The sequence below is a fragment of the Carassius carassius genome, chromosome 21 (genome assembly GCF_963082965.1).
Source record: "Carassius carassius chromosome 21, fCarCar2.1, whole genome shotgun sequence".
In the NCBI taxonomy this organism is placed as follows: domain Eukaryota; kingdom Metazoa; phylum Chordata; class Actinopteri; order Cypriniformes; family Cyprinidae; genus Carassius; species Carassius carassius.
In genome coordinates, this window is record NC_081775.1 from 25,753,319 (window position 1) to 26,221,078 (window position 467,760).

Consider the following 467,760-nt stretch of genomic DNA (forward strand, 5'->3'; position numbering starts at 1 on the left):
ATTTCAGGCACCACAAAAGAAAAGATATTGACTTTTTTGTGCAATAAGTGTTTAATGTTATTGATGTCGTTGAATGGGTCATTTAGGCTCATTAGCCTGTGTCTGCATCAGTAACTATTTCAAAATGACTGAAGCTGCATTTCATATGGAAAACCTGCATGTGAAAAACACATTTGTTGCACTGCTTTGGCCCAGATGCACTAATTTATATCATCCTGTGCAGGCGGTGTTGCCTCTTGCAATCGATATCTTTAAACTATGTGGTGGCTAATATTTAGACAGAATCACAGTGACTAGAATCCCACGAAAACATTTCCAGGTGATATTTCTTCCTAAAAGCAAAAGACAAAAGCAAAAGAAATTAAACTTTTCATCGTGAAAAGGTAGCATATTTTTAGGACCATTGCTAGCTAGCTATTTATTTATTCATTTGCTTACTTATGTTTTTATGTGCTTATTTATTTATGTACTTATTTAATGTTTATTTGTTTGCATTATTAGCAAACACGTTCTCATTACCGTAATACATGAAATAAAACTATAATAAACTGTATTATTTTGCTCTATATAATATTATTCTCAGAACTGTAATGTGTACAGATGTTTTTTAATATATATTTTTGGTAATTCCTAATATTCTCATTAGCGTCTCTGTAATACAGTATTGTATTATTATTATTTTTTAATCAGCAGAAATTATAGGTAGTACAACAAATACGAACACGATAGATTTCTAATTAAAATAAAATAGTGTTTTTTATATTACAGTATTGAAAATTTAGATTTTTATGTTGGCAATTTGTTTGACAATTGGGGTGTAAGCTTTATTTTTTTATTTTATTTAATAAAAAGTCTTAACTCTTTTTAAGAAAAAAAATGTTTTAATAGATTTTGGGAAATATTGGCACAATCATGGTAAGTTTCTACCCCCAAAAAATGATAAGCCACACTTATTTTCTGACTATTTCTCTGTTTTCCCCTCCAGAATTTCCTAATCCACTGCTTAATGTAAAATCCATCCAAGACAGTGAGTAACATATGTTTTCACCCACACTTACCCCTCTCCTTGACCACTCACAGAGACAAATAACCTTTGATTTGGAAACCAGGGTCGAACAGATTTCCTGGGGAATCTGTCACAGTAGAGGTCTGTATTAATAACTCGCTCACTCGAGCCCCGTCACACCCGGTGTGTAGGTTACTAGCATCTCTGCCGCTCTTCTGGACAGCAGCCACTTCCAGCTGTCTGAATGTCTGGTGCAGTTCGAAGCCTTGCCACAAGAGAAGCTTCAAACCGTCTCAGCAATTTGTACGAAAGTCTAAGGAAGTGCCAAGAAAATAAGGGATGGTATAAACTGCAACAGTCTTCCCGTTTCCATTTTTTAGCAGTCTGCACAGTCATATATGTCCAACCAGCAACATATTTCCAGCTCTTGCTATGCAAACTCAATCAAAACTTCATCCAGAATGCAGACCGCATCTGTGCCATGCTAAAATGCATGCTGGTCCTCTGCACCCAGGGATTAGTCAAAAAATATTAAGTATGGATGCAATTCCCATTACAAACCTCATGAAATATGCATAACCGATATGAATTATAAAGAGATAGTCTTCTGAATGTATCACAGAGCAGGACTGGAGGTCATTATGTGGTCTGTTAACGTTTCATATTGCCGCTTAAAGTTGTTTTTGAACTTTGAGTGGCTTGCCCCCCCTGCCACAGCCCTGTCAGTGTGTTTGGCAGCCGTCGCTTAGCCTGCACAGCTGTCTGCAGGCAAGCCTCTGTTAGCGTTTGGCATATGGACATCAGTAATGGCTGAAGAAAAATGGAACGTGACATTTACCGTGAAACACGAAGCTGCTCGAAGCTGGGGATCATAAGAGGGGAGCCAGAGGTTCGACAGGCCGCTGGTAAAGCTGCAGTCCATAGGTTCTGCCTCTTTGACACCATCTCTGTTTGAAAACCTGCAATTGCAGCTGTTTGTGGAATTATCTTCATTGTGCGGGTTGTGCGCTGAATCTAATGTTTTGAGGAGTATGCGTGGCAGTCAGTGTGGATATTTACTATATTTACATTGCGTTACAGGGCCAAATTATCCAAAAGGCATTATGATCACAGGTCCAGGGGCCTATGTGCACTTGGGGCCCAAGCGAGGGGAAGGAAAAAATTTGGAGTGTCTTTACATTAAGTGAATATAGTGTGCTTGTTGGCAAACACTATTTCAGTAGCCCCGCCCACCAATGTCCAGGTGGCAATATTAAAAAAGATGCATTGCATTCAATGGCTTCAATGGTGTAGGCAGTAGAGGATCAGACATCACATTCAACATCATAGCAACCAAATCTGCACCTGGCTAAAAATGCTTTGATGGACACGTTCAATTGAATATTTAACTTTAGGCATAGGGCCTATTAGTCTTTTTATTATTAACGGCCTCTTCATGACCTCTTTTACTGAAGAGGTAATGTTACTTTTTTTTGCATTGATTCTTCATCATCATCTTCATTATATATTTTAATTAAAATCTCATTCACAAACCACGATCTGCTACTGGCTGTAGTCAAAGACAGGTGGTATTTATAATTTATTTTAGAGAGTATTTAACTGGACGTGAATTAGTATATGCACCTGTGAACAAGATGACTCATCCTGTTAATACTAAATGCATGTGTACATATGCTAAAAGTTCATTTTGTGAACTTTGAGTATGATACGCTTGCACACAGAATTTTTTCAGCAGCAAGAGAGACAGCAAGTCAAAGGAAGCAAGATGGAGAGATAAAAATACAAAAAGAGGGAAATGGAGAGAGGCGTTTGCGTGTCTGTGCCCTGCAGAGCCGCTCACAGAATTTGTGCTCGTCTCTTTCCTACCTAGGTCCTCTGGATTTGGTGAAGGTGACGTGTCAGTCACCCTTGGTGATGTGATGTGACGTGTCATTGCCGCAGGTGCTGGTGCACTTGTCACAGCCTCAGCTGGCTCGCTCCATTAGTGTCTGCCAGATCTCGAATGTCGCTGCCACACACCACCTTTTCAGACCAGTCGTGCCTCGTTTGCCCAACTTAAGCCTGAGGCGGAGAACTGCCTGTATGCTCCTCATATATGATGGACACCAAAGCTGTCTACTGTTGTAGTCGCCATTTACAGAACAGCACACAGGGTCACAGTGGCATCTGAGGAGTCGGGCTGAAGAAAGACAATAAGGATAAGCCTGACCTCGAGCTTTTTTCACATTTATCCTTTTCCCACTGTGTGGACTTTACAATAATCCAAAATAAATTTTTCTCAGGGCACATATTCACCAAAATGAGTGTATGCACTGAAAAACAAATATTTTTGTTGCTTTGCTTTAAAATGAGCCAGTCCAATGCAATTCTTGAGCTTTTTATGCAACCTAATTTCAGTGTTTTCAGTAGTCTTACATTTTACAAAATGTCACTTTTGTTGAACATAGTTGATACGGGTAATTCCTAGCATGATCTTCATGGGAGTTTGGGGCGAAAATGTGTAAGTGAGCAAATTAAGTGTTGTTTTTTTAGGATAATGAGAAAGGAGAAAGCATTGTACAGTATTTGATTAATGTCCAGTTATTGTAGGATGTAAAACAGTTTTTGTGTTATGTTGTATTGGTGAAGCATGGAATTTTGCTTTCATAGTAGCTAGTAGTTATTTAGCTGGTAGAATCTACTAATAAAAGTCACAAAATTGTTAAAATGAAGAAACAAATCATGATATATTACGTACATACCAGTCAAATGTTTTGTTTTAAGTTTTTTTTTAACCACTAAAAGGAGTCTTAGCATATTAGAATGATTTCTGAAGGATCATGTGAAATTGAAAACTGGAGTAGCCTAATGATACTGAAAATTCAGCATTGCCATCACAGGAATAAATTACATTTTAAAATATATTTACATAGAAAATAGTTAATTATTAATTTTTTTTTAAAGAAATGTAGCCTTGATGAAAATACGTGATAAAAACATTTTAAAATCAGTCATTCACCTAACACAATCACTTAAGAAATATTGAACTAGGGGGGAAATTGCTTGTGTATCCTAATTGGTTATCGTCGTTTTAATGTATATAAATAGTATTATTGATAGAATCAAGGCTTTTTGAATCTATTGAACCAATTGATTTGCAAAATGATTCACTGTTATGAAAAGCTTGAAACTGCACGCTGAGGACATCTGCTGGTTAAAGCAGTGTAAATGCAATGAAAATCCCGCCAAATATTCAATTTCATGTTAATGTGCAATGACAAAGTTTTTACATTAATTTATAATTTGTTATATCAGTGAATACAGAGATGAGACTGGGAAAGCACCACAAGCCACAGGACTCAAACTTGGGTTTCTGCCCACTATATTTAGTCTTATGTAGCACTTTTTTTCTAGGTGGTACAAATTAAGGAATAATTATCGACAGGCCGTTGAATTATTAGAAAAAGAATTCGCATCGTGGCCGCATCACCACCTCGGGTGTGTATTATTTTTCTAATAATTCAACGGCCCGGAGTCAATTATTCCGCTTATACTACAGTTACCACATCGTAATACATCGATCAGATGATATATTTAAAGGGATTTGTCCAGTTTTTGTACTTAAATAGCTATTGTGAGAAGGACTATTTCTTCCGCATCTTATCCAATGCCTCTTTTGCTAGTTCCAAAGCGTCATTTTAAGGCTGGTAATGGAGGCTTGAGCCATGATAGCATTCTAATGCAGTTATTAATGAAGTTATTAGAAAGAGAAAGAGAGAAAGGTTGTGTGAATTTGGCTAACGTTAACTCTGTGCATCTCTAAACAGCGCTGTTATTACCTCACTAGCGAGAAATGTCATGTGTAGCCTTTAAGTTGCTACACTATATAGGATTACTGATAAAATCGTCAGGGCAGCGCTGACAACACTTTTTTGTGAAAACTGCACAACCATTATTACAGTTAACTATGCGAAGTGATATGGAACTGTAATGCGGTCAGGAGAGCTGCCTGGAACTACGTTCGCCGTGTTTCCCAGAAAATAATTGTACACCTCAGAACGTTCGTCAGCCAATCAGATTCAAGCATTCAACGGCTCCGTAATATAATGTTATAAAGTTAAAATATAAGATTCGTCAAAGTTTCCTGAAGCAGTTTAAATGTGTCCATCCCTAATCATTAAATAGGCCCAATGTTATTTCAACACTATTTTTTATTTATTTATTTTTTACACATTTTAGAATGCTGTAGCGTGGTTTGTTCTGAAGGCATTTATGTGCCAAGATGGTGCGCTTGTGTTCTTACTGTGTGTTACCCCTGAACTGAAGCAGTTTTAGCACCTTATTTCTATGTAAAAAGACTTAGAACAGATGCTGTTAGGGAGTTGTATGTTAAGTGGGAGAAACTCAGTGGCCTGAATGTAATTAGGCCTTGGCCACTACCCTATAGTACAGAGAAGTCATTATGTAAACTTCATCTGACAGCATTCTAGAAGTGGAAAAAAACGTGGCTTTTTTAGGGATCGCTTTGTGGCTCTGCAATGAAGCTTGTTACGTATGTGCTGCCAAAAATTCCTCCTCCAGAGGGCTGGAGGCGGCATCTCTGAGGCAATTCTCAGAGTTCATTGCAGACGGCAGTTGAGATCAGGACCATTTATTGGTCCCTTTGGTATGCCTAGATCTTCTGTAATGCGTTTTTTTTTTATATCTCATATGGTGGTAATCTACTCAACTCCCAGACCCCGGCTTCCCCTGCCAGTTATGTGTTGATGTTGCACTCGACTGTGTTAAAACAAAACCACGGCTGGATATTAACAGATGAAGAACAATATCCAAATTATTAAATCATTATAAAAGTGATTGAATAAACATGAGCTCCGTTCAGAAATCTAGTTAGCTGCCTCATTGCCTACATAGGCAGCTCCCTAATAAGGCAGCAACCAAAAGTCACGGAAACTCAGCCGAGCAAATTCCCACTTTAGCAGCACTATAAAAATGCTAATACTTGACTCTTAATTAATTTCAGTTTTTTTTTTAAACCAACAATTATTGGAGTATGTTACAAAAGCCTATAACATTTTACTTTTCCTTTAACATTTCACATTTAATAAATGTGTTACTTACTGTTTCTTTGTAATTGTTTGTGAAATTACTATACAATAGTAGCATTTCATTAACCATTTTTTAAATATATGCTATTTTATTTATAATCAACATGTTTCACAGAGCTTGTTGCATTGCATTCTGACGTTTCACTGCCAAGGATATTTGCAATCCTGCTGTAAAACTTGGCCAAATCGAGGGATCTATGAGGTATAATTAAGATGCCTACCTTCGGGAACAGCTTATGTGTCTGTGATGCCTTGAGATGCTGCCTCTGTAGGGAGCTCCGCAGGTTTTGGAACAGAGCAGTGATCTTCCAATTGTAGCTGGCTCAGTGTTAAGATTTGGTTGGAAAGCTTTAAGGAAACAGTAATGACAAATGTTGCTTGTGGTGAATTGGGCTATGTGTGGTATGTTCTCTGTCTGTTCTTCTGATGCAGTTAGTTTGGAGGAAAAGTGATTCATATTTTTAACAGCATTGCTTTTACAGTCGCTGAGTTTTAAAGGGCGAACTGAACCTCTGAAGAGTTTTGTGTCTATTTTGAAAGGACCAAATAGTCCCACAAAAATGTAAAACCTGGCTTGTTTTTTCCCCACCTTGAATACAATTCCATAAACAGCTCCTTATAATATCTGACAACTTATTGTAAGGGGAAAACAAGTAAAATACAAATTAAATGCAACTAATCATATTATAGGGATGAACAGTATATTGGTATGTGGATTACCGAACATAAGGATAATTTTTTTGTGTTGTATAATTTTTTATTAGCTTATTATATATATATATTTATATGTTTATTTTCCCCGTTTTTAAATTTGTATTATCTTTTGCATTCACCGAACACTCATTTAAAGTTAATTTTTAATAATAATAATTTTATAACATGGACCCTAGTCTGTTATGATACATTTCCACAATTATTACAATGCTTGTATGGAGTATTTCTTTTGCTTTTGGAGCAAATGGGACTAAATATATATATATATATATATATATAAATTTTTTTTCATAAAATAGTCACATAGGTCGCCATCTGTGTCTTGAAGCAAAACCAGTTGAAAAACGTTAGTAATTATGAAAAACTTTATAAAAAAGTTTTCTCTTAAGTGTTGAGTTTGAGTTGGTCAACTATAATTAATAAGCTTTATATAAAAACAAAAGAAGTGTATGCCCTTGTGCCCTCAATTAGATTATGTCTTAGATAAACATGTGTGTGTGCTCATTCGCTTCGGCTTCCTCCTGTGGAAAATGAATGAAATGTTTTTAATGTAAAATGGCTTTATGAGGCAGCCAAACTCATTTTACCAGGTGTTGTGACGTTATAAATGGTCTCTGCCAAGACACACTTAAGATACATGCAGTTGTTGGAGCGCTAATGGGGTAGAAATCCATTTTGCTGATAAGGAGGTATTGTAATTACCTGATAACTGATTTAAAAAGCCACATAAATTAGGAAAGGAGCGGGGCAATTACTCAGCGTATCTGTCTAACTGAGAGCCAGTTGCCTGCAGTGCTGCGTCGAGAAAATGACAAGCAAGACACTGTGAAATAAACTGTGATTTTCCAGGTTTCATCTGCATTTTAAATCAGTCTTTTATTAGCTATATTATGTATGCATGAGCATAACAGGGGAGCAGAGGCTAAGCATGTGTTGTCGTACTGTATTTAGTTTGGTAAGTGAGTCACAAAGCTTTGTTTATTGGAAATTTCTGTTCAAGAAACAAACGCTTGTCTACATCTACTTTTGATTACTTCAGGAAAGATGTCTGGGAAACATCTCTTACTGTTTTGAGAGATGGAATTTGGAGAAAATGAATACTCTACTGATTAATATTCAAGATAATTACTATTTTCTTTTGTGTAACTAATTAGTAGATGATAATACAGAGATTAAAATGGTTTAGTAAACTATTTTAATAAAAAAAAGCCAAATTGTAGAAATATCAGTACAAACCAAACACTAAATTCTGAAGTTTATTTTACAGTTTAATGCTTATATTTTATGTGGATGTATTTTAAGTTTGATATTTATATATTTTAATATGATATCATTTATAATGAATGTTGCATTGAATTAAAATGGAAGCACTGTGGTGATGGACCGATGTATCTGTGCAGTAATTATGCAAGCAATCCTAATAAGAATGTGTTTGTAGCATTTGTTTGGCCCTAAACTACAGGCACTCATATTTTGCACTTGAAATAACATCTTATTAATTTTTGAAGGTGACAAAGTGGTAGGCGATGAGAGGAACAGGACGTTTTTAAATGGGCAGTATTTGGCATTGATTAGAACTGGCACTTGTAATTTCCCAGCCTGCAAATGTAATTGAAAGATATGCTTCGCTTGCCCTGTCAGAACTACAAAAACAAGTTAGTCATACCATTTGAGGTCTGAAAGGAATTAGTTTACCAAGAAGTCTTCAGGCAAATGAACAGGGCATAAGACTGGAATCATGATGTAATAATATATGCAAATCAGCAAGTAATGTGTCAAAAGATTTGCATGTGGTTGACTTATTTGGTATGAGTCCCCTGTACCAATTAATGCAATTATAAATAAATGCAGATATTTACATTTCATGTTTCTTGTGAACAGCATGCGGAATAGTTTTATATATTCACATACTTTTTATTTAAATCAAATCATAAGTCAGTAAGTTAATGCATTATTAAACGTTTTTTAATTACTTAAGAAAATAAACATAATAGTACACCATATTTTAGTCACCTTTATGGACCATTAGTCATCAGATTCTGAGAAAACACTGAAAGAGGTGCAGCTTTAATTTACCTTTGCTGAAAGGTTGTTTAAAAGACTATTAAACTGAATATACTTAATGAATACGAAAAGGACTTGAGGTGTTACATGTTAAGTATAGTATGGAGGTGTTATTATTTGATTTGTTATAGATAGATGGAAAAGAAAGAAGAAAAAAATGGGAATGTGTGTGTATGCATCTGTATCTATTTATAGGTTTATGTGAACAAAGGGTAGGTAGATATAGGATGTAAGTAAAGATTTATATATAAGTGAAGAATCAAATTGTTTTGTATCTAATTAGAGGATAAAAATAGAGAAATGGGGTAGGACCTGAAAAGTTTGTTATGAACTTCTTCCTACTCCTTTTGAACATGAGAATTTCTAATTTGAATTATTTACAATAATATGGAAAGATTGTGCTGAGAAGTACATGACTTAATTTGGCTGTTATTTTAATTGTATATATGTATGCATGCCTGTATGTATATACATTTTTATTTTTATTTTATTTTATTTACATGTTCAAATAAACAAACAAACAAACAAAAAAAGGTTTTTAAAAAACAACTTGTTTCTTATAAGTACATTTTGAAATTGGTGAGTGGGTGACTTCCCTACTTTGTAATGATTTTGTCCATTTTCATAATTTTTAACTAGGCATGTCTTGTAATTGGTAATATGATATATCATGAAAATAAACATGCACAACATTGTTATTGTGGGCACGGGGTACTCAAAGATACCGTGAATAATTATTTATGATAAATTATTTATATATTTTTCTAATTTTGAAAATACTTTACCCATCAACCGGTTAAAATGCAAAGAGGCAAGAGAACCATATTGCTCTTTTTCTCATTTGGTTTTGTCTCTTTGGGGGAAATCTGCCTTGGTCAAGGGTTGCAGGTTTTCACAGCAAAGCTAGCCCAATCGCTTTTCGGGGCGATCACCTGGTAAAAAATAAATCACGTTCCGGGGGGTAAAAATACACATTTTTTGTGGGGTTCCCATGGTAAAAGTAGCATTCCAGGGGCTAAATATCACATTATTAGGTTCGCTTCAATCCTCGGACATGTAAAACATCCCGTGGCAACAGTGTAAAAGTAGTCCAATTCTGTGGGAAAAAAACATGGACTTGGCAAACACTGCACTGTAAAAAATGACTGTGATTTTAACGGTAAAAAACTGTGAAAATGCTACAGTACAAATCTGTTTACTGGTTAACGGTAATTTCCTGTAAACTTTACAGGGAAAAACCGTAAACTTACGTTCCCAGAATTCTCTGCGTTGCATTTCAAATTTTGTTTGAATTTGATGTTTTTTCTTTGAAATAACTATGTTTCTTCTTAATTTTTTCTCATCTGTTATGTTTATTAGGTTTGTATGTTACATAAAATGTTGTTAAATTAATGTTTATTGCATATTTCAGTTTAATGAGTCTCACCATGATGGTGTTTAGTGCTTGTGTGAATGACACCGTGCACCTTCTATATATCTTATTATTTAAAAGCTGCTTGCGATGGGCTTTGTTTCACGACGTGACTCTCTCATCACCACCTGCTTTTGGTGGTTACCAGTGTAATACAAATGTACAAAACAGATTTCAGTGCTTCAATAAGTTCGAATATTAATATTATATCAATTAAATTATGGTATTAAACTGTAAATATAAAGTAAAACCGTTAAACCTACAACAGTGTAACTTTTTTACGGTATAAAACTGTTAAACCAAAAACGGTTTTACCGTATTTTTTACGGTATAATTCTGGCAACCACAGCTGCCGGTTTTTTACCGTATATTTTACGGAATATTTTTAACAGTGTGGGCTTGCTGCAGGTTTTGAGAGATTTTTCTGTTCACTTCAGACGTGTTTGATGTAGCATCATATATCTTGTATTATTTTAAATCAACAGTAGGCCTACTTGTTGCCATCGTTTGAACAGTTTGTACTGCAAATCCCTTGTCTTTTCGTCTGACCCCAGCCGTACAAAACCCTTCTCTGATGGTTTATTCAAACATATGGAGGCTGCTTCTGCCAAGTGGAGATCTGTTTGAGCTTTTTTCAGTCAGCGTGGCATCAGCGAAAGGTACTTATGATCTTTTTTTATGTTTATTGTCTATCCAGACCTTGGCACAGATACAACACAAAAGGCCTGCCAATGCCACACGGCAGACATCCCACAGTAAAAAACAAAAGCTGTATTTTATGTTAAAAAAAAGTCCAGTGTTGAGCTTCAAGAATAACGAGGATGTTGAAGTGTAAGAATCATCATCCGTCTTGTTTTCAGAGATAATTTTTTTGTGAATTTTACTCCATAAATTTTCATTACCATCAAACTGAGTGTGTCAACCACAGTGCCTCTCCATTCCGAAAGTGACCCTAAAATGACAATCTAAAAGACTTTCTCTATACAGGAGAAATTGTGGGATGAATTCACTAAACAATTGTGCCACATTTACATGCAGCATTTCAGTACTTTACACACAAAACAATGTTCTGTTGATCACAGCAGCAGTTCTTCATGGAGAAGAGTTTTATAATGTGCATATATTAAGTTGCTGATTGTGTGGTTACCTGATTTGCATAATTATTTTGGTCAATCAAGGAGCTAAAACCAAATCAACTATATAAACATTTCATCAGTGCATGGGCAAAATTCAGACCTCCTACCCTGCATGTTTTAATTTAAAGTTGCTAAAAAAATCAGAACTGACTCTATATGCTTACTTGCATATCGGTCTTATTGTGAATCATTCATCAGTGCACATTATTCCAAATGAAATAAAATGCTAATCTCTTTAATTTATCAGTGTTATCAAATTATGAAAGTGAAATTGGTTGCAAACTTCATGTCATGTCGATTTAGGTGTATCCGTGTGGAAAAGCATCAAGTAATATAATTATAATAGATGCATAAATTCAAAGCAGGCCCTGGTTATTAATGTCATTATTTGAATGTTTTGAGGTCAGCAAACAAGTGTAGCTTTTATTTCCATAATTATATTACTTTCTCTATCACCAATAGGCCTAGTACTTCAATACAGTAAGTATCAATATGGCTGCCACTATTATACTACAGTTAAAATAATATTTAAAGGTTTTTCTTTTTGTAGACCACATAGCAGCAGAAATGAACTTAAGTGGAATTTAAATCACCAAATTTAACATGCTAATTAATTAAACAGAAATGATTTGTCTCTCTGTACCAGATTGCTTGCTTGGAGCTCTCTCATGGATTTTGAATACAGACTATGGTTTTGGATTCAAACTGTCCCCCTGTTACTTTATTCTGTTTGTGAGGGCTGTAGCTTTGCAGTAAAATTAAATGCAGTAATTGGTAATCGAACAGAACACACATGTTTTATGTATTTATCTCTTTATTTAGAATATTTTCAATATTTATATATGGCACATTTTTAAATATCAAATGTATTCACACAAATCCTGACATAATTTTACTCACCTTTATATTGTTTCAAACCTTTATGACTTACTTTATTTTGTGCATCAAAAATAATAAATAAAATAAAATAAAATAAATGTTTTCTTTTTTTTAAGATGAAGTTAAACAGGGCTGGGTTTTATGGTAAAAAAATAAAACTTATCTTTTTTTCTTTAAATGTTTGGCTGGTTCAAGATTTTTTTGTGTGTGTGTTAGTTTAACTAGTCAACCTTTAAGGCAAGTATGTAATGACAACATGATTCAAGTTTAAAAACACAAATAAGCATGGTGTAAATGTAAAACAAGTAAAAAAAAATTCACTTTGCAGAAAATATGCATGGAATGTGAATGCAAATATTGTACAAACTTGTCTTAAACATATCCTACCATCCTCACATAAAATAATATAAATGCTAAATATTTCTTAGATAAAATGCAGACATTTAGTTTAGGAGGTCAGCTTAAAAAGTCAAGGGCAATTCAAAATGACTAAAAGTATAACCCCAGTAGTAGACTATTATTAACAGTAAATGTCTGTCACGCTGTCTGGTCTCTGTTTTCCTGAGTCTCCACTAGTGGTCTCACTTCCCCATAGGCACCTCACCATAGGCACTACAATTCCCACAAAGCCTTGTCCCTTCATCACAGTAATTGCACTCCTGTTAATTGCACTCAGGTGTCTTCACTTGATAGTCATTACTCTGCCTATATTAACCGGTCTCCGATCGTAACAATGTCACCCAGTGAAAACAGAAAACAAGATATATCCCCCACATTTCTCTGTATCTGTCTTGAAGAAGGGTCCTTCCTCAGAGATCCAGGAGTAACCAGCTGTCTGTCAACACTATCTCAGGACTGGTCTGTTGGAAGCCAAGTAGCACAGGGTGTCAGATAGCTTGAGGTAACGTATCGATCTGAGCTTTCATTTGCTCATTAAAGGAGCAGAACAGATAATCACAGCTCCCAAATCTCAGGGAGAAATAAACAGCCTCTACTTTCTTCTGGACAGGGAAAATATGTGCTGAAATGGCTAAATCTGCTATATCTGCTATAGTTGGATAGATTACTTGCATATTGTGAGCTGTTGCTGATTGCAAATGAAAAAAGTTGCGGTTAGTAATGTGATACATTACATTGAACATTTTAGATAACCTAACTTTTTCATCACATTGATTTAAATAGAATAATTTTATACCATATTGATATAAAAAATACAAAGAGTAAGAAAATGGTAGATAATCTGTACTTATAAGCAGATGAGACTGCTTAGGAATTTAAAAAATGTGTGTTTTTTGTGTGTTTTTTTTTTTACATGACTGTCTATTATTGTTGTTTCAGATAAACCTTGACCTAAATGGCACATAAATTAAAGCAAAGTGTGGTTGCTAATTTCATGTGCTGGACTTATCGAAAATAAGTCAGGCACATTTGCATGAAAGGGTAAATAAATCAAATCCCAAAGGAGCTTCAACAAACCTCAACTAGTTCAAAGCTGAGTCAAGGTTCTACTTTAATAAACCAATCAAAAGCTCTTTCTGACACATGTTTTTTTATAGGTTTCAGATCCCTGTCTGAATCAACACACTGTACTTTGTCACTTCGGTACACCCCTTCTCCAAACACAAGCTGAAACCTGGTATCATTTCTGTATTGTTCATCTGACAGCTTCTTGTTTTTTATCTTTCCTCTCTGCCACTGTTTACATCACCTGACTCAGAGGATCAGCAGGAAAAAAGAACACAGACAGAAGAATATTAGGTACAAAGCTGTGTAATGTCGCTTGATAGCATGAAATGAACCATCTATTACAGCCTGGTAATGAGAGTGAATGAATTACGGTTTTAGATTGTAATCCATTTCAGGGCTGAGGCTGTATTTGAATGGGAATGTCTGACTCAGGACATAGTGTTGCACTGCTGCTAGGGAATAAGTTATTTTTAAACTTGCATTGTTCTTGTTAGATATTAGTAGGTTTTGCTTAAGGTGTTTGCTGCACCCAAGTCCAGTACCACAGGCTTACTTACTTTCTGATGATAAACATTTGTAAAACTTACATTGAAGGAGGTTCAACTTAAGGGTTGGCATAACGCTTTGGCTACTACTTTTGCACAGGTAAGCTCCATTCACTTCTTTAGAAGATAGCTGTCATAATACTGTTTCAGTGTGTTCATGTAGGTATTGCTGTTTCAACAAGTGAATCTTTTGCTTTGAAGCTTTATACTTTATGTTACTTTCCTGTTGGCCTTTAGGGGACACACTTTGTGAACAAGCGCAGCTTTGCATTTGGAGAAATGCCTCACGCTGATATAGATAAACAAGCTCTGATGCAAACAAGTCCTTCACAAACTGCTCCCAGCCACATAGTCCACTGCTTTGATATCTCTGTCCTCTTAATTCTACTGACTAGGCATTTGGCCCGTTTCATCTCAGCGAGACTCTGAGTTCTACATGACATCCGCTTGCTTTCCTTTGGGGCTTTTTGAGTGGGGTTCTCCCAGCGCGTAATTGTAGCCTCTGGCTTTCGAGGATGAACTCGCTTTTTATTCCACGCTAGTTCTCGCTGTCTGTTAAAGCAACACATCCGGTCAGCTCTGACAGGCGTTTTTGAGTCAATGCAGAATAGCTTTCTCATTGACTCAAAGTAGAATGTGTTTCTACGAAGAGAAACAAAAAGTCCTAAAAATGTCAGTTTTCATCTATATCAAAGTCACAGCTGACATTAGTTTTTGCTGAGGAGTGCCGTACAAAAGCGTACAGGATGGTACTAGCTTGATGACCAAAATGCTTTTCACAATTTGTTGTTAATACAGCGTTTGAATATAGCAAAGGTCACTGCTAAAAAGCATATGTTAATCTGTAATTTACCCTTATGTATATATGTGTATATATATACCCTCCATAAGTATTGGAACAGTAAAGACAAAACTGTTCTGTTTGCTGTGGAGTCAAGTAATCTGTAAATATGATTAAAAGAGGAATATGAGGCAAAACTACAGAATGTCACATTTTATTATTGGGTGAATCAACACAAAGATGTTTTACCAGCTAAGAAGATCAGCACTTTTAAAGTTTCATCTCCCTATCTGATGTGAGTTAAAGTATCAACACTAAGTAAGAACGGTTGCCTCACAGATCTTTCTAATCTTTCTAAGTGTTCAGCTGTGTCCTGTTGCATTAATTCTTCAGATATCAAAAGCAGGGAATGTGTCTTATCAGTTATATTCATTGCTTCTGCATTCTAAGTCTTGCATTCGATGGTGACACACAAACCAGGATGAAGATGAGGAAGCCGACTCTGAAAGAAAAGCAAGCAATTTAGATGCTAAAAGGAAAGAGGAAGTCAATTAGAACTATAGGAAAATCAAAGGTCATGGAGAAATCAAGAGTTTGGAAACTATCGGCGACATCAGCAACCAACGACGACCTGATCGCCTGAGAAAAACAACAGTAGTTGATGACAGACAAATCATAAAAGCTGTGAAAATAAACCCTAAAATACATGTCTGTAAAATCACTAACAACCTCCAGAAAGCTGGGGTGTTGCTCTGTCAAGCTACAGTCCATAGGAATTTGACACAGAATTACAGAAACAGTAAGATGCAAACCTCTGATCAGCACCGAAAAGAAAAAAAGGCAAGATTCTTCACAAATGTGAGCCAGTAGAGTTTTGGAACTGAGTTGATGGACCAATGAGACAAAGAATAACATTTATCTTAAGTGATTGGAAAGCAAAAGTGTGGAGAAAAAAAGGGAACTGTAAATGATCCTAAGCATACAACCTCATCTGTAAAGCTTGGTGGAGGTGGTGCCATGGCATGGGCATGCATGGCTGTCTCTAAAACAGGTCTTCTTAATTTTAATGATGACTAAATGTATGATGGCAGAAAAATGTATGATGACACAAAATCATCTTGGCTACCAATATTCAAGAAAATGCCACCAAACCCATTAGAAAGCACTTCATATTGGATCAGGACGATGACCCAAAACACCCTGCCAGTTCAGCCAAGGACTTTATCAGGGCAAAGAAATGTAAAGTCTTAGATTGCCAAAATCAATTTCCAGATTTAAATCCGATTGAACATTAATTTCACCATCTGAAGAGGAGACTAAAGACAAAAACTCCCCAAAACAAGCAACTGTTGGAATTGGCTGCATTAAAGGCCGGGGAAAGCAATTCAAAGCATAAGACCAAGAGTCTGGTGATTTCTATGGGTTGCAGACTCACTGCTCTGATTGCATGCAAGAGATCTGCAACTAAATATTAGCTTTTAATCTTTTACATCTGCCTTAAATTCAACTGTTCCAATACTTATGTTCACATCAAATAGTGGGATGAACTCTAAAACTGCTGTCCTTTTCATTTGGTAAAACATGTATGTGTAGAAATACCTAATAATAAAATGTGACATTCTGTAGTTTTCAATCCTTAATCATTTCAGTTTCTGCTAACCACATACAGTATTTTCTGATTACATAATGTCTGGTTGGTAAATCTTCATTATCATTGGAAGTGTAGTTAGTCACATAATTATGAAGCCTGATTATTACTATTATTTTTATCAAAATAGAGTTGAAGTCACTGAAATACGGCTTCTACAGAGGCATATTTGCAGTGAAAGTGAATGAAGCCTTTGGATGCTAGGTTAAAGAATCAAAAGCCCCATAAAAGTATAAAAAAATATTACTCCTTATAAATTGTGCAATATGTTTCAAGTCTTCTTTTGCCAAATTATAGCTTTGCGTGAGGTACAGTCTAAAATTTAAGTTTAAATTTAAGTTTTATAGCTGAGGTTACAAATCATTTTCATTGTATGGAAAAGAGTGGCTTGGACTTTACTATACAGTTAATAGCTCTTTTTGTGATTCACTGAAAAGCAACACAGGTTTCGAAATTGCATTAGGGTAAGTAAATTATGACAAGATTTCATTTTTGGGTGGACTATCCCTATAACAGTTCAACAAATGACCCGCCTCTTCATTTAAATTCCCAGGCACTTCGATACGAATTGATGCCTGATTGCACAGCAAATTTGATGGCTGTTAAATAAATGCATAGGGCTCTCAAAGAGACACAGAGAGAGATACACTGAAGGATGTTTGATGTCCTCAGCAAGCATAGCCCATCCTTGTCCCAGTGACCTCGCTACATTATAAATGCACTGAATTCATAAGCAGAGAACATACACTGGCCAAGGCTACAAAAGTCTTTTGGTACCGACACAGAACTGCCAGATGAAGGACTGCTGAGTGCTCATTGGTATTTTCAATGGAGTTGACCTTTGACCTGCGGGATGTAAGTGCTATGCCGAGTGCCATGATAAGATGCTTGTGTTTTTTTATTTATTTAATAAAAGCTGGAAGTGCTGCCTTCACACAAACTGTTTTTAATAAATGTAGTGTGATATTTAAATATATATTTTCAAGTTGTTGATTGGAACATTTCGGAACCGTCCTGCTGAAATCCTGCTAGAAGCTGTCACCTTCACTGGAGTCACTTCAGTGAAAATAGTTCATTATTACATGGAGTTTTGGTCTGAGCAAACAGATAATTAAGTGTGATGATAAAGTATGCTGAATGTCATATTCATTGAGTCCAAAATGAATGGTTTATAATTATGGTATTAAGGTTGAAACAGATGTGTTAAAAGTTCTGTTCAGCCATGATTCTGTCATCATTTACTCTCATTTCATTTTGAATCTGTATGGAAGAAATAGTTTGTATAATTTGTTTTAAATATTCATTAGGCTGTGTTATGAATTTGATAACTTTATTTCTGTCATGACAACTCTCGGAGTGATTTGCATGGTAATATACATGACAATGGTAATAGATCTGCTGCTGCTATACTGCTAATACAACCACAACATGCTGCTGTGAGCCAAGTAAGCAATATTGCTGCTGCACATATAACATGCATGAAATAACACCCATATAGAATACATGAGCACCCCATAGCAAATCTATACAGGTGGAGCTGGGGAAGGTGGAGGGTTTCTGAAGCATGCAGGTTGCTACTACTACAGCAAGCACTAGTTATACAAAAATGAAAATGTTACGGTACCAGGCTTTTGTAAGTACCGGTGGTACCTGGTCAACCTGGTTCTTGCTGCGCTTTCTTCATAAAAGCATTAAGACATGGAAAAATCAAAAGGATGAAACACACCAAACTAACAAAACACTTTAAAGTCAGACACCCAGATCAAATGAAAGAGTTTAAGCAGGTAATTTTTGTTGTTTTCCACATAATGATTTATTTGTGGCTCCTGCCACAATATCAAAACTGACCGCCACAAATAGATTTCCTTAAAAAGCTTTAACTTCGTTGAATAAACATGAGCACTCTGTGTTAAAGTCGAAACCCAGTGCGGGTGTTTTTATATCACTGTATTTCTGAAGAAAACTGACTGTCTTCAGAAAATGATGGATGTCATTTTCATTTCATCTTGCCTGTAATGCCTGAGCAGCGTTTATTAGGGTAAAAAACATGAAAATAAAAAACCGAAGGACATGATATTTACTATTTTTACACACTAGAGGCTTTTAAATGAATTCTGAATCTAAAATATGCATGTTAGAGAACGTACAAATGGTTAACATTGTTACGTATCAGTCAGAAAAGCAGTTCTTTTTTTTCTAACTTAGTTGCCATTCATGGCTTTAAAATTCAAAAGCCTTTTAAAATGAAATATGTACACAATTTGGATTAAATGAAAGTATAGTTAATTTTTTTAATTAGCATGTTTTTGTGTTTTGCTTTGGTACCGAAATTGGTACAGAGAACCGTGGATTTTCACTGGTATTGGTATAGAATACTGAAAATTTGGTACCGTGACAACACTATCATTATGTCAGACTGAATTAAACCTATCGGACTGCGCCATCTAGAGTTTCATGTCAGAATGTTGTGTATTTGTTGAATAGACTGAAAGTTAAGTTGTCATACACGGATCATCAGTGAGTTGAACTCATGAACTCATCAGTCAGATTCATAAACTGGATAAACTGATTCATTGAAAAGAACTGACTCAACAGAATTTGTTCTGGTTCTCAGAATCAACTCATTTAAAGTTCATTTACAGCAGTTCAGTGTATTTTAAGAATTTTTTGGTGAATGCAAATGTTTTGGAAAAACTCTCGTTGAATGTGCATATGACGAATCTCAAATATCTTTATTAATTTAAGTAAAGCATTCAAAAATTTATTTTTCATTTCCTCCCATATCCAATTTCTACACCATTTTGGAATGTTTTTCTCATTTTCCACACTGATTGTTTTTCCGCCAAGCTCTGCCTCCTTATGAATAACAGCGCACTCTTATTTTAATTTACTATAATGTGGAATACAGTTAAAAAGCTAATTACAGAGCTGTGTTTGGGGGAAGGATGCTTTCCCACTGAGTCAGATGCTAAAAGAACCTATAGAGCCTCTGCTTGAAAAGTTTGAATTGCAACTTGCAGCTGATTGTGGCTAAAATCCACAGATTTAGTCAGGAAGGGGTTGTGTAACTGGCATAAATGTTTTTTATTTTATTTGACATTTAGGGGCAGATAAATCTGAAATTGATGTTAATAACATACTGGCATGTAACAGTGGCAGCTCATTTAAACAGAAGTACTTCAGTCTTTGTGAAAACTGTATGAACAACACAGACAGAATGAGTGGAACATTTGTGTAGACATTCCGTCTGTCCAAAAGTAATAAGTACTGATTGTTTTACTTACATCACAATAAAAACAAAGATAAGTGTTTGTTATGTGCTGTAAAACTGGACTTTTAGCTAAAAATAAAACAACATTTTTCTTTTCCACTCTTGTTGGCAGTTTGGTGTTCGGGGGAGTTTTTTTTTAAATAATGTTTTATTAATGAATTTTTTGACACTTCATTAATTTGATTGAAAATACAGTAAAACAATATTTTGAAAAATTTAAAATAACTGTTTTCTATTTGAATAGACTATATATTAAAATTACATTTATTCCTTTAATGGCAAAGCTGAATTTTCAGCAGCCATTACTCCAGTCTTCAAAGTCACATGATCCTTATTATTATAAGTGTTGAAAACAGTTGTGCTGCTTAATATATATCTATTTTTTGTAACAATATAAATGTCTTGACTGTCACTTTTGACCAATTTAATTAACAATTGGTGAATAAAACCAATCATTTCTTATACAAAAAACCCTAAACCCCTTTTTGCATTATTTTGTGGATGAGAGAAATGTATGTTCAGGGTCAGTACTCTGTGCCGAACGTTGCTGCCCTTGTGTTGCCTGTGATGACTTCTGGTACTGATTAGAGCGAACGATAATTTAATGTAAGTTAATGTAACAAACTTTGCAGTTGTTCATGACTGGTAGAGAGAGGATTCATGAGAGGCAAATAATCTCAGAGATCTTACTGCAGTTGCAGCATGCTGCGATAAAAGACATTTGCCCATATAGTAGGGTCTACAATACCTATATGTCCCATTAACAAACAGGTCTCTGGTGACCAAGCATCTGCAGTCAGTTGCTCTTAAGACATGGTTCAGGACATGGAAACACTTTGTGTTTGAATGTGACTGCTGCTTCTATCTACACATTCATGCCTGTTGCTTTGTTACTGAATCGGATTCAGCCGTCAATCAAAGACATCATAGTAAGGCCTTTTGTCCATCCATTAGATTTGCATTGACAATGCAGCTGTTTCATGGTCCAGAAAGACTGCATAAAGATATGACTTTTGAACCATCGCACAGCAAAAGAAAGAATGATAAGCTTTAGGACTGTGCCGTTTGAATCTGTAGGACATAATGACACACAGTTTCTTGGTAAATGCAAAGACACAGGAACTGGTGTTTCTTTCAGATTTTGAGAAATTTAGCATTACATCACTTGCTCACGATCCTCTGTAGTGAATGGGTGTCACCAGAATGAGAGTCCAAGGCATTCTACCTTGGACTAAAATGAGTCCAGTGTCCATAATATTGCTTTCTCCAATGGAAAATGTGAGAAATAGGCACTGATCAAATACTGTTACTAAGTGAAAACAAGAGTTAGTGGATTTTGATATGAGAAGACAACAGGGTATAACCGGAAAAAGATAAATGATTGTAGATTATGCACTGGTATTTTGGTTTAAAATTAAGATGTCTTAATGATGGACTTACTTCTTACAAACACACAGCTTCACACTTTGCAAGAAGTTAATTCCTGGAGTGGAGTTGTGTGGATGCTACAAGCTATTAAAACTACCCAAACTAGGGTTGTAGACTTTAGAATAATGGATAACTCTCTCTATTCTCCATGCATGGAATATAATTATATTACCTATTTTGAAACAAGGCACAATGCATTTCTGATTTCAAGATTCTTTGTTGTTGAAAGCACCTTGTAAAACCTCTAAGCGATCAATTATGAGCTGCTGATTAGATTCAGGAATGAGAAAACAATGTGTTTGTTGTGATCTAATTAGAGAAGAATAATAATGTATTAACACTGATCTCATCTGGTCTAGGAAGAGTTGCAAGAAATGCTGTTTTCATTCGGTAGCCTTCTTTAGCACAGAATCTGATTTAACATAGCTATTAAACTGAACTTCCACAGCCGCACATATATCTATTGATTTAATTTTGACTGATTTGTAATTGAGGTGAGGAGGAAGCGATTCAATAAATTAAAGTAAAGCGCACACTGAGGACAATTAGTCAATATATGTGAGGCGGGTGAATATACACATGAATACTGGTGTACTGTTGAAACCCTCAGTGGTAAAAACCAATTCAATTACTTAAACAATTCAGGCAGAAGAAAAACAAATAGAGAAAAGATATGGCAGGGATTTTGCAAGAATTGCTCTTCTCCGACGGCATAACTGTATAACTGTCCTTGGGTGGACTGTTATAAAGACATCTATGAGTTTGATCATAAAATATATTTTGCGAACATGTAAGATAATGTCATTTTGTTTTTGTTTAGGAGAGTTTATATAGATTCCACATAATTCCTCAATACCACAGTCTCTGCTTGAGATCTTATTTGTAGCCATCCAAGGTTGCATGTTAAATTAGGTTTGAATGGTAAGGAGAGAGGTCACTCACAATTGGATACCTCAGCAGTCTCAACTTTTTTTTAGACAGCGCAATTATTTCCACATAATGCTACAAAAAACTCAAGGATGAATTCACAAAAAAAAAAGTACAAAAAAAAAAATGTTGGTCTCTATTTGATGTAATGTACATATTGAAGTGAAGTGAAGTGAAGTGACTTACCAATATTACCAATACCAATATTGGTATTGGTAAGATTTCTTTAAATGTTAATATAATATTTAATAATAATAATATCTAATAATAATAAATATTTTGAATTAAAATATATTTTTAAATGTAATTTATTCATGTGATGGCAAAGTTGAAGTTTTCAGCAGTCATTACTCATGATCCTTCAGAAATGCCTGTAATCATTGTTTTGATTTAGTGCATAAAATATGTAACAATTTGAAAGTCTTTAATGATAATTTTAATGTATCCTTGCTGAATAAAAATATTATGTATATATGCAGTGCAGTGCCTGGTCTGGGAATGGTATATTCTTTATAACACACGTAAATAAACTACGCTATCAGCAGCTCATTCTTGGTGAACTCCCTCTCAGTGAATTTTTTAGAAAGAAAAGTCTCTTGCAATAAAAGACACTTTGAAATGTCTCGAAAGAATCTACTTGGCTGCTTCTGGCTTAAGGAGGGATGGGATTTAATTATCCGCAGAATTAACTAATTAGTCGATATGAAAAAGAGTAGTTCTGGAGCAGCCTCTGAGAGCGAGCAGGTGAGAGATTCTCATGCCCTTCATGCAAATGACTTCTGATTTGTCAGACATGGCTGATTTCGACTCAGCATGGCTCTTCTTAATCAGTTGGCAAATGGTCACTGTGATCTTTCGGATACTACTGATCATTACAGTTCAATTATATTGTGTTATTAGCCTGAATCTTTTAAACTAGAGACAATAGTGCACAAGGCCTGGAATCACAAAAGCTCTGGTACGAACCCCTGTGAGCTGCCTCACTGCAGGCATCCTTTCTGTTGAAATGGAACTAAATCAAGTGACTGATTTGGAATGTTCTCCATGAGTCAATTGATTTCAATATAGGAGAAGTGAGAGGAACAGTTCTTTTAATATTTTATTTGACATTTAATTTAAAATGAGTCATGATGTAATTTAAGGTAAATATATAAATATTCACAGTATTTGGATTACAGTACAGACCAAAAGTTTGGACACACCTTCTCATTCAAAGAGTTTTCTTTATTTTCATGACTATGAAAATTGTAGAGTCACACTGAAGGCATCAAGGGCTATTTGACCAAGAAGGAGAGTGATGGGGTGCTGCGCCAGATGACCTGGCCTCCACAGTCACCGGACCTGAACCCAATCGAGATGGTTTAGGGGTGAGCTGGACCGCAGACAGAAGCCAAAAGGGCCAACAAGTGCTAAGCATCTCTCGGGGAACTCCTTCAAGACTGTTGGAAGACCATTTCAGGTGACTCCCTCTTGAAGCTCATCAAGAGAATGCCAAGAGTGTGCAAAGCAGTAATCAAAGCAAAAGGTGGCTACTTTGAAGAACCTAGAATATGACATATTTTCAGTTGTTTCACACTTTTTTTTATGTATATAATTCCATATATAATTCCACATGTGTTAATTCATAGTTTTGATGCCTTCAGTGTGAATCTACAATTTTCATAGTCATGAAAATAAAGAAAACTCTTTGAATGAGAAGGTATGTCCACACTTTTGGTCTGTACTGTATATATAAAATGTTTGCGTGCGTGTTTAAAATAATTTAGTGGTATATTTAAATTGAGTTGAATTAATTGTATATTTATAGCTTTTTTTACACCAGTTGTCTAATTATGCATACATAGACAGTTCACCAGGTTTTGGAGAACTAAGGAACAATGCATAATAAGGTAAAAGGTATTTTTCACTTATTTGGGAAACTGCCTTTTTATTTGCTTTTACTTAAATATGTGTTTTTTTAATTTATATAAGATCCCGAATAAGGGAAGAAAAGCTAGCTCAAATATAATTGAGAATAGCTGTGTGACACTTCTGAGCATAGTTTCTGCATTCGGAGAGCATTTTAAATCCTCCTCCTCAGCGTAATTTTTTCCTCTCTCTGTCTTTAAACAGTCAGATGTGCATTTTCCCATTAAATCAGACAAATATATTATGAAGGACAGCTTTGGCTATTATGCTGTGAAGAAGTAGTCTGTCAGTTTAAAGAATAGTCTCCTAGGCTTGAGGGTAAAAATGGATTTTGATGCCAGAGTAGCTTACTCGACTGTCTGTAGAGAGAACAGACCAGCATGATTCAGATTTTATAACCAAATTTGTCAACATTGACTTGACTTTGCAGTCCTGACCTCTCAGAAACTGTTGCCCTGCTTGCCACAATGATACAGCGGGATAATTCTTTTAGAAATTTCATATCTTATTTAAGGAGGTGCTTCTCAACTTAAGGGTCAAGAAGACCTAAGAATGCATTGCAGGTCTTTACTTTTGCAGCAGGACAGCATGAGCAATGCGGAGTGCAAAAATAAAACCCAACTAGAGCTGCATGATTTATGTGTACCATATCAATTATTAGCTGGTTCGAAATATCTAATGCTGGATATTTAATAGTCCATGCTCATGTTTCTGGATTTGCATTTGTAACGCTTGCTGTCATCACAGTCAAAGTAATCTTTATCATTTAACAGCACGTTTACATGTATTCTTTAGCAAATATCAAAATGAATATCCATTTTTGGATGCGCATTGTAATATTGCAATGCCTAAATTCACAAAATGATTGATTTGAGTTTATTTTAGTAACTGTTTTGTTTTATATAGTATTAAGACATTCAAGTATCAAACATTTATTGGTTATTGTCCATAACATAAAATAATTATCTGCTTATAATTGCTTAAAATTGGCCAGAATTTTTATAGTGGTGCATCTCTAAATGTAAACTTATAGTTATGCAAAGTTGGGATAGCAAAATAACTAGGTGTGTCAGCTTTTCATATGCTTACCATATAATTTATTATTAATGCCAGTCTTAAAAGAAGATATTAATTATACTTGTACTTTTAAAAATGAGTTAAAGGTATACTAAGTGATTATTGGCAAACGATGTTGATATTTGAAAGCACCAAAACAAACACGCCCATACCCCAACAACACCTCGCCCCTATTTTGAAATCTCTGCCCAACACGTACCTACACAACCATGGCAACGACGATCGCAGAAACAAGTGAAGATGACACAAAAGCATATTCAACAAAGCTCCAAGTCAATCTGCTAATATCCATCCTGTGCACTCAAATTGAGCGCTCTCTTCTCTCTAACATTGATCAACATACCCCCCCCCCACTTATTGCTGATTGGCTAAAAGTGTGTTTTGGGACTTGGACCAATGTTCAAAAGTGTTTTTCATAAATAAAAACAAAACAAAACAAAAGCACCTTTTACGAGGTAATCTTGTCAATCACCCTTTTGTTTTTTTTCCATTTTACAAAAGTGTTCCTGTTCACAATTTACCAGATTTTTTTTGGCCTATGCAGTTCAGACTACTATTTCAGTATTCATTTTTAAGGTTATTTTGGGGTATTTTCATTTGGTGATTATTTTGTTTGTATTAGGTGTTATGTTGGGTTGCCATTTGTTGTCCAATGTGAATCTGGATCTTGAATCAAACCCAGCTGACAAACACTGATTTAAGGCTCATTTTGTGGGTCGTGGAAAAGATCAGAGAGAAATCCCTCTAGGAAGCCTCAGATGACTTTGCTGTTTGCCTGTGAAGAGAAAGAGAGATGCACAGAGAAAGCAAGCAGGAGACGGTTTGTTTACAGACTCATCATATTCTCCCTCCCACATGCGGAGAACGCTCCAAATTGCGGGGGTGCCAGGTCCCAGAGCTCCATACCCTGGACAGAGGGCATCGAGCAGCAGCCTGTCTGAAGCGCAGGAGGGGTGGTGGGCTATCGATCCAATAAAAAACTAGCAGGCAGCTCATAAGTGAACTCAGGCCTCCATGACATTGCATTAAAGTTGGCATTTTATGGGAACAGCATCCCACAGGTAAAGTGGCGTGGAGGTTTTATTATTGTAATTACCCATGGCAGGTTGCTCGCTAAGTCGGTAAAAAAAAAACAATAATGGCTTGGCTGAGAAATACCTTGCTGTTATTTCAGTTCAAGGCTCTGAACCACCTGTAAATAAAGCAAAAATCAACACAAGATCATGTATGTAATAATGTAAACGATTCATGCAAAAGGAAAAAAAAAAAAAAAGCATCAAACCCAACCACTCAAAATGTCGTTAAACTAGTCTGAACTGCATAGGCCAAAAAATCAGCTAATTTCTTAACAGACCAATTTAATGCATAAACAAAAACAAATGTGTTTTTCTAGACTAGCCTGCCTTTTTTAAATGTAGTATTTGAATTCTAACTTTGCTATTCTAACTTTGCACAATTCTCTGTTTACACATACATATACAGTGCCTTGCCTTGCAAAACACCTTACATTTTTTACACGTTTTGTTATGTTGCAGCCTTATGTTTTAAACTGTAAAATTCTTTGCAAATTTATTAAAGATACATTTTTTTTAATGATTCCACTGCATAAGTATTTATACCCCATCTGGGACAGCTGAAATTTAGCTTGGGGAGTAGTTCAGAAAAAAATTTGGTAACACTTTAGAATAGGTAACACTTGTTAACTATTAACTACAACATTTCTCTCAATAAATTCTTAATTTGCTGCTTATAAATAGTTAGTAAGGTAGTTGTTAGGTTTAGGTATTGGGTAAGATTAGGGATGTAGAATAAGGTCAAGTAGAATAAGGCGTTAATATGTTCTTAATTAGCACTAATACATGGCTAATATTATAGTAATATACATACTAATAAGCAACTAATACGTGTTACCTATTCTAAAGTGTTACCCCAGGACTCTTCCTAGAGCTGACCTCCTGGCCAGAGTGAGCAACTGATGGAGAAGGGCTTTGGTCAGACTGGTGACCAAGAAACTGATGGTCACTCTGGTTGAGCTCCATGATCATATGTAGAGATAGGAGAAATCTACAGAAGGACAAACATTGCTGCAACACTCAACCGATCTGGTCTTTATGGTGGTCTGGCCAAACTCAGTCCTCTCCTCTGTGAAAATACATGAAAACACACTTGGAATTAAAAAAAAGTACCTAAAGGACCCTTAGACTGTGTGAAACGAGATTCTCTGGTCTGATGAACCTCAATTCAAAGCATTACATTTGAAGGAAACCAGGCACTGCTCATCACCTGCAGAGTACCATCCCAAAAGTAAAGTGTGCTGGTAGCAGCCTCATGCTGTGGGGCTGTTTTTCAGCGACAGACACTGAGGGACACATCAGAGTATAAGAAAAGCTTAATACACCGAAATATTGAGATACCCGTAGCATTTAGAACCTCAGACATGGCAGAAGGTTGACCTTCCTACAGGACAAAGAATGCACACAGCAATATTGGCTTATAGACAACTCTGTGAATGTCCTTGAGCGGCCCAGCCACAGCCTGAGCTTGAACCCAATCAAATATTTCTGGGCAAACCTGAAAATGTGTGTCTGCCCCCATCCAACCTGACAGAGTTTGAGAGGTGAAGAGGTGAGGTGAAGAATGTCAGATAATTCTCAAATGCTAATGTGCAAAGCTTGTTGCATTATACCCAAAAATACTTGAGGCTATAAAGGTGCTTCAGCTAAGTACTAGAGTTAGAGTCATGTACTATGCAATGTACTAATTTTATTTTTATATGCAGTTATGGTGTATGGAGTGTAGACTAGTGTGTAGAGTGTAGAGTGTAGTAATTTAAAGCATAAGGCTGCTTCATAACAAATCTTGAAAAAAATGAATGAATACTTTTGCAAGGCACTGTATGTGTGTATATATATATATATATATATATATATATATATATATATATGAATATATATATATATATATATATATATATATATATATATATATATATATATATATATATATATATATGAATATAAATATAAATTAAAAAACACAATTAAAAATGGTAAAAATTTATATTATTGATTATTGTAACATCTATCTATCCATCCATCTTGTCTGTCTATAAAGATGTGTGTGTGTGTGTTTGTGTGTGTGTGTGTGTGTGTATTATATATATAAGTGCATCTCAGACAATTAGCATATCATGGAAAATGTATTTTTGGTAATTTAAAAAAGCAATCTTTCTTATATTCTAGATTAATTGCACATAAACTGAACTATTTGTAAGAGTTTTTGTTTGTTTGTTTAATTCTGATGGTTATGATGTACAGCTTAGGAAAATAAAAAATTCAGTATCTCAAAAAATTATAATATTTTCTCAAAGATCAATCAAAAAAGATTTACAAAACAAGATTTACAAAACAAGATCTCCAACGATTCAAGATCTCCAAAGTATGTTTAAATATGCACTCAATACTTGGTTGGGGGTCCTTTTGCATGAATTACTGCTTCAACGCGATGTGGCATAGAGGCGATGGCAGCGTGGCACTGCTAAGGCATTATTGAAGCCCAGGTTGCTCTGATAGCGGCCTTCAGCTCGTCTGTATTGTTTGGCCAGATGTTACTTATCTTCCTCTTGAACATACCCCATAGATTCTCTGTGTGTTTCAGGTCATGTGAGTTGGCTGACCAAATAAGCACAGTAATATCAGGGTCAGCAAACCAGTTAGAAGTAGTTTTGGCACATTAGGCAGGGGCTAAGTCCTGCTTGTCAGCAGAAGGAAGCATAAAGTACTCTAAAATCTCCTGGTAGATGGCTGCATTGACTTTGGACTTGATAAAACACAATGGACCAACACCAGTAGATGACATGTCAACCCAAATTATCACAGACTGTGGAAACTTCACACTGGACTTCAAGAAGCTTGGATTCTGTGCCTCTCCATTCGTCCTCCAGACTCTAGACCTTGATTTAAAAATGAAATGCAAAATTTACTTTCATCTAAAAAGATGACTGTGGACCACTGAGCAACAGTTCAGTTATTTTTCTAATTAGCCCAGGTGAGACGCTTTTTGTGTTATTTCTGGTTCAGAGGTGGCTTGATTCTAGGAATGTCGAGATAGATGACAGCTGTAGCCCATTTCCTCAAGATGTCTGTATGCAGTGACTCTTGGCTTCAGTCCACTCCTTGTGAAGCTCTCCCAAGTTCTTGAATTGGCTTACCTATCACACTTTTTCCTTCCAGTCAACTTTCTATTAATATATTTCGATACAGCACTCTGTGAACAGCCAACCCTTTCAGCGATGACCTTCTGTGGCTTCCCCTTCTTGTGCAGAGTGTCTTAGAATAACTCTTGAAATATTTCAGTTTGTGTGCAATGAATCAAGAATATAAGAAAGTTTACTTTTTTGAATTAAATGACAAAAATCTAGAACTTTTTCATGATATTAATTTTTTTTATATGCACCTATAGATAGATAGATAGATAGATAGATAGATAGATAGATAGAGAGATAGATAGATAGATAGATAGATTTTCTACTTTCATTTGCAGCCTAATGGACACAAACCAAAACATGCCCATCCTGTCCTCTGTCATATTTCATATTTCTGTGTAAACATTAAAGAAAAATCTAAATTTTTTGAGACATGTCTATTGATGCATGACATACTGCCCAGCCCTACTAAATAGGGTAATTTGATCTGATTTATATCCTACATGATTAAGCATTAAACCACATGTTCAGCAGGCATATGGTAAGAATTGACAAAACCCCAGATCATCATATCTTGTTCTCGAATGATTTGTATATTCAAGAATCAGCATATGGCCCAACAGCTGTCATGACCCTCAGATAAAGTTTTACCAACTGCACCAAGGGTCTGTTTCACATTCTCAATTCAGCCCAGAAACAGCACCAAGAAGCTGATGTGATTAAATGTTATACCAATGAGTCTTCCAGAGCCCAAATTGTTATAATACGGCATGAAATTTGAATGATCCAACTTTGAGGGAGGTTAAAGCTTGTTTTCTGCTTGACTCTGATATGCTTAAAACATTTTCTTTATCATCAGCAGCCAATGTATTTTTTTTACTCAATTTTCGCCCAAGTATGCCATGTCCTGTTATATAAGTGCCAGCGCTAAGCATCAGGGACGAACACTTACCCACAAACTGACAGCTTGCTTATTTATAGCAAAATACAAAATAATAATCTAGCAAAAGTCTATATTATACAGTAGATTGAAAAGAAACCGGAACAATTTAAAACTAATTACATGTATATGTAAGATCACTCATGTTACTAGGATCTTTCTAGGCTTTATAGTTACAGAGGGAAAAAAATGCAGGTAATAGACAACATTAATTACTGTTGCTTGAAGCAGTTGTGGGTTTCTGTACCGATGTGGAAAGAATTATTAGATTTTCTGTTTAAATAATGTAATTCTTATTTCTTATTATTATCCATTAATATTTTTAAGGAAACCTTGATACATTTTCACAAATGATTTTTTTAACATTATAAATTTCTTTACTGTCACTTTTGATCAATTTAATTTGTCCTTGCTGAATAAAATAATATTCATTTATCAAAATCTTACTGTCCCCAGACTTTAAAACAGCACAAAGATGATTTGCCGATTTGATTTGCTGCATACAAATCGAGCAAAAACCCACGGGTGAGCAATTGTTTAGATCCATAGAAACAAGTCAGATTTTGCATCATTGCTACACTCCTGCCAAAAACCCTTGAAAATCAAGTTGATTCTGGGTGCAAAAATCTATGTCATCATCCCTGTTACATTCCTCAGGGCTAATGATAGAGTGCAGTGTTGAGCACGTGTTGGAACTGCAGAGCAACATCAACACAGAAGAGTGCTGTTCAATTACCTAACACCTGCTAGAGCCTGTGCGATGACTCAGGGGGTCAGAAACAGAGACCCCATTGGAGTGTCGTAATCAAAACCCAGCAACATTTGCAGTCATCTATCTATCTATCTATCTATCTATCTATCTATCTATCTATCTATCTATCTATCTATCTATCTATCTATCTATCTATCTATCATCTATCTATCTATCTATCTATCTATCTATCTATCTATCTATCTATCTATCTCTGTCTATCAGATAAGATATTTGTATTTCAAGATATAAAAATACTGAGGAAGAGTTTAGCAGGGAAGGGAATTATTGTTGCCGCTATCCAGCAACATAAAGACAAATTTAACCACTGCTCTTTCAACATGAATATTTTTAACAGGTAATCAGTATATAACGTAACTAATTATATTTTAATAGCTAATTAACAAAAAGCACTAATTAAATAGGATGTATATTCTCTTACAGAGTCTGTCAAGTTGATCCTGGCTTAAATCTGTGATTTTAGCACCTGTGCTGGATGCCTTCTGTCTTGCCCTGATTTTCAGGAGCCAGAGATATCCTGTGTAATCCTCTCACACGATTAGCCTTTGGCCTGTTTGACGCTTGAGGTGTGTTAAAACCCTAACACGACACGTACACACAGAACTAACACAAACAGCACTGACGGTATGGCTAACCAACCTGGCACAAGTGACTGTATTTTAATAGTTTGCTTCCTGTCTAGTATATTTGAGCGTTATTTCTCAAATTGTAATGTGTTAACATAGACTGATCCACACAAATTCTGCTTAGTTTGATAGGTAGCTCACTGTGTTTGGTTTGTTTAATCACCCTAATTAGCATATTTGACAACTACAGATATGTCATTGTTGTGATACCACATTTTCTATGGCTAATAATAGCTAATGTGTTTCTTCATACGCATGTTTCTTAAATTAAACATGCAGGTTTTCAGGTCCTCAAACGCCGTCGTATAAATGCGAGTATTTAATCATCCTGTCAAATTGTGTTATGTATTTAATCTTGCTTTACCGTGGCCTTTTCCACTAATCATTTTAATATATTTTCTGGATAAGCATTAAAAGCTTCAGCAGTAAGCATCATATATTCCTGGATCTATCTCGTCACATATTTTTTTCCATTTGAGCAATTTACTTGTATGCCACAGGCAGTGCCATTTTTCTGCTAGTGCTCTAATAAAACGAGCTTCAATTTGGAAAGTGTCATTTATTCATGCTCTAAAGCAACTCTAAAGTTTTTTTTTGGTTTCAAATACGTGAGAGCCGTAAAGAATAAAACCCCCACTCTCCACCTAAAACGTGCACTGATTTATCACTACAAATGGATTCTAAGCCCAAGTTTTAACAGTTCTGATTAAAATTCATAGTCTCATTTTGTTTATTGCTCGTTTTCATCTCAGAGACTTGCTTTCTCTCTTCGGACCGATTTGTTTAAACCCCGTCAGTTGTGTTTCAGCACGGATTGTGCATCTCTGTGGTCGGCTGATTGAAAAATTAAACATTTTCTGAAAAGAAACATGGTGTGATAATGAGGAGAAAGTGAATGGTGCCTGTTGGGATTCCTTCCTGAACTCTTGCCCAGAATCTGTGCAGCCCCTGAGGGCTTTGTCCTAGAAATTCCTCTCCAGTCACTGGTGATTTCTCCACTGCAGATTATGAGTCTTAATCAGAATCCTTCTTAGAAGTGCCACTAAAGCTTCTATGTCCTGTGCTCAAACACAGATAATTACTCTGACAGCTGTGGAGCCAAATGTGAGTAAAGACGTCCTACATCCATGCCAGCCACTCCGAGTCTTAAGATGCTCTGCTGGATGCGAGCTTTGCGGGGCCGAGCTAATGGCTTTCGCACCTGGCTGCGGCTGAGGTCTGGGCTCAGGCCATTGGCAGGTTAGCACGGCAGAGGGACGAGAGGCTAATTTGGTCTAGAGAGGCTCTGGGCTGTCAGGTTCAGTTTTAAACAAGGGATTTAATCAAAGATGTGGGTTTTACACAGGGATTTGTCTATAAACCCTTATTAATTAATGCTGCGCACAGCTTCTAATCTTTAGCTTCTGCCAAGACTGATGGGGACCATAGGTCGCTGAATCAAACATGCTGTCCGTATGGCAGCAAAGCCCAGAGCGCGCCGAGGGATGTCTTGCTTTACTGATGACCTTGTGACCCCTGTGTCAACTGAGGATCAACTTAATGTTGTCGTATGCATAAGCTGGGATTTTGGTTACGCTCAAAATAAACTTTGCACTTCTTGGAAACTGGAAGTTATTCCTTGATTTAGATGTCCACCATATCCATACATTTTATTTATTTTTATTTCCATTTATATAACATTCAAATCTATCTATCTATCTATCTATACAAGAATGTCAATTTTATGTATCACACTGAGCATGTTAGACACATATTTCAACAGTAGGTAAAAATGTATTGGGAACGTCAACACTGTAGTACACAAAAAGGAAATGAACATTTTATTCATACAGTATATATATTCTTGTAGAAATGTAAACATGTAAACTGAAATTTCACCATTGCTTTATTATTTTTACTCACTCTGTTGTCTTCCTCTTACACAACACCACCACACATTCGTACATATCTATTGCTCTTCCATGACAAGCAGCTGTGAATGTTCACAGTTTACATGTAACACAGATGTAGTGTATACAAATATAAATGTATTTATACAGGACTGCTGCAGCTGCTGCTGTTTAGGGTTGTGATGTTTGTCCTTGTTTAAAATGGTAGGGATTGTGCCTGATAAAATAGTGATTGATTGGCAAGATTGTGATCCCTATTTCATTACAATGGCAAGCAGGGTGGCAAAGCGGCAGACATTTTCCATCTAATTTCTGAAAACTTCCCAAAAGCTTCTGAAAATGTAATAAAAAAAAAATAATAATCCAAAAGTGCCCAAAAAAATTCACAACATTTTCCCACATTTCCAGAAATTACAAACATGTCCGATATTTATGGAATTTTCACACTTATCTGATAGATTTTGATAATTGAACGGATCATTTTGCATGTGATGGCTCACACGATGAAAGAACATTTAGAAGTTGTGAAGAGTTTTGATAATTTCACTGAAAATCCACTCATCAGTTCTGATCAACAAGCCATGTGCATTTAGTTATTGTGCAAATTGTAGACAATTGCACTTACTCATTTGCACATGTGCCAAAACACACGCAATTTTCTTAAATCAATAAAAAAGTTAAAATCTGTCATTTTGTGAGCAAGAAACTAATTGTTCAGACATCTGAACTTATTGTTTTGAGGGGGAAAATAACTCTTATTTGAGAACTGAATCAAAATGATTGAAAGTATATTGTAACTAGTTGCTTATTAACATGCCAATTATTAATATATTGGCTGTTTGTTAGTACTTATGAGGCACATATTCTGCATGACCATATTCTACATGTGTAATCCTACCCAATACCTAAATTAAACAACTAACTTATTAATACACAGCAAATTTGGAGTTTACATTGAGGCAAAATTTATAGTTAATGTTATGATAATGGGGAAAATTGGACTTGAAAATAAAGTGTGACTTATTATTATGTGCTATAGCAGGCAAGCTATGTGTGTACAAAAAATGAAATTGAAATTCAATCCATGTACACACACTTTTCTCTGCCTTATTCTAATATTTTAAGCTACATTATTGTGTCTATTCCGAGCTCTCCCATGTGTGGTGCATTTGACACTTCCATGATATGATTATTATCTGATGCTTTCCGAACGTTGCCACTAGCAAAACTCTGTTTTAGCAGTCTGAGTAATGCTCAAGCTTAAATATATATGCAGTACATTTTCCAGTAACTATTTTTTACCAGAAATAAATATATGTAGAATCATAACCCTTGTCTTTGACTAGCCAGTAAATATTTTTTTTTTTACTTTTCTCAAGCCTGTGGTGTTGCCTATTGCCACAAATCAAATACAGCTGCTGAATTATTCCGCACATTATGCGTCGATATAGAGGAATATTTGTTCCTCTAACATGAAGAGGCCTAAGACAAACTAATTAGTCAAGTTAACTTCTGAATTCATGATACAGCGGAAATGCAGTAAGATAATTAATTCTGCTCTTGCACATTTGCATTCCAGGGATGCAATCAATTATTCAATAAAAGCATCATGCAATATGGGGAAACATTGTTTTGAATGTGGGTTTGTTTTGTGTACCCTGTGCCTGGAGTATGTGACCTTCTCCCCTCTGGCTTGGTAGCATTATGTGATTTACGTGTTGCGGTCAACACAAAGGGAACTATCACTTGATCAAAGAGAAACGTAGATGTGTGAGGGACCTCAGGGGATGCAGCAATAGGTGTCCGCTGCTTTGCCTGTGTCTAATTACTGTGTCCCTCACATTCTAAATTTTCTTTTTTGTGCTCACATGTGCTTTTTTGTTCATTTATAACAGTGTTTTGATGATGCTTTCTTTGTCACATATCTAAATCAATGAAATATGTAATGTAATGATGATAAAAATGCGTAAAATATCTTCGGTCACAGCCTTTGGGTACAATTTAGATATACACTATTAAACTAATTACATTTTTGTAATACGTTTCCAAGGCTCCAAGGCTCTATTTATTTGATTAAAGATGCGATACAGTCATATTGTAAAATATAATTACAAAATGTTTTCTTTTAACATATATGGAAATATAATTTATTTCTGTGCTGAAAAAGCTGCTACTTTTCTGCAGCCATTTCTCCATTTTTCAATGTCACATCCTTCAAAAATAATGATATTTTTGTGGAAACCTTGATACTTTTTCTCTGAAGGAAAAAAAAGTTCAATGAACAACATTTATTTGATAAAGACATCTTTTGTAACATTGTAAATGTCTGTAGTGTCACTTTTGAGCAATTTAATGTGTCCTAGCTAAATCATTTGTAATATATATATATATATATATATATATATATATATATATATATATATATTTCACTTTTGTAGTGTCATAGTTTCCACAAAAATTGTTTTCTGAATTTTCTTTTCTTAAGGACCAAATAAACATATTAGAATAATTTATGTAGGATTCTGACACTAAAGACTGAAGTAATGACTTATGATAATTCTGTAATAAACTACATTTTCAAATATATTACAATAAAAAATTAAAAAATTAGAATTTGAATAATGTTTCACAATATTCCAGTTTTAACTGGATTTTTGATTTAATAAGTACAGACATTGTGAGCATTAAATACTTATTTGTAAAACATTAATTAAATTATTCCAAACTTTTGACCAGTTGTGAAGATGTGGCATTGAAATTTTTTGACAAATGCATTATTAATTTGACAGTGAGATTGGCATTGAGATGCCGATACACCTGCACCATTATGCAGAGTTACATACTGTAAGCACATGATTATAGACAGTTGCATGATGCCAACCAACTACCCACCAGCTGGTTTTTGTCAGAGATCCAAGAATTAATGTGAAGTATTTCGTAGAAAGGCTAAAACAAGCTCATTTTACACACAACATATACACAGATACAGTATATTGATTGTCAGGTCAAACGTAAAATAAATCTCAACCAGTTACTCCAAGTGCTTATCCAGTCTTTTTATTGGTCCTTGAGTTTATACTTCTACGTTGGCTCTATTTGGCAAATCAATGCGGTTGATGAGTCAAATGATTCTTGTATGCATGTCCATGAATTATTCAAAACCCAATGCTCTGAAGAGGTAAACAAAGGCCCGTTCTATTTGATGGAGAGTCTCGCCCTGAATGACCCAAACAAAATGCCATTGCTTTGTTCCAGGTTTGTATTGCCAAAGCTTTTTAGACATCAAAATTCTTCTTATGCAGCGCCGAGAACAAGATACCAGAATGCAAAGTGGTCTAAGCTTCACACGTCATCTTGGTTTCATTTAACCTCCCTGATATGCTCCATTAATGCTAAATTTAGCTGCTCTCACATTCGCTCAGGACAGACCTCGTTGATGTATTTTTTTTTAACTACAACCTTTTTGTAATATATGCGGGTGCAACATTTTGTAATTATGTGTCCTCGTGTTGCATTATACTGTCCTATTTGCATTTGCATTAACATTTAAGTCATAGCAGATGCTCTCGTTTCAACATACAGTGCTTTCTTCGTACTATATATGAAGAAAAGTACCATTTTCTTGATGCAATGTGAGACTGTGGTGGTCAACAAATGGCTAGTGAGCAATTGGAAATGTTATCTGCTTGGCTGCATTTGCAATTATGAGGATGTCAGGAAATGTTAGCAGGAAATAAGCTAGTTCACATATTAGCCATTAGCCTTTACACTCTTATGACTGAGTAAATGTGAGGGGGGAGATTATATGAGGTCAAATCAACATAAAATACAAGCTCAGTGACAGCAGTTGTTCTTCAGGGATTGTGATGGGGTGAGCCCAAGCTATATTTACCCGACTATGAAAAACGCTATGCTTTTGCCAGAATCCCTCTGATAACATATGTATATTGTGGAGACATCTGTTTGGTGTGTATGTGTTCATCTTTAAGATGTAATTATGAAGCTGCACTGTGTTGTTATTCCTCAGATGTTCTGGTTAAGGGGTTTTCTAAATCCCTAACTGTAAGTATGAAACTTCTGCAATTACTTAAGCCAATTCACTTAATTGTACAGACTCAATTCACACTGCTTTGTAGATCATCTAGGTCTAATTTTGCTTTTTGCAATTTTGTACTTTTGTAAATCTAATGCTATTTACAATTTTTTTAATAAACATTAATATAATACTCATCACTCAAAATATGACATTGACATCATTGTGATATTTCATGCACCAATTGATCTTCAATGAAATGGGACTTTTTTTCTGATGCTTGCATGTTATACACACACACACAAATATGTATGTGTATATATGTATGTGTGTGTGCTCACCAAGGCTGCATTTATGTGATGAAAAACTATAGTAAAAAAATTATAGTAAACATTATCAGAACAACAGTGTTCTGTATTTCAACTTTATTAAAATATAAATGTTTTGTAACTTGAGAAATGCCTCGACTGTCACTTTTGAGAAATATCTTTTTTTCTTCTTTTTTTTTAATGACCCCAAACGTTTTAATGGTAGTGTATATTCTTAAATTAAACTTGAAGTAAATTCTTTCCAATGCTTTCCAGTCTGTAAATGTACTTCATGGTGCAGAGGACAGCACTGAATGCATCTTTCTGAATATGTCTGAATACACAAATGAAAAAAAAACATACTGTATATATATATATATATATATATATATATATATATATATATTTATAATTGGAAAGTGTACAAGTTTATATTAATCAAGTTGCAATCACCACAAACTTTTATTGCAGAATTTTCTGCAGAGCGTGTAGTGAACCAGTTACAATGGCAAATCAGTCTTGAAATTATTAACTGCATACAGTTTTTTTTTTTATGTATTTATTTAATAAAAAATACAATAAAATAGTAATAAAGCAAAATATTATTACAATTTAAGATAACTTTTCTATTTGGCATTCATGTTGATGACAAAGCTGAATTTTCATCAGCCAATACTCCAGTCATATTATTTTTTTTACTGTAATTGTTGATCAATTAAATGCATCTTTGTCAAATGAAACTATTCATTTCTGTATCTTAAGTATTTATTTATTTTGTAACACTGACTTCTTTTTCTTCAAATTTTATGTAATTTAGTCACCCGGATATTTTCAAAAATATTATTTGCACAGAAAAATTGATTTTGATCAATAACATTATTCAGTTATGTTTATTTAATGTTTAATTAATATATTTTTTGTAAACTCTATCCCTGGAATGCTTTTGATTCCTTTAATCCCTGTAATCCGTTTCCTACTTCAGTCTTAGAGAAATGTCATGCTTTTTGCCCTCTGATCTTTACTCGATTTAACTTTCATGACACCACCGCAATGCATTTTCTCCATCGTCTTAAAAGTGTGAGCGCACTCGATATAAAAGAGACCCCGTGAACCAAGCCAATGATGGGTTGAGCTTGAAAGCCCAGGTCTTTTGGTCAAATATCTCCCTCCTGGGAAAGGCACTTACAAATGGACCACTTGGAGACCACCGCTGAGAGGGACTTGTCCATTGGCGGTGGTTGAGAACGCATGCAAGTGTGTGTAAGTATGCATGTACTCTCCCTCCAGACCCTCCCTCTGGAGACCGGCCGACTGCTGGGAGCGCCATGTGGCTCCGCTCTCCCCACTCTCTCTCCATCATGTAGCTGCGGGAGGCCCTGTAACACTTCCAATCCAAGCAGATTATTCGGAGATAAAGACTCGGCGACAAGAGCTCTCCAAGGGACACTCGGTATTCCATTTGCAGCTGTATTATTCCAAGAGTAGGTGGCATCTGCGTGACTCTTCCAGAGATGCGTTTCCTGCGCTCTGCTTCCCACTGGCACAAATAGATGAACAGATTTCCGTCTCATAAACAAGGTTCTGGTTCCACTGAGTGATTGTGTGTGAATTGCACTTAATCAGCTCCTGTGTTCAAATATCGGCTGTGGCTGCCAAGCATTGGGTCTGCTTATACACTCATTAGGTAAATGATAACAATAACAGCAGAGTGTGTCATTTGTATTTGTGATGTCATTGTTATTAGCGGCGAGGCTGACTGCATCAACCTGTTAATGTGCGGTTTGGTGTCAGACACGGCCAATAAAACCGTTAGTGCTGGTGATGTAACACTGAAACTCTTCTCTGCTGTCCGTATGTGGAGTCATAAAAGTGTATGATGTTTTCTTTTCCTCTCTTTGTCATTTTAGTAGCTCCCTCTCTCCTCCGAGGCCTCGGCGTCAACAGCTAAACTGAATTATGCGGCTTATCCTGAACCGAGAGAAGGTTTTCCATTTTCAAAACAAATCATGAGAATATTCAGCCCCTGTCCGAGGAAAGGCAACCCGAGAAAGTGTTGTCTTGCTCAGTTGCTGCCATCTGACTTCTGTGAAGTATGTAAATACAGTAAAAACGCTCACACCTCAAGGCAGAGGAAGACAATGAAGGTCAGTCGTGGGCTGAAGCTGTTTTGTGCTGCAGTAATGCTTGACAGTGTGCATGACTAAGTCCTGTGATTTGTGCATTGCACCTGACACCATTTTTTGAACTATTCAAATAATATAATGGCAACTGTGGTAAAGCAATGCTTTTAAATGAAGATGTTTTGAAAAAACAATCTTGCAATATAGATAGGCAGACAGATGTGACATTAATTATAATAGATAGATGTGACAAATTTAAATACCTTTATCAAATTCATTTTGATAATTTATTATACATTTATAATAAATAATAATTACCAATACCTTCCTGCAGATTTTTTAAAAATTATATTAATGAAAAAGAAATTATAATTTATTTTAATTATTGCAAATAATTGAATTTATTATATAATATTTGATAATTTATTATACACTTTAATAGATTTATACAGATTTATTTATAAATAGATTTATTACAAATAAAAGATGCATTTTGATAGTCAGGCATTGATTTCAATAGATAAATGCAACAAAATTAAAATATTTATAATTTATATAAATTAAAAAAATTATGAATGTTGCAAAATTTGATTAAAAATACTTAATACAAACATTTAATAAATAATGATTTGTAATTATATTTTTTATAATTTATTATACCTTTTTATAAAATTACTATTAATTTAAATACATTATTACAAATCAAAATTATATTAAATAAATTATATACATTTTGATAGTCTTTGGTCTATTAAAACTATTGATACTAATACAGAATTTTTTTATTTAATTTTTTTTATAATGCATTTAAATTATTTTTTATTATTTAGAATGTATTTTCATTTTGATGGTGTATTATAAATAATTTTGATAGATCATTTCTGGTGAACACAAGAGACTCTCCTTCTTTCCATTATGAAAGTCAATATTATTACTAATTCTATAATCTTACTGTACATATCCTATCTTCCCATCTTATTTATATTTTTCAGAGAGCATGTGGATAGCAGTGAAAATCAAATGCTCATTTGTTGTTCAGTGTTTACTGTGGGTTCACATAAGCTTCTGTTCTTCAGATGAATACAGCATCTTTTCATCATACTGTAGGGTCTGAATATGTAGATTGGAGCTCTGGCTGCAATCTGTGTCAGTGATCATGGCAAAAAAAAAAAAAAAAACACGGAATAATACTCCCTCATCAATGACCTCTGACTCCTACGGCCCTCATTTCTGGCCTTCAGGCATTTAGTTGCAACAGAATGACTCCAAATCACTCTAAATATACAAACCAGGTCTACGAGGACTTAGGTTATATATGCAGAAATGTGTGGGAGAGAGCTTCTCATTGCAACCTCTAACAAGTTTAAGCCATGCGTAACAATCTGTCAGAGAGACACACGAATATCACCTTTTCAAAGATGACATCTTGATAGGAAAGTACTTAGTTAAGGACATACATGTATTTCTATATTTTTATGATACTTTTACCACTTCCAGCCTTTAACCTGATAGTAATAAGAGGCCAGTTTCTTTGTTTCTTGGGTTTGCAAAAAGCAATTACTCTACAGTAATTATTCTGCAATAAATTATTTGGCGGACAGAGTTGAATGAGCTTTCGTTCAAGATATATTCCATGATTTTTCACAAGAGTATCTTAAATTGCATTTCATGAGGACTGTTGTTCTTTGTGTTGAAATACCAAGCAAAGCGTGCAAGGAAAAGAACTTAGAAATTATATTTTATTATTTTTTTAAAACAACTTTCCTGTTTAGTACATAAATATAGCTGCATCAATTCCCAGTAGTGGACTAATAGCTGTTAGTTTAATTTTTCACAATGTCATTTTCAGTTTTGATTGTATTAACTTATAATGTGCAACTATGTACAAACAAGTGAAAATTAGATACAGAGTATACCAGATCTTAAACCCGCAGTCCTATGTTTAGCATCTTAATTATCTTTGTTAAATCATTATCATTTCAGATGTGATATTTCAAATGCATAATAATAATAACAGGTGATGTGATAGTAATGCAACATTTTGACAACTGCCACCGGTAAGTGCTTTTCCATACATTTTGCGTTGTAAATATTCAAGACTAGATTCATCGGATATGCATTTGTACTAGTTTGCTTGTTAATTCCTTCAAACTAAACAGAAAATATAAAACAGATTGTAAAAATATCTATTACATATATATATATATATATATATATATATATATATATATATAAAAAAACCTATTCATAAAAAAAACTTTTATTCAGCAAGGATGCATTAAATTGATGAAAAGTTGCAATAAAGATGTTTATAGTGTTACAAAATATTTCTATTTCCGATGTATTGTTCCTTTAAACTTCATATCCATCAAAGAATCCAGACAAAAAAATATATATATCACAGTTTTCACAAAGAAATAATAAGCAGCTGCTTTCAACACTTACAATAATAAGAGGGCACTAAATAAGCCTATTAGAATGATTGGCTGCTGTAAATTGCTTTACAATATAAACATATATTAAAATAGAGCAGTTGTTTTTAAATTGTAATATTTCACTGTAACAATATTACTGTTTTTCTTTTTCCTTTGGTGAGAGACTGATATTAAATAATCTTACCAACCTCAACCTTTTGAATAGTAGTGTGCATCCCCTGTGATGAGAAATACTGTAACATATTCAATGGACAGGAACTGAAAGGCAACCTACAACAGAGAGCTAAACACCGTCTAATATTACAGAGGGACATCATGCACTGCTCACCAGTCGTTTTTCAGAATGATGTCATACTGTGTGTGTGCCAGTGCCCTGTGCTCTGATAAAACATGACCCTCTCATGTCCACACTTTCATGATTTGGAGCATGAGAGAACAGCCTCAACCCATTATGGAAGGGACTGTCATTATTTAGATATACTCTGCCTAATGTTGTGGTGTCACATCATGTCTTCCAGAATCATTTTCTCTCACACGCTCCATCAGGTGACACAAAATGCTCTCCCTCCTGCTGAAATGTCCAGTTCCAGAGCAGAGAAGCTCCATCTGGGGCACCATCTGCTAGTTCGCTCTCATTATCTGTGGGGGCTGAAAGTCCAGTGCTCCCCATGTTCTATCAACAGGTAAGCAGCCTCGATTGATTTAAAATGCCAATCTCGTCCTTTACGAACCGGAAATAGTGCTGCCTCATGTCTTATTTTCTTTATCTGAGTGCATTTCTTTACTTCAAAAGAAGTTTGGATTAATAAAAGCCCTCAGATTCGATCGCTGCCATTTAAAGATTCTCTTTGTCGACTCTGCGAAATGAAAATATAATTATGGCAATCCCGCTCTCATTAAGGCGTTCTGAGATTCACGGTTGAATCTGAGCCATACATGTGAAATAAGCATCAGATGCTGTGTTTCTCCACCCCCATCCACTGGCACTAAATTACAGACCAGTGTTTGTTGGTCCTGAGAGCCTTGAGTGGGTTTTGTGCATCGCTATCATTCTCATTCAGTTCTTTTTATTTATCTCTTGTGATAATGTCTCAAATAGATATTCTTGGATAATAAGAGTTCTGTGAAAGTGAGCAATAGTCCTGTGTCATTTGCTGGTGTCAAAAGTCTTACTTTAAATACATATATTTGCAAGACAGTCTTTCACCATCTATTTTCTTCTTATATTTCTGTTTTTGCTATAAGCGGAATACATTTACAGAAATCTGCACCAGCTTTTCACAGATAGGAGAAAATGTCTTAACATAAAAAATGGCATATGGACCTTTTAAAGGGTTTGTTCATCCCCAAAAACACAAAATTGTTCTCTACAACAATAATTCTGGGTGTAAATCAGTAACTGACAAAAATCCACCATAAAAAAGCTATGTGACTATATTTCAAGTCTTCTGTTTATGCCTGTGTGATAACACAAACACCAAATCTTCACCTACACTTCAGCTCTTACATGATATATGGCACTTTTGCTGCAAGTTGGTAATTACATCAGCATTTACATTTATGCTTTTAACAAAAGCAATTTACTGTATTCTGCATTCAGAGTACATTTTTATTAGTTCATGCATTTCTTGGAAATCAAACCATGACCTTGACAACGCTATGCTAGTGCTATTGCTGTACAGTCAGAGCTATGAATAGCATCTGTAGTTTTGTTTCCGAGATATATTTTATTTTAGAGTCAGTGGAAATGAAGATTATTAGTTATCAGGCTATAAGGTTTTGTGTAAGAATATTTTGCTTCATATTTTTTTTTGTTCTCCAGGTTTTTTTTTCTTCTATAGTATAGAGCACCAGTCGGATACATTTACAAGTATCTCCACCAGCTTTTCAAAGATAATTATTTTTAAGAGAAAAAAATGACATATGGGCCTTTAAAAGGGCTTGTTCAATAAAAAAATTTAAATTCCGTTATTTTTATTTTTACTTAGCCCCATGTGGTTTTAAACTAGCTTGTGTGCTGATATTTTGATTGTAAAACACACACACTCACACAGAACTGACAGCAATTATTCTGAGTGTAAAACTCAGTAACTGACTAGATCCATGATTAAAATGCCATTCGACTATATTTCAAGTCTTCATATATTTCTGTGTGTGACCACACACACACCAACCTATTGTAAGTCATCATTCACATAAACCATCACCATCTTAAATATATGTGGCACTTACTGTATGCTGCAAGTTAGACATCAGTTTACAGCTTAAGTTATGCTTTCAACCGAAGCAACTTACTGTACATTGCATTGCAGAGTACACATTTTTTTCAGTCAATGCATAACCTGGGAATCAAACTCATGACCTTGGAGTTGTAAGCACCATTGCTGCACAGCTTGAGCTATAGAAATGTCTTTAGATTCTCTACAACAATGTTGTAGAAAATGTTGGAACAATAACTCTTGTGTGTAAAACTCAGTAACTGACAAAAATCCACCATAAAAATGCCATGTGACTATATTTCAAGTCTTTTAAAGTTATACTGTAGGCCTATATTTCTGTGTGTGTGATCACACAAAGGTATTAAGTCATTTTTTACTAATCTTTACCTTTGCTGTGGCTCTTAAATCAAATAAAGCACTTCAACACTTTTAAAATTGACTTACTGTATATTGCATTCACTGTACACATTTTATCAGTTAATGCACTCCCTGGGAATTGAACTCATGACCTTGGCATTGCTAATATTGCTGTACTGTTTGAGAAACATCTTTCATTTCTATTGCCAAGCAACATTTTATTCACAATGGAAATTAAGATTATTCCCAAAAATTGGCAATAAAGTGTATACAATATGTGGGATATTTAATTGCAACCAAATAATAATTTTTAAAAATGTATCTATTTTAACATATCACAGATGCCATAAATACTACTTTTATGTTGTTTTCGTTTTAGACCTTACATTGTCACTATAAAGTTTTTTTTATAAATTAAAAGACAACGATTTATTTACATTTTCTTGTCAAACCATGTGTTCCGTGCAAATAAATGAAACAACATGACTGCTAGTAAATTAAATATATATATATATTTTGAGTCAACAATCTCTTTAAGAAACTCAAGGGTTTTTTGCATGAGTTTGGAGTTTAGGCATTTTGTTTTTGACTTTATTTTATTTTTATTTTACTTACCAGAAATCTCTTTGATATTACCTGCAGTAATCTCCCACTCACATGAACACAATGTAATCTACAGACAAGTGCTTTGATCCCAATAGAGCTGTGTATTCCAGTGATTTTGCAAAGTCATTTCCTTTCTGATATCTGTTATGACCTTTAACATCTCTGCATTTAATTTTTAGGTTCAGACTTTAATGCTGTGAATACCAACCATGCCATTAATCTCCTGGAGTTCCTCCTATTGGTTTACAAACAGCTGTGATTTTGCAGTGGTAAGCTTTTCCACAATTTGTTTGACAAAGATGCTGAAGGTGATCATTTTCACTGCATCCGGCAAAGCAATCCAATGCTTAATCTCCATTGCAGCATGACTAAATGAAGTCTGGGGCTTTCATTGGACTCTTGTCAAAGGGAAGCTTTGACTGATTTGATAAATTTCCTTTGTGAAGTATTCTGGTTGAAATGATCTGAAGACTGACACTGAAAACCAAAGCGGAGAGACAGAGCGAATGCACATACATGCATGCAAACATCCGGAATCCCTGTCTCATGTGATAATGAGAGTTTGAGCAGGTCTTAATTCTCAGAGATTGGATCTGTCGATAGCAGATTAATGGAAACTAGGTTTGCGTGTTTGTAATGCATTAAGGGTGGCCGCATACCCCTGAGGGATAAGAACAAAACTTTGTGACATGTAGAGTCTGGCAAAACACTACATGCTACTAGCTCAGCCTTTTTCCTTGCTGATGTGCAAGATTTCTGTAATGTCGTTTTTGTTATTTTTTTCACCGCAGTGTAATTTCCATCACATCTCAAAATGTTTTAATAGCATTCTTTGATGAAATGATGATGAAAATGAAATGGTTCATTTGTTTTTTTAAGGCTGATTTCATAGCTAATATTTTTTGACAATAATGACAGATAATAAAAATATAGCTGATTATTTTTATTGCTTAGTAATTTCATAGACACATAATTCATATTTTCCTGTTTTTTGCAACAGTTGATTAAAAAAATTTGATGGAGGACCACATAAAAATAATGTAGCTATATAAGTGAATTTTTATTATTATTTTCTAACAGGCCTCATTATTATATGCTCTTCAATCATACTGTTGTCCCCTTGATCAATTATATAAACTTTTGGAAAGAAAAAAGTACTTGGAAAAAAAAAGGATTATAAAAAATGTAATCTACCCTTACATTTTTTTTTATTTCATTACATTGATCAAAAGACAGTTTTATATGTTTCAAAAGACTTCTATTTATTAAAATGCTGTTTTTTTTAATTATTTTTTAATGTTTACTGTTACATGTCTTGTTTCTCTCTTTTTTTTCCTTTTATTGACATTTTCATGAAAATAAATAAATAAATAAATTATTGGGGCAAATCAGTAATTTTCCTTGCTTATCAACTTTTCAGTAGCATCATGGTAGCTCAGCTCTTTTTTGAAAGTGTAAGCTTTTCCATTAACAATTTATATTTTCCAGTGCTATGCTGCTGTTAAATAGCTTCAATGTTACTACTGTACATTTATTAGTAGCTTGCAATGTAACTACCTACATTTCAAAATAGCCTGTAGCTTAGAAAGCACTGTGACACGTATACTCTGCTTGTGTGTCATGTAACCTCAAATGAACGCACCGTTGCTCCGTGAGATTAGCATGAGCACTCCTTTGGTTATCTCCTCAGGCCTCTGACTGAGGTGAAGCCATTGTGAGACTCGGGTCATTATGATGTCTCAGGCCATCACACCCAATGCATGACATTCCTCTATTAAAACACTCGATAAACTCAATGCAGCTGTCAATGTGAAAATCCTTGGCTCTGTCTGCTTTCAGAAATAATTGCCTATTTACCAACCCACTGAAGTGTTTCAGCACAAATAGAGTATAAAATGCAAGCCTGATGAGGCGATGTCAGCCCTGTCAGTGTTGCAGCGAGCCCGGCAGCGTCCTCCCGCACCACCCTATTTGAGATTTCTGTCGCCCCACATGCTCTTCACACAACTGTCACATTACTCTGTCTCTCTCTTGTCTTCCTGCTTGTCACCTTTGGGATATTAGAGGGCGTAATTTGTGCCATTGAATTTAAACTGTGAAAAATTGTTTGAGGCCCAGATTCAATCTATCCCAAATTCAGACGAAGCCATTTCGAATCAAGTCATTTCGAAAGCATGTCTTTAATGTACAGGCAAAATAAATATATGCGTGTGTGTGTATGTGTGTGTGTGTAAACAGAATTTAGAGTTGTAGTAGAAAAGGGCTTGACTCACGAAATGGAAATTTGCCTTTTATTCGGCTTCACAAATGAGAGAATGAGAGAAGTGCAGGACTTGATTTTAATATTTAATATTATTTTAAAAAAAGTTAATATTTGTTAATAAGTTGAAACTGATGTATACAGATAAATATTTTATAATAAACATTGAAATATTCCATTAAAACAATAATTGTTCATTTTGATTTTGTGTGGAATTTAAAAGCTTTTCACCCTTTTAACGTGTTAAATGTTCAATAGTGTTTATAAATGCATCACATCTATACTTTTTAATTTGTATAATATCTTTTTTTTTTAATAATGTTTTTATAATCAGTTTTGGTATAATAACTTTTATTTTGTGTCCTTCTTACAGTGTAATTGTACATTTAAGAACTGAGTAATATTAATTAACTACATGTACTTAGGTTTAGGTAAGGGTTACTTGCATGTAATTATCCATAATTCATTTATATTATAATAGTAAGTACATGTAACATGTATAACAAGGACATCTCAAAATAAAGTGCTACCTCATTTTGATTACTATGTAAGAGTAGTTAAAAAAAAGAGTGAAACAAAATTACAAAAAAACTGTAAAGATAGGGAGCCATGTACTGTATAATATGAAGGAGTTTTTTACCCATATATAAATTTTTTTTTACAGGTGTTTTACCATTATTTAGAATTTTACACTACATTGTATTTTTTTTTTTTTGAATTAACAGAAATGTCAATAAAATTTGCGTCGAATGTCTCGTGCAATTAGCTGGCATTACTTTTTCTCTATTAATTTTTTACAGCGTTGTATGAAAAAGAGCAGCGTTATCATTTCTATAATAACTCTATAATATTTGGGTTCTAAGGTGCAACTTGATTAGATTGACAAGCATTGGACATATGGTTATGGACCTTTTTACACATTTCTGTGTTTCAGAGAAAGTCGTCAGAGTTGGGTTAACTTGAAGAGCAGTGACAGTGCCATAAATATAATTTTTTGCATTCCCATATGCTCAAATAGCAAAAGAAAAACTCCACTTTAGTGATTTCATGACTTTCAATAAAAGGAAAAAAACAGAGAGAGACTGATAACGGCAGTCAGAATAGAGAACGATGTCAAATTTACCATTCCTCCCATAGATGCTGCATTAGAAACACATGCACATTAGCGTAAACGTGTCTTTTTTTTGATGCAAAGGTGATATAATACAAAGAATAGTGTTATAAATGTACATAAAAAAGATATATACATGAAAAACTTTGGAGGACTATGTCACGCTGGTAAATGAAAGATCCAAAAGCAGAGATAACAGGAATAACAGTCTTTAATGAAAAAATATATAACAAAGGCAGTCCGTCTTTTCAGCACACAGAACTGGTAAATAGAAACTTGAACAAACGGAAAGACTCCTGTCTCGATGAGTAACAGAACAGGACTCCCTTGTAGCAGACTCGAAGCTCAGGAGTAGATAACTCAGGCAGGGTGAGAGAACCACATTGGTCTACAATCAGCAGCAACAGCAGCAGAATACAGCAAAAACTTAGGGGCTAGACTGTTCCAGGCAGACAAGACAAGAATAGGTGAGTACCTCTCAATACAGACAGGATGTAACTGCAGACAAAACGCATGACATGTAACAATAATCCAACCAAGAATCTACCCGAGCAAACACCAGATAAAGGGTGAACACTTAGGGCAAAGTAGAAACAGGTGTCATAGCAAATCAGCGCGAGCGCTGATTGCAATGACAAACAGGTGCATGAAGAGAGAGAGGTCAGCGGGACAGACAAAGAGTAATATAATAAGCTAATAAGGTGTGTGTGTGTGTGTGTGTGTGTGTGTGTGTAAATGAGTGAGAGCGTGCGAGAGCGAAAACGGAAGAAAAACCTGACTCATGACAGTACCCCTCCCTCAACGAGCGCCACTAGGCGCTCGAGGAAGGAGCCTGACGGGACCGGTAGAAGTCGTCAATCAGCGAGCGGTCCAGGACATCCCGGGCTGGAATCCACCGCCTCTCCTCAGGACCATACCCCTCCCAGTCCACCAAAAACTGGTGACCACGCCCCCGGGGACGAACGTCGAGTAGCCTTCGAACTCTGTAAATGGAGGCCCCCTCGTCAATAGGAGGAGGGGGAACGGAGGGACGTGCGGGCGCACGAATAACGGGTTTAATGCAAGACACGTGAAAAACCGGATGAACACGGCGCATCTGACCAGACAGTCTTAGCTTTACAGCGACTGGACTGATGACCTTAACAATAGAAAAGGGTCCAATAAAACGAGGCATGAGCTTGCGAGACGTCTCCTGAATAGGCAAATTGCGGGTGGATAACCACACCCTCTGACCGCAAAAATATCTGGGAGATCTCACCCTGCGGCGATTAGCGGCACGACGAGTACGTTCCCTAGTCTGACATAAGGCAGATCTCACCCTCCTCCAGGTACGCTTACATCTCTGAATAAAAGCCTCGACGGACGGAACCGAGGCCTGAGACTCCTGGGCGGAGAAAACAGGCGGTTGGAAGCCAAGGCAACCCTCAAACGGGGATAACCCAGTGGCGGACGATGGGAGAGAATTATGAGCATATTCGGCCCATGGTAACTGCTCGCACCAAGACGCGGGATTCTGAGAGGTAAGACTACGCAGCATGCGACCAAGAATCTGATTGGTCCTCTCGGCTTGCCCATTGGTCTGTGGATGGAATCCTGACGACAGACTGGGGGAAGCCCCTATCTGGCGACAGAACTCCCTCCAGAACAGAGAAGTAAATTGCGGACCTCTGTCAGACACAATGTCCGAAGGAAGACCATGGATCTTGAAAACGTGATCCACCATAATCTGTGCGGTCTCCTGAGCCGACGGTAATTTAGGGAGCGGAATAAAATGCGCAGCCTTAGAAAAACGGTCCACGACGGTGAGAATGACCGTATTGCCAGACGAAGGGGGAAGCCCGGTAACAAAATCCAACGCAATATGCGACCAGGGACGCGAAGGAACGGGAAGAGGTCTGAGAAGACCCGCCGGAGGATTATTACTAGACTTAGTCTGAGCGCAGATAGAACAAGAAGCAACAAAACGACGAATATCGCGCTCACGAGTGGGCCACCAAAATCTCTGGCGGATGGCCGCTAAAGTACCTCTAACTCCGGGATGCGCGACTAATTTAGAAGAATGACCCCAGCGAAGAACCGTCGAACGAGCAGCCTCGGGTACAAACAAAGTTCCCTCAGGAGCGCGGGGCGGTCTTGCAGTGTGAGAAAGAGCACGCCTGACCGCTTGTTCCACTCCCCAGACGGCTGCCCCGACCACACAGTGCTGAGGTAAAATCCTCTCATCGGTCGAGGCACCCTCTGATGAGTCAAACTGCCGAGAAAGGGCGTCAGGCTTGAGGTTCTTAGAACCGGGTCTAAATGAAATGGAAAAATCAAAGCGATCAAAAAATAATGCCCAGCGGGCCTGACGAGCGTTAAGACGTTTAGCAGAGCGAATGTACTCCAGGTTGCGGTGATCCGTCCAAACAATGAATGGTACACTGGCTCCCTCAAGCCAGTGTCGCCACTCACCTAGCGCCAGACGGATAGCCAAGAGTTCTCGATTACCCACGTCATAGTTGCGCTCCGCGGGCGAAAGACGGTGGGAGTAAAATGCGCAAGGATGAACCTTGTCATCCTGGGAGGAGCGTTGCGACAAGACAGCTCCTATCCCAATTTCGGAGGCATCGACCTCAACAATAAACTGACGTTCTGGATCAGGAGTGATCAGGATGGGCGCAGACGTAAAAAGCATCTTAAGACGGTCAAACGCATCCTGAGCAGTCTCAGACCAAGCAAATTTGGACTTGGACGAAGTGAGAGCGGTAAGAGGGGCGGCAACCTGGCTAAAGTTACGAATAAAGCGCCGGTAAAAATTCGCAAACCCCAGAAATCGCTGGAGTGCGACTCGAGAATCGGGAACAGCCCAATCAAGAACTGCTCGAACCTTGTCAGGGTCCATACTAATCCCCTCCGCTGAAACGACCGAACCGAGAAAAGTAACCGATTGGGCATGAAAAACGCATTTCTCAGCCTTGACGAATAGGCGATTCTCTAATAAGCGCTGCAGGACACGGCGAACGTGTTGAACATGTACCTGGAGAGAGGGTGAAAAAATTAAGATGTCATCCAAGTAAACGAACACGAAAACGTTAAGCATGTCTCTTAAGACATCGTTTACTAATGCTTGAAATACAGCGGGAGCGTTGACCAAACCGAAAGGTAGAACCCGGTACTCAAAGTGACCGACAGGAGTGTTGAACGCGGTCTTCCACTCGTCTCCCTCCTTGATACGCACTAAATGGTAGGCGTTGCGCAAGTCTAATTTTGTAAAAACCCTTGCGCCCTGTAGGATCTCAAAAGCCGACGACATAAGAGGCAAAGGATAACGGTTCTTGACTGTTATGTCGTTCAGCCCTCGATAATCGATACAAGGACGCAAAGAACCATCCTTCTTCTTTACAAAGAAAAACCCAGCGCCGGCGGGAGACGAAGAAGGAGTAATGATCCCCGCATCGAGAGATTCTGTAAGATATCCTTCCAGAGCCTCTCGTTCGGGCGCCGAAAGAGAGTACAGTCTACCGCGAGGGGGCGTGGTGCCAGGAAGGAGCTCGATAGAGCAGTCATACGGACGGTGAGGCGGTAAGGATACCGCCCGGGAACGACTGAAAACCGCCCGCAGATCATGGTACTCCTCCGGGACACCAGACAAATCATCAGGCTCCTCCTGGAAAAGAGGAACAGAAGACACGGGAGAAACAGCGGAAACCAGACAATTTACATGACAAGCTAAACTCCATGAATGAATAGACCCCTTAACCCAATCAATGTGAGGATTATGTTGGATAAGCCAGGGATGACCTAAAACAATGGGGGTAAAGGGAGACTGAAAAACATAAAATGAGACTGTCTCATGATGATTGCCGGAAACAGTGAGACTAACCGGACTGGTGACACGACGAACAGAAGAAAGCTCTCTGCCATCCAGGGCAAAGACAGTGGCGACATCAGTCAAATCAACTAAGGGAATCTTGTTCTCACGAGCCCACATCTCATCGATAAAATTGCCCTCCGCACCCGAGTCGACGAGGGCAAGACCGGTAACAGAAAAACCAGCCCAACGGAGAACAGCGGATATAGTGGTTCGAGACCTTGGTGATGAGGAGATGACAGAAGCGCTCACCAGTACTCCTCCGTCTACTGGCGAGCTTTGGCTTTTAAACTGCAGGATGAAGCGAAATGGCCCGCCGTACCACAGTAAAGGCAGAGACGGTTAATAATTCGCCGCTGTCTTTCCTCCGGGGAGATGCGTACGGCCCCCAGCTGCATGGGTACAGCATCAGGTTGGTTCTGAACAGAAGCAGTAGCAGAAGGAAAGTTATCACAGGATGTGAAAAGTGGAGAACGAACTCGACGCCTCTGCTCGAAACACTTGTCAAGGCGGATGGCCAGGTCGATAAGTTGATCGAGCTGAGTTGGCGACCCCCGCGCGTAGATCTCCTCCTTAAGGTCTACATTCAACCCTTCAAGAAAGCGAGCAGTTAGTGCAGGATCATTCCACTCACTTGTAGTAGCCAGAGTCCGGAACTCTATCGCGAAATCTGCAACAGATCTTCTGCCTTGACGTAGCACAGCAAGTAGACGTGATGCCTCGCTGCCGAAGACGGATCTATCAAAGACCTTGATCATCTCATCCTTGAAAAGAGTGTACTTGCTGCAGCATGCAGATTGCGCTTCCCAAACTGACGTACCCCACTCGCGTGCTCGTCCCGTGAGGAGAGAGAGAACATAAGCGATGCGGGCCCGATCCTCTGCATACGTCTGGGGCTGAAGGGAAAAGACAACTTCACATTGGATGAGAAAAGCTCTGCACTCCGTAGGCTCACCCGCATAACAGGAGGGATTGTTGACTCGTGGCTCAGAGGGCAGCTGACGATTGTGAGACATGGCAGATTCCTGATGCAGGTGAAGTAAACGGGCAGATAGATCAGCCACCTGAGCTGAAAGACTCTTAACAGCCTGATGAGCGGCGGCCAACTCCTGCTCATGTTTGCCAAGCATAGCTCCCTGGATCTCGATCGCCGACCGGACAGGCCTCTCATCTGCTGGATCCATGTTGGTTGGATTATTCTGTCACGCTGGTAAATGAAAGATCCAAAAGCAGAGATAACAGGAATAACAGTCTTTAATGAAAAAATATATAACAAAGGCAGTCCGTCTTTTCAGCACACAGAACTGGTAAATAGAAACTTGAACAAACGGAAAGACTCCTGTCTCGATGAGTAACAGAACAGGACTCCCTTGTAGCAGACTCGAAGCTCAGGAGTAGATAACTCAGGCAGGGTGAGAGAACCACATTGGTCTACAATCAGCAGCAACAGCAGCAGAATACAGCAAAAACTTAGGGGCTAGACTGTTCCAGGCAGACAAGACAAGAATAGGTGAGTACCTCTCAATACAGACAGGATGTAACTGCAGACAAAACGCATGACATGTAACAATAATCCAACCAAGAATCTACCCGAGCAAACACCAGATAAAGGGTGAACACTTAGGGCAAAGTAGAAACAGGTGTCATAGCAAATCAGCGCGAGCGCTGATTGCAATGACAAACAGGTGCATGAAGAGAGAGAGGTCAGCGGGACAGACAAAGAGTAATATAATAAGCTAATAAGGTGTGTGTGTGTGTGTGTGTGTGTGTGTGTGTAAATGAGTGAGAGCGTGCGAGAGCGAAAACGGAAGAAAAACCTGACTCATGACAGACTACATTCTTTTAACGCACCATCACAGTCTTATGAAAAGAATCCATATTTTTTTTAAGTATTACAGTTAAAGTTGACTTTATTTATTTATTTTATCCAAGAGGTATGTGTTTGCTACTGGAAGACATTCTTTCAAACAGAAGGTTTAAATGACTGGAAACTGGCAAATGCACCATATCCACCTACCATCACTGCTCCCTGCTTACTGATCGCTCCCTTCACCACGAGCGATTAATCCAAATCTCCTCTTTTCACACTCTGCAACAGTTGCAGCTATCTGCAACAGCCTCCCTAATGCAATATTACCATTTTCATCTGCCTATTTGTCTTCGCACTTGACTGGCACTTTTCTCGGTATCAGAAGTGCATAATTTGTTCAATCTTAAACGGCTAATGGTTCATTAATAGGTCATGATTTAGCTCTGATAACTGCTGTAGGAAGCACTCTAAAAGATCTATTATACTCATTGCTGGAATAGATATCCTCTAAGTAATCTAGTGGCTCTGTTCTAAAACCACCCATGTCTATTCTGTAATTCTCGGTTTATTATCTCCTCTCTATCTGTATATCTCTCGCCATTGCTCCTTAAGCCACTCTCGTTCCATAGAAGATAAATGTAGGGACATGACAGATGGGCATTTTCACAATTTGGCTGTTTTCTGAGCCTCCAACCTGAAGCCGAAACGCCGAACCATTATGATATTCCCAGGTGGTGGTACAACAAGCTGGCGGTGCAGGACTGTCTGTTGCTTTGGTCACTCTACCATTGCCTAATGCGGTAAATAAATGAACGCTCTCTGTCCCCTGGACACAACACATTTGACAAAAAGTATGATTTGCGCAGCCACATCTTAACAATCCATTACTTCCATTTCCTAAACAACCACTCATATGCCCCGTATACACCTAGCATTAACATTTATCAATTAGTGGACATAGCTAAACACAGGTGTCTTGGAAACACATTGTGATCTGGTCACGGAAACCGCTTTTGGATATTGTCATGGACACATTGCATATAAATGCTAATGCACCTCAGGCAGCATTTGAAGGACCCCCTAGTCATACAATATGCAATCATTGTGCCAAAAAAATAAGCAGTTTCTGCTTTACTAGAAAAATACCCATACATATATATTTACACAAAACATCTAATATCAGTATGCATTGACATACTAATGTGGTCACCAGAGATGCATGTAAAAGGCATTCTGTTTCAGTGTACTTGTAATCAGATCACCGCAGGCAGATGTTAATAACCAGTGTAGACCGGTGTTACACGAAAACACATTGTTTATATGAAGATTAAATGGCTGACTGATATTGTTTTTTACCCTTCTCATTTAGCAGGACTAGGGAAGTGTGTGAACATAGTCCATCGTGGCCATATAACATGACCAGCGCACTTTAAACTGTACAACGATAACATAAAGTAGTTGGTGTTATGATGGTACTGTATATACCATGTATTGTGATGATAGATAAATAGATAAATGATATATAAACAGTTATTTCATTAATATCCATGTCAAGTAATATTTTTAAGATATATATTGTAGAAGTTTTATTTATGTAACGTAATAATATAACTATCTATCTATCTATCCATCCATAACATTATAAATTCTAATATATATATATATATATATATATATATATATATATATATATATATATATATATATATTATTATTATTATTATTATATATGGGTAAAATAACATGGCATAAGCACAATAAATGATACATACTTATTAGTTTAACTAAAACCATTGTATACACTGATAGACTGCCCACTTCTGGCGTATGTAGTATGAAGGCCGAAGGCAGATACATTCCTCCATGAAATATGAATATCAAATTGCAACAACAGGGAAATGAGTTTACAGTCATTTGTTGGGTGTCCTAAAGCACATCTAGAAAAATTTTGATGGGGTGGCGAGAAGGGGGCAGGAACTTTTGAGGGGTGGCAACATATGGCAGATTTATATATACTGAATTTAGTCACAGTTATCAGAGTTTGATGATAAATAGTATACGTGCACACTACAAAAGGGCACAGGCTGTCATTTACAAACTTAATCTCATGCAATCAATGTCTTGCATTTGTTCATATAAGGAATAAGTGACCATACCCCATAAGCACCACCACAATCACTAATGCATACAGTATGCATTGACATGTAATTAAGAGCATTATAAAAGGTTCAGTGTTATCAATATGTCAATTTATTATAAGAAACACAATACTTTAATAGTCAATGACATTTACAGATGGGGAGATTCAACTGATTTTCTACTGTTCAGTGTTAATCACCATCTAACTCAACCAGTCAAGAGCTACATTTAGCCTTAGATGTAATATGAATATGGTCCCTGAAGCATAGGTTTTATTAGCTGACAATAACAATAAATAAATAAACATTATAGGCACAAATACAAATGTACTTTTAGAAATTGTTTTTGAAAAATTTGGTGTTATTGTTTTGGCAAGTTTAAATTAAAACTCTATCTATGAAAATTTCCTTTAAAATAACATTTTTTATCTTTTTTAAGTATATTTTAGTGTGCAATTTCTTACATAATTTCTTTGAGTTAGACCAAACTTTACTTTGGTGAGTTGTAGACAGAGTTTCTGTGTTTTATTAATAAACTATTATTATTAGTTAATAGGCCTACTTGATATATAGCATACTCTACTGTGAAATAGTACTATATTTCTGTTTGAATTTCTTCAAAGTTATACCAAATTTTTTTTTTGACAGGTTGTCATAAAACATTGTTGTTTCGGTCAGTCTGTGTATACGATACGAATGAATGCCGATAGTTTTATCAAATGAAATGGTGAAATCCTCTCATAGTGCGCTTGCGTGCACATGTGTAACCTATATCATGCGTCAATAGTGAAGAGCTGAAAACACCACACGTGCTTCAGTGTGTGTGTGTGTAGTAGAGCACACATTCCCAGAGACGTGTATAACAACACCTTCAGGGCTGCTGCTGGCCAAATGGGTGCCCTAAGCAGGACTGTATTGTTGTGCCCCCCTTCCTCAAATATGATGATGAAAAAAACACCTACTATAGGGGTGAAAAAAGAACTTTAATCAAATAAAAAACTAAATGAATAAATTGTATTTTTTACAAATTACAATTGTAGCTCTCGACATTTACCTATGGCTATAACTTTATTATGACTTTAATTTATTTTATAGTCTCAAGCATAAAGAAATCATGCAAAAGGAAATTAAGCAGTTTTACTATGATAAAACCATGGTTTATTTTTGTAAGGGTTGTGATATGCATGTTTTTTATTGAAGAAATTATAAAGGCTGTGTCATCTACAGTGTTGGGGAGTAACTAGTTACATGTAACGGCGTTACGTAATTTAATTACAAAATTAATGTAACTGTAATTAGTTACAGTTACTAAGAAAAAATGAGTAATTAAATTACAGTTACTTATGAAATTTTTAACGATTACAAAGGGGATTACATTTGAATATTTACACACATCCACATACAGATTTAACTGATTTCTTTCCCAAATTGCACTGACTTTTCTGAGACATACCGCCCTAATAATTTCCGGGATGCGGAAATACAGTCTGGTTCGTAGAATCCAGTCATAAAAACGGAATGCCTAACGCGGACGGAATATGCCACATTTTGGATGACTAAATCAAAAGTAGGTCAGTTCACTTGAATCAAAACATGACATCGACTAGTGTCTGTGAATATTAAGCCCCAAAAATGCAATATATGACCCGCACATTCTGCGTGTCTGTGGAAATCAGGCGCGGACTGGACACCGGGAGAACCGGGACAATTCCCGGATTTTGCCCGCTATTTTAATATCATTATTGTATAATTGCCTTCCGAATGTACTAAAGCGATCATTTGCGAATCCGCCGTTTGATAATTAAATCTCGAATAAATCAGGAAGTGTTAGTCATGACTCGCGCGCTCTCCGCGCCTCCGCCAAATGGTTTGGATCAGACTCAGAGTAATCAATGCGAGAGAGAGAGAGAGAGAGAGAGAGAGAGAGAGAGAGAGAGAGAGAGAGAGAGAGAGAGAGAGAGAGAGAGAGAGAGAGAGAGAGAGAGAGAGAGAGAGAGAGAGAGAGAGAGAGAGAGAGAGTGGACTTTGGAAGCGCACAGCTGGAGCAGAGAAGCAGAACTACTGTTCAGGGTTTCAGGTCAGTTTCATCTGTAAAGATGCTTTTTTTTCTTTGTTTTTTAATTTAATTAATCAAGCAGCAGCACGTTGCTCATCAGTCATCACTCAAAATACTATAAAGGACATCATTATTATCAGTTGTAATGTTACAGTAGTAATTTAGCTGAAAACCAATCAGATTTTTTTTATAGGTTTAGGGGGAGCTACGGACAGACAACAACACAACCCTTACGAAAATTAACGTTTTAATATATTTCTATAAATCCAGAGAAAAAAGTTAATATTGTTTAACTGTGGTAACCAAAAATTTAAAATGATTTTACAAATTGAGTTATTTAAAAATAAATACAAATCCATTTGCAAAAAACAAAACAAAAAAAAAAAGGTTATTGTATATAGGCTAAAAAAAGCATGGTCAATTTTTGTAAGGAAAACATGACTCGTGTACAGTATTAGGATTTTTCTATAAAGATATTGTAGTATTGTAGAGTATTGTATTGTAAAGTATAGTTTTGTTCAATCTTGAGTATTAATGTCATGAGAGAGATGGATAACAGGGCAAAATAAAGAGACTGAAGAGAAAAATGGAAGTGAAGGTGCAGTTCAGGAGAGAACTTTTAATTATTTAGCATGTCCCCAAATTAAAGATTTAAACCTTTTTTATGTCAGGTCCATACAAAAAATAGTTTTGTCCGTGAATTTGTTTGTATGAGTTTGAATTTTCCAGTCTGAATTATTTTCCCAGTCCGCCCCTGCTGTAAATGAATGGCAAAGACATGGTTTCATTTACTACACATAGGCCTACTGAAGCTCGCAGTGTTTTCAACCTCTGCCGCCTCAATATAGGAGTACACGAGCACATAAACAATTTCTAGAACTGCTCTGTGTCACTTCATGTGCATTTTACTTATTTTGAGAAAACTATCATCATATCAGACAGCAGTTTAAAAAAAACACCAATGTTTCAGGAGTTTATTACACAGAATACGTCACATGCTTATTAGATAACTGTATTTGAGTTGATGTATATGCTTTTATTCATTATTCTTTAATTTTCACAAATTTAGAAAGTAATCAAAAAGTACTCAAAAGTAATTAGTTACATTACTTTAATAAAGTAATTGAAAAAGTTACACTACTATTACATTTTAAACAGGGTAACTTGTAATCTGTAACCTATTACATTTCCAAAGTAACCTTCCCAACACTGGTCATCTATAGCAACAAGGTGGCCAAAAATGAAAGTGAATATTTAAATTAAATGTTTGGTCAGTAGCCTAAACAAGGATTTGATTGTCCTGTAAGTGTAACAGCAGCAATTACATGGCATTTGGATCCCTTTGCAGGCATTTGTAATAATGTAATGAGAAAGTTTTGCAAACAAATCAGTCTCGTGCCGCTCTGGCATCCTCCCCTGCTGCTGTGTTCACTGCAGTCAGACATTGGAGATTCGCGCTCGTAAATTGGCCATAACTATTAATTCGTTGCTGCCAACTGGGGTGGCAGCAGGGGTGGCAAGACTTTCTTTGCCACCCCGGTAGATCCGCACCTGGACCTCAGTGGTTTATTCATTTCACGAGAGGACATGTGAAAATAAATCTGTGTTAAAGGGGTCCTCGGATGCCCATTTTCCACAAGTTGATATGATTCTTTAATGTCTTAATGAAAAGTCTGTAACATAAAAACAGCTCTTTTTAGAGCAAGCTGTTTTTTAGCATTTTCATTTAAATGTTAATGAGCTCTGCTGACCCCGCCCCTCTCTTCCGATCTGCTCTCTGAGGGACTGTTTACTTTAGCTGCATTCATCATGAAACTTGCTAATTAGCACATTATTAGGTAAGGCGATTTGCAAAGATTCATTTAAAAACCTTATACTCACTTCTTCTGGAGGTGAAGCCGGACCATTAATGATTTGTGCGAACATACAGGGGCGCTGCAAAAGATCCCGGGCCCTATGCATAGGCAGTCCTAATGGGCCCCCCACCCTTGAAAATATATATTCCAGACTTTTCAAGGGCCCTCTCTTCCTTTGGGGCCCTGGTAATCAGTACTGGTTTTACCCCCAGTCCGACGCCCCTGTGAACATAGATGCATTTAGGTAGATTGGGGCGCATCAGGGCGCATCGGGGCGCATCGGGGCGCAAACAAACGTAATCAATGCGTCTTCAGCGGCTCAGATGTCAGGAGTAAATAACGACTGCTATGTTCATTATAACATCCAACAACAGAACACCTCAATCGCTTAGGAGTCATTCTCTACATCTGATCCAGCGTTGAAACAATGGTGGACTGATGACGGCTCACTCAGGGTGAGTCTAAGGTAAGACACCAGTCCAGTCTGTGCTGAAATGTTACTGTCAATCAAACTATTGTAGGAGGGGCTCGATTTGAGATCGGTTCGATTTGAGAAAGTGGAAATAATTTATCGAGATGGGGGGATTTTTATCATTATAGGGTGCTTGTGTACACACACTGCCAACACACATTTCAGTTCAAACAACTTGTAAAAGTGCATGTAGCATCCAACAACTTCTTTAAGGCTGATAATATGATATGCCATTATTGTCCACTCTAAGGTTATAATTTACTACTGAAATCATGCATCCTAAATTTACTGCTATTCAGAGTAAAATAACCTTGCTGTAAGTGTTATGTATTAGAAAGTTAAAGATGTGGATCAAAGCAAAATGGCAAGTAATTGCCAATTACACTGTCAACATCTGACTTCTAGACTGTGGAGGAGCGACTTGAGTGAGAACAGAACACTGTAACTTGCATTTCTATTGTAAGACCTGAAAGGAGAGAAAACTGAGGTAGATCGACAGATAGATGGAGGGTGAAAGATGAGGCAAGAAAGACGGAGAACTCCGATGACAGCAGCAAGTGGGCTGATGAATGTGAGGTAAATGGACAGGTAGACAAACAACTTATCGACAAAGCGGTTGGTCTCTTGACTGACTGCTTGACTGATTGTGAGTTTTGAACTAGTTTCTTGAGTTTTCCCTTTATTCCTTATGCCAGCTCTGATTTTTACCCAAAACCCTTGGTGACTTATGATGAATTAAGACTAATTTGGTTATTTCTGGAGTAGGAGCTCATTTTTCATCTGCCTTCAACACTGAAAAAATGAATATGGCCTTAAGTAAGTTTGCTCTTTTGATTAATTTTAATCATGTTTTCATTTTACTAAATAATAACGAGTGGTTTTGATATGTATTCTTTGTGCTTTGAACAAAACTATGTGAATTAATTAAAGCCAATCAGCGAAAAATTGAGTTGTTCCAGCTGAGATCCTGCCTTCACATCTAAATATTTAATTTTTTAGGCCCATGCAAGGAATAGAGTCTTATGAGAACTCTAAATAGTTTATGTTAGTAATTAATTTGGGTTATCTGTGTTTATCGTTCAGTTTAGATCCTTTAAGGCAAATCTGTTCAATCTGCAACCATATTTGTAATGCTCTCTGGGCCTTACACCTATCCAGCCGTACAAGTACAGCTCTTGTTTACTTCAGTGGAGAAAAAACAGAATGGCTGTAACTGTTTGTCAAGATTGTGTTTTTTAAATCAGGAAAAACCATCTCGAATGTGTCTTGGAGCATCATAAACTGCCCAGCCACAAAATTAAAACCACTGACAAGGTGAGGTGAATAACATTGATTTTATTGTTACAGTGGCACCTGTCGAGCGGTGGGATATACCAGGCACTAAGTGAGCAATCAGGTCTTGAATTTCACTTTATGGAAGCAGGAGAAATGGGCAAGTGGGCAAGAGAAAGTGACTTTGCCAAGGTCTAAGAATACAATTAGACCACAGCTAAGTAGTGAAAACAAAAAAGTTTTATTTTGTGTTTTCTGAATGGTTTTGCTTACACCCTACAATGTTCTGTGGGAAACCTTGGCTCTGGGCATTCAAGTAGAAGTTACTTTGACATGTACCACCTGCAGACCATGAACACCCCTTCATAGCAATGGTCTCCCCTTACAATTGTTCAGGAATGAGTTGAGGAACATGAGTTGAAGGTGTTGCCTTGTCCTTTAAATTCTCCAGATCTTAATCCGATTGAACATGTATGGGATGTGCTGGACTGAAAAATCTGATAAACCTTGCTAGATTTAAAGGATCTGCTCCTAATGATTTCAAGCCACATACCACAGGACACATACCACAGGAGGTCCCGTGGAGTCACGTGTTTTGGGGTCCCTATACAATATTAGGTTGTGGCCAATCAGTGTATGTGTGAAACAAAGATAAATACATTTTTTGCAACAACTTACCTTGAAAAACAAATGCATTTTTTTGGTAAGCCTAAAAACAGGGAGATGCATCTTTTTCTAGTCTACTATATTACCAAGCTGCTGTTGGTTAATTCAAGTTTTGGAGCATCTTATTCAGTCTTTTTATTTGCAGAAGGCTGCTTTTTGACAGAGGGCAACTCTCAGTTGCTTGTGTTTCCAGCTGTCACACACCTGGACTCATTTTGTGTGTTTTTGCCCCTGTGACCCAGTTTCTGTCTTCCGTGTCTGGTTTGATTAGTTTCCAGGTGTGTCTCTTCATTTCCCCATGTGTTCCATGTCCCTGTTAATTTAGTCATGCCATCCACCTGTGTTTCCCCAATTATCCCTTCTACTTAAGCCTTGTCCTTGCAGTTCTGTTTGGTCGGGTCTACTCGTCTAAATGTCAACTTGTCTACTTGTCACCTGTTACTTGCCACTTGCCTCTTGCCACCTGTTATTTACGACTTACCTTGTTTATGTTTTATTTAATAAATCCTTGTTTCGTTTATCCCTCGGCTCCGTGTTCCTTCCAGCAGCATAAGCCGTGACAGAAGACCCGACCTGAAAAAGTTAAAAACTGCGTGTTTTCCCTCCGTTTTGTTTTCCGTTTTTTTTCACAGTCTTTTTTCTTTCCGTAGTGTTTTATGGATCCCCTCTATCGCCCCGAATACCTCCTCCTCCTGCTGGAGCAGGAGGGACTGTCTCTCGAGGACCATACCAGACGGTTTCTCTGGCTAGTTAATGCCACCAGCTACCCGGACCACGCGCTCTGCACCTTTTATCACGCCAGCCTGAACCCTAGGTGCAGAGCGTTGTCGCCCGAAGATGGTCCTCGGGAGGATTTCGCCGCATTTATAGAGTGGAATCTGGTGAGAAATGGGTCCCCTCTCACGGTCGTCCCAATGGAGGATCTCGCCAGGTCCACTCTGGACCCAGAGCCCAGCCTACAATCTCCCCACGGTACGAGGCATAAGCCCGAGCCCACCGATGACGGAGAGCCAGAGAGCATCCCGTCAGACCAGGTGCGAGAGCCGGCGACACTGCCCACCACGAGGGAGCAAAATATGGAGCGCCAAATGGGTCAAAATGAGGGGGGTTCCCATTCTCCTATGCCAGATCCTCCTTTAAGCCCAGGAAGGGCTCCTGATCCTCCTTTAAGCCCAGGACGGGCTCCTGATCCTCCTTTAAGCCCAGGACGGGCTCCTGATCCTCCGTTAAGCCCAGGACGGGCTCCTGATCCTCCTTTAAGCCCAGGACGGGCTCCTGATCCTCCGTTAAGCCCAGGACGGGCTCCTGATCCTCCGTTAAGCCCAGGACGGGCTCCTGATCCTCTGTTAAGCCCAGGAAGGGCTCCTGATTCCCCGTTAAGCCCAGGACGGGCTCCTGTTCCCCCGTTAAGCCCAGGACGGGCTCCTGATCCTCCTGTAAGCCCAGGACGGGCTCCTGATCCCCAGTTAAGCCCAGGACGGGCTCCAGATCCCCAGTTAAGCCCAGGACGGGCTCCTGATCCCCAGTTAAGCCCAGGACGGGCTCCTGATCCCCAGTTAAGCCCAGGACGGGCTCCTGATCCCCAGTTAAGCCCAGGACGGGCTCCTGATCTTCCGTTAAGCCCAGGACGGGCTCCTGAACCCCCGTTAAGCCGAGGACGAGCTCCTGAACCCCCGTTAAGCCCAGGACGGGCTCCTGAACCCCCGTTAAGCCCAGGACGGGCTCCTGATCCTCCGTTAAGCCCAGGACGGGCTCCTGATCCTCCGTTAAGCCCAGGAAGGGCTCCAGCCCCAGAGCTTACTCCAATGCCTGCTCCTCCAAAATTCCCACCCGCTCCTGCCTCCTCCTCCGCTGTCGTCTGGCTGCCCCTCTGCTCGCCCTCAGCCTACCATCATTGTGGTGCGAGCTCAGCGGGACCGCCATCCTCCAGCGACGCCTTGGTCGGCGTTTCCCTCACCTCCGCCTCCAGCCTCTGAGGCCTGGACTCCGCCTCGACCCGTTGACCCGTCGGCTCCACCATGGCTCCTAGCTCCTTCCTCTCCGCCGTGGCCCGGCAGTCCGCAGGCTCTGCCTGGCTCCCTCGTCCCTCCGGCTCCGCCTTGGTCTGGCGTCGTCCATCCTATGCCTCGGGACTCCACTCCTCCGGCTTCGCCTCATCCCTCCGTCCCTCCGGCTCCGTCAGGCTCCTTCATCCCCTCGGCTACACCTCAGTCCTCGGTCACTCTGGCCTCACCGCGGCCTTCCGGATCCACATCGCCGCGTCAGTCACCAGAGCCATCTGTTCCGCCTAGGACCTCCGGCTCCTCCCCGTCACCCTGGCTCTTCGGCTCTCCGTCTCCGCCTCGGGCTCCTCCTCCACTTGCTCCGTTGCCGTGGGTCGAGTCCCTGGAGTCAGTGACCATTCCTCCTCCATGGCTCCTTCCACCGTCGGCCCCACCTTGGGCCGTTATGGCTGTGGCCTGGGTCCTGCTGGGTACCTCCTGCTTCACATCCTTCCTGGCTCCTCCCTCCGTCATCTCCTCCCTGGCTCCTTCCTCTGTAGTCCCTGTCTGCTGGCCCCCTCCTGGGAGGCTGTCCTCCACCGGAACCTCCTCCCAAGTTCCCACCCACGCCTCCCTTTGTTGTTTCTACGGTGCGAGGACGCACCTACCGGGAGAGGGGAGTACTGTCACACACCTGGACTCATTTTGTGTGTTTTTGCCCCTGTGACCCAGTTTCTGTCTTCCGTGTCTGGTTTGATTAGTTTCCAGGTGTGTCTCTTCATTTCCCCATGTGTTCCATGTCCCTGTTAATTTAGTCATGCCATCCACCTGTGTTTCCCCAATTATCCCTTCTACTTAAGCCTTGTCCTTGCAGTTCTGTTTGGTCGGGTCTACTCGTCTAAATGTCAACTTGTCTACTTGTCACCTGTTACTTGCCTCTTGCCACCTGTTATTTACGACTTACCTTGTTTGTTTTATTTAATAAATCCTTGTTTCGTTTATCCCTCGGCTCCGTGTTCCTTCCAGCAGCATAAGCCGTGACACCAGCTCTGTTGACTCAACGGTTTGACAAGCACACATATGAAGGAGCAGGTTTCTGTTCCTTGTGCCTAAATTGCACACATAGCTGGAAAAGGGTGAACGGATGTTCATTATGCTATATTTTAAACCGGAACCTTGACATTTGACGCTCATGCAAAAAAATTCAGAATTACTAGAGCAGCATCTCCCGATGAGGGTGCATAATTATAATACCAGCAACAAAAACATTTCTGGACCATGTCATTGTGAAAATATTATTAACTAACACTTTATAGTTGTTTACAGTTCTGTTTGACTGGAAATTCAACAGCACAAAAAGCTGAAAATCCTTTTTTGAAAGCTTGTGGGTGCCCATACTTACTGTAGTTGCAGTGCAAAGGAAGGACCGTTTTCTGCAGTGTTCTGAACACCTCCTGGCATAGTTTTCACAGCACAAATGGCAGCTTGTTTACCAGCTGACAGTATAGTTGCTGTCATTTTTTAAACTACCTGAAATGGATTTCTCAAACAAACCTGCCTGTTACAGACTTGACATCAAAACATGTTGCATTTTGGTGGCTTATCTGTTAACTTGGTAGCCTACTAACACTGCCATACTGACTCACACCATTCTTAATCCCCATACAAAGCACCGTGTACTATGGTAATAATACAATGGTACATTTTGCAGTTCAGTTTTGTTTCACACATTTTCAGTGAGGCCCTAAAATGGATGTTATGACCTATAGGTCTTAGGTCCTTAGGATTTTTATCACATTTAACTGAAAACTTGTCCACCCTTGGTAATTTTTAGTGTATGTCTGCATCGTATATTACAGTTTTCCATGAAAGTACTCCAATGGGCATCCTAACCAACAAGCAAGTATTTCTACTTTAATGCTTAAAGGGTTAGTTCACCCAGATAGCAAATGTATGTCATTAATAACTTACCCTCATGTTGTTTCAAACCCGTAAGACCTCCGTTTATCTTTGGAACACAGTTTAAGATATTTTAGATTTAGTCCGAGAGCTCTCAGTCCCTCCATTGAAGCTGTGTGTACGGTATACTGTCCAGAAAGGTAAGAAAAACATCATCAAAGTAGTCCATGTGACATCAGAGAGTCAGTTAGAATATTTTGAAGCATCGAAAATACATTTTGGTCCAAAAATAGCAAAAACGAGGACTTTATTCGGCATTGTCTTCGCTTCCATGTCTGTTGTGAGAGAGAGAGTTCAAATCAAAGCAGTCTGGATATCCGGTTCGCGAACGAATCATTCAGTTCACCAAATCGAACTGAATCGTTTTAAACGGTTCGCATCTCTAATACGCATTAATCCACATGACTTAAGCTGTTAACTTTTTTAATGTGGCTGACACTCCCTCTGAGTTCAAACAAACCAATATGCCGGAGTAATTCATTTACTCAAACAGTACACTGACTGAACTGCTGTGAAGAGAGAACTGAAGATGAACACCAAGCCGAGCCAGATAACGAACAAAACATTGAGTCGTTCACGAGTCAAGAACCGTTTCTGTCAGACGAGTCCGATTCGTGAACCGAGGAGCTGATGATAGGTCCTTATTTTGATGAACTTGAATAGATGTTGACAACTTGGCCCAAACAAACAAACTTTTTTTTGCAGGGAAAAAGTGCAGATTATGTGAAAACTGTGTAAAAAGAGTGTGCATGTGCAGTTTCATGTGTCCTTGTTGATCAATGTAACGCTGACTTTAAACAAACATTTTTTCAAACAGAGATGCTGCTTTTGATTAACACAACGGCAGCAAACAGAAAACAATTACCTCAAAATACCTCAAAACCATTTTTTTGGATGATACGAGCATATCTGAACTCTACATGCGTAAATCTCAGTGCCATGAAGTGGTGTCTGCAAAATACACGAGTCAGGCAAGTGCAACAGTACAATCTGTTTAAAAACGGTAAACACTCTATTAATCAGCCAGTATTTTAAAGAGGTCGGTCAAATGCAAGATCAGATGTGCATTACATTTTATTTTTTACAAATGTTTAATAATGTCACACATTGTGCATGTACAATTAAGAAAACAGAATTCACAATAGTGTTTTAAAGGTAGTTTACCCAAAAATGAAAATTCAGTCATTTATTACTCACCCTCATGTCGTTCCAAACCCGTAGGACATCCGTTCATCTTCGGAACACAAATCAAGATATTCTGATTGAATCTGAGAGCTCTCTGATCATCCATAGACAGCACTGTTTACGTTCAGTATGTACGTTCACATGCATGCTGAATGGAAAAAATATGCTGATTACGTTGATTGCCTTTTGGGATACGCTCCAAAATGATGGAAGACTGGAACTCGGGGAGAAGAACTGATGAATAAATTGTTATTGTTGTTTTCTTTGTGCACAAAAAGTATTCTCATAGCTTTATAAAATTATGGTTGAATCCCTGATGTCACATGGACTATTTTACAGATGTCCTTGCTACATTTCTATGCCTTGATCATCATTGCTCTCTATGGAGGGTCAGAGGGCTCTCAGATTCCATCAAAAATATCTTAATTTGTATTCCGAAGATGAACACAGGTCTTAAGCCCCATTCAGACTAAACATTTTTTTCTCCGTTATGACAGTCACTGTGTCAGATTATGTAGATATATTTTGTACTGGCTGCGTTGTCCTCAGAAAAGCACAAAAAAAAAAAAATTAAAACTCAACAGTGGACATGTTCCTGGCTTGCTCAAAGAGGACAATATGGGCTGTCAATCCTCCAAAGAGAACTTGAGGTAAAATATTGTTTGTTAATAGTTTTATTTTTAGCAAGACAAAAATAGACCATTAAAAAATCAAGCTAAACTTAAATTATTGTGACTGAGAACATAATGAGTGATTTGCTAGCTTACATGCTATTTCCAGTACTCACCAGGTTGCTGAAGCGCCTCTGCTATCGATCGCCAACATTTATCTTTTTTTATTCTGTTGTGGTAGTCCCTTGATGACACATCTTAAAAGCAAGCATACTGTTGCCATAGCTCCACAAAGCTTTCTTTCATTTCTTAAGTCCACCTAACAGCACAGTCATCTCTTTTGTTTTGCCATGTTTAAATTCTGTGTACAGAAGAGATTCTGTGCTCCTACTGGTCAGTGTAACTCATGTTACGGAACCCGTTGTGGACAATGAAAAAAAAAAAACAATTAAACATTCTCAGACATATTGTGTTGACGACGTGAAGCGTCACAGACATGGCATTCTAAAAACTTAGTGCCAAAATCGGGCTATAAATGTGTAGTCTGAACGGGGCTTTACAGGTTTGGAACGACATTATGGTGAATAATTGAACATTTGCAAAGCCCCCTACACACACAAACACAAGTTATGCAATCTGTAAACAATAAAAAAACTATAATTGTGCAGTTGCTGACTGGATTTTTTTCAAGAAACAAAACGTTAAATATATTAGGGGTTTGCGATACTTAAAAAAAAAAACTCTATATTTTCTGGGATTCTATCGATAACGATTAGACAATATTTTGCTGAGTGTGTTATTGTGCTGATATCTGATAAGGATAAGGCTGATTAGGACTCCCGTGGACAACTGACTCCTAAACTTTTTGATACTCTTATTATTCTGTCTGGTGATCAGTTCACAGCAGTGATAGAATGAAGCTTTTCCAATAAGTTTACTTTTTTTTTTTTTACCTTTTAGAATTTTTTTCTAAAAGTGTACATCATCTTTTAATCATCATCTTTCGAAATCTTAACTTGAATCAGTCAAATAGAATAATAAGTAATTTGGGATGTCACCAAGCAAACTAAATCAGTATTGACAAAATTCATCTTTGCAAAACAGATGAAACACAGAAGCTGCATTAGAAGTGGCATTTAGATGCATTTGCACATGGTTTAATGCAGGACATAAATGCTTTAACCTGCAGTTACAAATGTATTAATACTGTTTTCATATTTTAAACATATAACATTGAACACTGGTATGTGATTTTTTTCTTTTTTTTTTTTTTTTATGAAAATATATTTTAAATGTGAAATTAAAACCAGTATGTGGAAGCAAGTCACTGTTAATAAGTGAGTAATTGCGACTGAACCGAATATTTTATTCATTCAGGAACGAAACACCGTTCTGTTGCTCAGAGATGCAAATGGGAATAATATTTCTTTGCGATACAGAGAAAAAAACAGTCAATATTGTCTCTAATCTAAGTGTCTTAATATTAAATTATTATTAATTAAATTGCTATATAGTCTTCACGTGATACTAATAATTAAATTATATAAAAAAAAATATATTCATATAGAATTTTGTGACCATTCTAAATGCATTTTAATCAACTGAATCATGCAGTGAAAGAACGCACACTGGTCTAACCTACTAGACTACTAGAATATTTCCCACCCCGAAAAAGAAAAAGGGAAATTGTTCAAGACCCTTTTTATGTTTACAGTATGTATGCACGTGCCTGTTAAGTATATGTACAGCATGTACATCGATCCAACGGACATGTTTGTTAACATAAGCCTATTAAAAATATAACCTTAGCCTACGTTTTATTTGAAACTTTTCTGCTATTCGCAAAATCAGAAAAATCCTCGATACGCTCCAAATGCTCTTAACTGTCAGCTAACCCATCGGCTCTCTGCTCCTTGTGATTCGGACATGTTCGTTTTCCGGTTGAATGAGTCATAGAGTTGTTCACTCGTGACTGAATCGTTCAATCCAAAGCGTTGAGCGAACAGTTTAGTGAACCAGTTCGAATGATTCCTGGAGAAGATCCGATTCTGAAAGAACGATTCGCTCATGGTTCGGACATCGCTTGTACACACACGGTGTAAGCAAGAGAAAGGGAGGGGGGCGGATTTCAGGAGCTCTCCACCACAAACGTGTCATTACACCACAGGAATGAATCAAATCAAACGGACGCCCAGCACACAGTTATTTTGCTTAACTTCACGGTTTATTATCTAAATCAGCGTCTTTTTTGTTTCTCATAGACTTAACAGGGAAAGTTTTATATCTGAGGAGGAATAACGTTACCTGCCAACGAACGGAACGCATCATCCGCAAACCGTCACACCTTCGCCTCAGTTGAGGAGATCGGATCTGCTTTCGGACTGCATTATCTTGTTTGTTTCTTTTCGGGGGTGAGGGACAAGTCCCTTGAAGTACGTATAATTTTCTTTTACAAAATGAGTTTCAGTAGGTTTGTGCGGATCATCTTGTGAAGTAGTTTTAGTTCCCGTAGACTGTTGTGTTGTCTCCCTTTTCTCTTTCTTGGATGCTGGAATTTAAGACTGACAGTCCCGTTCTCTCCTCATGCCCATGAAAACAACTCTCGGATGGTAAGGATTCCAGAGAATGGTAAATGATCGATGGAAAATCATGAACAGTGTTTCAGAACTCGAGGATGGACAGCAGCATAAATCGCAGGTATGTTGCACGCGCATCATGTAGGGATCTGTTAGACTCGTGTCAATGCATCCGTGATGCTCAGGCAGGTCAAAAACTAAAATATGACCATATACAGGTCTCATTGCGCTTATATAGGCAGCAAACAAATTCCATGAGATATTACTCAGAGCTGAATATTTTGGAACGCATGCTTCTACTGGCAAATCTCGAACACGTCATGCTTTCAAATCTTGAGGAATAAACTATTTGTTTAAACAAGTATTTGATTAAATTATTATAAATTACTATTCTGTGTCTTGTAACTAATTGCTTTGGGTTTAAGGAGTATGACTAAATATTTTATATATATTGATATATGCATGTGTGTGTATATAGTTTTATATATATGTATATATTTATATATGTGTGTGTGTGTGTGTGTGTGTCATTCATAGAATAGAAGTTAGAGCATAATAATTGCACAGACAGAAAAGAGTCCTTTAATCATAAGAATTATAATTCTAATATTTAAATATTGATATACAAAGAGAAAAATTGTCTGCATTGCATACTCTTTGTGAGAACATGTACAATTTTAGTGACAACAAATAAAATGTACAAAATTGGTGAATTTAAAGAAGCATTTGCTATACACAATATTTACTGTGAATCACTCAAAATGATTTAAAAGCAGAAAATCTGTAAATTTTGCAACCGACGGCCATCCAAGCAGATGCCGATAATCAGTCACTACCAAAATATTGACAGATTAATCTGTTTAAAATAAGTTTATTGCTAGTGAATACTAAGCGCCTTTAGTTCTCAAGCGTTAAGAATAATAAAGTACCACTGTCAGATGATACCTCTCTCCATGCCCTCCACACATGAGGGAATACATTTGTTTCTATTATGCAGCTCACACAGAACTAAGGGATTAAGCTCAGCCCCTCCATGTATGAGCGACTGCATGTCTGCCAGAAAATCTCACTCAGGAATGCTGGAAGTTCATGCATTCACTGCAGAGAGAGCACATCACAGATCTGACGGTGGAGCTCAGCAAGCTGAAGGGTGTTGCATCTTTGCTTTTTTATCTCTCACTGTCTATTTCAAAGCTTTTTTGAAAACAAATCTATATCGCGCCACTGCCTGCATTTCACAGCCACTGTAATCTGCTGCGAGCATTTATGGAGGGGTGTACAAAACTTGCTGTTTATAGCAATCCTGATTATAGAGGTTTAAGGATGGGATCACGGCCGTAACAGCTGTTTATTACTGCTATCATCCTCACATGGCATCCTCTAACCTTCTCTCAGTGGGGGTGTGAAGTGTGCATAATACAATGCCCTTTCAGGAATATGTCAAGCTCTGCTTTGAAGCGTCAACATCAACACGAGCCGCTTGTTCTAATGGCACTTCTTTATTTGCCCGTCTTGTGTAACTGAGTCATTTTAACACGCAGCACAACCGAAGTGCCGTGCCAGTTTATCAAACTGCCTGGGCTTGTTTGCTTTGTGCTGCATAAGTTATTTTAGGTCTTGTTAATTAATCAACGTGAATTTGTCTGCCATCCATTTCAGACTGATGTTTATCAATTAAATATTCACTTGGGAGAGAGAAAGAGAGCGAGAGGAGGGGTTGGATCTCATGGGATGAATAAAACTGTTCACCTGCTGTGCTGGAGTGTTCAGACTTTGATGGACACAATTTGTAATTCATCGTGCAGCTCTTTGTGCCTTGATTTTTTATAGTTGAGAATATAATAAGTGAAGCCTATGGTCCATTAAGCAGTGGTTAAAATAGGCTTAAGGGTGTGAGACAGGCGTACAGGTAAAAGGATTTGCATTTTTTAGCTTTCCTTCAGCGAGGTGATGTGTGTGTTACATAATGGCCTAAGGAGTCACAGTAAGATAAGTTGCAGGCAGTAACATTATTGTATGGTATGGTCAGATGGACTCATTAGCTCCTTGTTCCCAGAGATTTTTCATTGTCAGCCCACCCATGTTATTTTTTAAGGTCTACCCTTGCAGACACACACACGATCACACTCTGGAACAAAACAGCAGCAGTGATTTTAAAACTCTCTTTGCGTCATTATTTACCAACCTTCATGTCTTTCCAAAACCGTATGATATTCTTTTTTTCTTTTTGGTGGGACACAAAAAGAGATGTTTACCAAAAGGACCTTAAAAAGAGCACACAGATCATGCACTACAATCTACAGGGCTGTTCACACCAAGAATGTTAACTATATGTTTTATTCTTATGTAACATTCTAATTCTATGAGATAAGGTTCACTCTTGAAAGTAAAGGTTCTTTATTGTCATCTGTTCTTCAGATGGTATTGTGTTCTTTGTGCTTTGAAAATAACAGTTCTTTTGGAAACCCCAAATGGTTCTTCACTGTGAAAACCACCTTTTGGAACTTTTATTTTTAAACAGTGTATGCCCACAGCTATAATGATAATGAAAGAGAGGAACGATATTGTAGATTCTCCAGCTGATAAAAATATGAATCAATCAGCCAATCAGAATGCAGCTGATTTTAAAGAGGTCGGGCATTTAAAATGGCAGACGACATCACTGCAGTTTACGCTTCTAATAACTAAATGTAATTGTTCATTGGTGTGGACACTAATATAATTATCATTTTTGATGTGAGTGAGCTTCACGTATTGTTTCTCAAATCCGATTCACTCATTCAAAGGTTTGCGAAAGGTTTTTGGTTTTTCTGTGTCTTTTACCTTATTTGTGACATGCCCAATTTGGATGTTCTCATATTCACATTACAGGTTAAGAGCAGGTTATGGAGAATTGATCATATTCCTTCTGACTTGGAATATCGTGCACGATATGTATGGACTGCTGTTTTTATGATGCTTCAAGAATTTTTATGTCATTTCTGGAGCTTGACAGCCCCTGGTCACCATTGACTGTCATTGTATGGGAGAGAATAGCATGAAATCCTGCCAAACATGTCTTTTCCCTCTCATTCGGGTTTGGAATGTCTTGAAGGTGAGTAAATAATGACAGAATATCCGTTCTTGAGTGAACAGTCTGTTTCTTTAAGCCACTACTGTATTTTTAACCCTGGAAACTGCAGGCTAAAACATATGACTTGTTCTTCAGAGCAGGTAATTGATTTGCTTGTCGGCTTTTTGACTTACAGGCATTTTACTATGAAGTGCTGGAGGGATTGAGGACTTTGAAAGCTGTAAGAAACATTTGCCATCCTTTAGAGCCAAAAAAATGAGCAGTGGCCATTTAAACTTGCAGACTTCATCCCAGCACAGGATGATAGCAGCAACCTGAAGTTAAATAGGGTTTTATCAATTCATTTTCCTCTCAAATGTGTCAAGCTGCTTAAGTTGTAGTAGCTATTAGGATTTGCAAAGTGAACAGACGTGCTGACAGCCTGGGTAGCTTTTCATCAGGATGAAGTGTAGATGCGGAGGAACCCCAAACACTTTTTCTCTAAAGTTAATCTTTGGAGAATCTGCGAAGTCGTGTCCAGCCGTTGTCTGCTTTCTGTCCAGCAATTCTCCAATGGCGTGCACAGAAATTCAGTGCAGCCAAAGAAAGACAATGTGAGAGATGTTTACCAATTGTGCACTGGACACAATAGGGATGGAAAGTCCAAACATGTGGGCCGAAATTCATTTCTTCGGGATGCTTGTCAAACACGGCGCTGCCAATTAAACACTCCTCCAAAAACCTGGAAGCCTGCTGTTCTGTAATGAAAGCTGTAACCGCATGACTGAACATAGCCATTATGTGTGTACGGGATAAAACGCTGGATACCTAGTGTGTCCCCCAGCTTAATAAGTATGCTGCGACGACTCTAAAACACTTCCCGTTTCATTATGTCGTGATGCTTGTGTGCTTTTTCAGCTGTATTAATGACAAAACCCTGCTTATTCTCTTCTCAAAGCCATTTATTTCGTCTCACAATAGTACTTATGGTATTTTATGTTTAAACCAGGAAAAAAAATACATTTAAATCAATCAGCTATTGCTCGAATTTAATAAAAATATCCTTTAAAACCCCTTCACTTTCCATAGTTGTAGTGTTTCACTGTTTATTTTGGCTGGAAATGCAACCCTATCTTTTCAACCATACCTTATTTCTCGTCAATCCCTCCTGTATGCATAATAAAGTCTTCTGGCCTTGGTTGTAGCACATTGAAAGTGGATGGATGTGAAAGCTATAAAGTCCCTGCAGATATATGGTTTTCCCTTCTCTGCTGTTATATGTGCTGGATACCCATCACAGGATTGTGGGGCTATTTGGGGGCGTATGAATCCTGATATATGAGGTCTCACGGGCGAGGGTCTCACTCTAAGAGTAGTTGTATAATTATAGGCCATCAATGGCTCTCCTAGATGGCGCCTGTATATCAAACTGTCATGGATCATTTTTTTAGTGTGATGGAGCGAATGTTATTTGGTTTAAACTCTGACATCATTCGGATGATCCCCGACGTGTCTCCTCCCTCTCACCTTCAACAATAAGGAATGATTTTTAAAGTAAACAATCTAATTTGCTCTGGGTCAGATCTGTTGACATTTTGCAAAAGCCACTTTTATTTAATTCAGGACTATAGACACACCTTTTGGTATTTATCTTGTGTTTGACATTTCTTCGCTTTTGAGATGAAACCCATTTTTTGTCAGCCTGAATGAAACAGGAGACGCTTTGCTCAGATTAATTTAAATTCATTAAACTGTTGCACTGCTTTTGGACACTGTATATTTAAATGCAAAAACATGCATCTTGTTAAATTTCTCAATGGAAAGGTGCAGCATGCAAAATGTGTTCAGCACTTGCAAGGGAGAGCAGGACAAGATTTTATTACACTTTCAAAGTGCCACTTTCATTCTGCAGCACAATGTAACTCTCACCAGAGCAATGGACATAGTCAGTGATGTTGCTTGACCAGTTGTATTCAAGAGTCAGCAGTTTTCGCAGCTTTTATTTTTGGTGATTTGTGCTATTTTTATTGACAGAGGCAGCAGAGCGGTGACAGGGAATTAGTGGGAATGAGAAAAGGAGGCAGACCTGGATCTCCCATGAGGACCACAACTCAACTTGTCTGTAGAGCATGTGTGTGTGCTGCCAGGCATGGCATTTTTATGTAACATTATATATATATGAATAGTTCAGATGCAAAAGCCTCTAAGTGCCATCTGAAATTTTCATCTAAAATTAGCATTTTTATCAGACTCCTATGTGCAGGTTCAGTATTTTTTACTATAAATACAATGTAGAGATGCTTTTCTATGCAATTAAAGTGAAATAACTGAGCATAAATATAGGAGCCTATTAGTGTTTTAAATTACATTTATATTCATTTCTTTTTTTCTTTTTAAATTAACAGTATTAGTTTTATTTTATAGCAAGCAAGCTTATTTTTGCATGAAAGGTGTGCTTAAAAATAAATAAATAAAAAATACCACTTTAATATTTTGCAATAATAATTCAATGCATTTATGTATTGTTGAGTCAGAGGCCTTGAAACAGAGCGGTGTTAAAAGGGATAATATGATGCATTGCGACAAATACAAAATAGACGTAACATGGTATTTATCCAAGCCAATAAACAGGCACATAAGGTGGAATAAATACAAATAGAGTGACATTTGCTATATTAAAATGAGCAGGGGAGTGTGAAAATTATAGCCACAAAGCCTATTAGTCCAATGTATTAGAGGAAAGATAATCATGTAAAGCAAGTGCTTAAGGCGGTCAGTTCTTTGTTTGTCACCCGGGGAATAAAAACTGAATTTGAATGTGGTGGATTGTGTTATTAGGCGACAGAATCTCTGGAGCCAATTGGGATAGACAGATTATGATCTAGGTGGATTGAATCTGGCAGTGTGAGGGATTTGTTCATGACAATGGCTGGCAGAGAATTGTTCAATGTATGGGAAGGTCATTGCATGCGATTTTTGCTGCTGTTGGAATTGACCCTGGAGTGGCCTTCCACTCATGCACTTTTGTATAGCAATAACAGACAGTGATAACACAGATAAAGATACCTTCTTTGGTGCCACGATAAAACCGCATGTTCCTTTGCTCATTCTGCATGTGGTCTGCAAGGGCTTCACAGAACAGAAATGCATCTGTTGTCTTTATCGGGATGTTTCAGGTAAATTCTTTTAGTAACTTTTAGTGTTGAGCTTTATAAAACATCCACCAGTTTCTCAGTGGTATTTCATGAGGGAATTTTCCACGAAGGCTGATAAGTTTATCAATATCAGGAACACTGATTAATGATTGTAGTGGGTCGATGCAAAAACACTTTAACATTGTAGTCAAAATAAACTTAAAGTCTCTTAAAGTAATACAGTTAATTTAAAGATTAAAAATCAACAAAACACACTATATGTACAGTACAGTATGCACATAGAAATGCATATATACATTATGCATGTAATTGAAATATTGTATCAAGATGTAGTCTTGATATATATACATATATATATATATATATATAAATATGTGTGTGTGTGTGTGTGTGTATATATATATATATATAGTATCAAGTTGTAGTCAACAAACCAAAAATATACAAAAAAATCTCTTAAAGTAAAAAAGAAAATGTTATTTAAGTTACTCAATGTAAAAAATGTGTAAATATAATCTGTACAGTATATACACACAAAATTGTTTAGTTTTAATATGTCAGAATATGTAAACAACTTTTCTAAATTAAAATGTAATTTAAATAATAAAATGAAATAAAATAGTGTGTGTGTGTGTGTGTGTGTGTGTATACCTATACACACACACACACACACACACACACACACACACACACACACACATATATATGTGTGTGTGTGTGTGTGTGTGTCTATCTATCTATATATATATATATATATATAGAAAATATATTTCATTTTGACAATTTTTGTAGCACATCCTCACTGTCTCCTCTTACAAACCATTTCTGCAAATCCTGCTTTTGCTGTTCAGATTTCTGTTCATGTCTCTTAGAAGGTCTTTAGTCCCCTCAACACTCTGGGCAATTTGTGGCAGTTGTGGCAGACAGTTCTGTTGATGTATTCAGCCAGTTGTTAAACTAGTTTCTTGCTATCATCAGCAAATGAAATGATCCTGACACTATGGCTTGCAGTAGTAAATGAAATGTTGAGAACATCTTGTGGTTGAATTGTAGGTCTGTGTGCTAATGAAGTTATATTGGCCATTATCATGACTGGGGGTCTGCTGCTATAGCTTCTATCAGGAAATCTGTGTGCGCTGGCTTTTCAGTTGATTTCTGTACAAACGCTAATATAATTGTCAGCAGCATGCAGGATAGGACGAGCTGCTTTCTGCCACTCAATTGGTTTGATTTACAAACTGGATGATGTTTTAGGTGCTTTGAGGAAAGGGCAGTTAATGGGAAAGATCACCAGTCTTTTAAGACTAAGTGCAAGTAATGATTTAAGAAAGGATGCCTCGGCTTTTCTGATCTCAGTCGCTGTGGTGGCCATTTTGAAGCTGAGTGGTTTTAAAAAGGAGAGATGGAGATTAAACACGTCTGAAACAGGACTCAGCTGTTCAGAGCTCTGTGAATCCCGAAAGCCTTCTGCTTTTTTAACCTATCATGCCCATATTTTCCTCTCACCAGATTGACTGATCTCATAACTAGACCTAGGGCTACATTGCTGGGCAATATATATTGAATATTCAGAATTTTACAAAGGTAGTCCATCCAAAAATAAGATCCTAATGAGTTTCATTCTTCTGTGGAACATAAAAGAAGATTTTTTTGAAGAATGTTGGTAACCAAACTCTTGATGGTCCACATTGGCTTACATTATGTTGGAAAAACAAATGTTATGGGAGTTGTATTTTCTTTGTTTGTTTTGTTTGTCAAATTCAACAGAACAGCATAAGGGTTAGAATTTTCCTCTTTGGGTAAACCATTTCTTTAAGGATGATTGTGAACATTGCAATATTGAAAATGTATTTTTATGACATGACTTTTGAATTTAAGATGCATCATCACTTAAAAAATATGATCAAAAGTCCATGTTTGGCATTTTCATGAATGTAAAAATATGTGTAGCCATTTATTATTTTTGTTATTAATTTTAGTATAAATATTTTAGTTTTATGTTAGTATATTAATATTTTTTTAATCATATTATATTTGTTGCTAAATTATCGATTATAATTGAATTTAATTTAATTTATTGAAAATTAGTTTGGGGAAAACATGACTTGATCGATAACAACAGTGACTTTGCGGGGCCCTGGGCCCTGGGCTAACGCAGCATGCTCCACATAGCAAAGTCATAGCAAATACAGAAATTCTGTATAGCCTATATATGTGTGTGTGTATAATAGACATTTTTGTTATATATATATATATATATATATATATATATATATATATATATATATATATAACCAGTCCTGTCTTTGTGCTTGTTTGCTCTCTTTTTTGTTCTCTGTTTTAAAGTACTGTGCAAAATCTGATCTTTCATTCTTCTTCTCAGGTTGTTAACTTGCATATGATGTGATTTTATTGTGTGGACAAAAAAACGATTGCTAAACTATTTTATGTATTGTGTGCTAAGGCCAACATATGTTTTTTGACTGCTCTGCAGTTAGTATGTCACATCAGTGATCTAATGGCTTTTTGACGTCAAACAAAACTCACTTTTTTTGGTAGCCAAGCAACAGCAGAACCATCAAATAATCATTCTTTTTCAAAATGAACTGAAGAGGAGATGATTTTCAGCTGATACTACAGTGTTGCATATAAGTCTACATTTGGAAAACTTTGGCTTTGTTGCTGACAGCTCCTTCACTGTAGCTTGAAGCCATATAAAGATGATGCTTATAGCCATTCTGCCCTGTGTAATGTCTCACAGAGCCTTATATCTAAGGCATTGTTCATTACGACATCCAGCTCTGCTTTCTGCCACCCACCCACTGACTGTACCTATAGATTTCCTGTTGTATCGCCTTCAAATTTCTCCATAACTTCCCCAAACCTTTGCTGTCAATAGTGGCCACTAAATAAGGCATTTAGAGATAATCTATTTCCTCATCTATTTTAGCCTCTTGTAAATGTAACACTAAAATCTGGCCAACCAACTTTACACTGGCCACAGATATATCAAGTGTCTGATTGGAATGTAACACCTTGCAACATAACCTCAACCGAATGGAAAGGAAAAATAATCAGAGTAACGTCGCCCCCATATCACATCTTACTGAAACATGGCACTGGCCTTATTGTTTGAAATAACAATTATTTCTTCCTCCACCGGCTCTGTGGGTAGACACATAATATAAAGCATATATAATATATGCTCTAATAGACTACTGTATACTGTATGTTCTAAATAAGCAGATATGGAGCATAAATCTCCAATAAATAAATAAATAAATAAGTAATTCATTTTTTATTTGTTTTTGAAAGTTTCTAATGCTCACTAAAGCAAAATTGTATTTGATCATATTTTGATTAATAGAAAGTTCTAAATTACATAATTTTTTTATTTAGAATTTTTTACAATGTAAAGCTCAGTAATGTCACTTTTGATCAATTTAATGTGCCCTTGATTAATAAAAGTATGAATTGATTTGATAAAAAAGATGGTAGTGCATACTTTAACATTTATTTCTACACTTTGCATTTAACTTAATTTTTTTACATAATAATATTTTTGTTCATATTCTGTACATATTACTATTGCTGAGATATTATTTTACTGTGCGAAGTATAGGTCTGTAAAGATTATAATAACCCCTTCTGTTTTTGAGCATTATAAATGGTACTAATAATCCTTCTTTTTATTTTACGAATGGAAGTATTACATTTTGGAGCTCCGGGTGAGATGCCACTAACTCTTTAAATGTTAAACCTCTCCTGTAGAGCTATCAAGAGCTACTGAAAGTAATGAACAGATCTGGAGAAAGTTACTTTTGAAAAGTAATGCATTACAGTATTGCATTACACCATGAAAAAGTAACTAATTGAGTTACTTAGTTACTTTTATGGAAAGTTATGCATCAAGTTACTTTTGTCACATGAGCTGGGATTTGATTAAAGGCACTTTCACACTAAAAGTTAAATGATTCAGCTTCAGCCTGAAGGAAGTGCCACTGCTCCTCACTCCCAATGTCGCCCAATATGGGGACAGGAGAGCTTTCAATGAATAAATGGGAAAACAAAGTAACTTGTGGTACTTAATTGAAAAAGTAACTCAGATATTTGTTACCCCTGTTGTTAACCCTGGTAATGAAGGACAGTTTGACTGTTCAATCACTATTACTTAATCATCACCCTTTTCTTCTGCCTAGCATAAAGACTCCTTTATCCAAATCAACCACTGGATCAATGCCAATGCCAATTATTGGGAAATTTTGTCTTACCAATCCAGAAATCATAATAGTAGCATGGTGTGTGTTCAGATGACTTTAGTAATTTAAAGGGCAACTTCATATTTCTTTAGCTTTTTCAAGCCCCAGATGAGAAAGAATATACTTTATAATTATTCCTATACAGTATATTAAAAGATGATGCATTAATTGTGAAAAATTCAGTATGGTGGCTTTATGAAAGGATTGCTGCATGCAAAATAGTAGGAACAATCTGAAAAGTTTAGTTTTTTTTCCAATTGGTAACATGTTATATAAAACATAATCTTGGCACACAGAGAGATTTTGGGGCTTTATTCAAGTAGGTAGGAGTTGTTGTGTCTGCTTGGTATTGCATTGCTTTTTTCTCTCAACATTCAGTGTCATCACTGAAAATTGTTGTAGAAACATTCTGTTTTGCTTTCCTAGGCAACCGTGAAGCCTTTTCAGTAAACTGTTTTGTGACCATTAATAGGTCCATTAATGTTAAATGGCCCATTTGAGGAATGATTGGTCGGGTTGTGTATATGAGGTTTAGCAGAATGCAAACAGAGAGAAGTGTCAGACTGCCAAGAGTTTTTGAAAATATCACAAGTGGAGCTTCTGTGTGACCCTGTAAATGGTGAACACTGAATGATGTTTTTGTTCAAATGTAAAGCATTAGGTCTACATCTGGATTTCTCATGAGCATCACAGCCTAAAATCTGGACCATGCGGATCAGTCACTAGGCGAACAAGTGACATTAAATCAACCCAGACCACCTTTACTTTTACTGTGCATTTGTGTTGACATAACATCCTAGAGCTTGTGCATGTGGCTTGGGATTTCTGATGGCTTTTAAAAGTCTGTGCTGCAGGTGGTATCACATCCTGGTGTGATGCCACCTGCAGGAGGCGCAAATGGATTTGACCTCTGCGGAGAGAGCCGGTCTTCGACTAACAGGGATTTTAGAAGTGTATACCCATCATACTTGGAAAGCCAGAGATGAGGGGACGAATTATTGCACTCAGACACACACAAAAAGCAGCTTCATACTTCACAACTGCTTTGGCAGCTGTCAGGTCACATCATATAAAGTGAGATGGAATCCATTATGGACAATCTAATTAGTTTCTGCACTGTGAAGCCCTAACCGGCTGTGTCATTTGAAATGCTCAGCACATGCCAGGATTCAAAACGCACGCCATTCAGGGGGTTTTGTGTGCAAATTACCGGCTAATTCTTGAAGGTCCCCATTTTGAAGCGAAGTGCATTTCGTGATGGTGTTCATAAGTGTGTGAAAGCTGCGATTTATTGAACGTCTGTGCATAATAAGCTGAATTTTAAAAAGATTTCCATTGGCAGTATCCTTCTGTTCTTTCTATTTTGGATTTTTAGAGATGTGACTTGAAAACATTTTGTCTGACCTTTACAATACCGCAGCGTTTTATGGAAATGTATCTCAGATTCTTTCAGCGAGACATTTCCTTCCAGTAGTATTTCCTGACACTTTTTTTAACTATGGCATTCTGGGGGAAAATTCCTCTCTGTAACAGAAATAAATGACCATTATTAAGCACCACAAGCTGGGACTTCCCATGAGTGATAGAATTTTTCCATTTGCTTTTTCTTTCTCAATTGCTGAGCTGAAACACTTCAAAGTCCTGCATCACCTGTGTTTTTAGAAATTGTGTGCCCTTTAGGATTATATTATGACATATAAGGGTAAGACCCTTATGTTTTCTGTTCAATTCAATACAATTGAAATTGAATGTGGTTATAGAGAAAATACAGTAAATATAGATGGTCACAGCATAGTTCATAAAAGGATAGTTCACCCCAAAATAAAAATCTATTTACTTATGTCATTGAAGTACTAATATGCACAATTGAGCTGTAGTTAACATACATAGGTGTACCTTTTATTTTTATTTATTTATTTTATTTTCTCTAGCAGGGAATTTTAAAGGTAGTATAATTGGAATTTGAGTTGAATCAACAATTGCTGCAGTTTCCCCAAATGACCAGAGTTATTTTAGTATTATTTATATTATGTTATAGTGTTTATTAATATTTTGAATTGGCTTTTATTTTTAAAATATCAGTTTTCATTTTAATAACAGTTTTAGTTATTTTGTTATATGCTTTAGTCATTGTTCTAAATTTGTTTTTGTTTTTTAAAATATTTATATTTCTAATTATCTTGGAATTTTGTTTTTAGTTTATTTTATTCATTATTGAATAAACATAAACTTATTCAAGTCTTATTTTTCATTTTTTAAAATAATTATAATAATTCAACTATTTATATATTAATTTATAAATATTTTGTAAATAAATATTAAAAGAAAAATTTCCAAGGAAACATTTTATTCAATTTTTTTTAAGGAAACAAGTTTTTCATCATTTATTGCTATATATTTTTTTAATTTATTGATTAACTGTATTTCAATTAATAAAATATTTTTTAATAAATTTAGTTTTAAGGTAATATTAATGACACTGTAGATGACTAGGTTTGTTTTTACCCAAAATTAGCAAGATATATATATATAAATTCTCTAGTTTCTGTTTAACCAAACTTTTTGCAATGTTTCAGTGAAATGATGTCAAGTTTTTTCAGAAATCTTGTTCATTTCAGACTCCCAAACTAAATGTCACAACTGGATTTCTCCTGAAAGTTTCTCATTCCTTTGAACTTTTGCTTGAAGGATGTAGAACTTCTTGTGCACAAGACAACCAAAACAACATTTCACTTGCTGCTCAAACACGGCGAAATAACATTTTGAGATCTGTTTGCTCACTGCTGGCATCACAAATAAGAGGCGCTGTTCGCTTTTAGGTTTTATGCATTTACTTTCTCTCATATGGCATCCATTGGTCCGTGAGTGTGTGTGTGTCTGTGTGTGTGTACAGGCTGATCTTTTGTCCCTTCCAGTTTTGATCCAGCATGTCAGAGCAAAGCCAGAGCTGACTTCTGTGTGTCAGCCATTAGGGAGCGGAGAGGAAGAGTGTGAATGTTGACTTATGGCATCCTCGCAGAAGCCGCTCTCTGGAGCCCAGAAGAGGCCTGAAAGACAAATCGCTGCCTGCACACATCGCTGCCTGTCCTTGGAGTGCACTGACAGGGAGAAGGCACTGTCACTGCTGCTTGCCACTCTGCCGAGTTACGCATACACAAGCCACACACACACACACACACACACACACACGCACACACGCGCGCACACACACACGCACGCACGCACACACACACACACACACACACACACACACACACACAAACATGCTCCACATGCTGAGGCTAAATCATGTCAACAGTCAGTTGAGTGGACACACACTACAGTTGCAAACTATTTTAGTTGTATATAGCAGTAAATATGTGCACAGTCCCAAAGTTTATTTCCTCTGATATGCTGATTTGGTGCTCAAGAAACTATTTTTATTCATATATATGTATATGTTAAAAACTAGTGCTGTCAAACGGTTAATCGTGATAAATAGCATCCGAAATAAAAGTTTTGTTTTCATAACACATGAGTGTGTACTGTGATTATTTATTATGTATATATAAATAGAAACACATGCATGAATATATTAAAGAAAAGTACTTTATGTTTATATATTAAATATATTTATATAAAATACAAAATATAATAATATAAATATATAAATGTATATATATGTAAATATTTTCAAAATATATAATTAATGTGTATTTATATTTATACATAATAAATAAACAAAAACTTTAATTTTACATGCGATTGATCACGATTAATCATTTGACAGCACTATTAAAAACAGTTATTTTATTATTATTATTATTATTATTATATTAAATAAAAACAATAACAAAAGACTATGTAAATAAAAAAAATAAATAAATGTAAGTATAGCACAGATTATGTTATATTGTAAGATATTTTGAGACCATATTGAAGTCTTTCATTTTAGATTTTTAAAAGAGCTCAATTGTGATTTTTCTTTCCTGTAGCTGAAGAGGCAAGAGAATTTTCACACAGTCACATAAGTCCAAGTTATCTAAGGTTTGCAGAAAGGAGGTTTAGGGTCAGTGGAGGAGGACTATGATTAAAAATTGATGGCCACAATTTCAGACCCACTTTAGCTGCACATGACGGCCATTTCATGAAGCAACATGTACCGTGGAAGTGTTTATTTCCTCTATCTGCAGTGGCACCCACTTATTTCCTTTGAGATGGTGAGAGGACAAAGAGCTCAAAGTTTGACTTCTTCTCTGCAAATCCCTTCGATAAGCGCTACATTGTGCTTTCACTCAAAAAGACCTGCAATTTTTATACAACATATTTTGTTTTTTTGACCTGCACTTGTATGTATCTCAGTTTGACACCTCTACAGTTGGGGAACCATTGTTTCCTTTCCACTTTAATTAACTGTATGTGTGCTACGAGAGAATGCACGTTCGTTTTGAAGTCATATTCCCTGCCTTGTTTACCCGTCTCATCCTACACAGGAAGTATAATCATTTTTATCATTCACCTCAGGCTACAACGAGTATGTTGCATTGCTTTGACCCACTACTAACTTCTCAGATTGTTGGCGAGGCATTGTTATCTGCTTTAGAGATGCTCGTGAGATGTTTCAAAGATATGCAGAGGGCCCTTCTCAGGATGTCATCACCTATTGGCTCAGAAAAGCAGTATCATACTTTAGCAAGATGCTGTTTTAATGGAAGGGGGAGAAACAGTCTTCTTTTGACAGCTTCGGCCATATCCCCCCCACCCCCAGCCCTCCCCGCACAATAAACTATTTATCATTTCAAACCGGCTAATGAAGCCACATATTCTGAGCCAGCACAAATTGTGCTGGTACATGCGAACGCATATGTGTGTGTGTGTGTTTTAATTTGTGTGGCTGCAGCAGTGCGGATCTCGTAGTGAGTCAGTGCTCAGGTTCCCGCGACTTACTGCCATGCAACGTTAGTGATAAATGAACTGAAGAAGAAGAACTAGAGTTGTGTGGCCATTTTGCAGATTAAGAATAATCCCCTACATCTGGTCTACCCAAAGCGCTAAGATTTACTCGTTGGGATTTCTGCTTTCACGTTGTATCACAAGATATTTTTTAGGCCTCGGGTTGCTGTGTAATTCAGGGCGAACAGCGTAGTGATCCCTTAATGCGTGTTGACGAGCGTTGCTTTCAGGCGTTTGGCCTTACAAGTTTCTAATTTGTAAAACAACTGGAGCTTGACCACATTTAAGACTTGTGTGTTTTGAAGGGTCTGAAAGTGCTCTCGGGGTCTTCGGTTGAAACCTTGCTATAAACCGTGGCAGCAGCTTGAACCTGAGTTTAAAATAAACGTTAAATATGTAATATACAGTGGTTTGAAAAAGTTTTTTCCCCTGTCCTGTTTTTTGATTAATTTTTTTATTTTTTGGATATTTGTCACACTTAAAAGAGTCAGACCGTCAAACTAATTTTTATATTAAACAAAGATAATGCAAGTTAATACAAAATGCAGTTTTTATATGATGATTTAATTTATTTAGGAAAAACATTTGTCCAAACCTGCCTGGCCCTAAGTGAAAATTTAATTGCTCTCTTCTGTTAAATCATGAAAGTACAGAGCCCCGCACATGACATGCAAGAAAAAATAAATAAATTGTGCGCACGATTTACTAATTCATTCCCCAATGTGCTAAATCGTGCACACGATTACTATTGCGTTCCCTCAATTTACTATTGCGTTCCCTTGATTTGCTAAATCGAGCGCACTATTTAGCAAATCGAGGGAACGAATTAGTAAATCGTGCACACAATTTATAAATCGAGTGAACGCAATAGTAATCATGTGCACATTTTAGTACATTGAGGGAACGAATTAGTAAATCGTGCACACGATTTAGCCTAATATTTTTTCCTGCATGTCATGTGCGGGGCTCCGTATGAAAGAACTGTGATTAAACACATTACTTTATAAAGCTGAGTTAAGTTTCACTAGCCACACCCAAGCTTGATTACTTCCAGACCTGTTGAATCAAGAAATCACTTAAATAGAACCTGTCTAACCCATGCTTAAAGAGCAACACATCATGCCGCAATCTAAAAAAAAATTCTAAAACGGATGAGAAACAAAATAGTTGACATGAATTAGTCTGGTAAGGGTTATAAAGCCATTTCTAAGGTGTTAGGACTCCAGCGAACCACGGTCAGTGCCATTATCCACAAATGGAGAAAACTTTGAACAGTGGTCAACCTTCCCAGGAGTGGCTGGCCTACAAAAATTACTCCAAGAGCACAATGACGACTCATCCAGGGGGTCCTAAAAGAACCCAGAACAACTTCTAAAGAACTGCAGCCTCACTTGCCTCAATTAAAGTCAGTATTCATGATTCAACAATAAGAAAGACACTGGGCATAACGGTATCGATGGGAGAGTTCCAAGGCAAAAGCCACTGTTGACCAAAAAGAACACAAAGGCTTGTCTCACATTTGCGCATCTTGATTATCCCCAAGACTTTTGGGCAAATATTCTGTTGAACTTTTTCCGAAGGTGTGTGTCCCGTTACATCTGGTATAAAACCAATATAGCATTTCATAAAAAGAAAATCATACCAACATTCAATCATGGTGGTGGTAGTATGAAAGTCTGGGGCTATTTGGCAGCTTCAGGTCCTGGATGAATTAACATAATTGATGGAACCATGAATTCTGCACTCTATCTGAAAATCCTGAAGAAGAATGTCCGCCCGTCAGTTTTTGACCTCAAGCTCAAGTGCACTTGGGTTATGCAGCAGGACAATGATCCCAAACACACCAGCAAGTCCAGCTCTGAATGGCTCAAGAAAAACAAAATTAAGGTTTTATAGTGGGCAAGTCAAAGTCTTGACTTAAATCCGATTGAGATGCTGTGGCATGACCTAGGGCTGGGCGATATGAAGCAATATATCTCGATATACAATATATATCTCGATATCTTTACAGGAAAAATAACCCCCCAAAAACTACTGCAAAAACAAATATGCCAAATATTACATGTTTAGGGCCCTATGAAACTTTTTATTTTTTCTTCACCATATATTTTATTGTTACCTAATTCTGTGTTTTAGCATGTGTAATTATTTAAATGCATAAAAACAACTTAATTAGTTCTTAAAAATTCTACACAAATTCTTACAATATCCTTATGTGAAATGTTTTTTCCCTTCAGAAATTCTGTGTATTTACATTTTTCTGGTTATCAAATGAAGGCATAAAACATTCATTTAATTTATCTTTGAATTATTTAAAATTAAGCAAACTTTATTTTTTGGTAAATAAAGGGGATTTACTATTAAAAATAAAACATGGAAGAAATGTTGTGTGATTATTCCTTTAAAAATTATGTTCGTTTCTTTTTAATAGTAATAGTAGGCTATGTACATTCTGCTGAACAATAGTAATAGATTTCTGTATTTGTCAAATTCCGTGCCATTCCGCGTTAAACTGTAAATTCCGTTTTTATGACTAGATTACGCGATTCCCTCCACGTTTTCTGCATCGTGGAAATCATTGGGCCATACAGTAGACATCTGCCTGCTGTTCGCTCGATGTCTGAAAACCGAAGTATCTCCATATAATGGAGCCAGTTGTCCTTTTTTTTTTTTGACTTTTTTTTTTCTTTTTCTAGTTCTGTACACGCGAGGGGAGGGGGGACAAAAGCAAGGAGGCGGGGGCGAGCACAGCACAGAGAAGGCAAACAAGCAAAGTGGCGGAATCAGAATTAAATATAAAACAATATATCGATATAAACGATATGTCAAAATCCATATCGTGTTTAAAAAATATCTCGATAAAGCATGACCTTAAACAGTCCATTCATGCTCGAAAACCCTCCAATGTGGCTGAATTAAAACAAAGAGTGGGCCAAAATTCCTCCACAGAGATGTGAAAGACACATTGCCAGTTGTTGCTGCAAAGGGTGACACAACCAGTTATTCGATTTAAGGAGCAATTGCTTTTCACATAGTGCCATGCAGGTTTGGACAGCTTTATTCTCTTAATAAATTAAATAATAATAATTATTATTATTTTTATTATATTTATGTAATATTAAAATTAGTTTGATCTGAATCATTTTACTGAAAACTATGCAAAAAAAAAAAGGTTTATAGTATATGCAGGTTTTTAGGTGAGGAAAAAAAAAGATCAACATTTGAAATTAACAGTAAATGATGCCTTACATTTATTAATTTGAGTTCTTTTGTCTAAAATCACAAACAGAAAATAAGGAAATAGAGTTTTAATAGCGATTTGAGTTTTAAGCATTCAAAACTTTAATAAATGTATTCTGAACTATATTGTACTATCTTTAACATTAACATTTTATTAACATCAAATGATAATAGTTATTCTTTTTGATGAATCTTTCAGAAAAAAATATTTAATAAACACACCTTTAGTACACAGACCTTTACATTTAGTAAACACAGATAAATTTGGAAGCATCATTCATTTTCTTTCATAAAATAACTAATAATTACAAAACTCACATTCTGCATCATTGACTACATATTGTCATATAAACATTCAGTCAGTAACCACTGATGTATGTGAAATCAAACATGCTAGCAGTTATTGGTTCAATTTGAATCATAAATGATGAAAGTAGTCTAAAAATTGCAGCTAAGTGAGTGAGTCTGGACTGAATCAGAAGGGATTTTGATTCAAGAAAAATAATCAGTTAATAAGAATCAAAACTAACAGAAATCATTCAGCTTTTTTTAGTTCCGAATAAGACCTCTTTCTCGGTTGTCAACCCTAATGAATATAAATAGCCTTTATTCTGAATGTATGCTGTTAGTAGGTCAAGTTATGTACACATTAGCAGATGCTTTTTTGTCTGTCTGGTATTGGTTTTCTGCTGAAGCATTGAGAACATTAAAAGGTCACTCATCAAGACCCGTACAGTAGTTAATGAATACCCAGCACTCTTAAATGAGGAAGATCTGTACCTTAGGGGAAAAAGTAAACAACTACATATGTCAGCCTGTTTATTTCACCCTCCCAATGTATGTGCACAGCTGGTAGAGCATCTTTCTAACTTAAGCTCTTATAAGAAGATTAGGTCACGCCTAGATTAGAGCCTTGAGGCACCCCAATATTTCAGCAAGAGCTGTAGATTTGTATTGCAAGATAAAATAACCCCTGAAATATTGTGGTAAACATTATCAAGTTTGTTATCAGGTGCTGACCGGAAGTGCTGTCCGTCTGCCTGTAATGTAAAAACATTATTAAAAGTTTATATTTAAGCCCTTTTTCATCTGTTAAGTGAGGACATTAACTTCTATCTCAAAAAGATCTCCATAACATATATTAACAAACTGGCTGTGCAAATGTTGACATACTTGTGTTCCTTTCAGTTTAGCAATGTTTGAAGGTCGACTGACCACTGGTACAAATACTAAGGTAAAAAATGCACTTCAGAATCAATTTACCATGTTGAAATCAGAAATTACAGCTTTTCAAAGGCCCAAGGAATCAACAGTGATGCTAAGTTGTTGAAATATCTCTGCTATTCACATGCTATATCTTCTCACATTCTACAATTATAGGCTGGTTCTATACTTCTATGAATGATTTTAAAAGCTTAGTGTTGTTTAATTTTCACTAATACCTGGCTAGTTTTAAGGTCATCTTTGCAACAACATTATGGTACATATTAGAACATTTGATACCTAAAAAGTGACTTTAAAAGCTTTGGCCTTACAATGAAGCTAAGCTGAACAGACTGTGAATCACTATTGAAACTGCCTGCAACCTTGCTGGCTGTTCATTGTATTGAAAACCCTTTAGAATACATGCATTCATTGAAAAACCAATATAAACCTGAGGCAGTTCACAGTCTCATGGTTTGTAATTGGCAGAGCTGCATTTATAAGATTAGAAGGACACACAAATGAAATGAGGTTCAGGGTTGTTTCTTAGTATTGATTGCATTATGATTATACTATATGTGTCTCAAGGGTAGGGTGCTGACCCTTCCAAAAAGAGAGTAATATTTTTCAGGAACAGAGAGAAGACCATTTTCCTTGTTATCTCAACTTCTATTACCTACAGTTAAACTAATGGTGAGCGAAACCACCCAGAGGAAATTTCATTGCTTGGTGGTTGCTTTTTCATAGCTCTGGAGACTCTGGAGAGTTCTTCAATTATATTTAAACTTTTTCTCAGATGTTTCTCTTAATTTGTTTAGACCTGAAAACAACAACAACGAAAAACAAAAAAACAACAACAGAAGAACCCAGCCAAGTGGTTAGATGATGTGAATTTTAGAGGAAACCAAGATTGTGCTGAATTCACAATTAAGTTGATAAAGCCTTTTAAAAGAAGTCTGAATTGAGGTAGGCAACAGCATGCAGAATTGTAATTTTAATTTAGATATTTGAGTTGATAAACTGTATTTGAAATTTCAGGTAATATTTTTCTCAATATTTTATATTTTATCCTTTCTGTCTTTCCCATTCAAATTACATAATAACTTCCTGTGGCATGTGACCAATTAAAGCGATAGTTCACCCAACAATTAATGTTTTGCGATTAATTACTCACCCTCATGTCATTCCAAACTCATAAGACCTTTGTTTATCCTCAGAACACAAGATGAAGATATTTTTGATGAAATCTGAGAAGTGCATAGACAGCAATGAAACTACCACCTTCAAGGCTCAGAAACATAGTAAGGAAATTGTTAAAATTTAACATCTGTGGTTTAACTGTAATTTTATAAGGCTATGAGAAAACTATTTAGTGCGTAAAGAAAACAAAAATAACAACTTTATTCAACAGTTTCTTCATTCATGTGTATGCATTCCTCTCTTTGCAAACAAGCTGCAGTACATCCAGTTTCTACTTCTGAATGCTGGCTCCTGCATCAGCAGCACCACATGTGTTCATGGTAATCTTGTGAATGTGCAGTGAAGACAAACACGGAAGAAAAGCATTTTTGTAGCTTCATAAAATTAGAGTTGAACCACTGATGTCATATGGACTATTTTAACAATCTCCTTACTACCAAGCTGTCTATGGAGGGTCGGAAAGTTCATATATTTCATCCAAAATATCTTAATTTGTGTCTTGCTAGTTTGGAACGACTTAAGGGTGATTAATTAATGACAGATTTTTCATTTTTGAGTGAACTATTCCTTTAAATTACATTTTACACTCATTCATTGAAATAAGAAACCAGTTCTTCATTTCTGGATTTTGCACAACTCTGAATCAGAGTATATCTGAATTACTAGGGTGATTTTCCCCTAAATTTGCTCTCCATTAATTTCTATTTAACCTTATTGTTGTCACTTAGTGATCTTGCTTTAATTTTGCTTTATTATAGCCAGGCGATGCGTTCTTTCTTGTGCATTTTTGTTTGTTGGAAACCACTGTCAAGAGGAGAACCCGACACCTCACCTACATCTCCCAGAGTAAGCAATCACCGGCTCTGTCATGTGACATTCCCAGGGTGTCAATGCGCTTGACCTCCCTCTTAGTTCCTGCAGCTGGTATCTATGTCGATCTGCTGTGGGTCTCACAGGTCTAAAAAGGGCGTTGGAAAAAATGTGGCGTTTTTTGTTCGCCGGCTCCCCTGTTTCACCTCTCCTCATTCAAGATTCTCGTCTCAGCACGACAGATAAAAAGCCCTTATCAAATATTGTCTGCGCTCAGCTAAGCGTGGCCCTCTAATCTCAACCTGTGTCTGCTCAGGGGGCATCTGAATACCTGCTGCCCACTAGACTGTGAGAGGGAAGTAAAGATGCGTAGACGCCTCAGAAGACGTCCACGGTCAGGGTCTACCGTCTAGTTAAGATGCAGGTCGTGGAACGATGACCGAATGTTTTCGAGCCCTCGGGTTTTCTTCTAAACACCCGTAGAGAGGCTCTATCACAATAAAGAGGAGCAAGATTGATGGTGCGCGTGTACGTAGAATAGATGTGCTTGCTGTCTCATTGTGTCGGTGAGGATTTCTCACAGGGCTACTCTGGAGGAAAAGCCAAGTCTCGCCCATGTCTTTGTTGTCACACGGCTGTTTGCGATACGCTCGCAGCAGAGGGGTCAGATATAAGCCCAGCTAATTCCTGCAGACAGCAGGTATTGTTCCTTTATTGTAACAAATTGATCTTAGACCTGCTGCTGCATGATGAAGTAGGCCAGCGTCTTTTGTGCACATTAATTATCTTTAAAATAAATATGACAATGCTTATGCTCGGTGTGGGAATAGGGCCCTCTTCACCAGGCTACACTTGTGCTTTTGTTCATAGGTGTCTTGTAAAGAGATACTTTATCACACAACTATGGAAATACAATAGGCTCTGCAAAATAATGTATCCGTTACTCAGGGACAGAACACAGGCATCGTAAATTTAGATGTGTTTTACTGGAACTTTTGCATGAGAGCAGGGGCTGTGTTATTCACCGCAATGACTAAATCAACATCTCAGAGGGTATATGGATTTTTATTGCATTTGTGGTTGTGTGTTTGCGTATGTGTGAGTGTACAGCACTTGGTGATTTAACTTCACATGGAAATGTAGGACCACCTCATTTACATTTACATTTACTTATTTGGCAGAAGCTTTTTTTCCATAGAAGCTTAAAATGCATTCAGATTATTATTTTTTTTCCAATGCATGCTTTTCCTGTCAGACCCATGACCTTGGTGTAGCTAGCATCACACTCTGTTGTTGAACTCTGATTAATGGCTATAATTTAACTCTCTCATGTTCAATTGTGAAATCACTGTATCTTACATATTTAAACATGCATGTGGACATATGGTTGCAAACAATTTTTTGCTTGGGTTTCAATTGGTTAAAAATCAGGTAACTATAAGTATTATTTTTCAGTGTACTTTTTAAAAATAATATTATAATTTGTATATTTTTGCTGTCTTGTTTTTCTGAATATTTTTAATAAATGTAGTTACCCTTGTAGGGAAGGCCACGCTGTGCCCACTGGGGAATGCAGTCTGCATGACCGGTGTCTAAAGCACGTGTGAGACAATGCCAGTATATTGGTCCACCTGGCCCATGCTGTCATAGGCGGGATGCCCGGAAATATAAGAGGGCACCTACTGAGTCTTAACCACACAAACTCTTGCTGTCTTCAGGAGCCATCTATTTGAAGTGTGTGATAGACCAGGACGGATGAGCGTTATGGAGTGTGTGTGCCTCCATGTCCAAGGTTTCTGACACTTGAGGACACATACGATCTATGCGTCACATTTCTTGGTCAGGAGCTTGTGCGATCAGTGTTTGAGAGTTCTGAACACGCTCATTTTGAGTGTCTCCGATGAGAAGCTCCATTTGCGTTTGTCTCTCTTGTGTATCCAGGCTTATATGGCTCACATAGCATAGCTATCTAAGGATAGTTGTGCTCTTAACTTGGGTGGGATGTTCCCCTTGATCTAATCAGGTTCCCTATTTCTGCCAAGTTGTGTGTACATCTGTTGCTTCCTTTGCTCCCCCAGTTGGACAGGAATGCGTTCCTCAATGTAGAACAGCTTGGAGTTCCTTAAAAGGGGAACGTCTCGGGTTACACATGTAACCATGCCAGGATAAAGTTCCCCTGAAAGGGAACTTTATCCTGGCACCCTCGCCATGCCTTCGGCCTGCCTGTTTAGACAGCTAAGTGGATGATGTATTCAGAAGGTGCCCTTTTAAGTGTGACATGACATACAGCCAAGTATGGTGACCCATACTCAGAATTCGTGCTCTGCATTTAACCCATCCAAAGTGCACACACACAGCAGTGAACACACACACACACACACACACTGTGAACACACACCCGGAGCAGTGGGCAGCCATTTATGCTGCAGCGCCCGGGGAGCAGTTGGGGGTTTGGTGCCTTGCTCAAGGGCACCACAGTCATGGTATTGCCGGCCGAGACTCGAACCCACAACCCTAGGGTTAGGAGTCAAACTCTAACCACTAGGCAACAACATTTTATACTTCCAGGCACCCCGCCTATAACGTCATGGGCCAGGTGGACCAATAGATTGACATTGATTCACACGTGCTTCAGATATTGGTCATGTAGACCGCATTCCCCAATGTCCACCCTAGGGGGTGCAGCATCTCGTTCCCTCTCGGGGAACCATGGTTACATGCGTAACCCAAGACGTTTTTATTGCACATTTTAAAGCAAGTTTAACATTTGATGAGGAACATGAGAAAAGATACATAAAAAAGCGAATAAATAGTATAAAAAAATATGCTAAATATAAATTTTAATTATGTATTATTAACTACTTAGTTCATAATTTACAAGTAATAATAAAACAATGAATGTCATTTTTTTGTTTTTAAATGTAAAAACAAATGTAATATTTCTACTCCCCTATTCAGGCCAATTGTTCAGATGTCTGTTTATCAACATATTTACTGGCCTAAGCGCAAAAAAGATATATATATTATTTCAGGGATTATGTTGGCAAATAGAAATCTTAACAATTCACCTGACCTGAAATATTCCTTACTCCTGATCCCTGTAAATATCTTATTGCAGCTGTGTGCTGCTTCAGCCTTGAGTGTCAGTGATTTAATATCAATCATAAATGGCACATGGGCATTGAGTCACTATGGCATATATGTAAAAATGTGACAAATAAATACACAAAATGTACTCGAAGCTTACGATAGGGACCAACACCCGCTGTCAAGTGGAATATTGAAGTGGCACTTGAATAACAGCGGGGCGAGCGATGCAGGCTCCCGCTGAATAAAAAGACATGGCAAAATGATAAGCAAGCCCTCTCCAGTGCCTGCGTGGCATTCCCTAGTTTCCCATCAAATGTTCTTCACTTCATGTTGTTATATCTGCGTTTGTTACCGAATGCACACACACACATCCGCACGCTGGCACATACTCGCATAGATGAGAGAGTTGTCAACTCTGGGCACTTAACCAAACCGTAGTATTGAGCTGTAAGGCTTATGTCTGTTGTTTCTAGTCTTTTGCCCTGTGGGGATTTGCCTTCCTAGATCCTCAAAGGAAACACTGCTCATCTTGTCGTTTATATTCCAGCCCCCCGCTTGGGCCCTGAGCAATCACAGAAATCAGTGTAAAGTGTTCACAAATGATCTACTGCCACTCATCTTTCTAATGTACACTGGTTCTGGCTTTATGCTACATTTTTAATACACAACAGAATCTTACTTGCACCTCAACCTCATTTTTGAAAATGTGTGTATGTCTTATGTTTGAAAACAGTGCAGTTAAAGTAGGTCTGTCAATTGTGTGATACAAAAATGAACGCAATTTATCATGGCTCCTACCCAACTTGAATGCAGAATTGGAAAAAGAATAGTATGGAAATAAACAGAATGGAAATTATTAAGTATTATTAAGTTATAATATCATAACATTATAACAGGCACCTTTCGAGTAGTGACCTGCACGATCGCGGGACCCAACACAACAGAGTGCGGCGCGGAACACTTGATGGGCAAGTGTGGGTGTGGGCAGTTCAGATTCATGTGTGGGGGATGCAGAAGAATAATTGTATTCATACTAGGTAATCTTAACCGTGCCCAAGCCTGTTTGACCCCCAAAGCCTGGGTCGTTTGACTAGCATGATCGCCCCATGCCGCGGCGGGGCATTATTTATTTAGCTTGGTTGGAAGAGGTGGTCCAGAGCGTGTTTCAGGTATATGTAGATCATTGAGTGTGAGTGCTAGCATAACTTATGATGCATGCAGCATGATAGCGTAAACATTTCTGAGCAGCTAGAGTGATAGATCTGTAAAGCAATATATAGTGAAGAGGGCTGTGTGTTACCGCGTCCCAAACGACTCAAAATAATACATCACAAAATTAACAAAACAGTACTCCACTGTGCTTATCGAGAGCACTTCTCTGCTGTTCAAAATAAATGAAAAGTATCCGATCATAGTAGATCCCCCCCCCCCTAAATCGTATTTTATTGTATATAGGTTGTATATAGGTGTTTGTACATGAACTAGTTTGTACATACTAGTTTAACGTGTAAGTTACCGTTTCTTTGTAATTATATGTGAAATCTACTTACAATTTACTTACAAATTGTACTAATATTGATTTTTTATTTTTTATATAAGCATATCAAGTACGCAATCATTATTTTTTCTCAAATGCTAGCACTAATTTACAGTGTTTTCACTATTCTGAAAATATGCATTGACATGGCTTTTTTATTTTATTGGATAATCCGTGTAAATTGTACTTATTTTGATTTCTAGGAAACATGAAAACATCTGTGTAGTTTCCGAAGGGCAGTACTAAATGAAAGAAAATACAGTATTTGAACAAATGAACAAATTTTTAAAAGTTTGCTCTTCTAGCTCTTATTGCATTGTGTTTCCTTCTTGAGTGTCAGCGATGTTTTCACCTTTTGTAAGAGTTATGCAGAAATGCATTTTACTTGAAGAACTGTGGGCAGTTTAACTGCTCAGGACAAACAAGGGACTCAGGAACACCTTTCAAAACAAAACATTTTGTTGATTCTCCAACACAGTATTAAGATCCAAGGGTATGTGAACTTTTGAACTGGTTCATTTATGTAATTTTTTTTATTATTTTGCCTTGGCGGACTCATCTGTTAACATCTGTGTGAAACGGCTTATTCAGGACAGTAGTAAATAAAAAAATGTCATGCATTTTCTTTAATCACCACTCTTATTTTGTTAAAATTATTAACATCTTGTATATACTACAAAGGGTATGTACGTAAATTCATGAATGGAATTATAAACTGATTTAAAGTCCCAGAGGTCATAATGTTGATGTCAGCAATTTCATTTATTCACAATATATATTGTCTCTCTAGTACATGATGAGGAGCAAATGTTGCACATTATGTGTAATTGATGCTTTATCTGTGGGAGAACTAGAATGATAAAACGCACAGAGAAAGTAGTTTAGTTGCTTTTTAAACAAGCTAAATGATTAGTATTTTAGCTTTCTTGCTGTTCATAATACAGTACATTCACTGTGAACCAAACAGCGCACTCAAAATGAAAATGTAATTACCTACAATATCAGTTTTAATTTGCCACTATTCTTTATCATAACATTCCCAATTCAGAAAATCTGGGCTCAGAGAAAAGTCCAGAGTTTTCCTACTAGAATATTATCATCCTGACTTAAATTATTTGGAGCAGGGAATGATGATTAGGTCTTAGGCAACCGAGCAAACATAATTTATTTTGCGTATTTTATAAACACCTTTGTGAAAAGCCTGAATTTATGCATTCGGTAGTCTTCAGGTATTACATAATAGCAGATTAAACTTTCAAGAAGCATCTCCATGCATGTTTAATGCTCAACAGGGATTTTTTGAAATTTGTAAGCTGCAGTTGTGGGGAACCTACTTTTGAATCTGTGTTATCGGTGTATGTCAGATTTGATATGGCCTCCTGCAAGTTTAATCGGCATGTATTACTTATACATCAGCTTTACGGAGTTCTGTTTAAGATTAAAATGAAAAAAAAAAAAACCATACACACATTTCTGACTGTCTTCGACGTGCTGGTCATTTTAATGCTTGTTTTCAGACTTGTCTTTTATTTCTGTATGCTAATGCGTCTGATCTCTCTGTTTTTCTACAGAGGATGAGCTGTAGCTATCTCCTATGCACCATCTTGCTCTTTGTTGCTGTGTTACTGGCTGTCACAGTAACCGGGATCATCCTTCTGATGAACCATTACCAAGCACCCAGTGGCCCGGACGGCCCCCCTCTCATCAGCACTAACCAGGATGAGGGTAATGCCCTGGTAACTATCGAGAGAGGCGACGGCTCCCGCATCAACATCTTCATTGACCCCAACTGCCCCGACTACAACAATAACTTCCTGCGTTTGGAGGGTGTGCAGACCTCACTGCTGCACTCGCTCACTGACCATGACACTGATCTAAAGTCAGTGAAAGGGCAAGATCGGGCTCTGCTTGTTAAACTGGCCGAGGAGGTGGCCAAGCTGTCCGCCCATGCCAGTCAGCTGAAGATGGAGTACAACGCGCTGAGACAAGGCCAGAGCAACATTGGACAGGAGCTCAGCACTCTGCAGACCGAACAGGGCCGGCTTATTCAGGTTAGTTATTCAGGTAGTTAGTTAGTTAGAAATTTTACTGGTGCTCCAAGAGTAGACCCAACCAATGAGGCTGAAACTAAATTGTCCCTTGTAGTTGTTGCATTATCCACAAAGCGTAATTCCAGTGTGTACCAAGTCTGAATTTCTGGCATTAAGAACTTAGAAAACAAGATTTTAAAATCCAACAATGCAGGGAGGATTCACAATGAATGAATGGTGCCGTTGATAATGCTGTTTAATTTGCATGTGTTGTTTGCATTGTTTTAGCGCCTTATTTTAAAGGATTTATGCAAATGCGATGCAAATTTTGCAAAAAAAATTTTACATTTTTCAGGCAGGTTCTGATTATGAGGTTGTTGATTGATGCTGCACACCATGTGATCTGGCATAATTTGCTGGGACTGTACAGCCTTGCCTAACCACTGCGGTCCAGGTACCTGACTCGGCTCATTCACCTCACTGGTCTGGATATGTTCCTGGTTATAATGGAACAGCTATTCTAAATTTGGTTTGCCGTCTGTTCTCTATGGGTGTTAATATTGCCAGGCTCAAGAGCTTTTTTTATACATAGGAAAAGCCATGTTTATATATATATATATATATATATATATATATATATATATATATATATATATTAGGACTGCATAATGATTAATTGCAGTCAAAAAAAAGTTTATGTTCACATAATATATATGTGTGTGTGTGTGTGTGTGTGTGTGTGTGTATATATATATATATAAAACATATAACAAAAATAGCTTCCAATCTTCCAGATGAAAGTAGAGACATTGTGCGGACATACATGATATACATAGGAATAACATAGTAGGGAAGGAATATAACATATAAGAAGAAAAAGAAAAAAAAACTGAAATTATAAAATGTTCTATATACATAATTAGAAGTATAAGAACATTTTTTATTGTTTTGATAAATGTACAGATATGTTATACGTGTGCAGATGTGTTATTTACAAACTGTGCAGTTTACAAGTGTACAGATTTTGGATTCTGTGTATAAATATGTCTGTGGTGAGGGACAGTGTATAATTATGAAAGCTTAATTGTTCATGCCGAATATAGCCTGCAGGAAAAAACTGTTCTTGTGCCTGGCTGTCCCGGTTGTCAGTGCTCTGATGCGCCAGCCAGAACGCAACAGTTCAAAGAGAGAGTTGGCTGGGTGTGAGGGGTCCAAGGTGATTTTCTTAGCCCTTTTCCTCACTCTGGAGATGTAAAGATCTTGGAGGCTTGGTAGAGGGGCACCAGTAATCCTCTCAACAGTCCTGACTGTCCGCTGTAGTCTATTGATGTCTGATTTGGGTAGCTGAACCAAACCAGACAGGATGTATGTGTGTGTGTATGTGTAAATATATATATATAGGGGTGTAACGGTACATGTATTCGTACTGAACCGTTTCAGGACAGGTCTTTCAGTTCGGTACGCATGTGTACAGTATTTATTTATTTCCTTGTGCTGACTTGTGCAGAGCGGAGCACGAGTGAATGCGATCATTCCTTTCTATATACTTAATGCGAATACACATGTAATTGCTCAATCAGTGTTTCAACCGCGGAAAGACATTAAAACAACAGTAGCTGCGTTTACATGGAATCTACTAATCCGATCGTAATAGGAGTAGAAGCACAATCAGAATAAAAAGTCACATGTAAACACGTTAATCGGATTGAATTGGCCAGATCCAACTAAATCTTGGATCGGATTGTAAGGGGTGGTCCTTTTCCTTTTCCTTTTGTAATCCGAGTGAGAGAACATGTAAACACTTGATCGGATTGAAAACCGTAACTGGAAAGTACTGCGCATGTGCAGTGACGTAGAAATAGCGTAATGACATATGACACGCAGAACGAGCTGTTCTTCCTGGTGAATAAAGTGTCATAAATAAGTATCCCGTCATTAAAAAACTTCCTTTTCACTCTGCGTCTGTGAAGTGGAGCAGCACAATGTTCCACCAGTCCTTGTTTAAGACTCTCATCAACAGACGATTAGTTTTGGGTGCGGGAAGGGGCACTTTTACTACTTTTTTTTTTTTTAAGTAAGCACTGCATAACAGTAATGTGCTGGTCGTCGCCTAATTAGGACCTGAAGTAGATAACTATCATGTGTGACACTATATATATTCATGCAGTTTGCACATATTAAAAGAGTAAATCCGATCAGAAACTTGTGACATATAAATACGCATATCAACCTGATCACTTTATTTAGCGTTCATGTAAACACTACGTTCAGATTCGTCAATCAGAATGAATTCATTCCGATGGAAGCAAAAAGTGTCCATGTAAACGCACTTAGTGTGGAAAGAAAACGTCGCATAGCATTTAATTTACCTCAGTAAGTCATCTTTGTCTACAGCTTGTTAGTTCACCAGAGAAATTAAGCATTTCGCTAAATATAACACCATATACTCATTATATTTTACCAAACCTGTTAGTCTTAGTGTATGTTTAAATTAATCTGTTATGAAACATGCTATGACAGTGTGTAATTGAATATATTTTAACAAAATATCCTAAAATTTTTATTATTTATAAGTTAATTTAAAAACTGAATTATGTGCCGTTAAAATGTTTGCATACAATAGTTTTTTGTAAAGTTGAGTGTTGATCGTCTATTTAAAAATAAATAGTAGGCAAATTTAGGTTTTGGTTAAGTTGGTAGGCCTAATTGAAACCTCATCACTAAGAAAATTAAGACGATAACTGAATGTATTTAAAGAAAGAGTAACCTGTTCAGTAAACCACTGTTTATAAAAAAATATTGAAAGTTTATTTTTCCCCCTACTGTACCAAATCATACCGAACAGTGATGTTAAAACCGAGTTACGTACCGAACCATCATATTTCTGTATCGTTCATGTTTATTTAGTGCTATAACTAGTAGTAAATAGGAAGAGAACATTGGTTCACATGCTTGAACTGAAGCGCTACCATCAAAACCAAAATTAATGTTTGTATTTTGTGATAAAATTGACAGGTTGACATGAATTTGCAGGCTGACTTTATTACATATTAAAGTAGGAAAGCACAAAGCTTATTACCATTATTGGATTTCAGATGCGCTACAAATAATGTTTAGTAAAGTTCACACATCAACAGAAAATAGCATAGAATCAGTGGAGAAGAATATTAGTCTTGAGATTTAAATATCCATACCAGTATTGATTAAAAACTAGAAATTTGTTAATCCAGCACTTGTGTCCACATAGCTGACATGTTCTAATATAATGATTTTCTGCTACATTTTTGTAATGGTTCTTATTAGTATCCATGTTACAAAACAGTTTTAGCTGCTTAGTATTTTGTGGTTGTGCACAATTCAAGTTGTCCACATTGTCAATACAACCCAACTTTCCTAGACTGTATATTATGCTTCTGTGTGGCATCTTATTTCATGTGAACAGGCCTTGACACCTACTTGAAAACCACAATTTGCATTTTGCTGAACTTTTTACTGATAGCAGTTTTAAAGTAGTTCGGCTCAACTTCATAAGTACCATATCGCTTGCCTCTCCTTCACCTGTGTCATTATTATAAAAGCCTTCATCAGCACCGTCTGGATTGTTCGAGACGAAAGACTGAAAGAGAATCACAAGCACCATTACTCACAAAATCAAGCTCACACTATGCAGCCGTATGCCAACATCCCCACTAGGCACACACCTCATTTTCACTGTGCATTTGAAGATGAGATGACAAAATTCATTGGAGCTCGGTGGTGTCAAACAGTGGAGGACTTTATTCGATGTGGCAGAATAAACATACATGTATGTATTTAGGAAATATTTACTATTTTACTATTAAACATATTTACCATATTTATATATGATTTATATGTAAATATGCATATATTCCTTATATATACATCTAATTATACACAGTACACACACATATATTATGTTAACACAGACTTCGATTTTACAGTCCTAAATATTACATAATCATTTTATATTCAGAAATATTATCAAATATATATATATATATATATATATATATATATATATATATATATATATATATATTATGTACAGTTGTCTTTGTGTGTATATGACTGTGCTTTATCGAGATTGAGATTAGCTGCTTTTTATTCAAAATATTTTCGATATTAAAATAATATAATATAATATGTTTGCATTATCTCATTTAATGTCCACAAATATTATAAAATGTTTTATATATATTTTTATTTGAAAGATTTTTGCTATTGATACATGCATATTATAATATTTATAGTAGCATTTTATTATATTCAAAAAAAATATATATATATTTTTATATATATATATATATATATATATATATATATATATATATATATATATATATATATATATATATATATATATATATATAAAACATTTACAGTTCAGTGTCTTATATGTTTTGACCAACATATTCTACTATATATTCGATCAAATCAGCTATTTCTATGTTTCCTAGTATCTCATAATAGTAGTTTTTACATACCTTTTTTTTGGGATGTCTTGATAATCTACTAAAAGTCTGATTAGTCTCTAAATTGTGTAAGTTATGGCGTAATTGTCCATATATATTTTTTTATATATTTATTAAAGTACCATAGGTGTCCTGTGTGTCTGATATGTGATAGCATCATTTCAGACCTGGCTCTGGAGAGCAGGAGACAGAATGAGAGACAGATGGGATCTGCGGCCCCTACATTCAGATCAGCCAGTAAACTAAGGCCATTCTTTCATTAGATTCCCTCGGCCAGACAATAAAAACACAGCCCCATCAATAGGGATGATTGGGTTGAGAAAAGGGGGTTGTATTCCTCAGCCTTGTGGTGTTTAGACTTTACAGACTGGTGATTTCATGGGAGCTTTTTATTATTTATCACAGAGTCAGAGATAACTTCATGATATGGATGGATTTCGCAAGGGACACATACACTTGTCGTGGTTTGCTTGATGGGAGTTATAAACTGGTTTGCACACTCTCTCCTTGAAAACTGCCGGATAAATCTGAAAGCAAATATGAGGCCATTGAGTGGAATTACAGGAATACCGAATGAAAGTTCTGAAGGGTCATTTCAAAACTTAATTACAGATATACCATAATATCCTGGGCTCATGTGATTAGATATGTCTATAACCTGTGTTTACTTAGCCTCTACAGATGAAATGAAGTGCATTATCTGCTCAGTGCCCACTAGAAAATAGTGGATTCTATATTTTATTTATTTTTTATTTATTCCAGTGATGGCATTACTGTGGTCTTTAGTGTTACAAGATCCACATCTTGATATTTTTTTTTCCAGGTTTATTTGATGAATATTTGAAATAAAAGTTTTTTTTATTGTAAATGTTTTTACTGTCTCTTTTGATCAATTTAAAGCATTCTTGTTGAATAGAAGCATCAGTTTCTTCCAAATTTTCGGAACTTTTGAACTGGTAAATATCTGAATATTCTGCAGTAAACTTAAATTATGTTCTCACTATCATTACTTAATGGAATTATTAATTTATCTAATCCTAAAACAACATTATTTTTGTGTTGTTTATGAGTTATCAGATCTTGCAGTTTGTTTCATCCAGCGAGTCCATGGCTTAGATGTAAAAAATTAATGTACAATTTTTTGTCCGGAACCAGGGCTGCTGAAAAGTGGCTGGTTGGGGTATTTGGAATCTCTTTATTTTTGCAATTCCAGTTTTTACCACTAGTGGTGCAAAAATCCCATGTTCGACCTTTGATCGTTAGAAGGCTTATTTCTTCCAGTGACAATGGAATTGCAGAAATGCTAAGTAAATCTATCCTCAGGGTGTCTTTGAAGGATGGATAAAGGTTTATTTTGTGGATCCCAAGGTGTTAGCAATCTGACTCTGCAGAAGCCCTGGATCATTAATGAGGTTGGCTGAATCCAGCCTTCCTTAGTCATTATCCCACCTCAGTGCTCCCGAGAAACTAGAACACGGGGAGCATGGTGACGCATTGGAGTAAATATGCCACTTTTATAGCATAACTTCCACAAAATGTGTTATACAGTGAGGGCCAAAAGCATAGCTTTCTCATTGTTGAACCCCATTGCGTACACTCTTAAAAAAAGTTATTTTCACAGCAGTTTAATTGGAGAACCTGCTCTTTTTTGTTCCCCAAAGAACGCGTTAGTGAGCAGCTTTTGAAATAACTATTTTTAATGTGAACATTTAAAAAATCTAAATAAACTTTTTCCACTGAAAATAATCTTTAATGCAATGAAAAGGTCCCACGGATGTTAAAAGAACACAAATTTACTTACCATCAGGCCATCCAAGATGTAGATGACTTTGTTTCTTCACTGGAACAGATTTGGAGAAATTTAGAATTATATCACTTGCTCACCAGTGGATCTTCTGCAGTAAATGGGTGCCATCAGAATAAGAGTCTAAACAGCTGATTAAAAACATCATAATAATCCATAAATAATTCACTTGACTCCATCTGATCAGTTAATGTCTTGTAAATTGAAAATATGTTTTTAACTTAAAACAGCCTGATCTCACAATCAAAACGTACATATTTAGACGTAAATTAAAACTGTCCAATACGTATGTGCCTTTACGTATTTACAGTGTCATTTACGTATTATCTGGACGTAATTACAGGTTCGATACGTATCGAAATTTACGTAAAAACTACCTCAAATACGTACAGATAGAACGTGTTTTCTGACCAGTCAGTTATCCATAGAAATTTGTTCATGAAGCTGCTTTTCAATGCGTATCGGATTAATTTTTTTTAATATTTATGTATTAAAATTTTATAATTTTTATTTTTTTATTTTTTTATAATTTTTTTTTTGATAAATGTAAGATCCCTATACCTCACCCGAACCTAAACCTACCCATTTTATACAGAATGTTAAAAGAATAAAACATAATAAAACACAATTTTAGTAAAAATATAACATTAAAACGTTATTTTGAGCCACTAACGTTAATCTTACACCTACCCCTAAACCTACCCATAACCATTTCTTAAAACTACATAACGTTACTGTTATAAATAAACAAATAACAGACAAACAAACATAATTAAATATGTCTTTATTTTTTGCGAAAAAATATCAAAAGTGGTACCAAAAGTAGTTCAAATGATAATGAGTTCCAGTCGCAGTCCTCTCTGGAGGTAATAGTTTTTATAGGGTACAGAGCAGAATTTAATTTATTAATCCGTGAAATTATGAATCTGTCTTCTCTCCGTGAAGGCGCACTGGCGCAGTAGCAGTACTGATTTCAAATGTCTATCAACTGAAAAACGACATGTTGCAATCTGTGACGAATTATGTGAGAACCAATGAGAGTCCGATATTAGTGCCGTAAACCATGTTGTAACGTTCCTGTGGCGCACTGGCGCTATTTTCAAATTCGAATCATAACGCGCGCGGGCTTTGACTGTGACGGACGCTGTTGCTGAGAATGAAGATGAAGATCGATTGATATGGATATGTTCCTTGCAAACATCTGGATTCTAAAGATATGGAGTACAGCAAACAAATAAAATGGATGTGATTTGTAATTGTATGCTGTGCTTTTGTGTATCTATGGTTTGCAGCATGCACAGAAATGTTATTTCCTATTAAGTAGATGAGTAAACTGCTTTCAATAAATCCAGTAAAAACATTTATTGATATGACAATGAAATACAACAGATTTAAATCATTAAAGCCACGATTTTAATATTAATACATGGGAATTCATATAAATTCACACTTTACGTTAGATTATTTACGTTTTTTTAGCTGCTAACACGTAAGTATTTGTAATTTTTACTGCTATAAATACGTCTAAGTTGTACGTTTTTATGTGCATGAAAACGTAAGTAAATGTACGTGTGGTAGAACCACATTTAACGTAAAAATACACACGTATTCTCATGAGATCACGTTGCTTAAAACCATTGCTTCCATAATACTGCTTTCTCTATTGAACAAGCCATCTCATCTGAATCAGGAGAGAAATATTCACAGATCAAGCACCATTTACAAGCGGAAGCAGTTCATTCTGATGTGATCTTTTACTGGAGGAATTGTTATGGATTATGGACTTGTATTTTAGCCAGAATTGACAGTTTAAAGCTAAAACATCCTAATGGTGGATTTATTTATTAAGATGCAGTTTTAATTTCACAAGACATAAATTGATGGACTAGAGTGGTTTGAATTACGTGTGGATTATTATGATGTTTTGATGTCATGTTATGATGTATCAGCTGTTTGCACCCATTCACTGCAGAGGATCCATTAGTGAGCAAGTGATACAATGCACAATTTCTCCAAATCTGTTCCCATGAAGAAACAAACTACATCTACATCTTGGATGGCCTGAGAGTGAATAGATTTATGTTTTTGTGTGGACTATTTCTTTATAGGTTCTTATACCATAGATACTGATAGATATAATTTTTTTAAAGAGTATGAGCTATTAAATACAGTGATTAATCAAACTTTAACCTGTGAATTTCTTTTGCAAAGTCAGCTCAAGCTAAATTAAATCGTCATTTTTAAATTGCTGCATGTTGTTAACTTTCATGGAATATAATTCGTTTCCGGTATAAAGCACAAGTACCTGCCATCTCCCTCTGCTCGTTAAGACCTGAGCGCTCACAACTAGGTCACTGCCACGGCGGCAGAGTTGGCAACACATCTGAGATGGCAGGAGATCAGTAACATGCATTTGGGAAAGTAGTTTGCATCTCACTATTCCACTTTAACAGCATCTTAACACCAATGTTCAGTGTGTCATGAAACCTGGATTTTGTAAAGGGCAGGTACCCTCTGACAGTCTTTTTTTAAACCCCATTTGGTCTTGCAGGAGAACTTATTAGTCCTTCTACAGGACCTTATTAAAACTCTCTTGTTAATTATGAGTGTAGACTCATTAGTGCGATTGCCTGGGGAGATTGCTCTGTGAAGAGAGAAGCTTGCAGCCTTTCTTTATTTGTGATAAACTTTTGGCAAAGAGACCACTTTCTTTTGCCCTTTGCTTTGGAAGGTGGGTGGAAGAAGAAAATGTTGACTCATCTGTCAGCTAGACTTTGAAATTAATGCATGCTGACACTTTCCCTTTTCTCCTGGCAAAACCGCATCTGTCGTCTGCCGTAAAACGCTAGGATGGTGTCTAGAATGAACGATCAGTTTAGACTTAACTTTTTGTGATTGTTGTTATGCCTTGACAATGACATTGTTGTTAATTATTTGATTATTTAATTATGCCTTCACTCTCTTTCAAAAGAATTTTAGTGACAGAGTAGATTATGGAAAATTATTGTTATGTTTTATATATATATATATATATATATATATATATATATATATATATATATATATATATATATATATATATATATATATAATATTATTATTATTATTATTATTATTATTATTATTTTTGCATTTCTCTGTTTCTTTTCCCGATGACCTTTAATTCTAAATACTACAATTTCTAACTATAATCTGGATTATATTTTATACATTCATATTTTATTTATATATGTATTATTTTATTTATTTATTTATTTATTTGTACATTTTTGAGTACAGTATTTGTACTATTGTTTGAACACTAATCTCACACATAAACATGTATTGCATTAGATAACAAAATAACTAAACCATAATATACATATGACAATGACATAATACATTTTAAGCGTAACTTATATTTTCAAAGATGTCCACATTTTTTTTTTTTGGCTATTTTATATTATAATTTATAGGTACATGTTGACTTCGCTATTAAATTAAGCCTGAAATAACTTAACAGCAGCATTATCTGAAAGCTATAGAACCAGAGAATTTAAAATGAAAGCACAAACTATAAGAAAGATTGAGAATCTTGTGTTTCAGTCATTTGCATACTAAGAAAGTTTTGATATGTCAGCAAGCAGCACAATTTTTCCCTTTGGTCTCCTCCTGTTTGATTGTGCTTATTAATCTTTTGCCTTTGATCTATAATCAGTCATTTCCAAAACTGAGAGCTGTGTTCCAAACTTGGATGCATACTCTGTTGGCGAGGTTATTGATGATACAAAGTCTTGCGGAGGAAGCATGTTGGAATATGTCTTTGATTAATGGAAGCCCCTCAAACAGGAAGCAGATTTCTTTTAAATAATGTTTATGCCATCGATGTCCTGGTCCAGCCTGGATATGACAAATGGGCCAGGCAGCACTTATTTAAAAGAGAGGCTATCTGTGTCTCTTTATCTGCTAAAATGTTTTGGCATGAGACTCTTAACCTCAGTTCAGTTTGCTTCATCATCTCTTAACTTGGTTTTAGAGCAATGGACGTATGCAAACCTCGGGGATATGTGCAGTCAGTAGGTGCTCATGTGGCCGGTAATAGCTTACTAACTTATTACTCTTGCTGTTTCTGCAATATACAGTACAGATATACAGGTATATTCACATAAAATACCTGCATAACCTACAACGTTTGCCTTATAAACGGCATGAAATATGACTTCCCACAATGACTTGCGGTTGACTTGATCTTCCAATTACAGTGTAATATACAATCAAGATATAATAATAATATATCTCATTATTGACTCATTATTTGATTGGATGACCAAACTGTAAGACATTTTTACACAAAATTTGATTAAAAATGCAAAATGGGTTTTATGTCCCAGATGTTAACAGATGCAATGTGAGGAGGTCATGTGGTGTTAATGTTATTTAGATGTACTGTATATAATTTTCCGTTTAAAATTTAATTGAATTTTCTAGTGTAAATGTAATCAGCATGATCTAAATATACTGAGGACATGCATGAGGACATGCATTTCCTCCATTTTTCTTCTGGAGGATGCATTTTTGCAGTATATTTTACTGAAATTTTGAGTAGTACTTGGACATAACTCATTTATACTCATTCATGTCTTTAACAATAAAACAAGAGCAGGATGACCTTGGTTTTTACATTTATGAAATGTTTAAGTGTCATCCTTGCTGCAAAAATGTGTTTCTTCAGTAGCTTGACTTTTTAACTGTCTGTATCTAAAATCTTCTGAAATTATCTTTGATTTCACATGCACAGATAAAAATTAAAGTTCTGTTTCTGTGGATATTCAAATGATAATACAACTAATTTATTATAATTGTTGTTGTTATTATTTTGAAAATCCATAATATGCTCATTAATAATTATTAAAATAAAGAACATATTTTTCATACATTTTTTTACCATATTTTATTTTTCTGTCTGTATCTAAAATCACCCAAAATTGTCTCTTTGGACATGCACTTGTAAAAGTGATCGTTCTTTAAAAAAAAATCTAAATCAAAAATAAAAATAAATATATTTTTATTATTTAATTTTATAACATATATATATGTGTGTGTGTGACTTATTTATATAACGTATAAACTTATATAAATAACTAATAATTACTATAACTTCAATAGTTTTACTTCAATAATAAGTTTCAGTATTTAAAAGAACACAAATTTACCTTTGTTTGGACATGTGAATATTCAAAGAAAAATTAAATAAATAACAATAAAATTAATAATAATAACACAAAATAAGATAAAATAAACAACCACAATAATAATAATTGTTATTATTATTATTATTATTTAATTTCCATGTTAATAATAATTCATACAAATACACAAATAATAAAAAATAATTCAATATTCAAAATTAGGTGCTTACCTGCGCTCAAATTCTGATAAATACAGGCAAATGCCAAACGGTTTACATTTTTGAGAAAAGGGAATATTGATGTTTACAAAAATGAACAAATTCTGACTAATTCTCAAATATTTTGAATATGCATGTAAACATTCATCATGAAATAATGGCTACTGTTGACATACCGACATACTCTTTGTTAACAAATATATGTATGCAGTAAACAATGTATTCTGTTCCAAACACAGCCATTGAAATTGATAGTTCAAGGTGAGTTTTGAAGGCCTGGATCTTTTAATTTGTAGTTTCCTGCTGTGTGCTTTAATGAAAGAGAGGCAATGTTTAGAGTAGTATGTGGTGACTGAGGTCTTGCGTTCTGTCGAGTGTATGCCAAGAGGTTCGAGCCATTCGACAAATGGGTTTAGTAAGAGGTTATATCATGGAGTGCATTGTACTTTTAGGGACATTATGTTTTTTCATACATGTGATGTTTTTCTTTTGATGCTGGATGGCCTCGTAATAAAAGACGTGTTGCTATGGCAGCGTTTGAGAGCTGCGAGTGCCAATGTCCTGACCATCCGCTCAGTGTGTCAGCCGTCATCAACTTCAAGCGAGTTCACACACACCAGCTCACACTTAGCTTGCAGTGTGACACAGCGACATATGCAGACATGCAGACTTGTTAACGACACACTCTCAAAGAACTCGATGCTCGTTCACACCCCAAAGGACAGCTTTACGCTTTCATGTGTCATAGGAAACAAGCTTTACTTTAGGGCTAATTTTTGCTAATCGCCAACTGAGCTTCCTACATCCTCAAGTGCCACTTTGATTCATGATGTTTGATGTGAGACACGAAGATCTGTCCTTGGAGAAAGGCGCACAGTTTGCCTCCCTCAGAATCACGTTTTTTTTCCCCCATTGAGGTGACCTGAATGGCTTTGCTGATGCAGGCAATAAAGAGAGCTGTCTGGGAAACTCAAACCGAGTGGTTTCCAGAGCCGCTGGCCGTGAGCCCGCTAAACTGAAGCACTATCAGTGTTTTGCAGCATAGTGCACCTGTTACTTTAATGCAGTGCCGGGGACCACACGCTGATACAGAGACTCCATTGTTGTTATTGTTTAAGCCAGGCTTTTAGGAAAGGCCAAAGTCAACCAAAGCTCTGTTATAACCGCACAGAAATGCCAAAGAAATCATGTCCAAACCAGGTATGAAGCAACATGATTTTAGCACAAAAACTTTTTTCAGCAGTTTGATAATTAGAAATGTTTCTTGAGCAGCAAATCAGCATATTAGAATGATTTCTGAAGGAAAGTAATGATGCTGAAAATTCATCTTTGCATCACAGGAATAGATTATATTTTGAAATATATTCATACAGAAAACAATTCTTTTAAATTGCAATATTTAATAATTTTGCTGTGGTTAATGTATTTTTTTTATAATCAAACAAATTCAGCCTTGGTGAGCATAAGGGACTTATGAACACAAATTGTAATTCTTAAAAAAATGTTTAACGGTAGATGTGTTTGTGTATGCAGCGATGTGTGTGTTTGTGTGTGTGTGTGTGTGTGTATATATATATATATATATATATATATATATATATATACACACACAAACACACACACACACACACACACACACACACATTATTTGGTTTAATTTAAGTATTTGTAGAGTAAATGTTAAATGTATGTTTTTTTATTAAAAACATTATAAGCATTAAAATATGTTTATATATAGTATTATAGTAATTTTAAAATAACATTTTGATTTCATATTTTAATGTTTGAAATACAATATTTTAATTAAAAGTAGTGATTTTTGTTTTAATAAAAAACTATTTAAAGATTAAACTATAAATAAAATACATTATAACTAAAATTGGGCAAACCCATTTCTATTTTCTAAATTATAAATATATATTTATAAATAAATGAATGTATATGCATGTGTGTGTGTGTGTATATATATATATATATATATATATATATGTTTGCAGGCTATGCAAAGGGCTATGCAAATAATCGATTGCGACGATTGCGTGCATCCCGCAATATAGTATTCATTATCGCAGGCGACACATCGCCGATAATGAACGCGATATACTTGCGTAGCTTGTCAGTGAACTATGGCTCTGTATGTTAAATGCCGCTCCATCTGAAAGCACGTGATGGAGATTTACTACTAATCACAGATGCACATGTTCATCACATTCGATTATTTACACAGCCCTATTGCAAAGTGAATATTTTGACTCACGTTGTACTGTGGCTTTAGTGTTCTAATGGAATCGTCTGACTGATTCAAACATGCTAGTATGTAAGTCTTAAGTAAAAGAAATGAATCATGTGTTCCTCTGTCCTTCTAACTTTCTCATGCTTTCTCTCTCCAGCTGCTGTCGGAAAGCCAGATCAACATGGTGAAAGTGGTGAACTCTGTGAGCGATGCACTCAGCTCTATGCAGAAGGAAACCGGAAACATCAAGAGCCGTCTCAAGGCAGATCTGCAGAGGGCTCCGGTGCGCAGTGTCCGGCCCAAGGGCTGCGCCAGTGGAGAAGGTAAAAAAAACCTCATTAGCCACATATTCTCAAGTCCCCAGCCAGCCCTAATGAATCCTAGAATGGTTTCACACCTATTCCCTCATAAGCTTTCTAGCAGTGTGAAAGAGACATGCCACTGCTTAGACAGCAGGTGCGAGATGACAGATTCGGAGTCTGAAGCTTTCTTTTCTTACTCCGTACCTCAAACGGGTTTCTCAAAAGAAAACAAAAAACAGATGCATTTATGGCTCGGCGTGTACTGTAGATTGATGATGCTGGCATGTCGTTTCTTCTGGCAGGTTCCAGACCCAGGGATTGCAGTGACATCTATGCCAGCGGGCAAAGAGAGGATGGTATCTACTCTGTGTTCCCCACACATTACCCAGCAGGCTTCCAGGTCTTCTGTGACATGACTACTGATGGGGGCGGATGGACGGTGAGTTGCACAATTCCCAAAGTCAGCATCATACAGTACACCGGCAGCTCGGGGCGAAATTTGGACGATGAATCCAGTCACCTCTGAGGTTTTTTATTTTTTATTTTTTTTATATATCTGAATTGACTAAACAGACGTAGAAATAAAAATCACTAGTAATGAGTCACTCCATTAGGCATTGACTTGTTAAGTGTACGCTCCCACGCGTTAGTAAGCAGGTCACAGATACACGCATGAACGCATTCACATGCACAAACACGCTTCAAACCGATGTTTCACAAGTGTACAGTTCATTACCGCAGCTGCATACAGAATAGACAGAGCAAACTATCTTTACCGAAAGCATTGTCTTCACATTCGATGCACGCAGGAGAGTTTTAATTTCATGGTCTTTTGAATAAAAAGAAAGATAAGATATAAATAGAGTATATATCATGCTGTGATAGAAGAGTGCCAGTTGGTAAAGATTCTGCTGTGCCGTTTATGCTGAGCTTATATGCATTTAACAAGTCTGACAAGCAGAAAACTGTAGAGCGCTCTAAAATGTGTCACAGAGAGGTGCTTCCAGCTTTTTGGCCTACAATGTGAATTATTTACTTTTGGTGGGTTTGCACTGACTGATTATTCAGTTGTTTTTAATAATCTTATCATTAAAGTCCCAGGTCTCGATTTAACTTTATTTTTTGGAGACTAGATCATTCTATCTATCTATCTATCTATCTATCTATCTATCTATCTATCTATCTATCTATCTATCTATCTATCTATCTATCTATCTATCTATCTATCTATCTATCTATCTATCTATCTATCTATCGTTCATGCGTTCAACCGATCGATTGATCGATACACACACACTGCATCTTTTGTAAACAATGATTTATTGCCTGTATAGCACACTGTGTAAAATTCCTCATACAGTACTATGAGGTTTTGATAATGCTGCTCACTACAAATACAACTGTTTACCTTATTTACTTAACGTTTTTCTAGCACCATTATTAAAGTGTCCGCTTTGTAAAATTGCAGTTACAGTGGCACACCGTTGATTGCTTCAAAGTGGCATGTTTCCAGGTCATGCTTTTCAGACAGCATGTTCCTTTTCCTTAAAAATAGTTTAATCAATTCTCAGGGATGACTTTTTGTGCTTGTTGGTAGGTAGCGGTACTGCTTTATAAACAAGTGGCTTCAGATCTTGTATTCATTATTTTCAATCCTCTAAGCACACGAAACAGAAAAGCACTTTGTTTTAATTTAATTTAGTGCTATTGTAAAACCAACTGATTAGACTATGTGAAACGTATCTGATAATGAATAACTGAAAAAAACACTATTACCCCCATATCCTCATTTGCTCGCTGTCCTCAGAGAAGATACTTTGAACAATACTTGGTGAACATACAAGCTTTCCGTAAGTCCGTCTTTGTCTATGCAAGGCTATTGCAATGAAAGGAGATATTTCAAATAGCAGATGGTGTAACTAAGACTTTGAGCATCCTGATAAAGACACAGTAGGAGGCAGGCTGACATCTGCAGTAAAAAGGAAAAAAGATATTCGATGACACATCGTCTTCATGGTCATCAGCCTCTTAATGTATTTCATTAAGGTCACTGGTATAGGCAGAGAGGACAGGACGGCACAGTACTGAGTTGCCCTTGTGTTAAGAACACAAAAAACACAATCGCTTCCATTCCGATAAATCTGCCAGGACAAGTATTTTCATATTTGCTCTCAGTGGCTTACATACATAGTGTTGAAAAGGGTGACATATTGTATTCCCTGATTACAGTCAAAGCAGCTTTGCAGCAGCGAGAGCGTTTGCTTACCACATCGTCTTTCACCGTTAAGTGTGCCGGGAGCGCTGGGAATCTGAAGAGGCAGAAAGGAACTGTTACAGGGAATTAATAGATCCAGCGCCTCTATTCATCATCTGCGGCCTCCAGCGGTTTTTGATGAGGATGTGGGGCTATTCTGCTGGTAGCGGAGTAGATCAGGCCGAGTTCAGGCGGGTCACGGAGACGGGTGATGGGGGAGGGGGTGTAATTTCACATGCTCGGACATGCACACAATCTCTGTCATGGACATTCCCAGTTAGCGGTGGAATGAGCTGTCCTCTCTCCATCTCTCCAAATGCTTGGTCTCTGGTGTTTTATTAAAGGAATAGTTCAGCCAGAAATAAAAATTCTGTCATTATTTACATACCATCGTGTCATTCCAAACCCACATAGTGTCATTTTTATTTCTGTTGAACAAAAATGAAGAAAAAAAAGAAGATTTTTTTATGTTGCTTTTTATGTATAACAATGGCTCATAGTGGCTTCGTGTGTCAAACTCTGAAAGGAACACACAAATAAATAAATAAATAAATAAATAAATAAAAGCACCAAAAATGAAAGCGTCATTAAATATCTTATTGTTTGAATTCAGAGGATTTAGAATACATAGTTATTTCAAAGAACAAGCTTACAAGAAATATCTGTTCATAGAGAGTCATTACTCCGATTCAGACAATTATTTGCATGCATTTTGAGAGTGATTTTTGAGTCTTTTTTACCAACTCATATGCAAAACCTGGCCCAGAAGAATCATTTGTTTGTAATACAGTTGTTACACTGATTCAGACTGTTCAAAGCTGATTTTTCACTTTTTTTAACCAATCCATTTAAAATATATTGGTCATAAGCATACTATGTTTTGCATTGAGTTGTTACAGTGATTCAAATCAATGTTTTGTAAGTTTAAGACTGATTTTTTAGTCTTTTTAGCCAATCGTCCATTTGCTGTTTTCTTTACGCTGATTCAGACTAGTAATTCATTCAAGACTGATTTTTTGAAACTTTTTAACTAAATTATTTAAAAGATCTTGCTCATCAGTATCACTCATTCAGAATTAACATTGATAAAAATCCATGTTTAGGACTGTTTTTGATTGATTTTTTTTTTTTTTTTTAAATGCATTTTAAAGAACTGGCTTAAAAGAATCATCCATTCACTTAAATAAAAAAGGAGGAGAAAGTGCACATGGGGGTGATGAAAAAAGCTAGAATCCTCTTAAACTACAAATGACATTGGCAAACTGTGGTTAATTGGAGCAGATACATCATTTATACAGTAATCGGATGTATAAACATCTGGAAGGCAGCTGTGCTTGTCTGCCACGTCTGGAAAAATGTCCCTGTTCTACCTCCATCAGCACACAGGTGCATTCCTCCCCCAAACAGCGTTCCCAAACACCACTTTCCTAAACACACAGTTAAATCGACCAACAGCAAAAAGGCAGAGAAAGCACAGTCCTGGCCCTTTCTTTCTTTCGGTTTGTAGGTTTTTATCAGTCTAAAACAATCTACTACATAATCTTCACCCCAATTGACTTTCTCTCAGCATACTGGTTGGGAAGAAAAGTGTGACACGACTCAGTATGATGTGAACCACTGTTGGAAGCTTGTGAATAGAATGTTAATGTCTGTGCAGAAGTGAGGAAACAGAGGAGTGAAGTGACATGAACTTCACGTTCTCACACATTCCATCAGCTTGCAAAACTAGCACCTGTCTGAGCCCTGTTGTTTTCATTTGAATGAACTGTGGTGAACTATGAATTATACAATGACCGTTTTAAAGGAATTTCTATAGGTAATTTACACACACAGTCTGTTCAGAGTCACCTCATGTAACCTGGCTTGTCTTTATGCATCCTTGTAATGGTATACTAATGATTCATCTTACTGAATAATTCAAACCGATAACAGTAAAGTATCATTCAAAGGTTTGTTGTCAGTTCATTTTTGTTTTTGTTTTTTTAAGAAATTAGTACTTTTATTCAGCAAGGATGCATTAAATTGATTGAAGTGAATGTAAGGATGTTTATAATGTTTCAAATATTTTGATTTTTTTTTAAATATTGCTGTTCTTTTGAATTTTCTATTCATCATAGAATCAAAGAGGAAAAAATACACGTACATTAAGCAGCATCACTTTTTTGAACATTTGTTAGCATATCAGAATGATTTCGGTATGTTGAAAAAGTTATAAAGCATAATAATATTTTAAAAGCATTTTAAAAATGCTGTTTAAAAATTTCTGTTTATCCATTTAAACAGTGATAATCTTCAAAACAGCTGTAATGCAGATTCAGACTAATAATACGTACATTTAGAGCTGATTCTTTTAGTCATAACAGATTCATTTAAACAAACTGATGGTTGTGTTAAACCAGTGAAAATGAGCAAATAGAATAATTTGTTGTTGTTATTTTATAGCACCTGATCTTTCTCCCACATCACAGTCGATTCAAATTGCAAGTTAAAACTCACAACTTAGCTCAATTGTAATTTCTTTGCCACTGCACTGTAAATACAGTAGCACTGTAGGAAACACTGTCAAAAGTATTTTAGTGCAGCATTTGTCCGCATACAGATAACCTAGTACCCATAAATGGAGCTCATAAAAAATCATTCAGTTTCAATATTGTTTTAAAAAAATGGACCAGATTTTTTTTGATTCCAACCATATATCAGCCCCTCACCTCTGCTGGTTTTCTAATAGCTATGGATCTCATTCGGCATTGTCAGATGGCACAGCTGACATTTGGATCTTCAGAGCTCATTTAACACCGAAAGTTGCATACTGTTTCCTCCACAAGTACCCCCTGCACATTTTCAAGAAATTCTGATTATTTTGCACTTGAATGCATTGATTTGTTTCTTTGTGTAATATTTCCCCTCCGTCAGGAGCGTAGTACTATTTGTCAAAAATAACAATGCACTCCCAGGCAAAATAAAAATAAAAATGCCTCAAATATTGGAAACCAGAGTCCCCAGAGGCATTTTAATAAGTAGTGCTGTCCTCCTCTGTGTTTTTTCAAACGTTTTGCTTTTTGGGATGCATAATGAGTTGCTTTAAAAATGCTCCGGATGTTTTTTTTCTGTTGTTTTAGAATTTTTTTCCTACCTTATCTTAATCAAGACTCTTAAGCTGCTTTTAAAATGAAAATTGTCATTGTTTACTCACCCCCACGTTCTTCAAAAAACATTTTTTTTTGTTATGTGGAACACAAAACAGAAATTTTACATTTTGACTAGTGTATATATAATTAGTATTGTAGTCCATGCAATTACACTGAATGGGTTCTGGATCGTCAGAACTTGCAAAAGCACCATAAAAGTGTCTCCCAAAAATCTTGTGTGCTATCTCCTGAAGCCATATGATTCAGAAGACATAAAGATTAAGTCATTATTTATTGATAATTTTCTCCAGTAAGCTGTTAACTACTTTGACTGAGTCACAATGATTAAAAGAATCATTCCAATGATGTTTGTGATCTGGATCAACAAATTAATTCGAAAGAGTTATTCAATCACAAATCGGACATGGCTAACTTTCTCATGACCTCTCATGTGGTTTTCAAATAGGGTGACCATACGGGACATTTTTACGGGAAGCGTCCTTGCCAGGATTTCTGTATTGCCTAAAATATCCAGGTTTTGGCTTTTTGCACTGTGCAGATCGATCGTTGTATGACATTGACGAGATGTTTTTGACTTATGCTTCTGAATCGCTCTCGTGGTACTTTGGTGTTATTCAATGATTGGTGAGCAGCTACACTTCTAGTTCAACGGATGAACATACACGTGTGCGTTCTTGTATCATTTTGAGCGTTCTCTAGACCTCCCTTCTCACGTGCCCCAATTGGTCGATTATATACAATACCTGCATGTTATTGGTCAAACTACTTGGATGTTTTAGGCAATATAAAAATCATTGCCAAGACCTTTCCCGTATGAACAGCACATATGGCCACCCTATTTTGAAATGACTTGAGTGTGTGTACACAGTGATATTTTCTGTTGTTAGATTTAATTTTTTTGTTCTTTTGAACTCGAGGCAGCATATTGGACGAAAGTTGTTTTTTATTGAGGCATACACACTGCACTTCTGCGCGGTTCATGAATCTTTTTTATTTTTTTTCTAAAGACCCTTGTAACTCTTGAGAAGCAAGTCTGGAGATGTGGACAGGGGGGAAAAATAGGGTCTGTTTTTAATGGCAGATCTTAAAAGGTGATGACAGTTGAAAGTAACATTATTGCCAGAGGGGGAAAAGTCTCAGCATATCTTTCTTTTTTTTTTTCCATCTTGACGGTTTGAATTTTGCATGACCACTAAAGGTCTGGAGGTCTAACGATTCTTGAGGTTGCTCTGTTTATATTCAGGCAGTTAGCGCTACCCCTAGGTTGTTTCAAAATGGCCAGGTGCCGCACACCACAGCGGCAGACGGGTTTCTCTCTGGCATTGATCTTAGCAGAGAGTAATGATTTCTCCTGATAACAGACAGGCTGGAATTATAAGCCTGGTTTTAAAGGGGAAAGAAAAATGGCACTGTCCTTTTTTGTGAAAATTTCAAGTGTAATCACAACACTCTGGAAAAAGCATTATTTGCTGTAGTATAATTTCCTGTTTTTTAAAAGCGGCCTGGTGAAATGAAATGCTTTATCTATTATAGATTGCCAGAGGATGGCACATGAGGTGGCCCTGTTGAAATATTTACCTCTTCTGTAAAGTGAATCTTTACGTGCGTGCTGTCAGGCCTCAGGCCTCAGACAGCATGCTTTTGGTATTTTTATTTTATTTTAACTTTTTTCTGAGTTAAGGTTATTACATGGACCACTCTCAAAGAGCACGTAATTTCCGTGCAATTTGTTGCCTTTCTTCAGTTTTCCAATGGGACTGATGTTTTATAATATTTGTGAATAAGCCTTGCTTTGTTGTTATTTCCTGGAAAGCCTTTGGTATTCAATTAATCTGTTCTGTAACACTTTAGCCCTTCAGGACATATTTGCAGCTCTGTTAAGTTTACACTCACTTTTTCTGCAGTTGATGTGTTTGCCTCTGACACCATTCATTCTTCAACACATTACAAATAGAGCTCATACATATGTATCAGGGGTGTTTCCTCCGAGGAGGCAAAGGAGGCAGTGCCTCCTCAAAATATTGGATGAGAAAAAAATTGTAGTACAAAAATAAAATGACGCAAATATAACTTCAAAAAGTGTATTAATCATTAATTTTCTAAAGAAACATTATCCAACAGTGACAGCAGCAGTTAAAGTTACAGCGGGTGTCCACATCTCTCTTGCCTTCCCTGAGCCCATTGAGTTTTAACAGACCGCCTAAAGTGTGTGGTGGCTGGAGGGGATTAAGAATGAGTGGAGGAAAGTCACATGAGAGGAGGCAAACTTGAAACCGCAGCCTTTGGGTTATGAGTCAGACTCTTTAACCATTAGGCCACAACTTGGCTGTAATTGGTTCATGCGATAAAGTCCGCCTCTTTTGTTCGTGCGCATTTGCGTTTGCAAATCAATATGAATTAGGGTGACCACAGTCCTGAAATTGGGAGCTTTTTCCCACGTCCCACAAAATGTAAGCTGCATCCTGCATTTTAAAAATTTCTGTATTAAGTACAGAAATGTAATTAAAACAGTGACTGGCACTGAAAAACCCATTTGCTCAGCCATCATGTTCTATCTGTGAAAATAACCAAGTAACATAATCATAGAGAGGTGTTTTGCTGTTGATGACTGCGTGGACGGCGTAACGGAATAAGTGCGGACCTCATCAAGTGCTCGAGTACCACATATGGAAATGGTCGAGCAGCACGCATGGAAAAACACAATATTCTACAATCGTTTTACAAATAAAAAAATTGATTGCAGCTTTCAGACCCTACTTTCTTCTCATTTTAATAATTTGTTTGAGGCAGCTTCTATGGAGGTTTTTAGTTTTAAATGTCCAGAGCACATTATATGCAAAAGCGCATCAAATGCACAAGCACAAATCTCTCCACTCGCAGGTGGATTCTCTTCACTTTCACACAAAACGGAAGCACTCTCTATCGGTCAATGTGTGCACTCAAACCTTATCTTCTCTCCTGAATTAAATGTTGCCAGAAGCACAACCTTTATAGTGTGGGCATCCACCAGCAGAAACATAAATTGGTGCGCAATCAGTATTTACACTCTAAAAAATGCTGGGTTAAATACAAACCATTTTTTCAGTGACTGTTTAAAATGATGCAATTAAAAATAATAGCTGGTGAGAAATGAATCAACTGATTCGTTCAACAACATAGATTCATTCAAGAATACTACAATTGGCTTTATTTATGAGTGAGCCACTGAAGCATTGACACAATTGATTTATTAAAAACTATCTGTCTGTATGTAAATACTTTATATATTGAGGATGTTTAATATGCAAATTTTGAGGGTTAATCCGAAGAGAGCGAGTGTTCATTAAAATGAATGTTACCGTCTGCAATCAACCGGAGATTTTACATCCACTAATGTGCTTCTAAAATGGCCAAAAAGTATGTGCACACCCAAACACCATGCCTATAAGTGCTCATAATCCAGAGACATTTGTGCTGAATCTGCAATATATATATATATATATATATATATATATATATATATATATATATAATATATATATGTATGTATGTATGTATGTATGTATATATGTATATATATAAATAACTTCAAAATATTTTCAACCATTATTACTATACATAAATATTCTGGCCTTTTATGTGATTTTCACAAAACTTAATACAACATAAATCCAATAGTTGTATTTGCCGCTCTTATTCATAAAAAGAATAAAAAAATCTGCTTTTATACCCCTGCGAATATGTTCAAGCACACAATGATTCTCCTAATATAGCTCACAACTCATATAATGATTAATGTGGTCCAGATAAGAGGAGAACGCTTATGTTAACCTTGAGAATTAGAGGGTAAGCCCTTGAATTCTGGCCCCATTCACTGCGCTTTACAGATACACTATTCGCTACACGACCTTCTCCTGAGATATTTAGTCTGGGAAGACATTTAAGGCTTATCAAACTCCTCGGCTGCACTGCTTATACTATTTTTATGCTATATATGAGGTTTAGTATAGCACGCATTTATTTGTGGTACTGTATTAAGCAGTGCACATCTGGAAACGGAACAAGAGTTTGTCACAAATGTTATCTGTGCAATTCTTCACGGCACGACTGCCTTTTATTGATTCTCTGGTGTTGGAAGTCTGAATGTCCAGTGCCACACTTCAATTTGAACCACATTAGAGGGTGTAAAATCGCTGATGGGTTGCAGATGGTCCCATTGATTTTAATGGAGACTCAACTCTCCTCTGATTTAACCACACAATCTGCATATTAAACACCATTAATGTGTATTTAGAAAATTATGCCTGGAGTTTATCAACCTTACAGCTATTTATTAGATGTTTACTGCCGAAGTTTTAAACTGAAAATTAGTTTGAAATGAAGGCACGTCTGGCTCATGAAGTCTGAACCATTTATTAGCCATCATTTCTACCTCGTATTAATGTTCCAGCTTCTATAATCTGATCAGAAATGGAAAAACACTTAAATCAGGGTAACTGGGACATATTGCATCACAGTCTGATCCCAATTAAAATTTGGATTTAGGAATTCTAATTTGGTGCTGAATAAAAATGTCTTATTAATGTTGAAAACAGATGTGCTGCTTAATAGTTTTGTGGAAACTGTCATGCTGTCATTTTTTTCTTTTTTTCATTCTTTGATTATGGACAGTTCAAAACCACGGCATTTATTTTTTTGTAAATGTAATGTAAATGTGCTTATAGTTACTTTTGATCAATTTAATAATGCATCCTTGCTGAATTATTGTATCCATTTATTTAAAAAAAAACCAATTACATTCTGACATCAATGATGTATGTAGTCATGGAAAGAAAGACCTTCCCCTACGACATAATCCGATCACAAGTGGTCACAGGAGACACGTTTGAGAAGCATGTTAGATTGGTTGACCAGTGTAATTAGATCACCCATGACTGATGGTAATACCTGGTGTAAACAAGGCTGAAATTAAACTGCAGTTTTGTTTAGAACAGTCTGAATTGGAGGAAAAAGGAGCATTTGAATGATGACACTGCTGAGCCTGACAAACTTGAACCATGCAGCAAAGCGGAATAAGCACGTATGAGCCTGAATGAAGGAATCCTTTTTTCAGACTTGCGAGTTTTCCCGTTAGTGGACCTCCTTACTTCAAAGCGTGTTATCTGCACAGGCCCAGCCCGGATTAAGGGCTGACATGATTAGGTATGAAATAGCTCTTTGGCCTCCGAGAGCCCGGCGCTTTGAAGTGTCAGTGTATTTTCTGGACAGTATTGTGTGTTTGGATCAATTTACACTCTCACAGTAAAAGACAATGGCACAAGAATGGCTGGCTTTACTCTGCCTGGAAGTACAGCTTGGATGCCATGCAGGAACTTTTTATTCTGTGGTTACACTATATGGAGTGTCATGACCCCCTAGAGGTTTAAAAGTTATTTGTGGCCATCTTAATTTTGTCCCACTGTGGCATTTTCAGGATATTTTTAGTTGGGGACAGTGAAACTCTGAGATTGTAGGATGTCGCATATTTAAATCCTATGGTAATTTTATAGACTTCATTGATATCTATCACATTTGAGTCAATGTTAAGTGAATTTAAATGAGTAAAATATAATTTTGTTGGTTAGAACAGATTTTGTCAGCTCAGTAGGTAGATCATAAGTTACAGTTCTGTATAGACAAATATATGCCAATTTTGGGGCATATTTTCACTCTCTGTTTTCATGTTTTATAGCTATTTTATTTTGTCAACAAATTTCAGCAGCTTAAATATATCGGCCAAAAATCACAGATGTTGTTTTCTCATCAAAACCATGTGATTTCCAACATCTGCTCAAACCAAAATTGTGAAATGATTTAAAATTCCCCCTTTGTATTCAGTTAGTGGAGAAACTGTGATAAGAGAAAATAAAGTAGTATGATTTCCTTCTTTAAAAAAATTTACAATAATACAAGCACCATCAGTCTCTATTTAGATTAAATATGATTTGGCTTGGGTAATTTTCTAAGCCTTTTTTCACGTCAAAATTTCTGTAGCACAATCTGTTACAGCTGTGGTTTGTTTAAATTTTTGGCATATATTCTCTCCACTTTTTAATTTTTTATACATTTTGCCAACTAATGGCACCCCAAAAACTCAAATAATTGTTACTAATGTTAATGCTGTTGTTTTTCTACCAAAACCCATGGCATTTCCAACATCTACTTATACCAAAGTAGTAAAATGATTTAAAATTCACCCTGTATGTCCACTTTGTGGTGATTTGTGATTAAAAGAAACTTAAGTAGTAAGATTACCATCCTCTAAAAATGTGAATTCAATATTTAATCCATGATATTACCTTTATATGATGAGGACATGAAAATATATTGTAGAATAGGAATGACGCTGATGCTTGTAGACAGTATAATGATTTTTCTAAGTTAAACCAAAAAAAAAAAAACTCTCTCTCTTTCTCTCTTTCTCTCTCTCTCTCTCTCTCTCTCTCTCTCTCAGCACATTTTCCATTGCATGTCTAAAAAAAAGTATCTAAAAGCTTTTTCAGAGTCTTTTCTTCATTTTGTACTGCAGTTGCTTTGCCAGAACATGATGTGTCAAATTTAACATTCTCAATCATGCGGCAACAGCCCTGATCTCATGAACTACACTGACACAGTTGGCACACGGCTCAAGCTACCAGACTGATAATAACCTGAGCAGCCAATCAGAAGTGAGCGTCGGGTGTTTAAGTACAGCTTGACTCTGACCGGGTTAGTGTTGTTTGTTAGTGAGTTTATCAGCGTTGACAGGATTACATGGCTTTGATTTGTGGAGGTAAGAAGCGTGGTCCTTCACAGGTGGCGTAGATCATTTAAGCGCCTGTTCATCCCATGTGCTTAAACTTCAAGACATGATGGGTAATCCAAACGGCTTAACTGTTTGACCTTAAGCCGCTGAGCGAGGATCAGGGTCACCAGCGACCTGTGACACAGATTGGATGCATATAAGTGAAGTCTGTGCTGTATGTCATTTAAAGAGCACTTATAACACCCACATATTTTAACGTTAAACACTAGGCTATTTCTTAATATAAGTCATAAGTCATAATTAAAGTGATCGTTCATGCCAAACATTGAAATTGTCATCATTTACGCACCATCAGCTTAATGTATGGAACAAAATACTATGGAAGTCAATGGCTGCCGGCAACTGTTTGGTTATTCACATTTATTCAAAATATCTTCAATAGTCAGTATTAATAGACTGTAAAACACTTTATTTTGATGGTCTCCTTACATGCATATTAATATATAGCATATATTTTAGTTATGTTTTGGCCAGAATTTTTTTTTTCGTCCTCATTGAAGCTTAGGTTTAGTGTTCCTTTGGAAAAACAACATACAATGCTGAGAAACGGCACTAGAATGAAATAATGACACTTTTTGTTTTTACAAACCATTTCCCAGCAACAAACTGAAGTGATTATTAAAAAAAGGATCAGACTCGGTCTACAATACAAAATGCCCGACTACACAAGAAGATTACAAGATTAGTCTTAATTAAATACTCAGAGTATCAGTAAGAATGTGTTGTGGTCTGAAATCCACCCCTTTTTAATCATGTCTTTTGTTGTACATGAAGAAATGCTACATGCTTTTCTTTTCGTGCATTTTTTCATGACTAGTCAGATGGTATATCTGCCTTGATAAAGAATTAATAGGTTGTTCAATATAGACACTGTGTGAACTGACTGAACAAAGAGTGCAGCTGGTTTCATTCGTGATGCTTTCTCTGTAATTTGGTGAGCTGCTGTTGGTGAGAAGCAGAGAAGGAAAGGGTCACCACTCAGAGTGTGATCTGACGTCAGCTCAAATGACTTTGTGTCAGACACTTGCAAGCCTTTTATAGGGAAGTGTCTCAAAGACGCTGTGCATTCTGGTTGGCTTTCGGTTAGTGCAAAGTCATTTTTACAATAAATTTTAGTTATGCAATAGATGTCATGGGCAATTTTAACTCTGCATGACTCCAGAAAGAAGCAGAATATGCATCATAAACTGAAGAAAAAAATGGGATTTTTATCATTCATCCTGTTACGCATATTTTTATGAATTCTATAGCTTTATGTAATTGCAAAAGGGATCTAGATTCACCTGTGCACTTTCACATGGTGTAGAAATGTTGAATTAATTATATGGTGGCTCCAAAAAGCATTTGGACAATAAAATGCCACTACAGATAAATAGTGATGTACCATTTTTCTCAGAATTAGGTTTTTTTATTTACTTTTTTTTTATTGTATTCATTTATTATTATTATTTATTTTATTTAAAAAAAAAAATTGGGGGGTGATAATATTGCTATGGGTTTGCTCTTTGAAGTATATTTTGTAATACTGTTTTGGTATTGAAGGTTTAAATACAATACATTTTCATTTTGAAAATATATTTCCCTAAGCTGCGCCAATTACAACATATAGTTAGTATAGATTTTAGTTAAGTTTTAGCCAGGAAAAAAAGAATAAATAAATAAATGAATGAAAAAAAAAAAATATATATATATATATATATATATATATATATGCAGTTGTACTTTTGGTATACTAAACTGGTATACTTAAATTCTGATAAATTGTAACAACTAGTTTTGTACTTAATGCACTTTAATTGTGCAGAAGTAGTACTGAAGTCCAACTAAATATATACTGAAGGATATTTAATTGTGCTGAAGTGAAACTGTTGCAAGAATACTTTTGGTACACTTAAAACATCTTGCATTTAAAAACTGTTAGGCTATTATTCAAAGATCTTACACTCCTTCGTATTTTCTGGACTATAAGTCACACTTTTTTCATAGTTTGTCTGGTCCTGTGACTTACAGTCAGGTGCGACTTATTTATCAAAATTAATTTGACATGAACCAAGAGAAATGAACCCAGAGAAAACATTACCGTCTACAGCCGCGAGAGGGCGCTACATAGAGCGCCCTCTCGCAGCTGTAGATGGTAATGTTTTCTCTTTGTTCTAAATAAATGCGACTTATAGTCCAGTGCGACTTATACAGTATAAGTTTTTTTTTCCTCGTCATGATGTATTTTTGGACTGATGCGACTTATACTTAGGTGCGACTTATAGTCCGAAAAATACGGTAGTACTCCAAATAAAGTTTTATTATTATATTTTTATATCAGTGATATGTCAGTAAATATGTTAATATATTTTGAACTATACTTAATATGAAATAAATGTATGACTTTTTTTTACTAGGGCTAACAAACATCTTTTTGTAAAATGTGTTTCTTAGAAAAAGCATAATGCAATAATTTGTCATATAATGTAATTTAAAGCATTTTGAAGTATAAATTAAATACTTTTTGGACTACTCTTAAGATGAAACAAATTTAAGGAAAACTATAAATTGTCAATGAAAATCCTTGTGCTGACATGACTTATCACTAATACGACCACATTAATTGCTTATTAAGCCACTCTGATCTGCTCTCTCATGTAGTGTACCGTCAACATACATTTTTAGTTTTGGAACAATACAGAAGACAGTATTGCTGTTGCTGGAAACGGACACATCTGTGGCACTCTAAGGGCGCTCAGTCACCGCCTCTGACCCTCCGCCAGTGCAACCAGAGGTGGAGATGCCACAAGTTTATACCTCCGTTGATTGACAGCCCTCGGGGAGACCATTGTCAAATCCTCCACCTCTTTGCCCTGTGTGTGGTCAGACTCTGTTTTCTGTCAGAGTGACAGGAGGAGGCTGTGTTTTTTGGCACTGAATGTCTTCTCTTGTTCCAGCCCAGCAGATTGTTACCAGCGGTCTGTTGTGCAACTGCTGGCTGCGGGAGGAACTCAATGGGGAATATGAACGAACGACATGATTTGATTTCAGATATTTTTTGCAGCAGGGTTGTTTTCTCTGCTCTCAGCAATATGAAACCAAACCTGCCAGTACCTAGTGAAAAACAGCCCACACTGCTGCAGCGTTTATAGCCCACAAATGTTCCACTACAAGCTCGGAGAGGCTGTTTACCTAAAGGAGTGACATTATTCTTATATTTTGCAACATGTTTGGTTAATAGATGTGAACAAAGCGTATCATTGAAGTTTAGGACATTTTTAAATTACAGGTTTTGTCTGGTGTCCAAATAAAAGGTCACTGATTTCTTTCAGAAGTCTGTTTTCGCTGTCACTCGGTGGATATTAAAGATCCGGTTCTGCATGCAAAGTATTTTTATGCATTTCATTTAGGAGGCTAAATTATACATGGCCCATGTTGTTTGTGTGTTTTATTTTATAGTGCTGCATGTCATTGACTGTGTTTTTGATCAAATTTGGTGCCAGGACATAGGACAAACAGTTATTTGTGTTGATGTTTGCTTTCGGAAACCACTTTTTACAGGCAAAATCAGCAGTTTTTATTATTATTTTTTTATTTTATTTTTTTACTTTTTTAGCAAAATTAAAATTAATTTTAAATTAAATTAAATTACATTATTTATAACAATTTAATAATTTATAATAATGTATTTTAATAATAATAATGATAATTGTAATTATTACTTTAAGTAATAATAATAATAATAATAAGTAGAAGAATAGAGATATTGCATCCTCTTATTATTATTATTAGTATTATATAAAATATAATATCCGTAGCAATTAGGAAAAATATATAATGTAATTAAAATTTTTCTTATCAATCACACAACCACTTTTTTATCAACTGATAAAATAAAAGTCAGCTACATAATTTCATTTTTTTATTGGGTGTCATCATTTTATGTGTTGTAATTTTATTCATTCAAATATTTGTTGTAATAGGTGTTTTAATAGCCGGTTCTACTGTGGCAACATGCCCCACTGTTAAATAGACTATATTTCTTAGAATGACAGTGGAAATGTGCCTTTTTTTCAAGACTTTATTGGATGTGTCTTTCAAAAATAAAATACTCATCTGCAAGAAAACACTGACAACAAGATTTGGTCTCCCCCATGTCTTATCTGGCCTGTGAATAATTAGTTCTCTCTTCTAACCAACCTAGCAAAACAATGAAAAATGAGGTAGATTACAAAGGATATCTCTTGAGAAATTACAGAGGTCATTACTTGCACTCCAAAAGATAAATCAGATATTATAGAACCGTTGTAAGACCAATAAACTCTCACTTCTTTTCCTCTTCTTTAGAATTAAACCTAGCCATCGGCTGCAAAACGGTGAAATAAATTTGTAATCTAATTCGCTCAAGGGAGCCAAAATACTCCCATCATTTCTGAATATTCAACACAATTCCCATTTTCCTTTTAATCTTTCACACACTCCCTCTCTTACATCGACGGCAAATGAAATACTTCAGCTAATATGAGAGAGGTTCAGCCTCTGAGAATGATTATTAATTTTTACCAGCTAGCTAGAGAAGCTACAAAACTCCCCGGGCCTCGCTGTGTGCCGTCTGCTGTTGTGCCGCAAATCAAAGCATAGATAATTAAGAGATAGCAAGACGATTCTTAAGGCCGCTTTCCTTCTGAGCGAGTGACTCAAGTGAACTGTCTTAAGGAGGGAAGATTGTCCGGCTCATTCTCTGTCTGAATTGTGCACTTGCGAGTCTGTGGCAATTGTAAAACTGAAGAACTTCTCGTCTCCTGTGGAACAAGGTCATCCATCTACGTTAGCGCTTCAGACAAAGTGTGTGACCGTTTGCGGCCCGATGCAGCGACCTGGAGCTGAGCCTCATCTGCGTCAAAGGACTCACGTCTGCCGCCGTGTGCTCTGCTGCCATTGGAGATTCATTGTAACTGGAGAAATTGCTTTTGGGACACATCAGCTGGAGTCTGGCTCTGGAATTGGGCTAACGGAAATAGATGAACGGAGGAAAACAAACGCAAAAGCAGTACACAGTGGTTCCCTTCTGTTTATGACCACATGATAATAATATTGATTAACATCCTTACTAGGGCTGTCAATCATTTCATTATTTCAATTATTGAAACAATCACATTTAAAATATTATTATTATTATTATTAACTATTTTGAATGTAACTATTTATATATTTAGTCATATGTAATGATATGCTATGCTAATATTTAATGTTACATATCGGTATAGTTTTAGTGTCAGTCAGAGTATCAGGTTTTATTAATCGTTTAAATCTGTTTTTTTGTTTTTTTTTTACATCCTCTGTTGTCTTTTTAATTTTAAACTTTTTTGTTTTATCATTATGTTTAATGTTAATCCTATTTACATTTACATTCAGTCATTTTGCAGATGCTTTAAAGTGACTTACAATAAAGCAATTCTTTCTAAAGAGACAAACAGATTTTTAATGTTTAATGTTAGTAATGTGTCAAAGTTAGTAGTTATCTATATATCTATATATAATAAGATATATAAATAAATATACAATTAATTATATATAATATATAATTATATATAGTTATTTCAATCTGTAAGTTATTTTAGCGAATCAAAATAAGCTAAATAAAAATGAGAAATGTTGCTTTGACAGCTAGCTAGCTAAAATGAAATATTTTTTCCTGTTTTATTTTACTTTTTTTAAGTAACGAAAATGTTTATATATATGATAAAAATTATTTGTTTATATATATATATATATATATATATATATATATATATATATATATATATAAATGGTGGGCCGTTGTCGGCGTTAACATGCTGCGTTAACGCGAGACTCTTATCGGGCGATAAAAAAAATATCGCCGTTAATCTATTCTCAAAGTTGGGTTGAGAGCTGGGTCTATACTAAACAAGCTATGATGACTTTCACCTTGATATTTTATATAACCGACTGGCCGAGGCCAGTCTAAAAAGATGCTCAGGACAGTTGACGGGTCACTGCTGCGCATCGTCACGAAAGCTTATCTTTTTCACGTGATTTTAAGCCTTACCGCTTGTCGATTTAAACATTAAAGCAGCCAAACACAAGACGTGGAAAAGCTGAACTGAGTAGCTGGTTCCTCGCGCGCTGTGTTCGGTGCGGAGAGAGAGAGAGAGAGAGAGCCGCGTATCACGGACAGCGACACTGAACCCAGCTCTCTTCTGCGCAGTTCTCCTCGAAGTCCCTCCTGCACCTGAACGAACAAACACAAATCGCAGTTTGAACAAACAAAAAGATGTGAAAGAGTCCAATTCAGTACTCGCGGTGTGCTGGTGTTCAGGGCTCACGCAGAGAAAGGCGTCTCAAAACACTTGAACATCGAATTTGCTTATTTTTGCTCTTGTGCCGACAAATACATACAAAATATGTCAAAATATCCACCTTGGAAATTATGTTCGAAAAAACTGTCAGTTATTTCTTAAGTGAAAGTAAACAGTTGAGGAAAAAAATGGGATGTGTATTATATTGGATGCGTTTATCATCTCTTAAAGTGACCGCGCCTAATTTAGCTACTGGCTGCTGTAATGTTAATCCATGAAAATGAAAATGAAAATCACTCACTGCTCTTGGCTGAATTACTTTGTAGTTTTAACAGTAAAAACCAAAAATTATTCAGACACCAGATATAATTTTTGATATATACCTATAGCAAAACTGTAATAATGTGAGAAATGTTGAAGGTGTCTGAATAAATGTAGGTTTGATTGTATATATTTAATTTTTACATTGAAGACTATCCAGTGCTATTTTACATTTAATTATTTGGTTTCTGTACCCTGACACCTACAAACTTGAAAAAAACTTAAACATTGGTGTGAAACAGGCGTAAGGTTGTTTGCACCTTGTGCAATGTGGAATTAGTTTACAGCTTTTTCAAGCACTTTGTGATGCATTTTGGAAACAGGAGATGAGCCCCTTTTCTAATGCACCACCTAGCTTGATAAACCCCTTCTCAAAGACTTACTGTTTGTCAATTTTATTTGGGTAACACACATATTCTGAATGCCTTCGGCAGAATTCGAATGAGCCATTTTAATCTAGGTTAATCTAGATTAATTTCAAGATCACAGTGAGATTAATCTAGATTAAAAAAATTAATCTATGCCCACCACTAATATATATATATATATATACAACCCGAATTCCGGAAAAGTTGGGACGTTTTTTAAATTTTAATAAAATGAAAACTAAAAGACTTTCAAATCACATGAGCCAATATTTTATTCACAATAGAACATAGATAACATAGCAAATGTTTAAACTGAGAAAGTTTACAATTTTATGCACAAAATGAGCTCATTTCAATTTTGATTTCTGCTACAGGTCTCAAAATAGTTGGGACGGGGCCTGTTTACCATGGTGTAGCATCTCCTTTTCTTTTCAAAACAGTTTGAAGACATCTGGGCATTGAGGCTATGAGTTGCTGGAGTTTTGCTGTTGGAATTTGGTCCCATTCTTGCCTTATATAGATTTCCAGCTTCTGAAGAGTTCGTGGTCGTCTTTGACGTATTTTCCGTTTAATGATGCGCCAAATGTTCTCTATAGGTGAAAGATCTGGACTGCAGGCAGGCCAGGTTAGCACCCGGACTCTTCTACGATGAAGCCATGCTGTTGTTATAGCTGCAGTATGTGGTTTTGCCTTGTCCTGCTGAAATAAACAAGGCCTTCCCTGAAATAGACATTGTTTGGAGGGAAGCATATGTTGCTCTTAAACCTTTATATACCTTTCAGCATTCACAGAGCCTTCCAAAACATGCAAGCTGCCCATACCGTATGCACTTATGCACCCCCATACCATCAGAGATGCTGGCTTTTGAACTGAACGCTGATAACATGCTGGAAGGTCTCCCTCCTCTTTAGCCCAGAGGACACGGCGTCCGTGATTTCCAACAAGAATGTCAAATTTGGACTCGTCTGACCATAAAACACTATTCCACTTTGAAATAGTCCATTTTTAATGAGCCTTGGCCCACAGGACACGACGGCGCTTCTGGACCATGTTCACATATGGCTTCCTTTTTGCATGATAGAGCTTTAGTTGGCATCTGCTGATGGCACGGCGGATTGTGTTTACCGACAGTGGTTTCTGAAAGTATTCCTGGGCCCATTTAGTAATGTCATTGACACAATCATGCCGATGAGTGATGCAGTGTCGTCTGAGAGCCCGAAGACCACGGGCATCCAATAAAGGTCTCCGGCCTTGTCCCTTACGCACAGAGATTTCTCCAGTTTCTCTGAATCTTTTGATGATGTTATGCACTGTAGATGATGAGATTTGCAAAGCCTTTGCAATTTGATGTTGAGGAACATTGTTTTCAAAGTTTTCCACAATTTTTTTACGCAGTCTTTCACAGATTGGAGAGCCTCTGCCCATCTTTACTTCTGAGAGACTCTGCTTCTCTAAGACAAAGCTTTTATAGCTAATCATGTTACAGACCTGATATCAATTAACTTAATTAATCACTAGATGTTCTCCCAGCTGAATCTTTTCAAAACTGCTTGTTTTTTTAGCCATTTGTTGCCCCCGTGCCAACTTTTTGGAGACCTGTAGCAGGCATTAAATTTTAAATGAGCTAATTAAGTGGATAAAAGTGTAAAATCTCTCAGTTTAATCATTTGCTACGTTATCTATGTTCTATTGTGAATAAAATATTTGCTCATGTGATTTGAAATTCCTTTAGTTTTCATTTTATTAAAATTTAAAAAACGTCCCAACTTTTCTGGAATTCGGGTTGTATATATATCGGTTTCATTAAATTATAATATTATATATAGCTATTATCGTATACATGCATTTAGCAAAAACGTGTATTATTTATTTGACTTTGACAGCCTCATGTATTGATTTTAAGTTATTTTACCATTTATAGGTTTAATGGGGTATTTTACCCTATATAGTCTGACAGCCTGCTCCGATATGTCCTACACAAAAATAGATGTGTAAAATTGATAGCCCTAATCTTTATTTAATTAGTGCTCTTCAAGAGACTGTCAATAGGCAGATCAACTGCCTATTGGCCAAGAAATACGAAAGAGGAAATGGGGCTGTATAGGTAACACTCTGTGCAAGATCCCTGAAAACGTCACCAAACAGGCAATGGAGTGGAACCCACAAGGAAAGAGAAGAGTGGGAAGTCCAAAACAGACTTGGAAATGATACATAGAAGCAGAGAGGAAGGCAGCAGGATGGTCGTGGGCCTAGCTGAAGAGAGTTGCCCAAAACCGAGCTGGCTGAAAATTGTTGTTGAGGCCCTATGCTCCTTCGTGGAGACAGCGGAATAAGAAGAATCTTTATTTGCATATATTTAGTGCATCAAATGTTTTTAGTCAGCTATGCATTGACACAACAGGCCTGAAGCCATCGGTCACCCCCAATATCCCCTCTCTGAACCCTAAGAATGCCTCAAAATGTGTCCACCTGAAATATGCATCTGATTTTCCACCATCTAAACGGCGCTTCGCTTGAAGTCTGCTCATGCTGCACCGGTGGGAATATTCAAAGCAGCACTTATGAAATATTTATCGGAACACGAAAATTTTCCTGTATTTTAATTACCTGTTTTATACTCGAGGTACAATAAAGATTAAGTGAGCCCACTGCTGAAAGGTGACTCAGTGTTCATTTACAGAGATTATGGTGAATAATTCAAATCTTTTTGGTTGCTCTGCGGATTGGAAGATGAACCAATGAAAGGATTTATTCAGAGTCAAGCCACATCCATTAATTTTGAATGCAACCCAAAGCACCTGCACAGAGTGTTGGCATGTTTTATTGAGAGAGCGGCTTTGTTTTCCAAGATCACATGCCCGGAAGGTCCCACTCATAGGTCTTCTCGTGTTGAGTGTTATCACACATAAAGCCCCTTAGCTAAACATAAACTCCTCTAATGAGGAAAAATAATTTTCAGTATATTCAGCACTGAAACTCCTACGTGAGTATGTGAATCCATGCGTTTCTAGTGACACAAACATGATTTTCACATGTGGCAGCAATTGATAGCGCAAAGTACATGTTTCATTCTTAGACAACATTCAAAGGTCGGGAAAATTTTATTTTGTTATTTTATCATTAATGTACTATTAAAAAAGTGTGGAAACTGTACTCTGCTCGCAGCGTGTGATTTTCAAACGCACGATGTTGCCTGTATCATTTCATATCAAATTGTGAAGGAAACAACATGCATGCAATGCTGTGGTCAGTTAACTGCCATAAAACTGTGCATTTAATGTGTTGCTTCATTAAACGTTTTTTTGTATAACTGTATTAAAAGCAGTGTATTATGAGAGTATACATTTTTTTCTGTAATTTAATTTTTAGTAGTTTTATTGTGCATTAGTCATTTTTACAAATGAAGGAGTCAAATATCCTTTAAAAATGTAATTGATAAAACTGATAAAAGTCATACAGGTTTGGAATGACATGAGGGTGTGAAATTTGACATACAAGTACAAGTGAACTATTCCTAACTATTATTATTAATTCCTAATGAAATATTCATGCTAAGTAATATTTACATACCTCTTAAATTCTTGCCTTATTTTAAACAAACAGGTTGACATCAATGTCATCTGATAAACAGGTAGATGGTTATATTATTTCTAACTGAGGTCAGAAAGTGGTTTTCCTTGAGTGTTGAGTTCCTTGAGTTCTTCCCGACTCCCGTTTAGGTGAGGGTGTTCCTCTGGGAACTGTCCCTGGAGGCATGTGTGTTTTCGTCTTGGCAGGCACTGGTGAGCAAGTGAGAAGGGCGCTGTGCTTGGCTCATTTACATTGATGGCAAGACTTCTCCTTTGCTGGCATTTTCAACAGCCATTGATCCACTGCCTGCCTGATTAATTCTATAAAAGGATCAGGAGTCAATTAGTGTCTGAATTTCTCTTTGAATTCCACGTATGTGTCACCATTCCCTTGAGGACCCCGACCCATCTACATGTGTCCTCTGTACCGCACTCCTGAAATATCCATCTCCAGTCAATTTATGTTTCCTCTTCATTCTTCTCAGAGTTAAGAATACATCTGCATACCAAAGACAAAGGATGTACCTGCAGGAAAGAGACGTGTGTGTTAGCTACCTAGAGACTGAATCAGGTTTCACTAGGATTCATTAGCCGTCTGTTTTTAAGTAGAAGCAAGCAGAGGGTTGACATAAGATATGACAAGATAATGCTGTGCTTGCCTGTCTGATAATGGTCATAGGTCTAACTTTGTGTTCCAAAACCTAGGGAGCTGCTTGAGAGTATTTTAAGGCATTATAATGTAACAATCCCAGAATGCCTTTTGTCAAGCACAGAGAAATGTGAAGTGGAAGTATATTTGTATTTCTTTCAAAATTGAAAGTTAACTTAAAAATTATAGATGGATGTTGCATAAAATTCTAGCCAATACAGATAAGTTGATACGATTTTTTGATAAGATGTTATGACTAATAACTAGCTGATTTAAAAATTCTATACTGTTTTGATGAAATAGATTAAAAATTAAAGACTAAAAGCTAAAAGTGCTACAAGTGAATTAAGAAATTGCAACATTATAATAAACTGTTTGAAAATGCATATTAATTTTACAATTTGCTAAAGATATAATTTTTTAGTATAATTTAATGTTTTGTAAAGACTAATTTTATGTCAGTGTTAGACGATGGTGAATCTAAGTGTAATCTAAAGGTAAAAATTTTAAATGAACATACACAAAATAATGTTGTAAAAGATGTTGTAACTTTACCATTCTGAGGGCAAAATTATTCAGGGAAGGCTACAGTTTGCGTTAAAGCGGTGTCTATAATAATCATACATTTTCCTATTGTAGGCAGTTTATACATCACCTCTGTATGAATATAATATTGAAAACAGTGTGTTTAAATGTACAACTATGACATTTTTTTCTTTTCTTTTTTTTTTCAGGTGATTCAACGCAGAGAAGATGGCTCTGTTAACTTTTTCCGTGACTGGGAAGCTTATCGTGAAGGATTTGGCAAGATAACAGGAGAGCATTGGCTTGGTAAGCCTTCCGTATCGCTATCTGTAATGCAGTCTGTCTGGAAAATACTTTAGTAATATTAATTGCCACCAAGAGATGTATAGAACATTTCCAAACTGTTTTTCTACTCGTTCCTGAGGTGTTGCAAATGTTTAAAACAATGTTTAGTTGCATGCAGCTGTAATATCCATTTCTGCATATTAAACAATTTATATCATATTTAGTGTATATTAAGTACTAGATATTATGTGATAATTACTATCAGATAGATAGTGTGGTTCATAATATTTTATTAAACACTTTCCGTTAAAGGAGTGAAACTAACACGAATAGCTGATCATGTTATCTTTGAAATGTAAGTAACTTTCTATAACTTCTTGTTTATAGAACCGTTGTCTAAAAGTGCACCCGCAACCGCGAATCACAGTTTCACACTTCTTGGTTTTGAATGGCGGTAATGTCTTTAAAGCAAGCTGAGGAGTTATTCTGCTTCTGTCGTGACACACACACACAAACATGCTCATCATGTTTGTCACTCTTTTATCTATGACTTTTTTTTTTCGACGACTGTAAAGAACACGGGCAAGTACAGTTTTTGAGAGGTGAGCTGCCAGCACGGACAAAATGCCAAGCTGTGTGTCCAAAGCCGAGCGTAGCAGATGGCTGTGGGTGGACAGGGAGCAGAGCTTTATAAAGAGGAAACTCATCATAGCGTCCACTGATCAAGCATTGGACATTTTATTGCTTCTGTCCAATACTGTAATTACAGATTAGTGCTTGTTGATTCAGCTCACTGTTTTTTAAGGCAGTAGTTTATTAAAATTTAAAGAGCTGTCATTATTTAATCATCCTTTTATTCAAAATCTGTATTCTGCTGTTTTTTTTTCGATGAAGAACAAAAATAAAATAAAATAAAATAAAATAAAATAAAATAAAATAAAATAAAATAAAATAAAATAAAATAAAATAAAAATATTTAATTAAATATAAATTAAACTAAACTAAAATACCGGTGATTCCAGAATGCTTTGTGACAAGGTCAGAGAAATGTGAAGTATAAATATATTTGTTTGGTATATCATTCAAAACGGAAAGGTAACTTTTAAAAAATGATGGCCAATACAGATAAGCTAATTGGATAATATTTTTTTGTTGTTGTTGTTATGACGGATTAACGTACCAATAGCTGATATTGCATTTTTATTATATAGCATATGCTATTCTTTAAATTGGTCTAAAAATATTATATTTTTATATATATTATATATATATATATTTATATATTTTGTATATATATTATATTTTTATAACAATTTAAAGAATAGCATATGCTATATAATAAAACGTATATATATATATATATATATATATATATATATATATATATATATATATATTAGGGGTGTAACGGTACGCAAAAATCACGGTTCGGTACGTACCTCGGTTTTAAAGTCACGGTTCGGTTCAGTACAGTAAGGGAAAGAAATGCAAACATTAAACTGCAGGTTGTTTATTACTATACACTTTTTAAAAAAATACTTTTTAATAAAATGTATATAAAATAAAAAAAGATTAAGAAATAAAATACTGCTGCAAAGTTCTCCACTAAATAAAATACTCTCAGTCTCAAACCAATATCATATAATAAAATATAATGAAAAATATAAATAAATAACTATGATTACAGTGCAGCATTACCAATCCCAGCTTGTAGGCCTGCTTCACCAGAACCGTGCCGTGCCTGCTGCTGTGGGTGACAGGGAGACCGCCGACAGACCAGGATCTTCATGACAACAATATCTATACTTCATGTTGAGCATAAATATAAAGCCTACTGATAAAGGACACCGTCAACAGTATTGACGGCAAAATAGACTATGTTTGACAGGTGCAATATTTGAAAATCGATAATTATTAATTTATTTTTTAAATTACATTTATATCTGAATTTATGTCAACCTATAGACTTTCGAACATCAAAGTGTCATGAATTAATATGTATTTGTGTACAAAATGACATATAAACATATTTTCCTATTCTATTTTGCCTGGAAACGCTTCCAACACGCTTGCGTGTCGCGTGAAAAATAGGCGTCGGTTCTATTTCTAGCATGCACACGATTTCCACGCAGCTTGAGCCGCGCCCGAGATGCGCGTCTCACGCAGCCAGTCTGCAAGCTCTTACCTGTTAACATGGGAGCCGAATTAAAAACGGACATCCCACGCAGCTGAGACACCGGCCTTATTTATTTACTTATATTTGTATTTAATTTCAAAACTTTACTCAAATTCAAAATCAAATCAAAACACCATGTAAGTAGTCCATGTCTTCTGTTTGGTGTTAGGTCTGTTTCTCACACAAAGCTATGATATGGCCTCAAACCTAGTCGTATACTCTACTTTTAAGTAGGGGTGTGCACGGATAGTCGAACATTCGAATTTTCGTTCTGCTCTAATTATTCGATAAATAAAATTGATATTCGAATTTCGATATATTTTTGCTTGCCATAAAAAAAATATATTAAAAAAATCCACAATAAAACTTAATTCGGTCACTTTCTATGATTCTCCACGGCATATTTGAAGATGTATGCAGGCAAAAAAATAATTAATGAATGAATAAGAACTGCGGTTTTCTACAGTACTTCAAATATGCCGTGGATAATCACAGAAATTGACCGAATTCAAGAACATTGTTGAACCATCTCTCAAGCAACGAATAAACACAGCTAACTTGGAGAATGCAGTGAAAACTCCTCTTCTCGCGTCTGCCCTAGACCCTCGGCACAAACATCTCAGGTTTCTCGATGAAAACATGAGAGAAGTAAGAAAAAAACTTTTTTGAAAATTATCAGAATATTTTCCTTAATGCGAGTGGTGCGGATGCAGCCGCCACCAACGATGAAGAGGATGCAATGCCCACTCGTCGGAAAAGGCTGAGCCAGTTCTTCAGCGATGATTACAGAGAGTCCAGCCAAGACGAGTGGGAACAGTTCTTGCTGGAGCCATGTATTACATGTATTCCACCAGATGAGGATCCCATTCAGTGGTGAAACGAAAACACGAAAACTTATTCGCTTAGCACACCGTTATTTGTGAATCCCGCCAACGTCTGTGCCGTCAGAGCGCGTTTTCGCCGCGGCCGGCCTTATTGTTAACAGACTAAGAAGCCAACTTTCCCCTGATCATGTTTACATGCCAGTGTTTCTTAACAAGAACATGTAAAACAATAGAAAAAAGGCAAAAAAGATTTGCTGACAGTTTCAAAGTTAGGTGTAAGCATTCTGTACAATAGCCTAATTGCTGCAGGCTGCTTTACGTTTTTTCTTTGTTCACTTTTTTTTTTTTTTTTTGCTTTTAATCTGTACTTTTGTTTGTTTGCACGCATTGTTAAAGGTTTTAAGCTACAAAACACGATGTGTAATGTTCAAGCTTATTGTGTGTAAGCTTGTTCAAAAATGACGAAAACAATAAATGTTGCTGAAAAATAAAGTCTGTCTCATTAAACTTAATTTAAATAAACGAATATTCGAATATTCATTTTTTGTGAGCTCAAATATTCGAATGTGATATTTGCGGAAAACGCCCATCCCTACTTTTAAGATACTTGACAAACCAGGTTGCTAGTATGAACTGTCATTGCATGGGAAAAAGCTTAAATATTCTCAAAACAATTTGTGTGATGATGTGAAAAAAAACAAACAAACAAAAAAAAACATGTGAGGTGATTCAATGACAGAGTTTTCATTTTTTGGATGACCTATTCTTTAAACCTGATAGATGGAATAAGGAAAACAGTGTGGTTTTTTTGTGTATTCTCTGTGACAGCCGGTTGCTCTACAATATGTTGGACGTGGAGAAGATAAATTGCATTTTCGTTTATTTACTGCAAGGCTGCTTCTCTTTCGAGGACAAAAAGATGGAAATATTTTCTGCGAAGGCGATGCTTATGGGCTGCGTCTTGCTTCTTTTTTCGCCTTTGCCTGATAAAAATTTTCAGTCTAGACTCGTAGAGTTGCTGTCTGTAATGTGCGCTCAGGGTCCTGTGTCTCAATCAACCGTGATGAACTATGACAGGCCCGTCACTGAGTGTCATCTTGGAGAGATTGACAGCTTCACAGTGAGTCCAGGACAGCACTGGCTAGCAGGGTCTCTCACGCCCGCTGTGGCTGAGAATGACTTTTCCCGTGGCCTGCTCCTTTTTCTTCACAGTGAGTAAGACCAGCCTTAAGCAATTCCACAGGCTGTTCGAGACAAGATATTACTTGTGCCATTGGTGGTCAGGGGTTCGGGTCCCTGTGGGGCAAGCCCAGGATGGAACATTCCTCCCTGGAGTGACGAGGTTCAGCCTCATGGTGAAGATGTGCATCGGTGCCAATGAGTTGAGCTTCTCCAGCCCACGCTCTTAATCAATAAGAGACAATTAACCTCCAGGGCTGGCGAAATGAGTTCCAGAAAACATCAACAATACAGATTCATCAGGAATGAGGTGACAGGGAAACCGGGGAGGGCAGAGGACCTGAAGCGAGAGACAATCTAGCCTCTCACCTCCAACAAATAGGATACGGAGCACAGTTCACAATAGCTCTGTTGCAGAACTTGCTCGGGCACCATTGTGAATTGAATCGGGAATGCCTGATAAATTCCAGTTCAGTTGCTGGATTTAAAAAGAATCTAATCAAACAGGATAGAGAATGGCTCTATCCATAGGCATTTTAGCTTATTAATAGTTAATAAGATTGTTGTTAAGTTAAGGTAGGGTTAAGTGGTCTAAAATATGGATCTATTTTTATAGTTCAAGTTAAAAAGTTATCATCACCTTGTTCCCTTGATAAAAACAATAGGATTTTTCCATTGGTTGTTGAATTATTGTAGAATTTAAGCTCTGTGTCCAAGAAAGGTTTATGATTCTTTCACATTTTGTTTATCATGGTAATCTTTACAAATGAACACAACTTTTATGAATTTTGAAGCCTAAATCGGCATAAGTAAAAAGATAAATGTAGCCTATAACAAACTACACCAAGGTTGCATGACTTTGATGTCACCATCACCAAACAAACAACTCTTTCAGTCTTTATTTAAAAGTTTAAGGTTTAAAAAGTTTGCAAGATCGCAATTATCGCAATTATGAATCCAGCGAGGCTGTGAAAGTAGACTATTAAGTAGTTGTTCATTTGTTAGCTGTTATGACATTTAATGTCCCTGACAGCTTCTGTAGTCCATTTAGCCACATGTAAACAACAAGCCTTTTTCAAGTAAAAATCTTAAAAGAAAAATCATGAATGGGTTATTACTGATGTATTTTATATTGTAGAATTAAATGCGTAAATATCTTGAGCTTGTGTTAACCACAGACCTTTTTGAAAGCATTTAACAAAATAAAATATCTAAAAAAGTAATTAAATGAATAAATAAAAATGCTAATTTCCAGGGTTTGACCTATGAAAATAAACTGATAAACTGATTCCATTAGAGGTTTACATTGCTAAGTGATAAGTAGGATACTATAAGCATAAAGATGAATTAAGCAATTAAAGTTTTAATTTAAAAACTCTACTGAACTTTTTTAAAATACTGAATAAATATGCAAGCATATTTGTCAGTATTTCTTTTGGTTTCTGGACCGAGCAAACTACTGACAAATCTGAAGTTTCTCAGAGAAACTTAAGAGCTACTTTTGGTGTGCATGCAAGCGAAGATCGTTTTAGTGCCACATTACCAATTAGCATGAAATGCTTATGCATGAATGTAAGTCGAATATTAAGGGAGCAATATGAATATTAATGCACAAGAGTGTATTTTTGTGTCATCAAAGGAGAGGTTTGAATTATCATTCTATAATTTCCTTTTGTAGTGCATTAGCATATCCATTCATGATCAACCTCCCAGAGCACTATAAATAAGTCTTTTATCAGTCATTTTCACATAATTCTGTTGAATTGCTTATAATAAGTCATTCCAATTCCCTAAATATTTACAGATGAGTGTCGATATTAGACTCAAGTGCTCATCTAAAACTCACACACTTATACTTGTGAGGAACTCCTATGAACTGCTATTGTTCTTAATAATTATAATGATTACATCCTTAAGACTGGCGAATACGGTGCAGGAAGGATGCTGAAAAATCAACTTTATATATTACATTTTAAAATATTTTCAACTATGAAACAATTATTTTAAATTGCATTTAAATCAGTGTTTTTTTTTTTACCAAGTTTGTATTATTTTTTTGCTCTAATTTGAGCTTTAATGAGCATATGAGACTTATTACACTTATGATAACATTTACAAACTCTTAGTGACCCCAGAATCAATTATGAGAATAACTAAAATGCACACAAATATAATTATTTACAAAAATTAAATGTCTAGTTTGTTTTTTTACTTTATTTTTATACATTAAAGCAAATTGCAAACAATAAACTAAACATTCCTTGACAAAAGCGGTGACTTGAAGAATAGAAATGATACAAATAAATAAGAAGAGTAGAAAGAAAACACATACAACATTGACAAATAGTACAACAGTGAATAAAATCAAGTTTCCTTACTGATCAGTTAATTTTCAATGCATCCAAATACATAGTAAAAGGTGTCCACCTTTGTATACAAATGTCCAGTTTCATTTGGAGTTGGGCAGTCATATACATTATTCCATTCTATAAACAGATTCAAGTTTATAAACAAGTTTTTCTGTCCACTGGGACATATTTTGGAGGGCGTGGCTTCATCCAGTTAATTGTTATGGTTTTCTAGCACTTAAAATGAGTTAATGCAGAATATATCTGTGGTTTTTACTACATAAATCATGGGGTATCCCTTTAAGGAAGAAAAACAGGGGTGTAAAAGGCAAGTCTATATGAAAAATTTTCATAATTTCAACCTTTACCCCATGTCAAAATGTAGATTTTTTTTTAGACATTCTCAAAATATGTGTGTGATCTCCTACCATTCCACACCCTGCCCAAAATGTCTCTGCTTCTGGCCCATTTAACAAATTTTGATATCACCAATGGCGTTCTAAAAAAGTAATTTTTGTTTTCCAGTCAAACTCTTTCCAATTATAACTATTGATGCCCTTGTCACGTAAATGTGCAATTTCAATAACAATTATATAGTCTATAAACGCTCCAAAAATTATGTTTGTGTGCACGTTAACATCAAAAAATGAAGCAGACATGAAATTGTGTGGTGAACTTTTTGCTCAATGCTCGATGATAACTTTTCCTCACAAGCCTCGTCTCATCACAAATGTGTCCTGACAGAAGTCAGAAATGGGCACAACTGTTTACACTACAAAAGATTTAGCTATTTGTTTGCTCTTTGTCATGTTTTTGGATACAAGACAGGACAGATGGATGTCTCTGATGGGCTTTTTGGTGATGTAATCTCACTAGAGAGACCCTGAAACACTATGTGAGATTATTTCAGCATAATTGATATGAAACGTGTCTGGTTTGCCACAGCATGTGGTGTTAGCAACGTCAGTGGACACTCATTAAAGCTGAAATCTGTAATATCGTCACAACTGGAAAAATAAGAGGTTAATAATAGACTCCTGTCTTTTCAACTAAGCCAATAAATCTCTTACTTATACTTGAGTCTTTATATTAAGGAAGTAGAATGATAATGAAACATTTCTAATACATGACTCATAACAAATGCTGTGCAGTTTGTAATTGTGTGTCCCCAGTCCTTATCATCCTGTCACAATATAAAGATAGAGATAGTAATACAGTGAAACTGCTTTGCAAAGTATGCGATGACAGACAGTTTAGTGTGACCCTGTGAACTTCCTTCTGGCAAGGAAACTTTGCAGAAGTTGGTAAGGCTAAAGGCTGTGGTCGATATATATAAACGACTATGCAGAGGTAAAGAACAAGAACCATTATTTCATTCATTGATTTTCTTTTCTGAAGATATCATATTTCAGGGCTCACCAATAAGGATGGATTGCCAGGGGGCCAGTGTGAGAGTGTTTCTGTCACTTGCCCAGTCTCTAGTAAGCACACATACATCTCCAAGATGTCTGCAAAAGAGCACTTTATCTGGAAAGCATAGCTTTTTAATTATTGTGTACATACTTTGCATGCATTCCAAATCATAAATGTCTCGAGGACATCCATCTTTTTGATGAAAGCACATGCATCAGATGGCATCTAGGTGATGCATATGTGTTTGTGCCTGTGCATTTGAATCTACATGTTTTTAAACCTTGCAAACCTAAGCATTTGATTGTCTGTGATGCACTGAATATTATTGTGATTTTAACTGATTTGAATTTTTTGCGTATAGAGGTTTTTGTGTGAACTTGTAATGGTCTTGGAAGCATCAGTTAGAACAGATTGAAAATTACAAACCATTGTGGAATGTCCTGTAGGTTGCATAATAAAAAAAACTGTTAACTTAAAACCTTTTGTCTCATATATATATATATATATATATATATATATATAGAGAGAGAGAGAGAGAGAGAGAGAGAGTTTATTATCAGTCCAAAAATCTTTTAATTATTATTATTAAAGCACATTTTTCTCTTTATCTTTGTTAAAATGTTAATTATTAAATTCAGCAAGGATGCATATTGAAAATTATATATAAATAATTATTTTATATAGGTTTATATATTTTTTAGAATTGATATATTTATATAATATATAATTGAACTTTCTATTCATCAAATAATTCTAACAAAAAACATTTATCATGCTATCCACAAAAATATTAAGCAGCAACAAATGCTTTCAGCTCCAATAATAATACATATTAATTATACATTTATTTTGATTAGATATTAATAATTGAGCACAGTAATGAATTATAGTAATTGAGCAGCAAATCAACATATTAGTAAAATTCAGCTTTGCCATGACAGAAATATATTATAGAAATAATAGAAAAGTTATTTTAAATTGTAATAATATCTCACAAAATTACTGTATTTTGAATCAAATAAATGCAGCCTTGGTGAGCATGAGTTTTATTTGATTTTTTACATTTTTTGTTAGGGCTAAACTATTGTCTCACATGGACCATTAGAAAAATAATCTTGTTTTTAAGCCACTATATTGGCTTGCCTTGTCATGGTCAAGAAAAAAAATATCTAGCTGTATATCAAGCTGTATTTTGCTTTTATCTGCTTCTTTAACAGAGGCAGTGAAAAAGACTTTTGTACTTGCTGAATCACCAGCTGTGAAAGCATAAAAAAAATCATTCCTCAGTCAACTTCACTGTCATGTGCATTTGCAATTTATTTACAGAAATGCACTCTTGCTTCAGCTTGCGATAAATGAAGATGTTATCTTGAGGGCTTTTTGACCCATTACATTCTCCTTTTTTGTGGTGGAGCATGTAAACAGCATGAACGCGTCTCATAAGTGAAGAAAGCGAGGGTGGATGGATGCTGTTGAAGTGAAGTGACTTAGTTACCAGCAGAACATCTCAGAAAAGCTTGCCGGTGGCTTTTAGTTCTTACAGCTTGAAATTCGACTGTAACTTCCATTTTCTACACATACATAAACTGACTGTGCCTCAGGCGCTCGTGCTGGTCAAGAGAGAAAAAAGTTGTTTTTTGGTTTTCGGTTTTCCATCGTCTTTCTCAATGAATTGCTGACTGTTGGAATATTGTAATCCCCCTTAAATCTCAGCTTTCTTGCTTCCTGGTTTATTTTCTTATTCAGATGTTGAAGTCCTGCTGATTTCATTAAGCTTAGACAGGCATTTTCTCACCACTGAATGTGGGCTCCATGCAGGCTCCCCACGTCTGGCCGAGTGAATTTTAAAAAGTGGGTTAAAAAGATGGCCGCCTCTCCTGGGTGTTTCTCCCATGTCTCTGTACTCATTACTCAACACAGAATCTCCATTAATAGACTGCTATGCATTCTAATAGCCTGAGCCGCTTCAAAAATTAGCCACGCTGTGAAGTCTGCTTTTGGCTACCTGGTCTGGTTTATTGTCATTCTGTCATATGCATCCAATATATTTAAAAAGAGAATTCTGTCATCATTTACTTAACCCTCATGTAATCTGAAGTTGACTTACTTTGTTCTGTGGAACACAAAATTTTATTTTTACACATTTAATTTAGTTAGTTTTTCTATTTTAGTGAATATCTTTTAAATTTTGTAAATACTTAATCATGTCAAATTAATTTATTTTAGTCAATTTTGACCAAAATGGCATATCAGTTAATTGAACATTTAATCAAACATATTTACACTACCATTTAAAGGTTTTATTATAAAATTAATACTTTTATTTATGCAAATGTATCAAAATTGGCAGTAAATATATTTATAATTTTACAGAAGATTTCTTTTTCAAATATTCACCAACCATTCCTGAAAAAATGCATCAGTTTCCACAAAATATTAAGCACCATAATGGTTTTTATAACATTGAAAACAGTAATAAATAAATAAATTAAAACAATGGGGATAATAGTATCAAATAAGTAAATAAAATTAAAATTAAATCTTACTGACCCCAGAATTTTAAAAGGTAGTGTATATTATTTTTGTCTAGATTTTCCTTCTTCACTTATATTGTTCATGCAATCATATTTTGCAAACACACACACACACATTTATATATATATATATATATATATATATATATATATATATATATATATATATATAAACTTAAAATATGTACTTGAAAAGAAAACAGGATGACTTTGAACAGCATCGTTGTAAAATTGTAAGGAACAGCTGAGCAAGTCTTGCACCTGTATTTTCTGGTCTGAGAGTGGCTTCCTGCTTAAACAGGAAGTGATGGATAGCAAAAAAGGTAGAAATGTATGTATGTGAAAGGAGAATGTATGTGTGTGAAAGCAGAAATGTATGTATGTGAAAGGAGAATGTATGTGTGTGTGAGAGTATAAATGCATGTATGTGAATGGAGAATGTAAGTGTGTGAGAGTGCCAGAGTGAATTATGGCTTGTAGGACCCCTCATAGTTTGACAGCACTATTAAGTGTTATTTTTAGTCATAGTTTCATCTAAAGTATGTTTTAATTAAAATCATCTCATTCTCATAATGTATATTTATGTCTAAACTAGTGTACCACCATTTCCGTTGACAAGATTAAGATTAACCCTTTTTTTTTTTGGACAGATGAAATAATGACTTTTTCTTAAAAGAAACCCCCAAACAAAGTAACAACAAAATATTCTTGCTAATTTGCGTTATTTCCAACCCTATTCAAGCTACATCAAGGGTACATCTGCTGGTTTTCTCTCTCTTTCTTCGGATCCTCACCTCCTTGTGTCTTTTTGAAATTCATGGTTTGTTCTCTCACTCGCTCATTTCCAATCCGTATCCTGCTATTACACTCCCAGAACCCCCTGGATGTTACGCCAAGATGTATGGCCGAGATACTGCTGACAAACATATTTTCCTTTCGCCGCTTGTCTCTACTTGGTCCTGTTTTTTTACTCTCTCTCTCTCTCTCTCTCTCTCTCTGTGTGTGTGTGTGTGTGTGTGTAAGCTCTCCCTTCTGAATCACACTATTATTGTTTACTTCCACAAGATGGAAGAATCCACTACAGTGACCTCCTCAATATTTAAAAACCAGAGGATTTCAAAGAACACGAGTCGATACTGTGACTCTCTATTGTACAGATGCTCAAGCGAGATGTTTCTGTCAGAAAGTGTTAATTCAGAATAAATTTTTAACCAGTCTAAAGTGCAGCTGATGCTGTAGTGTGTTCCATCACAGCTGTGATGGAAACCTTTACATCTCACAAGCCGAGAGAAGTGTGACATTTTTGTTGATCTTCTAATGAACACAAGACTCTGCGAGGTGCTATAAGTGGTTGAATTTTTTTCTACCTATTTTTTTTTAACTGTGTTTAAAGTGGCTTATTGATGAGAGCAATAACAGTCTATAGTGAAGCTACACTGTTGAAGAGTAGTTAGCTAGACTAAGTTATTAACAAATGTAACTGCGAACTATGCTGTGGCTTTTAAAAGGATTTAGTCAAGCTCTGAATTAGTCAGTGCAGCCTGTAACGTGGGTGGAGGTGAGAATTATCAATCAAGACTGACCTTCACCTTAAGTGCACTTTCATTATGTATTCTGAAAGTTAAAGTTGGTGGTTCAAGTACTGTGTACTGGCATCCTGTCCAACCTAAAAAGAAAACGGCTCAGTTCTAGAAAAATCCCTATATTATAAAAAAATATGTATAGAAAAATTTTTATATAACGGAGTGGAAAACATGAATGAATAGCTTTAAAAGGTCTAGAATATTTATATATACAAAGTATGAATATTTATTAAATAAAGTAAAACACATTACAATTCTTTAATATTTATAAGTATAATTATTTATTCTAAATATTTGTTTTGAAGATGAAAAATTAAGTTCCAGAAATTTTAAAGGATGACTCATATTAATAGGTGAGTCAACTTATGAAATGATTCATTGAAATGAACAATCAAAAAAACTAATTTACGAAAAAGAATCAGTTTGGACAACAGTATTTGTGGAAAAGTTAATGAAGTTTATTTTTTCTCTCCTATTGTTTTATTTTAGGTTTTAAGCATACATTCTTAAAAATGAAGGTGCCTAAAAGGTTCTCCACAGCGATGCCATAGAAGCATTTTTGGTTCAACAAAGAACCATTCAGTCAAAGGTTCTTTAAAGAACCATCTCTTTCTTACCTTTTTATAATCTGAAGAACCTTCTTTCACCACAAAGAACCTTTTGTGAAACAGAAAGGTTCTTCAGATGTTAAAGGTTATTTTTGGAACCATTCAGAAAATAGAAAAAGAAAAAGAAAAGTCTATTGCATCGTGAAGCACCTTTACTTTTAAGAGTGTAAATCTAATAAACTAGTGATATTTATGCTTAAAACATTTTAAATTATTCATTAATTTACTTTACTAACAAGTCTTTATAAGCAGTTTTGCTTTTCAAGTACACTGATCTTGTTTTAAGGATTTCTAGATAATTTTTACTGGAAAACAAAACAAAAATACTGACTAAGACACTGTTTTTTTGTTTTTTTTTGCAGTGTGGGCAACTGTCACACTACTGAAAAAATGTAGTGCTGCTACTTTTAGTTAGTTGCTGTTGTGATACCTGTTTTAACAATGCAATTCTCTCATGATGGATTTTGTCTTCCCTTTACAATTTAGTCTTCTACACAGGTCAGGTTTCCTCCGTGAGATCTCTGTGCATTTTCATACATCTCATGTAAGGTAATAGAGAACAGCGTTGTGTCCACATCCAGCAATAGTCATCTTGGTCTGTAGGTGAATTCCCGGATGACTCGGAGATATAAAAATGATGGACAGACAAAATACATAGGGTAGATCTTTCAAGACACATCCATCGTCCCATCGATGGAGTGCTGCAATGTGTCTATAGACTGGAGGAATGAATCTAAGCAGGGAAATAGATGGATTTTGAATCAACATGGTCCCCACTGACTTGTTTGGCGCTATGAAAATATTGGCTTTTATATTGAGTCTTTATCTGTGATTTATCTGTGAGTATTGCTCTCAAGAGGCTCTGAATAAAACATGGACTTGCTCAGCATCCACAAAGCGTTCCATTAATCGCCATTTGGATTGTTTTAGACCGACTACTTATCTCGCACCGTGGATTAACAACGCGGCACTCGCTGGCCATGCACGGATGGCCCTGAATTTTATGGGGGAGATGCAAGCTAAAATTGAAAACTCCTCTGATCTTCTTCTCCTCCCGTCCTTGCCTTTCTACATTATTTTCTATTTCTCTATCTTTCTTCTTCCTTCTGTGGGAATGAGATGCTATCACAGCTTTCGGCTTCGCTTTTAAACACCCTAATCCATTATAAATGTTATCAATCCCAGTGTTTTCCTCTTGGAAAAGAAAAAGTCATGACAGACACTTCCCCAAGCATGCACGCCTGTGTTATCATTGCATATTTTCACAGTGTTTTCCAACCGTGTTTGTTTTACCTGCACAGACCTATCCGAAAACATCACTTCATTAACACCAGAAAAGTGTCGCCTAGTATGAAGCAGTTATGTTGATAAGAAGATCATGACAGAACTTTTGTGACAGGATTGTTTGCATACTTTACTGCTGTCAGTAGTTCCATGTAGAAACTCTTAACTTGTCAGCTGCACAAAAGGTTCATTATATTGGAAAAGGTTATTTAGAGTATTAAATATCCACATTAGGAAAAATGGTTCTTTTTCAGATCTGCTCACTGAAATGTTCTTTTGGAACCCCAAATGGATTTGGAACCTTTACTTTTAAGACTGTACAGTGACCCCATAAAGTATTTGGACATTTTATCTCACTTATAAATGTCTGAATGCCATTGCATTGTATAACAAAAAACAAACCAAGTGGTTTGTTATTTATATAGAAAAAATGTTTATTTTATTCAACAAAATGTATAACATAAAAAAACGTATTATGCTAAACTTTTTACATGCATTGTATTGTATAATAAAATAATTTTGTTTAAAAATATGTAATATCTATACACTACCATTCAGAAGTTAGGGGTCAGTACCTACCACTGATCTATATAATGACTCTCTATTATAAATCAGTGATACGCTTTTTAATTTCATTTCATTTTGCAAGGATGCTATAAAGCGTTTAAGCAGGGAAACCGCTATTTTTACTGCTCCAAAAGCAGCACCTAGTGGCAAAGAATGAAATTGCATTTTCATTCAGACTAACAAGAAGACCAGGTGGGCGGGCGATGTCCTAATGTTTCATGTTGAGGTCAACATGAAATGGCTTGGGATTCATTTAAAAAAATGACTTGTTTCAATGATTCAGAGTCTATTCTTTCTTTTGAGAGACAATACATTTATACATGGTGCACTTTCAGATTTAAAACTTTGCAGAATGTTTTCAATCACATAGAGCTGTGTTACACACTGCATAAAAGGTAATTAAAAAAATCCATAATTTGGCACGTTAAATAGCAGTGCTCCACTGAATGCTTCAGATTCCTAATGGGAGCTATTTTTCAATGAGTATTATTTTTCTAGTCTCTGTAACCTTCAGGATGCTCTACATATTTTTCTGTCCCATGGCATCCATTCATTTAGCCAAACCTGAACTAGTAATGAACTGTAATGTGTGTTTTGTGAAGCGTTTCAGAGGAATAGGCAGGCGGCGAGCTGTAGACATGAAACCAGGTCAGCACACAGATAGGATGCTGATATCCCTGATAAGATTTCGGCTGATGGCAACGCAAAGTGATGCTATCAGTGAAAACACTCCAGCTAATTTCACACTGCTAACCGAAAGGCCATTAATACCTCATAAATCCATAGATGAATGTCGGGAACAGACCTGGCCTTCTTAGCTTATTAATACAGCATACACCATGATGGAGAAGTAGAGGATAGTTCAGGCAAAAATTTTATATTCTCTCTTCATTTTCTCACCCTCATGTTGTTGCACACTTGTGTGACTTCTGAGAGAACATAAAAAAATAAATTTTGAATACTGTGCTAGTTACTCATTTCCATGCAGTTTATAAATACATAATGAAGCTTTCTGGCTTCAAAAAGTAACCAAAAACATTATAAATACATCATCGAAGCATCATAAATGTAGTCCATATAGTGCACAATATTTCAAATAGTCTAGAACTGTATATATATAGTCTATAAAAATGTATGATTTAAAAAATTTTGTTCAACACAAAAGAAGATATTTTGAAGAATGATGGAGACCAAATGGTAGCCATTGACTTTGACATAGTGTTTTTTTCTTTTTTCATTGCTATAAAACTCAATGACTACTGTCATCTATTTGGTTACCAGCATTCTTCAAATAATCTTCTTTGTGCTCAGCAAAAGAAATAAACTACAGATTTATAACAACTTAAGGATGAGTAAATTATGACAGAAATTTCTATCCGTTTAAATTTAGCAAGGTTTCCAATTCTCAAAAAGCAAATCATACAGGTTTGGAATGATATGAGTGTGCAAATGATGACCAAATTTTCATTTTAGAAACTGAGCCTTTGTGCGACCAGCAGTAAAATGCAGGAGAAAAGTCAAACTGCTGTTCTGAACTCAGCTATAAAGACTCTTGGCGTCTGAATGTATTATTTAAGACGTTCTGATTTATTTAGTTTTCCCTATGTATAGATGAGTGAGATGGCTGCTTGTGTGTGCCACTGTATCCCAACACACAAATTAAGTTTTTACCTTAGTGACACGTGAAATGTTATTTGTTGTGACAGTCCCCCCATGAATAAAGAATGTGAATCACGCTGGATCCGACGACAGTCTTGTTCAGCTTCATTTTTGTCAGTGCCAGTTCAAACATGCTCTGTTGGCACATATTATATTAGAATGAATTAAATTCAAATTCATGGTGCTGGTTCTGTATGTGTGCTCTTGTGCTCAAGCTGGAGACACAGATTCAAAGTTCTTATGAAGCAAGCTGTTGTATGTGCATGTGCATAGATTTACAGCTTTACAGCATTATGAGCCAGTTATACAGTATATAATTATTAGATTTTCTTTTCTAGAGCTATACTGTTATCTAGTGAACAGGTCAAGAGGCATGCGGATCCATTTGCAAAGCTTTATTTAAAGATGTGGTCAAAACAGGCTAGGGTCAGACAATGGCACACGGGTATATCGAGGGTAAGACAAAAGAGTAGTCCAGTAAACATGTGTGGGTCAATCGACGGCGAACATAATCCAACGGGGCAAAACAAAGAGATATAATCCAGGTACATGTCAAAAGTCCAGGCAGAGGCAAACAGAGTCAGAACTGCAAGACGAGAGGGTAATTCAAAATACACAGGCAAGAATCTAATCACAGGAAAGCAGGTAAGGCAAGAATATGACTAGACTAAGAAACCTAGAGCAGGCTCCGTAAAGTAACTGTCAGCTAGGGTCGTGATATGTGCTTACAATACTCTGCCCTGAACTGTGTTTAGAGCCTCGTTTTTATTGTGTGTGTAATTGGCTACAGTTGAGAGTGTGATTAGTGAAATGGAACATGGGAAATATGGTCCAGGGTGACATGTACCAGACGGTGTAGTGTGAGGGTCAGTATAATCAGAGTTTGCCTATGTTTGCAGAGCAAAAATGGGAAAAAAAAATTGCTATATTTTTTCTCAAAGATAGGTTACTTAATATAATATCAATGTCTTGTACAGGTGTAACGGTACACAGAAATCCCGGTTCGTTAAGTACCTCGGTTTCTTAATTCTGGAGCATCGCGAACAGTGAGCTTGATCTGACTGACACAGTATTTTCTCCTCTTTACAGACCTCATAAAAATTCCACTAAAATTAAATTTTAGGAAATGATTGCAATGCAGTATGTGTGCAATTCTGAAATAGAGATTGGCCAAAATAAAACTAAAAATCAGTTCAGATTTATAGCTGGTGTTCTGGCGATCTGTGATAGCAAAAAATGCTACCTATCAGATTGTGCTACCAGCATCTTATTAATGTGGTTTGAGGCTTTTTTTAATGTCCATACCTACCCCTACTCTAAATCTACCTATCCATATGCACCCTTACGCTAAACTTACCCTTAAAACAATGCAAATATATTTCTGGTAGCACAATCTGATAGGTAGCATGTTTCATCAGTACACTGGCATGCCATCTGAACTCAACGTTCTTGTTTTGGTTTGGTGTGTAGATCGTCTCTTCTTCTGATTTTTTTTCTTCTGTCGTGATGGTTAGCATTGCATTGGATTTGGATTTGGATTGATCGCCTATGACTGACTCTATTCATCGTCTAACTAAATGAACCGAACCATGACATCCGTATCGTGACGTTTCGGGACGAATACATGTACCCTTACACCCTAATGCCTTGGTTAATTACCTGTTGTATAAAAAAAAATGAAAGAAAAATAATAGTGATAATAAAAAGTTAACATTTTATTAAAGGTACAGAATTGACATTTTTAAGAACACTTAACCAGATTTGTGCTTTTGTGAATTCCATAATAAAAAAATCAGTGAAATTAAATGCAAATTGGTGTATCACATTAACAGCAGTCATAGATAATTACTCATCTTTAATGGTGCAGAGCTCATTATCAGCATCTTTAACTGGATTGGTCAGGAATGTATGAATGGCCAATGATATAAAGCAGGTCTCCCTGTTCTGTAGCTTCTATGTGTTCAGCAAGTTGCCAGAAGCACTGTGTTCGTTCCAGTCTCTGGAGGCAGGTCTCCATATGCTCTTTTTAATTGCGCTGAAACAACTTCATTGATGTGAAGTGTACTTACAGATGTGTTTTCAATAGCATATGAACAGCTGTTCGGCTCTGTTTTACACCTTGTCCATTTTACTTCAGCTGTTTCCAAAGCACTGTGCTCTGGTACCTTATTGAGTCTCTTATTTAATGCTGTGATCTGGTGGAAGGGTCGTTGCATATTCCTCCAGAATCCCTCTGGAGGTTCCAGTGGATGACAAGAGGCACTTTCACTATTCTGAATATGTAAACAAGAGCTGCATCCTGTGTAATTAAATCCCTTTTTCTTGATTTACATATAATTGAACTCAAGGCCAAAAATGGATTTCACAGAGACTTGCAGACAGGCTTTGGAAAATTAGCAGAATCGATATCAGTGCAGTTGACAGCACCCCCCTGTAAACAGCAGCCTTGATGTGGCTCGCTGGGAAGGGACAGGCACTTTAGGTGTGATGATTCATCCTGCAGAGAACTGAAGAAGCGCCGGATGCTGTGTCACTCTGCTGGCAGGTGTTCAAAGCCCTGTATGCCGCGGCCTCAGGGCACAGTCACGTGCACATTTGTGTTTGTGTGAGAGTGGAAACCCCTGCCCTGAACTCCAATCTCTCTGCTTCATTTCTTGAATCTCTTGCTTTTGTATGACAGGGCGCAGGGAACAGCTATGTGAGACGCATCTCATAGAACGGTTGCGGCAAGCAGCAAAGCCCTCACTGAAACACAGATGGAGCAGCTTGATTAAAAATTAATAGTAGAGGACGGTTGCATGGGGAGAAAATGAGTGCAGCTTTTGGCCTGTCAGAAAGAAATCTGTCCTCTGCTGGCACGGCTCAGCACGTTTTCACTATTGCCTCACATCCTCAAGTGCCTCGCTTTAGTTGTAATTGCAACTCCAATTGCGCTTCCTTTAAAGAGGCCTCAGATGAATTGAAATGTGGAATTAAGAAGCCCAGAGTCCAGCAGTGAATCAAGTAATTTTACTGTTTAGATGCAAAGAAGGTCATGAACTATACAGAACTCAATTGAAAATGCCTTTTAAATTCCAATTCCATTCAAACAGGTGCATAGTTGGAATTTAAATGTAAGGAAGTAGAATTAAAATGACTTGAAATTCCCAGAAATTCATGTAATTGTAAGTTTTCATTAGAAAAGCAAAGATGGCATGTAAGTTTAAAAAGTTTTAAAAGCCTTGATGTTTCAGAGTTTATAGTCTTGATGGATGGATGGATAGATAGACATATAGATTACTACCTTTTACACCTACTAAGTACTTTTTACTAATTCAGGGCAGCATGTTCGCTGGTTGATATATCTCTAAGAAATTATTGTTACTTGGGTTGAGTGAGTCTCTTGAGATTTAATTAAAGGCCTGAATGTAATTATGTTAATTTAGAGGAAACCCACAGTTTAAACATAACTACGGTACTTACATTTCAAAGATTTCTGTTTGATGTCAGAGCATGTTAAATTTTATGCCTGAAGATATGTAAATTTTCATTCTAATAGCCAAAAGACATTTTGACTCCTTTCAGCAAAAAATATTAAGCTGTGTTTTATAGACAATACAGGGGAAAAAAATGAATGATGTTGTAAACTGACGAACATGTGAAAAGTTCAGCGTTTGAGATGCTTAATTATTCAAATGCTTTACATTTTTTTAGACATTCTAACATCTTTTTGGTCATTTGTGTGGAAAGAATTTAAATGTGCTTTTCTTGTGTGTTAAGGCCCTAGGTTGTTTTTGTGGCTCCACACATGCAGTATATCTACAAGGATGATAGGAAACATTTGAATGAAAGTAGCCTTGTTATTTTTTCTTTCACATGAAAAAAAAACATAGTTCCTGACCATATCATGCATCAAGAAGATGGGTCTCGTATCAGGTTATCTGGAGCCGTTTGAAGCCCCGACCAGGTGAAGATAATCATACGCACATTAGTTTTTACATGAAGAACAGCACAGCCAGCCTTCTGTCTTTAACACGGCTCTTCGGATATTTTGCACCACTGTGTAACATTTCTGAGTCCCTGGGGCGAAACAGAAATGACCTTCGAGTGCAAATGGCCTATCCATTTAGTCAACGCGGAGACCATTAGAAGGGTGTCGGTGCTTAATAGAGCCTGATGTTGCGCTCGGCTGCTGCTGGAATGGCACCACACCAGTCCCGCTCCATTCACAGCCATCATAACCATCTCTGTCATTATGCCAATATCATTTGAACAAATGTTAGTCTATTCTGCAGGACTGGAGGTGGGCAGATAAACTGCTGCTTCTCAGCCGGGCTATCTTATAACTTTAGATTCTCAAAGTGTGCGGCACATTGTGGGGGGTTTAAAGGTGCAGGAGCCAAAAAAAAAAAAAAAAATATATATATATATATATATGACGAATATGATGGATGGGTATGAACCTTTGTCTTAACAAGGAGGTGGGAACCGGCGTACATTTAAACATAATAAAATAAACACAAAACTGAAAATAGCGCAACAGCCCCTCTACAGACAAAAGAAGTGGGACACACCTCTTGTATAAAATCAAGCATCTAGCCATGCAGTCTTCATTTACAAACATGTGTAAAAAAAAAAAATTTGGATCAAAGAAGAGTTCAGTGAGTCGGAAGAATTCAAACATGACTTCGATAGGATGCCGTCTTTGCAAAAAGTCAGTTTGTGAAACTTTGTCCCTGCTAGATATTCCACAAATTGTAAGTGGTTTAAAAGTGGAAGCATTTAGAAACAGCAGCAACTCAGTCATGAAGCAAAAGACCAATGATCTGCTAATTCTATTGCTGAGATTTCCACTGGCACTAATACAGTATCAACACAAAACTGTGCAGTAAGAGCTTCATGGAATGCATTTCAGTTGCATGCAACCCTTAAATCACCAAGTACAATGCCAGGCATTGGATGGCGTGGTGGAAAGCATGCTGCCACTGGACTCTGGAGCAGTGAAAACCTGTTCTGTGGGGTGACGAATCACGCTTCTACGTCTGGCTTCTGTGTAAAGACAGGTTTGGATGAGTTTGGTGTGAATAAACTTGACGGACTCACTCAGAGCCCTGACCTTAACTCCATCGAACACCTTTCGGATAAACTGGAACAAAGATTTAGAGTCAGACCACAAAAATGTTTTACTGAACAAATTAAAATTCCCATAGGAACACTTCAAAAACTTGTGCAAAGTCTTCCCAGAAGAATGGAAGCTGTTATAGCAGTATGCAAAGGGGAGACCAAATTAATATTGAAATATATGTATTTGAAATGCAATGTCATACAAGTCTGTTAGTGTAATGGTCAGGTGCATAAGTCTAAGTTGAAGTACTAAAATAACTCAAACTAAAATTTAAATAAATATAAATGAAAGCTGATATTAAAAAATATATATATATATATATTTAAAAAGTCAAAAGCTAATAAAAATGACAACATCACATAACAAATGTGTGAAAGTAAAATGTAAAATGCTAACTAAAAAAAGATCATTGAAAATATTAATTAATATTATACATAAAAAGACTAAAGCAACATGCATAATAAGTAATACTTGCATAAATGTTCATACTAATAAATGCACAATTTTTAATGTTTTTAATTATTTATAGTCTACAATTATTACACTTGTTAAATGTACTTTAATACAGTTCCTTTATTTTTATTTTTGTGTAAGATTTATTTAAATTTTTCCTACTGTTTATTTTTGGATGACATAATGAATTCCTCTTTTAAAACATAACAGCAACTTTTCATTATCTAATCAATTCCTGATTGATAATGTCAAGTCCTATCCTACACGTTTTCTCTCTGATTATCTTGTTTCATTCTGGAATTTGCCAGTTTATGCAAATGAAATGGTTTTTGAATGGCTTCACGTGGACTTTAAAACAATATCTCAGTGTCAGTGCTTATGTTAATAATTGTTATAGCCCGTAGCCCTTTTTTCGGGAGATATCTAATGGCTGTTGAACATCTGTTAGGCACAGTATGATGCTTTTTAAGCAACACATTCTGTTTAGCAAATTTGGCAACATGCAGCTAAAGTTTATTCACCTAACACCTCACCCAAACATGTGCTGCGGTCACAACAGCTGAAGACCAGCAGCAAGCTACGATTAGACCTAGCAAAACTCTGCTGTATTGATTTTCTGTCCTGGGGGTGCAACACACATGCCAGCGAATGGGCTACAAAGGGAATTCATTTGTAGGCAAGCACATTAGTTTCCTGTCAAGCGCCTCTCTTCCTCTCTCTGAAAACTGGGTGGAATATTAAGAGCAGAACTTACTAGAATCTGGGTCTCCCATTGAGATATTGATCCCAGGAAGTAGACCAGAGTCCTTCAAGCCGGTCTAAGCTAAGAATGAGACGTTATGTCTCTAGCAGGCCCGCCCCTGTGCACCTGGTGCTTTAAGAAGCAGACTGTTGCATTGGATCCCATAAAACTTTGACATGAATGTTGTTGTGGAAATTTTAAAGTTCACTGCTAGTTCTTTTCATGTTAGACAAAGAAGTTTGAAAACAAAAGCCCAGCTGCAGGTGTTAGATAATAAAGTTAAAGTATAACATTGAGGGAAAAATGTCTGATTGGCTGATGGTTTCACTATTATCAAGACGATTCTGAGCTGTAAAAGCAGCAAACAGGAAAAATACAGTATAGGACAAATAAATCAATTTCACACTTTTAAGAACCCTCAACACTCCAAGAAGAGTCTGTAAAAAAAAAAAAAAAATACGGCCCAGTGCTAATATTCAGGAATTGTATTGTACCGATATTTCAGCATATTTTTCTTATAGATTTTCATGGGCGTTCTGAGTGGTTGCAAATGTTTAGCTATGTGATTGCTAAGGTGTTTTGACTGCTTTTTAGCATGTTGTTGGCACACATTTTTCCGTTAACTTAATCTAAATCTCTTTTTCAGGCATGAAACGAATCCATGCAATTACCATTCAGGCCAACTACGAGCTGAGGATTGACTTGGAGGACTTCGAGAACAGTACCTCCTTTGCGAAGTATGGCTCTTTTGGAGTGGGTTTGTTCTCTGTTGACCCCGACGAGGATGGCTACCCACTGAGCGTTGCGGACTACTCCGGCACGGCAGGTGTGCTACACACATTATTCTGCTTTTTACTGAGAGTTCCTGTACTTACCTGCAGTATGGAGCCAGAAACTATTACATTTATTGCAAAGGCAAAGGTCTTGCAGAAAGCCATAGGTCATAGTGTCCTGCTTTTAAAGCTCTGTATTCTTAAGAATTCCTGCACATTAGCAGTTCAATCGTGGACCTGCATTGATGTCTGGAGCCAAAGTTCATATCAGGTTTAATGGGGAGCCTCAGGTAAACGCTGGTAAAAGCTCTTCGGCTGATATGTAGACTCACCTAGACAGACTTTTGACAGATTGTTCTGGCCAAGAACACCCACTTTAGAGCATAAGAGACGATTTAACTGGCATTTATTGTGTCCAGTTTCATTACAAAAAATGCAATTTATTCCTTTTAGGGACATCAATCTGAAATAACAGCAGTCTCTGCAAAACAAAAGATAATGTAACAATAAAAAAGTAACAAAATTACAAATTTATGATCAAAATTAATATCGGAGTGTAAAAAAATAAATATTGATTATTTCACTGGCAAACAAACAAACAAACAAAGAAAAAACAAGTAAACCAAAAAACTAAAAAAAAAAAAATTATTTATTATTCTGTGGAGCCCAAATGGAGATATTTAACAGAAGTGTTGGGTATCGAAATAATGAAAATAAAGATGAAAATAATAATTATATATATATATATATATTGGAATTGGTTACGTCGCAATGTTTGAAATATTTCTGTTTTGAACCATAAAAGCGAGCCAATGAATATCACACAAGCAACATGCAAACTTTGCGCAAATACGTCTTAATTCACTATAAAGAAAGTGAAAGTAAAATGGAATGATGGAGCTTTCATCATCTGACGCCGCATATTCTCTCAGAAACTACAAGAGACGAATCTCTATGCTGATAATGGTATATCGCTAACTGTTTTCATTAATATTTATCTTGTGGCTCGTTGATAGTAAATATATATTTGTGCATGCATGTATGTACGTGTCTCTAAAAAATAAATGTGTCTCTGTGTGTGTTAGCAAAGTTTTTGTGTTGAAAACAAGCCCATGTTAAGCACAGAGAGGAAATCCAAACTTAGCAGCCTGAATTGCACCCAGCAAAACAAAAAAGATCAGCCCAGAATAGAAACTATCATGAGGATCACAAGACTAATTTAAAGTTTTCTGCCCTGTTGTCAGTGGTGTTCAGATATATTCCTGCGGCATGCAAAGCAACGGGGGCCGCAGGTTATCGCCTGTGCCGAGGCAAAGTGATGAGCAATTCTCACTGCTTCACCTGCGCTGTCGCCGGGGCCTCTTTTTAACATTAATTGGGTCCCGCACTCTATTATTCTCAGGTGTTTTTCCCCGAGCACTGCCCTCCTCGCTGAGGCTGGACGCGGGCATGACCTTCGCCGTGTGCTGGAAAGGGCAGGGATAATGAAGCCGTAGAATACATCTATGGCATTCCAATAAAGCAGGCACTCAGCTTATTATAGGAGACGTAAACAAACACTCCTATTAACATAAATCAAGAGGAGAATACTGCATCCACGCGTCTAATTAGCGAGGCTGTCTTAAACATCCCCCGCTGGAGGAGTCATGCCACATTGATTCCCAGTCTAATCAATTACATCCTGTTTGGAGTTTTACGCCACTGTCTGGATTAAAATGCACGCGTGGTCTTTTAAAGCATTAATGTGTGCATGAATGGTAGGTTGGACTGACAGTAAGCATTAAATCACATTTTGATGTTTCGTCTGAGCTGTGTTAGCTCAAGTATGAAACTTGGTTTTGAATAAAATGCTGTAAGAGAGCACAATGAAATCAAACAGCCATTTTTTCAAGAGCAAAAAAACAGCAGCTGAAAAACAAAAGGAAAAACACCCACAAAAACACAAATTTGCAAAGCGTGGCTCCCTAATGGCAACATTGTGAAAAGTCCTTGACAACTTTAATAATGGTTTGTCAGACAAAAAGCAACTCTGAGGAGGTTCAGAGTCCACCCGTCACAGAAAATAGAAAGAAAAAATTATGTCACAAGGTCAATGGTAAAAGGCACACTGTGGCAATAGAATCATATGGAAACAATTGAATGTGACAGGCAGTTTAAAATTCAACAAACAGCAGAATTTTAATATATTCTCGCTTTATCTGATGCACTTTCTCTGAACACAAAGCATCCATTTATCTGATATTAACAATAGAATGAGAAAACTTTCTGATGTAGCATTTTAATTTTGGGTTTAATGATTAAGTGGTTTGAGACCAATTTCCACTGATCAGACAAGCTAAACCAGTTTAATCTGGTTTAAACTTTAAATTTACATTGTACCAGCTTAAAGTGCCCCAAATTGTTTTTTGGAACTTGATAAGTTAGTAAATTTACTAGACTTTACTGGTCAAATGTATTCTACCAGCTCTATATATATATATATATATATATATACCTGCGATAGAAGGAATCTGCTGGAACATTGAAAATGATGGGCTGTCCCCCTCAAAGTCCAGATCTCAATCACATCGAACATATTTGGGGCGAGTTGGAAAATAAACTGGACAAATCTATTGTACATTCCTTGAGTTGCAGAAGGCATGGGATAACATTATTGATGAAGTTCTCTGGAAATATATTGACACTATGCCAGAGAGATGTGCTGCTGTAACTGCTGCAGAAGGTGGACATACCAAATATTGTGGATAGAAACATTACGACTCACTGCATCTGATATTTGTTGTGTTTAAAGCAATCTTCATGCTTCATGAACGTTATGACATGAAATCATGTTTTGGAGGCAAAAATAAATAAATAAATAAAAATCTATTATTTTCAGATCTGTTAGGTAACCACTGTATATATAATATCTATTGTTATATACTATAAAAATAACTGGCAATAAGTTACTGTATAAAGTTAATGCATAATAGTGTTGTATAGGAAAATCATGAAAAAGGAAAGTAAGAAGATTTATAAGGCCTTCATAGATAGATTTCATATGTCAATTTATGTGGCATCGAAACCACAGCGAATCTCATTCATTGCGGGCCATACTAAACTAAACCATCCAAGTGACTTCTTCAGCAGACGTCTTAAACTGTGCAGAGCTGCTGTCGGAAAGTGTTTTAGCGATTGTGTTGATGCTGAAGTACCGATTTGATATGACGTTATTTCAATACGACAGTGCATCCCTGTGGAGATTCTGATGAGCCGTACCCCAGAATCCTCTGTTTTTCATGCATTACTCTGTTTTTTTTTTTTTTGCAACTGAGATAAAAAAAAGAACATCTTTTGGTGTTAAAGTGTGCCTCACACACCCTTTTCTTGCATGCTAGAATTTTTATATCATAGCTGTTTTCAGCGCACAAGCATGCTGCCTTTAATGCCTCTCTGGTTAATGAAAGGCCTTTACGATAGGGTAGAGAAAGAGCGCTCAGCCACAGCGGGGATCTCCGGGAAGATATAATTACCTGAGATGAGTTTTTACACCCATGATGCCCTGATCTCTGTAAACACTTTGAGTACTAATACAGTACCAACTTCAAAGCGCGCTAATGACAGTTTTGCAAGCGCACAGAAATGTTTTTACTACCATTAGGGAGGCCAGAGTAAGAAGCAAAATTGCATGTGAGTGTTTGATTATTTTGTAACAATGTTTGTCCAAGTAGAGGAGTGTATAATTTCTCTCTGATGTTCATTCAGTGTTTTCCGGCATTAACGCGATTATGCATTCATGCACATAGCTAATGACTTGTATCACCCTCCTGAGTAGGTCTGTCTCAAGACATTTCATAAAAGTCTGAGATGCACCTTCATGCTGACACACGCTACACCCCCCCAGGTGCACAGACTGTGAAGTCTGTTTTGCACAGAATCAGCAATTTACTGCAATGATTAGTCATCTCTTTCTAGCAAATGAGTATTTTTTCCAGTGTCGTTTGTATGATTGGGTATTCTTTGAAATGTAACACCTTATGAATATTACAACATACTACTATTGCAGGGGCAGCTTGATGAGATTTGTTCATACTGTATATTCAAGCAGCTTCCCCTTCTGGAAGAATGATTTTAAACCAGACTGAACTAGTTAGCTAGTTTCCAGAGAATATTAGGCTGGTCTGTTTCGGTTTTCGAGTGGTTTGGGGTATCTTTCAGTTGGCCAGCTACCTAAATCAGATTGTCTGAACTGACCACATTGTACCAGCTTAACTTGTAAGTTGGTTATCACAGCTACTTTATAACATATTACTGGTCCAGTGTGTTTTATCAGGGTGAGTGTGATTTCACCAAGTTCAGCAGGTTCTTGGCTCAACATTCCAATCAACCAATTAAAACTGAGACACAGCTTTTCAGGAAATAACTGTTTTAGGCTTACAAGACCTACCTCTTTTAGACCTACTTTAAACAAGATGGTTAGCTAGTTTCTAAAGCACATTAGCTTGGTCTGTTCTGATGGTTATTGACATCTTAAACCAGTTTACCGTATCCGGATTAAGGAGTTCAGGTTGGTTGTTGCACCATGATAGTTTGTTGGAACATACTGGTCCAAGGTGTTCTACTATCTCTAATGAACTTGACCAACATTGTTCATGGTTAGTTAATTCTCTAAACCAGCTTTGATCATCTGACTGTAAATCGCTAGCTTAAGGCTCATCTTAAAGGGTTAATTCACCCAAAAATGAAAATTCTGTCATTGTTTACTGACCCTCATGTTGTTCCAAACCTGAACGACTTTCTTTTTTTCCATGGAACTTTTGGTTTCCACTGACTTCTATTTCATGGACACTAAACACAATGGAAATCAATGGGAACCGAAACTGTTTGGTTACCAACATTCTTCAAAATATCAACTTTTGTTTGGTAAAAAAAGTTATACAGGTTTGGAACAACATAAGGATGAGTAAATGATGACAGAATGTTCATTTTTGGATGAACTATCCTTTTAAATCAGCTTGAGACAGCCAAAGACCATAAATAACATTCTTAGACATGCTAAAAACCAGGTAAAGCCAGCTCATGTGTCATGTTTCTGCAAGCAATGTCTCTGCATCTGTTCAATGGCTCTCCTTCACAGTCCAGGTGTTGTCATTTTATACCACATCATTCTGCTGAATTCATTATCTGCTAGACCACAATGATAAATCTATGAGGCAACCAAAAGGAGTTTATGATGTGTAACACATTTTACAATATGGCATAACAGCATCAATTGGATCTCCTTTGTCCAAATAAAATGGCTATCATGATACATGTTGCAGCAGAGTGGAATTAGAGTCAGAGGAAGTGGACAGGAGAAGGGTTTTACTGCAAGGCTGGCAATAAAAGGCTGATCTTGTCAGCAAGGCCAGGCCCAGTGGAGCCAGGCGGTATGGAGGCAGGAAACTGGGATTAGATTAGCCTAGCTGCACACTGCTACATTATGTCCCTGAAACATACATCACAGAGCTTTATAAGGGCACATTAGCGGCAACACGTTAACATGCACCTCTCTTTGGTTTCTGTCTCTCTCTTCACTGGAAAGGCTAGCAATCTCAGTATGCAGATATGAACACACTAAGGTGACTGTGAAATTTTCAACTGATGTTTTGCGGCTCGATATATGAGCCTATAAGCAGTTTTAGCATTGCTAGTATAAGCAATTGGATTTTATGAATTGAATGCTATAACAAGCAAATGTAAATCCACTAATGTAGGCTGTGCATTATGTACAGTACATGCAAAAAAAAAAAAACAATCAATGTAATTTTTTTACAAGTCTTTTACACTCACAAAGACAGGATTTATTTGATCAAATACACAGTAAAAAAAAAAAAACACTAAGATTTTGAAATATTTTGTATAATTTAAAATGACTCTTTTCTATTTTAATATATGTTAAAATAGAATGTATTCCTGGAATGGCAAGCTTATTTTTCAGGATCATTACCCAAGTCTCCAGTGCCATATGATCATTCAGAAATCATTCTAATATGCTGCTTAACATTTCTAATTATTATTCACATTAAAACAGTTGCTGGTTAATATTTTTGTGCAAAGTTTAGGATACTTTCATTAATATAAAGTTAAAAATAACAAAATTTAATTAATGTTTACTGACTTTAAAATTTTAAATGGTAGTGTATTAACTACATTTTAAAAAGAAAAATAACCACCAAAATAATCACTAAATATTAAATGTTTGAGAAATCTGTGAAGTTCAACACAAACTTGCTTGCTTTTATTCACTTGCTTATTATCAGTTTTATTGGTTAGTTGTGTTCAGCCCTAATGTAAGTTAAAAAAATATTTATCAATCAATTTTTGGAGGAAAAATCATCCAGTAATTGCGTATTTTTTACAACTTATTATTATTATTATTATTTGAGGTTCATTTGGTTTAGGATGTAGAGCAAGGTAGCTCAGTATGTACTGGAAGAAAACTTCTGCTCTTTATTGAAACTGTGTACTGTTTTACTGCAGTAATCTAAACTTTCCATGATACTGATAAACAAAGACGCTGCGGTTGAGTGACTCACTTGTTCTTTTGTTTCTCTCTTTTTTCTCGCTGTCCCTGTCTCTCACATGCTCACTCTTCCACCCATCCTCTGTCTTTCTCAATTTTTCTTTCCATCATGCATTGATCCGACGCTGCAGGCGACTCGCTGCTCAAACACAACGGGATGAAATTCACCACTAAGGACAAGGACAACGACCACTCTGAGAATAACTGCGCGTCCTTCTACCACGGTGCCTGGTGGTACCGCAACTGCCACACCTCCAACCTCAACGGACAGTACCTGCGCGGCCAGCACACCTCGTATGCGGATGGCATCGAGTGGTCATCCTGGACGGGTTGGCAGTACTCGCTGAAGTTCACAGAGATGAAGATCAGGCCAACCAAAGAGGAGAATAAATGAGTGAGAACTAGAAAACATAATAAAGAGCTCAAAGGTGGCTGTAGGTGTTAGAGACACTCGATGCAGAAACGCAAGAAATTTCCCACGACAACTTCTTTCTCATGTTTCTGTTTCTATCCATCTTTCAAACCCCGTTTTCCCACCATCTTGTAGTGTTTGTGCTTACGCCCAATAGGCTGATGTTTTTCTCTTGATCTACTGTTTCAATCTCTGAATATTATTACAAAACATTGCAGGTATTGTCAAAAATGTACTATATAAAAAAAATATATATAGTTGTTGTCTAAAAAAAAAGAAAAAGAAAAAAACAAACTTCTGTAGCTGTGAAATTTAGCAAGAACGTGTAGCTTTTCATAAAAATAAAGACTTTTAACTCTTCAGACATCTGACGGAGAGGCAGCTTGTCCTATGTTATTTTTGTTCAGTGCTTAATCAATAACTCGTAGTTAAACATGACAAGGTTGCTATTGGCGTGTCCAGCCCCTGCTGTAATATCTGGGAAGTAACTAGATTTTCCCACATGACGAGTAAACACGTTATTGATCACCAGGGATGCTCAAGGAGTATATGTTTCACAGTGGTGGCTTTCAGAGTGATGGGCCACAACAGGCACATTTTTCACTGTGACAGGTCAGTCGGTGGAAGGTTTTATCAGTAGAGAAGCTGAACGTCTCTCAGAAAACACAATAACCCTTTGGTGTTACTGCCGGATAGAAGAGTGTTGGATTTTATCTTCTGCACAATAGGTCAGATTCACCAGAAATCACAATGAGATGGATTGACGGAGCTTTAAGGCTCCAACTTGGTGAAGATCTGAGAACTGAACTTGGGTTGAACAACTATTTGTTGTTGTGAAGAGACCCGACTCTTCTGTTTTAATAGTCAGTTCATCCTGCAGATCATTTCAGTAGCTTATTTAGTAGCTCATTAGTTTTTAATCTAATGTCATTTGTTTCAGGTAAACTGTGAAGTTCCCAAAATCTTATGCTGAAAGGAATAGTTTACCCTAAAATGCAAGGGTTTAAGATTCGAATTGCATTTAAAGCATGCATATTAGGCCTATAACAAACAGACTGGCAAAAACACCAGTGTTTTTTTTGTTTTATGAGGCTCTTATAAGTGGAAAATGAACATCAAAAGACATATATTTTTACAACAGTTAGTTCTTAACCTGCTTAGTGGGGATTCTTCAGCGACTCTATGCAGGTTATATTGTCACACCAGTAGGTCGCAATTAATAAGTGAATCATTGATTCATTTCAATTCGAAGAACACAGATTCATTTGGAAACTAAACAACAGGCTGTTTTATGAGTGAACCATTGAATCATTTACTTGCCTGATTTGTTGGAATGTTGGTTCATTCAGAACGAAAGAGTAATTATTTATATGTCAATAGCTTACTGATTTAATCCAAATAATGAATCATTAAGGAAGAAACACCACTATTTGTTTGTTGCTCAGAGGTGTGCAACAATTCTGTTTTGACTGTTTTCATTGGCGGAGAAAAAGTAAAGTATCTGGCAATACAGTCTAAATTTCTTTAACTGTTGTATAAAATCGTGAATGTGAATGTAACTCATTTTACTGATTTTGGTGTAAACTATTCCTAATGTTGCTTCTCTTTCTGTTTGTATTTGTTTTTGTTTTTTATCTATGCAGACTTGGTTCACTAATTTCTCCTTTTTTTTTCATTTATGGCACTGACAATGCGCATATGTCAACTTTCCAAACAATCAACTTGCAATGTCATTTACAAGTGTTTCATGAGTCTTTGTATTAGTTTTGACTGCACGATTTTCAACATGTCAACCTGCTGTTTTATTTGTATACTAATGTTATTTATCCTGCGATATCAATGTTGACTAACCCAGTGTTTGAATGTGAAAATCAGTTTCATAAGTTTATTTGTATCTTTATATTTGTTGTGACTGTACATTGATTATCGGATCAAAGAGATGAGCATTGTCTGCACTTTAAACAGCAACATCAAAATTCTAATTGTAAAATTACTAATTAGAATCACTTTTATATCTATATTGGAAGGAATTGAAAAAAACAGTTAACCCTAACCCTAAGGATAACTAATCCCTCAGATTATTTGAAAAAAGCAAAACATTTCAATACCATCTTGTTTTATTCTTCATTCATGATTCAATTGCCAATTTACAGTATATACTGCAATGCCTACTCCTTCTAAAAACCAATTCTCCACCGTCAGAGGAGCTCAAAACTACAACAGAGCGAACAGCTGTCACAGCCCAACCAAACGGATGGGTTTTGATCAAGTTTGTGACACATTCTCGCTCAATAAAGAGAACCATAGGCATTTCCGTGAGGTGAAATTGTTTAAGAAGAACGCCGCTATGTAGAGTGAATTTCATGGTCAGTTTTCTCTGGAAACCATAGGAGGGCTTTCGATGATCCAGTTGTCCTGATGTACTAGCATTCCATTCACATTCAAAACGAAGAGAAAACACCAATAAAAAACATCACCTCACCTCATCCTGCGATGTTTTTTTTTTTTCTCTGCAGGTATTTTTAAAAGAAATGTTGTTCTTTTCTGTAATGAAACTGATAAATGTAAGATACGGACTGAGATTGATTTTGTTGCGCCAAAGGAGAAAACGTGCGACAGCTACTGCTTTTGGGGAATGACAGATTCTCAGTTCATGTTGCTTTCTGTGAACTTCTTGGAACTCAGGAACCCCTGCCGATGGCCTCTCAAACTACACCTGTCTGCTGACGGCACTTGCCAGTCATCCGTGTAAATAATTTAACCGTGAAATTGCGCATGTCTTGCAGTATAACAACAACCCAGGATGACAAGAGGACGTTTTCCTTTCTTTACACATCCTGCCCTCCCTAACATCCCCTCAAACCTACAAACCCATCCTTTCTGACCAGTTATGAAAGCTATGAACGCAGATCTTCTGTACAATATTTACATTTGGTATGCTCTGCTACATTTTGGGAATTATGATGGACTCATGTTCCATTTTAGGTCTTGTATTAGCCGTATTTTTTGTTGATCATTAAAATGTGTTTAATGAGTGACATTTAATAAACATCCACACTTTCTAAAATACTCGCTTACGGTGTGACTGGAGCATTTCCTCTGACAGAAAAAGTAAACTAATTCCACCTTAGAAGTTTGGGAGTGAATGTCAGCTGAGGTCAGCTCATTAGCTGGTAATTGACTAGGTAGGCCAAGAAAAGATCCCTAGGAAAAACTTTTTTATGTGAATATTGTCGCATTTGCCTTGCTTTTGTGCCAATCTCAGGCCTAGATGGCATAATGAGGCTCTCGAGTGATGAATGTTTCAGGAATGTCGTGAAAATGCATGACATTAAATGGTGGAAAGGAGAGATTTTGCCTTTTTCTGTAACTCTCCTTGAGAGTAGAGAGGAAAAATGGTTAATATCCAGCAATCATGCAACATTCATTTTCATAAGATGACAGCAGGCTTCTTTTTTAACATTATTTTTGATTTCCTAATATAATTACCTAAATATAATGTGACTAGATGTAACTGTGACAGGGGTTTGCATTGCACAAGGCACTTTTCATGAATTTTGTGTCCCATTACAAAGCATTAGTGACTCAAAATGGTATTAAGTGTGCTTGATGTTGTTATTAAATAACAAAAAATGTACCTACCATGAAACGTAACCAGCAGTTAGTATAAAATAAGCTAAACTGTCACATTTTTGGGATTTTCAGATGTTGTATATTGGTATTCAACAATTAAAATAATGCCAAAAAAGTTATATTGCCCATATTTGTTAAGTTGATATTCAAGTCACTGTTAAATTATATAAAATTATATTTCTTAAAATTGTGACACCAATAGAAACATGTTACTGTGTATTTTTTAGTTCACCCGTCTAACACAATTCATGGAAAGTCCCTTTGTAATAGAACAATAATTTCTAAAAAGGTTACTAGCTCTGCAAAAGGGACATTTCACATCAAATTCTATTAAAATTGAAGAGCATCTGCCAATACATCTTGTAAAACAATTATAGCAAAAACTTTATTGCAACAGCACTAAAAAAATCCAATATGCAAATGCTTTACTCTTTTGATTCATTTTTCATCTCTATTCATGCTTTTTAATAGTTATAAAATAATTGATTTACTATCCTCAACTGTCCAAAAGTCTCTTTTATAGTAACTAAAGCTGCATTTATCCAACCAAAAAAAAATGCAGTTAAAATTGGAAAATATTACTACATTTTAAAATAACAGTTTTATATTGTTATATATTTCAAAATGTAATTTTTTCTTTTGATGCAAAGCTGAATTGTCACTATCCAAGTCTTCAGTGTCACATGATCCTTCAGAAATCATTCTATTATGCTGATTTGCAGCTCTGTTATTAATAATTATTTCTTCTATTAATAATTAATTCTTATTATTATCAAATATATATATATATATATATATATATATATATATATATATATATATATATATATTAGTAAACATACACACACACACACACACACATACACACACACACACAACTGTTTGTGAGATTCAGTCGGGTATTATCTATTATGTGTGGTAAAGAATGGCTCTGCAGATCTGGCTTCCAAGAACAGCTGCAGTATCTGTGGTTCAAGAAGTGTTAGAATGATGTGCATCTACTCAGCAGCAGAACTCAGGATCAAAACCAAGGGAGGGATGCATCAGAAGCGAGAGGCATGCTGATGGAACGCTTCAGATATTCAACACTCAGCAAGTCATAAACACTTCTGGCTCCTTATCTCCACTGCCCAATATCTTTAACGCCCATACTTGTCTTCCACCCAGACAGATTTACAGAAGATGCTGCCCTATACCTCTCTCCTCTCTGTTTCCAGCACACACAACACCGTTTGGGGCCTCCCGACCAGCCCGATCGATAAGGCCCATCACATTTTAAGCTTTTGCATCATGAGGTTTCTGTATTATTGAATTGCATCTTTTCACAGTGATTCATGAGGGTACAAACATCTTCTTTTTCCATAGAAAGCTCTCGGCCCCTCACCAGCCACCTGCTGCAGTCATTTTGATGCACTGGTCCCTCATGTGATTGCTGTTTAATGAAAAACAGGCCAGCATAGCCCTGCTCTCCTATTACAGAGTAATTGATTTGAGGTGAAGAATGTCCCTTGTAGAGGTGAATAGTTTTACCCGAGTCATTAATCCCTTTAACCAGATAGTGAAACCCCCCTGACTGCCCTCTTTAGCAAAAATTATCTCCCTTGCTCTTTCCCTCACTCTCACCATCTAATCAGCTGTCTTCTGATTTGGCTCAGTTTAGACAGTATGTATCATCAGTGTCAATGTTTTACAGACCATCATTCACTCATCATTTATCAGCAATTATTTGTGTCTTTCGAAATGAATATTTGGCATGCAAGTGACATTTACAGGTTTAAGAGAAAAAAATTATTTCTGGCACCCGCTGTACAGTAAGGAAATGTGACCGTAAGCTCTATGACTATAGTATGACTGTGAAGTTTGTGCGACTTTCTATACAGCTTGCTATTTGAATGGGAGATTCCTGTTTGAGTAGTGAGCAAATGCAAGGGTCTTCTGAGGGTTTTCCCATATTCTCTTGAAATGAAATGATGCTCATATGATTAACAAGATCGATAGTTTATTCTCTAGGTGAGTGGATGGTGCTTAAGTGAAGAATTAAGTCTTTAGGACAATTACATACATTACAAATATTCCAAGCGTGAAGGTCAGAGATTCAAACGAGATGAGTTCTACACTACATTCAGAGAATAAATGACACAGCAGTGTCACTGTATGGTTTCTGTGTTATTCATCACCAGAAGAACCACGTTTTGGTCAAAATCTCATTAAATGAAAAAGTTAACTGGTTTGCACAAAAGCTTGAGCTTATGGAGTAGTATAAAATGCTAATACATAAGGCTCAATATATAGTTTTACTGTTATCGTTATATCAATAATAATAAACTATTATTGCTTATATACAGTAGCCTACTTTAAATAAGGCCATGCATGATAATGATAAAAATAACAGGAAAACAGGATGAAGAGTAGGCTAGGCTACCTGAGGAACTGTCACTTTTAAGTAATAGCATAATACTTTTTTTCTCACTTTCTCTCTTTATGGTTACATGATTTATGACGTGTCCGACACGCCACTTTCATTATTAACAGAGACGGGTGAGCATGAAAAATAAAAACAGCAGTTAAACGCGTCCAGCACATTGGAACCGAAGGTAGTTTTTCAAGCCGGGACTTTCCGTGTTGACGGATATGACGGCCAGATTCTGAGAAAGAGAGAGAAAGAGAGCGAAAGAGAGAGAGATAGAGGCTGTGGTTCAACACTTGAAGCTGCCTAACTTTACTTAGACTGCACTTTTGGCCACCGTCAGCGCAATCCTAAATGACAGTATTGTAGTTACGGGAAATCAGATTCATTTTCTTGAATCGGTTCTCGGCTCATAATGTTTTGGTTCACGGAGTTTGGAGTAGGCTACCCAAGAAAGCATTGCGTTTAGTGAAACTGGTTCGTTGCAAATATCACGAATACTAGTACAGCCTTAATGACCTGTTTTTGCGATACTTTTTTATTTTGCTTTTCAGGTCATACTTTGGACGCAGCCTCGAGTCTGGCTGCCACCATAACGTCGTTTTAAACTGATGGAAATTAGTTCAGTTAAATAAACCCCCCTGGAGGTCATTTCTGTTTGTTTTTTAGCATAACGCGCATTGTACGTGAACGCTCTGTAGGCGGGGTCTCTTCTGCTTTTTGTTTTAGTACCCTCACCTCACTAGGTTTTCAGACAGAGCCACGGTGAAACGTGTCTCCGTCACGTTCACTTAGCCTATAATTTAAAAATAACCCCACATCTGTTCTCTTTCTCTATTTTAATATCTAGTAAACTTTTCCCCTAATTATTATTAACAAGATCCTTAACAACGTGCCTGATAAGTGGGCGGAAAACAGCGCAATAATATTTCCGGGTGTTTGAAGAGGGGGAACCCCGTGGTGTTTTTCTACCGTGGGTACATCACGAAAAAGTCAAAAGCATATCAATATGTCATCATAACCTGCTGCTGGTACAGATACTTCATCAAAAACCTCAATGGCTTCTGGATCAGCTGTTTCAGACCCGTCGTTAAACGGGGTTTCGTCCACACCGGGTGAGAACGAGTACCCGTCGGGTTTCCCTCAGAGCATCTGCGATGAAGTCCCGAAGGAGAAGTACTTGTGCAGCAACTGTAATAATGTCTTGAATAAAGCGCGTCAAACCGTGTGCGGTCACCGCTACTGCCTCGCGTGCGTCAACTGGCTGGTCAGGTAAGAGAACGAGAAGCGTTCAAGTAGAACAGCCGCAGTTTCATAACAACACACAGGACATGGTTGGCAAGACATTAATGTCGGTTTTGATAGTAATTGTATGTTATTCTAAAAAAAAAAAAATGCTTATGATCACAGTGCGATGAATAGCTACCTAAATATAGAAAAAAACATGAAATTTTAAAAAGGTGTATATGCTGCTGATGTATGTAGGCTAAAGTGAGAAAATATAGCTAAGTGAAACTAACATCCAAACTGCTAGGCTGTGTTTTATTAAAATGTTATAAATGAATGGTATTTATGAATGCTTCTATTTCATACAGAAACAACAAGGACCTTGTGTGCACAAAATGTAAAGAAGATCCCAGTTTTGAGAATGACACCAGTGTGCTGACTCTTGACCAGGTAATCAAAACTACATCCATCGATCGATCATTCCAGTCTATCTATCTATCTATCTATCTATCTATCTATCTATCCATCCATCCATCCATCCATCCATCCATCCATCCATCCATCCATCCATCTATCTATCTAATCTCTTGATAAATATGTAATAGCTACAGAGGCATGTTCACCTTCAAATCTGTCAAAGGCCTGATTTTGACAGTGGAAGCACCGTGACTCATATTTGGAAAGTTATCATAATTTCCCCTATTGTTTAAACCATAGTTCTTCAACGATGCAGCTATTAATAAGGAAATTTTGGATCTGAAAGTTCACTGTGCCAACCAAGGCTGCCCCTGGAGAAGCACCCTGAAGAACTTTGAGGTACTTTTCTATAGAAATTCAGTTTATTTACCTTGCTGAAATGTAGAATGAGTAGAGATCGACTTGTTCTCTGACGGCGTTGTAGTGCCTTGAATGGATCTGTAATGCATTGACTTAACACTATACTGTGTAAGCAGATGAATGATCAAGGCCATACTCGATTTGTGAGTTTTTTTTATATTATGTATTTATTTATTTATAGCATGGGAAAAGCTTTTTTGAAGTTCACAGGACATGATGTGAAGATCACACATGTCAACCACTTCCTGAGCCATCATATAAAGTCTAATACTTTCCACCGTAGATCAGATTAGAACATTGAGCTAATATCTGTAAGACCAGAGATCAGGGCTATTTACTGGCTGCTAAACATTAATGTAAAACCTATAAAGCTATTGACAACACTGTAATGCTCTCAAATGTCTTTTACTCTTGACTGAGTCAAAATCAATGTGGATTATGGGGCTTGTATTGATTACATTAGCTACAGTACCATGGCTTTTCTGTTATCACATTGTTAAATCATAGGAACTCATTAAAAATAGCTGCATTTCATGGCAGGCAGTCATACTAGTTTACAACCACAAGATACTATTTTACAGGAATGCTAACAGGGTAGCTTTGTGGTCATTTCATAACATGCACCAGCCATTAAAGCATTAATCGTAGAGCTGTTGTGCAGATGCTGTCCAGTACAGTGAACCAGTCCACAGTCTGATTGAGAAATAACAAACTTATACTTTAGGATTTGAAAAGCCTCTTGTATAACTTTTAGAGGTCAGTGTTTTGTTGAGTAAAATGTTCTATGACTTTGACCCTCATGGCTGCCTAATGGAAGTCTTTTATGTTTTTACCTTCTTTCTGTACTCAAGAGAGTCTGAAAGCCTTTGAGAATATCGTATTATTCACAAGCTCCCTATTACAATAGAAGCATGTACTGTAGGTTGGGCTTTAGTTTTTATGTTTTTCAGTGGAAACTGTATGATCCAAAGCATAATAAGTTTTAGAGGTTAAGTATTTAGAAATAAAGTAGAATTATGTCATTTGTAGTAATCGTACTTGCTTAGAGAAGTAGTTCACCCTAAAATAAAATAATGTCATTACTTACTCACCCTCATGTTGTTTCAGATCAATCCGCTGTAATTTTTTTGCACCAGAAAACCAACTGGGATGTTTCGAATTTAGAATTTAGAATCCTTATACAGCTTTTACCATACAATGACAGTTCATAGTGACCGTCAAGCTCTAAACCTGGCAAAAACAAGCAGAAAAATAAGTCTTTTAAAGACAAACAATAAATCTATTTACTAAAAACTATTTACTAAAATTGAACTGGTATGGTGTTTTTTTCGTGATATAGGCATTTTTTGGATACTCATTATGAACTGTCCTTGCATGCAAAAGAGCTGCTGAAGATTCTTGGATAACAAAAGTCCTGTTTTACTGAGAAAAAATGCATACAGATGTGACATGAGATTAAATGCATTTTCATGTTTTATTTGGATCATCCCTTTAATATGCTCAATGACTCACTCAACAGGACCATCAGAGTCAGTGTGAATATGCCCTGATCCCTTGCAACATTGGCTGCGGCTTAATGGTGCAGAGGAAATCACTGGCTACACATCTGGAGAGAGGATGTCCCAACAACAAGACCACATGTCCCTCTTGTTCAGGTGTCCTGACACCGAGAGAGCTCCAGGTAAGGGTTAGAAAATGACACTTTAGAGACTACCAAATATTATTTTCCAAAATCAGTATTTTTGCATCGTTTATATTATCTAAATTTAATGAGATCCTTTAAGCAAGATACGTTTTGGAAGCAAAATTATATAAGAAATTCAGAATTAAAATGTTAATTTTCTTTTTTTTTTTGAACAGACAACAGCTTGTTTTGTTTGGTCAAATTTATTCTTCAAACGTAATGAAAATAAACCTTATTCAGAATTTTTTATGAACGCAAGACTATAAAGGTAAATCAGTAGCAAAACTCGAGAGGTTGAAGATCTGAATGTTAGAACTTGTCATATTAATATTTGTATTTGTAAGTTAAAATTTACACTCATGGCTCTGATGTGAAGAGTTGAATCTTTCAATTTGCACACACAGACAATGATCAAAACACTCGTGTTTTGAATTGGAAGTTGTAGATTAATAGTCACAAATGTGTAGAATGACATTCACACAAAGAAAATGACATATACACACGTTTACGACATATTTACTTTTGCACTTTACTTCAGTTTCGCTGCACAACGTCAAGTCGGCACTTACAACCTCTCAGATCTGGAAGTACAAGTTCAAATCCTAGCGCTCTGACTTTTGCTACTCTTTTTGCGGTATTCTGTTGCAAAACTCACTTGTGCACTTGTATATGCAGATGTGAGAGAGCAGAGCTGGGGGCGGGGCTTTGGTGCGAATGAGAACATTTTATTGGTCGATGGCCGACCAATGAACAACGCCAATTGTTTTCACTGAATATCCTTAGCTTTGACAGGATTTTAAGACACTGCATTCATTTTGCCATTCAGGTATTATCTGGTAGACAAACAATGCAACATATTTTATATGTATATCCCACTGCATATCACTCTACCAGAGTTGCAATATAATGCTGTTTTTATTATTTTTATGTTTTGTAAAAATAATTTTAACATCTTCATTGGGTTAAATTCCTAATTTGCTTGTCAGTAATGAACCTTTTTAAATGCAACATTATTATTATTATTTTTTTTTTATAAAATCGAGTGTCTAAATGTACATTAAACAGCAAAACCTAAAAAACAAGCACTTATGACCAGAAATACTGTTTTGAGCAACTAGTAGAGCTAAATACATGTATTTATTAAACATCAACAAGGCCATCTAGTGTTTAAGCAATGGAATTGCATATGAATATTATCTTTCTGGCCACCAAATGCCTCTAATTTAAAGCGTGCCTCTTTGCACTGGAATTTAAAGCTAAATACTAGTTATTGTAGTTTAAATAATAACCATATTAGAAAATGTTATATTTCAAATGGTCATTCATGAATCATAATTATTGCGCATATTATTTAGTACCATGATCTCTTCAAATTAACTAAACATGACTGAGTTAACATTCAGTACAGTTATTTTATTGGTTAAAAGTTACACTTAATTGTTTAGTCACATTTAACTGCCAAGGAGGAGTATGAGAACATAATGCTGTTCCATTTTCCAGTATAAATTGCTATTATAACGCATAGTCATTAGTCAACGCAGTTATCCATGCATAATCAATGCACTTTTTGTGTTACAAATTACTAGAAATCGCTGCAAACATAATAAAACTGCTGTCTGTCCCAATTAATACATTTCAAGCATATTGACAACACGTTTTGTTTAGTACTATTGATAGCTCCATGAACCACGTGACCGCGTGGCGGTGAGATCAAAGCATGCTTTGGTACAGCGAGTTTACTCTGCAATATGCAGTGGGATATACATATAAAATATGTTGCATTATTTGTCTACTAGATAATACCTGAATGGCAAAATGAATGCAATGTCTTAATATCCTGTCAAAGCTAAGGATATTCAGTGAAAACAATTGGCGTTGTTCATTGGTCGGGCATCGACCAATAAAATGTTCTCATTCGCACCAAAGCCCCGCCCCCAGCTCTGCTCTCTCACATCTGCATATACAAGTGCACAAGTGAGTTTTGCAACAGAATACCGCAAAAAGAGTAGCAAAAGTCAGAGCGCTAGGATTTGAACTTGTACTTCCAGATCTGAGAGGTTGTAAGTGCCGACTTGACGTTGTGCAGCGAAACTGAAGTAAAGTGCAAAAGTAAATATGTCGTAAACGTGTGTATATGTCATTTTCTTTGTGTGAATGTAATTCTACACATTTGTAACTATTAATCTACAACTTCCAATTCAAAACACGGGTGTTTTGATCATTGTATGTGTGTGCAAATTGAAAGATTCAACTCTTCACATCAGAGCTGTGAGTGTAAATTTTAACTTACAAATACAAATATTAATATGACAAGTTCTCACATTCAGATCTTCAACCTCTCAAGTTTAGCTACTGATTTACCTCCATACAAGACTGTCATAAACATATTTTGCTTCTCAGTGGAATTTTTTAAGTATGTTTGGATATTTTATTGGAAAACAATTATATAAAATATTTCTCAAAAACCAACATACAAACAACGTATTTGTGCAAATCACATATACAGTACATGTACAGTATGATACATGGGTGATATTGTGTGAATAGGCCCATAGTGCAAGATATTCTGCCTCTTTAGTTGTTGCTGAAGTGGTTTTGGGTCAGCGCGCCCTTGCTTGAAGCCCCATGGCTCGGTTTTAAGCCACAGATGGAGTCTCCAGTGTTTACTGCTGTCCCATATTACTTTCTTTTCCATTTCACCCATCGGGACCTGCACTCTGGGACATGGATTAGAGGAATAAAAAGAAGGGGGGAAAAAAGCAGCAATCCAGTGAATTTAAACATCAGTCATCAAACGCAACACATTAGTCAAGATATCTTCAAATGCAATGTGTTTCACACTTCAAATTAAGATAAAATGTTTTGGAAAGTTTGTGGCACAAAATTATTTGAGCAAAACTTTATTTCCATTATTGTTGTTAAAGTGAAAGTGACATTTCCTAATTTTTTTCCAAAGAAGCATGTTTGTCCCAGTTCAGGTGATAAGAAGACAACAAAGACAGATAAACGACAAAAGGTAGAAAAGCTGGTGGATCGCTGAATATTGTATCCTGAAAGTGAATTTACAAACAAGAACAATTCTAAAGTATGATACTGTTTCCTTTGTAGAATAATCACCCAAGCAGCTCAAAAAAGAAGGAGCCATGCATTTTCTCAGACGTTGGTTGTCCTTTCAAGGTTGGTATTTTAATAACAGAACCTGTTTATGTTAATCATGAAGCACTGTATTATATAGTTTTGTGGAGTTTTATATTAAGCAGAAACTTTTAGACACTTGCGCCACATTTAAAAAAAAAAAGATCTACAGAAACTCTGAGAGGATACGTTTTAAAATGAAAATATAAAAAAATATTTTAACAGTAATAAAAATGTATATAGTTTTATCATTTATATAATATGTATATAGCTTTATATATTTATAGTTTTATAATTTATATAATATTTATATAGCTTGATATATATATATATATATATATATATATATATATATATATATATATATATATATTAGCTATATATATAAACTATATTAGTTATATATATATATATATAATTTTTTATATATATATATATATTTATGACTTTTTTAGGTTCTAAATGTTGATTTGGGTTGTATAGCTGTTTGGAACAATATTTATTGTGAAAAGTACTTATAGATACATTTAAATGTATATTTCTCTAATATTCTTATATTAGCTAGACAGAGAAAACAAATATTTTGCAGGAAATTTTTTTTTAAAGGGAATAATTTTCAGGAATTCACAGAATAAAATAATCACAGAAAATTGTCATGTACTATACTTTTTTATCATAAAAAATAATACTTTTCTTTTTATTCCTGTATAAATTTAGTTTAACTTAAAATATCTTTTGATTAAATTTGCTTTTGATTTCTGCTTTGAAAATAAACAAACCAAAATCATTAACGGTGTAACAAAAAAAAAAATAATAATAATATATTCTTATTAGAATGCAATGGAGAAAGTAGTGTTTAATGGGAATGATACTGTTTTGCTGCAACGTTTTATTTTCAGGGCAATGCAGACAAAGTAAAAGAGCATGAATCCTGCAGCCATGTTGGCCATCTACAGCTTCTCTTGGATGTGACCAGAGCTCTTCAGCGTACCTTGAATTCTTCAGCTGAGCAAAGCCATCATGAAAGCCCTGATCTTCTTCAGCCTGGACAATGTGGTGCTTCCCACATTTCTCAGAGCGAGGGTGAGATTGAGACCGACGGAGGGGATCCAGGAGTGAGTGATAAGGCCCTCAGTCTCCACGACGATCAGGCTGAACTTGCTGTAGGCCAGCAACTGGACGCTCTACAGCAGAGAGTGCAGGTTCTGGAGAACATCATCTCAGCTTTGAACCGAGAGGTGGAGAAGACGCAGATCAGTGTTGTTGCGCTGGAGAGGGACAATTACAACAGTCAGCACCTCATTCAGCACTTGGAAACCAAGGTCAATTATAAAATAATTTCAACTTTAAATAGAATTAAATGGTTTTGTAAGCCGTGGTTAGTTTTAAAATGCTATTATTACAATTAGTTTTTATAAGAAATCAGATTATAAACACCTAAGGAACTTTTAGACACTGTACAGATGATGAAATTACATAGCGGTGGTACTGCCACACTGATGCACACATGCAAATTATCTGCTAATGTCCTGTTAATCATGTCCAAGAGTTTGAACATTAGAATTACCGTACAATGCCTTTTTTGCAAAAAAAAAAAAAAAAAAAGAATAAATCTGCTTGAATTGATTTTGAAATGGTCTTTTGGTGATGGTCTCAAATAAATAGGATAACAGGAAGAAATATTTACAGAATTGTGGTCAAACACATTTAATTTTAAATAATTATACCTGTTTGTTTATTCTGTGTTTGTCAATAAAATATAATATAACTTAAAAGGCATATGCTACCGTTCAAATATCTGTATGATTTCTAAATGCAATATATACTTACTGACCCAGAACATTTGAACAAAAGTTTCATTATTTAAATAATTGACTATTTAATACACCACCACAAATATCCATACATCCATCACATTGTCTTTAATTAATTGATAATGAAATATGCCAGGTTTATGTATTAAACAATTAAATGCAAATTGTGCTTTTCAAACATCAATTAAACATCATTAATTTCACATAATGTTTCTTGAAGTGTGTTTATGATAACGTTTATGGTTAATTCATACTGAAGATAACCTGTATTATTAAAAGCTACACTTACAGTCGATATATTAATGTCACTTCATTTTAATTCTAAATTCAAAATCAAACTAGAACTTGCATCCTGCTGCCTCATTTCAAATATCAGGAATTTAGTGCAGTTCTGAACAGTGCACAACCCTGAACCAGCATTATTTCCATCCTGGATTATTAAAATCAAAGCACTTGCTTTTCACTGTGTGTAGCTAAATAGCAACAACAGATTTCATTACTTTGATGTGTCCTTGCAGTTAACTAGGCATTGATCTCATGCTGTGAATCTGCAATATGGTTGGAGCTAACGAATTGTTTGTGTTACAAAAGAGCTGAAATTCTATATAGGAATCTCTGGAAAACATTTGTTTCCTGTGATGTGTTTTTTGTTTGTAGCCGCTGGGTTGCATAACTCTTGCTTTAAATAAGGACTCGCATAACTAACAAAGGTATTCTTTTGGGGAGGTCTGAAATGATCATTTATTTGTCACTGTGCTCATCTTAACACCGGGAGGTGATAACAAATGATTACAGCTGCATTCTGACGCTCGACCTGGAGGGGTTATTTAACACACGGGAACCGAGATGACACTCCTGAAATGCTGAAAATGAAGAGATAAGTTGAAGTAAGGATGATGAGAAGGGAAAGGGTGGTAAAAAATAGATTTGTGTGACAATTCTCCAAGTGCGGTTGAGAAAAAAAAAAAAAAAGATGTGTCTAATAGGATGTCAGCATCTCCTTCTTTTTCTATATTTCGAAGTGTCTCACACAAGGCTGCCGACCTTAACCAGCTCCGAAGGTCCATTATGATACATTAATATTGCGCTTTTGCAGTGAGCCAATCTGTACCTTTGGGTGATTCATCCGTTATAATGGTTTTCCATCACATTCTAGGTAGCGGAACAGCAGCAGAGACTGGTCAGGAAAGACATTCAGATCAGTTCATTGCAGCAGTGTATCAGCGCCCAGCAGGACATCTCATATGATGGCACCTTTCTCTGGCGGTTGTGTGATGTCAGCCAGAGACTGAGAGAGGCTGCAAGCGGCGAAAAGATCAGTCAGTACTCGCCAGGTACCAAAGCACATATCTCTCCTGAACTGCTCTGAAAGAGAGAGTTCTCTACAAATAAGCATTCGGTCATTTACTCTCATTTACTCTGTTATAATTTATCCCGTGCAATTCTAGACCTGTATTACTGACTTTCTTCTTGAACTCTCTTAATTAGACTTTCCTCTTTCTACAACCTGAATCTGGAAAGAACAGTCAGTCATATAAGTATAGAATGGCATTAAGGTAAATGAGGACAGAGTAAAATCTCTCTTCATCTAGTGTGTGTATATATATGTATGTATGTATGTGTAACATACCAAGACTGAATGTTTCTTTTATGTTTCTGATATTGTGTTACAAATCTATCTATCTATCTATCTATCTATCTATCTATCTATCTATCTATCTATCTATCTATCTATCTATCTATCTATCTATCTATCTATCTATCTATCTATCTATCTATCTATCTGTCTGTCTGTCTGTCTGTCTGTCTGTCTGTCTGTCTGTCTGTCTGTCTGTCTGTCTGTCTATCTAACTATCTGTCTGCCTGTCTGCCTGCTTTTCTATCTATCTATCTATCTATCTATCTATCTATCTATCTATCTATCTATCTATCTATCTATCTATCTATCTATCTATCTATCTATCTATCTATCTATCTATCTATCTATCTATCTATCTATCTGTCTGTCTGTCTGTCTGTCTGTCTGTCTGTCTGCCTGCTTTTCTATCTATCTATCTATCTATCTATCTATCTATCTATCTGTCTGTCTGTCTGTCTGTCTGTCTGTCTGTCTGTCTGTCTGTCTGTCTGTCTGTCTGTCTATCTATCTATCTATCTATCTATCTATCTATCTATCTATCTAACTATCTATCTAACTATCTATCTGTCTGTCTGTCTGCCTGCTTTTCTATCTATCTATCTATCTATCTATCTATCTATCTATCTATCTATCTATCTATCTATCTATCTATCTATCTATCTATCTATCTATCTATCTATCTATCTATCTATCTATCTATCTATCTATCTATCTGTTGACTAAGGGCTGCTCAGATGATCTGTGCATCATATTCTAAATCGTATGATGGTTTGTGTAGGGAACAGGCCACCTTGTGATTCTGAAAAATCCGGGTCCCCTGGGCCTTATTTTTCTAAGCATGTTCCATTTGCAGTTTCAGTTGACATAATAAATATATTATTGACAGTCACTTCTCACTTTTGTGCTAAGGCAAAACTGTTTTGCCAGCACTGAATACTTTAATGCGTTGGACTGGACTCATCAGGAGAGCTGTTGTGAATGAATGTTAGTTGTTGTCGTTTATTGAAGTACAATCGATGCTCCTTCATAAGACCAGTGCTAAAAATTGAGTTGGTACCAGTGAAAGGGAAAGCGAAAAAAAAAAAAAGCAAATGTGAAGCAGTTATAAAAGCTGAAATGGGGTTGTTTGCCCAGTAGTCATGTGTCTGCGTGAACACAACCATAATAGACATAAAGAAAGAGAACGACTGAAAAAGAACTGAAGGTAATTTCATTGACTTGTTTTCTTTCACGTCATTACAGAACAGGATATCAGAATAACTGTTCTTCCAATACAACAGTCAGAAAAAGGAAGCCACGCATTTGATTTTCTAGATGAAAGGAGCTCTCTGGTTATCGGCTGCTATTTTTAAGAGTCTTAACTAAAGCCCATCACGCTTCACATAAAAATGACAATGCATTGTGTTTTTCAGCGTTCTACACTGCCAGGTATGGATTTAAAGTGCGCATGCGGCTCTACTTGAACGGAGATGGGGTTGGAAAGGGAACACACATCTCGCTTTTCTTTGTTATAATGAAAGGAGAATACGACGCCATTCTTTCATGGCCATTCAGACACAAGGTAAAGCGCTATAATCAAGCTGTCAATCAGTGAACCAATCAATCCTTTTCTGAACATCTGTGTTGTCTCTTAGCTAATGATGACGCTTACATGCGAATTCATACAAGGAGTCATATCATGACGAATCAAATTATCCTTGATCTTTTGAAATAGAAAAAGCTTTGATGTATTATGAAAATATACTGCAGATATGCTGAACTCAAATGTAAATAATGAACTCAAAATGTTCTTCCCAGTCCAGCAAGACAATTTGTTCAAATTATTTGAATTTGAATGCTGAGTTTAGAATTATGAATCCTAACTGATCACTATGTAACTTGCAATATCATCTTCATTTATTTTTGAACACAAAACCTAAATGATCTTATCTAGATTCATATTCTTAAAAAATTTTTTTAATGAAAATAAAGCTCAAATAAAATATATAAATATTTAAAATAAATATATCAATACAATATAAACGGAAAAACTGAAACTTAAAAACTTCAATGAAAATTAAAAATGTTGCCTTGACAACTGACTAAAATATAATATTTTAACTTATTAAAATAAAAAAAAATGTAAAAAGTATTACATTACATCATAAACTAAATAAAAATAAATGAAAGCTAAATAGATATTTAAAAAATCTAGCAAAAATGACCAAATGAAAGCAAATTCATAATATTAGTATATGCTATATAAATATAAATAGTGCTAAAATATACTAAATATAAATAACTAAAATAACACTGTCCCTTTGTCCTGATTGTTTAAAATGCTGTTCACATGTGAAACTGTCCTGCTTCTGTCTTGCAGTGATTATCATTGTAAAATGAGCATCATTATGTTCTTCTCGAGAGGGCCGAACACTTGAAGTGAGCACTCAGAAGCGAGCACTGAGGGCGTTACCGTCTCATGTGTGTGTGTTTAGTACACCTAATATTAAGACATATGTCAGAGAAGCAGAAAAAGTCCAGCTTTATAGCTGGTACTTTTTTTTTTTTAAATGCATTTCAATCTTATTCTAGCAATTTGAGTGGCACATTTCAGTTTAGATTGCTTTACGATTCTGCTGTTGAAGGCAGTTAAAAACACAAAAAAATTTCACATTAAAGAAAGCATTTAGATAGAATTGTTAAAGACAACACAGCAAAAAGCAGGTCATTACATTCAAAGTGCTCAAGAGAATGTAAAACTAAATTACAACTATTTATGGAGCAAAAAACCTACTAAGTGCACCTCAGGACAAAGAATTAAATAATACATGTATGATATGACCCCTTTAATAGTGGCTTCTGTTGTAACGAACCAGCTTTGGTTCCCAATCATGTGCCATCAGCATTTTTTCCTGACCTTCTGCTGACATCTCCTGCACGGGCCTGGCAGGTCACGTTCTTTCTCATAGATCAGAACCAGAGGGAGCACGTCATCGACGCTTTCCGTCCAGACCTCTCCTCTGCATCTTTCCACCGCCCCGTCTCAGAGATGAATGTGGCCAGCGGGTGCCCCCTGTTCTTCCCTCTGGGGAAAATGAGGTCGACTAAGCATGCCTACTGCAAGGATGACACCATCTATATCAAGTGTGTGGTGGACACCTCCTCCTGAAGCATGAAGGCCTGGCTGTTAAAGAGGACTGGATTTTTTAAGGGAGCATAAAAATTCTGGATCCGGACAAAAGGAATATGGAGAGAAGAGAATCAAATCCAGAAATATTTATGAACTGAAAAGTTTTGTCTCATTGCATTTTGGTTCTTTGGGTACATGAATAAAATAATATTTTTAGATTGACACTTGGCTCATAATGTTTTAAACAGTGACTCTTTCTGGTGTTATTTTGGATGCATTGCAGTTTTATTTATTATGGAATGAACTGGATTTTGAATATCATTCTGATAGTTTTCCCATTTTATATGTTATAATAAATAAAATGTGTTTACCACCTTGTTTTTTGTTTCCTCGTAGAATGTTTTATCTGCTTACTAGTACATGTCTCAACATTGCAGATAAATTATGATGCTTTGAAATATTTGTGGTGATTTATCTCTTCAAAGTTTAGAAAAATCAATATTATTTGCATTTATGATTTAAATTGAAAGAAATGGTTCATCCAAATATTCACTCACCCGCATGCTATCCAAGATGTAGATGAGTTTGTTTCTTTCCATTTAGAACAGATTTGGAGAAATTTAGAATTGCATCACTTGCTCACCAATAGATCCTCTGCAGTAAATGGGTGCCATCAAAATGAGAGTCCAAAAAGATGATAAAAACATCACAATAATCCACACATAATACTCCCCATTACAGTCCATTAATCAATGCCTTGTGAAGCAAAAAGCAGCATATTTATAAGAAACAAATCCATCAACATTTTAAACAATTGTTTTTGTCTAAAATATAAAGGCCTCTATCAACTGCTTTCTCCAGTGCCAAAGTTAAAAGAAATCTGCACAGATCAAGCACTGTTTTTAGATTAGATTAGATTCAACTTTATTCTAAGTACAGAATATACAAGGTCTACAATATGTTACAAATGTACAATTAAGGCAGTATTATGGACATCATTTACAGATTTTTAAAGCATGATATACAGATAGGTGTACTATGAACATACTATACAGATGGATTATGTAAAAGTGTATGTACACTAAGCAGAAACTATGAACATACAGTATGAACATCCAAAAGTCCAAAACAGTTTTACAATCCAAAACAGTTTAAAACAAATATGTTGGTGGATTTATATGTGAGAGGACAACATGGAATTGACTTTATCACTGCAGGAAGTGTTATTATGGATAATTTTGGCCAGAAACAACAGTTTAAAGTGAAAATGCCTTGAAGGATTTGTTTCTTATATACATTATTTCTGAATACTGTATTTAATTTATTTTGTGCATAGGTCCTTATCAAATATAGAATCAGATAAGCACATGAAAATGGCAAGTGGGCTCAAGAATTTTTATTTTTGCATTTTTTAAATATGTATTTTCGCTATAAAGATTCATAATTTTTTTCACAGAACATCCGATGCCAACCACAATTTTTGCATATGAAATGTTATTTCCTTTTAAATAAACAATGGAAATTTTGCTGAACGAGCACATGAATGTGGCTTAATGTATTCATAAAAAGTTTACATTTATAGCTGTGGCAATGTTTTTTCTCCCTTGCGTTCCACAGCACGTTACCTTCATGTTAACACTTACAGGAATGTATGCAAAATAAAAAATAAAAAATTCAACCCAGTTCAGCTAGCAGTTTTTAGAGAAAAACTCCAGCTACTTTCCCCTCCTGACTTTTTTTTTTTTTTTTTTACTTTTAGTTTTAGTTATTTTATCCCCTCCTGTCTTAAACACAATCAGATGTTCACAGAATCAAAAACTCTTAAAGCAGATTGAAAGACAAGAAAATAACAAGTGGTTTCTCACAGTTGAAAGGGTCACTTTGTACAATATGTACAAATCAACACAGCATCAAATAACTAAATACAATTAGTCATGTGGTATTCATAGCCCCCGAGTATGGCGGGTTTTGTTCTGTGACATAAAACATTTCATTTAGTCAGCTTTCTGTGACCTTGTGATGTCTGCCTGAATCGCAATGTCCACATTTCACAGAAATCTTAGAATATTAATATATGCCAGCAAGTATGAGCTGTTATGCGTTAAAAATGTATCTGCACTGTGACCGGCACTGCCAGCAAACCTTCACTGAAGCTGAAAACATATGCTGACAGCTCACATATCTCACATCCATTCATCAAAACCATTACACTTTTATTTTACACATCATATCATGCTCAAAGTATCAGTAATGTTTATCTATCATCTATCTATCTATCTATCTATCTATCTATCTATCTATCTATCTATCTATCTATCTATCTATCTATCTATCTATCTATCTATCTATCTATCTATCTATCTATCTATCTATCTACTTAGAGTTCTATAGTGCATTGGATATAATAGGCATAATCTATAAGCTATATGAAAATCTAATAATAACTTGACTATAATTTCTATCTCTCTATCTATATGGATAAATCTGGTGCATATTGTCAGTTGCATTGAGTGTCTTGTTGTCATTGGAGCAGTGCTCTTGTAGCCCCTCCTCCCAGAGCGCTGCTGCTGTACTTCCTGTACGCGGATGATGATGATGATCGGGTTATGTTAATTACATAAGCAAAACGTAAATGATTCGCGGGAAAAGGTGAAAAAATGGCGACGTTCACTGACTGCGTTCCTGCGCCGCTTGAGCTGTAAAAACACCAGAAACTCTTATACCTCGCAAATGGGATTTGGGGCTGCCATTGGAGGAATAGCTGCACTTTTGGCGCGTTTTACCCGCGGGATTGGAGAGAAATCAAAGCGGTATTTATCTCTGCAGCATTATAGTGAGTAACACTCACAGCTGCACTGATCTGGCGAACTTAATCATGCATATGAAAGAGTAATAGTGTGTTCTGAGCATGTGTTATTAGTGTGACAACTTGTCTGAGTCCCTGAGAGAAGTTTTGGTAGTGCGCAAGTTTTCCAGCATGCCCTGATGATGATGCATGTCTTCAAATGGGGAGGGAGTCCGTGCATATATTCGTAGCGGCTATGATTTATTTATATAAGCAACTGAATTGATAGACTCTTGAGAAGTGGACGTGGCTGTTACGTTAAGTGCTTTTTCATGCATGCATGCATGCATGCGCGCGTACTTTTACAGTCGATTCAATAGTTTTCTGTCACGCGGAGATAAAGAACGCATGTTTTATTCTTATAGTTAAGAGTAACGTTACTGTTGAAAATCGTGTGATTCTCGGCCGTTGGGCTCGATTCATTTAGTTATCTGTAAAAGGGGTCTGGTGCATGGTAGCAGAAGAAAACTGGCCGAGATCAGTAAAAGTCTGAAGTTCACATCCTGACGATGAGTCAACCAGGTCTGTTTCTCAGCTCTCTTTTTAACTCATCAGGGTTGAGATTGAGTCAGGCAATATTCCCCATGCGCACTGTTGTGGTTGGACGAATCTATTTGCAGTTCTACAGAATTCCTGCGGGGTTGTCAAAACCATCATGCACATAGAGTACATACTTGCTTACCTGGATCACTGTAAGTGATTCCCAGCAGGGGGTTTATGGATAGGAAGAACTTTGTTTGCCTATAAACTTCTTCGAATTAATAGATAAATAACGACTAATAATTAATCTCATAATTTTTTACATAATTAAGAAAATCAGTTTTAGCTGAAAACGTTAATGTGTGTTTCAGTTTTTGTACAGCTTTTTATAAATTTCTTTGTTAGACAGTCCTACTTTTATAATAGCCAGATTTTTACGTACAGTCATGGATTTTTTGTATGTTAATTTATTCTCGTGTAGCCACTGAAGGTCTGGAATCTATGGCAGCTTTGATTGGCCAAGGCCCGCCCATGAGGCCGTTTGACCGACATGTCAAACAGCCAATCACAGTTCGTTTCGCTCATCGTCACGTTTCGAGGCATGGAAATGTCGCCACAATAACAGATCGGTGTGTAAAACTCTCGGACATATTTTAAAGATTCTATGCCTCGAACTTTAAATATTTCACATACTTTTGAAAATCCAGCATTTAGTTGATCCTGATAACACTCGTTGTCACATTTGTAATTATCACATAACAGAATGTTAAAGAACGCGACACACACGTCTCACAGAAATCCTGTAGAATTTAACTAATCAGTTGACGACTTCGACACTCCTGAAGCGTTTCCACTTTTGTATGCCATATGCATCAAACGTTCAGCCAACGGTCCGGTGTCCGGTACGGTGTGATGTCTGAGGCTGAGACTAATGTTAATTCAACTCAAGGATTTGAATCTGTTCACCTAAAAGATTTTGTTCACATTGACTCACTGAGATTAATCGTTACGCAATTAGGTTTCGAGTCATTTAATCACTCAGTTAAACCGACACTCCAACACTGAATCGTTTATTGTCCTTTATTTTTTAATTCATGTAGACAAAATCTGTTATGACACTCCAGAAGGAAGCCGTGTTAGGCTGAATATTTTTTTTAAAAAGCTACCCTGTGTTGTAGTCTAACATGTATTCTAAAATGTCCTTCTTATTTTGAGATGTCTTCTTTCAATACTGCTTTTAGTCTCATGCAGACTCGAAACAATGAATCGTTCATTAAAGTTCATTAATCTTACAGTAGGTCCAGCCAATCATATTGCGTCTTCACAGCTATTAATCGAATCCTATTTGCTCATGCTATAGAGCATCACAGTCCCGCCCACAGCCGGTGCCGGAAGTAAAAATTCAATACAATTTCTGCATTGACAGTTGGGGTATAAGCCATAAAAACGTAACCATACATGGTAGACTTAAAACCAGCTACGGCTGTACTAAGCGATAGTATATGCTCATATAAACGCCAAAGGTTCATGGGGCACTATCCTTGTTTTGAGATAAATGCCTTTTGTTCGCGATGTCTTGGCTAAGTACTTCATTACCCACAATCCTGAACAATCCCACAGTGATGCATCTGATTGGTGGAGCTCGTGTAGCCGTCTGGTTAAACCCCGGGAAGGTCCGTGAAGACTGAAGATCAGTAATAAAAAAATAAAATAAAATAAAAACCTGTGTTGCGTTTTTGCACGGTAGACTTATCAGTGCAATCATGATCTCCTTGGCTGCCATGAGAGTTTTGCAGGGAGGTTGGTAACGTTAGTTAGCATTATCGTCCACTTTAGCAAGGCTACTGTAGCCTTCATATGTTATGAGTCATATCAAGCATTTAATAATGCCACGGTCAAAACAATATTTAGCCTAGGCATACCTTTTTGTGCATTTACTGAACATTGGTGTAATGGCAACGACATGTTTTGACGACTGAGCGGTGATTGCAGTCGGGTACAAAGCACTGCACCATGTTGCTGACGTTATCGTTAACCACGTTCACACATGCACACAATATAAAATACACGATGATAAATATAAAAATCAATACAAAATACCTATATAAAACACTATTTATTTAGACGATTAATACTGAAAGAACTGCTATTACTGCACATTCACTATATAAAATAAAATCAGATTTGGAAGTCGCTCAAAAGGCTCGTTCGCGGTTGTGGCTTCAGTTGAATTCAGTGAGGCGCGGTGGTTTATGGGATGAGTAGTTCCTGTGCTCGAAATGAAAGTATGTACACAGTCTTGTACCTTTGACTTTTTTTGGATTTTCTCTTAATTTTTTCACTCGAAATGATATGTTATATGCTTATGAGTTCAGCCGTAGCTGGTTATCCTCACACATGCTCTAAAACTCTTTAGATACGGATTTTTCCGAAAGTCAATGGGAGAAATGAATGGGATATTTACTCCCGGCCCCAAAGCTCTCTCGGGCTGTGGGCGGGACTGTGATGCTCTATAGCAAAGTCCCTTTCAAGGAAAGTCTGTTCACTCAGCAGCAATATTTGCAACGCCTCCGGGCAACTCAAACAAGACCGAGTCCTATCTAAATGAATGGGGGAATGCTGGAATCTCAAAAACTGCTCGCCGATCTCTCATCAGTGATGCATTGACTTTACCAATCAGTGATTGGCTCTTTCATTTAGAAGGTGGGGCTTTTCCGCCATATTGCGCATTGCAGTTTCTCCCGTTCATAAGTATAGGAGTGAACCGACTTTGTATTTCTATAGTCTTTCGCTGTAGTCAGTCCCTGAACGTTACAAGATTTCAGTAAAAAATAAAAATAAAGAAATAAACGTAATAATATAACTATTCATTATTTTGTTAAATGGTGTAATTATAATGAGAGTTAAAAGGACAGATTACTGGTGGGTATTTGAGCATTATTGGAGAGGCTGTGTAAGACAAAAAGACTTGGGATACACTTATTAATAAATTGAAAAAACTGCAACTAACCTTTGTGTTGATTCAAATCATTTTCCCTGAGCACTTGAAGCCTGTCATATTTTAAAGCCCTAAATAATTAAGCTAAATGAGTCATGCCTTTAGATTGATGGTGCTCTGCATTTATGCTTATAGATTAATTGCACATATAAATCCTAAAAAGCTTTTTTCGAATATGTTTTGGATTAATTTAGATTTGAAAACAACTGGAAGACTTTTTTTTGTGTGTTTATTTATATATGCAACCTTGGTTTTTATATGGGAGTTTTTATATAGAGATATTTGGTCCCTAAGGTTTTCGTATTTACCGTAATTCATTTTTACATAGAAAAACACCTATAAATTCCAAAAGGGTGTTTTTGTATGAGATAAAAAATACAATTAATTCCACTGGGAAATTTAACATGTGATACATTTGGTGTAATCTGCATATTATGTATGATTTGTTTGTTCCTACTTTGCTTTCAGGAAGTGTAGTTGTGTCTATTGTCAGAATGTTGGAATCAGCCTGTCGGGACGGATATCTGACAGTTGGGTCGGAACCTCTAGAAGCCAAACACTTGATTCCCAAGAGAGAGAAAACCTGCAGCGACCAGGAGACCAACTTGACCGTGGGCCAGTATGTGCTGTGTCGCTGGTCTGATGGCCTTTACTACCTGGGCAAGATACAGAGAGTGAGTTACTGATACTATAGAGGTTTATATACACTTGGACTGATGCACAGAACATCTGTTTTACTACACACACTGTATATCCTCCTGGGACATGGCAACATGAAGCATTGGAATTAAGTTGTTATAGTGCTTGGAGAATTAAAAGTATAGTTTACCCAAAAATTCGAGACAACGATTTGTTTCTTAATCCGAACAGATTCAGAGCATTATATAATTTGCTCACCAATGAATCCTCTGCAGTGAATGGGTGCTGTCAGAATGAGAGTCCAAACATCTGATAAAAACATCACAAGAATCCAAATAGAAATCCTCATGACTCGAGTCCATCAAATAACGGGTGTCTGTAATAAACAAATCCATCATTAAGACATTTAAACTTCAAACTGTTGCTTCTGGCTAAAATACAATTCCTCCATCCATAATATTGCTTCCTCCACGAAAACAGTGATTTCGTCTAAATCAGGAGAGAAATATGCACAGATCAAGCACTGTTTACAAAGGAAAACAGTTCTTAACAAATGTTTTGGTTGATTTTGATGTGATAGGACAAGAGGGAATGGTCTTTTTCACTGGAGAAAATGTTATTATAGATTTTGACGCCTTAAAACACCTTAATGATGGATTTGTTTTTTGCAAACATGCAGCTTTCCTCTTCACAAAACATTACCGATGGACTGGAGTCGTTTAAATCACAATGGAGTAGATTATTGTGATTTCTTTTAATTAGCTGTTTGGACTGTCATTCTGATGGTACCCATTCACTGTAGTGGATGAGCAAATGTCATAAAGCTAAATTTCTCCAAATCTGTTTTGATGAGTAATCAAACTTTTTAAATGTATTTATTGAATATAGATGATCAGATTTGGCACATAGCCTCTGAACTGTTATTAACAGTATTTTTGTAAATAATATTTTCTTTCTGATTTATTTCATAATTTGTGTAAAGGTGGAAAAAATATTGTTCATTTTTACCCTGCTCAAAGTGAAAAGACATGATGTACCTTACAAAGGACCTTATTAAAATAAGGAGATGTCTTTCTTACAAAAGAAAATCATACTGTGCTTTGAAACCCAGGATGTCCACTTTAAGATATACCAGATATATCAAACTGTGCCATTTGAAATTGCCAAAAATCTATTTTCCCTACCGAGGACAAAAATGGATCACTAGGTCCCGGGAGAAAACATACAAGAGATGTTCATGACTTGATTGCATGCTCTATAATCATGAATAATTTATTTGGCAAATATATATTGATGTTATTTACAATTTTATGTTTGCGTTTCACAATACATGCATTCCTTATTCCATTTCCCTATAGGTGAGCACCTCAAAACAGAGTTGCTTTGTGACGTTTGAAGACAACTCTAAGTTCTGGGTGCTTTGGAAAGACATACAGCATGGTAAGAGGTTGAGTGGAATATGAGTGGGATTTTTAATTTCAAAAGTAGCAGCAATAATTCATCAGCAAACTAGAAATTTAGTTTGATATGTCAGTGTGTCCTATGAGATATGTGTGTGTGAGACAGTGTGGTATTACTGCTTTGTGACGAGGTAACGGAAGCTTTATTCTCTCGCTCTCTTGCACAGCTGGTGTCCCTGGGGAAGAACCCAAATGCTCAGTGTGTTCTGACATGTCTCTAGTTCCTGGTAATGAAATTCTTATCTGCGGGAAGTGTGGAATAGGTGAGTCTGAGGCAGACATGGTCGCTGCCTGTATCCTTGCTCATCATGTAACTCACCAAACCTGGATATATCACAGTAAAACAGCTTGGTTTTGCTTGGAGAAAGTAGTGATTCATTTTGAGAAACTATTGACTCAGTAACTCAGTTAGTAGTGACGCTTGCAAATGTCCAAGACATTTTTATTATTAATAAAAGTAATAATTTATTTGTTATTTGCTGTGGTAAATTAATCTATTACAGTACATCTGGACCAATAATAATAATAATATTAATTATTTATATTTTATGTGGGTTTGTGTGGCATGGCTGATGGTTTTCTGTTGGTGTCAGCCACCTAGGATACACCCAAAGCATCAGAGCAACTGTTTAGTCACATCCTGGCAGCCTAAAATTGTGGTGGTGACCAAACCCATACCCATATCTTTGGGAGGGCCTAACCGATTTTCATTTTTTCATTTTATTGTAAAGTAATGCATTTGAACTATTTGCAAAAAAGAGATATTTTCAAAAAAGCAAGATAATCACATTCATTCAAATAATTCAACTAAGCACACATTCATTCTTAAAGGGTAAGTTCATGGATCCTCAACCAGCGTTGTACTGTTACAATGTTGGTAGTATAAGTAAATGAACGATGTGTATTAGGGACTTTCGGTGTCAACTCAACCAGAGGTCCCTGGCTCTGACTTCTGATTTTGCTAATATTTTTTCTAAAAAGAAGATAAACATGTTTAGTGATGAAAGTCAAAATATTAAATGTCATGGATGAATATTTCTGGAGTTATCCACTATTTTGTAGAGTTGGGTAGGGCTGCACGATATTGGAAAAAAAATGACATTGCGATATTTTATTTTTCTGCGATATATATTGCGATATGAAATCTAATCAAATTTTTTCTTACAAACAAAAATGGGGTGATCACACTTACATTCTCATTTTAAATTATTTAAACATCGACACCATCGTGTCAATTGATTAATATGTGCGAGGGAGAGAGAGCAAGACAGCGCTCGTGTTGTTTGAAGACAGTGAGCGTGCAGCCGGGGCTCTCTCTCTCTCTCTCTGTCTCTCTCTCTCTCCCTCTCTGTCTCTCTCTCTTGTGCGAGCTCTCTCTCGCGCACGCTCTCTCTCGCTCTTTCTCTATCTCTCTCTCGCGCTCTCTATCTCTCTCCCGCGCGCTCTCTCTCTCTCTCTGCCCTGTCAAAACTTACACTCTATGATGGTTAAGCTGTGCAATTAATCCGCGAATCACATTCGTCAAGGGCCGGGGAGCAGCTGGCCCGACCGTACAGTTAATGAATAACGGATCAACTACGACAGCCTACATCGCACATCCTGCGATGTGACTATCGTGGATTCGTACATCGCGATATCGATCTTTATATCGATGCTTAAATGACACATCGTGCAGCCCTAGAGTGGGATCAAAATGGAAATTTTCGCCTGTTTATCTCTAGAACCAGACGATATAGGGCCTGAAAAAAAATTTGTTAAGACCCCAAATCTAAAAGTCATTAATATATCTTTAATACTTCTTGAGTTACTGGCGTGCAAACTTTGGAGAAATTTTTTTTAGGGTTTTTGAACGGTCACCATTGGCACATACTGTAATGCAACAAAGATTGCTAAAGTGAACAGATTTTACTAACAGGCCTACTAATCTCTGTATAAAAGTAACATTATGATGCTGCCATCTTTCTGAAGTCATTTTAACCCCCTGTAATTTGGCTCTGAATCTTGCCATTTTGACCCCCCCCCCCTTTACAAAAAAGTGGATCACTCAGTAAATATTCATCCAAGACATTTAATATTTTGGTTTTCAGCACTAAACATGTATATCTTTCTTCAGAAAAAATATTAGCAAAAGAAAAAATTTGAGCCGGGGAAGTTTCTGAAATTTGTTTTATTTGACACAGAATGAGTATGACAGTATGACAGAATGAACTTTTCCATGTTACCTGCATCAAGATATTCATATTTCTTTTTTGGCAAAAGGCCACCATATCATTTTGTTACACATTCTTGTATCCCCTCTTGCAAATAGTCTGATTGAGCCCAGTGCATTAAAGGGGCTGACGTTTTCCTAAAATTTTGCCACAGCCCTCTTTCTCTGTTTTCTCTAGTCATATAGCACGGATTTACAAAAAATTGCATTTATGTTACATAAACAGCCAAGTTTTATTAAAACACCATGTTGTCAGCAGTAAATTGTCCCTTTAACCTTGTGCCTAATATGCTGAAATCTGTAATTTCATCACATTAAATTACAAATTACACTACATGAATAACCAAAATGATGCTATATATATTTTTTTAATGACAAAATTTGAGATAAAAGAGTAGTTTGCATTAGGTGGTCATAAGTGAGGCCAATGCGATATGCATCTCAATGCATAGCCAAAGATACGATACATTAAATATAACATGAAGCAGGTGCCGATACGATACGATACCATACGATTCACCCCTATTATGTAGGGCGATCTGATTTTGATTAGATTCAAGTTCAACACAGTATGATTCAATGCAATTTGATGCACTGGACAAAAATATGATGCTTTGCAATTTAATATGGTACAGATAGTTTGTGCATATTTCTTTTGTTCAGACAGACAGCGAATCATAAATTATCATCAGTGACTTCTGACTTCTAATTCCCTGTTCTCCGTAGTGTTGTGATGCGTGATATTCACATAGCGGCAGTGATGTGAGAGAACAGCTTGAGAAACAGTTTAGAGAGGAGAAATCAATCTACGTATAAAATATTGGTCACAAATAATAAAAGTATATCACATCTACTAATAATTATATATATAAATAAAAACTTTTTTTTACAGATGCAGATTTGTTAGAAACTATGCATTACGATACAAATGCCAATTTTTTTTAAATCAGTACATCACATTGTATAGAGTCCTTTCGGCAAATCTCGAAAGTGAATGTGAAAGTAAAATGAAAGCGCGCAGTCGAAAGCAGTTTCATTAGCGTCTACCTGATTCTCTAAATGTATATACAGTCGCCTAAACTTACCCAATGATATAATTACGAAAAAAATATATTTTTAGATTTTTATCCTCCCATTTTGTAGGCTATTTATTCCTTTAATGGTTTCTGTAGAACACAGAACTGGGATGCGGCAGATTGCGGGAGTGGGGGCTTAACATCGTGATGTCTGTCAGCCATCGACAATGGACCATGGCATCATCTCTCCAACCCTGCTGTTATTGTAGTCTAACAACAAACAGAGTAGAGCAAAGCAGCATCAAGATTATCAAATATTGTGGGGGATATCTGATTATTCAACGTCTGTGGTGGTTACAGCTCTGCAGCACTCGCAATTTCTTCAGTAAATGTGGAAATCTAGTAATATAAAAGTTGCTATGACTTCTTGAATGATGCAATGGCTGGGGAACTCTTCTGCCTGTGGATAAAACTGATTAACATGTACTTGTGATAATGAATTTTAAAAGACTGGAGTGGAAAATGTGGTACAATTTGCATTATAAATGCCACAGCGTCTACAAAGCAAATAGAGAGAACTATTCTGGGTGTCTTTGATGACTTTAAGGGGGTTTGGTAAGACTGCACTAGTAATGACTCGCTGGGGACGCAGAAGTGGCTCTCTGAAGTCCCAAGGATTAGTGTCGACTTCAGCTCTGCTGTTCATATTTACACATCTGATTGAGTCTGAGTCGATCTGCTTTTTTTTGTGCTAATATTTGTCCTCCATCCTTCCACATGCTTGCCTTGCATCTTCAGGCTATCACCAGCTCTGCCACTTGCCCCCAGTGGAGATCTCACCTGACTTTCCTCCGTGGTTCTGCAGGAAGTGCATTTTTGCTTTAGCTGTGAGAGTAAGTCCTTCATATACACGTTCCATGTAAATGAATGGGGATCAGGGAGGCCGTGTTGCTGACGTGTGTTTCTTTATTGTGGCAGAAAGGGGGAGCTCTGAAAAAGGGGTCAATCTCCAAAGCGCTGCTGAACATGAAGCAGGTTCTGCCCTATAATCCAGAGGAGCTGGAGTGGGACTCTTTGCATCGCACGAACCATCAGCAGTGCTACTGCTACTGCGGAGGACCCGGAGAGTGAGTCTGCATCGTCTCTTCTCTTTGCTTTCTTTTTGTGCTCTTTCAAACTTGATTTCTTTTCCTGTTAGAGGTCAAGGCATTTGGCCTTTGTACTAAAAACTGATTCAGTGTACGCACAGCAAAGCAAAACTGTAATGTATTGGCCATAACATCTGTCACATTGTTTGCTAGCATTGGGATGTTTGATTAATTGTAGTGAAGTGGTTTGTTTGTGTGTTTCAGTGAAGTAAAAGCAGTGAGGAGCAGTGCCTCGTGTGCTCGCTTGCTTTCTGCTCACTCAACGCAATCATTTTGATAAAAACAAATTGTATGGTATGCAACCAATGATAGAACAGGCCCTGTCACGAGATTGTTGTAAAATAAACATGGATTTGTCTCTACACTGCTTCGGTAGAACAGGCATCATTGGATTATTATTAAAGAAACTGACTTTGCTGTGACACTGAATAGATGTCATAAAGTTAAACGTACAGTAAGCTGTAAATTTTATTGTTTTTACTTACAATACATTTAATAACAATTACCAGAGCAGTGTTTTACTGTAAACTACTAAACATTTAAATTAATTCAAACCATTTTATCCAAATAATGAAAATTAAGGTGAAAGAAATAAAATAGAAATGAAAGATGAAAACCTTAAGCTTAAAAAAAAACATACAAATAAGTGCAATTACAAAAAAAATCTAAAAAACTAAAAAATTATAAATAATAGTATCAAAATAATAATAAAATAACACAATGTTATTTGTTATATGAGTTTTTACTAACCTTTGCTGATATGATTCCTGAAAAAGAAAGGAAATTATGTATTTTGTAGCTATAGTTATCTGTATTTGATTTTATCATTCAGTTCATAAAAATATTAAAGATGCTACCCTTATATCACCCACCCGTTTTTTTTTTTTTATATCATGCTAAAAACACAAGTGTTGTATTGGTGAGTATTAAAAACAAAATATTACTACCGCGCTTGGCCTTTAAAAATAGCATTGGCGCTATTTTTATTATCCCTACTAGACATAAAACTTCTCGAAACATCTTGGTAATGCTGCGCTAATGGCTTTGCTATTGCTGCTGTTCTACACACACCATCCAAATGGAAAGAAAGAAGTTTGAGTATCACTCCATCACACCACCAGTTTTGCTTGTTTTTTTTCATACTGAAATGTGATTGGTCTGTTTAGGTCTTTGTGCTGTGTATCTGATAGAAACATTCGACAGTTCATTTCTTATTCTCTGATTTTCCCCATCAGGTGGTATCTGAAAATGCTGCAGTGCTTTCGCTGTGAGCAGTGGTTTCATGAGGCGTGCACGCAGTGCCTACAGGAGTCCATGATGTTTGGAGATAGGTATGTACTGTACAGAGCTACAACAAAAGAACTTGCATCTTTGCATCAATAGTCTGCCATACTTTAGTATGGATTTCTAATCAGTGAACTTCCCTGAAAAGCAATTGGCTTTATATCATTAAGGGGGTCATATGACGTTGCTTTATTGCTTTAAAAAGGGATTCACTCATGGCTGAGAGGAATTTTTAGGCACAACCTGAAAGTAGAGCACCTAAAATCACTGTAATGCCCAATCTTAAGTGGCATACTGGTTTTATAAAATGCCAAAAACAGTAATATGATGAAACAAAACAATATCAATATACCGTTAAAGAGTTAAATTATATTAAATATTCCCAAAATATTAAATATTGAAATTATTATTATTATGTAAAAAATAAACAATGATTAAATATTTAACATGTAATATATATTTGGAATATATTATATATTTCAATCATGTTAAATATGTAAATAATCAAAATAAACAAGAATTAAATATTTAAATTATATTTAATATTTGGATTATATTATATATTTAAAATATATAAAACATTTAAGTTATTATTAAAAAAAACAAAATAATCAATATATACTTGAAGAGTTAAATTATATTACATATTTAAATTATTATTATTTAAATAATCTAAATAAACAACGATTACATATTTAAAATATAATAAATATTTGGAATATACTATATATTTTAAATATGTTCAATATTTCAATTATTATTGAAACTATAAAAGTTAACTATTCTTAAAGCAAACAATCTTGAGTAAAAAAAAAGCAGTACATAGCTGAAGAGTTAAATTATATTCAATATTTAAAATATATTCAATATTTAGAATATATGTTCAATATTTGAATTATTTAAATAATAAAAGTTAACAATTCTTAAAGAAAACAATCTCATGTAAATAATTTTTAATTGAACCAGCTACACACGTTTTTCTGATCACGTGGTTTAATTAAATTAGATCATTAAATCTCATTGGTCTAAAATCCAACTGCACATAACTGTTAAAATCAGATGTCCCCTGATTGGCTGTGAATGTGTCGTGCCGCCGTTTCACATTCAGTGTGTACAGACAAATTGCCTGTCGCTGAAAATTACTCTTCGGTTGCTTCGAACACCGAAATGGTCCAATCAGATTTTAGGGTCGGCGCTATCTGTTTTATAATGAAATATAAGCCATTGCTTTTCGGAAAGATCAATGAACGCAATAACCAAAGTGAAATTCTATTTGCAACATCTCAGCAGTAATGATTAGTGAATATTGCGACAAACTTAATGCGGTGTCGCACACAGGCGAGATTACATGCATTAGGGGATTTTTAAAAGATCATAATGACACTGTCAAGCACAATTTTTCTGCAGCTGCAGCGCCGTTTGTACTTCTCCAAGGTGTGTAATTTAAATGCCTCCATTTTATGTCTTTTCTCTCATAGGTTTTACTTGTTCATTTGTGCGGTGTGCAATAAAGGAGCGGAATACATCAAGCGGCTGGCTCTCAGATGGTAAATGGCAGCTCTTCTTTTCCCCCTCGCAAGTGATTGCACCCATATCCGTGTCAGAATTATATAGTCAGAGTGTCGGATGTGATTGATGCTGGACGGTGCTCTCGAACCAGAGCGTTTTCTCTCTATTTCAAAAAGTATAGAGGGGGCATTGCAGGTTTTTTTAGAGTAGAGTTTGTCTGGACATTGATTCTTGCTTTTTGTCCCAAATGAGAAATAGCCATTTGAAAGGAAGATTTGGTGCTGAGAGGATTTCTTGTGATAGCTGGGGATTACTCTTGAAATACAGTGAGCTGGATGTGTTGGATATTTAGGTATGAAGCCAGTCTCAGTTCAGATTTAAGCTTTATCCTTCTTAAAAAGTCTGGTGTGTTAAAATGGACCTTGCCTTGTGAACGGAATGGCACTCTGTTTAACGTTCACCATGTGACAGTTCATTCAGATTTTGGTGCATTTTTAAGCGCATTTCTTTTTTAGTCTCTAGAATTTTACGTGAGATTTTCTTGTTTTCAGTCCAATTATTTTTCATTTGCAGGGTGGATGTAGTCCATCTTGCCCTGTACAACCTGGGAGTCCAAAGTAAAAAGAAATACTTTGAACTAGAGGAGATCCTGGCCTTCATCAGCAACAACTGGGACCATTTCCAGATGGGCAAGGTGATATGATCAAGCTTTTGCTGTCGTTTAATATTCACATTATTCATTCTTTTTAGAAATACGTTCAAGGGAAAGTGTGTAATTTCAACAATAAAGTGTAATTTTTGGATGGGCTTTGGGTGGTCGTTTAGTCAATAAACAACTACCTAGAGAGATCACCCTAGTGTCATCCTAGTTACCATTCTGAACACCCTATCAACAACATGGCAACACACTAGCAACTGCATAGCAACAACAATAACACTCTAACAAGGTGCTGGGAACCTAATAACAACCATAGATATGTATAGATTCCCTATCTAACCACTTCAGATATGTTGACGTGTCTTTTCGCTTGACGTATCTTTTTGCATTTTGGAACGGTCAACTTGACGTCATTCACCATAATTTTCAATGAGTATTTAAAGATATACAAGCGTATAACTTGCTGTTCTAGACGCACACAGTCAACGTGCTCAAAGGTTCGTTCCAAAAATGGCGGATGGCTTACAGCCCATAGAAACAGTCGCTAATGAGGCGTCTACATATATATGATGGCTGTTTCTCAATATGCTTTCTTTAGGGATCTTGCGTCCTTGTGTTCTCAATATACGTCATCATTAATCGTCAAAGTTCAATTCCAGTTTCTCAAGAACGCAAGTACAGAAGACTCATGGAAGTGCCCAGATGTGTTCTTGATATCGAGGATGCATCGAGTGCACACTTGAGAGAATCGAGCCGTTAGAAATCCCAGAAGACGCTGCGGGCGGCCAAACGTATGGAAACCTGCAAGCTTTAAACTCGCTCTCGCAAGTGCTTGACGGCTCTTGAAAGTAAACATTTATTGTTTTGTTTTACTTAATTTTAATAAAGTTATAAGACCCGGAGAAAGTCTGCAGTATTTCTATTGGCATATTAAAATGAATCTTAACATAGTCATAGTTAAAATAAAATAAAACGATATACAATTATACGGTATGTAAATATTATCTATAATAGTTTGAAATGTTTTAATAGGTTATGACATTTGTTTGTGATGTTATATTATATTTATGGTTCATTGGCTGCTACTTATGCTGTGATTATGCGGTCAGTTAAGCAAGAACGCAGCACATCCCAATACTCATAAGAGTGTGTTCTGTGTTCACGTGTCCTTCCGAGTTCGTTCTTCCAAGGATGCTTGGCAAGACAGGTCTCCATGAAAACACAAGTCTGTTCTTTGTGTTCTTGGAATTGAGAAACAGCCACTATATGATAGCAACAAACTAGCAACTGCATATCAACAAATAGAACACACTAACAACCTCATAGCAACAACCTAAATACACTAGAAATGCCCTAGCAAACACCCAGAACAGCCTTTCAACCACATGGCAACACCTTCGTAATGCTCTAAAAATCACACAAAACACCCTAGCAACCATACAACAACACCAGTAAAACATTAGCAACAGCATAGCAACAACTATAACATCCTAACAACACCCTAGTAACCACCTAAAACACCCTAGCACACAGAGCAACACAAGGAACACACTAGCAACTGCATAGTAACAACCAAAACACCATAGAAACATCATAGTAACCAGACAGAACACCATATCAACCACATAGCAATAAACAGAACACACTAGCAACTGCACAGCAACAACTAGAAAACCCTAACAACACCCTAGTAACCAACCAGAATACTCTAGCAACCACACAGCAACAACAGGAACACACTAGCAAACGCATAGCAACAACCAGAACACCTGGACAAGTCACAAGAACTTGTCAATAAGCTCTTCGCTGATTGGCCTGCGTGACAACACATCAAGCAGATTTTCTGCTCGAGTTGAATTTTTTTTACTTGCTTGGAAGACACGATTGAGTCATGCGTTTATATCGAATATTAGTTTCTGCAAATGCGAATGTCACCTGGCACTTTGCATTGACTTTGTATGACTACATCTACTCGCGTAATACATTTAATTAGCTTTTTGTGTGCACGCACCATAACACCAACCATACCACTCTAACAATGTCCTAATAAGCACCCAGAAAACCCTAACAACCACATTACAATAATCAGAACACACTAGGAACAGCAAATCAACACCCAGAACACTCTAGAAACGTCCTGGAAACCACACATAACACCCCAATAATGTCCTAGTAACCACAAAACACCGTTCACAAGGCAACGCCCAGAACATTCTAGCAACCTTAAATGTGTCATTCCATTCTGTACAACTAGTGGTGTAAAAATGACACAATTCACCTTCAAAGACACTTGAAAGCAAAAAAAAAAAAAAACTAAACTAGAGGTTTGTCTGTAGACTGCTGTAATTGCTAGATACTGAAAGCAGTTCCTTTGATAGACATGGGTAGTGAAAATTAGTCTGTTTTTTTGTTTTTGTTTTTTGTGCATTATCTCTTGTCATTCTAACCTGTTTTTTTGTCAAGTGTAATCTGAAAAAACAGCACTGCTAAATTACTCTTACATTTCTTTATGGAAGACTTCACTACAGCAAAGCCTATGGGTTTCATTTGTCTTCATTGAAACATGACAGCTCAAGGCACCAGCAAAGGAAATGTCTCATAATAAAACACCATATCACACAATCAGTTTCTCGCAAAGACTTTCTTACCTATTTCTTACAATTTAGCTCTCCAATACTCCTCTGTCTGAACGGGGCCAGTATATTCTTGATGCCCTCAACAACTATAAAAGCAAGTAAGAAAAATGTTTTCTTTTTGTTTCCTCTCATTGAAATTATGCATGGACTTGAATTAATAAATGTTAAATTATTTAAATGTATTTAATTAATTTAATTTTAATTATTTTTATTTTTAATAATAACTCTTTATTAAAAAAAAAATAATAATTAGTACATATATGTGTATATGTGTGTGTGCATATTTGTGTGTGTGTGTGTTTATATTTAATCAATTTTAAATGTTTTTAAAATAAATTAATTATTAATAAACATAAATGTTATAAAAAAATTGATAATATTATTTATTTAATAGTATTTATTTAAACATTTTCCGATTTTCTTTTATATAATTTTTTTGTACTTGTTTATTCAAAATATTAAAATAATAGTAAAAAATTCTATTTATTTATTTATTTATTTTAGGTTTCTTTGCGGCAAGGAGATCAAGAAGAGGAAATACATTTTCCGACTAAGGACAAGGGTCCCTCCTAACCCCCCATCTAAGTTGTTTCCGGAGAAGGCCCAGAACAGTGAGGGTCACAGGGGACGCAAGAAAGGGGCCAGCAGAAGCAGGTTTGAGCATTTCTGAGCATCTTATTACTGCCTCCTATTTTTATGACAGATATCTTTTGTTGATGTCACATGGAATCAATTATTAATTATCATGAGACTGATCCCAATAAAATATTTTATTTGGTTTACAGTGCTGTTTGTTTGTTATTTATCCAGTCAGCTGATCATAACTGAGATCTTTATTTTTCCTTGATGCTTCAAAGGGAATTTGGAGACTTTTGAGAAATTATACTTTGGCAGTGAATGCACTGAAAGACACATGTCTGCTCCCCTATAATTAAACATTTGACACCCACAATGCTTTTTAGGATTGAGTAATTTCAGCTCTCAGATCTGTATTGTCATGTTTAGTGGGTGGAGACAATGCGTTGATTGACAGTTTATTTAGTTTGTTTTTTTTATGCTCACTTATGTCGATTGAATGTTTCTTGTTTTCCTCTGTTGCAGTAGCGCTGTACCTGCAGAGAAGAAAAGGAAGAGGTCCAAGTGGCTGCTGGAGGATGCTATTCCTAATGTAAGCTTTGCCACTTCACTGTGACACCAGCATGACCTTTCTTGTCTGGTTGAAAGTTGTGTTCTTCGATTACGGTTACTACTGTAAGTCTGTCTGATAAAAAAGGGTTCTAGGTCAGTTGCATAAACACAGAAACTGTGTCCTAAGATCCAGCTAGCAGTTTGCTAAGGGATAATCAGGCTTATATTTCAGATTCAAATTAGGCCAGTTTACATTAAGTAAAAAAAAAAAAAAGGATGCAGCTGGCTGCACTGATCTATATCACTTTCAAACTATTTAACAATATTTTGAAATACCGGATGAGTGTATTTATCAGTGGTCGGTTAAAATGAGTTACTCAGTGGTAAATATTGATATTTAGAGACGCCAATACAAATTAGATGGATTTTATATGCACATATAACCCCTTTCAATAATTTTGGGTTTTTCAACATTGATAATAATTAGAAATGTTACTTGAGCAGCAAAGATCTGAAAGATTCTGAAAGATCAAGTAACACCAAAGTAATGGCTACTAAAAAATTCAGCCATGTCATAAGAATAAATGACATTTTTCATAAATAAATTCCCAATATTGCTGTTTTTACCCAATTTTGATCAAATAAATGGAGCCTTGACAAGCATTAGGGACTTCTTTCCAAAAAAAAAAAAACACACATTAAAAATCGTACCAACCCCAACCTTTTAAATTGTATTTGATATGTTCTACAATTTAATAACAGCAAATAAGACATGCTCAAAACCTTTAAAATTAAATGAAGTCTAATTTGATAAAAAAAATATTTAAAAACAGGAAGTGCGGCTTTCGAACACTTTGGCCAGTTGGGTACAATTACCAGAGGATGCTAGTTTTCTTAAAATGGTTGTGTAGATGTTAAACTGGCCTAGTTCAGGGAGGTTCCAACACTTTTTTGTCATCCGGTCCCATTTGATCTAAAATATTTACTTGAAGTACCTCCTTAGATTTTAGATTTCAATAATTTAAGAACACTTTTATTTTTGTTTATTGTTTATTTGTTGTAATTTTACATTTTAATGATTTAATTCATTATTAGGTTTTTTATCAGCTCACGACCCCCTTGCAGTTCACTCACGAACCCCAGATTGGGAAACCTGATATATATTGATCTATCACTAAACCACACACAAACTAAATAATTCAGTTTGTGCAGCCCTCTTGAAATCAGATTCATGAAGAGTTGAAGTGTTGGGCTACTGACGCTATGTTGAGATTTTGTGCTCTAGCACTTCTTGAAGTTTCTAGAATCCCTCAATGGCTTGCTCTCAAGCAGCCGAGTGAATTGCTACTTGTTTCCTTCAGCCGTTTTTCCACACGGTTTCTTATGTACAGACTTTAAGCCGATTTAAATATGACCTGTGTGAAGTTTACTCTTCGATATCTTCTCCTGCCTCTCTTCATCGCTCTCTAGCATCTGCCTGCACCCCGTGGTGATCTTCTTTTCATTCCTTGACGCCTGCTGCCATGCAGACCTTGCATCTCTCCCTCACTTCTCATGTGTTGTTTTGTCTCTTTCTCGCCTTCGCTCCCTCTCTCCCTCACCTTTTTTCTCGCTCTGCTGGAGAAGCTACTTTGAAAGCCAAACTACAAGCTACTCAGGATTTCAAGTAGCTGAACTTCAGTCAAGCTAGCCTTTAGCAGAAGAAGTCAGCTGCACTACAAGCCACTAACAAAAAGTCACGCTTCTGACAAAATCTAGTTGGGTTACGTCTCTACTTTTAGTTTGGTACTCCCCAGCTCTTTCCTACCCTCTCATTCTGTCTTTCTTCATTTTTTACTAAAAAGGATTACATTCATCCTCTGAAGCATTTAACTGACAAATCCTTCTGAGAGTTCTCCAGTCCCTAGACATGCTTTACTTGAACTACACATCCTTGACACTCCAGGCAGCATGGCTAATAAATGCCATGAGCAACTTCAAAGGCGGCATAAGAGTGATTGTAACAACCATGACGGCTCTGATCGGCGTAATCAAAGCTGTGATTCTCATCATCATCCGAATGGCAATCAGACGATAGACTGGAATGCATTTAACTAGTATTGTATTTCATGCTTTATTTGTGCCGTCATTGCAGAATGACCTCACCTCTACCTGGAGCAGCAATCATCACATGGCCAACATATTCGACTTCACGCTGGACGAGCTGCAGAGTTTAAAGAGGTGACTTTGTTTTATTTGATATTATTTTAAGACATTTTATATATATATATATTTTTTTTTTTTTCTTTTTTTTCTATTTTATCTATATAGAAATATAGAGTCTATTTTAAATTTTTATTTAATAATTTAATTTTTTTTTTTCCTAATTTGTAAGTAGCTTTGCATAAAAGCGTCTGCTAAATGACTAGATGTAATTTTATTTAGATGTGTAGAGTGAATACTATATATTTATAATAAGTATAAAATATATTATTTTATTATATTGATATATTAAGTGTTATTCAAGAGTTTTGTCAAACTATGGAAGGTGGACCTCGGTTGTAATATAGTGTTTCAGTTTACATTACATTCACAAAATATTATTAACAATGCAAATAGTATTATTATTTTAGCTAAAATTTTTAGGCGTTAAACCCTCAAGGTTTAATTTGGGTTAAATTCTGTTCATTTTTAGTTCCTGTGAAAACAGGTTTACAAACGTGAATTTAGTGAAATACTGTAATCATCTATCCACTAACATTGTTCTGTCAATATACAAATGTGAAATTATGCAAATGTGAAAATAATGTGTATCTGGTGCCTGTGATATACCTAAGTGCACGTTAAACTCACAGCAGATGCAGAGATGGAGGTCGCTCCATGCACTGTGACCTGATGCAGCGGAAACACTGAACCACAAACTAATATGCAGTGCTACAGACTATATATTTATTTAAATCACCACCTTTTGAGATCTGATAAGAGCACTAAGCTATACTGTGCTTTCAATTTTAGTTTGTTTGACAAATGCTTTGCCAAAAGCAATAGTACAAAACACAACATTAGAGACCTGTTATGTTATTATGAGAAGTGTAAAATATTTTCGGTTCATTATGAAACAGTGGGGGGCTAGATTAGACCATGGCGGGCAGCCAGAGTCTAGGTAGTTAATGGGAAACGCTGTATAATTATATATTGTAATTTTATTGTTTTGAGCTCTTGTGTTACATAATGTCTAGAAATACTGCACTGATACCACTATCTTTGTGAGATTAAAAAAAAGACAAGATAATCAAATCAGATTAAGTAATTAATTTACTAAATTGTTCACAAACAGGCATTACAGTGCAAACTTTTTTTTAAACATTATATAAAGCCATTTATCACCACCCATCCCTAATGTGAACGAAACCACCACAGTGAGAAATTCCATCAGTCTTGTCCTCCATGTTTTTCAAGTGCTTTGCATTTTAAATTTAGTGCAGAAAAGCAATAATTAAGGCATAATATTGCATAATCAATGTATGTTTGGTACTAGATCATTATTCACCCTTGTCCTCTCTGTGACTTCAGAATCCGTTGGGACCCCCAAGGCACATCGTAACAATTAAGCAAATAATACAGATATCCACATGCTTCGGGTTTGATGGCTCATTTGATACGTCTGCCCTTTCATTTTTTGATAAAGTCACCTCACCTGTGCTAAAACTGCCAGGAATTAATTGTCGGCTTTCCATCACTGTACATAATGAGGTCTCAATCAAATTCAGTCTACCTTCATCAGTCTCTCTCACGGCAACAGACGGCACGCTTAACCTTTTCTCATTACCTTTGATGTGAATGCTTAAGCATCTATTTATTGGCTTTCGAACAATCATGCTCATTTGCATCCATTTCCCTTTGAGATATCAGAAAGGTCTCTCACTGTTTCTCCAATCACAACCCCACCCCGCAGAAAATATATTTTTTATCAACACGGCGGGTGAAGCGATTTAATTATACTTTTCTGTAAAGGTTATCATCTCTCAAACAGGCCTGAATAATGAGAGAATTGGAAACACTATTGGGGCAGACAATGCTTTCAGAGGCGAAAGCGGCTGTCTGAGAGGGATTGTTGAAGAGTATAAAAGAGAGATCTGAAGTTGGTTTCGGCCATAATAAAAAGGGCACGTTGGGTTTCATCACAAAGCCGTGAACTGTAGTTAATGACTGCCATCCTTTGAATGCTAGTCCTGATAAACTCTGTTATAGTCACAATCCCAGCACTGTATAATGTGTTGAATAGCAAGCAGCAGGTCGGATCAACTGTATTCTTTTGTATTTTTCAGTAGCCCTTTGTTTTAGCCTCTTGAGAATGGCTGAGATAATACTTATTGAGAAAGATAAGATTAGTAACATGAAGTCAAATGGAAACAACTTTCTTTTTCCCCTCAATTACGGTTTTATTTGAAAATTTGCAATTAAGTTCAAAACAAAAACAACAACAACAAAAAACTGACGTCAAGTTTAAATCAGTGTTATTTTATAATTATATACTATTATAGTATTTATTATTATTTTGAATGAGCTTTTATTTTTGTATTTTCTTTTATTATTTAGTTTTTAGTTTATGAATAATTTCTTTGTGCTTTTGTCATTTTTATTAGATTTTTTTTATATATATTTCTATTTGGCTTTAATTATTAATCATTTTAATAATTCATCTTAAACTTTTTGTATTTCAGTTGCGTGCCAGGGCAATATTTAAAAATCTCTTCTCATTCTAATTTACGCATTTATTGAATATTTATCTACTTTATTTTTCATTTTATCAGCTTAAAGAATTAAAGAAAACAGTTTTTAATAGTTTTAGTTTTAAGTCAAGTCACCTTTATTTATATAGTACTTTTAACAATACGGATTGTGTCAAAGCAACTTTACAGTATTAAAAATATAAATAGTGTATCAATAATGCAAAAAGACAATAGTAAACACTCAATTTCAAACTCAAGGCAGTTCATCATTGAATTCAGTGATGTCATCATCCAGCTTAGTTCAGTTTAAATAGTATCTATGCAATCAAGTCGACGATATCACTGGATATTAAGTGTCCCCAACTGAGCAAGCCAGAAGCGACAGTGGCAAAGAACTGAAACTCAATCGGTGACAGAATGGAGAAACAAACCTTGGGTGAAACCAGGCTCAGACGGGGGGCCGGTTCTCCTCTGGCCAGACGAAACCAGCAGTTCAATTCCAGGCTGCAGCAAAATCAGATTGTGCAGAGGACTCATCTGTTTCCTGTGGTCTTGTCCCGATGGCTGTCTAGGAGATGAGGTCTTTACTGGGGATCTGTCTCTGGGGCTCATCTAGTTGTCATCTTTTAGTCAGCAATAACATCGCTGGTTTAAATCAGTTCTTGATAGTAAAATTAAGCTCCACCTTTTCCTCACTTGATATTCTGTTTTTACTCTAAAATATGACACAATATGGAAGTAATGTGGGTAAGAAGTTAAATGGTAAGTAAAATGTTTTTTTCATGTTGACTGTACAGTATGTGTTTTTGATAGTCGAGTCATTGACCACTTTCGGTTATGTTTCTTAATTAATCTTTGTCTTTCTTTATCATTCTTAGCACCAGTTCAGGACAGACATTCAGCATGGACCAGGACTCCACCGATGCAGCCAGTACTTCTGGTTCCGCCACCACCAGCGTCTCCTATGACTTCAGGTACAGTTCATTTCCTTCAGTTCTGATGACTTTACTAAGGAAAAAACAATTATGTATTTGCTCAAGGAAGATGCATCCTATTCTATATTTGTGAACTCCCTGTGGCACTGACTCGATTATAGTTATCACGTTCAGTTTCTGTTGGTCGGTCAGAACAGATATATTTTAGCACAGAGAATCTTTACACAAAGATTTGCACCCTCACCGTGTTGCCAATTTTTTTAAGGGTTAAATTGAGAATTGTTTGGGAGTAGAATCAAATCGCTAGGTGCTAAAAGACTTCCCCCCTCTATTTTGCATGCTTTTTTAAAATGTGCATAGTACAGCAAAATGCTTTTGTGAATGTTTATTTAAATACAGTACATATTCTTACAGTTTGTGCAGCCAGTTACGTTTCATAAAAGTTAAAAATACATCTAACACACTAGTAACAGTTCCCTGTCAGTGAGATTCATTTAGTTGTCTGTTCAACAAAAGTTGCATTGTTTGCAGTCTTTGAATGTGTACAATATTAATGTTAAAAACATTAATGAGAAGACCATCTTGCAAAAGTTGCACTGTTCGAATTATATAAAATTATAATTGTGATAGATTTGCAGGTCAGTGTTAGCATTTCTTCCAGGTTTTTTTTTCTTTAAAAAGGAATTTAATGCATTAATGTATTAAGTGAAAAAACAAAATAATAATTATATTCTTGCTCACACCGCAGCTAAATATGATCTTGTTTAGCCACAGGGCTGTAGATTCAGCAGCAGTGCAGAACGCTGGTGTGATGTAATTCTTCACAGGCCGTTGCCAATCACTCGTACTCTTGGAGATCCTTGCAATAGCATGTTTTAAATAAGTGAAGTTAAAGCCAAGCATCTGACAAATAAAGTCAACCCACTGCATCTTTCCAGTCAAAACAATTTCCCTGGATTAACCGGTGACCTGCTGGTATCTAACCCTGAACTACAACTTAAGTGGGTTTGTGCTTGCTTTTTGATGCGAGCCTGAGGGATTCTGGGAGCTAATTTGTCATGACATTTGAAGTGGTGACATCAGTGATTGCAGCTGAACCACCGGGCCACCAGGGTGCCTCTAACCGCTTTGCTTTTTAATATACATGAGCTCCAGCAATTGTCAATTTGACTCTGTCGCTGGATTGACTGTGGTGGGTTTGCTGGAATTCCAGGCCTGTATCCTCTGTGCTTTTCATCTTGCTCTTTCACAAGTGTCCTCTTCACGGCTACACTGCAGCGTAATCAATATTGCTGTAGTGGGACAATTTGGCAGCACGACTGTCACTGTAGATTCTCACCTCCCCTGCTGGGGCTGCACTCTGCTGCCCACGAGTTAAAGAGGAATAACAGGCGTCCATCACCACCTGACGTTGTGTGTAAACCACCTCTGACAGCTTGCAGAGAAATATGCTGTCAGATTATAGATTATTTATGGTTATGGCCACTTGTTTGCTCCTGTTTATTTTAAAGATGGAGTCTGAAAACGGTAGTGCAGCCATGCTAGAGCTGAGGATGTCATCAGTCAGTTATGAATTTGGATGTCAGTCTGTCAGCTGTTGTGGTCACGTATCTGGGTTTGCTTTAGTGCTGAAGGTCAGATACTTAAATATTCCAAGTAATTTCAAGCTGTACTGTGGTGTGTTATCGATTACCACAGATTTGTTTGGGTTATGCAGTTTTTACAAACCGGCAGTGTGTATTAAGTGAACAGGAAACATGTTTATAGTAATTGCTTAAAATGGAAGTCTAGCAAGTTTAGGGTTAACTTAGTCATGAATAACCTAGCAGAGATAGTAAGAAATATTAAAACTGGAAAAAATTATGAAAATAAATATATTTATATTAGGGCTGTGCGATATGGACAAAAAAAAACCTATCACAATTTTTTGATCAATTTTGCGATTTCGATTTTAATCACGATTTTGACACACACAGGCATGCTTTACGGTCATAAATGCATTCAGTATAAATTTTAAACATATTTCCAAAGGAAAACTAATGAGAGCTTTATCAAAAAGACATAATACATAAGACAAACTAATCACTAAGTAAAGATGTCAAACAAAATCTAGACATATGGCAAAAAATTATAATAAAAAAATAAAATAAAACCCGTGTTCAGGGAAGGTTTTTTTTATTTTTTTTTTGCCATGCATTGGTCATAAAGCTCACTGTAGCGGTGCCTCAGGTGTTATATGTTTTGCTCAATATATTTATTGCCCAAGGTTCACACGTACTCCGTCTGCAGTGCGTATACAGTAAGTTATGTGTACGCGGTTCAGAAGCAGCAATGAGAGCGCATTATTGTAATGCGAAAGCACATTAAAATAATGCACGAGCGCGAATCTATCCGCTCGCACGCAGATTTCCTTTGCTCTGTTAACAAAACCAGATGCGCGTGCTCAGATCATAGACCGTATAAGGCTCAGATCTTGGTGTGATTCTGGAGACAGACCTTAGTTTCAGTAGTCATGTCAAAGCAGTAACTAAATCAGCATACTATCATTTAAAAAACATTGCAAGAATTAGATCTTTTGTTTCCAGTCAAGACTTGGAGAAACTTGTTCATGCCTTCATCACCAGCAGGGTGGACTATTGTAATGGGCTCCTCACCGGCCTTCCCAAAAAGACCATTAGACAGCTGCAGCTCATCCAGAACGCTGCTGCCAGGATTCTGACTAGAACCAGAAAATCTGAGCATATCACACCAGTCCTCAGGTCCTTACACTGGCTTCCAGTTACATTTAGGATTGATTTTAAAGTACTTTAACTCGTATATAAGTCACTAAATGACCTAGGACCGAAATATATTTCAGATATGCTCACTTAATATAAACCTAACAGACCACTCAGATCATTAGGATCGAGTCAGTTAGAAATACCAAGGGTTCACACAAAACAAGGAGAGTCCGCCTTTAGTTACTATGCTGCCCGCAGTTGGAATCAGCTTCCAGAAGAGATCAGATGTGCTAAAACACTAGTCACATTTAAATCTATACTCAAAACCCATCTGTTTAGCTGTGCATTTATTGAATGAGCACTGTGCTATGTCCAAACTGATTGCACTATATTTTCACAGTTTTTTTTATTTTATGTAAAATCATTTTCTAACTGTTTTTAAATTCATTTTAAGTAAATGTTTTAATCATTTTAAAAGTTTTAAAATTGCTTGTTTTATTTTTGTTATTATTTTTCTTCATGATTATTTTACTTTCTTTTATGTAAAGCACTTTGAATTACCATTGTGTACGAAATGTGCTATATAAATAAACTTGCCTTGCCTTGCCTTCTCATCTTTTTACTGTGTGCAGTGTGAACGTTCTGATCCCATAACGTGGGCTCGAAAAAAGAAGGCTACGCATCACAGACAGAGTGTGTGAACCTGGAGTTAGGCATATGCCCAGTCTGCTCTGTTCTCGCGCTCCACTTAGGTGTGCTGCATCCTGATTGGTTCAGATAACATACTGCGGGAGGTCGGGGCCGCAGAAAATCGTGCTATAAAGCGATTTAGAAATCGCACACACTCAAATCGCGATTTTATTTCGATTTCGATGAATCGCACAGCCCTAATTTATATATAAAAATAAGTGTTGTCAAACGATTAATCGCATCCAAAATGAAAGTTTTTGTTTACATAATATATGTGTGTGTACTAGGCATGGGCCGATTACCGGCTTCAAGGTATACTGTGATTTGAAAATGTCACTGTTTCAAAACCAACAATATTTTCCATTATACCGTTCCTGTGGTATGTGCTGTTTACCGTGTCTCCTCAAAGACTGAAAGAGTAGGAATCCCTCAGGCTGAGTGCAGTGTAGAGAGTAACACAGACCCCTCCTCCTCCTGAAGGGTGCGAGCGAGCGGTCAGTCATGTGTGTGTAGGGTGGTCGAACTTAAGGCCCGGGTACACTTCGCATTCAGCGTTCCTTCCTGTCTCGTGCAAAGCCGTGTCCGCACAGCTTCCAAAGCATACTCAACTGCAGATGAGCTTGGATGGATAAGCTCACACGCACTGTACCATGTGGTGCACGGCTGTGCGCGAGCCCTCTTGATGACGAAAAAAACGCAATGCCGATGGTGTGCGGACTGCGAAATATACTTTGGCCTTTAAGCGATCGGCAACTCTCTGTTTTGGACTTGTACAAACTGGGTTGCAATGCAATAATTTTCCAAAATGTAATTTATGTGAAAATATTAAGTCTGTTTATATGAATGTGTTTCTGAGGGGAGCTAGTTGTCTTCTGAAAAATATGTAAAGTTCTTTTTGTTAACAAAAAGCAACTGCGCAAATTTAGAACCCACCCTGACCCGTCCCACCCCCTGGTAGACTTAGGAATAAATAAAATAAACAATAATAATCAAAATAAATTAAGCAATATTAATTCATAACAATAAAATATTTTTTACAAAGATTTTAGAAAAGATGACACATTAAAAGCTATAAATTTACAGTTTTTACATTAGACCCCTGTATACGAGAAGTTGAGAGTTCCATCGAGATAATGTCCAACAATTACACAGTCTAGGTTCGTCTGTCCATTGTGTGAGGAGGATTCCAACGGTTGACTAGCAAGTTTTTTCCCTTTCTTCTGAAAAGTTTACGTGGTATAATTTCACAAAGCTTGTTAGAACATTCTGTTTTTGCTTCAAATTGGGTTATTATTAAATCAAATTATGTGTATGGTTATTGTTATATAACTAAATGATCTGAATGATATGTATATGAATTATATAAAAAAAATTAAATAACTTATTACAGATTTAGGTTAACTAAAGATGTCAGTCTTTATTTTTTTTATTTTTAGGAAACATATCAAAGAAAAAAATTAACTAATTCTACTGTTTCTAATATTCTGTATGTTGCTCTAAAGCTGGTTGGAAGGAATAGGCAGGAGCAAACTCAAATGTAAAGCCCCGGAGGGTGGATTTAATTGAAAAGTGAAGGGTTGCGGGGTGATGATGGTGCTTCGGCATGCAAAAGGGTGCTCTCACTCGGGTCCAGGTGCAGGTTAGTCGGTGGAGTGCTCTTGGCAAGTCTTCCGGTCTCAGGCTGCTTTCTGGTGGCAGAGAGAGAGGAGATTCAGTGTTAGCTCGTGGAGAGGCTTCTCACCCTTTCCCCGTGCACCGTGCACGTGCCCGCTGATGAGAGGCAGGTGCAGGTGATCAGCCCGTGATGAGCCTCGAGCCGGTGCTCCTCGTGAGTTACCAGGGCGACACTGATGTGGACTCTGGACGCTCGTCACAATATATACTGTATGTGTGTCTTTATATAAACATAATAAATATACACAGTACACACCCATATTATGTAAAAAAAAACAACAAAAAAAAACTTTATTTTGGATGGGATTAATCACTATTAATAGTTTGACAACACTAATAAAAATATGTAAATTTATATTTAACAATTATTTTTTATGTTGTAAAAATGTTAATTTATGCTTACCAAGGTTGCATTTATTAAATTAAAAATTACAGTAAAAAGTAATATTATTAAATAATATTAAGAATTAAAATGTTCATTCATGCGCTGCTTTTTTTAGCAACCATTGCTCCAGTCTTCAGTGTCTTTAGGATACAGATATCGTTCTAACTGATTTGTTCAAGAAATATTTCTTATTATCAGGCTAGTAAAGATACTTCAAAATCTTACTGTTTTGCTCTACTTTGGATCAAATAAATGCAGGCTTGGTTAATAGAAGGGACTTCTTAAAAAAAAAAAAAAAAAACCTTAACAAGCTTACTGTTCAAAAACTTCTGACTGGTAGTATAGGCAACTTTATTTTTTCTCTAATTTCTAGCTTTTAATTGGCTTAGAAATCTATAAATGCTGGACAATAACAAATAATAATGATTTGTTTATATACTACAAACACTGTTTATCACATAATAATGCAGAATAGTTTCTATACTGTAATAAATACTATGTCAATCAGCACTGCATTGTTCATACTTTATTTATCACCTGCTGGAGATGACTTGAAGAACAATTTATTGTCATGATCGTATATTAATGTCTTCGTGTTTGCATAAGTTTCTGTTTTCCTGTGCGCACCACAGCATAGCTGGACGCTTTTGTCCATATTAGGAATATCCTGATATCAGCGCGAGAGCGCGCTCCGGCTTCGAGTATGAATGAAACACACACTGCATGAGAGTTTAGCGCTCTGTGATGTTCATCTCGCTGTATCCTGAGTCCGAATGAAATATCGGGTCATGCGCAAACTATCATGTCTCTTTGAGTTTGAATCTATATTTATTCACACCAGCTCTTGAAAACAAAGTGATGTCATGCCGCACGCGTTGCTGTTTCTGTGTGGAGTCAAAAGGGTCTAACTCTGTGCCACCGCATAACAAAAGATGTGTTAAAAATTAATGAGAATATATATATATACGAGTCCTGATCGGGAGGTAACGTCCGATTCCGATCGAGTCTGAAACCACGCGATCGGGCCCGATTTCCGATCACGTGATCGGATCTGGACATCCCTAAAAATTATTCTCACTAACTGGTTTATAAAAATATACAAAAAACATATGTAATGAAAAATCATAAATAATAACTAATAATATTTAGGATTAAAATATATAGAGTAAAAAAAAACGTATTTTATATATATATATATATCTGTTGTGAATGTATATTTTAATATTTATGTTCATGTTCAAAAATATTACATTGCTTTTTGAGTGCAGACTCAAACATTTAAAATTTTTATAATTAAAAAAAATTAACTGGGTCTTGGTCTAAAAGTCTTGGATATTATTTACATTTTCTGACATTTCTGGCAGACACAGAAAATTTTCCGATCATGGGTCAAATTCAGAATTATGCAATTAATATGGTAAAATATGTTAAAACGATTCCATCTCATCAATGCAAAAAGAAAAAAGAATCATACAAAAGTAACCAGATTTTCTTTTTTTAACTAGTCATAACCTGAATTTAAGAACTTTTTTGCCTGTTTAGCATTGTTTCCATTTCTAATAGTATTTACTGACTGACAGCATGAAACACATTAGTACATCCTTTAAAGTAGTTCACCTAAAATGTTTTTAATTATGTTATTTTTCTCTCACTCTCATGTCATTGCCACATCCTTAAAAGATCATTTACTTCTACTTGAGATTCAAATTAAAATAAAAATTCCCATTCGATCTGTTTATAATCGCGTTCCGGGGGGTGTCCCCCTCGGTCCATTCGCTGTGTGGGCCCCTCAAACGCGGGGCCCGGTGCGACAACAAACTGGGCTCACCCGCACCACAAAACATAACAAACTGTTCCAGCCAATAACCGACAAGAAAGATTTGGGGGTGGGGTTTGTGGGGTTAGTACACGGATGAGGAGGAGGGAGAGTCTAGCTAGCCTCCGTTTTGTTTGACAACAATTTGAACGTCAACAAGAAGTTACGACTCCCGGCATCACTTAGAGCACCTTTAATCTTTATAAAAATAGAGTCGTTCATTGTTCATGCTAATTTACTTATGTTTACAAACACAACTTGTGATTTTAAGAATGCATAAGTAAATTAACATGAACTAAGATAACTAAATGCTGTGGAAATATTGTTCATTGTTATTTATATGTTAACTAATGTTAACTACTGAACCTTACTGAAGAATGACTGCAGATGAGACATTTAGTGCATGGCACTGCAACCAACTTAACATTTTACAAGTTTAATGTAGCAATGTGGTCGCTCAGTTTTTCAAGATCACTTTTAATCATTTAACTGTTAATAGATTTGAACAAAAATATAAAGTGTGACTACGCACAGGCTGTATTGATTGCAAATACAAAAACAAGACGAGTAAAGAAAATGCGGTATTTAAGAATCACTCTTAAATATATGAACACAGAAAAACGCTGTTAACAGTTCAATATAACGTTTCCCATTCTATGACTAGTAAAATAATTGCAACTTACTCTGACGAACACCGCTCTCCTAAGAGTAGCTGCGAGCGCTGCGTCTTCTTCTTGTGTGACAGGTGTCAGCGTTAAGGCACAATACTGCCACCTGGGAGCTCAACCAGGTACTGGTTCTGGAGTATTTACATGTGGTGTTATCAGAACTCTTAATTTTAAATATTGCTGTTATCGCTAATACTGGTATATTGTCACAAACTAAATTAACACAATATTGATAATTGTTGCTTTGAATATCACGGTTATCGCGACACCCCTATTAGAAATCGTGCACTTTTCTACTCCGTTTTAAACTGTGTTCTTGTATTCAAATTAAGCGCGGTTCACTGCATCGCACATGCCACAGTTTTGATACAGGGCCAGCTGTACTGATATTCGTATCGTCTGTGATGATACATCATTTTATCGATGTATCGAACACAGCACTACAACTTAATAATAAACTTCTTGTACACTTCTGTTCCTTCTGTAGTCTCTTGACCTTTTCTTTTAGCCTCCCTCACAAAGCTTTATTTCTTTGTGAAATGTGACCACTTCTTCAGAAACTCATATTCCTGCTAGTAATGCCTCGTGTCCCGCAGGCCAGATACTCATACAGTTAATTATCCCTTATATTTGTCCTGTATTTTTGTTTTTGTTTTGTCACCCGCTGCGCTAGGCCTGGAGAAACCGCGACCAAAGAAAACAAAGGCCTGCGCACAGAGCATGCAGTTGGATGGCTGGCCGGTTGGAGACTCTCCCATACGGCCCCACTCACTCTTTAATATCTTTCCCATAGTTTGTCTTATTTATTTTAGGATATGAATTCTCATTAGTATTCTTGCAATGTTCCTAAGGGTGTTTGGAAAGAGGCGGAGAGAGGGGGTGGAGGAAAATAAACACGACTTGAATTTTCTCGACTGGAAAAGTTGTGAGGGTCGACAGATCCCTGTCCCCTACTGTGCATCCTCGTTGTGGGCTACATCAAACACTTCACAAACACATATCTGCTTTCCGTGCTTGGCTTTCATGCACTAATACTGTTTATCTCTGCATCCCATTTTAGCAGCTGTAATGATTTCTGAAATGGAGGTTGTCCGCATCGGATTTTGATATCTTGCTGTGATTTCCCATGTTACACATGCCCTTGGGCAGAAATGTGGTCATTATAGGGTTGATGCAGATTGGAAACTCCCCAGAAGATTTGCAGCATGAGAAAAAAAAATACCTAAAAGTCCAGTTCTGCTGCATGACCTTTAAAATGCCACAACGCCCACAGAGACAAGTGAAAGGGGACGGCCAAAGGCTAGGAAGTAAAATTAAGTGTTATACAGGGACATCTTGTGGTAGACAGTATTAATGCATCTATAAAATTTCATCTCTTTAAAGATTATTTAATATTTATCCATTGGATAATACAACTAATAATACATACATACATACATACATATGTTTACAGAATGCATACTAAGCAATTTGTTTATGGCTATTTAATATTTATCCATTGGATAATACAACTAATAATACATACATACATACATATGTTTACAGAATGCATACTAAGCAATTTGTTTATGGCTAGAATATCAGGACATCTTTGGCTTCCATTTCCAATGTCATAAATTATGCAGAAGTGTTTACAACTATGACGTATTAATTAATTTATTAAACTTACCTTTCAAACGTTTGGGGTCAGTAAGATATTAAAATGTCTGTATAAGTCTCTTATGCTCACCAACACCAAGGCAACCTTTATTTGATCAAAAATACTGTAAAAATAGTAATATTTGTGAAATAGTATTGCAATTTAAAATAACTATTAAAAAATGTAATGTAATTTATAAAAAATAAAAGAAATTCTGTCTTTCAGTTATTCTAATATGCTAATTTGCTGCTCAACAAATATTAGTATTAGTGTTATTAATATTGAAAACAGTTGTGCTTAATATTTTTGTTGAAACCATGATAAAAAAAATTCAAGAATCTCTGATAAATCTAAAGTTAATTGCATGTGTCCCTGCTGAATAAAAATTATTAATTTCTTAAAAAGAAAAAAAAAAGGGAGAGAAAAAAATACAGACCCTAAACCTTTGAAAGGTTTGTTATTTATTTATTTTTTCTTCACTTTCCTTAAATTATAATACAGTCTTAAGTTGCTGGGGCATATCTTTAGCAATAGGAAAAAAAAAAAACATATTAGGGATATTAAGTACAGATCATGGTCTGTGAAGATATTTTGTAAATTTCCTACCATAAATATACCAAAACATGATTTTTTATCAATAATATACATAGCTAAGAACTTCATTTGGACAACTTTAAAGGCGGTTTTCTCAGTATTTAGCTTTCGGGTGATGTATACATCTCAAATTGACCCTTATGACTGGTTTTGTGGTCCAGGGTCACATATGTTCTATTCAAATCTAAAATGATAGCAGGCTATATACAGTATATTCCATGATGAACATGATCTGATTACAGGATTGTAATTTCCCCCCACCTCTGCAAACTGTTTATATGAGCAGAAAATAAGTTTGTTGTTATTTTTTGTTTTTTAATAGTTAAAGGCAATTTCTTTTTTTACAGGAAAAATGTGGGCAGTCGGAAGAGGAAGTTGCCCTCCTCTAATTACACCGTGCTGGCCACAAAAAGAGAGATGGTGGAGCGTGAGCTGAGCCCCATCAGCATGCCTGGAGAGGAGAGTAACGTCATGCTGGAGAACAGCATCGACAGCCACACCTTTGAGAGCATCAGCGAGGACGATTCCTCACTCTCTCACCTCAAGTCTTCCATCACCAGCTATTTTGGGGCGGCTGGTCGACTCACCTGCGGGGAGAAGTATCAGGTTCTGGCCCGCAGGATCACACCTGAAGGCAAGGTGCAGTATTTGGTGGAGTGGGAAGGAACAACACCTTACTGAATATCACAGAACAGAGGTGTGTAACAGACGGGCCACGACGGAAGGTGTCACGCGGTCCCCCCATAGTTACTCTCTGTTTTGCTTTTCTGACAGTCATAGTTTCAGAGTTCTAGTTTTGTTTTTGTTGTTTTTCACCAACCACCTATAGTGTCTTTTTTTTCTGGTCTTCTGACATGTGAGACATTAAAGTGTTTGTTTGTCTTGAAGTCATTTGCAGTGTCCTTTTAGGGCACTTTAAATATCACAGACATGATTGAGTCTAGTAACATACTAACCTTACACAGTGTAACGTCATTATTAGGTAGCAGATAAAGGACAGTATTATACAACATGAAGTCAATCCAGTTTAGTGTTGGGATTCAAACAGTGTAAAAGCATTCACCCCGTGAGTTTCACTTCCTGTTATTAAGGATTTCAAAGTCTGAATCAAGTTTGATTGAGTTTAATGTTCATCCAAAAATGAAATCTTGCTGAAAATGTACTCACCCTCAGTCCATCCAAGATGTAGAGGAGTATGTTTCTTCATGGGAACTCATTTGGAGAAATGTAGCATTACTTAACTTGCTCACTAATGGGTCCTCTGTAGTGAATGGGTGCCGTCAGATTGAGAGTCAATAAAAACATCACAATAACCCACAAGTAATTTACACGACTCCAGTCCATCAATGAATGACTTGTGAAGCAAAAGGTTTTGTGTTTGTAAACAAATCCTTTTAGATGTTTTCATCTTCAGACTTCCAGCTAAAATACAAGCATCCATAATATTGCTTCCTCCAGTGAAAATGTTTTGTGTCTCTAATCGAGAGAGAGAGAGAGAGAGAGAGAGAGAGAGAGAAATATGCACAGATCAAGCACTGTTTACAAACAAAACAGTTCTAAACAAATATGCTGGTGGATTTTGATGTGAGGGGACTACTGGAGATTGATTTCAATGGTTTTAAAGATCAAACCAAGTGCCTTAATAATGGATTTTTTGGTTGTTTCACTTTACAAGATGTTAACTGGTCAAATGAAGATGTGTGGATTACTTGTGGGTTATTGTGATGTTTTTAGCAGCTGTTTGGACTCTCATTTTGACGGCACCCATTAACTTCATAGGATCCATTAGTGAAAAAAGTGATGTAATGCTACTTATGTTGTGATGGAGAAACAAACATCTAAATCTTGGGTGGCCTGAGTACATATTCAACCAATTTTAAATTCTGGACAAACCTTTCCTTTAAAGTAACTCATTTTGTTTGGTTCATCTCTCTCAGTATTTCTTCAGAAGGAATATATAGCGATTTATACACATTTGTTTGTTCAGCTGTACGTTTTAGCTGTGTTAAAATATTAGCACTTTCATTCTTTCCTGTTCAAACATAATTTTTGAATTTGTTCTAGGTGATTATATAACCAAAGTGATGCAAATACTTTTTGAGAAGTATTTTTCTATTTTATATGCTTTTGTATGCTTTGGCATGTCAGATTGGATAAACAAGACCTGCTTTGACAAAGCAGAATGAAACCGAAAGGGGAAAGTGATCATTTGCATATCATTAGAAATAGAATTTAAGGGTGTTTTCAACATTTGCCCACATATCAATGTCAAATCAATGTTTTTACGAGATCTCCAAAGAGTGTTATATTTGAGATTGATCTGGAAGTGGATACATTCTCTTATCAGATGATTGGACTGAGTGGAAAATTAAAGTTATGTGAAGTTTTAAAGCTAGCAGGTTCTATAATTTAACTTCATTTAGTTTAATAGGACACAACATTATAAGTATACTTTATTATTCACATGTATATAATTGGATATAAGACTAGCCCCATTTTATTATTGCACTATTAACATGTTTTATCAGCTATGCAAGCTATTATTGGATAAATTGACCTATATTTTCTAATTGATTTTAAAGAAAAAAATATATATAAAAATATATTTCAAAAATTTACTTTTTATTTTTTACTTTTATATTATTTCCCCAAAGGAAAGGCATTTGTGAAATAGAAATTTGTTAACAAAACACGATGATGTTTTTGTACTGTGTCAACTTGCTCACATTTCAAGAGAAGTTTTGTATCATGGTTACAAGTTTAACAAGGTTTAGAAGAGATAAAACCTTTTGTGTAATTTTGCAAGATTAAAACTAAGCAGTTTAGAATACTTTTATGACAATTTTTCTACACGGCAATCTCAAAGCCGTACATGGTAAACATGTTGTTTGTAACAGTGTTTAAACATGTAAAAATTTGCAAACTTGTATGTGTCATTATTCATTCATTCCTGTTTCAGACCATTAAAACTGTTTGTCTGCAATAACTGTCTCTCTTACCTGAACTAACATTTTCACAGGTGTCTCGATATTATTTATAATTCACATTTAATACAGACAGAAATGTAAATGAAAACACAGTAGCCATGATTAACTGGACTTTTCATCTGGTGTGAATGAAAAGAGAATGTAGGTTTCAGAACTGCAAAAAATAGTACCTTGCAAAGAATATCTACTTTCATTTCCTAAAAAAAATATATTTTAATATATCCAGAAAGCCATGGTCATGGGGTCATGCATTTTTACGCATCCAGTGGCAAAAGATTCATTTATGAATATTAATTACATGAGGCTGACGTTCCTCGTTAACTTTACTAGAACGTCCAGTAACATAGCTCAATTAATATTCATGAGCCAAGCCTTCCATCCAATCAGCCTTCAGTTTTTTCTAATCTTAACGTTACGCGATTAATATTCATGATTCAGGCCTTCACGTTATATGTTGAGAGGAAACAAGTGACATGAATAAAGGCATAATCTCCTAATTTTTTGTGACATTTAATTTAATATAATAATTGTGTAATTTGTTCTCCTGAATTCAGTACGAATCTGACAATTTCATAAAAAAAACGTTCAAATAAAAAAAAAAAGACGCCTGGTTTTCACACTCTTTTTTTTAAGAGAGAGAGTTTGTGTATGTCTACAGATTAGCTGCTTTCTTCGCAGAGAGTTTAATCCGTTAATTTAATTAAGTTATTACATGACGTGTCTCCCTGTATTGCCCGCACACGCTTCTAAAAAAAACAGGTCAACAATCTGCACGCGCAAACTAGCGTCTTTCCCTTTACATTATCCGAAAGTTAATTTTTAATGCAACATTTAGTCGTTATGAGGTGTCAATCAGGTGTGCAAATGTCCTGAAGCGTTGCATGTTGAAAATTGCACGCAGACAGCATGTTTAGTGGCCCTACCGCTATGTCAACAACATACATCACCCGCTGTCAGCACCAGGGCTGGATGAGGGTCACCGGTAAGTTCATTACTTGTTTTAGACCGAAACGAGTTTATATTATGAATGTATTTGGCTTTTATGAATACGTTTGTCTGCCATATGTTTACTGTGATTCTTATTTCGAGTACAGTGAGTAGCATACAAGGGCTACTGAGCTATCTGTCACACATTTTACTCAAGTTAGTATTTCTTAGGATACTTTTATTTGAAACATCTTGTGATAAGCTTTTCAGAAAAGTTTAGACAGTGAAATTATTGTGAAAAAAGTGGAAAAGGTAAAATATCAAATAGTTTTGTAAATGTCTGCACTTTATTAAGTACATCTTCACGTGACGTGATATATTAACAAATGTGTCACCTTGCCCCACATTTGTCAGACATTTTTGAAATATAGCTAATAACTAATTATTCATAGTTTAACTCTTTGTCATTAATTCTTATCTGAATGCATGAACTTTTTTTTTTCTCAAGAAATTCACGAAAAACAATTATGTTTAAAAACTATTTTAAATAGGTTGTTGGAAACCAATTTTTTTTAAATATATATATATATATATATATCAATGTCTTGCCAAAATGATTAAATAATTTCCCTGATTAAATATAAATAGTTCCAAATCTCATGGGATATGAGCAAAGCCCCAGAGGTGCACTACAACTGGCCAGTCCTTTAAATTTTCTTTTTAACTCAGTAAATTAACTTAAAGAAATGGAAGGATCTCTAATTCAGTTAACCTACTGTAGCATTGTGCTTTTAAACAAAACAATACTCATGCAACTGAATCTAGGCCAAGCAGGAAGGATTGTCCATTCATAGAGCTGTGTGCCAGCTGGCTTTATGACCACTGGGTCACCTTCTGTTTTTAGCTGCTAAGACTCCCACTCTTTGGTCCTACCATGATTGTAATTGATCCATCTCTTCTTCCTTATCTTCTTTTCTCATTTATCATACATTTTCTGTTTTACAGACATGAAACGTTCATCAATTCACTGGATATCTTGTGGAAAGCCACTTTCAGAACCAATCGGGTGGCAGGTCAAATTTTGCTTGGTTGCAGAATGTCAACTTGTTCTCCTGGACAAGAGAGAGGTATACAGTCATTATATATAACATATAATTTCAATATATTAGCCTATTAATCGAACAGATTCTTAAATCATTAAGAAGTCACATTTATTGGATGATACAAATGTGACTGCTGATATATGCATCACTTCTAGACTTCATTAATATTATGTGAAAATGTATATATTTTTAGTTATCCAGACTTCTTTTTGGCTCTGACCATATAAGTCATTGTACCCTTTGACCTCAAGGGGGCAGCACATATCAACAAGTTCATATTAACAGGTTAGGTCAGAGCAGAGCAGATGAACTTTCTTTAGGGTACTAGAGTCTTTCTTATATATCTTTGCCCACTAACACTCTAATCCTATGTACTTCTGTGGCTTGTCCTCAGTTCAGTCCAATGCTGTTCCGAGAGCGCCGTGCTGAATCATGCACTGTGTGGCTCCTGCGACGCAGCACCAGCATTCCTGAGGGAGTTCAGCTCCGTAAAAACCAGAGCACCCAAACCAGAAATGCCAGTGAGTAGGATCTGGAGCACATACTTGTTTGCACCTGTTGCAGTTCTTTTTTTTCTTTGGAAAGTGAAGAAACACTTTGATGAGTAATAAACTCTGATAATAGTCTTTAAAGGTAATCAAATTTCATTGGCAAAGTGGAAGACGAAAACAATCGCTGGGATCTTTATCCTGAATTTTATTATACTGTTTTAAATTGTTGTTTTGACATTTGCTGTGCTAAAGATAGGAACAACAAAGATTTAGCTACTTATGTTGGATTTTGCATCATTTGAACTTCAAAATGCCATTTGCATTCATTGGGTTAAAGTGCAGATGTGACACCAATAGACAGACATGTGAAATAGAGCATGATGGAACATAGACTGTTTTCCATTTGTCTCGGACAGGCAGCAAACCAGTAATTTGCAGTAGGAGGCATAATTATGATGGCGTTACAGGACAGCTATTGTTTAGAATTGCCTAATAAGGACTCTGGTTCACAATGCAGTTGAATTTGTGGATGAGACACATTATGCAAGCACGTGTTTTGTGAAAAGGTCAAAGAGAATCATCCAGTAAATAGGCCAGTACTATCGGTCTGTCTGTTTGTCTGTCTCTATCTATCTATCTATCTATCTATCTATCTATCTATCTATCTATCTATCTATCTATCTTCCTTTCTCTAGTTAGTATTAAAAATCACGGTTTAAAAAAGAAAAGAAAAAGAGAGTGTAAAAAAAAACTTTATTTGATCAGAAATTCAGTATATTATGAAATGTTATTTATTTATATTCCTGTGACGGCAAAGCTAAATTCTTGTTTTTTATTAGTGTTGAAAATCGTGGTGCTGCTTAATATTTTTGTGGAAACTGTGATACTTTTTTTTGTTTCCCTTGATTATTAATACAATTCAAAAGAATAAAATTTATTTACATTGTAAAATTCTTTATTGTCACCTTTGATCAGTTAAATGCCTCCTTGCTGAATAAAAGTAAAATAAAAAATAAAAAAACACTTACTGACCTAAAACCATTGAACTGTAGTGTGTGATCATAGGTAGACCTCAAACACTGACTGCTCTTCACTTCTCATTAAGACTCTTCTCTCTCGTGCAAGCTGTGGTGTCATTGCAGCTCAGCGCTGTGTTAATGCGTGTGTCAGACACTGGCAGCTTGTTGCTGACTCAGCAAATGTCTTCAAATGTGCGTTTATCTGCACACCCCCAGCAGAGACACACGTTTAACACCCCACACACACACTCCCTCCTGTGCATCATCTACATCCTAATCTGTCAAAGCTCTAAAGAGAAATGCATTTGATATCCATATGTGGTTTAAAATCCGATTTTTGGAAATATGTTGCAGTCTGATCGGATTTCAAGTTTCAGGTGCTCTCCTCATTGGGAATGTTAAGTCTGTAAAGTCTTGAAGTGCTGTAGTGTCTGCGCTCATATGTAGCATTAATTGTGTTTTGAATGGTCTTGATTGAATGAGGGAGCAGATTTGGATACAGTGAATTTGTTAATAGTACAATAATGCCTTCTCCTGAGTTGTGAGCACTTTGGTGAGGTATGATGGACTTGAGCATAAACAATATTTCCAGTTTTCTGCCCCCTCTCTTCACTGTAATTGCTAATCTCTTATAAAATATAGCTAGATTAGAAACATTTGATGTTAAATGGATCATACTGGTTTAATTACTAGGAAAACTGTGGACAATTGGATTTGAAAATTAACCAGAATTAGGTTTAGTGTGATCAAAGCCTAGTTTATTTAAGCACTTTTTTTCTTTTCAAATGAGAAAAAAGCTCTGTTTTTAATCATTCCTGTTCTTTTGAACTCTGTAACTTTTAAAACAACGAATATGCCTGTTTCAATATAGTTTTATGATTTATTGTAAAAGATCAACCAGACTTAAATAAATATGCTCTAGTCAAGCTCAAGCACCTAACCTTATAATAAGTTGATTATTTACACAATTTCAAGAAAATGAACAAGGCAGCAGAATATTCTTACAAAGTACTGCTTATAGTTACTGATTTCCCGCAAAAAAATGGCATTTTGATATATTACAAAAGACTAGCACGAAACAGATGATCTATAGAATTAAGAAAAATCTAGAAATTGATTACTAGTCGAAACAGTATTTCCAAGAAAACGTGTTTTGTTTGAGATTTGGGTTACAGAAAGGCAAGAATGGAGAAAAATCTTGAATATTTCTTAAATATTTTCCAGTGTTTCATTTTTAAAAAGTGCATAGCATAAGCAGACATGACAGAAAAGAGAACAACATCTCTAACCAAAGTAATGAACATTTTTAATTCCCCTATGTTCACCTCATTGCTATATTATGAAAAAAAAAGCATATTGTATTTAATTTGTTAAGGCAACATTTATCATTTACATTTAGTTTAACTTGATGCACTATTACAACCAACCTTAATAAAAAAACTAATAAAAAAACCCACACAAAATTACTTATCTGTTAACCAAAATAAAATTTAAATGTAAAATAATAAAATAATAAAATATATTAATAAAAAAAGAATAACTTTTAATACTTGAATAACACTGCCCGTAAGGTATATCTAGAGGATGGTAGATAAGCATGCTTTCACAGAGAGAGAGGGAGAGAGGACAAGCAAGTGTTCAAGATAAAAAAAAATCCCTGCTGTGTCTTTAAGAGCTCTGGCGCTCGTGTGGGAGTGAGTGGGGCCCAGAGAAGTGGCTCAGCTCAACTCAGATCTGCTAGATGCAACACTCCAGCCAGAACGGAGCGCAGGCAGGCAAGCTGCACGGGAGGCAGCGCTCTTCTGGCAAACAGGGTGACGAGGTAGAGAGAGAGACTGTACCCTCCTCGTGAACCGTTGCTGTGTCTTCCCCTCCCTTGGCACTGAGAGCATGTCTGATTTTGGCTGTCTTTGAAGTTATGGAGTTGGACAACAAACTCGAGCTGGACGGCCACCATGGTAAGAGGATACACTTTTAACAAAGCACATGAAGTGTTGAGAGCCAGATAGTGAAGTGAGCTTATGTATGTGAGGCTGTGAAACAGATTAGAGCAGGCTGCCAGGGCTTTCTGCAGTTTTCACATTTTGTTGCGATGACAGAACAACTGTGATCTGTACTGAATGTGTGTAATTACACATTAAAATGTGTCTTTATTCCTTAGGGAAGGGTTTAGAACATTGGGTGTTGACAGGAACAGATGAAAACACTGTAATATCAACAGATGTGTTTGCTTAGGCTGCTACTGTTACCTCAAGGCAAGCTGACTCTTGACATGCATTAAACCTTCCCTGAAATTTGATCTACAACTGGTCAAAGGTTCACGTTATGTCTGAAAACCATTACTTACACCCTACAAATTTACTTCATCCATTTTAGTGTGCACAGTAAGAATTTGAGTATTTATGTCAATGCTTTTAGTATCGAAAACAAACCAAAATTCTGGCTACAGCTCAATGACTTAGCATTTAATTTAATTTTAAATTAGTTCCGATAGTTGTGAGTGTATTAAAATGTTGCCATGCTGTTACATTAGAAAAGATTTACACCATTGTATTCAGGAATGAACTTGTGGTTCATTCTGGTTGTAGTTTTGTTGATGAATGTCTTTCTAATGAGACTGAATTGCACTGTGTTGAAGGATATAATGTCGTCTATGTTCATGCTGATGTGACAGTCATGTGGGTTGAGATGAACTTTAGAGGGATCTGTGTCATGGATCCTAAAACAAACTGTAATAAAACTTCCAGAGCTTGTCAGAACACAGTTTGTCATTGTTTCAACTTGTTTGAGGCTTTTGAAAGGCATAAAAAGGAGTAAGGAAATAAAATGTAATAATAATTAGCCATCCCACCAGAAGTTTACAAGCAGGTTATGTAGGTAAATAAAAAACACCTTTTCTTCAGTGTTTTACATGAGGTATAAAACTTCTGCTGCCATTTTAGGGCTGCAATTGTGTTACATAGTGGCCAAGCTCACTCTACAAAATAATTTTAGTTTAATTAATGGTTTATGTAGGCTATTTAAGAAGTAATTTGTTGGTAATGACATGAAAATGCTCTGCTGTGTTAATTTTCACTAGGAATCTGAAATCAAACAGAATTGTTCAGATATTCCTCAGCATAACCCATGTGAGAGTTTTGCATTTCAACACATTTAAAATGTTTTGAGTGAATGAATAATGAATTAAATGAGCTCTTTTGCAAAGAGAGATCTGATTATTTATATCCCCTCCAGTCCTTACGGTCTGATTTACATCTATTCGCTCATTATATTTTGAAAAAACCTTCAGTACAATGAAAAACCAAGGAAACATCTGAAACATTTAGTGGGATGGATGTTTTCTGTTTGTTGCTTCACTTTGGTTAGGAATATGTGGTTAAAAATCTTCCAGCCAATATGTTTGCTGAGGATTACACATCCTAGACATGGCTCTGAATGGTGACAATCTTTGTGAAGAACATAATCCTTGTGGCATATCAAGATGGACATAATCTCCTTTAGTCAGATATTAGGACAAACATTTATAATTTACTCCATCTTGTTCCTGATGCCCCATCCAGTGTTGTATGCGATATGGAGGCCTGTTGTTGTTTCATTTGGTCAGTGGCGCTGATGACTGTCTCGCCATTGTTATAGCAAAGCATCAGATTCGCCTACTTTTGTTGGTGAAATATGTTTGGCAGCATTTTGTTTTGGTCTTTTATCCTTTTCATTCGCTGGCATGAGGACTGGCTGTGTTCCAAACACACAATGTGAGTAATAGACATTTCTGATAAGCTCATTCAGTGCATGGCTGTTTTATTTATGACATACGCCTGATAGCTTATAATAACCTTGTGTTATTCTGTAAAAAGTTTTCGCCGGTCTCATCTTAATTTGTAAAGACGTCTATAATTAAACCCTGAAGAGTGTAAAATCTTGCGGTGGTACTGAAATGTTAAGTTTGCTAGAATTATATGATCTGACTAGGGCTGTGTTTCCCAATGCATTATAAACCGAAGTAGATCTTTGATCTTTTATGATCAAAACAATCATTGTTGTGCTGATTAATATTCTTTCTGGATTCTTTGATGAACAGGAAGGACAAAAGTAGTTAAAGCAGTCTATTTAATTGTAAATGTCAGAAAGAGGAATGAAAATGGTTGAGTATAATATAAATTCAAATTCGGACGTACGAAAGGTTACAGTGTGTTGAATTCGATATCTTTGAACACAGACAGGAAATCACAGATGTACTCTAAATCTCTCTTCATTAAAATGCATTACTCCAGGCTAGCATGAAAATATCGCTTAAAATTTCACAGTTATGCCTTGGGTAGGCTGGATGTTCAGGCTTTTCATCAGTTGTGGGAAATCCCAATTTAGTCATAATTGATAATAGAGGGTAGTCAACTGGAGTCTTTATTCTGCCGATAGACTGGGGAACAGCACTCCCCTAATTGCATGGTATTAAAAGAATTCATTATTATTGAGATTTATCGGGAGGGAAGATGAAACAACAGAGCGCTCTCATAACACTGATGCTATATTTTAAGAGGACAGTGGATGCCTGTTTTATAGTAGGGCAAATCACTTTAAGATACACTGTAATGGCTTAATATCAGCTTTTGAAAGGGGGTTAAACATCCAGCTATGAACATAACAGAGTTAAAGATGTTATCTGCCTCTGTAGATATCTAATGCCATCAAAAAGTGATTTTGAGAACTTAGAACTAATAGTTCTCAACAATAGCTCCCAAGTTCAGCATGTTTTATACTGCAAGCTGTGTACAAGAATGTTTCTTAGTGTTTTTATACCAAGAATGTCACCGCCACCAGAATAGGCACGATCAAATGTAATAATTTTAGAATGAACCAGTGGACAACCCATATTGGTCAACCACTAATCTGAATATAGGGGGGAGACGTGTAAACCCTCCATGGTTTACATTCTGCTCTCAATGAAAGTTCAAGTGACACAAAGTTGACCTTTACCAAAATCCTGAATGGCTCCCATTAAAGCAAAGGACATTTTGGAAAAGGGCAGCTGTAAAAATGCATTAGAATCAGGAGTAGGTGTGCGGAACAGGCTCTAAATCCTGGACCTGGATGATAAGGTCATTGTTAGCGATTTGCAGAGATGACATTTTTGTCTTGTCATTAGAGATGTACTCCATACAACTCTTCCACTGTCCATATTTAGCACCATTTCAAAATTGATAATGAGTCTTTTCTTTGTTTATTCCAGATGTAAAGAGTCTTTGACATGTGAGTCATCATAAATCCACATGGGCATATTGCATTTGAAGTAAGAACTCTTTTGAATGGGAACTTGGCCCAGCTGGTTGTCATACATCTGACCGATTTTCTGACCTCACATGCTTGACAGAAGTGCCTTTGTGTTGATAACAGCAGCTGTCCAAATCCCAGCTCTCAATCGTTTTAGTAGGATGTTTAGACTAGAACTGTACATCAAGTCACTTGTCTGTTTGTTGAGCTCATTTTCGGATCGCAACCATTGTTGGGAAAGCTACTTTGAAATGAGTTATGAGCTATTAATCATGTTCAAGTAGTAGTTCACAGCAGTTAAGCTGTTCTATTGAAATATTTGCTTTTGTTTTCAATTTGACATCAGATTTGTGGCAATTTAACTAATGGATAATGGTCACAAGGTTTCACAAATATCTGTGTGTCAGTAGGGCTGGGTGACATAGCCAAATAAATGATCAGTCGATATTGATAATTATCATGATAAATATCAAATCTTTATTCCTTTTAAGTTTAAAGCTAGATTTTTAAAGCTAGAAGTGAAAGTTGTAGAAAAAAAATATCTGTGCATAGAAAAATGAATTTCTTAGTTACTGCATGTTCTAATTAGTGATATTGTTTCAAATCAAGAAACAGGTTTTGGTTGCCTGATAATATTAATTGTAATATCACTTTTTTTTTTTGTCTCTTAGAAACGAGTCCCTTAATTTTTTGTTCATTATCAAAACCAGTAACATCTGTAAAAACTGTAGCGATCTATGGCAAAAATTATTCTCAAAGGTTTTTTTTATTTTTTTTATTTTTTTTTAAGCATTGGTCTCCCATAGTAACATACATTTAAATCAAGATAAACAGTTAAAAACACATATAGAGCACCTCAATACCATGGTAAAAATATAACTATATGTTTTTAGGTAGCCTATTTGTATGAAAAACTGTAGTCAAAAACATTCAGTATAAATGACCACATACTATAGCTTAATCACAAATACTTACTATAATTATCATTACTACTGTATTAAAATTCAGTGGGAATATCCCAAATTTCTGCCAAAATACATTACCTTGGTGCAGTGAGTGTTACTACAGTAAATCCATGGTAAATGATGGTGATGTGTAGATTGAAAAGCCTTCTGACTGTCTTGTTGCACACAGTGTTTCTCCTGTTTGGCTTTAAACTAGTTGAAATCACTGAGTCATTTGTGTTCATCGCTGAATTCAAGCACTGGATGTCACGTCGCTGTTTAGTGCTCGTGTGACAGAGTAAACACATAGTGAGCTTGCACCACGCAGCAGTTCGAACTTTGATCCGAGCCGATAAACGGTCCATGTAGCGCGCTTCAAATGAGTTGTTGTTTCGTTCCTTGTTTTGTTCCTTTCGTTGCGCATAAACATTATATCGAACAGTTATTTAACTCTTCATATAGTTTTATCGAAGAAAATCATATCGCGATAATTATTGTTATAGAATTAAAGAAATTAATGCATTTTTATTTTAGCAAAGATGAATAAATTTGATACAAATTTACCTTAGACTGTAAAAAAAGATGAAAGATGCCTTTCTACTTTCTTTCCCTATAGAAAAGTGAAGCCAAAGCATCTTAGTTTGGCTGCTGTCATCTTGAGTAAATGACGTCATTTTGAGCAGCAGAGATTCGTTTGGAGTCTGCGCAGTAGTGTCGAGAAGTGGAACCGCGGTATCAAACTCCCGCCCAAACTCCCGCAGACCCAATCAACCATGACGACATGCCCCATTTTTATAACATCAAATTACTAGCTAAAATCAAACTAATCGCAAAAACTAACAATTTAACATATGTCAGTGTGATAACAAAATTTTTCGGAAAATTTTATTGGAAGTGTAAATTTTTTTTTTTTGACTCAAGTCCCATTCGTTTACATGGAGTGGGCAGGGTTTATGACCTGTACTGGAGCCAGCCACCAGGGCAATCAAAGAGCCCGCAGCTTCACTTTTCAGGACGTGTGAGGGACACCTGAAATTTACAGTAAAGACTTTCAATTCATCAAGGAATTAAATTTTTTTTAAAAATAAATAAATAAATAAGCAACACATTTATAATAAAATATTTATAATAAGAAATGTTTCTTGCGCATCAAATCAATATATTAGAATGATTTCTGAGTAATGAGTAATAGAGTAATGATGCTGAAAAATACAGAAATAAATTTACAGTAAAGACTTTCAATTCATCAAGGAATTAAATTTTTTTTAAAAATAAATAAATAAATAAGCAACACATTTATAATAAAATATTTATAATAAGAAATGTTTCTTGCGCATCAAATCAATATATTAGAATGATTTCTGAGTAATGAGTAATAGAGTAATGATGCTGAAAAATACAGAAATAAACATTTATTTTAAATCATAATAATGTTTATTACTGTATTGTGTTGATGAGAATAAGAGACATTTACATTTAGGCATTTAGTAGATGCTTTTATCCAAAAAAAAAAAAAATTATATTTGATGATAGTTTGCGACCAGGTGGCTAATTTAAGTGAGATGGGTTGGTGGAGATGTTGTTTCTTGTTGACTTTACTTTTTTTTTTTGCTCACAATGCTAACAACTAAAAGAGCAAATGTTATCAAATGTGCTGTGTATGACCAGTCCAGCCTGTGCAACGCTCATTATATGTCTGGGCAGCCATCCAGACGGCTTTCAGACACTGCTTATTCAATGTCCTTTATTGCTGTAGTGCAATATGAACCCTTGAGAGTGGGTTTTAGGTGGCATGAAGTAAAGCAGATGCACATTGTGAGCTGAGCTTTTTATCTTCACTGAACCACAGATTGCTGAAGCGTTGTAACTGTTGCTAGGATTGTCCGGTGGCCAGAGCTTTTATCGCCGTGGTAACATTGTTTTACCCCTTCCCCTTTCTGCACATTAGATTGATGTGAGTTTTTACTCGTTTCTCTGTTTAACTCGTCATTTGAAACAGATGTCACTGGAGTTTTTTGCACAATCACTCTGTGCTGGGTGCCTGATTATTAAGTTCGATGTATGGATTAGTATGACAAACATTAATTTTGTTATTTACATGTTTGTTTTTAAAGGACCATTCCAGGTTATTTACAAGTTACATTGTGTGTGTATCAACATCATCTCTGCCACCAGATTACCATAGTAAATGTTTACTCATCCCTCAGTCTGTAAAAACCAGCAGAAAATGTATTTACAGTTATAATGAAGCCTAGCAGTGATTTACACATCAGCAGTCACAGTTGTATCGCCCAGTAAATGTGACTTCTTTATAGAAGTGGGCCATATACTGTTACATATGATTAATCAGTAGAAATCTATCAACCGGTAGCGATTTTGGACTAAAACTTGTTGTTTGCATGTCACTGCTCTTGTCTAAATCATTTTTGTAACTTTAATAAGAAGACATATATTTAATTTACACAGTGTAGAATGTGTAGATTTATACATTGCATTTATTTATTTATTTGTTTTTTTTTCATTTAGGCATTTTTTTTTGTGACTGACTGCTGACAAGAATTATGAGATTTCTACGGTATCAAAAATGTTGATATCATAAAACCTTTATTTAAAGCAAAAATAACTGGATTATGATATATATCGTTACCGTGAAATAAAATTACTCATATAGCCCACCCTTCTTCTTAATATATTTTTTTATATATAATATATAAGTTAAATAGGCAAATATATTATAAACAAATAAAATGAAATGTTAAATTGAACCTGTAAATAATATATTTTTCTAAACTTAATTTGCTGGTTTGACCAGTGTAAACACTTTGTGCTTTTTATTTATTTTAATATTTTTTTTAAACCAATTGTGTGAGTTTGAGGCAGACTATTTGTCTGGTTGACCAATGACAGATGGGGAATTTTTCTTTTTTTTATACTGTAGAACAGAAATAACACATTTCAAATTGTCGTTAAAGTCAATTCATTTATTATTTTATATAGCACTGGATGCAATTTAATTATGTCAAAGCAGCTTCACAGTAATGAACAGGAAAAAAACTGTTAATATTGCAAAATTCATCAGTTATGAAACAAATTCAATTTCATCTGTAAAGCAGCTCTACAGAAAGCAACAGTATCTAAATGACTAGAGTAAAAAAAAAAAAATCTTTACTGACTGCTTAATTATACTGTATATAATAGCATCCAAAGCCATTTCAAAAGCACTGCATAGTTTGTACTGCTATTTCAGATTACTGGGAGATTAAAGAGTCAGAGGCAAGGCCGGCCTTCCCATAACACACTCCTTAGAGCCTGCGTTCTGATTGGCTGACATTCCAAAGGAATTCGGCTCTCCAAAGGGGGCTCGTTTCACCAAAAGATGGTGGTGCAGAATTAGAGAGAATGCCGTTACTAGGCCCCTAAATGCTCATGAAACTGGAAAAAGTAACCACTGTCCCTTTTGTTCTCCTTTTCTTCCCCCTTTAATTCTCCTTTCTTTCCAAAAGTGGGAGGCTCGGTTTGCACACAATGTAGCGGGCCTGAGCGGCGCGCTAGAATTCTTGTGGTAATCTCCACCACCGTGTGGAGGCGAAACAGCACACAGATGGATGTAACAGGCCGGTTTTGTTTGTATTTCTCAGTCAGGAGCTGAGAGAGTGCCAGACACATCCTTGAGTCCTTCAGCTTGTGTCTCGTCTTCTCTGTTTCTGATTGTTCTCTTCGCAGGACGGAGTGACCTGCTTCAGAAACTGGCCTATTTCTAAGACGTCCCCTGGGGGCAACCAAGGTGAGAAGGAGCTGTTTTTGGGCTCCAAAAAGATGAGATGTAAGGCCCGCTTTCTTTTAAACAGCAATGCATACGCTTCAGGCTCAAACAGGAAGTACTGGACATCTGAGGCCCTCTAAGCCCTCTTTTAAGTCCACACTTTGGTTATGTAATCTAGCAAGTATAGCTATACGTATATACTTTTTATATAAAAGTATATTTTATATTTTATTTCATTTAGAAATTGCTAGTAAATTTCACAATTACATCAAAATGGCAAGTGACACACTAAATTAAACATGCAATTTAGAAGTAGCGAGACTGCAGAGTATTTTACAATGAGTTTAGTTTTATTTACGACTTCACATTGTGCAGGTCAAACTAGTTTCCTTGCACTTTCAGATAGGATAACAATGTGTGCATTGCAATCATTTATTAATGCTTTATTGAATGAAAATGACATGTGAAATTTGGCTTCCAGCGGTCAGTTTGAAGGTGTAACATACAGTAGTGTTAAGTCACATTCCTGCACTTTTAAAAATGCGTTGGAGTAAAAACTTTAAACAGCCCGTAAACTTGTGTGGAAACATGGGAATTATTCACTGGCCAGCAGAACTCTCAATTCAAGGGTGTACGTATATTAGCTCTGTCAGCAATTAACGTTTTATGACGCAGCCCTTGCTGTTTTAGCATCGACTGATGAACAAATGGTTCATGTCCCTATTCTGTTTTCCATTTTTCCGCTGTTATTCCCTTTGCCTCACTCTTTCTCTCCATACTTTTTATCTCCCTCACGTACCCTCCCTCACGTACCCTTTTTTGTCAGGATGTTGTTTTACTCCAGAGTAAGGGTATTCCAAGCCCGGCTTTGAACTTTAAAAGCTGTGGTGCTTCAGAGATGGCTAATATAGTGCCTCTATTGATCCCGTCTCCTGGCAACCTCTGACAACAACTGAGCAAAGGACAGCGCTCTGAAAGCACAGACAAGACTTTTCTTGTGCACAGTTAAATATAGGCTTGCCCTATTCTCCCTGTTCTGGGAGATTTGCTCTGTGTTTCTTGCAGAACTTGTGCAGGTGCTGTATAAGAAGACTTGTTTTTGAGAGAGGTGACTCCCGTACTTTGCTGGCACTCATTGATACAGAGTACAGTCAGTTATGTGCAGTACCAGGAATTATTTTTGAATATCAGCATCTGTCCTCTCTCCCATCCCTGCTTGAACACTCTTATTAGACAAAGGCTGTTAGTCACGCAAGCCATGTTTTGACTATCAACATTCAATCTGGACCATAATTCGGCCAAGGCTGGGCAAAAGGCCATATGGCCAACATGCACTTTTGAATTTGCTTTAGCTGAACGAAAATGTATTTTTCTGACTAATTTGAACTAAATAAATGCAGTTTAAGATAAGACTTATTCCTGATTTAAAATATGATATTTAAAGTTAATATTGACAAACAGTTAAAGAGATTTTGGACTTTTCCCATTCAATTAAGAAGTTTATAGATGTTTATTTATAAATGATCTATTTATATAAAGTATATATACAGTACCTCCTTTTTTACATAATATATATTTATGTTTATATTGTTTATTTATATTAAAAAACTGTATATTACCTGTGTCAGCAACTTTTATGATGCAAACCTTGCTTTTTTTGGAAAACCCTCCTTTTTTAAAGTATACATGCAAGTACAGCTCCTATTTAAAATAAAATGTTTATAAAATATATATTTATACAAAATAAATATATATTTATACAAAATAAATATATATTTTATATAATAAATATATATGACTTCTGTCAGCAATAAACTTAAAACTAATAAATTATATATAAATACTTTGATAAGATAAATATAAATATGTATAAAATCTCAAGTTTGTCGGTTCTCGTGTTATTTACAAGATTTGTGGACTTGTAGTAAATCTGAATGCAATTAATATTCGGCGATTTGGATCTCAGTTCTTAAATCGTGACTTACTGCTAATGGCAGTGAAGCATTCTCACAGTTTATTGCGGGGGTTTAATGCAGGCCCTGGCAGAGACGGTGGAGCTGTTGGAACAAGCAGGTGTTTGGCATATTTTATCCATGGCTCTTTGATGGCACGGAGTCCATTGTGCTAGACGTTCATTAACATACCAAAGAGAAAAGCCAAAGTCCAATTAATTTACTGAGCAATGTGGTCGAGATGTTCTGTAGGATGCCTATCGGCAGCTGAGCACAGATATTTGAAAATATTGTGATGGCTGCAGTGGAATTGCTTTTACTCGGCTGAAAAAAATGCAGCCTCATCCACTATCCAAGGGTTATAAATACCTCTCATGGCCCATTTTATAGATCATAATTTAGAGTGCTCATGTTCAGCATAACCTGCCCCGGTTGCCCCAGGGAGAAGACCCCTGTAGACAGAAGTGGACCACTTATGAACCTCTTTGATGTATTTCCTGTTTGAAGTAACATCACACCTGATCTTAATGTAATAGCACTGCTTAATTGAGAGAGTGTGTGTGTGTGTGTGTGTGTGTGTGTGTGTGTGTGTGTGTGTGTGTGTGTGTGTGCCTGCTGGCGAGATGATGATAGACCCTTCGGTTTTAGATTAGACTGAAGGACAGTAGACAACATGCCAGAAAGTGCTGAGATTCTTGAGGAGTCCAGTCTAGACCGTCTTAAATATAGTACTCAGGGTTATACGAGAGTCCATGTGCAGCAATAACAGTTGTGTCTACACTTTGGTAAGCCAAACTATATTTGATACTGTTGATCAGCGGATTCAGAGTTTTGGGTACCCTCACATTATTCTTACAACTTCATTTGCTGACTTTAGTGGAGCAGGTATCTCATGCTTCCCTTTTAAAGTTGAATTGAGTCTACAATATGACATTGTAATGCAGTAAAATCTAGAGTAAAATTAGCTGGAATAAAATAGCAATAATTAATGTAATGTAATTTTTAAGTGTCTCAGTGTTATACAAAATATCTCATTTTATGTTCTGAAGAAGAAAATAAGTCATACAGGTTTGGAGTGACATAAAGGTGAGTAAAGAATGTAATTATAATTATATAAATTTAAGTAATTATAAATGTAAGGCTTTACGCTATAGCCCAATGCATAGTACTGTATAACAAAAACATGTGGGTGGTCATTCTTACACCTTTTCTGCTTCAAGAGCATCCATAAAAAATTGCATAGTTGCAACATAGAAATCTTGATTATCGGGGGATAAAACCCTTTGAGAACATCTGTCTTGCGTATGATTAAGGTCTTCTGAACACGTAGAATAAACTAGATTGAAATTGGGTCAAACCAGAAATGTGCTACGAGTTCAAGAGATTGTTGTTGGAACTGAACCGGAAAGTAAATTACTTCAAGGGCAAAACAAATCAGAACAACATGTTCCTGGTCTTTTCTTCAGCAGCCATTAGTTTAGTACTGTTGTTCTTCTCTGTAATTGAGATAATTGCAAGAATGGAGGAAACAATTCTTCCAGCTTGGGGAAAACAATTGTGGCAGTGATTGTATTGAACATGAGACGAGTTTGAGTCTTAATGCACTTTTGAATCCAGTGCCAAATTGCTTTTTATCTGCTTTATGTTCTGGAAATTACTTTAGAGTATTACTTTACACATACAGTAAATGAAAACCCTGTCATCATTTACTGAACCTGTGAGGAACTTTCCTTCCTCAGTTAAACACAAAAAGTGATATTTTACAGAATGTCTGAGCTGCCCTTCATGGACCATTTGAGTTTTTTTAGTTTAACAGCCTATTTTCATTATATGATAAAAAGCCAGAATAAATGATGAAAGATTCTTCTTTTAATTAAATAACTGATGGAATGTGTTTATCTATGTTTAAATCGCACACAAAAGCTTCCACAAACTGCCTTGTCTTCCCAGGGATTGTGTAATTCTAACAGATAAATGAATAGCAGATATTTGAGTCTGGTCCACATAAACAGAGATGGAACGTGTGAAACCCTTGAGGCTATTTCTGCTGGTGCTGGTTGAAACTGCTGTTTTTTTGTCTGGGAAGAGATTCATGAGCTTGTTGACTGTTGCTTCAGGATATGCGGCGTGACTGCTGGGATTCAGGGAGCTTGATGTTAATGGTGTCTGGTGACTGAGGGCCTCTCGCTTTACAGGGGACGTCCAGATGTTGTAAGAGTGGCGGTCTGCTTACAAGCGGCAAATACCCAGCAGCATCAGTAAACTGCTAGACCCCATGTAGCTCAGTGATTGAAGTCCTGTCTCAGAGATTACGAGGCAAGTTGGATGCACAGTACCTGGTACTCTGTCGTGTACTCTGTACACTTACTTGTAAGTTAAAGTGGTATGTTAATACTCTATAAGCTTTAGTGTTTGACGATAATCTGCTTTAGCTTTTCGATTTACTAAAAGTAAATCAGTATAAAATCAGTAGTTTGCAACAAAATTCAAGTCCCCCCTCTGCTGTTGGTTTGTTGTTGTTGTGTTTTTGTTTTTTTGGTCCAATGTAAATTTGTGCTCTAGTTCGTATGAACACTCTTGAGTGGGTGAGCTTGTTATTTCTACCAGTTTCACCCATTCAGGCCAATTTGCAGGCTAGTTGTGATGATAGATGGTCATTTGTGCATTGACAGGTACTGTAAATGAACCAATCACAGGATGACTGGAAGTGTTGCCTTTGACTTTTCGCCCTGATTTTGCCATATTCACATTACAGGAGCTCTCTGTTTTTTTTTAATGATTGCAAAAATAACACAAATAGGCCTAGTTCTCACACAGCTAAAAAAGACTAATGGACTATTTTCGTACTATCAAGTGGAAAGAACTATATGTAATTGTTGATTTGGCAGAGAAATCATCTCTTCCCAAATTTGCCATTGCTGCAAAAATTGCACAATAAATTAAACTCATCGTGAGTCTCATTCAGGGCCATAAACAGTCTAGACCAGTGTGTCCAGAACTCTTGTATCTTTGCCAGACTTTATCTCGCCTAATGTGTTCATTCTCCTAGTTTTCATTGCTTCATTAATTCACATTGTCACATCATGACAGAAAGAATGTCATTATGGGTGTTCATTGGTTGATGATTTTGAACGTTGCCTTTTCTAGTAAAAGCTTGGAATCCAAGCAAATAAAACAAGTTTCTCTCTGTACTTCCCAATCACCAAATGGTGAACTCTGTACTCTCACGAAAGCTTTTTGATGTAACAGCTATAATGGCCAAGAGCATTATGTGTATTTCATAAATCAACACCCAAAGAGCTGTTTGTATATTTGACGTCAGAAAAAAAAAACTGAAAAAAGAGTGGTTTCAAAGGAAAGCAAGTTATTGCATGTTTTGTCTAAGAAGGCGGCATTTGTGGTGTCGGTGGCCATCATATGTTTCTTCTCCACAGCTTGAGGTCCTTCTGATTGTCCTCTTTTTGCGGTGGCAGTGTGGGAACTGCGGTTTGTCTTGGTTTGTTTCATCACTTCAGCAGACGTTGTTTGTTTTTTCACTTATACTTTTCTATTTGATCTATCTTGTTAATCTGTCTGTCTATCTTTCATTCTGTCTGTCTGTCTGTCTGTCTTATTTTCACAATATGTTGTTGATGTTTGTGGGGATGCTCTTATTGTATGTAGTGTATCAAATTTCTTTTTTAGTACCACTTTGGTCCAGAGGGGGGCACTGCATGTAAACATTTTCCCCTTTTAATGTGCAATCTATGAAGAAGGCCCGAGGGCAGAGAGCTGAAGTCATGTCTTGATTGCATTTACCTGCTGCACACCAGTCAGTCAGCTCCCTGAAGTCAGTCTGATATTTACAGCAGTGTTCCTGCGCTCTGAGGCTAAATGCCTGTTTGTGTGCACACCTCTTGAGGTCAGTGCTATTAAAGGGCTGGTAGAGTAAAGAGGTAAAGATTTCAGAGTGTGGTGAAAGAAGAAATCATAGAAAGAAGTACTTATGTGATTTTAATATGGTCACAATAATTAAAAAAATCTGGACACGTAACTCACACTTCCTTCTGCATTCTGCGTTTGCTTTCCTAAATAATATTACTTGTCTTACTGTGCGTAATTCATCAGAGCATGTTTATCTACATATAATAATAATGTTTGTTTTCCTAATTCGTATTAAATATTTTAATGGATCACACCTGAAAATAGAACAAACAAATGATAATTTATATAAAGATAAATTTATGCATTTTTAACATTCCAGTAAAAATCTCTCTCTCTCTCTCTCTCTCTCTCTCTCTCTCTCTCTCTCTCTCTCTCTCTCTCTCTCTCTCTCTCTCTCTATATATATATATATATATATATATATATATATATATATATATATATATATATATATATATATATATATATATATATATATATATATATATAGGATTGTAACATATTGTTTTCCCACTGAAAAGCTATTTTAGAAATAATAATAATAAAAATGTATCAAGAAGCAAGAAGTAATTTGTTCCAGTATCAATCATGCCTTGTCTACATTAATTCCTGCTGATGAATGTTAACCAGATTATGTCACAATGGTGTAAGAGAACTGATTATTTATGGGGGGACACTGAGTCCTGCATTCCTCTTTGAGTCATTTTTGTCTTAAAGCAACATATTAGAAGCATAAGACAGTTTAATACTGACTTTATTTTGATTTGTATAGACAGTGACTTGGCTAATTAATCTCATGAGTAGTTCGCATTTCTGATGGTTACCAAACATCTGGTTCCACTGTTTCTGATTTGCTTTACATCTCTGGAGAGATAAACGTTTTGTTTTATGTCTTCATGCAAACCAGGCAGCATCAGTACACAGAGCCGTCCATCACTCCACTTAATGGCACTTCCCTATACTCTCCTTTAGCTTGACTCCGAGGCTCAGGTGGCATGTAGCAACTGCACTACGGGTAATAATATCAGACCTCTTATTACCCACATTTATTCCAGTACAGAGCTGTTCCGAGAAGCCGGGCAGACAGATTTACGCCAGCCTCTCCATCTCATCCTCTCTCGATGAGAAAGTTCACACCGGGGTTGAGTGCATGAGCGTCAGGAGAGAATGAAGATGGCTCCTGTCGCCTCCCTCGGCTCCTTCCATTACTCAGTCACCCTCCTACAAAGACCCAGCATGCCACAGACCTGCTCTCTTCCTCCTCACTGGAGAAATATTCTGTCACTGAGCTGCCAGCACGTCAACCCCCCCATCCATCAGCTCCAACTTACCGAGAGACGCTTCGTATCAAGACTGTCTTTAATTCTTCTGCTTTTCAATTATTCCCTCTAATCTTTTAACTTTGTAGTTTTAAGCATTCCTGCTTTCGATGGTTAAAGTTCGGAGACGTGATGCTGATGTGGAACTTTCTGGATTGTCAGTCTGTTTTTGGAGTAATGAAAAGTTGAGCAAAGTTTTAAAGCAAGTGTTCACTCAAAAATGAAAATCCTGTCGTTATTTACTCGCGCTTATGTTGTTTCAAACCTGTATGACATTCATTCTGCTGTTCATGATACTCATTTAGGCAAACAAGACAAAAGAACGTTGAAAAACTATAATATAAGTGGTCCATATGAAGTTACAGTATACACCCATTTAAACTACACATATTTAGCAATATAAACCAATGCCATTGCTCTCAATTATGCACATCTTTTGACATTTGAGAGGCATGGTGGGGGATATATTTCTGTCTTTTTCTGTCAATTTTTTTTCCTTAATAGAGCTTGACAGCTCCTGGTCACAGTATGCTTTTGTTGTTCTATAGAAGATAGCAGTGAGAAGAAATTCAAGCAGGTTTGGAACAATGTAAGGGTGAGTTCTCCCTCATGAAGAATGACCATGGTATTTTGTTTCTGCCAAATTACCATATTTTCACAGTTACTGTGATAACCTGATATTAACCACTACTTCATCAAAAAGTAATTAAAACGACATGGTCTGAAAGCTTTTTAGGCTGTTTGATGTATGCTGTTGGAAGACAGTGTTTTTTTTTTTTTTTAATTATTGCTTTTATTCAGCAAGAATGCATTAAATTGATCACAAGAGACTGTAAAGACGTATAATGTTACTAAAGATTTATATTTAAAATCAATACTATGGCACAAAATCATTCAAACACCTATAAAGTAACTTTTAATTTTTTTCCATTTAATTAGTTTCCTTTGTTGTGATGGGTGCACATACTGTAAATCCTTTTTAAAAATAGATTTCATCTCTGACTGGTAGGTTGTAGACATTTGGTTCTCAGAATCTAGGATTTCCTCATGGAGGTGAGATGTTCTTCTGCGGCTCGTAAATCTCATTATTTCACCAGCTAGTGTCGTAGAGGTCACAGGGGTCAAATGCCTAGTCAGAGCACTGCAAACGTATTAATGTATTGGATGTTTAACTGAGGGCGGATGAAGAGACAGACCTCCTGTTCAGTGTTTAGTGGTTTCAGCCAAGTAAAGCTATGATAGATACTCGTTTCTCTTGAATTTACAACAATAATGGGAAAAATGTGCACCTTTTAGTGACCATACCTGATAAGCTCTGTAAAACTACCAAATGATAGTTTTGCGTGAGAAACAAACCAGAATTTATTACTTACATACATTGTAAAAATTTTGACAGATTTTTAGGCTATTATATTTTACATGATTGGAAATTTTGTTTTATTATTTATTTTTTGGGTGTTCTTTAAGCTTGATGTGGTCAGTATGAACTGCTTTTGCAAAGAGTAAAATTTCTCCTTTGGAGTTTTTTTGGAACATTGTAAAGGGTAAGTAGACAATTTTCAGTTTTGAGTGAATTATCACTGTAATCTAATATCTGTACATTTGATGTAGTTATTTTAATGATGGAGCTGCTCAGGATATGTCTGCACTATAATTTACACCCAAATTCACACCTCACTCTAGATTTCATTCCCAAAGCACAGAGGTTATTTGTGGGGAGGAGTTGACTCTCTACTTTCCCCCTTGTTTTTCCCCCTCTTCTCTCGAAACTCTCCACAATGTCATTTTAAGAGCAGTCCTGACTTGCAGAATCAGATGGAGAAATGTACTTCTCTGGCAGTGATTCAGTTTAACAGCAGCTTTTGAGGTGAATACTTCCAGCAGTTTCTGAATCAATCATTCCTTAGGCTGTGACACAGGTGAAAGCGGATAGCATGTCAGGGGCAGTGAGGCGAGTTCTGGGGAGGAAGTGGTACTACTACAGACTTCTGGGCCGATCCAGGCACAGACAGCATGTTCGTTCACGGAGCCGCTGCCGCACTACTATCAAGGGTGATTTTGTCTTTTTCTGTCTATCTTGGAAAAAAACAGTACTTTGCCGGGGTTACAGGAGTGTGCCATAGTACCCTTATGCGTTTGTGGAATTTTTCACCGTCGGATGATATTGACTTAATATCCATCATATAAAAGAATTTGCCCTCAAGGATGATGGAAATTAAAGTGCACCGAGGAACTGACAGAAATGTTTGACTGATTATAGTTTTCAATCAGAATGAAGTGTGCATTTGGTGTCTGAGAGAAAAAGGTGCCCAGGTTTCAGATATTCTTCTCCTCTTTGCTCTGTGATTGACGTTTTTTTTTTTGCTGTGATACATGGTTTTGAAGCAAGTGAAGGTGCAGGCAACTTTTTTAGGGGACTAGACTTTGTTGACGTTTCATAAAAATATACATACTCTATCTTGAAGTACATTGATGGAAACACAAAATAAAATTATGCAATTTACAAAACTTAATTGCAAAAGTTCTTGTCCTTTCCATAAATGAATAAATATATCTAAAAAAATTAATCTAAAATTATTCTTATTTGTTTTAAAAAAAATAATATATATTTATAATTAATGATTATTAATTACTTTATTTTATTATTAATAATGGCTGATTAATTAGTTGATTAATCAATATGATAAATCATATTGGTCTGTCACAAGTACAAACCTGTCCTGGCCTTATTCCTTGAGACAAAGAGAGAACATTTGAAATCTTATTGAAAGTAAACATATTTTGAAGATACTATCTACGAGAAGTGTTCTCTCCAAACCTGTTTCTATCTATCCTCTGGTCTACTGCGACTTGACATTGTGAATGTTGGACTTTTGAATTTGTTTATCAGCTCTTAAAGATATTTCAAATTCATACACATTTGTGGTCTTCTTCATGGCCTTCCTTCCACTTTCATGTTTTTAAAAACTGACAATTATAAACAGAAGTATTATACTTTTACTTTAGCAGTTTAAAAAGACAAGTTGTACATTCTGATTCAGAGTTTAAATCACTTTTCCTTCAGTATTAGTTAGCCTGAATTAGGAAAAAAAAAAATTAGCCTATGATGTCAGCCTATGATGTGCTGCTGTAAAAATATCTATCCATTTTTCAGTAATTCACTGCTTCAATGGAGTTCATAAACAAGTATTTTTGTCTTCCTCATGGTGAAGTAAAGCTTCCTAAATATAGAGCCTCCAGGGACTTTTTCTTTTCAGTCCTTACACTGATTAGAGCCAAGAGTGTTGTGTTGGCGGTGGTGTTGGCGCAGTGGATAAGACACATGCCTTTGGCATGAGAGACCCGGGTTCGAATCCACTGTGTGACACCAATGTGTCCCTGAGCAAGACACTTAACCCCTAGTTGCTCCAGAGGTGTGCGACCTCTGACATATATAGCAATTGTAAGTCGCTTTGGATAAAAGCGTCAGCTAAATGAATAAATGTAAATGTAAATGTAAGAGAGACTTATCCTATGTGTGTGTGTGTGTGTGTGTGTGTGGGAGAAGAAAGCAAGCAGTTCACAGTTCACACAATCCTGAAGAAACTGCCACCTCCGCTTTACATCAGGTTCGAACAAATTTCCATGAATGATTTCTGTTCTCAGTTTCTGGTGTTCTCTGACTTTTAGATTATTTGGATTGTTGCATTTACTTCTTGGTTCGGTTCCTGTTCACATTCACAAGGCAACATTGCAAAGCATACCAAACTGTGTTTATGCAGGTCACATGTTAGTAAAGCTCTTGGTCTTATTGGTCAGAGTTCACCTGTTTACATTCCTCTACACTGACTGCTGCATTTTATGTAGCATATTTCCCTTTAAGAATTATGATACCGCTTTGGTCCGTTGGGTCGGATTGCTTTCTAACCATGAGCAAACCACTCCAGTGTCTGTTTGCAATTGGGCTGAGACCACCTCTTCAAGGAGGTCTTGGTACGCTTGTATGGTCCTCTTTTGGTGTGCACCCGAGTGTGATTGCTGCAAGCAGCTTGTTGAGGAGAGGTGTGCTAATACTTTTCTAACCAATGCAACTACATAGCAGTGCCCTGGCAAACACCAGAATTAATTTGAGAGACTTTTGAAATCCAATTTAGTTTCTGAACTAAAGAAAGGAATTATAATTTAATGATTTGATTGAAATAAATTAATATAAATATGTATTAAATAATTTATTTATTTATTAAATTATATTCTACCATTTCATTTTGTTTTATTAATTTATTATATATATATATATATATATATATATATATATATATATATATAATATATATAATATATATATATATATATAATTTATTTATATATATATATATATATATATAAAATCCCATCCCAAATTCAATTCAAATACACACTCGTTAATTAAATGGAAGCCAATTCTACATTTCTGAATTTGGCACAAACCTGGCAACCACTCATAACATACAATTGCAACCTTAGTTTTTGCAGCCCTATCATTTAGTTTCTCCCATTTCCTTCTTTTCATGAGTGCACTAAGTATTTTTCTAAACTTCAAGTGTGTAGAAAAAACTTCAAGATGCATTCTTGTTTCAGATCCATTACTTGGAAACATTGCACTGTTCAAACTTTGCTCAAACTCTTGTGGTGGCAGTTGATGAGATTGATCAAATCTTACTGAGATTTTCTCAGATTTGGTGAATGTGGGCTGCATGATCTGTCAGGCCTTTAGCAGCACTTTTGCATTAAAACCCAAAGAAGTTCTGTTTCTTGACACATCGAGGGGCTTGAGAGACAGGTGTAGTCGAGGGTTTAGCTCTGTGTATGTTTGAAGGAAGAGAGCTGACTTGCTTAGGGATTGATGCTTCAGCAATGAACCCAAAGCAGCATTTGCCATCAATTCTTGGTGTTACTGTGCATGTCTTACACAAGAGTTCCCCCAAAAATGACAATCTGTCATTATATACAATTCTCACACTTACATCACCTTTAATTTGAAACACTGGAACAGCTTGTTCTGATTAAATAATTGCTCTTCAAAGAACAACAAACAGTGCTTGGTTATCATTCTATTTCTGTTCTGTTTGTCTCTGCCTGTTTTCCATTTCCTTTCACCGTGGTGGTCTGGTTTCAGGGGAGTGATGTAAGATGGAAGCCTGCACAGCATTTTAGCTGTTGGATTGATAGGCTGAGAGGAGCATGGATATTATTAAACCCAGGGAATGGGCACATAGGTTTGCTTTCAAAAAAAGTTTTTTTTTTTTTTTTTTTTTTACTTTTGTGAAAAATCTTACAGAGACTGCATTTGATTAAAAATGTAGTAAAACAGTAATATTCTGTTAAAATAACTGTTTTCTGTTTGAATACATTTTAAAATGTAATTTATTCCTGTAATGCAAAGCTGAATTTTCAGTGTCATTACTCCAGTCTTCAATGTCACATGATCCTTCAGAAATGATTGTAATATGCTGATTTGCTGATTAAGAAATTATTCTTTTCAATACTATAACAGTTGAGAACCCTACGTTCTAATATTTTTGTGATACATGGTTTTTCAGAATTCAGCATTTTTATATATATATATATATATATATATTCATTTATTTAAAAAAAAAAACTAAAAAACTACAAAATATTGTTTGTTCGCTATAAAATAGTAATAGAAGTCTATGGAAAGTCCCCACAATTCACAGAAACAAACGTGTGTGTGTGTGTGTGTGTGTATTAGAAATCTTCTTATAGTTAAAGGATTTGGTCTGTATCTCACAAATGAATGAATTCTGTGTACTTCTCCACAATATTTCTCTCTGCTTCAATCCATACTGAAAATCAGTGGATATGCAGACGGGGCATCTGACAGAAAATTACTTGTAAAATCTGTTTATTTACTAACTATATTAATTACACCAGATACTTACTGCGTCACAAAGTTATGTATTGCTAAATAGACTCAAGCAAAGTCTATTTTTATTCTGTTTATTCTTTCCCGTTATACAATTTTTTAATTGTCATTTATAATCAAGTATAAAATACCTGCAAGTCACTGTATGTCACCATGACCCTGCTGCAGATCAGCACAAGTTGTTTAGCTTTTTATGTTATTGTCTTTGCTTTTAAACCTTAAAAGGGCATCGCTGCCAAAGGAGTCAAAAAAGCATTGTGTCCCAGGCCTTCGTCTAACCAAACCGAAAGGCCTGCAAAGACTCATCATCTCTAGCTGCGACAAGTCGAGCCAGATCTGAAGAAAGGTGTGCATTTAGATTAAGAGCAAATGAGACAGGCCTGTGAGTTATAGCCCTGCTTGAATGCTAAATGAGACCATATCACTTCTATGTAATTTCCTGCAATGACAGAGTCCTCCGTGAGATCAGATGGAGGATGGTGGCACCCCGGTGCAGGCGTCTCTTACACAGCTGAGCCATGCATCTTGTTCAGAGCAGATTAATAGGGCCGCTAGCGCCAAGCATTTCTGCTGTAATTCTTTGGCAAATGGCCCACAAGTCTTCCCAACATCTGGGGTTGAACTGATTTACATATATAGAACATTGTTTGATGGTTCTTACCAGTCGAGAACTATTTTTTTTAAATATATTAATTTATAAGTAAGTTACATGGGCCACGTTGTACTATTTTATTTTATTTTATGAATGAATGAATGAATGACTGATAAATTTATATATTGCTTTATTGTGTACTGCTGTACATCCAAAGTGCTTTACAATCAAAAAGAATATATATTATATAATGTACACTTGTATAAGCTTTAGTTTAGTATGGGAAATCAGTTTAGTTTTGGTTTAATGTTTTGGATCGTAAAGTGGCGGTGATCGGCCCCCTGATGTGGTATTTATTTACTTTTGTTCTCCCTGAAAAATGGAAAGTATTTCCACAGAAACTCATAATCACAACTTCTGTATTCTTGTCAGCATGTCTGCTCTGGACAAATATGAGCAGAGCGGTCAGGAGTTCAGACCCCCTGCTCACAGGTCCGTGCCAGAGGAGGCTTTTCTTTGAGCCCCTTGTGTTGTCCTCTCAATATGAAAGCATTTTACTGTCTCCACTCTTCATAAACACTTGGCTCTGGGTGGAGGAATGTTGGAGCCATCTCTTAATTGTTGTTTAGTGTTTTTCCATTCATGTTGCATTTTATCAATCATGATCAAGCAGCTTAATGATGAAAGAATATTTGAACCAGTTATTAGTTTGCAGGTTGGTAATAGCATTGTAGTCATCATTCAGAGCAAACAGTGCTTTCAACACAGCTGATGGAGAGATACTGATGATTATGAACAGAAGTACACATAGTCATATTTCAAAAAAACATTATATATATTTCCCTCACCTAGGATAAGTTCCCTCACATATTTCCCTGTTAAGAATTATCTACTGTATATAATGTGTTGGCCTACTTACAGACTTTTAAATGTAACTCAAAAACCCAGTGGATCTTCACTGTTTTCAAACACTGCATTTAAGTCAAAGATCATGTGATCTTGCTTCCATGCTTAACATATGGATCAGAATGTTGTGATATTAACATAACCAAGAGACGGCATTGAGATTTCTCTCCCATGCATTCCAATCTGTTCATCTCTCTAGTGAGAAAACAGTGAATTTACCAACACACACACACAGACGGAATGTTCATATGTCGATACCTACGCAGGGCTGTTAATCACTCATCCTCCATGTTATCAGATCATGTCTAGTTTTGCTCAAACAGCACTAAATGATGACTGAGACTGCAGATTTTGTAGTTTTGAGTATGTAGTTATATTAACAGTCTATTACTAAGTGAAATATATAAATGTTATAAATGTTAAAATATACAGGCATCTTGTAACACCGGAAACACTCACATTCTTACAGTCATTTTTTTGGGCAACCACAGCTGACAGTTTTTTTTAATATCTTAAATATTACAGGATATTTTTTTATACTGTAGAACAGAAAGCTTTTTTATTTAAACAACTAATTCTGGCACAAGAAATGTGCTGTCAGAAAGAGCACACACAAAAAAGGCTTCCAGATCTTGTTAGTGACGCATCTTTCCTAGTACAAAACCAGCGAGGCACAGAAGCCCTTCCTCCACTTTATTTTGAGTTTGACGTGATTCAGACTGTGCAAAGAGACAGACAGAAGGATGAATTTCATAGATCTTGTCTTTCAGGTTGGCTGCGTTAGCTCTCTATTTTTTTCCCCCGCACAAACACTTGTTCCCTACTTCCCTCAATCAATCGTGCAGACACAGAGATGCAGGCGTGTGGTGAATGCCAAGCACAGTCTGACAGGCTGATGCAGGCCGCGCATGACCGACACATGTGACTACAGAAGCAGCATATTGTAGAGAATTATGGGTGGGCCTTTTGACTTGAGCAAATAAGGAACCTGCCAAAGCAGCCACATTGCAACATGCTTAATACCACTCAAAAGATCATAACAACAACAACATAGCAATGGCACAGCTACCCACAGGCAACCATCCGAAACAAACTAGCAACTTGTTGAAATCTTTGCAGGCATGAAGAAGAGATGATGCTGAACACCTTTCTTTAGTTTTTTCAGTTTTCCAGTGCTGTTATTGATGTGTGATTGTGTTCATTTTGTGGTGTTGTTTATCCTAGGGGAAATCTGATCGTAGAACTGCTCTGGGCAGGCTACATACACATAAATCCAGTCATCACTCTCTGATTCCTCTCTCTCTCTCTTTCTGTCTGTCTGTTCTCAGAGTCTCTCACTGACAGGGTGGGCCGGCGGCGCAGTATGCCTGGCAGTACAGTGGACAAAACGGTGGTCGCTATGGATGCAGACACGTCAACACCTTTTAAAGTCACGGTACGCATTTATGACAGCAGCACAGATAAAAATAGTACATTTACAACCGTAAGAGGATTTAAGCATCTCTGTGTTATTCAGTTTGACTTTATATGATAATTATAATAATAATAATAATTTTAATAATAATAATATTTTTTTTATCAAATGTTTAATTAGTTTCTTCACATAATGTCAATATGGAGTGAATTTTAAATAATCTCACTGCTTTATTTTGACCAGATTTTGACATTTGTGCCAATTTCTGAAACGAATAAGTGAAGTTTGTTTTAAGTTTCTTATAAAAATATTACAGGTGTCTTAATTTCTTCTTTATCATGTGAAAAAAGACAAGGAAAATTCACTTATAAAATCAGCGTACTTTTATTTCAATACTGTTATACACACACACACACACACACACACACATACATATATATACATATATATACATATATATGTATGTGTATATATATATATATATATATATATATATATATATATATATATATATACACACATACATATATATGTATATATATATATATATAATACAAAAATATATTGAATTAGCTTGTTTTAATTTAAATTTTAGTTATTTTGTTAGGTATTTTATAATTTCAGTTTAATTAGTTTGTTATTTTACAAAATATTTCTAATTACTGTTTTATAAATAACAATCAACTTTAAATAGTAAAAATGAAATATTTTGTTTACCTGCATGCTGCATGCTTTATGACCATCAACCAATGTCAGAGAACTGTGAACATGCAGATATGATGCTTAATTATTAAAATATTTGTTTAAAAATCTCAGGGTCTACTTAAAGGGTCCTTGATTATGATTTCATTTTTTTTACTTTAGTTAATGTGTAATGTTCCTGTCTGAGCATAAAAAACATCTGCAAAGTTCAATGCAAAGGGAGGTATTTTCTTTGACAGAATTTGGATTTTAAGGCCTTCAACAAACAGCTGGTAGGGACACAATGAGCTTCTTCCTTGGTTTGTGATATCATGAACACTATAATGTACATAAACCCTGCCCCCGGTAGCACACAATCACAACACACTGGGCCAGCTAACCAATCTGTGCCCATTGTGTATTTCTGAGGGAGGGGTTTCATAGAACCAGGAAGCCAACAGACCTCCATTAGGAAAACGGAAACAATAATGAAATGTATGGAAAATAATACAAAAAATTTAACCGAACAAAGCATGAACACGTGTTACAGTGTCCCCCATAAACACAGTCAAGCCTTCCAAAATAGGTGGTTGGCCACCACTTAACAGTAAATGCATTAGGTGAAAGAGGTTCAGATGACAAAAAGTTTGGTCATGTCTGCATTACATGTAAATAATGAGCTTTAAAGACAAAAGACTTTCAATAATACATAATAATACACAGTTAAATAACCTACTGAGTGATTATTAAAATAAAAATGTTGTTCATCAGTTGTTGTTGCAATGTTGAAACACTCCTTAAACCAGAAATAATTTTTGTAAATCCAAAAGCGTAATTTACTCTAATTACAAGTAATTAATTTTTGGATCTGATTGCATATTCCAGATGACATTTAATATCATATGAAACTGGCTGTCTTGGAGACATTGCCACAGTTCTTCTGGATTGAGTCTGTCTCAATTTGTTCTGTTTCTTCATGTTATTCTGTTTTTTAAAAGCTACTAATATTGAAAAGTAGTGCACAACAATTATTTACAGAACAGTTAAGATGTACTACACACTTCACGGATTAACTTCATGGTTTTGAACCCTACTACACACAAGGTATTTATCCACTAGACTAGACCACAATGCTTTTTATAACATAGAAGGTGTTTAATGTGGATAACAGTTGTAGCGTGGCACATACAGACTTTTATGACAGATTCTGTTTGTCAAGATTAGTGGAGCAAAGGGCACCGGATTGCACTTGTCGACTAACTGCAGACCACAGTTCATTGAACTCTGTTACGAGGTTAAACCCAGCAGTTGTTGCTAGAGGGATGAAGCAGGTGTCATCACGCACCCTGAGGAGAGACGGCATGTCATCACCGCTACGCTGTGCACTTCCTGCCTAGGGCGAGAAGCACCGGTCCTAATGACTCTCCTCTCAGAAAAGTGAGCGACACTGCCACAGCTGGCTCTGAATCTTCGGGTCAGCCTGAGAGGAGAGAAGGATTAGGCTGATAGAGTTAAGCCATCGCTTTATAGACCTCAATGACCATCTAATGGGGAATAGTCCTTGGAGGAGATGCAATCAGTCCTTGTTGAAGCGTGCTGTAAATGACAGATGGGTCGGGAGTCTTCCTGCACTTAGATAAAGATAAAGATAAACTTAGATAAAGATGGGTCGGGAATCTTCCTGCACTTAGCTGTGATGTGGAAAATCCACAGGCACAGCTGGCAGCACCAGTACCCATGCCTCCTGAGAAGGGCAATACTATCCCCTCGTGCCTCTCATAGTGAAATGGGTGTAGAGTTGATGAGGTGTCGTGTAAGAACGTATCCATCCTGTAATACTGTACCGCTGGCATACAACCAGGTTATCATGGAGAGGTACAATCATGATTGAATGAACCAGCTAGTTTGGATTCGAATTACTTTTTTACCAAAATAATAGTCTGTGCCATAATTTAGTAAAGTCTTTTTTATCTGCATAGCAATAAAAAAAGCAATATTAATTATAATAGAAAACAACATAGTAAAAAATAGAAATGTAGTAATAAGTAGTGAATGGATGATTCATGAATAGATATTTTTCTAACTTTCATGTATATATGATTCAGTTCATTAAGTTTGCATGGTACTTACCACGATGTAAATCGTTGCAAAGCAGCTTTACAGAAAATTAAAGTTTCTACATTTTATTTAGTAATAGCATGTCAGTGGTGACTATTTCAAGTTGATGTCCATATTGCAGAAATGTACGGTAAAAGTCAAGCAGTTAATGTCATGTAATCAAACAGACGGTGAACACTATTAACAGAAATTATTATATGTTGCGATCTGGATGTATACATTTTGTGTGTATATATATATATATATATATATATATATATATATTTATTTATATATAGGATGTATATGTATATAATTAAATATAAACACTACCATTCAAAAGTTTGAGGTTTGAATTATTTTTTTATAAGAAATTATTACGTTTATTCAGCAAGTATGCATTAAATTAATCAACAGTGACAATAAAGACTTGTATACTAGAATGATGAATAAATAACATTTTAAAATAAATGACAATAGAAAATAGGCTTGTTCTTTAAATCTGTAATAATATTTAATAAAATGACTGTTTATGAGACATCTTTCAAAGCATGTAATAATCTTACCGTGCCTTTTGAACAGTAGTATACATAAAAGTCAACAGAAAAGTATCAAAAGCAAATGAAGAATGTGTGGTAAAAAGTTTCCATTATACAGTAGTTTGTGATCTTTTAATGTTATCTTAATCTGTTAGTTTATTTAAAAAGTTCTGAGACATAAAAATTCCCAGAGTTGAAGAAACACTAATATTCATGCGCTGCAAGGTCAATGTATTTATTTTTCAGAGATGCATGTTGCATTCAAATATTGGCATCAGTCTGTCGTTTTTGTTTACCCCCTACCAGAAATGTAAGATAAACAGTTATTCCACTGCTTTCAGCTCACCCATTTTGCTTAATTACAGAGCTAAACTAATGACAGGATCTATTAACTGACGCAAGACAGAATGAGCACAGTGTTTGTAAGCATGCTCCAACGTGAACGCCCTTTGTGCATGCCGATGAGTGGTGCATTTGGCTCCTGCGGGGCCACAAGAGAGTTCCGCTGTCTCCGGCGATACAGAGCCTTTCGTGTGAGTACGCCGAACTGGATCCACGCTGAACGGGATCCTGGACTTGTCGGGACAGAAGGAGGAAGGGCAATAGTGCGCCCTCATGCTGTGTGGACCACTTTGAGAACCCTGTGAGAAATCCAATACCTTGCTCTGGTGATGTATGCAGACACGATCGTTTGGAGCCCAGGGTTACAGATTTCCCCACAGGCCATGGTTCATGTGCAGGGCGTTACGGCTCAGGCTAGACTGTCTGGCTGCGAACAACAGATAATGACATTAGATGTATTGTTTCAGCAGATGCTCAGACACATTCAGGCTCTTAGCAGAGGCTCGCTGCAGTCGGTAGTCTTGTTTAGTTGTTATCTGAGAGCGTGTTTCTAATGTTTGATAACGGCTGTTATGCTAAGTGCCTTCATTGAAGACTGAACCCAAAGAACTTTTTCTTTTTTTTTTACAATGGGGAAACAACTTTTTTGCTCATTTTATCACTGGCTAGTGTTGCCTTTAGGTGCCATGTCAGAGCAGGCAAACACTGCAGTGAAAATATATTTTATTAAAACTATATTTTTTTTAAACAAGATACATTTATTTAAGAACCAACACTGAGTAAAATATTTAGACTTGTTGCCGGGGAATGCATTTTAATGTGAATCTATTTTTAACAGGTATAAACAAGTATATGGAAGAAAAAAATAATAAAAGCCCTGAAAATACAAGGCATTAAAATGCAAGCACTGTAAAAGCAATGCATTATTTTATTTTTTTTCAGTTAGTGCAATTAAAAAAAAAAATTTGTTTCAAAGAAATTTGTCATTCTTCTTCTTCCATGCAAATAAAAAAATAACTGAAAATCTGTTAGTGAAAAAAATAATGTGTTATATATTTGAGATGGGATATTTAGGCTTGTTTCACAGAATGTAAAGTATCTTTAATAAAAGTGTATTTCGTTCACCCCCCCCACCCCAACTAGTTTCAAGAATAAACAAATTAAAATTAAGTGAACAATCTGCCATGCAATGATAATAATATAGTAAATGCACTTATATTAAAAATCAACCTATGAAAAGAAGACAGAATATCTTATGCACATTTTGTCTAGTTTTAAAGATTTGTAGGTGTTTTAACTGGAAAACGAGTCAAAAGGGAATCATTAAGATTTTTATTGTTATTTATTTATTTATTTATTTTTTGCAGAGAAGGAACAAACTATCTGCTCCATCATCAGTAATGCCAGCATACACAACACACATAATATGTTAAGACATGTTTTCAGAGAGTGTAATTTGAATTATTTGCTTAACCCACTGGCATTATGGCATTATTGAGCATAAACCTTACAACATTTTATTAGTTTTATTCTTAAAACAAGAATTTGGCAAACTGTGAGTTTTTAATTGCGTGTAGGATGGGCATCTTTAGTGTTGTAGTGTGCATTTGGCATTAGAAGTCTTCTGAAAGTCTTGGCAGAAGGGGCCAATATTTCATCTTAAATTATATGTCTTCCAGGAATGTTTATCTTGTAACCTTGGTGCATTGGCACAATAAAGGCTAGAAACGTATCTCAGGTCCACTGGTTATAACAGGACTGTTACTTGTCAAGACATCATTTCAAGGAGCGATGAATAGTGGCTTAACCCATTAAGTGACCCACTAAACATCTTTAACATAAAATTTATTTTTGTATTTTTTTACTTTAAAAAAATATTCCCTTAAAAATCTCTTAAATCATATTTATTTTATTTTACTTTGTTTAAATAATTGATTTACTTTTGTACATTTATTTTAAGAATTGTATATATTTAACTGGAAAACTATTTTTAGTATGTGAAACCCTCATAACATTTGTAATGTGGGTTCTGATTAAAAATTATAAGTATACAATATGGCCCACTTACAGTATATAAGTGTAATATTAAATATTTGGCAAATGTTGGATAAAATATTGATACTTTGCTGCTTATCCCTTCAGAACAATCTTCATGTTGTGTGTGCCTATAATGCCTAAGAATGCTGTCTTTGTAGACATCTCACTAGGTTTTTGGAACAGAGCCCCAGAATAGCTCTGGTGTGACTAACAGCCTAACAGTGCCATGTGTGGGTCAGGACAGGGCTTAGCCTTCTGCTGTCCTACAAAGAAAGGACCAGGTTATACAAATCCAGACAGGGCCTTCAAATCTACATTTTTCAGCCTCCAAATGTTTCATGCCATGTCCGGGATTGTCAGCACAATTAAAGCTGTCAGACACAAACTCAGAGGCATGTACACAAGAGGGCAGAGAGAGGCAAAGCATAAAGATTACAAGAGAAGTGGTAGAAGTGGGGGAGATGAGAAAAGGTTGGGAATGCAGGCTCAGCAGTTAAGCATTACAAGAATTCTGTACAAGCACACAATAGACGTGAAGGAATCTGCAGACCTTCAGCCTTCTGACAGCTGACAGAGCTTATTACTGAGACATGATGCCAACATATCCGCATATGTTTGGTCAAGAATAGGGTGTTATCCTGCCATTACTCCAGACCAGTGTTGGGAACGTTACTTTAAAAAAGTAATTAGTTATAGTTACTCACTACTTGTTCCAAAAAGTAACTGAGTTAGTAACTGAATTACTCTATAATAAAAGTAACTTGTTACTAGGGAAAGTAACTATTTGCATTACTGTAAAAAAAAAAAAAGTTGCTATATGTCAAAGTATTTTTTTTTTTAGCAGTTTTCACAAGTTCAATAAGTAGAACAGACAGGTGTTCGTACAAAGCTTTCAATATTTATTGCACGTCAACAGACAGCAAGAGTTTTATCCTGCACTCTTTGTAAGAAAAGTGTTTTTGGCCACTAGCTTTGTAGATGCGTGTGTCACACATTACATGCATGTTCTTGCCTTTGACTACAATGAATTTGAAGTAGTGCTTATATCTCCACCTTGAAAATGCCAATTTTTCATCGGATTGCTCCTGACTCGCCATTTCTCCTGCTGCTGCGAATCTCTGTGTAGCTGTTGCGTGTGTGTGACTGTGTGTGTGTTTGGCGCCGCTGGCGCGTGTGTGTAAAAACACTGGCTCTGATTGGCTACCATGAAACGCATGACTCTGCCTTAGCCAATCATAATCGCTTATCTCGTTATTAACCCACCTGCTCACTCGCTGTGTGAGCCAGGGGTGCGTTCGGATTGCATATTAAATCAATGCATAGTAACGCACCGCATTTAACGTTCAGTAACGTTAACGGCGTTGTAACGACGGGAAAAGTAATTAGTTAGATTACCCCATTACTGAAAAAATAACGTCGTTACCTAACGCCGTTCTTTTAAACGCCGTTATTCCAAACACTGCTCCAGACTGCAGTGCCACACAATCCTACAGAAATCATTATAATATGCTAAGCACTTACTAAATTAACATCTGGCTTTTGGAGGGCATGAAACAATTCTATAGAATACAATAATTCGGATTTACTTCTATCTTTAGAATTGCAGAATTATATGGGAACTAAATACTTTGTAAAGAAATGCATGTGATGCATTGACCTTAAATGCATCTTGGCTATTGTTTAAATTTGAAAGATACAGCTGGAGTTGAGTTCTTCAGACTGCGTTGTCATTGATCCAGACCGCGCCAGCAGCCTCCAGTTGTACAACTCCTCCAAACAACAGCATCATCAAACAACGCTCCCTTCACTCTGACAGGCTCGATGAATAATTCCATTTGGAAGTTTGGCAAATTTCATGTGAAAGATGGCCCGAAAAAAACAAAGAGCTAAAAAATTTAGATTATGCCCCAGGGGGAAAATATTCTTTGAAGTTGTTTTGATAAGATGCCTTAAAGCTGACCCAATTTCTTTTATCATCTTCACCTTCCATATACAGTACATCTTTACTGGCCAATACTTGGCCATTTTGAGATGATCGGCATCAGTAAACCATCAGCTGACCATCAGAATCTATCCTGCTATAATAAACTGGAGAATTTAAATAGCCAGACATGCCTGCATTTAGAAAAAACAAACAATATCATATGCTGGTGTGGACGCTAGTTATATCAGGACAACTCTCTGAAGGTTTAGCTTGGCAGTGTACATGACAATGTTAATGTGTTTGGTCTTAGCGGAATAGATCTGCTGCGCTGCTTCTGCGTCAGAGCAAGTCCCGAGACTTCTTACTGCCAATACATCCACAACATGCTGCTGTGAGCATGTAAGAAATACTGCTGCTGCACATATAACGTATATGAAATAACCACCATATATTGCATACATGAATCACCCCGTAGCAGATCTATACAGGTGGAGCTGGGGAAGGTGGAGGGTTTATTAGCGAATTTAGGTAAATAGGTAGTTATATATATATGTATGTATATACATATATATATATATATTCCTCAAATTTGGAAGGTGTCATGTATACCCTCAGTAGCTATACTATACTAACTATACTAGTCCTTTCAGCAGAATTTGTGCCATTCTATGAGACTTTGTTTGTTTCTGTTAGCCCCTTAATCGGTTGTTGTGCAACAACAGGCACTAAGTGGCTTATTAAGGTAAATCAGCCATTCATTCACTTCATGCATGAGGCTTCGATTCACATTTCCCACCCACTAATTGCATCTACATGCCTGAGAAATGCGTGCGTTTTTCCCTTCTCAGTGTTTCAACTATTCCACTCAGACAGACTTCAAGTACTTTTAATCTTGTCCTCATCTGTAGAGTGTCTGAAAAGCACCAGCTCAGCTCTCCCGCTATGAACTTGCAGTGCACCAGTATTTTTCCCCACTTTTCCATGCCAGCCAACAGTTTCCATGGTAACAGCGGCTTTGAGGGGAGTATCACATCAGTGAAGCTCCTCAGCATAGCGCTGCGAGCAGATGTGTGTACCGCACCAATCGCGCAGCTATGCACGCCGCAACCCGATGCTACAGATGAGAGGAAAGAACAAATAGAAGGGAAAAAGCAGAGCGCCGGTTTTCACATGCATCTGCTCCAGTGGTTAATGAATCTTTGAGTGTAATCCAGTCCTTTCCTCTGATTTCCTGTCCAGGGCTTCCTGAGCCGCAGACTGAAGGGTTCCATCAAACGCACCAAAAGCCAGCCGAAGCTCGACCGCCACAGCAGCTTCAGGAACATCTTACCGGGCTTCAAGAGCGCGGAGAATGACAGGTAAGGCGGAACCATTTAGGTTTGCATTGCAGTTTAGAGTCTCTTCCTGTTTGTTGCCTTATTATTTTTTATTCTCCCAACACCTGAATCCACCATTATACTGACAGCTGTCATTACGTCCTTCATGATGTGCCATTTACAGTACATCACTGCGTGATTGTAAAGTGCATAAAAATGTAGTTTTTGTGCCATTAAGTTGATTAACAGATCTCCCCTTGTCAGTTTTACGCTGCTTAATGCCTCTATTTGCAGCTTTCTGTATCTCTCACAAAATTCATCACGTAATCCTCCAAACCTTTAGCTTCTCTATTCATCTCTATTAAGATTGTTTAGAGTCACTTATTGCAGTGCTAAAATGTCTGAGTCATCTTTCTCCCCAATGAATAGTGATCACAGAGTGAGGAATGAATTGGATTACTCGCAGGATAAATGGTCTAGCCTCAGTCTAAATTGTGAGAGATGCTTGTGAAATATTCGGCTCCCTGCGTGTCGTTCAGGTTGTCAAGAGAAGAAATATCTGACTCCGGGATGCTGGGTCCATATGTTGTTTTGATGTGACTTGAGTACAGTGACCTACACGCAGCAGTTTGTGTCCAGGTCAGTGTGTGCTGCTTGTATACGAGCTTGTAGGAATGCACACAGACGTGAACAGAGAGTTTAGATAGTATTGCAACTGCATTTGAGTCTGTGTTATTCAGGAGGACTGGCCACTATCTTTGCCACTGTGGAAATCTAAGCAATATCTATCAACCTCACTTCTTTACAAACCCAAGAATGTTTTTCCTTGCGAAAATAGGTTAAACTAACCACAAATGGAGGATTGCTGAGGACTCAAATTCTCAAGGCATTCTATTCACAAGTATTGCTTTATACTCTTATTTTATGTCAAAAAAAAATTATTTTTTATTTTATTTATCCATTAGGAAGCTTTAGAAGAGAAAGTTGGTAGTTAAATTAAGCACAACTGAGATTTGAGCTATAAAAGAGCAACCTTTGTTCATCTCTGACCTGACGGTTAGTTATCCGAGTTTGAATTCGGCTTCTGTTAGTCAAACCATTATTTCCTGTCATCACCCTGCTGTACCTTTCAACAGATCTGTCAAAACGCGAACATTTCATTTATTATTTAGCCTACTCGTCCTCATCTCATTCTAAACCCTTATAGTGAACATCCTGGCTGCTCTTTTCCATATAATAAAAAGTAAATGGGGTCTGGGCTTGTCAAGTGCCAAAAACTGACAGAATAGTACCATAAAAGTGTTATTAAAAAGTCCATATGACTCATGCAGCTAGATTACAAATCTTCTGAAGCCATGCGATAGCTCTGTGAAATTTAAGCCGCTCTTGGCTGATAATTTTCCACTTCCTTGTTGCACTGAAATCAAATGTGGTGCCATTAGTCATTAGACACTTTTGCGGTTCTTTTATGGTGCATTTTATGGTTCCATTTACTTTTATTGTATTGAAAAGAATGGACTATTCTGCAAAAAAAATATGACTTTTGCAGAAGAAAGAATCTCTTACAGGTTTGAAATTCTATGATGTTCATTTTACAGAATGTTCATTTTTGAGTAAACTATATCTATATTTATCGAAAATGCACCTCGGCTTCCTTTTATTCTCCATTTGTGTGGGAAAGTATTCTCATTCACCCTAAAGAGAATCTCAAGAGCACCGTCTATCACATGGGAATTTGTTGAGTCACTCTACAGGACTGTGGATATCATAGCAACCACACCAAAGATTTCTCCACAGCTCACCGTCAGCCTTGTGCTTCTGTGTTTCTGTAGTATTAGCAGGCAAAAATGGCATTGCTTGTCCAGAAATGTTATGCCTCATTAGAGCAGCATATTATCCTGGGAGGCAGAGCATCATCAGCTTCATGGCACCAAGGTGTGTGAGCTGGATGTGACACAAACATATTGCTTTACGGATGCTGTGGCAGCCTCTGTACCTGACTGGGTTCTGCCAGTCACAGTAAGTTAAGGGTCATTTCCTCCAGACGTGTCTGTTCAGCCTGCCTGGACCTGGCGGTTGCAAAGGCTGAGTCAGTATTGCATAGTTCAGACAGGGTTTGTCACCTCTGCAGTATTTTCTACCATCTCAGTCTAATAATTAATGAAATTGGATTTATTTTCTTTGCTTTCAGTTTTAGTTTGTCAGTCTTTTGTGCACAAATCATTCACATTCTTCCAAAGAAATCTTTTAAGTCTTAATTATTTTTTAGTAAACAGTTTTCTCTTTTTCTTTCCTTTTGTACAATCTTTTTGAGTATCAATTAAAAAAGTACAATCAGTCTGAATCAGTTCCATGCTTCATGTTGACTTTGATTTTGTTTTTGTAGAACTCTTAAATATGCATACTTCTTCCATGATGGAATACTTTGGGCTATAAGTGCATTCCATATGTCGACCATAAACATCAAAGATGTCATTGATTTATTTAACGTGTCAACCAATAGTGTGAGTTTGGGGAAGGATCACAGTTTGATGTGACTAATAATGGAGTATGGCTTAAGGGGTTTCTTCGAGTTTTTTGATATTGTTGATAGTGGTTCAGAAATTACAGAGTTGATCTGCTTAATGATCTGTTTTCTCAGATTAAGCCTCAGGTTGGTAAAAGGGCATGATTTTTAGTCTCGTTCTGCTTGTAGAGGACAGTGTTGATCTGTTCTGCACTGATGGCCAGCATCAGTGTATGTGGAATCTGTGATTTCATGCTTTATGGACTGTTATTTTCCCTCTTTACCTTTTAACTCTATAAAAGCTTCCATTTAGATATCTGGTGTCGTTTTGGGTGAAGAACAAGCTTTTAAAGCTTCTAACTTGCCACTGCAAAGGATTTTTATTGATAGAATTAATGTATGAACTGGAAGTGATATGAAAGGGAAGTTGATTTGCTTTTATAGCAGAAGGGCAAAAATGTAGTTAATTATTTTGGGGAGTACTTTATAATAAGTATATATAATAAGTTACTTTTATAAAAAAAAATGTTTATAAGAAGTTACTTAAGATGAGGTCAAGTATGTAATGTATGCACCACTAGTGTCACCAGGTGAATTTATATAAATAATGTACTGTATATGACACACAAAAAATCACAGTGAGATTTTTTTTATTTACTTTTATTCAGCAAAAAAACATTGAAAAATGCATTACAATTGTTTTAAATAAAAGCTGTTCTTTTGAACTTTCTATTCTTAAAATAATTCTGAAAAAAATGTTTTCAATATTGATAATGATAAGGAAATAAGTAAACAGCTGAAGGATCATGTGACACTAAAGACTGGAGAAATGTCTGCTGGAATTCAACTTAGAATTCAGGGGGGAAAAAACAAACATTTTAAATTTATTCAGATACAAGAGTTATTTTAAATTATTTCACATTATTTTTATATTTACTGTATTGTTGATCAAATGCATGCAGCCTTGGCAATCATTAGACCCTTGAGAAAAATCTTACTCCAAAATTTTGAATGGCATTGTTTAACCGATCAGTACTCAATGTATATTCAACTATGAAAATATATTAATCAAATTGTGGCATAACCATTTTAATGCATTATGTAATTATAAATCATATAATGTAGGATATTTTCACTGCATGTCCAAGTGGAGATATCAAACTAAAAGACAAAACAAAGACTTTAACATGACATTCAGCCTTAGGAGATCCCTGTACGTTGCAGCCTTTGAAAAGGACATTGGGCTTCAACTATTGATTTTACCTCTTTTTCCCAACAACCATTATCTGACCAATAACGGCAGTGAGATCTCTTCATCCTCATGTAATTGAATGAGAAATAAAGGAGGTGGCGTCGTCTCAGCAGGGTGATGGATAGGGCTATTCAAAGCGTGTTTTTATTCAGCAAAGGCCATCTTCTTCACCTCTGGCTCACACTTCTGTACATTTATGAGAGTTATTGCTGCATAATCCATTGTTTTTAATCTAAAGACATGCTGTTTGAAACCATTACTGAAACATCATGTCCTTGTGTTTTTTTTTTTTTTTTTTTAAGAGTCTCTTGCATCATCCCTTTGACACAGCTTGGTTTCCAGGTCAGCCTCCCTTCATGCTTCCGGCTGTTTTGCTATGTCCCACTTAATTACAAGCCTGGGTGCCGTGTAATAGAGAGAATGCATGGCCTTACTGCACTCTGCTAATACCAAAAGACATGCTTGCCCAGGGCGTGGAAGTGTTGTAGTGTGCATGTCTTCATTTCTTTCTGTGTTTGTGTATGTGTGTGTGGGGCGGACCGGCCTTTGTCTTGCTTCCCTAGACGAATGGCGTAATCAGAAGCTGTTATGTTATTTCGTTTATTTAGTGACCTGTGATTTTCACCGCAGATCGTCTCGTGGTTGCCATCGATGTGTGAAATTTAAAATATCCTGTTAAGCATACATGCATACCGAGATATATGAAAGAGAATTGCTTGGAAAGCATCAAGCACCATATTTGTGTACAGGCATCTGATAAACATCTTTAAAATGATTTGAGATCAGAAGTGTCACAAAAACATCTGTAGAAAGCAGACATCTGACATCCATCAGAAAAATTATAGCAGTGGACTGATGATGAAAAAACACTCAAGACAGACTTTGAATAGATGTCTTAAAGATGTATCTGAGCCATGTATTGAGTCACAGAAAACTAAATGATCAGTCGTGTGTTCCAATAGGGTCTGGCTGTCATTCTTTCTTTTCCAGTGAATATTTCTGAGAAATATATATATATATATATATATATATATATATATATATATATATATATATATATATATATATATATATATATATGTTGAAAAACCCATGACATAGTAATTGTAGCTCCACCCATTGTTGACAGCTGCACCCTATTCTGATTCCAATTAAGGGCCTTTAAAAAGGGTTGCTTTAGAGCAGCAATCAGTTCACTCCTTGTTGACTGCTCTGGATTCTTTCATATGGTGTTGTGGCTGTGTACAGATTTCAGAAATCCGTCTGATACACCTGTGGAAAGAATGATGTACTGGCATTGGTGAAATAAACATGCAAATGGATGTTGTCTCAAGGTGTTTTAACTGACATCCCATTGTGATGCTCCCCCTACGAATAAGCAGTATCCTAAGAGTCTTTTACAATATATATATATATATATATTAATAAACCTAAAAATCTTGACTACAAAAAATATATTGTGTATTTCTTATGTTGTTGATCAGTAATTTATTTTTTATTTTTAAACATGTTGTCGCATAATATGGGATAAGTTCACAATGAAACCCATTCAATAACCTGTTATTAGTTTTAGTAAATTCACTTATCAGCTGAATTTAATGGTAAAACAAATGAGAAGCAATCAAACTAACAAAAGAACAACAATATGCTAGGGTTGTGACAAGTTCTGGTTAGTCTAATATATATTCCATATATATATATATATATATATATATATATATATATATATATATATATATATATATATATATATATATATATATATATATATATATATATATATATATATATATATATATATATATATATAAATAAAGAATGAAAAGTAGATAGAATAAAAATAGAATAGAAAATGATAATGTTACATACAAGTTTTTTTAATAAAAAGAAAGCAACTAGACTGAATAGAAATAGAATAGAGAATCTTAGTGTTAAAGTGTCAAGTTTTTTAAAATAGAAAGAAAACAAGTAGATAGAATAGAAATAATATAGAAAATGGTAGTGTTAGAAGGTCAAGTTAAAAAAGAAAAAATAGAACAAGTAGATTGAATAGTAAAAGAATAGAGAATGCTAGTGTTAAAGGGTCAATTTTTTTAAATAAAACAAGTAGCTAGAACAGAAATAGAATAGAGATTGTTGGTGTTACAGGGACAAGTTTTTTAATAAAACAAAAAGTAGATAGAACAGAAATAGAATGCTAGTGTAGTGTTGGGGGGGTCACTTTTTAATAAGTAAGTAAAAAGTAGATAGTATAGAAATAGAATAGAAATATTAGTGTTAAGAGAGGGTGAAGTTTTTATATATAATAAAAGAAAACAAGTAGACAGAATATAAATAGAATAGAGTGTTAATGTTATAGGGTCAAGTGTAGATTATTAGATTATTATATTAAACTATTATTATATAAAAAAAATATATATTATTGTTTTGACCTACAGAAATTATAATTCATAGTTGTTATTAGTTCATTATTTTTTTTTATAACATTTAATGCAAAAATAGAATAATATTAAAATGTTAGTTTGGAGAATTGTGACAGCACTCCCTTGTCTGCCGCTCGTCTTTTTAAGGGAACTTGTGCACTGCTTTATGAAAAAGCAACCTCTTAAATAATACATGCACAACTTGTCACTATTGACTGATATTGATTAAAGGCACACTGGAAACCACTGTCCCGCAGTATGTTGTGTCCCAGGAGATGGGGGAGGGGTGCAGTGAGCTGGTACGGCATGGTGGTTGGTGGTTGGGTTTGGTTTGAAGACGTGTGATGTGAGGGCTGTGGCGGTCTGCCCATAATGGATTAGCCTCATTAAATTCAAACCTGCATTCCTCTCAAAGAGACACCAATGGCAGAGCGGCACGTCCTCGCTTCCTTCAGTCCGTCTATCCCTCCGGTTCTGTCTCCATCTCACCCTGTCTTCCCCCACGGTACTCCATCTGTCTGACAGGCGTTTATGCAGTCTCTACCCCACTTAAACCTGCACCATATTTCTGCTTTTGACCCTCTGGCAACCTCAAATATCAGCTATGAATATGACTGTCATGTACATTCAGAGCATTTCTATGATTTGCCAAGGACTTTCAGTGGCTATTGATGGATCTTTTCATGAAACAACGGTTTTATTTCTAAAGGTCTGCATTTAATGGCAAACTGAGCAAGCTTTGCGGCTTATTTATCATGGTAATCCTATGGAAATTGATGCTTAGCGCTTCATGTAGCTTTTATGTGGTCATAAAACCTGTTACATATTTTGCGGTTTCTAAGGACTGAGCATGTTTTGTTAATGGTAGTTTTACCAACTGCATCGTTTTTTTTTATGATCACCTCCAAAACTGAGCTTCCATTTTCTTTCTCTTAACTGTTTTAAATGTTTTACTTATTTAGTGCTATTGAATCCAGTACTGCATTTCATATAACAGTTTATTACATTGTTTCAATAGGAGATCAGCGAGTTTCATCGAATCATCAGTAAAGAAACAGTTCAGAACAGATTTTTTTCTTTACTGTATTGGTCAGTATTGGTGACCTATTTTCAGCTTTAGCAAATCTTAAAATAAATTTTCGGAAACAGTACATTTATAGTGCCTTAACTACATTTTTAGTGTTTAGTGTTTTATTTTCTAATTTATATCAATAAATATTAAAGAATTTTTTTTATTATACCGAAGGCCTTTATAACAATGCATTACCATCAATACAGTATTACATAAAGCTTTCTTTTTGACCCAGCAGTTCAATGGCACTCTTTTTTGGCAACATTTCCCCCCTCGTCTTCATTTCACTCTCATTTTGAATGCTGGACATGGTATATTATAGATCGGGCCTGTGGATGATGTATAGAAATGAAATTCTTGTAAGCAGGGCAGTGTTTGGCATCTTCACGGACAAGGACGGTGACCTCTCTATCCCAGAGATCTTTATAAGGAAGAATCCCTAAATCCCATTGTTATGATGTGAAGTAATGCTTGAGCCAAAGGACAGAATAACCTTCTTGATAAAACAACTTCCAGCTGAATGACTTCTGAATCTAAATTCAACACAGTATAGATAGAAATGCTCAGGTATTGTTAAAGCAATGTCCTGGAGTCAATTCAAGTTAAGCTCTATTGACAGTATCTCTGTCATGCTGTTGATCATTTTAGGAAATCATTTTAAATCATCACTGGCAGTAGACCAGGACAAACATTAAAATATGTGACCCTGGACCACAAAACCAGTCTTAAGTCACTGGGGTATATTTTTAGCAATAGGCGAAAAATAACATTGTATTGGTTTAAAATTATAGATTTTTTTATGCCATTTAAGATGCCAATAATATATTTTGTACATTTCCAACCATAAATATATCAAAACTTAATTTCTGATAAGTAATATGCTTGCTAAGAATTCAGTTGGACAAATTCAAAGGCGATTTTCTCAGTATTTGGATTTTTTTGCACCCTCAGATTCCAGATTTTCAAATAGTTGTATATCGGCCAAATATTGTCCAATCCTATTAAACCATACATTAATGGAATGCTTATTTATTCAGCTTCAAAAAAATTCAAACCTAAGACTGGTTTTGTGGTCCAGGTTCACATTATGTGTGTTTGCATGCTGTTTCACAGTATAGATGACTTCATGAACTAACACGAACAAATGACTCTTATGAGTCATTCTTTTTAGCAAATGTAACACATGCAGAAATTAAGTGTAGTCTGGTTCACAAACAAATGACTCTTATGACTCTTTTTTTTTTTTCAAGGGAATCAAATGCATTCAGTAAGTTTTGTCTGTTTTACCCATGACTCCTTTGAATCAGACCACATACAAGCTGGATGTGAGACTAAGACTTTTTGTTGGAGATTTTTGGGCTTTTTAATTTAGTGGATGTGTGTGTAAAGTTAAATGCAATCTTTGAGTTCCTTTGTCAGTAGCACATAACTAAAAGATAATTTAGAAACTTTACAGCTCAAATCACATACTTTCCTATATAAGAATTAATAGGGGTGCATTAAGAAAAATATGAGCTTAATATTTCTGCTTTTAAACTCTGTCTTGCTCCATAGACTTTAATTGTCTGTATATGCATTCTTTTTTACAAGCTGAGGGACAGATCTAAAAAAAAATGTCAGCATATAAGAGATACTGTAAATTAAGCTAATAGTTTGCAGCTGGAATATTCTTTTAATTATTTTAAAGAAGTTACATCATCAGATTAAAGAAAATTAAAGCAAACTAAAGCAATGAGTTTTATATGCAATGCCTATGCAACATATTTTTCACATTTCAGAGGCATTCAACCAGCATCTTGCAATTTGTTCACTGTCTAAATTGTGAGATAGAAACAGTGAAAGCAAATTTTTGGATTGAGCCACCAAAAGTAGTGAATTAAATTAGGAATTGCAGAATAATGTGATAACATTCAGTGGTATTTGTGCTATTTCTTGCACTGCTTTATACAAAATAGAGTTTGCAAGGGAGTGATGGTGCAATTGTGGATAAAACTGAATATATGGGTTGAAATTTACATTTTAAAAGATGGCTTAACTTTGCACTGTCGTTTTGACAGCAGAGAATGCTGTTTAGCTCTAGTAATGGGGCTTTTTGCAATGACCATGACCTGACTCTAGGATGAGATGTCTTTCTAATTCACACTCAAATCCAGGAGGATAGCAGAGAGAGGAACAGCATGAACGCAGCTGTCATTTCTGTCACCTGATTTTTCTGTGTATTGTACGGTGGTCTAGATGAGGCCAGTCACTCACAGCCTGACAGCGTCCTGCAGATACAGCTCGACAGTTTCTGGAATTTTCCAAACGTCTGTACTTTACAGATCACTCATGCTTCATAATTGCCTGGAATATATTACACACAAGGTATGGCAGACCAAAAACAAACCCATGTGAGCCGGAAATTGTCAGTCAAGTTTGTAGATTTTCTACTTTTTTGACCGAAATTCGGGGAGTAAATGAGCAGTTGAATATAAATATCTAGTTATAGAGTTGTCGCTACACTAAAGCTGGTTTATACAACATATGTAAGCTGCACATGTTAATTTCGGTGCCCATATTAATGGGTTACTGAATTCAAACTAAGCACATAAGCTATAAATATGAATTTCTGTACTCTTACTGATTCTTTTTATTTAATCTAATTTCGCTATAAATAAAAAAAAAATAATCAAGGAAACACAAAAAAATAAATCCCTAAAAATAAGGCACAATGTACTGTATTAAAAGAAGAGATATTCTGTATTTATTATTTACAGGTGTTTTACTGTACATGTATTTTGAATTTTGCACTTCATAACATTTTAGAGTTAATGAAAATGTCTGTAAAATTACAGAAAATTGCCAGTATTGTCATTTTATATGTGTGTGTGTTTTTTTATATTTTTTTAAATATAAGTGAATACTTTAATATTAACACATTTATGTGCAAATTGATTACTAATTGGATTTAATTGGACTGCATAGCTAAAAGTCCCATTTAGAATTATTTCTCGAATTAATATTTAATCAAATTTTGCTATGAGACTATTAAAGTAATTTAAGCAAACTATTATATAAATATTTTTTTTCTTTCAAACTGTAGGTGAATACTTCGATAGCTACACATCTATGTAAATTAAGTCCTATTTGGATGTAAATTTGATTGCCTTTTTCATACGAAGTAATTTTTGTTACCATTTTATAATTTATGGCCATTATTATAGGTAAATATTCAATATTAATGTTATTTTAGGTTTAGACCTGTTTACGCAAAAGAAGCATAAAGCACAACTCAAACCTGCAGCCGGTTACAATAGCTGTGTGTAACGGGTCTAAGTGTGTAACTGTGTCTGGCAGATTCACTGGAGTTCAAGGATCAATGACAAATCAAATTATCGGATAAGCCTTTGCTATAATACGCAGTAATCTTTCAAGCAGTAGTTCTGCGTGGCCAATGCAGTGGTTTTTATATTCTACCTACACCACTTCGGTTTTTTATATGGCCACACATGTAGACACAAACAAAATTGGCATTTCTTCACAGGGCTTAGTGCACTTCACTCTAATTGAGACCCTCAGACAGGTTTTTTGTCTCCTTTGTCATGGCTTTCTATTGCATTTTAAAACGTTTCTTATACCCCTTCGCGTTAGGCTTTCATTCGTGACACTTTGTTTATTATAAGGTCTTATTGAGATGCACACTACCGTGTAGAGTGTATGTGCAATTTTGTGTTGTTGTCCCTCAAAACATCTTAGCAATCATCATCATTTAATGACAAGGTAATTTGTGTCAACAACTTTCAGTCTATAGAGGGAAATTGCAGGCGAAATTGCACCAGTTATGAAAGCAGTCAGTCGCTGGGTACAAAAGCTAATCTTACCCTCTAGAGTTGCCATAGTAACAAAGATAAATATTAAGTACAATTCAATAAGCAATTGCGCTTTTCTCTTGTAACATACACATTAATGAATGCACATCATCAGTGTGTGTACCTTTTGAGGTCATGTTCAAGCTGTCACGGCGAGTGCTGCGTTTCGAATTGACGGATGCCGTGTGACCCTTTGCGAGAGCAGGCTCCGAGGCAACCGTGACTGAATTAAACCTGTAACAATGGCATCCAGCACCTCCGTAATTAACACGTTTTGCAGTTACGTTGTCCTGGTGGGTTGTTAGAATAGTTACTGGAAAACTAGGTCAATATGATGCGTCATAATTCCAGTCTGTAAGGCAACAAATTGTGAAAAGGGAAATAGGGGGGCGGTTTTATGGTTCTGCGCGTCTTCAGTGGTCTGTAGTTGTAGCTAATGGAGCCGGAAAAGACAGGAGGAGAATGTTAACAGTGCTGAGGGGAATGTTAGAGGTCGCCGACTGAGCTAACAGAGTAAAGGGACCACAGCCTGAGATTTAATAAAGGAAAGGTTTGGAAACTTGAAAAATTAACAGTTATATTGATTGATTTCTTCTGTGGATCGCAAAATAAAGGATTGTCTGCTTTTATTAATCAAAATAAAACTGCTTGTTTCAGAGTAAAGCTTTTGTTTTACACACAAGTATTGTTCTTTGTTTTTGATTAGCACGTTTTGTAGTAAATGCTGCATAAATTAATACTGTAAAAACTTTTATGAGAAGCCCTTTTATACCAAATTTTGTCAACAAAAGATTTAAAGAGCTAATAAAAAGAAATAAAAAAATTATGGCAACCAATAGTAGTACTGTAATTTACAGTTGTCTGGTAACATAAATTAATATTATTTTTTCTTATACTATAATATAATATATTTTAATATATAATAATACATTTAATAGATTTATTTTACAGTGATTTTCTTTTGTAATATTTTAATAATAATAATAATCAACTATTATTATTATTATTAATAATAAATAAAAATATTAAACAAAATAAGAAATGTAACTGTTTTATAGTATATTGAACTCAGTAAAATGGCCTAGTTATGCATTCCTACAAACAAGCACCGCGAACGTGGAGCTTTTAATTTTAATTTGCAATCACAGTTTTTATCAGAATCACAATTTAAAAATCATGCAGCAGCATATTTAAAAGTGAAAGAGCTCCAGAGTAACATAAACATAACATCATAATGTCAGGTTTGGAATAAAGCACATGGCTTATACAAACCACTTTTATAGTGTAGTTGTCATGTTCGTTGTCATGCTTTGTCATATTTCTCCTTTTGTTCTCCTCTTATTTCTCCAGCGTGCGTTTTTGACCGTCATTACCAATTACTATTTACATAACATGCATTCAGACATTCAGCAAATCTGCTGAGAGTTTCTTTACCATTTATAATGATAGATAGCAGAGCAGCTACATGACAGATATGAGAGGTAGCAAGCCACATCTGCATCATTGCATTCATGGTTATTTTCTTTCTGTTGACAATTCAAGAGGCCAGTCGGGAAGTCAGGCCCTGTTATTGCAATCCTCATTCTGCTTAAATGCCCCAGGGAGCTTATATATGAGGAATCCTTTCTGAGGAATACGAATTAATATTAAAAGACTTCCACAACTCCATAAGACAGATGTGAGACCATTAGGAGAAGCTGCAAGATGACAAGTAATTGCTCTTAGCTTGCTCACACACACACCTACACAGACGTAAAGCGGAGAGAATGACACTGGAAAATGAATCACAGGCTTGCTGTAGGGGAAAGCTGTGCATGGTGGAGAATGGCGAGAGCATATGTCATTAATTTGTCTGCCGAGTGACTCGCACACATTCGATACGTTATGTTAAAGGTTGAGTTTGGAGGAGAGCCGAGCTGGTGATAGGAAACTCCTCTGTTATAGCGCGTGTCTTTGGGATATTGTGTCACCCGATTAATTGTATTCCTGAACGTGTGTATAGCCAGCGCCCAGCGCCCACTCTCGAGGACTCTGTCACATCACACTTCTGTCTTCAGCGTGTAACAAAGACATGACCTCATTGTTTCAGCCCTGAAGGACATGGAACCCACTTTGGTTTCTCCACCCAGAAAAGCCAGGAAGCTTGTTAATGGCTTAGTGAGAGAACATTGATGAACAACTCAAAGGATTTTTTTCTCGAGATGTTCAGCTAAAGAGCAGACCTTGACGTCGCAATAATACAATGCATTCATTTACATGTTTAATAGATGCAAACCTTTACATCTGAATAGACATTCAGATGTTACAGTCTATTCAACACTGGAGTCAACAGATGATGATAAAATAGGACGTTTTTTTTTTTTTTTATCTCCATGGGAAATATGTTAAAAGCCAGATGCCATGTAATGCAAAGCACACAATTACAACACAATAAATGAGATGTAATATTGTAAACTGTTAAGTGTACTGTTTTTACCTATTTGATTTGTGTTTTATGTAAGTTGTACATACCATACTGTATGTATTTTACAAATGTACAGTGGGCTCCAAAAGCCTAATAATTATTATATTATTAACATATGCTTATACACACACACTCTACTAGATGTGTATCGCTAATAAATGTTCTTTTTCTTATTTATCTAGACCAGTAATTTCTAAAATCAATTAGCCGTTGTAACTCAACATACTAATTGTTTTAAAAGTTTTAATGTGCTGTAGGCCGGGGTCTCTTCCTCCTCTTGATGTTCATCATATTATGGCTTAAACTACATTTTCTTATGTAATACAACATTTGTGTGAGTTGAAATGAAATTATCTCATAAATGATTATTTTATGGTTATTAAAACCAGCACGTTCACAACAAGTTCAATTAATAATTTCAAGTTATTGCATGTTTTTAGCAAAACATTAAAAAAGAAGCTAGTTATATATTTTTTTATATAACCTGACCTTTTCTAATCACACATCATTACTCACATGACGCAACCGATTGGTTTCTTTTCACAACAGCAGCCAATGAGCTGCCACTTAGCATTCAAATACTTGACTAGCGCTTGCTGTAGTGATTGCAGTGCACTATTCTGCCAAGACCAAACACTTCAACTTCTGGTCAGTTTTTAGATTGAGCTTATTGCCTTTGCTTAATGTGTTGTTTCAGACTAGTGGAAGGAAAAAACATCTCAAATAAATTTGAGTGTTTGTTACACTTTATCTATTTGTGACCCTGGACCACAAAACCAGTCATAAATCTCAGAGGTATATTTGTAGCTATAGCCAAAAAAATACTTTTCATTGCATGGGTCAAAATCATAGATTTTTATTTTATGCTAAAAATCATTAGGATATTAAGTAAAGGTAAACAGATATTTAGTAAATTACCATAAATATATCAAAACTTAATTTTTGATTAGTAATATGCAATGCTAAGAACTTCATTTGGACAACTTTAAAACTTTAAAAGTGTTTTTGTATCCTCAGATTCCAGGTTTCAAATAATCATATCTCGTCCAAATATTGTCCGATCCTAACAAATCATACATCAATGGAAAGCTTATTTATTCAGCTCACTTGCATAAAAAACTTACCCTCATGATTGGTTTTATGGTCCAAGGTCACGTTTGCCTGTAGATTCCATTTACAATACATGTCAGGGCACAAAAAAGACAAAAAGATTTTTCCTCCAAATTCCTCTCTTATAATCTTTGACTAAAATCAAGAATATTTTGTTCAGATTTGTTATGTTATGGAAACATTTGCAAATGAATGCATATTTAATTAAATAATACCTCATGCATATTTAAACACATCATCTTGCAATTCCTAATGTAATTAAACAACTGAAGAATATATATATATATACTTTTTTTCTTTTCTCTTCTACCTTATTCATTTGGGGGGTCTTGCCTCCAAAGGCATTTTGTAACATGGCACATCTTAAAACACAGAGTTCATGGTGCATGAGCAAGACAGAGTTGGTTATAATGAAATGGACTAAATCATGAAATATGTCAATATAATAATATTGTATAATAATATAATAAGTAATAAAAAGTGCATAATTTGTCTATGATATCCAATTCTTTTTCTAGATGTTAGATGTTGGTGTGAGGTCACCACAGTTTTAAAATGGCTTGTGGACCAAAAAACAGTGCTCTAACCCTACGTATGAGCAATAGTATAATAACCAAGCATGCTGTAATTGTTTTTAAGTATGCACTACTCAGGTCAAGGTTAAATAGGCATACATACACCCACCCACGCTTCCAAACAGCCATTTACAGCCAGCAAACATGCATGCTGGGAGATATTGTCTTTACTTTTGGATGTAGATTTTCCCTGTGCAGGGAAGAGGCCAGTATATCACAAAAGCCACAGGACAAAGGCCACACACACACACACATGCTCACAGAGGGAAGGGGGCAGGGCCAGCTCACACTGTTCAGCCTGCTTCCGTTGCACACAGCAGCAGTCCAGCCAACACAATGAGAGAGAGAGAGAGAGAGAACAGAGAGAGAGAGAGAACAGAGAGAGAGAGAGAGGGATCGGCGCAGCCCACGGCCTGTGGCCCACTTTAAATATGAGTGGGGGGTTTACAGCAGCTCCTCTGTGAGAGTGTGACAGTTAAAACAAGGAGGCCGGAGTGAGACGAGAGAGGAGAGAGAGGCGGGGCCGTGCGGTTGTGTGTGTGTGTGTGTGAGAGCCGCTGCGAGCGGGGCTGTGTGTGTCCGCTGTTCCCAGCGGCTCTGAGCCGCAGCAGAGGTAGCAAAATGGAGCTGTGAGCAGCCTTCGTCATCCTCGTCTTCATCACCAGGGGACCGGGGATCCTGACAGCATGCCTGGTGAGTATTTGGTCCCAGAATCCCTGTGGTTATGACAGGCGTGCTGTAGATCCAGATCTTAGCGGATGGAGTGCATTACAGGAGCGCTGCATTGTGCTTGAATGGCATCTCGTTACAGAGCTACCATGCAGAAAGAATGAAAGCGGGCGAGAGAGAGATGAGGGACGAGTCACAGCGCTCTCCCAGCCTTTGTGGGCATTATCAGGGCATTAATCGATGGTAAACAGAGCGCTGCTGCGGTCAGCAGGGATTGTAGCCGGGAATTGAGGTGTTCAGTCCCTATGAACGGATCAGGGCTTTTAACTCCACGCAGCTTCCCCATTCTGTCCTTTGTGTGGGAGCTGATGTACAAAAACGCACGCTGGGTGAGGAATATACACCGTGTCAGGTGGAGGCAAGAGGTCTTCATGACTGCTTTTGGTAACATTGTTTCATTTAATGGCACTGTCAGTTTGTGAATTGATATTATGATATCCATTATTCCACCCTGTTACTGGGATGTGCTGTTTGACATCCCGACATTCTCTATGTGGAATGGGCGGATCTGATAATCCATGTTTGAAGAGATGCTATGAGAATATGAAGATTTTTGACATTTATTATTCATTCTTAAAAATAAAGGTTTTCACAGTTTTGATTTTCCGAAGAACGTTTTAGTGAACAATTCCTGAATTACTTTTTTTTTCTTAATGTGAGGATCATTTTAAAATCTAAAGAACTTTTTTCTACTCTTAAGAAGATTTGGGGGAATCTAATGGTTCTATGGATGTTAAAGGTTTTTTATGGAACCATAGATGTCATTAAAGAACCTTTGTTTTTGATAGTGTTTTATAGGTTGTATATTTGATTTAGTACATTTGTAGGTGTGTAATTACAAGAGTGTGTTATTTAGCAAAGCTTGAGACGCTCCATGGTGAAGACTGAGATTATGTTATGAATATGTGTAGTATTTATTATAAATTATGAGTACTTTGGTTTTTGTTATTGCCGTGATTAAATGTATATTGGCAAACAAAATGAATTAATTCACGTCATAATGTGTTCTTGTTCATCATAATGTTGCTGGACACATAACATATAATTGTTAATCGTATGAGACATGTAGAGTATATAATAAATTTAATTTAATTTTTAATTTAATTGGTTGACACTCATTTAGTAAATTAACAAAAGAAAATCCTGCACACTGCGAATACTTGCAAACGTATCAAAAAAATAAATAAGAAGTATTGGTAGTGTGCTTAAATTTCACTAGTTTTACGTTTTTGACCTTTTTGTTCTCTTTTTCTTCTACATACAATATGATTAATTGTTAATGGACACTCATTTAAAAAAAAAAAAAACATCAATTAAAATGGTCAATTTTACATTTGCGTGTACAATATCCTGTTCAAAATTTAAGATAATAAAATTGAACAAAAATATTTTTAAAGTAAAATATTTATTTGATGAAAAAAAAATATTTTTATTTGATCAAAATACAATAAAAACAGTTATATTGTGAAATATAATTACAGTAAAAAAAAAAATCTGATATGATATATTTTAAAATAAAATGTATTCCTATGAACAAGCTGAATTTTTAGTAGCAATTCATCGGCATATTAGAATGATTTCTGAAGGATCCTTCAGAAATCATTCTAATATGCCGATTTGCCATGTTTTATCTACTAATAGATGATTTTAAGTGCTTACTTTTCCAGAAAGAATATTTGGATAATATTTCTGCCTTTCTGTTCAGAGATGTGGCTTGGCGGTTAACACAAGTGCATGCACTGATTTAGGGGTGTCCGATATCATGATATTTGATTGTGGAAGATTAAAATGTCTCCACAATCTGCTTTTGAACAAATATCACAAGAACAACATGCCATACATTCACTTTAATTGTAACTCAGCGGTAGTTACACTCACGGCACACTGCACTTTGCAATCACAAAAGTTAATTATTTGCATGTGCTTTAAAGCTTTGCCGGTGAAATATATAATTTGTGTGCTATGACATGCGTGCACACTAGAGGTGTCCCCGACTAAGGATATTCATAGTCGATTCGGAATTTTCGAATTTTGCTGATATTCGACTGATAGTCGAATTACATGTTTGGGGGCGGGGCAAAATACATTGAGTCAAGTCAGACATTCGTCTGTCATAATTCCTGATGTTAACACACAGGGAAAATGTGTTACAAATGCCTCGCAGATACAAATGGGGTAAATAATGTTTTGATGTTTTGATTTAAAAGATAGTTAAAGGTCCCGTTTTTCGTGCTTTTTTGAAGCTTTGATTGTGTTTACAGTGTGCAATATAATATGTGGTCATGTTTCGCGTGTAAAAAAACACAGTATTTTTCACACAATTCACCTATCTGTATACCGCTGTTTTCACTGTCATAAAAACGGGCTGATGCCTTCCTTGTTCTAAAAAGTCCCTCCTTCAGAAATACGTAACGAGTTCTGATTGGGCCAGCGGTTCCTGTGTTGTGATTCGACAGCAGCTTGGAAGCAGCAGCCTCCTGGAAACGCGATTGGGCTAGTTTTGGAGTAGTTTTGAGAAGCAAGTGGGCAGGAGCATGTGCTGGAGATGTACTTATAATCACAGGAGCGTTTTTACTGACGAGATGCGCATGAAAATCGCATTCGATTTTTTTGCACAGCACTAACATCTAGTTAACTAAACAGCGTTGCCCTTTGAGTAATAAGTTACAGAAACTGTTAAACGCACCAACTTAAATAATAAAATACACTTACCGGTTGTGGTCCATAAACAACGCGTTCTCCAGACAAAGAGGGAATGGCTCCATCTTTCAAGAATAATCTTTGTGCGAATCCGGCATTAAACTGATTGAGATTGAGGAAGCTGTCCTCAGCAAAATGTGCTGCACATATTTTTACATGTGGATTATAATTTTCAGGAACCGAGTTAAACATAAATTGTAACCATTAATCTCCAAGTACAGAGTCCCTGGGAAGCCCAAACAAAGGTGATTGGACTCTGAGATGAAAATAACAGCGTTTCGACGACATGGCGACAAACACAAACGCAGCTCTTCCTCTTCTCCGTCGGAGCGCAACAAGACCACGCCCCCTGTTTGTGTATTCCTGTGGGAGGAGGTTAGTCAAAAAACTGTTTTAGTGACATCATTACTGCAGGAACTAGAGGGATGTAGTCCAAACTGGTCGTTCGATGTAGGCGAATTCTGTTAAATAAAATATCTCGCTTGGCATTGAACTTTGAGCTTTAGAATTTTACAGATATTATTTATACTCTAACAACAACATTACACACTAACTAAAGTTTAAAACATGGGATCACGAAGAACGGGACCTTTAACACTAAACGTCAGCAAAACCCTAACTATTCACAATTTTTACAATAGTGCTCGCATTATAACGTTAGCCTATATGACAGTAGTTATTAATTTTCTGCATTTCTGTTTTGAGCTGCATGTGCTGAAGATGACCAGTAGAGTGAGCATTTGATAGTAAGTTTTTAATCATTGGGGTTAAACTCATAATTTCATGTAGAGTACGATTCGTTATTTATACAACATAACGTTAATATTAGGACTATATGGTACAGTATCTGCAAAAAGAACCCTTAATGCAAATGAAGGTGTCTGCGCGGCTCTGAATGAACTCCTTTTGTGGACGTGTTCTTCACAAAACAATGTGCAGAAACATGGCAGCTAAACTCCAAACATTCACAGCGTTTTATTATAATGGTGTTCTCATTATAATGGTATGGGTGTGACAGTCCAGTCATAGTTATTGATATTCTGCTTTGTAGTTTGACCTGCTAGCGCTGTGCGCTGAAGAGATATCTCCGTAGAACTACAATGAAGCGCTTGACTCAAAACCAAATGCATCTTATATGAGGTAAATAATATATTCACGATATATATACACAGGCTGAAATGTTTTGAAATCCCTTGTACCCTACCTGTTAGAAAAAATCCATTCTCTGCCTGTGTCAATTTGAGTCTTGGTAAAGTTTTAAATCCCTGCCGCCAAGATGCTCCTCTGTCGCTCACAGATTATGGAAAGTGAAACATAAATCTATAGGGGTGGTTGGATTTATTCACGCACTTTAAAATATTAATTTGAAGCTTCTTTCTTTTCAGATTCTTATTCATGGCTTTATCATAATAGGCTGCATATTAACTTATTGGGAGAAAACCTTAAGTTCTATGTGAAATCAGACATTTGAGCGCTCATATATAGTCAGAATGGCATAATCATAACAGCCTGCGAATATTTGACTGTGACATTGGTAGTCGAATCAGGCTCCTCGGATCGAAGCATCGAATCATCGACTATTTGGGGTCACCCCTAGTGCACACTCAAAAAAAAAGCCTGTCAAACAGCGCCTGATTACTGGAATACGCTATCTTTTGTGTTGGATTGTGCTAATACTGTCAAAAACACACAAGGTTTGCAATAATTTCCTTACGAGACACGCATGACAATCACATGCGATTAATCGTGCAGCCCTAAGTTCAATTGAACAGCATTTTTTAAAATACAACTTTTAGCAATATCTGTCACTTTACTGTCCTTGCAAGAGGGTGCATCAATAAAAGGAATAATTTCTTTAAAAAATGCAGAAGAGTTACTCAAGTACTTTACACTCTTGAAAAACATTGCTGTAGTTGTTCTGTATGTATTTCCCAGTTGCACTACAGGCCGAGTTTGAATTTCCATTAAACAGCACCGTATGCCAGGTTCACTGAGCCATTGTCATTCTCTTTAAAAACCTTGCTTGTATTGCTGGTTTCCTTGGCAGTCATTTCCTATTTGGAGCAGAGATCTCGAGGGAGGACTGCTTCCTGTCGAGGAGTGTGGGAACCAATGGAGGCGGAGTACACCGTACACAGTCAACCACAGATATAGGACACAAACTTAGACCAGACGGCAGGCTGCACTCCACAACATGAATTTAATTACAGCATACGAGGTCTGCGGAGTCCACAATCTGCTGCTGTCTATTCTTCCTCGCTTATTATTAGCTCATGAAGACTTACTTAAAGAGAAACCGTTTTGCTTGCCGTAATGTAGAAGTGCTTTTTTAATAATTGGCTATTTAGTGTTACCATAATTTTTTTATGCTTTGTAGTGCAATGATACACAGACTTTTAACTGCTGATTTCTTACAGTTATATAACCTTAAACCTAAAAAAAATTTGTTTTTTAGTTGATTCATCTTTTTAAAGCGTACCATTCCATGTAAACCCAACAAGAACTGCAGCAATGATCTGTAAAGCCCTGCTCTGATAGCAAGAGCAGCATTTTTTTTTTTTTAAATAGAAATCCTTGAAAATGGATTTGGGTGTGTTCAAGATGCAACAGATTTTTCCCTAGGGTGCTTGGAGAGTAAGGCACTCCCTCGCTCTAAATGTTTTAGGCAGAGCGCTGTGCAGTGAACACGGTTTCCAAGCTGATATCTCGCAGGAAAATCAAGGATAATTGCTACACTGGCTCACTTCTCTTTTAGACTCAGGACTTGTTTTGTTTTGCACTGGGACCATGCTGAATCAGAATAGTAAAAAGTAAGTTTGGGAAATGTAGCTTCTTCCTGTTTTTCTCATCTTGATGGCTGTGGTTCTAGTGAAAAGTCTTGTTATTGACACTGGGTTTGATGGGATTAACAGATTAGCTGGATGTTTGACTGTTTTTCTGTAACCTGTAATGGAGTTTGTTGTTTCAATTCATGCCGTGCGGAAATGTTTTCTTTTTTTTTTCATAACAGAGCTTTGATGTCTGAATACCTAAGCGGTTATTGTAGTTTTTGAACGTGATGTGATTAAAAAGATTAATAAAGCATTTTAATATAAAAATTTACTACGTGCAGCATTACTAAAAACAGTTCCACTTTAACAGGATCCAAAAGTGAGGTTCTGTTTAGCATTATATATTTATATATAAATCATGTTTCTTTGTTTTATTATTATGATTTTTTTTTCAGAATTTCTGTTTAAATTTTATATGTAATGTATGCAAAGTCATTATTTTCTTAAAATAAGTACAAAAAAAACCAAGATGCAAAAAACATGTTTTTTAATATACTGTAGAAGTTTCTATTTCCAAATACGATATGTGTAAATCTCAGCTCCATGGGCTCACATTTCCCATGAGTCATCAACAGCCTTCTCTGATCAGAGGAGCCCATGCATGCACAAATAGAGCAAGTTTGTACCCATGCAGATGTCTATTTGACCTTAGCAATATTTAATGCTACGAATGCCGTGTTTTGTCTACTAATAGATGATTTTAAGTGCTTACTTTTCCAGAAAGAATATTTGGATAATATTTCTCCCTTTTTGTTCAGAGATGTGGCTTGGCGGTTAACACAAGTGCATGCACTGATGAAGGGGGGTGCGATATCATGATTTTTGATTGTGTAAGATTAAAATGTCTCCACAATCTGCTTTTGAACAAATATCACAAGAACAATGTGCCATACATTCACTTGTAATGGTAACTCAGCGGTAGAGTAAAACTCACAGGACACTGCACTTCGCAATCACGAAAGTTCAATATTTGCATGTGCTTTAAAGCTTTGCCAGTGAAATATATTATTAATGTGCTGTTCTGACATGCATGCACACACTAAAAATGGCCTGTCAAACAGCGCCTGATTACTGGAATACGCTATCTTTTGTGTTGGATTGTGCTAATACTGTCAAAAACACACAAGGTTTGCATGTATATCACAGTTGGTTATGTCTAAAGTGAAAGTAAACAGTTGAGAGAAAAACAGATAAGTATCTGTATATTAGATGCGTGTAAGTCTTAAAGGGACAGTAGAGTAATAGTACTGAACTTTCTGCTGCTTATCATTAAAGGTATAGTTCACCCAAAAAAAAATCTGCCATTATTTACACACACTCTTGTCTCAAACCTGTATTAATTACTTTCTTGTGCTGAACACAAAAGAAGATATTTTAAAGAATTAAAGAAAATTGTGTTAAAATTGATATATATATATATATATTTGAGTGCGTATGTGTGTGTGTGTGTGTAATAAAAAATAATAATACTTGTATATACAATTATAGAAATATAGATATGTCTAACTAACTTTAGTTATGTAATTCATAGAATTTAGTATTAAAATATTATAAACCATCTTTATCATTTTCTGTTATGAAGCACGTATTTTTCCATTCCTGTTGCCCTTATCGGTAACTCTCTAAATGCATAAAGCAAGTTTTTTGGTCGATGTTTGGAGCAAAAATATGTTCGCCTCAGGTCATGTGTGGATTCCCTGACACCACTGGCAGAGTCACTAGAGGGACGTTACATGAGTTTTATTATCAGCCTGCAGTCTGCAGTGTGTCATTCGTCAATCGTTTAAACACACTCAGGACCTGAGAAGCACTGATTTGATCTATTACATGTCAGGAAAAATGAACAGATAAACTGTGGTATGCAGGACCTCAGGAGAGTAATATGGTCATCGTCCTGTGGGATTTGACTGAGAATAGTTTTTATACCCTTTGACTTATGCCCTGTGCATTCTTATGAAACTATTGGAATTTCAGAAAAATATCTGTATTTCTTGTCTTCTTTTAAATCCTACTCTGACTGTCATGGACCAGGATAGCGAAATGGCCCTGTAACTTTCTTGACTTGCCAAGGGAGTTTTTGTGTTACACAATTTCATAACTCATAATTTGATCTGCCAGCTTTAATTTCTGTTAGCAGTAGTGTGCCTGTGTAATTCCATCATCTGTTACCTCAACTCAGTATCTAAGGGCTCATATGAAAATCAATTTGGTTGCACATTTTTTTTCTCCTTTCTAGGTTGCACTGTTTAGTAATTTGCAGGACTGGCAGGATGAGATTTGTGGATGCTATAACTTCAGTGACGTACAGCATGAGGGTGTCGCAATAACAGATCTAAAGGCCCTGCACTTCTCAAGAGTGCAGGAAAGAGCAAACCTGGTCCTAAATTAGTAGATACAAAATATATTAATACTATATCAGTTATCAGTCTGCATTGTTTATTTATTTGGCATAATATCAATGAATATTCATATGTAATTTAAAACATTTCCTGCTCTTTATCCTTATTTTTATATTTAGATTACTTTGGCCATCATTTATTGCTCATTTGAATAATTTAAGAACATTAAGTGCAGTCGTAAATCTCAGAATGAATATCAATTTTTCATACTGTTCATTAAAAAAAGTTTCTTTGCGGCATTCAAAATCATTTTAGTTTTTAGTATTTTTTTTTCTATTTTGTATTTTATTATATACCAAGAATATATATATTTTTTCATACCTCAGTTATGTTTCATAGTTTTGTCTCAGATGTGTCCTAATATTTCTTTGGGAGAAATAAATGTAGACAATAATGAGATATTGTAAGCTACAAAATTAACGTTAAAAGGAGCGCTCAGATGAGTTCGTTTTTTTAAAGATTTTAAAGTGGTATATTGAAGTTCATGTCGAAATGAACATTTGATGGCACATTTTGACATCTGAGCAATTTAGAGCACAGTTTAAGACATTGTTGAGATATCTAAAGCTTCAGAGAAGAGAGATTTTTTTCTCAGGAAATTCTAAAAGCACACTTCATTTGCTCCATTTGCTCTTTCTTAATCACATCATTGTCTAGGAGGAGCAATTAAGAAATGAGCAGCATTTTCTTTTCTAAAGGAACATGGAGAAGACAAGTCACACTTCCTGCAAATACTTCCTTCTCACCTTTTACTTTGTGTGTGTGTGTATGAGTGTTACTTCCTTTTCATTTTTGTGACCGTACTAGTCATCTCAACATGCCCTCGGCGGCCTCATTCAAACAGTCCCATCCGATTGAAGGTCAACCACCTGGAGGGCAAACTTTATTTACCACTTTCTATGTAAGACACACCTCACTTCCAATCAGGCAAAGCTGCTTTTTGATGCCTCATTGCAACTTTGTGGAAATGCCTCACAGTCTCATAGTTTCCCAGACCACCGCCCCTCTGATCTTCGTCAGATATGTCATGACGGTGCCTGGAAGCTTCGGCTTATGTATGCATTGCAGCGGAACTGCTGACTAGTCAGGCGGTGAGAAATCAGCAGCTCGTGCTGTGCTCACAGCAGCACGCCAGCATATTCTGATAGTGCCGATTCGCATCGCATCTCACTTCTAATCAACTACAAATGCCTGTTTGACTCTGATGCATGTGTTCCTCTCTTCCTGTTTCGCTCCAGTAGATCCCATCTGATGCCGAGGCTGAAGGAATCGCGGTCTCACGAGTCGTTGCTCAGCCCCAGCAGTGCAGTAGAAGCTCTAGATCTCAGTATGGAGGAGGAAGTGCTCATCAAACCTGTGCACAGCAGCATCCTGGGACAGGATTTCTGCTTTGAGGTGAGTCGGCTGACCTCAGTGCCCTGTTGAAGTCACAGCTCTGAATTAATTGCCAAAAGGACTTTTAATGTCCGACAATTCTCAAAATAGCATGCAGCAAAGGCCCATTAAAACTTCATCAAGGCCATTAGCCAAGATCAAATAGTTTGCAGAAAATAGCAGCGTTATCTAGCCGTTCTTCAGTTAAGTCATTGAGGGGCCACGGGTCATGTTACTGGATGATTTACACGTGTGCTGCAGAGAAGGCTCACTTAAAACAGATGCTTATATAATTACAAGGTCAGAGGGTGCAGACAAAGTAAACCGTGATCAGGCATCGGCATGAAGGTTTCTTCAAAGAAAATGTTATTCATCTAAAAAAGAATATATATAATAACTATTCCTTTAAAGAAACTGCATTTCAATATACAAATATATATACATATAATTTTATTTATAGTGTACTGTACTTCTAAACCTTTCTTACTTCTGTGGAACACAAAATAAGGGATTTTAAAGGACTGTCATACTCCAAAAAGCACAAAAACACCATTAAGAGCAGTGCTGGAATGCTACTTTGAAACTTTAGCTTGCCAAGCAGCAAGCTAAGCATAATTTGAAGTTGTTAAACTACAGTCATACTGCTGTTTTAGATTTCATTTAGTTAACTACTCTACATTAAAATAGCTTACAGAGGAATGTTTTTGAATTTAAAAATATAATAATGTAATTTATTTAGAGCTATATCTTTGTTTGCACTAAAACAGTGAGTTTAGCAAAGGGTTTTTGAATTAATCTCAGTTAAATAGTAGGATACTTAAATCAGGCATCAGCATGCAGATCTTAAAGGGATACTCTGTCTATGTCTATATCTATATTTCAAATAATATTTAAATGTTAAAGTTTTACAATTATTTATTATTGTTTAATATTTGTTACGTTACTTATTTTAAATATTTATTTCAGTTTAAATATAATCCATAACATAATTTAAATTGATTGAATTTTTTTATCATATTTCACAATTAATTATTTAAAATATAGTTTAAATTCTAATTTAATTTTTCGAATTGCTTAATTTAAATATTTATTTCAAGTATAATTTAAATACAAAGAAGAAGCAGCGCTACATAAGTGTAGATAATGCCTGCTTAAACTGGATCGGTTTTCAAATTAAAGCTGTTTTTGCTCTGAAACACAGCAACTGTTTAGTAAGTTCACCCTTCTGTATTCAAACGTGGTCCAGTACTTTTGTTGTCACCTGGATTGTGTTGCTGTGACCAGATGGTCTTTTCAGGATAAATTTTGGATATGAAAAGAACATTTGTAAAAGACCTATGCATGTATCTCAACTCTCTGATATCACAAGTGATCCTGCAAATACGTTAGATCTAAGTGTGCTCTGTCTGATAGGGCTATTTGAGAGTTTTATTCTTCCTCCAAATGTAATTGCTCTCCACTCCTGGGAAACGCTTCATTGATAGAGTACTGTAGCGATCAGTGAATCTCTCTGTTCACATCCACCATCTCCTGATCTGCATTTCAGTCCTTTTAAGCTCCGTTAATGCACTTATCCGCAAATTTGATAATTGTAATCTGTAATTGCAGGTAACTACTTCAACAGGAAGCAAATGCTTCTCATGTCGGTCGGCAGCCGAGAGAGACAAATGGATGGAGAATTTGAGACGTGCTGTGCATCCCAACAAGGTAAACTGGATGATTCATCTGATTCCTGGGTAATTCTAGACGAGATGAGGTTTAAGCTAGTCAGCATGTTACTTTTTCATATATCCTGTCTCAGATATTGATTGAGTGTTTCTGATCGACTTCTCTGGATTAACTCGGCTTAACTTGTTAAAGTACACAGGAGGTTATCTAATTCCTTTCTTCAGTTTACAGAGGACACTGTAAAACGCAGTGTTTTCGTTTTTTATATTCCGCAGGACAACACCCGTCGGGTGGAAAACATGCTGAAATGTTGGATTATCGAAGCCAAGGACTTGCCGGCAAAGAAAAAATACTTCTGTGAACTTTGTCTGGATGACACGTTATATGCACGGACTACCTGCAAACTCAAAACGGACAATGTTTTCTGGGGCGAACACTTTGAGTTCAACAACCTGCCCTCGGTTAAGAGCATCACCGTGCATCTTTACAAAGAAACAGACAAAAAGAAGAAGAAGGACAAAAATAACTACGTGGGCCTGGTCAGTATCCCTATAGCGGCAGTCACCGGGCGGCAGTTTGTGGAAAAATGGTATTCCGTGAGCACGCCGAATCCCAATAAAGGAAAGACTCCAGGACCCATGGTCCGAATGAAATCCCGATATCAGAGCATGAGCATCCTCCCCATGGAGCTGTACAAGGAGTTTGCAGAGTATATTACTAACAATTACATGCTGATGTGCTCGTTGCTGGAGCCAGCACTAAGTGTGAAGAACAAGGAGGAGATGGCTTGTGCGCTTGTCCATATCTTACAAAGCACAGGCAAGGCCAAGGTAAGATGATTGCATTGTATGCTTTTATGCCACTATTAAGTCAACATGAATATATACTGTATATCAGCATTTTTGTGCCATGTAAAAATTTTTTTTACAAATGTAAGATTACAAGAATAAATTTGTGATATTTTGAGATTAAAATAGTAGCATTGTGAGATTAAACTCCTAGTATTTTGACAATTAAGTATAAAATTAGCAGAACAAGTCATATCAAAAGAAGAATAAATACATAGCATTATGAGATTAAAGTGGACCACTGGTTGCATTTATATTATTTATTGCTAAATCCTATCCTAAAGTATTTAGTGAGTTATTTATTGCTAAATCCTATACTAAAGTAGATTTAACTAAATCATCTACATCCATTTCTCACATGAAAGCCAAAGGAACAACTATTAATCAAAATACTAACTTTATTCTCTTTGTTCTATTATATTATTCCTCTGCTGACTATGTTGTAATTCAGACTTAATTAATATATATTTTTTTTCATTTAGTATTTTTTAAAGTAGCATTAAAACACCATTATCACTCAGAAATGCATCAAATTCCGTAATTAAAATGTGGTGCAAAGGCCTTTTCATGTTGACTATAAAAGTACATTTGTTGCCTGACTGCATTTGTTATTTCTAGGAAGATTGTTTAATAATAGACTCTCACAGATGCAGTTTGGTGACAACCGAACGAGAGAGTGACTTGACGATTTGTACATTGTCAAGATAAAACACTCAACAATCATTGTGCTACTTTGAGTTCCCATGTTACATTCTGAGTTCTTTCGGACTTTGAGGTCTTAGTTTAAAAAAGCTGACTGACAGTGACAGTTATTTTGTTATTTAGTTTTTTTCTGAACCGAAGCATTTGCCTAGTTGTGAGTGTGAGAGAGAAACAGAACAGGATGTTCTAGGCCTTACTCTAAACCCTTCAAATGTCCAACTGCGAAAAACATCAGTGATAAAGAAGAACAATAGAGACGCGGCCTGCTTCCCCTCATTTAATCACGGGAGTGCTGAGTGTTATGATTGCCCTCATTAACTTGAGCACGAATGGCTCTAAAACTCACCATAAATCAGCCTTAGAATCAGATGACCTCACAAACAAAACCAGAGTCTGACACTTTGTCACTCATCTGTCATTACTGATCAAATGCTGCTAGAGAGAGATGTTTTGCGGTTGCTTTTTTTTCTTTCTTTTTTTTTTTTTTGCAGCAACACTCTGACACCAATCCAAGCCATTGTTGCATCATAACAGACCTTCACAACAATTTGCCATCCATAGAATATGCGATTGCATTATTGTTAAGTTCCACTCTGAGCTTATTTGGGATTTGAGTCTGTGCAATGCAGCAATACAAGCCCAAAGCACAATGTGTCTTGTGTTTAGATGTGCTTGAATAAGATTTTGGTATTTTGTTTGCCTTTTGTGTTGAATGAACAATTTATTCTGTCCCCTTTTAGAAGTCCATAGCTGTTATTTTTCAACATTTTTCTATCACAGCGCACAATTCAAGTATTATGTAATTTTCCAGACAATCAACGAAGTGGCTGGTCTGTCATTAAAGCAGATCTGTAAGTCAATAAGGCCACAGTCTTTCATTACAGTGGCATTAATTGGCCAAGGACTGCATTGTCTCTCATTATACGAGGCCAGAGCTGGTCAGCCAGCCATTGTGTTTCATTAGCCGAAGCCTGGCTACTGTAAATAAAGTGCATTGACTTAGTCTCAGCATTCCACAGCTTCCTGTCTTTGTCTGCAGGCCTGCATGATTTCAATGAGTACTGATTAGCCTGATTATGTACTGATAGCGCATAATTGAAATAATATCTGTATGTATGGGGTATCTTGTTTTAAAATTATCTTCAAATTGAATTGCTGCATGCCAGAATTGTCGAATGATAAGCTCTCCGTAATGTGTAGTCTCATAGTATGACATTCACCTTAACTGATAATAAGCTGCCATCAAATTTGTAAAATAGTCTTGAGATGCTGTGCATTTGAGCTTTGACATACATAACTATGAATGGTAAAGATTCAGTATGTATTCACAGTATGTATACAGTATAGAATGTATACAGTATTATATACTGTATATATTGACATGTATTTACATAATACCTATTCAGGAGCTTTATCAACAATAAATACAAGGGGGTTAAATATATATGAAATAGCTATTGTTATTTTTTAAATTTATTACCCCTTGTTGATTTTAGATAAATCTCCTATTATTTACATTTTTAAATGTACCATTTATACAGTAGGTATACACACACACACACACACACACACACACACACACATATATATATATATATATATATATATATATATATATATATATATATATATATATATATATATTTATATATATATATATATATATTTATATAATGTCTATTCAAAAACTCTATCAAAAATTAAAACAGGGTCATTAAATAAATAAAAAATCCAAAGTTTTTATTTTTACATTTCTATAATGGTTTTCATATTTTAGTTTTTAATTATTTTTTTTTTCCATGTCAGTTTTCAATAAAGCTCCTAAATAGGTATTATTACAATTTTTAAATATACAGTAGTTAAGGTGTGTATTCAGCATATGAATAAGATAGTGTGTATATATTGTATACTGAATTTATACTGTATATCAACATTTAAATTATTAGCAATATTAATTTGTGTCTTTACATGATACCTTTTCATTAAGATTATACCGATAGCTTTATCCAAAGTTAAAAAGGGCCGATAAATAAATATTAAATATCCAATGTTTTTATATCTTATTTTCAAAACCTAAAACATAATTGTTTTTATGTTTTTTAAATTTATGTATTGCTCCTGGTCAATTTTATATAAATCTTATACGTATATATATATATATATATAATTTTAAATGTACCATTAATAATTATATTTTTAAAAAATTATATATTTATCTTTCATTTATTTTATATTTTGATTTTTTTTTATTATTATTATTAACCACAGCAGTTCAAAATTCAAGCTTTGTAATACACGGATACATGTTTGTGCAGGAAATATTGATTGTGCTGTGTGAGGGTGTGAGCAGGTGGGGGAGATTCATGATTCTAACCTCACATAAAGAGCCAAAGTGTCCTCTCAGTGTTTGTCCCGAGGGAAATTCCAAGTGTCAGGCCTCATGCTGATCAGCTTTTATTAATTCAGCCGTTGGTTTGAGGGCCAAACAGGTTCATGTGATCACGCACAGTGAAGAATTAAGCTGTAATGTGCTAGTCCGAAAGATTATTTATCAGCATGGCTGTGGACTAGGGAGGCAGGGCCTGTGGGACAGGGGTCATTAGTGGATCGCCCAGAGGATGAACGGACCCTTGAGGGCACGCATTGCCATTTTAACAAGCCACTGCTTACTTATTCATGCCTGCCTCAAACCGTTGTAAGCATGAAGCTTAAACAAGACGTTAACAACCCTTCCACAGGCTATTGAACAGCAGGAAAATTGGGAAACGTGGATAAGTATCATAATGACTGAATGGCCATTGAAAGCAATTTGAAATCACAGTATTTCAAGATACCAAAAGACTTAAGTTTTATTGGTTTGGTTTAATTAAATGTGCAATGGAAAATATACATACTACAAAACCAGAAAAGGTTGTGTCAAGTTTTATTTAAATTGATCAAAAGTGACAGTAAAGACATTTTTAATGTTAAAAAAAGATTTCCATTTCAAATAAATGCTTTATTTTGAACCATCTATTCATCAAATAATTCTGGGGAAAATATGCAGTTGTGTATTTTTGTGAAAATATGCAGCAAAACTGTTTTAGTCATTGATAATAATAAGAAATGTTTCTTGAGCTCCAAATCAGCAGATTAGAACGATTTCTGAAGGATTATGTAATGGATGCTCAAAATTCAGTTTTGCATCAAATTAATAATTTTGTTTTTAATTTTGTTCTTTTAAATTGTAATAATATTTCACAATATTACTGTTCTTAATGTAGCTCTGATCAAATAAGTTTAGCCTTGTGGAGCGTAAGAAACTTGTTTCAAAATCTGTAAGAAAAAAAAAACTGCAAACTTTTCAGCAGTAGAGAATACTAATACTGTGCCTTGTATGAGAATTTTATACACAGAAAAAAGCATGGCCTACTATACTGTATTTTTACAGAAACATTCAGTATGCACATAGCAAATCACACTATGCACAGTATCCTGCAATGCAGTGCGCTTGACTTGCAGTGTGATGAATGAACTGGACGTTATATCAACCACACTTTTTTTACATCTCCCTCTCGACTGCCAAAGATATTTTTTAACAAAACTGAGCTACAAATACCAATATAACAAATACAAATAATGTTAACTGAGCACCACTCATGCAATCTAATAAGGTCATGTGACAACAATATTTCACACTACCTTAAAGCAATTACAGCTGCATACTGTTTCACATTTATTATTTGCGTAAAATATAGACAGTATATTCTGCCTAGTATTCAGTAAATGCTTCACTAGTACTAAATTTTCCATAAAACCCTCATAATTTTTCTTTTGCAGATGTGTGCTGATTGTGGTGCTAGGCCACAGACAGGCATGATGGGATGTGACATGCCGGAGAAAATGTGCTGTGCTCGGTGGCGTCTGATTAGTGGTGAGACTACGGTTAAGTCTCATCAGGGAATGGGCGCTGAGTGCTGCTCACTGTGTAAAGCTCTTGTGTCCTAATTGAATACAGAGCGCTGTGACTCCTGCCAAAGACGCAGAGCTTTTCGAAAAACTGGGTCTCATTTGATCCTCTCAGTGTCAGAACCACAATGCACCTCTGCCTGCCTGGGAAGGAAACTGCTCAGATATGCCCTTATCACCTGATCCCACCGGTGATGGCTGAGAGAGCTTTGTGCAGCACAGAAAATCCTGTCTTGTTCTTGTCTTATATAAGTGTAATGTGTCGGCAACTGTTTAGATTGTTACGGACACCTGCTTAGGAGACTGAATCCTCAGAAGGGTGCTTATAGAGACGTTCAATAATGACTCTCAAAACACAGTCAAACATCTGCTGTAGATCATTGATCCAATGCCAGGGCATCAGCAGAAAGCACGACCAGTTGTAGAAACACACACGCCCATGTCCTTTACAGAGAATCTGCTGACAGCAGTAGCACAGCACCACCCACATTGATCCCTCATCTCTCTCGCATTACATAGCTTATGATCAGATTGTGTTTTTGATGCTAGTGGGATCATATGTTCTGCAGGTGTATGCATCCTAAACCAGCATGGAGTAGCATTGGAACTTATACTGGTCTCTTAATCCATGCTAAACACATGATGTTTATACATGTCAGAAGCAATTGGATGTTTCTTTAAATAATACAATTTGAACTCATTTAAGTATCTGACAGCATCAATTCAATTTTGCATGATCATATTTAATAAACATTCTTTTGTGACTAAAGGCCCGACTAAAGATAACGATAAAGATATAGTTCTAAAAATCATTCTCAATTATAATGATAAAAAATAAAAAGAGAAACTATATCTTTGGAATCACTTTCTAAAAGATTTTATTCCAGTTGATGAACGATAAAAATGACAGCTAATCAGAATCCATCCTGCTGTAATGAGCTTGAGAATTTTTGAGCGGCAGACGAGCGTGCGCTTAGAATAAACAAACAATATTGTTCGTTGGTGTGGACACCAATAGCGTTATCTTTATTATTATCGTTCTTGGTGTGAACGGGGCTTTATATAGTTAATACTGACAGACAGGCAGATTTATGGATCAGGTTGAAAGAACTTAATTTTCCACAAAGCCATTACCTTTTGAATTTCTTAGAATTGCAATTTAGTAAATTACACTTCCTGTCATTACATTCCAGACTCTTTTTTTTTCTCTCTCTGTGCAAAAGAAAAAGTACATAAATGCTGTCGTTATTCACTTAAGATCTTCTCATCAGGCATACTGTAACTTTGAAATCTTTAAGCTTGATCTTGATAATCTAAAATGTTCAACTAGTAATAATTAAAATTATCTTTTAAATTGATCTTTTATCTTGCTTTTTGTATATTTTGGAGCTCTGTATGTAAATTATACTTTGAATGTAAATTAAGCCTATAGACTATAAAAGACAGGGGTCACTTGAGAACAAATCATTAGCATGTTTACTCATGGGCTTGTGAGGTCTTGGATGTGCTCAGCTGAAACCGATTACAGATGCAGTGAAGGTGGAGCCGAGACATGAGATATGCATCATAAGAGAGCAAAAACAGGAAGTGAGGCAAAGAGTATTACAACAAGACCTCGCTGAACTATACAATGTCCATTATCCCACAATCAATACGCTATCACTGTGTATGAGTCATCTCCCCTGCTGGATATCCATAAACGTTTCAATCTGGAACACGTCCTGACAGGAGGAGCTGCTGTGTGTCTCCTGGACTCCAAATAAAAAACCCTGCATCCGGCCCTTCAGATGCATTTGCTGTTTTCCAGGTCATCCAGTCAGACACACATTTCTGGATGGTTCAGAATCAAATGTGGGACTTCAAAAACAGTGTGATCAAAGATGGGGAGATGGGGAAAGAAAGGAGGAAACAGACCAGAAGCTGCACAGTAGACACAAAAACAGCCTTTTGCTTTTTTTGAGTTTTATTGTGTGTTCTAAAGCCTGCATGATTTGTGTGCCATTTTTCTCTGTTTTCTATGCAAAAACAACAATAAATGTAGTTGAATTATCTGATAAGGTATGAAAACTTTTTCAAAACATTGATGTATCTGTGTAAGCATCCTAATCAGTCAAATACAGCAACATTTGCTTGACCGACGAGTTTGGGATAAACTTTATTATCTATATTAAATGAGAATCAAGGGAAAGCATTTATAATTTAAACTAAGGTTTCAAGCAGTTAACGTCTATCTCTAGAAATTCTGCTCATCAATAAAGACTTTTTAATGTTTTGTCTCCCTCAGGACTTTCTGACAGATCTGATGATGTCTGAGGTGGATCGGTGCGGAGACAATGAGCATCTCATATTCCGTGAGAACACACTTGCTACTAAAGCTATAGAGAAGTACCTGAAACTAGTGGGACAGAAGTACCTTCAGGATGCTTTAGGTAAAGAAAACATGCTGACTTTGTGTATACTGTACGTCTCTGTGAAAATTGTCATTCAAATCAAAGCAGTGCAATTCTTTCTTTACAATTTCTGCAGACCGTCAAATATGGTTGTGAGAATATATAATTAATAATTTACTGCTTTTTTGTGTGTAGTCTGTGTTTTTGAAGTTCTGTTCAATTATTTAAGATATCAAGTCAAGTATGGGAGCAAAATTGTGTGAGGAGGGAAAGCTTTAGGCTTGGTTTCCCTCAAAAGACCTGGTTTGATGCTGGAAAAATACTTGAAAAAGTTTAATCTGAGAAAGTAGTTTTAGTTGCATTTTTGTGCCTTACGAAATTAAAACACATTTTTTTTTACTTACAGAATGATGTCCGTGATCAGTTTTCAGTTGATTCATGTGATGTAATTGAAATGTGTCTAAACATTTACTGCAATTTTTTAAAGATGGTGTTTATTTTGAGCTTTAAATTAATCAGCCCTTATTCAGCATCTCATCTGATGAGTAAATGTTTTTAGATTTTTGCAACAGTAATATGAATTCCTAATATCAATCATTCCTTTGTTCAATTTGTGCAACTGTAACATATAAGCAGCACTACAGTTCTGCAGCAGAATGCACGCTGTCTGTGCTAAATGAGGTTTCTGCATTGTTTACTTTCTTCGTCCCAGGTGAGTTCATCAAAGCCCTGTATGAGTCAGACGAGAACTGCGAGGTGGATCCGTCTAAGTGCTCCTCCAGTGACCTGCATGAGCACCAGAGCAACCTCAAGATGTGCTGCGAGCTGGCTTTCTGCAAGATCATCAATTCTTACTGGTAATGCCATCAAATTCACTGCTCATATCAGTGTATGCACGCAGATTTATGGGAATTTTCTAAGTATACTACAAATATATTTACATATATATAATTTCTTAATAAAAATACTCTGAAATTGTACTTTTGGTATACTAAACTGGTACTTAATACACTTTGATTGTGCAGAAGTAGTGCTGAAGTCCAACTAAAGATATACTGAAGCACATTTTATTGTGTTAAAGTGGAACTATTGCAAGTATATATATATATATATATATATATATATATATATATATATATATATATATATATATATATATACCTTGAATGCAATGCAAGTCACGTGTATAATAAGCATCTATCAGATGCGTAAATGCTTACAAAAACATGCAAGAATGTTTTGTCTTATGAAAGGTTTTCGGCTGCTTTTCAATTATTTCTAGGCAGATCCTGAATTAGCAATTTTGTAATTTCTCCAAAAAGCCCATGATGCCTGGCATAGTAAGATTAATAGGAAGTGAGAGGTCTCCATCTGTCCTCATAGAGACTGTGCTGTTCCTTAATCATCACCTACGTATCTGCAAAAAGCATGCTGAGTTATGAAATTATTCCCTCCTGCAATGGCCTAGTGCAAGATATTCTATCAGGGAAATGCATTTTTTCTCCCTTGAGGAGCATCTTGATAAGTTGTGTCTAACTCTGCCACAGTTATGTTATGCAGCATTTTTCATGTCTCCCTGTCTTAAAAAGAGCAACTTAAACGGCAGATTGTGGTGAGATAGAGGCCGCAGCAGGGGACGTCCTTACGGCAGTGATGTGAAAATTAAATGCGGGTGTAACAGTTGAAGGGTGTAGCAGTTGAACATGGTGACTGTGATTCGTTGTGGGAATGCAGAACTGAGTGGGAGTGGTGTTGTTTTTTGTGACCAAACAGTTACTCAGCAGTGCTAGACAACATTTCAGCTCAATGGTCTGAAGTCATCATTTACTCACCCTCATGTTGTTCCAGACCTGTATACTGATATTTTTAGCTGTAATAAAAATGTGGTGGAGGCTCTGATGTTTTCTGCTCAAATCACTTTGTTGTGTTTGCACTCCAGCGTGTTTCCTCGGGAGCTCAAGGAAGTGTTTGCATCCTGGAGGCAGGAGTGCAGTAACCGAGGACGACCGGACATCAGCGAACGCCTGATCAGCGCATCTCTTTTCCTGCGCTTCCTGTGTCCTGCCATTATGTCACCCTCACTCTTCAGCCTCATGCAGGAATATCCAGACGACCGCACCGCCAGGACACTTACACTTATCGCCAAAGTGACACAAAACCTTGCCAACTTCACCAAGTGAGTGTATTTGTTTATGCAAATAAAGGTGTGTGTATATATATATATATATATATATATATATATATACACCGTGTTTTCCGGACTATAAGTAGTGCCTAAGTATAAGTCGCATCAGTACAAAAATACGGCATGACGAGAAAAAAAAAAAACATATATAAGTCGCACTGGACTATAAGTCGCATTTATTTAGAACCAAGAGAAAACATTACCGTCTACAGCCGCGAGAGGGCGCTCTGTGCTGCTCAGAGTAGGCTACAGGCTACTTTTTTCTTTTATGCCAAAAATCATTAGGAGATTAAGTAGAGATCATATTCCCTGAAGATATTTTATAAATTTCCTACCATAAGTATATCAAAATGTAATTTATGATTAGTAATATGCATTGCTAAGGACTTCATTTTGACAACTTTAAAAGCGATTTTCTTAATATTGAGAATTTTTTTTTTTTTGCACCCTCAGAATCCAGATTTTCAAATAGTTGTATATCGGCCAAATATTGTCCTATCCTAAAAAAGCATGCATCAATGGAAAGTTTTCAGATGATGTATAAATCTAAATTTCCAAAAACTGAACCTTTTGGTCCAGGGTCTCTCTCACACACACACACACACACACACACACACACGTGTGTATATATATATATATATATATATATATCATCAAAAAGTTACATCAAGCTAAAACATACAATGTGATACTGAAACTGATGTTGATCATGAGTTTTAATGCATTATACTTCTGTGGTTGCAGTTAGTTATGTAAACATACTGATAAACTGTTGTGGATGGTACATTTTCATCAGAGCACACTGTATTGACTGTGTTTTATGTTATAGGTTTGGCAGTAAGGAGGAGTACATGTCCTTCATGAACCAGTTTTTGGAGCATGAATGGACCAACATGCAGCGCTTCCTGCTGGAGATCTCCAACCCAGAGACCATCTCAAACACAGCAGGCTTCGAGGGTTATGTTGACCTGGGCCGTGAACTCTCAACTCTCCATTCTCTCCTGTCAGAAGCCGTCTCACAACTCGATCAGGTGAATGTCTGCGATTGAACAAATAAAGTTACTAGAAACCATTTTTAAAATTAAGATTGCTGTTAGGCTGAATTGTGCACCATCAGATTTACACCAACTGACCAATTTGGTCATTAGGATTCACTTTCCATCTTTGTTGAACTGAACAGATCCCATTCAACATATTAAAATCCCTCCAAAGCAAAGCCTCTCTTGTCTGCTTCAAACTGTACTGAAAAAAACAAGCTAATATTTATTTAAATGTTTTTTCTGTAGTAATATATTGCATGTACTCAACATCAGTCACTCATAGTTCTGTATTGTGTTGTAGAGTACTATCACTAAACTGGGTCCTTTAGCACGGATCCTGCGGGACGTGAATTCGGCCCTGACGAACCCCACCGGAGCCCCCGTGTCATCTCCCACCGAGCGTGTGGGCTCCCCCACTCTTCCCAGCAGCAGCCTGTCTACTGGTCTGCAGAAAATGGTCATGGACAGTGAGATCACAGGGTAAGTCAAGGAAAGATTTGTCTTACGTAGCCAGACTTTTCAGTTTCATCCTAGTCTAGATTGCAGATTATAGTCCTTCCAAAAGTAATAAGAAATATAGAATTTAACTGAAAAGCTAAAATACAGTCTTGCTTTGCATTCCTTATACTTCTGAGGAACCGATAAACTGAAACTGCTTTAAAAAACTGAAAACTAAAAAAATATTCTAAATCTGTGGGCTCCGAGTTGATGGCAGTTTACTGTGGCAGTCTGTGAAATGAGGGAAATACTTTTAAAGCACTCATATATTTACAGTAGGTGTGGACTCTGAAACACGACACTGTGAAATGCAAATTAAGCTGAGAGGGAAAACTGCAAGCTAGTAAAATCTTTATCATTCTGTTGTGGAATACGGTAAAAAATGAAGGTGTAAAATGTGTCCCAAGCAAGGCTCTTATTAAATGCCATATTTTCTCTTGCTGCTCTACTGATCACCAAATGCCTTCAAAGAAGATTACTTGCATTACTTGCAAAGAAGATACTTGCAAACAGTTATTATTATTTTAATATGTTGAAATGGTTAATACAGTTAAAACTTTTCAGAAAGCCGTTATGCATTATTTTCAGGATTCTTTGCTTAAAAGAAAGTTCAAAAGAACAGAAAAATCTTTTTTTAAAATTTGCACACAATGCTGAATTAAAGTATTAATTTCTCTCTAATCAAAAACTTACTGACCCAAACTTTGAACGATAGTGTAAATATACAGTAGAAACTGGTAATATAATGCATGCTGTTAACATGGCCAGTTTCTCCATTAGAAACAGATTTGTTTTGACTAAAGCGCACCAAAGCAAGACATAGTTCTTCTCCTAATCCTTTTCTTCAGGGTGGTTTAAAGGCATATTTTATTGTAGCTTTTTTCTGTCATGAGATTTAGTTTGCATGTTTTGTCAAAGTGCAGTGTTTGGACTGTGATCAGTCACATCACCACACACACATGCAAATGAGCTGGATTTGCAAACAATGAGTTTGATTTGAATTAAAGGACAGCTCTGATTTCATTTTGTCCCATTGCCACTTGGACAGGTTGGTGGATTTCACTCGGCTGCCCTCACCAACCCCTGAAAACAAGGATCTGTTTTTCGTAACAAAGAATTCTGTGATCCAGCCGTCGCCTGCCCGCAGCTCCAGTTACTCGGAGGCCAACGAGCCAGATGTTCAGATCCCCAACGGCAGCAAGAGCTTGTCAATGGTGGACCTGCAGGACAGTCGTTCTCTCGAGAGCGCTCCCAACACCTCCTTCAGCGACCCCATCAATGACAGCCAGACCTCTGTGGGCCAGGGCACAGGAGTGTGGACCACCCGGACCGCTAAGGGCAACACGCCCAGCGGTCCGACCCTGAGGAGGGCAGGTCAGACCCCCACCACACCGAGCACAGAAACTGCCCCGGGGAGGTCCCAGCTGCTCGCCCCGCTCTCGTTCCAGAACCCTGTGTACCAGATGGCTGCTGGATTGCCCCGTGCGGTGGCCGATTCGGGATCTGAATGCCAGAGCTCCATCAGCTCCCAGAGTAACGCAGAGGAAGCAGCTACTGTGGGGTCAAAGCACCCATTCCTGAGCCAGTCCAGCACGGGGGCCAGCGGCGGAGGAGGCAGCAGCGGGGACGAGTTCATTCGGTGTTCTGGAGAGTTCACCCGCAGACAGCTGTCCCTCACGGAGCCCCAACACCAAGCCAACGTACCACGCCAGAACAGCGCGGGGCCGCAGCGCCGGATAGACCAGCCTCCTCCAGCCATCACAAGGGGCCGCACTCCACCCAACATGCTCAACACCGCACCATACCCCCGCCCCTCCAGTGGAAGTATGATGTCATCATCTCCTGATTGGCCAAGCAGCAGCACCAGACTGAGGCAGCAGTCGTCGTCCTCCAAAGGGGACAGTCCAGAATCCAAGCAGCGCACCCTACACAAACAAGTGAATTCATTTTTACACTTTTTTTTTCTTTTTGTCTTTTGATGAAAATAGCCTTTAAATTTTACATCGTCAGATACATTAATATTAGTCAGTTTTGCTCTGATTTTAACGCAGATTTTATTATTTTATTTTATGCATATATTTTCCTTTTTACAGTTCTAATATATCCATGTATCTTTTAAAAAGTTTTTAAAAAAAAAATATTATTATTTGTTTAAAATTAATTTAAATTAAATTACATTTTGTCAACAATTTTGATCCAAAACTAGTGGCTATAATGGGACCAGTGTATTTTAGCATCATTGAGATACTATTATACTACTATTTTTTTAGAATAATTAGATTATTTAATAATTAATATTAATTATTAATATTTGATTGCAATTATTTTATTCATAGTTTTAAGTTTTAAGAACTTTTTTTTGTCTACAGTTCATTTTTGTTGTAATTTTGTTTGCCATTACGGAAACCTGCACATGGCATGCAGGAGGCAGGTTTTGCAAGGCAGGCGCCATTCACATTTTTTTTCAGAACAGAAATTTTATCAATCTAATCATTGTAATTATTGCTACAATCAAGAATAAGATACTTTTCAAAGTTCCATGTTCTGAAGAGATAGCATTTTAAAACCGATCACATCCTTTATGTCTCAATAGGTCTGTGAGTTGCTACATTCCCATAGCTAACTTATATACCACTAAATTAGCTAGCACTCGGCTGATATCCTTAAAACAAATTGGCACACAGATCTCTCAGGGGTTAAGGAGTCTTTTTGTGCATTGCTACAATCAACAAGGCTCTTAGGTTGAGACAAACGCGCAGCCCTCTCACCGTCAAAGGCGAAAGGAACGGAGCAGACAAGCAGAATTAATTGCTGGACTGCGCTAGTGATTAAATGACTGCTCCTATTGTCCAGACTGTTACTTTGATGTCTGCGGAATGAATCTTCATTAACAAATGATCAAATGTTTCTCCTAGCAAGCGCAAGTGTTGTTGTCACCTTGAAAAGTTTTAAGGCACTTGTTTGTTTGTGTGCATAAGTGAAAACTAAGAGTCATATAGATGTTAGAATGGCTAATTATGATACAATAATTTATTTGTGTGTGTGTGTTTGAATGAACTTTTATTAGGCTCCATCTCCCGTGAATCCCAATGCATTGGACCGCACTGCTGCGTGGCTGCTGAATATGAATGTGCAATATTTGGAGCAGGAGGGAATTGACCCAGATTCGAAACACCGGGAGGACTTTCCAAACAAGGAGGATCTCACACCAACTGAAAAGGTAATAATGAGACCTCATGCTACGGCACGGAAAACAGCAGTATATGCAGAAATACAGCAGGCTTACTGTTTGCGTGATCAAAACTGGCCTCCCATGGGCACACAGACAGGAAGCGCTTGCAGACAATGATGATTTCTTATAAAATATATTAGCTAGTTTCACTATTTCTAGAACATAATGGACTTTCTGCTAGGACATGTTTATGAATAATATTAACGTCATGCTGATGCTGCTAGGTAACCTTCCTGGAATGACCAATCATGTAAACCCATAGCTCATCATTTGCCATAATGCAATTCCCCAATTTTTTTTAATTAGTACTGTTCTAGTATTCACCAAAGTAACCTATAATCAATCAAAAGTGACTATGTTTATAATGTTACAAAAGATTTCTAGTTTAAATAAATAAAACTTTTTTGATCAGAGAGTCCTGAAAAAAATGTATCACAGATTCCACAAAAAATATTAAGCTAATTAAAGTTTTCAACATTAATAGTAATGAGAAATGTTAAGTAGGCACTGAATCATCATATTAGACTGATTTCTGAAGGATCATATGACTCTAAACACTGGAGACATGGCTGCTGACAATTTAGGAATAAATTACTTTTTTTAAATGTATTGAAATAGACAACAGTTATTGTAAATTGTAATAATAATAAATATATAAATAATAATATTATTTATAAATATAGTAAATAAGTACGACCTTTATGAGAGTGAGACTTGTCAAAAAGTATTTTAAGAATCTGACCCCAAACTTTTAAACAGTGTAATTTGCTAACTTTTCGCACTTTTCCAAGAAACACAGAACTGTCCAAGGTTTTTATTCCGAGTACCCAGATCTGAGTATATTTTAGGCTCAGATCCAGTTGTTTAGTCACTGCATTGTGTCCTAAACTGACACAAGGAGTGTGGATGTCAAACTGCAGACAGGTAGATGTCGTTCGGAGAGCAAGACCGCAATTGAAACAGACTTTGGATGAAGCTGAATTTTTGATCTCTGTGGTGTTGTAATTTAGGAGAACAGGCTCAAATCACTATACTGCAGTAGTTGAGAGCACACGCCTGGCTCAGGCTTGTCTGCCGTCTCTTTCCCCTGCTCTTTAATGAATAATGAGCCCGTCGGAGTGCACCGAGTGTGTACACCCACATACTCAAGCTTCTCCCTCAGCTGAACCCCACTGCATCTGTGCTGTTTGAAGCTGTTAATGTAAGTGATACTGTGAAGATTGGTTGAATCCTCTACAGGGAATGTAGCTTATTGCACAACAGTGTTTTAGTCTAGATGCAAAATCACAAGATGAAAAAAACACAGAAAACTAGGCTTATTATTCAAAGCCTTTGCATATTTATAAAGCAGTGGGTTTCTGTATCTGTAAGCCCTTAACCAAGCAGAATCTCAAGATGGAGACTATCAAGAGTGAGTTCTCAAAAACTTTCTTCTCTGAACGACTGCATAAAACATTCCATGCTATGCTTTCTTAGTTTCTGAATTGCCTGAAGCAACAAAAAGAATTTTCTAAATCAGTATTTCTTATTTATTTTTTAAATAAAATATGTAAACATCCCATATACAAGATCAATTTACTTAATGTTAAGATATGCTGTCTTTATTGATCTACTGTCAATTCAACAAAAGACAAGCCTTATAAATACAAAGTTCTGTCATGAAACTCTAGATGGTGCAGTCCGATAGGTCTAACTCAATCTGACATAATGACATCATTATCACATGGCACAGCTGATTGGTTCTCTCCTGTATCGGTAGCCAATGTGCTAGTCTATTGATTGCTGTAGCAGTTGCAGCACACTTCAAAAACCCTCCACCTTTCCCAGCTCCACCTGTATAGATTTGCTATGGGGTTATTCATGTATGTTATATATAGGGGTTATTTCGTGTATGTTATATGTGCAGCAGCAGTATTTCTTACATGCTCACAGCATCATGTTGTGGATGTATTAGCAGTAGCAAGTCTCAGTACTTTCTCTGATGCATTAGCATTAGCAGCAGACCTATTCCGCCAAGACCAAACACATTAAAATTGTCATGTACGTTGCCATGCTAAACCCTTCAAGAGTCATGATATTTAAGTGAAAATAACGTTAAATAATGTACATGTATGCATGTGGCAGACACATTGATTTCAAATTTGGTGTTGTTAGCAGCATACTCTACCGTGAGCTACAGGATTGCCCCAGAACACATGACAAGTTCATCTTTGAAATATTCAGTAGCACCTGTTTAGATTTATTTCATACAGCTTTACTGGATTTTCCGGGTTTAGCAGACATATGCGGGATGATTAGCAGGGCTCTGTTCGTGTAATATGCCTTTCAAACCACAGCTGTACACACCCGATAACTCCCTCTTTACACAGCTTTTGTTGCTCTCTAATCCTTCATTCTTCATTCTCTCTTTCTCCTCCTCAGTATCAGCAGGAGATTGCTGTCCTGCAGGAGAAGCTGCGTATTTCTGCTAAGAAGCTAGAAGAGTATGAATCTCACATGAAGAGCCAGGATGACCAAACCCAGAAGATGCTCCTGGAGTACCAGGCCCGGCTTGAGGACACGGAGGAGCGATTACGCAAGCAGCAGGATGAGAAAGAGCACCAGATGAAGAGCATCATCACCAGGTGACGATTTGGGGTGGTCTTGTGATTAAAGATCTGATTTAGAAACTGAAACATTGTAGATTTAAACCCCATTAGTGGTGATGCATTAGAAATGACTAGGATTCAAAATGTACGGTTTGAAAATGTATGCATCTTACATAAACCTCTGATCGAATTGTAAGTATTATTTTCTAGTTCAGTTAAGCACTTAAGTAGCATCTGTAGCATAACTATGGATGTGGTCATTTCATTTTTCAGGTTGATGTCAGTTGAAGAGGAGCTGAAGAAAGATCACACAGACATGCAGGCAATTGTAGACTCCAAACAGAAAATCATCGAAGCCCAGGTGAATTAAATATCGAATCATTGTTTGTCTTTTTATTAATTTTCGTTAATAAATTTTTCAAGCCAAGGCAATGTTTGATGTCGTTCGACTCATGCTTTTGAATCTAGAATCTTAATTTAAGTGAAAAAGCCATGCTATACTCCATCGAACACTACTTTAAACCGCATTTAGCAAATTTTTTTTATAATTATTATGTGGTTTAATGAGCTCATATCAAATGAGAGACAAATTATTTGGTCACACAGCAGTGGCATTTGAACAAAAAGTGACCTGCAAAAAAGACTTAAAATACTTTTTATCAAACATTTATACTGTTTGAGATCAGTATGATTTAAAGAAAAGAAAAGAAAAGAAAAAGAAAGAAATTAATACTTTTTTATTCAGCAAGTATGCATTCAATTGATTGCGTTCAATTGGTAAAATTAGTAGGGTCATAGCGCCCTCCTGTGTTTGGTTTAGATTTCAGCATGATGTTGTGAGCTGGTCTCTTGAGGTTTAATGGTGTTAATGTATCTGAAAGTTTAATGATGAACGCCTGTGTCCTCCGGGGACAATCAGTGTCTCTGTAAACAGTTTGATGAGCATAAAAAACCACCCACTGTGGACTTGCTTTAGCACTCATCAAAATCATTAAACACTGTTTGCATCATAAATTTATTTTCTAAAGACAAGGGGAGATTACTGCTATCCCCGCATGAATTTTAATTTAAACTCTACGAATTCATTTTATGGCTTTTAGATGGCGTAATGAGTCTGTAATGTTTCAAACTAGAGAGTGCCAGTCACCTTGCGTCCGTTACGGAGAAGAAAGACTTTAATTAAACATTAAATATCATGCACTGTTAATCACCTTCTCCTATCTGACCTCCATTAATGGTCACTCCCCACAGGAGAAGAGAATCGCATCCCTGGACGCCGCAAACGCCCGGCTAATGAGCGCCCTGTCTCAGCTGAAGGATCGTTACAGCATGCAAACGAGGAACGGCATCTCTCCCACCAACCCTACAAAGCTGCAGATCACAGAAAACGGTGAATTTCGGAACAGCAGCAACTGCTAGCGTGGACGCAAACATACAACACAGGCCTAAGGGTCTAGTGATGGACAAGGGCTATGGGTAACTGTCTTACAATACGGCGAGGTTCAATTGACTTCACAGAGTCCCTGGGACTGGGTCGAAAATAACTATTGGAAACGAATTGGATAGAGTTGCAAAATGTTGTTTTTTGATTCAGAATATAAAGGCTAATAATGTGTCTTTGTGAATCTTTTTAGATTATTAGCCACACACAGACGTCCCATGATGCTTCATTCATAGCCCTTGTCACCGATGTAAGCCGTGAGCAGATTCTGTATCATCTCTAGATTTGAACTGTGCATATGCAGCTTTTGATTGGACTTGGCATGATAATAATGTAATTATTTGTTGAAACACTATTTTCCATTTCACGTAAACATCCCTTTCTTATCATTTTTCTTGCTTGTGTCACTCCAGGGCAGCAGTAGCACAAACCGCTCGCTTTTTTTGTAAGGTTAAAGAGAGGACTTTTAAGCATCGCATTTTGTTGCATACTTTTTTTGTATGTGCTTAACATTTTAGTCTATACAGAGGCGATGCGCCTCTTTAATGTATATAGTTTTTTATGGGCTTTTCAGAGAAAAGAGATTTTCTTTTTTTCGTACAGTGTGTATTTCCTGTGCTGAGGTCTGCTGTACTTTATTTAGAAGAAAAACAAAACAAGCTCTGATTGTATATTCAGGTGCTGCTTCTAGACAGGGCAAAGACCACGACACACTTTAGCCCCTCTGCTATCAACACCATGGATAGAAACGTCCTCGTACTAATTGCTGTTGGCCAGTATTAGACTCCGTATCCAACATCGTACCTGCAGTACAGTCGGTGTGTCCCCCCCCACGATGTCTTTCTTCCACTCTATGCACTTTCAATAGCATTAGAATGGACCCTTTAACCAAAACCTGCTTCTGTGGACTTGTTATAAAGGCTATTCAGAGCAGCAAGTACAAAGCGTATAGCATTCAGCACTTGAGTTGATGTGTGAAGGGTACGTGGCTGTTTTTTTACTTTAAGGTTGTGATGTTTTCTGCTCTTCAGATGCAGTTTGCATCAAACGAGTAGCACGGCAATAGTTGCATCAACCCTGCTGCTGACAGACCCTTTGCAAGCAGGTGAACTTGTTTTAGCTTCACTGAACTTTATTTAAATCAGGTTCGTGGAGAAGAGTTTGAAGACTGTCAGTGTTTCTTTATGTATAAATATTCACATCAGTTTATTTGGGACAATAATTTTGGAAAAACTGCAAGGGCAAACCACTTAACGTCATGTATAAACGTCATATCAGACATCTCAAAAAAAAATTTGTATTCTTTTTTTTTTTGCTATTTTATTATTTTATTTTATTTTTATCAAACACGCTCTAGAGAAAGTATACTCTGTTCAACTATTTTTATTTTTGGAATTGATTTATTAATTTATGTTTTAAATTATGTTTAGTTAATGTATTTATTCAACTACATTTGTTGTTTTAAGCCCAAAATTAAGAGCACTTGTTGAAGTCTGAATGCTGAGTGTGAACTGAACAGAAGTTGAGCTCATCTTTTCCCTTTTCCTAGTTTTGACGGATGTCACAACCCTACAAGAACACACCTTTCCGCCACTGATCAATAACCAATAAGAAGTTATTGTTATGAGGCTTGTATTAAGTATAGGAAGACACTATTTTACCATATTATTAAAGCCAAATTCAGTATACACCTTATTAAAGAAGCATACATTGTACAAGCAGACAGATGAACCATTATAAAGAATTATAAAGAAATTATAAAGAAATGGCAAAAGGCGTCTGCTTGCCTTTACAAAGTATAAACAGTATCATCAATAGGGTGTAAACTGTTTTTGATATTTTCACATCACTCTTTTAATAAATGTAGGTTTGAATGTCACAATGTTTTTAGTGATTGAAATATTGCAGCAAATGGCCAAAACTTGAATTTTTTCCCCCACATCTTTGATTTACTCTTTTAAGAGGTGATAAATCTTTGTAGCTTGGAAATGGATGGAAAATTGACAGGCGTGCACTGCAGTACCTTGGATGTTTTGCCCTTTAGGTCTTTGAGCCAATCACATGACTGAAAACTATGAATTGTGATTTAGTATATCCGGGTGAAATGGCTTCTTGAACGAGAAAAAATGTAGGACAGGACTTGATTTTGTTGATGGGGAATTGAGAGGATTGGTGGATTGTTTGTTAATTGCTGTGTTTACATCTGAGAAGAGAAGAGATGTCATTGCAAGGGGAGAGCACATGAGGATGCATGAATTAAATAATAATAAAAATAATGAATCATTTATAGTAGAGACTGCAATATTCCATAAAAAATAAGAACTGACCATTTTGGTTTCATGGTGATTTTAACATTTCTTGTTCAAGTTGAAGATTTTTTGGGGGGTTTGTTACAATACCACTGGTGTGAGGCTGAAGGAAGAACTGTCTGTTTATTCAAACAATTGAGTCAGAGAAACCTGTCTGAAAACATTCATTGTTTTTGCAGTTTCAGTTGGTTAGGCTGGTGATGCAGAAATTACATAATTTACTTTTAAGATTTAAACTGAGGTCTCATTAACCACTGTTAGGCAAGTTTTCACAGGCAAAATCAGATCATTACAAAAGTAATCTGTAATTTCATGTGTGGGCGATAGATTTCCCAGTTTGCAACGGGTACAGGTTGATCACGTGAATTCACCACCGCTGACCTACAGAAAGCTGCTTGGTTTGAAAGTGACTTCTGTGTGAGTTAGGCTTCATGTATCACTACATTATTCACAATAAACAAATTACCTTTTTTGCCTGTGAACTTTTGCAGAAATAACTTGTTTTAATACAGAGAAATTGAAAACAAGCAAATAAAACATGTCTGGACTTCCTGTAAAATAAACTTTTGAAGGCAATAGTACAGTATGGCACATTAAAACAATTTTATTTTTCTTAATACGTCATGTGAAAGTCAAAGGGCTGCTGTTTAGTGTCACTTAATTTAAAGACAACTTTTTCCTGTTTGGCATGATTATATATCAGAAACCATGTAAAATCTCCAGTGTTTTCTGCTTTACCTCTACATCTTTTATATGTGTGTTTCAGAGCTACGCTGATGGTTTTGCCACATGTACATACATGATCAGAAGACATACCAATATATTAGAATTCATTTGTGTTGAAGAAAATGTTCAGTGCAATTCATGTACAATTGCCTCTAGAATTATTAAAGTTTTATTTAGCTATTTCAGGGTTCTTACTTTATTTGTTAGTTTACTGTACAGTCTGAGAAAAATACTGTTGTTGAGAAAAATATATATTGTTTCACCTGTGTAAAGTTAAGTAAATGCTATGGACAGAATGTATATATCCATGTAGAATGCCATTTTCAAGATGGGTGCACTTCAGTGAGTGCCATTCAGAATAAAAGCAAAGTATTTGTCCATGAGTGTCATCACTAATGTCTTTCTTAACACATCAGCTGCAGTATAATAACATCAAATATTTGTGATGTATATAAAGCAAAACCTTTTATATTTTATAAAAATACACTGCTACTTTTAAAATGTAAATCAATGGAGAAAGATGTTTTTGTGTAATTATAACTAACCAAAACCTTGACCTCCTCATAGTGATCTCTTTTAAAATGTAAGTGTTGTTTGAGACCATAGTGCCATCTAGTGCTCTTCAAGTGGATGTGCACCTAGTTTAAAAAAAAAAATAATTTAAGGCAGATGTATATTGATATACGATATTGATCCAGTTTACAGCATTTATGGTGGTCCAAACAACTGAATCATATTGACAATGTAGATTTGAATCTTCTGGAAAGAAATAGCAGTGCTTGAATTAGGAAAATAGCATATGCTATTTATATATATATATATATATATATATATATATATATATATATATATATATATGTATATATATGCTTTAATTTCATCCTAAAAATAAAAAAGTCTTTCTCTTTATGTGTTCCTTCCCTTTCTAACTTGTACTTATTTGGACAATGCCTGTAACTTGGAGCACTTCCTGTGTCTGTCTCTTTAAGAAGAATCGCTTTACAGTATGTATTCCCGATTATGTATGTAAATCGATTTGGATTAATTATGCTAGAAATTCTTTACCAATCACGATTCTTGAAGGTTAATATAAGAAAACAAGACCAATCGAATTGCAGTATGCAAATATGCGATGACGTCGACGAAGTTGGTTGCATTTTTTAACGCTGTAGACGAAGGATTAATGGAAGGTTTACAAATTTAAATTTAATTTCGAATTTCGTTGACTACAACAACTGAACTAGATTGCACACCTAGGACAGCTAACACATACAGTTTGAATGGAACAGTTTGGACTGAATTAAGAGCACAAATGTCACTTAATATGTAAGGTTTGTTTACAACAAACTAATGTTTGATGAATGTCGCTGTCCAGCGAATGTTTGTCACTGATGCTCGAGACCCGAAACAAAACATGTCACTCAAAAGGTAATCTGCCTTCAGTTTGGAAGACAGTTTCCACTTTAAAATGAACTAGATATGATTGTTAGTTACTTTGTAGGCTGTTTTGTCCCAGCTCTCAAGAATTACCAAAGTATATACAAATTTTGTAGGTTATCACAAACCGTGTATAAGTTTCTGTGGCAAAAATATAAACAAACTAATATTTAATGCTGGGTGAAAACTTCGCTGGTACTTTACCAGCAGTCATAATCAGTGTTTCTGGTCTTTCTAAATGCCCATTACCTTCAACTTAATTCATCCTGAAAATGAATTAAGTTGCCTCATACACAATGTAAATTTTATACTTGTATATAACGTTAGTTCAATAATGTGGTAAATTATGGGCTTGAGCATTTTTAATGTGGTGACAATCATGAATTTAGGTGATTTTTTAGAGGATTAAAACAGATATTGTTTCTAAATACCATTCATTTCTGAATAATCATCATCAAATGTGAATAAAAAACACAAATATGATTTTAGATTGGTTTTATATCCAGTAGTATAAATGACATTTCACAGTTGAAATTAAAATCTAATTTCACACAGAGTTCAGGCATGGTTAAAAATCATATTGCTTGACATCTAAAAACAGTAATGATACAACAATCTCTCCTATTAAGCAATAGGCTAAAGCATTAGACTGTCAGTCTGTGCCAGTGACTGATATATATCTCTCTCAGTAGTTTTTCCACATATATTGAAAATTAAATAATTTCCCTGGTAACTTTATAATTGCTTGTCAGTGACAATGAAACTTTTTGAGGTATTTTCCATTCCCCCTCAGTAATCAGGATAAACTCCTCACTAGCCTGCAGTGATGGCTTTCAGACTGCTGGTCCTCTTCATGATGTTTGGTACGAACAGCAGTCCAGATGCTCTCTCGATGCTCTCGATGGGAACCAGGAAGCGTTCCAGTGGAATCTTCTCATCGACCGGCATATTGGGCATCACATAGGACCGCAGCTCCACGTCTCCTCTTGTCTTTTCAAGAATCACAACCTTAAAAAAGTGAGTCGGCACGGCTACATGGTTCTTTCCCAAAACCTCGTACTTCACATATATTTTCCCATCAGGTTCCTGTCTGTAGATGCAGGGAGGGGAAAATTAGATTCTATCAATTTATTAAAATATTAGTTGATTTTAATAGTTTCAGATATCTTGATTTCAGGCTACTTTGAAATATCTCGATCAGTGCTTCTCAAGAGCATATTGAGAGGCTTTTACCGGGGTAAGTACAGTGGTCCAGTGCACACAAAGACATTCTGGTAATGCTTGGTGAGAGAGCGACAATATTTCTCCAAGTTATTCCATGCATTCTGGTTTAGATGAGGATTCTGTTGGGAAAGATATCCGCAGTATTAACAGCCATAATTACCCTTACAAAAAAAATAATAAGAAAACTCTTTAAATGGTTGGTGGTTTTATGGATTGTATAAAATAACGTGCTCATGGCAATCTACCCTACTCTTTAGTTCTTACCAACACAAAGAATTACAAAATGAATGAATTACATCCTTTTCAATTAATGAGTAAGAATTTGAATACCACAGAATGAAGAAGAATTTTAATAACCAAAACCAATTTCTTTTTTTAACTCATAATTGATTAGACATTTTATAAATTCAGTACGTTGAATTATTAATAAGAAGCAATTATTAATAAATAGACAAAAATAAGTTAAATTCATTGTCATAGGTCCCTTTTTTAACAAAATTTCTGGTTTATTTTTTTCCTTATTGATTAGACATATCAATTCATTAACTGGTAATAAACAAATTATAAATAAATATAAAAAATAAATTAAATGGCTCACCACCCACAGGAGGGACCGTAAGGGGCCGGTGCTTAGACAATCGGGCGGCAGTCGAAGGCGGGGGCCTCGACAGCCCGATCCCTGGACACGGAAACTAGCTCTAGGGACGTGGAACGTCACCTCACTGGCGGGGAAGGAGCCCGAGATTGTGCGTGAGGTTGAGAGGTTCCGACTAGCGATAGTCGGGCTCACCTCTACGCACAGCTTGGGCTCTGGAACCACACTCCTCGAGAGAAGATGGACTCTTCACCACTCTTGAGTTGCCCATGGTGAGAGGCGGCGGGCTGGTGTGGGTTTGCTTATAGCCCCCCAGCTCAGCTGCCATGTGTTGGAGTTTACCCCGGTGAACGAGAGGGTCGCTTCCCTGCGCCTTCGGGTTGGGGATAGGTCTCTCACTGTCGTTTGTGCCTACGGGCCAAACGGCAGTGCAGAGTACCCAGCCTTCTTGGAGTCTCTGGGAGGGGTGCTGGAAAGTGCTCCGACTGGGGACTCTGTCGTTTTACTGGGGGACTTCAACGCCCACGTGGGCAACGAAAGTGACACCTGGAGGGGCGTGATTGGGAGGAACGGCCCCCCTGATCTGAACCCGAGCGGTGTTCAGTTATTGGACTTCTGTGCTAGTTACAGCTTGTCCATAACGAACACCATGTTCAAGCATAAGGGTGTCCATCAGTACACGTGGCACCAGGACACCCTAGGCCGTAGGTCGATGATCGACTTTGTGGTCGTTTCATCCGACCTCCGGCCATATGTCTTGGACACTCGGGTGAAGAGAGGGGCGGAGCTGTCAACCGATCACCACCTAGTGGTGAGTTGGATCCGATGGCGGGGGAGGAAGCTGGACAGACTCGGCAGACCCAAACGTACTGTGAGGGTCTGCTGGGAACGTTTGGCCGAGTCTCCTGTCAGAGAGATCTTCAACTCCCACCTCCGGCAGAGCTTCGACCGGATCCCGAGGGAGGCTGGAGATATTGAGTCCGAGTGGACCATGTTCTCCACCTCCATTGTCGAAGCGGCCGCTCGGAGCTGTGGCCGTAAGGTTTCCGGTGCCTGTCGATGCGGCAATCCCCGAACCCGGTGGTGGACACCGGAAGTAAGGGATGCCGTCAAGCTGAAGAAGGAGTCCTATCGGGCCTGGTTGGCTTGTGGGACTCCTGAGGCAGCTGACAGGTACCGGCAGGCCAAGCGGACTACAGCCCGGGTGGTTGTGGAGGCAAAAACTCGGGCCTGGGAGGAGTTCGGTGAGGCCATGGAGAAGGACTATCGGTCGGCCTCGAAGAGATTCTGGCAAACCGCCCGGCGCCTCAGGAGAGGGAAGCAGTGCCCTACCAACGCTGTTTACAGTAGAGGTGGGGAGCTGTTGACCTCAACTGGGGATGTCGTTGGACAGTGGAAGGAATACTTCAAGGATCTCCTCAATCCCGCTGTCACGTCTTCCATTGAGGAAGCAGAGGCTGAGGGCTCAGATGTGGACTCGTCCATCACCCAAGCTGAAGTCACCGAGGTAGTCAAGAAACTCCTCGGTGGCAAGGCACCGGGGGTGGATGAGATCCGCCCTGAGTACCTCAAGTCTCTGGATGTTGTGGGGCTGTCTTGGCTGACACGCCTCTGCAGCATCGCGTGGCAGTCGGGGACGGTGCCTCTGGGATGGCAGACCGGGGTGGTGGTCCCTCTTTTTAAGAAGGGGGACCGGAGGGTGTGTTCCAACTACAGGGGGATCACACTTCTCAGCCTCCCTGGGAAAGTCTATGCCAGGGTACTGGAGAGGAGAATCCGGCCGATAGTAGAACCTCGGATTCAGAAGGAACAGTGTGGTTTTCGTCCAGGCCGTGGAACACTGGACCAGCTCTATACCCTCTACAGGGTGCTGGAGGGTTCATGGGAGTTTGCCCAACCAGTCCACATGTGCTTTGTGGATTTGGAGAAGGCATTCGACTGTGTCCCTCGCGGCGGCCTGTGGAGGGTGCTCCGGGAGTATGGGGTCCGGGGCCCTTTGCTAAGGGCTATCCGGTCCCTGTACGACCGGAGCAGGAGCTTGGTTCGTATTGCCAGCAGTAAGTCAGACTTGTTCCCGGTGCGTGTTGGACTCCGGCAGGGCTGCCCTTTGTCGCCGGTTCTGTTCATGATTTTTATGGACAGAATTTCTAGGCGCAGCCAGGGGCCGGAGGGGGTCAGGTTTAGTGACAACACGATTTCGTCTCTGCTCTTTGCGGATGATGTTGTCATGTTGGCCTCATCAAGCCAGGACCTTCAGCATGCACTGGGATGGTTTGCAGCCGAGTGTGAAGCGGCTGGGATGAGAATCAGCACCTCCAAATCCGAGGCCATGGTCCTCAGTCGGAAAAGGGTGGCTTGCCCACTTCAGGTTGGTGGAGAGTTCCTGCCTCAAGTGGAGGAGTTTAAGTATCTTGGGGTCTTGTTCACGAGTGAGGGAAGGATGGAACGGGAGATTGACAGACGGATCGGTGCAGCTTCTGCAGTAATGCGGTCGATGTACCGGTCTGTCATGGTGAAGAAAGAGCTGAGCCGCAAGGCGAAGCTCTCGATTTACCGGTCAATCTACGTTCCTACTCTCACCTATGGTCATGAGCTTTGGGTCATGACCGAAAGGACAAGATCACGGATACAGGCGGCCGAAATGAGCTTTCTCCGCAGGGTGGCTGGGCGATCCCTTAGAGATAGGGTGAGAAGCTCAGTCACCCGGGAGGAGCTCAGAGTAGAGCCGCTGCTCCTCCACATCAAGAGGGGTCAGCTGAGGTGGCTCGGGCATCTGTTCTGGATGCCTCCTGGACGCCTTCCCGGGAAGGTGTTCCGGGCGCGTCCCACTGGGAGGAGACCCCGGGGAAGACCTAGGACACGCTGGAGAGACTATGTCTCCCGGCTGGCCTGGGAACGCCTCAGTGTCCCCCCAGAAGAGCTGGAGGAAGTGTCTAGGGAGAGGGAAGTCTGGGGTTCTCTGCTTAGACTGCTGCCCCCGCGACCCGGCCCCGGATAAGCGGAAGAAGATGGATGGATGAATGGATGGATGGATGGATGGATGGAAATTAAATGCATTATTATCGGTGGCATTTTTAAACAGTGTTTATTAATATCTATTCTTTATTTTCTGATATATATATATATAGACATTTTGATTGACATTGACACTGATATAAATTCAATAATGGTTTTATTATTAATACTAAACCAATGATTTGTAATCAAAAATAATTGAAATACATTTTAAGAGGTTTTTAAGAACTAAACACTGGTTATTAACAATTTATATATACATATATACATATATATATATATATGTGTGTGTGTGTGTGTGTGTGTATACATATATGACCAGAACCTGTATGTATATATATATAATTAGAATATAATCAAAAAGTTGATTTATTTCACTAATTCCATTTAAAAAGGGAAACTTGTATATTATATTAATTCATTACAAACAGACTGATATATTTCAAATGTTTATTTCTTTAAATTTTAATGATTATAACCGACAACTAAGGAAAATCACCTTCCAGTGTAGCATCACTGATTATAATGAGTATTTTGTCGCGCTGCGTCGCTCGCGTCCGTTAGAGTGGCTACTTTCTTGTTTAACTGCATTATAGAGTGCCGAAGTTATGACGTCACTTTGTAGGCCAAAACGCGGAAGTGAGTTAGCATTTTAGCACTACGGGTTCCCTCCATAGACAGTAAAAGAAATGGACACAGCAACCCCATTGGAACTCAATTGAGACAAATGAAGCCCATTTTTAGCGTTTTTTAGCACTTCCGTTTCTGACGCGCAGACTCAAACTAAGCTTGATGACGTCAGCAACCTGTCTGACAGATGTAAATCTTCTAGTAGCTGTGCGTGCAAACTGCCATCGTTAATCTTGCAGAGACGGCGAGCTTGAGCGGGGAGTTCTTTGGCGTGAGTGAGCAGGAGTAAGTATTCTGATTAATTATTTTGTATAGTATTTTAAAATGTAACGCCAGTATGCCATATTAAGTTAATTTCCTGCGAGCTTCTCCTCCTGTCTGTACGGTAATTTCTCTACTGTGCGACAGAGAGTCGAGTGGTTATGATGCAATCGTTAGCCTATTTTTACAAAAACTGTTTCTACGGGGCCATAATGTAACATAGAAGGTAATGGAGCCCTTTATACATTGTCGTGTATCTTTAGAAATAAATAATGGACAAATGGAGTCTTTAAACGCCTCAGATGTAAAGTTATTCATCAAAGTGATGCCAAAATGAATGGGAGTCAATGGGAATGCTAACGCAAGTGAAGTTCTGCTACAAGATGGCGGCACGCGGCTGACTTCAACTTCCGGTAGACTTCCTTGCCGCCTGGTTCCCTCGCCCTAAAGTCTATGGGTTTTTTGAATGGGTTTTTACTAAATCGCCTGAAATAAGGTCTGTGGTTAACAAAGCCTCTAAATATTTACACGTTTTGATCTATGACATAAAACACACCAGTTATAACCTGCTTGTGATTTTTTTAAACTTTATTGTGTCTTAAAAACGGGGGTTGCTAACAAGTTGCTAAAAGGGACTACATCCTTTGGCAGGTACTTTAGACGTCATCAAGACAAACATGAAATCTCTCACTAGCCCGCGTTTCAGCCTTTACTGTCTATGGTTTCAGCCTCACGTTCAGTTCACCTTTCAGTTAATATACATAACGTTATATATTTAGTCTTTTCAAGTTGTAGTTTTTACAAATATTATTGTACACAGAATTCTGTGATATTAAGGTAACTGATTACCAGTTCTTTATTTCTGTGGAGAGACTGTAGTTCGACAATGGTGTTTTGTTTTGTTTTGTCCCGAGATGCAAGCACAAGTCGTCGACTGAAAGATGCTCATTTTCCGTCCGATATTATTATATTCGTGCCGTAAGGTAAGCTCCCACAACGATGATTTCCATGTGAACACCGTATTTACTGCCTTAATGTGGCCATGACGCAACTTTAATGGTGCATATTGCTTAAAACGCAATTGTTACTTTGACGGTCAAATGGAGTTAAAAAGGCTAGCAAGAAAAAACATTTTTCATAACCAAATCAACAGCTAAAATACCTTTGTCTTTCTCTTAAAATATCTAAATGCTTGTTTACTTTGCCGCTGTTTAATAGATTAGATCCGCTGCAGTTTTATTAAAGGCTAACGTCACGTCGAGAAATGTGTTTGTTTAAAATATTCAAAATAATACCTGGTTTATTGGCTTATTGTAACTAGTTTGGATATAATTATAGAAAGGGTGGGTCCTGCACCATGATATTTGTAAACTTGGCTTTTACCCACTTATAATAATATGATTGTATTTGTAAACAGCATTAGTTAAGGCATTAGGTAACAATGATAATAAATTATCTTTGTTATTTTAGTAGTAAATGTATTAAAATGTATTTAGTAGTAACTATATTTAATGTGCTATATAAACGTTGACAGATCAATGAAGAAGATTAATGTAAATGCTGAAAAACTCCATTCTAATATAATACAAATATTTTCCCCCACCCCACTTTGTAATTTTAATCTGTAAAGGTGTAACTTCCATAAAACTAACATTGCTTATTTTGAATTTATCCTTAGATGAGCTGACCGAAAGCCCAGTGTCCATTCTCGCATCTGCAGCTGTCATTTTCCAGCAGGGGGAAAAAAATGTCCCTGTTTTGTTTTTATCCACAAACGATGTTCCCACTGGACAAATTTTGGAAGATCATTCAATTCCCAGTTCAATTCCCAGAGAATATGCTGATATGTATAGCCTGAATGCATTGTAAGTCGCCTGTCTGACAAATACCAAAAATTAAATGTTAAACTATTGTATCCTACTTGTATACTATTGTAACTACACTCCAGTCAGCTCACAGTAATGTGAATGCGAGATAAAAATTTTTACACTAGCTCTCACATTGGGGCTTGTGGATTACAAAGTAAAAATATATAGAAAATGTGAACAAAATGAGTATATATGGTTTATTCAGGGAACATATATGGTTTATTTATATTATATTATAATAAGCATTTGTTGATGCTATTGGACAATTCTCTTTAAATTCAACATATGTAATTATATACAACTATTATATTAAATGTTTGGAATTTAATGCTTGTTCAGAGATTGTTTGTATAGTTATCTTAAATACATAGAACACTATTATAACTCCTCTAACGTTATCCCTCCCTAGTTTTACTTACCGAGACTCGATAAACCTTTTCCCTCATGCTGGCCCTTACAATACGGGTAAGTAAACCAGCATCTAAGCTGCACTGTTCTACATGTCCAGATTTATAGTGGTTCTCTCCTCGATCTATGGTTTTTCTATCGTCTAAGAAACAAGGACATAATAATGGAAATTGATACAGCCATAGCTAACCTTAGTGCTTCTGAGATGGTAAAAGTGCATTTTTTTTCTGGTGAATTAGCAAATGGTATGCAAACATACAATCAAACATAATACAGTGAAAGATAAATCTTTAAAGTTTATTTGGGGCACAATGATAAGGCATAATAATCTTAATCACAAAGAAAATAATATTAAGGTTTTATAAAATAACAAAATATCACATAAAACATTAACAAAAGATTTAAAAAAATCTCAGAGAGACACACATAAACAAAATTAGTTTCTAACATTTAAAAAAAAAACGAATAGGCAATATTCTCATGGAGAAGTGGATAAGTGTTCATTCATACACAGCGCAGATCATAATGAGCGAGTGTGTTTTTTTAAATAAAGTTTGAGGAAGCTTGATGATGACGTTGATCCGCGACCATGGTGTGCTGTAGTCCGTTTATAGCCTACCGTTAGCATTTTATATCTGACGGCTGTATTTAAGCTTCAAAATGTATACATTTTGGAGTAATTTGTAAACATTATCTTGATAGACAAAACGTGTAAGGGTCATAACTCTTTGTTGAACACAGATCTTATTTTTTGCGATTTTCCAAAAGTCTATGGGGAAAATGCATGGCTTTTCGATCGAGGGAACCCATGCGCCGCTAACTTCCGGGTTAGCCTACAAACTGACGTCATAACTTCGGCACTCTATTTCTTTGATATTTATTTTAGTGTTTTGCAGGCGACGTTCAATGACAGAAGTGCTCAAATAAACACGAACTGACGAGTTAAATAGGATGTGTTAGATGAGTGAGACAGTGCTGTCGGATTTCATAGACGTGCATACATATATATATATATATAAATATATCCTGTATATAATATATATAAAATATATTACATGCATGCACAGTTTAATTCAGCTTTAATCACCTTTTTTGGCACCGACGCCTTTGAGCACAGGACCGTTTCCGCGCTCGCTTAACTTGCACCTGATAAAAGAGTGAAGTGGAGCGCGTGTCTGAAACGTCTCCTGTTCAGTCATTCTGCGACTGAATAAATTCACTTCTTGTCATGAGAAAAAGTGACAGAAGCAGCAGTTGTGAGTGGGTGTCCATCCCCGCCCATACGTTAAATATTTAGAATACGTTTAAATAAAATAAAAAAACATGATCGCCTTCATTAATGAGCAAATTTTTACACTAATATATTTATACACACACACACATACATATACATATATATATATATATATATATATATATATATATATATATATATATATATATATATATATATATAGCATATACCATATATATAGCAGTGCCACAGACTGATCGACTCCATTCCACACCGCATTGCTGCAGTAATTCAGGCAAAAGGAGCCCCAACTAAGTATTGAGTGCTGTACATGCTCATACTTTCATGTTCATACTTTTCAGTTGGCCAAGATTTATAAAAATCCTTTCTTTGTATTGGTCTTAAGTAATATTCTAATTTTCTGAGATACTGAATTTGGGATTTTCCTTAGTTGTCAGTTATAAGCATCAAAATTAAAAGAAATAAACATTTGAATTATATCAGTCTGTGTGTAATGAATGAATTTAATATACAAGTTTCACTTTTTGAATGGAATTAGTGAAATAAATCAACTTTTTGATGATATTCTAATTATATGACCAGCACCTGTATATATGTATGTATGTGTATATATATATATATATATTAGGGGTGTAACGATTCACTCGTTTTCTCGATGCATCGATTACAAACCCTGTCGATTCATATGCATCGATCTTGAAACATGATTTTTGAATCGTGAATCACCGATCTTGGACAGTAATCGATTCAAAATGCTAAGAATCTAATGAATCGCGATTTCTATAGCGATTCAATGCTTTCAAAATGTATACACATTAAATTACTACACGCACGAATGAATGGAGACCTTGAAAAGTGTTCGTGGATCGTGCCTCTTATCTGTCCTTCACGCGCTCCACTGTTTACCGCCTGAGACTGTCACAGGATTGTGCTCGCGCTCCGTTCGTCTCTGACGAAGCTGACGTGTGATCTATAGGACTCGTGGCCAGTAATGCTAACGTGAAGTAGTTTTACTTTTCTGTAGTTTGTCAATGGCTCTCTGCATCTTACCGACGGAGTTACCGGAGCCGTAGACAGCTGTATTTATTGCATGGACGGAGCAGAAATGTAAGTGTCTAAATCATACGCACAGCATTAACAACGACCTTGAAATAAGAGCGCGAGATTTATCTGATAATCAGATGCATGAAAGTAGCGTTTGTTTCATTAGCAAACGTTTTCTCTCAGAATCATTCACTGATGGAGAGGAAAAGTTAAATAGAGATGAAGACGTTTTCACACTGAAAGAGAAGCGATCTCGCTCTCATAGACGTAACAGGCTATATCTACAGCTAAACTGAATAAAAGCAGAATGAACTGATGAAACTAAAAAAAAACACAAAAAAATTATGAATGATGCAGTGCTAATTGACATTTATTACAGTACAGAAACTATAAAGTATATTTTCTACCTTATTCTGTGTAGAAATTTTAAATAATTGCTAATTAAATGTAGCCTAGTATATAAAACAATCGTAAAATTGCCATTAGGAAAAAGTATAGATTACAAATGATTGATTATTGTCCAGCAGTGTATTTGATTTATTACAGCTAATTAAAAATAATTAAAAAAGAACATAATTCCTTGTAAAAATAAAATAATAATAATAATAATAATAATTATTATTATTATTATATAGGCTAGGCTACATACATAAAATGATTGTATTTGACATTTCTGTCACTTCTGAAATTATGGCTACGCCCCTGGTGTGACAAAATGTTAGCTTATACATAATACTCTTTAAGCTCTTTTTTAAAAACTTGGCTTACATACATTTTTACGTATGCCATGTCGCATCATAAACTAGCATTTAACAATGGACAAAAGGTTTTTTTTTTTTTTCTAACCTATGGTTCTCTAACCATAAATGCTACTGTAATTTGCCCCCTGACTAAGCATTTAAATAATTTAGTAGAAGCATTTAAATAATCCCATGAATGCACTTAAAGAATGCAGAATCGAATCGTTATAATCGAATCGAATCTAATTTAATTGTGAATCGAATCGAATCGTTCTAAATTTGCAAAAATCGTTCTTGAATCGAATCGAAAACCTATGAATCGTAATCGAATCGAATCGCTGCCTTGCCAAAGATTCACAGCCCTAATATATATATATATATATATATATATATATACACACACCCAATTTCTTTGTAAAATCAGTAAACGTTTTATTGTTAAAAAATAAATAATAAAAAGTAACAAGTACACAATAATAAATAGTTTATAGGTAGAAATTTAAACATTGATTATCAATATCATATATTTTTATTTTATATATATATATTTTATATAAATGTGTATATATATATATATATATATATATATATATATATATATATATATATATATATATATATATATATATATATACATACATATATATACATACACACACAACTTTTCTCTTAAATAGTTATATACATTTTATATGTGGCATTTTAAAAATAGATTATTAATATTATCTAAGGATAAAATTTCATTTGAATTGTACTTTTGTAACTGCTGTATGCAGAGGATTGAGCAGCTGTTATACAGTGCGAGTGACTCACCTGTGGTGACACATTGCTCAGGTAGAAGGTGTCGGCCATGGCTTTCTGACTCCATTTGTGGTTGGCTGCTGCGGCCAGGTGACCCCTGTCAAACCCACTGCCCTTGTAATCCGCATTGCTCGATCTGTGGTAAACATGAACCGAGTCGTCCTCTTTGAAATCGCAGAACTTCCTGTCCGAAGTCCCGGTTACTGTCTCGGCGTTGAGCTGCTCGATGACCCAGGCTGCGGTCCTGTTTCTGGGGTCGTATGAGGTCACGTAAGACTCTCTGCTCTTGATGTTGGACAGCGAAGGGAAGCCGTACTTCATCACAGCTGTGGATCTGCTTACAGCGACCTGTCCCGGCTGGTACGGACTAATCTCTAACGCAGCGTCGACGATCGGGACCGGGATGACCGGGATTCGGTCCAGCAGTCCGCCTCTGTGACTCGTATCCCGATTTTTGTTAAGGGGATCGCCGGTTGCTGTCAAGGTGGCACCGATGCCTATGCCAGCTGTCACTGACAGCCCGGATAAAACCCACCGCGAACAGAAAACACGATGCATAATTCACTCTTAATAAATAAAGTCAATTAAATTAAATAAATCGAGTGTAATTATTTGCCCAATATATTTACATAACCCATGTGAGTCTGTCCCACCGTCTAAAACCCATAGACAGTAAAAGAAGCGCGCAGGTCATTTAGTCGCATGTTTATGACATCATGCTTTTTTTCTTAAAAAGGCAGAGCACCGTTTCAGAAATAAAGTTACAGGGTCATTCCTACTATGGAGTACGTTTTCATGTCGCAAACACTTCTAAATAGTGGATAATATTTTGTTTAATTATTAGTTCTTTTTTTTATCACTGTCACAATAAAATTAAATCATTTTTAGTAATTTTAAACTTTGGTTTGAACTGGTGTAGGCCCTACCAATTTACACTTTTAAAATGAAAATATATATATTTTTTAATTTTCCTCTATTGCAAATGTTTGTTTTAGAAATAGTTTACATTAATTTACTGTTACATTTTTAAATGGGTTTTCCTGTGTCCTCAAAATCACTTTCAATCCTGTTATTGTTATGTGTTATTCTAGAATTTTTGATGTACTGTTGTAGTTTATTCAAATTGAGAAGTTTTAGCTTTTAATGTTTTGAACTTTTACCTTTTATCTTCTGTTTTATTATATGACATATTATTTCCCATAAGAAAAAAATTGGGAACCTATGACTCAAATGCTAATTCTATTCTGAGTTTTAATTGAAAACCAATCCCCTTTTCGCTATTATCACTTTAAAACATTCCATGCCGATTGATAGTAATCTAGAAATATTAACACTACAAATTATGCTTTAAAATATTTCAAAATTAACTTTGTGTAAGCAAACTTTCAATCCCTCACCAGGCAATGGTTAACTTTAGCTAATTATTTCCATCATGTTAGTTTTCTCTTATCAGAGCATAGGCTATTTCTGAAAGTAGGTATTAAAATGCTTTCATAATTTACAATAAATAAATTACAAAGTTATGGAGCTTAAACATAAATGAGCACACTACATGTGCAAAACCCCCCAAAATGCTAATAACATAACACATTGTATGTTATACATTATGCAATCTATTTCTGTGAATAGTTTGTATTTAACTCATGCTTGGATAGAGCTAATTTATTTGTTTCCAGAAAGCAAAAGTCTCCACCTGGCATCAGCTGCTGACTCAAGTTGTGTGTTATTAAAGGTATATTTATTTATTTCAGTGCAGGTGGTTAGAGCGATGCAAACGGCTCAGCACATTTGATTCTGGGTCTGTAGACATATATACAGCTGATTCACCTTGTGAAACTTTCTAAGGAATAAAAATGCCCTGATATTAATTATTCTTATTAGCTGTTGTGACTGTTGTGTCGGTGTAATGCTGCAGAAGGTACTAACTGTAAAGCTTTCATATGAATATAGAAGGACAGAGTCTAAAGAAAGAAAATTCACTCACGTCTCTTTGTGCTTTCTGATTGTCAGGTTTTATTCATTTATAATATTTATTGATAGTATTTTGTTTACCCTGGCTCATCATGAATGTAAAGCATCTGTAAATATGAAATACCTCAAAAAGCCCATGAGCCACTAAAGATTTTGGCATTTCTTTGAGTCTCGCGCAAGGAAAATAAAATTATTTGAAAAATTACCTGATTGCATGATATACAGTGTGCTGAATTTTGAATTGTTAATCTGAATGGCCAATCTAATTGTGTTGATTGACAATGCTTCATAATTATCTAGTATTTATTTGGGGTTTGTGGGACTTTGTGCTGTAGGAATGTACTTATCATCATGTGTTAATAAGAAGTCCTGAATGGTCATATCTGCACTGATGAATACATGCCAGTAAAGATGATGTGCAGGTTACATTGAGCTAAAGCTGTGCATGTAATGAACCGTTTATGCTTTATTTAAATATAATTATATGAATGAAGAAATATTCCAAATATATTAGAGATGCACTCATGATGTATCATCAAATATAGTTTTACCATGGTGTAAATACCATATGCACTGCAATAAAGGCTGCAATGTCTTTACAGTGGTAACATTTACTCAACAAAAATAACAATTTCTACAAAAAATATTGAAATAATAATCAACAATAATCATAATATACAATACTTCATATTTCCTTTCAGATAGACCGATATATGTATATTTGTTCAGTGTGACAATTTAAAACCGCTTTCTACATTCCATAAACGCAATCTCAAACACAAGCTAGAGACGTTCATTCTTCATACTAGCAGGATGGCGATTAAACATCTTTTCCATCGGATTCATCTAACCTCAGTGGCAATAAAATGCAAGAAAAATGCAGCAATGGAAAGAATTGCAAAAACAAGTCTTCAAGAGAAGATGAATAACTTGGCATAAGTAGGCTTCCGTGATATCGACCGTTTGTTGTTCGTTAAAACAAGCTGGCTAAGTGCAGTGCTTGTACCTCTGTGAGCGCCGAAACTACAGAGAAAGTAGAAATGCAAAGGAAATGAAACCACATCTATATATTTCTCCACTTTCTGTAGAGTTTTGTGTCAAGTGAGCTGAAACTGAACTTAAGTTGTTTTTGTTCTGTTTTTGGTATAAAGTTCAGGCGATCAGTGATGCTAGTAGACGAGCATTTAACTGCTCATCTCATGAAGGCGTTTTGACCTCAGTGGAGCCGCCGACATTTCCAAAAAAGATTTCAGCACCGAGAGGCTGGGTCCATACAGGTTCAGGCCACTCTCTCCATCCACAGGGTTCAGCCCTTTGGCCTGCGTAGACTAGGATTGATATCAGAACTAAGATGGGGTTCTAGGTGCTGACTTTAAGCAGGCTGTTGGCTAGAAGGCATAGCAGCAGCGTCAGTGTGCTGAGGTAGCAGGCCGATGCGCCGTCGCACCCTTTCTCGCCCTGGCAGCGTGGCTGCTCGCACAAAACGCCCCTAAAGCTGGGCAGACACACGCACTTCTGGTTCTGGATGCAGGAGCCGCCGTTCTGACACAGGAGGAGCTCGTCGTCACACACGTTTGCTGGGAAGAAGAACAGAGGGGAATTTCTCATTAATGATGTTACAGATCTGCAGATAGATCATGTTTTAAAAGATTGTCTTAAAGTTAGGTTAATTTTTTCCATCCTAAACGTTGGTATTCATTTAGAAGTTATCTTTTACTCAGAGTGATTTAAGGTGTTCACATCGACAGTTAACTGGAAGGGATTAATTTTCAGTGAAAGTGACCAAAGGGTATCTATGTTTTTTTCAGTCTGTAAAGTAATATATGTCTACACCACTGTTAAAAAGTTTAAGGTTGGTAAGATTTAAAAAATATTTTTAAAATTAGTCTTTTATGCTCATCAAGCATTTATTTGTTCAAAAATACAGTAAAGAAAAATTATTACAATTTAAAATAAACTTTTAAGTATAATTTGTTCGGTGTCGCATGATCCTTTAGAATTCTATCTATTCTAATATGATTTGCTGATCAAGTTTTGTCTTTATTGTCAATATCAAAAACAGTTGTTCTGCTTATTATTTTTGTTAAAACTGTGATACATTTCTTTTCCAGGATTCTATGAATTAACATAAGCTGAAAAGAGCAGCATTTATTAGATTTTTTTATTTATTTGTTTATTTTTTATTTTATTTTTTGTAGTGGTAGTAGTAATGTGAAAATATTTTACATCAGTTTAATGCATTGCTGAGTTATACTTTATTTTAAGTTTCCTTGTTACAGTGTAATTATACGTTCAAGTACTGAGTAATATTAATATTAATATTAACTACATGTACTTACTGTATGGTTAGGATTAGGGTTTGGCCTAGGGTTACTTGCATATAATTATGCAGAATTTATTGTTATTATAATAGAAAGTACATGTAACGTGTAACAAGGACACCTTAAAATAAAGTGTTACCCATTGCTTAATAAAAGTATCAATAAAAAAATATAAATTTTATATTAGAAATAAATAACAGATCACAATAATCAGTTTATAAAATCCCATTAAATATTTAATTATAATTTGTTTATAATTAGAAATTAATTAAAGAAACTGCACCTCACAGTAAATTGAGTTAGAATTTAAAAAGCAGTCAAAAAACCTGGTCATTTATTATTTTAAGGTTTATGCAATGCCTGCATGAAAACCAGACCTTATTAGAGCAGAGACGCTAATGATGACCCAGGATCTGTGTACGACTATAATTTGTGATCCAGCAATAATGATGGAAATCTACAGACCTCCATCAGTCTTTTGGAGACTTGGCATTAGAGTGTTAATCTAAAAAACAGTTTTCCTGAGTGCCTGGATATACATGAGGAAGTATATATTTGTAAACAGTAATTTCAGTTGTGGTGAGTTGTGATAAGCTTGTGTAGGTTTTGGGCTGTTTCCTAGTCCTTGGCTGACAGTGTTTTATTATACAAACAATTCTTTGCAAGGTTTGAACCAGCAGCCTCACTGCTTTAGCCACTGTATCACCCCACCCACAAGTACAGTATCTATAATGCACAACTGCTGCAAACAGCAGGTTGTTATTGGTAGTACAACACCAAATCCCTCTGTGAGTAACAACAATGTTGCTCATATGTTTGAGTAAAATGACAGCCATATGTTGTTCGTTCACAGCACTTTATTTGTTGTACGAGGGGTATCATCCATCACAGAATGTGTCTTTAATGACTAAGCCTGTGTTTAATGCCTTTGTGAAGGAAGTGTGACTTACGCATGCAGCCTTGCTTCCAGGTATATCCAGGCAGGCAGTCCTCACACTTCTGGCCCGTGGTGCCCTCTCGACACTGACAGAAGCCTGTGTCATTGCACCGGGCGTGAAAGGAGCCCAGCTGATTACAGTTACACTCTGTGTATAGAAAATATATACATTATTCAGCAATTGTAGATTATTTGTGCTTAAACCTTGAGAAGGTGGCTATCTTCTCTTTATTTTATGATAGATTTCATTGAACTATGAAAACACTGTAACTTTCAGAGCGTAAAACTCGAAAATAGCTAATGTTACCAATATTACTGCTTAGCATATTGAAGGTTAAAGTTAGAAACTATTTTTAACTATGTTCCTAATAGTTTGGAGAGTAAAAACTGTGTTGGACTCTACAGCAAACCTGCAGCTCTTAAAGAAATTGTTCACTCAAAAATGAAAATTTGCTTAAAGTGTACTCAGTGTTTCTTTGTGTGAACAGATTTGGAGAAATTCAGCATTACATCACTTGCTTACCAATGCTCCACCAGTACAAAAAGTCAATGCCCTGTTGTCCTCTCACATCAACATCAACCAGCACATTCTTTAGACATCTTTTGGACTGTTTTTGCTTGTAAACTATGGTTGATCTGTGCATATTTCTCACCTGATCCAGACAAGATGATGGTGACAGCAATAATATTAATAGAGGGGGTTTATTTTAGCTTGAAGCAACATTTTAAAGTTAAAATGCCTTTGATTTGTTGTATCAATCACTTGTGGATTATTGTGATGTTTTTATCAGCTGTTTGGACTCTCATTCTGACGGCACCCATTCACTGCTGAGGATACATTAGTTATCAAGAGATGTCATGCTATGTTTATCAAATTTATTCCAATGAAGAAACAAATTCATCTAAATCCTATTTGGCCTGAGGGTAAGTACTTTTTTTTGCAAATGTTCATTTTTGGGTGACTATTCCTTTAAGTAATTGTGCAGAACAGTGCACATAGCATTTTGCTTGAGAAAAACTGTATACAGAAGTCACACAAATATTTGGTAAATAGTCATAAATAGCAGTATTAATGGACCTCCAATATATTAAGAAATTATGTAAAATCTTTCAAATGTTACAGCATTTTGCCTAAAGGCAATATAGCATAGCCTGAAGGCAATAGGCATATATTCACGTGTTAGCAAGAAAATTAACTTCTGTGTTTGCGAGTTTTATGTGATCAGTGTCGTTCATTAGTCATGTAAGCAGGGTTTGCTCTATGCATTCACAAGGGCATAATTTGTCCATCTGGGCAGCTGTCAGTCATAGCGTAGTGATTTATGTGTGTGTATTTTTCCAGCAGAGGTCACTGTATCATTAACAAAGTGTTGTGACAGATTGCTTGAACAGCTCTTGTAGCAGTTTTCATCAAAAAAAAAAAAATAATAATAATCTTATGCCTTCTGATTGTATTTTTCCTACCCCCCATTTTAAAGTCAATGTGAAATCAAAATTAATTTTATTTACTTTTTAATACACATTCCTTGTCTTATGATTCATTTTATTCCCAAAAACATATTTTGTCTTCATAATCTTTTATTAAAATGTCAAAACGCCTCACAAATCTCTCTATTTAGTTTTACCATGTACTGTCCACTTTTTAAAATTCAGTCAGTTCTTACAGATAAAATCAATTGCCATCCTATTGTGCTTTTATGTTTGTTTGTTTTTGTTTTTGTTGTTGTTGTTAAATACCCGGTATTACTATGAAGTATTATATTAAGGAAGTAAAATGGGTTATATGTTGCATTTCATGTTGAGTTTAAGATAATGCACAAAAGAGTACAAAATCACACTTTTTTCTGAATCACATTTCCTTTTGTGCTACTCTCATATTAATACAGATACTGGTGGTTTTAAGCTGGACAGTTAAAAATGCAAGTTGTTCAGTTTCCCAGATCTAAAGTAAAAGAAGGCGAGTCTCTAAAATGAATGATGCTTGATATTAGTATATTTAAATCCATACTTCTGTTGGACTTCAGTAAGTCAGAAATTGTCACATGTATGGCAAGGTGGTGGCAGACCAAATGTTGGACCATATGCAAATGAGGAAAGATTTCTCGACCTTTCCAATTTTTCCATACATATCATTTGGCCAGAAAGGACAATTTCTGATCAGCATGGTGTGGGTGCGTCAGGGGAAGGGTGAAACGGATTGGCGTGGAGTGATATCTGACTGACCTATGCAAACATTCTCATCGTCCAGCTCAGCGGAAGCATTCTGGAAGTATCCGAGGCGGCAGTGCTGACAGTTCTGCCCTCTAGTGTTGTGTTTGCAGCTCACACAAGTCACAATGTTGATGAAATCAATGTAACTGCAGCGATTTGAGTGACCGTTGCACTCGCAGTCTGATGGAGAAAGAGTAGATAGGTGTTAGTCTGAGGAACAGGGAATGAGGGACAGGAAGGGGAAAAGACACAGGAAACCCATGGATGAGAGGACATGGGCATGACATGTAGATGTTAAGAAGACTATAAACTAGGCTAAGATTATTTAGCCAGCTGGAAAAGCTCACAGGCAATTAACATTACCTAAAAATGATGTGAATTAGATTACAGACCATATTAACCAGTTGATTTCCAGTCCAGCCTTAACAACTGTGGCTGTCCACTCATTGCTTTTATCCAACGTAAATTTATGGAGAATTTTTGGGATTGGGATTATTTTTTAAAAACAATTTTACAGATCTTTACAGAAGGCTGTCGCCTTTTATTCACAAATAAACATGCTGTGACACATTTGCTTGAAATTAGGGCTGCAAAACGATTAGTCCCATCATAATCAATTCAAAATAAATGCTGATGTTTACATAAACTAAAAGTTTATGATTACGATTAAGTTTGTGTGTATATTTATTATGTATATATAAATACACACGCATACATGTATATATTAGGAAAAATATGTTAGATTTATATGTAATATAAATTATATACAAATACATTCAATACATACAAATATATATTTTTTAATATATATGTATGTGTGCATTTATATATATAATAAATATACACAGTACGCACACACAGAATGTAAACAAACTTTTATTTTGAATCGATTAATCTAATCTAATCGATTAACTAATCGTTCTGCAGTCTTGATAAAAAAGTAAATTATCAAAATGTTGACAGTTTTATAGTATATCGTACAAACTCTAGAAACACCAATGTTATCATTTGTAATCACAAAAAAAGGCTTTTCTTTATGTATTTTTATTTGACTGTAACAGGCATTTGCCTTTATTTTGACTTATACTCTTTGCAGTTTTTCATTGTTTTACTGTATCGCTTTATTACTGTAACAACTTCTTGGGGAGAAAAAAAAATGTTTTGCAGTGTCATGATTTATTCCAGCCCACATAGAAATAATATCCAATTATTTTTACCACTTTATGAGCACTTTTTAATGAAAATTACACTGATCATTGAAATCTCCAGTTCATTCCTATAGGATGTATGTAAAGCTTGTCCAAGTCAACAACAGTAAACCACCAAGGCTTATGAAGGGTCAGATTGCTTTCCTTTTATTTATGTTAACATTGTTTTATTTATGCATTAAACAAATATTATATTTTCATGTTTCATCTGTAGATAGAATTGTGCGGACAAAGTCTTCTAATCTGGCCTACACACACCAGACAATTATTCCATTTGGCTTGTTGGTACGGCTGAATTTTCAGAAATTAAGTGAGTTTTTGTAGCACTTCAATTTTTCTCAGAAGATTACATTTGTAAGATTTCTGGGATACTTTTACATAACAGAATATCTTAGACATCTCCAAACAGACTGACTAAACAGTAGAAGTCATATGTATGAGTGAATAAACACACCTGTAGGCCTTAATTAACATAGTTTAAATGGACATTAATATAACACTGATAAACAGTGGTAATGAGCTGTGTTTGAGAAGCTGATCTTTTCGATTCTTTGCTGTTTGGACACTTGGGGCTTTGAATAATTGATATAATGTTTTAAAGCTGCTGGCGACGTGGGGTCCTGCTGTGTCACAGTCAGCTGAGCCGTGGGATGGGGGGCAAGAGCAGCTAATTAAATATAAATGCTCAATTACTCCCCAGATTGGTGAAGGGATGGAGCGATGTTTCACAAACGATCTTGCATCTTCAGCAGGCAGCTGTCTAACACTCGACGAGTGAAAATGCAAAGTAGCTACTTTCTAGAAGAGGACGCTTTTGATTATACAGCCTGGGGGAGATCCTTCTGTTTTCTAGCAAACACAATACATCATGAGCGGCTTACCTTATAAGATAAAGCAAAAACCAAAACATGGGAGCACAAAGAAAAGAGAGACAAGAAAGGGCGACACGGAAGAGAGGAAATGAATAACATTTAGGAAGCAATTTTTCCACAGTTTCCATATTAGTGTCTGTCCATATTCAGAAAAACAGAAATCAAAACCCAATTGTCCTGTGATAAGCATTGCCTACAGGAGCACTAATGCATATAAATACATCATTCACATAAAATGTCATTAAAACTCGGAAAATAACGTTTTTTTTGCTATCTTGATTTAAAGCATTGCCTTACCTTGAAATCTGATGTACGCTATTCTTGACATCTGTGTTTTTGGCCCCACAGGGATCAAAATCCTCTCAACAACTTTAGAATAAAAGCAACGTTATTCTCTTGGTTGGCTAACACAGCTGCACTGGTGTCACAAATCACTCAACAATGTGGAAAAATCCACTGTAAGGGCCTAAAATGTGAAACGAGATACACTGGAATGATGCCACTGTTATTTTTAGGAAAGCTGATGTTGTAAACAAAACAGCCTAAAACTAGAGGAAACTATAGGGTTTAGAGTTTCTTTCTTGTGGATCTTATCAATACGCTGGTTCTTCACTAACAGATACTCCATCTAATCCACAGCAGCATTACTGGAAGATTCAATGCAGTCAAGCAGAAATGCATTTTCAGACCGCAGTCATTTAAAAAGTTAAATGTTGTGTCAGATGAGTGCAGTATTTGTTTGTGTCATTTCTATAGTGTAACTACACACTTTGAACACACTCAACGACAAATGCTGTATACATTTCTTCTCATAATCTTTCTTTTCATTGTCTTTCTTTCTTTTTTTCTTGTCCTCTTTGGCTTCCCTGCTCTTTCCAGTTTTCCCAGCCTCGTTCTTCTTCTTAATGTCACCAGATACAGTTTACACCAGAGAGATCATGAGTGTTTGAAAGTGTTTTATTCTTATTTAGTTCATTTTATTGATTGTTCAGATCTGATACATGATTTGTTTTATGCCGACATAGTGGTTCATCATTTAAGAATATTGTTTTAAACATTTGTTCATGGAATGTACAAAGGTCTGTTCATTAACATGGTGTACTTGCGAGACAATCGAATTAAGGCTTGAACCCCCACCTCCCCAAAGGTCCTAACAAGGTTGGGTATTTCATTTGTTTAATCAGTTTTTTCTGTCAGAGTCAGTATTGTTTATTCAAATAATAGAGTAGTAGACTGTATAAAACTTCAGTGTTTTGCTTTAAAGGGATAGCTCACTCAAAGTGACAATTCTATCATCATTTACTCATCCTTTTGTCATTCCAATCCCATATGACTTGCTTTCCTCAATGGAAAAGGTATCAAAAGGAATCTTTTATTTGTATAGAATATTCCATAAAAAAATGTTTATATATTTTTTCCCGTATAATTAAAGTGAACGGTGACTGAGGCTGTCATTTTGCCAAACAACACCTTTTGTGTTCCACAGAAGAAAGTAAGTCATACAGGTTTGGAATGACATAAGGGTGAGTAAATGATGAAAGATTTTTCATTTACTATTCCTTTAAGAGAGGCAGGCCTCTAGCTTACTATTCTGAAGGCAATTTGGGTTGTGTGACACAAACTTCAACAGATTGCACCTCTACAATGAACTTCTGAAGCTCCTTTAGAAGTGTATCATTGTGTAATTTGCACTTTAGCAGGGATTATACTTGTCAGAAAATTCAGGTGTCAGATTTGCTGTGGGTACTTGGGGCCTCAACGTTTTTATCTTTCTTCTCCAAGTTTGTTGCTGTTTTTTCCCCCCATTGGTCTAAACAAGAGGAACTTCACTCTTCTCTCCTACTTTGGATGGAGGTTTACTGTCAGTCTCAGCATTAGGTTGAGGAGCAGCATCAGTGACTGTTTCTGCACCTGCTGTGACAATTTCAGCACCATCACCTGGATCGTCAGGAGCAGGTTTAATTTCATCAGACACATTGGTTGCTTCTGCATCACCTGGACCTTCAAGAGTCTGAAGTTGCCGGGGCACTGGAAGCAATCTCAGGAGAAACTGTAACTATTGCTGGAGCATCTGTTACAGCATCAATTGCAGGTGCATCACCATCAGATGTGGGAGTTAGAGGAACATCAGATGCTGGGACAATCAAATCAAAGTCTGGAGAGAGTGCATCAACTCTCTTCATCACTGCATCAGTTGAGGACATGACTGTGCTTGTAATTAAGGTAACCATTCCAGCCGCTTCCACTAGAGATCCAACAGAAACCAGTGAAACTGCATAAGCAGCAAGAGATGTTGGCAGTTGAATGGTGCTAGCTGATACTAAAGATGTTGTTTCAGAAGTTGCCGTGGCTGCAGAAGGTGTTGTTGCCATGGTTGCAGAAGATATTGCTTGGATGTCCATATTAAGCATTGTTGCAGTGCGATCAGAGGATGAGGCAGATGAATCAGTAACCTCAGGAAGAACAGAAAGTGGATTGCTTGTAACAAAGCCAGTTGTTGCAGTCATGGTGTCGGTTGCTGCGGTGGCTGCATCTGGTATCACATGTGGTGCTGTGGAAACTGTAATTGTGTATAGAGCATAAAGAGTCAGATATCTAAACCGTTCTGTCAGAAGCAGTATAGATGCCTACGGATGCCATTGGTGCTATTTGGGCTTACATACTGTACATAATGGATGTTATTGCAGCGATTCAACCTTTGGCCATTTCCAGTTCAGCAGAAACGAGATACACAAGATCTGATAGAATCACTTCCCCCGTTTGTGCCCCTGTCCAACCTTTCAAGGACAGCTGCGTTTTCCTGTTATGGTTTCATGTATCTATCTATCTATCTATCTATCTCTCTCCGTAAGTTCAATAAATTTGCCCCTTTTTGGTCTTCTTTACCATGACCTGGTCTCTTTTCTCTTATGAAATATTTAGCAGCTGTTCATTCAATCGCTATTCAAAAATAGATCTGAAAGAATTGAGCTCCGGCCTTCAGCTGAGCTTCTACTGCCACACCATGTGCTCTCAAAAGTGATTGTGTTTCACAATAACAGAGTATTTAATGATTTATCTCCTGAGGCTGGGCTTTCCACTTTCATTGTTACAGCTTCAGCGCCATTAGGTTTGAAAAGCGAACGCTACACACACCTGGTGTGAGGCAGAAATGGTGGGATAGGTTAAGGGTTGGCATATTGTTTTGATTACACATACAAAGCGAAAAAACTTCTTCACAGTCGACAAAACTGAACACCTGCTATCTAGCACATCCGATTGGAAAATCAACCTGCTTTGTAAGAGGAACACGCTGTTTGTAAATGCAGAAAATGAGCAAATACTCATTGCGATACATATATTAATGATACTGACATTTTCACAGAAAATAATTTATTAAAAAATGTTGAACTTAAACTAATTTAAATTAAATTAAATGTTATTTATTATATTTAAAATATTTAACTTTTTTTGTTGTTTGTTTAAATATGAGACTCCTATTGGTTGTTAATTATATGCTTATTTGAGCTGTAAAGTTATCTAAATTATATATTTTTTTAGGTTACTGAATGTTCTGGCTTTTAAAATCGTGCGTATTTTTATGTATTTTCTTGGCCTTGTGTAATTGTGTTCTAGGTGGTATTAAATTGTATCAAGGAATGGAAACCTCTGAATGGAAAAAGTCAGAATTACTTATTACAGATGATAAACTTTTGCTTTATATTTATTGAATTCTGAACATTTTTTAAGTCTGAAAGATTTCACTGGCATGTATTTATTTATTTTTACAGCTAAAAGCCTTTTTAAATGGGTAACAGCTTGTCAAGCATCAGTACGGCATCATCATCAAAACACTAGAAGTCAGCAAGCCTCCACCTGCCCTGCTGACTTCACTGCTTGATTCAAGAAGATAGTTTAAGGAGCCGCCACATGGTATGTTACTTGGCACCTTGGCTCATATATATTAATGAGTGATTTAGCACAGCAGTAATCATATTTAATCTCCACGCCCTGCTATACCTCAGATCAGAATATAGAGCACCATTACAGCCATCAGTCATGAGTGGAATTACAGTGGAGCGTGATTCCCCGTATGCACTACTTTGCTCAAGGACCCCTGTGTGGTATGAGAGAGCAAAGAAACTGGAAGGATTTTACTAAGAAGTATTTCACTTGTCATTGGTCTTATTTACTTGCCTGTGCTGTCTGTGTTGTTTTTGTACCTGATTCACTGTAATGGTACGGTGCTCTTTACATTTACTTGTAAATGATATGCAGGTTTAGAGAAGATCTTAGAATGTTTAGTGAACAATGCTGTATTTCATCTTTAATATTTCAAAAAAGTTATTATTTTTTTATTTTACTTCTTCATTCTAGTTACGTTAGTACAGTACTTTTTACATTTTATATATTACTTGAAGTAAAACATAATGAAATTGAGAAATTTGGCTGATTTTTTTTTTTTTTTTTTTCAATTTACAATTAACAAACCTGGTGCCAGATTTGAATCATCCTACTCATGAAGTAAACTCTGGGCCTATGGTATAGTGAAAAATAAAGACATTCAAATTCAAATGTTCTAGGCTCTTTTAAAAGCTAGTAAAGATTCAAAGCTCCTTCTAATAAAATAACTGTAATGTATGCATTCTCACAACCAGGAGGGCAAAAGAACAAGACTCAATGTATGACTTTAAACATGCTCCCTGTTGAATATTTCACCTCTCAATTATTAACACAAGTGAGACCGAATAAATGAAGAATGTCTAACCTAAATAGTTGGACACATGCTTGCATATATTACGGCTTATTTCAAGGTTGAAATGTCTTTGCGAACAGAGTTCTGATGGATTTGCTTTACTTAAATATCAAAACTTTAATACTGGGAGACATTGAGAGAAAAACTTTTGCTTATATGTTATTCTCTTTTGCAAATGTGTCAACAAATTGTGATTGTGACATTTACAGGAAGGTCTCTTACCTGGCTGGTCAGCTGCAGTGGGTACAACTGTGAGTGTTGGACTAGATGGAGATGGCACCGTAGTTAAAGACGAGGTGTCTGTCTGGCTTGAGATGGTAGCAGCTGGCATTGTGGGCAGAAAGCTCGTCACAAGTAGCACTTGGGACAGTAAAATTACAGCGCTGAGTCGAGAGCCGAGAGAGTAAGTAAAGAGGGCCAGCTACCTCCTACTGTTAACACTTCTATTTTTAAATTTAGCTTTAGAAAAAACTCGTGCTTATGCAAAAGAATACAAAGTCTGTAAAAATTACAAGTGAGTACATCTAGTTGTATAATATAGAAGTTTAATCACTCAGAGCTGTTTCTAGTTTGTCTGTATTGCAGTAAATATGTGAAGAAAATGACGGATTTTATCATACATTACGTTTTTTTTCATGACTAGTATAAATTCAACCACAAAACTAAAACCATCAGCCAAGCCAACTTTAAAGACACTCTACAGTGAATCTACTACTAAACAGCAATGAAAATGATCTTTAAAGTCAACATGAAATTTACTTTCCCAGTACAAGATACGGATGTTATTCCTGACCAAGTTTCATCCTGCATTTTGAAACCACTGAAATATCCTGTTTCCTTCAGAATTGCGTCACCTCTTTACTTCACACAGTACAAGAAACTGATCTTATTGTAAGTAATTCAAATGTTTGTCTGGTCAACTTTTCACAATCCAATTAATTCCAGACCAAGTTTCATCCTAAATTCTCATTCCAATGAATATCCTGTTTCCTTGAGAATTACATCATATCATGGAAGTAAAATGCATTGCGAATGGCATTTCATGTTGACTTTCATGCAAAACAGTGAGCTAAAAACAAGTCCATTTAACAGGTTTTCCTAAATCAAGTCTGTATCCACCAGCTGAACTGCTTTAAGATGCTAATGTAATGTCTGCCTGTGTCACCTGGTGTATTGGTGAGGGATTCAGGGATCGCTGAGCTGCCTGTAGTGGCACGAGGAGAAGTCCATGTGTCACTGGAGGTAGCCGTGTCTAGTCAGCGGACAGAAGAATGAGCCCGCCAGTGCAGGGATCAAATACCACGACAGTATTGCCCATCAGAGCCTCAATTAGCCTGATCTCAGCTATTCACTGACCACAAATAAAGGGCACCGCAAAAGACACTTTACTGCAGTCCACAGCACTAAAGGGGACAAGCACTAAAGAAGAACTTGAATGAGCACGATTTTGATGAGGTATGGGTTTACACATGACATCAGTCGGTCATAAAAACTCATCAATTTATGTGCTTATACTGCAAACATTAACAAAAATGTGGTATTTCCATCATGGTCAAGGTGATCTCATTTGTATTCGTAGATTTTTTATACATACAGTTTGCGCACCTTTTTATACACAGATTTATTGGTTTAAATCAAAACGGAATATTTAATTGTGCATGCATTTGGATATTACTTTTGCCAACGTAGAGGTCAATCTTTAAGAACACAATTTTGATATTCATTTTAATAACAATTTTATATTAATGTTATTTAACACTTTAATCTATTGTTGTTTAGTGTTTTATGTATTTATGTTATTATATTAGTAAAATACACACGCACGTGTATGTGTGTAGTTTGTGTGTATGTATATGTGTGTGTATATTATATATATATATATGTGTGTGTGTAACAATAAGGGTCTAGTAGGCAAGGTCGGATCCAACTGCAGCTTTTAATCAAAAACTGAGCAAAGTCAGACAGGCAAAGGTCATACACTAGCAAACAGAGTCCAGAGGGCAAGGCAAGAGAAAAATCCAAAAACAGGCAAAAGATCAAGGCAGGCAGCAAACTATCAGAGGAGAGATAAACAGGCAAGGAACAAGACTGGGAAACAGGAAACTAGGAAGCACTTGGTAAGGTAGCTAGGCTAAACAATACTGAGCACCTGTGTGTGAATGAGTGCAACCTTTATAGGCTGCATCCGAAAACAGAAAAATGCTACCTTCGGAGGACGCATTCCAAGGTAGGGAGGCATCAAGGCACATCCAAATTCAATGTTAGCTTCAGTTCCTGTCTCCTGAGATGCCTTCATCGGGACAGATTTTTGAAGGCACCGTAGATGTGTCCTTCGCTGCCTTTGATATCCCACAATCCTGTGCATTCCATTCTGTGACAGTTAAGCTAAAAATAAAGATGGTGTCTGAAAGTTGCAGTCGGTGGTCAGTTGCTCCAGGTATGTTTTTGAGCAACGTTTTCCACTTTGGATGTAATTTCTAGCAAGAAATTAATATTGCAGTAGTGGAATATTCACTTAGTTATCACCAAAGCTCTCTATATTTTTCTGTAGATTATTAAACTGTTACTCTGCTTCAGAAGCCTGTCCGAAATCAGTTTAATGAGGTGCCTTCGTGCAAAAACGCTGCCTGCAAAGTCATTGCCTCATACGGCAGTGAGGCCAAAATGTTCAGCTGTCTAAGTTTTTGGATGCAGCCATAGTGTCCGGGTTATTGGAAACAGTTGAGTGTGTAATCAGAGGGGATCTTAGGAAATGGAGTCCAGGGTGAATGTTTGAGTGGCTTGTGTGGCAACCTCTGGTGGTGAGCAGGGAACGGATTGTGACAGTATGTATATAGTATACATACTCCGAATAATATAACAATAACAATATTAATATAACAGGTAACTTGTTATTTTGTTAATATTTATTTGTATAATTTGTATATTCATTTTTTATCTAATTTAGTGTTAATAATATAAGAAAAGTTTTAAAAATATCAGATGTATGTATTTTTAGACCTATATATTATATTATATATAAACATAATTTATATTATATGTATTCTATTTTTATTTTAATATTATTATTGTTTTATTTATTATTGGCCATAAGTAAAGGAGCATTAACCTTGATTAGTAATTATAAAAAAAATTATGTAAAGCATTCTGAGGATTTATAACATCTCTGAAGCTCTGAAATTTCAAATGTCAATATGACACTTTGTGTGTCTATCCAGACACACAAAAATTTACACATGCTAAAATCAGACGTGAGGTTTGATTACCGAGATCATGTTGTCATGGTAGCATTCAAACACTACTGTTTTACCATGGTACTTTTGATGAATGTTTGCACATACAAACTTGTTTATGAACTCACGTGTACACGAAATCAACTAAAAACACCCTAGCCTACTTAAAGTCACATCTGACTAATCATCTCTGTCTATGCCAGTGTACTGAGTACTGTATGTCAAATATGGAACGTGGCAGTTGGCATCTCATGCATGTTAGCTTGTTTGCTGTTGTCTGGCTGTCTCAGTGGGAGCAGGTGTCTTCCCTCTGGAAGAGGAATGACCATGTCAGCTTACACTGAGTCGGTGCTGATGGGAGCTTTGGGATTCAGTGTAGGCAGCCCACAGTGAGCACCACAGCAGGCCGATACTTCCTGCTCTCAGGCATGCTGATGTTTTATTAAAGTCGTGTCCCTCCCCAGTCTTTCATAATTAAAGCATGGCTGAAGACACTGTTTTCTAATTCAATGGGTTTATTGTATTTATATGGTTTGCTAATGAAAAATGGCCTGTATTACCGATATATGTTTTATTTAGTGTTGTCTGAGTGTCGTGGCTGAAAATCATTTATGTCTCAGTCTGTCTCTAATAATTCAGTGAGAGATTCACACAGGGCTTCATGTTCTTTGAGATCAGTTGCATTTTCGCAATTATACAAACTGGTTTATATAAAGGGGGACATATCATGGAAAATAAAAGACTTTGTAGTATTTACTCTTTTACACCCTAATGCAATGCAAAATTTCCTTCCATCAGGATATTTATGCAAAGCCATGGTTATAATATCTGATCCAATGAACAGTTGAAAATGTTTTAAAAGGTTTCAAACACTATGAGGGTAAATGTTGACAGAATTTAGATTTTTGGGTGAACATAACTGAATGACTGACCACATTTACATATCATTGTTTATTCATTATTTAACAGACTTCCCGAAGAAGAAAGAAAATCTGTCACAAAGTGGGTCAAAAATATTTACAAAAAAACTAAATTACTGGGTGCTAAAAAAAGCTATGTAATAGATCAGTCAGTCAAGTTAACTGTATGATATAAAAAGCTCAAAAATGAAGATATGAAGACATAAGGAATTCATTATTGTGGCAGATGAGTAAAATTATTGAAAAAAAGGTTTCAGGAGTCAGTATATCTTTTCTGTGGTAACAACTGTGCATTTTATTTTAATATTGGTCTTGATGGTGTTAGATGGACTGTTTATTCAACATCTTTTACAACAGGTTTTTTTAACATGCATGTCCATTCATTCACACAAAATGATCAGTTGATGCATCCAGAGTGGAATTATCATCCAGTGCCTTTTAGCAGGTTACTAATTGAATACGTCTCTCACAGTGCACTCATGCTTTCTAGACAAAGATTGTTTCTGTGCCTGTGTGAGAGAGAGCTCGGTGCTCGCTACAGGGCCGATGAGCAGGGAACGGGAAACAGGAGGGCAGGCATATGGCCACGGGGGGTTAACGTGAGAGCTGGAGCACAGGCAGATTTCTCACGTCACCTCCCCCCAACCACCATCTGCCACAGAACCAGACCAGAACCAAAAGAGCAGGCACAGAGTGGCCCGATCTACTTCAGACCGCTCTCAGTCTCTGGTCACATTAGAACGACAGAGAGAAACAAAGAAAGAATGTTTTTTAAAAAAAGCAGGCTTGCAATCTTGTGAATTAATGGCTCTGTTCCAGAGTCTAGTAAGCTGATTGTTTAAGGCATCATAAATGCACTCCTGCTGTTCCAGAAGGTAGGCAGGATGAGTGTGCTGCCTTCTAAGAAAATGTGTTTTGGCCAGATTCTAAAGCAGAATGTATGCTTCACAAGGGAAGCAATGACAAAATGCACTGTGACAATCTATCCAGGATGGTGGACTTAGTGTGAGAAATGTTGATTTATAAATATACTTATTTTTTTAATGCAAAAAGCATGGCTAAAAATAGTAAATCTAAAAAGTAGTCTATTTTACATCATATTTGAGTGCTATATTTGTGCTTGTTAGAGTTTCACAATCACAAGAATGAAACTAACAAGAAAACGTAAATCAAAGTCTTTTATGTACCTGAACCAGGAAAGACCAGAACCTCCAAAACGGTTTTCCAAGGTTGAATTTCAATAGTGTATTATCATTTCAGAGTAGCCAGTAACACTGTCATATTTTATAGTTAATTTATTGTTGATGCTATTGAAGTGTACAACACATTTAGATTTATTAGATATTTTTACCTTTTCCTTTTTTCTCTCCTTTTTTAAATTTTATTTAAACTAGCTCAAAAATAAATTGAAATAAAATAAAAAAAAATATTTTTCAGTTTGGTCCAGTGATGTGCATGTATATTCTAGAATATGCAAACTGACAAAGTGATTGGGTCATTCAAATTGAAGGTGGGGCTTCCATTCCATCACACCATAATGAGTTACAATTTCTGCCATGCATTTTTTACTAATGTTCTGTCTTCTCATACCATATATGAGTGTTTGACTTAAAGCAACAGTATTTTTTTTTTACCTTGTAATACCTGTTTCAAAATCATTCTGATGGTAAACTGACTTCTAATAAGACTTCTAATTAAGAATAACTGTTTCCAGAAATGTATATGTTCTGGCAGTATGTGAGTTTGTTGAGTGGGTACAAAGTTCTGTGAAAAGGGCACATTTTTACGGCAAAACCAAATACATATGTACAGCTATCCACATGAATTACGACAGTGAGCTTCACTCACTTAACTGTTGACAATACTATATTCAGTTGCTTTAAGGAGTGCTGTTTGTATGGCCCATTAATTTACTGTCTGTTTCATTCAGTCACAGATGAGCTTCTATTTCAGTTAGCATGCTGTCTCAGAAGGCAGGCCCCTATGTAGGCTGTAGACAGCGAGGAAGTTCACTTGGGTTTGGAACAGAGCCAGTTCCTTGCAGTAATTATTAAAAATGTCACCTTTATTACGTACAGTTGCTCACTAAATCTTCAAAATGCTTCTCCCCATGCACTGCTTTAGACACTTGGGCATGAAGATGTGCAAAAACATTGCCCTTGCTTGATAAATGCATGAGGGTTATTTTTAGTGTGATGGGAGGCCCAAAAGATTAATAAACATTCATCATCCATTTCCTCTAAATTCCTGCTCAGTCTTTCTCTATTTCATTCACTCTGTTTTCCTCTCTGTCTTCTCCTTTAGGACAGTGAGAGCTTTCAAACACTCTATCCAGGAAAGAGGAATAGAATAAACGGTGCTTCCATATTTTACTCAAGAGTAAAATGTAATAAAAATAAAATAACAAATGATACTGGATAGCAGAAGGGTTCAATCCCAGGACTGTTTGGAGATCATTTTGGTAATGATGTCTTGATTTGCCCCTGAAGGGCATATGCTGATAACCTTTCTGAGTGCAGAGGTCACTGCTACTGGAGCAATTAGATTTCAACAAGAGTTGCATCCACATCCTAATTTATTCTGGTCACTAACTGCTGACTAGATTAGAGGGCTTGTAAAATGAACAAAAAATAAAAAAATTCATTTTTTTATATTGATGTTTACAGGTGGGTAAATCTGAAATCAGTCATACATTCCACAACTAATAGATTGGCATTCAATGAAGTGTAAAGTAATACACACTGATTGTTTCAGAGACATAAAAAGTAAACAAAGTGGATTTATACAGTTCGATTTTTGATGTCTTTTTATATGTGACTAACTAATGCATTCTCACACACAGACTGAATTTAAATGGCTTTTTCAATTATTTGTGATTTACCATTTACAATTTATTTTTTTATTTTTTTATACTTTGATTCAGCAAGTATGCATAAAATTGATTAAAAGTGACACTAAAGACATTTATTAATGTTGCAAATGATTTCTATTTTAAAGAAGTGCATTCATTCTGTTCATCAAAGAATCCAGGCGGGAAAAAAGTATCATAGTTTGTATTGTATTGTAATAATATATCATAAGGCATATATACCTATATATATATATATATAGCATCAACAAAAATGTATTATGTTCGTATGTACTGTATGTGTATTTCAGTAAGAAATGTATTTCCTGAGATTTGCCATGCGCATGGGAGCCCTGTAATAATTGCCTCAAACAATATATTTTTAATTTTAATGTCATTGATACAATAAACTACTCATTTAAAACTTTTTCCAGCCGTTTCCAAGCTAACTGAGAAAAACCTGTGCACCCTCACAGAAGTTACATATCATCCAGCCATCAGAACTTGGCATTTATCTGGCTGTTGCTAGTTTTGTCTGCAGTATACTTTAGACAGTCTGCGAATGGTATGTGTTTAAGGCTGAGACTAACTGGAATCCAAATGTTTTTCATGCAAATAAAAAATATGACTCGAGTTTCATAATCGGACTATTCAGATTTCAGCTATGTCCTTGGCGAGTGTCAGAGTGCTCCATTATTCAGTGGGATGAATGAATGCAGTGACACATCTCTGTTCAATACGTTATTGAACCACAAATTTAAGAATATTAAGATTCCCAGGATCTTAATATATTAGAAGTGCTCATGAAACTTTTAGTACAGGACAGTTTCTTCCTGTAACAGCACAAGCAATGTCTATTTTAAAAGGGGCATCACACCTTAGGCTCGGGGGAAAACCTCTCTCACACATCATTAAGCATACATAAAACTACTTTTTGTGGACAAATGCTGACAGAACTTGCAAAATCTGCATTGCATGCTATGGATGGTTATTTTCCCCGACCCCAAACAATCCCAGTTCTTTCCAGGGAGGGTTATTAAATATTTTCAGCTTGGCACTGATTGAAAAAAATGACATCACAAACTCCAAAATCAGGCCATCCTGACAGGCCCTAATAATATTGAATTATGGAGATATTTCAACATATTATTTTGAGTGAAATAATGTATTAATGTGTGTTTGGTGGCAGGCAGCGGGACCCTGAGGGAGAGGGAGAGTCCATGGCCTGACACACACTGTGATAAATTGCTCTCTCTCCAGTGAGTGTTTTTCATTGGTCAGAGGTTGGGAAGAAAAGCTTCTCAAGACCCAAAAGCACTACAGTACAGTTACAGTTTCAAATGGTAATAATACTGCCTGCCTGTATTTGTGGTGTATTGGCAGTTGACATAACTTGTAATTTCTCTAAAGGCCATTTTCTCTTATATTTTCATTAATTTGTTGGACAGGAAAGAGATTTTGACCATAAAAATAAAGCAATTTTAGCAGTTTCAATAACATAGTTGTTGTTTTGCAATATGCCATAAATATTGTAAATTGTCAATATATACAGTATAAAATATTGGACTTATCTAAGTGTGTTTGTTTCCAAAAAGAACTGGTTATGAATTTACATATTACATATTACATACTTTAATTTATATAAGGTGTATAACTTATATACACCTTGTTGCTTTAATGATCTCAAACTTTTTGAAGGGTAGTGAAAAGCTTTATGTTAATTTCCATGTCCATTTGTCAACTACCCATACATCCATGTACTATGTAATTTACATGGTTCTCTATAATATTTCCTCAGAATACCATGGTATTAACATAGTACATGACCAAAAATGCACTGTAATACCAAGATACTTTTTGGTTCTTTTATGCATTTCTTTTATGTTCTTCTATTTTATCTAAAGAGCTCATCTACTGAACACAGCTCGACTACTACAAGACAAAACTATTTGAATCTACATACCATTACGTGACAAACTGCACTACTCTTTGGACTTTAAACTAGCTCATGTTTACAGACACTGATGTACCCCGAGTCTGGGTTCCTGTGATCAGCTGGATTGAACCTGTGGCGGCTGTTGTTGAGTCTGAGGTCAGTTGGACTGTGGGTGGTGTTATGGACATTGGTACAGTGTCAGGGTCAAGTGTAACTGCTAGTGTTGGAACTGGAAATGAAGAACAACATTATAGCCTGTTTTTTCAGTTGGCAAACGATTGAAGGTAAATTTTTCTAGTCTTTGAATTGATACTGATAATGAAACTTACAGTACTGGTTTTGTTGCAGTATCATGCAAAAGCAAATGTTTTTGGTTACAGACAACATTGGCATATACCCTGTTCACAAGCACATTTGTGATCCTGGACGAGAAAACCGTTCTTAAGTCACGGAGGTATATCTTGAGCAATAGCCAAAAAAAACATTGTATGGGTCAAAATTATAGATTTTTCTTTTATGACAAAAATCATTAGAACTTTAAGTAAAGATCATGTTCCATGAAAATATTTTGTAAATTTCCTACCTTCAATATATCAAAACCTAGATTTTGATTAGTAATATGCATTGCTAAGAACTTAATTTAGACAACTTTAAAGGTGATTTTCTAAGTATTTAGATTTTTTTTGCAACCTCAGATTCCAGATTGCCAAATATTGTCTTATCCTAACAAACCATACTGTACATCAAAGCTGAAAGCTGAATAAATAAGTTTTTATTGATGTAAGGTTTGTCAGGATAGGACAATATTTTGCCTTTTTGAATCTGAGGGTGCAAAAAAATCTAATTATTGAGAAAATTGCACTTTAAAGTTGTACAAATGAAGTTCTTAGCAATGATTATTACTAATCATGAATCAAGTTTTTACAAAATATCTTCATGGAACATGATCTTTACTTAATATCCTAATGACCTATATGACCTATACCTGTATTGTACAAATGTACTTGTGCGACTTAAGACTGGATTTGTGGTCAAGGGTCACATTTATCACACGTTTTCCACATATGAATGTGTCGTAAAAATCGTTTACTGAGATGATGTTTGCAGTATTTAAATGGTCACATGATCTCACTATGGTCACCACCAAGAGAAGAGAACTTTCTTATCTAATTAAACAGCTTTTATGCAGCTGATATGACTAGATTGTTCATCTAATCCATTTGAAACATTTTTCAAAAGTACCACAGATTTCTTCAGATGCAAAACTTAGTAATATATGAGCCACTAGTGTCACTAAAAATGTAAATGTTTCACCTTTAAGCTGGAAAAAAGTATAAAAGTGCACCCTGAAGAATATTCTTGAGGAAAATGATTACTCTATGTTTCTCTTGAGATCAGTCATCACCTCAGATTTCCAACAAAACAGCATTAGACCACCACAAATGGGCAGAACCTCGCTGAAATTTCTTATAACCTTGAGCGCACCCTCATAGATCACTAGCCAGCGTTAGAATGTTTGCGTCTTACATCACATGAAACATTTATGAAGTAGAAAACTGTGGAAAAATGCATCACACCATCAGAGTTCACAGTGACAGTGAAGGGATGGATCAGAACCGACGTCTTGCTAACGACATGAAATAAAGAGGCCAAAAAGAGTGATGGCAGCAGTAGCGAAAACATGAAAACGACCGTCAGCGCATTCCATTAGCATGCCACTTACTGTCAGACGTTCCCGACGCCTCACCTGCAAACAGAAAGAGAGGAAGATAAAACAAATGAGAGACTTTTACTCTTTATTTATTTTCCAAAACACTCCTGTGGGTTTGTTTTATTTATTCCTCTACCTCTCTGGAGCACACCTAAGAGTTAAAAAATACAGCAACCTGCCTCGCTTTTGCACAAAGTGAACGTACAGTAGCGATGAACTGTATATTTCTCCTAGTCTTCTTTTTATTGTGAAGTTTACTTGAAAGCTTTGTGCTACTCTGCTTTCCTTAGCGAGTGAAGATGCCCCGGTTTTCTACACTGTACGTAAATCATAGCTTCCCCTCAGGTGTGTGCGCGTGTCTGAATACAGCAGGTGCATAATTCGTACAAATATTCGGGGAGCCGTTCGGGGTGGGAAGGAAGGAGCCAGGCTTCCAGGACTTGGCTTTGAATCCTCTCTCACAGGCCGAGCAGTCTTGTCCAGTGGTGTTGTGCTCGCAGTCGCACTGAAGGGTCCCGTCACGAAGGGAGCACTGACCGGCGTGGAGGTTACACTTACACCTGTGAAAACAGGGAACACCAATTAGCACACTTGTTACATCGCAGCCACAGGCAAGGGCGAAAGCTGCACCATCGAGGACAATTCCCACCTTTTATTTGTTAAGGTCACCCAAGGTAACTCATTAGCTCAGCTGCTCGGCTCAAGAAATCAGCTAGGCTAATTAGTGGAGCCAGACATCGTAGCGCATGGCTGAAACAGTACCTGTAGGGAATACTGAGGATTCTACAGATCTTTACATTTGGGTTGTTGTGTGTACAGTGAGATTTCACTGTGGGCGGGGCTTACCAGTACAATGCTGGTTATGTTGCTTCTCATGGCTGTTGTGGAGAAAATCTCATTTCCCAAAGTCACTGTACTAACTTGCATGAAGTTAAATTGTTTTTAAAGTTCATACAAGAAAAATCTACTTGAAAATCAACTCTGTGTTAGATATAGGACTAAGGGGTCCTATTAATAGATTGTTAAAATGAGTGTACATCGTCTTCATGCACTGGCATTTATGTATTATTATTATTATTACTATTATTATGCATTTATATTATTATTTACTTAAGTCTAAACAAATTGATGTGACAAAATCTGCCAGTACAGTGCAGTGTTACTGTAAAACTCACATTTCACTGCTGGTTATATATGCTCTATATAATTGTGTATGTGACGAATAAAAATCTTGAATCTTGAAGCTATTAAAAATTTCAAATAAATGTTTTTGCTAATTCACAATTCAAGCTGAAATAAAATATACGAAAAACTTTGTAAAAGTAAACTTTTTTCAGTCAAGTTGATGTATAAAAAATACAAAGCTAAATACAAATTTTAATTACAAAATTACCAAAAATCTTATTTTAAAGTGTAAAATATAAAAAAATCAAATATTCATCATTTTTAAATAGTACATGACACTAAAATAACACTGATGTCGAGTATATGTCGTTAATATAAGTTTGTTTTGTCAATGCATTGTCATATATTTTTTAAAACTTGTTTTAAGTCTATAAATCAAGTAAGAAAATATACCAGTGTTGTTATAGTAAATTTTGTAATTTAGTTAAAGTTTTTAATAACTCAGAACTGAAATAAATATAAATATTGAATGAAAAACAAACTTAAAAAGGTAAACATTTCTAATTTAAGTTGAAAGATTAAATTATCACAACTCAAATAAAAATAAATTAAAGCTAAGTAGAAATAGTAAAAATGAATAAACATGACAAAAATTTATTCTCTAATAAAAACAAGTGGGGAGAGAGTCATATTCGCTTAAAGATTTTTTTTTCTGTATGTATCTTTTTGACTTTCCTCAATGTTTCTAATCTTTCATCATTATCAAGACTCTTCTCATGCCCCATGTTTTTAAGCACTGCCTGTGTTTGTTGTAGATGCGGGAGAGTTTGATTCTGGTTGTCTCTGATGTTGGAAATAAAACTCTGGGATCTTTGGGGACAGTAAACAGCATCCGTCTGCTCTACTCCAAATATAGCAGTCGTCTACTGGGTGGAAGGGAATACCTCAAGAAAGATGGAACCAACGAGAGAGAGAGAGAGAGAGAGAGAGAGAGAGTAATGATTATCGCTAGTAATGAGAATAAATGGGGGATATTGAGATGGCCTCGCCTTGTCTCTCCTTATCGTTGGCTTTATAAGAAAAATCTGCAGTGCTCCACAAAATGTCGCTTCCCTCCTTTGAGTTTATGAGGAATGCTCTGGCTATCTGACAGCCGAGTTTAAGGATAGCTGAGATTAAAGGTCTGGGGTGGAAAGCAGGTTAGTATGGAAATGACGACTTTTGCAATTACAATCGCTGTAATCAAATGAGTGTGTAAATCCCAATGCATCAGATTTTTTTTCATCCTCACTAAAGCAAACAGCTACCCATTTGCATGAAATATTTATGAAGCTGACCTATATATTTCCATGCGGACACCCCATAACCGAATCTTGTATTGCCGTATAATGAGGTCATACCTCGCCCTCTGAAGATTCCCTTGAAAAAAAGGCGTGATTTGCCAACATATAGTACAAAACTCTGGAATAAAATGCTCTGCAAGATTAAAGCTATTCCTATATACATATCTATATATATCTACAGTATATCTATATATATATATATATATATATATATATATATATATATATACACTGTATATATTGCAATAAATTAGGGCATTAGTGCAAAACACTTTACTAACTTTGGATTGAGAATGAACGTTACAAAAATACAATTTATTTATATAAAATTAAGTAAAAATATATCAAATAAATATAATATATTTATTTTATGGTTTTTTTTGTAGGTTTTTTTTTATTTCATTTTTAATAGGACGGACAAGTAAGTGTCACTGGCCCTCATCCACATGCGCACAACAGCTATCTGTTTTCAGCTTCTTTGACAGAGTGTAATTTACTCAATTTCATTTACTTTAATTAGGTCTGTTTTTCAAAAGCCTGAGGAAACTAGACTTCTACCACCCTCTGGAGGCCTCTAAGTCATAATTAAAACCCAACGTCAATCACACACTCTTTCATTCGGCTGTTTCTCCAAGACCAAGTGCCCATCAAGCTCCTATCATGACAAATTAATCAGCAGTGGACCACTTCATTGCAGGGATTCTCGCCTTAAGGGAGACCTCTCTACTTTTGAGAGGCAGCGCAGGATCTGAAGCCAGTGTTAATCAATTAAAGCACAGCAATGTCCCATATCAATTTCTGACCAAATCCAGGGTGTGTGCTTTACAATTCTCTTATGTCCAGGTTGGAATTAGGACCCACCCTGTGAGGAGCGATGAAAAACGGATGAGAATGAGTCTCTGTGTAATGTACTGTAGTGCACCGTGAGCAGATACAGATACAGTGTTCATTTTGCTTGGGTTGCATATTTGGGTGTTGCTTTATCTATGGACACTGTTATGTTCAAAAAAACAACAACTTTTTAGTAATAATAAATGTTTGTTGAGCACTAAATCAGCATATTACACTGATTTCTGAAGGATCATGTGTCATTAAAGATTGGAAAATTCAGCTTTGGATCACAGGGATAAATTACATTTATACCAGTTGTATTAAAACAAAAAACAGCTTTTTTAATTGTAATAATATTTCACAATTTTACTGTTCATCTACTGATCAGATAAATGCAGCCTTAGACACTTCTTTCAAAAACTCTTCCCAAACTTTGTACGGTAATTTATTCTACTTTTCAATTTCCTTTTATGTATGGATTTTGTTTTACTCATCCCAGACTTATCTTAAAATATGAAAGTAAAAGTATTATTACATTCTTAAAAATGATGCTAAACAAAGTAATCAAAATCATAAAACATTTCACTACTGTAAACTATTTAAATCAAATGTTTTACAATAATTATCATTTTATAATAATGTTTTTTTTTCTGTACTTGGTTACAGGAGAAAACCACCTCAGAGAAGAGTATTCTTGAAATGAAACTGGAGAAATCTGATGCATGAAGAAAAATCAAGGTACAGTAAATATTACTAATTATTATTGTAACATCATTTTTTCCTGTAATGCAGCAAAAAAGAATGCAAATATTATATAATTGTGTGTATCTGTTTTTGTGTGTATGTATTCCTGTGTACAAAAAAATCTATACATTTAGAATTAGCAAGTCCAAAAAGGCAATTTTCACCACAGAATTCTGTACAATAAATCTTTTGAAATGAAGTAAAAGACACACATGAAAATGTTCATGATGTTTCAGAAAATAAAAATGACATAAGTTAGCAATATACATACACACTTTCATAAATCTTTAGTGTGGTAATTAAGCTTGCGAGTGTATAAAAAGTGTGTTTTGAGAGTTAACACACGAATGAAAGTGTCAAAGCAACACCTAATGAAGGTGCATTCAGCACAGTTAAACGTAGTGTTAAATCAGGAATTGACCTTAAACAAAAGTTGCCAGATAAAAGCGGCAAAGTCACATCGCCGACTAATGCAGGGCAGCTGTGGGAATCTAACGCCCCGCGAAAAAACAGCACTCGAAGTGATGCAAGCCCTTGGTAAAAACAACGCAAAAAAGAAATCTGTCTGGTTTGACAGCTGAATAAATGCCTGCTGGCGTTTTGTAAATGTGCATGGATAGTGAGTGTGAAAACTGCAAACGATACAGGCGCTAGCTTGCAGATTGGTATGCGTTCCTCATCATCATGAATATTCTAAATTATTGACAACTCACCAAAAAAAGTGCTATGTAGACAGTAAAAGTTGTGATTAAAAACTAAGGACAGAAGAAGTCATTTGTGCCACTGTTCAGGACAGAGAGGGCAAGGCTGTTTTGCTCTTATTAAAACGCTGGCATTATGTGGTTAGATGGGCTGATAAAACAGCCTCGGTGTGTTTCTAGCACAATCAGTCAGTCTCGCTGCAGGTTGCAGGGGAACAGCAGGAGGCATCCTGGACCTCGGCAGGGGGGCGAAGTAGCAGCATCTTTTTCTAGGGTGTGAGGTGAGGTTTCTCTGCCCTGCACTCACAGAATCTGTGTGAATCCAGGGCAGCTATATCCAGACACCGCAGGGCTGGGACCCCACTGCTTGGGACAGGAACAGATCTCATGGGCACGCTTGCTGCCAGGCTCTGCTGTTGGGATAGGATCAAACCCCTATCTGGCCATCTGTGACTGGAGAATCAGGAGTGTGTGATAAACATATGGCCCTTAATGCTCCTGCAAAACAGAGGCGCTAAAAAGTAGAGATCGAACTGTTGTGGATTCTTCTCAAAGCTTGAGCTCAAAAATGAGCTACAAGTTGCATGCATTAGGCTGTGGACAATTTAGCCATCCTCTGGTCACAGGCACAATGTGTGTGTAAACAAGACAATTTCAACATTTTATTTAAATTTTTTATTTATTTAAATTAGCTAAAGAATTTGATTTAAAAACTATTTGAAAAATGACCCACACCCACTACTCCATTCATGAATTAATTAATGAATGAATTTGTGTTTATTAAAATTATGTTTAAAATTTCCTTTAACATTTAAAAATGTATATAACCTTCATTTTGGGGGGATAAAATATTATATATATATATATATATATATATAATTTATTATTATTATTATTATTATTTAGAAAAAACCCACAATGCTATTTATAATTTATTTATTTATTTTAGTTTTTTTTTTACGTTCTTATTTAAAATTTACTTAAGCATTTAAATATTAAAGGTAACATATTTATTTTTAAAATTGTGGCCATATCCACATTTACATCCTGCTCCTGGATGAATCTGGTGAAAATAAATTCACCAATCAAATCCCTTATACTGGTGAAGAAGGCTCTTCCTCCTTTATCTGTCTCTTAACAACTTAAAGCTTTTCCGGTTGGCATTGCAACAGCATTTTGCTGCATTAGATAACTGTGTTTATTATTTATTATTCAGGTTGGCTGTCATGCTGATAAAAAAAACAAATCATGCATATATGTCTGCTCTTGAGGGGCTTAATTATCAGCCTGAAGTGAATGCTGGCTTGTGATCATCTTTATAAATAACAGCAATAACAAATCATTTGCCTGGGGTGTTTTAATGAGGTATGAACAGTGTATAGATAACATGACCTCAAGCAATTTGAAGAGCATTTGAATGGACTTTGGCTTCGGATGACAATCTTTGTTGATTGTGTTTCTACAGAAGGGGACACATCCACCTACACTTTATAGCTTTAACCTGCAGCTGGTTTATCCTCACCCCATGAAACTGCTGTACGTTGATTGAGCCACTTAGTGACTGTTTCTGAAGAGGTTTCCTAAATGTTTACTGATTAATATCATTACAAAGTTATAATCTAAATCAATTCTGGCTTTTATATAGGTAAATGTATGTTTATGTACACATTCTCCACCACTGTCACTATTTTGGCTAACACAATAAGCACTGTGATTTTAAGAAACTGTCAAATCAAAAGTAGTTTTTTAATTGATCACATTATTTAACACATTAAATTGGGTGTTGTAGTTTAAATAATAAGCGGCAAAATCTGTAAAAAATGTAATACACATGGACTGAATTTTCTACCAAGTGTAATTCTCTGCCTTGAGCTTTGCCCTCCTTTTGAAGCAAGTAACAAAAACTGTTTTTAAACCTGCCATTGCTTAGGTAATGAGCTTTTGGATAAATCTGCTCAACCAAAGACGAATGTGACGTAATTCTCCCCGCGGCATCGTTGATGAACGTTTATAGAATATCATTATGAGCATTTATGCCTTTATGGGATGCGGCAGCTAGATTTCTTTCAAGATTTGTTTAAAAGTGCCAAAGTCTGGTGCAAATAACAGGAGCGCGGCGCTCAGATGAATAAATAGCAGTGGCACTAAACAAACACAGATAGACAGATAAAAGGCTGCCGCTGGAGTCCGTTGCTCTGAAGCAGCTGGAAGCTGCTGTTAATGGGAACTTGATTTATTTTTCCCAGAGTCTTCTCTCACGAGACACCCTGACTATTTATTCTCATTTGCACAGAAGCACTGCCAAGCTCATCATGAGGCACTTACGCAAACAAAAAAGGATGGAGGAAAGACGAGGACAATCGGTGCCCGGAGAGTCACCTCGGGCCGCCTTACATTGGTCATTATCACCAGTACCCGACTGACTTATTACCTCCATTTTGAGGAGGATTGAGGAACAGAATGTAGAGAATGAGTGGCCATTAGCGAACGGTAATGTGTGAACGTTTCCAAATGGGCTGTGTGGCCCAGGAACTTGTTGGCCTGGTTGAGAAAATGACCCGCTTTGTTAACAAGCTTGATGTCTTGGGCCTCATACACCTTGTATTATAAATGTTTTAGCTTCATCCATTAAGGATGAGAGGTACAAATTGAACATGACAGCTCTCCGAAAATAAGATTCAATTCAGTTTACACAGTGTTCAGGCAGCAGATATTGATTTATAAGAACCGCTCAGTAAGACCGATGTGGGTAATTGGCTTCAAATGCTCTTTTCTTTTCCTTGTCCTAATCCCTCCACAGGACCCTGAAAGCTTTGACCTCGGCAAACGATGCCTGATGCAGACTCCTCTGGTGCCGCGGCTCTCACAGAACTTCCTCGCCTCACTAGAAACCTGTTTTCATATTCCTTATTATCAGCGCTCCAGCCCCTTCCCGCATTTTTGAAGTATAGCAGCTAAAAAAAGGTCAGCTGCACAATAGCGGATCTGTGTGTTAAAAGGCAGTCGCGGGGAGTTAGTTTCTGAATGTGGTCTATTCTTTACTAGCCTGTGCCAGGGGAGCGGCTAATGAAAAATGCCCCGCTGTTTCCTCCCCAATTCCTGAGAGAACTATCCATACAAAAGCAGTGCTGAAGGGTGGTGGCAGACAAGAGACCTTGCCTCTACAGCACCGTTCCCCATGCTCCTCAAGGAGGATTTGCAGTTAAAAGGTTGGAGATACATGGGAGAGAGAGCGCTCCCCATGAGACGAAAGGCCCTTCCTGTACCACAGCTACTGAATCGCAGATGACCTTGAAAGCTTTGGCACCGGCAGATCCTGTAAATTATTCACACAGGATGCAGAAAAGGGCTTCTTCTGCACTCCCAGACAAAAGGGCGGAAGCCAAAAGCAATGCTGCTGCCGTAGCCGCCTCTCACGTGGAAGACCCGGATTAACGTTGAGGAAAGGAGACGTGCGCACAAACGACAGAGAATGGTCTTGGCATTGCCTGTGCACATCAAAAAGTTGAAGGACAGAAAGAATAAGGGAGGTCCCTTCATAATTAATTTCCCCCCCCCCACGGAAACATCGCGATGGGGCCAATTATTGCCAGAATGTGACTCCATCGCCTGCTGTGTAACTGTCCACAGAGCTGTATCCTCTAGGCATCGGCATGATGCTGAATACAGTGAGATGGGCACACACTTATCTTTACAACGTAAATCAAACTGGTTCTCTGTGATCATTCCTTTCATTATGTTGTATATGCATGTAGATGAACCGATAGTTAAACAAGCAAAATGGCTAAGCAGCAAATGAGTGTATAATTTGCAATTAATATGATTTACATGACATTATATTTTATATAAAATGATGAATGTAATTAACACTAAGTTTCATTATCGCTTAGTCTGGAGTGTTTGCATGGAAATTATCCATTGGAAGTGACACTTTATATTTGTAAAATTATGTATTAAAATATTATTTGAAAAGAAAAAAACAAACATTTATTTTCAAGTATGTACATGTATATATATATATATATATATATATATATATATATATATATATATATATATATATATATATATATATATATATTTTTTTTTTTTTTTTTTTTTTTTTATGACCATTTTGCATCCTGACAGCAAGCAATAGCAACCCTCTGTCATTATTAAATAAACTATTAAGATAAAAAAAAACAATTCATCAAATTTATGTTTTAAAAAATAGTTGAAACTTGAAATCCTACATGCAAGTCATGATATTTTTATTTGAATAATAGTAGTAATACTTAGTAGATACTTTTTTAAGTAATACTTTTTTAATATGATATATTTGACTTAGTAAAACGTATTATTAATACTAATAACCATTTAAAAATATGATATTGTATGTATTTTATAATATTTGTAACTATTTTTGCTACAAAGTGATAAACTTTAGTTCACACATTGTATCTAGGAAATCGGGGAGAGCATCAGATCATGAAAATATCTGCTAATTAAAGAACAAAATAGACAGATTAGCGAAGACGTTAATAACTACAGCCCTGTCTCATATGTTGTTGTACTTAAAAACACATAAGTTGGGTTCTCACAAGGTGGATGCACTGCAAAGTCTGCATTTCAGCTCTGGATTTTAGAACTTTTAGAATCATCTTTTGAGTATAGATGTGTGAAGTCATCAGAAATCGCTCTTCCGCAGGCAGTCACTACTGTGTCATGGTGTTTATGATGTTATGTGTGGGCAGAGAGGAGCATTTAATGAACAATATGTTTTAGTGCAGGAGGGATTGGCCCAGTCGACTGAACAGGAATGTCCTGCTGTGATGGCGTTGCACTAGACACAGTCCCCATACAGAATGGCCGGATGAAATTTTGATGAGCGATGGCGTTCTGATGAAAAATTCTGTTTGCCTTCCTGGGACACCCCCTTTTATTCCACGCCCCTAGGGTAGGGATCTGGGCAGAGGAGATATTTACGCCTGCGGTGCTTGCTTTCAGGGAGGCCGAACGACCTTAATAGAATTTCAAAGGTCCTCTTGCGAATGAAAATCCGGAGGAGGACAGTTTTCTGTTGTTCCCTCTTTCCCTTTGCTTGTGCTATCTGCCTCCCTGATTTCCTTTTAGAATGCTTTTGTAAATGTAGCATCTTATACTGTAGATAATAACTGTAGAATTGCAGTAATATAGGCTGATGTTTTTCCCTTTTCACACCATTCTTTGTAAACCCTAGAAATGGTTGTGCGTGAAAATCCCAGTAACTGAGCAGATTGTGAAATACTCAGACTGGCCCGTCTGGCACCAACAACCATGCCACGCTCAAAATTGCTTAAATCACCTTTCTTTCCCATTCTGACATTCAGTTTGTAGTTCAGGAGATTGTCTTGACCAGGACCACAGCCCTAAATGCATTGAAGCAACTCCCATGTGATTGGTTGATTAGAAAAAATGCATTAATGAGAAATTGAACAGGTGTTCCTAATAATCCTTTAGGTGAGTGTATTTTCTCAATAAATTATATAGTATTCAATGTTCCCATTATATTTTCAAAGCTGATAAATGTAATTTCATTTCTGGCTTCATTTGTTTAACTTATAAGGTTTCCACTGTAGCATTTTCCCTTTTTTGTAAAGTTTCCTTTTCTAGTAAAATTATTTTTGCTTTAGTCTGTTTCCCCAAAAATATGCATGTGCAAATTTTTACTGTTTGCTCCATGAAATATAACTTTATTTCCACCTGCTCTCCCTGATATAATCAGTCACTGAAGTGCAGCACTTGAAAGTAAATTAAAACGTTTAAAAAAAACAGCTCTGAATGTGAGGTTACAGAGCATGAGTCATTCTTTATGTTTTATATTTTCCCCCTTTATAGACACAACAGTCTGTCGTTTGAAGATGCTGTTTCATCTCTTGTCTTAACGAGGTAAATACCTGAGCCTTACACTATGAACTATTCGTCAAAGAGGCAGTGCACTTTCATGTCATGTTCGTGCTCGGAGCCTAACAAGATATACAACATAATTAGAAAAGCTGATTGTGACATTGTTTTGAACGTCCTGTGAGAAGTATTTCATCAAAGTAAACATGAATTCATTACAGTTATGGCTGTCAAAGTATTTCTATATGTTTAATGCTGGTTTTTCATATGCCATTAATGTTTCATCTTTATAGCTATGTTTTCAGTTCTTTGTGGTTACTAAAAACTGTCTGAGCCTTCACTGACAAAAACAACTTTACACAAGTTAAGTAAATCGTGTATTATAGATGTAGTTTTAGAAATATAGAGTGTGTTTTGTGTGTTTTAAGATGAGTAGAGATAATTTACAAAAATGTAATTGTAAAACAAGTGCATGCTTATTCATTGTTTCTTTTTGCAATCTAAATGCTAATATCATGCTAATGCTAATATCATGCTAATAATGTTAATCGTTATTTTAATGGACTGACATTGCTAATTGGAGTTTTTTTTCTTGTGCAGTAAATGTTAAGGGTTTTTATGGGCAAATTACAGCAGACAAAAACGAAGAGTCTAGTTTTGTTCTTGCTCTGATATTAGTTAATTGTATTAGATGTATTCTGATTCTCGTCGTGTGGGGTGGGGGTTTTTTGATTTTCATCCATCATAAAAAAATGATGGCTGGGCTCAGGGTAAAAGGCATGGGTTAATTCAATCATACACAGCCACGAGAGTGCATCATTAGTCATATAATACCCACTTCTGTGGGCTGAGATAGATGAAAACAGACTCTGGTGGATGGGTTAGCTAGATCAATGCATATGTAAACAGACAAGTATTCGGCCACAAACTAGGTTGAAAAAGTATGTTGGTTGATTCCTCCGGTTGGGTATGGCTCTGGCTTTGAAGGTTCCTTTTGATTGTCAGATGGAGAAGATGTCAATAGGTTTGGGTGAAAAAAACTTCAATATCACATTTATCTCAAAGCTTTCTTCTAGCTTTGATGCAAAATGCATCACCATATTGTATTTTCCTTTCACAAGTCTTGTCTTGGCTATGAAATTGCACTTTGCACTATTAAATTTCAAACCTCTTACCACCTGGGATTGTAGAAATCTCTATAATGTCTTTGATTAAAGACAAAGTGAGTAATTTCTGCAGTACTACACTGCAAAAATGATTTACTTTTTTAGTCTTTTTGTCTTGTTTTGCAATGTAATAATTAAATGAAGATACATTTGTTTGACAAGAAAAATGACACAAGATATTATGTTTCATTTTCTGAAAAAGGTTTAAGCTTACAAGCAAACAATCTGCCAGTGGGATTAGAAAAATAGGAGTACCTCGTTTATTTTCATTTCCCCGCATTGGCAACTTTTTATTTTGTTCGTTATTTTGTGGTTCAACTCACTTAATTTTGTTATATTTTTCCAGAAAGCATGATGTTTTAATGTCTTACATCATTTTGCTTCTCAAGTGTTTGATTCAAGAATGTTGAGATATTTGTATTGGAAAATGTAAAAAAAAATACTATGAAAGAAAAAAAATGTTTAGTGTAGCATCAATGAACAGAAAGTTATCAAATTATGGCAATTATGTTCAGTGCAACCTTTTAATGTACATTAGGCTCATTACAGATTGCGGCTTGATGCACTTCACCTTGTGGTAATTTCAATATAAGTTACAATGAAATGGAAAATGTGGGTTTGTAGGGCAGTGTTTGGTTGTATTCTTCAACCATTGACTAGATTACTAAATGATTGGACTAAATTGTTTTAGAAGTCCATATGTCACAGAGAGAAGTCTGTTGAGATTTGTGTACAGTTTTATTGATCATGGTTGCAGATATTCATAAAATGATGTTTTTGAAACAGGTTTCCTGAACACTCCATTGTTTGGACAACCAATAGCCGTGCCCCAAACTCATTCAGGTGTTTCAGCCTTTCTGTCGAGCTGTTTTGGATGCTCAAACAGCAGAATGCACTTAAACATAAACTCTGTAAGCAACTTGCAATTTTATGTTCTAATCACAGATGACAATAGAGAGCTCAACGTTCTGTAAAGTCACTGGCACAGGAGAAAGAATTATACACTTCAGTTTTAAGAGTAATTTGGTGTCATCAATATTTTTTAAACTGCTTTTTCTGTACATCTGTTTTTATGTTTCAAAGATTAATTGGGTTTTGATACTTGACTGATCATGAGTGCCACTAACAAAGACTGAAAGACCTCAGGGGCTTTGGAGACCATGCCATCTGAATTTCTGCACTGCCAGTAACCCACAGTATTTCTTCTTTCGCTCTTACTCGGTGTGTTTAATAATATATCTTCGCATATGTTACAGCAGTGAGGAAGCAAGCCTGAGTTTGCGCCCCTGGCCGCTTCGCTAATGTAACCTTAGCAGAAGAGTAACTCAGGCCAAGGACTCATCTTTGATGGTCAGCGCTGATGGTGTTCGGATTTTTAGAAGCAAACTCAAAGAGCTCCTGTGGGAATACTGTAAGAGTAGCTCTGCTAGACGCAAGCATTTATAATACATTCTCCTCACTGCTTCTAACTGTACCGACGTATCGCCAGCATTATCTTCACATAAAACTAGGGCAAGTATTACATCACATGAAAGCAACTGCAGACAAAAGCAAAAATTGCAGATCACACATGTGCCCACGCAACGCAGTGTGGTGGAAATCATGGTCAAATACACCAATGATGTCTAAATGGAAGTGAAGACATAAATAGTCAGCTTCTGAAATTTTTCTATGAAACATTACACAATATTTTAGCAATCCTAACGAAAAATTTTAGAAAGATTTTTAAAAGATTTTAGAGTTTAAGGGTTTCAGCAAACCCCTAACGTTAAGTATTAAACTTGTATATAACTGTACAGTGTAAATAAATCTGTAAAATTTACAGTCAAATATGGCAGCTATATGGTTGCAAGAAATTTACTATAAAAATATTTTAGCATCATTTTATGTTTTGTGGACTGAACTTAAATTTACTGTTGAAATAAAGAAAATTCACAATGTATAATGTTAATATACCAACTTACTGAAGTGCTAAAGGTACTAAAATTGTTTTATAATAAATTGACAAACACAAAAAAATTCAAATAAAGAAAGTAGAGAAAGAAATCCATGTGTAAAATTTTCCACATGTACATTTTCCACAAACTAAGGTAAATACTTATATGTACATGTGTGTGTGTGTATATATTAATGCTATTGCTACAGTGTACATTTTTACACTCTTACAGCGGACTCCATACAGCTTGAGGAGTGCTGTATACATTTTTTTTTGCCTGGCAAATGATAAAATAAGCTGAAAAACACCCTAGCATTCACCCTGGTAACCTCCTAGCTACATATCAGAACATATTAGTAACTGCATACCAATATTCTAGCAATCCACCCAAAACACTCAAGCTGTATAAAAAAATAAAAAAAACTATTATTCAAATTCATTACATGTAATTTTAGAGAAGGAACCCACAGGCTGCATTTTAAAAAGTATTAATACTCTCTATGCCTCAAAACTTACAGAAAACTTGAAAAACTTTTGTTTTTCAGCTGTGGGGCGGACTGGCTCAGTATGGCAAGAGATGCACACTAAACAAGATGAAAAAAGAGAATGTGAGATTAAACCACTAAAATGCAGCACTACAGGTTGAGATGAAACGCAGCACACGCTGAAGTATAGAGCTCGCTCAAGGCCCTGTCCAAAGGAAACTCAGTGCTTAACTCTTCAGATGTGTCCGAGCGGCTTTGAAAGAGCCTTCATTGATCTGTTGACATGGATCTGTTGCCCCCAAATCTACTTACATGACTGCCCTCAGAGACCTTCAAGCTGTGTTCATTTTTACAGCTTGCTTTATTGTTGTTTTAGTCATAATTTTTTTTTATCTTTTTGGCATAATTTAGTTCATATTTTGTATTGTCATATTCATTCAGTTTAGTCCAGTTTACTCTGGTTGAATGAAATGGCATATGATTTAGTCAACGTGAATGTAACGCAAAAACGTTAATTTTACATATTAAAATTGAATTAATACTTTAATTCAAGGAAGCATTAAATTAATGCTCCTCCTTGAACTGCCACCTTAACGTGGTGGAGGGGTTTGAGTACCCGAATGACCCTAGGAGCTATGTTGTCCGGGGCAATATGCCCCTGGTAGGGTCTCCCAAGGCAAACAGGTCCTAGGCGACGGGTCAGACTAAGAGCGGTTCACAAACCCCTTATGAAAAGATCACATAAAAGGACCGTGACGTCGCCCGGTATGGCGCAGCCGGGGCCCCACCCTGGAGCCAGGCCCGGGGTTGGGGCTCGTATGCGAGCGCCTGGTGGCCGGGCCTCCCCCCACGGGGTCCGGCCGGGCTCAGCCCGAAGGAGCGACGTGGGGCCGCCTTCCCGTGGGCTCACCACCTACAGGAGGGACTGTAAGGGGCCGGTGCTTAGAGAATCGGGCAGCAGTCGAAGGCGGGGGCCTCGACAGCCCGATCCCTGGACACGGAAACTAGCTCTAGGGACGTGGAATGTCACCTCACTGGCGGGAAAGGAGCCCGAGATTGTGCGTGAGGTTGAGAGGTTCCGACTAGCGATAGTCGGGATCACCTCTACGCACAGCTTGGGCTCTGGAACCACACTCCTCGAGAGAGGATGGACTCTTCACCACTCTGGAGTTGCCCATGGTGAGAGGCGGCGGGCTGGTGTGGGTCTGCTTATAGCCCCCCAGCTCAGCTGCCATGTGTTGGAGTTTACCCCGGTGAACGAGAGGGTCGCTTCCCTGCGCCTTCGGGTCGGGGATAGGTCTCTCACTGTCGTTTGTGCCTACGGGCCGAACGGCAGTGCAGAGTACCCGGCCTTCTTGGAGTCTCTGGGAGGGGTGCTGGAAAGTGCTCCGACTGGGGACTCCGTCGTTTTACTGGGGGATTTCAACGCCCACGTGGGCAACGACAGTGACACCTGGAGGGGCGTGATTGGGAGGAACGGCCCCCCTGATCTGAACCCGAGTGGTGTTCAGTTATTGGACTTCTGTGCTAGTTACAGCTTGTCCATAACGAACACCATGTTCAAGCATAAGGGTGTCCATCAGTACACGTGGCACCATGACACCCTAGGCCGTAGGTCGATGATCGACTTTGTGGTCGTTTCATCCGACCTCCGGCCGTATGTCTTGGACACTCGGGTGAAGAGAGGGGCGGAGCTGTCAACTGATCACCACCTGGTGGTGAGTTGGATCCGATGGCGGGGGAGGAAGCTGGACAGACTCGGCAGACCCAAACGTACTGTGAGGGTCTGCTGGGAACGTTTGGCAGAGCCTCCTGTCAGAGAGATCTTCAACTCCCACCTCCGGCAGAGCTTCGACCGGATCCCGAGGGAGGCTGGAGATATTGAGTCCGAGTGGACCATGTTCTCCACCTCCATTGTCGAAGCGGCCGCTCGGAGCTGTGGCCGTAAGGTCTCCGGTGCCTGTCGAGGCGGCAATCCCCGAACCCGGTGGTGGACACCGGAAGTAAGGGATGCCGTCAAGCTGAAGAAGGAGTCCTATTGGGCCTGGTTGGCTTGTGGGACTCCTGAGGCAGCTGATAGGTACCGGCAGGCCAAGCGGACTGCAGCCCGGGTGGTTGTGGAGGCAAAAACTCGGGCCTGGGAGGAGTTCGGTGAGGCCATGGAGAAGGACTATCGGTCGGCCTCGAAGAGATTCTGGCAAACCGTCCGGCGCCTCAGGAGAGGGAAGCAGTGCCCTACCAATGCTGTTTACAGTAGAGGTGGGGAGCTGTTGACCTCAACTGGGGATGTCGTTGGACGGTGGAAGGAATACTTCGAGGATCTCCTCAATCCCGCTGTCACGTCTTCCATTGAGGAAGCAGAGGCTGAGGGCTCAGATGTGGACTCGTCCATCACCCAAGCTGAAGTCACCGAGGTAGTCAAGAAACTCCTCGGTGGCAAGGCACCGGGGGTGGATGAGATCCGCCCTGAGTACCTCAAGTCTCTGGATGTTGTGGGGCTGTCTTGGCTGACACACCTCTGCAGCATCGCGTGGCAGTCGGGGACGGTGCCTCTGGGATGGCAGACCGGGGTGGTGGTCCCTCTTTTTAAGAAGGGGGACCGGAGGGTGTGTTCCAACTACAGGGGGATCACACTTCTCAGCCTCCCTGGGAAAGTCTATGCCAGGGTACTGGAGAGGAGAATCCGGCCGATAGTAGAACCTCGGATTCAGGAGGAACAGTGTGGTTTTCGTCCAGGCCGTGGAGCACTGGACCAGCTCTATACCCTCTACGGGGTGCTGGAGGGTTAATGGGAGTTTGCCCAACCAGTCCACATGTGCTTTGTGGATTTGGAGAAGGCATTCGACTGTGTCCCTCGCGGCGGCCTGTGGAGGGTGCTCCGGGAGTATGGGGTCCGGGGCCCTTTGCTAAGGGCTATCCGGTCCCTGTACGACCAGAGCAGGAGCTTGGTTCGTATTGCCAGCAGTAAGTCAGACTTGTTCCCGGTACGTGTTGGACTCCGGCAGGGCTGCCCTTTGTCGCCGGTTCTGTTCATGATTTTTATGGACAGAATTTCTAGGCGCAGCCAGGGGCCGGAGGGGGTCAGGTTTGGTGACAACACGATTTCGTCTCTGCTCTTTGCGGATGATGTTGTCGTGTTGGCTTCATCAAGCCAGGACCTTCAGCATGCACTGGGACGGTTTGCAGCCGAGTGTGAAGCGGCTGGGATGAGAATCAGCACCTCCAAATCCGAGGCCATGGTCCTCAGTCGGAAAAGGGTGGCTTGCCCACTTCAGGTTGGTGGAGAGTTCCTGCCTCAAGTGGAGGAGTTTAAGTATCTTGGGGTCTTGTTCACGAGTGAGGGAAGGATGGAACGGGAGATTGACAGACGGATCGGTGCAGCTTCTGCAGTAATGCGGTCGATGTACCGGTCTGTCGTGGTGAAGAAAGAGCTGAGCCGCAAGGCGAAGCTCTCGATTTACCGGTCAATCTACGTTCCTACTCTCACCTATGGTCATGAGCTTTGGGTCATGACCGAAAGGACAAGATCCCGGATACAGGCGGCCGAAATGAGCTTTCTCCGCAGGGTGGCTGGGCGATCCCTTAGAGATAGGGTGAGAAGCTCAGTCACCCGGGAGGAGCTCAGAGTAGAGCCGCTGCTCCTCCACATCGAGAGGGGTCAGCTGAGGTGGCTCGGGCATCTGTTCCGGATGCCTCCTGGACGCCTTCCAGGGAAGGTGTTCCGGGCGCGTCCCACTGGGAGGAGACCCCGGGGAAGACCTAGGACACGCTGGAGAGACTATGTCTCCCGGCTGGCCTGGGAACGCCTCGGTGTCCCCCCAGAAGAGCTGGAGGAAGTGTCTAGGGAGAGGGAAGTCTGGGGTTCTCTGCTTAGACTGCTGCCCCCGCGACCCGGCCCCGGATAAGCGGAAGAAGATGGATGGATGGATGGAAGCATTAAATTAAGACACTTAAAACATTAAATCTAAATATATGCTGTTCTTTTGAACTTTCTATTTATCAAAGATCGCTGGGGGGAAAGTATTATAGTTTCCACAAATAAAATAAAATTAATAAATAACAAGAAGAATGAAAAGATAAGAAATAGTTTTTTTCCCCTCAAGTCAACATATTAGAATGATTTTTCAAGGTTCATGACTCTGAAAACTGATGTAATGGCTGCTGAAAATTCAGCGTTGCCGTCGAAGGAATACATAGATTTTTTTTAAATGCATTAAAATAGAACACAAATATTTTATATTTGTCACATTTTACAGTAGTTTTGATCAAATAAATGTAGCCTTTTGAGCACATCTGAGATAACTGTGACGTTATTAATCTCATAATATATTTGTTTTACAGGCTGTTCTGAATATTACATTGTGTGGCAAAAAAAGGAAATAAAATAAAAATAAACTTTTATCAAAATGTACTAAGGATGACAATTGAAGTTGATATTAAGCAGCTAGATGGGAATATATATCAGCATGCAAAACATGTGCTGTTGTTTTCAGCAGGGATGGCAGCATACAATGGCCTGTCAGGTCATTCACAGCACAGCCCACTGTATGTGGACACTAAGCAACTGTCAGCACTTCTAAATATTGACAGATCCCAGCTGAACAAAGTAATGTATCAAATAAAGCTATGCCGATAACATGGACATGATGCTCTCTGTGATTTATGGGTTCTGACCACCATGAAGGGATGTAGGGGTGTTTCCGTAGGGAAGAGCTCTCATTCAGATTGTGACCATGCAAATTGCTCAGCTAATTCACTTCTGCTAGTGTTGTGAGCCTTGCATCAACTGTTGGGTTTTTCAAAGCTGTTTAATAAAAGCTGAATATGTTCAGAGATATTCCAAAATTCTTACATAATGGGATTGCTTTGTATGAAGGAGCAGAGGGAAATTCCTCCACAGGTTATTATCTAAGGGTTTATGATGAAAAAGTACCCTAAAACAATTATTAAAATCAGAAAAATGTAAAACAAAGCAAATTTCCCTGCAGAAAATACCAACATAGCTTTACGTCAGCATATGTTGTTTTGATATCTAGTTTCCAGCATTGGATGTTGGTGTGATTTAATAATACATTTTTTTTCTCTCAGTAACTGTAACTGACTACATTAACATTTATTTTATAATTACATTGTGTAACTCTGTTATATGTATCCATACATAATTTATTCGAATATACTATAGTGATTATTAAAATATAAAGGACCATGGTATTGTCACTTGATAACATTACTGTACCATACTAACAACACAGTAACATTTTGTAAGTGACACTTACAAAAAGGTACCAAGGTACTATGTTTTTGGACATGCATCCTGGATTTAATAGCTTTGTTTGAACATTTACCATAGGAGTTCCATTGTATTCATGGAAACATACCATGGTACATGAATTTCACTAACATACTTATTACCACCCAATTACATTACTGTACCAAACTACCACCACATTAACATTTTCGAAGTAGTAATACCATGGCATTTTTGTAAGAACTTTGGAATATGTAAGTAATGTAAATTTCAGTATCATAGTATATTTCTGTACCATAATAATTACTGTACATCATACAAAAATCGTACTGTGCAATTATCAATTCCAAACCAGCTCTAACTCGCTGCACAGGAATAGTATGGCAATCCAGTGTTGGTCCTGTTTTTTTTTATTTTACTGTATCTCACAGCACATTTTGACCTCCGAACCTCAATGAAACAAATGTTTCAGTGAAAAGACAGATGAGTCTGACAGCACCTGACTGGTGTTGTCTGATTTGTCCCAAACTGTCCTGTTCCAAATTGCCGAAGTTCACTTTTGACAATCCTGACAATGTCTGTCACACCCTCTCTGCCAGTCTTACGCCTTAGATTCAGGGCCAGATTCAGGTGCCTCTCAAAGAGCACAGAAATTGCATAGAGAATCAAGAGACGAGATCTGATGTCCAGAGATTTCCCTTCCTCTGGAGGACACCTTTCTGACAGACTGACGTTTTCCTAATGGGACCGATGAAGGAGGTCAATAAGGGTCAGGCTGAATAAATGGTCCTGCACAGATCTCAGACACATCTAGCGAATCTCCATGATCATGAGGCCAAAGCTGACTGCTGCTTTACTTTACTCATCAGACCCCTGCCACAGGACCCTGACTACTAAATATCAACACAGACGAGCACTGCATATCAACCCTAAAGTGTCAGTGCAAGTTGCCACTTGTATGGCTGTGTTTGGATTAGCATACTACATACTAGTATGCACATTTGTGTACAGTTTCATATACTATTCATATACTGTTTTTTAGTAAGATACACTACCATTTAAATTATTTTTAATGTCTCTTATCTCACCAAAGCGGCATTTATTTGATTAAAAGAGTAATATTGTGAAGTATTGCAATTTACATTTGCAAACATAAATTTTGCCATTGATTGTAATAATCATCAAGCAGTCTGTTTGGAATGACATGAACAAACAGAACAAACTGAGACAGACTCAATCCAGAAGAACTGTAGCAACGTCTCCAAGGTGCTTCAAGAGACATATAAAGCAGTCTGTTAAAAGTTTTAGGTACTTGTGTAAAAATGCTGTAAAATGAGGATGCTGTCAAAAATAATGTCATGCACAGATTTTCTTCATCAATTAACTCCTATTGGTGTGACTATCATTTGCGTTTAAAGCAGCTTTTGTCCTAGGTGCTCTTGTGTATAGTTTTTCAGATAGCTTTGCAGATAGGTCTTTTGAAGCATCTTGGAGATGTTGCCACAGTTCTGGATTGAGTCTGTCTCAGTTTGTTCTGTTTCTTCATGTCATTCCAGATAGACTGATGATGATCAGATCTCTGATGTCCTTATGCAAACAAAAATCTCACTGGATTATTACAATTGAAGGCACAATTAATGTTTGGAAATGTAAACTGGTATTTCCTACTGACACACTACAGCAAAAGATAGAAATAACGGACTCACTGCTTTTGAGTCACTGCTTGCTGTATACATCATTGACAATACAATGTGTATTATTATATATTTGCCATACATGTATATGTGTTCACAGTGTGTATGTATTGCTACCATAAATGCTATTTTTTGTTAGTAGGTTGGAAAGCTTAAGTGTTTTAGAGTAACTTCCCCAGCACTGGAAATAATAACAGAACGATTGATTAGGTGTCTTCAAACTTTTGACTGATATGTACTTTTCAACTATTTTCTATACATATATAGTTCTATGTCTTGGTGTTTTCAGGCCTCTTGATTACATGATTGAAATCACAAGCAGTTACATTTAATACAAGAGCACAACGGCACAATCCAAGTGTAGGTGTGAATCAATCTCTGAGTGATTCTTGATTCTCTATAAAACACCTCTTCATGGTGGTCCTTTCATGATAGAGTTTCTGCCCACACACGAGTGATAAAGACAGAATGATCCTGATGTTGTCCTCGTGGCACCTCTGGAGCTTCCTGCATCTCCCCTTCCCTCCATAGCCTCTGTGTCTTTGCCAACATAGGCCCAAGGACATCTCTGAGATGTGAGTTCTGATAGGCTTACACCAACCCGTTTTATTTCCATTCGACCTTGATCTTTAGTAATGGCCTATCAGGTTCTGTGTATATTAATAAAACAGCGTTATTTCTCCAAAATCCCTTTTGCTAAATTCAGCAGCCATCCCTGGCTTCTTTGATATGCAGTGTCTCAGTACATTGGAAGGGTTTCATGTGAGGATTCAGTAGGAAAGGGAAGGGGGAACGGGAACAGGAGATGCATCCGATCAACTCAAGTCTTTGCATAAATTAACATGAACCCTGGGAATCGTCTTTATTTATTTATTTCCTCCCTTACCAGGTTTAATTAAGGTTCACACAATGTCTTTGGGATATTTGTCTGATGGAACAAGAGCCCACCCTCCCGCTCTCCTACCGTTTCCAAATCCGGTCCATCTACTGGGACGCCTATTTGTGAACTCTTTCTACTGTCTTGCATCTCATGTCAGATTGCAGCAAACCGGAGCAGGGAGAAGAAACTGAGGATAAAACGCAAGCCTCATCTTTACACATATTAGCATTGCGCCAAAAAAACAGAATCTTCACAGGGAGGATGGCTGTGTCTCATTATGTTCACCGGCACGTGGCATGCCGTACAGCACGATGCCTCCTAAACATTACTTTTTAGCAGCACAGTGGCTGATCGAGAAGATTTTTCACAAATGTCATCAAAGCAGCAGGAAAAAAACAACCGAGGAATATGTTTTCATTGTTCAGTCAGGCTATTTTTAGATGCGTTCTGCAGGAATATGAGTTAGTAGTATCGCTGGCGCTTCGAATGAAAAGGCAAACATCATTATCAGAGTGCACGTAACATCTCCTGGCAAACAAGCTACAAAATAAAGAGGTAAATAGGGAAATTAACAGTGTACTTTAATTGCTTTAAACAAGTAACACTTCATCTTCCTCAATTAAGGATTCTTGGCCCATCATATTATAGGCTATTAGCACTGAGTATTAGCGCATGCTTAATGATGGAGGAAATGGGCCGTGATGCAGGAAGCATCACTGGTCGTGGAGTCTGATCTGATTATCGTGCCCAACACCCACCAACCCCGCAGACTCTATTTAGACGAGTATTCACAGGGCAGGCCATCAGGGAGGCTGTGCCATTTTTATTATTCAAATGCTGCTGAAACGCATCCCAATATTGTGGAATGAATAAAATATCCCAGGATGATTTTCCGCTGGGTATTAGCTTAACATTTTCACTCCAGCGCTCCTCTCATTGTGAAACACTGGAACATCAGTCTGCGCTCTGATAGGCCGCTTTCTGCTTGTCCATTTGTCTACTTAACCCATCCCATTCCCTGTCGCAGTTAAAACAATTTCCTCTCTGACATACCAGAATAAGTATTGATTGAGGGTTTGCATTACCGGAGGTTTGAGCTGTGCATTGATCCCCCTTCACTGCTGGACATTTTTATCCTAGCTGTGCATGCCAACTGATCACTTTAACGTATAGAACAACTAGTTTGAAAAATGCCAAGATGCTTCTATATGGACATTTATGAAGACAGATCAGCAGGACTCACTTTTTTATGCTGAACTTGGAAGTTTTCTGATATTTAAATATGCACTTGTGTAGATTTATACTGTAGATTAGATTAGATTCAACTTTATTGTCACTGCACATGTAAGTTACAAGGCAACGAAACGCAGTATTGTGAACACAGAAAACATTATATAGCCCTCCCACTATTTGGGCAATAATTGTTATGTTTTAGAAAAAGAGTACTGCAGACACATAACTTGATAGAAGCATCTAGCATTCACTCTTAAACATAAAGGTTCTTAAAAAGTTCTCCACAGCGATGCCATACACGAACCATTTCTGGATCCACAAAGAACCATTCAGTCAAAGGTTCTTTAAAGAACCATCTCTTTCTTACATTTTTATAATCTGAAGAACCTTCTTTCACCACAAAGAACCTTTTATGAAACAGAAAGGTTCTTGAGATGTTAAAGGATCTTTATAGAACTGTTTAGACAAAAAGGTTCTTCTATGGCATCATGAAGCACCTTTATTTTTGAGAGAGCTGGTGATCAACTTACTGAACAAACATGCAAGTCATCTTACATTTTGTGGCTACTTGTAGAACATTGTTACCTATTAACATTCATGAGCCAAGGTGATAAAATTTATCCTCTATCTGGTATTAATTGCTGTAACTTTAACAGGTTAAACTTTTTTACATAGTTCTAATTCGTGCATTAGTTGACCTACAAATTCCAGGACCAGCAGCACTAAAATTGGCGAAAGTCAATGCCTTTTTGATGTGCATTAAGATATGCAAGCATGCATGCAATATTTATCAGAACAGTTAATAAAATACATCTGATGAAACCTAAAGCATTGCCAAGTCTCAGTGCCAAGTCAGCATGGAAGATCTTCAAGGCCTTACAACTCCAGAGTATCTTCATGAGATCCAAATTTATCAGTCCTACCAAGATGAAGGTTTGATGCATTCATATTTCATAAGGTTATGTGAAACGACCACCCTGGAAGGTTGGTCTCGTTCTCCACTTCCAGGGATTTCGGTTTAGAAGAGCTGAATGCTTTAGGTCTGGTCTACAAGTTGGCACACATGCGTTGGACAAAATGATGTCCACAAAGTGTCAGAAACAATAAAACTGATCAGCTTTGATCTATAATTAAACTAACTTGAACACCTAAAATATGATTTTCTCCTGTGTTCTGAACAGTTTCTCCATCTTTTCTCCCATATAATTTTTCTACATTTCTCTCAAAATGACAGAAAAGCCTGAAAAATGAGTGATTAAACATGAAAAAGCTATCCATGAGTAACACAAACACAGTGTTGTGCATCATTACCTTGCTGGTATTTCGATATTGGAGATGGCGTAAAAGTACTTCAACAGGTTGTCTCTTTGTACGTATGTTCCTCCGAGGGCCGGTCTCAGCAGCCGAAGTCGCAGGTTTGTGAAGGTGAAAAAGTCTCGGAGACCTTTCATGCTCTCCATGCGTGTGTACAAGTTGTCCATGTTTTGTAATTTTGTCCCAGCAAATATGGCGAAACGTTCCCGGACCTCGAACCGTACATTCTTCTCATTCTTGGAACCGACCCAGCGAGAGTATTGCTCGGTACATATGACTCTAGTCACATTCGTGGCAGACAGATCCTGCATTGTCTTTGGCAACAACCCAAAGGCATCCATGCAGTCATCGGCATAGTACTGATAAGGCTGCCAGGTTCGTCCATAATTCAGGGACTTGTCCAGCACCATTTTTGTGGGCCGCCCATACTCAAAGGTTATCTGGATGTCATCTGCTAACTCCAGGCTTTTGTTCCATGATAAAGATATGTTAGCCAGAAGAGGCTCAGGATAACGACCCCATGTTACAGTCTGCCAGTACGTGATGAGTCCGGTCCGCTCTTGATCTTGCATCAGCTTTGGAGGATGGGCGAGTTCTTTGGTGGAGGCATCGCATTCATCACTACACAGGTATGGGTTTTCCTACAGACAAAAGGAAGAAAGATAACAGATCAATTAAAGAGTGGTACAAAAATTAAGGAAGGATAATGATATAATAATAAAAAAGAAACATACAGTGGAAAATTTGGGAACCCCATTCAGAATCTCTGAAAATGTGAATAATTTTAACAAAATAAGAGATCATACAAAAGGCATGTTATTTTTTATTTAATATTGTCCTGAGTAAGATATTTTATATAAAAGATGTTTACATACAGTCCCCAAGACAAAAAATAGCTGAAATTATTAAAATAACCCCCTTCAAAAGTTTGGGAACCCTTGGTTCTGCTGGAAAACTGAAGAATCTTCAGGACCTGGAGGATTTTTCTGAAGGACTGTGTTAAACTGGGCACTGTTCTTCAGAGAAATCCTCCAGGTCCTGCAGATTCAGAACAAACAAGGGACTCATGAACAACCATCACTAACCCCCCCCCCCCCTTTGTATTAAAGGTACAATTTGTAAGATATTTGCAGTAAAATTTAAAATTTTAAAACACTTCAAAAATGTATATCTCATTTATTTTGAAAAATATATATTTTTAATGTTTTATATCTATCCATCTAGTGTCTAGATAGATGAACCTTGTCCAAAGTTCCCGCCGCTACTGTAATTTCAGGGTTTGAGCCTTTGCAAAACATTTGAGGAGTTAAAAGTCTCAGCACACACTGCAGCCTCTAAAATTGACAGCTCAATGTCCAGGGATAGTTATTGTGTTATAACCGGCACACTTGAACGTTTCCCAGGTCAAGTGTCTTCATGAGCCATTAGCTTCCATTAAGAAATAATTTGAGCTACCTGTCCCAACCATCTGGAGTACCTTAGCACTTTGATCCGTAACCAGGGAGCACCTTAGCCTAACTCAGCCCTCTGACTAAATCCTGCCGTCTTTTTCCGTTTCTTACAAATCCAGTGTAACTGCTGCGGCAGGTGGTTCTTAGGCTACACCTCAACTATCCTCGCTGGAATGGCGTCACGTCTAAAGAACAGAGAAACGATCACCTACTGCTTAGCAGCAGGAACCAAGGTCAGTAAACAGACAATACGATGCTTTGGCCTCCTCCGGTAGACATGTGTGGTCGTTTTGGCTAATGCCACTGGAGAATTCACAGCTTGAGACAATGACTAATCATTCCTGTGATCAGATCAGAACAATTACACAATTTATTAAGAAAAAGAACACATTGTGATTACATATGAATGGATTTAGAGGACAAGAATGCTCCTGGATACAGGGGTTTAAAAAGGTTACAAAGTAGTTAATGCAGATTACAGTAACTTTTGTGGGGGTGATTCAATGTATGCTCAGTTCACGAATAATAACCTATTAATATTTTTGTTTGTATTTTTATTCATAAATATCCTATATCAAAATTGTTTGCTATGACCTATTTCAACCTTCAACATTACATATTCAGTTAGATAATATTTATTTATTTGAATAATATTTAATAAAATCATTTGATATAAATTATACTGATATCAAAGTGTTTGATAAATATTAGATATATTTATTATAAATATTTTATAAAATAATATTATATAATACATTTATTATTAATATTCAATTTAAATATTTAAACAACTTTTGATTTCAAAGCTGTTTGTGGTATCCAAATTACTTTTGATATTAAAATATTTTTCGTAAATATCATATGTAAATGGATTTTACTAATATTTTATTATTATTTATTCAATTAAACAATATTTATTTAACTTCTGATATCAGTGGTGTTGGTGATGACTTAATTAATTTTGACATTAAAATACATTCTATATTATACATATAATACATTGTATTCTACTTGTTTTCTTTTTATTTATTATACAATTAACAAAAGCAAAAAAGACCTCTAACACTAGCTTGCTGTATTCCTTTTCTATTCTGTTTTCTTTCTTTTTAATTATTATATTATTTAAAAGCCCTTTCTACGTGTACTGCGTTAAGCTAACTGAGACTTGTTATAGCACTTGTGTATCATTGCTCTTTTGCTGATTTTGATAGCTTCCATTGTCATCATTTGTAAGTAGCTTTGGAAAAAAGTATCTGCTAAAAGACTAAATTTAAATGTATAATACTATTTATATATTTGTAAATCGGTTGCTATAAACTTTAATTACATTGTAAATAACAGTGTTAATAATTAGGACAGACTATGGCTGCATTTACACTTGCATTAACGTGATCACCGTGATCTGATCAAGCAGATCGGATTATCAGTCAATCAGAACACAGTGCGTTTACACTTGACAACATCAACTGACTTTTCTAAGTGGATAACCGATCGGATCTGTCTTTCCCGTGCAATATTTAAATAAGTCTGCATAGAATGGCCCGCTGCAAAGTCATCCTGAAGTGGTTGGTTTTCTTTAGAAAAGCATTTTCCTTTGCGGGACATTTTACAAATTAAAGAGGAGTCTCATTAGCGTTCCACGCGGGTGTTCTCTGTCTATCTTTCTGACAGTTCGCGAATGCAGACACGATGGCTGATTTGCATTTACATTACACTGAGATCCAATCACAATGCATCCTCGACTACCTCTGGACCAGGACACGCTGATCGGATAACATTCCGATCAGAAGCGAGTTTACATTTATCTTTTCAATGTGTATGTGGGCAACATCCGAGTACAGGTTGCATGTTAATGCCAAGTGTAAACGCAGCCTATGAAGCACAAGAACCAGCATCCTGGAACAGCAGTGAAGTTTTTTCAGGACGCTGTGATTCCTGTCACTACTAGGATATTTCCCGGTGGATAATCTGACTTCACCGACCCCTGTAGGAACTACAGCAAACTATTTAGAGTAGCCTGACTGTTGCTAATGCAGATGCTACAACTGTCATAGAAGCTGACAACATTAGCCTTTGACTTCCGCTGAGTGTGACCTTCGTCATTAGCATCACTCACCTTTCAATGGGAATTCCTGCCCTGTCTGTATATACTGTAAGTCTGTTTGTATTGCATGTTTAATATTTGGTTCAACCTTGCCTAGGAGAATCCACATTGCACTGAGGATCTGTTTATAGGGGCTGACCGAGAAAGAAAGATGGATGTGTGTTCTTAAAATAAACTAGATGAATCAGGAGATTTTGTAAAAAAAAAAAAAAAAAAAGGGTCTCGAATAGAAAATGTTACAATGTTTCATAAGTCCAGTCACTCTGGTATTATGAAATGTTCTGACCACAGTTAACAAGCTGTGAATAGCAGGTACTATACTAATGGACACTGGACCGACCACAAGTCTTGTACCTGGAGAGGTGGCCCTCTTTCTTTCTGCGGCGTGAGTTAATTACAATGAAGGCAGATCCCTCTGGACATCCAGTCATATAACAGCTGGTGTTGAACAGGGATACAGTCGCCTAATTATACCAGCCAGAAAGTTTCAACTGTCCCAGAGAGTGCCAGAACAGGGCTTTAATATGCAAATATATTATCAAACCATTTTTAGCCTTTTTAGTAAACTTAGTAATGTTTCTGAAGTTTAATGGATTTGGAGGGTTTTTCAAATGTATTTCAGATGTGTTTTCAGACTGTTTTTATGCTTGGTTTGATCGCTGAATGAGAGTTTGATTTCAGTCCTGCCAGAATATTCTCAGTTTCTGAGACACTCAGGCATGCATGGGCCCATGGGAAGAGTCATGAACATAGAGATGTGTCTCTGTCACATATCTGGGTCCAGACAGACCGTTCCAGGCCGAAACTCAGTGAACCCCCTTTCCAGTACCCAACTCCATGCTTATCCTGGACAGCACAAAGACCCCTAAACATCTGCATATGCATATAAAAAGAGTAAAATAGAGGGCGAGGATAGGGGCACAACAGGCAGAATTTATTATTTAACATTATGGAAGTTTATTTCTTTAAAAAAAAATAAAAAAATAAAAAAGATAATTGCAACTTTTTTCTCACCATTTTAAGTTATCAGAATTCAGACTTTTTCAGAATTTTAATTTTGTCAGTTTTAAACTGAGACAAAAGTCTAAATTATGAAATGTTAACTCGCTGTGAGTTTATAACTCACAATTCTGAGGGCGGAAAAAATCAGCATTTCAAGATGTAAATTTGTAATTGCAATTAAGAAATATAAGCTTGCAATTGACCCTTTGCAAAGACCCGCTCCCCTTTTTTACTGTTGCAATGTCCGTTAAGCCATGACACTCTCACGCCACAAAAATATACTGCGGGGCAAAGACAAAAATAACAACGCACCGACAGACAAGACAGAGCAGGTTACTTTTTACTTCAGCTTTTACTTTTTGTCATTTTTTAAGAAATCCAGATAATTAATACTGTTTTGTGGCTCTTTAATGTGTTGCGACAGACCACTGTAGTGCCTCAGTTTAAGCGGCACGTGAAGCAATCATCTCTTCCTCTTTACCAGTTAATAGCTAATAGAATTAAATAAACGTGAATGAACATCAGATTCAGAGGTATTTTGTTTTCAACTGTGGAAGGGCATCAATAAACAACATTTTGCAAGTCCACCGTGGTTAATCTACTCTCTTGTCTGGTTTGTTTGTCAGACAAAGATGGCAGATTCTGCGTTATGATAGGTCAGAACGCCTGCCAATCAAATTTCCTGCGAATGATCAATTCTGAAAAAAAGTCCAAATTGTGAGTATATTAATCGCAATTCTGAGGATGACTATTCTATTTAAATTACTATTTTATAACTCAAAATTGTGAGAAATAAACTTGCAATTTTTAAAAAGGTCAGAAATATGAGATGAAAATTCACAATTGCAATTTTATAACTTGCAGTTGTGTGCAATTCTGAAAGAAAGAAAAAAAGAATTGCAAGATGTAGGGCTGCACGAGTATGATTATGATATGAGTATGATATTCTCTTGAAACTGAATTGAATTGAATTCCATCGAATGATGTTTATACCATTGTTTGATGCAAATGCATGCCGTACTTTTATAAGAAAATAAACAAACTGAAACTTTGTGCTTTTCTAGAGTATTAAGCCTCAATTGTCAACTATATGTCGGATTGGTTTCTTCTTTAAATTATAAAAGAGTAAAAATATGAATATAATGTTATGCTAAAACTCAAATTAAAATAATGGGAAAACCCTTAAGATAACATGTAGAAAGAAAAAAAACATATCGTAAGCATGCAGAATAACATAAGTGGACTTTGAACGATTAAATGACGCTTTGAACGACTACGTAATAGTGGCATCTATAATTGTAATCGCAATTAGAAATTCTATTAATTGTGCAGCCCTAGCAAGATGTGAACAAAATGACCAGATTTGTGAAATTAAAACTTAAGGACTTTTTCTGTTTAGTACTCATTATTTATTATTATCCACAACATAAAAAATGTCATATGCCAGTTTGACTGTGTTTGAAGAATTTGTCCCTATGGATTAACCATCAAAAATACACGCTCGCAACGGCACTTCTGTCATCTGTCTTCTGCGGAACACATTGAAAGTGAAAACGAGCTGCTTGCAGAAGGCAATTTATTCAGAGACAGCCAACTTTGAGAAATGCATTACAGTCGATAAGTGTGACTGAGCATGTGCAGAGCTATGAATTATACCTGATCAATAATGGTTTGCTTATGCAAGTCAGAATGCTTTTATAACACACAGTACTGCCAGTACTTACGTGAACCACCTTTAAAACTGCTTTCAGGAAAACTGCATTCACACCAACCAAATGAACCATACTTTAGTCCATGCCACAAAGAGTCTTTTCGTTGTGATTACTGCTCTATATAAGAGAGATATATTTAATCCAAAGTAATAATATTTTTTCTGATGCAGCCAAAAAGGACAGGGATTTATTGTGTAAACAATACAAGAATGAGCATGCTGTTTTTGAAACAACTAAAGAATGCAATATGAGGAATGCAAATTACTACATGAAGATTAGAAGAATCCCCAAGACCTGAGGCGGCATGAAAACAGGCAGATGGAGGATTATTGTATTGTGGACACATGGGGACAAACTTGACCCCCTTTGGGAGTACAAGATGGGGGAGGATGCGCTTTGGATTCATGGAAAATTCATGAGACATGGCAAAAACTAAGCAGCTACAAGGATATTTCTGTGACAAACAGACATTTAATTGTCTAACTGTAGGAGTGATGTTTTCCAAACGCGGTTAAAGAAAAACTCTAGACCAATTGCTTTGGTTTTCCCATGGTGCATTGCGAGAGTGTGCAGTTACTCTACCTGCTATATTTAGTCCTGGCTGTTAATGTGTTGCTAAAACGGGCCAATAGGATTATTCCACATATGGCTGTACAACTAAAGAGAGTGATTTCATTCAAATAGTATGTGTGAGAACTGGAGGATGATACACAATGGAGGCTTTGAATCTCAGTCTATGTTCAGATGTGTGCTGTATGCAGCAACGGGTCATCTTTCTGCTTAGCTCCCCATCCTTTATACTCTCTCTCTCTCCCTCATTAGCTAACGCTACATACAACCAGAGCTTCCAGTGGTAGCTAACATCATGCAAGAGAAGGAAAGAAAAAAAGCAAAGCGCTGAGTAAAAATGCAACGGCATCTCCTGTGGGCGCTGAGTGACTGAAATTTCCTCTAAATCTTTAATGAGCCGGAAAGCTTCTCCAAAGAAAGAGAAGTTGCCAAATCTAGAGGGCTTATGTGGATCAATTAACTCGCTTTCAATGTGAAAAAAAAAAAGAACACTGATTGTAAACAGTTCAACAGGCTTAACAGAGTGCCAGACTCACTATATCAAATATATGCTTTATATGCCTTGTTAAATTAAAACAAACCTGTTGTGCTTGTACCTAAATGTACCCTAAAACAAATTAAAGTCTGCAAAATTGGGCAGAAAAAAAAATCTGCATAATTCAGAAATCTTTCACAGCTTCACAGTTCTTTTTTTCTGCATGTTTGATATATGTTGATATATATATTTTTTAATAGTCCTGCCCGCATATTTAATTATATATGACATGTTGTATATTTTCTTTTATCTATTATGTAATGCATATATATATATATATATATATATATATATATATATATATATATAGACACACACACTCACACACACACACACACATACTAAGGCTGTCAAACGATCAATCCCGATTAATAGCATCAAAAAGTTTACATTTTTTGTTTACATAATATCTGTTTATTTACTGTGTACATTTATTATGTATATATAAATACACACACATATGCATGGATATATTTAATAAAAAGATGTTAAGTTTATATATTAAATATATAATATAATACTGTACAAAATATATACTGTATATGTGTGTATTTATATATACATAATAAATATGCATAGTATACACATATAACATAAACAAAAACTTTTATTTTGGATGCGATTAAGCATGATTAATCATTTGACAGCACTCCAAACTGAATGTCAGAATGGGAAAGAAAGGGGATTTAAGCAATTTTGAGCGTGGCATGGTTGTTGGTGCCAGACGGCCGATCTGAGTATTTCACAATCTGCTCAGTTACTGGGACTTTCAAGCACAACCATTTCTAGGGTTTACAAAGAATGGTGTGAAAAGGGAAAAACATCCAGTATGCGGCAGTCCTATGGGCGATGACAAATGCCTTGTTGATGCTAGAGGTCAGAGGAGAATGGGCCGACTTATTCAAGCTGATAGAAGACCAACTTTGACTGAAATAACCACTCGTTACAACCGAGGTATGCAGCAAAGCATTTGTGAAGCCACAACACGCACAACCTTGAGGCGGATGGGCTACTACTACTAGCAGAAGAGGCCACCGGGTACCACTCATCTCCACTACAAATAGGAAAAAGAGGCTACAATTTGCACGAGCTCACCAAAATTGGACAGTTGAAGACTGGAAAAATGTTGCCTGGTCTTATGAGTCTCGATTTCTGTTGAGACATTCAGATGGTAGAGTCAGAATTTGGCATAAACAGAATATGAACATGGATCAATCATGCCTTGTTACCACTGTGCAGGCTGGTGTTGATGGTGTAATGGTGTGGGGGATGTTTTCTTGGCACACTTTAGGCCCCTTAGTACCAATTGGGCATCGTTTAAATACCACGGCCTACCTGAGCATTGTTTCTGACCATGTCCATCGCTTTATGACCACCATGTACCCATCCTCTGATGGCTACTTCCAGCAGGATAATGCACCATGTCACAAAGCTCGAATCATTTCAAATTGGTTTCTTGAACATGACAATGAGTTCACTGTATCTCAACCCAATAGAGCATCTTTGGGATGTGGTGGAACGGGAGCTTTGTGCCCTGGATGTGCATCCCACAAATCTCCATCAACAAGAATTAAGGCAGTTCTGAAGGTGAATGATGGTGTTCCTAATAATCCTTTAGGTGAGTGTATATATATATATATATATTATATATATATATTATCTAAATCAATTTTCTTTTCTTTTTTGTATAGGCCTGTATGAGGTCTTGTATTTTTTTTATTTCATGCTATTATATAATATTGTGTGCTATAATTTTTCCACTTAGCCTTCATTGCTTTGAAAACATTACAGTAGCAATAAATGATTCACCTACAACTGCTAAGAGTCACAGGCCAGTTGCTTCCTGTGAAGGACGTCTCATGCTACATTTAATCCCCGGAGTTGTGAACGTAAACAGGCGTGGATCACTTTTCTTTAACACTACGACTTTAAAACACACTGTGACTGCAGAACCAGGGAGTTATTCTCACATGGAGTAAATTTGATCTTGTGAATGCCAGAAGGTCTCCTCAGTTTAAGGTGCCTGGCCCCTCTTCCCTCCTTCCCTCTCGCTCAACATCTGAATGCAGAGCAGGCTGATCAGTGGATGAACAGTCAGCTTTTATCGATCTGAGAAGAAAGTGCTGACAGGGAAGGACATGACTACACCCTTCTCCTAAAACTCATCTCTAGTTTCTTCTGCTCAGTAAGCCGTCTCAGGTCGGCATGGAAAAAATATTCTGTAATCAGTATGCACGAAATACACGCCCTTGTGTCGGGTTATTGTATGAATAGCAGATAAGGACAGAAAGTTTCATATGGTGCAATATAGAAAAAAATCAAACTTGCAGGAATTATGGCCAATTGTGATTTTTGATAAATAACTGACAGTGAATAGCTGGTGTAGCTGTGTGCTCTGGATGTTATTTCAAGAAATCGTGTCAAAGAAAATATTACATTTTCTATTTGTTATTTTTTTTTTATTAAATTATATTAAAATCGATTAGATTACCATTTAAATGTTTAGGGTTGGTAAGTTGTTTTTTAAATAAGTCTCTTATGTTCATCAAGGCTGCATTTATTTTATCCAAAAAACTTCAGTTTTCTGTTTTAATATATTTAGAAATGTAATTTATTCCTGTGATGCAAATCTGAATTTTCAGTGTCATTACTCCAGTCTTCAATGTCAAAATCCTTCAGAAATCATTCTAATGATTTGGTGTCCAAATTCTTATTATTTTAAATTGAATTTTAATTTAATATTATATATGTCGTCTACTTTAGATCATGCTATTATATTATATTCTATTATTATGCTATTATATAATACAATGTGCTTTCATATTTAAACTATTGTATTATATTACATTGCAAAGAATCATTTGTGTGTCAGCTACATAATCAATGTTTTGAGATTATCCTGGCAGATTTCTATATATTTTCTTGTAATTAAAATTTGATTTGAATTGTACTTTGGTTAAAGGCAGAAATGCACAAAAATTCAAAAGTTTTGCTTTATGATTTATAATCTGGACAAGTTTACGTTATAGTTGCCAAAAATCAGAGTCGGACTGCAGATTTGAGTTGACAGATTTCATAGAAAATCACTAATGTATGATGGTCAGACTATCTGAGACGACTTTAGAACACAAATGCTAAATTTACACTGCAAATGTGGCACAGAAATGATTCTGAAGTGGCATTGAAGTACAGTATCTGTTTAATGCTGCTCAAAGGTGACATAAATATATTTATACAGGAATTACAACTGTATGCTTTGATACTAGGGACTTTTTCCAAGTGAACCAGAAATTGTAAACAAAACCACACGTGTGCTAAGGTCATCCATTGGACCACCTCTTCAGCCTGGTCTCGGTACGGTTGTTTGGTCCGCACCTGAGTGTGATTGCTGTATTCACACCTGCCCAAAAGATCCACACCAAGAGGGAAATGAACTTGAGTTCGATTCAATCAAACCAAACAAGACAGTTGTGAATACACCCCAAGTCTGGCTTTAAAGGGTGAGTTCACCCAAAAATTGAAAATAAGGCTGCGTTTTAGGAATCCTAGGTCTATATGACTTTCTTCTTTCAGATGAATCCAGTCGGAGTTATATAAAAAATTGTCTTTGATCTTTCAAGCTCTATCATTGCAGTCAGCAGGTTTTGCTATCCTTCAGTCCAAAAGAAGTTAAATAAAAAGGACCCTTCCATGAAAAAAATATGTCTCACACAGCTCCCACAATTTTTTACAAGAAAGCCATATAGGCCTAGGATAACTCTGAGTGAGTAAAACGCAGCCTAATTTTCATTTTTGGGCGAACTAACCCTTTAATGTGGCATTGTATCTTTCCACTGAATTTTGAGCTGGCATAGAGCAGCCTTAGCTTAGCTGTGTAATGATGCCTATACTGTTTTTACATCTCAAGGACTTCGAAAGTCTGTTAGTGTGTGATTGTTATTCGTTTAATGTATGATACCCAGTTTTTCCTCTGTAACTATTTTCAAAGTGGGTGTATATGAGGCCTAGTGTTTAAAATGTGTTCAGATTTCAGCCCTAAATTGCATAGAAAACCCAAGCAATGGCCTTAGATCCAATCTGAGAGATCGAGGGACAGGTATATCACAAGCTGAAAAGAAGCTGGTAACAGGGCGACCCATATCACTTAAGCACTATTTGTGGTCTCTGTGACATTTTCACAGCCTTTCTATAGGTTACAGCAAAAGAACGGCAAGCTTCAAAGAACTGTATCCTTTCTTTCACACTGAATTTGAAAACTATGAACTCCTACTTTTACCCTTGACAACTAAATCCATCACTCTTGAATCACTATGCCTTGGCAGTACATTTGCCTCTTGAAAAACGATTTTGGTGACTGAATTCAGACTCTCTTCACAGTCCAGCTACCTACCCACCCGTTGTCACTGTGTGAGCCGCTCGGTATATGCTGAGAGAATGATGTCATTGAATGAGCAATGTCTGGTCCGCCCCCTCCACGGCATCCTGTCTTTTATCCACACAGTCTAAATGTGTGAATTAGCACCCCGTCAGAGGCAGCGCTCCGTCTCCGGGCCTCATGCGTAGTGTCAGTCCAGCTGGACAAATCCTCTATCCGATTATTGTGCAATCAAGCTTCTGGCTAAATTCCCAAAGCATCTCTGATGGAGATTAACTTTTGCTAGACTCATACCTCACCAGCCTAACAGAGGGCATAAAATTCACCCCTCTTAAAGTGCCCCTATTATGCCATTTCCAATAGTGTAATTATCTGCAATGTTGTAAAGCTGAAAGTGCACAATAAATAAAGTTATTGTCTCCCAAAATAAAGAATCGATTCTCTACAGCCTAAACAAGTCTTTAGTAATTAATTAATTGATTTGAATCCCATATTCCGTGAAGGCTACGCATCACGGGGTAACACATTTGCATAATGTCCGTCTATGTTCTACGTTGGCCGGCAGCAAACAACTTGACACCATTCACAAACACGTCATTCTACTGATGACTGCTTGTCTAATCTCAGGGAGTTCAAAAAAGATGGATCAGTATCCTGTTTATTTGGACCAGCTGCTCCACTAGATCACAACCTGTAAGTATGATAGATAATATAAGTTTATATTTTCTAATGAGCGTTCAAAATACAGAACTATTGAAATAGGCGTATCTTATCCGACGCGCTGTACACGGTAGACCAATCACAACAGACTGGGCCATCTGCCAATCAGAGAAGAGCAGGCTCACGGAAAGGAGGGGTTTAGAGAGACTGAATCTTTGAACTGCTTCGAACGAATCGTTTGAGAATAGCTGGAAAATGAGGTGATATTAAAATGCATATTTTGAGAAAATGAAAGCGAGTTTTGACCTTGCATGCATGTAATCCTATTATAGGAGACTCCCAAAACAATATTAGGAACCCTAAAAATGGCTTAATAGAGGCACTTTAACACTGACCATCAGTGTTAGAATGGATAATATTTTCATGCTTGTGATTGCCCTAATCGCTCTTCCCAAGTATGTCGCAGAGTATCCCGAATGTGGTGTCGATCGGTCACCAGATCTGCCCTGGAAAGATGCAAATTGTTTGCGCCCTCACGCTCGGTGCTAAACCTGAGATGATTTACACAGATAATCCTGCCATGGCTGATGTCTCATGCACGGAGGGAAACTACACTGAATAACAGCTGTGTGGGCAAATTTACACATAAACTCAGGCTTTGTTGACTCTCTGAGCAAACACATTGTTAAAAGCTACATGTTCCAGATTACTGTATAATCTGTGTTTAGACATATCAGGGTTACTTGGACACTTTTTAGCATTCTTGTGTCAGATCTTACTGTAATATTAGATCTCTTTGCTTTCTTTTATCCTCTCATTCCAAAAATAAACACAGTCTAACTATTTTTATCCGATTATTTGCTTTTTTAAAGGGACAGTGCGCCCAAATATGAAATTCTGTCATCATAGTTATCTTAATGTCATTCAAAGTACCTGTACAAATTTTTCTTCTGTGGAAAACAAAAGAAGATAGTTTGAAGAATGTTGGTAACCAAATAGTTTCGGTTCCCATTCATTTCCTTTATACAGTCAAAAAGTATAATGAAGTGAATTAGAACCGAAATGGTTTGATTAACAATATTTTTAAAAGTGGTGTTCAACAGAAAGAAGAATTCATAGCGATATGCTTTTAAACCATACAAAGGAAGTGAATGGGAACCAAAACTGTTTGATTACCAACATTCTTCCAAATATCCTATTTTGTGCTCCACAGAAGAAAGAAAGTCATACATGTTTGGAATTGACATGAGGGTAAATAAAACACCCTTTTCATTTTTGGCTTTGTTTCTGACCCTTTAAAATATTTTAATACACTGACTCACATCCTGAAATTCACAATAATAATAATACTAATAATCACATTGTGTTAAAAGTACATATATGTGATGATTTTGCGAAAATCCATCAAACTTGCAATATCATAAATGAACATAATTACAAACTATTTTTGCATGGAAACACAAGCTGTTCCAGTGGAACAGATGTAACTGACAAAGCAGCAAAGCCAAAAGCGATCCAGTCCAAACTCACCAGAGTGCAGAACCTCTCCGGTGGATTCCCACATGTGATATCGGGAGGATCCACTCTAATCTGCATGTACTCCTTCATGGACCTGGGTTTTGGCTGGCAAGCGTAATATTCCCATGTTGGTCCATCGTCTGTGCTGACCAGCGACTTACAGATATCGTACTGGCCGAGCGTCAGAATAATGCACTGTAAGAGCAGGAGCGCCTGTGAGAGCATGGCACTGGATGGGTCCATGGGCATGAGAGAAAGGCAAGGGGCGCCACAGCTATTAGGTTTATCAGCATGGAAATTATTTAGATTGTGAAATATCGAATATCCATCATGGTGCCAAAAGGGTAAAGTCTGGTCCTCAGTGAAAAACTGTGTGCAAGTTAATGTAAAATGTGTTCCCACTGCGGTGTAATTTTTAGATCTGTTGCGACATCTTCAAAATTCAATGTTCAATTTCTATACGTGGAAGCTGACTTCAACTCCAGGGATGAATGTCACTTCAGTTCAGAGATATGAGGTACATTCAGTGGTTCTTGCACAGTCAGATGATGCCTGGTGTCAGAGTCCAGTCTAAGATTCACGTGTGATGAGAATAGCTGTTTCATTTCTGATGGGTTGCCTATAGAAATAGGAGGGGGGGGGGGGCAAATGGAAATAAGCAACATATACTGTATTCCATACAGTTACCTAACATACAGTAAAATATATATGAAAACACAATGCATGCAGTTGCATTATAGTTCATGAAAAAAAAGTACATTTAGCAAGGCATTATCTATACTGTTAAGATATTATTTTGTCAAAATGATGGTTTTTATTATAAGAAAATATATGAATATAAAATAATGCCTTATGTTTTAAATTAAATGTTATGCATTTTTAATATCATGTGCTGCTCTGATGATGTTTGTTGTTCGAGTAATAATGTGCCGTGTTTTCACAAGTTTTCATTTGTCACAGATGCTTGAGATATAGCCTAGGTTATGATTACTTTTAAAGTCACCATGCGGTATTATTATTACACAGTATTATATTATATTGTGTTTTTATCAGCACGTTTTATATTAACATTATTAATTATATGAATAACTAACATTTTATTATGTATACAGTTTGGAACTGTAAAGTAACAGACAACAGTATGATTAAAACACCGTCATTGTATTTTACGACAATTTTCCACCCAAAGTGTAATATTTCTGTTATAATGTAGAGAACTTTTAATGCAGAGCTTTGAGAACCTGTCACTTTCTCCAAGTGCACATATTCCTTATGCAGTGCAGTTTTCCACTTTGCAATGGAAAACAATTTTTTTTTTTAAATGTATAGCCTACGTAGGTCATCCGAAAAGGACACGCTCCAAAAGAATGCGAATAAATAAATTATATTATGACGTAACATGAAATGCGCGCAAATATTACACAATGTTATTGTGTTTATTTACAAATAAAACGGCGATCAGAAATGCAAATCAATGGCTAAAGAGATGAGCAAATAATTGTTAGAAAACGGAGCAAACAAGTTTAGTTAAAAGCACTTTTCCCAAAACATCCGGGGATTTTAATAGACTATAACCTAACCTATTTCTCATAAGCTAAAGTTGTGAATTCATCAAAGAGCATCTTCTGAAATGCTGCCCGTGTTTTGATCGTTTATAAGCGACTGAGAATATTCAATGACCAAAATACGTAGACTAAATAAGTAACACACTTGAGTAACCTTACCTTGGTTCCAGAGATCAGCACCTTTTACTGTTCCCAGATGAATTTCTTCCGTATAAACTCTCACTCTCTCTCTCTCTCTCTCTCTCTCTCTCAGTCAGTTCCCTGCCATATCACTAGAGATGTATGAGAAACACATGCACACGTTACTCCTCTCCGTAGATCACAGCAAACGCGTTCTCCTTCGTGCTTTCTACGGCTGACACGTAGTTTGTTGGAAAGCATTCTAGATAGATGCCCTACATCCAGACTGCTCCGAAGCAAATCATGTATTGCCTGAAAAACGTGCATCTAAAGTTTCTGTCCCTGCCTTCATTGATGCCTCTGTCCTGTGCGTTCAAGGACAGACTTCACACACCTCCCATTCCCATCCTGTCTTACTCCATCCGCGCTCCTGCTCCACTCACTCTACTGTTCCTATCTATTTGCGCATCGCAATATCTGACTTTCATTTGTCTTTTACAGACCTCGATGAAAATACTTTTGTTCACTGCAAGCTGCATGTCTTGTCTAGTCTAACTAGTGTGGAGCAGAAGTTTAACTACGGGCTTGAAGAGCTCAACCGTCCCAGCAGAAGATGAGGCCGTCCGCCCCGCTTAAAGAGACAGATCCGAGGCTGAGGTTTTCCAGTCTCCTCTCACAGCGTAGCCTACTAACAAGTCCAACCCTTACAGAATAACACGTTAGAAGTATTAACCTACTGCAGTAAAACTGTGGTAACTTATATAAATGAATAAATAACACATAACAGAATGACAGTAAAACGTCGAAAGCGCTTCATAATCGAGGATACAATAAAAGCGTTTTTTTTTTGACGGACAATCTAGTGAATTGAATGCACTCCGAATAAATTAGCAAATCAAACATGCTTTCTTATTTTATTTTTTAACAAATGCTCGGTAAAAATATGTTTAATTCTCAGAAAATGCTGATCATCAGCATGTCAGGAGGTATTTATATATTTTTAGCCTATTTTATTTAGGCTATATTCGATTTATGAGGTGTGCAATTTCGATGAGCAACAGCCAACCTAAATAACAAACATACAAATAAATAGCCTAAATAGTCTGAAACCACGAAAATCGCATTGCATGTAACATGGTTGCACATTTAACATATGATAAATGACACTTTTAGCCTACTCTAAAATATTTAAAAGAATGCTGTTTGGGTCGTCTAATGTCGCTGTTCATCACGGTAGCTGCCCAAAACACGATGGCATGCACAGTCATCGCATATACTTTCCGTGACGTATAAATTTAAACAATGACAGAAATAGTGAGTTTTTGATTACAAACAAGATATTAGATTAAAACAGAAATTAGATATAACCTACTGCCACTTTCCAAAACTGCAACTTTATTTGCAAACCTTTTAGCTTTCGTCATTTGAGTCATTTTCTTATAATTACGATTTTATTAAAGAATAAAACATGATTCTATCAATCATTTTGCTTGTGTTAGACTATTGGTATACCAATAAACGACTAATACAAAAGTGAACGATCGAGCCCCTGTTAGAAACTACAAATCCCATCATCCCTTCAGTGTCAGTGACGTCACTCGTGCGCCAGTTTTCGCGGACGCAGCAGCCATGGCGGACGTTATGAATGTTGGAGTGAATTTAGAAGCGTTTTCTCAAGCGATTAATGCCATCCAGGCTCTTCGATCGAGTGTCACCAGGGTGTTCGATTCTCTTAAAGATGGGATGAAAAATAAGGAGACCCTTGAAGGGCGGGAGAAAGACTTTATAACTGAATTCCAAGATAATTTACAGTCAGTCAATCGCGACTTAAAGTGAGTTAATTGTCTAAGAATTCAGTAACCGTGTGAAATGTTATAAAGGTAAACATAGTCACTGCCAAAATGCAAGTGTTTGCCTATTGTATTAAACAATGGTACCATGCTACTACCCACTGCTTTCGGCATTATGAGAGATTATGAATTCCCACATTAATTTATTTTGATTTTAATGTATTATGGTATGTTTTTTCTAAATAATGACTGACATCTTTTTAATTATGGCTCAGTAAATTAAAATACCTTGATTTAATCTTGGCTTTGGGAACCATAATTAAAAAGATGTAATCATATGTTACATCGGTTTCATTATGTATGGTAAAAAACACTTTTGTTTCTTGTTTCTGCAGTGAATTGGAGCGTCTCAGTAATTTGGTTGGCAGGCCGTCAGAGAGTCACCCCTTACACAACAGTGGACTGCTCAGTTTAGACCCCGTTCAGGACAAAACACCTCTCTACAGCCAGCTTCTCCAGGCTTACAAATGGTCCAATAAAGTAAGTTGTCAGCATTTTGCTGATTCCTTGCATTATAGGCTTTATATGCAACACACAGGAGGTTTAAAGGTAATGGAATGAAGTTTAAATGATAAATGTTGTAAATGGTCTATTCAGACTTCAGCAATATATCACTCCAGAAATATGTTCAATACTGAATCACGGAATAGAGGGTCACCTTCATGTGGTCCAGGGTTACCACAGTCTTGGACATAGTTAAAAAGGTTTTTTTTTTTTCTCCATGCTTTGAAAAAGATATATGGATTTTTCAAAATGTAGGGTCAGCAAGATTTTATTTTTAATGTTTAAGAAAGATGTCTCTGATGCTCATTAGGGCTGCATTTATTTGATCAAAATGCATTAAAAAAAAAAACGAATAATGTGAAATAATACTAAAAATGTAATTTATTTCTCTGATGGCAAAGCTGGATTTTCATTACTCCAATCATGATCCTTAAGAAATTATTATAATATGCTGATTTAATGCTCAAGAAACATTTATTATTATTTTTAGTATTATATTTTTGTGGAAACCATGATGTTTTTTTTTTTCTCAAGTGTTCTTTGATCAATAGGAAGGTCACAGAAATAACTATAAGTTATATAATAATAATAATAAATATAAGGAACACTAGTCAACATTTGAAGTGGATCAAAACCTTTCATTTAAATTGTCCTAAAACCAAAATGTGTTCTTGTCTAAAGACTCCTTTTTTGATCTACTTCAAATGTTGACTAGTACTGTATTTTGTGTCTTTGCCATTCTTCACTGAACAATTTAATGCATCCTTGCAAAATAAAAATAATTTTTTTGTGTGTATATATATATATAAAAAGTTTAAAAGTTTAAAAGTTTAGTCAAAGTATTTATATATATATATATATATATATATATAAATAAATACTTTCTGACTAAACTTTTAAACGGTATATGATTAGTCATTGGAAAGGTAATGGAAAAGTCATGTAAGTGTTTGAAATTCTCATTGGTGAAACTTTCGGAAGACAAAAGCATTTTATTTATAGTGGTTACATTTGATACAAAAATAATGTATATTTAAAAAAATTTAAAAAAAAATAAAACGTAAAACACTGGGCAGAAAATGTAAACATTTAGAAGAAAAATGCTAATTGGGGGAATTAAGTCCTAAACACATGGCAACTTCAAGCATCAAAACTAGAGGCTTGTTATCGATGAAAGACAACGCAAATGTCAAAATTCAATGTTTTCAGGATCAATAACCATAAAATATCACAGACTTCGTGATCATGATTAAAGTCCTAGTCTTCAGTATGTAAACAAAGATGCATATTGTAGTTTATTTGTGTTCTACACAATGATATAATCGCTAAGTGAACAGATTTGTAGCATCATATATTTAAAAAAGAATATTTTGCGTTCTATGGAAATTGGAGGTGTTGGTTAAAGAGTTTTTTGCCTTAGTGGACAGTATGGACAATGTCTGCATTTAATATTAAAAGTTACTACACATACATCCATGAATTCCAGACGAACATGAATACAAGACTCACATCATCATGGGCGTCAGACTCAGTTGAGACATGGAATTGAATATCATCTTGCATCTAATAATACTTTAATACTATAATCATGAGGAAGCCGGTCTACAGTTTGATGATCTAATTCGCAGCGCATCAATGAGACACATTATAGCTTGTATCTGTGATTTGCTTAAAGCAATGTGAGAAGTTTGAAATGTGAAAAAGCTCGCCAAGTCCGTCTGCCTAATTCGACAGAAAATAGAGTTGTTACTTCTTGCCTAGTAAATCTTCTTTTGTTCCTGAAACAGCTGTAAAATGATGTTCTCGTTGGATCAAGGTCCTCGAGCGAATCCTCTCAATAGAACGCTCACCATGTCTTGGCAGAAGAGCACACACTTGAGATTCAATAGATGTGGGTGTTCTCACAGCAGAACCAACATTTGCTCAATATCCATTACGGCTGAGTGCTTTGACTTCTTTTGATCTTGAGTAGGTCTTCTGTCCTAAGTGTTATTGAACAAGATTTGCTATTCTTACTGTAAATGCAATTTCACAGGATGTCTGCTCTGTTCTTGAGTTCTTTGATGCTTCACCCTTTCAGGTGATGCAGGTAGCATTATGATAGACTGGGAGACAACGCACAAAGCAGTGGTTTAATTCTTAATTTCAGATGTTTTGCAGTTGATTACCTGTTTGGATTTCCTGCATGAATTGTTGAATGTATGGCAGGTTTTTGGTGCAGAATAACTGGGGTTAAAGTGCTCAATCAATAGAAGCTACTCATCAGTTGCTCTCTTCACACTGCTCGTAGGTGTACACAGGTCAGCTTCTTTGTGCAAAGTCAGATCTTTTCAGCATTGCTATTTCACAGAAAAGCTCTTGAAACATCAGTGGTAGGTGTCTTTTTTTTTTTTTTTAGACATTCAAATAAATAAAACTTTATTTTTTGTCATTGAATTGTTTTGAAATGTTTCATGCCTCTTCTTGCCCAGAGGTGCTTTTATTGACACTTTTTAATTCCTTTTTTCCAGTTAAGTGGTTGTGCATCCCTTTCTATGTCACAGTGTCTGTATTTTTTAAGAAATGCACAATTGCAATGGCACAATTGGTTATTTACTTATGAATTTATTATTAGCACCATATTGGTTTATTTATTTATTATGAATTGATATTCGAATAATAGCCTATATATAATATATTATGTATAGCCTATAAATATGATGTATACCCTATTTTAACTTTAAACTAAAGTAAAGGTAAAGTACATTTATTTAACATTTCATATTTTTTATCTAAATTTGGTGTACTAAAATACAATTTAAATTTTTTTATTTATTTTATTGTAACTATAAAGATATATATATATATATATATATATATATATATATATATATATATATATATATATAAACACAAAATTACCAAAACAATAACTAAAATTCCAATGAACACTGAAAAAAATAAACGTGCTAATTAAAAACTTTAATAGTATCTCAATTATAAAATAACACTGCCTGTAACTTTTGCTTTTCCTCCACTTTTTTCAATTCAGTTTGGTGCCACTAGTGGTTTAGAAATGACCTACTTTACTTTTAACGGTTGTGAAAACAATACATTTCAGATTAGATTACAGTTGCATAATACAACCTAAGAGTCGAGTCACGTTTATTTATATAGTGCTTCATACAGTATAGCTTGTTTTAAAGCAGCTTCACAAGAATAAACAGGAAAATAACCGAAACAATAATGCATATTTCATCAGTTATGAGAGGACTTACTAAAGTAAATTGGCTTAAATTGGGTTTCATGTTGACTCTTGAGGTCAAAACTTTCAGATCTTTTTGTTTGAAAACCTTAACTAAATGTCTGCTTTCTACTAGTCTCATTAGTGTGAGGCGGTACTGCATCAGGACGGTTTGTGAGTTTCTTCTGCCCTCTGGGTGGTAGGCCAGCTGTTTTCCCACACTCTGAGGGTCGGAGCGTGTGTCTGGGCTGGACTCTATGCAGGCAAACACGGGCGTGAGGCCAAACCAAGCCTCTCTGCAGAAGTATTGATGCTTCCGCACTGTCTGCCCAGACAGCACAACCCCCGCCCCACTGTAAACGCGATCGATACGGTTGTTTCCGTCATTCAAATTACCCCAGGATTAATGCACTTGCTGCTTTTAGTATGGCTGTTTTTGGCCATTGTCTCCTTCGAGGTGGTTTCTGGTGGCCCGTCAACCTGCGGTGTGGGCATCCGATATCAGTTTGAATTTAGGATTAGATACGTTTCACAGTTGCATCTTTGCCAAAGACCATCTTAAAATTTTGCTAATTGGAGTTTTAGTGAGTATATAATCTGTTCACATGCTGCAGTCTGTTAAAGTTGGTCCAGTTGGATTTGAGAGTGAATATATCAAGAATATATCATGTCTTGCCTTTGGCTAGTACCATATTTTTTGGACTATAAGTCGCACCTGAGTATAAGTCGCATCAGTCCAAAAATACGTCATGATCAGGAAAAAAACATGTATAAGTCGCACCTGGACTATAAGTCGCATTTATTTAGAACCAAAAACCAAGAGAAAACATTACCGTTTCCAGCCGCGAGAGGGCGCTCTATGTCTTCAGTGGTAGACTACAGGAGCATTGAGCAGCATAGAGCGCCCTCTCGCGGCTGGAGACGGTAATGTTTTCTCTTGGTTCATTTCTCTTGGTTCATTTCTCTCGGTTCATGTCAAATTAATTTTGATAAATAAGTCGCACCTGACAATAAGTTGCAGGACCAGCCAAACTATGAAAAAAAGTGCGACTTATAGTCCGGAAAATACGGTAGTCACTCACCCTCATTATGTCCTGATGTGTTTTGTCTCAGGAATCTCAAGGTCCACTTCTTCCTGAGGTCTTAGGATTTTTTTTTTTTTTTTTTGTCTTTTTAAGTCAGAAGCATTCTACATTAGAAAATGTTAAGGACAAAATAATGCAGGTATATTTTGAAACCAAAAACAACGAACCTTCTTTTTTCCCAGACCACTTGACCAGCTTTTGTCACAAACTATCGGACAGCACTGGTATTGCCACAAAAGTTTATATGTATCATAGGATCTTCTTGACTTTGTTGCATGACTTTAAAGCCTCTTTTAAGATGGTTTATGACTGTTTAATTGTATTTGAGATGTGGTTGTGCTCTGTCAGTACAACCGAGATGTCAGGGTGCACAGAGAGACACAGTTAAGACATGAAAATTTTATACTGTCATAGAAATACTAGAGCTCCCCTCGTGCCAGCAGACTCGGGGCTGCCAGGAGCACATGAATTATGTGACATTCCAGACTTTTTTGCAGAAATATTTCATGATTTAAATTTTTGTTTTCTCAGAGAGTTTGTTTTTGTGTCTCGGGGGTTAAAACTTGGGTAGAGGGAAAATACATTCGTTGGCTTAGTTTTGTAAAAAAAAAAAAAAATGTTTTTCATAGAATAGAAAATTAAAGAAACATTAGACACAATTAAATTACATTTATTTACTCACCTTCATGACGTTTCAATAACATTTATTATGTTAAAGACAAAAAAAGGAGCATAAACATATTCCATTCAATATCACTTGATATCAATCAAATGAGTGGTCTGGCATGGAAATGTATCTTTATATATACTGTAAAATGTAAAATTTTTATTTAGTAATTCACTTTAATCAAGTTCAAGTGAGGAGGGAAATCTGGTTGTTGCATTGGTTATTTTTGGTCTCTGCCCACCATATTTTTACACTATTTACTGCATTACAAGTAACATTATGCAAATGCACTTCCCATTTAATGAAGCCAAAGCCTCAGGAAGGAGGAGACCTTGAGATTTCTGGAGCGATGGTGAGTGACAGCTAGTAACCAAGGGCCAAACATGTTTCCCTTTAATTGCCTTTGTATAACATGTAAGCATGCATCATAAGTGCGTATGACTGTGATTGAAAGAAACTCTGTGAGTAAAATGACTTTCCCAAGGTCACTTTGCAAACGGCACTCTGATATTCTTCTTGTTAAGTGACTGGCTTGCACAACTGGACAACTAATGAGATTAAAAGATTAAGAAGCAGAAATTAGCCCCACTTGTGTGAAATTGCTAAGGTTGTAATTTGCTTATGTATTAAAGAAAAATCTCTATTCTTTGGTCATGGAATTTACAATGAACCTTTACATAAGCAGTCTCTTCATTCAGACAGATTGGATCTAATCTCAGAGAAATTCTACATTTGACTTTGTTCTAAAACATGGAGTGAATTCAAATCATATTCATACAGTTGAGCTAGCTCAGACAGCGCTAAGACTCCTGATGAGCTTACGGGAACAGTGGAGATGTATTTTATATTTTATATCACTCCTGCAATATTATTATCCACTAGAGCAATCATGATACAAACTTTTCAGTAATTCATGCCAGTTCCAGTAAAATTAAATGTTTTGCATTTCCTACTTATTTACGGATTTTTTTTAGTTAGTTACTATGCACAGCTAACCAAAAATAAATATATAAAATAATTAATCACACCTTTATTTAAAAATTCTAAGAAATAGTTCAGTCAAAAATGAAAATGTTGTCTCTTCTCCCCTCTTTGTTCCAGACCTTCATGATTTTCTTTTTTTCAAGTAAACAGTGTCACTGTTAATATCAGTAGAATCTTATATTTTTCATTACCATGTTTTTACAAAGCGAATGAATGAATGAACAAACAAACAAACCTTTATTTAACAATTTAATAGGATAGTTCAGCCACAAATAAAAATTGTCATAATTTATTCACCTTTATGTTGTTCCAAACCTGCATGAGTTTCTTTTTAATGTTGGACCACAACATTCTTCAAAATAATTTTTGTATTCCCCAGTAGAAAAAAAAAGTCAGTGTAGGTTTGCCACCACATCAGGGTTAGTAAATGATGGCAGTTTTATATTTTTCTTTTGTTAGTTTTTATCCCTTTAACACTTCATGCAGAATTAAATGCTTTGTGTCACAAATAATCGTGTGACATTCGACATATGAGGGCTTGGGCGCTGCGTAGCATTCTGGGACGTTGATGGCCTCGTGAATGTAAACATTCAGCAAGTCAAACGAGAAGAAGCTGAGTTGGGAGAAAGAAAAAAGATGTTAAAATCGTGAAAAGGTTGTGGGATTTACAGGGATAAGCTAAATAGGGGTGCCAGGGACCGGTATGCGGACAAAATCAGCACTATTAACGGTTTGGATCCATATAAAAAATTCCAAACAAAGAGTGGAGCACCGACGACGACTTGCTTCCGCACTTTTGCATTACAGATAGTGCTGGGCGGTTTGACCAAAAATGTATATACCGTTGTTTTTTTTTCAAAATTATACCGGTTTTCCGGTTTATTACATTTTTTTTTTCATGCATAATCAGGTGTACAATGCATTTTCTGCTGGTTGATATTCCAAGAAGTGTGTGACGAGTGGGGCGGGGCCGAGAGACGTGGGAACAAAGCGAGGCCGGTGGAGTGATTGGAGATGAGCGACACCTGTTCGACCCACCGGTCTCGAGTCCCACGGAGGAGATGGAAGGATATAAAACTGGAGCGACGACAGTGAAGGACGAGAGAGGACCAGGCCTGGTTAACATCGCAACGGAAATATACACCGGTTTTCGGTATGAACCGGTTTACCGCCCAGCACTAATTACAGATATCTTCGGCTACCTTGTTTGTTTTGTGAGCGCCTACACTTCAGAACAGTTTCCCAAGCTACAACTCATTGGAGTCTCATGTGCGGTTCACAAATGGATGGGTTTAGGAGCTGCAGATCATAAAGCCGGCAAACAGTACAGTAATCCGGACAACGGTAAGCTGCGCTCCACCTACTGTAGCTGCTAGTTAAGTAACTGTTAGTGCTAACAACCACTCACAAATGTACTTTAACTACGTTTCAAAAGTGTAGCTAGTAACTGTCAACCCTCCCGTTTTTTCCGGGGTTCTCACGTATTTGAGCTCTTTTCTCGCTGTCTTCCCATTTTAGTATTTTCCTGTAAAATATCCCGTTAGCCCTTCCATCGGACCTGTCTTTCTCTGTACTGTTGTCCTGTTCTTACACCCTTGCCCTTCCAGCGAAACAGATGTTTTCAAAGCATCGTTTTGCTTACTTGAAAGAAACCTTAGCGTGATGTTGGCTTTTTTAAGATAAAAGCGTGATTGTTACGAGAGCACGAATTCACGCCAATCTGTAAGCAAAGTCACGTTAGACTTCACGTTAGGCTTCACAACTCGCTTAGTTAATGCAGCAGTTTTGTAGTACAAATTTTTGCTGTCAGCAGAGGGATAGCGACAGAAAGATGAATGTTGAAATTTTCCCGTATTTTGGATGATTAACCCGGGAAATTTCCCTTATTTTCAATGTTCAATGTTGAGAGGGAGTATGTCTAAACAATGCACAGTAGTCCGAGTAGCAGTAAAGGAGGCCATAAACATGGTGCCCAGTGTTGCCAGATTGTAAATGCCCAAGTATCGTACCAGAAGTTCAAAATTATCGTATTTGGGAAAAAAATATCGTACACGAGTGAATACAGTTATTTATCTATTCTAAACCAACAACATTTTGACAAGACCTGCATATTTCCACAATAAATAACTAGCTGTATAGTTGGACTGAAGCAATGCGACAAAATACTATCCCATTATTTTCAGTGACTGTCTGCGTGGCGGCGCATATTAAAACATATTAAAATTATTTTTAACACTTGTTTGTTGCATCCAGTGAAGAAGGAATTTAGCTCTTGCTGCGTGCAGTTACCTCCACATATGAGCCGCTGTCATTGGAAAACTGTGTTTTGCCAGATGTTGAAGGGGTTCTTGCTGTCATGGACCGCAACAAAGTGCTCGTTGGCTTTAAAGCAGGGCACCCTCCTGCATTCTTAACACACCCTGAAGTGCACATGAACGCATTTATCGTGTCTGTAATGAGCCGATTTCGTGTATGAGTATAGAAGCCCTATAACTGCAACTACCATCATTTGAATTTTCATAAAATTCTGAAATTACCGTACATTACGGGATTTTTTTCATTATTGATCGTACATCGTTACGATAATTATCGTACGTCTGGCAACACTGATGGTGCCACAAGCCCTATTGGTGCCCAAGCCCTATTGGTGTTCGGCATCAGTGAAGTCACACTTGGAATATTTTTTTAAGAGCTAAAGTGGAGGAAAAAATGTAAAAGATAAAAAACAAAAAGTCATTTATTTTATCAATCTCGTGCATCTATACTTCAGGATTTCATAGAGATGTCTGCAATAGCTGCTGGGTCTTCACCTGTTTTTGCAGAAAGATGTACGATTTTGTTCACGTCCAGTAAATTCTAACCTCTTCGCTGTACAACCGTTGAGAACAGAAGAGTTACCACTATAGGCTGCGTGTCTAAACGCTATATCATAAGTCAGTCCCTTGTGTCAGAGTTCATATTATGGATATTTATATGTAAGCCTACATTTTTATAAAAAAAAATTTGCCCTCAAAATAATCAAAAGAATGCTGTGAATTTTGCAGAGGCTCGTGACTTTTCACATCGTACTGAACCGTGCAGCTGGTTAGGCACTTTAATCATGTCTTGAACGAAGCTGTCAGAAGAAACAAATGGCAGGCCTCAAACCCAGAGCCTACAATAAGATCAGAGAGCAGCGGACTTGCCATCACAACATGTTTCAGCCCTGCAGTTAATGATGGAGCATGTGTCTGCCAATTGACGTGCCAGGGAGGACTAATAGCCTGGTCAGTCTTAAAGATCAGCGTGGCGCGAAGGGACGAAAAAGGGTAGAAAAGAACGAGAAAAAACTAAGAGGTTCTGGGGAAAAAAACAGCGACCTTTTGAAAATGCACTGCTCTGAGAAAAATGTTTGATGTGGTAACTTTAGCCAGCTTGGATTCCTTATTAGTTCCAAGACAAGGGAGTGTAACTTTGAATGAACAGTGGTCTCTGGTCATCTCGGCCTGCTAATTCCTCATTAAAAGAGCAAGGGACAGGCGAGAACCTTTTGATATATTTTTTTCAGTGCTTGCTATACATATGAGTGAATGTTCATTTAAATTGTTTAGAAGGCCGTAGGGATGATGTCTATTTGTAAAGTTTTTGGTTGATGTTAAAATTGGATGAACTTGGTGGTACTTTGTAGGGTTTAACCTAATTGCCATCACAACTTGATTCTTAGATTGTAATTGGTAATTTAGGAATATTTGCTCCATTTTCTAAACCTTCTAAACATTTGAAATTTAATATGAATTGATACATGAAATTGAAAAATTTCCTTCAGAGCATAGAAGTGGTAGTTTTTTTTTTTTTTTTTTTTGTCAAAGAAACACATGAAATGAACATGACTGACATTATTTCTACAGTAACATAAGAAAATTAATATTACTATGGTTGCAGAACTGTTACCACATATGTATTCCATCAATCTTGGGAACAAAATTCTTTAATTTTCCAAATGTTTTGTATTTTTCCCCTTTTTTAACAACTACACAGTATAACATGTACCATTCGATAAAATTCTGATTTTATGGGCTTAATGTATTTTGTCCATTTATGCAAAATTATCTTTTTAAATTCTGGCTGCAACAATTTTTTTTGCTATCGATTGCATGGTGTCTAAAAAAGTAGTTAAAATTAAACTGTTAATAGTTTTCACACCTGCATCACATCACAAAAAGTGCCAAAAAACATCACATTTGATTTATGAATATAGTCTATATTATTTGACTTGTGTGCATCTACAGTCATATGATTGCTTTGTGTAATAGATTCTCAATCGAACTGAAAATTCTGTTCTTATTTTACAAATAAAGTTTTGTTGTCAATGATCTCAGACTTGACAAGTGTGCGTTTGCCGTCTTTTGAACCTGAGCATGGACATGAATGAGATTTCAGGATTATTAATGAATGACAAATTAACAGAAGTTTACTCTTTTCCTCACATTGAGATGTCATTTGACTTCAAAAGTCCTCTGAACTACATTTATGGTAGTTCCATTAAAAAAAAAACAGTAGGCATATTTTTATGTTTGGGTGAACTGTTCCTTTAAAACTTTTTTGATATCACATGTCTCTCTTTCCTTATTCAATCACTGCCTGTAGAAACTTGTTTAAATCCAAATTGGTTTCCTGCATGGAATATGTCTGATCTCATTTGCGTTACTCATAACCCTGATTTATGAGAACCAGGCATAGAAAATACCCTAGACCTTGTGATCCCTGGCTGATATTTAAAAATTAATTAACCCCCTTGACTGCAGCATAGCTGTCTCTTCCTCTTTCCCTCTTCCACCTTCCCAGTCTTGAAGTGTCTGTTTTCTATCTCTCATTGCATGGGGATTAATATCTTAATTATCGCTTGACTAAATATTTTCAATGAGACTGTAGATTATGCATATGGATGTAACAGCCTCTATGTAATATTTTCAGCTGCTGCTGTGTCTTGATTATTCATTCTATCAGTTTATTCAAGATACCAGTGAGCTGTTCTTATTAGATGCAGCGCTATAACTTGCATATACATTAAATTGCATATTTATTTGCACTCTCGAAAGATCTAATTTGGCATTTAGCAAACTTTTTTTATCCTATGAAACTATAATTTGTGAAGGGACAGTTTCCCATGAGCAATATTAGCTGACATGCCTCTAAAATTTTTCGAAACTACACAGTTTTTGCCTTTGCAACTGGACCTAGCATTTAGAAACCTGATTATAAATTAAATATGTCTGGTAGGAGTCAAATATGGTAATAATATCTACACCCTTTACATTCTCCCAGTAGTCTACCCCTCAAATGCTTGTAGAATGGAGTTGAACAAATTTAGGCGATTTTCCCCTCAAGGCTGTGTAAAGTTATGGTGGGATTTTAGATAAAGACGCACTCGTACAAACAGTCATTTCATCATTTTTCAGTGTAGAGTTACAAGCGGCGAATGATCAAAGAGAGCTGTTTCAACTTGTACTTAATATTCGTTACATGGTTTTGCTGTTCCCTCCTCGGCGAAGCTTCTTTGAATAGATATTGGATTTGATGGGCATGTGCAGTTAGTTGCATGGAATAATGCAGAGACGTTTGCTTGCATAAGTACAAGTCCTCTAGGTCTGCTTATAGTATTAAATGCAAAAGCATCAGGAATGAGATGCACAGCAGTCAGAGTTGTTGCAGAGATTTGGAAGATGGTGGAGGATGCCCTCATAAAAAAAAAAAAAAAACTTTAAAAAGTATTTTAAATGTTCCTGGGCACTTTGTGTGAGATAACACTTTACTTAAAGCATATACATATAGTATGCATCATAATTAAATCACAGTATAGTACAGTCGTGGCCAAAAGTTTTGAGAATTACAAATATTAGTTCTCAAAATGTTTGCTGCTAAACTGCTTTTAGATCTTTGTTTCAGTTGTTTCTGTGATGTACTGAAATATAATTACAAGCACTTCATACGTTTCAAAGGCTTTTATCGACAAATTACATGACATTTATGCAAAGAGTCAGTATTTGCAGTGTTGGCCCTTCTTTTTCAGGACCTCTGCAATTCGACTGGGCATGCTCTCAATCAACTTCTGGGCCAAATCCTGACTGATAGCAACCCATTCTTTCATAATCACTTCTTGGAGTTTGTCAGAATTAGTGGGCTTTTGTTTGTCCACCCGCCTCTTGAGGATAGACCACAAGTTCTCAATGGGATTAAGATCTGGGGAGTTTCCAGGCCATGGACCCAAAATTTCAACATTCTGGTCCCCGAGACACTTAGTTATCACTTTTGCCTTATGGCACGGTGCTCCATTGTGCTGGAAAATGCATTGTTCTTCACCAAACTGTTGTTGGATTGTTGGAAGAAGTTGCTGTTGGAGGGTGTTTTGGTACCATTCTTTATTCATGGCTGTGTTTTTGGGCAGAATTGTGAGTGAGCCCACTCCCTTGGATGAGAAGCAACCCCACACATGAATGGTGTCAGGATGCTTTACTGTTGGCATGACACAGGACTGATGGTAGCGCTCACCTTTTCTTCTCCGGACAAGCCTTTTTCCAGATGCCCCAAACAATCGGAATGGGGCTTCATCGGAGAATATGACTTTGCCCCAGTCCTTAGCTGTCCATTCACTATACTTTATGCAGAAGATCAATCTGTCCCTGATGTTTTTTTTTTTGGAGAGAAGTGGCTTCTTTGCTGCCCTTCTTGACACCAGGCCATCTTCCAAAAGTCTTGGCCTCACTGTGCGTGCAGATGCGCTCACACCTGCCAGCTGCCATTCCTGAGCAAGCTCTGCACTGGTGGCACTCCGATCCCACAGCTGAATCCTCTTTAGGAGACGATCCTGGTGCTTGCTGGACTTTCTAGGATGCCCTGAAGCCTTCTTTACAAGAATTGAACCTCTTTCCTTGAAGTTCTTGATGATCCTATAAATTGTTGATTTAGGTGCAATCTTAGTAGCCACAATATCCTTGCCTGTGAAGCCATTTTTATGCAATGCAATGATGGCTGCACGTGTTTCTTTGCAGGTCACCATGGTTAACAATGGAAGAACAATGATTTCAAGCATCACCCTCCTTTTAACATGTCAAGTCTGCCATTCTAACCCAATCAGCCTGACATAATGATCTCCAGCCTTGTGCTCGTCAACATTCTCACCTGAGTTAACAAGACGATTACTGAAATGATCTCAGCAGGTCCTTTAATGAAAGCAATGAAATGCAGTGGAAAGGTTTTTTTGGGATTAAGTTAATCTTCATGGCAAAGAAGGACTAAGCAATTCATCTGATCACTCTTCATAACATTCTGGAGTATATGCAAATTGCTATTATAAAAACTTAAGCAGCAACTTTTCCAATTTCCAATATTTATGTAATTCTCAAAACTTTTGGCCACGACTGTACATGTTGTCGTGATTAGCGCTAAATCGCCATCACCTGCTTTCAAATGGAGCGGCACTTAATAGACAGAGCCGTAGATCACTGACAAGCTACGCAATATCGCATTCATTATCGCAGATGAATCGCCTTCGATAGTGAACGCGATAATGCGTAGCTTGTCAGTGATCTACGGCTCTGTCTAATAAGTGCCGCTCCGTTTAAAAGCAGGTGATGGCGATTTAGTGCTAATCATGGAACCAGATTTACAGACTAGATGCGCATGATCATATCGTTAGATATATCGCCCAGCCCCAGTCGTAAATAACTGTATGCACTAATATGTACCCATTTATGGCTTCACCTTTTAATAGAATAATACATTGAAGCACATGATCAGTATATTGCTTGCACTAAGCTTATACACCCACCCACCCACACCAAAGTGTTTCCTTGGAATGCATTTGTGTGTTTTTGAACTGTCTTATTAAAACAGAATGTGTAACATCTTGGATTGGATTATAGCATGATAATGTGGTATAGCACAATGCAATGGTTTTTCTGTGCTCCTGTGATTGTGTCTGCTTCCAGTGAAAGAAGCTGTCTTGTTTTGTTCCATTTGACGGTGACATTGATTGTGTGTGCTTGTCCCGTGCATCCTCTCACAAGTCAGATTCTGACCCTGTGCTTTAATCTTCAACTGCCTCAATGAGAGGACACACTCAGCTGCCTTACAGCATTGTGGGTAATGCCCATCTTGTCCTCTGAGTCTCTCTCTCTCTTGTACTCATTCTCCACTGTCCTCCACGTCTTTTGTCCTTTGCCTTGTTTTTTCACTGTCCCTTATTCTTTGTGAACAAGGCTCCATCTTGTAGATGTTGCTTTAGGTTCCTCTAATTGACAGAAATACATAGGAAACAATGGGTAGCATGCTTTAAAAAAAAATCATAATTTTATTCAATATTCAGTGTATATTTTAACATACACACTAATATATATATATATATAGAACCCCTCCCAAATATATATATATATATATATATATATATTCTATATATATATAGAACCCCTCCCAAATATATATATATATTCTATATATATATATTCTATATATATATAGAACCCCTCCCAAAACGCCAATTGAAAATTTACTGGATAGAACAACAGTAATTCCTATTGCAGTTATGCCAAAAACAAAAAAGGAATTTTGTAATGGTTTCATGGAAACTGTAAGAATTTCTTTTTTTTTTTTTTTTTTCTTTTTCCAGCAGGGTAATGATACTCATACTGTGCTGCACATTATTGACAATATTGAGCTGAAGCTTGACTTGGCAAATTTAAAATTGCAAATCAAATTGCAATCGCAATATCTGTCAAAAATATCGCAATTAGATATTTTCCCCATATCGCACAGCCCTAATTTGCAATCCATGTTACTTCTGAAATATTTCTGAGTAAGACAGGATATTCATCAAGAAAAATTTAGGATGAGACTATTTAATTGAGTGTTTCATACCAGAATTAATGCAGGTGATATTTTAATAGAAAATCATAATGCGTATATATATTGGAAAAATTATTATTATTATATTTTTGTAAGCCATTATGTATAATTCATTATAAAGGGTTAAAGTGGAGGCCTATAATGCATTATAATTATTCATAATGTGCATTATTATACATTAGGCTACATTTTAACCCAATTTAATTAATGCTCAAATTTTATACTATTATTAATAATTAATTGAATAGTCTTTTTTTTATTTGATTTCATATTGATTTTCTTTTTAAGGTAAAAAAATTAATGAAGAAGTCTCACTTCTCCGAGTAATTAATATTATATTAATTCATTAGAACTGACAGTTTGATTTGCACATAAATAAATTGAACTTATTAACTCCAGTTCCAGCAGTCTTATCACAAATATATCAAACATTCAGTATGTTCCCCAGTCATGTCATAATGAAGACTATTTTGAGTTATCCATGAATCACCAAACTACACAATTAGCCTTTCGCCGAGCCCCGCCCCCCTTAGTTACTGTTGCTACTTCCGACAAACAAATGGTCAAACACGACCAGCGCGACAGATTGCCATGACGGGAAGAGGTATACCCGTGCGTGTCATTGACCTTTTTTGGAGTAATACCTCCACGATATCCTCCAGATCGAGGCAAAAGGGGTTACAGTATGCCGTGGAGGGAAAAAAAGCGAAATCTGAGAAACACCATGACCTGTACCTCAAATGCAACCAGCACAGCCTTGTGTACCAGTCATGCTCTTGCACTGCCGGGAAAGTTCTCTTTCATATGTTATGGTCTATTACGAGTAGCTATTTTTATTATTATCTTGGTGAGTAAAGGTTTTAAAAATGATAACTAAGTACTAATTGAGTCTTAAATGCATAATGTAGACATATAGGCTAGCCTATATAGGCTAATGTTGGCATTATTCTTTTATTAAATTTCAGCTGCTATGGCGAAGCAAATAAGGCAGTCTTTATCTTAATTAATTTCATTATTGCCAAATACCCATCTTAATTTAGAATTTATCTTAATTAAATTTTTTAAGAAAGACTCGTTTTTATTGGTGCGTTGGCCTATTTATAGGCTAAATGAGTCTATACCTAGGGCTATTTAGAGTTCTGAGATGTTACGATGTCACAGATGACTTATTTTATTTCTTTGTTCAAACTTCCAAGTGGCCTATTACGTTAGTCATGTATAAATTGTTAAAACATGTATAAATGACTCATTCTTGACAAAAGGCAAAAGAGCTGTGTGCGTGCGTACATTTGAATAATGTCGGGCTGTAAACGGGTTCGGGCTTTTAAAAAGCTGTCAATCAAAATGTACTTGTCTGGCTTGGGCCGAAATCTGTCGGGCCTAACTTTTAAGGCCCGATTACAGCTCTATTCTAGTGTCCGATTTACAAACGCCATGGGCGCACCGCTTCACCATCTTGCTTGGAGTCAAAAATTGTCGGAACTGCCTCACATAGTAACGGTTGCTATGATGTGTGATTGGACAATGGCCGTTTTGGGGGAGGGGCCGGTGAAACGCTAATTGCCAGGGGCCAGTATTTAAGCCAGTGGTGATTGATGTGGATGTTTTTAATGCACCAAATCTCTCAAGCCACTTGACATTCAAAAACCCCTGAGCCATCTTGACAGCATCTTCTATTTGTGGTGTTGTTTTTTTCTTACCTTGTTATACAGGCTTTTTATTTATTAGCAAGGGCTTTTTATACAGCTGGAGCCCAGCTTCCCACCAAACGTGCTATGCTCGTATAAGATCTGCCCCTTACCAAGGCGGCTCATTAGCTACGAAAAGGAGATTCAGTTAATTAAAATAATTCCCTGTTAACACAGCTGCTTTGGTCAGCCAAATTAAACAGGGGGAGTGCTGCACCGTCTGCTTCTCACTCAGCAAACGTCGGTCCACTTCCTCGGAACATGGCTAATTAGCTCAATAGGAGGAATATTTTAATAGCAATTAATGAGGCACGGGCCTATGCGAGCTCTAATTTAAGAGCCTGGTTTGTATGGAGGTGCATGCCGATGAATTCTGCAGCCTGATGAGATCACTTTTGTCACTGCTTGTGTTCCGATCGGCCTCGCTCACTACCAGCATGTTGCTCGTAGACTATTGATTTTCTGGAGATCACCCAGTAAGCTCACTGCGGTGTTGGAGAAGATACTTTGAAGGTGCACTTTGTCAAGCAATAAGTCACTCATATATAAAAGTAGTTGGTTAACAATCAAGTTAGCTAGCATTGAAGTTCTCTTAGGCTGAGTTTCTTAAAAGTATCGTAAGCCTAAATAGCCCATTGGAACCACTGGAAAGCAATTTCCCAATGTTTAACTGCCCAGATGTTGGTTAAGCATGCAGGATGATGTCAGGTCCAGACTTCTGTCACATCCATTAACATCTGTCCTGATGTGATTGACAGAGTGCTACACCTGAGCATTCTGGGTAGCGGACACCTTTCACATGATTTCATCACATGAGCAGAAGAGCTATTGACAGGCTTCTGCGATACTGCGGCTTCAAAGCCAAAGATATTACACGCTCAACATAGTAAGACAGGAGGCGAGGGGGAGGAGGTGGGCAGGAGACGAGGAGGAACACAAGGAAAACGTGATGGAGTACTATATGCAAGCAACTGTGCTTTCTCCCAGAAGAGCAGATTGTTGACAAGATTGGAACTGTGCTATGGGTAAACAATTCATAAAAGTCCAATTAGGCTTTGATTTCGTTTTACATTTTTGCTGTCTTTTGTAAGCTGCAGAATATTCTCTGGACACTCATGTTTCGAGTTTATGAATTCATGGCTTGAATGCAGTCACTGTGGGACTCAAATTTGAGCCATTGGCCATAAAACTCTGAATAGATGCTTTTACTATTTTACTATTTCGCATTTACAATAGACCTTATGCATCAGAGAAACAGGTGCACAGCCGTATTTAGAACTTTGTCTTTGAACTTCCATTTTTGCGATACAGGTATCATCATTGTTGAAGAGTAAATGGCTAGTGAAGTGAATTTACTTACTTCTCAGTTCTTATAGAAGCGGATGTCATAACAAATGTCAGCCGAACGGGAAGAATTTCAAACAAGTGGTTAATTTTATAAAGTTGTAAGACCTTGCCTTCACACTGTTAAAAAACAGTCTTGGAGATGTTACCACAGTTCTTCTGGATTGAGTCTGTCTCAGTTTGTTCTGTTTCTTCATGTCATTCCAAACAGACTGCATGATGATGAGATCAGATCTCTGTGTGAAGCACTGGCTGCTGTCAGACCAAAATCTCACTAGATTATTACAATTAATGGCAAAATTAATGTTTGGAAATGTAAACTGATATTTCCTACTGACACACTACAGCAAAAGATAGAAATAACTGTCTTCAAAACATTTTGGTTTTGTGCTCTAATAATTTTGGCCACCACAGTATTAAAAATTAACAAAATGTAATTTTCAAATAACATTCATTTGTTATAAATTGTATAACAATTGTATAAATGTATATGAAATGTTAGTGTGCATTCCTAATAAAGCCAAAATAAATGGAATTGAATAATCATGATTAGGAGAATGTGTTGATTTTACAGCCATAGTACATGAACGTGTGTTTCTTTCTGTAGTTACAGTACCATGCAGGTCTGGCCTCCAGTCTACTAAACCAACAGTCACTCAAACGGTCAGCCAATCAGATGGGAACATCTGCCAAAAGAAGACCCAAGGTCCAGCCCAGCACCCTCGCCCTTCCAACACAGTGAGTACGGGCTCAGATTTTTAACCATGTCTCATAACCAGATTGAATTTTTACCTGTGAAACCAGTTTAGTTGTTGTTAACTTTGTCTAGTAAATGTACCACATATGGACTTGATGTCCAAGCACAACATAGATGTAGGATTAAAAAAAGCACAAAACAAGGCCAACATTGATGAAAACTGAAGTCACCAGCATCTGCTTGTCCATAGACTCATTTCAGGAGGTCAGAGGTGACCATTGATTCTCTTTCTCTCTATTGGTTCATCTGATTACCAGTGTCACTGGGGTCTTAGACCATAGGCTTTAATAATAAAGCACAGCGAGTGTGATTCGGTGAAATGAGAGGAGAAGAGAGCATGGACTCTGGAGGGAAGATGAAAGACGGATGGAGAATGAACAGAAAATACGTATGAAGGACTGATAGAAGAGATGAGAGCGGAGCCCAGGTGGTCTGTGTCCCTCTGAAAAGCCCACTGATGGGTTACCACTTCGGTTTCTCCTTGCAAATGTGCTCTTTTTAATCTGATTCTGTTTATTTCTTTCCAAGGTCCTTCAAAGTGATTGTTCATTTATTTCAAGTTGTAGTGGTCTCTCCTTTGCTCTGATGCCTGTCTGGGTGCTCGTAGCGCAATGTGTTGTCCGATGCTGAAGGACAAGGAGAAGGAACACTACTTTGCAGTGTGTAACATACTATCTACTGTGTCCAAAATTGCTCTCTTTTCCCTATATAGTGTTGTCTAAACAGTAAATAACATCAAAAATATATTCAATTTATAGTTAGGTTTTTGAACCCAGATGCAACCAGTTTACATGCACTAACTCCAAGTTTTCCAAGCACCTGAAGCCATCAAAAATGCAGCAAGATGTGTTTGCAAATTGGAAACGAGTGTACATTTTATTAGTTAACTTAATGTTATTAGTTAACTCATTGCCAAGTGATTTATCTTGCTTGATTAATCAAATACAATAACTTTCTTTTATCTGGGAGGATTGTACACAGAGGAAATGCGAATATGGTGAATGATTCACCAATACTCATTATTCACCTGAAGAAGACAGACAATCAATAAAATTGACAAACAGTTTTAGAGATTTTGGTAGATTCGGAGATTTTAGAGATTTGGTCTTTTTTTTTTTTGGTCTTAAGGGGGAAGTCGTGGCCTAGTGGATAGAGAGTTTGACTCCTAACCCTAGGGTTGTGGGTTCGAATCTCGGCCTGGCAATAAAACGACTTAGGTGCCCTTGAGCAAGGCACTGAACCCCCAACTGCTCCCCGGGCGATGCAGCATAAAAAATGGCTGCCCACTGCTCCGTGTGTGTGTGTGTGTGTGTGTGTGTGTTCTCTGCTCTGTGTGTGTGCACTTTGGATGGGTTAAATGCAGAGCACGAATTCTGAGTATGGGTCACCATACTTGGCTGAATGTCATTCACTTTTCCGAAACTTTACACTACTGTTCAGAAGTTTGAAATCAGTTAGATTTTTGAACTGAATTCGACGGATTCTTTTTCATCCATCCACACAAAAAACATTAGCAGTACCCTAAAGTGAGTTGCTCGTGACAAATCTGCTTTTAGGTGACTGAAAGTGGCCTGAAGCTGACTGGCCCATCAGTTTACAATGCACTGTGTATCTTTAATACCACCGTGCTGCTTTTCGGATGGGAAAGGATGTTGAACGGAGCAAGGTGAACAAACGTCAATGTCCTGATGAATTTGCCGTTTCTAAAAGGAGCGGCGCATGAATTATGCAGCACAACCTTCATGCGCTTTTGCTTTTATGTTACTTTTTTATGTGCCAGCGTTCTGATCGCATTCCCGTCCAACATTGCTGCTTGCTTAAATGAGTGGACCGAAAGTAGAAAGTAAGGCTGTCCCAAAACCAAAAGTTTCTTAATGCATTTTAATAGATGTTTACTGTGTAAATAAATGATAATATGATAAATTATTACAGTTGTAACTGGCCTAGATTGGGTGCGCTAACTAATTTGCAAGCAAAGTGATGGCCAGCTGTAGTGATTGAACATTTATAAATGATGATAAAAAGAAAATGAGTAGAGGCCTAAAGAACCTTCAAAATAATCAAATCAACAAATCTGAGGTTTATTGATTAATTTATTCTATAAGTCTGTTATAATCTTTCATACTGCCATTTAATGAACCAGCAGGAGTTTCTACAAAAAGATCTGTTTTAAAATCACGGCATGTTAAACTAGCCTGATAATTGAGGCCCAGAGGAGAGTCTGATTGATAGCTGGTCCCATTCTATTGCATTCATTGCAATATTACTCTTGTAAACAGAATTACACAGCATTTACTCATATAATCTGGCTCGAAGGGATCGTGTCTGCGCTTGAGCACTTTCCCACCAGCTAAGCAGGCAGCAGTTATATGATTTGATGAATACCTTGTAGTACTTTATGTAATACCTTCATTTTGAGAACTGGTTGAATTTCTGGTTGAATAAGATAATGAAACGGCTAATCAGTGAGAGTTTTCCTGCATCACCCCGCTCAGCTCAAGGTGACCTTTGTTTTCACCAGTCAAGGCTTTGTGTTGCTTTTGAATCCTCAGGATATGAGACTGCTTCCCTCCTAGGATCAATGCAGAGAGCTGTTGTCATTTTAGTGCCTCCTGCTCCCATTGGCCAGACAGGCAAAGCCACAGTTACTGAACCGAGACTAATTCACCAATCCACCCTCATGAGACCTGCAGATTTACTTTACATGTTACTATAATTAACAGCAGCTCCATCCTGTGTCTGTCCTACTCTTGTCTCCATCCCTCCGGTTTGCACATAGTATAGATTTCTAGTTTATTATAAATCAGTTAATTACAGAACAGCTAAGTCTGGATTAAATCCATTTAAAATTTACATGTGTGAATGCAATATTATTATGAAAAGTGTTTCAAACTGTGCCAGTCTGAGGAGATGGGCTTCCCCAGGAGAGCCTCCCAAAGGCTTTTCCTAAGGTTTCTTCCTCATCTTCACTTCGGGGAGTTTTTCCTTTGGCTTGTTCATTGGGTTGTTTGTAAGGTGCCATTCTTTGCTAAGATGCTTTTGAATTCGAATTAAGATTGGAACGAAGAGGTGGCATTATTATTTTAACTCATTTTATTCATTTTAGTCTTACACTTATGTAAACATAAAGTAACATTCTGGACATTCAAACTAAATTAGTATTTTTTTTTAACTCGCTAGTTTGTGAAATTGTTTTTAACTATATTATAGTTTGTATTACATGTATTGTATTACATTACAGTTTTTTACATCATGAAGTGCATCCAGACTGTTTCATGTTCAATCTCCAGACTGAAGGGAGCGCTGGTCAAGAAGTGTCTCTTTCCTGTGCTGCATTGCAGCAAAGCTTGGAGAGCAGAGTGTTATGATAATTTTAGTCATAGCTGATCCCTGATTAAAGGAAAGAGAGGAAGACAGCACTCGTTTATCAGTATTCATCTCACCCTCACATGCAGTCACAAGAAAGGGCTTTTTGATCACTTTGTATCATCCATCACACTGAGAGAGCAATGTTACCCTGTTACATCAAGATGAACAAAGTACACGCATCTCCTTTTTTGTGCTCCCCTGACACTGACTTCCTGCCATCCTCAGGGGTGTCTATAGATGCCCTTTCTTGTGGCCGCAAGCAGTTGCCATGTAATCCACTGAAAATATTTCATCATCTGGATGATAATCTGATGCATTAACATTCAAATCACACTACACTAGATCCTTAAACTGTGCTGCAGAACCTACATGTCCATGGAGCATTCATTAACATTGCGTTTAGATTACAAGGTTGGTAGAAATAAGAAAACCAACATTTGCGTCTTCCTACAGAATCTCATGGTGTAATCATTCATACCCTCAAACAGCTCTCGCTAGTATTTTCAGATCAAAAAAGAGATTTTAGATGCATGACATTTACAGTTCAGGTGAATGGTTAAAAAAGTTCTGTGGTCCAAGGTGAGCAAAGATAGCAGATCACTATTTTTCCTCAAGGTTGGCTTGACTGTCATTTAAATACTTTTAATTGAGTTGCTAGTAGCTTCCTCAACAGCGCCTGAGACTTACACCTGGGCAAGTTAGTAAATTGTCCTCTGAATGTTGAGTTTCTACTGAATATTTTAATCTGAAATTAAGCCATCATTGGAAAAATGGCCCATGGTGCCTTGCTGATTGACAGTGTTACAGCACACTCAAGGTCAGAGGATGCAGCCACATCCTCTTCCATTGGATTTCTTGACCTTTCTTGGTCTTGCCTGTACAGTGCAGTGGTATAACAGGCCAGATGGGTAGTAGACAATTAAAAACCTGTTCAGAGAGGCGGCCTGGGGCAGGGCCAGAGGGAGGGACCTTAACAAGGACCTTTAAAAAGTGTGGTTTCAAGCCAGCCAAGCACCAAATGGGAGTAAATATTGGCTTTGGTGAGTAAATAAATTGCCAGTTTGGCAGGAACTATGAGGAACTGCAACATTGCATAGTTTAGGTTGAATTTTAGGTGGATATTTTCCTGTTAGACTTGTATCTAGAATACCAAATGACTTGTTTTCTATGTGGTCTCTTGTGTGTAATATTTGTGACATTAAGCCACCAAAATGAAATATGTGGAACAAATTCTTTTTTAAAGGTACAGTTTCAGACTGTGCTGATTGTCACAAATATAGCCGTTTTGCAAAGAAAATTGCTTTATTATTCTGTTATCATACTTTTATTCAACTGAAAAACACAAAATGCCAAAAAAAAATGTAGATGCATTTTGAAATCAAATTGTACTTTAGGAAATTAAACTTCTATTTAAATAAATGCTCTGCAGTAATAAACAACATGTAAACTGCAGAATGTTTTGCAACAAACTCAACTGACAGGCAAGTAATTGCACAAATTCTAAATAGTATTAATAAAAATAAATAATAAACAACACAAATATCCATTTAAAGTGGAAGTGAAGCAGTCAGTCAAGTTTATTATTTACTAAACTGAATTCCACTTTAATAATAAAAAAAAAAAAAAAAAATGTTTATATATATATTGCAGTGCAGCAAGGCTGAGGGATATAGGGTCCTATGAAATCCATTTGATTTTTTTCCTAAATTTTGTTTTATTTTATTTTTTCAAATTCATTTTTTTTCCTGGTTTAATCGGGGATTTTTTTTTCAGTTAAAATTTTTCTCAACTCCTTTTTAATAGTAAAAACATGTCTAATTAATAAAAATAATGAAACATACATTTTCACATAAATTTATTAAAAGTTTAACAAAAATTTTTATGTTTAGGGCCCTATGAAATGTTTTTTTCTCACTATATTATTTGTTTTATTGTTACCAAATTCTGTTTTAGCATGTCTAATTATTGGAATGTATAAACAACTTAATTGATAAATATTATTGTGCATTTACATTTTTCTGGTTATCAAATGAAGGCATAAAACATTAATTTCATTTATCATTTAATTATTGAAAATTAAGAAAACTTTTTATTTTTATTTAACCAGTGGGATTTACTATTAAAATGAATATATGGAAGAAATATTGTGTGATTAATCCTTACAAAATAATGTTTGTTTCATTTTAGTAGTATTAGAAGTAGTAGCCTAGTTGTACAATCCACTGAAAAATAGTACTGGACTTTTATATTGACAGCTTACCGCTAAAACCTTTACAGTTCTGTGTATGTGTCATAACGCTAGTTTACTCAAATCAAACGGTAAAATGCTCATGAAGTTTGGAGATGATGTTCATGTGTTTGTGTCCTCATTTAGTGAGACAGCAAACGCTGAAATCACTGCGAGCGTCAGGCACACTTCATTCATTAACAGAGACACGCAGAACATTATACTAACTTATATTTACAGATACATATGATTTAATTTAAGTGTAATGACCTGCTTTTGATTGATTGATTAATTAATTCAAAGTTTGACAAATTCTGTGACATCCTGTGTTAAACTAAATTCTGTAATAACATAATAAAATTATGACTTGATAAAGACTGCATAATTTTCCTGCTTATCATCCGTCCACTTGCCTGATGTGAGCATAAAATATTTTACATACCACCATTGCTGAAAAGGCATGTGTAATTGAAATATATTTGAAAGGTCTGGGCAAGGATATTATCCTCGCGAGACCAGCCACGAGATCTCGTCACATCCATAATATTTAGTCAATTTTATCCATAGGGTGATGTCATTTTGGATCCCACAGACAGTGCATTTGACTGATTTTACACATTCTTGACCATATCTTGGACCACAAAATCTATACAGGACAGTGAATGCCTTGAAGACAGTGAATCACTGAGTTTACAGTTGTTGATGTGCAAGTAATGTTCAATATGTTAATATAAGCCTCGGTGTGCCTAAAATCCATTATGAGACTCATGCTCTGCTTGGCTTGAGAAAACAATCAGAGCCACAGAAGAAGAAACCCTTTTCTGTGAGTCCAGCAATGATGAGTTAGTTTGCATGGAGATTAGGTGGGTTTCACTTACAGAGATTGAGTTATGAAGCATGGAGATATTAAAACATGTCTTGTCTTGTAACATGCCGACACCCCTCTGTGGCGCCAATAGAGATGTAATTGCTAACCCTATTTGGTTACATCCCAGACATTCTATTGCCAATAAACCACCTATGCCAGGAATAAAATAATTGCTTGGCTGCAGTATCTGTGATTAGCTGGAGGAGCAAGTTTTGGTTCATGTGAAATTAGCATGCATCGCATACTTTCCTTATGACATCCTGTTTGACAAGTGAATTTAAATAATTTCATTTAAAGCTTATTTTAATGAGTTTTGTTATGTTTGCATGTCAGTTTTCTTCAGTTTTCTGCTCAAGTAATAAATTGTGCAAGTACTTTTTAGTCTCTTCTGCTATTGTTCATAATAGGAGTGCATTTACCCAACATCGTTTTCAACTAAAAACCGAATACTTTTTATGCAGTTTTATATTTTTTATGTATCGGATGTTCATTTACACCACAACAGCATTTTGGGGTTCTGAATGAAAACTTTTGAAGACTTGTTTAAAAGTGCACATTTTTGAAAATGACTTTTTAACCCTCACCATTACCGTCACCATGTAAACTAGAAAATTTGGGAAAATTATGATGTTATGTGCATTAGTATTAAGTGTTTGCATAGTGTTTCTTTACAAAAGTGGCATCACCATCTACTACCCTGGCCTGGAGACTGTTTTAAGTCGTATTCACAGATTTATATGAATGGGTATCATTTTGATAACATTATTGTCTGTGTGTGAAAAAATTTGGGAGCGAGTTCAGTTTCCTGACAGCCTGATGAATGAAGCTGTCCTTCAGTCTGCTGGTCCTGGCCTGGAGACTCTGCAGTCTCCTCCCTGATGGCAGCAGACTGAAGAAGCTGTGTGACCAGTGGGTGGGATCACCTGCAATGCAGAGGGCTTTGCGGGTGAGACGGGTTCCATAAATGCCCTGGAGGGAGGGGAGAGAGACACCAATGATCTTCTCAGCTGCTCTCACTATGCGTTGTAGAGTCTTCCGGCAGGAGGCGTTGAACAGTGATGCAGCTCGTCAGGATGCTCTCAATGGTGCCTCTGTAGAAGGTGTACATGATGGGGGGTGGGGCTCAGTTTGCGGAGGAAGTAGAGAAGCTGCTGTGATTTCTTGGCCAGTGCTGCGGTGTTGTCAGTCCAGGAGAGGTCCTCTGTGATGTGTTGATATAGTGCATGACAAGCCATTCAAAGCACTTCATGATAATAGGAGTAAGTGCAACTGGATGGTAATCATTGAAGCAGGATGGAGACGGCTTCTTCAGCACTGGAATGATGGTGGTAGCTTTGAAGCATGTGGGAACAACAAACTGACTAAGTGAGATGTTGAAAATGTCTGTGAAGACATCAGTGAGTTCCTCTGCACAGTCTCTCAGTACACACCCAGGAATGTTGTCAGGACTCTGAGCTTTGCGTGCATTGATCCTACTGAAGGATCTCCTCACGCTGTCTGGGGTCAGCATCATCACCTTGTCACCGGGAGGAGGTGGAGTCTTCTGTGCATTGGAGCGGTTTTGTTTCTCAAAGCGAGCGAAGAAGGCGTTCACCTCGTTAAGCAGTGAGATGTTGCTGTCACAGGTCAGTGGTGGGGGCTTGTAGTCTGTAATGGTCTGTATCCCCTGCCATAGGCTCTGAGTGTCTCTGCTGTCGCTGAACTGATGGGCTATCCTCCTGGAGTACTGTCTCTTAGCCTCCCTGATGCCGCGGGACAGGTTGGCCCTGGCTGTTCTCAGGCCCACCTCATCTCGAGCTCTGAAAGCAGCATTCCGCGTCCTCAGGAGTCTGTAGACCTCCCCTGTCATCCACGGCTTTGTAAGCTCCTCTCTGTGTGGTGTAAACAGTCTAAAGTCTAAAATGTTATTACCTCATGTTGGAAAGTTAATGTGTTGGTGTATTTTTGGAAACACACTCTTTAAGTCTGCATGGTTGAAATCCCCAGCTATGATGAGAAAAGCATCAGGGTGAGCTGTCTGCTGCTAACTGATGTGCTGGTACTGTTCATTTAGTGCATCGTTGCTGTTGTTCGGAGGAATGTAAACAGCAACGAGCAGTATATTCCCTTGGCAGATAGAATGGCCGGCAATTAATAATCAGAAACTCCACCAGGATCAGTGAGCAGTGTTTGCAGACCACAACAGCATCGCGGCACCACACATCTTTGATGTAAACACAAAGCCCGCCGCCACGGGTTTTTACTCCTGCGACGAGAGCTCTGTCCGCTCTATAGCATGTCAACTGATCAAGCTGAATAGCGCCATCTGGAACGCTGTTGCTAAGCCATGTTTCCGTGAAAACAAAAACACAGCAGTCTCTTACAGTCCTCTGAGCTGAATGAAGTAGTCAGATGTAGTACAGTTTAATGTCCAAAGAAGGTACCTTAGCCAGTACGATGGTTGGGATAGCTGGCTTGTGTGGGTTCCCGCAGCTCTTCCACGTGCATGGAAGTTTAATTGTCAAGAATGTGGTTCTGCCGACATCCAGCAGAAACTCACGGCTGTTTGCGCGCTTAAAGACAAGTAGACGCGATGAAGACAAAAACAAAAACACTGCGACTCACAAGACAAAAAACACAAAAATACCATTCTATTGGGAGCGAGAAAAGCCACTGCGTGTGGATGCGCCACCATCTTGGATACAATCGATATAATTATATATAAACTATCCCTTAAATATCCTTAAATTGTTCACCCAAAAATGAAATTATTCCACATTTCGTTCCAAACCAATAAGACTTTAGTTAATCTTCGATGCACATTTTAAGATGTTTTTAATATAACCATGTATGTAAGACATGAATGATACCTCAGTCATTGGAATTGTTGTGGTGAGGTGTGTTAATGGGTTTAAAAGCAATCACACCTTATTTTCACCTGGTGGACTATAAAACAATCCAAAAAGTCCTATTGTTACATTGAAAGACACCAGCCATATCTAGAAACCAGAATATTTTACAGATGGGATTGGGCTAGTGGGAAACCACCTAGCAACCATCCAGAACAGCCTAGCACAGTGGTTCTCAATCTTTTTTTTCCAGTGGGCCGCACTATGGTCCAGTGCAAGTCTCGCGGGCCACACGAATATAATTTACATATTACGTCACCAATACAAACCAACCTGATTTATAATATTATAGCCTAAATATTATGATATCTAATCTATTACATTCATTGAAATAAATAAATAATTCTACTCCCCATAAATAAAGCACCTGATGCTGTCGGGAGCTAACCAATTATGTGAGATTCAGCTCGAAAGGAGTAACAGCACAAAGAAGTTGCGATTGTAAAGCTTGTGTTATAATTTCCGCATGAGCAATCCGGACGCAGACACGGCCAGCGCGGATGCGCTGATGATGGTTCGCTCTGCAACAAACATATTAACAAACAATTGCCCAGAATTATTGCACATCGCTGTCTTTTATATTCATGTATTGACGGATTGCACAGGTTCGAGTAGCAATGAGCTTCTTCACACTGCCTGCACATGTGCAATTGTGCTTTTGAAGCCAACTGACCACGCGCACCTGTCCGCGAGATCGTCTGCTCAGAGCCTCGGCACACACTCTCCGATGATGATTTTTACGTCATGCCTACCTAGCGGTCCATAGCGGACTCGCGGACGCAGAAAGTATAAGGAGGCTTTAAGATGCAGTCTGTAAGACACGCACAGGAGCATGACCCTGACGCACAACATTGCAGAAAATGTGAATCACAAATGTAGCCTATGTTAATCCAAATATGGAAAGCACTTTCGAATTTAATAATATGAGGTTCTCTCCAGATATTTTTTGCCACATTTCTTCAATTAAGGATTGCTACGTAATATATGGTGTTATTTGCCTGAACTTCTTCAAGTGAGTTGCGGGGCAAATCGAAAATCCAGCACTTCTGCTTCACTAATACTGCGACTTTTCTTGTTTGTACATGTTTATTCGCTACCATTTTTCACATTTCTTTTTTTCTCCCTTAAAAACAAATTTGTCCATTCTGATGCTAAATTTTACCTTAACTAATGGCTGTTGATGACTGTTTGAATTGAATTCTGCCAAAGTGTGATTGTATGTGTTCGTTAAATGCTTAATGTTATGTGAGTAGGTCTGCTCATGTCTGAAAATATATGAAAAACAAAATAATTTCACATAAAAAAACATTAGGATATAGCTTATATTTCATTAGTAGCCTAAATTTTTTAATGTAAAAAATACAATTAATAGTAAAACTGAAAGTTTTTTTATTTTTATTTTTTTATTCAGCATATGGCGGGCCGCATTTGAATTCGTGACGGGCCACATGCGGGCCGCTGGTTGAGAATCACTGCCCTAGCATCTGAATAGAAATACTGTAGCATTGTACTGACAAGTTTTGCATGCAGGCACTACTCGCGTTTTCTCCCGAAAAGTTACAATCTTGTTTATTCTTGGTCTAATGATTCCCAAACCCCTTATATAATGATTTTACTAAGCATATCTCAAGTCAGTGATAAACTCTAGCGATGTTCTCACCTATTTAATATGCTGTTATTTAATTGAAGCTAGTAAATGAGCAACCTTAGTCCAGACACGAGGGGAATTGCGAACAAACAGAGGCATGTTGAACAATTTCTCTTTGCTTTTGATCTCCCCTTCTGGGAAAGAAAATGCTGTTGCAGGAAAATCAGCTAGAACTGCATTGCACTTTCAGACATGTGTACGCAAGCACATGCATGTCCCCATTTGCACCTGTCTGTGGATTACCTGGGTTCTCCACAACCAGCGTTAAGAAATATTATCTTCATAGTTGGTCCAATAACTTTCAAATGACTTTTAAGCAAATCCCTCCACCAGCCGCCCACAATCGGTTCTTTAATGAATTATTTTCCTGTGTTCAAGGCCAGTCCCTCAAGTCTATTGATAGCTGATGGCAATGGAGATTTTCATTAAACCCTTATTAGCATTGACCCCACAATACATGTTGGGCGACTCTTCTTTGGGACTGTTCTGCTGACTCCAGGGATGGCTGAAGGCTTTTGGCACTTTCAGTCCAATTTATTGATGTCTAACGAGGCTGTTGATCAACCCTGGCAGGGTTTTAAGTATTCATCGTCTTCTGAAGCACTGAAGGTTATGTCAGATGTGGAGCAGTGGATCCTCTTGTTGATTGTGGATGCAAATCGATGCCTCAATGCATTCAGTGTAGAGCTTATACAGTATTTGTTGTTGCCGCTGATGTTTATTACAATTTTTTTTTTCTTTTGGCATTTTGAAAGTTTACAGCTGGACTGAAAAGGTGTGATTTGTGTCTACATCAGTAATTGCGTAATTTAAAGCTAAAATAAAATGTAAAAAAAGTGAACAAAAATTACAGATGTTGCCTTAAAAACTAACTGAAATGAAATGTTCAAGTCGTAGTAGCAAAATTGCTGAACAACACTGAAACAAACAAAAAAAATTTAATATTAAAATAATAAAATACATATTAAAAGAATTAACTAATAATAATGCAATTTTAAATATGATATAATAAAATATGATGTAAAAATTTTTTAATATAATGAAAATGACAAATGTACATAAAATGAAGTCAAATTTGTTTGTATAGCGCTTTTTACAATACACATTATTTTGAAGCAGCTTTACTGAAACCACAATGTTGATGTTTTCAATATCTTAAAATCCTTATGCCTTATATCAACATTTTACAGATAATATACATTTGCAGTAATATACATTTTATAAAAGTACAAGCAGCTGAGGTATTCTAAACGGTAAATATCATCCTACGTGAGTACATTATACTGTATTTGTATATGTATGTAGTGGTTAAAGTGGGATTTGGCAGGTGGGGGAACACTCAGATTTTGTGTAGGTGCAACAGGGAAAAATAACTCGCCGTGGGACAACATATTGAGTATCGTGGTATAGAAATAATTTTTGGGACAAGTGTGTCACTGTGGCACCAAGTATCACAATACTTATTTTCTTGATAGTTTTTATTTTAATATCGTTTTCAATTTTGTTTTAAATTTCAGTTTAGTTTTAGTTAGTTTCATCAATGGTTTTGTTAGTTTTAGTTTATTTTTTATTTTGCAAACATATATATAGTTTTTTATTTTATTTGATTTTAGTTTTAGTTTCAGTTTTAGTAATTATATTATATTATTTTATTAGTAATTATAGTTTAGCAGAGCAAACGAAACACTTCCAGTGAAGACCAAAGCAAGACATTTAATTTAATCAAAGTTAAATTTTTTGCACAGATTAGTTAACTCTTGTGCAGACATCTTAATAATAAAAATACAATAATGGTTTGAGATTGATAAAAAAAAAAATTAAAATAAATACAACTGAAAAGTATACAAGTAAAAACTATGGAAAATTCAGACAAACTAATTCATATTAAAGATGATATCGTGTGTGTCTGTCTGTTTGTGTATGTGTGTGTGTGTGTTGTGGGGATGTTTCCCTACATTGTGGGGAAATGTCTCTCCACATGGATGATAATATTATCAGCAATGTTTTGTAACAAACAAAGATAATAACAGCACATTTCAGCCTGTCAACCTTTGTGAAAATATGACATCTCAAACATACAGTAGTAGTAGGATGCAATAAAGTTTTTTTGTGTGCTTGACGGACTTGTTTTGCTGTTGCACCCGCGTCTCTCACAATAAACTAAAAATGCAGTGCTCAAGTTTAAAGTTCAACTTCTGTCTCATAACCTGTATTATTTTCCATTTCTCTGCCACAGACTCATCCTTTATGATCAGGACTAATGTTAGGACTAACAAAGTTAGCGATGTGTTCAAGGTTACGGTACTTCACTGAGCGGTTAATAGCCTCAGCAACTTCGCGCGAGAACAGGCATTTCCCTAAACAGCCACAGGCCAGATTTTCCGCCACAGTAAAGAGCTTATTAATAACGAAAACGTTTATTGATTTTTGCTAATATTTTATTTCAGTAACTGTTATTTTGTTTCGTTTTTCATTGTGATTTTTTTTTTTTTACTATTCAGTTTATGAAAAAAAAATTTGACCAATAGTTTAAGTCTTAGTTTCAGTTTTTGTTTACGAAAATATCCTTGGTGAATTCCTAATTGACTAGCTGATGAACATAGCCATACTGCCCTGCAAATAATAGTCTAACTAGGAGCCTTGCTCTTTGTTTAACTTGTGTTTGTTGCCCTTTCTAAATAATGGAAATTTGACATTAGCTTACTTCACCTTAGACTTTTAACTCCACTGCAACATCCACTAGCTATGGTTAGAACAGCAACTGTAAACACAGCGACTTGCGTTGAACCGGCGATGCCCTCAAATCAGACAAGAGGACCGTGCCTGAGAACCGAACACACGACGGGAAGCGTGTTTGTGAAGGCAGGGCCAGGGAGTGATATTACTTCTATATTACTTGATGCGTGAAGACTCATTCAGATCAGAAGCACCAGGCTGGCTGCAATTTGACAGTGCATACGCAACATTTTTTAACTATAGCCTACCATCACTCTATCATTGATGTTAATGAATCTATTTATTTATTAATTTATCGTTCCGGCCCACTTTAACCCCTGTATGTATGTCTGTGGATAAAGTTGGATATAATGTATATTCATCTTTATAAATGACTAAAACTTCTACTAAAATAGAAATGAAAACTGAAAATATAAAAATACAAGCTAAGTCAAAACATTCATAACTACTATAATACTGCATAAATCTCACCAAAATAAAACCGTTAAAACATTCTAATGTTAAAAGTGAATTCAAATCAAAGATGTTAGTTTGTGGTTATTCAAGAACGGCCTTCACATGATAATACGAACCACCTCAATTTGTTTAGACTCCATCGATTTGTGTTCTATCAGAAGAAACAATTAGTTTGTTCAATACCAAGCCCTTAATGTTAAAAGCCATTGATTTAGTGTTGACTGACTGTGACCTGAGGATCTTTTGACGAGTACTTGAAGTGCAGAACAAAAATACTTAAAATATATATTTCTTTTCTTGTTCCAGGTATGTTGATGATGTCATATCCAGAATTGGACGAATGTTTCCAGATATGTCAATCGAGCTTTTCCGGCCAAACGGGACATCTGCAGTTCTCTTGGTGAGATGCTTTGTGCTACACACATCAAGAGGTTTTTCTTTATATTCTATAATTTGTGTCTTATGATTTGCGTTTTATGCTTAAAATGGATTTTAATGTTTGTTTTAGACACATTTATGGGAGCACAATTTGATTAGCTTGTTATTAGCTCAGTAAGACAGAATAAAATATATAGGCACATTTTTGTAGAAGAGTAAGACATGATAACCTGTGAAATAAGCACTTGTAATTGTAAATGAAATTGATCTTATTCATATTATGTTAGGTAAAAAATGTATAGCCTGAATGCATTATGCTAAATGCATAAATGTAATTTTCTAGTTGAAGAGGGAAATCAGATTTAGCAAAACAATATTAGAATGTAGTAATGAATACTTTACTCATATTTGTTGGTAAGCTGCATAAAATGCTACATGTTTCTATTTCCAGTGGCGTGAATGAAGCAGGACAGCACAAAAGTGCAGCCATGTAGAAGTTTTTTTCTGACTAATGGTGTCTAAGAGTTAATGGTGAAGGAGAGCTGGATGCCCTTGTACTCTGGGAGCAATCTCTCTGTTGACTGCTCTGTCAGTCTCCTTGTGAGATGTCCCTGAGAACATCCCAGAGGGGCTGGGATTGTTGACTCTTTGAGGAGTTTGCTCCATACTTTAAAAGTTTTGGATGGTGCGTGCATGATAATAAAGCAAAAACAGACAAAAGAGAGTGACCGTCTAGTCCAGGTGAACTCTATCTGATTGAATTACAGCAATCCTTTTAGCTGCATTAGGAAACATTTTTGTGATCGGTGCATTTTCACACCAACAACAATTGGATGAGTTTATTGTTTGTCTATGCTAATTATTTGTGGTGTTAAGGCAATTATGACTTTTGTGAGGCTATGTGATGGTGCTAAAATTGGGAATTAACAAATAGTCTTCCCCATTCATTTACATGTGGTTGTGTCAAATATGGAAGATTGTTTGTTAGATTCCCATTTCAGGTCCCAGAGACCCTATGGCTGTTTGTGTTAAAAATATATCATAAGAATCCTTGAAATTTAAATGTAATTCTGTATACCAGATAATTGAAAAAGCAGATGTAAGATCTCATGGCAGACGTTTAAAGCATGCCAAGTTAAATTTTGTTTATCAGTCCTTATAATCTTAGAAGCAGTCATTAAGTATTAACCTTATACTTAAATATTAAATATGTTTTTCAAGCTTTTAAAGGAGCCTTTGGATCTCTCGGACCCAAAACAAAACATTGGGTTAATGCCAGGCTTAGATTGTTAAATTCATTGCGACAATGCATATAGTAAAAGCAAGGAAACCAAATTCCAGCCACAAACCAAATTAATTTATTATGCAATAATAATAATAAAAATATATATATTTTAACTCTAATATATATATAGTACAGACCAAAAGTTTGGACACACCTTCTCATTCAAAGAGTTTTCTTTATTTTCATGACTATGAAAATTGTAGAGTCACACTGAAGGCATCAAGGGCTATTTGACCAAGAAGGAGAGTGATGGGGTGCTGCGCCAGATGACCTGGCCTCCACAGTTACCGGACCTGAACCCAATCGAGATGGTTTAGGGGTGAGCTGGACCGCAGACAGAAGGCAAAAGGGCCAACAAGTGCTAAGCATCTCTCGGGGAACTCCTTCAAGACTGTTGGAAGACCATTTCAGGTGACTACCTCTTGAAGCTCATCAAGAGAATGCCAAGAGTGTGCAAAGCAGTAATCAAAGCAAAAGGTGGCTACTTTGAAGAACCTAGAATATGACATATTTTCAGTTGTTTCGCACTTTTTTGTTATGTATATAATTCCATATATAATTCCACATGTGTTAATTCATAGTTTTGATGCCTTCAGTGTGAATCTACAATTTTCATAGTCATGAAAATAAAGAAAACTCTTTGCATGAGAAGGTGTGTCCAAACTTTTGGTCTGTACTGTGTTTGTGTGTGTGTATATATATATATATATATCTCAAAATAGTAACAATACAACACTATTTTAATAAATTAATGATAAATTATCAATAAGTTAAATAAATATCATGTTTATGTTAGTGCAAGCAAATAGTAAAAAAAATCGATTTATATATATATATATATATATATTTTATAATGGTATGAGTTTTGGTTACACTTCCTCTTTATTTGATTACATTTTTCAATGGAGATGTAATTTTAGAAACCAGAATATATTGGCTATTAATATTGGTAATAAATATTAAAGTATTACAAAAAAACATTATGGTTATTATAGTAGGTACCAAAATAATTGTCTTTTATGGCGTGGCAGTAATCACATATTTATCCAAATTTATCTAGTCTTACTGGGCCACACAGATCATTTACATTTGCTTCTGTCATCATTTGTGTGTTGTTTCTTTTTTTTTCTTCCTCTTTAGTCATGTCTCATCTCAACTAGGGCACAAAAAAAACATTTTATATATTTATATATATATATATATTAGGGGTGTAACGATACGCGTATTCGTATTGAACCATTCGGTACGAGGCTTTCGGTTCGGTACGCGGTACGCATTATGGACCGAACGGTTCGTTGGACTAATTAATTATATTTGGAAAATAAAAAAAATTGTGAAATATAATGATATGCGTTCAACAAGGTAGCCCAATAACCCAAACGACGTAACAGGCAACGCCCCTGACACCCCTGAAGAAGAAAAAAACACCAACTTATATGTTAATGTTAGGCTACTCAGTCAGGCGCTCGCTCACTCAGTAATACACGCTAAAGGCTCGTTGCAAAATGGCCAATGCGTTTAACAGACCAGAAATAGAAGATCCTCCAATAACCAACAGGTCTGGTGTTTGGGTGCACTTTGAATTCCCTGTAAGCTATAATGGTGATGACAAGAGAGTGGTGGATAAAAAAAACAACGATATGTCGCATCTAGGGTTACACCAGCGGGAATACAAAAAAAAAAAAAACACCAGCGGGAATACTTGAAGCATGTCAACACATTTACGCCGACATCACCTTAGCGTGTCAGTATCTGGGAAAAGACGGAAAAAAGGAGAACCATACATGCAACAAACTATCCCCGCAGCATTTAGACAGACATTTCCAACGGATTCAAACAGGGCAAAAGACATCACCACAGCGATTGTAGGCTACATTTACGTTATAGCCGCGGATATGAGACCTTACTATTTACCATTCATTCTTTCATCACCTTTATAGCTTACAGGGAATCCAAAGTGCACCCAAACACCAGACCTGTTGGTTATTGGAGGATCTTCTATTTCTGGTCTGTTAAACGCATTAGCCATTTTGCAACGAGCCTTCAGCACGTACTGAGTGAGCGAGCGTCTTACTCTGTAGTGGAAAACTTAGGTTTTAAGAACATGCTTAATGTAATTGAGCCCCGTTACAATATTCCTTCACGAGCCCATTTCAGACAGACCGTAATTCCTGCTTTGTTCCAAAAAACATAAGCCCTATAGAGAACCAATTGAGTAAAAACACACTCAATATAAAGAGTTATAGAGTTCCATATAAAAAGTTACATCTTTGTATTTGTTCATAACTACTACAATAATATAACATTTTCATTTTTTTTTATAAGGAGCTGTTTTTGTTTTATACAGTATGCTGCTAAGAAAACACCATAGAAGATGGGTAAAGAATAGCTCCATCATTGTTCAATGTAAAAAATACTTTGTTAGTTTTAATAAATAAAACATTTTTTAAAAATCAAGGAAATTTATCTGCCAATTTTTTTCTTTTTGCTGTATCTAAAACGTACCGAACCGAACCGTGACACCAGTGTATTGTATCGAACCGAACCGTGAATTTTGTGAACCGTTACACCCCTAATATATATATTAGTTGTATGACACCCCTGATTGCAACATTAAGTTGTCACAATGGGTCATTTGGATATTTTTTTGTCAATGGTTCAGTGTGTCACTGGTTTTTTTCTTGTCTCCTGGTAATATTTTCCCCTTTACCTTGATGAGGTTTTGCAGACTTTTTGGGCTGAATTATCACATTCTGAGATGATGTCAGTTGTCAGTTGGGTCATTCACACCACACTCCATCCCCCTTACCTTTGAGACTTCCTCTGACACTTCTCTGCTGCCGTCATGTCTTTTGGCAACGCTGACTGAAAGGAAAGAGAGACTGAGGGATCTTGGCAGCGGTGCCAGAAAGACTACAAATGCCCCTTCCACAGCAGTGGGAGTTCAGTGGTTCACACCCACAGGGCATGCACTTCCAGATGGCCCAGTTGGCAGGCTGGAGTGATCTGTCACCATGGGGGCTAAATCAATGCCAGGCCCTTCGTCGGACGCGCTTTTATACGGTGCTCAACAAAGCGTTCAGAAAAAAAAGGACGGTTTGTGCATGTGTGGATAAAGATGATTTTATTTTTTTGAGCATCAAATCCAAAGGTCTTTTATTTCATTTATTTATTGCATGTAATTTTACTTTACTTTCCATTAAGCATCAGATAAAAATATTTTGATTTTTATTTATTTATTTATTAATTTTTTTGTGAGAACAGTGCTTCTCATGTGATTTTATTTGATCTCATATGATTTTATAGTGGACATCACATCCAAAAGTGTTTATTTTTTTTTTTTTTGTTCAAATATAATTTTATTTTACTGTACATTCCTTTGCATTGAACTTCAGATAAAAAATATATTTTTTATTTTATTAGTTTATTTTATTTTACCTGGCTTTGCATTGGACATCAGATCCAAAAGTATTTGTATTTATTATTATTATTATTATATTTTGTTTTATTGTTATTATTTTATTTATTTTTACTTTGTTTTGGCCATCAGATCCAAAAGGTTTTTTTCAGTTATTTATTTTATTTTTGATTATTGAATTTTTAATATTTACTTAATTTTAATTTACATTGGATTGATATAATAACATAAAATTGTTTTGTTTTATGTTATTATATTTTTTTATTTTAAACACCAGTTGAGAACCACTGTATTAGAGGTTAACAGATAGCAGTGAATGGAAGGGAGGGTTGGAAAACATCACCGTGTGGTACACATCTGCCATTTATAACAAGAAGCAATCAAGCTTTCTCCACAGCAGTGCTGCATCTCTTTAAAATCAGTTTGTAAACATGCCCGGCTGTGCAGAGTGCGATGGCATTAATTGGGGCACGGGACGGCTCTCTACGGGCAGATTCCGCCTAACAGCCTTGTCCGACCATAATTAGGGGATGTTAATTAGCATGGAAAATGCATCTTTCTCAGGCCCTCTACCTGCTTTTCTTCAACCTGTATTTCCATTAGCTTAACCTCATACCCTCTTCCATGACAGTTATTAACTATATGCTGAAGCGTGATGTACATTATTCTTTTTTCAGAGCAGTGGGGAAATGCATTTTAGATCTTGGAAACCCACTTTTAAAAGTGCTGCCACAAACTGGAGCTTGTCACTCCTGCAGCGGTCCGGATCAAAGCCAGTTCTGAACGTGAAGCGTCCCACAGGGTTCTGCCTGAGTTACAGATGGCACAGTGTGTATGGAAATGAACATGTGTAAAGGCAGTTGCACAGAGATGCTTTTAACTGGCTTCAGTAGAATATACAGTTTTTTGAAGCCTGTGAACGGCTGATAGTGATTTTGAGCTATAGATTCCAGAGAGGTCTTTCATGGCACACACATTCCCACTTCTGTATCAGTCTGTCTGTTTACAACTCCTGCTCATATTATATCTTGTCTCTCTGGAATCTTTGTTCTGAATTTATTTATACAATTTGGAATTATCTATCTATCTATCTATCTATCTATCTATCTATCTATCTATCTATATATATACACACATGTATATTATTCAAAATTGTATAAATAAATTCTGTTTTTAAACTGCTTTCCTCAGAGAATCCTGAAAAAAAAAAAAAGTGGCACAACTATTTTCAACAGACTTTAGAATGGTATTGTAATAATAGGGCTGAAAGTTATAGCTAAAAATTTATCAACGATTTAATGTTTCATATCATACGGTATTGATAATTTTTTTATAACCTTTTTTCAAAAAAAAGTTTACATTTAACCACTGTATTTTAAAATTATTCAAATTTGAAACAACAAATGTTTTTTGTTTTATCAATCAAGCACAAAATTAAAATTAAACGTATCTAATTTCTAATGTTTTATATGCAGATTAAATGGGCCTTAAGGAACCTTTTGTCTCATCTCCCGAGGCCATTAGGAGGGCGCAATGAGCAAAATAATGCAGTGCATTTCAATTGTCAATGCAAGGAAATAACGGTCTATAAAAAACTGGCATTGTCTAAATTAACTCAAAATCAAATATAATCTCGTAAATTGCATAAACAATTATGAACAAAACAGTGTCATGTTTATGCATTGCTTAATCCAAATAGCAGAAGCAACGATCACGCATATTGCATTTAAAAAAAAATGAGATGCAGTATAAAGGAATAAACCTCCACAAATTTGTGACGTGTTTTCTAAAAGTTTAAATTGTTTTAACTTTGTATGGTTTTCTTTGGATCTCTTGCATGAGATGCGAGTGCAGCAGTCATATTTGTCCATCTAAAAAATGCGCAGAATATGCATTTGTGTGAATGGCTTGGTTTCCAGTTTTTACCTTATGAACATCATCTCCGCATTGAGCTTCTATATTTCTCTAAAATTTTGGATGAATAACACAGCAGCGTTGAATCTCGTGGGCTAGACTGACAAAACATTAAAATGCAACAACGTCACTTACGTCATTATCACCGCATCTTGCGCGCCATTGATGATGCCCGCTGACGCACTCCTAACATTCAAATGCAAATGTATATTAGAAATTCGACTAATATTCATTCTTTATTCACAATCTGTTCATCACAGGCAGACACAGCACTCATTTCAGCATGTGTTCGGGTTTGTGTGTGCTGTCTGCGTCACTCAATGCACATCTCTATATCGAGCGTTATGACAAACATTGTTTCTATCTTTCTTGAAGAATGTGTACCGTCAATAAATATCGATATCGTTTTATCGCCCAGGCCTAATATTGTAATATAAATATTTTAACATTGAATCAGTATTTGAGAAAGGACAGAAGCATGTAAAATGTTCGTGGTAGTCGGACTCGGATCCAAACCTGAGTTGTCCATATGAGCTCTACAGCTCAGTGTGTTAGATTGCATGCGCTAGCTGCTAGCTGCTAGAGAGCTGACGCTCTCTGGCCACTTCCCTTCTTTCTCTTTCCTCCTTGACTGAATCATTGTGGACTGGTTGGTCAGCTCAACGGTTCACACTGGAGTAGAGTCAAGCTATTTTTTGTTAATTGAATTCTAAAGTGACCTTGCTCTGCTATTGATCTACATTAAAAATATTTCTCCCACCTCAAGGTCGCTGCCACAGCAGTCACACCAGTGAGGCAGGTTGCGGAATATTGACTGTATTCCAGAACGACCTCTGAGTGTGGCATTGTGCTGATGAGGACAGAAGCGGCGTGAGGTGGAAAGGTCAGAGCGGGTCGTACTCGTAGGGGTGGAAGAGGCTATTGGAAAACACCCCTCTTTGCACTCAGGCGCGTTATGTTGTGTCAGCTTGTTCCTCGTGTTTTTTGATGGTACAGTAAGCTGTGCTGAAAGCTAATGAGGTGGGCACTCTGAGACCTCAGCTGTGGTATTCAGGTTTCCAAGATTATCAAAATAGAGCAATTTGTGTACCTCAAAATCTGTCAAACTGACATTGTCCGCTAAAAACAACTATTCCCCGTGCTATTTAGAGTGCAGCGACAGCCCTGTAAGGTATAAGATGAGATGCCACCTTTACATCTACCATTATGCAGTTTCAGTGATCGAATCACAGTTGTATCGCATCTGACAACATTAAAAGTGTTCAGGGATTGATTCTGACCACATTGGTCTATATCAAATAATCATTATCTGATTTGTTATTGTGTTCCAGCTTCTTCTCTTTTTATTTTTATGCAGCCCTCGCAATGTGAAAAAAACATGTGATTCTCGCTTGGGATCTGGTCATCCATTTTAATGAACAATATCCCGTGAGTTATTCCACTGGACTACACTTGGATTCTCTCATTTACCTCCCCAAATCCTCCCTCACATCTTTCTCTTAGTCTGTTTTTGCAAATGCACTTTAAAACTTTAATATATATTTAAAAATACATACACACACATTTTAATATACATGAATTTTTTAAATTGTTTAAAAAAAATAATTAATTCTTTAAAACATTTCCAAATAAAATTTTCCCCTAATATAGATTTTATTTTACATTTTCTTTTCTTCTATATTTTTTCTGGTTTTTTTTTACCCTTGTTGGACCATCATGTTCTCATATTTTCTTTTGGAAATATGTATTATAAGCTAGAACTTATTTTATTTTATTATTTTATTTAATTGTCTTTTTTCTTTTTTTTACTTTGGTTTCTGTGTTGTTTTATTAGTTAAATTTGTTTAATTCATTTATTTTTATTAATTTATATTACCTCTGTTGGAGGTCATCATTTTCTCATTTATTTATTTAATTTTATTAATGTATTTATCGTTTGTTTGTTTTGTTTTGGGGGGGGGGAGGTGTTTGGATTTTTTTAATTATGCACAATAATGTGTGATTGGATGCAAAGCTAAAGAATATCCAGACACATGGCCTGATACAGCTGTAAAAGGGGTCTAATTTCCCCCAGTTCTGTCAAAGTGAATGCAGTCGTGTTTTAGAAATGAGCTGAAAAGCATACAGTAGAGTGGTTTGGCTGAACATTATTTTGGTCTCAAGCAACTTGAATGAGGATCCATTTTTCTCAAAGGAAAGGTCTTGGGGAGCAGGACGCTTGGCCACGTTCTCGCCTGGCTTCTTTCCTTCCTTGTTCGCAGCTGATTTGAGATCGCACTTGTTGCTTAGAAACTGTTTCTTTTTTGTCCAATCTCACAGTTTTTGCCACTTTCCCCTCCCTCTCCGCGGCTCACTGTCACTCCAAATAAAAAATACCATCTGCCGCCATTGCGATCCAGTCGGTCGGGGATGCACTTTAAGATCAGCTAATGAACCTTTCCAGGACGCCCTGATGTTTACCACATTCAAAGTCAACTTCTTTTCTTTCTAGTATTTATGTTCCTCTGGCCCTAGGCCAGAAATGTACTTTCCCAATAGCTTATAGCTGAAAAGCATGCCTAGAAATAGCTATTGATGGTGCTAACTGGCTTCACACCTAGAATTACGGCAAGGGATTTGGCTTTTTTTGTTTCTGTATATTATGAGAAATTGTGAAATCATGAGTCACACTGGCGAGCTAATATTTGCAAATTCTCTTTTGCTGAAAGTTCAGATTTGAAGTTACAGCTTTTTGAGGTTGTTTTTCTTTTAGTATGTCTTGCGTCAGTGATTCACACATCAGTGGTGTGTTTTAGGAAGCTGGGATCTATTAACCTCTCTGTAGAAGTGTGGTTTCATTCGGAAGCCTTGATCCACTCCTGAAATCCTGCTTTAAGGAATCATGGTTTTTGGGGAGGGGGATTTGTTCTGTGCAAAACAAAATAGTTTTATCATAAATTTATCATAAACAGTTTTAATTTGGGGGCATGAAAAAAAAAATAAGATAAAAAAATCCATTAAGTAAAGACGTACTTTTGTGTGAATGTTTCTTTGTAGTATCTGATGAATCGGTGAATCAATTATCAGTGAATGTAATTTTTTTAAGGTAATAACACAATAGTTGCTTGTTGTTTTTGTGTGAATGTGTGGTGTCCTCTGTCCATAGTCTCTATAAATCTGTTTCTTTTAGAAATAATTTTGTGGAGAAACAAGACAAAAAGAAAAAGACACTCAGCATGAGGGAAAAATAGTTTGAAGTTTCTGTGAAGTTCTGTGCCTCCACCGGCTGGTGATCAGTGGTGGTTTTATTACTGCAGCACTCAGCAGGAATCTCATGAAAGGAGAAGAAGGACCAGAAGGCAAACTCACGCTACAAGAATCACACAATTCTTTTTGTTTTTTCATTTTATTCTAGTTTTTTCTGTTTTATTAACCTTTATTTAAAATTTGCTAAAACTTATTCTAGCACTTATTTTATTTGATTATATTTTTTAATTTTTTTTATATAATTTTTTTATTTACTCTGCTTTACTCTTGTTTTTAGATTTTTTTATTTTTTTATTCAATTTATATTATTTTAATTTTGTTTTGTTTTATTTATAATTATTATTTATATTTTTGGGGGGTGTTTTCTTCGCTTTCTTTTAACCTTCATTTTATTTTTAATTTATATATCACTCCTTTTGGACCATCGTGGCCTCAGATTTTATTTTATCTTATTTGTAATTAGCTAAAACTTATTCTGGAACTTATATATTTTTATTATATTTCAGTCACTGTAAAGAATAATTTTTTTGATTACATATGACACTGGACCTCAAAACCTGTCTTAAGTCGCTGGGGTTTATATTGAGCAATATCCAAAAATACGTTGTATGGGTCACAATTATACATTTTTCTTTTACGCAAAAAAATCATTAGGATATTAAGTAAAGATCATGTTCCATGAAGATATTTTGTAAATTTTCTTCTGTAAATATATGAAAACTTAATTTGATTAGTAATATGCATTGCTTAGGCCTTCATTTGGACAACTTTAAAGGAGATTTTTTCAATATTTAGATTTTTTTTTTTTTTTTTTGATATTCAAATAGTTGGTGTATAGAGTGTATTGATGTGGATGTGCGTTTATCAGTATCCTTATGTTCGTTGGGTGAAATAGAAAAACTCAATAAACGAAGTAAAAAATAATTTGAATGATATCTTTTGCCCCCCAAGGTTTCTATAGATAACATGATATATTGATATCGTGAATTCTTATGGCCACAATAACCACGATATGAAAAATCTAATATCGTGACAGACCTAGTTTGGAGGTAGAGAAATGCTGACTATGACCCCAAGAACACCATCCCTACTGTCAAGAACGGAGATGGAAACATTATACTTTGGGGCTGTTTTTCTGCTAAGGGTACAGGACATTGAGGGGCACATGGACAGGCCATGTACTGTAAAATCTTGGACGAGAATCCTTTCCTCAGCCAGAACACTGAAGATGGGTCATGGATGGGTCCTCTAGCATGACAATGACCCAAAACATACTGCCAAGGCAATAAAGAGTAGCTCAAGGAGAAGTCCCTCATGGAGTGGCCTATCCAGTCCCAGACCTCAATCCTATAGAAAATCTGTGGAGGATCTGAAACTTTGAGTTTCCAAACAACAGCCAAAAAACCTTAAGGATTTAGAGAGAATCTGTAAAGAGGAGTGGACCAAAATCCCTCCTGAGATATGTGCAAACCTGGTGACCAACTAAAAAAAACGTCTTATCTCTGTGCTTGCCAACAAGGGCTTCTGCAGCACGTACTAATCAAGTTTTGCTTGGGATCAAATACTTTCAAATACTGATCAAAGAGATCAAATCAATTTCTAACCTTTTATAAAATATTTTTTTCTCAGGATTTTTTGGTTGGCATTTTGTCTATATCCGTTAAAATACACCTACCATAAAAGTTACAGACTCTTCATTTCTTTGTAAGTGAGCAAACTTACAAAATCAGCATTGGAACAAATATATATTTTCCCCACTGTATAAGGCAGCCGTTAAGTGAACAAAAATAACTGCTTTCGTTTTTGGGCTTCCACCATCTAAGTTGGCTTTCTGGCAAGAAAAATAATATTTCAATTTACATTTGGGAGAACTATGACTTTAAAGGCTGTCAGGGGTAATGGATTCAGGCTGTGAGCGCTGGTGTTGACTGCCAGTGCCAAGCGGCTCCGGGCAGAGGCCAGGCGTTCAGCTACTCTGACAGACATGAATTTAATAAGCAAACCTCAAAGCGAGAAAAACGTGTTGTGAGGCTCACGCAGTACGAATGGGTCTGAATGGGTATTTCTGCTGAATCTTGACATGATTGATCATGTCTACAGTGTTTCTTTTGTCACCTACTGTTGAGTTTTGAAGTGTGTGTGTGTGTGAGAGAGGGAGGGAGGGAGGGAGAACTTTCCAGTGTACTGTACTCTACATATCTGTACACTCTTGTTTGCTTGATGCCATGTGATTGAAGGAGCCTTGTGTAAGGGATATTTTATAAAACATTTCTGTTCTAAACATTTTTCTGTATTTCAAGTATATGACTCTTTCTTTGTCTAAAAATGTAAGCGCTTGTTTTGAGTTTTTTCATGTTTTTATTTTTACCTATCCGCTTTTTTTCCCTGAACGTGGAAGCCTTGCCAGACTCCTACTGGAACGGTCTCTGGCATTTCTAGTCAAATTTCCTGATCGGGGTGAATTTCAGGGGATTTTGTTCACAAAGTGATTAAAGCACAATATTTGATCACATTATTTTATTATTTCACACACAGCATATTAACAGGTGAATTATTATTATTATTTTCTCATGTCAGCATTTGACATAAAATGCAATGCATACAGTGCTGGACACAGACAGATTTGACGTTGCACAAAACAAGTAATTTACAGGAATTGCTTTTTTACAGAAAGTTTATTGCTGTTACTGTGGCAGCCAATAACAGCAAAGCATAACCATGCACACATTTTTATATTTAACTACAATGAAAAACTTCAGTTTAATAATTCAGTGAGTTTGTTTTACCCCATTTTAGCTATGGAGAACAGAGCATGACCGCACCCAAACAGACTTTTTGCGCTCATTAGTAAAATAGTGGATAGACAGAATAGACCAAATAAGTACCATATAGTCTTATTTCTGTTACATGCTCAAAAATAGCTTGTACCAGGCTAAATTTACATTTATGTAAATGTATTTATCTTTGTCTTCACTCTAAAGTATCTTGCTTAGAAATAATAAATTAATGATTATGTGATAGAAAATTTAAATCACTAAATGCCATAGTATACTTCAAAGTACCATGTTATTACCATACCATCATGTTGTCGCCACTGTACTGTTTCAAATAATGTTAACTAAAACTATTAAAAAAAAATAATCCTTAAATGAAATCAATGAAATTAAACTGATATAATATACAAAATGAATATTATAGATGGATAACTTAAAAAAAACTGGAAACTAACTGAATACAGCTGAAAAGAAATGACTTAATTAATAAAACTAAAAATTTAAGCTAAATAGAAATGTTAAAAAAGAAACAACAAAGTAATACAAATGATAAAAGCACATGAGAAAATCACTAAAACTTACACTGTAAATATGAAAAAAAACAAACAATTCTGAAGTAAGAAATTAACATATTTACTTGGAGTGCTTTTTATCTATCTATTTGGAGAGCTGATTTACATACTGTAATGAAGTCTGAGAAAGTGTATCTCCATTTCTCATAGTGAAACCCAATCTTTATCTCTGTAAAAGTTTTCCAATTACCAGGTGTGGGAATCTATGGCAGTGACATCTCCTTCAACGGATATGGTTCGTGTTTACAATCAGATCTTTCACCCAAGCAACAAATAATTTCCTATTCATATATTTATTCATGTATGCATAGAACCTCACTAGACTCTTTGGCTGGACTTCAGTGACATGTTTGCTTTTCTTCATTGACTCCCAGACAATCAATCCATTGTAATGCTTGTGAAATCTCATTTGAATTCATTTCTTTCTTTTCCACAGTAGTACATTCATCTCTGCCATACTAAAATCCCTTTATATAATAGCGGTCCCCTCCATATTGCATTATTGGTTTGGCATTTATAAAAACAGAGCTCTGAGGAACTGAAACCTCTCCTGAATCTCAAATGACCTGATATTTCATTTCTTCTGATTCATAGTTTCTTTTTATGTCAACCTTTGTCACCTGGGTGTTATTTTAGTTGAACTTTATCATGCTGGTCACCATTGCCCATCTTTTTTCGGACCACCTGAGCGTGTCCCCCTTCACAGTCAGTGGTGGGGTCAAATCTAGCAGCTTCTGAAAACCTCAGAGGGACCACAAAAAGAACTGTCACCACCCTGCCAGCATTCAGACCTGGCCCAGGCCAACCCAGCATCCTTCACTGTGCCTGATACATAAATTATTCAGCAAGTGGGGCTCAGCTGAAACCCATTGCTGTTTTGTTGATGTTTAAACAGCTTTGGCAAATATCGAGGGGTTGGTTTAGAGATCCTCTGCCCTCTTCCTGTCCATGTTGTACTGTATCTGTCTTCCTCTCTGAGGTGTGCGTAGCGTGAAACCTAAGTGAATGTGAGGATTTAAGAATATTGTACTGGGATTTCCTCCTTTGCCTTAGATTAAACCCATTTTAAGCCAAAAGACTCAAGCGAAAGCCCTTCTGACAGCAGATGGTTTCAGGCTGGAGTGTGAACTTTTTTTGGCATGAAGGAAAAAAATAATTCTCGGAAGAGAGGGGTTTTATGCTGTATGTTTTAGTAATTGAGAAAAATTGGCCAAACCAGCTGTTTCTGATTTGCAATTCAACTCTAAAATAAAGATATTTTGGTTTAATAAATATGAATTGTGACCACTTTATGTCCCAAAAGTTAATTATTAAAGTAAACAAATTAACTATTTAATTTTATTTTATGACAGTCATATAAAAAAAACTGCCATGATTACCATTTATTTTTGCATTTTTTTCTAATTTTAAATTAGTTTATAATTTATAGTTTTATAATTCGATTTTTAATAATTTAAGATATAATGTATCATAATGCATATTATGAATAATTATAATGCATTATATCCTTTATAACCCTTTATAATGCATTAGAGACAAAAGCTTTAAGTGTTACCTAAAACTCTTTACCATGATTATCATTTATTTTTGCAAACTGTGTATATTTTATGCATAGATTAATGCATATTTATGCACATTTTCAGTTTTAAAATATTTAAATCATCATGAAAATATTACTGCATTTTTTAATCATTAACAAAGAATTAAATAATCAAACCATTTTAATATTTATTAATCCAATTCACGAATGAATTTCATCTCTATTAAGTTTTATCAAAAATGAGTGTACTTGGTTTCCATGAAGAGAACAGTCATTAAAGAGCATACTTGAGATTGATTTCAAAGTGTATATATTATGTGAATAAATATTTGTAATAAGTTCATGAATTGAGTGAATGCAAAAAAAGTGGCCATAATTGAAACGCTCAAATATCATCCACTCATCCTATCTCCTGTTGTCTTATTTCTTTCCAGGTCACCCTGGGGAAGGTTTTGAAAGCCATCGTGGTAATGAGGAGCCTTTTTATTGACCGCACGATTGTCAGAGGTTATCATGAGAATGTATACTCGGAGGATGGAAAGGTAAAACATATCATTACGTTACATGTTCAAGTCTAGTTTAAAACTCCTTTTCATCCATTTTTTTCCCCCAGTTAAACCTTAAAATGTAGCTTGAGTACTTCTGGCTTAGGTAAGGATGTGAAATCCCTGGATTTGTAGCTATTGATAAAAGTCTCTGCACAGCTGTTGAATTATTCACATGTGTTCGGCTCCCTCTTGAACATGAAAAGCATGTTCGTATGCGATACCCTCTATCCTCACGTCCCCCGTGTCAGGTTGAGCCGCGTCCTCTCATTCATTCTGAAGCAATCTGTATGTCTCTGCGAAAGCTGCAACGTTTGAACACTCTTTGGTGACACTAATATGAGGTGGCCATCAAAGCTGCGGAGAGGCTTGATCACAGTTAATTATGGCAGGGAATGTGAATCTTCTGAACCGCTTGCCAGGCCGGTGCTTTGTGCTGTGTGCCGCTGGGCCTCTGCGTCCAAACGTGTGTGGTGAGCAATTGCATATTAACCTCCGCTGCTTTATGAGAAAGCTCAAACTGACAGTCCCTGCAACGCTCACACTAGGATATCAGTAGTTCGGCCTAAACCGCTCTCATTATGCTGGTAAAAACACATGAGTTAATTTCTGCATGTAGAGTTTGGAATGAGGTGCTTACGTACTGTTTACTGTATACTGTGCACTTTACACTGTATACTGGTTATTTTGGTAAAAATTAAACATTTTGCTGTAACATTTCAAATAGAAGAGTAGTATGCCAGTATGTTGTTTTAAACATATTATTTGGCATATTTTGGTTATTAAAAAAATGGAGAACTATTATAATTGGAAATATAACTTAATTAAACTAAAATAAAAAATTACTCTGTGATTTGTTTTAATGGTCTGATTTAGTAATGAGTCAAAAAAGATTGTAGCATTCTATGATCAAAAAATATTCAGTCTTTAAATATGTAAACCCATCATAAAAAAAATGATTGCATTTTTAGCGTTTTTTTGATTATCTAAAAGTATGCAATAATAAACCATTTCAAATATTCATTGTAAATTTGTGTGTGTGTACAGAATGTATATATATACACGTGTGTGTGTGTGTGTGTGTGTATACGTGTATATATATTTAATATGTATATTATATGTATTTTTGTATCCAAATTGTGACAGTCTAACTGTCTAAGTAATGAGTCAAAGAGACTAGCAGATACTAATTTCTGTTATTCTGATATACTAGGATTAATAGGAAAAATATTGTCTTATTTATGGCAAGAGATTTATTTTCAACCATTGTGTTTTTTTTAGGGGTGCACCGAAATTTCGGCCGCCGAAAATTTTCGACCGAAATGGCATTATCGGTTTCGGGCCGAAATAAAAAAAACAGCCGAAAACATAAACCGAAAATGAATGTCACCCGCCCCTCCCATCCGTGCGCAAGCGCTTAGGTTTCACTCACGGTCGAGCTGTTATCACGCATCTGCCTATCAAAGATTAAGCATGTCAAAGGGCTGTCACAATCAAAAAAAGCTTGTCACAAAAGCTGCACAATCGATCGGACCAACCAACACAAGTTTTGAAAACGAAAACAGGGAATCGATTTTAACGGCCTTCTCTCGTCAATGAACACTTTGCCTATGTCTCAAAAATCGAACAGGATTTTTTTTTCACAAAAGTGACAGCCCTATACGAGAGGACACCAAAGTTGCAATATGTAACATTTGTTCTGCAAATATCTCAAATTGAACAATTTTTAAAAAACTATTTTATTTGATGGAACATAAAACTTGAAGAATAATTATTATTTATATTTATTGTAAAAAAGATTTTATGTTTTCTTATGTAACTGTTAATAAAAGTTTGATTATTATATTGTGATTTTTCAATTCAGATCCATTAAATCCAAGCAATATATATATACGTTTTTAAAAGAAGCCATTTTCGGCTTCAGTTTCGGTTTTCGGCCAAGTGCATCCTAAAGTTTCGGTTTCGGCGCAGAATTTTCATTTCGGTGCATCACTAGTTTTTTTAGCTATAAATAAACAGCAGAGAACAGAAACGAGATTGATTAATTAATTAATAAAAACGAGTTTAAATATCTGATCATCTTCAGAAAGGAAACTCAGCCTCTCAAAAACAAGTTAACAAACAGTAATTAATTCCTATTCATTACAGATTTAAAATTATGGAGCTTTAAAATGAGATGAGCTCTTTCTGGATGTTAAAAATACATACTGATTTAAAATTAAACCTTGAAATCAATCAGAGGATCCACAGCAAAAAATCTCGAAGAATTCAGCCCAAACTTTGCATTCTTTTTTCCTGTTCCATCTCAATATTAAACTGTATACAGTCAGGGGCGGATCTAGAAAAATATTGATGGGCTGGCAAGAAGGGGGCAGGAATTTTTGAGGGGTGGCAACATATGGCAGACGTATATATACTGAATTTAGCTACAGTTATCACAGTTTCATGATAAATAGTATATGTATACGCTATATTAACTTTTGTAGCCTATTTAACACAGAACAAACGTCAGACCTAAGTAACTAACATTATAGGCTATACAGTGGTGTAGTCTTTTTTGTAGTGTGTATACTGTGACCCCCCCCCCCCCCCCCACCTGTCCCTGACCATTATCCCATAAGCACCTCCACACTCACAAATGCATACAGTATGCATCGACATGTAATTGAGAGCATTATGAAAGATTAAGTGTAATCAACATGTCAATTTATTATAAGAAACGCAACACAACTTCAACAGCCAATGACATTTACAGATGGGGAGACTCAACTGATTTTCTACTGTTCAGTGTTAATCACCATCTAACTCAACCAGTCAAGAGCTACATTTAGCCTTAGATGTAATATGAATATGGTCCCTGAAGCATAGGTTTTATTAGCTGACAATAATAATAAACAAATAAACATTATAGGCACAAATACATATGTACTTTTAGAAATTGTTTTTGAAAAAAAATTGTGTTATTGTTTTGGCAAGTTTAAATTAAAACATCTATGAAAACTTCTGTGATATTCCCTTAAAATAATATTTTTATCACAGTGTAGTGAACACACACACACACACACAGTGTTTTCAGCTCTTCACTATATTACATGATGTAGGCTACAACATGTGCACGCCAGCGCACTAGGAGAGGATTTCACCATTACATTTGATAAAACTATCGTCATTCATTTGTATCGTATACACAGACAGAAACTGCAATGTGTGGTAGAGAACACATTGAGCGCTCATTCCCAGAGACCTGTATGACAAAACCTTTAATATTCACAGACACTAGTCCATATCGAGATTTGATTAAATGTACAGCCCTACTTTTGATTAATTAATTCAAAAATGGCAGAATTCCGTGACGTTTTGCTTTATGAAGCAACTTCTATTTGTGACTGAATTCCGCGATTCAATCCTTGTCGCTTTTCAAACACAGACGGGTGATTTATGAATGAAAGTGTGAAAATTCAGACACAAAACGAAGTTGTTACGTATCCTCACGCTTTTTAAAAGTGGGTTACGTATCACGTAGTATGGAATAACGTAGTAGACTACACCACTGTAACGTTAGTTAGCGAAATAACGTTCTTCAACCTGATATTTATCATCTCAAAGTCAACATTACAACTATGCTAGCACTGTGCTTTCATTATAGTTTAATTTCTTTATAGATAGATAATCCATTTATACCTCTGTCCTCCTGTGTTCCCTCGCTTCGCGCGCTCAGAAACTTTTCCAAACTAATCAGTCTCGTGCCGCTCTGGCGTCCTCTCGTGCTGCTGGATTCACTGCAGTCGGACATTGGAGATTCGTGCTCGTAAATTTTCTAATTGGCCATACATTTTAACTCGTTGCTGCCAACTGGGGTGGCAAGGCTTTCTTTTAGGGTGGGATTTGCCACCCCGGTAGATCCGCCCCTGTATACAGTGTATTTTTTATTTTTATTTTAAATTATTTTATTTTATTTCATTTACGATTTTCAGTAGAAGCACTCCAGAAAACTCCTGCCCTTGAATCAACCTCAGAGGTCTTTTTGGGACTCTGCGAGGTGTTAATTCAGGGCAGAATATCGACAGGCTTTTTTCTTTAAATCCTCTCTCTGGTCCTTACAATTTAAATGATGCCACATAGTTTACCAAAACCACATGCAAGAGGCCCAACAGAGCCTGCCTGAACCTCCAAGCACACAAAAAAAGGAGAGGAAGGGGTTGGAGAAGGGAAACTATGCTATCAAAGTAGGGCTTCAAAGACTATCTCAGACATCTCTTGGGTAATTTGTGATCCGGCATTCTTTTTACTTCAAAGGGCAGCAGTGTATGGAGGTGGGTTTGAGGACAGAGGGGAGATGGAGTCTGATTTCTCTGATAAATGCTGACACCGGGCCTGTTTGATAATAGAATCAGAGAACATTTTGATTTGTTGTCGTTTTTGAAAACTCTTCTGATGACCTTCGCTCAACGGGTTGATTAGTGATGGCTTTTTTCAGCCCCAAACAACAGTCCGGACATCAGACGCAGGGCTAGTCATAACTGACCTTTAAACAGTCAAATGAAGAAAGACCTTCGTTCATCTTCGGAACACAAATTAAGATATTTATGATGAAATCTGAGATCATTCTGACCCTGCATAGACAGCAACGCAACTGACACATTAAAGGCCCAGAAAGGTAGTCGGGACATTGTTAAAATTGTCCATGTGACATCAGTGGCACATCCATAATTTTATGAAGCTACACTATTACTTTTTGTGTGCAAGATAAACGAAAATAATGACTTTATTCAACAATTCTTCCTTCATGTCTTCTCAACATTAGGGTGAGTAATTAATGACAGAATTTTCATTTTCGGGTGAACTATACCTTTGATTGTACATTGGGTTTATTATTCTAAATGTAATATTTAAATTCTAAACAGAATTATTTGAACTTTTGCACTCTTTGCACTCTTTTACAATGCCCTATCTAGGGTGTATTGGGGCAATAATAAAATTTAGACTGTGGGTAAAAAGTAGAGTAAAGACTGATTGTGGACAATAAAAATGTCTCCACGATCTGCTTTTGAAGAAAAGTAGTATGGTGCTACAGCGCACATTCTATGTGCTGCAGTTCTGGTGCCTCCGTCTCAATATACTGTACAATGCCAAATGCTTTCACATCATTGTTAACTCAGCGGTAGAGTTACTCTCATGGGACACTGCACTTATTCACAATCACAAAAGTAAATTTTTTGCATCTGCTTTAAAGCCTTGCCAGTTAAACATTTCGTTCACGTGCTGTTGTGACGTGTGTTTTTTCTGAGCATGCATACCCTAAGCACGCGCACTAAAAAGCCTGTCAAACAGCACCTGGTTACTAAATTAAGTTATCATTAAGTTATCTTTTGCACTAATACTGTCAAAACACACAAGGTTTATGTATAGACTAGGTTAAGTCTAAAATGAAAGTAAACAGTTGAGAGAAAAACAAATGTGTGCAGCTCTTAAAGAGACCGTATTAAACATGCTGTCGACTTTCATTAAAGGGATAGTTCACCTTCAAATTTAATTTCTGTCATTGTTTATTCACTCATATGTTGTCTCAAACCTGTATTAATTTCTTTCTTGTGCGGAACACAAAAGATATTTTGAAAAATGTAGGTAACCAAACAGTTGCTGGTCCACATTGAATTTGATAGTAGGAAGAAGAATAAAAAAACTACGGAAATCGCTGTGGACTAGCAACTGTTTGGTTTTCCACCTTCAAAATAGCATTTATGTTCAGCAGAAGAAAGAAACTCATTCAGGTTTAAAGCAACTTTTGAGTGAGTATGGTATAAAAATAAAACACTTTATTTTTGGGTGAATTATACCTTTAATGTTACAACCCGAATTCCGGAAAAGTTGGGATGTTTTTTAAATTTTAATAAAATGAAAACTAAAGGAATTTCAAATCACATGAGCCAATATTTTATTCACAATAGAACATAGATAACGTAGCAAATGTTTAAACTGAGAAATTTTACACTTTTATCCACTTAATTAGCTCATTTAAAATTTAATGCCTGCTACAGGTCTCAAAAAAGTTGGCACGGGGGCAACAAATGGCTAAAAAAGCAAGCAGTTTTGAAAAGATTCAGCTGGGAGAACATCTAGTGATTAATTAAGTTAATTGATATCAGGTCTGTAACATGATTAGCTATAAAAGCTTTGTCTTAGAGAAGCAGAGTCTCTCAGAAGTAAAGATGGGCAGAGGCTCTCCAATCTCTGTGCGTAAGGGACAAGGCCGGAGACCTTTATTGGATGCCCGTGGTCTTCGGGCTCTCAGACGACACTGCATCACTCATCGGCATGATTGTGTCAATGACATTACTAAATGGGCCCAGGAATACTTTCAGAAACCACTGTCAGTAAACACAATCCGCCGTGCCATCAGCAGATGCCAACTAAAGCTCTATCATGCAAAAAGGAAGCCATATGTGAACATGGTCCAGAAGCGCCGTCGTGTCCTGTGGGCCAAGGCTCATTTAAAATGGACTATTTCAAAGTGGAATAGTGTTTTATGGTCAGACGAGTCCAAATTTGACATTCTTGTTTGAAATCACGGATGCCTTGTCCTCCGGGCTAAAGAGGAGGGAGACCTTCCAGCATGTTATCAGCGTTCAGTTCAAAAGCCAGCATCTCTGATGGTGTGGGGGTGCATAAGTGCATACGGTATGGGCAGCTTGCATGTTTTGGAAGGCTCTGTGAATGCTGAAAGGTATATAAAGGTTTTAGAGCAACATATGCTTCCCTCCAAACAACGTCTATTTCAGGGAAGGCCTTGTTTATTTCAGCAGGACAATGCAAAACCACATACTGCAGCTATAACAACAGCATGGCTTCGTCGTAGAAGAGTCCGGGTGCTAACCTGGCCTGCCTGCAGTCCAGATCTTTCACCTATAGAGAACATTTGGCGCATCATTAAACGAAAAATACGTCAAAGACGACCACGAACTCTTCAGAAGCTGGAAATCTATATAAGGCAAGAATGGGACCAAATTCCAACAGCAAAACTCCAGCAACTCATAGCCTCAATGCCCAGACGTCTTCAAACTGTTTTGAAAAGAAAAGGAGATGCTACACCATGGTAAACATGCCCCGTCTCAACTATTTTGAGACCTGTAGCAGAAATCAAAATTGAAATGAGCTCATTTTGTGCATAAAATTGTAAACTTTCTCAGTTTAAACATTTGCTATGTTATCTATGTTCTATTGTGAATAAAATATTGGCTCATGTGATTTGAAAGTCTTTTAGTTTTTTAATTTATTAAAATTTAAAAAACGTCCCAACTTTTCCGGAATTCGGGTTGTAATAAAACACCAAAACCTGACTGAAAAACGTTAATACAGTTGCTTTAATTGTAATCAGTCTATATAGTGATTTATTTTTATATTTGTTCATTCAATTTCTTGAATGCTCCTGCTAAATACACCTATTGTATTATAAAATTCTTCGCCAAAGCCAAACAAAATGAACACGAAAGATTTTTTTTTTGCTATTTTCGGCCGAATAATTTAGGTTGCCAAACATTCAGTGCCTCCCTATATATTATGTGTATTTGCAAAGTGTATCTTTGTTCTCATATTTAAATAACAAAAATAAAATAATGACAAAGATTTTTATTTTTGCCCACTAAATATCCGCAATTCTTTTTTAAATTTTTGTTGCCTTGAAAGACTTTGTCTTTATAATAGGGAAGTTAGTTTAGCTATAATGCTCAGACAACTTGCAAAATAGTCAAACCAACATGACAAAGAAATTAAAATCGAGAATCGTTATATTTCTAAATAAAAATTGTGATATTATATTTTTGCCCACCTATAGAGGCGAATAAAAACATAACAAAAGGCAAAAACAAAACAACTTTCAAAACCTCTCACTGACTGATCACACAATCCTTGTTAGAGGCAGGTGAAACATAGGCTACGTTCACACTGCAGGCTGAAACGACCCAATTCCGATTTTTTTGCCCCAATGCGACCTGTATCCGATCTTTTCATGACAGTCTGAACGACACCGATCCGATCTTTTCAAATGCGACCCAGGCCACTTGGGTATGTGGTCCTAAATCCGATACGTATTCGATCTTTTGAAATGCGACCTCCGTCTGAACGGCCAGGTCACATGTATCACATACGCTTCAAACGTCATAATTCTGCGTTGAAGTAGGCGGGAATGAGAAGATAAACAACAACCATGGCGGACGATGCTGCTTAAATAACTTTAATATTGCTAAACGAGCTCCGCTGTTGACTACACTGTTGTTATGACATCCATGTTTAGCTACTTCCGCAAACAACAAGTGACGTCGTTGGCCGTTGAGTACTCTTCTGCGCATGCGGATCACTTCTGGGTCATTTCACGTTCACACAGGAGATCACAAAAGGTCGCATTTAATTGGAAATGTGAACGGCCTTGCAAAAAAATCTAATTTTTTCAAAAAATCGGAATTGAGCATTAAGCCCTGCAGTGTGAACGTAGCCATACTCATCCACACCCACAAAGAAAACAGCACAGGAAAAACACAATACATGAATACATCATAAACACAGGATTTTACAGATTAATAAAGCAGTACTGATTGTTTGGGTCCGTATTTTCTAATTGACAGCAAAATGACAGTTGATCCAATATGTTGACAGAAATGCAGCTCCTCAAAAACAAGTTAATAAATAATTAATTCATTCCAATTCATTATAGATTTAAGAAAAATGTAAAATTAAAAAAAAAAAAAATTAAATGAGCTCTTTCTGGATGTTAAAAATGCAAACTACTTATTTAAAATTAAACCTTGGGTTGAGCATGAACCAATCAGAAGAATTTTACACAAACAGCCAGAAATCATCCTGAAGAATTCTGGTTCATTCAAGTTATTTTTTTTTCCCTTGGATTTTAGTTGTATATATGCATTTTATTTTGTTATTTGAAAAACGAATCACTATGAGAATCTAAAAGATCTAAAACTTTTTTTTTTCATTTTCTTATTTTAAACATGCACACATTTGTACCTCTAACATAGTACTTTTTATCGTGGGGTTTATTTATTTATTTATTGGCTTTTATGGAGCTAAACAACTCTTCAATTTAAAAAGTGCAGTGTAGGAGCATCCAGGTGAAAGACGTTAACTAGAGGCTTAATGGATTCTTGGAATGTAGTCATAAGAGTTTAAGAAGGGTTGTCATTAAGGGTAAAAGTTGGGTGCTATGCAGTTATCAAAATGCTTGATGTTTACTTTTCTGTCTTTTTTTTTTTTAGCTTGACATCTGGTCAAAGTCCAACTATCAGGCATTTCAAAAGGTGAGTTAAGCAGCAAACGCATCACAACAAACGTAAAAAGAAAAAATGAGTTTAATCAACAGAGCGTATCTTTCTCATTACCCATAGTGTATGTTGGGAAATATCGGAACAGTGATTAAATGATCCTATGGTTGTCTTTCAGATTGAATTTAAGCGCTGTAATAAATAAATAAATTTAAATCGCAGGTCTGTGAAATTCTAATGAGATCCCTCTTCTCAATGACGGTCTCATTTCTTGTCACCTCTCCACTGCCAATCCTTGCCTTTCATCCCTCAGACATCATTTGTCCTCGTGTTTTTTTTTTTTTCATTTCACTCAGAGCCACTTCGCCCTCATTTGACAGCCCCCTAAACATCTGGGCTCCAGTCGTCTTCTCTCCACCCTCCACAATTCTCATTAGGCTGGAATTAGAGAGCAGTCAGCCTCTGGGCCAGATGAAACTTCGTAGTCTTGCTAATGCTGATGCACCTTGCTTTCCTTTCAAAGGACAGAGAATGTGTATGACGAGCTGCCTGGAACGCATTGTAACTGAGCTTCTCGCATTTGCACAGGCTGATCAAAGCACAAACCTGTTTATTTCTTTATTTCTCTGGCTGAGAACGCTAACTCAAACCCAGGCTGCCTCAAAACTGGAGGGACGGGCCGCCTCTCATCTTCCCCTCCCAGCTGTCACTTCTGTGTTCCCATTTTCAGAGCTCGCTTAATTAATTGTTCTTTACTCTTCACATGTCCCCGCTGTCCAATAGTTTTCACACAGATGTTTTTGTGTTTATTAAATAAAGCATCTCTTTGCTTTTTTACACTTTAGTAGTAACCACTTGAGTTTCTTTTCCCATAATGCATCACTATTGAGAGTGGACGGTTTCCCATAAGGACTTTGGTCAGCATTGGCAGTCTGATGAAACGATGACAGGAGATTGAAGTGGTTCGCTTTTTAGACCCATTCTATAATTAAATTAGTGATGGAAGATGGGATTTTAGGGAAAGTAATAAGGTTATGGTGTTCTTCTGCAAAATTGGATTTAGGAGTTAATCTGAGTGTAGGTAGATTTGCTCTGAAAATAGATTTTAATTAGAATGTCTTCAAATGTGTGCCCATGCATGCAAAAAAAGAAATACAAAATGTGACCCTGAAGCACAAAACAAGTCTTAAGTCCCTGGGGTATATTTTTAGCAATAGCCAAAAAAAACACTGTATGGGTAAAAATTATCGATTTTTCTTCTATGCCAAAATCTTTAGGATATTAAGTAAAGATCATGTTCCATAAAGTTATTTTATACACTTTCTACGATAAATCAAAACTTAATTTTAGATTAGTTATATACATTGCTAAGAACTTAATTTGGACAACTTTAAAGGTAGTTTTCTCAGTATTTAGATTTTTTCAGATTCCAGATTTTCAAATAGTTGTGTCTCGAGACAAATATTGTCATATCCTAACAAACCATACATCAATGGAAAGCTTATTTATTCAGCTTTCAGATGATCTTTAAATCTCAATTTCGAAAAATTTACACTTATAACTGGTTTTGTGGTCCAGGGTCACAAATATATTTATGTATTATATATATTTTGCTTAAAGAACATTTTTAGAACAATTTTTTTTTGTTGTTGTTGCATTCTACAATTATTAACATAAATTCTATTAGTAATTGTAATATAATTATTTTATTATTCATTGCAGTTCATTTTAATTGTATTATTTTATACTTTAAGAAAAAATATCAGAAAAAAAAAAGAAATGGTACTGGTCATTTTATGCCAAGTTAATGGACGTTTTCCAAAACACATGAAATGTGAAATACAGATAACTAAATATTTATTTATCTGTAATATTTAAACTACTATATGGTAGTATTTATTGTGCTGCATTTTATTGTAGTTTTCTTTTTATTATTATTATTACTTCAAGTCGTTTTTACTTATTTTACATGTTTGTATTACCGTATTAATAATCTAATGAATCACCATTGAGAATGAGAGTAACATTTACTCAAATTCATTCATAAAGAGGAAAGGTATTTACACCTTTTAAGATTTACACTTAAAGATTTAACTTTTGTACCATTTTATTCTGTCCCTGTAATTTTAGTTAAATTTTTTCCTTGAAGTCCAATTGGAATGTCACTCAAGGTGTTTGGCACCAAAAACAGTCATTGATTAGTTCACATGACCGTTTTCGACCACCAATTATAGACCACAAATGTAATTTTGTTAACTTGTTCTTCATATTTGGTTTCGTAAATGTGGTTGGTCATATGTTAATGCACTCGCTGTACATATTGCGTTATGTTTCTCTGTGATCTTTCTTTCTTCTTTCAGGTCACTGATCATGCAACCACAGCGCTCCTGCATTACCAGCTCCCCCAGATGCCTGATGTTGTAGTTCGCTCATTCATGGTGGGTATAGTACATTGCTTTTAAACTTCTAATGGCATTGTGCTAGAATTATCTCATGCAATTATTAGTATTATTGCCTTTAGTTTTGTGGTGCTGTTTAACAAGAGATTTTCCACATTGTAAGAATGCATGCAAGACCATTCTTACAAAATATATTCCTGTAGTTCAACTGGTAAGAGGAAGGCTATAACAACATCAAGGTCATTGGTTTGATTCCCAGGGAACGCATACTGAAAGTCGATCACTTGAGTGCACTGTAAATACTGTAGCTATGAATAATAGTGTATAATGGCATAAAATGTATAAAAACCTCACCCCTGGAATAAACAAGTGTTGATTTTGTGTTTGAAATCTTTTATAACTTAAGTTAACCTTATAGTGGCTTGTATATTTGTGTGTAATGTTAAGCATCGAGTCCGGTCTGTCTTTAAACACTCTGTCGACCTCTGTTCTACACTAAAAAGAGAGGAGAGATTGATTGCTTCTCCGTAAGATCAATGCCGCGCTATTCTGATCATGGCTAGAATCATGGACTTTCTCCTGTACACAGATTTAAACCATACAGTTGATGGGCTTCACTCCAAGGCCATCCCTGGGACAACTTATTTAGAACCTGAAAAAAAAACACTCTCTTCAAGGTCCTCTCAGCTTCTTCGTTAAAAAAAATAAATAAATTCATTGTGGTTCAGGTATAGGTTGAATGAACAGACTGACAGATAAATAGATAGACAAATGAGGATAGATAGATAGATAGATAGATAGATAGATAGATAGATGGATGGATGGATGGATGGATGGATGGATGGATGGATAGATAGATAGATAGATAGATAGAGTTAGTTAGTTAGTTAGTTAGTTAGTTAGTTAGTTAGTTAGTTAGTTAGCTGGACTCTTGTGTGTGCTAAATGGAGTATGAATAACAGGGAGTCAGTGGAGGGTGGTTTGGGCCGGCAGATGAATTAGGAAAGACAGTGCGTCCTGACAGGTGCAGGTAAACCCCGACTAAGCCCTTTATAAAAAGTACAATTGTCCGCTAATGTCTGTGTGGTGGTGTTCTTTTGAGCAGACCTGGTTGAGGAGCTACATCAAGCTCTTCCAGACCCCGTGTCAACGCTGTGGCAAGTACCTGCAGGAGGGCCTTCCTCCAACATGGAGGGACTTCCGAACTCTGGAGGCTTTCCATGACACCTGCAGGCAGTGACGCTGTCCCGGGTCACACAGTACTCCGATGGCTTGGCTTGGAAAACTCCAAGATTCTGTTTCTAGCTCTGTGTTGTGGACAGTTCATCATGAAGACAATTTACAGCCTATTGATTTCCACAGCTTTGCTCCACCCTCTTCTGGAAGAATATTATTCTCCATATAGATACCATATAATGATTTATTACATTTGAAAGAGAAAATGTAAAATGCTGATGGATTTTAGAATGTAAATAGCTAGAAGTTTATTCCACAAATATGTTGTAATATTTAATGTTGTAGGTGGGACCTCAGGTTGGATGAAAATTGTGTCCATTTTTGACATTTAAATAAACTGCCTTTGCTTTTCTTTTTCTACATATTGTCTTTTTTTTTTTGTTAGATCTGGGTTTTTATTATATGTTTCTTTGGTTCAAATAGGTTAGCCCTGCACTGTATTTGCTGGTCTGCAAAAAAAATGGCAAATGTCAGCAGAAACTTTTCCTGCTTTTAATTATGCTTCTGTAAAGTTTAGAAACCAATGCAAAAGAAAAAAAAAACACAAAATGTACATAGTTCATGAAAAATGCATGAAAAATTGCAAACTAGAGTACAATCTTATAAGTGTATGACCCTGAAAATCGCAGTTGCTTTTTCATTTCTTATCATGCAAGATTTAGACGGAGTGATAAAGCCTTTCGCTGAGTGTTTGCATGGGAAGTTAGCTTTTGTTTTCTAACCCCGCCTGACGTGACTTCACTTTTGCAATGACACATTGTACATGCAAATTTAAATTATTAAATATTATGTTTGAAGCATGACAAATTCACGCTGGTCATCAAGACTGTAGAGAAAAGGACAACTTTGTATGTTTATCCAGAAACCTCAAGTCAATGTGGTGTATGTTTTTTTCTATTTTACTCATTTCATGTTTGTAGCATGCTGCTGTATACACGTTCATTTAAGCTTGTGAGGCTTGAATTTGATCTTTATGGAACCATATATATTCTCATTTGAACATCAACCATAATTTAATAACATCAGCTGGAGCTACAGGGCTGACTGTGATCTTAATGTACTAATGTACTCTGAGAGCTTGATATGCCTTTCAGCCTGAAAACTATCTAAACAAAACTGTCTGGCAATCGATAAACATGAAAGATACTTAAAAGCAAGATCATTTTTAAATAATAATATATAAATAATACTATATATTAAATTTATTATTAATCATACAAAATTATGAAGGAGAAATATAAATATTATATAGTATAGAGATACAAACTAAGGGATACGCAATGCTGCATTTTCTGCTTATGTGCAAGTCAATGCACTTTTTAAGATTTTAAGCTCATCTTGGCATTTCCATCCAATGTTTTTATGCAATATCCTAAAATGCATGTGGATGAAATTATAGCTATATTATTTCTTAAGAAAAGTAAAGCATTTTCTGAACCAAAAGCTGAAATTATCTCTAAAAAAGGTTTAAATGAGACATGTATGTTAGCAGTTTGCTCTAAATTAATTGCAAAACTTTAAAGCGTAAAGAGTATCAGTACATCACTGCTAGAGAGCAGTTTACAATAATGTAACCCCTATAGCCTATATAATTGTCTGAATTTTCCAACCTGCTGAAAATCCTAATGAGCAGGCTTATATTCTCACTTTCACTTTATATTCTGAGCTTTTCTGAAAAAACTCAAAAGAGCTGCAGTGCTTTTGCATGATCTGCTTTGATCAGGTGAAAATCATCATTGCCTTCAGATCCCACACATGCTGCCGCGTTAGAGGCTTTGAGTCGAGTTAGTCGGAGAAGTCTCGAATGCCTCCACAGCCATGCTGGAGTCACACTATTTCCTTCTTTTTCTCTTTTCGACTGGAAGTGAGACTCAAAGGCTAATTCGTATACCTACTCGTCACTCCACAGTTAACATAGCATCTGTTCCTGAAAACAGTAGGTGAGCTTTGGTCTTTGTTACAGTTGTAGATTTAATAAGCCTTCAAGCTTCATTCTTTGGAGCGTTTTGTCTTTCAAAGGTGAGAGAGGCTACCAGGGTTAAGGATATTATTGCTGTCCATGTTCCAATCTAGAAAACAGGAAACCGTTCAGTTTTACTGAAAATATGGAAAAGTTTTAGAACTGCGAGAAATAACAACAATAATAAAAATATTATTAATTATTTCACTATTATATTAATAGTATAAATATATATTAATCTAATAAATTTGATTATAATTATGTAATTAAATTTGAATCCATTTATAATTAATTATATATTCATTATTATTGTTATATAACTACAAACATTTAAGACAGTACATACATGCATACATACATATATAAGCCTGTGGATCTGAACACGTCACAAGAAATTGTCAAAATATATTTCAAGGTATTTATAGTAATATTTATTCATATTAATAAATGTGAAGTTTGAGTATTCAATAAAGTTCTGTTCACCTGTGCATGATAAACAGTTTTAGTGCTGGGCCTGCTTGTTTATGAATTTATGGGCCAATTTAAGAAAAATATAAAATATTTTTTTTTTACATTTTTAGAGTTACAATTAGTACATAGCCATTACAGCACAATGCTAATTTGCATCTCAGGTTCCTGGTTATTTTATTTATTTATTTTTTTAATGCAAAAGGAAGAAACTAAATGAGACATTACAATAAAATAATATGCCTAACTAGTTATTTTCTCAGAAATCAGATCTCATAAAGTAATAAAGATGAGCCTTTTCAATGGTCTTCCAGAAGAACAGACCATTCCTTTGCCTTACTTACTACAAAACAAAAATAGCACCTCAGTTCTCAAAGCTTTGTTAGACTGTCATCTATTTTACAGCACATTTTTCAGCCTGACCTCCTTGGGTGTTGAATTGTATGTTTATGTACTGTGCCTTATAATTGCGGCGTGTGTTCTGTCTTCTTGCGGCGTGTGTGAAGTTTCCTGCGGTGCTGGCCGTTCACCCCTCCCCAGCCCGTGGCCTCATTAACTGCTCCTCGTCACCTCATCCCACACGCTCCCTCCTGAACGCCTAATTACTGCCCTCGACCCATGCTAATGATTTATTTCGAGACCAGGTGCCTTGCATACTCCCTGTCCTTGCCCCAGTGTAAATTTGCCAAGACTGCAAAAGGGGGTTACACTCATATTCAGCTGTACGATGTAGACTTAAGGTATGATTAGTGTATTTATTTCAGTGCCACTGGATTTCCACAGGTCCAACAGTGAAAACGGTCTAAAAGTGGTTCCAGAGGTTGGTAGAGTACCCAAAAACTATAGTAAAAGTACTTATAGAAATATTTAAGTAAAAGTACTAGTCTGAATAGTTACTTGAGTAAGAGTAAAAAAAAGTATTGGATAAAAAAATCTACTCAAGTAGTTAGTTACTAGTTACTTTGGGTCATATATACTGAGTCTGTGTGTGTATAAATCTTCAATGTCACATAATCCTTCAGAAATCATTCCAATATGTTGATTTACTATCAATGATGTTGTTTTTATCTTTCTATTCATCAAAGAATCCTAAACAAAATGTCACAGGTTCCAAAAAAATATTAAGCAGCAAAATGGTTTCCAGCACTGGAAATTATAAATCAATATATTAGATTTATATTTTGAAGGATCATAACTCTGAAAACTGGAGTAACAGCTGATGAAAATTCGGATTTGCATCACGAAATAAATTATATTTTAAAGTATGTATTATATATGTATAAATAGGCTAACCTCTGACACAGAGAAGAGAGAAAACTCCTAACATGACCGCTAAGTTAACGCACATTGACGGATCTTCTTCTGTCTGTTCTGCAAAATGTAAACAAATATTTCTGCAAGCGTAAATATTGTGGAAATATAATTATTAATTGTGTCTAGGCATAGGGGGTCGTCATGTGACACAACAGCCACAACAGCATATTGGCAAATTATTATTAAGCATTATTATTATTTTTTTTTTTTATTAATTTCATTTTTATTAGAAACATTCCCAGACGCATGAACTATATAGTGAAATATCTTGATTCTCACATTTCATAGATTGTTAAAATGATAATATGCGATGGTAAAAGTAGCCTAATTAGGCTATGTAATTTATTATAAAAACCTGTCTGTTTACTTAAGTAACAGATATAGGTGTCATGCCATAACATATTTTTAATACGACTTACTTTATATTAAATGTGAATTTAACATTGAAAGTCAATGTGATATAAAAACTGCTACTAATCTTTCATTGTTCAGAAAGAGAGCAAATAACATTTACATTATCAAAGATAATTTTCACTGACAGTCTAGAGTTCAATCAATCTCAGAAACACCCATTAAAATCACTGAACCTGTTAACACTGTGAAATCAATATCTTATTTACAGATTTGTACACACACATCTGCACTTTGTTGTTTCTGAAGAGAGAATTCGCCAGAAAGAGGTATTCAGTCAGCGAGCGAGTGAAGGAAGCACCGGTATTTCAGCGATGACTCATCGGAACACCTCTGATTGGCCAATGCTTAAATAAGCTCAACAGAATCTTGTGTGATTGGTTATAATGCGCAGTGCTGTAAAAACACGTCTGTCTCTGGCTCAGCGCGAGCCAGCTAACGCAGATCTGAATTTAGCAGCTGATGATATGACTTGCTGATCGCTCTCACGCAGGTGTGATTGTATCAAATATAGAAAATATTAATCGGCTATTTTTTGTCTTTTGGAAGCTGCATTCAACTTCAGACAGCGCACGTGGTGTTAATCTAATACAGATCTTCATCGCTAGCAAATAATAGCCTTTGCAGATTTGCTTTCAATTCAGTGCAGTTCCAGGCACGTCTTTAACGCTCTTTCTGTTCTTAAACGTTACAACTCTGACTCTGAGTGAACCGCTTCAGACGCTCAGCGCGTGCGGCAGGGAACTGAACGAATCATTCAAACTGATTCATGAACCAATTCACTCGTTTGCCAACTGGTTTGATCAAGCCTTTGCACATAATTGACTCAAAAGAATGAATCATTCGCTAATGGGCATCGCTCACTGCCCAGAGAAAAGTAGACGGCGCGTTTGGATCAAACTGAAGCATTTATTGCATTAAGATCGTCACCCACAGTAACGAAGTAAAAGTACAGATTTTTCCCAAAAAAATTATTCAAGAGTAAAAGTACCCATATTTAAATATACTCCAAAAGTATTAGTTACCCAAAAAATTTACTCAAGTAAATGCGGGGCCGCTGCTGGCCAAATGGGTGCCCTAAGCAGGATTGTATTGTTGTGCCCACCTTCCTCAAATATGATGATGAAAAAAACACCTACTATAGGGGTGAAAAAATAACTTTAATCAAATAAAAAACTAAATGAATAAATTGTATTATTTTCAAATTACAATTGTAGCTCTTGACATTTACCTATGGCTATAACTTTATTATGACTCTAATTTATTTTATAGTCTCAAGCATTAAGAAATCATGCAAAAGGAAATTAAGCAGGTTTACTATGATAAAACCATGGTTTATTTTTGTAAGGGTTGTGATATGCATGTTTTTTGTTGAAGAAATTATAAAGTTATACAAAATTATAAAAATGAAAGATTAAGTGACTATTTGAATTAAATGTTTGGTCAGTAGCCTAAACAAGGATTTGTAATAACGTACATAAATTGTTTATTTTGTATTTGCCTACATTGTGTATTTTAACAGTTTTATTATTAACCAATCATTATTGCCTCATTGTTTTTTTATATAATGCATTTTAAGTCATTTTAAAGGCTATTGATGGCTTAGCTCTTTTTTATAGCAACAACAACATCAAAAAAATATTACAGTATATTAATACTTTGTAAATTATTATTTGAAGTAACAAAACCATGGTTAATTTGCAGTTACCATGGCAACAAGAACGATGATTTACACGGTGTTATTTTTAAAACCATGGGTAATTTTCGTTAAAAAAAAAAAGTTCACAGGAATGTGTCTCCATCCATCCATCCATCTTCTTCCGCTTATCCGGGGCCGGGTCGCGGGGGCAGCAGTCTAAGCAGAGAACCCCAGACTTCCCTCTCCCTAGACACTTCCTCCAGCTCTTCTGGGGGGACACTGAGGCGTTCCCAGGCCAGCCGGGAGACATAGTCTCTCCAGCGTGTCCTAGGTCTTCCCGGGGGTCTCCTCCCAGTGGGACGCGCCCGGAACACCTTCCCGGGAAGGCGTCCAGGAGGCATCCGGAACAGATGCCCGAGCCACCTCAGCTGACCCCTCTCGATGTGGAGGAGCAGCGGCTCTACTCTGAGCTCCTCCCGGGTGACTGAGCTTCTCACCCTATCTCTAAGGGATCGCCCTTTTCCGACTGAGGACCATGGCCTTGGATTTGGAGGTGCTGATTCTCATCCCAGCCGCTTCACACTCGGCTGCAAACCGTCCCAGTGCATGCTGAAGGTCCTGGCTTGATGAGGCCAACACGACAACATCATCCGCAAAGAGCAGAGACGAAATCGTGTTGTCACCAAACCTGACCCCCTCCGGCCCCTGGCTGCGCCTAGAAATTCTGTCCATAAAAATCATGAACAGAACCGGCGACAAAGGGCAGCCCTGCCGGAGTCCAACACGCACCGGGAACAAGTCTGACTTACTGCTGGCAATACGAACCAAGCTCCTGCTCCGGTCGTACAGGGACCGGATAGCCCTTAGCAAAGGGCCCCGGACCCCATACTCCCGGAGCACCCTCCACAGGCCGCCGCGAGGGACACAGTCGAATGCCTTCTCCAAATCCACAAAGCACATGTGGACTGGTTGGGCAAACTCCCATGAACCCTCCAGCACCCTGTAGAGGGAATAGAGCTGGTCCAGTGTTCCACGGCCTGGACGAAAACCACACTGTTCCTCCTGAATCCGAGGTTCTCCTCTCCGCCGGATTCTCCTCTCCAGTACCCTGGCATAGACTTTCCCAGGGAGGCTGAGAAGTGTGATCCCCCTGTAGTTGGAACACACCCTCCGGTCCCCCTTCTTAAAAAGAGGGACCACCACCCCGGTCTGCCATCCCAGAGGCACCGTCCCTGACTGCCACGCGATGCTGCAGAGGCGTGTCAGCCAAGACAGCCCCACAACATCCAGAGACTTGAGGTACTCAGGGCGGATCTCATCCACCCCCGGTGCCTTGCCACCGAGGAGTTTCTTGACTACCTCGGTGACTTCAGCTTAGGTGATGGACGAGTCCACATCTGAGCCCTCAGCCTCTGCTTCCTCAATGGAAGACGTGACAGCGGGATTGAGGAGATCCTCGAAGTATTCCTTCCACCGTCCAACGACATCCCCAGTTGAGGTCAACAGCTCCCCACCTCTACTGTAAACAGCGTTGGTAGGGGACTGCTTCCCTCTCCTGAGGCGCCGGACGGTTTGCCAGAATCTCTTCGAGGCCGACCGATAGTCCTTCTCCATGGCCTCACCGAACTCCTCCCAGGCCCGAGTTTTTGCCTCCACAACCACCCGGGCTGTAGTCCGCTTGGCCTGCCGGTACCTGTCAGCTGCCTCAGGAGTCCCACAAGCCAACCAGGCCCGATAGGACTCCTTCTTCAGCTTGACGGCATCCCTTACTTCCGATGTCCACCACCGGGTTCGGGGATTGCCGCCTCTACAGGCACCGGAAACCTTACGGCCACAGCTCCGAGCGGCCGCTTCGACGATGGAGGTGGAGAACATGGTCCACTCGGACTCAATATCTCCAGCCTCCCTCGGGATCCGGTCGAAGCTCTGCCGGAGATGGGAGTTGAAGATCTCTCTGACAGGAGACTCAGCCAAACATTTCCAGCAGACCCTCACAGTACGTTTGGGTCTGCCGAGTCTGTCCAGCTTCCTCCCCCACCATCGGATCCAACTCACCACCAGGTGGTGATCGGTTGACAGCTCCGCCCCTCTCTTCACCCGAGTGTCCAAGACATATGGCCGGAGGTCGGATGAAACAACCACAAAGTCGATCATCGACCTACGGCCTAGGGTGTCCTGGTGCCACGTGTACTGATGGACACCCTTATACTTGAACATGGTGTTCGTTATGGACAAGCTGTAACTAGCACAGAAGTCCAATAACTGAACACCGCTCGGGTTTAGATCAGGGGGGCCGTTCCTCCCAATCACGCCCCTCCAGGTGTCACTTTCGTTGCCCACGTGGGCGTTGAAGTCCCCCAGTAAAACGACGGAGTCCCCAGTCAGAGCACTTTCCAGCACCCCTCCCAGAGACTCCAAGAAGGCTGGGTACTCTGCACTGCCGTTCGGCCCGTAGGCACAAACGACAGTGCGAGACCTATCCCCGACCCGAAGGCGCAGGGAAGCGACCCTCTCGTTCACCGGGGTAAACTCCAACACATGGCAGCTGAGCTGGGGGGCTATAAGCAAACCCACACCAGCCCGCCGCCTCTCACCATGGGCAACTCCAGAGTGGTGAAGTGTCCATCCTCTCTCGAGGAGTGTGGTTCCAGAGCCCAAGTTGTGCGTAGAGGTGAGCCCGATTATCGCTACTCGGAACCTCTCAACCTCACGCACAATCTCGGGCTCCTTCCCCGCCAGTGAGGTGACGTTCCACGTCCCTAGAGCTAGTTTCTGTGTCCAGGGATCAGGCTGTCGAGGCCCCCGCCTTCGACTGCCGCCCGATTGTCTAAGCACCGGCCCCTTACGGTCCCTCCTGTGGGTGGTGAGCCCACGGGAAGGCGGCCCCACGTCGCTCCTTCGGGCTGAGCCCGGCCGGACCCCGTGGGGGTGGCCCGGCCACCAGGCGCTCGCATACAAGCCCCAACCCCGGGGGAATGTGTCTGAAAGTGATAAATGGGCCTATTTTTTACCTAAGTGATTTATAATTTATTTTAATATATTAAAAATGTATAAGGTGTGCGTTGTAGCTGACACCTAAATGAACACATTACAATTGTTTTATGACTGCAAGTCTTTCTCCTCAAATGCTATTGAGCTTCAAATTTGCGTTTGAGCCCATGTGAAAACATAGCATAATTTACATATGATTTACAGTTTATTTTAATAAATATCAACATTCAATTCAATTGTGCTTTATAGCTGTCACCTAGATGAACAATTACAGTTGTTTTTATGAATGTAAGTCATTCTCCTGAAATGCTACTGACGTTAGAAAAGTGTATACCAATATCGCATGTAACTTTAGAGACGGCCCCTAAATTTGAGACTCTGGAACATCTAACGTCAAGCCAACTTTTTTATTTTTTTTATTTTTTTTACTTTCTTTAGTTTTCTTTTCTCTGCGCCGGATTGCTGATGTCATTTATTAGGAAATATATGTTCATCCATCAATTATGAACTTTCAGCCGAAAACATGAGGTGCAAGCGGTCGCGAGCGCGGATGGGAGAATGGCGGAAGGTTTTTTTTTTTTTTTTTTTTTTTTTTTTGAGCAACTGATATGGTGCCCCCTCTGGGAGTTGGTGCCCTACGCAGACTGCATACTCTGCGTGTAGGGAGCGACGGCACTGTTGGTGCCCTATGCAGACTGCATACTCTGTGTGTAGGGAGCGACGGCACTGTTGGTGCCCTATGCAGACTGCATACTCTGCGTGTAGGGAGCGATGGCACTGTTGGTGCCCTACGCAGACTGCATACTCTGCATGTAGGGAGCGACGGCACTGAGTAAATGTAACGAAGTAAATTTAACTCGTTACTACCCACCTCTGAGTAGTTCAATATAGCTGGAGAAAAATATTGGTTGGCATTAATCTCAATGGCAGTTGGTCAGCTAGCACATTCAGCCAGTTAAAGGGGTAATATGATACGATTTCAGTTTTCCTTTCTTTTTGGATTGTTACAAGCTCTTGATGCATAAAGAAGATCTGTAAAGTTGCAAAGACCAAAGTCTCAAATCCAAAGAGATATTATTTATAAAAGTTAAGAGTCAAACATGCCTATTAAAACGGCTTCAAAACTAGAATCGATTAAAATCAAGAAATCAATATTATTTTTATCTAGCCCTAATAATGAACAGCAAAATAATTCTCTAGATTACAAATTTTAGACATATAAAGTAATATTTCTTTCAGAATTATATAGTAGACCTATTTCACTGAAAATGATAGATAGATACTAGTCATAGATTCTTATCAATTCTGAATTGAACCGTTTTAAGCATTCACACTGAAACCGAATTCACTCCTTTTTGTGTTCTTCATCGATGGCCTCATTCCTGGCTGTGCTTTGTGTATGCATTTAGTAATTCTTCCTGTTTATTCACACAAGTCTGGCGAAGTGGATGTCTCCAGTTAACAATACTGTGCCGTCATCTGTTTTTGTAGACTTAACAGGTGGTGCAGATGATCCAAATAGAATTGTCTTATGGTCGTATTTGCTCACCCAAGACAAACGGGCCGTGAATTTCACTGACAGGCGTCTGCGTATCTCGGAGCTGATGAGCACAGGGGTGGCGGGAGGCGGGGAAGGTCTATGTTGGGAGGTTGTCCTGGGAGACAGATGGTGACTAGATCCTCTTGATGCCAAGAATGGTCTGGAAGATCTCCATGCTAACAGTCCCAGGCTTATGTAGGAGGTGCGTACATCGGCACCATGTTCAGGCACAGGCCACATCCACGTTCCATCTGTTCCCTGCTCATCTTATCTGCATTGTGCCGAATGCCTCTGGGTTTGTGCTACGTACCTGAAAACTGTAACTGTTTACCAGTGTGCGAATCCTTGTTTTCACTAAATGAAGCTTTAGCCTTTGCTTCAGTGGTGTATCCAAAATCACAGACATTAGCACTTACATGCTACAAAGTAGCAATGGGCAAATCTCTGCTCCTGTAAATCCACTGCTCCTAATGCATTTATCTCATTAAAAGCATTATAAAAGACAGCTTAAACAGTATTAACAGGAACAGAGACACACAAGCATTTATTTGCACTATTCTTTGGCACCGAATTCTTGCTTTGCGCTGATGTGTCATTGATCTGTGCCGGGAACTAAGATTCACGCTTTGCTCTGAAATTATGGAGCTCACCCTCCTGGCATGTTGAATCGCCACCCACTTAAACTGGTAACAAGACCTACTATGCATCAGATGCTCAAAAACTCTAGCACTTATACAGACAGAATTTTTAACAGCTTATCGCAGATGGCGAGAACTTTCTCATGCACTAAAGTTGAACACGCAAGTCACAGAGACCAGGCGCAAAGTAGTGCCAGCATTACTCATGGTTTTAGTTAAATGTTATGT

General features: G+C 36.6%; 7 protein-coding genes and 1 long non-coding RNA gene across 19 annotated transcripts; 6 read left to right on the forward strand and 2 right to left on the reverse strand.

Annotated features, from left to right (window-relative positions):
- Positions 1-71,180: 71,180 nt before the first annotated feature.
- Positions 71,181-169,199, forward strand: LOC132098000 (fibrinogen C domain-containing protein 1-like). Its single transcript, XM_059504067.1, has 8 exons — positions 71,181-71,518; positions 71,701-71,783; positions 99,712-100,191; positions 114,244-114,409; positions 114,691-114,827; positions 138,555-138,651; positions 161,751-161,930; positions 168,553-169,199. Exons 2-8 carry the CDS (start codon positions 71,712-71,714, stop codon positions 168,813-168,815), a joined length of 1,395 nt encoding a protein of 464 aa, XP_059360050.1. The 5' UTR covers positions 71,181-71,518; positions 71,701-71,711; the 3' UTR covers positions 168,816-169,199.
- A 6,573-nt stretch (positions 169,200-175,772) lies between these two features.
- LOC132098001 (TNF receptor-associated factor 1-like) lies at positions 175,773-188,696 on the forward strand. The gene is made up of 10 exons (XM_059504068.1): positions 175,773-176,145; positions 176,469-176,550; positions 176,818-176,916; positions 178,457-178,618; positions 181,578-181,637; positions 181,730-181,798; positions 182,656-183,078; positions 184,727-184,904; positions 186,622-186,770; positions 188,139-188,696. The coding sequence occupies exons 1-10, from the start codon at positions 175,931-175,933 to the stop codon at positions 188,355-188,357; spliced, it is 1,656 nt and encodes a 551-aa protein (XP_059360051.1). The 5' UTR covers positions 175,773-175,930; the 3' UTR covers positions 188,358-188,696.
- Positions 188,697-190,899: 2,203 nt separating this feature from the next.
- On the forward strand, positions 190,900-225,633 carry LOC132098002 (PHD finger protein 19-like). 3 transcript variants are annotated; one of them, XM_059504069.1, is made up of 15 exons: positions 190,900-191,151; positions 195,110-195,315; positions 196,639-196,720; positions 196,908-197,003; positions 200,764-200,858; positions 200,944-201,092; positions 202,349-202,444; positions 203,876-203,944; positions 204,480-204,600; positions 207,231-207,298; positions 207,705-207,854; positions 208,302-208,368; positions 210,463-210,548; positions 213,919-214,014; positions 224,509-225,633. In XM_059504069.1, exons 1-15 carry the CDS (start codon positions 191,049-191,051, stop codon positions 224,840-224,842), a joined length of 1,818 nt encoding a protein of 605 aa, XP_059360052.1. In that variant the 5' UTR covers positions 190,900-191,048; the 3' UTR covers positions 224,843-225,633. The 3 variants fall into 3 exon arrangements, with proteins under 3 accessions (XP_059360052.1, XP_059360053.1, XP_059360054.1); XM_059504070.1 differs by having other exon boundaries at positions 190,993-191,128; XM_059504071.1 differs by lacking the exon at positions 190,900-191,151 and adding an exon at positions 191,168-191,855.
- A 2,262-nt stretch (positions 225,634-227,895) lies between these two features.
- LOC132098004 (disabled homolog 2-interacting protein-like) lies at positions 227,896-311,922 on the forward strand. Of its 8 annotated transcripts, none has more exons than XM_059504072.1 (18): positions 227,896-228,130; positions 229,081-229,202; positions 229,573-229,699; positions 256,587-256,693; positions 265,532-265,650; positions 290,756-290,912; positions 292,500-292,598; positions 292,835-293,389; positions 300,342-300,486; positions 301,160-301,304; positions 302,387-302,623; positions 303,462-303,663; positions 303,974-304,152; positions 305,219-306,107; positions 307,238-307,390; positions 309,824-310,026; positions 310,264-310,351; positions 311,242-311,922. In XM_059504072.1, the coding sequence occupies exons 1-18, from the start codon at positions 228,055-228,057 to the stop codon at positions 311,407-311,409; spliced, it is 3,771 nt and encodes a 1,256-aa protein (XP_059360055.1). In that variant the 5' UTR covers positions 227,896-228,054; the 3' UTR covers positions 311,410-311,922. The 8 variants fall into 8 exon arrangements, with proteins under 8 accessions (XP_059360055.1, XP_059360056.1, XP_059360058.1 ...); XM_059504073.1 differs by having other exon boundaries at positions 290,759-290,912; XM_059504075.1 differs by lacking the exons at positions 227,896-228,130; positions 229,081-229,202; positions 229,573-229,699 and adding an exon at positions 232,433-232,646.
- Positions 311,923-315,629: 3,707 nt separating this feature from the next.
- On the forward strand, positions 315,630-342,615 carry LOC132098008 (uncharacterized). Of its 2 annotated transcripts, XR_009422816.1 has the most exons (5): positions 315,630-315,894; positions 316,697-316,920; positions 341,035-341,176; positions 341,269-341,407; positions 342,209-342,615. It is a non-coding gene; the product is annotated as an uncharacterized LOC132098008 (long non-coding RNA). The 2 variants fall into 2 exon arrangements; XR_009422817.1 differs by lacking the exons at positions 341,035-341,176; positions 341,269-341,407; positions 342,209-342,615 and adding an exon at positions 317,081-317,623.
- endog (endonuclease G) lies at positions 316,384-328,456 on the reverse strand. Its single transcript, XM_059504082.1, has 3 exons — positions 327,757-328,456; positions 317,137-317,246; positions 316,384-316,993 (listed from the first exon to the last, which is right to left on the reverse strand). Exons 1-3 carry the CDS (start codon positions 328,300-328,302, stop codon positions 316,717-316,719), a joined length of 933 nt encoding a protein of 310 aa, XP_059360065.1. The 5' UTR covers positions 328,303-328,456; the 3' UTR covers positions 316,384-316,716.
- LOC132098006 (netrin-G2-like) lies at positions 329,734-393,470 on the reverse strand. 2 transcript variants are annotated; one of them, XM_059504080.1, is made up of 8 exons: positions 392,861-393,470; positions 391,149-391,755; positions 377,207-377,850; positions 353,035-353,207; positions 352,660-352,683; positions 335,197-335,364; positions 332,987-333,121; positions 329,734-331,292 (listed from the first exon to the last, which is right to left on the reverse strand). In XM_059504080.1, exons 2-8 carry the CDS (start codon positions 391,383-391,385, stop codon positions 331,075-331,077), a joined length of 1,599 nt encoding a protein of 532 aa, XP_059360063.1. In that variant the 5' UTR covers positions 391,386-391,755; positions 392,861-393,470; the 3' UTR covers positions 329,734-331,074. The 2 variants fall into 2 exon arrangements, with proteins under 2 accessions (XP_059360063.1, XP_059360064.1); XM_059504081.1 differs by lacking the exon at positions 335,197-335,364.
- Positions 393,471-394,414: 944 nt separating this feature from the next.
- On the forward strand, positions 394,415-456,929 carry LOC132098009 (mediator of RNA polymerase II transcription subunit 27-like). The gene is made up of 8 exons (XM_059504083.1): positions 394,415-394,653; positions 395,007-395,151; positions 413,654-413,784; positions 428,302-428,395; positions 443,557-443,664; positions 452,931-452,972; positions 455,297-455,374; positions 456,441-456,929. Exons 1-8 carry the CDS (start codon positions 394,451-394,453, stop codon positions 456,573-456,575), a joined length of 936 nt encoding a protein of 311 aa, XP_059360066.1. The 5' UTR covers positions 394,415-394,450; the 3' UTR covers positions 456,576-456,929.
- Positions 456,930-467,760: the final 10,831 nt, after the last annotated feature.

Bases quoted from the DNA above. Each gene is read 5' to 3' on its own strand.
- LOC132098000 (XM_059504067.1), top strand. From the start codon at position 71,712: ATGGTAAATGATCGATGGAAAATCATGAACAGTGTTTCAGAACTCGAG. The intron at 114,828-138,554 runs GTGAGTTGCACA...TTTTTTTTTCAG, and splicing joins CTGATGGGGGCGGATGGACG to GTGATTCAACGCAGAGAAGA. The intron at 138,652-161,750 runs GTAAGCCTTCCG...TCTCTTTTTCAG, and splicing joins AACAGGAGAGCATTGGCTTG to GCATGAAACGAATCCATGCA.
- LOC132098001 (XM_059504068.1), top strand. From the start codon at position 175,931: ATGGCTTCTGGATCAGCTGTTTCAGACCCGTCGTTAAACGGGGTTTCG. The intron at 181,638-181,729 runs GTAGAAAAGCTG...TTTCCTTTGTAG, and splicing joins AGACAGATAAACGACAAAAG to AATAATCACCCAAGCAGCTC. The intron at 184,905-186,621 runs GTACCAAAGCAC...TGTGTTTTTCAG, and splicing joins GATCAGTCAGTACTCGCCAG to CGTTCTACACTGCCAGGTAT.
- LOC132098002 (XM_059504069.1), top strand. From the start codon at position 191,049: ATGGGATTTGGGGCTGCCATTGGAGGAATAGCTGCACTTTTGGCGCGT. The intron at 197,004-200,763 runs GTGAGTCTGAGG...TTGCATCTTCAG, and splicing joins CTGCGGGAAGTGTGGAATAG to GCTATCACCAGCTCTGCCAC. The intron at 203,945-204,479 runs GTAAATGGCAGC...TTTCATTTGCAG, and splicing joins AAGCGGCTGGCTCTCAGATG to GGTGGATGTAGTCCATCTTG.
- LOC132098004 (XM_059504072.1), top strand. From the start codon at position 228,055: ATGTTTAGTGGCCCTACCGCTATGTCAACAACATACATCACCCGCTGT. The intron at 228,131-229,080 runs GTAAGTTCATTA...TCTGTTTTACAG, and splicing joins GGGCTGGATGAGGGTCACCG to ACATGAAACGTTCATCAATT. The intron at 300,487-301,159 runs GTAAAGAAAACA...TCTTCGTCCCAG, and splicing joins GTACCTTCAGGATGCTTTAG to GTGAGTTCATCAAAGCCCTG.
- endog (XM_059504082.1), bottom strand. From the start codon at position 328,302: ATGCATCGTGTTTTCTGTTCGCGGTGGGTTTTATCCGGGCTGTCAGTG. The intron at 317,247-327,756 runs GTGAGTCACTCG...CTTTCCCAACAG, and splicing joins TGAGCAATGTGTCACCACAG to AATCCTCATCTAAACCAGAA. The intron at 316,994-317,136 runs GTAAAAGCCTCT...CTGCATCTACAG, and splicing joins GGACCACTGTACTTACCCCG to ACAGGAACCTGATGGGAAAA.
- LOC132098006 (XM_059504080.1), bottom strand. From the start codon at position 391,385: ATGCCCATGGACCCATCCAGTGCCATGCTCTCACAGGCGCTCCTGCTC. The intron at 335,365-352,659 runs GTAAGTGGCATG...TTTCTCCATCAG, and splicing joins GGCGTCGGGAACGTCTGACA to ACTGCGAGTGCAACGGTCAC. The intron at 333,122-335,196 runs GTCAGTCAGATA...TTCTATACACAG, and splicing joins CGATGAGAATGTTTGCATAG to AGTGTAACTGTAATCAGCTG.
- LOC132098009 (XM_059504083.1), top strand. From the start codon at position 394,451: ATGGCGGACGTTATGAATGTTGGAGTGAATTTAGAAGCGTTTTCTCAA. The intron at 394,654-395,006 runs GTGAGTTAATTG...TTGTTTCTGCAG, and splicing joins TCAGTCAATCGCGACTTAAA to TGAATTGGAGCGTCTCAGTA. The intron at 455,375-456,440 runs GTGGGTATAGTA...TCTTTTGAGCAG, and splicing joins TTGTAGTTCGCTCATTCATG to ACCTGGTTGAGGAGCTACAT.